The 491,597-nt window shown below is 41.9% G+C and overlaps 1 protein-coding gene across 2 annotated transcripts; it reads left to right on the top strand.

The window, feature by feature from the left end:
* The first annotated feature begins 73,693 nt into the window (after window positions 1-73,693).
* On the top strand, window positions 73,694-464,153 carry LOC102055325 (glypican-5-like). 2 transcript variants are annotated; one of them, XM_055723937.1, is made up of 9 exons: window positions 73,694-73,948; window positions 98,205-98,366; window positions 160,994-161,688; window positions 202,508-202,638; window positions 207,476-207,535; window positions 209,450-209,575; window positions 305,705-305,825; window positions 362,887-363,037; window positions 455,582-464,153. In XM_055723937.1, exons 1-9 carry the CDS (start codon window positions 73,780-73,782, stop codon window positions 455,782-455,784), a joined length of 1,818 nt encoding a protein of 605 aa, XP_055579912.1. In that variant the 5' UTR covers window positions 73,694-73,779; the 3' UTR covers window positions 455,785-464,153. The 2 variants fall into 2 exon arrangements, with proteins under 2 accessions (XP_055579912.1, XP_055579914.1); XM_055723939.1 differs by lacking the exon at window positions 207,476-207,535.
* The last annotated feature ends 27,444 nt before the right edge of the window (window positions 464,154-491,597 follow it).

The following is a 491,597-nucleotide window of genomic DNA, read 5'->3' as shown; positions in this document are numbered from 1 at the left end:
CAATAGGTAAAAAGCACATGCATGCAGAGCTCTGTAAGAACTTATTTAAAAACTAAATAGCACTTACAGGTACCTGTGAAGTGCTTTGCCCTTGGGTTGAGTAGACAAAATGTTCTCTGTTGGGCTGCACCACTTTTGCACATCAGGAACAAGCAATGGCAGTGATATATAGACCATCCCAAGGAAACACAAATCTTTGATTATTTCCTCCAGCAATTTGGTCCAAATAGCACAGGTCAAAAGGAGGTTCACATGACTAAAATATGCTTTGCTCAGACAGGTGTGAATTGCCCTAGATCTTTCAGGCATTCACAGCCTCACTTTTCCTTTGAGCTTTGCTTCAGTTTTTGTGAATACAAAAGCTCCAGAATTTTCTGACGAAGCTAGTTTAGCCAATATAGTAAAGCTCAGAGCAGACAAGGAGGAATCATGTGAGGACCTCACAGTACCCAGCAGCTGAATTACAAAATGGCCAATAAAAGTAAACGTAAAATGGCGTACCTGGGTAAACCGTAAAGGTCCATGGTATATGACCATTCCAATGGAGATACTAGATTTGGAACTACATAGATAGTTCTGGTAAAATGTTGTTCAATGCTCAGTCACAGACAAAAAGGCAAATCAAACAGGAAAAGAGGAAAAAAACCCACAGGAGATCACTATGCCATGGTGCCACAATTGCTCCCATTTGCATATTGCATGCATTTTTGGTTTCACCATCACAGAAGGACATGACAAGAAAAATACAAGGAAGAAGATGAAGGGAGTTGACAGTCAAGGACTAGCTAAAGCAGACTGGGAGCCTTCAGGCCAGCAAAAGGACAAAGAGACCTTGTTTTCTACCAAGAAACATCAAATTAGTCTGGCAATGGCTTGTTCAAAACACAAGGCAGCAGGTTTTGACAGTTAAGCTATGGCATGTCTTATCAAAATGTATTATCAACTACACAGTGTTCTGGCTCAGGGTGTCTCAGCATGGCCTGGGATCAGTGTGACCAAGCAGCACCGCACTTCTGCTCTGTGTCTTACTCTCAGGCATCCTCAGCTGCTGGGCTGAGCTGGGCGAGCTGACAGGCTGGCCCTGTGGATGTTCTTAGAGTCTGCTTTACTGAAATACTGCATATTTCCAGCTCTTGTGAACAGACAGCATGCCTGTCAGCAGCTAGCTTGATCATCCCGGGTATAGTAGCCCCTGGAAGCCATGGAAGAGGGACACAGCAGACTGATTACAAAACAATTAACAGACTAACTGTAGTGCCATTAGAGATAGCCAAGTGAAAATGAACCATTTTCACATGTACTGGAGTTAACTGTCAAGGTGAAGGTGAGATTTACAAGCCATGGAGTTAAGGAATAGCTCTACACTTAAATAAATCAGACTCGAGAGCAAACAAGAAAGTATCTGTCCATATTTATTTTAACTTATTTTAACCTCTGTATGAAGAAAGGTTATATTTGTAGTGGTGCAAATGAGTTTCCAGGTGCTCACAGCAGGCAGTGCTGTATGCAGCAGCAGGTAGTGAAAGCAAAGCAAGGGAGCAGTTCCACTGGCTGCAGGTCTAGTGCAGCTTGGCTCCCAGCGAGATGCTCCTGCCCGGTATCCCAGTGCCTCTCCCCAGGAACATGCCAGTATCCTCAGCTCCTGCAAGGGGCTCTCAGATCTCCTTCACTGTCCCCTTCCCTCTCAGGGCAGCACTGCCAGCTCTAAGCACCAGTTTGGCTTTCTCAAGGGTCCATGCAAGGCTGCTTGCACAGCACCAGCGGCTGCTCACCAGTCAAGCAGCTGCTCCTGAGCAAGCAAAGAATAGCTACAGGCTGACTTCTCCTCCCCTCCTGTCACCAATAAATTTTCCCCAGCATCCATCTGCAAATTTTAACCTGAGTTACAAGGAACCTCACATCTGGGATGCCAAAGCGGGTTAGAATTTGCTAATGGTTTCTAACTATTTTTGCTATATGCAGAATAGGTCCAAGAAGTATTAGGTCCAACAAGCCATGGCTGACTACATTTTGTTTCCTCAGGAGATGTGGCAGGCAATGCCTGTTAACACCACAGAAGGGGCATTGCAGTGAGGAGCGGTTGCTTTCAAGCAGTCCTGCTGCAGGGAGAATGAGAGGCAGCAGCACCCAGATTCTAGCAGCAGAGCATCCAGGACTTGTCCTCTCCCTTCCTGCACCCACATTGGACCTAAGTTTGTTTCCAAGGCACCTTTTTTGATAAATTAGTCAGTTCTTTGCTTTAGCCATACTCAGTTATTCAGCACAGCCATAGATGACTGAACTCAGCAGGGAACCTAACAAAGTAGTCACTGAGCCCTTTCACAGCTCTCAAGAGAGGATATATGTTTCCCATTGCCATTATGGTTAGATGTATCATAGCAATAACCTCCACCATTTTGAAATATACTCACAATAAATTGCTTTTCAGATTGATCGAATGCCCCAGCTACTCTTAAGCTATTAAGCCATCAGCAGCTGTTTATGGTTTTCATTTCAGAGAGGTTTCTTTAACTAAGAGTGTATTAAATACTTTGTTACCAAACGATGTTATGATTTTAATAGGATGAACAGACGCTTCTTCATACCCAGGGTCTCTTCTTTCCTCTTACTCATACTCCAAGGCTTACTTCAATATCACCAGTTACACCTGACCACAAGCAGCTCTGCTCTATAGACAATAAAATTGATTAAGCAACATTGATGAAGAGATAGGCTTGGTTACAAAAAAATCCATCAAGGAAATCTGAGTAAGTTGCTGGTATTGATAGTTGCTAGTATTGATACCAGCAATCAATAAGACCACATTAGGGGCTGTATCATTGTAGCAGTTGCCAAACCAAAAGCCACATATGAAGGGAGCAGGTGCTGCATAGTGCCCTGCCACAGTGGCAGTGACCTGGCTACCCAGAAACAGGGCATTAGCCCAGGGAGATCATCCAGCTATCCAGAGATGGTTTCAGCTGCAAATGGAGATACCTCCTTTTGAAAGAGAAGCTGCCACCTTGATAGAAGTCTATCAAGTTCAATATATATTGATCTGGACGGTACGACTGAAGAGTGCGGTTACCCTGGTGCTCACTGCTGGAGCTGCTGTGCAGCACTACAAGCAGCACCCACATCTCACCACCCCTCAGCCTGCCAGCATCTGAAGAAACAAGCTCAGTTTGCAAAGGTTTGACAAGTGCAATAATGCACCAGGGAGGAGCTGCCTGCCAGCACAGGAAGCAGTTGCACCAGGAAGGACAGTGCCCCTCATGCTGCTCTGGGACAAGACTCAGGCATGTGTGTTCGGTGTTCTTGGTCCTGCAAGAGAGGGAAAGAAGTCTTCAGCGAAGGCTGCAAGTAGCGTCAGGATATTACCACTGCTTTGAGCAGTCACGCTGCCTGGTCAGTGGGAACAAAAACCTCAAGAGCTGTAAGAGCCGCAGCTTGTCTCAGCTTGCATGTAGCCTCATCTCTCACGGGCCAGTCAGCACCGTGGGTACCACAGACACCACACTGCCCTTGCTGCTGCTTTGTACCCACTGCATGGGGAGAGCTGGGCTGTAACTCACCTGCAAATGCCCGTATAGCTGGAGACTTGTACTCTGCTGGCTACTGATGAGTAAACCTGAAGGGCACAGAGGAAGAGGCACATCTGCAGTCTACCATTTCTCTCTGCACACCCTGACCCACCACAGCTCATCTATGCCAGTCCCATGGAAAGGATGGCACATGGCTTGGCATCCCCAGCTGAGGAGCAGGGAGGATTTGGGAACTCTTGTGTCCTGGGTTCCTTCAAGGTTAGTGAAGCAGCCAAGGAGTGTTACATGCCTGTCAGGAAAGAAACATTTTGTTTCTCCATCTTACAAAGGTTTGCTCTTTTAAAGACTGAAACGGTGAGGACTATGAGTCACCATCCAAAAATGGAATTGCCATTACCTTGGGTTCCAGTTTTTCTGGATAAGAGTGATCAGTGCTAATACTGTGGTTGGAGGGGAAGAACAAACCCTGCACAGCTCTAGGAGCTTGTAAGTTGTAGTGACCCAGGTAGCTACTGCTGGAGGCAGTATACACTGGAGGCAACACTTAGCCTTATAGCTAGCCTGTTTTAATGTATTATTTATTCTGATCAGGCATTTGGCCTTTTAAGTTAGTAGCCTTACCAAGCTGTGCAAGCTACTTTGCAGAGAGGAGTTATTAGAGGTCTAAGGTTCTAGTTTGGACTGACGTGCTAGACTAGTGAGGTTGAGCAAGACTGAACCTAGTACAAAAGGTGACCAAATGGAATAAATTAATCTTTATAACAGCTTTGTCAGCCTTGACACTCTGAAATTCCTTGATGCTTACCATTGAACACAGAGAAAGCAGTTCTTGCCTGCAGCATTTATGCTATGTAGTCCATCGTGTGATGACCATGCCCCATACCCATGTTTGACACGTTGCTTTGCAGTGACTTTGCATCTGAACTTGACGGACAGCCCAGACTATTACCCGACTCAACATTCAGTTGAATGCCACTTTTTGTCAGTATTGACTGAAGTTTAGCCATACATACCTGCAAGGCAGCTTTACCAGAGCCCTGGTATGGAAGTTCCTTTCATTCATGAGGAGCAACCCGTGCCACACGAAGCAGGGAGAGTTGCAATTCCCGGCCCCACGTTTTCTGCCTGGAATTCCCGGCTCCACCGGAGGCTGCGGGCAGGACCCAGCGCGGGGCTGCGGCTCCCTCTGCCGTCCGCGACCTGGGAACTCGGAAACGCGGGACTCGCTCACGCTTCCAGGGATTCAGACTTCTGGATTTGGCATTTGGTTGGTCATGCGCTTAGAGTCAGGGCAAAACTTAAGATTCATCAGGAGATCAGCAAGAAGCTGTGACCGAAGTCACAACGGTGATAACCCCGTCTCAGAAGATATAAAGATGTTACCTCAAGAGACTTTGCTTTATAGCACTGATATTGTTTGCTCAGCAGAAGGGGACTCCTCAGATGCATTTTTGGGGTATGGGGGAAAATTAGCGAGTGTGCTATTTAAAGTTTTAATTAAGCATTAAAAGTCAGTCCCTATTTCTAGTCTGTCCAGTACAACTCAGTGTCAGCATCACCATTAAGATGCTCAGTCACACCATCAAGGGTGGGGCACATTACAGGCTCAAAAGGTGGATTTAGGCTGTTCCTTTCTAAAGGTTTGAGTCTCTCATCTCCAAGTCACTGCAATTTCTATTGCTTCAACAGTCCAAAGCTTGTATTTCCATCAAACAAAGTAAAAATACTACAGAAGGACTCACACCTTGGGTGGGATCCTTCAGACAGATAAGCACCAAGTGCAGCACCAGTCAGCATGAATAAAGTTGGCACAGTCCAGCCCAGTAATCACTGAAAAGAACATTCAGGTCCCTGCCTGCCCACCCACTTCCCTACCCCAACAGAAATACTGTAGGGTATTCTGAATCCTAAACCAGACCACATCTATTAAAACAATCTGAAACAGCACGAAGGATACTCTCCATTGCAAGTTTCACCCCATGGAAAGAACACTATGACCCCTTTGTCTTCATTCCCACTCTCAGACTCTGGGAGCCCTGTCCTGTAGTCAGGCACAAGACCCCCTACCCAGGGGATGTTCCATTGCACACTCACATTGACACTTCCTTTTCGGCCCAGGGAGCAGAAATACCACCAGAAGAGCATCACAGCTTTGACACTGTTTGCAGACACACCCCCCTAGCCCATGGCACATTGTTATCCAGGGCACACACCTAGGGAGGCAGCTGTGGGATGCCATGTGCACAGGAGGGAGCTGCAGTCCAGCTCCCTCTTTCCTGGGCAGCAGCACCACAGTGCTGCACTGGAGCAGGGCCATGGATACTGGGGGAGAGCAGTCATCACCAGACTGCACACAAGCAGCCTGTCAAGCAGGGAAATTACACAGACATCTCAGCACTGAGGTGCCTACTTATGCCAAGGTGTCACTGGGAACATGGGGAAAGCTGAGCTTAACATTTCAGGGACAGGATAAGAAAATCAAAGCCAAAAGTAATCAATGGAGCTCATGTCCCAGCAGGTTTGGAGCAGGTACTCCACCATCACCATTTCAGCTCCACCTACACTCTTCCTTCTGCCTGGTTGGGGGTCCCTACCTGCATCCTCCTTCCAATGCTTGTAGGAACTGTGTCCCAGGCCCTGTGTATAGGGTGAAGGCCCAGGAGACTCCATCAGCAAAGACAAAGACAGAGAAGGTCCAAGCATCCACATCTTAATATATCCACCATCACTGAAACACCCTGTCCTCCACCATTTCAGGGCTGGCCCCACATCCTCTTTGCAGAGTCTTCTGCTGTTCACACAGATGTGGAAGAGCTTCTTGTCACCCTTTAAACCCCTTGCCAGTTTGCAGACCAAATGAGCTTTGATTTTCCCAACATCATTCCTATACAGCCAGGCAGGATTTCCTTAGTCCCTAATCCTGTTTTTCCCTGCGGCATCCTCCTGCACACCACCTTTTGGCTGTCAAACCCAGCCGTGAGCTCTCTCCTCTACCTAACCAAACCAGTTTCCTGAGATTTATTTCACCAATTATTTCAGCAGACCACTTTTGTGATTGAAGGAGATACCACAATTTCACCTTAATCAAAAAGAAACCAGGAGCACCTTCTATCTAATGGTGCAGACACCATTCACCTTTATAGTAATAAGGGGGCAAAAAAACCCACTATCACTTTCCCAGACCCCCTGTTCCCCCCAGTTTGCTTTATCAGCCATTTAGGAAGGCAGCACTGGGCAGTGACTCACCCCAGCCTGCTATGGATCAGGGTCACAAACACACAGGCAGAATCCACAGAACAAGAACAGCCACAGCTCTAGCAGAGTTGAAGACCAACATTCCCACACAACAGAACTTAAACTACAATTTATACCCCTGAGCTGAGTTTAAAAGGGCTCCTGGGCCCATGGGCAGGGGTGTGGTGAGAGGCTCCAGGTGAAGCCACTTGGGGCCATTAGGGTTTATCAGTGCCCTCAGGCCCCACCAACATGTTTGATTGTTATAGGGAAAAGCAATGAACTACTGGAGTTTTTCTAAAGGAGTCAATAGGTGAGCCGGGGAAGGAAGGGTGTCAGTGACCTCTCTGGCAAAGCCTCAAAGCATTCCTCTGCAAACGCAGATTCATTTTCTGGTATTGCTAATGTTTTCCCATGTGGTCATGGAAAATCACGAAGGCGCTTACATATCTATCAATATCTTTAATCTAAATGATGTTCATATCTATCTTTAACCCCTTTAAAACATGCTGAACTTTAAGCTCCCCTTGACTTGTGGCTTTTATAGTGTTGGTGGGAGCTCAAGCTAAACACGCTGCCTGGGGCCTGAATCAAGGTGGTTTATCTTTGTGGCCCAAGCTGCTGTACCTGTACTGCCTGCTCTAAGCTTTCCAAGGCAAATGCTTGTGACCCACACTAGAAGGCAAATGGTGCAAAGCAGGGTGGCTCAGGCACGTGGCAGCTTGTCTCACCCAGCACTAGAGCTGTGTAGCACTTGGGGACAGTTGCCAGAAGCTGGGCAGGCACTGTTAGGCATTGCTGGGAGAAAAGGGCAGTTTTCCCTCTCTCGCTGAATTCTTGCCAGCACCTTGATTTCCCTGGTTTGGGAAACCTGTGGCACAACAGCACACCTCAAACCTCCCTTCCCAAGGGCACCGTCTTCTCCCATTTTGCACAAGGCAGCTGGTGCCTGAGAGCTCTGCTCTCTTTTTGCTTCAGTAAAGGACGGACCCTGATAAAAATGACTCCTGTGTGAGCACATGCAAAGCACAGCACATTGAGTATTTATGGCTTAGACGATTTATTGCCTCAGATGTGAGTATATGTAAAGGCACTGACCCACATAGTCCTGATACAACTTCCCTCTAAGCAGCGCTTCACTGGCCCTGTGGTGTCACCTGCCTCCACATGTCACTGCGCCCTCCCAGCAGCTCCTTGGTGGCCTGTCCTGTGCTGTGGTCCCCATCCATAACCCACCTGAGCCCAGCCCTGGCCCCTGCATGGGGGAGTAGGCATACACTGACACTCTTGTGCTCCCCCCAGCAGCATGGCAAAATGGGGAGCGGTAATAAGAGGTGCTTACTTGTTTTTGCAAGCTGGCCATACTCAAGATCCAGCAGAGAGAGGGTCTTTTGTGCAAAAAAGAGGAACAGGGGGAACCCATTCCTCACCGTACTTCTTAATAAATGCAGGCACCTGTCGAGTTCTCTATTGGTTTGGCTCTTTTCACAATTTTTAGCCCAAAGTATGGACTTGTCTGTGAGCTGTGTGTTTCCACGTGTTTGGACAACCCTGCCAGTGTCACCACTCCTTTCACCACTTTCAGCCTGGGGGAAGGCTAGCAGATATTGCAAGGATTACCCTAAACCACAAACTTTACTTTTTCAGTTTAGCCAACCTGCTGTGTTAGATTGTGACTCCCACTGAACAAGCTGCCAGGATATCCCTCAGCCTTTGTATAAAATGTCCCTGTTCAATATACAGCTTTCTTTTCACTTAGCCTTGGGGCAAAGCTCTTGCTTTTCCTTTCCAGTCCCCAGTGTCCTTCCTCTCCTCATTGTCAAAAACACAGGTACAGGAGATAACAGCCTCCCATGCCCTCCTCATTGCCTGAGCCAGCAGGATTCCTAATCCCTCTGAAGCTGTCAGGGAAACCAGAGCCTAACACACATAATCCACTCCTGGCCTCGCGGAAACACTGCAGACATGATTGACTATCCCCACCACACACACCTCCCTTCCCCAGCCCTCCGCTCAGAACCAGCAATACTGCTCCGCAAATGACTCCCGCTCCTTTATCTTTGCCATCATCTTGTTCGTGTGAGCCCACCCTCACATCAGTGTTTTTTCTCTTTGTTTTGAGTTAGGCCCGCCTCTCTCCCTTCTTGTTCTTACATGCTTCTTAATGTTTTTATCATCATGCTGATGATAAAATGCCTATTTTCATCTACACAAAACAGGACAATCCAGGAATTCAGACTATAAATCCGTCAACATAAAGTACTTTTCCCTCTGTGTGCATGAGCTTGTTTGCATGTTTTTTTCTTCCCATCTAGAAGCGACACAGCTGTTATTTTTATATCAAGTCTGAAGCAGCTAGTATTTTAAATACTTCTTATTAAAAAAAAAAAAAAGGCAAGTGCGGGTACATCAAATCTACGAAGGCTCACAAAGTTACATTTTAAGGTTTACATGCAGCTCCATATGTAAACGTTTGCCTCTGATAGAAGAGGCCTTTTTTCTGAAGACCTCAAGATGCTCTAGAGATATAAAGGGCTCAGCCTATGAGATACTGCCTCCTTTGACCTTGCTCCAGCACAGCACTTACGCACATGCTTAACTTTAAACATAGTCAGAGGGACTTGCCGAAACCAGCAGGCCGGCTCGCACGCCTGGCAAGAAACATGCACTTTAAGTGCTCTGTTGGATTGGGGCCAGAGAGCCCAGTGCGTGTGAGGATGGAGCTGTAATTAATTCAGGCTCACAATGCCCCTTTGAGGTACGTATTGCTGGGAGAGCTGCTCAAAACGTGGAAATGCCATTCCGTGGGAAAATCTGTTATTTGAAGATTTTTTTTCGTCAGGGCAAAGTGAATGCGTGAATGCAGGCTTTAAATAAAATAAAAGCCTTGCTTAAAGCTTTAAAATAGAAATTATTTAAATATGCTCCCCCTCCTTCCCATTCCCTGCTTTCTTGCCTTTGTCCTTAACAAGAAGTTAAAAAGAAATAATGGTGGTTGTTACAATGGAAATAAACTGGGTGTAATGTAAAACCCTGGATCATCCTTAACTGTTCGAAGCTGTAACAGTAAACTAACATTTTGTCAACATATCATCCCTTTCAGGCCCTGTGTTTACATCACAGGGAACTTAGAGGATGATTTATAGAAAATAAAGAGAAAAAAAAAAGATGGCCTTGCTAGGAGCAGGTGAGAGCTCTCTGAAAGCACATGGGCTTGTAAGGCAGGTGGCAGCAAGCGGGAAATGGTCAGGCTTACAGACACAGGGGTGAGGTGGGCACAGCTGCCAGAACTGGGAGAGAATGCAGCCAGCACGGCCAGCACTCAGAGCCTTCCTACTGCAGTGTGGCCCTAAATCCTCATTTCTTCTGGAAACAGCACCACAGAGGTCCAAAGCTGGCAGAAAGCGTGTGGAGTACTTAGCTCTAGGTTACAGGGCAGCCAACAACTATTTCTGACAGCACTGCAAAGCAAGTAAGTTAAACAGATATTCACATGCCTTATTGACGAGGGATAGGATAAGCTGGATGTTTTAATTAAGTACATGCTTTAATGTCTCCTGAATCATGGCTTCTGCCAGGATTTAAGCCAGAAATTACTGAAGTCTTTAGATTTCCACTGTCTTCACCCTGTGTGACACCAGGTAACTTATCTGGATGATTGGTTTTGAGCCTTCCAGCAACTCCATTCATTTCAGTTGGATTGCTCCTGTGTGCCAGCTCCTTGCAGTCAGCTGCGCCAAGTTTCAGCTAGGGAGGCTAGTAAAGATGGCACTAAGAAAGAAAAAAATAATCATTTCAAAAGAGACCTAGGAGATCCAGGCTTTGGTTAGAGCCATACCATGGTATTCCTGGGTAACCGTAGGCAATTCATGCTATTGCTCTAGGCATTAGATCTGTGTCGATGTAAGTGCTGCAAGACGATCAACACAATGGAAGAGCCAGGAATTAAGAATGCAAAGCAAGGACAGAGCCAGCGGGAGCCAAGGATGGGTGGGATGACTCTAGTCCTCTGGTGCGGAGGTATGGTAGACTCAGCAGTCTGGGCTAGTCTGCAGCAACCACAGGAGATTATTTTTAAGGTATTTTTGTATTCCTTTAGGTCAAGGGTTGATGATAGACTGTGAGGAGTTTCTCTGAAGTTCTGCAAGGGCAAGGGCAAGGAACCATGAATGTGATAGAAGGCCAAAGAAGGACTAAGCCCCTTGCTGGCTTCAAACATAAGTGTCCTTATAAAAATAAGGCCATTTCCTTGTAACTGGAGTGTGCAGGAAGTTTGTGTTTATAAGTAGAAAATAGAACCTGTTCTTAATGAGGAACACTTGTCCATGGTCAAACATCTTGTCAACAATGGTAATTCTTTCGAGCTCCTCCACGCCTCTGACATCCCAAAAGAATTATCTTCTAAGAAATATGATCAAAAAGTCCATAAAAACCAAACAAGGAATTTACTGGACAAGATTCTAAGAGCAGGAAATTGGAAAAATGAAAGCACAGTTAAAAAGAAAACTTACCATAAACGCTGCTGAACCATAGCAGCAAAAAGTGGTATATTGATGCTGACATCAATTACTTAGGAAAGGCTGGGAAAACCTTCACAACAGGAATACATATGCCTTTCATTATTTGGTTCAGCACTGAAGAAGATTTAACGCCCCTGTGATTGCTTGTGTACTCCCAACACTGATGTGACCAAATTTGAGAAATGTGGAAAACCAGTCTGCATGTGCATCTAATGCCGAAGACAGAAAGGAACAGTCAGAGCTCCTGGACAGCTTTAGGACCTGTAGCTTTTCATCCTAAGAAGCTGCACGCTGAGAGTTCAAAGTACAAAAAGGATCTTAAGACCCTGGTCTGTGCTGTCATCCCCGCTCTCTTTGTCACCTTGGGGAATTACGCAGCCCCTTTGCCATGCCACCTGAGTAACCCACACGTGTGGGGCAGGGAACAGTTGTAGCTTGCTGCCTGCATTGTCTGCATTAGTGACATAAATCACACGGTGTTTTCTAAGGTCTGTGATTTCATGGGTGTTGGCCAAAGACCAAAAAAAAAAAAAAAAGAATGTTGTTATCACATATGTGGGTGAAATTGGTAACAAGCAGGGTACTTTCAGAAATAATTAATATGATTTATTCTCAGGATTTAACATATCGCTGTGCTATTCTCATTGAATCCCCTTTTCAGACCTTAACTCTGCATAAGACCTGCAGAAAAAAGGTAATTTTTTGACACCAAACAAGTGGGAATGTGAAGGTGCTGCCACCGTGTAACCAATTACATTTGGGGACTGTGCCACTCAGGACTTAGCACCTCATTATTTTGGTTACTACCTCCTGTTTCATTCTCTGGCAGGACAGACAGAAAGCCTGATCATACTGCAATCAAAAGGAGTTTTGCCATTAACTTTGCTGAGGCCAGGATTTCACCTTCTGTATGGGTCCAGTGCTTAATTCCATATGCATGCAACCTCGCCAACGCTCCGAGGTATGCTTTTACCAACAGAAGCATCACCAGTGCCATTGCTGTTTGCTGAAGTAATTTAAATTAACTGCATAATGCAATTCAGGGAGGGAAAGGTAATACAAGTTGAAAGTTGCAGCAACTTGATTCAGCTCAGCTGCAAAAATGACAGATGGCCCCATCTGACTTGGAACTATATGAAAAGTGCAGTTCCTTGTGTATTACACTGAAACAGCCTCATCATTATTTCATGAGCTAGCTGGCCAGAGTGTCAACGTGGATAAACAAACATGGGAAAATCACTCTGACCACTTCTCAGAATCCTACACTGCAAAGCATTTGCAAATATAAATATTAAGGGTGGGAAAACCTCAAAGTCTCTGACCCTTATTTCCAAGATCTAGGATCTTGCGAGATTTGGTTACATAGTGAGAAATCTGAAACTGACAGCTTGGCTTCAAAAATATGTTTTTAATATACATAATTTTCCTAAGAGAGACAAGCCTCTTCTCCAAAGCACAGATCAGGATAAAAAAAGCACCTCTTTGTAACCATAGGAAATTGTAGACCAAAATGCTGCTTCAATTTAAATAGCAATAACTGTAACATTAAAAGATAGAATAGGCATATCTATCTTTAGTTACTTCCTTGGATCTAGGATGGGGCTTATTCCTGCCAATGTATTTATGCAAAACTTAGACTGATTTCCCTGGTTTCACCTAAATTGTTGGGTTGTTCTCTTTCTTCATATCTTTATGCTTCGTGTTCTTATTTAACTGATTTGGGTTGTAAAAAGTATATCATCCTGAATGCAAATCAAACCTTTTGCAGCTTTCATTCTGCTTAAACAAAAAAACCTGAGAGCAACAGAAAGTTACATGTTTCAGCAACACCTGGCCATTTGCCCCAGCCCTTAACCAATTCAGAGCAGGTGTCCATGTCGTAGGACCCTCCATAAAAAGGACACTTGTCTGGGCTGTAGCAGTGACATGCTCTGTATGTTTCCCTTCTTGGGAAAAGCACTTTTTTAGCCTGGCCTGTCATCATAGCAATTAGCATGTGCCACAATCACAGATCCTAATCCTGAGACACATTTTGAAAGTGACAAAAATGTGCTGCATTTCCTTGCTTTCCACTGACAACCCTAGTTGTGCCCTGCCTATGTGGGACACTAGACCTGAAGGTCTTATCTGGAAGAAAGCATTTCCCATCATCAGTTATGATCTGATCTGAAAGATTTTCACACACTTCAAAAATTAATTCATAGAATTATTCACAATGAGTAAGACTTTGCAGAACTGAGTCTATTTGGGGAGATGCACTTCTGAGCGTTTCTCCTGATCTGCTGAGGATGTTGGCATGATAGGGAGCAGTAATTTAGAGACTCTTCCAGATGGCTTAAGGCTGTTCATTGAAGAAAGCAGATAACACGTAAACATATAGCTATAGTCTTCTCCAGCTTCCAGATCTACTGAACTCATACAGGATGAGCTGGGGGGAAAAGTGGAAGCTCTACAGCAGCATAATGCTGAACAGCTGTGACCAGAGCCTGTAACTATCAAACTGCTGAGAAAATGGGCAGGTACTGTCTATCACCTAAGCTGTTCTTCTGCTCAGGAATGTTTTGTAGATGACAATGTTCAGGAGTAAATTGAGCCCATACAGGAGAATAGCAGTGCAGATGCTTTTGTTGTTTCAGCCTCTATGTGCTTTGGGTACGAATGAGCTTCTAATAACGCAGGAAAGGTCAGGTAGGGCAGGCGCCGTTTCATGTTGCTCCAGCACTATACGATGTGTTATCATAATTATGTCATACACAGCAATCCATGTAGGCAACGTGTTTTAAATACAAGCTGGAGGCATGAAGCTTGAGTTTCCTCTCACATACGTTGGCTCCATGCTAGCATTGCTTCATCGTTTTCAGTGCAAATTCACACTGGTTTAGATCAGCAGGAACGAGATCCGAGAATGATTATATTCACCAGATGCGTATAGTCTCCCCTTTCTCCTAGATGCGTGTCAGGCAAACAGCTTTTCCCCTGAGCCTCAGAAAATGCCCATTTTCCAAAGCAGTACATGGTGGCCAAGACAGGCATGCAGCAGGGTGCCAGAGCGGACACTTGGGTTTTCCATTCCCCTTCAGGAAGGCAAACATGGGGACAGACCGGTTTAAACTCTCTGCTCCGCTGATGGCAAAGAAGGAGTCATACACAGCAAAGCCCCTTGTGAGAGGCTGCCTTCGCCCATCGGCCCAGGAAGGAGCGGCATTTCCACCTTCTGCAGATTTCCCCATGTGTTCCTGCAGAGACATTTGCACGCCCGTGCCTGCCAGGCATGCTGTGCTCTGAGGATGCTTTTAAAGGGTCATGGCTTTGCCTTTCTGTTCACCTGCCTCTTCAGAATGTGGTGGGTGTCCAGAGCATCCTTACTGGGCTCACTGTGCCCAACATTTGCTCCTGTTGAACTCAAGCTGGGGATGAAATATTTTCCCCTTCCACTTTCAGGCAAAAGGCTCGCTGTGACCCCGTTCCCTGTCTGGGAAGCAGGGACAACAAGTGCTCTGTTTGTTGGTATGAGCAGCAAAAAGACTTTGAAGCAGGAGCCACTTCTTAGTCTTTCTGGCTGTAATTGACACAACAGGGTCCAGGCCTTGGTTGTAATAATTCTCCCCAATCAAATTCAGAGGCTAGATGAATGCAGTTAAAGAATTAAACTATGATTTTGGCTCCGTTGACACAGGAAGAATATCAAGATGCCCTAAAGTTTATCTAAAACCTATTAATTTTGCATAATCTCTAAGTGACACATTTTAATGTACAGGTATCTCAGGCTACCTGCTTACGTTTCAGTGAGGAAGTGGCTCATCATTTCTGTCTTCTGCTACGTTAATCACAACTGACTGCTGGTATCCAAGTAATACAGAAAATCTCCCACAGAATAAAGCTGATGTACAAGAATTTGAATTTGGCTGACCTGGAAATATCTTAGTCATGGTTTTCACAAGCTGCATTGTCACAATAGGGCAGAGATAATTGCGGCTCGGGCTAAAGGGCAAGTGGGATGGGAAACCGTGAGGTCGTAGGCATGAAAATAAATAGCCCTCTGTCACAAGAACAACCCCATTGAGGGATGCTGATTTTGAGCAGGAGAAAGAAATTGGTCTGGGAGGACACTGGACATGTATTAGTTTTCCTCTTCTCATGACCCTCAGAACTGCTCCAGAGGAAACCTCCTGCTCCCTGGCCCCCTAGCTGTCCCTGGCTGGGGCTCGGGAAGCCCTGAAGGCAGCCCTTTGCAATAGCCCCCCTCCCTAGTCCTTGCTTTAGGACTGCTAATATCTTTGGGGTTTTTATTTACTAAGTCCTTGCTAAGACACTGGCTAAGGGGCAGGTGTTACTTCAGGTGCAGCTACCTCAGGTGTCTCCATGTCCCCACTCATTAACCCTGATTGCCTCCCCAGGGCTGCTGGGAACACAAGTCCTTAAAAGCAAGAGTAGCACAAAAGGCTTTGCTTCTGGGTCCTTCATCTGTGCTGTGTGAGTGCTGAAGGGTGGGTTTTCCCTGAAGGAGAGAGTCTCTGAGTCCTGAAGGGCTAAAAGCTTTAACTATTCCTGTCTTTTGGCCTTGATCCCTGGCTGTGTGGGGTACAGGCTGGTATTTTCCATATACTAGCTTTAGTGGAATGTGCAGAAGGAAAGGAGGTTATTTTGGTGTTTTAAGGGAGGTTTCTGGGTGTGATATGTTTCAAAGGTTTTTGCTTAATCCTTTTTTAAAGAAAAATACTAGATGAGTATTGCTGCTACCTGTGGTAATTTCTGCCCCTGCTTTGCTACTGGGTTATACACAGAAACCAGTGAGACTACTCATATGAACTGGAAGAACTCTTCGGTGTGATTATCCTGAAGAGGTGGCTACCTTCACTGTTTTCATGGCAGCTTGCTTCAGTTTCTGCTGGAGAAGGCTGGCTGAGAGGAGTTGAACCCAGGGAGGTTGGGAGGAAAGATGGACTGAAGTAGCCACCCACCATAGGTGTACATGTGGGCTTGTAGTCTGGGGGAGGCACTGCGTTCTAGGCAGGTGGTTGTAACAGGCTGTTCCCCAGAGTTAACTGACTGACACTTCCAGAAAAAAAATCTGTGGTTAAATTAAATTAAGCTTTTGTGTGTAGAATTTTACTTCCTCTTAGAGGTGGACAAAGTAGCCCTTTTAACATCCTTTACCTTCAACCAGAAGCAAAATGGGAGTATGGAGGAAAACTTGTGGATGAAGAAGGGAAGATGAGAGTGCAGAAACTTTAACTAGGCACAGTCTTTTTTTTGAGACAAACACTTTTGGGGAGAAATTATGTTCATTGTGAACTGTGTCCTAAAATGGTATCTGCTTATTTTAGAGGTCTAAGGGTAGCAAGCACAGACACGTTTAATGTTCCTCACATAAATAAGTCCTGTTGACCCAATGGAAAATTCAATTGTAAAGTCAGGCATCTGTGTAACTGTTTGCAGCACCATGTGAACAAAGTCAGGGTTGCTTTTTAGAAGGCAAGTACCTCTGGGCCCTCTCAAAAGGGCTACATCTGGGCCTGTGCAAATGTGCTATTGCTTTAAATATCTCTAATGAAAGACAAGGGATGTGTTTGCAATTAAATTATATTTGTAAGAAATTTTGCAGTTGATGACTTCCAACGCTTGACACCTTTTTGCTTAAGATGTATGAGAGTTAATACAAACCTCATGTACCACCTACTTGCATTCCAGCCTGGCTTGATTTCCAGAGTGTGAGAGTGCTCCCTTAGATGTTGTTGAGGGACCCAAGTAATCAAACAGAAATATTTTTTTTTTTGGTGGAGACTAATGGAGTGACTCTTATTGCAGAAGCCTGCAGTAAAAACATGGGAGGTCTGGCATTTTGTGTCCCTAGATTTTTGGCAGTAACTCTCATTCCAATATTTTAACCCCTTGCTAAGCTGCAGCCTTCTGCAACTTCCCCATATTTTGTTGAATATTCTTTAATAAATTCTCTGGCTGTGCTCCTCAAGGAGGGTGGTCCTAGAGCATGTGGTGATGACTGATGTTTAAGATGAGAAAGAGGGAATGTCCTCCATCGGGGTCTCTGAAATGGTGGATCCCCCCTGTCAGGGCTGTGCCACAGCACAGCTGCCTGGCTTGCTGGAGATGGTGGCAGCTGACACCTGGCATCCCTTCAGCAAAGATGTTCCTTGCTTGTCTGTTTGCCACCTAGCCATGAGGTGTGGCTTTCATTTTTATTTTTTCGTAATTTCCTTTGAAGGGGTATAGTGTGCTGAGGGGAGGGAGGGCAGGTGGGCTGGGCTAAAGTCTGGCTGACTTCAGCCATGTATTACTTGAAGACCATGCAAATGTTTAAGCTTTCTCAAGGCCTGGCTTGTAAAAGTGACCCCTCCTTGAGGAGAGGCCCTGCTGTGCTGCCCCAGGCCCGGTGGGGTGTGGGGGCTGCCATGTTCCTGCCAACGGGCCACCCCTCTGACTTTTTCCAGGCCTAGGGCTTGGAGAGAGTTTCCCAGGCTAATTCTGAATGTATGGACGCTTTCTTGATTTTTTTTGGTATTATTACATGTATTCTGACTCATAGGGATGGGCTTGAGAAGAAGATGCTTCCTTAGACTTTTCTGTGCTTGGGGATCTGGAGGTTAGGGCCCTGTTTGCTGTACCCAGAGTAGTTCACCTGCAAAAAATGTGAGGAGCCCAGCCATGCTGCTGCTGCCTTGTAGCCTGCTGTATCTCCAAACTGGCATTTCTTTGGGAGGGTCTGTGTGATAGGAAGAAAGCCAGCTGTTCCAGCCAGAGGGAAGTGGTACGTGTGATGGGGAGCGAAGCAAGGGCTGGGGGCTAGCTGTGCTAACCCCCATTTCACTACAGCCTGTTTCAGCTGGAGAACTGGTAAAGGTCACAGGAAGGGGGGGGAAAAAAACCAACAAGGCACTAGTTAATACAAAAAGCACTTAGGAGTAAGCCTGGATTATAAAAAAAAAAAGTTACAAGTGGAGATGTCTTGCCCAAAAGCTTGTCCTGGGTACTGTTCCCCATTGCATCTGTCCCTGGTGCAGACCCCTTGGGAGCAGGGGTTATTTTACCTGAAGTGTACTGACAGGGCAAGGTAGTCTTTTGTGGGTAAAGCTGTAATGTCTTTGCCTGAGAAGAAGGTAGGTTTGGAAAGAGAAATGCTGCTAAAGCAATTTAGTGAGGATCTGATGAGGTGGCCAGGCTGTAATATGTTTTAAGCTGATATTTTCATTCTCTGCTATCTTCTGTTTGTACAGCGTTTGCCCAGAGGGATCGTGGGCCCAGGCTAAGGCCCTGGAGGTGACAGCGGGGTGTGGAGCTGCAGTTAAGCCTGAGGGAACCACGAGCAGCAGCTCTGGGCTGGGGCACAGAGGACCTGGCCCAGCATCCTGTGTGCTCAGACAGCGCTTCGGAGGAGGTATAGCTAAATACTGGGCATAAAGCATACCCAGGAGTATTAATCTTTTTAAGCTTGATGACTGGAAGCTGATTTAGGTGTGGAACAAGCATTTACCTTTCAAAACTTGTTTTGTAACTTTAACTTGTGTAGATCTGTGTGCTCTAGGCCTGCAGTGGCCTACATGGCTGTTAATTATACCAGTGCCTCAACTCTGTGAAGCTTTTGATCATGACAGTGAGCTTGGCCAGTTAGTTATGGATTCATTGGAATAAAATTTTGTCAATTTTTAATTTGATATCTTTCACCTCATGACTTTTTTTCTTCATGAACACGTTTGAAGAAAATCCTTTGCTAGTCACCTAGATTAGTAGTCCTTTTTTCAACAACTATGTGAGAGATCTCAAGTTCTAACTTGAAGTCTTCCTTCCAATTATTTGTGTTGTGGATGTAAGATGGGGAATATTCAGTTGGGGGAGCTAATGTGTAATTAATGTCCACATAATTAATACGGAAGGGACTAATAAATAGGCCAATTCTAAAATTTTGTTAGTTTAAAAGTGTAAAAAATTGCAGATAAATATATCTGAAATTGGCTTTCCTTTATAGACAGGAGGCAATATACTTTCATGTAAACACTAATATCGTGTATCTGAGTTTCTTCTGTGTCTCTCTGACCAGGATTTTGCCAATATTGATTAGCTGGTCATGCATAAACATACAGTGAAACTCTATATAATAATCTTCTGTACAGGCTTTCAACTGGAGAATGATTCTGTGTAGGGTAACATGTTCATTGTATGATTTTAAATCTTATGACTTGCAGCTACCTGTTCGAATAATATTTAGCTGGTTCAGGGGTTTAACTCCCACTTCTGGGAAAAAATTATCCAGTTGAAACTTTTCTTTTTAAGGTAAGTTCAGAGAAAATTTTCTGGGTGTTTGACATCCTTCAGTCAAAGAGTCATGGGAGTAGAAGTTCAAAACAATTGAAAGGCTTGTTTATAATCAGAAGTGTTTCAAAAGTATTTCAGTCTCCTTTTTACGAGGCTAAAAATTTTGTGACCAAACTTAAACAGTCTGTCCTTTTGGGAGCAGGAGGCTTTTGTTTTCCCCAGAATGTTAGCTTAAGGAAATCTACACCATGAAAAGAGGAAAAAAGTTATTCTTTCTGTACCTTATGATCATGAGATGTAAAACTATTTTCTAGTATATGATTTAACTAGTTTCCACCCAGTCCTAAAAATAACACTGAAACACCTTGATGGTTACTGTCTAGCAAGGAGTTACCAGGTCACGTCACTGTTAGTGCCAGGAGAGGGCACCCGACAGCAGCGACAGTACCCGTGCTCAGTGCCGTTTGGTACCTCTGCAGGTACAGAAAAAACTTGCCTATTACACCAGCTTTTTTTTTTTTGTGGAGAGCAACTGTACTTAATCAGAAATTAAAAATCAGAAAGTTTGTGCTTCTGTGTTATGTTTAAGTTATAGTCCCTGGAGACTGAATAACCTGATTAACGTAGCTTTTTGGGAATTCATATTTGTGTACGAAGTTATGATGCAAGTACTGGAGAACTTAAGTCAGAGGCTTTGAAAGAAATGTAAAGAAATTCAGAGCTGAACTCTACCTGTAGAGCAGAGCTTGTCCCATAAGCCTCTGTGGAAATCCCAGGCTGAGACAGTGTTGTATCAGTGTGGTCATGCTCATGTGAAAACTCACCTGCGTATAGAGCCAACATATAGGCAGAAAGTGGGGGAATCTCCAAAGGACAGATGAAGGTGACCCAGGATGCAGCCTTCAGAGCCTGGTCTGCGGAGCCACCCCTGCCAGGAGCAGAGTGTCCTTTGCCACTGGCAGTGCTTTCCTGCTTTCCCTTCTCTTCTCTATCCTGAGGCTGCTGTTCATGTCTCTTGCTTTGCCTTAAGGTATATGGGAACTTGGTGGTCTTCCTGTAATGACTTCTTGAATAAAATAGAGTATCTCTTTAGAACACCATGAATAATTAAACTATAATTCTGATCCTCTATTAATGGAAAATAAATGCCTATGGAGACATGTCACGATGGAGGCTTAATTATTCTATCTAGAGAATACTTAAAACCGGCTGGGATTTTCCCATCCTACTTAGAAACACATTAACAATATTTAGGCTGTAATACAGAATTTGACTGCACCTAGTTTCCTCTAATTCTTTGGAATGAACCATTCGTTCCTGTTATTTGCTACCTTTCTACTCCTCAGAAGCATTAATTAGCTGCATGTATCAGGATTTCTCAACGTGGTAATTGACCGTTTTCTAATATATTCTGATCCGGTGCCTTTATGGATGCTTTGGCTCTCCTTGACTTCACTGGGAATTGAGGCTAGCCACCTCTTTGAAGAGTTGGCCTCACAGTTAATTTGCGTGCTGAAATTGACATATATATTAAACTACAAAAGAGGAAGTCTTGGTGAGATCTGTAAAAGTTTCTGCATCATGAGTAGAGCTCAGAATCGGTTGCAGGACTGAGGTCTGACTTTAAGAGCTGGTGTAAAAATGTATTTATGTAGACTTTATTCAGAGATGTCAAATGCTAAAACTGGTTGCCAGCTGCCAAACTGCCTTTTGTTTGTCTTTTTCTGAATATTTCTTTGAATTTGTATTTTAACCAATATATTGCCCTTTTCAGGACCTTGGGGACAACCTGTGTTTTAGCTGCTTGTTTTACTTCTTGGATAGCAACTTCCAGCCAGGTATCTCAAAGTGGTCTGAGTATTTAAACTTCCAGAAAGTGGTTAGTCATTCCCTCAGGGATGGACAAAATCACCAGCTTCCTGAACAAAACATTCACTGTACTAAGTCAAGTCTAGGGAGTAGTCCAGCAAAGGCTGAAGGGTGACTGGAAAAACATATTTTTATTCTCGCTGTTCTTGAGCAGGTGTGTAAATGTGCTTGAAGAAACACCCCTTCCAGCACCTGAAGCTGTGCTGAGACTAGCCCCTGACCGGTCAGCAGCTTTTGTGGCTGCAGGGCTCTTCTCTCCTGTTGACAGAGTAAGGTTATCTTTTCTGATATCTTTGTCTGCTTCAAGTGGTAGTGCAACTTCTACTAATGCGTTGCTCTAATGTGTTTTATACCAGCAGGATTAGTCTGATAGTCTTTGCTTTCTTTTCTTCCAAATTAGGTGAAGGAGTTTCATGCTGTTGTATGATTATTCCCCAAACCAGGAGTAAATAAGAGGCTCAGCTCTTACTTTTGAAAGCACTGAGGCAACTGGAAGGAAACTTCACAAACCCTACTTTTCCTGTCTTAGGAGTCAAAAGCAATGGCATCATTGCCCCAACTACTGCTGTGAGTGTCTCTGTCTAAAATGAAGGGCTGTGCACTTGCCTGTCATCCTGATATCAGAGCTGTCACTACTTTCTGTCCTTAAACTGGGAGGAACTCCCTGCCAGTTTCCCTCTCTTGTCCTGTCTGTGATCCCCACTGCCCATGCCCCCACTCACCTTTCCCCAGCCTCTTCTGTGATCTGGAATTTGTGCAGCAGCTTCAGCTAGCTGAGGCTGAGCAATAGCACTTGCCATGAGTCCTCTTGCATGGAACTAATAAAATATTCCTTGCTTGTTGTATGAAATACTGCAGAGCACCTGCAGAAGGGAATTAAGTTAACCCCTCCTGAATTGTGGTTCTTCAATTAATCTTTATGCTGGGCACATATATAAATAGTACATAGTTCATACAGGGCAACAGAAATGCTAAGAAAATTAGGCGTGGAGCTGGAATGAATTTTTATAAAGAGGAATAAAGCCAGGCATGAATATTTGTTTTATTTTTTGTACCTGACCTTGTTCCAAGCCTTGAATGTCTCCCTGACAACTTGTCAAACCAAAATCTCAGCTTTTGCTGAAGAGCTTGAGAAGGATTTTTGTTTCTTGTCATCTGTGTCTCAGTTCTCCAAAACAGCTCCTAATTTCTTCAGTAACATTTTCCTGGCCTCTATTAGTCACAAGACTCTAAAGGCATCAAACACTAACCCTGACTCTGGACCCAGTCTTCAACTGTTGCAGGGCTAGAGCACTGCAGGAGGTGCACATGTGCAGTACTACAGTGTAAAACTCGAAGAGTCAGGAAAGAACTGTGGCATTTACTGTGTACTTCTTACTTTGATGGATACAAGAGAAAAGGCATACTGTTGGTGTTCAGCCAAAGCTTTGCACTCACTGTTCAGTGAAAAGATTAAGTCATTCACCTGGCTGTTGGGCAAGAGCAATCTGTCTACTAAGGGTAAGGATGATAACTGGTTGTGCTACTGGAGAGAGGCATCCCTGGGATGATGGTCTTATTCAGTGACACACTGAGGCAGATGTCCTGAATCAAGCCACCTCACTCATAAGTGTAAGGACTCTGGGCTGACTTTGTTGTCCAGCTAATGTGCTGCTGGCGGACTGATGCACAGCTTTGGCTGGGTCTGCTATGCAGAGTAAATTTTGTCTACTTTTGGGCAGGTTTTAACCTGAAATATTAGAAGTATATTACCTTATGCAAACTGCTGCTTCAGCATAACCCTGTTACCGCCCTGAGTAGGTGGAAGGTAATTGTAGGGTTAACAGATCTCTCTGTGGAGAAAGGGAGTGCTTTCCCTGTTTGTGTTTCTATATTGTCTAAATCCACCTCAATACTTGGCTTTATTGCTATTTTAGAGGGTCTAGAGTCAGGACAAGTTAATTATCCTGCTCCTTTAAACTTTTTGCACCTGCAGAACGCGGAGTCATCTGTAAAGAGCATGGTAGTTTCTTGTACATTAACAGCATGAGCACATGCAATACTTGTGCTCATGGACACCAAATCAAAATAGATGCAACCTGAACTGTGAATGCCAAGGGTCTAGTCCCAGTGCAGCTGACTGCAGCCTTAGTGTGAACTGTTGTGCTTCTGCGTGTCACTTTTTGAAGAACATATAACTTCTTGGGGTTTGTCTATCCCTTTAAATAAACTTTCTGTGCTTTCAGGCTTTGTGGCAGAATTCATTCCTCATTGACCTCACGAAAGCTTTATTCTCAAACTGGCCATATGTTGTCTGATTATCCAGACTACCTATGTAACTCCCACATGCTTTTATTCAGCCTGGTTGCTTATTACTGTTCCCTCTGCTAGGCTAATGATGCCATCCTTAATGCCGCTATTAATCTTTTTTTTCCTCCACAAGTGTTGCTGTTCCTATTCTCACACTTTTTTTTTCATGTGAGATGCCCCATTAAGTCCTTTCCTTCACCATCAAAATCCTTTCTCAAATACTTGGTTTTTGCCCGTAATGCTCTTCCCCATATGTGCACAAGTGCAGGTGGGATGGCACACTTGTCACTTAAAAGCATGAGAGCTGGTTCTCCTGCTCGTGGCTGTTCACAGCAGGGCTGTTTCTAGTGCTGCATTCTTACTATGAGCTTTCTCCTCATAGTAGCTCTTCTCTGTGTGTGCCTCTTTCCTGTACAGTAAGAGCTTTGTATTTGACCTTGCCTGATGTGAGGCTTGTGGTACTCCTGTGTTCCCAGAACAGCAGCGGTCCTAGGAAGAAATAGGGTCACGGGTTTCAGTGGGTTGTGTCACTGAAGTGCAAGTGGTGTAAAATAACTGCAGAGCAAGAGTCACTTATATTGCATGGTTTGGTGTCAGGGTCCCTTGTTTTGATAAAGTTGAGGGGAGGATGAGCAAAATGGCTGGTAAAAAGAGAAACTTGCAAAGCTGATGGTCGATATATCTCATGATGCTTCACTGACACTTGATAACTTTCTCTGCTTCAAAAAGATCTAGAGAACTTGTTTGCTTCTTGTATGGGGTTGAGGTATCTTCCACAGCAGGCCACCAGGTCCCCAGGGGAAGCTGTGACTGAGAAGAGTTTGACTAACATCCCCCTGTGTGGTTAACCAGTGCCCACGTTTTGCTTTGTCTTCATGTGATTGCCATTGGCCCAGTGCTGCTGGCTGCCAGGAGCAGCTGTGCTCACCTCTACTAGTCCATGGTGAGTTACTGGGCAGCAGCAAATCCAGGGATAGCTGTCTGAAGGCAGGGCTGTGGTGTGGAGGAATGGGGGCTGTTTTCAGAGAAATATTGTCTGCGGTGACACTTTTGTCCTTGAGGCTGACTGGGAAGCCAACTTTTTCTGCAGCTGGTTGAAAATCACATTGCATCAAACAAATAAATGTTCTGGCTGTGCTTAGTGCTATCCTGGGGGGAGGAGAGTCAATTAGGCAGCAATAAAATAAATGTGGAATACTTTGACCAATCTGGCATGAAACAAGAAATGCCAAAGGTATATCTGAGTGTGTGTTGCTACTGATGTTATAACAACACGTAGCACTGAAGGCATCTGTATTTGAGGTGGGGAAGGACAGATTAATGCTGGAGTCTGTGCTCATCCAAAGGCAGACTCGAGGTCCAACACGGGACGGGCTGCTTTGCGGGTCCAGTTCAGACTTAAGTCCTGCAGCACGCATGCAGGCTGCCTGCAGGCTTGCTGTAAGAGTATTTTAAGTATGTTGCCCTTGGGTTTAGTTTCATGGATAATTTTAGAAAGCATATGCCTGGGTCTCTGATTTCCAAATTACTGCTGCTATTCCATGTGTCAGATGGTATCTGTTCTTTCCTGACAAAACTTTCTCATCATCACCACCGATACTCAATACTTCTGCTCCAATGTTGCTACTTTTAGTTCATGGGAAAGTCGCAGAGCTTGCTATGTGGCTGCTGATATTCATGTGGGAAGGGAGGTGGTAGTGGTAGCCAAAGTGCTTTTATGTGTTTGTCACTTTTTGCCTATTTTGTTACAGAACAGCCATGTATGCAATTCCGCACAGGATGCTAAAAGAAATGTTGGAAACAAAAACATTGAATCCAAACTTAAAAGTTTGCAAGTGCATGTTTAGATGCATAGTAGACAAATGCAACCTGTGAGTTACCAGTGCTCTTGACTTTGGTTGCTCACAATCCATGTGCAGATGTTCATTTGAGCTCACTGGTCTTCCTTTCAGCCCCTCATGCATCATAGCGCTGACATCACTGTTGTTTCCATCGAAATCAGAGCAGGGCTGTGTGTGCAGCCCAGCTGCACCCAGCCAACCGCTGGGAGGGTCTCTTGGCAGTGTGTGACCCTGGGGCTGACCCCTCCGCCAACAGGCCTGCCCAGTAAGCACTGCTTTCACTTTGTTTGTGCTTCAGAGGTTTAAAGAAGCTACTTAAAACCAATTATTTGCATAGTTCAGGTGGAGCTAGAGCAACAGGCAAAGTGGTCTGTTGCCCCTTTCTTCCAAACTCAGTTTTAGTACTGTGGACTAAACTTTCCATTTTGCATATCTGCATTAAGCTGAATGTTTTTGGGAAGCTTCAGCAAGAATGGCACAATATAATCATGAACATTACATTTATTTCTATAAACTTCCCTTTGTAACGGTCTAAGACTACTGGGCTATGGACTAAACTTTGCAATACAGGATGTTTTGGTTTAGTGGGGTGGCTTCTGCTCCTGTGGGGAAGAGCCCTCTAAACCTGACCAAGTAAGAGGTCTTTACATGCTCTCCAGTCTTATGAACTCTGAAATTATTTGGTTTGGCAGCTGCTTTCCAGTTCATCCTCGGTATGCCTGAGCTTAACTTCTGGGGTACATCAGCATGTTCCCAGAAATCTGCTGGAAATGTTGATACATAGTGGGAGTAGAGACTCCAGTGTGCTTTCTGCATCTTTTTCTGGTGGCTGTGTAGGAGATGGATGTGACTGGCTGGCCTGCAGAAAGGTTAAAAGCTGAATGGAGAGATGGGAAAACTAGGAGTGAGGAGTCTCAAGACTTGGATATGGAAAAGTAATTAATTTTAAAACAGGCAAACCTAGGAAACTACACACAAATGGGTGAAATTGTGAGGTCTCAAAGGAGCAGGTTGTGCATGGCACGATGGGACAAAGACTGCTTAGGGAGTGTTTGTTGACTCTTTGAGTGAGGATCAGGGCACTCCAATACCATTTCTGTCTGAGCTGTCACCCCTTCCTTGCACCTGGTTGTGCTCAGGGAGTGGCTGGTCCTTCTGCTACAAGAATCGCTTCACACATGAATTTCTTGTGGGCATGCTGTAAGGGGAGTTGCAGAAGTTGAGAACTGCAGGAAGGAAAGGCAGGCTTTATGGAAGGGGAGTTTGAGACTTGCTTTTCAAATGGGTTTGTCGGTACCCACTATGGGTTCCTGTGGAAACGAGGCTTTCATCAGCATCTGTTATTTGTATATGCATTATTTTGGAGTCAGTTTGCCCACAGTCCCAAACAGGTTCTTAAGCCAGTTCTGACTATGTATGGGCTCTATGTGAAGAAGTCAAGAACCAAGTATAATGTCAATAGCTGTGAAAATTGGTCTTATCTGACTGAGAATTAACGTCTGGAGTGTGTTATCTTAGGTGCAGAGTCTGTTCTGTGCACACATAGTAGAAGCACCTCATCTCCCTGTCTTAATCTGAAAAGATATTCATTGACATTTGAAGTGCTTGGTTGCAAGAGTGCTGAGTGCTAGAAGAGGCCGTAAAATAATTTTTAGTGCGTGGTCTGAGCAATGTGCAGTAAATAGGGCCACAGGGGTAAGTACTGGCCGCAGAAGATGAAACATAATATTGTCATTTAGTCTGAGTGAATGAGACGGGGAACTCCTGCAGAAAAATAGGATGTGATCGGGTAATTAGAGTGTATCATTATACAGGCTGTTCAGGAAGCAACACGAAGGATCAACAACCCCCCGAACTACCAGGTACCTGGCTTTGCAACCTTGCTAAACTACTTTTAATATAGATGGGCACAGTATAATATCTCATTCTGGGGTTTACCTTTTCATTACTTGTTCAGCATCCCTGCACCAGTTAAATGTTATTTCTATAGAAAAATTAAAATAGAGTGAAGAAGCAGTTTCCAGAAGGATTTTAAGAAATTTTTGATGGGGACTGTCAATCCGCCAGTGCTTCTGAAAAATCCTAGTCTAAATACTTTCTCTTCTTTGCAAATACCATGAACTTTTGGCATTATAGGGCAATTAGTTGCAGTAACCTACACTGCAATAACTTAAGAACCTGATGTAAGCCCACACTCACACAAAAGTTTGCTGGAAACTTCTTTCACATAATGTGTTATGGTCAGACGTGAAAAAAGCTGTGGAGTGTGTTATCCTAGCATGGGCTGTACTGTTCAGCTGTGCCAATTACAAGAGGGCTTATGGATGTCTTGTGCTTGTGTACCAATTACAAATGCTGTAGGAACTTCCTGAGATGGAGTAGAAGGAAGGGGTGGTCTCAGCTGAAAAAACGGGGCCACAGGAATGTCTAATGTATAATACATAGCAGTGGGTCCCTCCTTGGGGAAGAAGGGACAGTCAGTTAGTTGAGGACTGCATCCCTCCAGCAATAGCTTCAAGGGGAGGAAATGTTTCATTCATTGTGTCCTTGCTGGAATACAGCCACTATGGTTTGGGGTTGTGAAAACTCTAAAGCATGCTTGAAGGAAGATTGTTGCTATATGACTGGTTTTTTTTTTAAACTTTAGAAGTATATTAAAAGTAGGCTTTAAAAATATCTTTGGTGCCTAAATGTGTGTGCGCATGCCCTCCTTCTGCTTATTACAGGGAAAAGCTTGTAGTTTTTCAAAGAAATAACACCAGAGGCTGACAATGTTATAATTGCAAGAAGCCCATTATTTTCAGTGTTTTCTCCTACTCCCTTTGAAATTGTACCTCATGTTGCAGTCTAATGCAGGTCTTATTCTCATAGTGTCTACAATTTTCAGACTCCACATTCTTTCCGTACCTATGTATCTCACTGCTGGTTTTGAGCCATAATCCCCTAATACACAGTAATGGGATGAGTCATATCACCTCCTCTTTAGTGCTCAATGACACTGTCCCTCAGGGTTGTGTTTTTGGTTTGCTATGTTCTCCGAAGTGCTGCTGCTGTGTTACCTTGAAGTAAATGTCTGATTGTAAATGAGGTCGCAATGGTGTAGGTCAGGGTTAATTTTGTGGAAGGCTGGAATGCAAAACGATAGGAAGTAAACAGGCGTGGTGGTGCCCTGTACTCTTACAGTGCCTTAGACCTGCAAGAGATGTCCTGGGCAGAGTGCACAGGTGTGTTGCCAGCCCAGCTCTTCCTCCTGCCAGGTGGAGGGTAGGGGGCTCCAGCCTCTTGCATGCCCAGTCCCATCTGCTCAGAGAGGAAGGCCATCTCCTGGGAGAACAGGACATTACCTGTATCAAGGGTGGGGACTGGAGAAAAAGATCTGGATGTCCTTGTCAGTTTTTGGATAAGACCAGTGAGAATTAAACTTAACAAAATAGCAAAATGTGTCTGTCACCACTAGAAAGGTCTGACAAAGAGCTAAGACAGTTAGAAACAGTTATCCTCTTCCATTTCTTTTTTTGCCTCCCTCTTGGGGAACAACACTGGTTCAGCCCTGACAGATCCTATTTTTTTCCTGATCTCTTGGAGGACTGTAGGTCTAGGTGCAGGTACTCTGGTCTTTCCTGAAGGAAAATGACCTGGGGGTGCTGGTGAACAGCCGGCTGAATATGAGCTGGCTGTTGACAGATACCCCCAGGAAGAAGGCCAATAGCATCCTGGCTTAGATCAGAGATAGTGTGGCCAGTAGGACCAGGGCAGTGATTGTCCCCCTGTACTCAGCACTGATGAGGCAGCATCTTGAATGCTGTGTTCAGGTTTGGGCCCCTCACTGCAAGAGGGACATGGAGGTGCTGGAGTGTGTCCAGAGATGGGCAATGAAGCTGGGGAAGGGTCTAGAGAATGAGTCTAATGAGGAGCAGCTGAGGGAACTGGCATTTTTTATCTTGGAGAAAAGGAGGCGCAGGGGGGACCTTATCACTCTGTACAGCTGCCTGACAGGAAGCTGTAGTGAGGTGGGGGTTGGTCTCTTCTCCCAAGTAACAAGTGATAGGACAAAAGGAAATGGCCCCAAATTGTGCCAGGGGAGGATTAGACTGGGGATTAGGAAGAATTTCTTCACTGAAGGGTTTATCAAGCATTGGAACAGGCTGCCCAGGGAAGTGGTTGAGTCACCATCCCTGGACGTATTTAAAAGTTGTGTAGATGTGGCACTCCAGGACATGGTTTAGTGGTGGGCTTGGCAGGGCTGGGTTAATGGTTGGACTCGGTGACCTTAAAGGTCTTTTCCAACGTAAATGATTCTATGGTTCTACTGGAGTGAGGGCAACAGGACTCAACTGTTGAACTTTTCTGTTGCTACATAGGCTTGCGTTTATTTAGATCCTAATTTGTGATAATGGTTTTACTACCCAAAGAAGTTGATCTGTTTGCAATTCTTCCTTAACTTGACTTTACTAAGACAATATTGTATAAGTGCACTCTGGTTTTATGTGGCTATAAATAGTGCTTGGCATTGTAGCTGGCATAAGAAGGATAGCAGAAAAGATGTAACTAGGGTTTTTCTGCCAAGACATGATTTTTAGGAAGAATGTCAGGAACAGAACATTCAGCAGCCCTTAATTGTGACTTTAAAAAGTGCAGATGTTGGGAAGAACTTTTGGAGGAATGTTTTTGTAATAGATCTCAGCAGTATGTGCTGCAGATGAGCTGTAGCTGAACTACTGAAAACTGAGTTTGTTTTGTAATCCAGACTGTTCTCTGTTACTGCCACCAATTAGATTTTCAGATATGCCAAACTGACATCAAAATCTTTCAGACCTCCATTTGGAAACCTGAGTGTGGTGTGCACTAGACATGCCCTAAAAATCTCGAAAGTCTGTGTTTTCCTCTTCTGTCAACCAACTGTGAAACTTGGAGTAATGAGAGAAGAACTGGGGAACCCTTACCCAACTGGTTGCTTTTTCTGGAGTGAAAGGGCCTTCCTGGGGCCTTGCAGTTGGTTCAAATGTTTCTTTCAGCTGAGGGTCTGCATAGGCACCTGTAGTCTGAGGTGGTTCTTGGGAGAAGAAGCAGGGGTGTTGTCAGACCTGCCAATGATACCCTTCTTCACAAAGTGGATAAGTGAGGCTGCTGTGACCATCAAGGTTACCTTGGCCACCCATGGAGTTTTGTGGCAGATAGGGGCTGGAAGGGTGCAGAGGTGACAAACCAGCACAAATCCCTGAGGGCTCAGTGTCCCCTCCTGATGTCCCAGCACAGTAAGTATCTCTCCAAGACTGAAATGGAAGAGGGATGGGGGAATTTTTTTTGAAGTTTAGCAGAAGTATTTGGTATAACAGATAGGAGCTGGGGCTTACAGACTTTAGCATTTACTGGCTAAGAACATTTCTGGCTGTTTGAGGCAAGTTGCACAGGTCATTGGAAACACCATTTTTTGTTGTGCTTGGTTTTTTTGCTGCTACTAATGCTTGAAGTTCTGGAGTTCCATACCATGTTGTTCCTTGGTATGAAACTGTCCGGGTGGTGTGAAGCTGCATGCCTAGGGGTGCAGAAATCCAATGCATCCACAGAAAAGAGGGCTTTCTTTTTTTCAGTATAATGAATATTTACCAGTCAGTATGTTTGACAGACTTTTAGCAGCAAGTATCACTTGAAACCAACTGCTGGAATCCCTGACTATAATAACAGAAAGGAATGAATGGAAAAAGGAATTCACATTCCAAATCCTTCCAGAGTAAGTTATTAAAAATAACAAAGTTGGAGTGGGGCTGGAAACAGGCTTATCAGCACCTGGAGAGTGGTGAATTTCATGATTGCTAAAAGCTGTTTGTGCTGTTGTACTTAAGGTCAGTATCTAGCACATGCTGACCCTGGAAGTGGTCAGCGGTCCCAATAAATATTTATTGGGAGGAAGCTGACTCAGTTCCTTGTATGTGTAAACCTGGGAATCTCAGCTCTGAACAGTTTTGACAGCTATCGTATGCTACCTCCTCTGACTTTAGCCCCCACTGTCTTATTTTTCTTCCTCCTTCTGTCAACATCATATGTGGAAATTTATGTGCAGAAGTGGTAACAGATAGTTTCTACAGTTTTTCTGTGGAAAAATCACAGATCTTATTGGGGAGAAGGAAGAAAGGGCTGATTGAAGGACTGGCTGGAAGCAAGGACTTGAGTTCCGCCCTGGGCTCAGCTAAGGGTTTTTGAATAGTCTGGAGGTAAACTGTTTAATCTGTCTGTTTCCCACCTATAAGCTCCGGGTAATAATTCTTCCTCTAGACATACAGCATCAGGGAACTGGAGGCCTTGATTTTTAGCTTGGAAAATAACTGTACTAACTTCTATGGGAAGACCAGCAAAACAAGATTAACAGATGGAGTACCTTGTGTCTCAAACAGAGTTTGACAGGGCAAAGCTTTAGCCCATTTAGGGGACAGGAGGAATGAAGACAAGAGCAAATGCACTCAAATAATCTCCTTTTTTAGCTCTATTCAACTGGGGCATCAGCTGTACCTGCTTAACCTTTGCAGCCGAGGGCTCCTGCTTGAGCTAAGACAAGTCCTGCTGTTTTATCACAGAGGAGTTCTTTGAAGTTCCCCTTGTGCCTCGGTGTCAAGGTGATTACATTGAAGTACAGCCAGTTGAAATAGACTTCAGGGACCAAAAAAGTGTGTGAATAACCACTTTACTGCCTGTATCTTGTCTTGACCAGTACACGCTCCAGTTACTGTTCAGCATCCTGCAGCTACAGCATTTCAGTAAGATGGAGCCAACCTGACCGATGCGTCAAAAAATCAGACAATGTACAGTTTTTAAGTACGTAATTCCAAAATGCAGAAGCTTAACTTTAGCCTGTGGCTTACTGCGCTGCCTTGGTGTGCAGCAGAATGGAAGAGGAGTCTTGCCCCAGGACTCTTGCATGCTATACTAGATGTGCTCCCGGTAGGTTAGTGGTGCAGCATATGATGATGCATTTATATTTTGATAGTGCTAAAGGCCCATCTGTTCAGTGTTCTGTTGTGCTTGGTGCTGTATAAATGTATTGAAAGCAATGATCTCTGCATAAAGAGCTTTTAGTCTCAAGACAAGTCATAACAAGAGAATAAAATGGGCAACAAAACAGAAAGCAGGTGACAGGGATAAAATTAAGGAAACTATTTAGTTAAGTAACTGCAATCTATTTGGAAATGACACTGTGCCCAGCCTTCGTCCCTCACTTCAAAAACAGTCTGCTTCCCGTAGAAAAGCAATAACAAGTGTTTGATTTAATCTCATGATGCTGTGGATTAAGCATGTCTATACTGCGAAGGCTAAACAATTTATACTTAACCAAGCAAGCTTTAAATGAGCTCCTTTTGGAGGCCATTAGCAAGCAGGTGAGGACACACTGGGCTGCAGATGGCTCTGAGCTTTTGGGGAGATGTGTGGTGTTTCTGCCCATGGTGAGCCTTGTGCTGTTGTGTGTGGTACAGTATAGACAAACCAAGCACTGCTCTTCTGTCCTGTTGTACCGTAAGCAGAATCTAGCCCGAAGGAGTGATGCTGTTTGTTCAGCAGTGATAAAGCGTCTGGCCCATCACAGATGGGCTGGGTTATCCCTACAGCAGCCTTGGGGTGTAGGGAATTTGAGGGGGCTAAATAGGTGCTCCTGAGATCATCAAGGGGATATTTTGCATGTGAAGACTATGAGAGGAAATTTGAGGCATGCAAAAAGTAGAGGGGGAGCTTGGGAAGAGCACTGAGATGAACTGAGCATGGAAGCTAAGAGCTGGGGAAGCTGTGACTCGGGCTTTCCTTGATGCTGTATGTGGGGGGTCACTGTCAGTATTTGAAAAAGGACACAACAGTCCTGTGGCTTTCCTAAGGGGAACCAGATCCTCTTAATGTTTCCTTGCACTGGAAGACATGTGGGAGATCAGGCATTGCTACCAACTGAGTTTTTCAGAGTTGTGCTTGCTTGTGGAATTTAATAGCAAGACTCCTCCTGGTTAAGATAAAAGTGGGTGTCTGCAAGAATCACTTTAATCCTCACATCCCTTAGTTCTCAGATTGTCTGGGCTTCCTTTGTAGCAATTAACAGTCATTATGTCATGAGTGCAAATTGTCACAGCGTGTTTTCTTAAGTTTGATGTAATGAGGAAAGAATTCAGATAGCATCAATACCTTATCGTTTTGCACCAATTGTTAGCGGGAACCAACCAAATCAGATACAGCCTTTCTGTATTAAGTGTACAAACAATCCATGAGATCAAACCTGCTGACTTCAGTCGTGTCAGATTTTCATGATTAAGTCCATGTTTCTAGGACAAAAGCTGAATGCAGTTGAGCGTCTCAGACAGCCCTCTGTTCTAAAGGGGCATCGCCACAGTGTGAGGTCTCTGACTAGTCCTGAATGGAGTGGGGCATACTGGTTTGGAAAGGGTTGTGCTGTGGTGGGCACCGCCTTGGTGAGCCCCTTATGCTGAGCCCCTTTTTCTCTGCATTTGAGTTGTTAGACCGTTTCCCCACCCTGTTTTTAGGGACTTGTGTACTAGGAATTTATTGAGACCTGGTCTTGTCTGCAGGGAGCCGGTACTTTCCCTGGAAGATACTTACCCGCAATGGCTGGGGAGCACATTTCCCAAACACAGACAGGGAAAGGCATGCAGAGGGCAGCTCTGGCTGCAAGCAAGTGGCCTGAGCTCCGCAGGGACCCTGTGACTTTGTGGGAATCACTTCTGCAATGGTTTCCTGTTAACAGATCTCCTCTTGTTAATCTGCTAGCCGTATGTGAAACATCTATCTGTACGGGAAACCTCTTGCAGTCCTACAAGATGCTGCTTAGCTCAAAAGAGCTGAAATGGAAAGAAAGCGCTTCCTCGAGGCATAGCCCTGTGTAATACTCTCAGGAGTCACGAGATGGGGCTGGTTTAGCTGAAGCTCCCCATTTCTGGGGCACTGCTGGCCGGGGGGCGCGGGCAGTTAGGTGGGAAATCCCTGTGTGTGTGAAGATGCGCTTGGCTCGAAGGTGAGCCCAGCACCATCGGGGTGCGTGTACCAGCGTCTCGGCAGCCCTCGGTTCGTTTGTGCAGATAGAGCTCGGGCAGAGGCTTTCCCCTTTGCGCAAGCCCAAACCCAGGGTGTGTAAGCTGGAGGCAGGGGGTTTCCTTCTCTCTCTCACTGCCCCTTTGCCTACGGCACAGATTTCATCCTTAGCTCTGTGCGTAGGGCAGGTGAGCGTTCCTAGTGGAAATCTGCTGGTTCGTTTGGCAGAGATTCCTCTCCACGCTGCCAGGAAAGGGGTTAAAGATGTTCAACATCTTTAAATAGTCATCTCTTCTCTTTAAAATGTACAAAACGTAGCTTTAAATAAACCCTCGTTCTTCTACACTGTGTGTTGCTAGATGCAAGCAAGCAGAACTTTCTCCCCAGGTATTGTGTGCTTCTAAAAAAAAAAAAAGCTGAAATAAGAGATTTCTGTGACCTGAAACACCTAGTTTAGGCTCTGTGGGACTTTGCCATCCAATAAGCTCTTTGCTCCAGAGCTCAGAAATATTTTTTTAAAATTGCATTAAAATAGCAGATGTTAAAAATATGCAGCTTGGGAGAGGGGAATCTCCCTTCTCCCTTCCCAAAGGCACAGAATAATAGATAACATTAATACATGACATCTGAGTCTGTTCCTTTGTGCAGTTGAACATTTCATGGTATCTGGACTAAGTGATGATAAAGAAACCAAATTGAATGTGGCTTGGAAGATTTTGCCTACATCTGTAATTCATCTCCAGTGTTCTTTTCGCTGTGAGGGAAGAAAAGCAGTGAATGCTGTAACAAAAGCACCAGGCACTGCAGGTTGGGTTTAGCCGTAGTGGAAGCTAGCACAGATCCTCTGAGGTCAAAGGAGTTGCATGCCTACTGACAATGTCACAGGTCCCTGTTATATGTAGATTAACAGCCAATTACACTAATTGCATTCCCAGTTGAAGTACAGAATCGGCCAATGCTGTTTGTAATTGTTTGAATATCAGCTCGTTGAAACAGAAGAAATGTGTGCTGAGGCATGCACAGAGATTTTTAGAGGATACTCATAAATTGCTAATACTCTGTCCTCAGAGTTCTTTGCCTTGCAGAATTTCTTGCACAAGGTATGAGCTAGCAGAGAGTTTACTGCAGGCTTGATGGCCAGAAATAGATGTCAAGATATTAGCAGAGCTGCTATGTTTGTTTTAATATATGTATGTAAATAATTCCTCTAAACTGTGGTGCCTCCCAAACTGTGACCTTGTAGCTTTGGATTGTCTTGACATATACTCATTAAACCATATGAGTTAGGCAGCCACAATTTCTTCTTTGTGTATAAAAAGCAGAAGAGGAGGACAAGGCTATCTCTAAACCTTTTGGAATGTAAAATACTATATAGAAGGGAGGTTTGGGTGAGAGGAAATGCTGGACTGAAAACAGGAGGAGACTGTGGAAACTGGATAACTTGCTGTCTTGGTTTATAGCTTGGGACATGGGGATTCCAGGCTCCTGTCATGGGCATGAGTCATACTTAAGTATGTGTGGTTAGCAGGAAAAAGATGCAGACGGCTGCAGAAAATGTTTATACAGTGCTCACTTAGAAATGTGTTCCTTCCAATTGTTAAATTGCTTGAAGCATGTAGGGCTTAGAAATCTGAACATTCTTCAGGGTTTCTCCACAAATATGTATTGATGGCTCCAGATACACCCAAGGTCTGTGGGTTTTTGCAGTTAGCTGCTCCAACAAGAAACTTGATTGCTGTGTTTCTGAGGAAAAGACTGCAGGACAGAACAGATTCCTTCTGCTGTGCTAGTCTAGTCCTACTGAAGCCCGTACAGTCATGCCAGTGTAAATGAAGAATTCATCCTGTGGTTCTTCATAGTCCATCTCAGGACACAGCATGTGGCAAAATATGGATGTGTTGTATGGATGCGTGTGTGATAGTTGCATACCAGTATCCAATGTACTTCTCTGGTTTTGTGTTGTAGCACCTAGCAGCTTCTTGAGATACGTTACTTAGCGTGTCTGGAATAGTGGTTTGGGTTATCCCAGTAACTCAGAAGTACGATATTTTCATTTTACTAATCTAATTTTTCCTCTTAAAATATTAACAAATGGAATGTTTTGCATGCACAACATTGAAGCACTAAATATTTTCTGAAGTTTGACTCTGCACTGTCAGGTGTGAAATGGCTATCAGACAAATTTTTGGAAGAAGCCCATTTTAATCCGTTTTCCACCCAAATAAAAGCATGTTTACCCGCAGCTCCTGTGGTAACTTCTAAATGAAAACTGACACATTGGTGCTGGAAATCTGGGCTGCTCTTATTGAGTGCATGCTAAGGATCAGATGTGTAACACCTGGGGTTTTTTTTAAAGGTGGCTTCTCAGTGAAGTAGTGCATAGTTCATCTTTTAGTGTTAACTTTGAAATGGCAGGGTTAATGTCCTGCATTGCAGGGAGAAATTTCACCTCTGAGCTGAGGGAAGAGCAAGGTAGGAAAAAAGGCAGCGTTGGTGACTCGAAGGAGAACTTGCTGACTGTATATGCCAAGTAGCTGCTTGCTGTGGTTCACAGCATGTAGACACTATCATCTAAGTTTAGGGGTTATGGCCATAAAGCCCTACAGTGCTTTTACTATCTTGGTTAAGAAGGTGAAGTTTTATAAAGCCTATTATAAGATCAAATGCTTGACGTTTTGGGTGTGACATGCCCTTAGAGGGGAACTGATGCCTTCAGGTGCAGCTGCAACAAAAGATTGCATTTTAACACTGAAATCCCCAGGCCGTGCAGGGGAGAGCCTTGGGATAGAAATGTTGCTGCAATATGGTAATGTATAACATGGAAATCAACCAAGTGCAAGTCAACCAAGATTATTCCTTGAAGCTATATTCAGGTTGAGTCAGTGAATGATTAGTTCTCAAATGTGATCCATTTCCCCTCTAATGTAACATTTTTGTTGGTGACTGGTCGGATCCTGAACAGCACAAACCCATGTCTCCCACAGGTGCTATCCTTTGGAAATTGCTTGGGTAGATGTTTTGGTATAATGCATGTGAAAAGCATAAAGATGAGGTGCTTTAGAGGTTGCCCCTTTTCAGTAGGGCACAGTCATGATGGAGTGGCATTAGTAAAATCAGAGAACAATTTAATTCTGTAGCTTAACCCAGCCTGTCTTTTAGTATGCAATGAAGAGCAACAGTAGCCTCACATTCACTTTCTGGGATACAGAAATACCTAGATCTGTTCTGATCTCTGAATCATGTAAATCTGAGAAACCTAAATACTGTGGTGTTATCCTTTTAAAACAAAGGTGAAGGCAGTTCATGTTTATAGTGCTCATAAAATGGTTGGCAAATGATGTTTGCTAAAACATGAGCTATCTTACCAGTTGCTGCTTTCTAATATAGTACCATGGGAATTATTCATGGATGCCTAGCTTAACCTGGCACAAAATACAGCGTCTCATCATGGAGAAAAATTCTGCTACTTGCTCATGTACAGTAATAAAGATCTAAAATCACATCACCTTATAGTGTTATATATAGACTGTAGGCTGAGAAGTTATTTCAGTCCTTTAGGATTCTGGTTGTACAGAAAGCTATAGTTATGCAGTAAATTAAATGCAAAAAAAAGATCTTGTCAATGTGACAGTAAAATGACAGTTCTTGAGTACTTCTAGAAATGAAGAGATTCAGGCTTTCACAGTGGCAGTTTCCTGTGTGGTAGTTTATATATCAAGGCTGCCCCTGAGATGGGTCTGCTGTGCTGTAATTAGGACTGTAACAGAAGGTCTGCTCAATAAAGAACATAATTTAGGTAGCTTATACAAAAGGTGGGAGGAAGGAAGCAAAATAACCTTGTTTTGCAAATAGGCTCTCTGAAATCAAGCAAGGACATCAAAGCATATTAAGAGTCTGAGGCTTTGGATGTTCCTTTCTTTACAGAGATAGCAATGCTGGAGCCAGATTTCAAGTGCTTATCTCCTAGGGACGCTTTAAGATGAACCCCTTGAGGGAAGTTTTCTCTGGGGCTTTAGCTAGAAGTAAGAATAATTTTAGTGAATGGTACGGAGCTGACTACTTTTCAAATTTACTAACCACTTCTGCTCTTGTAAGCTCTTCCCTGATACAATGTGAGGAATGACTCAAGATGCTGGACCACCACTTCTTTATCAATTGCAGTAAATCTCATTTTATGTAACTTCAAGGTATGTATACCTTAAAGGTATATCTACCTGCATTGCCCATATACCTTCAAGGGCAATGAAACAACCCCGATGATAAAGCAAGCCACATCACCCCAATGTGACCAGGACAGGTTACAGGCCAGGAATTAATTGTTTCAAAATAACTGAGAATTTGTCTGTAGAGGAATGAAGCTGGGTTAATTAGCATAGATAATATACAGCTGTGGGTTGGCTGATGTAGACAAGGTGCAGCTGTGGCTGATTCTGGTAAGTGGTTGAGAGCCAATGAAGAGAGAGCAGATGAGGAAGAAGTGGAGAGAGGAAGAAGCAAGAGGAGAGAGAACACATGCCCTCGATGAGGCGGAGAAGGCAGCAGAGGGACTGGCATGAAGACTGTGTTGGTAGGAGATGATAAAAGACCTTGTTGCAGCTTGATAGTTTGGGGAGTGCTGTGACATTTGTCCAGTTTACACTAGACAGAGGCTAAAGTCCTTTTATGAAGCTTCCTGCTGAGCATGTTTTTGAAGGAGGAAAAAGCTATATAGAACATGTTCACCTTTTTATGAGCCTTTGGAATTGTCAGAGGAGGTTTGAACATACGTGTTAGGCATGATACTTCTGATACTTGGTATTTCTGAATGTTTCATCTTTGTCTAATGCCAGAGCATTTACAATGATGGTCAGTGGGACCAAAGTGCCTAGATCTTTACAGCTTTGACTGTCTCGGCCTCTATGTGTGTATTATGGAACACAGCACTAAGTGAGTACTGAGGATACTCTCAACTCCTGTTCGTAAAGCCACATGTAAAGAATCGGTAACAATAGTTAACTACAGAAAAGTAATCTAAACAAATAAGGAAGTTCCAATCTGGTATCTGTTACATAGAAATATTTCATTTTTCTATTGTATACTCACTGTCAGCCAATGTAATGAGAAAGTGAAGATATCAGATATTAGCTGCGCAATGTTTCCAGAAATAGTAAGATGGCTAAAGTAAACATTTTTGTACTCAAGTCTTATCAAAATATCTTCTAATTAGCACTGTGTGCAGGTTAAACTTTCTGAAGCTTTTACTGCCAATTATTTATGCAGTAAATAGGGCAAAATGGTCTTGGGAAACCATTATCTGCGGTGTCCTCTCTGCAGGCTTGTGTTCTTGCCTCTTTGCTTTTTTTCTTCTTGCTCCTTAGAAACTATAGGCATTTTCTGAGGCATCCAGCGCAAATGTTGAAAAGTGAAGCCAGACGTGCCTAAGGAAAATTCCCACCTTTTAGTGGAAAATTAGTCCAGCTGCACTTGCTTTAGAAACCCGTCAGGACACTGTTTTTCTTAGGAAGGCAGGGCAACATTACCAAGGATATTTTCAATCCTTCAAAAATGATTTACTGTGGCTCCAGTAAGTAAACACGTAGTTACATTTGCCTTAAGGCAGATCGAAGTAGAAGGGACTCTGCAAGCATAAACCCAAGAAATATAAAACCTGGTTCTGAAAATGAGTGGTAAAGTGAGGGGGAGTAACTTATAAATTACCAGACATAAAACAGCTTACAAATTCCAGAGTATGTGGAATGAAGTGAAAGCTAAATACATATAACTGCAGAAGCTATTGTGTTTTACACCAAGCGATGAAATTATCTTTATATCAAATTATTGTACACTTCATATGACAGCAACCAAATGGCATTAACTTTTAGGATGTTATTTGTTTCCTTTGATGTATGGGATTTTTAAAATATCAGGAATGTGTTCCATAACAGAGCTATTACTTTTTGCAGGTATCCTTGCCATCCCCACAGGAATAACAAAATATCATTTTAGAAACACTTCTATTTCTGTTGCTTTTTCACTGTTGTCAGGGCACCAAAAGGGCTTACAGCACAACCAACCTTCTAAATGACCACAAATATTCCAGTTCAGAGGACACCTTTGTCTCTTCCCAGTTCCCTGCCTGCATGCAGGTATCTGTTCTGCTCCAGCACCTGTACTGTTGGCACCTGAAAACCTGATGCTGTTAGATGGTTAACAAATGCACTTACCTCAATAATATATGCATTGAAAGAGACTTCTGATTGTTTGTATATGTGCACTCAGCTTCAAACTTCAAATCCCACACATAGAAGCTTATGTGATGCCTGCAGCAGCCTGAATCTCAGTGGCTGTGGTCTCCTGGATAGCTGCTGGAGCCTATAGCTTGAAAGCAAGATAGTGCTGTAACTCCTGCACTTGCTTTGGCCAAAAATCCTCCAAAGCTAGGGGAGTTATCTCTTCAGAGATATCTGTAATCATGCACTAGGGCATAAATCTACTGAAGACAGTGGATTTATGTAGACTAAGTGAATAGACTTGTCGTTTATGTAGCTTGATGAATTCAACATCAGTTTTTGCGTTACACTGGAGTCTTTAACAAACAGCAGCAATCTGGAATAATGTGAAGCTTTGTTGTTAGATGAAGCTACTAAGTTGTTACCGCAGCAGATAAACACCTAGCTGCTCCAGAAGAAAAATAGGTTTAACAAGAAAGGCTGAAGACCCTTCAGCTGCTTCCCACTTTTGTCTTGCTCTCCTTAGCCCTTTACTATTGTTTTTGTGTAATGTTTTCATCTTTATTCTGATGGAGGTGCTTCCCTATTTTGCTGCCCTTCGTGCCACACACCTACATTTAAACCTTAACATTAACATCTACTCCTCTAGCAATGAGGATATTGTTGATACTCATGTGTTAGAGGTCTGATATATCATCAGGAGAATTTAAGGATCTTCAGGTTCAGATAGCAGAGGAAAATCTCTTCTGTCCTGAAATGATAAATGGGTGTGTTGTAGTTTCTTAGCTTAAAGCTCTGACTTGGAGACTTGGGTCTCCTGCGGTATAGCGGTGTCCTAGATCAGGATCCCACTGGTTCAGGTGGTCTCTGTAAGCCAGATCTGTTTCAGCTCTTCTGATTTCATTGATACACTGTCAAGTTCTTAATGTTTGAGAGAAGTTTTCAAAGTGCAACTCAGGCACGCTGCTTTTATAGTGCAGCTTTTACTGACTAGTCTTCTGAGATGAAAATACTGTAGGGGTTTCCCTTTTGTTCTGGGAAGGAAAAAGTATGTCTTCACAAGTTAGCAATCGGTTTGCTCTTGATACACTTCTCAAAACAATGTTTCTATAAATAGTGTGTTAAGCATTTATCTGATGATGACAATATCTACCTGAATGTGTGGGAAGTCTCAGACCTGTTACGAGACCAAGCTTAGGCATTCATTTGTAGGTGATTATCACCATCAAAACACTTAAAAGGGCAGTGGATTGTGGTGGAACCCTGGTCTTCATAAAGTACAATTGCACTTCAATGTGAATTGAAAACTACCATGAGGTGTTTTTTGAAGGAAACCTGAAGGTTTTTGAGGGTTCCATAGAGAAAACAACTCAATTTCAGTTAGATGCCTTTGCTTTAAACCAACCTGGATGATACCAAGAAACTAGACTTGTAGATACACCTTAACAACTGGGCTTGAGCCCTTGAAGTGGGAACAGAAACGAAATGGCTTGTGCACATGCCAAGAAGTGAGATCATAACAAAGCCCAACCCTTAGCAATGGGCTGGTTGGAGTCCCAAGTTCTTATCTCAGCAGTTGTGTTGTAGCTCTTCATGGCATGTCCAGTGCCCTGCTGCCAAATCTCCCCTTAGGCCTCCTGGTGATCTGGAGGGTCATGATTTTGGCCAAGCCTCTTAGAATGAAAAGCCCTGGTGTCACTCGAGGCTTGCACTAGGCAATCCCAATGTTGATCTTCCACACGCTTACAAAAATGCTTTCCCAGCTGTTGCCCTGGTGAAACTTGGAAGGGAAATTGTGACTATAAATGTGCTTTGTTTTTAGAGAGATGAGGAAATTCTAACTTAATTGGATGATTCCTGAAGAAACTACATATAGACATACATGGCTCTGGATTTTTCTTCAGAATTAGTTTATAAGTGTTTGGAGCAAGGCTTCTAATGAAAATCTCAATCTCTTGTGATTTCTGTAGACTGAATAAATTCTATCAGTATGAGGAAGAGTCTGAGACAATACTCTGCTGCAAGCTGAGCTACTGTTTAATATGTTCTGTTTTCAGGTTATTGCTAGGCTTTCTCTGTGTGCTCCAAAAAGCAACAAATTATGCTGACAAAACACTACTGTTGCCTATATAACATCACAGGAGAAGCTGGCAAATAAACTTGTACCAGCCTATGCAGTGCAACCAGTTTTGGGCAGTCCTGTTTGGGCAAAACTTAGGGGCAAAACTGAGTTCCCCCTAATTTTTTTGCTCTGTTTATTTTCTAAGTTTAACAGATAAATTTCCTTTTAAATATGAAAGTTACCAGATCATTAAATCCTAGTTAAACTCTGTGTTTTTTATTTTTGGTGTTTACTTCCTCCTGATCATGGGAAATAGCACAAATAAATGATCTATATCACCCCCCAACATGTTCGTCATCCTTACTCCCCCTCAATGGGAGTTGCCTCCTGTCATTTAGTTCAAAGTCATATAAGCTCCTCATGCTATACCTTTTTAATAATGAGTAGCCAGGTTGTTGCAGGCAGTAAGCATGTTGCAGGTTCACTCACTGTTAACCTTCTCATCATCATTTTTTGAACTTTTTTATTTTTTCATTAATCGGCTAAATCAAATCATCATTGAACATTCAGGTGGTCTTGTTTACATATTGGGTCAAACCCAAGCCTCGATCTTGCTCTGTGAAATCCATGACTCCTGTACTGCTTTTTGTTGGGCTTTACCTGATCCTTCCTGGGCTGGTCCAGGCTCTGTGACAGTATGAGCCCTTGTACTCTGAAAGGCATCCCCAGTTACCTGTCTTGTATCTGACTTCCTACATTGTTGTTGTTCTGTCCTAATTTAAACTGCTAAATTAGGGTTCTCTTTCCAGTTACTTTATTACTAATCTACATCATTTCATGTTAGACATAAATGGGTCAGTGTGTAGCTCCATGGAGGTCATAGGTGGTCTCACTTCATCTCAGAGCTGAAGGGGGTCAGCTTTGGTGTCAGTTCCTGACCTGATTACTGAGACTGCAAACATAATGCCTGTAAGTATCAGTTGTCAAGGTGTTGGTGGCGCAGACACCTCATTAAGGGCTGGACTGAGATCACTGCTTATTTCCCAAAGGTGGCCAAAGAGTCATTGCAAGATAAATTCAGATTTAAATTGGAAAGAGAATTAGAGCTCTATTGGGTGTTCTGTGAACTTGCCAGTGCATCCCAGTTAATAACTGTTGTTACAATGAGGCTGGAATCAGGGGGAACAACTGTCAGTACCCTCTTTCCCAGTTAACAGTAACTATTTTTCTTTCAATTTGTTGTTGTCAGTGGATGCAGGGGCAGTGCCCGAGCTTCAGTACAGGTTCAGAGAGTTGAGTACCTGATTGCCCACTGACAGAGTTGCATATTTTAGTTCCTATCTAAGCATCTGATGAAATGCTTCTAATGGCCACAAAGCTAAGTCTCTGTTGGTGTACTGTAGTGATTTTCTGTATAGCTTATAACCTTGGCTTCATCTGCAAAAATATTTGATTTGGGTTTTTCCTTTTTAAGATCTCTTTCCTTTTTTTTAGTAATGAAGCATATGTAAAGTAGAGAAGCCAAAAAATAAAACACAAATTCTCAGAAGCTCTAAGCATGGTGATTTAGTTTTCTAGCCATCTGTAATCTGTCCTTGACAGGCCTCTGTTTTATTTGGTCATTGGCACTGAGATCTGAAAAGTCAATTTTTAAGGATGAGTCTGATTCTTAAGAGAGAAACTAGCTATCTGCAGATGTAATCTGATGCGAGATCAGTCAAGTCTACCATCTTGCTACCTCAACCTAAAGTCTGAGTGCATGATGAAAACTTTAAGCTGTTTTTACAGCAGATGAGCAGCATAGAAGCCTTAGTCATCTGTGTCATATCAGTTATTGGAAAATTTCCTTTAAAGTGTTTGGGTTTTTTTAAAAAATCATTACCATAGCAAATGGATGGGAACCACTGATAAATTGAATTTGGTATAAACTGTACAAAGCGGATTGAGCAAGCAGGTTGTGCATAGGTATTTTAGCAGTCCATGATATTAATGTGCAAAGAAGCCACATGTCACAAAGTTAGCTTCGCTGGTTGTATTTCTTGCCTTTTTCTATGATGAAATAGTCGCCTGCTCCACTGTCCTTGTGCTGAGGGTATTTCTAACCATTTCTTCATTACATGCTTATTCAGTCTGCACTAATGGTTTGGTTTCTTTTCATATAATTTTCCTGATAATCACATCAACAAGTTCTCCCTATTTATATTGAGTGGTGTTTTACTCTGATTTGCATTGATCATGAGACATTTTGATCTGTGAATTGCTGTAAACTCACTACGCAACAGCCTCTACCACACTGAGGCATTAGCCCATCCAGTATCTAACCCACATCCCGTTAGTCAGCTGCTGACTTTGGGCCAATGCATGTAATGGAGGAAACAGATTCATGAAGTTATTGGAGCAGCTAAGTGTAGGTAAATTCCTACCAGGGATTTGCGTAATTTAACAAAGGAGACTGTCTTCCAGTGGAGCAAACCTTAGCTCATTCAGGTGGCTTTTGTAAAATCCATTTGGCATTTACCTGTATATTTAGGTCCCTGAAATACCCTTGCAAATCCAGGCTTGATCCCTCCAGTTCCTAAAGGTGTAAGTTTGACTTTCAGATCAAGAGGCATTGCATTCAGTCTTTGCATATAACCTATATATCCACATGTATGTGTATATATGTGAATTCCAGACCTCAGTTATTGCTATCCATACGCTGAGTCCATTGCTGTAAGCTATTTACCTTTCATGTGTACATACATGCAGATTTCAGATCTCTAGTTTTATATATATATAAACTGTGTGTGTATATATACACACATACAGAAAGCCTTGCCACAGATGTAATCTGAAGGTAAGTCGAGTTTGCCCATGACTTGGGGCAAGAAAGATATTCTGAAAGTTTTATTGATAGCATATAAACATTGCGTCCTTGATCAATGTGAGATATAGATGTTGACAAATATAAGTTAATTATGGCATTTGAACCTAGCTTGACCTGGATTGTATGTTTTGGGGTTTTGTCAAATGTGTAGTCTCATTTTTGACTTGGGAGAAACAGTTTGTCTATCTGTAGCCCATGTAATCTTAGTTTTCTCTGAGCTACAAAGGAATTTGCTGATTTTTTTCCCCATTTTGTGGTTCCATTGACTGTACTGGAATTGCACCCAAAATGAATGTCTAAAGTTTTGGGAGAGTTTTGTTTTCTTAAATTGGACCACTGAATTTCTAGAAAATTTAAACCACTTCCCGTGTGGGGGTCAGCAAAACTATTAACTCATGTGGTAACATTCAGATTGAGGTCACTGACATGATCTCATCCTGCACGTAACTTCTGATGTTTGCATGTCAGCAAGAAAGCCAAAGGGTAGAATAGATTCAGCATCAGAAGGGAGCTATTTTTCTGCTTGCTGAGGGGTTTTGCAGTGTGAAGAACCCTCAGATCCTTCCTTGCCCAGTAAAAGGCATGTGTCACAAAAGCTGAATGTGAATAAGGAGCAGCCTGTTCGGAAGCCATCAGCTCACCCTGATACCAGTTGGTGCAACTTGTGCCTGATAATGTGCCTAAGACTCATCAGCCGTGACGTCTAGCTCCAAGAGTGTGTTTATTCTGTCTGATTAGTCACATGAAAGGGAATTTGAGTACAGGACAAAGAGCAAATTGGAGTGCATTGTTTTTCTGTTCATACTCAGTCTTACAGATGTGATCATGGCTACTTTTAACAGACCTATATGAAGGCCTCATCTCAGTAGTGTGCTTTGCATTGAGGTGAGCCTTGTTTCTTGGAAGTCATAAATTAGCCAGGACTGGCAGACAAGCAGGATAGAATCTTTCTTGCTAACTGAATGACATTTTACTGCTTCCCATATCTTCCTCCTCTGATCTGAGGCCTCTGTTGGATGGTTCTTAGCCTCTTCTCTCAGCTATTTTTGGGGTCATGTTAGTCCTGAATGTTCTTCCTTGCTAGTCCTTCCATGAATTTGTCACGATTCCTGTGCTTACAGAGCATATGGAGATACCTTAGTCAGTGTCTGGTTTCTGTATCAGCTGTTCATTGCTGCAGTTGCAGTCTGAGCATTCATCTATGTGGCTTGTTTGTTTTTAATTCTAGTTTGTTTTGTGAACCTCAGAAATGTAAGGATTAGGTGGCATTTGTATCTGACTCTCCAGAGTGACTTGTTACAGGGATGCACAGGATGCTTTCCTGTGGGCTGCTCCTGCCAACGATGAAGCTAAGACTTGAGGCTGTGTATGCATCACAGAACTGCATGCTCTCTAGGTGTTAAGGGACCATTTAATGTCCTTAAGGCACTCTGTGTCCCCATTCCTTCTGAGTGGGTGGTGCCTATCACCTGTGGAAGAGACAGAATGAGATGCCCTGTCATCACAAGTGGTCCTACCAGAGTGATGCTGGTATTCAGCTGGGTCAAGTCCATGTTATAGAGAGGACTCTGGTGCTTGGAGATCTTCATATGGCACTCGGTAAAACTCCACTGTGCTTAGGCTGAGGAGCTACCCCTTGCTTTTACCATCTGCCAAACTGCTTGAGCATAGCTGGTAGCTGTTACAGATGAATCCTCTCTCACTTTTTTTCTTTGGTTGTTAAATTTTATTTACAGTAGTCCTACAGGAACAGTGATGAGACTGAGGTCACGGCATACCAGCATCTGTTACTTCTGTATCTTGTCTGCTGAAGATCAGATACATTTGTTGTCTCCTCCTCTCCACTCCAAGGTGTACAATTTAAACCTGGTTTGTGCTGTCAGCAGCTAATTGATGGTATTTTTCCCTAAGCCTAGCAGCAATCCAACTGGGTTGCAGGCTATGTAAACCTGTAGCTGAATTGCTGGGAAACTTTACAAGCAGCCTAACAAAGCTCCTTTCTAGCTGTTTGGTAAGGAACTGGATAGTATTAAGGTTTCCAGGAAAAGGTTGCATTGCAGTGCATTTAAACTTCAACAGGTAGCAAAATGAGTGTTTTGAGTTATCAGTAACAGGCCTTGTCCATTCATGTGGCTACAGGGGATACTTGGGGTGGGTGAAATTTATAGCTGTACCCCCAGATTAGTCCAGCTGTTTCCATTAAAATCAGAGGGTGTTTCACCAGAGGTTAGTGAGTAGTGTTTGGAGTTCAGGCTCTTAACACCAGGCTGCTGAAGTCAGCACAAATGTGGCTCTGAATCCATATTTCACCCTGAAGTGCTTGCATAAACCAGGAGTCTGAAAACTCGTAGTTACTGAGCCATGCCCTTGTCTCTTTTTGACATGAGAAGTCCTCAGTCTCATTGAGTACAGCCCTCCTGCTGTTGTGGCTACATCACAAGTATGTGCTCCCAAACTAGTTCTAAAACCAGCTTGTCCGGACCAGCTGTGATGCTGAGAGCTCAGAGGAGGCTAACCAGGTAGGCTTTTACCAGATTCTTGAATAAGCTGCACCCAAGTGTTTGGGTCAAGCACTTCTGCTGTATTTCTACTGCCAGCCACATTCAGTCTAGTCAAGTTAAAGAAAGCTCAACCTGCCTTTGTAGCCTGTGAGTTCTTGCTCAGCAGCAGGAGTAAGGGGCATAGTCAGACACCAAAGCTCAACCCCGTTTGCCTCTGGTCTTAGCAGTGTGCTGTAACCAGGTGAGCCCCCGGACATTTATCAGACATCATAACACTCAGAGCTTCTCAGAATGAGTGTAGCAGTGTGTCATGATGTGAACTGATAGCTCAGATCTAGATTGTGCACATCTGTAGATAATACATATCTGATATAATCACATGATGCCTTAGTTCTTTCTCTACCATAATAAGGAGGATTCAGGTGAAGGAACCACTGAAATGAAAATCCAGTGATGCCAAATCCTGAGTCAGGAGAGAGCTACAGCTTTCAGCACAGCTTCTCACTATCAGTTGACAGAGCTGACTCATGAGGCAACATGTTTAAAATTGTCTGAAGTGGAAAAAAAAGCATTGAAGATTTTTCACCTTTTCTCACAGAGGTGCTTCAGGTGATGAAGGATGTGTTTCTGTGATGATGACTTTCAAATTTTTTTAAACTACTCTTTACAGCAGGTTTTTGCGTACGGGTTAATCTGTATTGATGATGCATGTGGAGTTCTTGCCACTTTGTTAGACACTGCCTTGGTTCTGGTAGGGAAGAGTCAAGCTTAGAGCCTTCATGTAGATGAATCTGGCCTCTTGCAGATCCTTGGAACATGATTTTTGGCTTATGTCTGCTCTCAATAAAAACAAACAAACAATGGGAATTATACCGCTTTGGTTACTAGAAGCAGAATAACGCAGATGCTGACTATCTTTATTTGCTCAGAGTTCAGTTGTATCCTGAGGACAAGAGTTGCTGAGATTATGGGTCAGGGTAGGTAATCTGCATTTTGGGAACCTGGCATATAAAATGCAAAAGAACTTGAAACACCTTCACTCATAACAGTTTTGTATGTTGAAAGCTCAACTTCTATGTTTTTATTAGAGCTTATTGCCCATGAAATGAAATTTCTTCTGGGGCCAATGAGTCTTGCAAAACAACTTGTATTTGTACTCGGCTGCATACTGGGCAGTTCTGTGGTCACCTTCCTCTGTTTTCAACAACCATCTCTAGTTAAGTCAAAGTCAGAATCACTTTGGTAACTTGCCATGTGCTGAACTTGCAGATTACTGGACCAGATATTAAGGAAATGTTATTCCTGGACACAAGTTCCCTGCCAAGAACCTAAAGTTAAAAAAAAAGACAAAACAAACTTCAATATTTCAAATGAAGCAATGATTATTTAAAAAAAAATTCCTTTATCTACTTGTTCCACACTGGTTTTACTTGAAAGCAAGCTGTGCAAGGTATGATTTGGAACAATTCTTGAGAAAGGAAACAAAGATTTTGGGTCAGGGAAGGAGTTGAGCCCATTTAAACAGTCTTGTCACTTTTGCATCTAAATATAAGATAATTCTATTGTAGGTATAGGCTATGCTGACATAAACCCAAAGCTGGCTAGCATCTATCTCTAATCTGGGCCTTAAATATTTCCACTTCACCAGTTCAGCAGATTGTTAATCAAAAGCAATGAGATTTTTTAGGGAGCTGCAGCACATCTTGCTTAGGAGGTGTTGAGTGACACTAGTGAGGACTGGAATATTGACAGATCAAAAATAAGCAATAGCAGCCAGGCAACCTGTTGGGGTTGGGAAGGAGATGAAAAATTTTAGCCTACACCTTATGCTGCTTCCCTGCAATTGAGTAGTTACACCCTGCAGAATGAGATCAAGCCTCAAGATACATTTCATTCCTTAGTCATTTGTGCAGGGAGGATGTTCTCCAAAGAAGCATATTGCTAGTGTTTTAACAAGCGTGTTATGTGTGTCCATGTTGATTTCTGCCATGCTTGTGTGCAAATCATTTGGTGGGGAAAAGCATATAGCAAAGTGACCATCCCAAGTTTGCAGATCAGAGCACAGTTCTCTGGCAACCCAGTGATGAAATATGTCTTGCATTAAATGCAGATAGCTTCAGGTGGTGTCAAATGTGGGTGTGATGTTTGCTGGGAGTAGCCAGTGTCATGTGAAGGTAACTCCCAGTTCTGCTAGATTATTCAGAAGCTCAGCAAACTTTCTTACACTATTAAAAACAGTGCTCCTGACTGGTACGGGCATAAGGGTCTCGAGCAACTTCTTTTGAACAAATTGCTCTACCTGTTAAACCCAACTTCATAAATCTTTTCCACAGTGAGGTTAGTCTAAAAAAGGTTATCAATCTTAATCTCTCCATGGTCACAGGATACAAGGATGGCAAGCTCCCTGTGATCTTTATTACTTTGTGTCTGTTCCCAAGAGCTGCACACCCACCAGGAGGTGAAAACCAGCAGCACTGCTGCTCTGGGCATCACAAGGGGTCTGTTTGGAAACATCTATAAGTGGAATTGGGACCTATGGAAAGACCACTTTCTTGATCAAGGTGTGAAGAAGTGTTATATAAAGAAGCAACTCAAGTTTGTCTCTGTTCTTTTAGATAGCCTCAAAGAAATCCAATACCCCCTTTCTAGATAAAGGGACCTTTTTCTTTTCTTTTAATCTGTTTTGCTGTATTCTAATATAAAGCATTAATTTAAAAATAGCTTGATGTTTCTGGAAACTCTTTAGACAACCATTGAAAAGGACTGGCTATCTCAAGAAATACAGTGTTTCATCTTCATTTGCATTGGGGTACCATGGCTAAGTATCTTTCTCATACTAGATACTATACAGTGGCACCCTTAACATAGAGAATGTATGGTCTAAACAAAATAGGTGAAGGGGGGTATTTTTATTCCTATTTTATAAATGCCCATATCAGCCCAGAGAGATCTTCAGGTCAGCTTGAGAGTCTGTAGCAGGATGAGCTTCAACCTGTTCCTACTCCTAAAGGTTTCAAGTACTTTACAGTTGCTATTAGATATACACAGGACATCTGAGTGACTGTCCTTGCAGATGCTGTTACTGTGAAGCATGCTGTGAGTGCTGTCTCTAGTGCATTTCTCCAGGTGCCGGCCAATCCTGATAAAGCAGGAGCAGTTCAGCCCTAGGAGAAAGTTTAGTCAGGCCACCGATACAATATTTTTTGGTTACAATAGGAAAAGGAGGACATGGTTTGCTAGGGCACAGTGTCCCACACACTTCAATATGAGATCCAATTATAACTGGATAATAAAACAATTATTTTGTTTAAATTAATATTAGGGCCAATAGTCCCGTTAAAGCGACAAAATTATTATCTGCAGTTTGGGCGAAGGGAGAGTTGTTCTTAGCTTTTCTTGTACAGCTACAGAGTTTTTAGAGGCCGCTTGTGTGGGGTATGTTACAGCTGCTTGTCTTGTGGATGTTACTGATGATCTCAGATGAGTTCAGAGCCCCTTTGTGTCAGGTGTCGTACTTCTAGGGCTGGGAATAGAGCTTGGGCTGCAAAGCCTGAGGAGAGAAGAGCAGGGTGGTAAGAACTGTTATCTGTCAATCCCATTTCACAAACAGACAAGAAGTCCCAGAAGACTGAAAGTAGTGATGATATATGATGGCACAAGCAGAAAAAAAGCTGGTTTTCTCTAACAACTAAAATCCCATGAAGATCTGTATAGATTCAACTGAAAAGATTTAAACTTCAAACATCTACTTTAATCTGTTGTATCATAGCTGAAGATACTCTTCTCCCCTTATCTGCTTCTTCTATTACCTCTGTGAGACAGGTCCATAAGTCTGTTGCTGTGCCACAGACTGAATGGAGATCTGTATTCCAGGGCTGGGCATTAGTTTTGATAGTTCAGTTTAGTGTCTGGGTAGATGAGATTAATCTTCAGCTGAAATAACTGGCAGTGACTGCTAATGGTCATAACTTCTACTGATGAAATAGAAAACTTTCTACCAAATAAAAATTTTTTACAAAGTACATTTTTTTCCAGATTATTGTAAGGCTCTTGTTTAGGCCATATTGTAAAAGTTATCTTGTTCATTTAGGATCTTCCTAGAATAAATTACTGGATCAGTTTTATCTCTTCTGAGCCACAGTTGGACTATGTTGACACTGCCTCTCCAGAGACTCCTCACTTAGACAAATGTATTTCTTCGTTTTGGTCTTAAGCTACTGACTCTTTGCTGCCGCAATGAATTACAGCTGATCTGCCTTGTTTCTGAAATTATCTGCCTTCCCTTGTGCCATCATTCTAGTGAGGAAATATTTAAACTGATGAGACTTGTTTTACTATGCATCTGCAGCATTTTTATACTTACCACTTTTTACTGTGGCTCAACATGAGGAAAAGCTTGGAGTCTTAAATTCTTACTTGATGGGACAAGCTGTATGCCTGCCTTTTGGCTTCAGGCCCTTATCCTGCACTGTGGTTTTTGAGCACATCGACCAAGCAGCCGTTTTAAGGACCTTCCAGTTACCACAAATTTAACCCATCTCTCTTTGCTAGCCCTTATTCTTTTATCCTATAGCTTGTCATATGTCCATCCTAATTTTTAGGGTGGAAGGCAGAAAGTAACACAAGTGTGCTGGGATCTATACCTGTCCTGATAACTCTCCTTTGCTTTGCCTTTTCCTGTGTCCTTTGACAAATCAAGTGCTTAAAATATGTCTCCAGTGGCAAATAAAGACCAAGGTATCTTGCTAATTCTACACTATCTGCACGTGTTGGTGAGGGGAGATTATTCCAAAAGTTTTTTACTTTGCTTCCTATGTCATTTTTTTCCATGGTGAGTCTAAGATCAGCTGATCATGGGTGACTTTCAGCCCATAAAAACACAGCACGGTGAGCAGAATGTACCCTCTTTGACTTTCAGCTCATATTTTTGCTTCCCCCACTGTAATACATGCATCTTATTCTTTGCCAGACAAAGAACAGTTTGCACTTAAGAGGAAAATAAGTGAAATGGCAATGGCAAAATGCCAGACCTTGCTGTTTCTGCTTTTTGTGCAATTACAGTGCACAGTTGTGTTCTGGAGTCTGGTGAGAACAATAGCACAGCTCTGTGCAGGAGAAATGTGTGTTCTTAAGTGATCAAAGAGGGGAAAGAAACTGATTATGTAAACCTGGAACAAAAATAAAGGGGATGCTTTTTAATATAAGATCAAAGTAATTAAACGGGCAGTTAGAAAATTGTTGTCATTCACTTAAGTGATACAGTTACTCTCACGGATTCATCTTCAGTGTCCTCTGCCTGCTGCTTTAAAGAGATGCCTCATGGCTCACAAGTCACTTTATTTACAGCATTTCTGCAAAAGTGATTGTCACAAAGTCTTTTGCTCACAGGTACTTCCAGGTGCACCTAGAACATCTCGGTAGCTTCACCCTTGAAATGTAGAAAGGTGTTGTGTTAGAAGCCTTGGTGTGGTCCCTGGTCACAAATGGGGACATGCAGGTATCCACTTCATTCTGGGAGGTTTACCATGGAAAACTTTGGAATCAAAATTTAAATGACAAAATACTGTCATTGCATTCGGTGCTGTGCAGAGCTGTTACAGGGACGTAGTGCCATTGTATGCCATCAATTTAGGTGTGGTGCAGGAGGCCAAGCACAGTAGCGTTACTGCTAGCACTCCTGTAGATAACTGCTGCCTTCCTCATGCGAGATGGGTTTTCCACTCTGACTGAGGCCCAACATGGGCAAAGGACAGTCCTGCACAGGGACTGAATTTGGTTATGAGGAATATTGCTGGAAATGTGCACTGCACTTTCTTTTTAATCCTCTAGCATGCATGTGTAGATATGCAGGCAGCCTTCATCTACCACTGCAGCTTGTGGAACTGAACTTAGATGGATAATTTTACATCATCCCCAGATACCTGTCCAAAAGTGTCTTCCATTATTACTTCTGACTTAACAGGCTTGTGCCAATTTTTTCCTGTATAAGAAATTCAATAGAATGATTTTGAGTCTGTCAGGGACTGGCCTCTACCATAAGCCTAAAGACTGAACTGTACAGAGATGGGAACTACTTTCAGACATCTAATAACTGAGATCTGGGTTCACAGAATGATCAAAAGAGACCTGGGAAGATCATCTGGTCCGAACTTGGGTGCAAAGCATTTCTAATGTCCTGTTTCAGGTTGTTCAGGGATATCTGTTCTGCAGTATCTCTGGGATGTAGGATGATCACATCTTTGGTTCAGGGGTTGTTTTCTTTTTTTCTACCGATGTTTCTGGTGATTCAAAAATAACGTACAATGAATTTCAACTGCAATCTCATTTTCAAGGTTCAAAGTCTTCTAAAAAAACCTTGAAAATTTCTGATAAGCTTTTGAGGATTAAATTATTTAGGAAATAATATAGAAAATAAGTGGGTTTGAAATGAAGAAACTTCATTCTGCTGTCTTCTGCAACCAAAACAATTTACTAACATTAGCAAAAGGCTTTGACCAAACCATGTTAGCGTTTTTCAGTAAAAGTTTAATAATTAAAAAAAAAATCTTTCTCCACTGTAATCCTTAGTTTTATCTTGAACTTCATTAGAATCTTGCTACACAAAGTAGCAGTAAATCTGAGTTGCTCTTATTTTACATGACAAAACAATACCACTATCTTAAAACTCCAATGCAATGATCTTCTACCAGTCTACTTTTCAACAGCTTTCTATTCAAAAGGATAAGCTCAGAAAAATTTTTCTTTGGGGCCTCTAGCAATTCCATGTGTTGATTTACTTAAGTTTGACTTTTAACTTACATTTCTTTGAAGTTATACCTTTGATTATGTTTTCTTTTTACACTTAAGCATGATCACATTCCTGTCACTTAGAACTTCAGACACTTTCATGAAATTTCTACTCTTGCTGGCAAGGAGGAAGCTGTCAAAACTCCAGAAATATGACTCTGGGAAATTTAAGTTTAATGAAGTTCTTTAGTTTGTCTGCAATTCTACTGCTTCTTGACAGAATAACTCTGGCTTTGTACATTAAGAAGCTTTGGTGGTAATAATGATAAAGAACGGTTTTATCCCCTTTGTAGAGATGAACGGGACTGAGTTTTCCTGGCATGCTCTAAATCTCCCAAGGGCATTACAGTAATCCCCACATTTGTCACTTGTCTGTACTATAGTAGCCTCCTTGGGGGGACCATGACTCCATTATACAGAGTGGGTTTTCATGCAGAGGTAATGAATAGCTAGCTATTCGGTTGGCGATCAGCATAAGTAGGAGACAGAACAGGTGGCCCAGAGTTTGATATGAGTATGATGCTGATGGTAAAGAGCAGCATTTCCAGCCCACCTTCAATGTAGTCACGGGAAACTATCTTGATATGCCAAAAAAAAGTGGTCTGGAAAGATGTTTTCTGATCTAAATCTTGTTCAAGGGAGAAATATTCTGATTAGGCTGAGTTACAGGCTGGTCTATGAAAGTAGTTACAAAGACCATGGTCAGTGCTGCCCTGAATTCTCTGCCTTCCTTTAGTTATATTTGTACAGAGAACATAACAGATATTAATTACCTGTACTTCTGTGCTTGTTGGTAATCCTGTAGTCTTTCTCTGGGGAGAATCCTATAGATGTTCACTGGCTGCAAACAGGCTGCACCTCTGCTGTGCAGAGCCCTCTGATTATCCCATGTTGGAGTAATGCATGGTCCCAGGGCTGTGAGCTGAGCTGGCAGGGTGACCAGGCGTGGGAGGCACTTTGTCTGTTCCCATCCTTATTTCTTTAACATGGAGCTGTTGCAAGCAGCAGCAGCATGACAAGGTGGTCATCCTGCTGAAGACCAGCTTAGTCTGGCCCCAGTATCTTTGCCCTGAAAGCAAACCTTGCTCAAATCACAGGTGGATTCCTGAAATTGGCGACCTTGTGCTTGGGGGCTTTGTTGTTGGCTCCCTAAAGAACTGCTGGACCTTGGAAAGGGCTTCCCCAGGGCAGATGTGAACAGGAGATCAGTGTTCTTCCATACACTGACCTCTGGGCTTGATCCTCTTTGAGGCCAAGAAAGAGTTTCGTTCCCATCAGAGGCTGTTTAGCCCTGGTAGATAGGGGGGCTCCCGTGTACAGGAGGTGCCTAGGACAGCAGCCAGCTTCAGTAGGGCAGGAGCACCAGTGATTTGATGGATGAAGGCCAGGTTGTGCAGAGACACACATACAGATGAGACATTTCCACAGCCTCTGCACTCAATTTGTTCTGTAGTGGTGGGGGCAAGGGTACCCCAATGTATCCCAACTGTATACTGGTTTATAACAACTCTGATGTTAAAGATGAATTGCTTGAGAATGTATGCCAAATTTTAGCCTGAAGCTCCTTTTCACAGCCAAGTTATAAATCTTGAAAGTAAGGATTTGTAATAAAAACACCAGTACAATCTTGACGCACAACGGCGCTAGTGGCAATTGCTGCTGTGGTGTGGTTTGAAAAAATAGTGTGTGGAATAACTTGTGTTAATTACTCTTAAACCTGTTAGTGTGTTATGCCTGGCAAACCTCAAGAAGCTCAGCTTTCTGTGACAGAGGAATGGCGTTCAGTTTGGGGTTTACTTTCTTATAAAATCCAAACAAAGAAAAGATTAGACACTATAATGATTTCATGGTTTAAAATCTCTGTGCTAGAAACAACCTAATTAAATTCCTTACATCACCAGTTTTGTTAGTAAATAGTAACCATGGATGCGGAAGAGTCTTGCATCTCATTACATTCAGCATAAGGTTTCAGTACAAGAGCCATTAGCTGTGGTGTGGAAATGTAAAAACAAAGGGAAAGTATGGGACACATTTCTTTTTTCTCCCACTGATCCAGAACACAATCCTGGAAGAATATCTGTAATTAATTAACAGGGCTTTAATGTAGGGCGGTAGGCCATAGGTTTTCTCTAGTGAATTTAGTAAATGGCAGCATATTGCACGAGATAGAGGAGGCAATATATAAAAATTACTTAGACTTCAGGAAATAAGTGGTTGTATAGTGTAGTTAAAGAAGCAAGTACATATAAATACCATCGTGAGTCAGTGTAAAATATGTATGTCTCTATCTCAGGACCAGTGCAATCCAGATGAATAAATCATTTACTACACCTGTCTTAATGTTGTTTTAAAAACCCCCAGATTTACTTGGGTAAGTGGTGACAGCACTGCATGTTTTAGTAAGGGTGAATTAGCATGCAGACAGCAAACACGGGCAGAAGGGAAACAGACTTTCTCATAAAGGAACTGATGAGAATTACTCAATGCCACTCTTTCTTTAACAGGTGATGTACTAGTTAGCAGTTCATTTCAATACAAACAAATGATGTTCAGTTACCAGGGTTTGACATAAAACTGATGTCTTCAAAGGAAGTGAGGCTGATTTAATGCAATTAGAACAGATTTTGCTTTGGACTTGTGAATAAATTGGTACAATGTATTTGAAAGCCACTATGCGGTATGTATGTCTGTTTTGTAGGCTCCAGTTGTGCAGCTGAGAGGATTTACACTCAGCCTTGCAAATAGTGATAGCAGGTTCAAAGCCAGTAACAGGGTCCTCAATGAGCACGCGTGTGTGTGTGTATATATATAAAAAAACTGGCAGATTTTAATTTTGTTAATAAGTGAACTCATGTTACGATGAAAGGTGCATTACAGATTGATTTTTAGCAAACCTTCAAATATACATGGCAATCACATGCAACAATAACACTACCAAACCATAATAAAACCCCATTCAGATAGCAATGACTTACTGTGTGTCATCGGTTTCAAAAGGGAGATTTGCTTTAAAAACAGCAGCCCAGTGCTGATTGTTTCCTGCCATTTTTCCTAAAGGTCCTGTGGGAACAGGGTTCTTTGAGAAACTCAGGTGAGGTTCAGCTGGAGTCATAGGGGGACATACTCTTCTTCCTTAGGAAAAGATGAACACTGTGCAACTCCCTGTGAAGTGGCAATGCCCAATGCCCACCTTTTAATGAAAATGGCATCATCTGGAGATTGTGGGACTTGGAAAAGAAGTTCCCATGACTTTTAACAGGTGTTAGATCAGAGGCTGTTCTGTGATTCCTTGCATACAACCCAGTTTTCAAAAGACAGTGTTTAGGTTTTTCCCATTCTGTGGATTCCTTTACTGGTGGATGGAGTCAGAGTATGCTTCATGAGCAGATTTGTCTTAGAAATCTAGGAAAGTATGACCTTTTTAATATGAAAAGGTTTTCCAGAAACTTCCTGTCATTGTTTCGAAATGTTTTGTCAGCGAGTGGAAAAGACAAACAGGAAAAAAAAAATCGTTTGTAGCTTTGATAGTGAAGTATGTTCGGGGATAAAGGGGCCTGTATTGGAAGCTGCTATCAATCAGAGTATACCTAGCATATAATACTGCTCTGGAGACCTCTTAAATGTGGAACTTTGTGCAATAAATCCATTCCTACAACATGTTTATTCCTTTGTTACATTTGTGGGAAGCAGAGATTTCATTGCATATTCAGTATAGGGATGCATAAAATCCATATTTATAATCTTGCTGTATATATTCCACATGTTTGATCAACAGTATATTAATTTGTTATATGGATTTGTTCTTTGCAAGCAGGCCCTCTTCTAATGAGAAATTTCAGTGTCCCTGGAGAAATCATGAAAATGTGTTCAGTAATTCTTTTTTTTTTGTTCTTTTATTTGTATGTAGTGTGTTTTATGTCATCTTGGTGCCCAGAAAAGGCCATACTAGATCTAATGGGGAAATTACATAGTTATACTACTAACCTAAAGCATTGTTAAGCAAATTTCTTTCTGAAATTAATGGTCATTACTTGAGAGCTGTCTTTTTATTAGCAGAAATTCTGTCCTATTTCTAACACAAAACTTGACTACATCAGAATGCCTTTCACCAGTCAATTGGAAAAGCTCTTCTAAATGAAGGTGGCTTTTCTTATATATCATGTTCTGTTCATTAGCCTACAGGTTTTTTTTTTAACCTGGAAAGGTGGTCTGGTTTCTGAAAGAAAAGGTTTATTTTGTTGTAACTACAGAAAGTTACAAAGAAACAAATAGAAATCAGTGGTGTTCTCTAAACGGTAGATGCTCAAGAATTCAAGCATAGCGTTCAACTAGAGACACTGATGTTGAGTTTTTTAAAAATTGGGATGGGGAATCTGTTTTCTTGTTAAACTACTAAATAGCAGTAAAATACCATGTTTAAAATGTTAAGTTTATAGTATCAAGAGCCTTGGCTCTAATCCAGTTCTGCTTCTGTTGGTATAGACTCTATTATTCAGCTGGCAGTGAAGTGGATTGATAGCTGAGTCCAGACTGGTTACTGCATGGAGAAACTACCCTCCTAAAAAAAGTCTTATTCAAATGATTACGTTAGTCAGGAAGTGGTAAGGGGTAAATGCAGTTTACTGCATTACTTACTTCTCCAGTTGCTGCTGTAATTGAAAGAGGATTGTGGTCCTTAGAAGATCCAGGTTTTTACAGCTTGATTTTTTTTCTCCATATGAAATACTTTAGACTGGCTTTGCCTTTTAATAGCAAGTTTTATGTTTCTATTTGAACTTTTACCTCCCCCTGGAGCTTTGCCCCAACTGGCTGAAATCTTACATTTCATGTGTAATTCCTACCCTTTTTCAGGTGGAATTCTAAATTAGTGACAGTCCCTTTTTCTGCAGGGTGCTTCCTAAGAGAGAGAGGCTCCCTCTGTAGAGGGCAGTTGCCTGAAAACCAGAAGCAGCTCTCGTGTGCCCATTGCTGACAGCTAATTGCAATTCCACAGTTGCCTGGCCCTACGCAGAGAGACTCCAAACCCTGTGTGCTCTTTGTATTCCTACATTTGGACAGTAATAAGGATGAGAGCTGGCTCTCTTGGCTCTGGCAGTTTCAGTAAACACTGTCCTTGTGCCAGGGGAAATGGGAATGCAGATTTATGATGGTATAGCAAGAGACACAGGAGGGAGTCATTTGTATGATTTCCTTGTTGCAGTGACAGCTGTGGAAGTCCTGATTGCAAATTTCTGTATACTTTCATCTTTCTCTTGTTATGAAACCAGTACTAGGAGGAAAAAGTCTTTCCAGAAAGGAAATAAAGCTAGGAAAAACAATTCAGTGCAGGCAGCTTGATATAAAGCATACCTTTGTCCTGGAAAAACTGCCTGTTTTCTCATGGCTGAATTGAGGTATCAATAGAGTTGAATTCTCCCATTGAAAGAAAACCTTCTATTAAAAGACCTTGGAGTGGGTATGATTGCAGCTCACTGGACTTTTAGCCTGGGTATTAAAAAAATACATTTAGACTTTTCAAGCATTCTTAGGAAGAGGCTTGGGATCCTGAAGTGATCAGATGTCAGGAGGACCTTAAATGTGCCTAGAAAGCACGTTTCTGACACAAACATGAGTTAGCAAGGTGGATTATCTCCAATTGCTGTTTGCAGTAAGATGTTTCCCTCAAGCACATTTTCTGCATAGCTTTCTGGGCTCTGGGGCGCTCTGTTTCTTCCTCTTTCCTGTCACTATTCTCCTTTCTTCAAAACCACTGGTGCTGAGGAAAAAAGTGCTTCACTGATGTATTTCACCTACGAGGAACAGAAAGGAGGATCCCTTTTGGCTGCAAGCTTGACGTGGTATTGAAGAGAATGGGAGAAGTAGAAAGAAAAGGAATTTGTCGAGTTCTTGTAGCCAGTTGTGGGAAGGGTTTTCTATAGAAAATTGTTGCATTACGAGGAGAGTCTCTTAAGTCAAATAGCAATCCCTGATGTGTTATTGCTACCAGATGCTCTTAGATGATGCCAAGTTGGGCAGGTTTCTCTTCTCTATCACCTCTGTGTAAGCATCTGGTCTCAGCTCTTCTGCATGAATTTACTGAATGAAGAAAGAAGTCCACAGAAAAATTCCTGGTGGTGGAGTGCAATGTAACTTGAAATAACACTGCCCCTGGTAATAATTGGTCAACAAAAATAGGAAAAAAGCCTTGGGTTCCTGTCTTTTGTAGTTTGGAGCCAATTCCTGTAAGGTAGATTGGATATTTTGGAGGTGGGGCTGTCTCTTGACTCCCTGTGCTGAGCTATGACAGATCATAATAGGCTTGCCAAGAAGATGTTTCGCTGTCACAGCTCACCTGTGGATCCCTGTGTGCATAGGGATAGTGATTCAGATCAGCTAATTAGATGATGAGTTACTGCCTTGCTAAGGCAGCCCACACCCATTGCATATAACCACCTCATGCTTTTGAGGAATTGCATCAGCTTTTTACATTTGTGTTCAGTTCAGAGGAGGGATTGGGAACTGTCCCAGAGAGAAATCTCAACTTGCTTAGGGCTATAAGTGTCAAAGGTAGATTATCCAAAACGTTGGCCCTAAGACAAAGATGACAGCAATCGTCTTTACTCAGGAGGAAATGAAATGTAACAGCCTGCATGAGTCATGCATTTTTAGTACATCAGCTTCCACTCTATTGCCAGAAAACGCACTAACTACATAAGATTTTGTCTGTCTTAAGTAAAGACATATTTAAAAGCTCTGGCAATGAAAGAGCTAACATACCGGACTGTGGATGCTATTGTTCACTCCAAGCACCTCACAATTTTTACTTGGTTCTTCCTCATGTCTGTCTTCTGCTTTTCTTTCTTTTTTAGATGGTAGTAAGAAAGGGCCTCTAAATACCAGAAAATAGATGTTCAGCACTAGTTTGAATAGTGTCAACATGAGCCAGCTGTCCATTTTCAATGGCTTAGATCTGGTTTCCCCACCTCATCCACCTTTAAAAAGGTATTCAAAAGGTATTCTTTCTGTGCTTAACCTGCTCTGAATGCTACTATGTACAAAATGCCTGGCAACTTTCAACCCATTGGAGCACTTTTCTCTCTTTTGGTAACAAATTCTATGTAGCTTCTGTATCACATGTTCATAAATCCTGTCAATCTGTCCCTTCAGAGTCACAGGTAGCTGAGATCTCATCCTGCGATAACCATTTCCAGATAAAATTTGGTGAGTACATAATGGATAATTGCAAAAGGAGAGAACTGATTGTATCAAACAGCATGGAAAATTCACTTAACAAAATAAAAACCAGAGGGAAGACTCATTTTGGGTAGCAAAACAACCCTAGTTGAAACTTGGGTAAAACTTTACTTTTAATGAGTATGTTTTTTGAGTCATTATCTTTGTGTCATTTTAAATCCAAGCTGCCCTCCCACATTAAATAGAACCAAGGAAATTACCGAAGATCAATTTCACACTGTAAACATGACCTTTTTTAAACACAATCCATGCAGACTCATAGCTGGATGATCAAATGGTTTCAAAGAATATTGCAAAAACAAGTGATCATGCTGAATCATTGTAAATCCCAATATTAAAGGTTCTGCACACAAAAAATGGCATGCTTCACAAAAAAGTTCATATGCATCAGGGAAGATTTTCAAAGGTCCATTAGTCAACTAAGGGAATTCTTTGGTTTATTCCCACTTCGTGCCTTTGAAAATATCCCCAAGGTGCAGGTTTTTTCTTTCCAAAGCAGAGCTGTATTAGGTTAATTATTGCCTTGCAAGAGGCATGTTAAGGTGGACATTAATGCAAATCAGCTGCCTTTGAATACCCTTTAACACGATGTACTTTGACTAGAATACTTAGGTTTTTCTCCATGCATCACATGCTTATCTGAAAACAATATGTGAGGAATAAGTTTAAGCTCAGAATATTCTTTGTCTTTGTTGGCACAGTGTATAAAGCCTGATTAATAGTGGTTCTATACATCTATACATCTTCTTGCATCTAGTGCAGATATCGGTGTGTAAAATCAGGCAGAGGGGGTCATCGGATGGATTTGTCATGGTCTCTGAAGGGTCTTTGGCTCCATAAGCCAGTTAATGGATTGCACACAGCCATATGCAGCATTTCCATTTCTTACAGGTATAATGGAATAATAGTTTCCATTTAATAACTAACCCAAGTATAATTCAATACAAAGATATTATATTCCATTTTAGCCAGTGAAGCATGCCACAGCTTAAGTGGCATATCAGAGCTAAAAACCCCTCTCACTCTTCCTTCACGAAGAAGCTTGCCATGTATCAAGATCTTGAAGTGCAAATTCTCATGTTGAGTATATACAAGGTCTTATTATCCAGTTTACTGATTATTTTTAAGGCTTTGTTTTGGATAAATGATTTATTTCTTAAACTAGTAATTTAAAGGGCTAAAGTCGTGCATGCTGATTTCACAAACCGTGCCACTGCAGTCAGTGAGGAGAGCTGTGGCTAAACAGATTGCTTGGTTGGAAGCATACAAACCCTACCAACCCCCCCCCCCAGCACCCCCAGCTTCAGGCTGAGGTCCTTCCAGTGAGCTGGAACTGCTGCCTTTGAGGCCAAAGGTTCCTGTAGAGATTCACACACACCCCCGCACACCACCACCACCACCCCCCCCCCCCAAAGGTCAGTCTGAAAACAGAGAAGAAACTGTGTCGTCCTTGTGACTTACAGCATTGCAAAAGCCCTTGTCTCCATATGATCAGACATGAGATGTGTACAGGAGCACCAGGCCACAGCAGATCTGTCCAAGAGCTGACTGACGTCACAGGAGATTTGCACTGTTTTTGAGGAATCTTGGATCAGGCAGATGGTTGCCACTCAGCAGACAAATCCTGATTTATTCAACTCTCCAACTGTGTGAAGAACTTGAGGAGGACAGGCATTATGTCTTGGGGCCCCCATTTGTTCCAGCTTTACTGTGCAGGGCAGAAACCCACTTATAACCAGCCCTGGACTTGGTTTTGAAGGAAGGAAATGAGCTATAATAGGTAGTGCTATCACCACTGGGTAATCTGTACTTCAAAGTCAAACAAAGCTGCCTGTTACCTTGTGAAATATGGGTGGGATTTATCCTCAGTTTTGTCACTAAGAAATGCCTTAAGAAATCCCAGCAGGCAGTGAGACTAAATGGCTAAGAATCCAGCTATGGCTTTACAGACCTGGAGTCCTCCAGGGACCATCACAAATCTCATGATGTCTCCCACGTGCTTGATTTGTGCAGATGATGCTCTGATTTAACAGAAAGATGCGTATAAACTCGTGTCGCCAGCAGCCTCTATTGGCATCATAGATGCAGAGGCTCAAGAGTGCATTATTCCAGCAAATGTCAGCATTAATTTACACTTGCTCAGGGATCATCTACTTTTTCCTGCAGTCTCTTGGAAAGGAGAGATAAGTCACGTGCAAGAAGTATCTAGCAGACGAAGCCAGGACCTGCTCTGCATCCTGGAGAGTGGTCTGCACTGTGGGAGAAGGTGTGGTAAGGGAGGACTGGCAGCAGACTGACCTCCAAGCAGAGGTGTTTTGTCACTGCTTGTTACACCCTCTGTGTAACATGGAGGAACAGAAGCACCATGAAACTCATGTCACTAAGAAACAGCAGAGATGCCTCCTCAAATGAATTGCAATTTAAACTGCTGGTCTGCTGGCAAGATCCACTAATATAGACCTGTTTAAAAAGGGGAAAACATGTTACTGAAATCAGTGGACTTTGAAGTTGGTTCTACAGTAGAACTGGAGCTAAAGATGTCAAATTCCCATGTTGCTTATGTGAAGAACTGCCGCAACTGCTGTGGTACTCGTGAACAAAACCAACAGGGAAAAGTTTTACTGATTTAACTGAGCTGTCACAATCATGTTCTCTCTCACTTTGAAAAACCACTTTTCAGCTCCAGGTTTTCTTCTTGCATTAGATCTACAAGTCACTTTATGGTGTAAGACAAAACAGCAAAAGAGGACTTTCCATATTCAACCAAAAGAAATCAGTTTTTAAATATAGTTATCAAAAACTGCAGTGGTATGTCTTACATGTAAAGTACACTAAAATGTAGCCCAGTGTGCTTCCTTTTTATTCTTCTGATTTTGTATCACACTTGCTCACTTTGCAAAAGATCCTGCAGGCCAAGTTATGCAGAAGACCTGCCCAGTTGCACCATTTCCAGCTCTTGCTCTGAGGGACACCTCTCAAGTCCAGTTGGAGTGAACGCATTGGGCAGCTGCTGAACCAGAAGGGAACTGAGGACAGCAGACTTTCCCCAGCATTGCAGAACCAGGAAGCTTTTCACAGTTTTCTTGAAGTGTAGAGCTCTTCTTCGGAATTCCCCTGTTGGAATTGTTTATCCTAGACTCTTTAGCACTGAGGTCTTTAACAAGCATGTTTGTCTAAAACTGACAACATTGAACGCCAATTAGAAAAAGCCCTTTTCAGCATGTATTTTTTATGAACAGCTTATTTCAAACAAATGTGTTTTGAACTGCATAGGCAAACTTTCCAGGCATATTTCAGCAGTGACTTGTGCCTGTTCCGCTATTGCTGTTCCAGCCTCCAGGCTATCAAGCTGCTGCTGCCCTTTGTTATGAAGTGGACTAGGAGTACAGTATGAATCTAACATCTGGAAGCTGGACTTAGTGAAATGTGGTGCTTTTTTCATGTCTGTCAGTTTGTTCCTCTCTCCTCTGCAAATTTTACTGGTAAATGATGGTCGATCTCCATGCCAGTATTTTTTAACAGAATCCTCCCCTACAGCAGTGCACATACCCGGGGGGGTCTCTGTGTGTGAGTCTTGGATGACTTGCACTAAATAGCTTTCCAGAGGCTCTTACCCAAAAGCGTAAGGCAAGCTGATCGCTGTCCACAGAGTGAGTTGCCTGTCTCGTTTGACCACAACCTATTCTGTGGAGCTGATGGGTTTGGACAGGATTTGACTTCAGGGAATGAGGCAAGTTTATGTGTGTTAAATAAGTTTGGAGACACGTTCTTAGGCTAGAAAATATAACTATACAGCAGCTGGTCCCCTATAATACTTTTTCTCTAGCAATAAAAGTTATCTTCAGGACCTACTCGAACTGGGAGTTGGTGCTGTGTGGGCTGATTGGAGCATGCTTTGCTCAAGGGCAGGTGCTGCATGATGTCTGCTTGGTAGATGTCACAGGTGTATTGTTGGGTCCCTGGTCTAACCCCTACAACCTAACTTTAGGGAAAGGAGAGATTCTTATGCTGTGGCAAGGGCTTCCCATGGGAACCTGCATTATCACCAACATCAGGATTCGCAGGAGGGATGTATGAGGCTGGCAGCAGCCCTGGAAATTTGTTCCTAGCACCCTTTGCAGGTGTCAGATGGGGGGAAGTTAGGTGAGTCAAAGGCACATGTGCTAATCCATAAGCTAATGTGAGCAGGTGATGTGAACCTCCCATGCCATACATGTGTGGTGTCAAAAAGCCTGCTTTTGTCACTGTTGCAGGAAGGGTCATGCTTTTTCACTACATTCGACCTGTGTCATGCTGGAAATCCAGAGCCCTGTCCTCCTCCATTTGCTATATTCCTTCCAGACATACTCCCCATCTGCTGCTGCGCTCCTCCAGCAAGAGGGGCTGGGTAACAGCTGCAGAAACTTCTGCCTGGGTATGTCTGCCCTTACTTAACCCGGGGTTTGCATCCTTCGTACCGCTGCCGTGAAGGGAGGAGATACTATCATTTTATGTGATCCAGCATGAGGAGACTTGCACTCTGGACACACCAAGTTGAAAAGGTCTGCAAATATGCTACTGATGTGTTTGAGTAGCAGCAGTGTGTTTTCTGGCTGCATGTTCTCATTAAAGAGATTTACTTCACTTCACACCCATATGGTAAAGATAATGAATGCTGCTGTACCAGCTAAGTAGTACAGTGGTTCTGAGCTATAAAGTTTTGCTACGAAGCTGAATACGTAAACAAGTATTCTGAGGACAGAAAGTGGTGGCTAGTGGGAACAGTAATGTAAGATGTCAGAGGGGTTCATTTATTTTGATAAGCTAGTTTATATTCTAGGATGGGTTTTCTCATGTTGATAAAGTGTCAATCTTAGTTATGAACTTTGCTATTTATGACCTTTCATGTAAAGTTGCAAGGCAGAAAGGGAAGATAAACAACTTGAACAATACAATTAAGGCAAACCCAGAATTCAGTCAATGAGGGACACCGGTGTTAAGTAAATCATCCCATGGGAACAGAGCTATTTGAGAATGCAGTGGCATCACTTACAGTACAGTGGGCAATTAGTTTTAATTAACTTCAAATTCTGACACATAGTTAAAAGCTATCTTTTCTGAGTGCCCAGCTAGACAAATGAAAGTTGGGTCATTCTGTCCTGCTAGAAAAAGCTATTAGAAGTGTGAATAGCATATTTATAACACTTGTATTGTAAGTATTATGTCATCTTTTAATTTTTTTATGAAATAGTACTTTTGGAAGATGAACTTCTTGTTCCACACCATAAGCCTTTGAATAAGGGCACTCTTTTCCAAGAAGCACAGAATGGATTTTTAGAAGCTGTTTCGAATTAACAATTTCAGTTAGCAAAGTCCAACACGTTGTGATTTTTACCTGTCAGGGAGGAAACAGCCAGGAGTTCTTGTAAGGTTATCAGAAATTCCAGGCAGCTTTTGATGCATATTTGAAAGTTAAATCTGACACTTTTAAATGTGATGTTGTACATATGTCGCTATGGAGGCCCTAACCACAAAATTTTGCGGGAGGTAAGGGGGTGGCTGCTTTGCGTTACAACTGCTCGACAGAGCATGTATGCTCTGTCATAACCTGCAGTAGAGTCCACGTGTCCCCTCTGTCCTGTCTGTCTAGCCTGTTGAACTGTTCTGGAGAGCAAAATATGACTTTCTATGAATATTCTCATAGCAACGTATTTTTATGAAGTTCAGTGTTTTAAGAGAATCCAGTACTCAAAGTGCTTTACCAAGAACTGAATGGCAGTGACTGTCATCCCTACAATGTTAGTAGGTTCCTGCTAATGAGGCATGTGTCTGGTTGCCCCTCGGGGCCTGCCTGCACCCTGCAGGAAAGGCAAGACCGAGAATCTCAAGCTAAGGCTACCACACAGCTTAGGACAGCAGCCCTCTTGGACAGTCACTGCAGGTTTGTTGCTGATTTCTGCTGCTGATTCTCAGATCTGAACTGCTCCCTTGGAGGTAAATGGGATGCCCCTGTACTATAATCATTAGTGCTGTGAGTTTGGTGTTGCTTGTTGTGGAACCACTTGTGAATTCTTGGTGTTCACTGTGATGTTACTCTCATGGTTTTGGGAGGAGAAACTTCCGAAAGGTGCACCATAAGTTACTGACTTCTTTAATATGAAATCTGTTTCTGTTATTAGTCTTTTGAAGTATGTGAAACTAGAGCTAGATGCTTCTGCTTACGTTATACAACCCTTACTCCTTGAGTAATGTACTTGATTTCCCTTGGGCTGTGTGTGACAGCTTCTCACATGAGTAAGTTCAGAACCTTCTTGCTTGTCCCAGTTTAATTTGTATGCTGAGCCATGCAGATAAGGGCAAAGAGTTATTATATCCATCTTCTCAGCTGTATGGTGACCAGGATGCTTTAGGAAGAATTCAAACAGGATGAGCTGGTATTACTGAGATGAGAAATCTGTTTGTTACCATGCAGTCACCTTCACATCATGTCAGTTATCAGCCCTGGGAGATGCTGTGTTTCTGAGTAAAAAAAAGTCTGCTTGCCCTTTCCTCCCTTGCATCTCCAGTGAGATTTTAAGACTCTTATTTCTCAGGGCAATCTTTTTATGACCAAAAAGGAAAAAAAAAAAAAAAAAAGCTGCTCTTCTGGGGATTAGACTGATGTTCTCAACTGATGTCAGAAAAAATACATAGCAGTCTCTGGTGGCCAGGGTGTGATTTGAAATTGTGATCTAGAGAGGGAGAACTCCGATATGTTGCACGTGGTGTAATGTCTAAATAAGCTTAGTAGCTCTGTTTTCTGCCAGGGGAGACAAGTCAATGGGCTAAAGGATTTTTCGGTCTGAATCAAAATAAATGCTCTCACACTGTTAATAGGGAATTCTAAAAAATTATGAAAAAGTGGAAGTTTCTTCAGCATCTTCTATAGAACATTTTCTCTTGCATAATGGCTGTCCTGACTTGCTGGGTTCTCGCACCAATTGTATTCCTTTCATAGATCTTTTGTTGGTTGGTGGTCTAATAATTTTTTGAAAAAAAATGTGTTATGGTATAGTTAACAGCTGTGCCTTTCAGGCATGATTTTTTTCTCTCAGAAAAAAAAATGTACAACAGGCATTTTTAAACTGTGCATTTGAATAGGTCTGGTAAAGTGAAAAATACCCATGAAATAATGAGGCAGCACAGGAATATGGCATTTTGACCATCAAAAAGGTCTGCACACATTTTTTCCATGTGGAGTGCATACAGCACAGGAAACAATTCACGGTATGGCAGCATACTTTTTCTCCTTGTGCTCAGCACTTTGAGTGAATGAGAAGAGAAGGTAATGGGATCTCTAAACAACAAGAAAAAAGAGAATTGATGGGCTGATAATTTTTCTGTTAGTTTCATAGTGTTCATCGCTTTAACAGGATGAGAAAATTTTGCGTAAAATTACCAGAAATAATTTTCTAGCAGTGCTTTTTAGACTTGGCATAGTTATAAATATTTCATGCATGACTTTTTTTACTATTAAAATCTATATTTAAAATTTTCATACTCAGCTTTAAAGTTTGCTCTGACTTGAAATATAGTAGTCTTCAGAAAATAATTTAACTTTTGTAAAAGAAGAAAAACCTGAAAATGATAAAAGCCTGAAAGAAGAAAATTGTCTTAATTACATATTCTTCTGGACAGAGGATTTTGCCTTTCTTTTGAGGCTGATTAAGTTGTTTTTTTAAAATGAAAATTGGCATGTGGTTTGGGCTCATTCCAGTGACTTAAACAGGTCCCCTAATTTTACTTCTGAGTAGTCAGCTGTGTTCCTCAGGTGCTCCAGTGAAACATGTACCTTTGAAAACTGGACCTCTAAGGATAAACCAAGACTAGATTACCAGCTTTCCTGGAATGGCTGAGACGCACACAGTAAGGCTTCGCTCTGGCAGCTGAACTGGCAAGAGCAGACCTTGTGCCCATTAAGTCCCGTTGGTGGCAAGTCCAGTGTTGGAGACAAGCTTATCTTAAACATTAGGGAATTAGTCCAGCTTCCATTTAAATGGCTGTCAAAGCTCCAGCTATATTCAACAAGAGAAGGGCTGAGGCAACAGGCTACAAAACCCTGTTTCTAGGCCCGATCCCAGCTTTTCTTACACATCTAAAGCTCATGCTGAGTATTGTGGTCACTTTAGGCCGATTAAGACTGAGTGGATTGTTTGAGCAGATTTATATTGCTATTCATTGTAAGAAGTACTGATACAGTTCTCGGTGATGTACAGTTAATAAATATTCATTAAAAAACAAGACACCTGTTGACAAGGTAAACTTGTGATTGTTCCAGGCAAATTGCTGAAGTGTGGTAGAATGTCACGTACAATAATTGGTTGAGTGGCTCTTCTGTTGTCTGTAGCCCTTTTCCAGCAAAGCACTTAGGCATGTGTTTGTCATTAAGCAGCTGACTACCTTCACTAAAGTCAGTCTGACTGCCCTGCTGCATGTGGAGTGCATGTTTTGGAGAAATGGGGCCTAAATTACTTGGGGTCCACTGTATTATGCCTGTGGTGTGTGTTCTCAGTCCCCTGGGAAGTCAGTTGCGCCCAAATACAATCCTCATTTTGTGTAGGGGAAAGTATGTAAGGTGCCTGTCATTTTATGCTTTGTGGGGTTAAGTAGCAATCTTGCATGCTCGTTGGTGCCAGAAGGTTGCAATTTGTCACCAAAGCACTGTCAGGGAAGAGGTGTGATAGTTAAGTGTCAGCTCGAGATGCAAGGCTGTCAGGGAGGTCAGCATTTTGCTGGGGGCTGTGTGAGTGTGTGTGCATGCACATCAGCTGTGACTACTGAAGGTGATAATGACCATCTCATTGTTACAGGTGATTCCAAGCAGCATGTTCTAGAACATCTCTTTTAACTAAAAAGGTGTATTTAAATATATTCAGATGTGTCAGTGATCAAGAAATGCAGATTTCTTAAATTAGCCCCAAACTTCTCCTTTTCCCCTATCTGCACTACACTTTTTTTAAAAAAAGGAAAATAATCAGTATCAAAAACCTACACCTGAACAGTTTTTGCAGAGAAAAAAATCAGACTCCAGCGTGAAAAATGTAACAGGCAATCTTCAATACTCCTGAATATAGTTATTACGAAACTGTAAGAAACATGTATGTTCCCTTATGCATTGAAGTAACCAGTATTACACATGTAGACATTCCAGTTGACTGACACTGAATTTTCTGTTGTATTTGTGTACGTGTACAATCCCGGTTTCTTAGCAGGATTTTGAGGAGAGAAGGAGAAATGGAGATGATAATGTAGTGGTCTGTCCACTACTAACACTATGAGGACCAATTAAAAAATACAAATAAGTGACATGATATAATGTAGCCAGCAAAAAGACAGGTGAGGAAAAGGACACCCATCGTATAAAGATGAGGTGCTAAAATTAATCATGTTATAAAAGGATTAGCCATTTTGGGATTTGAACTTGCCACCTACTGGAAACAATGGCAAAAATCCCACAGAATTAAATGCCTCAAGCCCTTGCACAGGACTGATCAGATGCTATTCACAGAATAACATATATGCCAAATAATACTGTGATTCGTCAAGTAAATTACTCGTCGGATCCATCATCCTGCCATTTCTTTTGTGGCAGAACTCCCGCTGAAGTCAGTAGGAGTATTGTCTGAATAAGGGCTTTTAGGACTGGGCCTGAGGTTAAACAAAATGCAACTGGGGCAACTTGTTCTCCTCCTTGGGTTCATAAAACCACATGCTGGACAATAGACAGGCAGCCGGGTTGCTGCACCTTATGATGCTAATTGTTTTTTCACTGCAGATTATTCCCTCATCTCTCTTTAATCTACCTGTTGCCACCTCAGTTTGGGGTCAGATCCTGTTAACGCATGTAACTTAAAACCTTGCTGGCAGTATAATTCATATGAAGCTGAAAATGAAGTTAAGCTGTATGGGGGTCTGTGGGCTCTGGGCTTCCTGGGGGTCAGCCCTTTGGGTGTGCTGGCTTGTTCCCTGTGGTCCTGGGATCCTGTGGAGACCTCTGAGAGCTGCAGGACAAACAAAGGACTGCAGCTCTGACATTGGTGAGCAGGCTTCTAAGGTGACTTTTTCTTTGCTTTTGAATGTAGAAACCTGATTATATGGCTGGTTTGTTCTTCCAGTTTGTTTTTTACTTTACAAGTTAAATGTTCTGAATCAAATTGGGTTGTTTTTTCCAAAACGGGGAGAATTAATCTTTTTCTGTCTTGATAGGAACGAAGTTAATATAAGCAAATTGCTTAAAGGATTTGCACTTAGAGCTATTAGAACACAACTCGGGCAACTATCTACAGCACTGAGCTCAGCCTCCCATTACTACCTGTGGGAATGTATAATGGTTAAATTAGCTGCAGGTGGGCTCCCCTGTTGTTCCAGGAGCACATTGGAAGCATCTTGAGGGTTGTGAGTAACCTTAAAGAAATCAGACATAATGGCCTCAAACAATAGTAATTTTTGTTGCTGGTAACGTGCTCCATATGCCTGGAAGGAAAGGTACCGTGCGAATGAGGCCGTTTGTGGGAGGCTTCTTGGGTTTGACTTCTCTGGAAATTGTTTCTGCAAAGTGGAAAATGTTCATGGCAGTTGAGCATAGCTCTGTGCCGAAACATGTGGTAAAGCAGCCACTAGCAAAGCGTGCTTAGGGCAGTGAAAAGATCACAGGAGCCCTCGCTGACGGTGACACTGGCAGCTCTCAAGGTGGTCTCAGCCCCAGGAGGGGTCTGTGTCCCCCAGAACCATATAGGATGTAACTGCTGCTGGATTCTTCACAAATCAACGATTTGTATGTGCAGTTGGTACATCAGGATGTGTTTCCTGGTGCAAAGTTTTCTCCTACCCTCTGCAGCGCCTGTTGGCTGAATTTACTGCTTGTCTCATGGAGACTCTTCTTCCACGGCCTCCATGTCATCTGCTAGGAATGTCAGCACCAAAGCGAGCCGTGCGCCTTTTCCAGCCTGCTGTGCTCAGGGCTATTACGGCCGCTGCTGTTTGCTCTGTACCCGTTTCCCGCCCCGGCGCTCAGGGGGCCTTGGTGGTACAGGGCTCCCGGGAGCCTGGGGCGGCCCCGGCTGCGCGCAGCCCCGCTCTCCGCGCTGCAGGCACCGCACCGATCCTTCGTAAAAACTTTTTGCGTTCGGCTTCCCGGAGCGGCGCAGCAGCAGCCCCCACGGCCGCCCGCCGCTGCTCCGCCGGGGGACCCGGCGGCCGGGGCTCGCCCCCGCTCTCCGGCGCCCGCTGCCCCACCGGTGCGGCGCACGGCTGGAGCCCCCGGGGCGCCGTGCCGCTGCGGCCGTACCGGGGCCCCCGGCAGCCTCGCAAGCGCGCTCGCCGCCTCCTCCCGCCGGCGGCAGCCCCGGGGCGGGGGGCGGTGGCGCCCCTGGGACCCCGCGGGCGGGGAGGGGCGGGGGCGGGCGGCGGCGGCCGCGCTCGCCGAGGAGGAGCGCGGGAGGCGGGCGGGGGCAGCGCCGCCGCCGGGACTGGCGCCCGGCACCGCCGCCCGGCACACGGCCCGCGCCCCGCAGCGCTCCGGCCCGGCCGCCGGGGTGCGAGATGGCCGCTGACGGGAGCCGCGGGGTCCTGGGGCTGTGGCTGCTGGCGGCGGCGGGGCTGTGCGGCGGAGTGGCGGCGGGCAAGTCCCCCAGCTGCCACGAAGTGCGGACGGCGTTTCAGCTGCGGCAGATCGGGCCCCTCAAGCTGGTCCCCGACGTGCCCACGGCCGGTCAGTACCGACCCACCCGCCGGGTGGCTGCTCCGGGGCGGGGGGGGGTGTGGGGGGTGGCGGCTGTGCCGGCCGGGCTCGCCTCTGCCCGCGCCCTGCAGCGGCGCTGGTGCCGCCGTCGGGGGCTGCGCGCCTGCCCGCCCGTGTGCCGGGTGCTCCGCGGCCCCTTCGGCCGGCGCCTGCCGGGCACAGGTAGCGGGGACCCCAGCGGCCTCGGCACGCCTCTTACCAAAGCGTTCCGAGAAGGCTTCCTAGGAAAAGAGACCGGAATGACTCCTCGGTTTGTACGTTGTGCAGGTATTGCTGTACCGATGGCCACCGTGAGCGCCAGGCCTTTCCCCCCCGCCTTTAAGACCGGTGTGATCCCTTTGCTAAGTACCGAAGCAGAGGCTCCCTCCTGTAACGGATCCCTTCCGCGGGGGGCGAATGAGTAACCGAGCCGTTAAGGAGCGCCTGCTCCGCTGCCCAGATGTAGGGCTCCTCAGGCAGGCTGGTGAGCACACCACTAACTTCTCAAGTAGGGCGAGTTCCCAGATGGATTCGGGAACGCTGGCATAAGGAGAGGCAGAGGTAGCTCCTTGGAGGGATACGGTCAGCAGAACTTGGCTTTTGCTTAGTTAAGAAGTCGGTGGTACTTAATACTTGTGAAAATTGATGAGTAGAGTGGCAGTCCTGTTTGCCTTTTTGTACAGTTCCTGAAGAAAGTGTGACAGCAACGAAATGGGAAAGCCACACGCATGTAAATATGGATAAAAATTATCTTCTTTTATAATTACCCTGCAGAATTAATTATAAGGGGATGAAGTACGTTATAGTGTCAAAAATAAAAAAAAGACTGAACTTATGTATGACCACGTATCTATCTAGATAACAAAGTCACATCCCTGGCTCTTACATGTTTTAAGAAAATGTTTACAAGAACCAGAATAAAAAAAGCAAAGACTACCAATCTCATAAAACAATCTCTGACTGCCTCATGCTAGTGCAGTTGCCTGTAGGTTTGTGGTGGTAGAAACATCAATTTGGGTTGCTGCTTTATTATTTTTACACTTTTTTTTTTTTTTTAACAGTTCAATTCAAAGCCTGCTGAGTTTGATGGAAAAACTTCTTATCTTAAATGAGTTGTGGATATGTTTTCTGTCTTGGGAACTAAATTTAATAGGCTATTGGGCTGATCTCTTACAGCAGCTTTTATGGCTGTGAACGATTGCACAGTGCTGGTGATCTTTACCTTCACTTTGCATGAAGTAGTTGAGATGACACATGGCTGTAAAGTTGTCCGTGAGCAAGGAATCATTCCTTGTTTTGTGGCAAGAAACGATTTACAGGAATGGCATTTTGTTCTCTTGTGCTGGTAGAGGCATCGGATCGCACTTGTCTTTGAGAGCTAAACATGAAAGCTAGTAAAAAGAGGTGAAACAAGACTTTTCATCTGCTTTGATACACACTTAACCCACTTCCCTGTGTTCTTTCTGGAAAAAGTTCCTCAATCTTTGATTAAATTTATTGTTTTAAATTTTTCTATAAAATTCTAGTACTGCAGATGACGCTTGGGGAAAATTGTGCACTTCTAGAAAGAAGTTGTACGTGCTGTGATGCTTCAGAGAGGTTCCATTGTTTTCTTGTGTCATATTGAACTTTCCTACTGAATAACAAGCTCTCAGAAAATAAATAGCATGAGGGAAGGGGAAGGTAATACACTTTTAAATTTCAGCTCAGAAAAGGTTTCTCTTGAAGGAGGATGATTGGAGCAGAGCTGAGGAAAAGTGGTGCGTATTGATCTTTCCTGTTTAAGTATACTCAGCTCTACCAGAGCTTGTGTGTTTTAATGCTGTCTTGCCAGGCAGTGATGCCTCCTGTCTCGTGCCCTTCTTTTAATTGTTTTCCAGTGTTTTCATCTGACAGCGAACATCAGCAAATATCCAGCCCGCTACAGACACTTCTCTCAATTTCTCTCTCTCTCTGACATTGAGGCTCATTTTACTATGTGTTTTTAACAACACACAACTGTTGAAGCATCTCCCCTGAAGACTTCAGACAGTTGTCAGTTCAAGTAGAAGAGGAGAGGAGTGGTGGACAGCGGGGGCTGAAGCTGGAGTGCTGGGTTGAATCTAGCACTGAAGAAGCCTGTGGAGAGCTTCCTGCTAACTTCTGCTTGTGTGGGCCAGACCTGCACTGCACTGGGGTGCTGCTCAGTCCTCGGTTGCCTGCATGGTTGGTCTTGGCTTGTTTTCTCTCAAAAATGGAACTTTTGCAGTCCTGTTGTCTGTTGACTAGATACCTTCAGCCACAAAAGTGTCAAAAGCTGACCTCACGCCGGTATTTATAGGCTACTACAACAAATCTGGTGGAGGTTAAGGTCTTAATGATTATTAAGTTCTTACAACCTTCAGGAAAATTAGCAGCTCAGTTGGGGAGAGAGGCCCAACCCAGTACTGGGTGAGGGAGCAGCAGGCAGACTGTTAGGTGTATGTTTTCTGTCTCCTCTTACGGGTGGTGCCCATCTCACCCTGATAAAATTTAACTCCAAATACTTGGGAGAGTTTGTAGCCTACACCCTCCTGTGGTATTAGCTGTGGTTGCAGTGCTGAAGTTGTGGTGGATGCAATGCTGGATCCTCGATACAAGCTTCCTGGGGACTCCAGCTGCCTCCCTGCGTTACGTGTGGTTTGCAGACAGGTTGCTGCGATTGCTACGTGGGTAGGAGAGGCAGGCGTCAGCATGACCTACAGTGAGGTGGAGAGTGGCTCTGAGCAGGACCTGCCAGACTCTTGTATAAAACATAGGGGCAAGGGAAGGAGAAAGGCTCCTGGGGAAAAAAAAACAAACCAATTTTTAAGGTGTGATGTGGCTCTGGCAGCAATCTTTCTGCAAATTACCGCCTTCTGAAGTGAGCTCTTAGAGGTGCCCAGGAGCCGCCTCTTAAATTTCTCTTCCATAGTTTCCCCCAAAAGCCACAAGATAGTTTTCCGCTCTGAAATCTAGTCCGTTAATGAGTGCAGGACTAAGGAAGAGGAGTTTTTTTTTAATGTAGGATGGATAAGAGGCCCAAACAACGGGTATTTTTGAGCAGCAGATCTCCTTGGTCTGTCTATAAGGTTTTTCTCCTCCACTGGCAGAGTAGGTGCTGCTACCTGGTAGCCTGCTTTTCTGGAACAAACTGAATGTTTCAAGGGTAATTTGCTGCAATAGCAAACAGATCAGTCAGGTAAAGGTACTGCTGCCTTGGCTGTGATTCAGAGGAAGGTTGGGTTTTTTTTGGTGTCTTCCCCCAGACTGGAAAATGAGGTAATATGTTCCCAGTGTTGTACTTTGATTGTTAGAGGCTGAGCTGGGATGTTTTTGTAGGAGCTCCTTGGTTAACATGTTGATGAGAGAGAATTATATGTTGTCTCCAGGGGTGAAGGGCTCTGTTAATCCTGCCAGGGGACTAAGCCTTTGGTTCCAGGGAGTCTAGATATCTTAAATCTGATGCATACTGCTACGAATGGTATTCCTCCCAGACATGGGGCTGCCATTAGCGATACCCTGTGAGCTCTGGGTTATATTACAACATAACTGCAGACCGTGTTTAAAGTTCTTTTTGTTCACAAGCTTTTCCGTGGCATGGAGCACGGTGGTGGCTGGCTGTCACTGCTTTCCAAATTCACAGTAGGAAACCGAATGAACGCAACCGGGGGAGTCTGTGCCTTGTCCACATTCAGGCAATGAATTGTAGCAGAGCCAGAATCGAAGTAGCCCTCCTGATTCCTCTGGTAACGTATAACCAGGAGAACACCCTCCCTGTTTGTATAGGCTCAGTTCTGGCTCTTTTTGCTTATTGACTACTCTATGATCATAACAAAAAAAATGTGTAATCATATGGTAAGTAGACATAGAAGTAGTGGGTTGATTTCTGGTAAGCAATGAAAATATTTGTCATTTGTGAAAGAATTCTAGGAACTGTCTACCTTCTAAATAATCACCTTGCTGAGGACTACAAAAAGCGCGATTTCCTTATCTTGTTGCTTTACTACTTTACAGGGACCAGAGAAGCTGCCTGGATTGTGCTCAGGGACTCACTTCTGAAGGACAGATTTTGTCCTATTAAAAGCTCCTTTATTCTCTACTGTCGTCCTGCACATTAAATCAGCAGGATTGTTCATTGCCATGTGTATGTACTGAATGTCCCATAGCAGAGCTGGATATGCATTAACAATTTATACATTAAAACCATTTTACTTTCTTGAATAACAACAGGGGAATCCTACTTTCCTACCAGAAGTTCCTTGTTGCATGTGGTGCATGCATTAGACTGGATCTCATCCCATCTCCGCCTGTGGCAAAACTCCCATCATGTTGAGAAAGGAGCATGAGCTAGATTCTTATTTTAATATATCCAAGAATATCTATTAAACTAGCCATTTTATTATGAGATGGGTCATGCCACGCTTTATTTTCCTGGTTTTCTCTTTTATCACCACTCAGCTCTTTATTTCTATCATCTTAATGAGTACACTGTAATGCCCCCAGTAAAGGTGTAGTGCTGAAACACATTTTACTCACAGCAGCATTCTCTCAAAGTCACTCATAAGTCTGGCGTGTGCCAGATCTGAAATGTACTTGCTTTATCGGCTCCGGAGAGTTTCTGCCCCATCAGAATGAGTGACTAAAATCCTGTGGTGTCAACTGCAGTTTATACTTGGGCTTACTGTTCACCTGCATACGTGGCTGTGTGGCACTGCCTTCAGCAGCCTGGATGAAGGGTACATCTGAGAGAAAGGGTTGCTGGATGAGCACGGTTGCGTTCATGCTTAGAAACAGAGTGGTTCAGATTTTAAGAGGCATAAAGAGTAATCTTGTTTCCATGAGGTTCATTTTTCTTTTAGAAAATCCTGATAGTTAGAACAAGTGGGTGAAATGGCCTTGAAATTACTTGTAGCTTGTTCTAGTAGAATGTTTTCTTCCTGTTACGCTTAGTATTGGCCTGTTTATGGACACACGGGCTTCTTGGTGGTTTAAATCACAGACTGTTGACCTGTTGGAGGGAGTGGACTGATCTAATGTGAGATGGTTTCTGTTCGCATCTCTGCCACTCTCTGAAGAGCCTAAAAAAAGGCCAAATGCGCCTCAGTTTCCCCTTCCGTGGGCTGTGTTGTGGTGTGTTATTTTGAGGGGTATTGCTGAAAAGCTGCCATGAAAGGGAGGTAGAGCATAGCCGGACAAAGTATCAGGGTATTATACCTTCATTTCTTCAGGCTGATTTCCACTTAATTCTTTATTATATGAGGAGAAAGGCTAGAAGTTACCTTGGTCACTGATGAACTGAAAGCTGAACCCAAAAGCTGTCCTTCCTTCACTCCTCTTGTCCAGAAGGCAGTCCCGAGGGGAAGGCAGGCTTTCCAGAGTCTCTGAACAGTCACAGGCTGTAGTCTGCGCTTGCTGCAATATCTGTTCTGAGCAGAAGAAAAGCTACGCTTTTGCAGCCTGCAGCTCCTCTGGAGTAAGGATGCTTCCTTCATTAATCTTCTCAGGATTTTATAGCACTCTTCAGGCTCAGACTGTCACCCAAAGGTGTTAACTTAAAGCTGATGACTGTGGATGCAGGCAAGACTCATGCCAGCAGTAACATCTTTTTCTCCCCTCTTCTTTTCCCATGCCTTAAATTTCTGTTTGCCACAGGACCAGCTGCCCACTATGTAATGCCCTCCTGGGAGTAATCTATAGGCAAAAAAAAATCTGTTTAAACTTACTTAGTGCCTCATAAAGATGGAATTGCTGTTCCACCGCCAGATGGAAAGCTATACTTCTCATATCAGCGAGCCTCAGAAAAAGCATTGTCCTCAGTGACTTGCATGAGCATTTGGTCCAGGTGAGTGGAAGCCTGGCTTAGTTATTCAGATCAACCCTTCCTGTAAGTGGCTTGGGAAGGAATCCAAGAGTCAGCAGAGAACCTACTCCTCCAACACACAATGTTGTTAGCTGAGTCAAGGGAAAGAGCAGAGTATTCCTACAATTCACATGGTCTATTGTCTCCAAAATCTCTACTTAAAAGACTGTGTAGTGATTTTTTTTTTTTTTTTTTTTTTTGTTAATGGTCATCTCAAGATATGGTGATTCTGGTGTTGAACTGGATCTCAGGATGGAGAACAAGCTTAGTAAGATATGACCCATCTTAAGATACTGCTTCCTCTGTAGCACCCTATGTGCCACTGAAGTTTTGCCATCAAACTCTAATTGGAAAGTAATAGAAAAATATCTCCCCCCTACCCCGGTATTGCAGGGCTGAGCAGTAAGTTCTCAACCAAAGAACAGTACTAATGAAAAGGCATTAATGTGATAAGTGGAAACAAAGTTGGAATGTTAATAACTGATATATAAATCAATAAAATAAACACATCAAAATGAGTAAAAGCTTTTAAGATTAATCGTGAAAATTGCCACGAACCTGAGGATCTGTAAAAGGTAAGGATCTGTGTAAAATGCACCCTGGGCAGTAAACCTAATTTCTTTTTAAAAACGGTTTTGGTTTTAGATGGTATAAAGCTAGAGCTATATTTCAAAGTATGACAAAGTCTTTGTAATTGAATCTTTTTCCCATGAAAGCATAAAATGACATGATAGAGGCGTATGTTTAATAGTACTTCAAATACATACTCATCACTTCCCAGTTTAGAGCACAGGATCTGCTTCTAGGGGAAATATGAATTTTGGTGGATCAGAATCAATTTCCAAACAGCAGCCAAGCCCATGACACAGAATTTATACTTAGTCTCTCAATCTCTGTCAATTTGATTAGGTATCACTATTTAATATGATAGAATCATCCTGCAATCTCTAAAGAGATATTTACAGGTATTTGTTTCATTCACTTTAAGGTAACTTCTGAGCAGCATTGGTGGATGAAATGAGGTACCTAGCTAACATTTAATGATTTATCTTCTTAAGGATAAAAAAAAAGGTAGGGAAGTCAGTTTTCACCTTCTACCAAGCACTTAAGATTTAATTGTTTTAAAGGGAATATATTATTTGATGGAAAAATTAAAAATATTTCTGCATAGTATCTTGTTCTGTTGGGATCTACAAAGTAACTTGAGTCCAAGCTAAGAGCTGGGTCCACAGGATTACATAGTACAGACTTGAGAGGACAAGAATTTTCCCTCCTTTTGCGTCCCTCGTGACCCAGGGGGATCTTCTGTAGATCTAGGTGTGCTAGGAGGCTATGTATGGTCTGGGCAGGGAGCTGACCTGTGCTGTGTGCCAAACTGCTCTATTAGAAAGATAACAGGTGTCCAGAATACTCTTGAATTTGTCTTTATTGGCCGCATTTAATCTATTTCAAGAGCTAAACGTTTTCCGTAGCAATGCTGATATTTGGAATTAGCCCTTTGTGTCTGAACTGCTTTAGCAACACTGGTCCTCACGACTACCCTGTAGAAGACCACAAGGACAGTATTTGGTATCCCTGTTTTAGGGTGTGAAATGGAACTTGAGTGGCTGAGAAGACTTTGCCAATTCCATATTGAGTCCTGTAATCTAGTGGCATCTGATGGCAAGTGAATCTGCATAGCTCAGAAATGCAATGCAACCAGTTCCACTGCTCCATGGTTTTCTTTAGCAGACACTTCAGGTTCCTCTGGTGGGTTTACTCTTGAGGTGAGAGGTTTCTGCACTTCTATAGTAGAGTAACACCCAAAGGCTCACTCTGGATTGAAGGTGGTGTCTTTTGTACAAGGTGCTGCACAGGCATGCCAAAGGCTTGCCCTAGCAGTCTTACAGACTAATTTTATGGAGTGCTTGGCTGTCCTGGATCTCCTTGGGTCTCTGAATGCTGTTGTACAGCACCAAGTACTTCAGCAGTATTTAACAAATCATTTATGATGGAGCCGCTGCAAGCTTGCCTCTTATTATGGATAAATACTATGCATACACTGTAATGAGAATAAATCCCTCTATTTTACTCTTTTTGGTACCTCAATCCCTTCTTAGTGTATTCCTACATGTATGATCAATGTGCAGAGTTTTTACTTGTGAAATTTCAAGGCACTAATTTGAAGAAAACAGAAAGAACTTAAGACAGTGGAGGACTTGTATTACAGATGATACCATTAAATTTATTTGCTGCTTTGTGGACTCAAAAGTCTCAAATTATCATTAATACATATAATATCCCTCAGGTTCTCTCTTGAGTTTTGATAGCTAAAACTTTGGAATAAAGAGCAAGTGTAGCCAGGCAATTGTGTAGGAACTTCAGAGCTGTAGAAGACAGAAAATTATTCCCCTAGAAGTTCTCTTTAATCAGCCTTTCCCCTCTTTTCTTTTGATACGTAGTTTTTAGCCTGCTTTATATGATTCTGTGCCATATTCTGCCTTTCTCTGTTCTTACTGGGTTTCCATTAATACTGGTGGCCAATGTATATTTGCATTTGAAATATGCATATATGGATTTTTGGTCTTCTGATGACTCTGCTTGCTTCCTGGGGTCATGGTCTTTCCTTCTCCAGAGTTCTTCCATCACATGGTGGATGTGACAGTTGTTCTGGAGTGCCATCCTTCTCAGAGGAGCTCGTTCTGACAAAACCCCCTGCTCTGGTGAGCAGGCCACTGTCAAGTCCTTTAAAAACAAATAAGAGACAAATTTCAGAGTGCCGTGTTCCAAACCTGACAGTATCAGCTAGGTCATGGTAGCTTTGTTTGGCAGCTAGTTAAATTGGATAGTTCGGCACATCCCTAGATGTTAATGGTTAAATGTATTCATTGTTCCAACAAGGGCCCTATTCATAAGGGGACTATTCTCTGCTCGTTATGCATGCATAATTCCCATTAATGCTACTGGGGGTTAAGTGTATAGTGAGGGGGGGAGAATGAAGCTTATGTCTACCCATCCATGTTTGCACTCGGAGAAGAGGTTTTGTAACACATGAGAAATGGATTGTTTCTCCACAATTCCCTTAACTTTAGGGAGCTTTAAATCTCTGCTTTAAAGAAGGAATGAGAATGGGGGGAAAAGTGACACTTGCATAACTGACTACTGCCTTGCACACCATGCTTTGTCAATGATTAGAAATATTACTCTGGTGCTATTATTAGAGAAGCCTTTTGAAAGTAACTAAGTTTTTGGAAATTCAGGGTTCTTATTTGGGTATCAAAATAATGACTTAAAATCTTTAACTTTAGGCACAAAGTTTTGCAAACTTTTGACTCCTGTTAATCAGGGTGACAAGATTTTGTGATTTATTATACAATATGGGTATTTTCCATAGAAAACCTTCAGATTAAGATTCCACACTCTTAGGTGCACATCAAAGTCTTGTAAAAGCCATAAAGAAGCTAAGCATTGCCTAAGAAAGCCTTTCAAGTTCCAGAAAGTGCTTGAACTACTGAGGGTTTTGAAGTGCTCTAATCTCTGACATGGGTGACGTGCTAGGCTAGCACTTTTTTGTTTTGTCACAAATCATCCATGCACATAGTGCAAAGGGACCCTGACAAAGTCATTTTACTTTTGAAAAGGGCTGCTTTTTTTCATACCATTATGTCTCCCATTCACATCTACATGTTTGCTTCCACTTTGTTCAGGTCTAAGTAGCAGGGCATTTACATAGTCTTCCCTTTGTTCTCAGTAAATATGGAGTAAAATGAGCAAGATCCGTGCTGTGAAATTAAAGCTCTACTCTTGAGAGATCTTAAGGGCCAAATCCTCACAAAAGGTACAGCAACGTAGTGCCAAAGGAGCTAGTGTCCAGAACAGCTTGCCCTGGGTGTTTGTGCTAGGAAATGTGAATAAAGGGAGTGTAATCTGGTGAAAACTGGGTGTAATTAGAAAAATACACTGCTGAGAGCTGCTAAAAGAATAGAATAATAGAAAATAGTGCTGAAATAGACCTGAAGTGATCATCTGGTCCATTCCTGCTGCTGGCAGTCGGGATAAGTTCTGTTTAAATCAGTGATAGAAGATAACAATCTTTTTTAGGCTGTTTATTCCAGTGCTTAATTACCTTACTGCTTTTTTCCTAATGCAAAACCTAACTCTCTGTCACTAAAATACATCCCTTTTGCATCTTATCCTATTCTTAACACCTTCCATTTTGTAGTAACATTCACGTATGTGACAGCTGCTCTGGTTTGTTCTGCCCTGAAGAAGTGCTCTATGCATTTGCACTGAGTGACATCAAGCCTAATTTTGGGACACATGCACCTGGAATATGAATGAAGTTAATTCAGGATGTGGTAATTCATTAAGCATCATGACATGATTTGGTGTTTGAGCCCAAAGAATATGTTTCTTCCTCCTTTTGTAAATTTTAGAGTATTGTGAAGAAGGAGTTGTGTAGCAGACATATAGCATGGGGACATCAAATTCCATACTCATTACGGCAAAATAAGTAATCCACAGATCTGCCATGCAAGGGTAGAGGGGAGGCTGCAGAAAAAGCAGCTTTCAAGTGGTCAAGCTCTCAACAGCAGTTGAGTTGCAAGGTTGCTAGTGGGGAAACCGTAGTGTTGTAGCACAGCACCGTGAAGATACTCGGAGACATGAAGCTTACATGACGTGAGATGTCTCAGAGCTGCAGTGAGGCATTTGCTCCTAACTTGAAAAAGATAGGTGTTCCTGAGACTTTGCTGCCAGAAGATGGAAATCAGGCTACTGAAAACAGAGGAAGCTGGCCAAAGTTTTAGATCTCTTGCAAATAGAAACAGGATTTCCAAAGCAAGTCTGAAGATCTCCAGTTTTCCAGGTTAAAGAGTAGCTGTGACCCTTAACCCTTTGTCCTTCAATGTGTCACTGTTTTGGGGTGTTCATTCCTGAGCAATGTTTTATTGTTACTGATGTAGGGAAATTATTCTTGCTTTGTGGCTTAAAAAACAGGGCTCAAAATTATCAGGGGTGTTTATGTTTATGTCTCCAGGTGGATTTGGTCTTGCTCCAGCATGCTCCAAATAGCTACAATCCACTGCTGTGCTGCAAACAGCATAGCCATGTCTGGTATGATGCTGTGCCTTACAGCAGATCGTTCTCTGCTGCTTCCAGATCAGAGCTTGTGTCTCGCTACTCCAAAGCATGGATGTCTGTCTGCAAAATCCAGTATGGCTGTGCACCACAGGACTTGCACTGGGAGTCTGGCAGAGGATGAAATCTCAAACCCTTCTGTCCCATCTTCTAGCCCCATTGTCCTTCCATAAGGAAATGCAAAAAGTGGGATCTGGAAGGCTTGAATCATCTTTTTAGAAGGGATGGGGGCTTGCTAAGTAGTGTTTGGGGAACAGCACCCAGGATCTTGTATGGCTGCCCTGTGTTGGCAGTTGAAATACCTCCTCCCTGCAACACTAAAGTTAGATCATTTTTTCAGAAGTGCAGAATAGCTTTTTAGTTATCTCCTATTTTTAGTTTCTTCTATTTTCTGTTTCTTTGGGTATTTAAAAGGAGAGGTGTAATGAGTCTGAAGGCAAGAGAACAAAGCATACATACAAAAAACCCACTCACTTGCCAAAACAGAGTCGTCTTTTTTTAAAAAAAAGAGATTGAAAACATGAAAAGAAAGGCTTTCAAACTTCTGTGCAGAGAAGACTTGAATTTAGTCTCCTAATCTTAGTTTTGAAGTCTGGGGAAAAATGTATGTTACCATTTGGAGCAGCCCAAAGTTGTGTTTGGCTGAAGTATTGCATTTTCAGTTTCAAGCTGCAGTAATCAGATTTACTCTTCATAAACTGCCTTGCCCTAGATGTGTCAGAGAATGTAAACATTTGCCTTCCCCAAAAAGCAGCTGTGGTTTGGCTGTACCTGGTTGTGATCTAAAGCTCACTGGGAGCTCCCCCTTTGCTGCTCACAGGCCTTCTCTGATAGACATAAACCCCAAGTGTGATGAAAAGTGTCAATGCCATTTATTGGCAGGGCTGTTGGGTTAGATGTGGAGAGTTTATTCTGGAGTCACTATCACAGGTGCCAAAAATTAGCTGAGTAGCAAGGACTGAATAGGGCCAGCTCGTGTCAGTTTGGCTGCTGCTGTGGCTGTCTGAGGGCTGCCATCCTCAGCCCAGCTATCTAACTGCCTGCCTCTGGCCTTTCCAAAAGTGGATTGAGTGTACCAGTGCTGCCTGCCAGTGTGTGTAGCTGGCTTCAGACAGCTCTGTGACGGGGTGGGCTGCTCTTGAATGGTTAGCTCTGAAGCATCAGTAATGCTGTTAGTTTTGAATGGAACACAAGCAAGAAGGGGAACATAATCAGCGTGATGTACTGTGAGTGGTGTAAGGGAAGAAACGTGATTTCTTAATTTGTATAACAGGTGCATAGGATCAAAGTCAAAAACGGGCTTTCAGAGAACACTGAACATGCACATAGCAGAAGGCAGTCTCCACTAAGAATTGCTTGCAATTTTAGCAAGCAAATGAAAATTAAGCATCCTCTCTTATGGGAAACAAAGTGCAGAGACTAAGGGGCTTGTCTAAGGTCAGGCCTATGTTTTAGTATCGCCAAACCTAGGAGCCCATCAAAGCTGTCCATGCTGGTTTTCAAAAGCTGTTGCTCTGTGGTCCCAGCTTAAAGGCTTTTGGAACATCTTCCAAAGGATCCTGCCTCTCCTCAGGTTTTGGGGAAACTGCATTTGTCTCAGAATCAGTTATCCTGGCTTAGGATGTCCCAGCAAGATACAGGCCTTCCTGCTAAACAAACTGCTGGGGTCTGGAAGGGGATGGTGAGATTCATTATGTGCAGTAAGCTCAGCTGCTTTCCAGCTTGGAGGTACGGCTGGTACCCAGAAATTGGGGTATGGCCACTTCAGGTGGCATATCATTGTGGGCCACCTTTAATCCTTCGGTTCTTCATTCCTCATTGTTGCTGCTCTGGGGGAAGCACCAGGTAGAATCTGCTCCTGGTACAACCAGAACATTTCACATGGTCTAGATGGACAGAACAAAGCAAAGCAAAAACAAATGAGGAGGGGCAGAAGGTGATACCCACTCCCGGACTTCAGAAGAACCATGTACAGAAGTGGAAATACTGTTGTGGCCCTTAATTTCATAGAGGTTAGATTATCTTGCTAATGAGGCCTTGCTGCTTTCTGGACCACTTAATACTGTCATCAACTCCTTGATGTGTTTGGGTTTTGACCTCCACTGATCTTAATTGAATGTATGCAGCTAAAAATCACAAGTGCTTGTCTGAAACCAAGTGCTTGTCACTCTAAGGTAATTAAAGTGTTTTTAAATGATAATCCTTTGTAGGTTCCTTTTTCTGCTAATATATTTTTATAATGGGAAGTTGTCTGGGGTTTCCTGGCTGTGCTCTTGGGACAGGATTTGCTTAAGAGTTTGACCCAAAGCCTGCTGAGTTCAGACCTATGTTAATCTCAAAGTATTAAATCCTCACAGAAGCACGAGGCACAGCACAGTTTTGTCTTTAATTGTAATTAGTTGTTTTTTATATGACTGGTTATGCTACAGGGTGTCTGCATTGACTTCAGGGGGTGTGGAACTAAGCCCTCATATTAGCTACCTTGTCTCTTCCTAGCTGTGTGTGCAAAGTATTGTTCACATGGTCTAGTGTGCAAGAAGTGATCTCAGTATAAATCTAGATTCAGCCTAGACCATCAGAAACAGGCTACTGGTCTTTTGTATGTGACCTGCGGGGCTCTCAGCTGGTATTTCTGGGATGTGGTGGAATGATGGTTGTTGCAGGCTGTTGTTTTCATTACCCTTAAGTGCTGTGTAGTTGTCCTGCGCTTTTCAACGTGACATAACTCAGAACAAGTTCTGCCAGCCTTGCCTGCAGGGGTGTGTGGATGCAGAGGAATGGGCTAGTATGGCAGCGTGGGGCCAACCTGCTGACACGGCACTTGTAAATTTTATTTCTTCTGCGTGTGCATGCTGAATGAGTATTCAAGTCTAGTTAGACTGTCATGTATGTTGGGCTTTTTCCTTTTTTGTCTGCTGTGCTGGTTGCCTTCCAATACCTGTGGGTCCAATCTGTGGAAACAAAGTCTAGTTTTGCATCAGAGTTGCCGCTCCTGACAGCAGTGGCATTATCTGTGTAAAGAATTGAAGAAAGGGAGCAGGATGCAGAGACCATGCGATGCTGTAGTCTTGCTGTTGCCTGTTTTTATCAATTACTGTGTCATGGGTGATGAAGAATTGGCCCTAGTGAAGGGTGTCTTGCCTAGTTATCAGTTGCTTAGTTTTGTTCAGCTTTGTAAATGATTGCTATTCCTTTTGTGCAAATAGTATCAAGAGCTCATTGTGCTTTTCTTCAAATTTTTGGATATTTCACCTGTTTTTTTAGGGTTTTTGCCCTTTCTTCTCCCTAAAAAGAAAGAAATAAAATGGAAGGGGGGAATGGAATCCTAAAGGTATTAGTTCATATACTGGTGAAAACTCTGGTGGAACCTGTCCAGTAAGCTTGTGTATAACTGCTAACTTTTGTGCATGACTTGTGAATGAGAAATGGCCAAGCTGGTCAAAAGCATTTGGGATTTGGGCTGTAAAATTAACACTTCAAGGAAGACGATAACACATTTTAGAAGGAAAGAGAACATGTTGCCTGAGCACTTGGCTTCATGTATGGCTTTCAAGTGAGATGGCAAAGATGGAAGTATTCAAATCTTGGGGAGGAAAGGAGGGTTGGGGAACTTATTCCTCACTTCTCCAATACTGCTCTTGCAGTTTCCCCTTCTGAGGCTGTGGCCCAAATATCTAATATTCCCTCGGTTTGTTTAGCTTTTTTCTTTGCTTTTGCTTATTCTTTCAGTCTAACCCTCTTACGGATTTTTACATTGACAGGTGAAATGAAAAAGAATAAAAAATACAGTTGAACATGAATGTATCAATATCTTTGGACTTTTCTGTGCTATGCCACCTTACATGGATCTTACCACAGCAGGTAAAGCATATTAGGAAGCAGTTCCTAAAAAAAAAAGCAAAAAAAAAAAAAAAGCCATCTGTCACTGGTAAAACGGTTGGCGTTAACATCTGAATTATCGTTAGGCTTCAAAGTTGAGATGAATGAGGCAATTCAAACCTCTCATAAAGCTATTTTATTTCATCTCCCTATAGAGCTAGATAGGCAGCCTCATATTGATTTGCACTTGGAAGTTTTCTTTGTAACTGTCCGGGGCTACATCTTTCATTTAAAAACAGCTTCAGTTTTTGCTGTAAATGCTGTAATCCACAGCACGACATACCTGTGTTTTGGTTTAGGCTTTCCACCATATATGATTTCTGTGGCACTTTCTTCAGATACTGTAAGGCAGAGTTCTGTGGCAGTGAAATGCTTTCTCCACTGGAGAGCAGAAATGCAGTTGTTAGTTTATTGTTGTTGGATGATACGGAGCAGGAAGATTTACTAGGCTCTTCTAGAAAATACTTTGTATGTATTTATGACTTTTGTCGGTGGAAAAAAAATGTGTGGGATTTTCTGCTGTGAATGTGGTGAGACATAATGAAAGACAAGTCATAGTAGACTGTAAATTAAAGTTCTTGTAATTTTTTCTCTCACCTCTGTTATAGCAATTAAACATGCTGTCCCAGGAAACCTGAGGAAGGAGTCGGCATTACAATGTAGAAACTCCTTTGATGTAGACCCACTGACCACTCTCAGCCTAGGTTGTTGTAAAATGCACTTTATGTGCATCAGTCTAGTTTTCATGCTTTTGTATCATCTCAGAGGACAGAAAAGGATGGATCCTCAAGAGTGTAAATCTTTGGAATTTGCATGTACTGTGGAGTTAGCAAGCATTCACAGTCTTACTGTCAGCAAGTATCCCAGATAGGCCCATGGTCGAAGAATTTGTCTCACTTAGCATTGGGCTGATGTGAAGTTGTTTAATCAGTGTTTAACAATTTGTCACCTGTCTATAGGAGTGCAAGATCACCCGGAGGTAGTGACCACTGTGCTCTGTGGGCATGGCAGCTAGTGCTTGCCGTGCTCAATGCCTGGCACTTACCAAGCTTAGTCTCTTCTTAGCTGCTCAGTTTTAAACATTCACAATTTGGACTGAGATTTTATAAGATGGGCTTCATGCCTTCTGCTACTGACATTTTGCTGTTTCTGAGAACAGGGCTGGTGGGAGGAAGACCAGAGGAGGGAGTAGTAACCTGTGGGAGGTTAATAACTTTTTCTTTGCTCCTTGAGAAGAGTATTTAGGAATGGTAGTACTATGGCCTCTTGGCATTGACACAGAAGATTTGTCTTCTAATGTCCTACCGAAAACCAGGCCATTTTGGGAACTGCTGAAAAGTCTCTAATTCTAGGTGCTTTGTAGACATGTTACAGGATTTTCCATTCCTGTATATGTGTTCCATCCCTTTTTATTATTCCAGTGTAGCAGACTGAAAACCAGGTCCTCCCCTGTAAGTCAGTTGCATCAGTGCGGGAGGATTTTATGGCCCCCAGCTGCTCAGCGTCACCCACTGCTGTGACAGTACATTGTGGGAGCTCCCTGCCTTGTTCCACACGTAATTAAACTAGTTAAGGCAAATAATCCGTTAAAAGCAACCTGGTTGAAGGTGCCTAGGGCAGATTAGGGAGCGCTCATGGGATCCATGTCAGAGGTCTGGTAACAAGCACGGGGCAAGTAAAAGTGGTTGCAATCGCTGTCTTAGCTGTTTGTCTTTAGCCTCCTAGGTATAGCCAGAGTTTCTAAGGAACAACTGAGAAAACTGGGGGTGAGTGGCATGAGTAGGTCTCTCCCTGCATCAGCTGCTGCTCCTTGCAGGGAAGCAGTGGCCCATGAGCTGAAACTCATCATGTTCCTTCTCCAGGACATGCCACCGGTGTTCAAGTGGTTGGAGGAAGGCAAGCAGAAGGGTAGCTGAGTGGCCATGGGGGTAGAAGTAGAAGACCTCGTCCAAGGAGTGGGAGAAGTGGTCAGAAGAGGGAGTCAGGGGTGTAAAGGGAAGAAGTGGCTTTTTAATAGCTGTGTGGGTTTCAGCGAGGGGGGGAGGTTCAGTCTAGGGCACAGTCAGATGTGTTCTGTTCCTTGGGTCCAGGCGTGAGGCAGGTTCTACGGGGTACAAATCATGGTGAAAAAGCTAATGAGTATAGGCATGTAGTAACCTATGGTGTAGGGCAGAAGGTGGAAACTAGGCCAAAAATCAGAATACAAGTGCAATGAGAACCAGGCAAGCAACAGAGGGAAGTGGGAAAAACTCTCTTAAAAGGTACTTAACAACAGGCCTAACAACACTGCACTGTGCAGATGCTGCCCTTAAGACCTGTGTATTTTGGAGAGTTCCTGCTCCGGAAGCCAATCGGGGCCAGTGCCTGATGGTCTCCAGCTGTCCTGCAAGCTGTGGCACTTGCTGATGCTGCCAACTCTGGAGTCATGACATCCAATGCTACTTGTTTTATTCCCCTTCCTTTCTTATTTGAGGTTTCCACTTTGCCTTGAATTTGCTGGCATAATTCCAGTGCAATCAAAATGGTCCTCCCATTTTGTGGGGGTTTTCTATTTTTTTTCTTGGGTCTACTCAAGAACTCCTGAGCTCTCTGAAAACTATTTGACTTGACTAGAGTTGGAAGTAGCTACACATGCTAGTAGTTGTGTTAGTAGGTCATCTAAGTGGTGCTTGATAAAACTAGAGGTGTATACTTTTAGCCTTGATTGTTTCAACTGGAATGGCACATCTGGTCATGGCCTTAGTGATGCTTCAGTGTCTTTTAGAATAACAGTGAGAATGTAAAGTCTGCTGATCAACTGAAACCCTATCTCTGTTAATGTACAGTATGAAACAAGGGATCTGGGGAAAATTAATTTTCATGGCTTGTATTTTCCAAACTGCAGTAGTAAGTTGTCATGCTGGATATATGCCTGTTGTCAAGCTGCATATAGACAGAAGGGACAAAGTCAGACTCTGCTTCGGTACTTCAGCTTTTTGGCCTTAAGGAGACCTTTAACATACCGTTTGTCTTTGTAATCTTTGTATTAAAGCTGATAGTGGGATTATCTTAACAGAATAGAAGAATTAGGAACAGATGGGAAGTTCGTTCTGGCTAGTTAGAAAAGGTGTGGGAAGGCCTGGCCACAGTTTACCTGAGGCAGGAAGAACAGAAATCTCCCTTTGACTTAGAGTTTCTGCTCCCTGGAGCCTACCTGGATATTACCCCTTGCTCACGGGAGCAGAAGGTTTATAAGGTTGTTTGTATTAAATGTACCACAGTCATTGGCACCAGTGCATAACGCTGTGCACCAGTCAGTCTGTTGCACTTGCTTGTTGATTTTTCTGGTAATTCCTGGCATGCAGTACTTCAAGCATAATAACTACCATATTTAAACATTGGCAAATCAAATAGTAGCTGTTTAACTATGCACACATTGTACTCAATGAGTTGAACATACTTTGTGTGTCTTTCTAGTTGAAAACGTCTTACTAGTTGCAATGGGACTGAGCTGTGGTGTAAGGTTGTACCCAGTGAGCTCTGCTCCTTGCCAAGTGAGGATGGTTTGTGTTTCTGTGGATGAAGGCAGCCTTACAGCTGAAGGTAACGGTGGCTTTAGCACCGTTGGGGGGCAAGGGCTACATGAAGAAAGCACCTCACAAACTTCTGGCAGCCTGCAGTGGCTAGATTGCCTTTCTCTGGTGTGGCTGTGAGCTAGTGTGGGCTTTTCTCATGCACAAAGTAAGTTGCAGGGGGAGCCCTGGCTGGCAGTTGCTGCCTTTTTCATTTGATTTGGCCTCCTCGCCTGAATTAGTTGGGGTTTAATTGCTGAATTTTCCTCTAGCTGAGGCGGCAGCTGCACCAGACAGATGAGTCTCAAGAAGGATGTAGTGTTGGCTCCTGTTCAGCTGGGCCAGACACAATGCAAGGTACTTTTGGCACCTTCCTCTCTGTTACTAAGGCGTAATCGATCTTGGAGTCTTTGAAGACATTTGTAAAACATTAAAATTTTGGGCTTTGGAGTGAAGTTTTGTTTGGAAATACTGTTGAAAAGTTCATCAAAATACAAAGGAATAAAAACTATCAGAAGACAGATAGCACTGAGCTCGCCCTCAGATCGTGCTTGCTTAGGAGTATTCTGTGTAGTGGATGCTATAGTCTCAGCTTGTTTAAAAAAAAAATAAAATCAGTCTATCTCTGAGAAAGTTGGTGATTAGTGTCTTTAACAGTCTGGCTTTCTGGTTTCAGAGTATAGCTTTCACAGTGTGTACAGCATTTTGAAGACAGTGCAGAGCAGCTGCCATCTCCACCGTGTGTTAGAAGAACTGTTAAATTACATGGTCAGCTAACAAAATGAATATATATTTAGCTTTTGGAAGAAGTTAATTTCATTTGTTAAACAAGCTGCTCTTTGCTTTTAGGCACTTACACAAATTCAGCTAGCTTTAATGGCCAAAGTCTCTTTGACTTTATTTAATTTGTTCCAAAGTTCAGAATGGAGCCCAAAAGTTGTGCTGATTTAAAACAAACAAAAACAAAAAAATCCCCAAGTAACACACAACAAAATACTCCACAGCTGATTCCAGTAGAGCTGGCCAGATGGATTATCAGGTCAGGATGCATAATTTTCTGTGGGTTTGGCACCTTAAGTAATTTATAATTGTGACGGGGGAGGTGTTTCAAGGTGATGCCTTTGGCATGTATTAAGTGTTTTAGGGTTCCAGAGGATTTTCAAGTAGGGATCGTTGTTGCTTTCCAAAATAAGTATGCTTTAGACTCCAGTGTAGTATAATTTTTCTTGCTCTTTTGAATGTGACTTTGTTTTTCACAGTGAAGCAAGATACTTTATTCTGGTTGGGTTTTGTTGTGTGTGTGGTTTTTTGGTTTTTTTTAAGAATACCAGTAAAGCTGTAAAGGCTATAGTTTTCCACTTCAAAAATTAAAAAAAGCTTAGCCAATGAAAAGCTTACTCAAGGGAAAACAGACTTGAATGGAAAAGTAATATACATAATCATCAGAGTAATCCTTCCATCTGATCTGAAGCAGAAAATTGATTTGTTTTAGAAAAGCTATAAATCTTTTAGAATTGAACCCCAGGCATATACAGTGGAAGGTGTTCTGTTCTGTCAGTAAGTTCAAGCATAAGAAAATGAAACGAGAGGCGTCTTGGGATGCCAGTGCTTCGTATCGACAGCATAGAGTTGGAGTCTCGCAGGGGGCTCCCATCATAATGGTCAGGGGGCTGGAATGCATGTGGGAATAGAGAGCTGGGTTTGTTCCGTTGTAGGAAGATTAAGGAAGATTGTACTGATTATACTGCTGTCTTCAACTGTCTATTGGAAGGAAATACAGAAAGTGGAGCCAGATTCTTGCAGACACGTTGTGATATGCTGAGAAGTAATGGACACAAATTAGAACATGGGAAAGTCTCATTAGATTTTTAATTTTTTTTTACTACAGGGGTAGTCAAATATTGGAACAAGGGCCCTGAGAAGTTGTGGGATCATCCATTCTTAGAGATGCTTGAAACTTGGCTGCATGAAGCCCTTATGTAGTTTATGTGCTTTAAGGGGAAGGTTGAACTAAATAATTTGTTAGGAAATAAGAGGCAGCTTGTGGAAAGCAGGTAAGAAAGTCCTAGAGAAAAATGAGTAGAATCAGTTGCTGAAATAATGCTGTTGGTAGGTTTTCTTCCTTCTTTCACAAATGGTGCTTTTTCTCTGGTGTATAGAAAGGTTTTGCTCCTGAGCTGCGAGGAGGAGGTTGCTGTTAAGGTTGTCTCCCCGTTGTTGCTGATGGGCAGCGCACATACTGAGCAGAGGTGATTGCCACAGCGCTGTGGGTGCTGCCTGTCTGTCAGGTGGGAGCTGTGGTGCTTTGCCTGAACCTCAGCAGCGTTCATGCAGTGCGCTGCTCAGTCACCATTGGGTCACTGTGTTCCCCCTCTCTTTTTCTGTTGAAGAGGGGTTTTTTGCATTAAGATGAAAGAGATGAGATAAACTAAAATTAGTATCAGGGTTATTAAAGACTTCAAGATATTACTAATCAGTTCTAATTTTATCTCAGCACCCAGGCATATATAGTACTGAAAACTTCTATTAGGTTTCTATAATTGTGTTAAAAGTGATACCCCCAGGCTAGTATTGGAGCAAGTGAAATTGCCAAGCTCTGTGCGTGACATTGCTGCCCTGACTGTACTGCAAGGGGAGTGGGGTTTGCTCTTTGCCAGTCTTTTAATGCTTTGCGTTTTACGTCAGGCTCCTTAACTGTCAGGGGCTTGGTGGTGTTTCTATTTAAGAGTGCCTGCTGTGTCATTTTGGTGCTGGACCAACAAAAACTAATCTTCAGGGTCCTGGAATATTCATCAGTGAAGATGGCTGGGTGGCGAATCCCAGGAGGGAAGTTCCAGCTGAGATACCCATATTCTTCTTAAAGCTTGCTGGGGAAGATGCGGGTTTCTGTGGTGCATCGGTTCAAAGGGGGAGCGCCAGGCACAGCACTGATAGCTGCGTGTAGCTTCCTTGCCAGTACCAGCACGTATTCAGCACGGAGCACATTATTTCAAACCCTTTTCATACAGGTCTGAGCTTTGCAAAAGCCTTTCAAACAAAAATTCAGAGGGCTGCTGTGAGGAGAAATGCTCTGAGTAACAGCAGCCTGGCACTGGAGATGCCGAGTAACGTTACAACCCCTCTGCTCAGACACCTCTTTGCAAACTGACTTAGATGCTCAGCAGTCTGTACTATAATTTCACGTATGCTCTGTGGTGCCAGCTCAGAAAAGTGGTCCTTCCCTGACCCTCAGTTCCTTGTGACAGAACAAATGTATGGTCATGGGGTGAGCTGGATGAGGGAACCAATCCAAGTTAAAATTAGCCTGGCCAAGAAGCTAATTTCAACCTGGGACAGCTTCTCTGGCAGACGAGAGCAGGCGAGCGTGCCCAGCCGGTGACGAGCACGCAGCCCTCCCGCTGCTCCTTTAAACAGCCTGCTGGCATATGCCAGTGCACGGTGGTCTGATCTCAGGGGCTTTTAACAAGGTATAGGAGTTCAGATTTGAGTGGACAGAGTTGTTTTGTCCTATTTTTGAGATAAAATCAAAGTATGAAACAAATCCACCTCCAAAATGGTATCCTGAGTCAGCCCAGTCTGTGGCAACGTTGCTGTTTGTGAACTGATATAAAAACGTAGGTGAATTGAAATATTTCACTTTGGTGTTGACCTTTTTGACATAAATTAGCTGCACTTTCAGATGAGAGCTGTTGTAAACCGGAAGCAACATTTTGAAGTCAAATGAGATGTTTCAACTAGCTCGGTGTTTTTATTTTTTCCTGACAAGGGAGATTCATTGAAGCTCCTCCCTGCAGTTTTAGTCTCAACGAGCTGTTGACCTGGAGCTGGCCCTGGTTGTTTGGATGTTTCTCTACCGATTATTTTTGTTCTTTTCAGTGTGCATCCTTGTACTGTCTTTTTCTTGTTTTTCATCATTGTCAACTGTATGTGGAGTCTGGCTATGTGTTAACCTGTGAGGCCAGATGATGAGGGTTAATGCAGTGTGATTGCTCATTAATATTTCTGTCCCAAGGCCTGGTCCAGGCACTCTGCGGTGGCCTAGGTGCAACCCTCTGGAGGAATATGGCCTTTTGGAGAATTGGGGCTGTTTCATCCGTTTGTGGCCTCTGGCCCTGTTGTTGCTGCGTGGGGATGTTGCTCATGGCGATGGAGAACGAGAGGCCCTGGGCTCAGAGGGGTGGTGGGCTGCCCTGGGGACGTGGTGTGGGGTCAGGCCCGCTCTGGGCCTGGCGGCAGGGGGGTTTCCAGTGCCTCGCTGCTGCCTTGGGCTCAGCCTCCTGCGGGGCTGCCGCTGTGTGCTGTGAGGTTTTTAAATGGCCATTAAAAGTGTTGGTGGGGCAGGAGTGGGGAGCTCGGCCCCCAACGTGGCGCTGATCTTCCTTGAGCCCAAGGGATGGGGATGGAGGCACCCGCCTGCAGCCCCTTTCCCTCAGGACCCCCATTTCCACCTTGAGGTGGGGGGAAGGAAACGCCTGAAACCCCTGCGCTGAGCTCCCTGCTGGGGTGTTCTTACTTGTTTTAGTGAGAAAATTGTGTCAGAAATATCTGCTTTCCTAATATTGTGTTACCGTTTTGGCTCTAGTATTTTTTATGCGTGCCTCTTGTTTTGGATTTGCTCTACTTCATAGTCCCTTGCTTTTTTTACCCCTCCCCTTCTTAAAACATATGTTTGTGAAGCACCAGAATATATTCATCTGCAGTCTGTAACAGCTCCTTTCTGGAACGCTGTGGCACCTGCAAATCCCATGGTGCAAACAGACCCTGAGTGTCCATCACAACTGTGTGATGTAGTTTTCCTAATGAACACTAAACTTACTGAAACACATTCAAAGATGGAATAATAATTAAAAAAATCCACAAAAATTAAGTTTTTAATTAACTTCCAACTTTATAGTTGTGAGGCGGGAGTGATTTCACTGCCTTTACGTTACGTATAGGTTGGCTAGAACTTGGTATGAAAATTTCAAGGTTACTGTTATGTAGGAGGATCTACTAAATTTAAAACCAGGGGTTTTTTTTTGGTTCAGGTGAGTACTTGTTGACTTACACTGAATTAAGCCTAGAAACTGAAATAGCATCTCTGCCTTTCCAGTGACTGTACGTAGCTGTGGGTCTCTCAGTGTGGACTCAGTTGTTTGCCTCTGGCCCTAGACAGCTACACTCAGGCTGCTGCGGAAATCAATTCAGTAGTTTTTGTGGCAACTATTGCTGCTGGTTCTGTTTTAATATCTGATTCGGAAAAGACCTAAACATGTTAAAACTGAAGTGGAAAGTGGAGAAGAAAAGCTGTTCCAGCTACCATAGTTTTTAGAAAATGCAAATGCCTTTTGTTGGGGGTGTGTGTGGGGTGTGTGAGAGCTGTTTGGGAGTTCAAAGATTTTTGAGAGGCTTCCTCTAGTGTAAGAGGTGAATAGGTAGTTCCTTGAGATGCTGCACAGGTGAATATTGATTCTAATTTGAGGCATGGTTTTCACTCATGTTCAAGCTATGATGCGCTTAGCGTAAGGTGTAGAGTGGAAATGTTGCCCCTTTGAATGTGCATCTTCAGTGATTCCACTGTGGCCTTGACTGTGTTTAGATGATTTTGTGCCCAGTGCTCTTAACAGTGTAAAAGAAGTTAGCAGCTGATAAGGGTTTGTTATCCAAAGTTAGGTTGAACAGTCATTAATTAGTGTCCTTGAGACAATAACTGAGTTTCACAATGTCATGTCTTATGGGTTGCATTTTGTTTCAAAATTTTAAATTTGGTGGTTGTTTTGACATTAAGAAGCATTATTTGTTTTTAATGGTGTAAGTTGAAAAGTTTTCTAATTGTTGTGTTTTTCTTGTCTGCTTTAAGAGTCAGATTTACAGATCTGTCAACACAGAGCACCAACCTGTTGCACCAAAAAAATGGAAGAAAGCTACCAGGCAGCTGTTCGAAGGGAGAGGACTCAGAGTATCCAGGCACTGAACTTTGAACTGAAGTACATGATTGTTGGTCATATCACAGCTTTTCAAGGTAGGAACTTCTGAGGTGTTGTAGTCCTATGAGTAGCTTGTAAGAGTATCCTCTGCAATCAAAAAGAAAAGCTCTCCTTTGTTTTTCATTTCTCTTGTTTCACATGCTGTAGTTGCTGACTTTACGGTTTACTTCCCTGTTAATGATGCTCTTGCTTTTGGAAAAAGGTGATGGCACTTAATCTTGACTGGTATTTTAAGGATCTGCCTAAATCTAATTAGGAATAGATTTAAGCTTAGACCTTATTCCCAGGATCATTTTAAAAAAGATTGGCATGGATTTTTTCAAGGCATTTTCAAATGTCATTTAGGTGCCTAATGGTTGTTTGTGCTTTTTGATACTCTCTTGTGTTGCCAAACCATTTGCAGATGTACAATGTTAAATGAAAATGCATTTGTTGATGCCGAAGAATAACTGATCTGATATGTCAAATGAGAACACAGCACGCTCTTCATGTCAGGATGTTTCACAACCTGGCAGGTCACATGAAGAGTGGTCTATTATCTAGAATTATGGTCACAGAGTTAAAATGTGAATACTTGAAGCAACCTCTGCTGTGAAAGTCTGTTCTTTTAACTCTTGCTGTTCTCAAAGCTACCTTTTCTTTCAGGCTGATGTAAGTCTATGTAGTTTCTTCACATAGTTATTGTACTGATAGTTACTGTACTATTAAAAGGAGGAAAATCCTTGGGTAGGATTGTGCACTGTACAGTGTTGAGCACTGGACACTTTTCTCCAGAAGGGCATTTAAGCATTGGCTGTGAACTTCAAATATATGAGAGCTGAGTGATTAAATCAATCATTAAGTGATGAATCCAGCTTATTGACTTCTGTGGGCCTAATTATGTGCTTAATTTTAACTCACTGCTGTGCTATATTTAGTGCTGAGCACCCTTGTGGAATGGGTTTTGAAAACAAGCCAGCAGTTATTAAAATACAAAGTGTTGAGGTCTGTATGATTAAGCCTATTGTTACAAGGCAGGTTTTATCAAATAGTAGCTTTTTTGTCTAGCTTCTTCCATTTGAGTGAAAATACTATAAATAAAAGATATGATTGACAGTTAATAAGAGATAGCATATTATCTAAAATTGGAAATAAGTGATGGTGGAAGTCTGAAAGTGATGTGCAAGGGCAAGATAAAAATTTTCTTCTGGTCTTGGCTATTTACCTCTTTCCTCTGTCTTGTATGAATGAGTGAGAAATGGCATTTTGGTTTACTTTACAATTAATTTTTGAAAATTTTTAATATCCCCCCTGATTAAAAAATTTGATTGGAGGGTGCTTTGGAGGAGCACTGTAGTAAAAGGGTGACTGTTGGCATTGTTAAAAGCTGGTAAGTTATTCAAGCAATCTTTCAGTATTATGATTGAATAAAGATAAGGTCAGAATAGATTAACCTACCAGCCCGTTTAGGTCAAGCCAGCGGCTTTATTGTCCATTGCTGATGAAGCCTTTTGATGGAGTGAAAGGAGGAGTTAGACATTTCACACAGTTTAAATTTACAAGCATTTTCTGGAAGTGGGTAAATAGGTTGTTTGTTGTAACTTGTTATGGCTGGCTTTCTGTCTATGTTAGGTGGGAACACTTGAAAAACCTAACTTTCTCTCTTGTGTTGGGAGCTGCTTTTGTTCTTTGGTTTTCTCCCAGGTGTCAGCGAAAAGCTTCTCTCTTTATCTTGTGCTGTATAAACATTCTGTTGCTAAGAGTAGTACTGTGTGAGAGATTTACTGAGAGGGAAGATCTTTGCATTGAATTAACTCTGTCCTTTTGGACTGTTTTGGTTTGCTATTTTGAATGATAAAGTGTGAGTGTGCAAAAAGCACATTTAGTCTGAGAAGAAATATCCTTATTGTAGCAGTTTTTGGGTGCCTTTCAGATTTCATGTTTCTTGCAGCAGTGAGAGCTGACTCAGACTTGCTAAAAAAAAAAAAAGTAGCAATTTATTCATTTGTATGTAGTGGTGTTTACTTGTACAATTTTCATGCACAATTTACTTTCTTTTATATATACACATTTTTAGTACTGTTAGTGTAGTCAGAGCAAAGCAGTAGTTAGCTTTGCTGCTTACTGCTGAGAAAAAGCTTAACTGCTTTTTGTGCACTTGTAGCAGACAATACCATTAATATTATACCCATACTGATTAAATAATTTTCAAGACCAATATGGTATAAGAAGTGGATTTTCAGGAGTCCAGCTTTGAGAATGTAGTGATGCTAATTAAACTTCAGTGGGAAGAGAGAACAGCTTTTTTGGAGAGGGGGGACAGAGATAATTTTTTTTAAGTACTTGTCTCCTTATGGTCTTTCATGGAAATAGACACTTAGTTCTGGGGACCCACAATTAAATAACACAAGTATTAATAGGAAAGAGTTTTCTCATGTGAGTAGGTGTTTGGGTATGCGTTCAGTTAAATATTCTCTCTACATTGCCTGGGTACTGCAGTTGACTGTGGACATTTTGAACTTAAGAGATTTTATTTTGGTTTTTCTTTTTGAAATTGAAAATGTTATTTAAGTAGCTTTGCCCACAGCTGAAATAAGACAATTTTCACAGGTGCTGGATTTAGTTGTACAAAATAATTAGTCTGTATGACTTGATTAAATATACTACAGCTGTGGGCAGGCTTGTTATATTTGGGCTAATGCCCAATCTGTACATATGGACAGCCTTAGCATTGCAATTCAGTCCTGCTACTTTTCTCTCTTTAAAGTTTTCAATATTAGCAACCCAGTCCTTGCTCAAACACTTGATAAATCAAGCTTCTGCATGGATCTGTTTTGCTTGAACTCCTTTGTAATGCTGTTGCTGTTACCCCAGATTTGAGTAGGAAGAGGCACATTGGCATGAGCTGCAGGCTGTAAAATGCCCTCCCCATTACGTGACAGGACAGGAGGAAGGGAGAGAGGCAGGAATGAAAGGGCCAGCTGGTTGCATGGGAAGCACGTAATCAGGATCAGCTCCTGCAAAATCATACATTGTCACAAAATCTTTTTGGGTGCTTGGCATGTTGAACATAAGCAGGCTTCTGGGGGAAGGTTTCATGGAAAGCTGCTGGTTTCACTTTGGTTTAGTGTTTTGGTCCATGGTGGAGCCTAGAAGTCATAACCATGGCATCAGTCACTCTACGTATGTGTTACTAATGACTCTGTGCTCCAAATGGAGAGTCGAAGGCAAAGTGGATGAGATGTGGAAGTGTGCCAAACTGTAGTAGGAGCAGCATAATAGAGGAGAATGTGCCCGTTGTAATGATCCCAGTATGACACCCTCTGGCTCTTCACAGGTGGCTTTGTGTTGGAAGCATTTTGGAGCGGGTCAGTTTGTGTGATCCAAAGATGTGCCTCTCTTTCAGTCTTTGCTTCTGTGGCTGCAGCCTGCAATGCCCAGCAGAACTATTTGAATAAATGATCAGACAGGATGCTTTCATTTAGTAACCTGTTTTTCCCTTTGATAACCAGAAAATTCTCCTTTGAATTTACTTGGTTTTTTGTCCCAACCTTCCCCCCCGCCCCAGGCTTGCATGTAAACAACTGTATTGTTTTAGCTTAGACTTTGTGGTGATACTGCATGTTACTTGGCACAGTCATCCTTCTATTACCACCCCGCCCCCCCCCCAAAAAAAAAAAAAAAAAAAAAAAAAGAGAGAAAATAAATTTCCTCATGCAGTCCCTGCATTCCTTGGGGACATTTCCAAGCAAGGCAACAGATTCATTGTTGGTGGATTAAAAGTGGCGTGGGTGTGCAGGCTGAAAGTTGCTGTCAGGAGAGGTATCAATAGTTTGACAGGAAAGCTTTGTTGTGGGTGGGCAGCAGAGAGAAACCTGGCCTCCTTTTTCTGTGTCCTTTATGGAGTGCTAACAGGTGCTGTGTAAAGACCCATAGAAAGCTTGGCTCTGCTGCTGTCATCTTATGCTGAGGCTAATTTGAGGGAATGAGAATCCAAACACTGGTAATTTATTTTTTCTGCTGATGGTCTCTGCAGAGAGGCAGAACAAGATACTTGGAAACCTGCATCACATTTCAGTCACCAAATTAGCACGTATCAGAGATACAGTGAAAAGCTTTGTCTGAGCTAGCAGTTTAAGAAATATTACTATACTTTGCGCTTTTTGTTTTTGCAGCAGGCAATAGGAATTTTTCACTCACAGCCTCTGAGGAGAAAGCTATTTCATGAATGAAAGCATGTTGGTCATAAAGCAATAATTTTGTAGTGATTCTCTGAAATAGCATTAATTTGGGGGTCAAATGGCAGGGCCAGGTGTTCCCATATTTTCCCAGCTATAGGAGGGTAGATCAGTTTTGTGACGCTCTGTTCCTCTTGCTCCTAACTTGAGGGGTTTGGCAAAGCTGTGCTTATGTTGTGCTTTATATGGAATGGGGAAATGCTAGTTGGGAAAGCTCCTTGCCGCTGTTTCTAATGGAGTTGCTGTGACATCGCTGTATGCACACATTGTTTACCCTGTTGTCATCTGATCCAAGCAGGTAACTGGAAAGGACCTGAATCATACAAGGTGTAGGGAGGAACCTAGTTGCAGCAGAGGTGGAGCCCGGGACTCCTGCTTATTGGTAACATGCCTGAAAGTTAATGCCCAGTTGATCCAAAAAGTCCTTAAGTACAAAGTTTTTGAACTGGCACCCTCCCTGCTGAATGGGAATGGTTGGCTGGTTTCTGTACATCTTGGGATGGATAGCATTGGTGGGTCCATTAATCAACTGACCTGAACATTCCCAGAAGTAATACAGTGCACTGGCACTCAGCACTATATGGAGTCAAACACATTCTCCATCTTAATTTGGCTGATTTGCAGTGCTGCTGATAGTTATTTTTACTGAATTTAGGAATACCAGCTTGGACTAGGGGTGGCTGGTTAATGCTGTTGAAATACAATGGAATTCACAAAACAAAAAAGACTTGGCTGGAAAAGTGTACTTTGGTTTGTAGTTAGTTACTATATGAAGTGTACTCACAATGCTGGAGATGGATGAAGTCCAAAATCAATGAGCTATTAAAAAAAAAGCCAGCCATCACCAACAGAAACCTGCCAGCCATCACCAACAATGCCTGTGGTTTCCTTTATTTACTGCTGCATTATAGAAATGCAGAAGTGCTGTTTTTTAAATAGTTTTTTTTTTTGTAATACCGTACTACTTCATTCTTTTATTCAGACAAATTGTTACTCACGCCTTTCCACTTGTATAACCCCGCTAAGTAGAGTTTTGTACTTTGCTGACCTTTGAGCTGAAAGCTGGCCGAGAAGTATAATTTGGTTTTGGCTCAATGCAAAAATGACTCCCTACAGAGAGAGAGAGATAGAAGAGAGAGGCTCCATTAGAGTATTTCTGTCCACCTCCTGTACACTATTCATTCCTATTCCAATGCACCAAACAATCTGTGTTTTCTAGTTGGCGTGAAAGCCTGTTTTATGTATGCAGCCCAAGGGACTGGAATATTCCTTTCTTGCTGTAGCCTTGCGTGTGTGAACTGCATGCACATGGGCTACTGCTGTCTGTCTGGGCTGGGCCCTAGGTGGGAGAAGACTGTCGTCATCCATATGACAAAGCCAGCCCTTTTTTTGGTTGCTGGTGTTCTCTGTTGAAATGTAAACGTAGCTCTTTATAGGATACTTTCTGTCTGTAGATCTTAAGCACTTTTGGAAACTATTTCAGTGTGGGTGCATTGGTGCTAGAGATGGATAAAGTGAGGCACAGGGGAGGGAAAATGTCTTTCCTAAAGTGACACATTATACTATAGGAAGAGCCAAGAACACAATTTATCTTTGTGACTACTTCTGATCCCTCTAAAAAATACTTGTGATTTCTAGAGACCTTGAAGGGGAAGAGAATTTTGGCTGAATATAATTTTCTGAAGTGTTGGTTGGAAGAGCAAGAGATGCCCATTTTGTCCTTGATCTTGGCATGGTTGGGCTACTTTGCCCTAACTGTGGAGCAGGTTGGTGTTTCAGAGCAGCACAGTGTGAAGAAGGGGTATTCTGCAACAATTCTTTGCTGATAAGATTCCTCCTTTGTGTTTTGGTACTACCTGAAGTTCATAAATCCAGTGTGTTTAGCATGCCATCAGTTTGGAAGAAGGAATTCTTCTGGTTTGTAAAAGAGTTTATGGTGGGTGGGAGCAACAAAACACAAAGAACTTAAGGGTAGGAGTCCCAGAGTCTGTTAGAAATAAGTAGCCTGCGTAAGCAAGAAACTCATGTGCAATAGCGCTGAAGCATTATCGTTGTAGGAAATAGCTTTCTGATTCTGCCATCATGTTTTTATCCGCTTTATTGGTGCCATCTCAACTGACACATTCACCCACGCTGCATGTGGGTATGTCACACTGGGTGAGGCTGCAGGGCCACCTAACACAGTCTTGTCCAGTGGCCAGTAAACGAACAGGGAAATAAATCAGAAATACAAACATGCTTCCCTTTTACCCTGCTGTTCCCTGGAGAATGATAATTCAAGAGCTTTCAGAGTCTGGGCTGAGCTGCATCTATTATCCATTGGTATAATTACCCGTTGTTGGGCCCTCTGTCCATTAATTCCTCTTTCACCAGGTTATCTTTTGACTACCACAAAAAAAACCTGGCAATGTTTACCACCTGTTGAATGTGATTTAATCATGTGTCAGGGGGCTGGCTTTAAACATGCTGGCTATTAATTCTGTTGTGTCACTTGATTCTAAAGTTTTATTGTTTAAAAGTATAGTTATTGCCAGTACAATTATTTATCTTCTATATGCCATTTATGGTTTTAGAGCCATGGCTTTGCTAAGACTTCAGTCTTTGGCTGCATTGTGGGGTGAGAGAAAGCGTGTTAAGTTCTTTCCTGTGAATTGTCCTCATCTCAGCAAAATATAAAAATAAGAGTTTGCAATGTGATATTCCCTAATGCTCTCGCTTTTTATCTTATGAATGTGCAAAATTAAAAGAAAATCCTGGTGATGTGCCAGGGACTGTGAGTAAATATTAACATTACCTTGTGAATGGGGATTGCTGAACTCACTGTGCACCTTGTGTGTGTTCAGTCTCTAAATGTTTTGAATGGTGTGAGCTGTTCTTTTTTTGGCTGAAAGACCACCTGTCATCCTTTGGAATAAAACTTTTTTGGAAGTTGTGTGTATGCTTCTGTCAGGATTCTAGATTCAGATGGACATTTTGATGAGATAGATTACAAGAGAATGAAAGTGTTTCTTACCTGGTGTCTTGTATTGTTCCATTTTCATAGTAATTGGAATTGGTATGAGGATCTGCTATCCATAAGTAATTTAAGGAATATGCTTTATTTCTATATACATACAAGCTGAAAGTTAAATGGGGGGGGGGGGGATAGCCTTCACCTTGAAAAATTTTTCAGTACTGCATATTAAACATAATATGAGTGTGTGCAGAAGTTCATCCTAGCCTCTCAAGTCCTCTGAGAGACTGCGTACCTCTTGATTTTTTCCTATACTGTTTCATCTCCCATAGCATATGTTATGAAAATCAAGTATCCAATGTTTTTTACTGTTTTCACTGCTTTTCACTGTTTTTTCAAGGTTATCTGAGTCCTGCTGAAAAGATAATTTCCCTGGTCAAACTCCTGATCACATTCTCTGTTTCCTTGGTAGAGCTACCCTCCTGCATCTACAATATGCCTTTCATCTTGTATTTTCTGCGTAGGCCATGATGCTAGTCACCTGTGATTCGTGATGTAAATGTCAGTTACTGTCACAGCCAGTAATGCCAGCCTTTTCATTTACTTAGTGTAAAAATTCAGATGGGCACATCTTCCCTCCCTCCCTCCCATGCTGTCTTTCAGACTGTTAGAAAGGGTGTGCTGTAAAGATCCTCTGCACCTCCATTGTCTCCCTTGAAATGTCATTCTTAAAACTTTCCTTAAAGGCACGATAAACAAAATACTTGTGAAAGGTCAACCCAAAATATGCTGAATCCGCTGCCTGTTACATTGACCAGGTTTGTCATGCTCTTGCCACTTTTGTCTTTCCTCCCCTGCGCATGTGTGTCTACCGGCTGTTGTTTGCCTTTCTTTTTATTGGCAGCATGCTTTATCCTGCATCTCTATAGTAGCTGTGATTCTGGTGTTTTATTAGCATCCCTAAGTAACTGTTGACCTTGGTAATTTTTGTGTGTTTCTGATTGCGTTAATGTATCCTCCCACTGCACCTTCTCATTTGGGCAGCTTGTTAGGAAGAAGAAATTTTATTAGTCTTTAAAAGAACGCAGGAAAAAACCAAAAGGAGGAATAATGGAGGAAATCACACTTTCATCAGAAAATTCTGATCGCTTGATACTTCGAAAATAGCAAATTCAAGTGGAAAGTTTAATGAAAACCCAGGAAGAATACTTCATTCTAGCCATGGAATGTAAATCACTATCTTGCAAACCGTATGCAGTAATGAAAATCGTGCCCACAGGAGTTGTTATAGGATAACTAAAGCAGTGACTATATTGCTAATAGTGGACTTCTCCTTAAAGATAGGAAAACCTTATATCGAGTCTTATTTATTATATTGAAGTGACTTGATATCAACTGGCAATCAACAGTGATACTGTGGAGTCACCGGTACTGCCAGTAGCTCACTGTTGTAAGAGTTCCTGCAGATTGTGTGCAGATTTGATTTATGAAATAGTACGCAGTTGTTTTTCAAGAATGCAGTATGCAGAACTCTGCTTGTGGGTAACTGGGTAATATTAGTCTTGCCAGAAGCTTATGTCGTTATATACTTACAACTAGCAAAGTTTTTAGTTACTGGAATTACAGTGCTTGAACTCTTAAGCAAAAGTGTTATATTGTTTAGATAGCTATGTTACTTTTAAAAGAAGTGATTAAATACACAATTTAGAGAATTGTTTGACCCAAGGCTTTGAAAGGACGGGGTAATTCAATGTGAAGAGTGAGATAAATATACATTGAATACATTTAAAGGAAACAGCAAATCGTCTAGGTAAGATATTATCCATTTAGCCTTTATAACCATCGTGTAAACTTGCTTCCTGAGCTTGTCTGGCTGTGGCTGTCATTTGATATCTAGAATGTAAGCAAATTGTGGCAGGGGACGGTGTCTTCATTATCTATTTATAACTGTTGATCATGCAATGTGGGTAGGGCATATTGGTGCTAGAACAAGATACCTAATGAACACACACATCATGTTTTTGGTCACCTTATATCTCTCTATCCATATTTCACCTGTCTGTTGTTGTAATTATCTTTTTCTTCCTCTTTGTTCTTGCTAGTACCTTGTCAGGCTGTTGACTGTATCTCTGGAGTATAAAATCACGGTGGAAGTGTAGCCCGATAAATTGAGGCTAAAGTAGTCCTGATAGAAAGAAAACACAAAGGTAGATGGAAAGAAAGTGTTCATTCTTTATAAAAAAAAAAAAAAAAAAAAAAAAGGAAGGAAAAACATTACAAAAAAAGGGAGAAAATTAAGAAAAATGGGCAAAAGCAGAGTGAGCAAATGAATCTGAGGCCCTGAGTATCTGAGGAGGCTTTAACACAATTGCTGTTGTGAGGACAAAATTCTTGTGACAGTGTTTCTGGAAGCTTGTGTAGTGTCCTCTTTCTTCTGGAGGTTACATGCTTTATTCACAACTACATTGTGAAATTTTAGTGGCCATCTTATTGTGGACTAGAAGGTGGGTTGTTTTCTCCCTCTACTTCATTGTTGTTCTGACATGGCATTTCCATACCAGCTGCATTACTGCTCAGTCTCTAAATATATAAAATCCCGCAGCCTGGTGACTCTGTTGCAAGCTGTGTGAGTACTTCAGTAAATCTCATGAAATAAATTTCTCAGTATGATCAAGTCCAAGTTCCTGCTTGCTTAAGTTAGTCTGACATTTTGTGAAAAAAGTGGGTGAAGACCTGAAAAGCAATGTGGTCTGATAAATGTTTTGAATAGGAGCGTAAGTGTATGGAAATAGTTTCTGCACAAGACTTTATTGGAATAATAAAAAAAAGGACAATTGACTGTCCTTCAGTTTATTTGGGGCTGTATTTCAGTGATAATTCAGCTTTTAAATACACATCTTTTCCCCCCAAAGTTGATAGATTATTTAAACTTTTGTTCTTTTATTGTGAGATTGAAAACAGGAAAGGCATTCCTTTAGACCACTTCTAGACTTCTAGGTGTAAAATTTTAGATGTTCTTTGAGCAAGAGTATAGGTACTGTAGCATTGAAACTGTCGGGCAATTCGATAAAAATAGGAGAAAAAACACATTGGAGATAATGAACTAAATGCAAAAGGACTGATTTACAGGAAATTCTTACTTTGTTCTGTTGCATTTTCAGACTTGAAAAGATAATGATTGGGCAAGACTGACAAGGTTAAGAGAGCAGATACCTCAAAGCAAGTATGTTCAGGAGGCAACAGTAGGTTCAAACCTCAGCTCCATGCCCCAGTAATGAATAGCGTGTGGCATTTCCGTTTGCAGTATGTTTCTTCTGCCAACTGTGTACCCTCAATGGATGAAAAGAATTTTACACAGTAAGATCAATTATTTTCAGGTTAACTGGCATTAGGAAATACACTTTGTTCTTTTCGTACCTCATTTTTAGGAGGCAAATGCAGAATGTCTTAGATTCTTTTGAATATTTTTCAGAAAAAATAATTAATCTCCGTTATGCACATGTATTTTGTCTTTTAATTTTAGAGCAGTTTGTGTATATATGCCTTTTAGTAATGCTGTGTAACAATGCATTGTTGATCTAAACTGTTAGGTGTGTATAGCTGCAAAAAGAGAGGACACTTTATATTTTTCTTCCTATTATTAACAGAAAATGACTTATTGCTGTTGGTGTCATGTGGTATTTTATTTATAGGCTAGGACTTCCCTATGCTGTATATAAAAACCTGAGAAACCATGCCAGTCATGGGAAGATTATAGCGTTACTCTAACATGAGAGACGGAGGAATATAGACCGGTGGAGAGTGTGTAAAAGCAATAGGATCGCATTTTATACTATGAGATGTAGCAGTCTTAGTGTTTACAAGCACATTTGTAATGCTGGGATTTTTTTAGATCAGAATTCAGCTTTTGTGCTGCATCTTGGTTCAGAATTTGCTTGTTGCTCTAGAACGTTATGGCTTCCCAGGTTGCCCACCAGTTGAGGGCGTCGTGGTTGAAGCGCACAGGCTTTGAGGATACTTTAGTTTAAAAAGAGGTGTGCTTAATTTTAAGCAAGTTTATTCATATAAGCATTTACCTTCAGATAAAATGTTTTCAAAACTTCTAAAATTGTAGCAAACTTTGGAAGTAAGGAAAGGAAAACTGCTTGTATGTTGTTCTGTGGTTGTATGCGTGCGTGTTTCAACCACTCACAGCATGAATGGGCAAATGTATAGATCAGTCATTTTCCCTCTCTGTTACTTTAGTTTTCCCCCTTTGTCCTTCATACTTTTTCCCTTGGGTGTCTCTCTTGGGGACGAGAGGAGGAAAAATGTATGTGCAGAGCAGGGAATCCCTCGTTGGATGTTGGCCCAGTTCTTACTGGTTGCTTTGCCACTGGTTTAGGATCAGTGATTTACAGTTGGCTGGTTGTACATCAGAGGAGTTAAGCCCCATCCTTCTGCCGTCTCCTCTCCCCCCTGCAGCATGGCTATCAGAGCTGCTTTGAAGCAGTACTCGGACCAGTCCTGTGTACACCAGGGTGGTGAGAGACTGAAATTTGTAAGGATGCCGAGATAAGGTACTACGAAAGCAGACTGCTGTGCCATAACCCTGTAGAGATCACTTGGTCAAATCCATGGCATGTGAGCGTGATTCTCACCAAAACTTCCACTCTTCCATCTGACCTGAAGTTGAAATAGCTGTTCATCATCTGCCTACAAAAACGGCTGTGAAGTGATACGTGCAACACATCAGATTTGAAGTTAGCAGAGATTCCTTATCCTGTGTCATCTTCATGGACATCTGTTTGGATTGCGCTTCTGGCCATGCAGCTGGAGTGTAAATATTCTGGAAGTGTAGCTATTGGATTATGCAGTTTGTTTGCTGTTTTGGTGGGAGTTGGGGTTTACTTAATGAGGTACTGGGTCTGTAATTATCACCATCCTTGCAAAAAGCTTAAGACACTTTCTTTGAAATCAGATGTTTTAGATCTAGGAATTAGGAAGATTTGTGTGGTTACAAATATTATCCGCTGCATACTTCCTATCCGTTTTTTGGGGGAAATGATCAGTTAGTGCTGCTGCCTAGCAGCTTCACATTGACTCTTTAACTGTTCTTCAGATGTTGTATGGAGCTCTTGCTTTTGCTGTCAATCTGAATGCTATTGATGACTTTCTGTAAGATACCCTCTGTCCCCCCAGTGCCTTTTCTATCAAAAGGAGGGATTTTTCTGCCTCTCTTTCCACTTGAATTTACTGTCTTAACGGATGACTGAGTTGCTACCATAGCCATGTTAGCTGCTTGTTAGTCATCTTGGAACCAAATGTAGGTGTTTCAGTAGACACATTGAAAACATGTGTGTAAACACATGAGTTCTTCAACATTTGTTTGTTATTCCCTCTTCTGTAATCAACAATGCTCTAGCAGATCGTGTTGAAATGAAGTTGTATAGTTGTGTCATGGGAGAGCAGGGTTTAAGGGGAATTGGAGCTTGGCTGGTTAAGGCTGACCTGCAGTTTGGTTAAGAGTAGGGTGTGAACTCCAACCACTTAACTCCTTATGTGTGTGTTTGTATTCTAGGATGAGAAGGCCTTATTTTGAACTACTGGTAAGGGGTAGTTTTGAATGAGGTACTATTCTGGTCACCTGCGTGTTACACCACTGCATCACACATTTTAAATTGTTCCCAAAAACTTTATCAAGGAGGCTTTGAGACCTTTTTTTTCCCTCCTTTTCTTCACAGAAGTGAATTTAGTTGCCTTGGTGGTCACCAGAAAAAGGGGGTGTCTACAGACTTAAGCAACAATATGAGAATAGGACTTGGAAGTAAGAAATTTATGGGTTGTCTTCCCCACATCCTCGCAAATTGTCCCCTCAGCCTTTAGGCCTATTCACAGCTATTAAAGTTCTGTGTGTCAGATTTTAGAGGATCCAGCAGCGCTGTGTTGCTGAGGATAACTACACCTGCTCTGAATCTTTCATCAGAAAGGGAAAGGTTTGAGATACTGGCTCTCTTCTTTTTCCTGTATTAAGGCTTTTGTCTTTGATATACCATGCTAAAATTAGGATTCCTGCAGGTGTTTTATCTCTGGAATGGAAGTACTGATGCAAATCTTAGTGGATTCTTATTAGAAAGAGGAGCTTTAACAGGTAGTTCTTGCACTGTTTGCCATGACTATTTTGCAGTTGTGTAACTTTCTGATCTGTGCTGTCAGTGTCTTGGGAGAGCTTCCTTTAACTACTCTTAGATTGCTGTGGGAAAGAGGTATGTTTGCAGGAGTAGTCATAATTTTTTTACTCTTTCTATTATTGCTTTTGTTAGGTTTCATAATATTGACTGTAAATAGAAGGCAATGAACAGGAATAGCGGCTTTCAATAGCAATAAGTAGTATATATCTGCTCTCAGGATTTTAGGGGTGCATCTGTAGAAACACAGAGCTTATAGATCTCCCGTTCTTCCCATTTTAGTGGTGTTCTGACAGGGCCTCTCCATGGCTTCTTTCTAGTATCTGCATTTTCCATACGTGACCAGTGAGTGATTCTTGGAATGCTTGAGGCCCCATGCTCCACTGGCACCTCACATAAAGCCACTGCTCCAGAAACCACTTCTTGTTCCTCCTCTGTGTGACCAGGCTTGGCTTGCCCCAGCCCAGCTGCAGAGTTCTCTTTGACTCTGGGCACATCAAGCAGCTGTCGCACAGCTGGATAGGTAGCAGTTGTGGGTGGCTAAGTAGCACTGAGAGATACACCTGACGAGCAGACCCAAACCAGTTGTCTAAGCTAGAACTTCCTTACTACATATGTTTAATCAGTTCCTCGTGTTATATCCTGCTTTTTTTCTCTTAGTAGTTTTAGCCCAGGTTGTTGTGTGAAAGTCATAAAAGAAAATATGGTCTAACATGACTGGAAGACCTTCCTTCTATTTCTACCCATATAGAATCCTCTAAGGAAATGTTTTGGCATGTGGCAAAGAGCTGGGTTTTTGTTTTTTTTTTTTTTTTTTTTCTGTAAACTATATGAAAAGTTACAAATCAGTGCTGCTTCTGTGCCCGAGTCAACCGGGAATGATCCAGATGCTTCTAAACATTTGATTCTTTTCTTTCTATAACAAGACAAATGAAGATCTTGTGTCTGTTAGCTAGGGGGAAAATGGCACCTTTGTGCTGTTAGGAAATGCAGGTTATTTCCCAATAACCAGATGACTATATTTGTGTCCTGGTCAGCTGGGGGTGTCGTGGGAGGGGGATCTCGGTAGTTTCAACAGCGCTATGTTGGTTGAAGGATATAAGTCCTTCAAATAGTGCAACTGATTCAGCCGGTCATGTAGGTATGGGCTTGACATTAAAAGTGACATTGTTTTGTTTGTTTTAAAAGCAAAGAAAGATGTAGGTTTCCTGCTAAACATACTCTTACAAACTTTTAAATCTGAGGCACATCTTTTTGCATGGTGTATAGGGTGAAAGACAATTTGGATTTGGCAGAACTCTCACCTCCTGTGAGAGCTGCACATTGCATCCTTCCCTATTTATTAAACTTAGTGGAAAAGGAGCGTATGATACACTATACGTCTATCACTTCATGGTATGATTTGTGGTGTAAACATGAAGTAAAAACCACTGTAACACTGCAGACAAAATAATGGCTCACAAAAGTGGGAGTAGTTGTAAATGTACACATATAAACCCCCAATTTATGGCATATTTTTCATTTTTTAATTCTTTAAATTTTATGCTCCAGCAAGACTAATTACTTCAACTGTATTTATCTCTAAAACAATGGTCAGAAAATGTAAACCCCCCCCAAATTTATTGTAAAAAAAATTTAAGTTTTAGGGGTACTAGCAAATGAATATGCAATTAAAGAAAGTGGACTACCTACAGGAGGGTGAATCCTTTTAGGTCAAAGCACTTTGCTATTAACTTTTTTGACTAGTTATGAATAGATCCATTTATTACTCCTTTAAAATTTTTTTATAAATGAAGGCGAAATACATCCTTTAGTAAGCATTCGTGCAATTCAGAAAGTTGGAAAAGAACTTCCTAAACTGGCTTAAGTTAAAGTGATGTAATTGTTGTGTGGGTGGCCCAGTGTGCTTAGGGTATATGCAAGAATGAAATAACATCCCGTGTATTTTTGACCCTGTAAAGAAGGCATTGCTTTCAAGTGTGAGATTCGGGTGGTGCTGGGGATGGGTGGAGATGCATTTTCGATGCTGGCTCAACCTTGGTGTTGCTGCGATGTCTTTGCATGGTTGCAGAATCACTGTACCTTTGTGTACAGAATGCTCTCTACCTTTACTCCCTGCCCCAAAATGCATCTAGGACTCCTCCAGAGGTATCTCTGACTCTACTACCACTACCAGCTTCCGACTCTTTCTGCAGCTGTGACAATTGTTGTAGGGTTGGTTTCTGCTTCCTAAAAATGATAATTGTGATGACTGCAACAAGTTGCAGTTCAGGGCTTTGGTTCATTACTGGATTCTGCCAATGTACAAAAGCTGATCAAAAGCTTCAAATATGCATGTGTTCTTCTGGTCAGTGAAATAATTCTTAGAGTTGACCCATCATAGGCAACCTGACAGGCGTGTCCTTCACTTGATCCTGCTTTTTGTATTGCTGTGAAGTCTTGGTCATAATTCCTGGAGCAAAGGGGCAGACTCAAGGCAGAAAGCCATCAGAAGAGAAAACAGCATCCAGTGATAACTCAGTCTTCATGTACGTAACTTATTTCAGTAGTGTGGAGTAATAAAAGAGTTGATCTGTGCACTGGAAGTAAAAAAAACATTTTAGTGATACAGAAGTGCTTGCTTGAGAAGTTCCTACTGAAGTCATTGCTACCCGGGATGTAAGGATTTGTATACCTTTAAGGTGATAGTTTTCACGCATGCAGACTTGGCCTTTTGAGTATCGGGCTTCTGGATAGTGCTGGCAGACGTTAGAAGGTGGGTACACTACCAGAGTGGGACAAAGTAGCTCTAAAGAAGGCGAATGTTGTTCTTTACCTGAAATCATAGGAATGAGAAACACTCTTCTCTGATTTAAATTTATTTATATAGCCTTTACAAAACTGAATAAAGCATTCATCTTGGCTTTGGTCCAAAACCAGTTAAAATCCCTGGTAATCTTTCCACTGACTTAATCGAGCTTGGACCCTAGCTCCAAGAATAGAATGAAACTAAAGTTTTTAAATCACAATGCCAAAGAAAAGAGGAGGCTTCTGTTTCCCAAGTGAAGATTACTTTATTGGGATGTGCCATGGAATATATTGCTAAGTGGCAAATGAGTGAACCACAATTGGTATGCGACAGCTCAAACTCATTACTGAAAAACCTCCTCCTGGCAACCTGCTATGCAGCTCACAAAAAATGGATTCCTGTGAGAAGGATCATTCATTTGCTCCTGCTGGGGGGTGGGAGGAAGTCAGCAAGTGCCAAAAGAACACACAAGATATTAGTACTTAAATATATATATTTTTTTTATATATACACACATATAAAAGAGGCAGGCACATGCTTTTTTAAATTTTGATTTAATAATACAATTTACGGAGACTGAGTCCAGCAGAGGAGCTAAATGTATACAGAACCGAAATCCAGTGTAATCAATTTTTATTGAAAACAAAATACTGTTATGATGTTCTAGTGTTACAGCCTACATGCTAAATATAGCAGGTAAAACACTCTTTCATCACCACCTCCCTCCAGATTCTAACACTGTGATGATCAGACACACTTACTCTTACTGCTTCTGTATTTGGTAGCAGAAAGTGGAGGAAGAGGAGTAATGCTTTGATACTCAAATGCACGGAGTAAATTCTGTGAAGGGTGTGAGAGCAAGTGAGATACTTTGTTTTAGTAGATAAAGTGAAATATAGTTGGGAAGGAAAATAGGCTATATAGTTGGGGAGGGAAAACAGGCAATTCTTTGGTCGGTGTCCTTCAGAGTTCTGTGGCTGAAGGACTTTTGTGTCCAAACGAGGATTTATCCCCCCCCCCCCAATTCATCTAATAACAGATGCTATCCTTCCCTATTAACCTTTCATTTTCTGATGCCCTCAGTCTTCTGCCATCCATACAGCAAAGCTCTTACTGTTCAATACCAAATTTGAGACGTGTATGGCTGTTGTACAGTAACACAGCTGGCATCAGGCTAATCCAGGAGAGCATACAAGCTCAGGCGTGCTCTTTGAGTTCTGATACTTCCCAGAAGTCAGTCTGAGAGCTGTGAGCATGGGTTTAAAATGGAAACAGAATCAGCCAATTTAGGGAGCGCTCTGTGTGTGTGTGTATGTTGAGGTTCCGTCATTCTCTTTCCTGGAGACCTTAAAAAGGGAATACCTAAAAATTCAAGGACAAATAAGACAAGTAGAAAAAAGTGACATGGAAAGAAATACTTACACATCTACCCACTGTATATTTAGAAATAGTGTTCTGATGAATAGCAAAGATAAAATAAAGCCAGGGATGGCACAGCTTCAAGGAAAATGCAAAGAACTAGTGAAGGTTTCTAAAACTTCTTAGTTATCTCTATCATAAATGGATTCTCTTCTTGAAGCTACTTGAAGATGGAGTAACTTGAGTGAAGATTTTTGAGTTATGCTAGGTATAACTGGTGTAAATTACAGCTGCGTGAGACCCACAGTGATTTATCTTGTGATGGCAGAGACAAATCTTATCTGAAGAGTCCTGGTTCTGTAGAGGATGAAATGTTCATTTTCCTGTCATCACTCAAGGCAATAGATAGTTTTATCTAATTTTATAATCTGTCTGAACAGAGCAGTTTTGAGGCTATAAACATTATTTAAGGATGTGCTTTCTTGTATTTCCGAAGCCATCATCAAGGTCTTTTCCTCAAGCAGGTATCTTTTCTGTAAGCCTGCTTTTGATCTTGCTTTATGACTGATGGGTTTTGTAGCAATTTTTAGTGAGTTTTTATTTCGAGATCAATAAAACTGAAACACTAAAAGCAAAAAGCAAGCTTACAACCTCCTCTACTTCCAGCCTACCCGCTCTTTCCACCACACAGTCGGCAGCACACCTTTTGGGTCTGCTGTCATACCAAGTGCCACCAGAATATGCACAGTACAGCGCAAGGTCTTACTTAAGCAGGGGTCAAAATGGAGCCTTAGCATGTTGCTTAAAATCTGTATAGTGAGATTACAGGCCTGACACAACATAAACACGGTCAAACATGAATATACACATCTGCATTGGTTAAAAAAAAAAAAAAAAAAAAAAGCTTGTCATGCAGTACTGCAGAATTCTGAAGACCTGGGATACACTTGCAGTGGTTAAGGCTGCTAGCTATGCAAAGGATAAGGGAAGCAGTTCTCTCTGTTAGTGTAGCATCCAAGCACTTTCTCTTTGTGAAGAGCTGGGGAGCCACCACGCATCTGTATTCAGGCTAGGGAAGAGACTGCAAGCAGAATGTATCGTCTTTTAATATCCTTTCTTGGAAGAAAGGGATGGATGCAATATTGCTGTATGGTTCCGAGTTAATAGGCTAGGGAACTAGAGACAAAAATTCAGTTATACAGCTGTGTTTGTTTCAAACCCAACAGAAATGGCACTTCCAGGTGGAAAAGTTTGAAAACCACTACCTGACCCTCAAGGAATTTGCCTATCATATTGTTTGTTGCCTGCTATTCTACTCTGCCTGCCCTATGACTTTCCAGCAGCTTTACTTTGCCTTTGGTAAAGTGCAAGGTACCATGCAAGATGCCCTTTGTGAAAAGACTGCAGGGGCACTCTAGTTTTATGCTGTTTTCAAGCACATTGGCTTAATTGGAGCTTTTGCCTGGGTAGAAGAATTGTTTGTTTGAAATTCTGCGTGCAGCATCACCAACATGATTGAGTAGTTTCCTTCTTGCCTAGACCAAAGACCACTACCCAATATCAGGAGGAGATGACTTCTTGCGGATCATACTTCTTTCCCTGGTGGTGATGCTGTCTGCACTGACGCTGCCCTGGGCAGTATTTCAGCAGACTGGAAGTTCTTCCAGAGCGTTAAAACAACATTCCTTCCAAGGAGGCAGCTGCACAGTTGCAACTACAGTCTGTTGACTCCTAATTGTAAAGCTGCCTTTTCTACCTTAGTGAACACCCAGAACTTTCATTTTATGCAGCAGAAGCCATCTTAAACCAGCACTTTTTGAGTTACACTAGGTATAACTGGTGTAAATTACAGCAGTTTTTTACGATCCTAACACAGTGAACTGTCGTGTTTTATTTTCATGCTTCATTTAGTGCTGTCCAGTCACATGCTAATACACTGGGTAGCAAGGGTGCTTGGCTGACCATGCCCTCGGTGGAGGGTGGTGTGTCTCCTCTTCACAACATGCTGTGGACTCAAAGCCGTGTTTTGCTTTCAGTCTCCCAAGAGCATCGCCACTTGGTTGTCCAGTTTTCTGTGTAATTATTCATAGGTGTCATCACAGATCTAGGCTGCGCTGAGCCTCTGCATGGCTGTAGTATCCTCCACTGAGTGTCTGCGGCAGGCAGATCAGCTTGAGATGTGTGAGGTCTTCCAGCTTATAAAGATGGCCATGATGTACAGTACAGCACGTCTAAAGAATAATCTGAACACAGAACATACTCTTGTTCTGTCAGCTACGTTTCTTGACATCTAAGGACAACAGCTTGTTCTCATCTTCCTTCCTTCCACAGCCATCCATGGTGACTCCCTGACTGCAGAGGTCAGGTTTGGCCCTAGGTTCGTGTGCTTTAAAGGTAGACACATACTTAGTTGTTGGTTTGGGACCACAGAACTCAATATTCTGTGGATCAACCATTTTGATTTTTTTACAGGTTTTAGTGGTCTGCCAGGAAATGAGTTTCAACAGCCTGAAAGCTCTTGAGCAAAGTAACTCATGCTAACCTTTGAATTTCTCAGATTCACATACGTGATAATTTGTTTGAATAAAGATTTGGATATAAAAATGGAATTAAACCTTTATGATGACCTTTAGAGTAATTTGGACACATTCTCATTTTGGCTTGCTATTTAAAATCTATGCAGTTACTGATCCGTGATGTGGGTAATGAAACTTTTATCTGAAACTGTTATAATATTTGTGTTGAGCTGTAAGTGTGAAGAGGCTCTTTTCTTGTTAGTATTTGGATGCTATTTCTGTTTTGTTTTGAGCATAAAAAGCTGTGGATGTGTTAATTCTTTTATTTTCATTTTTGGACTACACTTAGGGATATATCCAAAAATGGAATCTGGTTCTGCTCCCTCCAAGGGAGAGGAAGCTCTTTGAGGTTTTAGGTATGAAAGAGGTTTACTCTTCAATTTTTTAAAAATAATTAATCTATTAAATATGCATATTGTGTGTGAAGAAAAAAGTCCTGAATGTTTTTCATTCCACTTAGTTTTTAACAGAGTAACTCTGCTACTTGAAATGCTGTCTTTTTATGTATTTACATCATGTCTGTCACCAGTGATATTGAGGACCATTTGATGTTGTTTGGTAAATTGTATTAATTAAAGCATGGATCTATACATGATGTTTTACAAGTGGCAATTTAAAGGAAGTAGCATGAATGCACTTTACAGTGGAAAACCATGTGATAGCTTCAGCTGTGTGTTTTTTAACCAGGCTCAATTCAGGTTGGTTGTCTTCATGTTGTTTGTTGGTTTGGTTTTTGTAAACCTTGAAACACAGAACAAGTTCCAAGATTTTTTTTTCAAAAGTAATTCTGTTTAGGATATTGTGGAGTCAACATAAAATTATAGATCAAATTGAAATGGGTAGGTCATCATGAAACCATTTCTGAAAGAATAAAAAAAAGTAGGAGAATCACTTATGTTCGCTTAAGATCTATTTTGAAAATGTAGATATACTTGTGATGTACAGCAGGAAATCTGAATAATCTGAATCTATATAGCATGTAGGCCAAAAGAGTGTGCATTGTGATTTCATTTCATTTACGCAGGGAGATTTCCATATGTGACGACTTTACTCTAAGGTCTGAGTAATGACCTTGTGTGCTTTGTTTTGTAGCTGGAAAAACACACTGTGATAAGGCAATAGGGACACTGTTGCTTAGAAGCTGAGGAACAGAGTTTGTTAAAGCGTATGTATATATCTTTGGCTAGTGCCAGGGAGAGTAAAAAGAAAAAAATAAAATAGAAAAAGCCCTCCTCCCATTTTTTTATGGAAAATGTAATCTTTTTCAATCAGCATTCTTGAAGTGTGGCAGTCCTTTCCAAAAGAACCCATTCAGCATATCGCAGGGGCCCTGGGAGGTCCCTCTGTGGGATTAGAGTGTTTCTATTTACAATTCATGGACTTGATTCAAATCAGAGCTATACTGAAACTTAACTCTGAATGTTCTTGAACATTCTTGAATTATTGAACCTATTCTACCCCAGAAGAGAAACAGTGTGCTTTGCAGTTATATCTCTAGTTGAAAGAGTCCTATTGATAATATTAGAATTCCAGACTGATATAGCTAAAAATCCCAAATATGTCAGCACTAGCAGCATTTGTGGTTGCTTGCACTTTGAAATCAAAATGCTGCTGTTGCGGTATCAAAAGACAAGGCTCAGTGGCTTGTTACTGAGAAAACCCTACCCTAGCCCATCCCAAAACATCTACATACATCCGCATGTGGGAGCTTACCCGCACGTGTCAAATGTCTCAAACTAACCTTGGATAGTTTCTCTTTTTAGGCAGCAGAATTTCCTGATGACAAATAATATTTGTTAAATAATTTCTCAGTCATTTATTAAATCCATATTGAATGTGTTGTCTGCAGAATAAATTGACTTCAGCTATACAGAACAACAATGAGCTAGTCTAAAAAAAAAAGATTAAAAAAGTTACTTTTAATAAAAGAAGCCAGATGCTGACTTCATATGTTCTGGCGAAAGAAAACCCATGTAAATTCAATGCTTTTCATTGAATCCCCTTAGTGAAATTCTATCTAGTGTTTTGATCCAATGTAATTCTTAATGTAGTAACATCTTTTGGCTCAAGAGGCTCCTTACTCTTTCCAGACCAATAAAGCTCTGTAAGGCTGCTGCACTAGGTCGATTTTAGTGTTTTTGGCAGGAGGGTAACTCAGTGTTGCTTATTGGTGATGTTCTTTGTGTTTTTTAGTACGTTCTGACAAATTCTGCTTATTCAGAACAGCTTCTAATAAAAGAAAGTAATGTCTTTTTTTGCTTTCAGAAGTATCGAAGTGTATTTTTAAATAAACAAAACAATGTTAACTTTTTAGGGCCCAATGAAAGAGGACGCAAGTCAAGCAATTACAGTACTGTTAAGTTACAGAGCTTTAAATACAGATATGAAAGTGTGTGTTAAGGCCTTCATTTAAATCTGTTGGCAGAGATGGCCTCTTGGACCTGTAGTCTCCAATTCTGCAAAGCACACAGTGCTATCGAAGGTAAAGTTAAGAACACACAGGTAAGACCTTGGGAACAGGGGTTTAGCAGCAACATGTCTATTCCTATTCTTGTCTACTCAATTCCTAATTTTCAGTTAAAACACATTCTCCTCTAAACTGGATGCAGTCCCTGGTTGGCAGTGAAGAGTGTCAGATTTCACACCTCTTTTCTATAGGACATCTTGAAATAAAGGTGACTTAAGGTCACCTAAGGAATGCTCGGAAAGAAAGAAATGTACTCAGAAGTGCTCAGTGGAATTAATTTATTATTATTTTTTTTTAAGAGCTTTACCTCTTCCAGATTTTCCATTGCCATGTCAGTAGTATGCATCTTTGGCTTAGGTCTTCCAGGTCAAATTCCGTGGTAGTGAAAAATCCAGCTTTACAGCAGCGGAGAAGTTTTTGGCCGTCTGTTTTCAATTGTGTATGTGAGGGCTGGAGTGCCAGGAGTGCATTGGAATCACATAGAAGACCCCAGATTTATTGCATTTGGCAGTGGCTGTTCACAGCAACGCAGTGGGTTAGTGGCTTCTGAGACAGAGGAAGGATTGCCTGATGCTTAGATCCTGCAGGAAAAAAAAAGGAGGAAACCCCCAAATTTCCCTGGTGAAGCTTTGGATAAAATAGTGACATGTATCTGAAGGCAGAGTAGGTGAGAACTTTTAAAAGCAGGAAAAAGTTGTTGGGCAAAGAGGTGCTTGGACTCTGAGAACTGAGGGCATTATGGTTTGTGGAAGATGGGAAGGAGTTTTCTATTGCAGATGTAGAGGATTGCAGAGGAAAAAAAAAAAAGCTGGAAAGAATCAACATGTGTCTTAATGATGTCCCTGAAGAGGAAGTTGGCTGTAATCCCGTTCTTCTCATTTAGAGACTTCTTAGTCAAGACTGAAAGCTTCTTGGCAAGGAGGCTGAGGTTTTGGGAGGAAGGTACTGACTTCTGAAGCACGGGGTTTTGATAGGAGTCTAAAGGATTTAGGCTCTCCTCTTTTGATAGGAACAGCTGAAGTAGCACTCTCATAGCCTGATGAATACTCCACTTGATTTCAAGTGATAATTTGAATTTTTCCTTAAAAGATCAGCTCTGTGTGTATGGGGAAGATACTGTCAGAAGCTTGTTTGTGACTAACAGTGCAGTGCAGCCCAGAGATAACAAATCCGTCGAGCCCAAGATGTTCCGAGCAATCAGCCCCGATTCCCTGAAACAGGGTTTTCTAGTGAATCTGTGTCACTAGAAAATTTCTGCTTGACTTCGATTTCCCTACTGATAATATCATAAAGTCTTGACTGCACTGTTGGTTTTTGTGTAGTCGCAATCTGAACATTTTTATAGTCCAGAGAGATTGAATAGTTGGTGCTTGTGCAAGGTTTTTGCTTACTGCAGCAAACATTTAGATAGCACAAGGTGTTTGAGGTTTGTATGAGGTTTGCGATATTTCTCTGAATTTATCTTCTCAAACTGAGCGATTGCTAGACTACAGCAACTGCCTTTTTAACAAAATGTTCCTAAAATGCAATAAACTGTTTTCCCGACTTGATAATCTGTGGGTTTGATAGAGTCAATCCTCAGTTTCTGAGTGTAGAAAAAGCAACTTGTTGTAAATGGTCCAATCGCGTTATAGAACAAGAAGTGATGTAGTCAAAGTCTTTGGTAGTTTTATTTATACTTTTCTCCCTGTTTTGAATCGGATGTCCCTGTTTCCCAACCTTTTTGTTGCTTTATGCCAAAATATTCCACTTCTCTTGAGTGTGCAAAGCTGCCATTTTATAGTCGTGGTTTGGCCAGATCCTGTGGAGAAGATGACACCAGTCTTCCCATCTTTCCTCTGCCTTGCCTGAGTGTGAACCTGCAGTCTCAAGACCGTTCTGTCCCTGTGCTGCCATAGCGTGTTGGCTGCCATCCCCCTCTTAGGGATGTCACTGACATACATCCTGGATCTTGCTTTTTAGCTCTCCTTTAAGAAGGCTCAGCGCTTGCTACACGGAGGAAATGAAGTGCTCTTATTGATCTGATCTTGTGACTCTAAAACAAGGGGCAATTCATATTGGAAAGCGGTAATTTTATTTTATTTTTTTTTATAAAACGCAGTTATCTTGTGGTAATAAAATGCTGCAAGCTATGAGTAAGGCCAAATACTTAATATGATTCAGACAAGGGTTATGCGTGTTCTATATATCTTGCAGGGCATGATTTATAATGGACAATACTTTTTTAAAGAGAGTTCATATTTCAGTGTTATTTTTCTTTTTTTTTCTGTAAAGAAATTCAGACACATGCAGTGGTTCTAAATGGACCAGCACTCCACTGCAGCGTGACCATTTTCCCTACTCACAACCTCCAGTATTTCTGTTTTAATAGCCTATAGAAATTGAACTGTTCTTCACTTTACACGCCATTTACTTTATGCAGTGAAGTGCTCAAAGCAATGAAACTGAAGAGTAATGAGCCATTCAGATGATTTTTACTGAAATTAAGACTTCAGTACTGTGCTGCTTCGTGTCTTGTGATAGCAAGTTGAATGCTTTTCTGATCAGAAAAATAAACTTAAGAATATGACGTTAAAAGGTTAACTTCAGGTACACATGCAGATGCTAAAGCAATATATTGCCTTTCTTCACACCTAGGAAAATGAGGCTGGCTTGCTTAAGGGCAAGGAGAGAACTCCCTCAGCAGCCTTTTGTTGATAAGTTTTGAACACTTCGGAAGAGCAGGCTGGACTTCTGGCCTTACATAATTATAGGCTAGCAAATGTATTTAAAGAAATTAATGAAGATACTGATGAAAGTAACTTCTGGTTCTTGCCTTTTCATGTGAAAGCAGTGTTATGGGTAAAAGCTGATATTCACTAGAGATTGTTGGCTAACTATATAGATCGTTGGCTAACTATATAGATCGTTGGCTAACTATATAGATCGTTGGCTAACTATATAGATCGTTGGCTAACTATATAGATCGTTGGCTAACTATATAGATCGTTGGCTAACTATGTAGAATATATTATATATACTATATATACATTTGGAAAGCTGCTGTTCAGAGTCATGGCTTGTAACAAAGTCTGTTATAGTGCTGATCAAGCACAGAGATTTTACAGGGAAGATCTATCCTCTGTGGTAATTTTGGTAGCCTTGAAAGGATAAACAGTTTTTAATATAAATAAATCTATATCTAAAGGAAAAGATAAAAATGGCTGTAGATGGGTACAGAAGATGACCCCATTGCTAATGGAGTTCATGTTGTGTTTTCTGGCTAGTTCAGTCATACAGAGCTTGCTCTTCCTGCCTTTGAAAGTGTGCTTTCATATTAATCAGAAATTTCAAACCCAAGGGATAAAACATAAGACATGAGATTGGCTTAGTAATTATGCAGTTGGAACTTCTTATTGCCTAACAGAGCTGGAATTTGAGAGAGTATTCATGTTACACTGCAGGTATCAGGGCTTGTATCTAAACTGAAAAATAAAAAAAAAAAAAAGAAAATTCACATTTTCACTTGTTCATAAGGTTGAGTTTCAAGCAATATGTCCAACACAAGGCATGTCCTAGTCAAGAGGACTGACTGCATTCTCCAACTTTAGACAAGGAAATGTGTATTGGTATGAGAGCAATTCCGAGTGTGAGTGTCAGATACGGAGTCCTGCTTTATTTTCATAATCGTATAAGGGAGTTACAAGTAATATTTGTATGTAGTGTTTTCTTTTAACTTTTTGCACAAGGTAGATTGACTTTTTTGATACTTAGCATCTAAGTATGGATATTTGTAATTAATGAAGATTTCCATATGATTAGATACTTAATTTTATATATGCATTTATTCCAGAACTGTATTCCAATGAGTAATGAAAGTAGACCAATCTTATTTTCATTTATGGAAGGAAGAATTGGCTGCTTCAGATGCTAGGGTTATGTCTTAGTGACAGAAGTCTGTCCCTCTTGTGTGTTCTGACCTGTAGGGCTGTGACAGAGTTCTTTCTACAGCAGTCATGTTACTCCTGTAGCTGCATTAAAGGCAACCCTTCATAAAGTGGTTTAAGTCCTGGAAAGAGAAGGGCTTTTTCGTGTAGTATCGTAGGTCTTATCAGTCATTTTTCCCCATTGGTAGGTATTCCAGACTGCCCAACCCCAGTTTCGTATTTGTGGAATTGTAAAGAACATTCTTGGTTCTTAATTTTGTTCTGCTATCAGCTACAACCCAGGCATAGAAGGATGCGTAGCAGTGTTCTCTGAAGAACCAAAAAGCATAAAGTGCAAATAGATCATCCTTTTCATACTGAAAATGAGCAAATCGCTAGACCTAGAAACATGAAGGAATGATTGTGTTTCTAGTTAAGAGATAGAGAACAGGTAATTGAATTGTGTTCATTTCATAAGCATGGTAGTCTGAAATAAGTGCAATATTAACCATGCCCTAGTGATGCAAACAAATGCAAACAACCTTAGCATTACTAATCTCAGGGAATTCAGTGGTGGTGTTTGGGACATTTGGGTTTTTTGATAGCTGTCAGAACGTTTGACATCAGTAGGGAAGCCTGACCTTGTCGTTTCTCTTCAGAAAGTTTGAAATGGGAGTATCTGATGTAATATGTTCCCATAATTAACATTTACTATTAAGACAACCCTTTGATGTTGTTGACACTTGTGGCCAAAGAACAAAGAATTTTTCTGTTTGAATATAATATATTTGGGAGAAAGGTAGTTTTTGTGTTATCCTATTAAGTTGGAGTCTGTTCCACTGCTGAGTGATAAACGAAAGGTACGTTTTTTGATAAATTTTTCAAAGCAATCTATTTTCTTTCATCTCAGATGTAACTGGAACCAAATGTGTAAAGCCAGATCTTAAATGCTTAATTTATTACATCTTTCCAGTTTTGCTAAATCAGCTCAGGTCTCTGAGAATTTGCAATGGTATTCACATATCAGTGTAGTGTTTTAAAAGAGAACAGGAGGTGGATACCTACCATTGCAATTTCAGGAAAATGCCAGCACCACCCGTGTGGAGGAAGTATAGTAAGTTATTCTGTATGCTTCCATGAAATAATCCCAGGATGATTTTGTGATTGCTGGATATCTGTAATTAGTGAAGACTTCCATATGATTTTACAGGGTTTATTTAATCTTTCATGTGCAGAAAGTAGAGAATTTGAAACGTTGAATTTTTTCCTGTTATAGTAACTTACATTCTGATGTTGCCCACTCTTGCTGTGCCCGATTATGCATGCACTGTTATGTAGATTGGTTGACCTCTGCTGAGCTCCTTGTAAAGAGCAGAAACAAATCTTTTCAAAATCAGGGTTGTGTTTGCAAAGGTATTGCAAAGAATGAAATAGCATGAGGGTTAAAGAAATTACAGTAGAAGTATGGATACAGTGGCCAGAAGCCAGTCTTTTTATAATTTGAGTGACACTGAGTGAGTTCTTTGAAATAATCGGCAGTTGGCTGATGGCTAAACCGCACTTCTTTTGTAAGATAAATTACTTTTTTGCTAGGAGGTATTGGTGTCTCTTAATACTGTTCAGTTATCAGAGGAAACATTAATAGAGCGCCACAGTTCATAGTACTTGCACATTCACGTGCATTCTAAGTTTGTGATATAAATACTCTGCTGTAAATTTAAGAGCCATTGATCTGTTTTCTTTAGCAGAACAGGTTGTAAAAAAACCGGGCTAGTTCGTTTTAGGATAAGCTTAAAGGTGAGTCATTTGGCGTTGGTATTTATTAAAAATTAGTATGGAATGCATTTTAAATAAATGCATGCCAGTGTTTAATTTTTAATCTAATACTTAATACAAGTGCAGACCTAAACCACAGAAAAAAACATTCTATATCCTTGTAGAAATGATACAGTGCTTGATTTATTATTAGTGAGATATTTGTTGATTGTTTTTTTTTAATGGCATTGCATATTTCTATTTCTGGCTGTTTAGCTGTGTGACACAGAAGGATGAGTGTACACAGGAGGATGCGCATGTCAGCTGGATCAATCAATAATTTAATGTGCTTAGCAATACGAGACATTAACTGTCACTACTTACTTTTAAAACATTAGGTGGAGATCTTTTGTTTTTTATGTTCAAATACAGAGAGATAAACAGTAATCAAAGTGTGTTACCATGTTAGGATGACTTGGCAGGCTTTGCAAAATGGTGATGACTGGCTACGCTTGCTTTTGGGAAAATAGCCACGGCTCAGGAATCATAACTGTGATACAGCTTTGTTATAACTCTTTACAAAAATAACAAACAAACAATAAAACAAGAAATTGCTTTACGTCAGTAGAGCCTACTGGTTTAGCTTCTGCTCAGTACTCTGTATTTGCCAAGATGGTGATCGTGATTATGATTGAAAATGATGTGTTAAGCCAGGGTCTTGCAGTCTCTTCCACTGCAAAGGGCAGAAAGGAGTATTTTTGCCAGTTCTACTGAAAATGTGTGAAGAGCTATGTGGCAGGTAAAGCACCAGCAAAGTGCCGTTCCCTTCATCTGTAGCTGCAACGAACGTGCAGCAGAATTCTGTTTGTGACAAGCAAGCAGGGTCAGGTCCGTAGGAAGGAAGGGGACAGAATCCAGGTGTAATCACACTGAATGCCTGCAGCATCTGCTTTCGTGTTCCTTCTGGAATTTCTGAATGATAACCAAAGTCAGGGCTGCAAAAGTGGGATATAACTAATGGCAACAAGACAGGCTAGTACCTAGTGCTAGGGAGGGGAGGATGTGAGGAAAAAAAACCAACGTTGCCTTAATAGGGCTGAAAACCTCTGTGTGGTTTGAACCACATATTCTTGGTCCTTTTTCTTTTTTATGGACTAAAAAACACTACTTCCTCTTACTCCGTTCAGAAAAAGCACATGAAGGAATCCTGCAACAGCTATCACAGGGCTGCACATGGGAATTATATACTAAATGAAATAAGCTTACCTCAAAAAATGTGACTGTGACTTAAATCCTAAAGTGAATGCTAAAACTTGACTTGAAGGAACCCAACTGGAAAGAGCCCAGAATTTTGGGACTGTAATAACACTTCACTTGCCATGTGGTTCTCAAAGGATTGAATTGTGGTAGGAAATGTTGCGAGAGTTCCCAACTAGAGATCATAGCATATTGTAAGTGGGTTTATAAGCCCAGGATCCATTTCCTTTCTGGAAGTGGGGCATAATGCACATATGAAATCAGGGTACTGTGGTCAGGAAAGGGGGGTGGGGTGGGGTGGTGGAATATAGGGACAGCTGTACCTCTGCATCCGTGTAGCCAGGCAGGAACTGATCCATGGCAAGCTTAAACTGGAGGCTGCCGGCAGCTGTACCGTGATTCTGCAACAGTTTATCCTTTGTCCCTTGTTCCTGCTGCTCATTGTCACACAGACTCCTCTCATCTGCACAGTGTACCCCCCCCCTCCCCCTGCCCAAGTCCTTCCCCTCTTAAATTAACTGGCTTAAATTTTTAAATAAATATTTTCATGGTAAGTCATTAAGGAATTCTCCATGAGACCAAAGAATTGCTTCAGGCAGGAAGTTATGGCAGGTACTTTTTTATTACAGATTTTTTTAAAAGTTTTAGGTATCTTAGTCAAATCATCTTTGCCAAATACTAAAAGGCTTGGCAACAACTACCAATTATACATATGATAAAAGCAGATACTGTTGAAATTAATTCCAACTTTGGTAACACAAAGGTAGCTTTAGAGTAAGTGCATCTGTAGAAAGCCTTGTATTTACTTGCTAGTGATTCCTTGAAGAACTGGGTTTTATGTAAAGTAGTGCACTTGGGCAAGGTATCTAAATAATGTGGCATAAATTTTTGCTTTTATTGAATTGTGTGCAGCAAATCTGTGTAAAAAATGTATTTCATAAATTCTGCCTTGTGTAGAAGTGGTATGAGCTAAAAACAGTGACAGAAGATTCCCAGGGTCCTGAAGCACCAACATAATCCAGCATGCATTTAAAGTGTGAGTATTTTCATTTGTTTCCAAGAGATCATTTACATTCCTAAAATTAAGTACGAGCATAAAGAATTTGACTCGAGGTAAAGCTAAAATTAAGAGCCTGCCTGCTACAGTTCATTATTCTGCAAACTTCGTCTTTTTCCTTTACATGATGCATTGCAAGTTGTGCACGCAGCTTATTTGTGAGACTTAAGAACGTACAGTAGTTGAATAGAAGATGGTCGTATACATACGGGTTTGATAAATGGGCATGAATAAACAAACATTCATTCCAAAGTATCTGTTCTCCACAATATTTTTCTGTGAGACTTGGACCATAATATGACTGAAGTTCAAACATTCAGGGGATTCACAGAAAAACAAACATTGCTTCCTCTTCCAAGTCTTCTCATCACAGTGTTGTTTTCCAACACAGCAGATGTTTAACAAAGTGACCTAAAGTGTTGTTCTTCACCAGTGATACTTTGTGAAAACAACAGGGTTCATTTACAGATGTCTTAAACTATTTAATTGAGTACAAATCAACAAACAAGAGAATGTGTCTGGTGTCTGGGTTTTTTGATTAAAATTCAGCCTTTCGGAAAGACTTCTGCAGAGATATTACATGTTTTTAATAGTACGTAAGAGAATTTCTGATGAGGCCTGAAAACAGTGTGTGCTCGATTTCAGGCTGTCGTTTCATTTCTGTGTTAAGCCAGTAGTGCCCATGAGGGGAGTGTTTCTTCATACACCCAGGCTGCTGGTTCTTTTCACCATTGTGCTTGCACAAGTGTTTGTGCACATGTTTTGCCAGTTTACTGACAGGTTCACAACACAAATGGCTGGTTTTGAGCCACATCAGGACCTTGAGGATAGGGGTTGCTATGCAGCTTTGCAGTGTCTTGGACTCCTCACAGGGAAACGAAGCACGACCACGAAGCCCTGGTGCAGATGTACAGTACGCTGCGAGTCTCTTGCCAGGAGCTTCTCAGCTCCAAGCATGTGCAGTGTCATCAATGCAGTGAGTGTCCCCTCAGTCTTCTGAGATAAAATGGCTGATGTATCTTGAATTCACGCTATAGTGTGCTGTGCGCTACCTTCTGTGTACAGACCAAGCCTTAAACTGCTGAGGTAGAGTAGTTTAATTTCTCTAATTACTTTTCTAACATTTAGTTGAGTTTCAAGTTTGACCTACAGGAGTTTTTCTGAGAAGGCCTGCACTCAAAATCTTTGTCTCTCTAATGAAAGAGGGGCCCAGGAGCCTCATTAACATTATTGCCATGATACATGAGAATCTGCCTTGTGAAGCTGACATCCAACTGCCCGTGCTTACGTTGGTGCCAGCATTCTTATCTGAAATACTCAACAGGATCCAGAAAGGTGGGATACACCAAGATGGCTAGTAGAATTTGAAGTGTGTGGTCTTCAGAAATTTCCTGAATCAATACAATGGCTTTGAAAATTTCTCTTAGATGTCAAAGCTTATCTTAAAAAGGCATTTTCAATTGTGACAGTCTAGTTTGAAAATACGTTCAAGGACATTTTCCTCAGTGTTTAGAGAATATATTTTTTTGCAGGTAATAGTGAAGTAACTGTTTCTAAAGGCACAAGATTTTATGCCAATTTAATGCCTATAATTTTATCACAGTTACTAAACATGAAACACACAAAATTGTGTGTGTGGAGGTGAACAAAATACTTGCTTTCAAATGCTTTTAGGATCAGGGCCTCAGTTCTGAATATTGTCAGCTTTGATTATCCCAGGTGGTAAAAGGATAAGATTATAACCCAGACAGAACAGATTATTCAAAACACATGTAGTTTAAGTTGTGAGAACATCCACTGCGGATGTTAATGGAGAGAAGAAAGGTCAGTGACACTGTTGCCTGAAGTTCAGAGATCTCTCAGCTTGTACTGACCTGATAGAGTGAGTCTGGCAGCACAGTGACAAAATAAATGCAGCTGTATTACTTCCAGACATGAACTGTCTCATGCAGAGTTAACTTGGGTGTCATTGTACTCCTGGCATGATGAAACTGCAACCTTGAAAAGCTACCAAAGGATGATTGAAGGCCTTTTTTTTTCTTTCCTTCTCCTCTGTAGAAGCTTAAAAGCTTTATGGAGGTACCTCATCAACAGCAGCAGGATGAAATACAAGTTAGTGCTTTGTAACGGTTGATCTTGATGTGCCAGGCTGTCAGTTTTCTAATTAGTTTTTGCAAAACTTCAGAATAATTTAAAGCGATAACTTAAAATTCTATAAGTATCGGTTTATTGAATTCAGCATTTTAAATCACTTGATGTAAAGTATTCTATTCAGACTAGGGGATGCGGTCACCTGAAAAAAAGTGTGGTTTGAGAAGCGTGTTGATTCACACAGAGCACGTTACGTTCCCCTTTACAGCCAGGCTGGGAGTGCACGCGCACAGGCACTGTGGAACGGAAACCTGCAGCTGGTTTGTGGAGGAAATGTAGAACTGCGGCTTCCAAAAGGTAGTATCAGCTGTAGTCATCAGTACATACTGTTAGGCAGAGCCATCGCTGTTTCTTTCATCTAGAAGATTTTTAAGTCATGACTTTTAAATACCTTGTTTGGGAAAAATACCTGAGTTCTTCAAACTTTATGACCTTGCTGACAAGCGTTTAGTTCATTTTAGGCCTTTTCTTTTTGCAGTGGATACCTGCCAAGGATATGATGTTGCGTGTGCATGGACTAAATTTACTGTTGTCTTCCTTATTACTTTCTATTAAGAAAACATGCTCTGGTTTTGGCAGTTGTTACGCCTGTCCTGTGTTTCTATCCTCATCTCTCCCTTTCTGCTTCCATATGTCTCTGAATCTCCTTTGTCGTTCTCCCGGTTATTTCTGTCCTTGTGACAGCTCCAACTCTCAGCCTATACAGCATCATCCCACAGTCTTGTGCGTTAAAAAGATAGGTGGTTGTGTTGATACTCAAACACTGCCATGGACTTAAGCACTACTGCTGCAGACCATAGAAGGGAGCATAAAATTCACGTCTTCAAGCCTTTGTGTCAGGCTGTGTGTAGATTTGGTAGTTGTGTGCTCTTCACAGCATTTCCCAGATTGTTCTTTATTGCTATGAAGGCTGGAAATGGTGTGGAAATGCTTAGATATTGGAAAATTAGGATTGTGTCACACAAGCCATATTCCAAGGAACCACAGTCATCTGAAAGAGTTAAGCGGACACAGATTTTAATGAATTATTGAAGATCAGACAGCTGAGAGAAGTGTGGAATTACTGTCTTTAATCAATGCACATTTTATTATTTATTTCTGTTAACGATATTATTTGGTGTGAAGTTCTTGGTGCTCTCAACCTATTTGACACGTCCTGTGAAGCTGGTACATCCTTTGGCCCTCTTTTAGACAGCTGTCAGCAGATCCTCATGGCCTGGTAACGTTCCTGGCTAAAAAATGAACAGCATTTCATTACACTGGTTTTCAGTTTGGTCTGAATAAATATTCTGTATCGGCTCTACCACTAAACGATACTGCAAAGTAATGTGCCTAGTGTCACGTTATCAAATGTGATAATGTGAATAGTCTTGTAGTGAGGAGCCTGAAATGAGCAGCGTGTCACAGTGTGAAAAGATGACATAGCTGCTGATAGGCATGAGGTCACTGCCTGACACTGGTGTATAGCCTACAAGGACATTCTTTCACATGGACCAACAGCTTTATTTCCTGAATTGTGGATTCTGGCAGTGTCCTGACATTGAGGGGGGTGGGGGGAAACCATCAAAGACAAGACATGTTGCATAGTGACGGAAATGATGTTGAATTCAGTAATCACTTTTTTTGCATTCAGCAGGGAGGTGTGCAGATCAGCATGTCCAGAAACATCTGAATTTAGAGGAGGAGGTGGTAGGAAAGGGGACTAGTGAAATGGATGTCCCCACAAAATACGGAGCTGTTTCATACCAGCCTAATGGAGCTTCTGGCCAAAAGCCAGACCCTCAGCTGGTGCAGATCAGCCTTGCACCATGCAAATCAGTGCTGCCATGCAGGCTTGCTAGCGCTGAATCTGCACCCAAGCTCTAACGGTACATTCAAGTTTTGTGTTTTTTAATTATAGAGAGATGACACTGTGATTCATAGAAAGGTGTAATCTTTGCCCAAGATGCAGCTGAATTAATTGTGCATTATCGATGTAATCAGTTTAATTAGAATGGATTTGCTTATGTTATACTTTAGAAACAGTACAAATGAAAAGTATGTTTAAACTGGGCATGCTTCCAGTACATTTAACTGTCTCATCTTTCAAAATCTCACCTTTTTCAATATAAGAACTACTTTTTTTCTGTCTTTAAAACTTCTATTTACAACCTGCCTTAAGTGTGTGCTAAATTGTAGTCTTTATTGCTATTTGTGTTGATCTTTCAATGTAAACCTTTAGGAAATCCAAGTTGCATTTTTAACCTTTTTTCAGGGCTATCAACATACAGTTCTCTAGACACTTGTAAATGAAACATTTTTATTAAGTAACTTATAAGAAATGTTGTAGAACCCTCTAGGTCATTTGTTAAAGATTTGCTGTGTTTGTTGTTGGTGATGGGAAAGAATGATATAATGCTGAGAAATGTTGGAGGAGGAAATTAAAAGTTTATTGTTTTATGTGGATCTCATGGACATGGGTCATGCTGAGGTCTAAGATGTATTTGAAATTACTTTGCAAAGCACTCCAGCTATGGTGGGGTTTTTTGTACATAATGAATGCTGCTTTTAGTTTTTCTCCCCATTAAGGAGTGTATTAACTGTAGTAGAGACAGATAACCTCTATTAACACAATACTGAGATTGCACAGATAAAATCAGGTAAACTTAAGAAACACAAAGAGTAATGGGTTCCCAGAACATTAATTTGACAGTATTTGACATCATATATGACAATATATCATGCTTTACCTCAGATCTTTATATTCTTGTTGCTTACCTGGAGCTAGGTGGATCTATATAGCCCTAATCTCAATGCTATTGAATATGCTTCTCTGACATAATGAAACTATTTAGATACTTTTTTTTTTCATATTGGCGTGCGAGTGAGCCTTCAGGACTCAGTTTGGAGAAGTCTTCCAGCTACACTGTCAGGAAACAGATTATTAATCTAAAGGAACAAGCGAAAGAAGCGAGCTCTCCTCTATAGTAGAAGTTTTCTGAAGGTGTACCTGGCCTTATGAAGATGAGGGTTCTGAAGCATGTACATTTATAATCTAGTCCGAGGGAGCGGGTGGGGGTTCACACGAGCTCAGATAGCTGGAAGGCAATAGTTGCTGCAGTGGGATGCTTGCTATGGCCTGGCTGGCTGGCTTTTTCAGCTGTTGCTGGGCCGTTCGGGATTGAACCACATGCTCAGGAGACGGTTATAGTCCTTGAGTTTAGGTACACGGCTGCGATGGGGTTTCTGGATTACAGCCTCGGGAGTTCAGGATAGTTGACCCTACTTTAATGATGCTGCTGAAAAAGACACAGGCAGCCAAACAGTTGTTCTAATTGTCTGGCTCCCGTGTGAATTTACTGGACAAGATTCAGTGAAAGGTAAAGTCTATATGGGATTCATTATTAAATGTGAACGTTTTTTTGAAAGGGCCTAAGAGAATTAAGTGCTTAGTTCCATTAGTCAACTTTTAAATAATCCCAACCAAATGCCTAGACAATTCTCTTTTCTTAAATTCTCTTGAAGGCTTTTAATTCAATTGTGAAGTAGCATGTATTCAAAAGGTTTGCAGTCTGCTTTTGCTTGGCACTTACTTTACACACAAAAAGGTCTTCAGGTTTGTTCTAATCAATACAACTAGTTTGATAGCAGTTTTGCATGTATTTGCATACAACAGAAAACAAGAAAAAATATGCCAGTGAACAAAAACGTGGTGACAAACCTCCTCCAAACAGGGAGAATGGAATGATAAGATCAGGGTGAAATATGTGATGACTCTCATTGCCACACTGATAATGCAAGATTTAAAAAAAAAATAATTAAAAAAATCCAATTCCTAGACTGAAGTCACTAAAGTTAGAGGAGGGCTGGATTTGATGTACTTCATTAAGTGAGGGGAAGAAAGCAAGACGCAAGTGTTAGTGCAATTAAAATTAAAATTTATGAAATGCATTGATAAGTTCCTGCATTCCGCCATCCAGTGCTGCCAGCTAACTTCTGTCTGGTTTGCAGAAGCCATTTCAGGTCCTGTATAACCTGTGAACTTCTTTCGCTAGTGCTCACTGTATTCCTTAGGCTGGTTGTAGCATAGTGGACACCAAAGGAGTAGACGACTCAATGCAGGTAGCATGGCATTCCCTTTTTGAGTTCGGTCAGCCTCACCTTTGTAAACTATTGCCATCTCCAGCTTAATATTTTAAGGAGATAAATTCTGTTTTCTCCTCGCCAGACTTGTCGTGTATACTTTTTGTGAATTTGTGACACACTTTCATCCAACGTTGTTATGAAAAAGAGAAAATATGATGCGGACGTGGCTGAAGGAATGTTACTGGGGTATGTGTTGCAGTGTATGTGGCTTTCCTCCCAGTGCTAACAAGCAGGTCGACTACAGATGGGGGAGGGGGGATCCTATTCTACTTCATGGGGTTTTGGGGGTTAAAGACCTCCTGGAATTGAAGAAACCATATGGTCTGAAGAGTTGCCCAGCAAATACCAGTAGGTGATGTGAGGATGCCTACTGTGCAGTTTTAAAAATCTGTAGCTGGGAGGGATGATGAATTGTAGTTGATCCCCCTTTATCCAGGTATGTTTTGATGCAAAAGTAAAACAAGCATACATGTCCAGATCTCTGTAACACCAGAATCGTTTCTTGTTTTCCATAGTGATTTTTTTACCATTCTTCAGTGGAGGACCAAAGGGAAAATGAGTGTTCTCTGCCAAAGAATTATCTTCTGTGGAACACTTCATTTACTCACTAGATGACTTTTCTGGTTTCATAATAAAATTCCAAAACTTTGGAAAGTTTTTTCTTAAAGTCGTTTAATACAGATTGTAAAGAAAAAAAACCCAACCAAACCTTGGTGGAATACTCAAATACGGTGGTGTAGGAACACTATATACATCCAATTGGATTAGTCCAGTTAATCCAATAGCGATTAGGAAAGATTATACATTTGTTTGGAACCTTTTGTGGATTAACTTGGCTGGTTGAGGTTGATCAAATTAAGACATTGTTCTTCTAATTGGTCCTTTAGTAACATAACAGATGGCCAATATTCACCTTAATTAGAACATACCCTTTTATTTACCATTTTAAAGTATGACAGCTGAACTTCCTTTATAATAGAAAACCATGAAAATTATAGAAGGTGTGCAGTTTGTCTATGTTAGTGAAGTCTATGCACTTTCATAAGAATTAAGTACTTTTGTAGGAGGTACTTCAGTATTATTTTCCTTCGTTCTTTTTCCTTCAGGGATGCTTAGAAGATAAGGTAGTTCCCTAATTTTCTCTAGTTCGGTTCTCTAGTGTGAAAAACACACTGATTAATAAGTAATATTTCAATTTAGAGTGCTTGTAAACCTTAGTACTTCAGAGCATTTTCTCTAGTCTTTCGGTTAGTAAGAGTTATTTGTTAATCAGTCAAAATATTTGGTTTCTCTCAAACCCAAAGTACCTCTTCAAAATATATTTCTATATGATTAAAACAAATTAAGCAAATTATAAAGAATGTTTTGTCCCTGTTGCAAATGAATATGGTATACACGGGGAAGAGCGCTTGATGCAAATGTCCATGGGACTACCAGCAGAATCAAAGTTACGGTTTTACTTGTGACTATTGTCACTGACTGTTAAGTGATTTCATGACAAACAGTAGCCTTTGTCAGGCTATGCTTGAGCAGGCAAACCCTGGCATCAAGCTGGCCTCTGATTTTCTTAGGGCTTCAGTTTGGTTCCCTGTTCTTCCCTTCCCTGCATCACCCTGTTTCTGCACGAGGTTCCTCCGCCGGATTCTTGGCTTGGTGCAGCGCGAGCTTCTCCGACTTCTCACTCTCTTGCCTTATGTGTGTTGGGCAGGCTCTTGTCTTTGCTCCCGATTTCATTGTTGCTCAAGACTTTGGGCATGGTGTCCCAGGTAACAAACTTGGTGACTACAATTCCTGGAAATGTCCTTCATGTTATGTCAGAACCTGGCAAGGTTAACTGACCAATTTTTTTTTTTAAATGTGCTTGCTTGTTTGCAAATTTTTATGACCCTAAACATTGGGTAGCTTGCTTTGATGTATTGTCTACTTGTAGTTTTGCAAGGGTAATTTCTCTAATGGGTTTTCCATCATAGCATCCTAAAAGTAAGTCCAAAATACGAAAAAAAAAAAAAAAAAAAAAGTGTGTTTATATGCCTATTCAAGAGCAAGTAACTACTAGTACCACCAATAAGCACTGTGTGCATACAGGGCTTAATTTTTATTTTCATGACAGTGAATTGACATCCTGAGGCCAATTCCTTAAGTCATAACTTTGTTTTTACTCAATTGTTATTCACAAAAGCTTGACTAATTTCAGTTGGGAATGAAGGACTAGCTGTGCATTAAGTAAAAACTATCAGAGCACCACTGGGACTAAACTGCTGGGATTAGTAGAGGTTTGTAAATGGCAGTTGTGTCTCATTAACTTGGTAATTTTTAAGCTTTCATCACTTCTGACAATTCTCAAGTGCAGGTGTAGGTTTTTGAATAGTGAATTGAAGGCTTCTGATAATAGACTTTTCTTCTTTAAGCTCTTGGGCTCCTGAAACAGGTGCATTGATTCCGCTCTGTTGCTCTCCTTCCAGTTTTCTGTGGATCTGTACCAACTATTGCTGTGGGCAGATGTGTCTGGGGGGGTTTATTTGTGCTCTTGTAAGAGGTAGAAATCTCATCACATTCTTGGAACATGGTTTCTGTGTGGGAGAGATTCACCTGCCTCCTCTGTCTCAGATTTTCTACAGGAGGGTGGGGGGACAGGATTGGGACAACAGTTTAATACGGCGTGTTTGCTGCTGGTAAAATCTGACTGCTGCCTCAGTAGGGCGATCCAGAGATCTTGCCCCATTTGTGGTCGACATTTATCAGTCAGGGGGCTTTGCTGGCTCCTCCTGGACCTCCTAGGTGGTGTAGAGTTTGCATGTGCCTTACCCTTTCTGCAGGTGACCTTCCCCATTCGTGTAGTCCCTGTGTTGGTGCCTGTTCTGCCTAAAACGACACTGTTGTGTTTAGGCTAATACAAGCCTGGCTGGTTTCACTCAAGCGGCTATACGTTTCTTAGATTTGGGAGTGCTAGTATGGAATTATGACACTAAAGATTCCTTAAATTGTGGTTTGAATGGTCAGTGCTTTAAACCTCACAAGCGGCACAAATTTTCACCAAGGAATTTCAACTTGTATATATAAATAAATATATTTATTTATTTTCTGGCATCTGTCAAAGACTGGCTTGGTGAATTTGAGCCCATCATTTAATGTTTCTTAACTTGTACAGAAAGGTGCTTACTGAGAATTTAAAAAATTATTTTTATCTGCAGATAAAATTTGTGAAGCGTGATGGTTACAGCTAAGTGAAGTAAAAGCAAACGTCACGTAACCAGAGCGCACCGTCCTGCCATTGGCCTTATGGTCATTATGAGGAGTAATTAGAGAGGCTTGGAGCTGAAAGCAGGTGATGTGCAAGTCCTTCAGCATGGGCAGCCCTGCTGCAGCCACCTTCAGCCGCATAGTCCTGACTGAATACAGGCAGCTGTCCCTCGCTGGTGACACGGCACAGCAGGCAAATACCACCCTTGCATTTGGAAAGCATTTGTGGTATTTGGGTGGCAGGCTTCATATAGAAGAAAGTAATTTCCAGAACTAGCGAAGTGTAGGAGTGATAAATTGCATTCAGTTTTTTGTCAAAATATTTTTTCAGTGAACAGTGGCATTTGAATAGAAATGTGAAAGTGTTGTTTTCTGCTTAAGCTGTTAATAAAACTAAGTATTTTGGAAAGCCAAAATAATTTCTGTTGAAAGCTTACAAAATGTTTTGAGCCTTAATTTTCATTGAGACAAAACATATTAGTGAGAATTTAAACAAAAGCCAACACCATCCACTCGGTTTTCTGAGGAGAAAAAAATTAACTGGGATTTTAAAACTGGCTGTTTCACTTAGAGAAGGGGAAAGCAGCTGAAGCTTTTGCAGCTCCTGGTTCTTCAGCTAAAGTACAGTACAAGATTTGTGTAGTGACTTTTTCTTTGATTTCAGTTTTTCATTCTTTGCTTTCCTTCCTACTTGCATCTCAAGTGCTGAGGAGGAAATTAAGTCCTGAAATTGAAGTAATAACTGAACAACACTGCATTTGTACAGGAGAGACTATATGACCGTAGGGAAAAGAAGCTCAATGGAAACGATGCTGTTTCTAGATTTTTCTGTGATACCTATGATGAATCTTTCATTTTTCACATTTTGTTGTTGTTATTCTTTTGTGGCAGCTGGTTAATTGCTAGCCTGTCAGTAGAAAAGTATCTTGCCTCTCAGGAAGCTGGTGGTAGGGGAATAAGGCTGCAGAAAAAAACAAAGGAAAGCTCAGAGTACTGTTTTGTATCTATACAGTAGCTGATTCCAGTGAAATTACCGCAGATATACCAAGCATCTAAGGAGAAATTGACCTCAAGTTTTATATCTTAAGTGATTGCTGCAGGAATCCAAATCATGGAAGTACTCACAAACACGTCGTTGTGTGCACGTGGGTAGTCCCTTTGGGTTCAGTGAGGCTAACTGCAAATAAATTAAGATTTCTTAATTCTTAAATGGCTTAATTTCCTAATTGCTTAATTAAGGTTGCTTTTTATGTTACAGTTTGTGACTGTTTAATATAGCTATTTGTTTACAGTAAGTGAACATCATTAGCTCATCAGTTCATTAATTTTATGCATAAGACCAGCAGTCAACACAGAGTATAAGGGATTTTGCTACATAGTAGAGGGAGACCTGAGCTAAGAGATGAGAAAGATATTTTTTACTCAGGTTTTAAAGAAATGAAGCTCTTTTGACCTCAAGGTATAGCTGTGTATCACAGGAAATACAGGAAGATGATGGAAATCTGTAGGTAAACGTGTATATGACTATGTGAGGTGGAAACACTTCTGCAGGCAACAGGGTTTGCATTCTGCTGACATGACTAACAAACACCTTATAAAACACTCGCTAATATTCAGCGTAGACAGGTAAGAATTTGATATGATTCCATCACCACATAAGGTGTATTTTGAGGATACGCAACTCAAGTCTATCAAGTGCAGATGTAGCCATATTAGTGGGAATCGTATCTGCTTCTTTTGGTGTATTAGCTCGACTCTGGATAATGTGAAAGGATCTGTGACCACGTTCCTGTATAAGACTGCTCTTTGATGAGGCAAATAGGTTATGATTAGTTGATTATACATGACAGGTTATTCCATGGTTACTCTTGCTTTTATTTAACTGTCTTATCTGTAGTAGTTTGTGTTTTGCTACTGTTTCCTTATTTTGAAAAAAAACCCAACAAAACAACCCAAAAAACCAAATACCACCTCTTTTGACATCAGCAGAAAAAAATTACTTGTGATCAGGTTTATTATTGTTCACTGTCCCTTGATATTTCTGAAAGGTCAAAAGTTTCAAGCTCATGTTAATAAAACTCGTTTTGGCAAACTCCCTCCCCATTGTTCTGTAGTGCCCTGGTGCTATTTAAAAGCTCATGTGATAGAAAGCCACATTAATCCCAGTGCTACTGTCTTATTTTCATGGTATTGTGGGAGAAGATGAGTTTAGTTCTGTGTTTTTGAGTGATGGTTTCAAGGAATGCCTCAGAAAAAGAAATATTGGTAGAATTTTTAAAGGCATTGCCATTTTTTATCCCCAACACCAGTTTTGATTTCTTATCAATTCCTGAGAACGATGATGTTTGAACTCTGAAGCTGAACTCAAAGCTAACACCTCTGTGTTTCTGTGTGTGGAAATGAATGTCCTGTTCCTGGAGTCCTGAATATTTTGGGAAATGTCATTTATTACAAATGTCCAGGCCAGTTGCAGAGCAATGAGTTCAGAAATGTCCAATGCTTCTCCGGAGTTTTAGCCCTTCGGCTCAGCAGGGCAGCGCCAAGTGCAGTGTTTCCTGCAAGTGTTGGGCTGCTGCACACAGTGTAGCTATGTAGCACGCTGCACATCTGCAAGAGCTCTGAGTTGAATACATCTGTGCTTCTTAGCAGCTGAAGGAAAGCTTGCTGGATACACCAGATGGCGTAGGGTGGAGAATCTGGACAAATCTGTAACTCTTAAATTCAAGCTTCGAAGAAAGAGGAGGATGAAATAATTAGAGGAGGATGGATGAATAATACTCCAGCATCTGATTTCAATGATCTTTGACTTGGACACTTCAGGAAAGTTGAAACTTGTTTCTTTTGCTGTATGTGTTTTGATTTTTTAATAAAGGCATATTCAGCAGCTGGTCTAGCCACAGAAAAAAAGAGAATGAGAATGGTACCCACCAACCTGACAGGAAAGGTTTAATCTGATGTTCTAGAGATGCCTCTCTGCAAATCGGTTCCTGACAGAAAGGAGGCAATCTTGTGGTTGGAGGCAGCTAGGAAGGCACACAGAAAGAAAACTGGCTCTTTTACCACGCTGGCTTGGACACCCCGCTTCTGCCTGGCCCTTCTACATGCACAGGCTTAAATGCCCTTGATTTTCCTGAAAACAATTAGAATTGGCCAATGTTTTAAGATTGTGAAAGTACCATGTAGCCTGTATGTTGGAAATAAGAAATTTGTAAGCTGATGGCAATAGAAAACCATAGTAGAAATGTGTATTATAGTGCAAGATTTTTTAATTGCATAAATTCCATATAGTATTAATAAGCTAATAATTCCTTTGTTTTTTTTAAGCCACCTAAAAGAATGCAGTTTCCAGTCACTTTTGGTTTAGTTGTCCATTCCAAAATTTATAATATATTCTTGAGAAATTCATCCTAGGTGTTTAAGATGCATCTTACAGAAAATACGGCTGTAGGTGTTCATGTGTTGTCACCGTACAGAGCGCTGGTGTTGCTCTATGCTTACTGAATCATTCCTGACCAGGAGCTGGTTTAGCTGTTAATTGGAGACACCTCTGTCTCCATTGTTTCCCCTTCTGGCGTACCGTGGGCTGGTGTGGCACTGTTCCGATTGAGCCAGGCTATATAGGACATTGTATGTTCGTTGGGAGGTGTGACAGTCTTTCAATAGAAGATCCTTTTTACAGCACAATGTGGGAAGTCTTTATACAGAGATACTGTAGAACTTTGTCATGTTTGTGTTTAGCAGGCAGCTATATTAGTTTCTTCCATAAACAGCACTAATTTGTAGAAAAAATACTGGTTTTCAGAGTTAGCTATAAATGCAGAGTCGGAAAATGTACAGGATTTCTCAAGGTTGCATTTTTGTCTTTGATATAACCATGCTGCCCTTCCTTCCCACATTATAATATGTATGTGGGACTGAAATAGGCAGTACCACTGTGTTTAATACTTTTAGTAAGAACCAGCATTTTTTTCTTTGTTTAGTAGATTACTGAAGATCTATCAAATGCTGTTCATTAATCATAAAAAAAATTATAATGTTGATATAAAATGGGATTTTACTATTTCCTTCCATCCTGAAGACCTTTATTTCAAACGTTTTTGCATGATTTAGTTATTTTATGTGCAGCTCAGCATATTTCAAATTTCTTTCGTAAGCAAATGTACATGTAAAAGATAGCATGGTAAATTACCTTTGTATTTACAAGTTTCATACAAAATGTTTAATCCCCATTTAGTGGATTTGCAGCTGTATAGTTCAGTTGGGTAAGGAGTATGAATTTACCATTTATCTTCCTTTTTTGTGTTTGTAACTTCTGCACTATTCAGTAGCTAAACACCAAGGAGTGTGAAATGACAAAATTTAGGGATGAATGTTTCAAGAAAAAGTGAGAAAGCAATGGAGAGAAGATGGTCTTGTTCTGTTAGGAAAAAAACTTGGTCATGTGGCTGTAAGAAGAATGGTCCTGAGATAGGGATTAATAGAGTTAAGGAAGCTGTTCTGAAATTTGACTGCAACAGATGAAAGACATTCTGTGGTGTAAGGAGATAGGGAGTTAGAGCAGGAAAGAGCATGATGAATGGTCCGGAAGAGCGGAGGAGATTAATTCATAGAGGCTGAAGGTGGCAGATCCATGGAGGATACTGAAGATGTGAGAGGGATGGTGTATGGCAGTTTACTTTTGTCATTAATCTATGGATGATGTGTTTATTGATTAAGGGAGACCCCCAAAATCATGCAGTGGAGCATCTCATTGAGGGACAAATTTTAGTATTGTTAGTTGGGAAAGGGCTGCACTGCCCCACTGAATGGAATAGGATGATTTTTGCAGCAAGGGAATCAGTCTGTAATTATTTTGCTTTGTTTTGTCAGGTTAGTTAAAACGAAAAACAAGTCCCAAATGTTTAAGTACTATGGGCTGAGATGCATCCTAACGTTTCAGAAAGCTTTTTAAAGTTGCATTTGTGATTTATATGCAAACTTCTAGGATCTCAATGGCAAATCTTGCCTAAAAATGTTAATAAGCAGTATTTCGAAGACGCTACAGTTTTCTGCGCCTAGGGGTCTTCGAAATTTTTTGGTATTGCACTCTTGCACAAATATGTGTAGCTAAAACAACCCACTGCTTATCCAAGTGATAGAGACATACTTTTTAGATGCTACTGCTGTGTTTGGTTCAGAGATCCTCATATTCCTTGTCTACCTTAATTACTTCAATTAGCTGAAGACTGGATCTGGTTTATGTAGACTTGAATTTAAATGTACAAGTTGTCTTACACTCACAGTAGAGTTTTACAGTTGAAGTTCCACCTAGATTATATAGAGATTGGAAAACGAAATGACCCATGTGCTTGGGGTCCCCTCTTGATTACTAGAACAATGTGAACACTGTTTAAATATATGGCTGTGATTAAGTATGAAATTAAAATCTTAGTTTAGGCATAGTAGCTACTTAAGCACACCACAATCTGTCACTGCAAATAGGAATGGCACCATTGGAGAAAAGAAGCAGGCGGGCAAGTGAATCCATATGCTTAAACACAAAGTTCAGGAGGTTATTTGAGCAAAAGAAATAGCTGTCAGAAACTGGAAATCCAACACTAGTGAATCCTAGAGACAGAGGCACAGTCCAGAGTGGGCAGTGTGAGAAGGAAACTGAAGAGCCTGAAATGGAATTTGAAGAGCAGAGAGTCAAAGATATAAAAACAAACAAGAAGAAATTCTTGTGGTATATTAAAGACAGGAAAGACTGTGAGAGATTGAGTTGGTCCCCTGGGCATGTTATTCTATACCCTGGAGCTGCCAACTGTAGGGCTTCATATAGCTTTGTGTAAAGCATCTGATGCTAACGATTTTGTGCTATCAGACCTGGGACTGAACCAATCTCTGTCTGGTTTTTCCTGTATGGCAGTTCCTTCGTGATCATGGTTTTCTGTCCCAAAAATCCATGCCATCCCATTCCATTTAACCACAAGATCCAAAAATAATTTGAGTGTTCCCTGGATGTTTCTGTGGTATTTTAGCACCTTTCAGTTAAATCAAATGTCAGATTTTGGGGACCAATGAGTATACACTCTGGCATACCTCAAGGTCCGATTGTAATATCAAGCCTTTTGCGTCTAGGAGGATGCACGTGGATGTTTGTCTTGGGCAGTATGACAGACTGCTTGGCTGTTGTACTCTATCCGAGTAGTGTTTTCAGGATTGGCAAATTAATGCTCAGATACTGTAGAGAAATCTATAGTGTTCCTGAATCTGCTGTAAGAACCATTGCTACCTGAAGTATATTAAACAACTCTAAATTTCATAAGGCTTGTCAATAGGAATTTGTTCTGTTCTGTTTGGGATCAGATTAAGGGCTCCTACGAAGTTCTTTGCCCTGCTGAGCTCTCTGCTTCCATCATCATGTTGAAATTCCCCAAGCAGCAAACCTCCTATACCTGGTCCCTGAAGAGAAGACTGAAAGCCAGCCTTCAAGGTCATATCCTCGATATTTGGAAACCACTTTCCCTGATGGCACTGTATTTTAATGGTTTGTGTCTCTTGCTCTGTTAGTCTTTGCTAAATTACTGTTTGGTGTGTTCTCTCTAGCTGTGCCTTGCTAAATTACAGTGCAGGCTTTTCAGCATCAGTGAATTTACATTTCAGGGATGCTGTGGCAGTCTCTTGAAATGGGAAGCTCTTGGTTATTACCGAGATTCCCTCCATTAGGATGGGGAAGCTTTCCCCAGTGTTGCATATCTGTTTCTCTAAACACTTCCATTTAAAAGCTACAGATAGCAATACGTCTGTGCTTAACCTGTCTGATAATGGAACTGTGTTTCTGTTGTGTGAGAGTTATCAAAAAGGTATTAGATCAAAAAGGGAGATGCTTGGGGCAGATGTCTCCTGCTCAGGGCAGAGCTCCCTTCCCTGGCCTCCTGCAGGAGTCATGTGGCCAGGGCAGCGCTGGGGAAAGGAAGGGTAGGAAGGGAGCCTGATTAGGATTTTTAAACTAATTTACTTTTCCAGCTTGTCTGCAGGAGTAATGCTATTCCAAAGACACCTAAGTTGTAACAGCTCTTTTAGTTGGTTCCAGGATCAGGCTATGGATGCTGCTTCCACCTGTAACGCTGCCTTGAACCAGCAGTAGGTGGTGGTGTTAGATGTGTGGTAGATCTTCTAGTAAAAAGCAAAACTAGAAATTTATAAAGGAATTTTAAAGTAGTTACAAGTAATGTCTCTGCACTAGAAGTGGTGAAATGTGGCAAACTTGAATGCAGTGATTGTGATGTCCAAAAATTTAGGTGATCAGGCATCTGAAGTGGCACTGGCAGGCCTGGGAATGATGTTACAGATGGTGAAATGCAGTAAGTGATAAAAAAAAAAATATAAAATGTTAGGACATGATATTTCCACAAGACTGGAAAATTTTTGGTTAAGGCAGAATACCGGTTCAAAGCTGTGCTAGGGAGTGTTTGGACTGGACATTAGGAAGAATTTCTTTACTGAGAGAGTAGTCAGACACTGGTATGGGTGTCCTAGAGGAGGTGGTTGATGCCCCAAGCCTATCAGTGTTTGAAAGGCATTTGGAGAATGCCCTTAACTTGATTTAACTTGGTCAGCCCTGGAGTGGCCAGGCAGTTGGACTAGATGATCGCTGTAGGTCCCTTCCAACTGAAATAGTCTATTCCATTCTCAAGGAGCTGGTTTATAACCTTTACCAGAATAGATTAATCAAGTCAGCATTTTTTCCCATAATCATACAGAGTGTCATTATACAAGATTAACCTGAACAACAGGAGAAAAAGTTTTCAGCAATTTGATATTTGTGAAATGAGAAGGCAGGAGATTTGTCAGAGGAATTGAAATGGCCTTATAGAATTCCCGTGATTTTTTTGAAGTTTTAGGCCCGGTTTCACAAATTCACTTTTTTTGGCAGAAAACGTTAAGTGTGTGCTGAAGTTTTGTGGTGATTTTGTGAATTAAGAACTGTATTGCAGAACTAGGATAAACTCTGTGTATGCCAAAATGCTTTTTTGAACTGGTTCTAAAATGCAGCAAATGTGTTTTTCTTCAGAGCCCAGGATTTATGCTTTATCTGCAACTCTCTCATTTTCAATCTACTAGTAACTTCCTTATTTGCTTGGGTGGTTGTTTGTCTCTGGGTTTCTTGCAGTGCCTCTGAAGGGATTGATCTCATTACAGGTTTGTACAGATAAAGTTTCGTGCCAAAGGGTCTTTCTTAAAATAAGCAATCAGTTCTGGGGCATCAAAGAATAAAACATAAACAGTGGAAGGTGTCTATTAAAATGACTTTAAAGATCTAGAAGAAGAAATAGAGAATTAATTAATCACAAAAATAGCTGAACCTTGTAATTTCTTCTGAAACAAACCCAGCAAAATTGCTGTCTGAATATTTCACAGTGGTGAATTCCCTCCTGCTTGTTAAAGCTTCATGTTTTCTTTTTCATTTGGCTGGGATAAAAATGTGATATCTAAATGAGTAGGGTACAGAAATGGATTTATTGTTATTGATTCCATATGACCTTGAAATGAAGATAAGCATTTTAAGAAGATGAATTTTTCATAGACTTTGTCTTTTAGTTAAGCATCTGTTTGCTCCCCATATGTTAAGTGTTTTTAATATAATATGTATTAGAGAAATTTAGGACAAAATGGAGTGATTAAAATTGGCTGAGTCAGTAGGATGGAAGAGAAAGTGACTTTGTGGTTGTCTGTGCTTGCTGTTGAGAATTAAACTTTTTGTCTTGTGAGAGAGTAAGAGTACCTGATGGATTTCAGTGTATTTAAAAAAACAACAACAAACAGCACTGTTGAAAAGCCAGGACTGTCATGAGACTCCCTCTTTCCTAAAAGACGCTACTGGCTTAATTTAAGCTTGTTAAGGCTTATGATACCATTTATGTGGATCACTGTCTTGGTGCTTTAGTTCTGAATACTTGTTTGCTAAACTCTGTCTAAAGCTTACTTGGAAAGGGAAGCTCTGAATTGTAATTAAAGAGAGCATTATATTGCTGTGGTCAATCTCAGTTCACTAATTCATGTTGGAAGTCTGCTGTAGCATAATGGCTAATTTGCTTTCATTATCAGATTGATTTATCCGCAACTTTTATTTTTCATTAAGTTGTTGAGTGAAAGGTCACAAAACTTCAAACAAAACTGCAAAAGCTGCATATATATGAGAGGTTTTAACAGTTGCATAGGAAAATTTCAATGTGACAGACATGATAGATACTTTGACCCTCAAAGTATCGTATTTCTATAGTTGAGTTTCCGTCTCTAATGACCCGTATTTAACCTAAACAAAGTAAGTATACACTGTAATGTACCAAATACCTGGAAGCAATAGAGGAAGCAAGACAGTGATGACTTCGATAATACAAGATGAGAAAATTGGAGAAGAAAACTGTCATGCATTCCTAAAAAAATCTACCCTTTATCTCTGTTTGGACCTGCACTCAGCGAGATAATTGAGATCAGTGATCCTCAGCAGATAAAGCTTATGCTTATTATCTTCATGAATCGGGACCCGAGTTGAAAATGTGAGTTTCAGGTGTAAAGATTGAGAGGACTGCTCATTGGGGAAAAACACTGACAGGAAGTAAAAAGGTTCTGTGAGGGTTTTGCAAAGCATTTTCCAAGAGTTCTGACCTACTAGAGAGAAAGGGTACCAGAAAAACAGACAAAATCAGTTGCATGCAACATTTCCATGTAGGAATAAATGCGCTGCAGAGAGAGGAAGCCCTCCAAGATCAGAAACAGTCCTTTTAGTGCATATAACACATGTCTGTTAGTGAGGGCCCACAAGGAACTTACTGAACCAGGGACTTAACGTGGCACCTTACTGTCTTTGGTGAGCTAGCTCAAGAAACCCCTGTTAATGAAATGAACATCAACTCTTTAACATCAATCAAAATCGCAAACAGACTTTTTGTAGCAGTCCTTGAAGGTCAGCAAGCCCGGAGGGGAAAGGGTTGCTTGCTTTTAACAACCTTGCAAGTCCCCAGGAACCTGAAGGTGCATAAGCCCATGGGACCTGATGAGATGCATCCGTAGGTCCTGAGGGAACTGGCAAATGAGTGGCTGAGCCACTATCCATCGTATTCAAGGATTTGTGGTAGTCTGGTGAAGTTCACACAGACTGGGAAAGGGGAAACATAACCCAAATTTTTAAAAAGGGAAAAAAGGAAGACCTGGTAAACTACAGGCTGGTCAGTCTTGCTTCTGTACCCAGCAAGATCACAAAGCAAATCCTCCTGGAAACTCTGCTAAGGCACATGGAAGGTAAGGTGATTGGTGACAGCCAGCATGGCTTCACTAGCGGCTAATTGTGCCTGAAAAATTTGGTGGCCTTCTGCAACGGGGTTACGGTGTGGGTGGATAAGGGAAGAGTGCCTGATGTTATCTACCTGGACTTGTGCAAAGCATGTGTCACTGTTTCTCACGATATCCTTGTTTCTAAATGGAGACACATGGATTTGACGGGTGGACCGCTCTGTGGATACGGACTTGGGTGGATGGTCACACTCAAAGTACTGTGGTCAATGACTGGATGTCCAAGTAGAGACCAGTGATGAGTGGTGTTCCTCAGGGTATGGTATTGGAACCAACGCTGTTTAACGCCTTTGTCAGTGACATGGACACTGAGTGAGATTAGATGCTAGGATCAAATTCTTCCCCATGAGGGCGGCGAGGCGCTGGCCCAGGCTGCCCAGAGCAGCTGTGGGTGCCCCATCCCTGGCAGTGCCCAAGGCCGGGCTGGCTGGGGCTGGGAGCAGCCTGGGCTGGTGGGAGGGGTCCCTGCCCACGGCAGCGGGGTGGGACTTGATCTTTATGGACCCTTCTATGATTCAGAGTTCAGGACTTTTCATGGGAGCCTCTTAACTGATTGCGTGAATCAGGCTGTTTCCTTGAGTCAGCTCACTTGGATCCAAGCCATAAAGCTTTATACAGAGGAACCTGAAATGAACAGAGTAGGTCTATGAATTCTTCAGACATTTTTTTTAGCCTGTCCTTGTTCTGTCTTACAATATTTCCTCCACTGCTGCTACTCATGCAAGAAAATGATGTGCTGAATTGTGATCTGACTACACTAGACTTAAGGGATGAATAAGCAAGCACAGGGTTGCAGCTATGACACTTCTTGAATTTAAGCAGGTTCTGTGATCTTGTGAAGCCCTACTCATCTCTGAAGGTGTCTGGATATGTCTGGCAACGTTGAAATACGGTATCATGGTGACTTTATTTTGATCAAGGACTGCACAGTTTTCTGCACATCAGAAGTTTCATTGCTTTGGCCTTTGGTCTTTGTCGGTGTGATTTGGACTTGTCTTGTAAAACCTCTGTAGCCAATGTGATTGGAAAAACTTACCTTCATGTATTTTCTACCGAAGGAATTTCAGGAGAAAAATAGGTACGTTGATTTATTAGTGCTAACATGCTTTATGGGCTTTCCCTAGGAATAATTGGGGCTAGTTTCCCCAGAAACATCTGGTTAGCTATCAAATCACCAATATCTGTACTTCTGCCAGTGGTGACCCATATGTTGAACACATGCCAGTCATTGCACTTAAAGGAATTTGAAGGATAAATCAAGGAACAGCTCTTCACCACAAAGAAAAAATGTGTTCTATATTTATAGGATTAGTTTAAGTACTGATCCACCTTAAATTTTTCCATCAAGAGAGGCTTTTTAAGGATGTAAAATTTTAAAAAGCAACACGCAGAATGTTTTCCTAAATTTATGGTGATTTGGATTCAGTCTGTTGAAGTCAGTCATGGAAGTCTTTTCCACTATTTTTCTTCATTAGTCTACTGAAATTCTTTGTTCTGACTGTAAATAAAGTCCATGAACAAGGTCAGTTTCTTCAAGCAAACTTGTCCTTTCAATTACCTTATGGTGTTATGATATCAGATATATTTGCAAAATAATCTACAAGAGCAGACAGCCAAAAAAAGATGTGCAGGAATGTTTTTTTGTTTTTAAGCATTACTTGCTTCTATCTGTTATCCAAGCCCAATACCTTTGCCTTTTGTCTAGCTGACTACATGCTTTTCAGTGCGCCAAGGAAGACCCCAGTGGCTCTCACCCTGTTGACCATACGTGAACCATTTGGTGGCCTGTAGCTGGTTGGTGGAAAAGAGTGTTTTCAGCTTAAATTTGGGTGAGGATACCGCATGCTGGTATGTCACTAATTTTGGTGGATAGGAGTTGTCCAAAGGTCTGAAAAACACAAAAGCCACTGAATTAAGCTGTTTGCGGAAGGTTACTTGTATGAAAGACTGCCTCTGCACCAAGACATAGGTTTGGGACTCATGTTTTCCTTAGTTTATTTTGCAAAGTCTTGCCTGTGTTAGACTATCCTGAGAAAGAAGGGTGGGTAAAGTCAGTAGGTTCACAGTACTGGGAAATGAAGTTGCTGTTACCCAATCCAGAATCAGAAGAAACATCTGAAAGGTTTTGTGGCTCATGCTTTTGAACAAATCAGAAGCACACAGTGATTGTGAGGACTGCCATTCAGTGCCTGACTCAGCTGGTGAGTAATGGTCCTTGCAGCTGCGGGCTGCAAGCTTGGCGTGTGGGCACATGGAGCGGGGTTCTCCAGCCAGATGGCAGTTCTGGGTTAGAGAGTCTTCATTGTTGAACGCTCTGGGTTGCGTTATTGCTGTTCTCCACATAAAGACTGTTTTCTTTGTTTTAAAGTTGTTGATAAATAGAGATTTAATCTAGATTTTTAAAAAGTGTACGCGTGTTAAGTCTTTTTTTTTTGTGACCGCAGCTCCTTAATGAAACTCAGACATAATTTCTTGTATTTCTATGTTAGTACCTAAACAAGAAGAAGAAAACCCATGAAAAACTAATAACCTTGCCCAGCAATTTTCATCTGTTAAGCTAATTCTGTCTCTTGTAGCTATTTTTCTGTTAGATTTTTTTAGAAACAGGTCATAATGGACCACCTAACTAATTCAGCTGGAAATCATGAAATAGTTCATGACCTTCTGAAACAAATGTATTAGTTTTCCTACTGCCAGTTGAACTCCTTAATCAGAGGGTCGAGAAAATTCTCTCTAGAGACTCCTATCTGGTTGCTTTTCTGTTAATGAAAAGATTCCCAGAAGAATGAAAAGACTTTTACATCTTCCTGCTTTCTCTTGATTGACTCAAAAGGGACATTTTTGGTGGTTCTTAACTAATGCAAGTCTTTAAAAATACTTTGTACTTTTGTTTCCTGATTGTATATAATACACCAGAGATATACAAATACAATACCCTATTTTCTTCTCTGTCCCGAAGTTACTGGCAACTTTGAAGTGTGTCCCTGCCAGGAAACACGAACACACAGTGCAGCAATGTACCAGAGACAAGTTTTAGAGTGTAGTTGGTACTCCGGTCACATCTGGATTCTAAAGATATGCTTCATATTTTATACTTATCCACAGGTAACATCCCAGTGCTCAGGGACTCTTGCATCATCATCAGTGCCACTGTGTAAGTCAGGCAACAGAGAGAAGTCTGTAGTGGTTTTGGCAGGCTTCACTTGCTTGCTCTCCAAGCTCAATTGTTTCAAATGTGCAGTGCGTTTGAGCTCCAGCAGACCACCAACATAAATGCCCTCTCTTTCTCTAACGATGGCATCTGTTCCTCTCTGGTATTAGTACCTGGCACTGTGTGTGGTTGGCACAGGTTTTACTTTCTCGATGGTTTTCATTTGCAGGAAGGCTGCAGAAGCAATTTTTGGCCATTTTTTTTCCTAATATTTTTTTGAATAGTCCTTCTCCTCAAGCAATATAAACCAACAATATCTTTCTGTAGCCCTGCATTTTACGTGTATGTTAGCTGTGTCCTCACCTAATTGTGCTTTGGGCTTTCTGGTTTTCATATGACAGTAGTCCACAGTTGCCATGCTCCTGAATACTACTTGTATGTATATGTCCTACACATATTGTCATTTAAATGTAGTCTTCACCCTTACCTAGGCATACGTTGCAGTTAGGAAGTTTTTTTCACTCCATATAGGCCCAGAGCATTCAGAGTGATGTGATAAATTACATGCTGCCTCAGGCTCTGAAGCCAGCCGTGAATGCGCAGAAATTCTTCCCCAAGTCCGTTTTAGTTCTGGAAACTACACTATGCACACTAAATATCTCATTCCAAAAGTACTTGTGCTAACAGTAGTCTGGGAAACCAAAAGAAAAGTGATACCCTTTTAATCTGTCCAGCGGTCTGAGGGAAGAGATAACCTGAAAGCCTTAATCCTAGAGATGGCAATAAGGGTATTAATTTATAAACTAGCCCTATGCCAGCATGCTCAGCGCAGTGATTCACAGTGTTGAAAAACTGCTTACACACTTGGAAAAGTAATCGCTACGGCACCCCAGAAAGAATGAGGTAATTGTTTTGCACCATCTCCCAGTGACAGTAGCATTTTTGTGTGTCCGTGCTTACCACGTAGTCCCCAGGAGCAGCAGCCTCCCTGGCTAGCCTCAGGTGCAGGCATGCCCCAGTGGTACCTTGAGCTCCATCTGTCACTGTGTGTGTTGGTAACAACCCTGTGAGTTTTGAGAAGTGTACAGTTACAGCTGAGTAACCAAACTGGTGTGTATTGAAAATTGGTGGGAAAAGCGTGAGAGACTTTGCACTGGAGGTTCTGCTCATTCAAAAGAATCGCAGCCATATGTACCAAGTATCTATTCTAAAGAAACCAGACTAAGGGCAGTCCACTTCTTAGAGCCCAGTGGAAATCCTGTCTAAGACCATGCAAGTCTTGGACTGTTAAGCCAACACACCTTTTGGGGCTGACTGTGTTTTTAGAATAAAAAACCCCTCACCCCAGAGCAAGAACCGTAGTTGAAAAGATACCAGGGGTTTACGTCATTCCATAAAGTGGTGATCCAGGGTTGATGTTTAAGAAAATATTGTTCAAGATGATGTTTTTTTTTTTTTCCTGGAAAGCTTTTTTATTTTCTAAGGGAAAATGATGACTTTTCAGTTCCCTATACATCTTTGCAACTGGGGGTTTAGCCTGAGGAAATAAAAGTGAATGATTTTTTCTTTTTTTTATGTGGCAAAACCTTTATTCATTAGAATAGTTAGACCTAATTTAAGCAATGCTGACTGTTTCTGTGGGTCTATCTTGAAAGAGATGTTGATGGTTACAGAGTAGTCGTTCAAAGCTATTTTGCAAGTGCTTTGTACTGTAATCCATCTTGGGAATTGTGTGCTACTTGCTGTAGCTGTGCCTTCCAGTCATCACTGTCCATTTTAGTGATTGATCAAATAAATCAGATAACATCATTTCTGTTCCTAGTATGATGGCTGTAAACCTCCTCAGAACTTCAAAGATAGCTATAGTTATGTGAAGAACCTAGCTACCTACAGATACGTAACCGCTGGTGGGTTTTTTTTCCCCTTGTAGATTGAGAGAACTGTTTTTATAAATTAATTGTTCTTGGAAAGCAAATTAAAGGCATAGCTAACATTGTTGAAGCACAGCCGTAGCTCGTTTTACAGTGATTTTGGCCCAACTCCTGTTAACTGTGAACTGATATTAAGTGTAGTAGCTGACAAGTTTGAATTTGGCAGATAGGAATTGCATGAATCATGTTTTGGAGTTCTGTTTTGATGCAAGGAGAATAATACTGATAGCCACAGCTTTACAAAAAGTCCAGCCATAGCCTCAGGGCTTTTACTGCTCATCTGGATCATGTTACGGCAGCGATGCTAGATGTCCATCAGCCTTCTGCTGCTCAGATACTCCCAAAGAACTACTTGCTTTATTTACCTATCAGCTGAAGCCCAGTAGTGTCATAAAAGGTTAATACCGCGTCTGGTCTCCAGCTTTCTGCTGGTCAACTGATTTAGTTTTACTTGAGATTGCTCGCTTTAAAAAGAAGTAATTATACCCTATAATTACAGTGTATAAAATAATGTACAACTGTGCTGAAATGCAGTATACAGAAATAATAAACAGCTAAATTTAATTATCAGCTCATTCGTGGTATTCCCAAAAAGTCTGAAGGTGAAGCAGAGAGTGAGAAGCTCACAAAATTGTTAGTTTTTGAAGCCTAATAACTTAAATGCTTCCATGGAGTGTTTTTTGTTTTTTGGGGTTTTTTTTGTAAAAGGGAGATGTGGTTTGGTACAGCAGACCCCAGAGCTTTCTCTGCTTTCTTTGATAAATATTTTTGCAGCTAGTTGCAACTTCGTTATACATTGTCTTGTTAATGATAAAGCCAAGTTCACTAAGTCTGAAAAATGCACGCACTGTGATTACTGCTTCTAGCAATTTGGATATATTCCCCTGCACGCAGTCTACAGAAATCATTGTTTGATTTCACAGCAAAATGACCAGAGCAGAACAGAAGATTGCCCTTTATCCCTGGACCCTTCTGTTGTATCTCCTAGGCTTGTGCCTACTGCTTTTTTTCCACTTTGCATCACCAGCCTGTGAGGCAGTAAGCCTATTGTAAACTTGATGGTGGTATTTCTATCGTTGATGCTTCCAGAGTCAAATGCTCACCAAAATAACCCAAAGTTAATGGATTCAACGTTCATCAACCTCGCCAAAATGAGCTGCATATTTTCTCCCTTTCTCCCTCTACAAGACTGTATAGTAAAGTAGAAGCTAAAGCAGAAGAAGGTGGCTGTAGGAGTGTTTGACTGAGAAGAGGGGGTGGGTTTGCTGGCTGGGGCAGCAGTCTGAGGGGGTGGTTGCTATCTTTGCACAGCCGTGCCAAGGCTGAAAGAATAGGTTTGTGCAGATGAAAATGACAAATGACTGTCAATTTTCATGCCAAGAGAGAAGTTTTCAGATGGTACTTAATGGTGTTGGTTCCTATTGCGGTTATTGGAAGTCACTCTTCCAACAAACCATTTGGAAATTGGTTTTTTAAATGTCTTAGCTTTGCCTATGTTACCAAAGTGTAATAGTGGGTCTGCTGCTCTGAATCTCGAATTGGACCAGGCTTTTTGTGTCACGTCACGTGGCAAACCTGTCCAAGCTCCCAGCACAGAAGATATTACTGAGGAAAGACCAGGTATTCTTACACTCTGGAAGTCTCACTGCTAGAATTTTTAAAAGCCCTTGCAACTTTTTTGTAAGTTTTCTTAATTTAAAAACAGACTTGGATAACATTTGGGTCTGAGCAGAGGATTAAAGGATGGCTGTGATAGCTTGCAGATAATTCTGCTTATTGATTCCCAGTTGATCACCTGTTAGGTATGGACACAGAAGGATGCACAGGCTTCTTTTCAACTTGGGCAGAAGTTTCTATCAACAGGTACATGATGGGATGTTTATCTGTTGTTGTAAGCATAGACAAACTTGTGAGAGAGTGTTGAGACCTTGCCTGTACACGCAGTAATGGAAAGCTGTTGTTTTTTTCTGTCCAGTCTATATTCTGGAGGACTGGTTAGCTCTAAAGACATTGTACTCTCTCCTTGCTGTCAAGGTGAGCAAATTCAAACTTTTCCTTCCCCCCTTTCCAAAACTGACTTTGCTTTCTTGCTTTTGAATCTGTTTTGTACTCTGCCTTGTTAAAAGCAGCTGCAGGAGGTGAGTAGAAAGCAAGAGACACTTCCACTTCGCCCAGATCCTGGTTGCTTTCAGGTTTTTCTCTGATCCAAAATGTTTTGCAATGTTTCCTGTCAGTGCTGGTGTAGTGTCAGCTATGATGTGGTGGATATCGTACTCCCATGAGACTGCCGATGTGTTTATTAACATGTTATTTCTCATCAGCTTCATCAAGAGCAACTGTGTTTAGAACAGTAGCCTTCCTATACATAAAACCAGTAAAATACATAAAGTAGGGCATTAATAAAGAGCTTTTGACCTACATTCAGCAGAATGATTCAGAATGAATAAGGAGACTTCCAATGCTTGTCATTCTTTGCTACTAGCAAAATGTCCCAAAACAGAAATGAAGCTGAAAGTTTTAAGTTGTTTTCAAAAGCAGCTTAATGAATGAATGGATTTCTGGTTCTGTCTTTACAAACATGACACAATTTGTTTTGCACGTACATTCTTTTTTAAAGTAATCTTAAGATTTTTTTAAAAAACACCTGTTCATCTTGTTTAATGATGCTTTTTGAGCACTCTTTGTTCTTGTCCTTTTGAATACATTTAGAGGTTATTGCATATCCAAAAAAGTCGAACTCTGAATTTTATCATGTGTGTCATGTAGATGTGTATCTGGGTGTGATTTTCTCCTGTGTACATGGTTCTTTGTGCATCAAATTGCAAATAGTATGTACGTAAATCCTACGGCTGCAAATTATTAATATGTTGTCTTTTATTTTGGCAAGCCGTAAAGATGCAGAAGATTTAATGGACTTGAAAGTATTAAAAGGAAGCTATTGTTCAACAAACTGTAGCTTTCATTCATTCTGTAACTCTAATAAATGCAAGATGTTGAAGGGAAAGGAGCCAAATATTAGTGTGGTCCTAAGAGACCAAACAAATAATGAGGCTACTTAAATTTGTCATTCTTCTTTCCTGATTGCACTCAAATCTAAAATGTGCACAGATGTTATTTCTGTATAGATAGTTTCAGTGTTTGCTTCTTGTTTTGGTTTATTGAGCATTGTTAAATCTTTTCAGAAATGTTTATAATATAATGGTTTCCTTTTCTCTTTTTTTTTTTTAGAAGTTCGTGGATGTTTTAGAAGTTCATTTCAGCATGCATTCAATTGTTGCAGAGTGTAAGGAGTCATTAACGTAGTGGAGAGCCATTGCATTAGCAGGGTGGTCTTACCTTGTCAGTTCTGTGGGCAAGGTGCCAGCTGTCAGTCACAGACAGGAGCAGAATGGCAATGACAATAACTTGCCTTTCACATATGCACGTCATGGCTTGCACTCGATTTTATGACTTTGGTCTTTGAAGACATGGGGGGGGGTCAAGCAGTAAGGCCCACTCTTAGCTTCGGCTGCTGCACCACAGAAATGGTCCTCAGTGCACAGAGGTGCCTGGTGCTTCGATCAGCTTTATTTGGGGAAAATGGTTACCCATGGTAACATTCCTGTGTTGGACCTGTCGAAAGAAAAGAACGTGGAGTTGGACTGATTCATAATCCAGCAAGTTGGAAGTTGCTTAGCTTCTCCTAATGCTCCCCATCTGAAACCCCATGGTTGCTTTCAGAGTAAAGATCTCAATAGCTTGTGGAGGTCTGGTATAAGCCAGGGAACCAAATGAACTTTCTCTATGCATGGCTATCATATGTTGATCCAGATTTTCTTGGAAAACTCTGATCTCTGTATGTGTGTGTGTGCTCCCGATGAACGCACATGAATGCTATACCTGCAAAGCGGTGTTTTCCCATCTGTATGTGAGACTGAGCATAAGACAATTGTTAGTGTATGTATATGTTAGGAAGCCCGGCATGCAGACTGGTTAGCTGTTTGGCCTGGCAGGCTCTCTGCTGTCGGTGGAGCAGCAAAACCAGCGTGGTCTCTTGTCGTAACTGGGCTTGTTTCCAGAAGCTAATTTTTTAACACCAGCGGTTTAGATGTGAAGTTTCCAGAGGTGAGCTTGTATTTGATCAGCTGTGTTTGACTGTCACGCACACATCGGTGGTGGCGTCAAGTGTTTTGTGAGCGCAGGATAAACAGTTTGAACAAAATTTTCCCCATGGAAGGTGATGTTGCCTGGCTTTCATTAAGTACTTACCAGTGCATTAGTTCAGAATCCAAAGCTGGCTCTTTCACTTCCCCTGTAGCTTTAAATAAAAAGGGGGCTTCTGAGGAACATGAGAACAAAATTTGTTCTCCACCTTGCTATTTAATACTAAAGAAAGACAAAAACACATAATGCCCCCATCAAATCCTGGATGATTTTGGTTATGGCTTGTTTCTGTTCAGGATCAATATACTTGCAATTTACAGTATGTTGTAAGCTGCTGATGGGGGGTTGAAGCCAAAGGCTGTGAAAGATGGTCAAATGTTTCTCCCAGGGTATGCTTAGGCTTAGAATTCAACTTTTTGCAATATCCAAAGTTTGCTGTATTTGGCTGCACAGCTGAGCACCTGGTTTTTCAGATAGTGTAAACCTTCCCTGGGATTTAGGATCTGCATACAAGGTGCGTTAAAAGCATATAACTAATCACTTTTAAAACAAGATGCTAAGGTTGCCTGCTCCGTACAACCAGAATGCAAGCTGTCCATTGTTACAAAATTGTTTGACTATTTGAAGCTCCGTTACTTCTAATTAAAGGTCTTAAGAACATCCAGATGCTTCAGTAATGTCTCAAACATCTCTTAATGCCTTAACAATGAAAAAAGACAGAGATATTTCCTTCTCAAATATCATGGCTAAAGTGCCTGCAAGCATGAGTCATTTTTTGTCTGACCAGTGGTGATAAGGAACGAAATTTATACTTTATGGGTGTTTGCAGCACATCTACAATCAGCAGAAATATTTTTTGTGCCATATTTTTGACGTTAGGGCTCTCTTTGCAGGAGGAATGAAGCTATGTACCATCACAGTTTTCTCTTGCACAATGAAAAATAAATGACAGTAAATATTTTGATTTCATACTTGTCTCTGAATAATTCTATTTAGTTGAATGCAGAGTGTTAAGAGGTTTGAAAATGAAATGCTACGTGGTTTCTAGTCTACAACCTAGTATCCCAGGAAGCTGCTGAAATTTGTTTTCTTGGTATGTACGTTATCATTGACTGTTTTGCTCTCATCTGTCACTGAGGCTGTTATTTCTCAGGACAATAAGGATACTTGCACATTCATAAATGCATTTCATTTAGTTTTCAGATAAGGAGGGGGATGCTTGCAGTTCTGCCTTTATGGATGTGGAAGCTAAAGCAATAGCATAAGACTTTGGCACTGTAGGAGACAGTCCCTGCTCCCACAATCTAATGATAAGCTGAATATTTGTAAGAGAGCATGTGTAGTTCAAGGAGGAAACTTAAAACACTGTTTTCATGTTTTGAATATTTCTATTGCCTTTTTGGTATGATAACCAAAAATGGTGTATAGGTTTCCTCTAGAAATAGATAAACACATAGGGGTGATAACAGCAAAGAAAAGACTTTTAAGTGTGCAGTAGTACGCAGCCAGCTGCACTACATTTTAGGTTATGTCAGTATTTCCATCATAAATCCAATTTTTAGAATTTTTGTCAGCTGTAAATGTCTGCTCTGAAAATTGGCAGGGTGTTACTCTGCCTGAAAATGAACTTTCTCGCTTTTCAACTGAAGTGTATCTGAATACTTAATTTCTAGGATTTTATAAGCACTTGCAGAGTATTATTTGCTATAATACCAGCGGGAATGCTGAAGTGATTCTCTGGCAGAAGGATACAGCGTGTGTGTGTAAAATACTGATGATTTAATGTACAATGAGATATGCTGTATTATCTGTCTAGTTAAATCACGCTTTGTGGTAAAGGGATTGTAATGCTTATCATAGCAAGCAAGTTAGTTGCCCAGGGAGATGTGATAGAGAAAGGCGCTGAGCAGGCTTTTCTACAAAACTTTGCCAGTGTATGCTAATCTTGACTTACAGTATTGTATCTGCTCCTTTGCTCAGCTGATCTTTGAGTGACTTTGGTTTGTGTTACACTGCTGTGAATTGCACGGTGATGTTCAGATGAATGTAGAGTAGGATTAGACCGAAACCCCATTATCTTAGTCAGTCCTCAGGAGGTAGAAGGCGATAGGTCTCCTGCCTTGAACTGGAACTACTTGCCATCCAGAGAAGTGCAAGAATGATTTATGTCAGAGGCTTTTTGTTGGATAGCTTCCAAAGAAAGCAGTGGGAATGGTGTGGATTACTGTCTTCTGTGTCATAAAAAAAATCTTGGGAACTGATCCCTTTCTTGCCCTTGTCAATGAATTCTGTCACCCCAGTCAGTGTTTTGGGTATATAACGTTGTCTTTCTGCAGTTGGAAATGTGTTAACCATGGTGCCTTTTTTTTTTTTTTTTTTTAAGGCCACTTGAAAATGGTGTAGTTAAAGGAAGATACTGGTTTTCTGACTTTATTATTTTGTTTTCGTGTCATAGTGGATTTGATGTCAGGTCCTGCCCAACCACTGGCTGGTATCCAGACCTAGCCGCCAATGTTAATGGGGAGAGAATTGATTCACGCAGCATCTTTCTCTCATCCTTGAGTTGTACTTTGCAAGAAGTGCCTCTCAGCCGCCCACTCACAGCACTGTGAAACAAAAGCTTCAACTTCTGTTTGTGTTTAGTTATCTCAGAAACTTTCATTGAGCTAGAGGGATGTTTTGGAAATATGTCTAGTTGAGCTGCCTAAATGCAGTCTCGGTTACAAAAGCCATCTCACACAGATCCTGCCTGTGCCCACTGGAGTCTCTGCGAGACCTTCATTGACCTCTAGAGTTTGGGCCAGGGTCTAGCCAGGGAGATTAGAGTAATCTTAGCTAGTGAGAATACAGTAATCTCTTTTAGAGAAAAATATTTGTGTGTTAGGTGTTGCCTTTATTATGCATGTGTAATGTTTTGGTGTCTGTTTAATACAACTTTCATCAGTAGTATGATTAATTATTACTGTATGCGTACTGCAGATTTCATATTGATGGTCCTGTTCAGGACAGTATTAGTCCTGTGACTAAGATGTCAGGTGCTTGCTATTAACCTCTAGTTCTTTCTCTCCCCTGCCCCTTTTTTTAGAGGCCTTTGAGTCTTTGCTTCGCTTTGCTGAAAACCGCACAAGTTCCTTGTTTGAGACAGCTTACAGACCTATGGCAAAAGAAGCAGCAGAGCCTGTTAAAGAACTTTTTACAGACATCTCTCTCTACATTCTGGGCGCAGAGACTACGGTGGAAAGTGCAGTATTAAGATTCTTTGACAGTCTCTTTCCCCTGGTGTATAGTCGGCTAATAAACCCAGGAATTACAGATTTATCAGAGGACTATACAGAGTGTCTACGGCTTACAAGGCAAGACATAAATCCTTTTGGACACTATTCTAAAAACATGGTTACAGAGCTGTCAAAATCTCTTTGGGCAAGTAGGATGCTCAGCCAGGCCCTCAGTCTGGGCATCGAAGTGATAAATACTACTGAACACGCAGCTCTCACGAAGGAATGTAGCAAGGCTCTAGTGAAGATGCAGTACTGCCCGCACTGCCAGGGCCTGACGCTGATCAGACCCTGTGTTGGATACTGTCTAAATGTAATGAGGGGCTGCTTGGCCAGTGTGTCAGAACTGGATGCACAATGGAGGGAGTATATCTCCACACTGGAATATCTGACTAATGAAATGGCTGCCTCGCATGATCTGGAAGTTGCGCTGACAGGAATCCGGAACTTCATCAATGAAGCCATCCTGCACGCACAGTTGAATGGACCACAGCTCTCTGCTACAGTAAGTGCTCTCTGATTATCTGCTATTCCCATTTATAACTTTCATTATTTGGTGAATGAACATTTAAGCAAGTTGGTGTTGTCTTTGCATCAGTTTTTAGTCTTCAGCTAGATCTGTGTTTCAAAGTCCGTGAAAACGCTACAGTTAATTATGATGGGGTTCCATAGAGTCTGCTGTGAAATGAAAGGCTTTAGGGGGGGCAAGTTTGTTCCTTGAGAAGCAGCCATGAAAAGCAGAAAGCTCTAGCTTGTCAGCAGAATTTTCTAAACAAAAAAATGGCGTTATCAACACTGTATTTTCATACTCTAAAACATCTGATCCTGTAACTCTAGGAGCAGCGTTTCCCTGGTGTGTGACTGTTTGTAGTGTGTGTGGACATTCCACAGAAATTGGTATAAGGGGCTAGAAAAGTGGGTTTCTAAATAAAGGCAATGAAATAACTTTTCATAATTTTAAAGTCCCTTTATTTCTGTGTTGAATGAGACGTTAGGAAGGTAGTACAGGTATGTAATGAGTACACCCATCATACAAAAATTGGAAAAAAAACCCCAAACTTACTTGACAGCATTTACGGAAGTAAAGGATAAAAATACATTTAAAGTGCATCTGGTTTTGTAAGGGGTAGGTTAAGGAGGAAAAGAACTAGGATAGTAGAACTGTCTCATGAATAATAGCATCATATCTCAAGATGCTGAAGATTAGATCAGAAATTATTGAAATGACTAATGATGTAGCTGGCTAAGTCTATATGAAGCTCAGCATGACTGTCAATGGGGAAAAAATGTAGCAGTGTGGCCTTAAGCAGGGTAAAGACTAATCTAAAAAATGCAGGTAGATCTGCCTGTCTTGAAAGTAAAGGAATTCTTGCAGAGAACAAATGAGAAGAAAATGGATAGATTTAAAAATTGAATTCCTGTGCAGAACTCTGGTTGCCATATTATGTAAGAGGGAAAAAAAATGATTTCATAGAGTCTACAGAAAGAAGCTATGGCAGAGGGTATACTAAACTAAGGAAGTTTTTTAACAGGAGAAAAATGCCTGTATGTTTGTAACCTTCCAAGATACCAAACAGCCCTCTTCAATTTAGAACACCTGACCGAGCCAGAGACTTACAGTCAGCATAATATATTGATTATTAAAAAACCCTAACCATTCCTAGTAACCTCATATCATTTTCGCTTGATATTTGTAGTTATTTCAGTTCACGTTGCCTCAGGGTCTCAGTTCCTTTTTATCAATGGCACTTGTGTCATTTTATCTGACATCCAAGGATAAACATGAAAAATTAAGAAAGGATTTGTCCAGGTTTTTGGACATTGCACAGCAGGTACTGGAGCCTACGTGCATTGCAGAACAGCAGGTCTTGGTTGTGTTGATGTTTGGTTGGCAGTGTCAGAAGTTATCCCATAAACTAGTGTTAAGCCTAGAACAGAAAATGAATGATGTTCTTGCATCTGCTCTAATTTTCACTCAGATGTTATTTTTATGGGAGGCTAGAAGGCAAATGAAAATTAAAGTACACTATTATTATATATATTAGTTTTATTTGAATATAGATAGATTCCTTTTAAAACATCACATGGCTTCATTACTGATTACACAGAAGTAATTAGGAATAAAGTTAAGCTTTCTGGCTACTAGCAGCAAAAAGTCTGACAGATTTCCTGCAATATATGCATCATGTTAAACACTAAAACATAATTCTGCATTGCATTTGTCAGCCTCGTAAATTAATATGTGCTTGCTTAGCTTACTGACAGTAAAATTCATAATCCAGGTGAATATCAGATAATTACAGATGAACTCACTGAGCATATTGCTCTTAGGTGATTTGAAAGTAGAATGCTCTCAGAAGTATCTTTCAGGCTAAGGATTTTCTTTAATGATTATTCAAATACTTTTATTTGGGTCTTTCTCAGTTCCCCAGCAGTAACTTTAAATTCCTTCTTCCATTCTGAATGAATTCAGGAAGTGCTGTTTGGTTTGAAACTACATTATTTCTTTTTTCCCCAGTTATCTTTGTTTTCTCTCACTGGCAAAATCTCTGTGCATAGAAGATTGTGTGTTGTTTTAAGGGACTGCTTTGTAGGATAGCAAAGGGTATTTTCTGTTTGAAAATAATAAAAAAAATGTGTTAGTGTGTGCTATCCTCAGTCTTCTAACTTTTTCAATTGTCAGCAGCATAAGATCCTATTTTGAAGACAGAGCATGTTCCACTATTTGAACAAGCATTAGTCTGATACTGATTTAAAACTTTCCTGATTAGTTACAGAGAATAGCCATTATTTAGAAAATTGAACCTAATTAAGCTGTGTTTCCTTCTCTGAAGAAATGGAAAGGAGTTGAATTCTCAGCTTCAGGATGTCCGGCGGCGAGATGTCTCCTCGGAATCCCAGGCTCTGGGGCCCAGTTTTGCACTAGGGCCCTTCTGGGCTGCGCTGATGAGATTTATACCCAGGGTATTTACTGTTTGTTTTTTACTTACAGGAAAAATATTTTCAGAAAAGAAGATACCTTCTCTTTTCCCTTCATAAAAATGTACCTTTTTCTGTTCCTACAGTATGCTTTTCAGCTTTTGCAAACGTGGAAATGTTTAACGTCTGTACAGTTTTCATTACAAATGGTGTCATTGGTTTCATTCAATTATAAATAATCTATGGAAAACTCATTCAGGAAAGCAGAGGACTCCTAATAATTTTAATTTATCCTGAGGCAGCCTTAATTAATGCACCTGCCCTTTTAGGAAACATTTTACATATTTTAATAGACACAATGTCTAATAATTAGAGTTCTTTTTTTAGCTTGCTGCCTGCCTGGATGACAACGAGTAATGGAAAGCTAGATTATGTTTTCCTTAAAACGGGGAAGGGGTGAAATAAACCAATAAAGCACTTAGGGTACTTTGCTCAAATGAGGTGTAGTCAATTATCATAAATTTAAAAATAAAACTTATTTGTATGAGGAGTTTGTAACTTCAAGAGACTGGCCTCTCCTGCTCCGTCCATTATAGCCAAGAGAATTGCTGGATTTGCTGGGACAGCATGTGTGAAAGGTCACCTTCGAGATATTAGTAATCTCTCCCCGGATTCATCCAGAATGGGCCGTGCCATTTGTTCAATGATGCTGGCTTGTGTCCAGCTTACTTAACCTAATGCAGGCCAGCTACGGTCTGCAGCATCAGCAATCATCATCATCGCTTTCTGGTTTGTCTGCTGGAATCTAATTGTCTTTTGTATTGGTAGGAGCCCTGACTGCCGCTCAGTGCCAGCTACAGACACAGAGTTTGTTCACCTTCCTTACAGTGTTTGAGACTTGCTCTACATTTTCTTTCTTTTTGTGGCTTTGCGTTTTAAAGCTGGATTCATTTTTTTCATGTATTGTCTGGCATATCGCTGTATTCCAAACTCCGTATTTGTGCATCATTCCGCATTTTTTATTTTATTTTTATTTTTTACTCAAAGTGAAATACCCTCAGATAAAACGCAAGGAGGAGAGGCGGTTTTGAAATGCGTGTGGCCACTGGCACTTAGGGACGTGTTTACCCAGGCAGTGTAGCAAGGGCTGCCTGTGCTCCCGGCGGGCAGGTCCCAGGAAGGGGGTGCTCCAGTTTCTCAGGCAGGGATAGTGAGGGTCTGCCTTGCCTAGGGTCATGCATGGGGAAAGGCATTAAAAACAGAGTAACATAGGAGGTAGGGAAGATTTCTGTTGGATCAGAAATGGTTAGAATCTGTCTGGCCCCACTGAGGACAAACCTGCACCCCCACTGGTATGGAACATGTCCTAATGCTGCAGTTTCAGTCTGCAGGGGAGCTCGCTCGTCTGGCTCGCAGGTAGCACTGCTTTATCCTGGTCTGGATCTGAAAGGTACCAGTGATCTGTGGGATGGGGTTGTTGCTGGCCAGGTGGGAGCTGAAGAGTCAGTGCCCTGCTCAGGTACAGATTTGCTGTTAGGTTTGCCAGGTCATGCTTACAGAGATTCGTCTGCCTGTGGAATAGAATATATCGCTTCCCTGTGTCAGAGGGGTGCTTATGTCCCATAGCAAAAGGATGGTTCTTTCCTTTATCAGATTATCTAAGCGTATAAGATGCATTTGCCCATGTTAGTAAGCGCCGTGACCCTGGGTCTCCAGAAACGGTGACTGCGCAGTTGTAGAGCAAGTGACAGCAGGGCCGGGTGGGTGGCTGGCAGCCGTCGTGTGTCTCGGCTGCAGGCGGTGGGCACACCTCAGGAGCAAGCTCTTTGAGACTGCCAGCCCTGGGATTTGGTACTTTTCTCTGTGCCTTGATTCAAAGGACAGTGAAGCCGTATGGAAATGCCTTTTTAGAATAGAAAAATGGCGTACCGCTTATGTGGCTGTGTATTAGGGCTCCATTTGTCAAGGGCAAGGCAGAGGCAAGATTTGCAAATAAGAAACATTTTCTAGTCTGAATTCCACTTCAGCTCTATAGAATTCGAACACGTAGTTACTCATCGTTCTTTTAAGCACTTTCCCCAGGTATTGCCCTGACTTCTACTGTGCGTGTGGCTTCTTGTGAAACCTGCCTGCCCACATGGTAGAAAATGTGAAGTGATATGTGTTAGCAGAAATACTTGGAATGTGGGAATTCCTCTGCATTCTTGCTGCATGAAGTTCATAAGTATAAAGTCCGTACCTTGTTACTAACGTTGTAATTGCTGAGAATGTAAAAAGCCACAGACCTAATATTTTTAGAGTGACCAGTACAAGACAGAAGTCCAACAGATTGTGTTTCTTGATTATAAAAGTAATAAAAGCAAAAGCTAATAAAAACTTGATAGAGGGGGATTATGAAACCTATATATGATCAGAGATTAAGCATTAGGAGAAAAAAGAAAGGTCTTTGCCTTGAGCCAGTTAACTTCTTGGAGACAGGCTTACCAATTACTGTGATAAAAGCGATATAAAAAAGTGATACAAGAATAAAATTTGGGAAGAGGAGCAGATGGAGGAAGGAGACACACAGGAAGGGATGGATGCTTAAGATGTATGATGCTCGGAATTTCGAGAGTGTCAGGAAGAAGAGAATTAGTGATTGTGAGAGAGAAAAAATTGATCAAACCCCCAGAGAAATAAATGACAGACCTTCTATATGCTGTGAAGACATCAAGGACAAGTATGGATATTGAGAGGAGACCCACTAAACAGCGATTGTGTTTTAAAGGGGATTGGTTTAAGGTTGTAATGACAGAGACACTTTGATGCCTATTTTTGGCAGATCATTTCAGTGGTGTTGCTTAAAAATTTTGCGTTGTTAGGAATAAATGCAAGGAAGGAATGAGAGGGTGAAAGCTTGTAGCAGGGACTGTTTTTGGTGACAAAGAAAAGGCAGACAAAGGAGTTAAGGTTTCGGTGCCTGTCCAACCACTTCTGCTATGGTGATTTGTGATCAGGGCTGTCACTGGGAGTTGGGGAGGCAAATTACATAGAATTAACAGCAAATCAGAATGTAGAGCAATTTTTTAAAACAAAACCAAAACAACAGAAAACTCTTGTAGGTCAATGGTTGTTCTTGGTGGCTGGTCCATCAACCTCCTTCCATCAGTGGTTTAAAAAATTTAATTCCTATTGCAAAGCAGGTAGCTGGTAGTCATAAAATGCATGCCCATCGCTCTCTGCTGCCTCCTAAACTTCCCCGTCTGAAGCCATTTTTAAATGCCTTTCTCTCACTGTTTATCCTACGCCATCAATAATGTTTTGATTCTGAAATTGCTCTTGCTGACCATCACATGGTACTTAGCACTAAAGAAGGTGTTTGCTTTGCAGATGAATTCAGGGAAGGCCTATAGGCATATAGTTATCCGAGGTATTTCACCTATAGGTGGGTAAGATGGGGAATGCTGATGGAGTTGGAGAGAGCTGGGAGGCAACAAGGAGTCTAAGAAGACAGAAGCACAAAAGAATGTCTAGTGTTTGGTTCTTGAGATACTCTCATGAAATAGCTGTATTCTGGGGTAGTATCTTGCAAAAAAAATGGATGAAGCTTGCCTGATTTGCAGTAATGTTTAATAAAAAGTCAGCAATAGAAATAGAAATGAGGATTTGCCCCCCCAGTTCTTAGAATGGTATGCAAACAGCACTTCATTTTTAGATACCTGAGGGTAGACTTCTACTGTCCTTTACAGGCACATATGATGCAGCTCTGCACATATCCTCAGCCGACTGGAAGTTGCAAAGCTTTAAGTTGTGCTTAACTGAGGCAAATCATCCCTGCTAAGAAGCAGCATATAATACCTTTTAAGGATGGAAAGGGGCACTTGCCCACGAAAGAACATACTTGGTGTATCCTGAAATGCCTGTATTACTGTCGTGCACTTGAGCCAGAACTTGCGGGGTGGGTGTGTGTGTGGAAATCTTGCCACAAATGTTCTGGTAACAATTCAGCAGGCTGACAGAAAATAATTTAGGTGGTTTGAAATTATTAGGAATGGAGAATTAAAAAAAAAAATCCTGAGAAATAAAAGACCTGAGACCCAGTAAAATGGTCACCCTTTAGGAAAATAAAAGCTTAGAGAAAAGACTGCCAAACTTCCAGCAGCAGGAGATTGATGCACAGTAACCTTACAAATCTGAAAAGGAAATGGCAGTACTATGAACAAAATAACTTTGTTCTGAGTGAGTTCACAGCAACAAAGAGTTGCTGCCAGCTAGTAATGAACTACTTGATTAAAGACATTGAACAGCGTCATAAAACACTCCTGGAGACTTTGGAGAACACTCAGAGCTGAACTCAGGTGCTTCCTTCCTGCAAATTTTCCAGTTCAAATGATCAACACCAGGTGTCAATAAGTATAAGAACCATACTTCAAAGAGGTTAAAGCAGTATATTCAATACCTTGTGGTTACATTGCTGAAAATAACTGTAAAAATGTACAGGGAAAGCTATGTTTGTGCAATATTTGCACTACAAATGTTATTTAAAGTGACATTTTGCTTTTTCTAAGCACTGAGCAGGAAACCTCCTCTGAAAACAGTAAATGGAGGAAATGCCTGACTGTGATGAGGTATCGGTAAGTGATCTTGAAGGAGCCGGAGAGGCTGCCCTATTGAAGCTATCTGATTTAATACTGCTTCTTGCAGATGTGGTCTTAAATGACACAATCACTTATGTTGAAGGCGTGACCTTGTATATTTTGTTCTCGGGAACCAAAGTTACGTGTATGTATATAAGGTTCTAATCCTTTGTGAATCCAAGGACAAGAGGAGAGCTTTTAGAAACCTGGTGAATGGCACTGAAGTCAGAGCTTGTCATGTAATGACCTATTTCTGTGTGAAAGGGAAAAGAATGGTTTTCACAGTGGTGTAAGACATATAGAAATATGTCTACATTAAATTTTTCTTTTATTTCTCTTGAGCTTTATACTCATTAAGATACTGCTGTCATCTTACAATCAGTCATGAATGAATTTTTAAAAAGGAGCAGTGGAACTATATATTTGGAAGCAACTGAATTTCATGGAGTATAAGCATCCGATTCTTGTAGTCAGCTTTGTAAGTCTTGCCACGTGCTATTTGCTTGATTCAAAAGCATTTTGGCACTTGAGTGCTGTAGAAGTATTTCTGGAAATAATCATCTAAATTGTTTAATGCATTTCCCTCATTCCCATGGAGAATTAGAGCTCATGTACTCTTGAACAGCTCTTTAAGGGGATGCAAGCAGCTCTCTGGCCTGTATTGGTTAATGACAATTCTCTTCCGTGCAGATGTTCGATACCAAAGAGCAGCCTGATTTCCTGGTGTTAAGGATCATCTCATCTGTAGTGATAAAACTGCTTGAAATTTGGTATTTATGTCAATATGAAGTTAGTTAAAATGAAATACATATTTTTTTCCCCAAATCTAAATTATTATCAATCAGAGTAGGAATAAAAACCACTATAATTACAAATGAGTTTGTTCAGAGAGATGTTTACTGGGTATTATCCAGCTGTCATGTTATTTGACTAAACATGTAGCTAAGAATTTGGTTTTACATAAGTTGTATAGCCCTAGGTTTGCTTTTGCAGAAGTGATCATTCATCTGGATGTACGTGTCTCTTCATACCCAGAGGCATTCCATCGCAAGTCACATCTTACCTCCCAACTGACTGCTGACTTGGGGATGCTGCTTAACCACACTATTAACAAGCCATCAAACTGTAGTAAGATAAAAAGCTCTTTTCTGCCTGGTGGACCAGTATTCAGGTTCTAGTTTCCATTCCCTGAGTCTTGTATTTTCTGTAAACATGTAACCTGAAAGTTTTATGTTGGAGATTCCTATCAATGGAATTGATGGATGTAGCGTTTTACCAGCTTTTGATCTAAGACCAGCTCTGATTGTGATTAACTATTTGTCATTAATTACTGTGCATAAGGTTTTGGGAATGACAGTGATTTGGGGCTCTTGCCTTCTGACAAAGACTTCTGTGAGAGGGATCCCAGCACCAATCTTATTGCCAAAGCGTTTGTGGGAAACGTGCCAGGTATTTGTGTGTATTTGTGGTCCCAGAAATGCTGTTAAGCTAATATATTAAGTGAGGGATTTTAAAAGATTTTGCATGCATGTGGGTTCAAAACATGAAATTCTTCGTGATGCTGTTGTTTTTTCTAAGCTGCACAGGCATATCCTAATGTAGGGTGTACAGCCAGTAAGTTATTCCAGTGTAGAGAGTAAGGATAGCAGGTTAAATATAAAGCCAATAAATAGTAACTTGCTTTCAGAGCAAGAGGCCTAAACAGTGCAGTAAAAATTTCATTATTTATTATTCACTTTGCATTATGGCTACCATCTTAATTTAGGGAAAATAATTAAAAGATGTAATAGATTTCTGAAAAGTACGTTTTATTACTTCAGTGTTGTTTTCTTCTTTAAGTGTATCAAAGCCAATGATACAGCATTGATATTAATTCTAAGTACATGCTTAAATTGCATGGTTGATTAAGCAAGTGTCCTTGGCCGCTGCAGCAGCCTTAAGCCTGCCCCTCTGTGATGTTAAGCACTATAAAAACTAATGCTGGCATACACAAGCATGTGTGCACGCGTTAAAATACACAGCCCACTGCTTTTCTTCACTCCTTCAAATGAAGCTGCGTTTTCTTTCAGGGTGTGGAAAATCATCTGGGTTCTGAAAGGCTAGTTCATGTAGCGTCTATCTTTATTTCATATGAATGAGCTTATCACTTCTACTATTGATTTGAATTTGAGTTTTCTCAGAGGGCTATGTATCTGCATGATATAACCATTTTTTCTCCAAACAGCTGCTTTGCTTCGTTTCGTGTGCCAAATTGAGGCTCTGAAATTTTTCAGCCCCTTTTGGTTCCTAGGGAATTTAATTAAAATAATAATGAAAAGCAAACCCCAAAGTCGTAACCTGTGTAAAATATACAGTCAGAATGATGTTTGTTTTCACCCTCAACTTGAAAATGATGAAGACTATACCCTAAGTCATAATGTTTGTGTCCTGTTTGACTTTAGCTCAATGTTGTATGAAGAGGAGGGTGTGCCCGTGTGGGTCTGATGGCAGGTTATGAGCTACAGAATAGAAGTCCTATCAAAGCCATAATCATAAACCTGCCAAGATAGCGCAGTCATAATTTCACAAAGGCAGAGTTGTCACTGAGCACTCTATCTTACTTGGAATATGATTCTGGTGTCAGCGCTTCACTATTATTACAGTTGAAAGATGAAGGACGTAAACATGGTAAGAGTCCAGGATTTTGCTTGAAGCACAATACTGAGCAAGACAATCAGTGGTTGGGATAATATTTATGGAGATGGTAATATTCCAGATGACAGATGATGTGTTTAGTGTTTCAACAGAGTTGTGTATGCTTTATTCATCGTTCCTACTTTCTGTTTTATTCTATTCTGTGCACCTATTGTAAGCCTCCCTAGGTTGTGTAAGTCATCTACCGAAATTGAGTGTTATTTTCTATTACAAAATCAATTTAAACTGCAAAAGAGAAATTAGATGTGCAGGGTTTTTTTATGAACCTGACTTTCGGTATTGTGGTTTATTAAATATGATGGATTTTGTAGCTGTGATGCTTAGGAATTTTGGCACTTCTGTTTGTTGTGGTTAGTTTTTGGTCTTACGAATTAACAAGGCATCAAACAATGAAGTTAAAGTGTTGCTGGGTTGGGGTCCAGTCCCTGGTAAAAAATGCAGCTCTAGCATATTGGCAGCTAGACTGCTTGTTATTCATTGTAAGGAGTCTAGCTATGGGAGTGTTAGATGTTTGACAGCATTGAATGGATTCCAGTCAGCCATACAAACTACCTCCAGTGAAGTGGAAAGGACCATAAAATTGTTTTAGCAACAGCTAATTCTCTTGAGTCTTTTAGGGCTTTTTTTTAAAAACATTTTTTTCTTTAACTGTTTGGTTGCCAGCAGAGGATTTGCCAATTTAAACAGTAAATGTTCCCAGATTGATTGATTTTTTTTTTTTTTTTTTTTTTAGGATTAGTTATGAAAGGTCTTCACTGATTATGCATTTAGCATAGTTTAGATTTTGGAAAAAAAAAACCCCAAACAAACAAAAATGACCTAAAGTATATATTTAACAATGGTACCTTTCTTTGAATATAAAACCTGAAATATAAAGAAACTTACAGTACTGTTTTTTTAGAATTGATTTTTCTATAAATAACTTCTACTCCTATTTTTATCAACAAGGCATTTGGTTGCTAGTCTAGTAACTTTTAGATATTTTGCTTCATGTCCCTGATCATCTTTTAGCTGTTGAGGTGGCATGCAAGCTTAATGCTGCAGGGTTCTTTTAACAAGCAGCTTGGGGAATTAACTTGTCTTTTTGATCTCCAGCTAAAGATGTGTATTAATTCTTCTGTCTTTCCTTTAATTTTTTTTTCTTCTCCTGAATAGCTTAGAATGTGGATTCAGTGTATGAAAGCACATAAAAATGTGTCCTCACCTGTCAAATGTTTCATAATGCAAGAGCTGGTTGTCTCATCATGCGCCATAGTTCGGTCTTTAAGAAAAAGCCATGAACACAAAGTATTTAAATGGTCTGGGGGCACAGTGATAGTAGCTTTGGAGGAAGCCTGAAAAATTCTGGCCTTTGGAGTACAAGGGGAAGATGGAGAACGAGGAGGTCCTCAGCTGTTACAGCTTCACTGAATGGACTTTAAGAACCAAGAACCTGGGTAAAAGAGGTTCCATTTTGCAATTTGTCTGGGTGCAAGGCTTTATTCTGCTGATGGTAGATGGGCAGATGAGAACAGAGTGAAAGCAAGTTGGTTCTCTTGTCACCTTCTGCCACGGAAGGGGCTGCCCCTTGTGCAGAACTCTGTCTCGTGCACTGGGAAAAATGAGGTATTTCATCTGACTGGGTACAAACCTCCTCTCCTCTCCTGTCTGCATCTTTTTCCCAAGAATTTAGTTAACCTTGACTGCAGTAATTGAGATAAAGTTGTCATTGCTAGCATTTGGACTTACAGTAAGAATGCCAGCTGTGCTAGGAAGGCGTCAGGCCACCAGCAGCATCAACACATGGAGCTGGGCAGGATCAGGGCTAAAATACCCAGCCCCATGTGAAGGAACTGAGGGCACAGCTCTGGGAACAGAATCCCGGTGACTTGTGGTGTGTCTTCCCTTCCTCTACGGTAGATTAGGTGGCAGTCCCTGGTGATTGTTTTGTGGTTCTCTAGACTTTGTTAACGGTCATGAAGCTTTACTTATTTTTTTATTCTTCTAGTCCTTCTACACAAAACCTTTACTTCACAGACTTTTTCTCTAGTCTTCCTATGTCTGTGTGAACCAGAGAAGTCAACACAATCTGTGTAAGGAGAAATTGAACAATAAATCATAGTTATTGAGCTTGTTGTACCTGCATTTAGAGGAGAAGACCTGCCTTTTCATTTAGATACTTCAGTCCTAGGGAGAAAGATGGGGGCTTTCTAAGGCTGCACCCCTCATGCAGCAGCCCAGTGCTTCCTGCAGCCACAGGACCAAGCCGAGCAAGTAAGCATCTTCCCCTGAGTAATGCTTTTCCTCTTAAGAGAACTTTGTTCAGAGCAAGATTTGGCATTTACATGGAAAGAAAGACGTACAGATTTTGTTGTCTGTGACTTCAAGCAACAGCTTACCTACCACAAGTGTTGGCTTATGTCCACCACTAACGGGAGATACATAACATACCTGATTTTTCTAGTCAGGATGGGGTCCGAGCATTTTGACAGTTGTGTATTTCATCCGAGCAGTCGCTAGGAACACTTCCAAATCTTATTTCTGACCACTGTAAAAGCCTCTGGTCTTACCTGAAGCATACGTTGGTGGCTACAATCTCTGTTTCTTTGCAAACCTGCTCCATTCTACACTATCCCCTGTAGTCATCCTCTGGGAGACTAAATAGTTTTAATCCTCTCTAACTTTGTGTTGCTTTTATTGCAGACTTATAGCTCACGTGATTGTGAGTCAAGATGTGCACATACTTGTTTGGAAGGTCCATTGGTTCTTTTTAGGGAGACATCTATGCTTTTCTGTCTTCGGTTTTCTTTCCGATTTAGTCAATACTTTTTGTTAAAATCTTCACTTAATAAGATGGTTTGTTTTGAATCACTGCTGTTACTTCAATATATGGAGTTTACCCTTGGTTCTTATTTTATTCTAAATATGCTTGCTATAGCGTTTTGATTATGTGCTTTTTTTCCTAATAAGCAAATGTGACGCTGCTGCCTTCTGTGGAGGCAAAAGGAAACAATATTTTTGCACTTCTGTATGAGCTCTTGCTGTCAAACTTTTATATGATGCTAGACCAGGAACTTGAAGGACTTGATGGATTTTTTTTATCTTCAGATTTTTCTGTACCAAAAGTTGTAACTCATCTGCTAACAGCAGAACTGAGAGCAAACATTGCCAAACAAGTGACAGTGAAGCAAAACAGAGAAGGATGGTTGTGGTGGGTTGACCTTGGCCGGCTGCCCACTGAGGGGTCTCCATCCCCCTCCTCAACAGGACGGGGGAGAAAATAGGTGGAGGAAATCATGGTTGAGGTAAAGATGGGGAGAGCCTCTGCCGCTTACTGTCACGGGCAGCACTGACTCATGTTGAAAACTGAGTTACTGCCAATCAAAATAGACTTGGATGGTGAAAACCAGACAAAAACGAAAAGGTTTCCCCCTGCCTGGGCCAACTTCACTCCTTCATTCCCCCGACAGGGGCAAGGCCAGCTCCTCTGCGGGGTCCTTCCCTCTGTGCCCGGCTGTGTCAGGCACTGGGCACCCCCAGCCGCTCCTCGCAGGGACCCTGCAGCCAGCTCCCGCACGCGGCCACCTGATAGGGACGTGAGCAGCGGAGGAGGAATGGCTTAGACTTGAGGAGCAGCTTTTTTAGGGAATGGAAGATTCAAGTAAGCGGTTAAACAGGGGTAAACTTTCAAAAATAGTAAGCTGAGCAAAGTCCTGATTTGTGACAGGAATTAATCATTTGTGTTTCTGAGTTGGTGGGCAGTGACAGAAGGGGGAAAGGGGTACAAAGAAGTGAAATAGTGATTTGAGGTGGTGGAGAATAACATTACACTGTTCCCAATTAAAGTAACAACTGTAAAGAAATGGTCAAAGAAAAAATAAAAAGTCTGCTGGTAAGCTGGTTTCCCATGGCTTATTCTCAGAAAAATAGATTTAGTACAGTGGGGGTGCATGAGTCAGGTCCAGGAGCAGCATGGCTGTGTTTACAGGTTTTTTCATCCAGGCTTAGCAACTTGAATAGTGTCATATAAACACAGCTGTGCTGCATCTGGATGAAAGCATGTAGGGCTATGTGGTGCTGTTCATGGCCACGTGAAGTCACTGAAGCAGAGCAGTACTGCTTTCCCTTCCCTGTGATTGCACTTCAGTCAGTGGTTTCCCTTGGTGCCCTGCTGCAGCGCTGTGCTTTTCCCAGTAGGGCTGCAGATGCTCTGCATGGTGGGTTTCCCCTGGTACCCTGCAGGGAAGGGTGTCAAGTCAGCTATCTGTCAGGGTGTACAGGCTCCTCTGGAGAAGTCTTTCTTTTCAGTGATTACATTCCTGTTAATCGCCTCCTTTTGTTTGTTAGTTTGGTGGTGGAGCTTTATCAGCATCAGTATTGTCCTCCCCCCTAGACTGCCCTGTTTGGACAATTCTACCATTTCAAGCTAGTTTTAGCCATGTTTTACCTATGCTAGAGGAGCTGTGGATGGACTAACCTGTGAGTTCTCCTGAGCAGTTAGCCGGACCTCCTTAGGTGTGCAGTTACCGCTGCTGGCAGCTGGGGAAGGACTGGAGTGTGAGAGTGACGGCACGCGTCCTTTTGCTCCCACGGCGGCAGCAGATCTTTAGGGCTTTTGTTCAGTTTCTCTTACCCCACTTGGCTCTGCCCTGTCCTGCTTCTTGTCCCTTTAATTGGTTCAGACTGTTTTACAAAAAAGCACTTTGCTTTGCCTTTTTTTTTTTTTTTCCCCGCAAGATATGTGATGCGTTACTTCATAAGCTTTAATGATTAAATATATATAACCTGTACTTCTATTGTCTAAGCTTGCCCAGGATATGCCCTCGGTTCTGAGGCTTCCTCTTTGACGGAATTAAGAAGTCATCTTCCTGCACGATCAGGTCAGGAAGCTGCTCCATTGATAGACTCCTAATTTCAGTATGAACTTAATTCTTCATGGTGATTATTTGAACCGACATTTATCGTGATCTGAAAGTAAAAAAGAATGGCTTGTTCATCGTAGTTAACGATGAAAATATATAATCAGTCCACGATTCAATTTTGAGACTACATTTAGTGACCCAGGATTTCCAACTCATAAGAAATGTAATACATTTTTAAAAGCCTTTTCATATTCTTCCCTACTGCATATGAACCCCTGGAAGTTTTTCATCACCGCTCTACAGCACAATTATGTTTTTTTTGACATCAAACTCCAAAGAAGTTGTATTAAAAGCAAGAAGGGAGGTCAGCAGCTAATTTTTTCAAAGCAGGTTAAGCCTAAGTCTCTTTCTGTTCATCTTTGAAATGTATAATCTTTTAGTATGGAAATTTGTGACAGCACTGGGAAGTGCTCAAAGAATGTGTACCTGCTGTGGGCCAGATCCTAGCGAGCACAAATCTCCTGAGTTGAAGCACTGTAATGGCATTTCATGCCAGCTGAGTGTTTGGTCTATGCGGTTCATGTGCTTTCAGCTCCTTGAACTGTTGTAACCAAATTGTAAGTGCCTGGATTAAGCCCGAAGAAATAATATGCACAGTGAGGTTTGCCTAGGAAAGAATCTGCTAACTTCCCTGCCCTGCTGATCTGTTGTAGAAATTACTCTTCTGTGTCACAAATCACAGTGTCAGTGTTGGCTAAATGTTTGGATGTATATGCCAAACCTAACTCACTTGTCAGAAAAAAAAATGTGCCCTGATCTGAATTTTGGCCCTTGCATCTTTTTGCAGAAATGGAAGCAAAGCTACTTTCGGCTCAGAGCTGTCATAGCAGGGTTTGTATTTAAAGGGTATTAAATAACACCTTTTATTATTTAAGGTATAATAAGTCAAAGGTTTTGGTGGATGGAAAACTAACAACAAACAGGGGAGGCTGTCACATTCGGGCTTCGAAGTCAGTATTTGTCTTGTGTATAAAATATGCTCCAATTCAGTGTCCTTGGTGGGATCTGAGACAGACCAGCAAGACTTACAATGGCAGACCTATCTTTTAAATACAATTATTTTTATTTTTTTTTGCTTTCTAGTTCTCTACAGTTCATGATAGGTTGAGAGGTGGATGTTTTTCACAGCCAGTACAGAATGTGTAGGGTGGAATCACGTGATGCTGAAGCTGGAAGACATCCCGAGAGGCTATCTAGTCTAGTGGAAAGATCAGCTATATTTTTATATGTTTTACGTTACTTATCTGATCGACTAGAATAGCACTTACAGGAGAGCTGGTGCCAGATAACCAGGAAACAGGTAATTTCTTTTGTATGTCTGTCTACTCTTGTTGTACGCGCCTCTTCCATCTAGCTTTCTTTGACAATCTGACTTAAAATAAAGAACAGAGCCAGTAACATCGCTCTAGTTCTTGCATTTACATAAACCATACTTACATAGTTGCAGCCTTCTCCTTTCACACTTCTGGTAGTTGACTTCATCTCTAAATAATACTTTTCATTCTTACCTCATGCTTATCAACTCTGTGGTGCTTCTCTGAATTTTTGGGAACTGCATGATTTATTATCTGCTTAATAATACTGTGTAATTGTAATTTAGTTTAGAACAGGCTCAATAATGAAGATGCAGAACGAAAGCAGAAATCCAAAGTACTAAGGAAAAGTGCTAGGTCAAGCAAGAAGAGTGAGGATCTATTAGTGTCAAATTACATGTTCTTAGAGAAAAGTTAAAGATTCAGTCTAAAAAGAAATGAGTTTTTAACTGAAAGGATTTTTTTTTTTTTTTGTCTAAAGTCTGAGGGAATCAGACTGTTCATTGGAATCATGGTGATGTGGCAGGGAAAGTCTGAAGCAGCAGTCGTGAAGGAGATCAGCCTGTATGTTCTGCTGTTGCAGAGCTGCAAAACTATGGAAAAATATAAGGGAAGAAAGAGAGTTTGTGTAATTCATTAGAGAGAGGTGTAGTATTTTTTTACCCTGGGACTACTTCCCACTTTCAGTCTGCTTTTCTAAGTGCTTATCCGAGATATACAATGAAGTTGGTTCTAAAAGATAATAGCATTAATTAGAAATAGATGGTGGTTTGTGCTACTTGAAGTTGTATAGTTACGAACTATTACCAGATACTTTTTGGAAAGTCAGGAATTAAGCCATCAAATATTGGCCAGATCCTGTCTTGACTTTCTCCCTAATTTTTCTTGTAGTAATTTTGTGAGAAAAAATGATGAGTTGATTTTTCTCATTTTACCACAAACACCTTAAGATTGCAAACTGTTCAAGTAGAATGATTTTTATTTATTTTCCTTGCTTTATCTGTAGGTTTCATTGCATCCTTAGGGTTATGTGGACATATTAAGAACTATTAAAGACTAAGACCTCCTCCAGTCTTTTGAGACTATGGAAAAATGGTGTTTCTGAAGCGGGAAGATACTTGCTGCATGCCCGTGTTAGATCATTTCCAGTTTCTAGTCTGATACATGGTGGGACTCTTGAGTAACTTAACTAATTCTAGTTTTGGAGTGTATACTTTCCAGTAGATTTAGCTTTAGATCTCTGGTTGTTGTCATAGAGTTTTAATGAAAGTCATACAGAATTTTCAGCTAGCTAACATTCGTATCTTCCTTTCTGTTTGGTTGGGGAGCTCAGCTGGCAAGGATTCAGGGTTCATGTTCCCCTTGAATTCATTATCAGCAAAGATAGTATGCTGGATCTCTTTTCCCCTTCCCCGTTTGAGGGAATAACATGTAATAACATGGCCAACATTTTGTTTCAGGAGAAGACCAAGGTCACACTTCCCCCCTGCCAGGAGACAGTGGATAAGCTTTCCCTTTCCATGGATTCTAGTAGTACTCAAACTTTGGCATTATTATAGATCTTAGGACAGATTTGATTCCGCAGCATGGAAAACATCTATGTCCACATACTAATGTCAAAATCACAACCCAGTTTTTTGCCTGGACTCAGGACCATGTTAGCCAGCAGCCTGGATGACACCAAAAGCCTTCAAAAGACAGGTGAATAATGGGAATACCGCACTCTGTGAACCAGGCACCAAATCTTGTATCAGAAACCCCGAAGGTGTAGCACTCGCAAAAGCCTAGGTGCAGGTATACGAGCTAGGGTAATATTTGTCTGCCAGAGTCACAGGGCTCTCCTCTTTGTTTCCATTTTTTTTTTCTTTCATTCCCTATGAACGGTCAAACCAGCAGAGAGAATTAAGGCTAAGCAGGGTATTAATAGTTTTACAGTGACAGCAAATACAGAATTGTATAGAAAGATAGTCTGGAGAGTAAAACGTCTAGTGAGATGTGAGGGAATACTAATGTCAAAATCCTTTAAGGTCACAGTTGTTCCTCCCATGGGATGCCTGGGGGAGGATGATAAAAAATCGCGATCCAAGTAACAAACCCAACCAACTAGCCAATAAAAGGGAGTTTTATTTTGCTTTGTTGGCTTTTTTGTAGTGGCTGGTTTACTTTGTGCACTAATGGGAGAGTAAGACCATAAATATTAGCTTGTGTTTGTAAGGTCTGAGCGGTTCCAGTTTTCCCTGTGTATATATTGCCTATTTGTAAAACGTTTTATGAAAGGTTAGGGAGAGTACAAGAAAGTCTGTGCCTCGCTGGTCTGCTGCCAAAGGCCGTGTGATCACTTCTGCTTCACGGAAACTGAATTTTCTTGAGTCAAGCCTTAAGACGGTAAATTCTTTTCCATTCTTGCTCAGTATTTTTCCCCCACATTTCTTAAAATAATTTCCCAGGAAAAATTCTCCAAGGAAGCATGCTTGCTTTCATAGCAGAGGGGAAACAAAGCTTTTAAAACGTGCTGGGATTTTGTAGTGTTGAAAGGTGTGCGGGCTGGCAGGTGTGTGGGGTAGAGCCCGCTTTCCTCTGCCACAGCTGCCCTTGTGGCTCGGTGCGGGGTGGCCGCAGTAGCCAGCATGGCTGCTCTTCATCCGTGCTGTCCCACCCAGCCACGGCCACCACCCGGGAAAGGAGGGGAGCTGTTGCAGAGATGGCTTTTTCTCCAAGTTCCTGAACTAAACAAATTCTTTCTTTGCTTTTTGAAGCTGATCGTCTTTCAGTATAAAAGTTTGGGGTTGTTTTAGCGTCATTTCTCACCAACGCATTGGTAATGATTAGAAAACGATCTCTCTTTTTAGAAGTCTTTCTCCAAGTATTCCCTTGTTTTCCTTTTTCTTTTGTCTTAGAGCTTCACATTTTTAAAATATGTGGAGGAAATTTAGATAGTGAAAGCATAAACTATCCAGTGCCATGTTACGTGTACTTGGTATTACTTTTGTTTACTTTTCAATCCACATATGGTGTGATGGTTTCGAGATGGAGTGGGAGAACAACACTTCCCCTTACCCCGGTGCTGCCTTGCTTGTCCCTCGTGGAGTCCTGGACCGATAACGTGAGCGTGCTTTACAGCTGCTTGTCAGTGTAAAGTCCCTTCATCATATACAGCAACCAGGCGGCTGTACTTTAGGGTAATCCCCGCCCCTTGCTGAGCTCAATCCTGAAAAATAAACAAAACTCAGGGAAAAGCAATTTGCTGGCAGAAAGCTTGAGCTAACGTTGTAGATATACAACCATAGGGCTCAATTCTGCGAGAAACAGAGTAGTCTGGCCCCAGTCCCGTAAAGCACTTAAGCACGGGCTTAGTTTTAAAACAAGCAGCAGATTGAGTGACACCTGGAAAGGGTGAACCTGTAAACCTGGAGGAGGACTGGGGCTGCTGGTGCAGGTGTGGGGCAGAGCCCGGAGCCTTGCGGGGGGCTGCGGGCCCACTGAGCATCACGGTCTCCCTTGAAGGGGGGGAGGAAGGAAAAGGGGTGGAAATGCTCCCTTAGATGTTTCCTCCACGCAGCAAATCCCTAGCTGTGCTGGGAAGGCTTTTGTGCTGGATCTGCCCTCTTTCCCCTGAGCAGAGCTGCAGTGTGCGGCCGCTCTGCCCAGGAGGAGCAGTCGCCCCAGAGGGGCTGCACTGAGCGGAGGGGGAGTGAGCAGAGGGCTGCTCTGTCAATCACCTGTCAGGCATCCTGGCATTTTCATGATGAATTAGGCTCTGTAGATGCTTTGTGGCTCGGCTAACAAAGAGACTGATTTTTATTTATTATTTTTTTCTTTACCAAATTCCCCAGTGCTACTCCTACAGTACGTGATTTTACCAAGTTTTCTTTTTGTAAGTGAAAATGTGATACAGAGCATTGAATAAAAAAGAGAAACCATGCACGTATTTAGAGATTAATTTTGTATCAAGTTTGGGGTTTTTTTTTTTTTTGTTTAAGATTGTGATGAAGCTGCATTCTTGATACATCACCAGTATCTGCTTAATAAGGTTTTCTAATGTTATTTGCTTGTTTGTGTGCATTTCCTTCAGAGACCATGGGTTATTTGTATTTTGCAATGCAGGGTACTTGCATGTATGTTTCATGGGTTTATATGAATGTATAATGTTTAGTGAACAAACCCTATTTTTTTTTTGCATGTGATAGAAGTTACAGGTACTTATTCCCCAAGAAATACTTATTTTCCATAAAGTAAACGAGTACTGTAGTCATCGCTCTTTCTTTGATCTCCTTAGTGTGCTGATTGTTAGAATGTTCTTTTTTTCTTCCTGAAACAGATTTACTCTCTGAATCATGCTGTTCTGTTGATATTTATAAGTAATGGAGATCAGTCTTCTGGTCTGTAGTTTTGGACCCTGGTATAATTTAATATATGACACTTCTTTTATTTTTACATTGCTATGTGGCTGGTATTCACAAAGTAGAGGTGACAAAGTTAAGGCCATGTATTTGCCTTCTGCAAAAAGTTCTGAACGGCCTTCCATAAAATGAAACTTTCCTATCTTGAACCAGCTTGGAAGTGAATTACCTAAAAGGCCCCAAGGCTTCAAAAGTACAACAGTATATTTTTTTGGAGGTGGCTACTGATGGCAAAAAGTTGCAAAGAAAATAACTGGAACAAAAGGTTAGTACTGATTCGATAGACATGGCTAGCATTGCAAGCAGACTTACCTCCCACACCGCATAGCAATGAGAAGGGAGCTTGGTGAGAAAGTTCAAACTGCAGAAGATTATCCTTTCACAAATAAATTCTTTGAACGGGTCCCTGTTGAAAATGGTAAGATTATACCTCTGAGGAGAGCTACCTCTCTGAAGAAGTGCTTATGCCACTTAACTTTTTCAAAACTCTTAAATCTTCTGGAGTAAAATTAACAAACGTCATACTTCTGAAGATGATGTGTGCATTTTCTGTCAAGAACAGGTCTATTAATTGTGAATTACTTCTGGAGCTGATACTCTTTAGAGAAAAAAGCAATACTGGGACTTCCATAGCAAAATATACTTTCACTGCTTTTTAGTGCCTTGCTTATCTGACTGAAACTTTCTGCATCTTCCAAGTAATGGCATTCAAGACATTTTTATTTATCAGTCTCATTTACTTGGGAGCCTGCAGTGTGTATTCTTGATAAAAAAAAGTTTTGTTGCAGTGCAATCCCCATTCAAATTATGGACTGGGAATATCCAGATAGAAATTGTTAGTTACTTGTTTGATAGTCCAGTGTAAATACAGAAGCTGTCTAAATGCACTGAGCATAGTTATGCAAGACCATATTCATCTAGTTTTCTACAAAGGTAAGATGTAAAAAATTGTTTGAATAAAATTACTAGGTTTTTTAATTCTATGATTTTGATCTGCTTCAAGCACGTGTTCTAAAGAAAGTGGGTCTTAAGTGTGGCGGTGATGATGACATGCCCAAAGTGCATGTATCTATTTAAGTAGTAAATTGGAAATGGTTGTAATATTATTTACAGCTATTAAACTTAAATTAGGTCCCAATTCTTCTCCAAATATTGAATCAAGAGCTAAGTCTGGTGAACTCCAATGGCAGGATCCATGGTGTACGTGTTCGCTGGGATATTTTGATGAGATGACATCAAATATACATGTTTTTATGTGTAACTGGTTTGTTTGACATCTATATGACTTTTCTAAATTGTCTTTTGCAACATAGATGCTCTATCCATATACTTAAGAAGAGGCGATTGAACTATTTTGAATGACAAGATATTTTGAGAGAAAAAAGTCCCTTATATTTAAAAAGCAGAACTAATCATGTTCATCTTCTGTGATTTTTCATCCTTTTTTGTCAATAACAACATAAAATGTTCATAGTAAAACATGTTGAAATGTCTGCTATCATGCTCTTGCACATCTTACTGGAAATTTGCTTGCTCACTGCTTTAATGAAATTTGCAGTCTCTCAGTTCCTCACATTCCTGACAACTTTGACATTATTTAGAATTTATTTAGTAAATGTATCCTGATAATGAAAGGCAAGTAAAATGCCCATAATAATCTATTGGAAAAACTTGGAATAATGACCAAGAAAGTAGGATTTGGTGTGGCGTTTCAGCTGAGCTATATTATCTCCATGTGGTTGCAAGGTGGAGGGGGGAGCTCAGTCAAATGTGCCTGCCTTCATTGGGAGGGAGCTCAAATACTTGCTACATTCAGATTATGCTGTATATGGTGCCTTTAATATTCAGTTGGCAAAGGTTGAAGGCAGGGATGGAGAGAATTCCAACCATTGTCTTAGTTGTAGTTAACCTCTGGAAAGGTTGAAAGTGAATTTATCCATATGTAGGAGTTATTTGTTTCAATACCCGTTTTCACGTTAGTGACAGAACTTTTTGAATTCTCCATTTTGAAGCGATAATAATACAGGGGAAATTTTAATGTTAAAGTGGACTTCTAAGGAAGAGCAGAAAAACTCAAGGCTGATATAGCCTGGATTATGTGCGTGCTTCTTATTGCTAGTGCATCCTTTCATTTTGTGGTTTTTGTTTTGAAAACTGGTTGTTCTCCAGCTTCTTCCTGTCACCCCCCCCTTACCCCTAGTTTATTTCGCCTCTATTTGAAAGGTTAATTTTAAACAGTGCCCCCCCCCCCCCCCCCCCCCCCCCGCCCCCTTTGCCTTGGGTTGTTTAAAAAGTGACATTTGGAGAATGTTTCTTAAATGATGCAAGTTTCACTTCTTTTCATACAGAATCATTATGGCACATTCCAAAGACTGCTGCTCGTGTTGAAAACTTGCTTACTGCAGGGATTGGTGCTATGGGATTCAAGAGCTGGAGAGAACATCTTCCATTCATGCAAGTCAAAATGTCAACAGCCACATGGGTGTAAATAAAAAAGGCCATTTGTGAAAACTGGTAATTGATTGCTATTCTAAATTTTGAGCTGTCATGTTTTCTGACAGTATTCCAGCTCTATTTTCAAACTAAAAAAAAATAAAGTATCCTTACAGATAGTACTGCAAGCTCAATCTGATTCTTCAAAATTAACTTACTACACTATTTACTTTTCAAATTAATTTCAACTAAAATTTAATTCTGGAATTGCATCCAGAAGAAGAAGAGTTAGGTGAGTAACAGGCATAGCCCAACAGTCTCTTTGAAATTACAGATATATAATGGGCAGGGAAATATTATGTCCTATAAACCAGAAACGTACAGAAAACACGTGCCTTCAGGAGGTTTGAGACCTCTGACTCTGAGTACTTGCCATCTGGAAAAAAAGGTCCCTGGATTCAGGAATGAGGCAGAGACGTCCTACCAGAGAAACTGGGTCTCGTTGGAATGGTGTCCTCTGGGGGCTTGCGGATTGACAGGATTGGGGTGTAATTTCACACAGGTATTCAGTGTTGTTCTTCGTGCCAGTATTTAATGCAAAATACTTAATCTCTGCAGCAGATCAATATTCTAATGATAGAGGAATAGGGCTGGCAGGTGGATGACTTCTGCATGTAACCCATCCCCTGCCTGAGGAAAGAATAATTATCTTTAAGCCATTCTTAACAAATGTTCTTCAAAGTTTTCTTAAAGACCTCTAATGAGAGAAATTCTCTAATGTCCCCAGACAGTCTTCTCAAGTTTCTCTGTTATTATTGTAAGAAATTTTCTCTCAATTTCTAACTTGGATCTCCCTTGCAACTTGTTACTACTTGTAAGGATCTCCCTTGTAAGGGTTTAGAGAATAGATTATTCTTGTATCTGGCACATTTATACATATATTCAGATTCTGATGGTATCTCCTTTTCTTCATGCTGACTACTGCCGCTTTCTAGAGCCTTTATTTGTTAAATTCTTTGGATTTCTGGCCTTTTTCATTGCTTTCCTTTAGACTCTTTTCAGCTGTACACTTGTTATCTCAAATAGCCTGATACTTGCAGAGCTGGACCTTGTGGCAGGCACCTTGAGGCCACTGGGTCCCTTCCACTAGTCGGGGTGTCTAGAGGGAAGAAGTGAAATGAATGCATCATGGGTCAGGAAAGAGTAAACCTGAAACTCTGGAGTTCTGCCAATCCCAACTCATCCTCTCGTAGCCAGGTTAGGTGAAGACACTGGGATTTGGAGACAGCTGTCGGAACTGGAGTATTCGCTCTTGAGGATTATGAGCAAATAAAGCCCCATTTCTTCTTTTGTCCTGTATCAAGTGCCGTGCCTGTCATGGACAGCTTTATGCATAACTTGGTTATATGAAACCCTTGAGAATGATGCCTTGCAGAAAAGAGTGAAAGCTTATCTTTGTGTCTTCGTGCTGGGAGGTGTCATCGATAGTGCAGCATGTGGGCTGGGTTGGGGTTTGGTTTGGTGCTTTTCCAGAAAGCATAAAACTATTGCATGGAACTATTTTTTTTTTTTTTCTCTGTCTACATTTCAGATTTATGGGTAGTTTTTTTAAAAAAATTTATCTTCTGGTGTTTAGAGTTAATATTGCCTTATTTTGGCAATGGTTATGGGCCTTTAGTTTTTAGGCTAATGAAAACATCTGTCTCTTTAAAGAGTTTTCTGAGATATGCAGATGCTACAAGGAGATTAAAACAAAGTGAGAAACAATTTCACAGGAATGAATATTCTAGGACTTTTTATAGGACCTAGGATATTCCTTAAAGACCTCTAGGTTTTAAAGCCAAGTGAAAAAGGGACAAACAACTGTTTCTAGACATGCACTGTGAAATGAATTGCTTATGTTTTTGCTGTCATCCTACCAAGTACAAAGGGAACTATGCATATACATGGTTTATGGTTTTTTTGATACCTACAAAAACATTGCAAGTATCAAAGCTTTTTCATTTCAAAGTGCTGCAGAATGCCCTATGTTTTGTATCCCTCTTTAATTTCCACAGAATCTTGTAGAATTGAGAATAGGAGGTCAGATTCCCGAGTAAATGCTATTTCAAAGTTTATTTGATTAGGGCTTTTCCACTGTGACATGGGTATCTTTTGTTTGGTAATTCAATCACAAGTGGAAGTGTATTCTATACATCTTGTTAAGTTTGCCCTCTGGCTTGCCGTGATGGGATAGTTTTTTTCATGTGTCAGCAGCCCAAGTAATTTCTTCTCCTCTGTCTTTTTCCTGTGTTGTTCCCCTGTTTTTTAAGAAGCCTAAATGTTTTTTTTTTAATTGAATAAGTATTTTTCATATAGGACAATTCAGGTTAGGAATCTCATGTTTTCTTCTTAAAATGAACTCTTTGGAAAATTAATTAGCAATCTGTCTTTTTTTCCCATGTGATCAGGCTTTGAGGGTTGCCAGCAGAGCAATGGGATGAACGTCGTGTACCTAAATGATGACTGCATCTCTGTTAGGCCCCGTTGCACATAGAACTGCAGCTACAACAGTGAATAAATTTATTTGGTGGTGTAATCCTTTAGTGATGGAAATAGCAGTGGTTCTGAGTTGTTAGACAAACATCTGTAAAATTAGATTGGCTTAGCTGAATGCCAGCAGTAGCTACTGTACTTTGCTTCATACTGGAGCTGAGTATACAGAATGCCAGTGAAGTTTTAGAATCTAAAAGAAAATAGCCAAAAGCAGCACATGTTCAGATGAAGAATTTGGTCATGCATGTTTTTCAGCAGCTGTTTTTATTTTAGGTTTAATTTAAAATACATTCAGCTTAATTCTGTGTTCAGAATCATCAAAGCCTACCAGAAATCCTCAGATTTTGTTTCACAGAGATCATTATCAAGTTCTGAGCAATTGTATGTTTATTACTTTCATATTTTGCATTTCTGGGGTTTCGTATACTACCCAAGGGCATGGTCTTAACTCAAAGAATAACAGGAATCGGCATGCTTTTCATTTACCCGTTTTCATTATTACAGACATACTATATTAAGACCTGTTTTAGAAACAAGCCAGTTTTACTTTTTAACCTCCCATGTGTTTTATTAGGTTGCTGAGGTTTTAAATTTTTTTTTTAAATAGTTATGAAAAGAAGGGATTTTGGTCCCAATTCCCATTCATGCTATGGCCTTTCTAGAAAGTTTTGTTGTACTAAAGTTATATATATATATATATATAGTGCTCTTTTCAGTGGCTGATCAAAGCAGCAGAAAGGCCACAGTACGAATGAGAGAAGCCCTTTTGTGTCTGTATTTTTTCCTGGGAGATTGGTGTCCCCTGCGGACTGCTCTCCTCTTCTTGCGCTTTCCTTCAGCAAGCACTTAAAAGCCCCACTGTTTCTCATCTAGTATTTTATGTCATAGTGTAGTTCAGAGTAGCAATGCCTATATAGACAACTTTAGGTAAAGACAGTAAAAAATTTATGCTACATAGCACTGCCCTCCCATCCCAGATTATATTTCTTACATTACGGAGAATCTACTCAAGGCATCTAGGATTTAGGCTTCAGGATTCATTTAAACATCTAGAATGCAGGAAAAAAGTTTTCTCTCCCTGATAATTCAGTCCTCTTTCTCTGTCCAATTATAGTAATGCCTTTTGTCATGTCATTTCTTATTTATTAGAAAAAAATTGGACATTTAACTCCTTTTGCTTAGGTAAACAAATAGTCTGCTATTATCACATACTGCTTGCTGATGCTGATTTGATAAGCTGTGGCTGAAGGACTTTGGGTCAGCTTGGTTGCTATAGTCTAGGTTTTATTACGTTTATCCTGTACGCATACTGAATGATGAAAATTATAATCTTTGCAGTCCACTCAGGATGCTTTCAACGTACTTTTAATACCCAGTTCCAATTAGCTCAAAACCAGGCTGAACTGGGCCCGAAGCAGGCTCATGAGCTGATATCAATGAAGCTATTGGTGTTAAGTGTGAAATTCCATGCATGTTTTGGAGTAGAAGGAAACTGTGCAGAAGGCAATAAGGAAATAAATGTTGGATTTTAAGAAATGGGAAATAATTTTTTTGCAATTAATATTTTACTCGCTATTATTTGTTGCTGAGAGAAGCTACTTGCCTGTATCTAGTTCTGTTGCCTTGTGAGAGTCTGGAATTAAAGATGAAAACGTGACTACAGTACATTTTTTGTGTGGTAATGAAATGATCTCAGGTACATATATATTACCTAGCTTGGGTTTGTTTTCTGCTACCAGATGATGACGCTTATCATCATTGGTCTGCCAAGCTTTTGCTTCAAGAACGTGTTCCTAAACCAGACCATAGGTTCTAGCCCAGTAGGTCCTGAAATTTCATGAGCCTTTGACTGATTTATTGGCTAAATTTGGAGAAGGTACCTCAGAATCTGCAAGATCAAAACCTTGCTGAATGCTTTTTGGGTCAATATGACCGTGATCCTACTTAAATAAGGAGGCCAAAGGAAGAAAGCTGAGCTGTGGGCACCAAGATATGAGGATGAAATAACTGCACTCTCCTGTTTTGCCTCAAGCGTTTGCAAGGGACTGTTTAGTTGGATATGCCACTGAAGATGCTGTGAAGAAAAAGCAAGTTATGGTTCTGAAAACCGTCAGTTTGCAGGCAAGTTACTTAATAAATTGAAATGGCTGTTACAGCTGTGTGAGCTGAGCACTGCTGTGGGAGGCTGTGTGCAAGGGACACGGTCCGTTGGGGCATGAACACAGATGGGCGCTCGTGGCAGGGCGAGCGGTGGTGGGACAGGGCTGCTGCTCAGAGGTCTCTCGGTGGAGCGTCCTGGCAGGAGGAGCAGGTCTTTCTGCAGCACAGTACCTGAGGTACCTGTTGACGCTGCAGGCACAGGGCGGTGCGGGCAGGGGCAGCAGCATGCTGTGTATGCACGAGATGAGGGTGCTGTGCTGTGGGCACGTGAGGGCAGGGAGCGGGTCCCATGCTTGGGGGGTGTGACCTGGCAGGTCTGCCCTCGCCGCAGACATGAGCCTGGTGCTGCCTGACGAAGAGTGCCACTTCACTGGCCCAGGCTGCGGAGCAGGGAGTAGAGGGTTGGGATTCAAGCTAGGCAATCTAAACAGTAAATTACTTTTCCATTGTTTTACATCGTTGTGGGCCTGCTTTTTGAGGTCAGTGTCCCTTGGCATCACATGCAGGGAAAGGCCCAGTGGCTTAATTTAGCTTTGATTTGAGCCACTAGTGCTTACTTGTGGCTGGAGAAAAAGGGAAATTAAGTTCTTCTCTAGTGTGCTGAAGAAAGTAAAGAAATGCATGTTATTAACAAAAAACTCAGGTACATGTTTTGATAAGCAGATGAGCTCAGACCATACAGCTTGAACCACCTGCTTCCAGTTCCTATTTTAGGCAAGTGAAATAATTATTGAACAAAACAAGTTTGTGTATTCAGGGCAGTTTAATTACAGTCTTAAACAGCAAGTTGGGTTGCATTGATGATTGCCAACTCCTGTTGCTATGCTGGGCTGCTGGGTGGTCTTGGACTTTAACTGGGTGCATCACGCCTGGATTGTCTGCACATTTGGGTCTGCAGAGGCAGCCTTGGATCCACTGGGCTGTTTGTGAGACTGGGCTCTTGTGAGATCCATAGCCCAATTCTACAAGTTTTAGGTAGGCAAGTATCTAATCATGCAGGCGCTTTGCCAGAGCTTTTGAACTCAGTGTGATTTAATTGTCAGGGAACTAAATTGGTTGTCAGGAGTTGGTCAGTTCCAAGCCTGTCCTATGTGTTTTGCTCAGATTTGTTAATCTCTCAGCCTTAGCCTCCTTGTTTGAAAAATTAGAGTTGCTGCCAACTGTGAGATGAGGGCTGTAAGATGGGAAAGTTGCAAAATACCACTCAAGACTGTAGCTAGAAGCGAACAGAATACTTTGCAGAAGCGTAGTAGTGTACCAGGCTCGTAATTGTCCTATGAACGCTACGCTATCAGTTTGCAAATAGGTAGGCAAGTTTGGACAGGGGAGCTTTTACTGTGCTTTTGATAATGTGTTTTGTTTCATTTTGGTGGTTTTTAGTTGTTGTTCACGAGCTATCTGAATTTACCTGAGTTATTTTCCCTATGATGTGTTTTCGAAAGTCATAATGTTAGATTTTCACTACCCTCCAGCTCAAAAACATCCCATCCGATTTCCTTCATATGTTATGGAGCTATTTCTCTGAGATTTTACACAAAGTCTGTGAAATTTCAAACAAAAAGAAAGGCTATTTTTTTGTTTGCTCTTGTTGTGGTACTTCATCAGAAATAGGTCAGACAAGTGCATGAACATACCTCAAATTTCAGTGTGCCATCAGTGAGGAAACAGTTTCTAGACTAAGAAATAATAGCAAGGCTTCTTGGCTAGATATAAAGGTTTAAAGTGAATCCTTCTGTTGCTTTTGTTTTCACAAAGCATGGATCAGAAACCAAGTTTGGAATGAAAAAGGCGTGACGACTATAAATGAAGCATTACGGTCTCAGATCTGTTATAAGCATCTTTATCCCTTGTTTTCAGCTCTGTTTTCATACGTGTTCCTCTTCCCTAACACCAAACTGCCATAATGGTACCATTCCAGCACTCCAGGCATAGTCAAACTGAATTCTGCAGAGAGCAGTTTAAGGCAGTGCTTTCTGGAGGCTGTCTTTCCTTTGCTTATCAATTGGCCCTTGGCTCTTCAGTTGAAAACAGGATGCATATGCTAGTAAATAAATTGTGCTTAATGTCTTGCTGGAAAGATCTCTGTCTGGATGAAATTCGGTGGTGCAATCTTAAAGGTCTGCTCTGCAGTTTGGACCTGAACCTGCAGATTCAGTATCTCTGTCTAGTTTCAAAGGCAGAAATGGTCAACCAGGAAAATTATGTTAATGGTTTAATAGTCCTCAGTAGATTGACATTAATCAGTCACTGCAGTAAATCCTCAAAGCATCCTTCCTTTCACCAAGTGTCCAAGGTCAGAATCTGCCTGCCGTACATGTTTAGAAACCAAAAGCCTGTTGATGCCAGTTGTCCCAATAGGTGTGACGATTCAGGCCCTCAGGAGGAGCTGGGGTTTTGCACTCTGTGCAAGGTCCCAGACCTCTTGGATTGCAAAACTCTTAATAATGTCTGCCTGAGGTCCTAAGGCAAAACCCAGCTACTTTGGTACCTGCTTTAAGCAACACATTGCTGCTGCATTAGAAGTGATTTCCTTGGGAGACAGAAGTCTTAGAATTTGCTTATGAACTTAATATACTTGTCTCAATGTGAAAAATGTCTTCTAAGTATTTTAAACAAGAGCAGTGGCTGCTGCCCCTGGTAATTTTCCTATATATACTATTGTTATAGGTCTTCTATAATTACTCAAGTTTTCAGCGTCATTTAAAATTACTTATTTGTGTTCAGACAAAAAGGGCACGAGAAAACATGTTGGTTTTGACAGCAACTGTCAGGAAACCATAATTGAAATGACGTATCTCATGAAAAAAAGAATTTAATATGTTTACCAGTCTCTTCTAATGATTATATTCCTGTTATATACAAAATGAAGGGTCATTCTGACCTTTTATTTGGAGGTCTTGACATTGTTATTAACATGTTTGTTTAGTGAGTGCATAAACTTACAGCATTATTTCAGCTAATATGATGATACAAAAGTATCGTGGCCTTCTGACTTCCACATATTTTTGTTAGGTCACTTTCATAATGTCTTTCAGAAGAGAAGGTTCAGGCATTTTGCTTATCCATCTAAATGCTTGTAGTAATGATGAACAGAAAAAAATCCCACAAAACTTTAGAAGAATTTAAAGGTTTTGCTCAAAACTGGTGTTTCCCTGCTCTTGATTACAGTTTTTCACAAATGTTTTCAGGGTGGGTATATCAGAGCTCTTAAATATATAGGATATACATGATTCTTCTTATATCACCTTAAAATCCGGATCGCATTTGCAGCGTTAGCCAGCCCTAACAGGGATGCTCTCTTCCCTGTAGACATCCTCCTGAACCTACTGGGGTGTCAGTCTGAAGTAGCAGAAGCGGTTTTTCTCAAAGAGATTTGGAGTAAATTCTTTCACTTAGGGAATGCTTCTTCCGTTTCTGAAGACCAAGAAGCTTGGTTCTTAGGATATATCTGTCTGCAGAGAAAGAGGAGATTTTGACCAGGAGCTGTCAAAACTGTGAGCCTGAGGTCCCTTCTCTTCTGCGTGGACATTCTGACTGTCCCTTCACCACCCTGGGGCTTGTCCCCAGCTCATGCCACCCTGCTTTCAAGCACTGTGCAGAGGGAAAGGGACCCATGCAGAATACACAATGATTTTGAGAAGCTTTTCAAATTATCTGAGAGCCTGTAGCATGAACAGTTATGTAGTTTATTTGCATAATTTGATATCTAATTAATGTAATACTTTACAGACATCGAATCAGTGTAAGCCATGGAGTAAGCAAAACCGAATCTTGTTTTGTTACTGTTCATTCATTGCCGCCTTTTGGATACACTGTGTAATGCTTGCGCCATAAACATTACTAAGAAACAGTTCTGTTTGATTTGTATAAAGATTGGAGACAAAATACTTCAGTTGAAAGCTGTGTTTGGAATGAATAGACCAAAAGACCTGCTAGGATAAATGTTTTGGTTTTCTGGGCTTGTGCCTAAATACCTGAGTGGTGATGCCCACCTGTGAAAACTCAAAAATGAAGCTGCATCGCATGCTCAGAGAATTCTGTAACAGATCAGGGTCAGGTTCCTAGTCATTCATTGCAAATTTTAATTTGTTCATATATGAAGATGAGTGTTTGCAGTCAACTTGGCTGGTTAGTCAGAATCACTCCTGCAATTCCGTTGTTGCTATGATCGCCCTAACTATGTATAGAGGAACACGAAGCTACAGCTGGGTCAGGCTAATGGTCTCTTCTACCCAGTCATCTTTGGCAATACCAAGAGGAGATGCTGTTTTCGGAGAAATGCTCCCTCGTTCAGTAGCTTGCCCTTTGTGTTGATTCATTATATCACTGGTCCATGTTGTGAATTCTGCTGCCGGCAGCAGAAACTCTCTAAAAGCAGCAGGGCTGTGTTGGGGTGGTGGTCAAACCAGCTGCAGTTAGTGAAAAAGGTCCCGATCTTATCTCAGAGAGCTCTTGGGCATCATCAAGGAGTAAGGTACAGATCAACATTGCTAAAGTTACCGTGAGGGAAAAATGGCTTATTTATAGCTGTGGCTGTCTTGTAATCTGACATAGAGCAAATGGAAGAGTGATGCGCTCGTTTTTTGACTAAAAATATCTAGGAGGTATCCAAGTCTAAGGAAAGATGTTTTTTTCCAGAATTGCCTGTGCCAGCTGGTGACCTGCCTGGATGATGGGTACGAGCCCTTCTGCTTGTCAGTCCCTTGCTGCTGGAGGCTGCCAGCCCTCACCGCAGTCAGTGGTGGTGTTCTCTAACCAGCTCAGCTCAACGCTGACGTTTGGCTGCTGTGACTGCAGAGGGCCAAGGAGCATCACCACTGGGTCCTGCCAGCAGAGGTGGGGTGGTGCCAGCCTTGCTGCACCAGCTGGGGCCAGCTGGTGGTGGTACCAAGGTGGTGGTACCGCCTTGGCACTGGGAGCCACTCTGTGCTGGGGACTTGTGTCTGCAGCGATAACTGCAGCAGCTTGGTGCTTAGTCTGGAGAACTCTTGGGAAGTAGGGAAAGCCCTGAAAGGATAATTGTGTTTTTTCCTTTATATATATGTGTGTGTGTGTGTTTTTGTAAGGTGTATGACCTTTCTCCGCCACTTTTTATACTTGGTTATTGACCCTTTGAAGAGCAAACTACGAAGGGTTTTCCTTCGTTACATTTTAGGCTTGCAGTGATAAAAGAAGTTCCAGTAATATTTTAATAATGACTTTCACTCAAGAATAAATAATAAACACATAATGTGTGGTACCATTTGGATATACTGTTAATTAATTTGAAATGTGGTAAAAGGGAAATTTGAATAAAATATTTTAATTTATTTTTTTCTTATCTTTAAAATTACCCAATTTTTCTGAGAGCTCTTAAAGTGACTCACTTGGATTGATTCCCAATGGAATTTTCCTTCCATACTTGATTATTGTAATTAATTATAAAATTGAGCTTAACCTTTCTAGGTTGTCAATATCTAAGGACAAATGTCACAACTAACAAAGGCCAGGAAAAGATTAGTCCTGGATCTTGGGGGTGTTGTGGGGGAGGAGGGAGGCTGTCGTTACCTCTCAGGTGCTGTGAGTATTTTGGTTTGGATTTATAAATTATTACTGCTTCTCTTCTCAGCTGGGTAAATACATATATGATTTGAACAAGAATGTTTTAAAAAATCCTAACAAAATAGACCAAGTTATTGATTTATGTGTGCTTAAAGGATATTACACGTGGAGCTTAACTGCGGATAGTTCAATATCCTGACCAGTGTATGCAATTTTAAAAGCCAGTGAGAGCATAAAAGAATATAATTGTAATTTATGGTAAAAATTTGTTAGATATAAGCTATATAGAATTCTTGAAATGTTTGATAGTGTGACATATTTCTTTATTTTATACTTTTCCAGAAATCCTCAACCTACTATCCCTATGAACAAAGACTGTATGCATGCATGCAGGTGCAGGCTTTGTGGCATGCCCAGTCTCTTGGCTCAGTACAGATTATCTAACTTCTCTATCTTAACGTTGTTCTAGAATAAGGCCCCAAATTCTTGTTATTTGTCCTTTGCATTTTTAATCTGGGAGAAGGCCTTGCAGGATTTGATCCCTTTGAGTAGCTGCTGCAGATTTTGACCATTGTGTGTGCCCAGTGTCGATGCCTGGAAGGATGTCTCTTCTGCTGCACACAGAGCCTACAAAAGACAGCGATGTCGATTCACACAACCACAAAACCTTCTAATATCACTTATTTCTCTCTTTTCAGGAGCCAGTTTCAGGGCTGTTTGCAGAATACTACTGCTACTCCCCTTTTGCTGAACACTTACCTTAATATATATCTAGTAATCTGGAAATGTGAGCTTAGTTCAAAAGATGAATTGCGGAGCAGGTGAACAAAATCTTTAAGCAACACTTATTTATAAGGGCGTCCAGGATTATGTCTTGGCCTTGTAATACCTCAGGTTGGACCCATGGGAAAATGTAAGGGGAAGTTGATTGCAGCCATGTAAGTTATTCTCCTCTAAATTCAATACGCTTGAAACCTGCACCTGAAGCTTGGGTGAGTTGGCATCCTATAAAATATTGGAAGTTCCTATGACTAATTAATTCTGCTTCTCCCCATACCTCCCTATTTATATGTATACCTGTAAAATGGCAATGCATTTCTGAGTTTGGAATGGGAAGCATGGGACAGCATACATGTTACTGGTCCAGCTCCCAGCTGGTTGAACCTACCATACAGTTGGGGAGGTCGTCTGAGATCTTTTTGGCTACTGCTCATTAAGGAAGTGGCAGTAACCAGGTGTTGCCTTAAGGAAGACATTACAGTGTGTGAACTGTCGAAAGGGTACATGTTCTCCCATCGAAAGACCTAGGAATCATTTCAGGTTTGTGATTTGCTTCTCCCTGTTCTTTACTGGCACGTGGCAGCTTCATTCCTGTTCTGGGCGAATGTTGCTCTAGCAGCTCTGCTACATGGCTGAAGTATAACTGGTCTCTGGGTTTTTCAGCCATTCCTTGACCTTGAAATGGATGCCTAAAGTTTATAGTCTACATTTCTAGCCAGGGAATTTATTAGAGCTTTCTGGAGTTACTGATTTGAAGTTCCAGTTTTTTGAGACTCTAAATAATTCTTAAACATTTTTTTCCCTTTTTGTATGGGGGATATAGTCCCCAGAGAAAAAGCGTGAGGGTCTTACACTATAACTTGTTGTCAAACAACTCTGCAAGCTGATGTTGAGGATTTTTATAGTTATGGTTTCCAAATCTTTCTGAGACAGGAGGCACTTTCTGTGTTGACACTGTGACAGTCTGTCTTTTGCAGTTAGGGAGAAGCAAGAAGATCCTCCCAGTTTGGTTGTTCAGGTGCCTCATCCCTGGGCATTTGTACAGGAGGCAGGATTTCCCTGGCTTTGGGTGCAGAGCAGTAGCTCACCAGAGCGGGTAAGCGCATTGAAATAGATGGGGTTAAGTTGGGGAACTGAAAATTGTTTCAGCATCAATTAATCCATGTCAGTTATGTTAAAGAGTGCTCCATTACTTCTGCATTCTTGCTAAGACTACTTTCCTGTTGATTTTTTTTTTTTGTTTTGTTTGAGGAAGATTGTGAGACATAAGAGTAACAGGAGCCCAGATGTTTCATAAAAATTATCAGGACAATCTGTATCTTAATCTCTTTGTACTTGTCCATGTTTTTCAGGATACGCCTATAGCATCTCCTTGTTTCCTCCGAATGTGAGCTCTTTCTTTTACAGGACTGTTGTTTATTTCTGGCACATTTGTATCTTGATTCCAAAACTGAACCTAGAAATATTGCTGTAATTGAAATTACTTGATTAAAGACAGGTGTTTCCAGAGGCAGCGGAGAACACACAGAGCCTCATTTTTTATGGATTTAAATTCCATGGCTGAATTATTTGATGTCTAAGTAAGTGTCAACTCTGACAGAAGGTTTTTCTGCCCCTGAGGAATTCATGCTACTGCTCTCCTTGGAGGAATCTCAAGTACCTAAAAATGGTCAACTTCTCTAACTGCCAGTTTTCAGAAATCTTTAGAAAATTAATCTACATTAAACAATCCGATAGGTTCAGGATGAGAGAGAGGAGAATGCTCCCCTCCCGAGTAAAATACAACATATTCCTGTAGGAAAATGAATTGGTAATCCCATAGTTTGTTTATGTATTGCTGAACTTTGCTACCAGCAAAACACTGCATTTATAATAGGTAACATATTCTGTAAGAGAGAGAATATTTAAAAGAAGGCAAGATCAAAGGTCTTATCGTAATGATCTTCCTTACTCTCTCTTCATTGCCTCTCTATGGAGTGCAAGATTTTGTTTGCTAAGCTATAAGCAGTGGCAAGGTTCAATAAGCCCCAGCTTACGTTTTATCAAATGTGCTCCCACTCATCTTTTGAGCATTGGAAATGGGCATTTTGCAACAAAACTATAGTAATAGGTGACAGCCACTCCAAAGGAGAGGATTCTGTATTTACGTAATAAACTTTGGGCGATTGCTTGGTCAACAAAAAATGACAAAATATCTGTTGGTGTCTTATGCCGTTGGTAATCAGGGGATAAGGGTATGTCTGACCCAAAGGAAATGATGTTTTGTGGTGAACCTGCAAGTCTGGAAATGCAAACCTGATTCCCCCACAGCCCAGTGTTTCTTGCTTCCCTCACTTCCAGCGCGGTGGCTGGAACCAGCGAGCTGCAGCTGTGATTTGAGTGCATTGTGTGATTGCGCCTGCGCCGTGGGATGCGGCGGTGCTGACACCTGCGCAGCCTGCGGGAATCGGGGTGCAGGGGGGTGACCTGCCAGAGCCGCTTACCCAGATGCTGGTTTTTCAGAGCTGAGTTGGGTTACAGGTCGGGGTGGGTGGGAAGCTGCTGGAAAACGTGTCAGCGTTTTCATGATAACTCAAAGCCCAATCACTTGGAAAATCTTGTATTTTAAAATACTGAGCTTCCTGTTACAAAATCAAAGAAAATTACTGCTCTGAACTAGTGAAAATGTCCCCTGCTTTAGAGAGATAAGAGTCTCTTGGTATCCAGAAGGGCGTGACATTTTCCCCTTGTTTGATTATATTAGGTGTATTAAATATGACCTCAATGTTTAAGGTTGCTCAAGCTGCAGGAGTTCAAAAGATTTTGGATGAGACTTTTTTGATTTATTTTGCTAAGCCTCTGCAATAATTGTAAATGGTCATTTTTTTTATAAGAGCAAATAGTAAGAGGTCAAATAATCCACATATATATATATATATGACTTTGTATTTCATTACAAAGGAAAGTACACAGGAGAAGAAATGTAGCTATGGTTGTAAGAAGGATAGATATTTAAGAAGAATCATTGCTGTATAAGTAAAAAACTTGCAATCCAGAGAAAATTGTGTAGAAATCTGAAACATTATTGATAATTAAGAAAATAATTGAGGTATGAGAAATACTAGTTTTCAGCTATAGGTTTTCACTGCTAGAAGGCAGACTTGATTAAATATCATCAAAGAGACAAGAGGAATGACCTTAGTGTTGTCATAGTTAATCAGGGATAATTTTCTATCGGTTTGTAGTTTAAGATTGGCAGGCTTATTTTTAGATTTAAAAAAAAAAATCACAGAAATAAATAACCCTAGTTGTTCTTTACATTGATTTCTGATTATTGTGAGTACTTCAAATCTAATTTGGGAAAGAACAATGGATTTTCTGTAATTTTTATTAAATTTTATTACACGTATTGCCAGTTCTTTGCAGCTAATGTTTTGTGGTTCTCTTGCCTTTCACAGTATTTTAATTTTTTTCTTATTGTGTCAAATTAGAGTGTTCAGTGTCAGTTTAGGAAAGTTAGCTTCTGTTTAAATAAATAAAAAGTCACCTAGTTTACACTGTCAGTTGAAGAGATAACTTGGAAGCAGTAAGTCGAACTTAGAAGGAAATAAATCTTTAAAATCCCAGTCACCATTTTTAGTGGTGCTGTTTTTTCCTTCGGGTGGTGAGGTTTGGTTCATCAGCTCCAAGTTAAACTGACAGGGCAGTTCTCAGGTACCCTTAGATGGGATGGAAACCCTCCATGTTCCTTATTCCTTACTGTTGTTAACAGACAGGTAATTTGTAGCAGGAGGTTCCAGATGCTGCAGGTCCAGAAAACACGTTCTTTTTTTTATGCCATGCATTTAATTTACACAACTTTAACTCATTCTTTGTAAATGGCCTAGTTTGGATGTTTAAGATGGTTTTCTTTACATGACTGTTCTCATTCTTGCCATCAATTTTGTGACGGCCAAACCTAGCTGGTAAAATTCAGCCTTTTTCTTATTTTATTTTGAAGAAAAATACCCATTTCAGTAAGATGTGAAAATTAGTCCACATGGGAAAAAAAAAAAGATAAAAAAAATAAAAATCAGGTTTCTGTTTAATTCATCCAAAATCTGAAATAAACGTGCCAAACAGGGATAACTCAAGGTCGATGGGTGACAGTCTCTTGGGAATGAGTTTGGTCTTTGCATCCAGAGGTGTAGGGTACACCCACATTCACTGACATAAGTTTTCCAACCACCTGTACACACCACGGGAGCAGCGGTGGGCTGAAATCCTGCATCCTTGCTGCCCCGAAGAGGCTGGGAATGAAGAAGATGATCCATGCTAACTTTGAAGAAACTTCATGCTGGAAGGAGTGGGAAGCAAGGAGGGCGGCTGGGCTGCCAGCCTGGTCCCGCTGGGGCGGCCGGGCTCCTGCAGCCGAGGTGGGACCAGCCTGGAGCTGGGTCTGGGCCAGGGCACTGCCTGTGTGCAGGGCAAGCTGGGGTCTGCCATGGGCAGAAATCACTTGGTGCCTTTGCACCAGTTTCCCATCACTTTTTGTTCCTTTAAGTGTCAGGTGCTGTTTGACAGGGACTTGCCTCATGATCTTTTTTTTTTTTTCTTCCCAGTAAAACTCAGTCTGGATCTTCAGCTGAGACATGTAAGAGCTACTGATATTACAAATACTGTGTCATTATTTTATCTTCCATCTTCACCTCAGACTAAATTGTTTGTTCTGTAGTTCAAGTTATGGAGCATTGCTAGTGTTTCTTAGGATATTAATGAGAAGAAAGGCACTAAAAAGCCTACAAGACAGAAAAGTGTGAATGTGATTTAGCCTTTCATTTAACGAATTACTTCGTTTTCAATGGAGTAAACTGGTTAAAATTTTCCACTGAGAAATATTGTTTCCTTAAAATACTGTGGCTTTGTTTAATATGCAGCAAACTGTTATTACTGGGTAAAAAGAAAACCCCAAAGTTAAGGTTTGGCATAGAAAATATTGAAACTTCTGCAACTGAAAGAGTCATTTTATTTCTATGGTATCAAAAATATAAATCAAAACAAAGTGAGTATTTTCATTTGGGTGCTTAAATTATCGATTCGCTACAAAAATGATGATTTTAAATCTCTTTGAAACTTCTCACAGGAAAACAAAACAACTTGGTTTTCATTGCTTATGTATGCAAGAACCACATTGCTTTCCCAAACCTCCCTGGTATTAGTTGGTTAAAACTGTCTTAAATCCATAGTGACTAGACTTGAGGTGTATGTAATTTGACGACGTGAACTTTAGTGACATGATGTAATCTAAGATGGATTTTGCAGAAATCTATGCTGGGAATTTGGGTCTGCGTGCTGTAGGAGACCTGGGAAACACGGGGCACAGGAGAGCAAGCATCATGTGCAGGAATGTGGTCCAGCTGTGTTAAACCCTCTGTCCAGATCCAAAAGGCTCCAATAGCATTTCTGGTTTATGTTTTCATCTGCATAGAGAGTTTTGCTGTTGTGGTGGAGTATTTTTGGTTGTGTGGGGTTTTTTTCTTCTTAGAAGTTTAGAAGGGACTGAAATAGACTATTTTATTTCAAAAAGTTCTTTTAAAACAATGCTGTGCTAGTCCCTGGTGAGACCAAAACGATATACACAGCGCGTGGTGTTGACTGAGGCAGCTAGCTCTCGCTCTGACTGCCAGAGATATGTCAGGATGGATCCAGTATGTTCTCATTCATTTGCTACAGCTTTAGGTTCCTCACAGCACGTTATACTGGACCAGGCTGTAACTCATACAACTAAAGTTGATGTTAAGTGTCCTGCCTGTACAGCTGCCAACTTTTCATATTCAATTGCCCTATTTTTTTCACAGGAAAATGTCTTAGCTTTACATGGCAGTAGCTTTCCTGGAGGAAACGGGCAAAGGTAAAGAAAATTGTGCTGTACTTCCACGATTGTATACATCATAGTGGTGCAAAGGGGCAGAGAAAACGATTTGACGTCTTCTGTGGTCTGAAATATTCTGCAGATAGGCAGTTGTGACTCAGTAAGGGTTTTAAAGATGCAGTAAAATGCACAGAGCAGCAAGAATCGATCTCACCCTGGTTATAATGGAAAACTGAAGAAGGGATATCAAAATCGGTGCTGTGTGGGATGATGGATTCTGTGTGATTAAGGTCTCTGGTAGTACCATGCCCACACTAGGATTTCTTTTTGTCTTTGCTTGAGGATTTAAGTGTAGGTGAAAACATTACAGATAACTTATTTGTGGATTAGAAAGGGAAGAAGTTGGTCTTACTATTGTCACTTAAAGCTGTTACAGCAAATAAAGGTAGCAGGATGCAGGAGCAGTGTCAGATCTACGGTGTGCAGAGGATAAGCACCAGCTTGCCTCTTCGGGGTCTTGTAGCAAATCCCCTATGAGAAGCTTCCCGAAGGGCAGTAAGAGCAAATGGCTGAGCCATGTTCCAAACCTAGGATCCAAGGCACTGGTGATTCCAAGGCCTGGAACTTCTCTTTTTGTTCTGTTTTGTCCAAGAAAATATTTTTGTTGATTTGTTGAAAAGATTCAGTTGATGCTGAATTCTTTTGCTAATTTCCTTGTTTTAAGGGACCGTTGTCCAGTTAAAGGCTGGAAGACTCAGCTGTCTTCTGATTACAAGCCCTTTCAAACCCCAAATAGACTGCTTTTTATATACAGGGCAGATGTTCCACCAAAATCTATGTACCTTCACACTCCAGGTATGTTTCTAAAGAGATGATTTTTGATTGTGATAGATTGGTTTGGCAATGTTTCCATCAGTTGCTATTTCAGCCTGTTTCTAGGCGTGCTATAGTCCAGGTATCCAGTGACAAATCCATGACTGTTGGCTTTCAGGTAGCATTGCTCCTTGCACTGCCTTGTAATTTGGTCATTCTGATGCAGGGGACAAGTTTCCAGGTCCTGGAAAGAAGAATCCTTTCTTTCTCTCACCCAGACACCTTCTCTTGCAGTAAACACCGACCACAAGGAACAAGCAGACCTTTGGGCAATTGTAAATCAGTTTCTCCATTCAAACCCAATTTTCCTTTCCCTTCCTTTCGTACAGGTTGATAAAGTGTGTGGACAGCCCAAACGACAAGAAGGGAATCTGTCATCAGACAATATAGTGCCAGTGAAGGAGGCGACTGAAACCCAGACGTTTGTGATGGCTCACACTAGTCTGAACAATAAAAGAAGGTAACCCTAAGCAATAGCTGCTGTGAAAGAAACTCTCTGCCTCACGATTTGTGTTAATGGTTCCTTGCACCGTAGCGTCTCAGCCAGAGCCAGAGTTGTCGCCCTGCCTGTGTGCTGTCCAGCTGTTGCCACCACTGACAGTTGCACAGATGTCCCTGTGCTATTGCTTTGCACATGTCTACCAGCAAAGCTTTTTACCGACCAGACCTGATGTCGTTGCTTAGCCCCAAGGGGTTTGTTATTTCCAGAAACTTTCAGTGAAAACGATGAAAACTTTTCCTCAATAAACTCTGAGTAATTTCAGCAGTGGAGTCTAAATTACTTAAAAGACAACTGCCCTTTAGGTCCTCAAGGACTTGGGCTTATCCAGGGGCAGAGGTGGGAAGGAGAAAGGGGTGAAAAGGAAAGAGTCATTAACCTGGCACACAGTCAGTCCCTCGTTTCCCAGGGCTGGGCAGGAGTAATAAGATCCCTTGCAATCTCCTGGGTTTGTTGCATAACAGAGAGAGAGCAGAAGCATTTCTGTGTAGCCTTGTTGTGTCTGTCTTGGCTTCTGCTCTTCAGCCGTGTGCCAGCTGAGACATTAGACAGCTGAATTGCTGCCGCTGGCCCTGGCATGAGTAGCGCTGCTCCCAGATCTCCTGCTCGCTCTTTTGCTTTCCCTCGCCTAGCTCCTGGATTGGTTTTCTGTAAACTGTAAGTGGGGAGGGAAGGATGTCTTTTCAGTCCCACTCATGAGTAGATGTCAGAGCTAACTGACCATAAAATCACAGTGACTTATTTCTGGCTAACATGTTGTTCTTTGTAACACCAGTATTAATCTGGAACAACCAGCAAAGTGAGTGGAATCATGCTGGGCTTGCACCTCTATCAGAGAACAGTATCGAATCTGCTTAGGGACTCAGTGTCTATCTCTGTATGTTGGATACGTGGATGACAGACAGCAATGTTAAAATTAGCATAAAATCCATAGCCTGGATTCTGGAGTTTGAGTTGTAAAGATGAGAGTGTTATCCATTTCTATTTTAATTATAATCTAAGCTTGCATGAATGAAACAAACACTGCTTTAAAAGATAAAAGTAATAGCAGCAAGCTAAGCTATTTGAGTGATAGCGGTATTTTTATCCCTTTGTAATTTAAAACCAAAACACAACAGTTTGTTCTAGTGCTTGGAGCTAATCAATTTTTACCATGCAAATCAGAGAAAAGAGCATTAAGGAAATTAAATTAATAAATTCAGCAGTAATAATCCAAAGAAAAGTTGTAGTACAATTAATGAAGTATGCTTTTAAAAATGCAGAGCCCTAGGCCACCTTCCACATAACTCATTGACTTCACTGAGATTTACGTGCTGGCAACCAGAAAGGCAGAATTATCTGCCTATTAATGGGTAACCTCTTCAACAGCTACAAATTGGTGTCTTGAGTGGCATGACAGCAGTTCTTTCTCACCTGAGATCTGCTCCTTCCCCTTCCCAACCATCTAGAATTATTTGGATATTGACCTTTTAAAATGTAAGACCTGTAGATGGAAATGAGAATACACTGAAACTAATATGTTGTAAATTAGACAGTTTCCCAAAATTAGTCTGCACCCTGAAAATTAATGTATCAAAACCCCCCAAACTAAGGGCATCCTTACGTAATTAGCATTACTGAAATACAGTGTTGACAGGTATTGTGGAGAGCCTATGCACCAACAATGAATGATGGAGCCATGCCATAATTAGTAAGAAGTGGAAAATATTATTAAATTTTCCACAACTTCCTATAAAACACATGGCGTGAAGCTTGTACTTTGCTTCGTGGAAATGATTGTGAAACAGTAGAGTGAAATACACAGTGATTGGCTACATCGCTGTGGTGTTCATCATCTATCATCTAATCACATATGATATCAATAAAATGCAATTTTAGGTACTAAAATTTTATAATGGATGGGTGAAATCATTCCTGCAGAGGGTTGTGCAAAATGCACTTAAAGTGACAGATAACTGCTACAGGGGATCTAGATTATGAGAGAAATTATATGAATCTTTTTTGGTGCCATTCCTTCTGGCGATTTAAAAAATGAAGAGCAATATCATCAGCTGTCTGTCAGTTTAGGTATGAGGTCACATAGGAATTGGCCTGAGTGAGTCTGGTCTGTGTAGTAGGCATCCTTCCAAATGATCCTTGATTTAAGGGGAATATAGAATGTGACTCCTGCCTTTTAGAATAAGGAAAGAAAAAGAGAAGGAATGAGCCAGCACTCCCCAAGCAAACAGAAAACCTGTGGCTCGTTACCTTAATCAAAATATCCCCGAGCTCGAAGAGAAGCATCAATCTGGTTGGCACATCTGTAGGAGACACCACGATAAGGTGGCCTCTCATCTCTTCTGTGGTACCTGCCTAGAGATGCCCTTAGGAACCTAGTGCCGAACAGCCCATACCTGCGTATGTACGTTTGCTCCAAAGGTATCGCCAAGCTGCTCTTCCAAAAAGCCTGAGAACCTCTGGTTTCAGCTGCTCGGTAGAGTGAAGGCTGCTCGTGCAGTTGGAAAGTGGGGCTGTAAAGATTGTGGCTCTTTGCCTTTACAGCTTCGGACTGAGGTTAACCTTTGGGAGCCTGGCGGGAGGCAGCCCTCACCCTCTGCTGCTCTGCACAGTGTGATCCTGCGTGGTTTCTGAATTCACATAGCAACTGGGTCCCCTCTTGCAGTTGTTGAACCCTTTTCTGCTCCTCTTACTCTCATGGGTTCCTGGGAGATTTCCCATCTTTATTTCCCTCTGGATTCCATTCCTGCATATTTCTAGTTATAAAACACTAAGTGTCAGGGACAATAGTGCAAGAAGCTGAAGCTTGAATAAATGTTGCATGATCCTTTTCCTCTCTGATTAAGCTGAAAAGCACAGCTTTTTTTTCCTTTTTGGTTTTTGTTTTTTTTTTTTTTTTTTTTTTTTTGCATTACACAATCGTATTCAGGGATTAACCGAAACTGTCAGGATTGCTGCTGTAGTCATTTTTTTAATGTGGAGGTTACTACAATATGTAATAGAGATGACAAGAAAATTAAAACCATACGATGGTACAGGGAATGTACATAGCATGTGCAGAATCTCAATCAGTAAATTGGAATGTTATTGCTGAGTTCAGCACAAAGTACTATTCTGGGCAGGGTCCGGACTCCTAGCAAAGTTGAAAACCTGCCTTTTAGCATGTCTGCTGCATGAAATATTTCAAACCACTAAACATAGACTGGTTACAGATTTGTATATGAAAATATTTTAATAAAACTGTAACATGACATTAGGTTCCTCATTGGAGGAGACAGGCTTTGTAATGATATTTTGTTGGGATTTCTTTGTTATACTGTAAACTTAGGGTCCTTATATACATCTAAAAAAAATAAAATGATTTGAGTTTCTTTGGGAATGTTTGAAGTTGATGGCATCTATTTTATTTAAGATTAACTATCTATTATGTCAGTCATCACATGATATTATTAAAATATGAATATTTAAGTGCTAGTACAAAACACATTATTAATGCCAAATGTAAATTAACTTACTGTGGAAATGAATCCAACGTTTCTGACTGACTGGCCAAGGCAGAAGTTTCAGCAAGTCCAGATTTTTCCTGTTACAAATTCTTATTTCCTTTTTTGACTGGCTGTGTTGGAATCGCTGCTTCAGTGATGGCAGGTGACACTCACCTGATGATCAGGGCAGGTCTCTCCCGTGGCCACCCCTGCCATTAGCTCCCAGAAAGGACAAAGACAAAGCTGCCATCATCTGGGTGTCCTCAGAGCTGCTGAAGGTGATGCTTACTCTCTCCAGCAAGGGTTAACTGGACTGGCAAGTAGCATTGAACCTGTTTGCAGGCATGTGTTAATCCAGCTGTTAACATTACTTTATACATGAGAGTACAGGTGCAAGAGAGAGTAGAACGTGGTATCGAATCATGTAAGTGGAAAATTGCGTCATGATGTTAATGGTAAATACAATGTTTATTGTATTTAAACACATATATTTAAATATATGTACATTAAATACATTTAAATACATATATTTATCACATATAGTTATACATATACATAAACATAAATATATTGCATTTAAATACATACATTTTAATAGAATGTTTGATGTTAATTAAGGGACCTCAGCATATTGGTGCCACAAAATGCATTTGCACTAAATAACTAACGGGGTTATTTCCACAGTTCTTTCTCCAATATAACCTTAGAGCTCGTCTCTCCTGTTTTGTAGAGTTGCTCTTGTTTGGTTTGTTGTTTTTTTTCCTAGTGAAATCTGACCAGAACTGAACAGCAAACAAATCTATATTTACATTATTCATTAACAGACAGAAAATTGCTCATTGTACTAGAAAATGAATGCTACTCATTTGTATCCCCCTCCCATGGTTCTCATTCTAAACTGTTTGCTATTGTTTTCTTGTATAGCTTCATATATTTACAGTTCTTCCATTTGGTATCAGTTATAGTTAATTTAAGTACCACTGAATTTATTTTCAGCTTTTTGCTCTGTGTGCTGCATTTGTAATTGTGGTCTTACTTGAAAATGATTGGGAGGAACAATCTCACTTGTGTATTTTTTTCCAATATTGCATTGACATTTTTAATTGCATCTATGCTTTGGAAAAATCTCATGACAATTTTCCTCCTTATTTGTTTTCTTATATTATCCTATGCATGTGCTTGATGACCTTTCTTTCAAATAATTTTTACTTTTCTCTTTTGTTTCTCATTTCTTTTCCTCATTTGCCTGAATTCCTGCTTCTCCCCTACTCCCCAACCTCTCCTGATTGATGCTTGTTCTCCCCGGCCTATTCCAGTTCTCTGCCTCTGAAAGCTTCAAAGAATGACAAATCAAGAAGTTTGAAAAAAATCTCTCGGTAAGAATGAAAACAAGGTGACATACTTTGTCTCTACACTTAGCTCATCTGCAGTGTCAGCTGCTGTTCCAGCTGTAATCTAGGAATCGCCATACTTTTGATTACTGCTTTTATACTGCAGGGCAATGGGAAACTGTACATTTTCTGCCTGACAGTGTTTAGTTTTATACCGATGAAAAGTAAATATTTGCCCTCATTAGGATTAGGAGTTGGACACAGATCTCTGCATTTGCTCAGATGCTACTTCAAGATGTCAGGGCCCTGCTCTGCTCAAAATGCAAAGGAGTTTAAGCCTCTTGGGGCGAGCTGAGGAAGACAAGCTTTAGACTCCTAAAGGCTGCTCTTTTCCTCCTCCAAAGAATACTCTGTTTTAGAACCCGTAAAATCTTTGGCACCTGCATCACCTTTCACAGTTGCTTAGTTGATACTCAGGCTATTCTGCCAGGTGGGTGGCCTTCTGCCTGGGCCTGGCTTTACTGTATAAATAGCCAGAGCTCATGTCCCTTAGTCGGTGGTGAAGAGGTAGAAGTGCTGATCATAACCCCCCAAAAGCCTTTTTCTTTGCTTAAAATAACAGCTTTCTTGCATTGGTAGGGTAATGCAGTTCCTTAGGACCCTGCAGTGACTTACTGATCTAGAGCAGGATTTCACCATACATGAGATAAATGGGATGGCAAAACGCTTTTGAGAAAGCGTAAAGAGACCTATGGGGGGAGATGACCACTGCCTAAACCTTATAGATACCTAGCGGTGGACTTTGATATGGTTCAAAGCACCTTGCTCCCAAGAGAATGATAAATCCTGACTGGTTCTGTGCCAAGCTCCATCCAGCTGTATCCCCAGGCACCTCTTCCTGGTGCTTCCCTGACAGCCTGCCTGGAAGAAACCCTGAAAACCAGAGTGAGCCCTTTGGCCTTCCCAGTGGGGCTGGTGGGGGGCTTCCAAGACAAGCAGAGAACTCCCTGATAGCTCTACCTCAGTTTTTGACCTTGTTCTCAATATCTCTAACCCCTTATACCGAACAGGAGCTTCCAAAGCTGTGGAGGAGGCAGGGTAATTTCTCATTCTGAAATACTCTTTAATTGTGTGCTGAATTAACACTTGTTTTGTTACAGTTTATTTTTATGGCTACCTCGGCAAGATACACTTTATAGGTATAATCAGATTATAAAAAAGGCAGCCGTTTGCCTACAAGGCATTTTTCCATACACACATGATCAGAAATGGGCTGTTTGTACTGGCCAGGAGTTCTGGTTACTCGCCAAAGCAGCGGGCACAGCCTCCTCTTAACGAGAGAGCTGCCAGACATGGGGAGGGAGAGTTTCCTTTCTAGTAAGAATGTGACATGGGTAGTGGTGATGGGGAGGAGTCGGCCCCACCGCATCTCAAGGAGATGACTTTCTGTAGTGTTGCTGCAGGTGTGGGGTACTTATCGCATATTGCAGGTTTTGGGATGGGATGTTGGCTTTAGGAAGCCTTTTCCACCCAGGAGGCTGTTGTCAGTGTTCTTAATTCATCTCACGCATGTGCAGGAAATGGTGAAATACTCACTTCTAGTAACAGAAAAAGCATAGTCCTTTAATGGTGATATTTTGTCATCATTTTTAACCTGTTTATAGGGAAACAGTGGCCGTAGATTTTTTTTTTCCCCCCCCTCCAAATTTTGTGTTGGGATGTATTAATGTAATTTTTTAAAGCTACCCTTTGTGTGCAATAATGTGTATTAACGCAGGACTAGGTAAGACTGGATGATGCGTAGAAATAGAAATACACTAGAAACAGAAATCAGTCAACTTGGGCGACTTATTTCTGTAAGGGTTCTAAACTCTTAATCATGTGGAGAGTTAAGCTGACAGGGGGCTTAAACCCTGAGTTTGCTGTTCTGTTGTTAAATGTGTTCTTCCTGCATTACAGAGAGTTCATCAATTACATGAAGCGATCCCGAACCTTTTATGCCTCTATAGCAGAAAGGCTGTGTGATGGAGACCTGGTGATGAGAGACAGCTCAACCTGCTGGAACGGAGAGGATGTTGTCGAAAGGTAAAGTTAAGAGTAAAAGTTTTCCCTAATGGTGAAAAAAGTGACTTCATATCCTTCTGATGATCCAGGAGCATTCTGAGACACTTGCCATCATGATTCCCCTTCATAGTGAACTTGATGCTTAATTGAGCCAGGGCTTTGCTAAAATAAAAGGTTGTTAATGCTGAGTTTTGCATATCTGTATTAAATATAGCGGAATACTTTCTTGAAGGGCTGCTTTGTAGAGTCCCTTTCACTTTAGACATCTCTTTGTAGAGGGCTCTTACCCTCTGAAGCTCCGTTAGCAGGAGTACCTCCACGGCTGACTGGAGGGGTCCCTTCCAGCCTGCTGTTTGTAGGCTCATTAGTGCAGAGCTCAACCTCGTGTTTAGCCACAATTAGAAAATATGTAGCTCTTCCTGCAGAAGTGTCAGAAAAATAGTGACCAGATCATTACGTTTTTTAAAGGATTTCCCTGCCGTTTCTTTTCAGAGTTTCTGACATAACACTTTGAATAAAAACTGTTTTTGGAATTGCCCTACAGCCTTACCAAAGCATGCTCTGCAGGAATTCTTATAAAATAACAATTAATAAATGCACTGTTCGGTGTCAGTAGAGCAGCTAGAAGCTCTGCAGGGTGAAAAGATCATTCTAGTTCGTCAGCTAATTTTTTTGCCTCTGTATTTTATCAAAGTCTTTCCCTTCACCCTTTAGAATCCAAACTGGAAAATAACATTTGCACTCTCCACGAGCTAAACTTCTTGCTGTCATTTCTCTTGCTCTGTGTAACATGAGGTAACGTTGCCCTGAGGAGAAAAAGAGGTATTCAGAATACAACTGTAGCTGTTACTATTACTGTCAAAATATACATCAGTTTTTGCAGTTGGTTGGAAGCTTGCCAGTGAATGTTTTCCAAAAATGCCTTTTTGTCGAAACAGAGACATTCCGTGGGATTGTATTGGCTTTCATGATGTTTCTTTTTGAAGTGTATTTTGTGGCCTGTAGCAGTTTTAAAAGATGAAGTTCTAGCATTCTGTTGTCTTGCTTTAAAATGATTGTCACGATTGAAAATTGTTTTGTAGGAACATATGGAATAATTCCGATGTGGAACATGGAGAGATGTTACAATTACTGACTGTCCCATTAAAGGGAGTTCTGACTCCCACACAGCTCTGCTTAGATTTCTCATGTGTAAATAACTTCAGCTTAATTACCTCTGAGATATTCAGAGATAAATACATGTCTAACATATTCAAAGAGTACTTAAAAGTTTAATAATTCAACATACATTGGCATTACAAATGAATTGTAGAAGCATATATTTGAAGATTTTGGCAACAATGCAGTTATTCTAAATATTAATGTATAGTGATCGCAATACTGACTGATGTTTTTATGGTAAAAGTTATGGAGAGTGGGGAGGATATCACTGTTTCTAATCAGTATTTCCATTTCAGAGCCCCTTTTGCTGGTAATGTGTTGCTGGGTGCATAGTTAACTTTCAGAACAAACAGCTTTCTGACCAAAAAAACCCCAAGAAAAACATTTCCTATATCAACTCTCTGAACAAAAAATTAAGCAGAAATTTAGCTTTAGTTTTTCGTTTATTTTTGTTCACCAAAAAAGCGCCACTTAAACTGCTGATAGATATGTTTTAGAAAGGCATGAAGGGGAAAGCTGTTGTTTTTTTCCTTTGCCAGTCTGTATCGTTCTGAGAGCTGGAGACGTGGCAAAGTTTCAGTTTGAAAAGAAAAGAAAGCTGGGAGAAGTAGTAGGGAGAAGACTAGCAAGACCCCTCATATCTTGAATTAAAAAACACAAACAAGGGAAAAAAAAATCCCCAAACCTACACCCCAACAACCCCAACAACAGAGAGAGGGGAAAAAACCTAACTACCAAAACACCCACCACCAGTCCCTGAAATACATATTTGTAGTTAACGTATTAAATGGGCAAATTAGAATAGAAAAAGTTCACATGATTACTGAGACAGCAATATGTGTGTATTTATCAGTTCTGTCACAGTATTGATCTCTTTACAAGGAGGAGACTTTCTGGGCAGCCTGTACGGCCGGCAGTGCTACACAGCAACACAAACGTGGTGCCTGCTTGCTGGCAAATTTTACTCCTTTCCATCTGTTTTGTAGGCTGTACTTGTCACCAGTTGTCCCCACAGGAGAAATAAACCTGTCCTGGTGATGCCTGAAGATGCATTTCTCTTTGTTCTTTCTTCTTTCCCAGGAGACTGGAAGTTTAAGTATCAGCAGTAGTAAACAGCTCTGAACTCAAAATAGAGCCTTATTCTTAACTCTGTATCAGAAAATAGATCACCCCAGTTGATCTGGTGGATCTCTTGTGAACCTGAGTTTAAGGTTACTCAGGCTGCAGAACTGGCAAAAGCTGCAGTTCCTGTTTCCTTGATGCTTCTTGCATTTCATAATGCTGTTTGAAAGCTGAGTGATATTTACGCTGAATGCTAATTGGCATTCAAGCTCTTCAGGAAAAACAAACTCAACCTTTAAAACCAATTTAACACACAAACGCAGCCTGAAACAATACGAAATTATCATTCAGAAATGGGGATTGTGCATGCAGTTAGGAGAGAGGGCACTCAAGGTCTGTCGGAGGATCTGATAAACAGGATTCTTGTCGTACTTTTTTATTTTAGTGTAATTCTCTGGATTGGGTTTTATCATGTTTAAATCAATGCACTAGCAGGGGAAAAAAAAAAAAAAGACAACACTTGAGACTTGAGCTGCTGGTAAATACAGCATAGAAAGACACAGGTTTTTTCCACCCGTTTGAGTGTACGTTTCTGACCTGCTCTTCAGATGAGCAGCAAAACGTGGCTTTGCTAGGAATCCTCTGGTGTCAGTGCAGGGCCTTTTTGAAGACATTACAAATACTTGCACCAGCAGTACTGTTTTTCTCTTAATTACTCTTGAGCAACTTGTTCCTGGAACAAGACTTCATGTAACAAATAGTCTGCGAGGCTAACAAAGGTCTGAGTATACAAACAATGTTCAGAGATGAGGCTAGAGCAGAAAAACTGGAAAAATATTTTGCAAAGTGAAGCAAGCTTGGAGAAGTTTCTGTGCTGGAACCTTTCTTTCCTGGCAGGGCGTCAGATGATTTTCTCAATACCGTGTCGGTAGAAGAGATTGCAGGAGAAACTGACAGCATGAACCATGATGCACTGCCAGGACCAGACACCATTCACCTAAGAACTCTAGAAGGACCAGAGGATTAAATAGCTGAATTATTCATGTGATGGTGTATTTTCCTTGAGTGCTCCAATAATAGACGATGGAAAGATGTGAAATGTGAAGATAACGTTATATTTTTAGCAAAATAAGGATTTCAGAAAGGTGTGGCCAGTGAAGTTGGTATGTAAAGCAAAACCTATAGAAACTATTAAGATATGAACATGGTATCTAGGGAAAGGAATCAACATGCTCTGACAGTCTTTAGAGGGAGATAACAAGCTTGTAGACAGGGCAGATAGCTATAGTCTGCCTGGATTTCTGATAGGTATTTGTTAAGGTCCTTCACACAGGGCTGGTAGAGATGAAGGTAAAGGGTAGGTAATAGATGCTCCTAAGTTGCAGTGGAAGGAGGACAGCAGTGGCAGTGCATGGGGGTTTGTGCTGGAACCTGTGCTGTTCATGTCATAAAAAGACCTGTGAAGGGGAGTGAATACTGAGGTGACAGGATGTGCTGATCATACCAAGTTATCCTGGTTAGAAAAGACAAGGGTCAGCTGTGGTTAATTGTGGGAGGGACTCATGGCATGGACTGACTAGGCAATAAAAGAGCATATGAAGTTCACCACAGGCAAATGTAAAGTGATTCACCTAAGAAGAATAATGCTGATGTTACATACAGAATGGTGTGCGCTGAGGTGGCTTTCAGTGCTTCAGGCACATGGCACCTGCTGTTCTGCTGTCCCCCAGGCTCGGGAAGATAGAATACAACTGCAAATGTACAGGGCGAGCAACAAGGAGGGGGATCCAGGGCATGAAATGGATCCTGTATGTGGAATGACAGGCACTCCAGCCTGTTACAGGAAAGAGAGAAGGGAAATGTGATAGTGCCCTATAAAAATTGTGTGTGTTGAATGCTGAATAGGGATTTGCTGTTCACTGTCTCTTTCATTACAAGAACAAGGGGCATCTTAGTAAGTGATGGCTTGACAACAGAAGTAGATACTCCTTTGCTAAACTTTTGGTTAAGCTGTGAAACTTCTTGCCTCAAGATGTTTGGATGTTTAAAAAAATGAATGAATTAGTGAGTGAATTCATCTCCTAGAAGAGCAAATTATAAAATTACTATCTGAGCAGATATGAAGCAACCAGGTGTCACATCCAAGTCCCTTCCTCTAAAAGCTGAGGCAAAAGTTTCGATGAAAGATTTCCTCTGGTCACTCTTAGGCAGCTGCTCCCATGGATTTGGTTTCTGTAGGGGCTAAACTGCAGAAACCTTTCTCTCCTCAGGACTCTCTCTTCAACCAAGATAAATAAATGCTGGCATTGAATCACTTCTCTCTGTTCTTCCTGGCTGTGGCAGCTAAACGGGATTTGCTGTCTCAGGTCTCAGCCTCAAAATTGGCAGATTAGTGCAATGCAGCACCCAAGGACTTTCCCAAAAGCTCATCTTGAGTTTTTCTGTTGATATCAGATTTGCATCTTTGCACAAAATGTGGATTCCCTTTAGAACTCCTTTTTATGAAGTCTCTTTTTTTGTGAAGCCTTAGCTGCAGTGGAGCAGCCTTATCAGAGACTGCTCTTTCTGCCGCTAGAGAAGGGAAAAGGAGACGTGGTCTCACTGCCCGGCTGTGGGGGTATGCCTGTGTACAATGGGTGAATAATCCTGATAATCCTGGTTTGGAAATAGCACTTTAAAGGAACAGTAGCAGTGGGTTGTGAGTGCTGCAGTAAAGTTGGATAAAGTTGGATAATCATTCGCTCTTTCCATATCTGTCTGCCTACTTACCTCTTGCAGTTTATATGTCAAGACAGATGAAACAATCGTAAATAATAAATAGACAAGCAGTAATCTGTGTGTAGAAGGATGGTAACATTGTGAGTGTAGCTGGCATCTATTACAGCCAACTGTAGGCACTGCATATGCTCCCCCACTTTTGGCATGGCATTAGTTTTCAGAAAGGCGCTGACTGCAATCTGCAAACTATCGACCGCAGTGCGCGCTGCTCAGGCTTCAAGGCTGGAGTGTGGAAGTTGCTCAGGGCATGTTCAGCAGCCCCAGCGCTTGCTTTTCAGATGTCAGTGACAGCCTCCTCCTTTGTATGTCCGGGCTTAATCCTGGGCAAAGGCGACGTTGCAGCACTGCTCTGCATCCCCCAGGGTCTGCTAGAAAGGGGCATTCTCAGGGCAGCTCCTAAAGATGTGTTCCCCAGTTATCATCACAGACATGGACGCGAGCCTTTAGCGTGACCATTTCAAAGAGACTCCTGCTACATGAACAACCTGTCTTGCAGGATTTTTGAAAGTTGAGAGGTCTGCTCGTGACTTGTGCTGAGTGCAGCCGGTTGTACATGGGGACCGTCCCACTGAGGAACAGACACCAAAACCTCTTATGCTGCTCCTATAAGGAAGTGGTGTCATTTTGAGTTGAAATTTAGAGGCTGGCCGATGCTTGCGAGAACAGTAAGATCACTGCTGCCACATCACATCTTTTCCCTTTAAAGGAATGGGCACTTACAATTACTTTGATGTACTCTAAAATCGCACCATCTCTGCTGTGATGCTGCGGTAAGCAAAAACCAGCTTGAGTCTCACAGTAGCAAAACATGAGCCAGTAATGAAGAAGAAAATTAAGTGACTGGTTTTGTTAATAGCAGAGGTGGCTGTCTGGGATCTGTGCAATAAAGCCCCTTTTACTCGGGTGCTGAAATATACTTTTCGGCTCTGTGGCCAGCGTACGATAGGCACGGACCTTCAGAGGAAGGGATGGTGCTGATAGCCCAGTGCTCACACTATCTGTACTTCGGGGGTTTTAATTCAGGCTAGCCCATTCCTGGGAACTGAACGCCACTAGCCATCCTTGAAGTGCGTCCTTTGTTGAAAAAGAATCTGGTTCTGAGATGGCTCTGCAGTATAAACTGGAGTGTGAAAATGGTGACACCTGGGCTTAATTGAAAAGTATAAACCTGATCAGAACTTCATGTGATAATGTAGACACACCTGGCGTCACCTGGACACCAGCATTTGAAGCCTGGGATCTGAAAGTTTTAACTTCCCCAAATAATAAGTACTTAGAAGTTGTAAGTAGTATGTATGTAGTTTGTTAAAAAGTTCTATCAACGCACCCTTTTGGTGCAGCAGCCTATGGTGACAATTTCTGGTAGCACACTGCCCCAACAGTGAGGTGATGTAGTGCTTCACAGCTCTCAGGCTAGGCTGGCTGGCTGGCTTTGTGGCTTTCTGACGAATTAATTCTGAGCCAGCCTGCCTCTGCTAGGTGTGCGAAGCCTGAGGAGATCACAGCAGGTACTGATGTGGCTGTGGGTGGAAACCTGAGGCCAGGCTCTTGGCTGCTTTTGATACTATATTTTCCATTTACAAACAAACAAACAGCACCTATTAGGACAGTGTCAGCCTTCAGGTTGACTGTGAAAAAGAAAGCTTTCAAAAGTTTGAAAGAGAATTTTTTCCTGGGAAGAAGCAAATCTGAATCATGACCATGATGTGCATGATGTTACATGACTTTTTCTAAGCAAAGAGTGGTGACGCTTCTAGGTCAGTGAGACATTTTACAAGTCACAATTGCACTGTAGATGCTCAGTTTGTTTTAAGAATTACTGCTACTTGATTTCTAACTGTGGAACATGACGGTTTCTACATATTAGGAGGTTAAAGAAAGGGATGTTGCTTTAGGAGGTTGGTTTGTTCATTTTTTTTTGGTTTGGTGGGTGTTTTTTTATTGGGTTGGTTTTTGTCTTGGTTTTTGGGTTTTGTGGTTTTGGGGTTTTTTTTGTTTGGGTTTATTTTGTTGTTGATTTTTGTTGGGTGTTTTTTTTTTTTTTTTTTTGGGGTGGGATGAGTGAGTGACAGGATTGCTAGCTGCTTCAGAGATTCTTCACTTCAGGTGATTATTTTTTCCCACCCAAAAGCAAAGTAGGAGGAGGTGAATTAACAGGAGTTTTGGCAAGCCAATACTTTTGAAAACTTGAGAGTTAAAAATGTGGGAAAAAGGAAGAGTAGATTTACTGAGTGGCATGTATTGATGTTTAAATGTCTCCATCAATTTAATGCAGTTCTGTCTCTCGTTTTATTTTTAGCAGTCTTAAGTCAAACACTAGTTAGAATGGCCATCGCAGGTTTTGGTGGAATGCATCTCCAGCAAAGCAGAGCAGCTGTAGTGGTTGTTGTGGCCGACTGATCTATACTGTGTTTGTGAAATGGCTTAGTGAAGTCATGAAGAAATAGTAGATGGCGTCAAGAAGAAATCAACGTTGCTGAGATTTGTTTGTTTGTTTGCCACAGTCATCAAAATATTTCCAAAGTAAATGATGAAATGCTGCCTTAAATCCTGATGGTTATTCAGTGTTTCATCATGTTCTGACTAGGTCTTCAAAAAATATTTTGGAGCTGCTATTTCTCGTTCTAAATCTGCTATCTTGGACCTCTCTTTCCTTCTTTAAAATAAAAAAGTGTGTTCCTGTACGAACAGAATTGGGAAATCCATGTCTTAAAGAGCATTGACTTGCTTCAGACCAAAATATCAATTATGCTAATTCCATTTAAATGAGAGATCTCTGTAAGTCACTACTATTTGCGCTGAAGTTTAAGGCTGTTTCTAACATTATATATAGAAATGTTCTCTATTCTTTCGAAGTCTCTGAGGTGTGCTGCTCCAGAGGTGCCCCAGAGCAGAGGATCGCGCCGAGGGACCGTGGGGAGCTTTCTGTGAACTGGGAAAACTGAGAAGTGAGGGCAGAGGGAGAGGGTGCCCCAGTACCCCCAGAGAGCTGCCGCTCTGACTCCGTGTTGGCGGGGCCAGGAGTGAAGGTGGCCAAACCCCAACCCGTACAAAACCAACCCCCTGAGCATGAGTGGGCAGCCAGGGCATGGCACGGCAGCTGGCACAGTGAGGGTGAGCGAGGAGGGTGCCGTCCCCCTGCCTGCTCAAAGAGGCAAGCTCCAGTAGTGGTCATTGCCTCCGCAGAAAAAACCTGGCCATGGTTTCTACTCGGTCAAAACCCAACACCAGAAGGCGTGTGGCCACCAAAATGGAGCTCGCAGCAGCCACGCAGCTGCCCAGGTCACGGGCTGCTGGGGTGCCCGAGCCTGTCCCTGCTGTGGGAGGGCAGCAGGGCTGGCACCTGCGCAAGGTGCGAGCCGCTGGGTGGTCTGCTCAGCCTGGGAGCAGTGCTGGAAGACCAAGCACAAAGGTTAAGGTGTATCGGGGAGGGTGAGAGCGAGGTAGACTTGTTTTTCTTGGGATTTTGCATTAAGGGGAGGGATTAGGGGACACAGGCTTGAGCAGATCACATCACGGATTGTTAGGCTCTCGGTGGTCCGTGCGAGCTGGCTGAGATAGGAAGGGGCAGATCACGGTGACTTTCTTTTCTCAAGAGGTTTTCCTTTAGAGACTTTCAGTTCCTGCTTTTAGTACCTTCATTGTCCCCTTTCTCATCCCCTTAGGCTCTAGCAAGCAGCCATCTGGAAATGGAAAACAGAGATAATCATTTAGCCTTAGCTTACTTCAAAAGCATTTAGCTTCTGTTATTCTTGTACCATGAGTGTTAACAATTTCTGGAGATATACTCGTTACTCTAAGTTGTAAAATGCTCTGTCTTTTTGCAGTGTTTTGTAGTTTTTAGGTATTTTCCAGGTCTTGCAGTGGTTTTGTTGGTGTTTCTTGTTGGTTTCGGTTTTTAAAATCCTATGGGCTAAACAAAACACACAGTATTGGAAGTGACAGTTTCAGACATAAATTTGCCTGAGCTTACCCTTCAGAAGGATGCAGAGCCATGATAGGCTTTGAATGGCATGTTGTGTCCTTCTGTCAGGATGCTAGAGGGATGAGTGTTAAAAGTTCATTGCTGTGCAAGCTTGTAAATGTTAATAAGGCTGCTAATTACCTCCTGCACAGCCCCAATCAACCATAGGGAGGAGAAATGGCAATGGTTAATAGCTACGCCTCACCACGTGTAAACACGTGGTGTGGCCAGGGCACCCCAGTTCGGGGACTTTCTGCTTGCCACCTGCAGTAGCAAGCAAGTTGTACTCTAGCTACTACGAAGAAAATAACTCCATCCCAGCCAAAACCAGGGCAGATGAACAAAAAGTGCGTAATGTTTGTGCAGTTACATTTGAAACCCTCTTCAGTATTGGCGAGCTCTGAAATCTGGGCAGCTGGTCCCGGGCGGGTTATGGTGAGGACTTTGAACAGTTGAACAGAGTATGGAAACCAAAGATGAACATAGGTCAATGTTTTCCTTAACTCAGGCCAAATTTAGGTCTGCTGTTAGCCAACTGTCTATGTAAGTAAAGCATCCTGGTGAACTCGATGACGCAGATTTGAATTTCCCCATGATTTTTTAACATCTGTCTCGTAAAACGAGCAGTGGCTGCTCTGAGAATATTGAAGTATGTCATTTGTATGCACAGGGTCTGTGATATATTTAAGGATAGAATGTGATAATTTGCTGTTGGTAAAGCTTGCCCTTTCATGCAAGGAAGCAAAAATCTGGAGCTAGGCTAGTCGGGAGGGTAATATTTACTTTCTCTGGCTGCTTCAGGTGTTTGGGAATATTGTGTTCCGCTATCTGAAGTGGTCTCTTCCCTGCTCGCGAAAGCAAATGAGTTAAACAGCAGCAAAGGATAGCACTGGGCCCGTTCTCCCAGTTCACTTTTTCAAATGGGAAAACAAATCCTGTTTTTTTGGTCATTGAAAATGAGACATTTTGCAGAAAACAGAAGAGTTTCATATAGAAACTGTTTACCTTTCCATTATAAACATGCATACTTTATCTGCTTTACAAAATGTATTGATATGAGTTTGGTCAGATTCAGATGAATGGATCAGAACTCTGTAGCAGACACGTGGTGCCAGTGCCTGGCCACAGAATATGAAGAAAAGAGGAAGAGTCCTAGGGAAATCAACCAAGTAGTATAGGTAGGGGTGCGTGGAGGTCCGCGGTGTGTATACGGAGAGGTGAGGTAATGGTAATACTTAGTCCAGAGATGTGGGAAAGAAAATAGTTCGGGGAGTGCTGAGCTGCGTGGAGTTGCTGAGCTGTCCTGTTCTAGAGCTCCCACCATCAGGCAGCAAAGACCCATCTCTGTTAGCAGGAAAGGCACAGAGGCTTTATTCACTTCTGTGGGATACTCTGGATTTATGCTTGGTTGCTGAGAACGAAGTTTCTAGAATTAGAGCTTTAGGATCAGTCATAAAGGATGGAAAAGCTGGTATGTTTAATGCACTGATTCTGTTCTCTTTATTTGGGAGCATTTTGCAAATTACAGTACAATCCCGTGAATTGGAAAGGAGCTCAGAAGGTCTTTGGCCCAACCTCCTGCTCAAAGCAGGAGTTACTACGAGATCAGATCAGGTTCCTCAGGGCTTTATCCAGTGTGGTCTTGAAAACCTCCAGTGATGGAGACAATGTGAGCTCTCTGCGCAGCTTGTTCCACTTCTTGACTGTCCTTGTGGTGCAAAAATTTTCCCTTATATCCAGTCAGAACCTCCCTAATTTCAAATTTGATCTGTTGTTTCTTGTCCTTTCACCATGGACCGTAGGGTGTTTGCAAACCTGGAACTCTTGAAGGGCCATGCTGACAGCAAACCAAGAAGCGCCAGTCTTAGAAGCCTTAATAGCTGTCAGTTGCATTGAGACACAGCAACCGGATGATTTTCTGTTTTTACAAGGTGAAAGACCTCACTGCTGACGGAAAGAAGTGGTTACATTTTAAACACAGAGCATTATGCACAGAGTGAGATTAGAGCTGTGCTTACCTGCAGTCACTCACCTGGAGTGCTGTGATCAAACACATGATATGAATAGCGCCACCACAGAGGACTGTACTGTTCTTTAAAAGATGCTCACAAAGCAAAATCGATTTAACAAGGAAAACATAGGAATATAAGGAAATAAATGCCTCAATAAGGATATAATATTTGTCCTTCTTGTTTCTAATAGGAATAGATTCAATTTCAGTTTAGTTTTAGAGAGGATTTCTTAAAAATATGTTAAGCAGCTTTCTATTATGAACAGAAAATGTGGTGCAAATGAATTTATAATATGTTTTCAAAGTGAAGTTGTTTCATTGCATTTCACCAGTACTAGCAAACAGAAAAATAATAGGTTAGTATTGGATGTTTTGTATGTGTATAACCCATAGCAAATGATTTCTTATGAAAAGGAAGCACACACATCCAACCAACAAGCTGTGTTCAATCTGCAAGAGTTATTAAAACACTATATAATAATGCCTAGATGGTTTTTCTTCAGCAAGATCACAGAGGCCAATGTAGTAAGCTGATAGTCATTGAAAGATTACATATTTAGTGCCAGAAAGGACGTCACTAAAACATCTCCCAGGGGTTATGGGCACACATGTCTGTAGAAAGGAGTGTCTTCTGTGGTGATTTGAGATTAGTGCCACGTAGGATCCTGTGGTTGGCTTACTCTTCTGCTCCTAGTTCTGACTATAAAAATCATGAGCTGTCACATTTTTAATCACATGGAAGAGGAGAGAGGACTGTCTTTCTAACAACGAACAGGCGTGTTATAATGCAATTGAACAGCTGGCAGAAAACTCCTTAGCTGTATCTGGTTGACAGCAGTCTCCAACTAAAACACAGAGTGGGGGAAAATGGAATGGGAAAACTGCTTCCTACTTGTAAAATTGTACCTAATTCATTTCAGTGCTGAAAATACTTTTTGAACACGTGGACAACAGGAAGAGGTGATTGTCTCAAAAGCTGTTACATTTCGCTAGACTTCTGCAGCCGCTGAGATTACTTTTTCGTTTGCTACTGATTACCACAGTCGTTATTTTTCTCCACGAATTAGGAAGATATATTTACTTTTTCAGTGAAGGGCCATTTCTAATATTGCACAAGACTAAGCTGTCGGCCTGTAGCCCCAATTTTCTGTTCAATCAGGAGGATACCTATTATGCCTTCAAGACCATTTGTGGTGCTGTGTTAAAGAATCAGGATACATAGCTGAGAAATAAGTGGTCATGAAATAACTTCTGTGTGTCCCATAACTACTTGTCCTACAGGGGAGTAATGCATCTCCTCTGCTGGATAAGACTGATCGAGATCCAAATGAATGTTTCCATAGTCGCTGTATAGCGACTATACAATGTGTGTATATTTATCTCAGCCCTATGTGTCTATATAGTGACTATACATAGACACTGTATAGTCACTAAATATATATACATAGACCTGATGCCTCTTGAATTCCAGGCAGAACTTTTTAGAAGTGAAAGCTTTTCCCTACAGAACCCTTCACAACTCTGGTGCTGCAGCCAGTCGGTGTAGCTTGGCGAGTTGTTTGTGCTGTGTGAGTACGCGTGCAGCGTGGCTGTGAGCAACAACACCCCAAAGTACAGGCTGGATCCGAGCCATATGCTGAAAACAGGTATTGTTTTACACACTACATATACATATACTCCTTACACTATAAAAGAAACTTTTACAAATGCGCATAATTAATTATAGTAGCAAGCCCTGCCTGCTTTCCCCCTCCCGTTGTGCAAGCCAGCCACTGGAGGGAAGGGATGATTCCGTGCACGCCCGTGTACATCTGCAGCATTGTATTAAAGCTACTTCTTGTGGCGCTTCAGTGCATTTATTTAAGGATTTTCTGTTAAGTAGTAGAATCCTGACTAAATGAGGAAAGAATTAGTTGCTCCTGGATTGTGTGACTTCTGAAAATTAATGTTTGGGTTTGCAAATATGAGATGAGTTTCCATTGTTGAGGAAAGATTTATTAGTTTGGTTAGAAACATAAGAAATTTTTTACTGTTTTGACCAGAAATCGTTTTCTGGTGAGGTTTCCTATTATGAATATAGACTCTTTGAGTCCCTTCTCTGCCCACTACAAATTTTTAAAAGGTCAAAGCATTTCTTCACTGTGACCCAAACTGGAAAAAGTGTGTAAAGACGTGGCAGAAGTTAGTGATGGTACATGATAGCCGACTCATGAATCCCTGTGACAGACCAGCTGGCTGCATGTCATCTGCACTGACCTGTGTAATTGAAACTGATAAGTCTATATGCTTAAAGACTTGATTTTTTGTTGCCTGTTTTGTGACTTTTTTTGTGCAATGACCAAGGAAAGATAATTTTAAGAATTTCAGTCCTGGAAACTTTTAATAGATTGATCTTAGTGTAGAAATTTCATTAAATGTAATTATGTGCCAGCTGTTGAGAGAAAATGTAACACCGAAAAGGAGCAACATGTTGAATTATCCAGCACTGGCTACAGGCGAGAAGTTAATGTGAGTCAGCAATCACGTTTTGTACTAAAGGTGGAGAAAGAGGAGGAGAAAGCCAGTAGCGAGCGTGTAAGTTTTTCATATGACACAAAGAGCACAAAAAGCCTGATTCAATGTACAAGTAACTGCTCACCCAAGGTCTGCTTATGAAGTCTGACAGAATGATTTGTGGTCCTCACTGCTCTTGGGCTGGACTGCTGTGGAGTTTGGGTGACCGAGATGATGGTCCTTACCTTGGTGCAGGTTGTGCGTGGTGTGCTGGTGGGCACAGGCCGTTCTGGTGCTCCGTCTGGAGCTTGGAGTCACTTGAGGAACTTGGAGTCACTTGAGGAACTCCGCCAGCAGCTTCACTAAAGCATTTAGAGTTAATTCTTGGGGAAGAACTAAGAAGCTACCTCCAGTATTTTGAGTGCTTTCTGTTTGATTGACTCATGGTGACCCCATGCCCACTGCTAGTTAGGTCTGATCTCCCTGTGGGAAACAGGTCATCTTTTGCGTAATCACACTCTTATCTTTCTTGCAGTGTTAATGGTAGGCTTACTTGTTCTTAGTTAATACTGTTGCTGTGGTATGTCCAGGTAATTTATGTTGAAAGTCAGTACTTGGAAAATATTTTGTAAATACAATAGGAATGTGACTGGTGAAGGCCTCTTTCACATCAGAGCATTAAGCATTTTCTCTCAGGCTGAGGGAGTAGAATACGAATGATGGGTTTCCGAGTTTCTTGTGGATTTGGTGTCTACTCAATGAGTTACTCCTTTTGATTTTAATATTCAGTGGGGCAGGACCTTGAGCAGAACACATTGAAGAATAAATCTTGTCATACAGTCATCTAGATTGCTCCGGTGGGGCAGTATTTTCCAGATGCAACGTGTAACAGGGCTAATTTGATACTATCATAGCATCTCTTTTCCTTTGGGAACTTTGGGATGTTCTTTATTGACAAGTAATAAAAAGCAATGATGGGCAGGTACTTTTTCTTTTGCCCACTGCTTTTTTCTGTTTATTTTTGTCAGAAGGAAAGAATAGCCCTATTTAGTCAGACAGCCAAAACTTTCCAATTAAAATAGTACAGTAATAACACGGTGCTGTTCCAATCATTGAAACTCTTCTAACAAAAACAATCCAGACATGGTTAAAGTCTATGGAGAACATCCAAGATAAAGTTTATTTTCTTGTGCAGAGTCCAACACAGTGACTTTCTACCCATTCCTATTAGAAAAGGTCACAAAGTCCCACTGAAAAGGTAGAAAGTAAAAGTCCTTATCTGATCCTTCAGTCTGTCTTAGCCAACGATTCTTCCACTGGGGAAGTAAAACAGTTTTCTTTCCTTTGAATGGGTATGTAATACAGTAGTATCGACAAGAAAAAAAATCCGATCTCAGCCTAGAGATATTGGACTGGAAATGTATTATTCAGAATATCAGTTAAAGTGGGATATCGGTAAGAATGTTTTTAATACTGATATACCTGATCCTTTCTCCTAAAACTATAGGATGGAGTTGCAAGTCTCGTCCCTTTGTCTGTTGGATGGAAAGGGAATAACATATGATGTTTGGGTTTTGGTATTTCTCAGAATCTTGAATGTCTGTGTGGCCCCAGGGCACACCGCTTTTCTAAGCAGTACACAATTTAATACAAAGACTTTAAATTTCCAGACCAGTCCCTACAAAGTCTTACTATGGCTTTGTATTACCTGTAGGATGGGTGTATCTAAAAGAATTTACTTTATAAATCATAGAGTTTTGTATAACTGTTAGAATGTGATGTCTTGATAGGTGTCAAAAAATACCAGCAGGTGTACATAAGAATCTTTTTGATGTTATTTCAAGAAGTTGTTGAAGATGTAATAGTAAATACGTATTTAAAAAAAATGAGTTGGAGATTAATTTCATCATTCTACTTTACTAGTCCTGTGTCCCAGCAGTGACGAAACCAGCATTTGTATACTATCTACACTATCAGCAGGTCAGTGGAAAAACCCATCCATAAAATTCTTTGAACTTTGAAGCAGACCTTTAGGAAACAGGCAGTGTTTTAATACAGCCTATCATATAAATACTAAATTTTATATTTTTCAAACAAACATGACTACTTTGAGAAAAGTGTTGCTGTGATAAAACGTGCAGTTGCTTAAATGAAAAGATTTCAGTGGAAGTGCATAAAATCTCCATGTACTGTCTAAGCTGTCAGCCTGCTTGGTTTGTTGCCTTTGAAGATGTGAATGGTTACGGGGCTCTGTAACAGCCCCTAGCCCGCCTCTTGCCCTGCTGCCTTCTGCAGGTACTCAGCTGTCTGTCAGCCGTAGCGTGCTGTTTCTCACATACTCTCTACTCTTCTAATGCTCCTTTCTGTTGTACAGCCTGTGGTGCTCGTATTTATGCCCTCGATCCAGTGCACACTTTCGGTAAGAGCTTGTAGAGGTCAGTCAAACGGGTCTGTGCGGGCACGTGCTTCAGTGTCGAACTAAATTAGATACATGTTGAACTAAATGGACTTGGCCGTTTGATCCAGGTTTTACTGTGCCAGAATGATCTTGCTGTAAACTGTCATCAAGGTAAATTAAGTCTTCACGTTGGTTTTATTTGTATTACAGGTATTGTGTGTCTAAAGGGTGGGTTAGAAGTCTGTTTCTGATACTGTCCAAACCTGAATATCAAAAAACAGAAAATCATCTCCTTTTTGCTCATTTCCATTCCCTGTGTAGGCTTGGGGGTAGATACTGACAAAATATCCTTGGTCTGGGATAACGTGCATGTGATTTAACATACCCAGTTGCAGCCAGCTTCTTGGACAAATACCTGCAGCAAGGTGGGGTAGCATCCGAAGTTAAAGCTGGACTCAGGATAGGCATTATTCTTTTATTGAACTGGTTTTCACTGGAAGATGTTGATTCGTCAAAATGAAAAAAAAATAAAATCTGGATTCTAGCTTAGAAGGCTGAAGAGTCACCCAGATTGCCAAGAAACCTGTTATGCTGTGGGGCAATTTTTCACTCTTTTCTGTTGAACGTGCTCTATGCGTAAGTGATAAAACATCTAACATGCTGGGGAAGGGTCCAGAGCACAAGTGCTGTGAGGGGCGGCTGAGGGAGCTGGGGGGGTTTGGCCTGGGGAGGGGGAGGCTCAGGGGGGCCCGTATGGCTCCCTACGGCTGCCTGACAGGGGCTGCAGGTGGGGGGGGGGGGGGGCGGGTCGGGCTCTGCTCCCAGATGAGAAGTGAGAGGATGAGAGGAAACAGCCTCAAGTTGCACCAGGGGAGGTTTAGAATTGGGGATTAGGGAAAAAAAAAAAATTACTGAAAGGGTGCTCAGGGACATGGTTTAGTGGTGGACTTGGCAGTGCTGGGTTAACGGTTGGACTCAGTGACCTTAAAGGTCTTTTCCAACCTAAACAATTCTGTGGTTCTATAGAGGCAGCTGTGTAGCCCTGTGGCAGCTTTGGTATAAATCTTAGCTTTAATGAATGAGTATGTAGAGTGGAATGATATTATTCCCTTGTGTGAAACGTGTTGTGCTTTCTTAACACAAACCAGGTAAACTTTTGAAAGGTTGATATTTTGGGCAAAATAAAAAAAAAACCAAGAGCATTGCTGCCTAGTTCTACCGCAAACACTGACCTCTCAGTAGAACGCGGCTATCCAGGTGGGTTTGCTGGTTCCAGTAGTAGTCAGAGCCATGTCTCGTGGCTAGAGGCAGATTCGCCTGTAAGAAGCTGATCAGATGAATAGACATAAAGACCGTTTGACAAATGTTAAATATCATTTAAAAGTAGTTTAATTTATACATTCTTTATTCCACAACCTCACTGTGTTACTGATGTAAAACCATCTTGCTGTAGCTTTCGCTGTCTGCTGTGTACTTTCGCTGACCTCTGTTGTGATTGCTTTTTAAAATAGATGATCTCTTCTGGTTTGAGAGTTGTCAGTTTACATGGCAGCTACAGAAAGAACCTTATGGATTGATGCGAATAAAGAAAATATGAGCTTTGATGGAAGGGTAGTGAGAAAGCCCAAAACACATTCTTATTTTCAATTCCATAGGATTAAGCTAGTGCCTCAGAATAATTCATGTACAGTTTGATCCACAGTAAGTACGTGGATATGCTATAGTCTGTAGCCCTTGCAGACCGTGCGGGCAGTCCTTCCCTTTGCTAGTTTCTGTGTTTATTCTAATGCTGCTGAAAGTGGACTTGATTCTGAAGCACAGGAATGTCCTTGTGCATGTGAAGCTGGCACACTCAGGGGAGATGGCGAGAGGAAATGTGTTGGGATGAGTGTGTCTTGGCTGTAGAGCCTCCCTGCATGGAGGAGCAGTTTGGTACAAGCTCTTTCATCAGAAATATCATGCACCTTCACCTCCTTTAAATGAGGACAAAATCCTGCAGCTTCAGAGCTGCAGGTTAAGGAGGCAAAGGCTTTGCTCCCTTCCTCTGTGGAAGGACGTGATAACGGAGGGAATTTTGTGGAGACTAAGTAGATTTTAAGGAAGGGACACTCGCTGCAGAAGACGTGTTTTTACATTTGTGAGTAGAACTGCACTTAATGAAAGTTGAACTGGAGGGGAAGTTGTTAATTGATGTCAGGGTCACAGTGGAGGAGAGAGTACTAACTCCTCCTTTGAGGCTTTCCTCAGGTCAGTTAGTGAACTTTTAGGAAGTATTCCTAAAAATAAGAAAAATATGCATTCCCCTTAATTGTGATAGATCCCTGGAGAAATCGTTTTAAGCCCAGAAGATTTTTCTGGTATTTTTTCCCAAGTCTTTAGCAGCAGACTGGCATAAATTTCAGAGAAATTCAGGTGATGTGTGGAGCCCGAGAAGTTCTTTGGGTGAAGACCCTACTGTGTTAATGATGTCCTTGCTCCCAGGGAGATCCCAGGGAAGGCTGGTCCTGCTGACCCCCAGCCGTGCCTGCCGTGGCTCTGCTGGCCAGGGGGAGCCTGAAGCCCCCGACGGGGCCCGCTCTGAAACAGGTTCTGGTCCTGCCTCTGCATAAACATCCTGCAAAACCTCGGCATGCCAGCTGGAGCAAATCCCTCTCTCATGGCCATGGCCAAGTGTGCTGAAGTTCATAGAGCCGCAGGGGCGGAGGTAGGTGTGTTCCTCTAGTCCGTAGAGCAAGTGCTGCCCTGGGCTTGAGTTTGGCCAGCTGAGCCGCCGACTGGGTGCTCCAAACTGAAGCCAACTTGGCCAGAGTGTGGCCAGCAAGAATGAAGGAGTCCTAAGCTTGTCTTAACAAAGGTGTTTTCCCCCTTGTAGAGCTGCAGCTCAGGACTGGGTTTCTGAAAAAAATGGAGTTTGTGGGGGAAAAAAAAAAAAGGCCCAGAAACCTTGCTGTTCAACTTTAGTTTTATTGTCTTACTGATAACAATAGTTGTTAGAGCAGCGAATGTGGCTAGCAAAATTATTCTTAAGTGACCATGAGTGCCCATTATCGTACTAAACACAATAATGTCACATCTAATTTGACACCTTCCTGATGATTTTTCTTCCGCCTCCCTGTCTCAATCTATTCACCTAAAGGCCAGAAATGGGTGATCGTTCTTTTTTAGAGAGGAAGTTGGCTATTCAGAGAACTAAGGCCTAGTTACTTTAATGTGAAAAATTGATGGTAGTGATGATAGTGCTGTTTATAGTCACTTAGAGGTGAATAGATGATACAAACGAAGCAGATGAAAGTGAAGAAATAGTAATATATAGCTGCAGCTATGCCATACTTCTCATAAAGTGAGGTAGGACTGAGCCATGTGCTAGTCACAGACTTAATCGTCCTGCATACACATTAAAGCCTTTTTCTATCTTTTACAAAATCAGTATTATACGTACTGTGCCCTTCAGTTAAGGGGCTTTAAATGCAGAGATGCCTCCCTGTGACTGAAGACGTGCTGGCCTGCGAAGTGATGCAGATGTCTTACTGCTTAGCAGGGAGAGTAGAGGCAGTACTCAGGAGCACGGTCTGAGGCTTATGAAAAACAGAGGCAATGGGGAAGGATCTCAGAAAAAACAGGTGAAGAGGAGGTTTGGCTGGTTGCTTCTGGGAATCTGGGCATGGAAAAAGGGAACCAAGCCTTGGAGAAAGTCCAGACTGGTTTGTGCCCTGTGATGTGGAGAAAGAATGTTCATTAATAAAATTAAATCTCAGAGCAGGGCATCTCAACCTTCTATTTTCCTTCTCTCTGAGAAGCACAAAGTTCACTGGAAATCTTTGGAAGATTTTGATTAGATTGCTAATCTGTATCTATATCATCTCATTATCTAAAAGAATAATTTTGACAAGGTGAAGACAGCGGAGTTAAATCCAGGATGATTTTATTTCGGCCGTGTTCTAGTAGAAATCTGCAGCAGTAAAAGTAATTTCTGTCTAGTAGCTGATACACCTTTAATTAAGCAGAGTAGTCAGGTTTTCTGGGAGTTGGGAACCAATATGCCTGGAGATAACTTCTCTTTCTTTCAGGTAGTTTTTGTGTCTGGCTTCTACCAATGTGCCTTCCTTGGGAGAGGATGCTATGCTAGCAGTGCATAACTGAAGCCTCTCCCTGAGAGCCACACCATCTATTTTGCCACATCCTTATCTCCATATATTCTTTTAATGTGATAGTCTAATTACCAGCAGAGACTATTACAACTAGGTATCACTTCACAGGCATAACAGAGCAGTGGATTTACACTTAATTCCCAGTTTTCTACCCACGGCACAGACACAGTGCTTGGCTTATAAGAAAAAGAAAGGTTTGGATGATTTATGTTTGCAGAATATTAACTAGGAAATCAGGTTACAGGCATGGCCGTGCTGGCAGACTTGGTTGTATTTTGTCCGATTTGCACGGCTCAGCTGGTGTGTCGAACTGAGCTTGCCTCCCCTGTTCTGACCAAACGGGGTCTTGAGGCTGAGCTGAGTGGTGAGGAGAAACTGATTACATTTTCATACAGAATATTTTTCTCACCCAAGGTACTACCAGAGATCTTGACCGAATAAGATCTATTAACAATCCAGTAGGTTTTTTTACATTGATCAATTAATAAGCAAAAAGGGGACCCAGTTTGTGAACTATCTGCAGCAATCACTTTGACAACTCAGTTATTGTGTGGCTCATCTCTTAGTGTTACTCGGAAAAAGTAGTGTTGGTTAAATTTTAAATGCTGTGTATAATTTTAAAATATTTGTATTATTTTTTCTATGTCCCAGATTTAAGTTCACGTCTTAAAGAAGAGAATGTTGCATCTTTCTCAGTTCTTTCCTACATTTATTTTCTTCTTGACCTGGATTTGCATTTCTTTGTGGCTTTGCTTTACTTGATTTAGAAATAATTCTGTTTGCAGAGGTGTTCCTGGCAGCTCTGCTTACCAGAGTTTTGATTTGATCAGAGAAAGGGGAACATAGGGTCTGCAAACATCTCCATGTCTTTATTGGCAGCACTTACTGTAGAAACATCTGAAATGCTTTTGAAAGTGATGCTGTTGCTGGAAAAGCAAATTTGAGCAGGATGAAAACTTTTCAAAGCCGGCTTTGGAAACCAACAAAACCCCCAACTATCTTCTTTTCTAGGCCATAGGTACCACAGATATGCTTTACTGGATATGAAAGGATTCTTGAAACTATTCATAAAATGACTTCATTCTTTGAACAGAATGTTGTCAAATATTTTTTATATATTTTAATTAAATGATAATGTTTCTGTCAGATGAGTTTACAAAGCAATAAACTACCTTCTACAGATAATTAAACATTGAAGTGCATGTTTTGCAAATGCAAAAAATCAGAAGTATATTTTTTAGCATTATGAAAGTTAGTCCAATACTGCAGATAGTTTAGGAGGCTCTGACAAACTTTGCTAACTGAAGATATACAGATGTTGATAAAGGCCCATCTTTGGCTCTCCTGGTTTTTCTTATGTATTGAAGTAATGTCACTTCAAAGCATACTTTTAAATAAAAAGTAAATATTTGAACGTCAACTGTTAAAGTTCAAGAATTAACAGAGCACTTAGCTTTGCTTCTCAACTCATGATGCCCCTGGGTTATCGTGAATTAGCCTTACAGTGAGAATATAATCTGGTAGTGCTGTCGATCATGACCTGCTAATTTTCCCATGGTCATTGTCCAGATAATAATTACTTATATATACATATATTTAATATGTTTATTTATCACTTATTTATCAAATGATATTTCTGTTCCTACCCAGGACTTGGCAGTTTGGTTCCACTGAAGAATTTGGGTTGTGATTTGAATGTGTTTGTGGGAATTTAATGTAAAAAAGGCAAACAGTATATTTATTAAAAATGTGATTATTTCCACATACAAAAAATTTAAAGAAAATTATGTATATACGTACTGTGAGAACCCTTTCAAATTACTTGTACTAAACTGCCTGGGACAAGCAATGTGTTTGTAAGTTAACTTAAAAAATACAAGTCTATGCTCAGTGTTGACCTCTAACCTTTGCAGGCCCTTTGTCTGAAATTAGAATTTCACCTGGTGAACTGCAGAAATTAGAAGGAACATAAAGACAGACTTGAGTTTTGAGAATCAGGATCAGCAGGCTTATTCGAATGAAATGCATTTAAAATTTTAACCCTGAAATACTAAAAAAATCAGTGTATGTATTGGCATTTTGGATATGCATCAGGAGAATCAGTTTCACTAAGAAAAGCCAGCAGACCTTGTAGTATCTAAAATGTCTATGGTTGATTTGTGATACTGGAGTCTTCATTAGCTAATTGGAATATGCCTTAGGTAAAGCAAGATAATAAACAATTCACTGCTGCAGAACTACCTGGGGCCAAACCAAAAACAACTGCAGTTATATTTTTCATTTTTGCAGAGGCAGGAGGGTTGAGCACAGTTACTGTGATGTATGTAGCACATTGCCATGGTTTCCCCAGAATTTTTTCTTATCTCCTCAATCTCTTACCAGTGTGAGGGAGGAGGGATGCCACCAAAGCCTTTAACAGAGTCAAAAAGAAAGGAATAACTGGAGTTACTGCTGCTCTAGTACAGCCTTTGGGGCAGTCCCCTCCCCCAGAACAACTGCAGAGCATTGGCGGTCATGCAAAACTGAAATGGAGTTTGCATCTTAAGCTTAGAAAGATCAGTCTCTGCAAAGATATTTGTCAGCCCCAAAGGCTGTACTGTTACAGCCTTTTGCTGTATTTGCAATACCAGGAATACAAAACTGTAAAGCATACCTTAAGCTGTTGTAATTTTAATAGAACTGTGCCGCTTTAAACCAGCGACAAATTTGATCCATAATAATTCATTGCTGCTTATAGCCAGGTCCCTGGGGGAAAACTGCTAGGGGGAAGGCTTGTGTGGCTGCATAGCCTGGGAACATGCTAAAACAAATAAAGAATGCATACCTATGTATAATATCACTCATGGTAGAGATAATTTTAGAAAAGTTAGGTTATGTACAGCAGATGTTCGAGAACGTCTGGTTCCCCCAAGTATACTCAGACGCCTTGACTGGTCTTACTTAAGGTAAGCTCAGGTGGTGGCCTCTGTGGGTTTATTTGCAGCTGGACTGCAAGGAGGAAGGATTGAGGTCCTCTCTGTGTGGTGGTAGACAGCTTACCCAAAGTGTTTGAATGGGCAATACAAACCTGGCTATGGTAAACAGCAAATTAAGAGATGCATGGATTGCAGCAAATCTTCTGCTGTGCTGTAGTGTAACGTTATCTACCAGCTTGTTGTAACTTTTTCATGGTTTTGGTGGTGAGGATGCAGTTCCAGAAACTCCCTCAAGAGTTTGTTAGGGCAAGTTGGACTTGGTGTCCTTGGGGGAATGGTTCAAATGTGCAACGAAGAGCTGGACCTGACCTCACGTCAGCAGAAAACATAGGGCATGTGTCAAAGTGTCATCTTGCTCCCAAAACCTGGAGTTCAGGGTTTGCAGCCAGGAAGTCAGGTGGGGAATGTGCAGGAGGTTTGATAACCTCTGAAGTAAAGTTTCTGGCTGTAATCTCCTGTCGTTGACCTGTTGGATTTAAGGAGTTGAATACTATTCATGCTGCAAAGTATAGGGGAGCTGTCAGGACTCTGCAGAGGTGTGAGCTGTGTCATTGGTGGCCTAGAGGTAGAGTTGTAGCAAAAGAGACTTTTTTAGAGGGGAGAGAATGCCCTTATGCTTCAGGATGTTTGCTTTCTAGCGCGGTCATTTGAAAAGCACAGCCCTCCTGAAACATTGAGTTGAAAGAACCCGTGCTACAGGTACAGCAAAGCCCTCTTACCTCAAGGAATGAATCCTTCTGCTGACAAATATCTTTGCAGAGACTGATCTTTCTAAGCTTAAGATGCAAACTCCATTTCAGTTTTGCATGACCGCCAATGCTCTGCAGTTGTTTTGGGGGAGGGGACTGCCTCCCACCCTACCATGAAGGTGTTTGTCGGCGGCAGGGCAGGGTGCCTTTCAAGTGCAAGCTCTGCATTCCTTTGAGAAACCACCATGTTTCTGTTGGTCCCAGCCCCAGCTCCTCCTGAACCCCGTCCCGCTGAGGATTCCTGAGAGGAAGGGTGGGTGGGAAGAACGCTTATGCCCCGTGTGTTCAAAATGGGTCACCTGTGCTGGTGATGTGCAAGGCACCGCTGCTGGGTACCCGCTGGCCAGTGCTGCCTCTTCCTTGCTGGAGCTGGAGGTGGTTACGCAAACATGCAGAGGTCTCTGACAGAAGGAAGGTTTTAAAATTTTAAACTGGTTTTAAAACTGTTTACACTGTGTGGAACTAATGTAGCTTGTACAGATCAAAGCCACTGGAAGAGTGATCCCTGCCTGATTCTGTAAGGCTGGTCTGTCTCATATTGTTCTTCCTGAAGATAAAGGACTATTCAAGTGATTTCTTTTTTCTTTTCTTTTTTTTTTTTTTTTCGTTCAATGAGGAGGCATTTGTAATTGAGAATTCAGGTTTAATTACAAACTACATTGGGCTATAGCTGCATTTTAATCCCTTTTTAATTCTTGGAACTTCATTTAATAATGTATTATTTTGAGTTCCTTTGTTACTTTTTTATCAGCAATAAGTCATATTAGGAAAATCTTTCCAGTAGATTCCAAAATACAATACTGTGCTCTTAAAGCGCCAGGTGAAGGGATACATATTAAACGTTTTCTACAAAACCCTCTTGATCTAGGTAGCTGGTATGAATGTAGTAAAGGCTTAGTTCACAGCAAAAAAATTAAGGGAAAATAACTCTAGGATCGAAAAGGAAACTTTATGAACTCAAATACTGGGTTATTAGGGTGGTGTGATAGACTTACTGTGTAACAGGTATCAATAAACACACTCTGCAGCAGGGATTGTTTTGTATTACTTCCATGTTTTCACTCTTGCTCTCAGACCCGGTGAGGTTGGAAATGCCAGCTGTCAGCTGTTGTAGGGGATTTAGGTGCTCCCAGACAGCTGGACTTCAGTGGGAGGTATAAAAAGCCAACATATTTACTGAATTTGGTACCGTGCTCCTAGGGTTATAGCTCCTACTGGCCAAAGCAGGGTCAGCAGTCCGAGCTGTGCCGTGCATGTAGAACAAAAGACAGTCATCACCCCTAAAACATTTATGTTTTATGTGGCAAAGCCAAGATAAAGCGATTTCCCAGAGACAGATAACCAAGGTACAGTGTTTTGACCAATGCATCCAGTTGTGCTGAATGTCTGCAGTGAAACTGTCAAAAGAACATCTTCCTGCTGATTTTCTAGTCTGTGGACTTAGCTTAGCTCTATATTATTCATTGGGTAACGTAGCAAAAAGTTATCACCTAACATTCAGTATTTTTTATTTTAATTTTAAGGCATTTTGGGGCAACTGCCCATGAAGTTTTCATCAGAATGTATGGTGAGATGGAATGGGCTGGAAATAGACTGGATCGAGAACTACTGGGTTTTTGTTTTGGCTTGTGGTTTTTTTTCATGGCCTTGATCCAAACTTTAGCGAAAATTATACTAAGCTTCTCTCAGCCCCCAGTGGATGATGTTGCTTGCTGTGGAGGCGCTCAGTAGCCACGTCACAAGTCACGTCCATCCATGTCCATCAGCTTACGGCATGCGTGCCCAAAATGCAAATATTACCTGTCATGCGGTGAATTGCACAGGTCACAAAAAGAAGTTTAAACCAGAAAGAAATAAAACTGTGAAGAAGGTAGCAACATTATTGAAAAAAAGGGGGAAAACAAGGTGAGACAGGATATGTTTATTTGCACCTGATATTTCTTGCTAGGTGCAAAGGCGCATCCTGCGAGGGGTTGTAACTTTCCGCCTATTTAAGCGGAGGGGTGCTAAATCAGATGTGCTTCCTCTGCCACCGGAGAGCTTGGTTAATGAAACTTTTATTCCCAATTGTTTGCTGATCCACAGAACAACTTGAAAACTTTCCCAGACTGATCCCTAAGTGGCCTTTCTTACAGCATTCCCTGTTGCCATACGGTTTTTCTCTGAGGCGGTTGTTGACTGCGGTGTCACTTACGTGGTCGTCAGCCCACAAGGATTGACATGAAGAAAACTACAGCTGCTCACAAGTGCTGAAAAACAGTTGGAGCAGCTGTTTGAGCTGACCATGATTCAGCCTTGCGGAGTTTGGATTTGACAAGCACTTGAGTGCATGAACAGGCAGGCAAATGTGTGTTTGGGAGCATTTGTATTTCTTGTTCACTAGCCGCTACACTTGTTTCTTAAGGGTTATGGGGAGCACAAGCAACTGCATGCGACATGGGGGAACAGCCTGCATCACCAGTTGTCTGTCATAATATTCATGCTCAAATAACTTAGTAGATGCCCCGAGCTTTGAAACTCATCAACAGAAATCGAGATCCCTCAGAAAACGTGAAAAGTCTTCTGCAATTGTAAGATAATGGTGATAAATAATGGTAGGTAAGCACTCACAGAGTCACTTAGAAACCATTCGAGTACACACATGTTGCTGGGCGTTACTTGGATTGAAGCAGCAAGTTGAACGTTTTATAGCTTTTCATAACTTGTGGTGAAATTTGCACTGAGCAAAACTGATGCTTACGTACCAAGAAGTTAAATGTGAATTGAATGAAGTTGAATAGGTCTAAACCACAAGAAAAACAGAAACTAATGTCGTGTGTCTTTTTTACATGTATATTGAATTAAATAAGTGTATCTGAATCAGGCAAGTTCTTTGGAAAATGAACTATCTTGAGAATTCCAAGTGCCTTGATTTAGTCACTTTTATGGAATGGCCACACATTGAGATTTGGCAAAGGACCTAAACCATCTTATTGCCTACAAAGAACTGCTGATTGCAAGCAGACTTGGAACATAACGGAGTTCCTTTCTAATAGGAAGATGTTTCTGAGTTGCATCCTCACAGACTGATGTGAATTATTTAGAGTCAATAGAAGTTCTCTATATAAGGGCCTGCATTAGGTAATAGGACTTGATCCAGCTGAAAAATAAAACCACATACAGTTTCTATAATGGTAACTTGTGTGTGTGTGTGGTTTCTAAGTATTTACAGAAAATTCAATGTGTAAATCAGTGCTTTTTAATTAATCAAATTGCTCACATTGTATTAATAATAATTTTTACAGCTTTTCTGTGTGGTAGAATTAATAGCGAAGAAGCCTAAGTTGTTCCTGCAAATAATAGTATTTCTGTCAACAGTGTTAGATGATGCTAACAGTGACAAGATAAAGGATTTCAAATAATTCAGGTAACCGATAACAAAATGATGTGGGAGTGTAAAATTGCATTGTTATCTTTTAACAATGAAAACAGATCTTTTATTATGCAAGGCCGATAATACCCTGCTATTGAGAGTGAAGGGCATGACTCCCTGCGAGTTACTTGAACGGACACAAGATCAGACACTGCTGGTCGAAGCATTGTATTTATGAGTTGAGCGTTGACTTAGTTGTTGGTGGACATTTAGGTTCCAGCTCAGCAAAATGCTTAAACCTGTGCAAAGGCTGTGCTTCTGCCTGACTCCGAACTAAACCAGCAGGCTCATCCAGTCTGTCCACTGGGCTGAGGGTGCGGTGTGACAGCTTTGCTGTTCTAATGGTTACCTGCCACCCAAAGAAAGAGGGTGTCACTCCCCCCCTGCACGTGCCTGTGGGTTCCCACCCTCATCCACCTCAGTTTCGAGATTTATCAGTTCTGTGGTTGCACAATGAATTGATTCGGATCAGGTGGAAAATTGGGGAGCAAGGGAGGCAGTGAGAGGGCATGCAGGAGGGAGAAGGACAGTGTTTTCTGGTTGCAGTTCGGTGTTGCATCAGGCGCCTTAAGGCTGTGGAGGCACCCTGACACAGAGCATGGCCCTGCAAGCGGCTATGTTGGTACAACGGGGGGAAAGCATAAGCAAGAACAAATAATTTGGAAAGGGAAAGGATGGTCGATGGCTCCTTCACTGACATTGTTGCCTGGAAAAGTGGTCATGGAAGGGCAGTCTGTTAAAGATCTTCTGAGGAGCTGGTAGAAGCTGGTGGGCAGTTCAGGGTTGACTTGTTTGAAGTTTGCTCTTTAAGGTTGCCTGGGAGGTGACTAATATCTTAGGAAATAACACTTTAGGCAATGTGTAGAACTGAAGTGTCTGATAAGAATTTGCCATTCTAGTGGCAGGTCAGTGTGTGGATTTACTTGGGAACAACGGCTGTCTTAGGCACTTAAGACAGCTTTTAGTTATGGGGGAAGCTGGAAGAGACTCTAACTGCTGCAAGTGCCTTCTGATCATCCCTTCCGATTACGGCTGCATCATGCTGTATGTTATTCTACTGGTATTGAAAAGGCTTTGTTTAAATCTTGGAGATGAACCTTTTAGAGTATTAGAGAGGGTTTTTAAAGGCTCTTTTAGTGGCCATATATTAAAACACATATTAATTTATCCACAAAATGCCATGGAAAAGCAAGATCTGCATGGTCATTGGCCATATAATATGAACCTGCAGGCTCTATGTAGGCGATAGACCCTTACATTGCAATGTTTACTGTAAATCATATTTTTGTATTTAAAGCATTTTTTATTTATATAATTTCAGATTCGCACCGGTTGCTGTGCCAGAACAAAAATTTAAATGATTGTTTGTTAAAGTGAGTGGCATCATTCCTCTTCTCAGTGATTAACTAGTAAATGATATTTGGGTTTGAAAAAATGCCAAAAAATATTTGGCATAATGGTCTCTCTGGCAGCCTTTGATCTTATTTATTTTATTCCTGTTTAAAGCCACATCTTTGATAATTTACCCTGTTTTGTGTAGCCGAACGCACTCCTAGTGCTGAGATAGTCGATTCAATGAAGTTGGCAAATGCATCTCCGCTGGGAGGGAGCCCCAGGGAAGGGGGTCAGGAGGGTGCAACAGTTCGTTTTACTGACCATAGCAGTGAGCAGGCAGAGCACCCATAGCGTTCCTCTGTTCTCTAGGCAGTCAGTGTCTGTTAGGTCCAGGATGCTCTGAGCCTGGTGTATATGTGCTCTTCCTATGGTGTTATTTATATCCAGCAAATGCGGTGTGCTTTGGTGTACTGGGCAGATTGGGTGTGGAAATCTGTGCCTGCAGAGCACGTGCCTGTGCTGCATGTTTGATCTGCAGGGGTGCATGGCCGTTCATTTGTGTGTGTCCACCGGACATTTTTGAGTCTGCAAAGCATTTGTCAGTGAAGTGGGAAAATATTTCTATACTCAGGATATCAGGGGTGTGGGCAAAAAAAAGGAAAAAAAAAAAGTCAAGAAGGCCTGAAAAGTAGTTTTATCTCCTGAAGAGTAGTTTTATATAAGTGTCAAAACTCCATCATGTTGTGCATTATAAATCTGCCATTTGTCCAAAGACTTCGTTGGAGTATATTTTCATTACCATATTTACAATAAGATCTGTTCAGCAGTAGTGAGTTTTCAACACAGAGTTGATGTGGTGTAAATACACAGATTTCATGGAAGGATCTCTGTAATGTTCCTGAACTACACCTTTTTGGGAGCAACTGTCCATCATGGTCTTAGCTGCTGCAGCATCTGCATCAGTGGAACCACACCATCTCAGACCATCCAAAAATGTGATGTTTATAAATACATGATTGACGTTATGTAGTAGCTGTTTGTTTTGACTCCTGTCTACCAAGTATTCAAAAACTCATACTTCACTACAAACTAATGGCATAGAATGCTTCATTTCAATAACTAGACATTAAGTGGTTCAGAAATTAAACTCAGACTCTAAATTTTTATTTTAGTTTGGCATTCTTTAGTTGAAAAAATGGTATAATTAAAGCTTTTTCTTCCTTTGCAACTCATTCTTCATGAACCTTTCAGTGAGAGTTCTAAATCTTTGCAGGATTCTCTTTTAAGTTTGTCTGGTCCCACAATGGTAGTTTCTGAATTGCCTGTCTCTGTCCATAAACATTATTGGGATCTTGTGAGAAGTCTCACTCTGGTGAATACCTCCTTGGCCCTGCATACGTCAGAATTTATGCAGTAAACTGAAGGACATTTTTTGTCAAGTCACTATCAAAAAAAATGATGAGACCTGTTGACAGTTTACTGGGGGAGAACAAACACAGTTGAATATATTCATATTGCCATGCCGTAACATACAGCCCCAGAATCTCAACACATTTTTTAGAAGTTGCAGTTTTGATCACTTAAATAATGGAAGAAAAAAAAAAAAAGAAAAAGAAAAAGTGCAGAATACTATGGAAAAAGCGAGTGACTCAGGAAAAAAAGGGCATGGGTTCTTTTTAGATCAAATTATACCTCAGGACTGATATGCTGAAAAGAATAAGGTATGCATCTTCCCTTTCCTAGCCCTCCCAACATGCACACAGGACAGAACAAAATTGCTAGAAACTTTGTTTTTAATTTGCTGTAATTAACTGAAAATGTCACCAATGCTCTTGTGGATGCCTGATGGTTACCAGCAGTTGCCTGCAGTTCTGTTCACTCCCCTGGTGAGCTTTGTTGGGGAAGGGTGAAGTTGTTCAACAGCAACTCCCTGTGTTTCTTGCAGCTCATGGGAATGGTGTTGAACTGCTCAGTACTTTTTCTGAATCTGGGGGTAGGATTGTGCAGCTTGGTACTAGAGCTCCGGATTAAATTTCTTCTGTGTTTGAGGCACTAGTGACCAGTGACCAGGTTTGCAGCTGGGCTAGGAGAATCTTTTTTGGTGAAAGCGTGTGGCTAACACAGTGCCAGTGTTTACAGGGCTGACTCTTAAAAGGCTGTATTTCCAGCACTTTTTCACTGTTGTTTTCATAACCAGCACTGGATTTTGCAGCTACCACAGTCTGCTTTTTCATTGTCCCCATTTCCCCGTTTTTTCTGCTGCCACATTTACTTTGTGAAATACGATGAAAATGCTCTGTGATCTTTCCCTAGAGAGGACTTGGTGGATAAAACCAAAAGAAAACAAACAAAAAGCCCTTAAGCTCTCTTGGTGGATCAATAAGTGTCATTACTGGTATTTTACTACTTTTTAAAAATCAGTGTTTCATCTGATGAAACAAACTGGAGGTGTCAGGGCTGGCGCATTAAGTAAAAACTTGTCTTAAAAATAGGATTCTAACACCCCATTCATGTTCTTCTGTAGTAAAAAATTGTCTGTATCTAGTTTATTAGCTGTTGTCAATACATATGTCGAATGCATAAGCATATGCACGTGTGTATACACATAACTGATCCCAAGACTGCTGAATGCAGCAGTCACAGAAGCGATGGAATTAATGAGGGGACAGTGCCTAACCCAACTAGGGAAAGGGGTATTTTCATTAAAAAGCAAATGAGCTGTTTCCATGCGATGCCTGGGCAACCAAACAGGGAGGGTTGTGAGCAACTGGTGTTACATGCAGGTGGGTATAATAGAGTAAAAAAAATGACTTTAGCAAATAGAGCAGCACTTGCAGCTCAGGGAGATTGAAATTGAAGTAAAGCTGGTAGTAAGGCATTGTACGTGAGAGCTCCAGTCATCTGTAATGAAGCTCGGGCATGTGTAGATAAACTTGGTGATATTTTTTCTGTGCAGGGGACACAAGAGAAGACAGTTCAGAGAAGCATTTATAAGGTATGGACACAGAGCAATAATCAGTGACTGGGAAAGCTCTGGCTGAATTCAGGCTGGGGGGTGAGGGTGGAATGGGAGAGCCTGCCTCACGGAGCAAGCAGAGAGGGTACGGCTTAGCTCAATAGAATGAAGGCACCGGGGCGGGCTGCGATAGCTCTCTATAAATACCTTGCCATAGAGGGAGAAGAGTTATTTGAGTGGAAAAGATTGTTGGCAAAGGCATAGGAGTGGGTGTAAACTGAATAGTGGTAAATTTAGCCTGGGAATTAGATGGCCGTAGCAGCTCAGTCCTCCAACGAACTGACTTGTATTGACAGGCGTCGTGAGGGACAGGTAACCTATATTGTTTTAGTAGGAACCATTTTAAGCATGAACAAAGACTAGACCTTATGGCTCAGGAGCTTGGCTTTGATCCTGTGTCCTAGAAGGAATATTGACAACCCAAAGAGACCAGCCGCCTGTTAAGGTTGGCTATTTCTAAGTTACTATGATGGAACTGAAGTTCCCATCTCGTCCACTCCCCTGGTTTCACGTGCAGGGAAGGTTTGATCCTGGGTAGGGAGGGGGGAAGTAAGGCAGAACCTGCCAGGACCTCGCTGGCCATTGCCATAGGGCCTTACATTAGCCTATATAGTCTAATAACCAAGAAATCTTCTCAGGACGACTATTAGCTCCAACTCTACTTGGGTTTATTCTCTGTTTATTACTAATTCAGCACCTCTGCATCGTTAATTGGCCCCTGTGGTCTTTGATTTTTCCTTTGCTCAAAGGACAATAAAGCTTGAAGTTTCTGTAGATTCTTGCGCTGCAAGAAATCTATAGTTGCTCCTGTCTGGTGTTTCCTGTCCCAGCAAGGGCCCCAAAATCTCACCCGTTGCTGCCAACCCTTGCCCTGCACTGCTGGAAGAGAAACCATTGAAAAAGATCCATTTCCCCTTCTTTCCCCTTAGCACAGATTTACTTCCTATGGGAACTGCTGCCTGTAGATCACAAATAGCTGGTTAAAATGATCAATGGTTTCCCTCATTGAAATGAAAATCTAGTTACAGGATGAAGTGTGTTTTTGTTAGATTTACTATGGTGATAACCCACAGAAGTGTTTAAGAGATGGTTGCACCAATTCATTTTCCTTTATAGCACAGCCTTGTGGAAGTTGACAGTTACCATGGTTTCACGTTGCTCAACATTAGTTCCCCTGGAAAAAAAACCAACCAACTTGTCTTGGTTTTTTTGTAGTGAATGAGGTATTGTTGTGTAAATTGCAATCCAAACAGATAAAGGAATTTGAATTTTAAAGGAATTTCAATAAAAGCATTGAGAAAAGGGAAGGAAGAAAACATGCCAGTGTGCAGAAACAAACTAACGTGGAGGTCACTGAGAAATCCGAACTTCAATAAATTTCTTAGAGCGGCACAGATGTGTTTACAATGACGGGGCTTTGCCACCTCCAGCTCTCAGGTGAATCTCGCTGCTTGAGATGGCTTTTGCCAGAGGTATTACGGAAGAGGGAAAATCAGTGCCGAGACAAATTACTCAATTGTAAAGCCTTCATTGTGTTTGATGTCTTTATTGGAAATTTTTCCCAGAAGGAAATAACTGTTCTATCTCATGCAGAAAAAAATGATTATTTATACCGTTTAAATGAGAAGGGGTGGGGGGGGTGGGGGAAACAAACAAGAAAGAACTATCCGTCTGGGAAGAAAACACTTTTTTGCTGTGTTGCAATTGCACTGTGGGGTTTGGTAACATTATGCACCTTGTGCTGCTTGTACTAGGCTGATAACTACCCCCATTTTCATTTATAGATACCTGTGGGTGTTCTCAGCATCCTGAGCCTGTCCCTCACCTTCCACCTGCTGCTGAGCCCACTGTCACCCGCATCGTTTGACAGTGGCCAGGGCCTCTGCTTAATGCGGAGGAGAGGGAGCGGAGGCATTAATGGTCTGTGTATATATCATTTATCAGATCTGACAAAATGTGTTTCCACTGATCCTTTCCCTGGGGGCTCCCGGGGTGCATGTGTGAGGATCTGATGAGGTCAGTCAGTCACCATTAAGCCAAGGGGATGGGAAGACCCGCTGTCCAATATTGCTTTTTTCTCTGCCTTTTTCCCATTAGACACTTCTGTCTGTGTAGATCTCAGGGCTGGGCATCAAGGGGCCTTAAGCTAATAAACAGTGTTTGCAACCAATTAGAACTGATGCCTTCTAATTGATCTACTATTGTCAAAAGATGAATTGCGCTACCGAGTCAGGTTTGAAATAGTGATATAAATTTTTAGGCTGTTTTTAGGTGGATTAGATTTTGCTGATCATTAAGATAAAAAATTGTTATTTTTTAAATTTTTTAATGGAAAAATGGTATGGGCACTGTGTGAATATATATTTTTAGATATAACCGGGTCCGTAAATTAGTTCAATGTTTCAGTGACATCAGGTGGACTTCTAAAAAGGATATTTTAAATCCTTTTGAAAGTCAGCCTTTAATCTATTTATAGAGTTATTCTCTTGGGGTTTATGGTACGTCACCTTAATGTACTAATTACTAATTCAAATCAGAGTTGCCGAAAGCACAATAGAAATTGTGATGCTCTGTTTGCACTTTTTCCTCTTAAGTTTTGAAGTAGAGAGAGTTATGTTGGTAGATGAAACAAGTACGTACAGAAGTAATAGATCTGGATACAGATCTATTAAATATCAGTTCATTCATGATTATAGGTGTAGGTAATACAAATAACCATTGTTATTCGCAAAGATACACACAAATCCCTGTGCGTTACAAGGACTAGCCGCAGTCGTTGGGAGGTGGTGTGTGATCATAGCGCTGCGGAGGGGCTGGCTGGGGCTTTGTTCCATTTGCAGGTGAACCCCGATGCCGGGGTGTTTGGCTGGCTCCAACTTACCGTCTGGTCCTGGGGCCTCTCGTCAGGGAGCAGGTTTGGAGCCCAAAGCTAGACTTCTAGTAGAGGAGTAGAAATACCACTGAAAAAACCAGTTCTCGTTTTGTTTTAGCCGCTAGAATGGCGGTTGAAGGTGCCGTAAGAAAGAAAACACAGCACAGGTGTGTATATAGATCTACAGGCATAGCTGCCTTGTAAAATGAACTGCAGTTCAGAGAGTGTTCTTAACAGAAGCTGTGCTGATATAGCTACAAAGTAAAATATGTTCCTGTGACCAAGTCTAAATGCTGTTACTCCAATTAGGTGTCTTCAGCACACTTTCCCCTTGGATGGTCACCAGAGCCAGTGTGAGGTAGCACTATCAGCCTGAGCAAGACTGGAATGCAAGCGGTTGCTTAGGTGCTGCAAATACAGCGTATCCTGAGTGTAACCAGTCTGAGAGGGTTATTTCCCACATAAACTGTCCCAGCTTGCAGCAGTCTGTGACCAGGGTATTTCTGAGTCTTCGGGTTTTAATTCATCAGTGGCCTTCAGTACATTTCTGTGTTAGGAATTACTGACTCTTCTGGTCCCTGAGAGGTGGTCGTGGTGCCAATATGTGTGATGGGACAAAGTACATTCTTGTTTTAATCCTGCTATCTGATGGTTTAATGAATTGTTCTTCCACAATCACCTTGAGACTGTGTGAAAAACAAATTTCCTCCTCCTTTTATAGGCCATTTGTGATTTTATTAACTTTAATCATACCACCCACAGCTATCTAGTTCCCACATTAAAGAACCTTAATGTGTTTAGCCTGTCATAGTATTCCAGCTAGCCCACATCTTTAACATACTTATTGCCATTTTTATCCTGCTCTGCACTCTAGCTGTATCCTTTCTGAGGTGGGATAACTGGAGCTACATGGAGCCTTCAAGACACAGGCTCGCTATGGCTTTGTAGTGGTAAAAGAATATGTTTTCTGTATGTGAAGAAAAAGCAGGAAGAAATCTAACCCTGCGTTTGCCCTTTCTGGCAATGGCTGAACACTGAGCTAATGTTCTCCAGTTGACTGTAACCATTCCCAGATCTGTTTCCTGAACGGTGGAGGCTAATTTTGTGCCCCCCAGTGTGTAGGTGTTTAGGAGGATAGCTTTTGTCTGGCTGCATTTGCTGGTGTTGAACTTAATCCATCAGTTTTGTCGCCCAGTCACTCAATATTGTGAAATCCTCCCCATGTCTCTTCTAGGACAGCTGTGATTTTCCCCACACTGAATAATTTTGTTATTAAGTAACAGTAACTTCTATTACTTTATTGGAGGTAAATCTAAACGTGTTCTTGAGCTGGTTCTGAATAGGAAGTCAGAGTCTCTCAGGATGTCACGTTTCTCCCATGCTCTTTTGCAAGAATAATTAACTGAAATTGGTAAACTGAAAGGCGATATTGCTTTGGGAAGTTCTACCGTTTTCTATGGTTACAAAGTGGTGTCAGTGCCAGTATCCCAAGTCTGAACTGAGAAGTGAGTGTGAGTGGGCCGATGCCTGTGTTCAGTGCAGGCCAGGAACTCAAGCAATCGTTACCTGACTGAAAAAAAAAGTGCACGTATATTTTTCATAACTGGCTTAACAAAAATCCAGAAGAGCAGCTAACAAGCTTTTGTCTGAGCCCACATAGTCTCTAGGATATGTTTGTAATCCAGTTTTGCTCCAGAAGTCGTCTGGGAAATTCAGCTGCTTTTATTCTTTGAATCCTTTCAGCAGTTCTGGTTCCTTCCATTCTGCAAGGAATTCTGTGTTGACACCTTTGTTGACTTCCTTTTTTTTAGCTTACTTGACATTATATAGATTCAAATTTCCACTCCTTGTATCTTTGTGGACAGGCACATAAACATACATACATAGACCTCTCCCTGAGAAAGCTCCAGTAGATCCTTTGTCTTTGGGAAAATCAGCAAGTTCTCTCCTTCAAATGCCGGCTTTTAATTTTTTTTTTTTCTCCTCTTCCTATTCCGACCAGGAGAAGGGCCAAGCACGCTGCTTACTGGGCAGACTTGATTCATTTAGCCCACCGTGCGGTTCAGTCATCGCAAGCTTGCAGGACTCGCACTTCTTGTAGGGGTTTTATGAGCTGTGCGGCAGGACAGCTTCAGCGCAGTCTGTCACCGTCGTTTTGAGCTGCTAGGTAGGATTGTAACTTGAAAACTTTTCTGTCTCAGCCAGGAAAGGAGAAGTATTTCCTTTCTTCGTCCATTAGATTAAAAGTTGACTTACCTTTCTCGTAGTGCAGTAACTGTGAGGGTATTGTAACAGTACTGACCATGTGATGTGTCTTACAAACCTCAGCATATTCACCCACAGGCACGAACAACTGAATTTAAAATCATTTGATTTAAAGTAATGCTTTGTTAACTTTACTTTGAAAGTAGGCATACATCCTCCCACCTCACTTTTTTTCCCCCCACAGAGAACTGTAAAATACAGCACTCAGTGTTTCCAAAGCTGAGTTCTCTTAAAATTTAATTGAGGAAACTGTGATCCCATAAAAAAAAAAATTCCCGCCTTACTTGGTCGTTAAAACCAAATTTCATACATCTGGAGAGTGCTGTTCATTTCTTGTGTTACACAAAATTAGTACGTCAAGCTGAATGGAAAAGAAAACAAGGGATGACACATTCTGCCAGTTATATTTATACTGTGCTGCTTGTATCAAATATAAAGAAAAAAAACCAACCACAAAACATGTAGGAACATGACAAATGCAAAAGTAATAGACCATTAAATCTATCCAAACTGCTTTCATTACTGGAATCTGTTCTGGTACAGATCGTCTTTCCCAGCAAAGAGGGATAGTCTTTCTGCATCTCGCTCCCTAGGAGTTATGGCTATTTGGATATAAATCTTTTCTCAGGACCCACCCAACAGGTGGATGATAAATTCGAGGGATTTACCATTTGTTGTTGTTAGGTGTGGATTGTTTGTTTATGTTTTGTGCCAAAGTTTTTTTTTGTCGCTTGTGGGATTTGTTCGTAATATTAAGAAGCAGTTAAGCTGAACGTGTAAAAGTATCTGCGTGGTGGTTAGTTGGCACTGTTCCGAAGTGTGACTCTGGTGCTTTTTACTAAGGGAGAGCCTAGTAACAATAATAATAAACTTTCTGAAAGAAAAGCCACGTGTCACTGGGAGGATAAATTGTGAGAGACAAAAGCAGCTAGGACTCTCAATTTTGTGCCTTAGTGCTGGGGCTGGATAGATCGTGATCCACGAGCCTTTGGCACCACTCAGAGCGTAATAGCAGTGATAGATATTGCGTGCAGGAGTTTAATGTCATTAGAGAGAAGCTTCCAGTACTCATCAGCTACAGGGGCTCAGAGCTTCCCGTGCTTGTGCCTAGCAAGGGCTCCTGACCCAAACCAGACACGGATGAGCATCCCAGAGAATGGCAGTGAAGTATTATCATTTGAGGCAGGATGTAAAAGTAATGCGGTTTCTCCACAGAAAATGAGGAAATAGAAAAAGGAAAATGATGGGATGACTGGTTCTGCTGTCTATGGTTCCAAATTTAGATGTACTTGAAGCAATAAGGGAGTCAGATTCAATGAAATCCAGTCTAGTATGATTCATAGTACGTTTTCCTATGAAAATGGTCTTTATGCTTCTCTCCTGTCACTGGTAGGGCTTTGGGGACTGAAAAGATCTCTCCTGTGTTCCCGGTTGTGCCACCGACCTATCTGTTGCCTTAGTCAAATCACTTCATTCCCCTGCGTGTCTCATCTCCAAAGCTTTGCCTGCAGGACTTTTTCCCCCCGCTGCTTTTATGCTGTGCCTTATAAAGCACTGCCCGGAGCTCTTGATAGTATCTGCTCATCCCAGGACTGATGCATCACTGCTGTTAGGGCTGGCAATAAATTTTGCAGTGGAACGTTATCTAAAAATTCCCGCTTCCAAATGAGAACAGTGTCATTCAGCTGCTTAAGAAGACTGCTGATTGCTCTGATTGCTACTTGTAGTTTCAAAGTCAATGATTAATCAGGCTTTAATATAAATCTTTTGAGATGCCTTTGCTATTGTATTTTGCATCCTTGTGAGGTTCACAAAATTATGTGTATAAAAATGTTTTGTTTTCTGTTAAAGCTGTAGAATTTTGGGAAATGGAATAGTAGTTTTAGGAACTGGTGACAGAGTTGTTTTTGTTTTCTTTTTAGGATCAGTGACTTTGGGGACTTTGAGCTCACAAATGAAATGTAACAAAACACCTTAGTATCAATCTCCCTTACTCTAGCCTATGATTGTTCTGAAGAAATTTATGCTGCTTTGTAACATGCCACACCGTGTCTAAAAATACCTTTTGTGTCAACACACAAGAAAATAGGTAATTATATTGGCAGAATTCTTGCACAGCAAAATAGGCTTAGCGAAAGATAGGGTGTTCGGGTTTCCAGCTGGGATTCAGTTGAGCGATTTTTAAGACCCCTGCTGCTCCTTTGCTGCTCCGCAAACGCTGGCTGTGTGGAGGGACCCAGCATGGAGTAATTAAAAAAAAAACTTCTCAGAGTGCTTTACGAAAAGCTCCGAATAGTAGGCATACCATAACACAAGAACGGCACAGAAAGATGTGTGCCATTCTCTTTTGCTTCAGCTGTGTCAATTTGTAAAAGATTAGCACAAAAAGGGTTTCTACTATTTTTTTATTTTATATTGGCACCTGTGCGGTGCTCTACAGTTCTAAACATACAGTTTAGAACTCAGTCAGTTATGAAATGTAAGACATTGCTGGCAGGAAATATCTGAATGAGTATTTTATTACATTCATTAGGTAAAAAATTTCTCCCAGAAGAAACAAGAGTATTTAGAAATGCACACATGCTTCTTTCATATTTTTCCTTGTTGTATCTGTCAGTATATTGTTTTTTCCTTAGTGCAGTTGACAGAATAGAAATTGTGGGTTTTATGGCATTTCAGTATGATCCTGTACAGTGTAAGCAAGTCAAAAAGTATTGCATCTGCAATTTTCTGGAAGATTGGTTAAACTGGACTTGTGACTACCAAGAAGCCCAGAGAGTAATAGAAGTGGAGGGTCTCACAGCAACCCCCTAGACTGAGTCTGTGCGTATGGGAATATTTCAGCAAAAGAAAAGTTGTTTCTTTTCTTCTTCCTATGGTAGTCAGACACACATTTATGGGTAAAGCATTGTTTTAATCTAAAAGACTAGGCAAAATGCTGCAAACGCCACCAATTGTATCAAAAGGTTTAATCTGACAGCGCTGGCCAGTAGTTGGTGTACAAGAGGTGAAATGCTGGAAATTAGATGGCATTTGCCTGAAAGCAAATTTCGGAAAAAGTTTGCACGCTTCTGTATCTGTGAAAAGTTACGGAAAATGAGATGTTTTTGTGAAATAACCTGAAGTTTCCCTTCCATAAAATATTTTTCCAATATTGAATGTTTCTAAATGGAGCTGTGCTAGCCTAGCAATAGCCGTACCCACAGAGGCTGGCGTGCTGGGTGCTCTGGCCTCACACCCTGCGGCTGACGTTTCAGGGGTGTTGCTACCTTTGACAAAGCTCACTTTTAGTTAGCAATCTACAAACGCTATTTATAGACCACAGGAGTCCTTAAAGATAAAGAATTATATTTCATCCCTTTTTTTATGAAGAATGATCCTCCAGGTTTCAAAGAAACACAGTGCTAAGACATTTTTGTCTGGCAGGACTAGCTGATGCTAACCCTAGTTCTGCTGGTAATGGTTGTGTAGCCTCGGGCGAGTTGCTTAACTTCTGAGAATATCAGTTTCCCAGTAAAATGGGAGGTAGTTATGTTTACCGTACACATGCGCTTTGAAGCATAACCAAACAGCCTTGATTCAATCCTAATTAAGTGCACCATATTATTAAGCCCAATGAAGTGGCTGGGAGAAGATATAAAATATAGAGGTTCCTGGTCCACCATATGCTTTTAATCCACACTAACACTTTTCCCTTGATTGAGGCAGTACTGCAGTGAAAGAAGACTGCTGTCATCTTGGATCGTTGAACAACACTAGATTTTAAAGAAGATCAAAAAGCTGGTTTGGGGGGGAAAAATATCAAAAGAAATGGTAATTTCTGTGGCACAAAAAATTCCTGATATTAATTGTCAAAATGAACTAAACATATTTTGGGGTGAGATTTTTTTTTTTTTTTTTTAATTATTAGATTTGGGCCAATAGCAGTATCTTATTGAATACCCTGTCTGGAAGGGGATCAAACAAACTGCAGCTCCCCTCTTCCCGATACACCAAAAGTCTAGATTTTCCAAAGCAGATACGTGTTTTAAAGTACCCTCATAAAAAGCAGTGTTTGGCATTTAATTTGTTTGAGGTTACAAATAGAAACTCTCTTTGCTTTTCCAGCTAAAAAATTTAGCTCAAGCAAGGTATGTACGATAATGGGAAATGTTTGCTGTCACTGTGGGAAGGCAGTGGTGGAAAATCTCTTGCTTTTGACCAGCTTTAGTTGTTTAAAAAATCCCAACCCATCAAACCAAACTAAAAAAACAACAACAACAAAAGAGCAATGTGGTGGTTTTAAGGATATTGAAAGAACTCAGGTATTTTATTTTTAATTAAAACCTGGTGTTTTATTAATGCTTGAGAATATAGTAAGGTTAAGCCTTTTAATAAAAGTGTGCTTGAGGCCAGATCATATTTTATCAAAAATCTTTTATGCATGATATTAGGCATTAATGATGTGCCAGATTCAAAAGGGAAATAACTGTACTTGTACTTTAGGAGTGAAGTGAGATCTGATGGGAAAGACTGACAGATTTTTCTTGCTTCTAATGAGAATTTCTGTGGTCTGTGCCAACCCAAAGAGCAAACTGGAATTTCAAAACAGTGCGTGCAGGAACTGTCACCTAATTTTGCACTGAAGTGAGATTGCCGAGGCTCGGTTAGGGTGCGGGAGAGCTTGGTAAGCCCAGTGCTGCAGCCCTTCTGCAGCTCGTCAGCTCCTCGCTGCGGGGAGGAACAGCATCATGGCTCAGCTGGCGAGCAGAGGGCCAGCATGACCCCACTCAGCCTCCAGCCAGCAAAGCCTCTGACAGCCTCTTCCATCCATCCCAGTTGCACCTTCCCATGGCTGAGCCTCACGCTGGGAAAAGCAGCAGCGTTGCTATAGCAGCCTGGCCCCTAGTGCATCCCTTGCCCTCGTTGCCACCATCACCTTCCAGTTTTCCTTCTCACTCAAACACACGTCTTGAAGGACTTGTGCTGCATGTCCCGTTGCTCATGCTCCAGAAAAGGAATCCCTTTGCTGTCAGAGCTCATCTTTGCGAGCAGCGGGCCCCAATTCTGCCCGCACCAGGCTGTGTAAGTGCTGAGCAGTGCTGGTAGCTCCTGCCGTGGGGGTGGGTGGTGATGACAGTGATGTTGCCTGTACACCATGATCAGAGCAGAATGTGGACCACTGGACATACTAATGTTTCACTTGTGTGACCATCTCTGGGGTTTCTTCAGCACAGATTCTTTCCAGTGGCAACAGTCCTTTTTGTGCCAGCTGAGATAATGGGTAGAACTATCAAAAGCGTTTGTCCAGTGCTTCATGCTTTTCCCTTCTCGGGGAGAGATTTAAGACTTCATCTGCATGGAATATTTCAGCAGTCAGGAAGGGATTGTTGCCATCATTTTCTGCCACGCAAGGCCAGGGTTCCTACCTGAAAGGCTTTAGCAGTGTTCCTCCATCCTGGATGTAGCCTCAGTTCCCCTTTCGTATTTTTAGCTATTTAACTGAGGCAAGTGATTTAGGAGCCTGCGGGTCCCAGAGCCCATCTGCTGTCAGCAGAGGGAGTTTGGCAGCTCAGGCGGGTGAGTCAGCTCTTGTGAGTGGGCTGTGCTGGCTGCCAAAAATGCCTCTGCTCCTCCAGGAGAGGCCAGCCTCCATTTTTTCCACTGGCTTCATCCCAGCCTGCCATAGGACTGTGCATACAGTGTAAGAGGAGTCCTCTGTTCTGGCTAACAAATAATGGAAGAATTGCCTTCCTTTTATGTGTCTTAATTCTTTGCTTTTGCCTCTTTTTGCTGTATGTGAAAGGGGGCGTTTGAATACAACATATCTCGAGAACCATAAGGCATCAGGAAAAAAGAACAAACCTGTCATTTCTTTTTCAGTTGTACCTGCTTTTGATTCTCTTAGAGACAAGAAATAGTTTAAAAACCAAAACCAATCCAACCAACAAACAAAACAAAGCAGAAACAAACAAACAAACAAAAAAAACCCCAAAAACCCAAACCCAAAAGCTCCCACCCAAGTCTTCAAACATTTTCCCAGCTGTATTGATTGGATTTTTCCCTTTAAGAGCTGGGTGGCTGTTTGCATTCTGTATATTAGCTCCCTCGCTTCCAGGTGAGCAAGGCACGTTCTGTGTTACCTTTGTAAGCCAACAAACATGAGTGGCTTAAGTTGACTGACTTCAGCAGTTCCAACAGGATTTTCAGGATGTGGAACGTTCCTGAATGTGGCAGTTTCTCCTGACAGGTGTTTTCAGGCATCTTTGTAACGTGCCATACAGACTGTATCTTAGTACTGTCTACAAATCTTTTGTGCATTTAGGGGACAAAAGCACCTTTTTTAAGGTTTCTTATTTCTTAAAACATTAAGCCACACTATTTTTGCATGTTCTTTGTTTCCTTTTTTCTTCATTCCCCTTCTTTCATCAGAATCCGCTATGCGCTTTGCTCCAATCTGTATGAAAGTTGAGTCACTGGTTGGAGAAAATGCTTTCAACATGTAATGCCGATATTGTTTAATATTGTTATTGTTGTCAGCAACATCTTAGGGCCATTTGCGACAGAATCAAGTATGCTTTCATTAAACTTTGGCATTAATTTACATTTCCCAGCTTGCTTAAGCTAGAAAATTAGAAGGAAGGAGAGAAGGAGAGAGAGGTTAGAAAAATACTACTAGAAATGTTTGGTATGTGCGATTACTTCTTCGTGATTTTTTTTCTCCCCCTGTTTTTTATGTTGTCTCCCTTTTTTTTTCTAAACTCTGGTGTGCTTATGAACCTCAGTTTTAGAGTCTCTATTTACTGTCCACTCAGGGAACGGAGGCATTGCCTCACATCAGCAGGCCCATTCATGGGTGAGCTGCAGCACCCAAAGAGAAATACTTGTAGAAAATTACCATTTACATTTAATCTGTAGGAGTTTGCATATGTCATGGAATAGTGCTTTCAAAGAGTGAGCAAATTTAAGAGAACGGTGATGTTTTCACAGATATTCCCTGAGCAGGGGAATCAGTTTAATTTATTAAGTTATGAGAAATCAGTTATTTGACCAACTTCAGTGAGAACCGTTATGTGTTACAGCCCATTTTACCTGAAGGCTCATGTGCACAAGCAAAGTACTGCAGTCTTGGGTTGCAAACCATATGCTAATATTAAATTCCAAACCAAGCTGTTTTCTGTTACATTTTAATTAAAATTCCTGGCATTTTCTGTTGATAATGGTATAGGTTTCAGAGAAAAAACCAGCAACATACTTTATACTTGAAGACTATTGTATTAGATTAATAAAAAGACAACTGAACACACCCAACAAAGAGTAGGAGGTCATGTCTGCTTCTCTTCGCTTGGGTGGAATCGGCTGTACTCTGCAAAATGGCAGCCACACCTCTAGGTCAATTCTCTGGGTACGTAAGGGTACGGTGTGCCAAAAAATCGCCGAACTAGGCTTCCCACTACAGCCCTTTCTTCAGCATTGCCAGATCTGCATATGCAGTTATGCACCAACGCCCCATCTGGTCGTACGTGGTCTCTGAACTTACTCCGCAAAGCTAAAATTAAATACTTACTGCGTAGTTTTGAGTACAGTTGGTTATGTTTTTATCGCTTCTGCAAAAGGGCCAAGTTAGGCATTGCACTTCTTTTGAGGTCTGTTAGTAAGAAGAGGGATTGAGGCCAGTTGTTCCAAGCAGGTGAAATATCCATATCCCAAGTCAGCAGTAACAAAAATTACTCACATTAAAGCATTTTGTATGGTAGTCAGTAACTAGCATAGTATTTTTCTCATTCAGAAACAGGTCACAAATTCAGAGAGATTGAATGAAAGCATTACCTTGTGTTGTGTTTTAAAAGTTTTGGAGTGTTTTGTTTTTTTGGGTTTTTTTTTTTTTTTTTCATTTTCACTGTTTAGCTCAGCTCCTGTGAGAGAGGAAAACAGAGAAATAGATGATTCTTTAAAGTGTCAAATCACAACTTTCAGAAGAAAATGTTCCAAAGAATGAACTCTTCAAGCTTTATGGATGTGTTTTAAGAAGTCGTAAATGTTATGCTGTAATTCATTCCATTTTGCTGATTTTCATGTTGGAAATGTGTTTCATCTGTGAATGTGAAGGAGTGAAGCAAAGAGTTTAAGAACAAGAAATATCAAAGTGAATTTATTTTTTTTTTAGGTTATTCAGTGTTCACTAATTTTCTGAAAGATGTCAAAACATCACTTTGTCCATCTATCTGCTTGTAAAATACTGTCACCTCATTTAAATATACTTCAACAGAGTTTGAAATGATCGTATTATCTTTGAACTGGAAAGCAATGCATGAATCTTTCACTGCAAATGAAATGTTGGATAAATCTTTGTAACATGCTGTTATAGCTGTTTTCTGTATCTCACCAGTAAGAATTACTTAGCTCTCAAAGCCTAAAGTTTATTTTCCATAGCCCAGAGCAAGAGTTGGTGTAAATCAGTGCTGTGATGCTCAGTTCAGAACAGCTATGCTGATTTATTCGTTTGGGAATGTGACCTCATTAGCCCAGCTGGGCCAGAGGTCAGGTGCAACAAAGATTGAAATCAAGAGTAGTATTTTTCAATAGCAACTTAAAAGTTGCCTTCCTTTCTTGGAGAACGTCAGAACCTTAAAGCCTGATATTTGGGCTTGTCTAGGGCAGACGATATATTCTTGGTCATGTTTGAGAAGCCAGAAAATCTGTCTAGTCATACTAAGCTTATATTTTTATACCATCCAGGGATATTAGACTTGAAAGTGAAAGTTGTTTTTTTCAGAAAATTTGGCAAGGAGATTGTATTAATCTTTTACAAACCTTGCACAGTTTTTGGCCATAGTCATGGGTGACCTAGAGCAAAACCAACTATCTGTCATTTTGGTGGGGGCAGACCCCAATTCATTTGGAAAGTTCTTTAGTGTTTATTTACTTTTCTTAAAAATTCAGCAGTTAAAGACTTGTAACATTAGGATGAATTATTCAGAGGGGAATCGGTCAGGACCTAGTGCTTTCGTACTTTGTTCCATTTGTCATCATCTAATGTGTCTATGAACAGTGTATCTACTGTAGTCATACGGCAGTCATACGGCAGTGTGGGTCTGTATTAAGAAGTGCTTAAAGAGGGAAAATGTTCTGTTTTGCCATCCTTGTCCATAAATTTGTTTAGTGTCAAGGTTTGAGTTTACCTTATGGAAGGCAATCAGGGCAAGAAGTTGGGAGGGTGCAGTTAGGAGCAGAGGAGAAGCAGCAAGCCTGGGGTGAGACAGGATCAGCAAGGATCCAGGTAAGGAGATCAGGGAAGGATAACGCTCATGGCAGACAGCTGCAGTGCTGCTTCCGCCACCGCTCGCGTGGCTGTGCCGCGTGGACCCAGGACCACCACGTAAAGGCTTGTGAGTCGCATCCTGGGTGTGAGCAATACAGGTTCGTAAGTGTCAGAATGCAGGTTTTAGGCTGCATTTCGAGATTGTGAGTAGTTTGTATTGGAGACTGAACTACTGGTATATTTTGATGCATAATGCTGCATCTCATTTTATAGTTGTTTAAAAAATGGGCTTTTATGCTGTTTGTCAGCTTCTCAGGTTGCCCTTAAGACTACCTTAACACCAAACCCATGACTCCAGTGATTTACCAGTTTCCTTAGTTTATGATAAAACTATAAAAGGTTGGTAAGACTTAACTGGACAAATACAATGAAATTAATTAAAGGCAAATTTCCCCATACCCCCCCACGTCCCCGAAGCTGCCCTGGGCATGCCGTTAAGCTTCTGGTGGAACAGCTCATCCTCTGCCAGTGCCTCGCAGCTGCGTGTTCTAGGTTGGACCCGTGCTGCTTGGGATAGGGTTTGCGGTAGAGGACTTTGTAATGGTCAAAGCTGACCTGGTTATTGGTGAAGCAACTCTGCATATTATTTAAAGTATCAGGTTATGAATTATTACAGGTCATTAATATTTCTTGTAACAATATTGGTCTGTACAGTCCCTGCTCTTCAGAAGTTAATGAACCCTTCAACTGAAAGGACTAACTCAATAATTATGGTGGTAGGTGGAATAGTTTTTTCCAAGCTGATGCACATGGTTGTGTCAGCAGTGGCTGGGTCAGCTGCAGCATGGAGCTGGAGGAGGAGGCGGCGGCTGAATCTGTCCCCTCCTGCTCAGGGCATGCGCCGGGCTGGATCCCAGCTCCGTGCAGAAGCAGCCCCTGGGTGATGCTGAGTTGCTGCCTTTCTGCAGTGCCAGTGCAGCAGGAGCAGATCGACTGTCCCTGAGCTGCCAGGATGTCATCTGCCAGGGCAGGCCCCTCAACTGCATGGGACAACCTCTCAGTTTCTTACGGTTTAGCTCTGCCACGCAGCTGCCAGCGGTGACAGCACCAAGCGGGGCAGAGCAGAGATGCCCACGGGCAATGTGGAAGCGCTCCTCGCCTCCTCACTATCTCTGCACTGATAGTCAACACCATCTTTTCCACTTCCAGGACGCTGATTTCTCAGCAAATAGTCTCTGGTGCTATGTTGCCTCAAATCAGATTCTTTTTTCTGTTGATCCCCCTCGGTGTATAAAAAGTGTCTTAAAAAGTATAGATGTGGTGCTCAGGAACACGGTTTAGTGGTGGACTTGGTAGTGATAGGTTAATGGTTGGACTTGGCAATCCTAAGAGGCTTTTCCAACCTAAATGATTCTATGATTTTGGGTTTTAGGTGGAATATCTGATGCACAGCTATGGAGAATGAGTTACTGGTGGGACATCAAAGATGCTAGACAGGCGTAATACAGAAAGGGCTGACCTCACCTTTTCCATTTCCTTGAATTTCTCATCAGTTCAGGAAATGTGGTAATTGGGGAATTTGCAGTGAGGTAGCCTGGTAATACAAAAGAAAAAAAAATGGCACCACTACCAACCAGTGCCACTCCTTGCCCACTTGACCCTAAAATCCACAGGGCTTAAGCCCTTCTCCATCACAGCTCCCAAACAACATGCAACCTTGCACGGAAACCGCACAAGTTTGAAACGTTCCTTGCTTGTTATTTGCAAAATCAGCCACCTTTGCTGAAGCCCTTTAGCAGGCTTTATGTGTTGCTGTGACACTTCCACAAGGCTCTTTGGAAGGAACATACCCTCCTTTTTACCTAACAGTTCATAAGTAACTGTTGGTTAACCAGGAATTCTATCCCACATTTCGCATTCATGAACAGATTGGAAACTGCTATGTCCATAATAGGAGGGAGAGGCTCAGAATTTTATGGTATGCGTGGTAATAAAAAGCAAAGCAATTGTCACATGCATTTTGGCTTGAATCATGACAAGAAGCAGATGTGTGGCATGGTTTTTCCTTCACTTGCATGTGTGCCAAATGATGCAAAATTCTTAAATGTTTTCTGCTTTTTGTTGCAATTTAATCTTCTCCTGAATAAACTGAACATGACAGTGAGTCCATACAGAGCAGTTGCACAGTTTGACATTTCTGTGGCTTTTCAGAAAGTGCTTGATTTACATTTATTTTGCAGGAAATTACGGGAAGGATTATATTTATCTTGTGGTGAAAAGATAAGTGTGTTTTCAGATTAGAAAAACGTAAGAAGTGTACTCTCCATTTAGAAATAATGACTGTATGTTTTAACAGCACAGCGGCCAGTCAACTCTCTTTTACAGCTTAGAGCTTTATTTTTCTGTGTTTAGATGCACATATGTCTGCTCAAAAATACAGGCATTGTTAAATCCAGTTTAATCTAGTGAATCTGGTATCAAGGCTGTGACCGTACCATATACACCTGTGGATGGTAATTGAGAGCTGTCTGTCGGACGTTCTCCCTGATAAGTGTATCACCAGGGTGCCTACACCGTTTGTGTTTAGCTTTCCAGATATATTACTGTGACTGCAGATTTCTGCCTCTGTATAAATGTGTTATCCTAGTCTGAGCCTTCCTAAGCTCTTCTTCTCAGCACTGTTCCGCAGCAATGAGTTCTACAGGTAATTTCGGTAGGGTGCAGAAGTGCATTTCCTTTCCAGTATAATCCTACGATAGAGAAACTGAGATTATGGGGCTCATTCTCATGCCAAGACCTGCATAGGTAGGTCTGGCCCATTTGCAGAGAGTCAAATGATCATGAGGTTAGCCCTCAATTCTTAAGAAATTTCGTAGATAGTCCACAATTTAGGCAATTGAGTCCATCAAATGAGAAAACTTCATTTTAACCATATAAAGCTGGGTAATAAACTTTCTTATAATAATTTTTATTCTAATAGGAGATGCCTCTTTTGGGCTAGTTGTATGAAAGATGCTCTATTTTAAATATCCAAAACAAACTTGTAAAACGGTTATAAATCTGCAAAGCATTTCTGAGCTTGAACCACATTTCAAATTAGAGCAGTCTTTTCTGCAAATACAATATGCATAATTGCCACGGCCTAAAATGTGTATCTTATTTTCCTAGGCAATAAAAATAAACTTCAGTTCTCACTATCTTCTGGCTTCAGTGATTGCTTGTGATTTCAAAAGCAGTGCACCGAGATCAGCTTAGCTTCTTGTGTACAGGGTTTTGTGCAAATGCAGTTGAAGAAAAAGTGAAAATCACAAAATCAGAGAGGGAAGAAATGTCACGAAGTACTATACTGCTCGTTTGTGAGCGATCCAGTTAAAAGGTACTGACGAAGAAAGGTTACCGGAATTCTTTGTCCCTCTAAACCTTTCTCCTCATGAACTTTTATCGATAATAATAATATAACAAGATGGATTTCAGTCAAGTGAGAAGGGCTCCTTAACACTGCGTATAGCCATATGAAGGGCTGAATCTGATAGAACAGGAGCAAACAAAATTATTATCTTTTTAAGAACTATTCTACATGCTGTTCATCCCAGCACACCTGGAAACATTAGCTTCATCTTTAGCTAATGCTGTGTACGTCTCAGCTGCTAGCATAACTCTGTCTGGGAGACGTGGAAGAATCCTTAACATATGTTAAGTGTTCTTAACGTTCATTTTTAGTAAGATTAGTGATCTGAAGCTTTTCTACTGAAAACCGTATAATAGAATTTCAAGTAGAAGTCTTGCCTTAATCGAATTATCAAGCTAAGCATACATTTCAGAGACTCCAGTGTTAAATTCTCACTGGGTGGTGTAGACGTTTTGTAACAGTAGACATTGAGACTAAAGCTGTTTCCTCTTTTGAGTTCATTAATACCTGTTGTAACTGTAGTTCGTTTTCTGGTCCAAATGACTTAATTCTTCAGACAACTCAGGAGAAGAAATGGAAAACAACTCACACCACCACCACTTTAAGACATTTTATATTTTAAAATATTGCCTTCTTATTGTCATAATTTTTTTTCCATTTTGCTTCTGTTCATTAAAAAGTATCCTAGCCTCCACAAATAATTCCACATTCCAAGAAAATATGTGGACCATGAGGAGAATTTAATGGACACTAGCAGTATATTTTTGAAACCCTTAGTGCACACTGAATAATCAGTTATATCGTCAGTCACATACAGCAATATATATTATGTTACTGAGGAGAGGAAAGATGCAAATTTAACATTAGCTGCATGATATAATTTGAGCAGAGCAATGGTGAGCGATGAGACATTGTGTAGCAATGGGGAATTGGCTGCATCTCTTCATTGCTCATGGCCAGGCTTTTACCTGTAGACTTATTTAAAAAAAAAAAAAAGGATGAATTTTTGTAGGTATAACTGAATTCCACTGAAATTACTAATGGTAGTGCACTCAAACATGATGTCCTTGTCAGGTGAGAAATTATTTAGAAATAACAAATTGAAAGTTAATATATTAAGTCATTTAAAGTAAGCACAAGCTCTTTTAATTGCATTCTCTACAGGAAAGGTAGTAAGGATTTCTTACTCCTTGTCCACAGAAACAGTGAAATCATAGCTTGTTTTGTGAGAACCTGGGAGAATAACTGTCTACAAAAATCTTACTGGAAAGAAAAAGATTGCGTGTTTGTTCTGTACTTCTTACCTCTACAGCAGTTCAGCAATCACACCTGGGTCGCTAGGTGTGAAAAAGATGCGGAGATGAGGCAGCCAGCAGGATTTCATGCTGATGCTAGATGCGTGTTTAGTGTGAAGTATTTAAAGCTGAATTGTGTGAATGTGCTGCCTTAAAACAGGAAACCATTTGCTGGTGGAAGGCATTTGGAAGGGTAGTTACAAAGTTTAGATTGCTTTTCCCCAGTTTATTGTCACAAAGGTCTCGCAGTTTAATCTTACTCAGTTTGGGTTTGGGGTGCATTTCTGCAGGATGTGCACGACTGCAGCGTTTTTTTTCAGGGGACTGAAAATACCAGTTCTGAAAAAGAAAAAAACCCAACAAAACACACACACACCCCTCAACAAAAAAGCACCAAACCCCTAAACCTAAAACAAATATACTTGATAAATAAGAGAAAATTGTAAATTCCTAGGGTTTTTGCAGGTGGGGCAAGTGCTGATCTAAACTCAGGTGTCACATACCCCTCTGCCTCCCACTGGTGGGTGGGTGTGCTGGGTGGGCTCCTGTGGCAGCCCAGGGAGCATTCTGCATGACACCAGTCACTCTCCAGTCCATTTGAGGAGGGGGAAGACAGACCTCTTAGAAATCCTTCCACTTTTGTCCTAGATTTTATCCCAAATACTTCACCTGGACAACTTTTTTACAAAAATTAGTTCCCTACATATGGAACAATATTTCCTTCTTTGACTAGGAAACTGTATTCTATTAAAATGAAGGGCCATTGTCACACTCTTCTTTGGCAAGCGGTCGGCCAGGTAAATATGCAGTGTGAGGTGGTAGCAACTCAATCTACTTCTTACAAAAATTTTTCCTGCAGCTGATACCATCAGGCGGATTATAATTATTCCTTAAGTTTGTTCTCATGTGCCCTGTTCTCAGTGTGGATTGTTTCAGAATTTCTGTCTGAAGGCTCCAGTGTTTAACAGCTCGGGCTGGTAAAGAATGATCAGTAGTTAAATGAACGCAATTGCCCATCTTTCGTGTGGAAAATTCACATCCTACGTTTTTCTTGTCCCCTTGGAGTTATCAGTGCTTTGTGTTTCCCTCCTTACACATAAAGTCTTCTCCACTCAGCTCCCTTGATGCACCCTGTAAAACAAAGAGTGCAATCGAAGATGTTCCATGACCAGCACTTAATGAGCTGCATTCATTAAGTATTCTAAGAGAACAGCTTCCTTCAAACGGAGTCTGTGGATTTTGAATCTTGGTCATCCAGTTCATTAGTGTAATGCTGAATCAGAAATTCCATATTGTTGCGGTAGAAAATGCAGCGAGCCCCTTCACACAGCTTCCATCTGACACTGGCAAGCAAGCTCTTGTTTTTGCTTCTTGATATACATTCCACTTGCCTCTCAAGGGAATAGGAGACCAATATGTTGTCAGTGTTAAAACTTGGGAGTGGAAATATAAATTATCGTATTGTTTTCTTTGACACAAATAGCTGCTTTGACTTCAGGGAGTTTTATCTTGCCATGTTTAAGTCTCTTAATGATAGCAGCAGGTATTTTTTTCCTTCAGAAGATTTATTACTTTCCAGTGAAGTAAGGGATGACAAAATTATTGAGAAAAAAACCCAAAACAAACTGAAATCTCTCTCCTGTTTTGCTCTGGGCCTTCCTACTACCCCCCAAGCCTGGAGAGCTGTGTAGAGCTCTTGCTCAAGTAGCAGTGCTGTTACAGTTTTGCACACAAGTTACTGCTAAAATGATTTACAGTTGTTTTATGTTGGGTTTGTTACTTCTTTGTTTGGTGGTTGGGTTGTTTTTTTCTTCAGAATTAGCATCCTTTAATTGCTAGAACTTTCTTTTTCCACTTTCATATGCATGGGAAGAAGAAGGAACAGTGAAGCTGTGCATCGGGACGAGAAATGCCTGAAGACTTTTGGGAATAAATTTCACATTCCTATTTCCCTCATGTCTGCTAAGTAATGTTTTTCTCTGTTTTGAGAGCTGGCAGTGTGAGCAGTGTTGGAGCTTCATAGCCTTCCAAGGGCTAGCAGGCATCCCGCAAAGGCACAAGCAGGTAGATAACTGAAGGTGACATTGACAGAGGTGACGAGTGAGCATTTGTGTCACTTTCTGATGCCTGTTGACTTGTTGCTGGGCTACAAGGAGTTGTGGCAATTAAGGATTAAGAACAACATTGAAGAATTAAAACTCATTTTATGGGAAGGCTCTCTGAAGGTACACGAGTGCATGGCATGCCATGCTGAAACAAAAGTACTGAGGGATATTTGCCAAATGTAAAGATTAATCCAATTCGTTCTACCCAATGAAACAGGATCATTTTGATAAACTAATCAGCGGTGACAGACTCCTTCCTTGGGGAGGCTCTTAACCAAGTCCTGGATAATTTCTTTGAATCAGCCCCAGAAAATGTTTGGCTGTCAACTTCATCCTGTTTGCTGCCAATCAGCAAATTTCCTTCCAATAAATTAATTCCAGGCACACCCTGTTGGTTTGGCTGTCCTCTTTCAGGCACAATGCTAACATCGGACTTTGAATTAAAAAATACTTGCAACTTTACAGGGATGTCTTTGCTAGCTTTCATACCCACTGCGTTGTTGTTTGAGATTGTACGTAGTGCATTCCCTACGAGACTTTTTCATACTTGCAAACATTTTGGCACTCCTGCAGGCTTCTTAACTGCTGTTTCATGGGGGAGAAAAGTATTTCACTTCAATGTATAAGATTTTTCTTGTTTAAAAAAATACAGTAAAATATCTGAAAGGAAACTCAAATGTCCTTAAAATGTTAGAAGTGAGAGAAGTTCTTTATCACTTTTATTTAATATTTGTTTACTTTTTTTGTGTAACTCTCAATTTGTTGTTTGAAGCGTGGATTTATGCAGAATTGCACACTTGGAAAGGCCAAGGTTAGTCTGGCGGACAGAAAGGTGTTGGTATGATTTTTCTGCTCTCCTCAGAGCACCGAGGGCAGACCCGCAAGCAGCTCGAGGTGCACCCAGGCAGGGACGGGGGTACTCTTCGCTCCAACCATACAGAAACACTCAGTTCTTCCTCTTTGTGTTTCAGCCTTCAAAGGTTTCCTATGATCTTCAAAGCAGTATTCAAAAGGTGGTTGTGGGTGTAATTAGGTGATTAAATATTTAGCACTGGTTCGACTTTAGTTACAGTGGTTTAGCACTTGTCTTAGTTAATGCAGTTTCTCAAAGGATCGTTCAGATTTTGATCATAAGCGCGCCTTGGGTGATAGTCTTCTGGATTTTAGTGGCATAAGGTCAGGCGGAGACCAATCGACCAGCTTCGCTAGAAAGACTTAAGTTAGGACCAAAGAGTTACTTTTTTCTTGCGTGTTTGTGTTCTTTATAAGTTCATTCTCAACTTATGAGTCCAGTTCACGGTCTGGTTAGCTCTTTGTGTAAGCTCAGAGACTACCTCTCGGAACCAGAGAGGGAAACTTCTTACATCAAGAAGTTTTATCTGACCAGTGTTTCCTGAATGTCCGAGTGTCCCTCGGTGTGATCAAAATGAGCTTTGTGTCCAGGCTTTTATGGTTTAGATGTATGGGAGGGCTGGCAGTAGCAGTTCCTAACTGGTGATTAGCATATTTGGATGATCAGGCAATTACTGATTTAGTGAAACTAGTAGCAGGTTTGTGCAGAGGTTGCTTCTCAGCCGTGACACACCATATTCTCCACAGTCAAGCGCTTGTGTCAACCTCTTAAATCTCACAAATACCCTGAATTTTAATTTCTTTCTTACTTTCAAAATGCTTTCAAAGTAAAGGCAATGAAGCTCATGACAATTGCATATAAGGATTGCTAGCCTGAAAAAATCAAGAAATACTGGCTTAGAACATCGGGCTTTGGGTGAGCCCTCCAAAGCGAGTGCAGTCCTCTCTCAGCCCGCTTCTGTTACCACGTCAAGCCACTTGCAGAGGATGTAAGGGAGACAGTTTTTCCCATTTTGGAAAATGGGATCAATGTTCCCATCTATTATATTTTTGCTGAGAAACTAAAGTCCATTCAGGATTAGGAATTGTTCACATAACGGGTTGTGCTTTGCTTGCTTCACCAGTTTAGTATCTTTCTTCTGAACTATCTGTTATTTTGATATTTGAATGTAGTTATGTTATAGTTTTCCTTTTGAAAGACAGAGATTTACTGAATACCATAAATTCTAGGAGTATTTCTACACCAAAGTGTAGCCATTAAAATTTCTTCGGTGAGTTAATGTTCAGGATGTAGCGTTGATGGTATTGAAGACAAATGGCTAAGACAAGGGATGCTACGATCTCTTATCTATAATCCAGTTCTTCAGCATATAAGGGCTGAGTTGGCTGCAGTGGTACAGAATCAAGTCCTAAATTGGGGTGACACGACACTGAAGTCAATAATTTACATCGGAGTGCTCCGGCGGGCCAGCTGCCCTAGGTATGTCTTGGAGGAGGCAGAGTGGCGATTACTCCAGTGCCATAAACCCAGCTGCTCAGCACCTCTCCCTCTGCACAGCTGGCTGCTTGGAAGGTATTATCCTTACACACAAGAGAAAGTGCCAGGCGATGGCTTTTCTGCCATTCTCACCTTCGCTTTTGTTCTCCTTCCTCTGACACTGCCAGGTGCCAACGCTTTCCACGGTCACTTGGGGCAGCTCACGGCTCCTTGCAAGGGCACATGTGCAAGCGAAACAGAAATTCTTAGGGCAGTGCAAAGTCTTACCATTCGTGGCCCAAGTCAGGCATAGAGGTGACAATTTGTCTTCCTAAGACCAGTGAAGAACTGACAGTAAGGCTGAAATAAGCAGTAGAAATATCTGTCTTGTTTCCTCCCTTTCAAATACGCACAAGACAAAGGAAAGGCAAACGGTTTGGTTTTATTCTAGTAGCACTGCCTGTAACTGGAAGTCTCTCCAAGATGACAGAGCACCTTTTTTTTTTTTTTTTTAAAAAAAAAAAAGAACTCTAAAACAATTTGGCCCCCAAATATGAAACTTCTGAGGGAGAAATGGGAAGATGTCCACAGAAAAGAAGAACTCTAAAACAATTTGGCCCCCAAATATGAAACATCTGAGGGAGGAATCGGAAGATGTCCACAGCTGCCTCTACATCTGTGTCTCCTTGTGTGCAGGCAAGGACTTCCTTGGTCGAAGGTGCTCTGGCCCACTGACACTGCTAGCTTTGGAGCAATGGCCCATGCGAAGTGCTCTGAGTTTGTTGGGAAGAGGACATGTGTGTGGTTTTTTAAGTGAGTTTGTATAAAGAAGTAATGGAAAGATTGTTGTCCCTTAAGCCCTGCAAGACCAGTAACATTCCTGTGAACCACTCCTGGGAATTTCAGCTACATGCATAGAAAATGGTTTTCATATGATGTAGAGAAAATATGATGGTAATTCAGTGGTCTTGCAGAATCAGCTAAAGTGCCCCAGCTACATTGTGCCATTCTCCCAGGCTGTCTGGCGATTCTCTTTCATTAAACGATACAAGGTATTGCCTTTCTGTCAAATCAAGCAATTAACGCGTTAGCAACCACCATATCAGTAAACTGAGAAGGCTACACACCAGTGTTGCTCAGCCTGGTGCACATATATATATATTTATAAGCCCCCAAACCCTTAGTTTGAAATGACTGCTTCCCTGACCCACCACACAATGCAAGCTCTCCGCAGCTCCTTGAAAACGGATATGAGAACATTTCCCAAAGCTCCACTTAACGAGCTGTAAAAATGTTTTTTATTTACCAAATCCCAGCAACCTAACCACAGCCCGAACAATATAACCAGCTCCCTTCTCCCTAGAGCTTTGCCGTTTATCCTGTACACATCACACAGGGTTTGGGAGAGGACTCTCTGCCCTCTGCTCCCTCGGGGCTGGATCTTCCCCCTTCTCCACACAAGCCCAAGTAGCCATGCTGTTGGGCATGGGGCCCTGTCACGTCGGGAAGAGCAGGGTTTTCCTCCCCGACCCCTAAGCTGTGGGTCTGCTGTGTGATTGCTACCATGATCGTTAGTCTTCAGTAGCCCTTATTCCTCAAGGACGTTAACGAGGAAGATTTATATTGCAGGCATACTTTTATCTGTGCCAGATACAACAGTGGTGAGGGAGGTACGCCAGATGTTTTTGGATCAGAGGAATCACTTGTGGGTTTTGGTTCTCAAAGAGCTCAGGTCTTGTCCCAGTTGCACCAGTGGTGATTAAGAGTTTCTGCATTGAAGTTCATGAGCCACTTTTTCAACTGCTATAAATTAATATATCTCCACTGACAAGCACAGATTGATGCCATGTTATGCCCGCTAACAAGTTGGTAGAAAGACTAGGTATCTTCAGATGGAACCTGAGTCAGGTCCTGAAGTTCTAACATGGGTCATCCATATAGGCAAGCTCTGAGTCAGCAGTGAATCCACTGCAGGCTCTGCGTTGTGCTTCCCTGAAAAGGACCGGGGGGAAAGCAATGACCGTGTCTCAGAGCACTGACTCAGATACTCATCTCACTCGGGGGTCGTATTGCTACCTACATCTGTGGAGAAAGCGAGAACCTGAAAATAAGTGAGGATGCCATATTGTGAGACTCAAAAAATTTTCTGGTTGTAATTTAAGTTGGAAAAGCAGCTGCTAATCCTTCTGAAAGTTGCTTACCTCCAGTAGAATTGAAGAAAATCAGGTGGGCAGAAGGCCCAAAGAAATCAGAAAGAAATTTTTCTAAAATTAATTAAGTCTACTCAGTACATTATTTTTGGTAAACTTCATGCATCTGAGTGCCAAGGACTTTATTGGAATCTATTGGCATCTATCAGAAAGAGTTGAAGACTTTTTTTGATTACTTTGCATGGTTTATGGTGCAAATCCTTTTTCTAGCTGTTACATATTCCATCAGCACCATCAAAGTAGGAGAAACCATGTATGAACTGGCATTGCATTGGTGTAAGTCACGATGGGGTTAGTCTGTATTTCATGGATCTGACCTTTTCCTCAAATCCCACTGTGCTGTGTAGGCAGTGGTGCCTGGCTTTCACTGTTGTCATCAGTTACAGTCACATCATTAAATGACTGCAAAAACAGTGCAGAAGCTAGATTCATAACATATCCTTCAGCTCTCTACTTCTTTCTCTCCCTTAGTGTATATATATATTTATGCCTTAGTTGTTTTTATAAAATATTTTGGAATTTTGGTGCTATTGGAAAAAAATGTACAAATTCATCATCTGATTTTGGATACTGAAAGTTGTGCCGCTGATGCATTATGTATGACAGATTCAAATATACTTTTTTCCCCTGAAATCTAAAATACCCTAGCTCATACTAAAATTCAAGATACTTCTCTGGCCTGCCACTTCTCTTGAACAGGCCAAGCTGAATTGTGCTTATTTAATACAATAACTATTAAATTTCTTGAAAAGAAATTATTTTTCAATGAAGCAATAATTCTGAGAAAGCTTGCAGCACTTTTGGCTAAGATCATCCTAGGAGGCGGAGGGGTGGGGGGGAAGCAAAAGCCCATTGTTAGGTTGGAAAGAGTTCAATTTATAATGACGTATAAAAGGATTAAGACAGAAATTACTTTTCAATATAGTCTTCCTTGGGATGTTTGCAGTTGTTCGCTCACTCCTTGGCTTTGTTTTTACCATCTGCAGCTGCCTCTGAACTGCTACACTTAACAACTGTCCAAGTCTAGTCCCTGTACGTCGCAGCAGCCTGTGCCGCAGCGATCTGGCCGCAATCGTTAGGAAAACTCGTCAGCCGGGGCCTGACGCTAACGGCGGGCAGGACGTGTGAGCGCTCTGCTGAGTGGGGCCACGGGGAAAAGGCATGAAGGGCAGGGCTGAGCAGCAGTGGTGTACGGTGGTAATTCCCCCGAGTCGGAGAGATTCAGAGAAACGAGCAAGGTTTGTGCTTGTTCCTTCTTCTGTGAGTAAGGGTTCAAGAGTAAGGGTTTGGCGAGCCCGATGTTCCAAGTGCAGCGAGGCTCAGAGGAGATGTAGCCCCTGCTCCGAGTGTGGCTGTGACTCCTGCTCGCCAACCGATAGTCTTCCTTGACCTCAGTTTCCTACCAGTAGGACAAGGGTAACAACCCTGCCTTTCTCCCACCTTTGATCTCTGCTGCCACCTGAATTATTTCAGGAAAAATGGTCCAAATGAGGCTGAACAAATGTCGGTGGGGCAGCGCCGATGACCCTGCTGCGGTCGCGGCACACGGCCACTGCTGGCAGGAGTGTCTGTGCCCTCCCTGCTGTGTTTTGTTCAGATGCTTCCCAGTTCCTTTACTGTTGCCAGGACTGAGTAACACAGATTTTTCTTCTAACTCAGAGGTGTCTTAGAGGTGCATACCTCTCCGTGTCGTCTGAGCCAGCACGCAGCCCATAAACTTGCTCCGGTAATTCATGCTCCTTTTCAGGAATGCTAAATGTAAGTTTTTATTCCCTGTTCAGGGGGCTTATTCTCAGAACAACGAGATGGCTTCTTCATGAGTGTTGCATTAGCAGCTCTGTGCCTAGCTGGAGGTGCTCGGTTTCCCCCTTTCTCTGTGCCTTGCCGTATGTTAATTTTTCTCCTGTGCCTTTGACTAGTTTAAATTGCTCTTGCTGTCTGGTTTGAACTCTGCCAACACAATCAGCCTGTGGTTTTGAACGCTCACTCTGACACCTTCGCTTTGGGAATGGGCTGTAAGGAATCCACTTAGGAGCACTGCGCACCCTCCGGTGCATCATGGCATCTCCCGTCCAGCTCATCCTCTGGCCAGCCGTTCCTTTGTGCTCCAGCAAAAACCTGCCAGCAGTTTGCTTTTGCACCACTGGTGTTGTCCACTTCTGTGTTGTAGGCTAGTTTCTCATCTCGGGGAGAAAAAAAAACGTTAAAATTCTGACTTCTGGTCTGTTTCTGAAGTCTAACGATGACTTCCCTTATGTGGCTTCAGTGCAACTTCCAAACAGTATTGTTAATTCTTGGGGGAAAGGAAGGAAAAGGCTAATTTGCAGTCACTTACACCAGCAGAAAATCTGCACAAGGTGCAACCACAGTTTTTTAATTACACATTTGCCTCACTTTGGACAAGCATAAATGATTGCACATGGTACAAGGTGAGGGAATGGAGCCTTCGATATGTGCTGGGATAGCTGAGATATAACTTAGCTACATGACTTCATCTGTTACACAAAGCCTCACCGAATTCCTTGGTGCCAGTTCAGAAGTTCAGAACTTGGGTGGCTGGGCAGGATGGAGTGTTTTAATACTGCGGTGGGGGCAGATTGAGCCCACTTGACCTAGAGCGCTCCCTGAAAGCTGTAGCCCTTTCAAACAAGCCCAGTTCCCTTTGCCTTCCCACAAATAATGCTGTTCCCCAGCTGGTGGTGGAAAGCTGATGAATTCTTAGAGCCAGTGGTACCATCATCATTTATTCCAGTTCAGCAGCTCAGCCACCATTTTCTGTCCCAAACGCATAAATCCTTTCTCACCATCATCCTGATTTTCTCCTTTTCTTTAATATATTCTCTTCTCACCCAAGGTCAGCCCTAGTCTTCTCTTATTCTTCAAGGGAAAGGGAAAAAAGCTTTGGCCGAGCTTGCTGTCAGCTTTTTCCTCTGCCTTTTGCTTCCATCAAGTGTATGAGGGGTTTGTATGGGAGGAGGAACCGGCAGCTGAGCAGAGTCAGAAAAGGAGTCCATTTGTGTGAAAGGCCTTTAGGGTACACAAAGGGAAGAAGGAGGAGGAATGGAAACTTTCAGAGAGAAGAGAAAATTATCTATCCCCCAGGAGAGCAACAATCTGGAGAGGAGCTGCCTTACACCGCACTTCCCCCCCTCCCCATAATTGTTTATCTCTTCTTAGTGTTAAGTGAAATAGTGACTGACAGTCATGTTTGGTGTAACAGGCACATCGGCAGTACCGAAATGCATTTTACTACACCACCACTCTGTGGTCTCATTCAGGTGCCCCTTTTCCTCCTTCCCCCCCCCAGCTCCGAGAAGAATTTTGTAGCTCAATGATTCCAGCCTTTATGTCAGGTGAGAGCACTTTTACAACAGGTATATAAGAGTGAAGCCATCTATTTGCATTAAAAAAGTAATTTCATTGAATAGTACATGCCATTTTTGAGGGTCTGGTGGTTCTGCCGTTTATATGTACATGGGATGATGCTTTGCTAAAAATTGCAGCAGGTCCCCCCCTTTTCTTCATGCAAAATGTTGTTGGCATTAGCATACGCACTGCCCCCCCCCCCCCCCCCCCCCATTGGTAATCCCATCTTATTAGTTTTCTTGTATCAAATCCCTGTTCATTGATAAATACAAGCAAATTCTCTCATTTAAATTCATTTGCCAAGAACAAGAAGTGCTAAAAACGCCCATGGGCTGATGCAGCTTTGACCACAGATGTGCCGTCCCGGCTGTACGAGAGTAAATCAGATATCTGGGTTTCACACAATATTCCTGAACCTGGCTTGAAGACACTAAAATCTTTAATCAAATATTTCAGGAGTGGAAATTCTAACACAGTTATTGAATGTTTGGAACAAATGCTTTTAAAGTATGAGCAGAACTAGCCAGGCATTTGCAAGGATCCTAGACTGAGTAAGGTTTTTCTCTGTAATTAAGCATTGTTATAAAAAGGCTTTTTGGGGCTTTGTTTCCTATAGAAACAAGGTGTCTGGAATCACAGTGTTCTCCTGTCTATCTGTCTGCTCTTAACTTTTCAGTTCTTGCACAAATTAAGTGAAATTTGAACCAGTCTCAACACATTTGATGGAGAGGAAGAGATCTCAACAATATTAGCTCTACAGCTCCTGTAAGAGTAGGAAGCACAGAGAAACCACACGAGTATTTCCCTTCAGTGAAAAAAACGCAGGGTGTGTTCAACTTTATCAGACATGAAAAAATCCACGAAGGAAAGGCTTCATTAGTTCTGTCGCTCGCAGAACTACCTGTTCATGTAGCAAGAACACTTTCTGAGCTATTTGGAGTCATAACGTTTGTAACAGGTATGTGAGGCAGCAAGTGGCAAGGCTGTGACAGTAAGGCTGTCTGGATTGCAGCTTCTGCACTGCAGAAGTTCCTGACACGCGCTGAGAATGTGACATTTGCTTTCCAGCTGGGATGAGGGGAGAGGGGAGCGAGCAGCCAGCCCGTGAGCAGCTCTGGAGCTCCTCCCTGCTCTGATGCACTCAAAGAAGTTGGGAAGTGAGGGGCAATAACATGTCCTAGACCTTGACAAGGGGTAGTGCCGATGGTTTTCTCTTCCCCCTAACAGCAGAGGACCCAGTTTGGTTTCTGAATCACCATCTCGGTGGAGGGAGAGACTTCTTAGTGCTGGTTATGTGGCTGTGTCCATGAGCATTACTGGGCATTGCCTTTGGGAAAGTTCTGCCACCTCTACATGCTGGGGGTCCCTCTTGCTTGAGCGTTACGCTGCTCGAGGTGTCGGGATTGTTAGTAGAGACAAAAGCAGTACACTTCACTGATTATACGTTATATGAAGGTAATATACCCACTGTGTCTTTCATACTCACCTGAATCAGCATATCGAGCCACCTGGGGCACTTGGCTGTCGTAGAAGAATGAGAATTTCATGAGGACTGAACTCCTGAGTCTTCACATTTGCTCCTTTAAATAGCAAATTTATTTTTTTATAAAGTAAAAAAAAAAAAGGTACAGGGAGCTGGCAGACGGTCTCAGCATGGGAAAGGAGCTTCATCTTAGTTTTCTATTTACTTATTAAGAGTTTCTCCCTGGTAATGCACCATAAAACAAATTAAAAACATTCTTAACTGCTTACAGTACAGAGAAGAGGTGCTTGGAGAAAGCGGTAAATCTGAGGCCAACTGAGAGTGTTTTCTGATGAGAAAAATATTGTCAACATCTTTTCAAGGAATGCAGTTTTTAAGATTGAGATACAGATGTTTAAATAGCGTATTGCTATAGAGTTAAGCATTAAGCATTACTGATGGTTTTAGAAATTCTACTCTAAATTGTTGAAAGAGAGGAAACAGCAGAAAAGAGATTTATATGACAATTTCACGTATAAACTAATTTCCTTGTTTTTCATGAAATGGCCAAAACAAAATTTTGCCTAATATGACCACTTGCTCGCATGAGAGATGACTTTCAGTTGACAGCCCCTTGCAATTCATTATCTAATAAATATCTTTTTATAGGATATTACTGTGGAAAAAGTAAGCTCCTATTAGTAAGAGACTCTCAGTTTCTCTCGGTAGTGCAGAGTCCAGGGAAATCAGCGTGTACAGTGTATTTATTGCCTGGCATTTCTTAGTCTAGTCCAGAACATGTCATTACTTTATATTCTCTATGAGGAGGTAGGAGAGGAGGCATTTGGGCTCTGATTCCAGAGGGTCAGTGAGATTCTTGGTTCTTTTTTACAGTTTCCTACTTTGGGTGTAGCATCCTTCATAGTGCAAAAAAGGAGGCCAAAATCTGCTGTCTTCAACACCCTAGAGCTGTGTTGATTTTATTTGCGTATGTTTAAAAGCCAGGGCAGAATTTAGCTCAGCACTAGAAATTCCATTTCCCAGGGAAAAAGATCAACAGAAGATGGTGTGTGCACACTCAAAAAAAAAAAAAAAAAATCATAGAATTACTACTCTAATGTTCCCATATGCTTAATATTTTTTCTCTGAGGATTCCATCAGGTGACAGTGCCGGGTTGAATTGCATGCCAGACTGTCTAAGCTGGCCTGTCTCCTATTATTTTTATATCGTTTTGCCTTTTTGCTTCTAATTCCTAGAAATTGCAGGGGTATACTTCCATGCCTAAACGGCCAAACTTTTACACTGTGTGCAACCAGCTTTAGTCTTGAACCATTATACTCTGTCCCTAAAGTAAACCCCATCACATACTGGTGGTCGAAGCCAAGACCCAGGGTGGCTGGTTCCTCCTTTCTGGAACAAGACTGCTTTCGATTCATCAGGGATCTTTCACGTAGCTTTTTATTTTTCAGCCTTATTCCTTCTGACTGGATTTTGACCAAAGCTGAGCTAACAGTTTTGAAGCATACAAGCAATTCTCTAAGTGTAATCAAGATTCATATAGTTCGTGGTTTGATTTTTCTGTGTAGCACGCCCTAAGGAATTATTTTCCCCCAGAAAAGTTCTTTCCCTTTTAATAGCGCTTGGGTTTTTTAGATTAGTTTTCAGGCTGCACAGATCACATCAGAATAAAGGCAACGCTATTGTTCTGGTTCCTGGGGTGCCATTGTAAAAACGCTTTTTTTGCCCCCCTGAATGTTAAAGGTGCCTCCTGCCAAACTTTGTTTCTTAAAGGTGTAGGGATGAAATAAAAATGTAAGAATCACGAGGCAGTTACTGCAACCAAATATTTTATTGATCATAAATGTGTGCAGCTCTGGGGTGTGGCAGGTTTTCCACTTCATTTACCAGTAGGTAGATACAGGGAGGTACTATAAAATGAGTGTCATTAGGTCTTCAAGGAAGATTAACTGTACTGAGAATAACTTACGTGTCCTAGCGTAAAGCAAATAAACAGCAAAGTGAGAGCCAGTGCGCTTAGTTTTGTGGGTCAAACCTGGACAGTGCCACTCAGCTTTTCTGAAATTCGTGATGAAATAACTTATTTGCTCCCCACAAACCTATACAGGAGTGAGGTTCTCAGTGGGGAGATGGTTCCTGGTTCTCTGTGGGAAAATCTTGCAGGCTCCAGGATCTGCGCACGTTGTTCCCCACTTCCTAGGAAGAGGAGGGCACGCTGCCTCCCCCAGCCCTTGCTGTAGCTCTCCCCGTGGGGGAGGACTGGGGCCGTTGTGGAAATCTTGTGGGATGGAAGGAGCTTGCCATGGGTGGGACAGGGAGGGGGCACAGCTGTTGTCCTCGCTTCTACCCTTCATCCCATCCATCTCCATCAACAGGAGAAATTTAGGAAAACCTAGTGTAATATTCCATATGGAGAAGACATTTGACTCATGGAGATTCCGTGGTAATGTGTGATAAGTGAGCCGTCACATCTGTGGGGGTCCGTTTTGATGGAATTACTGGGGTCTTTTCTTGTCTTGTTTTCAAAAAGACTGTTTTCCTGTGCCACCTATCCTCTGCTCATCCTGAGAGTGCTAATGAGGACCTGCAGAAGTGGTCAGAAGATGCCTGCTAGCAATGCCATTTCTGTAGATGGTATCCTACAGAAATACATTGGATTTAATTTATTTGGTTAGGACATCTGGGTTTTGTCTGCTGTAACCAATTTCTTTGACTAACCACATCTGGTCTAAGAAACACGCGCTGTATTTCTGTGGCTACAGCAATTTCATCCTGGTTCTGAGATTTACAGAAGTTTGTTCATTTATGAGCAAAAGACGCTCAAAATTCTTTTGTTAGCATTTCTGTGGGATGGCTTTTGTTTAGCTTACCTTGATAGATACTCAGACGCTTTGTGCCAAGAATCAGCTTTTAACATGAGCCAGGCTTGTTCTTTGGCAGCCTTATTTAATTACAGATCCATCCTGAAATTTGTTTTGTCCTCGCTGGAGAATTCATTTTTGAAGATAGTAGAAAAAGCTCTGGAAGATGTAATGACTTTGTAAAGGGTGTTCATTTCGACTGGGAGACCTGGCCTCAAGTGATCCTACAGAGGCCTCTGTTCGCAGGGCCGAGACTATTTCACTCAACCTCTTTTGCAGATTCCAGAAACAAATACCATTGAAGTTTGATACTGTGACGGAGTCCCCTAATGACAAGCAGGTATTAATACATCTTCCTCCTGAAACAAGCGGTCCTGAATGACAAGACTCTGCAGTATGTTTTCCAGTCCCTCTGATACCCAGGTCTCTGGATTATGGCATAGCGCGGAGGCTGACCTATAACTCTTACGAATACAATACAGTGCTGGCGGACAGCCAAAATTCATAAACCAGCGAGTGTATTTCCTCATAAATATGACTATTTTGAGATACTGCCACCTTCTGGCAACTGGGGAGAGAATATTCAGAGTACTTCTTAGTGAAAACCCTTCCAGCATCTCACATTATGAGAAGACACGCTTCCCAAAGTTAACTTGGAATGTAATGTTCCATTTATTTTCTGCAGGACCTATGCTTTGAAAGACCTGTCGATGTGGATCCCTAATGTGTTCCTGACGTGGAAAGTGGTGTGTGCTTTTCCTGCTTCATTTTCCATCTTAGTCATTCATTTTAACAGCTGCCCTCAGTCTTCACTGGTGTCACTGGGAAGAAGTATCCCTTCCGTGCCCCCCTTTTTTCCATTGCCCCCTCCAATACTGGTATAGAATTTTTAGGAGTATAAGGTGAACCAAGCATTAGCAGAATATCGTCTTACTAATTCTATTCACCTTTGAAGCTAACTGTTTAGGAATCGTTCGTTTACACACTGATAGCTTCCTTGAAATACATTCCCAGTGTCTGTCTGACTACAGAGACTCAGGCAAGGTCATTGCATTTATTGAGTGTGAAGAAGGAAGTGGGGTGATGTTCCCCTCATACAAAAACTCCATCCCATCCACCGGATTCCTGAAAGGTACCTGCTCTTCCACAGGCACTTGCAGGGGCTTTAAGACAGACATAAATCCGCTGCTCTCTTCCTACCACACAGGCCTGTAGGGATCAGCTGTGCCCTCTGAGAAGTCATGACAGAGCTGAGCTTCTCTTCTCTGGGAGACAGTGGAAGAAATTTTTTCCCCTTAGTCATTTATTTTGACATACAAAGGTGTTAGATTGCCAGCCCGCAGGAAAGGGGAAGATTTCTGTCTCTCAGGATTCTCATCCTGTGGCCAAAAGAGAAGTCCACCTGCTGGATGCACATAAAAATTCAAAGCTGACAGGAAAAGTTCTTGTTTCATGGGAAGAAATTGATGTGTTTTGTATTTGCTTGGACTCGAGGGTTTCCTCTGTGGTTTGTTTCCCCCCCCCCCCCAAAAAAAAAATATCTTGTATAACAACACAAGAAGTTGTTGTATTTATATATTGTTGGGTTTTACATTTCTGCTCTAAACAGCTTTATAGAAATACACGTTCATTTCTTTGACCAGACATCTCTATAAATAATCAATTTCCAAACAACTTGTTTGAAATTTCTTATGCTAAGCAAGAAGGCAGACGATGCAAACCTGTATACTTCATATGTAGAAGTTACAGGGCTCTGCTCAGAAGACTGGGAAGTTGGATAAGCGTCATCTGAATTTGTAAGAAGGTGGTGGAAATGCAGAGGCAGCCGTATCAAATGGCCTTTGTAAAGCTGAGCGTGGAAGTCAGGTGTCCTGAGAGTGGGCTGCCTGCGATGGCTGTCACTCCTGTGTCGTGTCATCCAATAGTGCGGTAATTCGGCTGCTTTGAACATTGTGATAACTTGTTTATTTCATTTTACTTAACGGTGAATATCATTCTGTCTTCATCAGCTTAAAAATAGTTAGAAATTTGCATTAACTTACAATGCTGCTGAAGTATAAAGATGGTTAATATTTTCTCAGAAAGAGATTGAATAATGACATTTCCATGTTGCGATTATGCTGACTCTATGTAAGGGGCAGGTCCCTATATAGGTAATTAACAACTAAAGAAAAGGTGTACTCTAGGAAACTGATTATCTTTATTCCTATCTGACAGTGATTAATTTATAGTTGAACAGATGCTCACATGCCACATGATATTAAACTGCAATAAATTCTATCTTGAGCTCATAGGCCAAGTGAAGGAGTCAAACAGAAAGTATAATAAAATAAGGATTTAATCTCTTTTGAAATCTAGTGGGTGTGAATTTGAGAGTCATGTGGGAAGCAAGCTGAGGGTTCTCGTGAGAATGCCAAAGAGCAAATAGCTACCTGAATGGCAAAATAGTTTATCGTGGTCCTGCACACGGAGATTTTGTCAACTTTCTGAATTTTCTTTTGTGAATTTTGAATGCATGATGTGCAGAGTGCCATAGTCGTATCAACAGGACTAAGAAAAGAATAATTCCCTTTAGCTCTCCGTATCTTAGGACAATTCACTCTTAACTTTCCAAGTCCAGAAGGAGAGGGGGAGTGGAATGTAATATTTCTCCACCTTACAGTTCCTGCTTTTTTCTTCCTTCCTAGTGGAGGATATAACTGAGCAGAAAATACGCCACACTGTTAGCAACCTTTTGATTTGGATTTGTATCCTCAATAACTTTATTAATAACAGTCCTGTGCCACTAATTCAAAAAAATATTTGCATTTTAGCCTACGATTGCAAATTTCAGGAAAGAATATTCTTGATGTCCCACCAAGTCTATCCATTTATAGACTGAGGGCTGGGGTAAGAGCATACCGTGGGAAATGATGTGTAGCTCTGCTGTCCTCAGTTGGTTATCAATGATTTCAGTAGAATTTCATTTAGGAAAGGGAGGAGTAAAAGCAATGTAAGTTCTTAGTCTATGATCCATTGCAGTTTTCTAACTATATCAGGTCACCTGGGTTATTTGGGTGGATTAAGTCCAGTGAGACTGTATGTTGAAATGCCTAGCTGGACTGGACCTGGAGGAACACTGGCTTATTGTGTAAATTAAAATAAGTTATCTGGGGCTGCCATTAATGAATTGTCAGCAATTAGAGGAAGATCTTTTGAGCAGTTACTGCTATTTGCTAGTGGTTACTGATAACAGCTCTGGAAAGGCAGATGCTGCCTGTGTTTCTGATGCAAAACTGTCCCCATCCACCAGTCAGCGCAAGGGCAGTGTGGCCAGGAAAGGAGACGGAGCAATTATTTTTCAGGAAAATAAGGTAGGATGAGAGAAGTCAACTAATTCAGGCCAGGGGGTAACCCTGAAAATGCCAAAAGCTGCTCTGGGTCATAGAAAGCATATGCAGTCAAATTTTAAAATGGCACCGGAATGCTGCTTGCTGACTTCAGTAGGAGCTCGTCTCACGCTGAAGCTCCCCAGTGGTCATTCTCCTCCCTTGCCTTTGTTGCATCTGGCTTTGAGAGACGCTGGAGACAAGGCTGTGTTTTATCTGCTTTGAGCTCAGACCTCATTAGAAAAGGGGACTGTATGTGTGAGTAACTGAGATGGAACACAAAGAAATGCAGTGCAAGATGGCTTTCAATTTACTGTGCCTGGATAAACGCATTCTCCTATGGAGTAATTTGATGGGCAGTGTCTGCTGCTCCTGGGTAACTGTCTTAAATAGAACAAAAGTACAAAATGTCATGTACAATCACTCTGTTATGTAAATCAGCTAAACTACTGGGAGAAAGGTTGTAGCTCTGAGGTGGGGGCTGGTGGAGGAGGGGGTCGTTACCCTTGGGGACTTTCTCTGGCAGAGAGAGAAAAGAGGAGAGGGGACGTTTGTTGCCTGCAGCTCATGAAGGAGCTGGCTGGGAGATGGGTAAATATGACATGCCTCGAAACCAGTATATATATCGAGTGTAATTTATTGTTGTTTTTAGCGTCCAGCAGAGTTACAAATTTTAGTTCGAAGGCTTGTATTTCAGAGCTGTTTTTGAAGATCCCTGGTAAGGGACAAGAGGTCAGAAATGTGGTGGTTGGTTGTGAATTATGTTCTCCCGTGGGTATCTGGGATTTTCTGCCTGTTATTAGGAATCTGAGTGAGCTCATTTTGGTGAGTAGTCGTTCTTTAGTTGCTAAGAGAGCATTTAATTCACAGGATATAATATACTACATGCAGAATACATGTGCAGGATCCAGAGAATTTAACGATGTTACTGTGGGGCATTTAGTGTGGTGGTTTCCTGCTAAACTTGCTGAGTTCAGCAAGACTGGGGGGTACGTTTGAGAGGTCAGTGGAAGAGCTCCTTTCAGAATAGCCTGAAATGGTTTAATGATTGTCATATAGGTGATACCCTAAGGGTCGTCCCTTATTTGATCTGTCTTTTATATTAAAACTGGCCTGTTAGCATTTTGTTGGTTTATACAGGCAAAGCAGCCAGGAGACATGGGAGCAAGTGGCAGTTCAGTGTTGAGAGGAAAACTGAAATATAATTGTAAAAATTCTCAACAAAGACATTCACCCATAACCCCCTCCTCCTTTTTTAATAAAACCTTGTCTCTGCCCCTGGGACAAAGGGGAGGCTTATTCTTCTTTTGATAGATTGCTTTTTAGGGTTCGTCCATATGTGAGATTGCATTATTGAGCCAGCATACCAGTTGCTAGCAGTGCTCTACTTCATCACTGCCTGCAATTATCAGCAGATATCACGAAAAGCAACAGTCCAGAGGAGCTCATAAAAGGGCCAAGAACAATAAGAGAGAAAGCTGAAGAAAATTAATAAATGAAGGCAAAAAATTCCATTTAGGCTCAATCTCCTAGAGAGGACTTAGTCCTTTTTATCTGCTGTTTCTGTAACTTTTTTGTCAGCTCACACTAAATCTAGTTTTAACATTGCCTGGTGTACAGAAGCAGGACGCAAAGCACGAGGTGGCACACCACCGAGACACCCCTCGACGCCGTGCCTCGGCAGCTTGGTCTGGCACCATGTGCATAGAGCTGGTTTGCTTGCTTGTCTTTGTTTCCCATTTCACTGAACGGTGGCATGGTCAGTCCTTCTCTTGTTGAGGGTTTCTAAAGCCTCCCAGACGTGCTTTGTGCAGTTCAACCTTTCCCGGTAATGACATAGAATAGAGATTGTGGCAAGGGGTGCATGAATGACAGCATCACCTGAACCCAGGCAGGGGAGCTACCCACCCGCACTGTTTCACCCGTGTGGTTTGGGTAAGGTTCACTATTTCAGGACAAGTATACCACAGTTGCTGTTCAAACGGTTTTTCTGGTACAGGAATACAAGATTATGACTATTCATATGTTCCATATGCAGTGATATGATGTACATTTGGTGCCACTTTCCTTTTCAGACTTAAAGGAATGCTGCCCGATGAAAGGCAGAAATATTTAGATGCATTTAAAATATGTCTAAAAGCACCTGCTCTGTAACTACAAATGTCAGATAAGAAGCAATATGCAAATATGGGAGTAAGCTGTTAGACTTGGTTTGGAAAGGTGCAATGTCCACCCAGTTTCAGGTTTAAGGATAGTTATCATTACCATCCTCAAATCCGTGATGAAAGCCTTTTGCATTGTGCTAAGAATATATTTCTTACACAATACTTCTGGTAGTAATTCCTGCCAGCCAAGGGTTTATAATCAGGCTTTGAAAAATGCATTCTTTAAAGTAAGAATAATAAAAAAGATTTTCCATCATCTCTATTCATAGTGCATGGTAGCGAAGCTGTACAGTCTAATCCAAAGAGCTGACGAAATAAAAGAGAGATAACAATAGATTAACTTTGATTCGTTATAATGTATTACATGTTTATCTCCTAGAAACACACGCTCCCAGGCTGAAGTTTCGTAAGTTTAATTTTAGTGTGCGTGCGCAGGCCATCTAATGGTCAACTTTTTGCTGTGCTCTATTTAGAAAGCGGGAGGCACTTGATAATGTTTTTTCTATTTTTATCACAAAGCAAACATTTGAAAACTAACACACATCTTCAACAGAGGAGATAAACATGGTCCCAAAATGGTAGTTCTTTTTAATTCATGGGTATGCAAGTTCAACCGACAGCAACAGTAACAAAGAAAAAAAATTCCCCAGTCTACAGTTTTCCATGAGGAGTTTTGGTTGGTTTTTTTTCTTTCATTTAACATTGGAGGAAAGAGAGGAAAGAAAAAAAAATTACTTTTCTGTAACTTTTCTTTTTTTCTGGCTTTGCTAGCACTTTGCTTTCTTTTTTTCTCCTTTTCTGCTTTGCGATGGAAAATAAGGAAAAGAATTTTTTTAAAAGTAATTTTTTTTTTTATTTTCAAGATTTGTCCTTCTGATCTTTCATCGCTATAAATAATGATTGATCCGGTCTCGTTGTGAATGGCAGAATGAGCTGCGGGAAGAGCGGTGGCACACGTGGAGGGGAGCTGAGACCTTCTAATTTGGGATGATGAAGGGAGGAGTGTGCCCATGCAGGGGCCGGCAGGGCCAGGAAGGCGCTCTGGGGCACCAGGGGGTCAGGGCTGCTGCTCGACTCCCAGGGTGTCTGAGCAGCAGCTTTCTCTGCTCTTACCATTGCAGCTTGCACCTGGCTTCTTGCCAGATTTTTTCTTCAGGCCCTGTGTGACTGGCAAGCAAAGGAGCATCATAGCCCCGTGACACCCCGGGGCAGGATATTCTCCTCTCTTGACCTCTGGGCCCAGAAGGGGACGTTTTGCCAGGGCTTGCTCTGCCTGCACATCTCTAGTGCTTCTTGTGTAAGTCCATCTGCAATGCCCTATGTAAAGCTTTTAAACATACTGGCTGCATTTGGAGAGCTGCGGGATGGTGTTACAGTTTAGATGTGCAATATTTAGATCTGCACACATACCAAATTTCTTTAAACTTGTAGCTGTGAGGACATCATTAACTATTTTTGCAGTGTCCCACTTCCAGTGCTAGACCACATCGCCCCAAAAATGGCTGTGCTTAAGAACTGGAGGTTGCCTGGTCCTGACCCTTAGGGGAAACAGCATGTGGGAGGAAAGAAATATTCAAACTTCAGTTAGTTATTCCCTGCTGAGGACCAGAGGCTCAGGTGCATTCATCCTAGAGAAAGGAGTAGAGAAAATAGTAAAATCAATCAGATTTAGACAGATGCCTGCCTGAAATCAATGCAAGTCTTGCCATTGGGTATTTTACAGTAGCAAAGTTCAGCTAAAATTAAATGATTTTGAAAAACTGCAACCAATTTGTTTTACAGGACAATGGAAAACAGAAGTTTGGTTGTAGATACGGTCCTAACAGAAGTCGTTTTGATTTGCTAAGGGTGGAGGGTGGAAAAGGTGAGTGAAGGGAACCCCCTTACTGTGAATGGGGGACGGCATTTGGTTGCCAAGAGTGGTCGTTGCTTTTACCTCCTTTCTTTGTTGCTCTCCCACAAAACGTGTCACCGTAAGCAGAGTCTGTGCACAGTTTAGGCTTGAAGTTTAAATACACTTGCAATTGTTGAAGTGGGAAGCCAAGATCCGACCTGGTGCCTGTGGGAATCTCTCCGTGGACTACTGGGGCAGGCAGCGGCAGTGCAGCCCATGCGGGCATACATCTGTCCGGGTAAGGATGTGGAAATGGTTTTACTCTTCAAACACCACTAAGAAAACCTGGGAGTAAAAGCTTGTGGTGTTTCGCTATTTGAAAATCAATGAATGGGATGGCTCAAGCAAATAAAGACTAGTTAGTTTGGTAATTGCAGTTATAAAGGGTTATATGGGACCTAATTAATGAAGAACCTAAAGGTGGTAACATAATTTCAGGGAACACTAGTTTATGGATCGGAGATCATACTGGACAGTCTTGCTGGATTTCTGCTGGAATTCACAAAAGTTTGATAAAGATAACTCTGTTAATGCATTTAGACTTCTGTAAGGCATTTGACATAGTGCCAGGTAACATTATGAGTAAAACCGTGTGTGATTATTGAATCAGCACAGCCCATATCCACTGGATTAAGACTGCCTAAAAGATTACAAAAAACAAATTGGAAATGAGGAATACTCATCTGATGAGGCTGCTTAATTTGTATTCATTCCATGGGGGTCTGCATTCAGCTCAGTGCAAGGCAGTACCTGTGTCTGGGAAGAAAATATGAAATCAGTATCACAGAAGGCAGAAAAATCAGAGAAATTATTTAAACCAAAACAAAATACTCCAAAACGACTAATAGAATGTTGAAGACTAGTCATATTTTGCAAACTGGCTGCCTGTTTAGCATGCAGCAGAAAATTCTGGGAGAGCTGTGTGACTGATAGAAATTTGCAGACATTTTTATAAATATAAGCACTGCCCTAAAGAAACAGATTTGCTAAATACTGGTTTATCTACTGGGTGGGAAAATGGGCAATGTTTCCTTTGTCTCTGCCTCACTGTATCAGTCTCAAGTCTATCCAGGAATCAGTTTTTGTTAGTGATTGCTGTACAGTTTTTATTTTACACATATCCACACTGGAAAAATAGAATTTGTCAGTTAAAGCGTGTTTCCAATCTCAGAAATTACTATATAGGAACATACCTCTGGCTGAGGCATTACTCTGCGCAGCGTACCACACGAAGTCTGTTTTCTTTGTAGACATTGGTGATAAAAATGTATTTCTGTTAGCCTTGCAGGCACAACTCCATGCAGGCTGGGGTCTGTTTTGTGTGTGTGCTGGTGCCGTTGGTTTCTGAGGTTCCTGGTTGCTGACACCTGTGCAAACCCAGGGCAGGCAGTGCCCTTGAGGCATGTGTCACTGAGAGCCTAGCTGGGCTTGCAGAACCTCTGATGGACGGAAGAGAAGAAAACAGAGCCTGCTCTTATGGCTCCTGCATTTACAGACGTGGCTTGTCAGCCTCCTGCCTTCGGGCTGCGAGCCCCTGCTACAGAAACCAGGGGAGAGCGGACATAAATCCCACCAAGAGCAGGTTTACGGCAGCACTCTGCAGAGCTATGCTTGAAGGGCCAGAAAAAGATCAGACTATAGACTTTTTAACGAACACACAGTTCTTGTGCGTTTCAATACAAATGCAATTTCTAAAGATTTCAAAGTATGTCATCTTCTAAAGTTTCCAAAGGGTGGCAAAATGCTTGCCACACTGTGTCTTTATGCCCCACGCCCTTGAACACTCACTTAAGTGACAGCTATTAAAACACTCTGAAGGGTCTTCAGCCCCCGGTCCTGTTGTGCTCTCATCAAGTCTAATTTCTCTTTGGATTTAAGGGAGCAGCAATTTGGATTTAAGGGAGCAGCAATTTGGCTGGGTACGATCTCTGGTGCGAGAGCACTTCTTAATACATTTTTAAGGTGTATTTTATGTGTGTGTTTGGTTTTTAAACAGTGTCGCTTTTAGGAGGTTTTTATTTGCACGTGGTTTATATCCCAAACTCAGTTACAGGCATAGGTTTTCCTTATGAGAATCATATCTCTATTTCAAACAGGCAACTTAGCTTGAAGAAACATTTCCCTGTTATTGAAATGGATGATTGGCATTCTTGGAGTGCTCAGGTGTCAGCATTCATTACCCACAGCATAGTGGAACTAATGGTGTTTTCCTTATGAATTTGTAGATCAGATACTACTTTAGAATAAAAGAATAAATCTGGAATAAGGGGTTGGAATGACTGGCCTCAAAGTCTGTCCTTGGAAGAAGTCTAATTTGTTGTCTGCATAGTTATTGCCTATGTTCTCTGTTTTCAAAACATTAGACAGTTCTGCTAGGACTAGACATGACATTTGATTTTTCAGAGATCTTTCTTACATTGGACTATATGCCTCAGATTATGTGGCATTTCCATATGTGTTCAGGGAGAAAGCAATATTCTTTTAGAAATGTGACAAATTGTGTTTTGGTCAACGTGAAGGAATCCGAGAAGATGGTGAATCTAGATCCTACATTTTGTGTGTAACGTGTCTGACATGCATTAAGAGGCAGCTGCATTTCGGTGTTAGTGTCAGGTTAAGAAACGTTCATACTTCGATGAGCTGAGCACAAGTGAAAAAAACCGTGTGCTTATACACCCTTAATCATTGTATCCGGTCAGGAGCTACATTGCATTGATATATACGATAGTAAACACTTGTCTGGGGATGGGCCAGGCAGTGGCTGCCCGTTTTCAATCCGCATTCTTGGGTCTGCTCACCAAAAATGTCCCAGCACCCGAGCCAGGGCAGAACCCCCCAGTTATTCTGTTCGTAATTTAGTTACGTGGCACAAGGGGGCGCTCACGGTTCAAATTGCTGCTGAATATTCATCGCGTGGTACAGAACGTCCCCTGGCCACTTTCTGTGTTTTAAATAGTTCGGTGTATTAGACTTAACTATAAAATTATGATTTCCAAGAATGTAATAGTTTAATCACTGGTTTAATGGGACCAAAGCTACTTGACTTTTTTTTTTTTTTTTTCAGTAGAATCCATGCAAACTGGCTTTCTCCTCCCTGCTGAGTTAATAGATAGTAATTCACAACGGTGGGTTTTTTTTGTAAACTTACTCAGCTATAAAGCTGACGAGCAGGGAGTTACTTTCCACATTGAATGCAGTTTTATAACTTTGGAGACTCTGTAGGAGGCGATCGCTTTGCAAGCTTTAGCAGACAGATGAACTTCAGCAGTAATACTGTGCCACTTAGCTTTTAATGGAAGTACTGGTACTAATCGCACTTCAGCAAAAAATGTGCTGTTATTATTTGAAATTACATTAAAATGGAAGTGCAGCTCCTGCCTGGTTACTTTTTGTGATTGGCATGTCAAATGAGCAGAGTGAAGTGACAGAAAATTACTGCATCGGGTTTTAGATTAGAACTGAAAATTCTTGAGCTTCTTTCCTACCAAAAATCAGAATTTAATAGATATCTAATCATTATCAGTACAAGTCAGCTTCACTCACTTACAGCTTGTTGAAGTAACGGCAGTTTGCTGATGTCTATGTGTTGGCTGTAGGAATGTCACAAGCATCCCCGGAACAGAACCAGCTCCCATCCCTGTCCCTCTCAGAGTACCTCGTGCATTTTGGAAGTGGTATTGGTGCTCTGTCATAAAATCTAACATTGGATTTTGCCAATCTTGCAGATTTTTTTTTGGATCAGAATTTATAGCTTGTGTGCTTTGTAAAGAAATGTGGTAGCGCGCTCCTTTTATATAAAAATATTGTCAAGGTCAGGAGTTTGGTAGATAACTACAGCCATAGGTGTAACTTTGGTTGCAGGCTCTGGGTCTCTCTTTGGTGGCTGTGTGTAACTCCTAGAAGACATTCCAGCCCTCTGAACCCTTGGATCTGCCTCATGAAATCTGTTCCATTGGATAAGAAATTCCTTCTCTGTCTTGTTTTTGGGAAGGCCAGTGAAAAATACACCAGCATAATAAGTAGAGTGTAAATGACAATATATCTCTTGGAGGAAAAGTGGGGAGAAGATGTGGACTTAAGTAATCAAATTTCATGCTTGAGGCTACAAGCTGGCATCCATGGTTCAGAAAAATATCTTTTGTTAGGTATATGGTGAAAACTTTTTTTTTTTTTTTAATCCCCTCCTCTGAGTCATTAGAAGTTAGGCAGTTGCCAAAGGCAGGAATTCAGGGCTAAATGTGCTGGTCATCTTCTCTGGCAATTCCAGTGTGCCTCCTGCAGTTGGGAGAAATTACAAATGAGACAGATTAGAGCTGCTGGAGACTAACTGTGTAAAGCTGCAAGAATAATTCAAGCTACAGCTCTCCCTTCCCCACTCCCCCTCCAAAGCACAGAGTGGGCAAAGGTTTCTTTAATTCTGTATTATTTGGATTTGACTATGCCATTGCATTTCCAGTGTCCTTTATATTTGAGGGCTAACTGAATAGATTTTAAGACATCTGTAGAAGAAGCAATGAATTTACCTCCTATTTGTGAAAGTAAAAAGTGGGGGCAGTTTATGGCACGCTGAGCTCCAATTATCATTAAATAATGAGGATGCCAATAAAAGGCTTTTCATTTCCACTCCCACAAGCATACAGCTGTGTGATTAATTGTTGCCTCTTACTGAAGATATAGCACTTCTGTTCCTGAGGTCCTTCACTGTGAGCCCCAGTTCCTGCTGGGGGGGGTGTCCCTGCCACCAGAGTCCATGCAGGGCTGTGTGGTCTCTGCCCTGCCTTGCAGGAGCTCCCTGCTCCCTGCAGCACGGGCTGGCCTTGGCGATGGTCCCTGCTGGGCCAGCGCAGCAGGGGGTACAAGGGGTGCTTTGCTGCCCTGGGACACCTTGGAGCTTTACTTACACATCGGCCTTCAGAGCCCGCACCTATTCTGCCGACAGCCTACGGTCACTATTCTGACAAATTTGAAGGAAGCAGAGAGCAGGTTTTCAGTGAGGCAAGTGGAGACAGGTTTTATAAATAAAAAATATTTGCTCACCTGCATGGAGCCAGGTACAGAAACCTGGGGGTTGCTGTGGTCTCCAGGAGCTGCTTTCAGGCAGCTCTCAGACCCTGTCATCGATGTCAAGCCTTCTGCTGTCTTACAGTCACCAAGAACTCAGTGTTTGAGATGCTGTCCCTGCTGTGCCATCCATGTGTGTCACAGGTGCTGCTGTTTTCCTGCAGGGAAAACTACTGCTCCTACTATTAAGAGCTGCTGCTTCCATTTCCTTCTCTTGCAAAGCTTTCTTCGATAGTGACAAGCAGTTGCCCAGCAGCCCCATAAGCCTGGGGGTCCCTGAAACAGAGCCAAGTGGGGCTGACACTGTGCCAGGCTGGAGGGACTTTCTCACTGTGGCCGGTATCAGCTGTGAGACTGCAGGCTTGTCACGGGCCCCAGCCACTCTGCTCTGCCCAAGTTTACAATCAAATTGTAATGATATATGAGTTAGGCAACTTTATGTGCGACAGGTGAAGTAAGTGGGACTTACCGAGTGACTTTCAGTTGTTCTTTTAAACTAGTTGGGGGGTTTTTTGGTCTTTTTTCTCCTTTGATTGATTCACATAGTGCTAAGTGAAGCAATAAACCAGCATGGAAAATGTGTAAAAATTCACAGGGACCCTTCGGCAAGGCTGTCCTGCAACTGCTCTTTCATGCGCCTCTTGTGCCCAGGGCTGAACTGGTTAAGAGAGGGGTGTGTTGTGGTACCTGGTAGGGCTTTTGGCTGGAGCATTCAGCAGGGATTCTGGACTGCTGCTGGTGGGAGGCAGCGGAGAGCAGCCTGCCTGAGTGTGACTCCTGAGTGTGTCCTCCCAGGCTTTTTTTATGTTAAAGGTAGGAATGATACCTCTCAGAAACACAGTGCAGACCTCTCTGCTTGGTTCCTCATTAACCTGCACTATCAGCTGTACGCCTGCTTTGTAACACCATCGTACGGGTTCTGAATATGGTTTCTCCATCAATAGCTTTTACTTGATGGAACTAATGGATGTTACCTATCTAGCTGCTTACTAACAAAGCCCTGCTCCTGCAAACGGTATGTGTGTCCAGCTTTAAATGCATGAATGGTCCCCATGGATTTGTGCAGATCCAAGCATGATTGTTTTCATGACTAAGGTCTAAGGTTTCCAGTCTGCAGCCCGGTCTACCAGTGTGGAAACCCAACCCACCTCTCTGCAAAAGCAGGTGACTTTGTGAGGGAGAGAGTGGGTCAGCTGGGAAACTGGGGAACAACTGATCTCTGGCAATGAGGTGGCCGGAGTCGTGGTTTCACATGGCTAAAGAAATGCAGTCTACTCTGTTCATAGCTCTAGCTCAGTTTGGGGTTTGTTTTTTGACGCTGGCTTCATAAATAGGATAGCTGACTGCACCCTGACGGCATGACCACCTCTTCGTTTCTCTCACAAGCGACTCAGTTCTATCTCTACAGATGCAGACTCGTCCCTTCTAGAGCAGCAGCGTTAAACCACAGGCTTTTGTTGCGTAACAAATTTGGCCTAGGCTAAGCTAATCATCCAATAATATCTAATAGTTTTATGCCTTACCTTTTCATGTGGATCATATATTGCTCCCTTCAAGATGAAAACTAATAAAACATTGATTAAATGTTTTTTTTCCCCAAGCAATTTGCTGTGTTTGCACCATTTGCCGTAGGGAGAGCTGTCATTAGAGTTTCAGAGATGCTTTTGAGAAATAGATTAGAGATCATTATTGCTGAGCATAACTGTCTGCATGGAGGCTATTAATTTTTGATAGTATTTACTCTCGTGCCAAGGCAAGATCCAAACAGGAGCTTGTAAGTGTGTGTAAAACTATACAGACACATTGGAATATCTTGTACACCTCAGGAATTAATGGACTCGTTAGTTGAGACACTAAAACGAAAAATAAAAGGAAATAATTTACTTTTGGCCAAACTGATGTCTGATTTTTTTTCCGGTTAATTTTTGCTAAGGTAAAAAAAAGGTGATTCATCTAACCTGCAAGCAATAAACTGTCACCACTCACACACCTTTTTTGATTAATTTTAATCTCTTTTTAAACCCTTTTCTCATTAATTTTCTTTAAATGCAATCTCAAACAGTGGATTGACATGTTTAATAAATGTCTGCAGAAAGAATTGTGCCATTCCTGATAGGAAACAATTTCAAGTCAGTAAAACAAGAGAACTTGGGTTCATAGCTTTTCTACCCAGTTGCTTTGGTAAAAGATTCTGTGTGCACTGGTAGGAAATGACGGTCAATGCTTCATCCTTCCCACGCTCCTCTTGGCTTTTCCCAGTGTAACTGTCAAAGCCGGTGGGTTTGTGCACAAAATAATTTCTTTCTCTGCAAATCACTGCAGAACAGATTCAGACATCATTTCTTGTTCAGCTTTTAAGATGGTCTTTAACTGGACAAAACCTTCCAATTAATGGTGACAAACCTACAAGGCTCTTCAGCTGCTATCAAAAGAGAGAATTTTTGTGTTCACTGTCGCATCAAGGTGTTGTGCAGGATAATGTTCACAGGCGAGATCTGAATATTGATGGTGGGTGTAGCGCTCCTTGCTCTAAGTTTCCCAGCTGCTTTAAATTGTCTGTGTGTGATCCAAAGCTTCTTGAAGCCTACGAAAAAGCTTGGAAGGGTTTAAGCCTGACCCTATTACATTGGCTTTATCTCGTTAACTAAGAGCATAGCAGAGGGTGGGGAAAGGAGGTGGAGGCTGACACCCTCCACGGCGAGGCTGGAGGCTCTGCGCAGTCGGGGCAGCCAATGTGAGGCCATGCGGCTCGGCTGTGGGCAGTGCTGGGAAGGAGACACAGCCCTGGCCAGCCTGCCCGGGCACCTGCAACCTGCCTGCGTGGGGCCCTGGGTGTGGCTGTGAGGGCCTGGGCATACTTGTGGGGCCCTGGGCACAGCTGTGGGGCCTGGGTGAAGCTGTGGGGCCCTGGGCACAGCTGTGAGGGCCTGGGCATAGCTGTGGGCCCTGGGTGTAGCTGTGGAGCCTGGGCTTAGCTGTGGGGCCTGGGCACAGCTGAGGGCCCTAGGTGAAGCTGTGGGGGCCTGGGCGTAGCTGTGGGGCCTGGGCACAGCTGAGGGCCCTAGGTGAAGCTGTGGGGGCCTGGGCGTAGCTGTGGGGGCCTGGGCGTAGCTGTGGGGCCTGGGCACAGCTGAGGGCCCTAGGTGAAGCTGTGGGGGCCTGGGCGTAGCTGTGGGGGCCTGGGCGTAGCTCTGTGGGGCCTGGGCGTAGCTGTGGGGCCTGGGCGTAGCTGTGGGGCCTGGGTGTAGCTGTGGGGCCTGGGCGAAGCTGTGGGGCCCTGGGCATAGCTGTGAGAGCCTGGGCGTAGCTGCGGGGCCTGGGTGAAGTTGCGGGGCCTGGGTAAAGCTGCGGGGCCTGGGTGTAGCTGTGGGGCCTGGGCACAGCTGAGGGCCCTAGGTGAAGCTGTGGGGCCCTGGGCACAGCTGTGAGATCTGGGCGTATTTGTGGGGCATGGGCAAAGCTGTGGGGCCCTGGGCACAGCTGTGAGGGCCTGGGCGTAGCTGAGGGCCCTAGGTAAAGCTGTGGGGGCCTGGGCGTAGCTATGGGGGCCTGGGTGTAGCTGTAGGGGCCTGGGCGTAGCTGGGGCCTGGCGTAGCTGTGGGGGCCTGTGCGCAGCTGTGGGAGCTTGGGCGTAGCTGTGGGAGCTTGGGCGTAGCTGTGGGGCCTGGGCGCAGCTGTGGGGGCCTGGGCGCAGCTGTGGGCCCTGGGCGCAGCTGTGAGGCCTGGGCGCAGCTGTGAGGCCTGGGCGCAGCTGTGGGGGCCTGGGCGCAGCTGTGGGGGCCTGGGCGCAGCTGTGAGGCCTGGGCGCAGCTGTGGGGGCCTGGGCGTAGCTGTGGGGCCTGGGCACAGCTGTGAGGTCTGGGCGTAGCTGAGGGGCCTGGGCGTAGCTGTGGGGCCTGGGTGTATTTGTGGGGGCCTGGGCGTAGCTGCGGGGCCTGGATGAAGTTGCGGGGCCTGGGTGAAGCTGCGGGGCCTGGGTGTAGCTGTGGGGGCGTGGGTGTAGCTGTGGGGCCTGGGCGAAGCTGTGAGGCCTGGGCGTAGCTGTGAGGCCTGGGCGTAGCTGTGGGGCCTGGGTGTAGCTGTGGGGCCTGGGCACAGCTGAGGGCCGTAGGTGAAGCTGTGGGGCCCTGGGCACAGCTTTGAGATCTGGGTGTATTTGTGGGGCCTGGGCGAAGCTGTGAGGGCCTGGGCATAGCTGAGGGCCCTAGGTGAAGCTGTGGGGGCCTGGGCGTAGCTGTGGGGGCCTGGGTGTAGCTGTGGGGCCTGGGCGCAGCTGTGGGGGCCTGGGCACAGCGGTAGTGCAGAAGGCAGCCGCGTGCCTGCTGCTGGGAGCCTGTTGCTCTGGTGCCCTGCTGGCTGTCTTTTGGTTTCTGATGCTGGGCTTGACCTACGGAGCTGCGACGATCCTGAGAAAGAGCTCAAGAAAAGGCAGGTATCCTTTTGCTGTGCTGTGCTTCTGCAAATGTGGTCAGGAGTGGTTTTAACTTGCTGCAGGAAAGAGAGGCCTGGGTCTGTGCCAGTTCAGGCAGCGGTGTGGGGCTCTGTCCCTTCTTTGTGCTGGATCCAAAGCAGGGCGCATGGCAGGAGTTACAGACTGCAAACACCTGTGGGTTCCTGTGTGTCCTTGACCTTTATGGTATTCATCATGAAGAGTCTTAATTCTGTCTTTGCCGGGTGGTCAGAAAAGGAAGCATAAAGACATGACTCTCCCTGTTGCAGTTGCAACCCCCTCTGCCGGAGCTAGGGGCTGGGTTGGTGCCACCTTGCCCTGGAGTTGTGAGTCCGTGTTACATCGGGACACCTTCCCACTGTCAGGTGCTGTGGCAGGACAGTGCCATCTCCATCGCCTACTCCTGCTCAGCCCTGTCTCTTTGAACTAATGCCATAATTAAAGGAACTCGGTGACATGAAGGGGACAGGTCTCCCTGCTAAAAGGTACCAACCTCACTGACAGCCTGCCTGAAATTCACAAGGAAGAACGTGCTCTCGCATTGCTTGCAACTATCCACAACGAAGTGTTCACATGGGCTGCTGAATAACCAGTGAGCACTGCAAACACTCTGATGTTGAAGAATTTGAGCCCATAACCTCAGAATGGACATTGTCTATTGCCAGTGTTCTTGTGCTGTCCTTGCCATCTTATTCAAAAGATAAATGAAGTGTCCACGTGAGTTAGCTGTAAAGACTTGCAAAGTTTTCTCACGTACTGAAAATCAGCTCTAATAGTTGTTTGTGCGCTGTTCATGACTAATGCCCCTTCCATTTGCCATCGTAGTCACAGTAGTGCCAGTCCAACTCACCCCTTTGTAAAGTTTTTCAGCATACCTCACAGAAGAATGACGCTATAGACAACTGAAGCCTATTCAGATCCTATTGTAAATGTTGAAATGTCACATGCTTTCTTTTTTTAATATCGTTACATCATTTATTCTTCCATTTATTTTTTGTTTTTTCCTTCATCTTTGCTATAAATCATCATATTTTTAGCACATAGATAACAAGTGGTGCTTTGTAGCTGATAGTTGCGCCACAACAAACTGCCTGCTATTCTGTCATTCCTTTTGTTTTGTGTTCAAAATTACTTTGGTTCTCTGTGTTCTTTTAAGATTGTACACATCTTTAAAAAAAAAAAAAAGACTTCCTGTCTTTTTTTTTTTTTCTTTTCTTCCTTTTGTCCTGATTTTAGCAGGAAAACAAAGTCAGTCCTCCTGTCTTTTTTCCTGGCATTTGTAGGCCTTTCCTTATGGCTGAGCACAGGCAGGTCTGTTTCCTGTGCTGAGTGGTGTCAGCTCCAGCAATGTGGTGTACAAAAGTTCTCTACATCTTAGGAAAGACTTGAAAAAATACACAGTTCAGGACAGCTGTTGAGCTTGAGGAAAATGCTCTCTGTCTGCTTGGCCCATGGCAACCACTTGAAACCGTCAGCTCCTTTTCTAAACAAAGGGTGGTCACACTCAAGCTCTGAAGTACTTTGTGTTGCACCTTACATCCGTAGAAAAATAACAGGCTGCTTGACAGGTCCTGAGCTCTTTGCCTTACTACGAGAAGTGCTTAGGCTTGAAGTGCTTATGCGTGTCCTTTGGGGAGCATTGATTAAAAGGCAGCTTGCTAAATCCTCCAGTGGGCAAGTGAGGGTTCACTGTGCCAGCCTAGCCAATGGGTATGTCCTGACCACATTCAAATGTCTCCTTGGCCTTGTGCTGGGAGTGCAATAGTGGCAACTTTATCTTGCTGCTTCCAAGGTGCCAAGAGGGCTGAGAAGAAAGTCCAGGTGAACCTTTGCACCTGGAGGCAAGTACTCCACCAATGTAATACCGGTAGAAGAGACACTTCTTTGTTCCTGTTGTTATAAACCAGAGAGAATCAAGGAGAATGCAGTGGGTGGGTGATCATGGGAGATGAGCATTTGATTCTTTGCTCATTGGCATCTTCCAAGTATGCACCTAAGCTGTTTAGGCCCAGATAATCAATGGGAACTGGATGGGACAGGATCCTTTTAGGATCTCTGCTTAAGGCACCATAACTTCATCTCCTAAACATGAATGGAGAGTAGCAGCATGTTATTACTAAACAGTTTGTGATGATACTGGCATGCCAAAAAAAGTCAGGTTAACTTGGAGAGTCCCTGCAATCACTGCCATATCAGTTACTTGTTGCTTTATCTGTTGCTTTTAGCATAATGCCCTGTTAGGCTTGTTTCTTTCTGTTTTCTACTGTTCAGTCTGTTTATTTTTCTACTTTCAGGTGTCTAGAATTTCTAGCTAAAAAGTCAAAAATGCATGTTTGTGAGTGTGCTGCATGTATATGTGTAATGGGAAGTCGGTTTAGTTTACATGTTTTCAGTGAGTCTTACGATCTGCTTTGTGTTCATTTACTTGGGGATTTTATAGTGAGTATTTTTACTGTATCTAGCACAAAGGTTTTAGAGCTCTTGCGGGGGTGTAAGGGAAGGGAAACTGCAACAGAAATCAAGATTCTAGAGGAAACATGCTGCTAACTTGCAAGTATGTCAGAAGTGGTTACTCTTCCCACTTACTATCATCCATCTTATAAGCAACTTTCAAAAATAAGATCGTGCTTCACATAATTGAACTGGGTTTCTTGAGGACAGAAGCCTCTGTGATGCTTGGATTCTCAAGAGGAGCACATTTAGAGCAGGGGAAAAATGATCCCCTGTTCTTGTTTTTCTTCTTGGATTTTCATCTGCCCTATATTTTGTGGCATACGTATTTGTATTTAACTGTTTTTTCCCCTTAAATATTTGGTCCTTTATGCAGTTAATCCTGCAGTGAACATGTGTTGAGTTTGTGTTACTCTTTGTGTCTGTGGCAACAAAATATAAAATCATGAACTCGACAGTGTGACCTTACTGCAAAATCAAGTGGGAGAGAAGCTAAATTGTGGAAGAGAACAGTTTTAACCAGACATAAATCTTCAACAGTATTAGCAGAAGAATTGAACAGTATAGGTCAAGTAAATTGATTTTTGTATAAATATGCCCTTTTTCAAATTTGTGATGACAGGAAAATCTTTTTACATTTGACCTCTCTTCCAGTGCCGTTGTTTTTGTGAGAAGTACCAGACACGCAAGCAAGGAAAACAATGCTTTGTATTTAACGACAAAAACATGAATTGTGAGGCCATTCAGTTTCCCACATTAGTCTCAAGTTCTTCAGCCTTGACCTGGGTACACACTTCTCTTGGACAAGGGCTAAGACATTTTAATCTCCAGAACTAGACCGTACTTGCCCAGTACTAATACTAGCATTTTCTGTGGTGTTTTCAACAGTGATAAAAACGATTATTTTTGCTAGATACTGAATTACTGCATCAAAGATTTAGTTAAATACAAGCTAGCAACAAATTAAAACTGCTGCCTGCCTAAACTGTTTCCAAACCATGTGGCTGGCACTGAAAAAGTCAGTGTTCAAAATGCATCCCTGTGATATTAGTATGATAGAAGCTTTGGTGTATCTCTGAGGAATTCTAGCCATAAGGGTGCCTGTAGAATAATGGTAATGAAGCTGAGCCTGACCCAGTGGCCACAACTATCAACCAGTGGCAGCAGAATATGCTGAGTGTGTTTTAGCTGGTCGTACTGTTAGGGGAGCAACAAATGTTGATTGTCCTGATCTACGCCAGTTAGGCAGTAGCAAAAGGAAGGAGTTGGATGAAATCTATAAATCTGCTGGTGAGCTGAACAGGTAGCTCATAGCTTCTGCAATAAAGTACGGCTTCCTCTATAGGGAATAAAACTTTGGTGCTTTGGAATGATGAATTTAGCTGTCTTCCCGCTGGAAAAGATTAAGCGAAAGGGAAGGAGTTTAAAAACTCAGAGTCAGGAGATTTGGAAGTCTTAGTGTCTAATCTCTTCCTATACAGCATTAAGGCCTCCTCTTTACTTTTTACTTTTATAAAATTTAGCATCACCATCTTGCTGATGAAGTTTTTAACTTGGAAATAGGAATAGATTGGAACTGTGTGCCTTGCACTCCTGCAGCCCAGAAAGGGTCAATAACTCTTCCGTCTATGGCTAAAAGACCAAACACCTGCTATAAGATATTAAGAGCTGAGCAGAAGTGAAGGCACTGGAGCAGATAAGAATTGCCTTGAATAGCTCTGCACAAATATATTGGAAAAACTGTATAAGGGAACAAATTCAAATGTGTGTGTTAGTGCATGTTTAGAATACATAATGGTCAGACATCCCTAAGGAGCCAAAATAACCAAGGTAAAGCGGCAGGGGTTCAGAAAGTGCAAATCTCAGCTGCCTTGTACTTGAGCCTGGAAGAGAGAGTGGGGCTGGACTACCCAAATCCCTCCTTCACATGAGATGGGAAGGAATGCTATAGCTGATCTACTCCCTCTGTCCGGTAAGCACCAGCTAAATGCGTCTTTCCACTGCAGAGCACCAGCTTTGGCAGTAGTTGTGGCTTTGCCGACATTGCAGTACACGTAGGCATTGAGCGAGGAGTGAAGGTAGGTAGTGAATCACCTTAAAGAGTAGCCTGAGAAGGTGCTTCAGGCTGGCATGGGAGAGAAGAACAGGTTTAGCAGGAAGTAAGCAAAGCTGGTCTCAAGTTAGCATAATCAGCAGGGCAGATGAAGGGACGTGGAAATGAGCATGGGGATCACAGTTGTGGAAAGCGTTGCAAATGGAGACAAGAAACTCGAAGTTGCTAGCGGGAGCAGTGGTACTCAACAACAGTCATGCTGCGCTGTGAGGCTTTATAGTAGTTTTGATCGCGGAAGTAACAGATCCATGCGGTGCGCACCCGGGGCTGTCTCGGCAGGAGCCGTAGGCTGCAATAGGGATGGCAGGGGATGCCAGAGCCAGAGGGCTTGAGGAAAGACTGTTTGGATGCAGAGTTCGGTCCCTGGGTTGAGTTCCTACAGAGCTGCAGTTCGTGTACTCATTATTGTCAGCTGTTCTTTAATCTCCCATGTGTATCTGAGTGTATTTGGAGAAACTGACTTCTGAGAAAAGCTGGAATTGTGATCTCTTGGCATTAATGTATTTTTGTTATGTTTTGTTTTGCTTTGCTTTGCTTTTTAATGCTTCTCCCTGTGACATACCTCTGGTACTGTGTAAATTAGGCCATTCCCCATTTTGCTTCATAAAAACTTCTATGCTAGGATCATAGAATATCCTTTTGTATACCCGTGGTCATCTGTCAAGCCTAATTTTTAAGTATCAGCAACCAGAGTTTCCAGAGAGGGAATTGGATCCTTGCCGCCTTGGCCTGCCAAATGTTCGATCAACCAAACACTGTGAGCCCTTGCTTGATATTCATTCTCTCTCCACTGCTGTGAAGTTTATTGCTAGTCTGCTTTTATTTTTTCTTCTAAGAGTTCAAGTCCTCTCCTCTCTTGAGACTGTATTTTCTTTTCTGCTGAGTCAGTCCTCTTTCCCACTAGTGTCTTCCATCTGGCAGGTTAAAAAGTTAGGCAGTCATATGTTTCCATTTGTTCTCCACAGTCCCCAGAACAGGGTGCAAGCTGCCATTCTCCAAGAAGTGCAGAATCAGATTCTCCATCAGGATTTAGCTCAGTTCTGTTTTCCTTTTTGTAGCTGAAGAATGCTCTCCCCAAGTCTAGGAGTTATAAAGAAAAAGGTGTTTCAGATTAGCTTTACTTTTTCCCTTAGGAATGGCCGCAGATGTTACCTTGATAAGTATATACTGTTAGTTTATTGTTCTGTTTTCTCTTCTGTTTCTCAGATTCATTTAATGGGGTATGGTCTTTATGCTGCCAGTTCCCAGTTAGGTTATCAGCTTTTGGATTTGTATCATTTTTATTGCTCATTATATTCACTTTGATGGGTATAGAGGTATCATTTGCATGTCCTGTAGAGTTTATTCCACTTTAAACTAAAGAGCTTTCCTATCTGATGTTATTCCAGGCAAGTACTTTCCTTCCGTCCACATAATAAAGACTGTCCAATTAAATTCTACAAATTTCTTTGGTGCTTTCAGTGTGCCTTGAAGGTAGTATTAACTTTTCATACACCTAGAAAAAGAATGTAGTCTATTTCACCTACAATCTGCAATAACATTTTTACAACACTTTTCAAGCATTTTACAAGTATTCTGTGAAGCTTGAGTCAGTACATTTTCAGCATCATTCTGGAAAACCTGATGAACACATCCTTTTTGATGCTAAAATCTCTGACATGTACACTCCTTCACCGAGTTGCTTTTCACTGTGATTGTCAGGGTGTTCATGGGGTGGCATCGTCCAGTCACTTGCAGCCTTCTGTTAACTTGTTTTTTTACCTGTGATCATAAAACTGTCTTTATAATCTAGACTGCAGGAGGTCTTTTTTAGCCCTATAGAAGTAGAGAAAGACCATTATAAATGCTATTTGACTTTGCAATGTTGTGTTGTGTTGCTGGTTTTTTTTTTTTTTAATTATCCCATTAGCACACTGTATTTGTCTCATCGTTTCCAATAATCACTAATAAACAAGATTATTTGTGAAACTTCCACTGAAGCCCATTAGAATAGTTCTGGCAGAGATGATATTCACATCATGTCAGTTCTGCTTCACAAAATCTTCAGGGCAGCTAAATTCATTATGTGCTAGACTTGAGATTTCTCATAGTCTGTTGGCAGTTATTTGATCATTTCAAAATGAACTCTTTACATGGGTGTTTTTAAACAGATGAATCCTTGTCTTGGAGAATATTGCTCCAGTTGTGCTCAGCTGATCATTTAGAACATATGATTATTTTTTTTCTTTGTTCACCAAGGGTCTTATTTTCATGTGATGTATCCAGATTTTACCCTAGTATGACTCCACTGACTTCAGTAGAATTACTTCTGCAGTACACTGGCATAAATCACATGGGTTTTTTTCCTTAAAAACAAGCATAACCCCACTGATTTTCAGGTTACCCAAGAAGTTATATTTTAACAATCACACAAAAGCCTGCAGTCCTGCATGCAAGGGCTTGAAAAAATCTGGAGCATCCAAGATTTCCCGACATGTGCGTTTGCAGGGTGTTACTTGTTAGAGGGCACCTTTCTCCGCTGCTCAGTGGAATTCAGCTGCTCTTACTGCAGTGCTGCTATGAGTGGAGGCCTGAAACCTTTCCTCTAAACAAGGAATATATCCATTAAAGTTACTGGAGCTGATTGCAGAATGTCCTAATGGATCAGGCCAACTGGATAAATTTTACAGTTGTGAAATTGCCCAAGATTTAATTCTACTAAGTGGATATTCAAGCTGGGTGGATGAAAAGAAATGGAATTGTAAGACAAAACCAAAATCTGCAAACTTTGGCAGTTTTTTCCCTCATGGCTGCTGATTATCTGACAGTAAATTTATCACAATTTATTTCTTTTATTCTTTTTAAAAAATATAAACTGTTTATTGTGGCAGCTTCTTGAAAGAGCATTTAGTTCCTAGAGAACAGTACTGGTCATGGATTGATCATTCCTTTCTTTGAGACCTCTCAGCCAAGATGCTCAGTGACTAACCCAGGTTTGCTCAGCTGTTCCAGAAATGATAAAAAGTATGATACAAGACGTGTCTCTGAGTAGTGCCGTTGTGGGAACCGCTTGGAGATGGAGTACTGTTTGTTTGTTGGTCAGTTTTATTGGGAAGGATCGGAAGGAGGTGGGGGGAGTCACCCACAGCTAGTGTCCCATCGCGTGGAGCAGCTCAAGGGCAGCTGAGTCAAAGGAGAATCCCGGGCTGGCTGGCTCTTCCTCCTGGAGAATTACGTTTAAGCATCAACCACACTTCAGAAAAACGGCATTTGCTTTGTTTCCTCCTTGTCTAGCGGACGGTGTCCCTGCCCATTGCAGGGGGGTTGGAACCAGATGATCTTTAAGGTCCCTTCCAACCCAAACCATTCTATGATCCCTTTAAGTTACTGAGTGACAAGCAAGGCAAGGGATATACAATTGCTATATATTCTGCTTGTTCTTTACATTTTACAGAGAAGCAGCAGAAGGGTTAATCAGATTAAAGCTGATAATCTTGATGGATAATCTCAAATTCTGTAAGCATTCAGGGTTTTTTTGTCACTGCTCTTACTGGTTGGTGCATACTTCTGTGTTCCTTGAATTGAAAGAAAATCATTCCTTGCAGGGCCCTGTAGGTCAGAGTATCACACATGCCAAGGGCTGGATCTAAAAACTACAAGGGAAATGTCCAAAAATTATTAATTTGAAGGCACAACAGGCTAGTGTAGATCAGCAGTGGATTCACATAATTGAATTTCAGGCAAACCATTCCGGCCCAAGGGTCAAATTATGAATAAAAATAAGACAAAACACACCATCTGGTGAACCATGCCTAATGTAACCGAATTAATTGTTCAGTGGATTTCAAGGCCAGTTAAATAGCTTATCCATATTTCTTATTGCTTCTTACTAAATGACATATTCAGAGCTCTTCCCTTTCTTCTCCCCCTCTAACCCTTTAACCTGTGAGTCATTTAGTGGTGGTGGGTGGTGTCGGCTCTGACAGTGTGTTGAGTATATTGCTGAATAAACAGGCTACTTTAGCAAATGAGAGCCTGTGGTCAATGACTGGCTTGCAAACATACGGGCCTGAAAATACATAATTTAAATTCATTGTGGTTATTATTTGCATCATGCTGTCTACTTTTGGATGGTTTTACAGGCAACGTGTATCTCTAGGGATTGTTTGCTGTTTAAGAAGTTATGCGCAAAGATGAAAAAAAGCAGAGCTGGAAGTGGAATGGTTGTTGTAAAGTCTAGCTTTATCTCAACACTTTTACGATTTTATTGGTTATAAAATTAGTGGCTTACTTTCCTCAGACTTCTCTGACTTCAGCAGGCTGCTGGACAACTGTTGATTTTTCGAAGGCTGAGAAAAAAATATTGTTTTAGGTGGTCCAGTCTGCAGTTTTTTCATGTGTTTTCCTGGTGTGTGTGTGTGTCTGTGCGTGTTGTGTTGTTTTTCTTGCAGAATAGTTTATACATTTGTACAGAAAATAGGACAGTCATGTTTTTATAATGTCAAAGAAAGAAATGTTGAGATGTGACTTTTGGAACCAGTAGAGTCTCAGTCACAAAGAGTTTGAGGTTGCCAGTATGTCTCAGAAAGGTGTTGCTGTTTTAGTACCTGTTGATCATAGTGGAATTAGTCAGCCAGTACCAACAAAGATGATGAAAAAATGCATGGCAGATCACAAAAAATACTTCTGCTTCAAAATCGTCACCTTGAAGATGTGTAGTGTGTAGTTATGACTTTTAAAAACATGGCTGATAAATTAGAAATATCTCAGCAAATGTATCTTTAATTTTGCAGCGAGTGCACTTTATTCTTATTTTAAGTAGATGGCAACTTTCAAGGTTGCATGACAAGTTGTTTCATCAGAAGCAATTTCTGTCCCATAGAGATGTTTGTGGCAGTTCATGGATTCCCCTGAACTGAATATGAGGCTCAGATTTTCAGATTTGCCTTGTGATCTTAGATGTCCTGTTTCTCCCACAATCGAGTAAGAATTTTGATGCCTCTTATTTATGCAGCTGTGTTGGGCCAGGTGCTCAAGTGGAGGAAAGACAACTAAAGAGAACTGCATTCAGATGAAGTTCAGGTTCTGGGGCATCCTGAATTTCCAATATAGATAACTCTGAAATGCTCAGTGCGCGTTAAGGGTATGAAGTGCAGTGTTGTGCCTTGCTCTGTAATCCCTCTGGTAAGCAGTTTGTTGGAGCTGACTTCATTTGGGAATAGGACAGCCCATTAGTCACTGGACCAAAGCACTGGGGTGCCTGGTGGCTGCTAGTGGCACAACTCAGGGTAATAGCATCTCGAGGAATATGGAGTAATGGAAATAGTTTCCCAGCTGGAGCATGATCAATACTACTTGGAAAAGGTGCCTACAGGAGCTTTATCTGCCACTTGTATCCTGACTGGTATGGTCTCCTGCAGGGAGGAGAGAAGGAAATGGTGTGAAAACAACACTCTGTTTCTTGGGCTTTTGTGGCTGAATATCACTGCTAGTTAGATCTGTCCCTAATGCAGCTCCTGCAGTCATTTGCCTGGAATTTGAAGGTTTTTTTCTATTATATATGTTGCTTTTAGTATTGAGCTATCTAAAAAGGCTTATTTGTCTTTGAGGGAATCCTGTACCTTGATCCCTTTTCATATTAGAGGTTAAAAAGAACACATTTCAGAATAGCATCTGGCTTTATTTTAACATAAGCGTTTAGACCAAAAAACCTTAATTTATCTGTATTTATACAGAAAATAAGAATGTGGGCCTTCAGTTGAAATGCATTCCCATGTGTAAAAGCACTTTTTACTTTATTTGAACTTGGGATGAGCCGTTTTTGCTAAGATCTAAAATAATTGATACTGTTGTGAAATACTGTTAAGCTGGGGGTTGTGGGTTGGGGTTTTTTTGTATATTTTGGGTTTGTTTGGGTTTTTTTAAGTATCATAGCTTTGCTCAAACAATCAGTGGAATACCACTGGCAGGCTTGAGTTCGGGAGGAAAATTCTGTCTGCATGTGCTGTTCCTTGGGCTGCAATGTAACAGTTACTTTCAGGATTTCTCCAGTGACAATATTTTAATACAACTTTGCTGCTGACATTTCTGGGTTTAGTATGAATAAAGTACTAGAGCTGTAACCAGAGTTAACAATTCTGTACTACGTAATATTTCAGTTAAATTGCAGGTTATTAAATAAAGCAAGCCAATTTCTGATCTTACTTAATGTACATTTCCAGTAATTCAGGATCTGATGTCAACAAAAAAAAAAAATGTTTTAGATAGTGCAAAGAAGTGAAGCAATCAGATTATATTTCAGGAAATGGACAGTGTTTATTTCAAAGTATTTTAGCATAATACAGGGCTAGTAGAAGGATTCACAGTTTGGAGGGTAGTAGTTCAAGTCAGATGAACATAATGTCTTTTTCTAGAATAATTTTTGGTTCTTGGCTGTGATGCACTGGAGGAATTTCTCTGTTCTTGCTGGCTGTGCAATCGTCCTTCAGTTCTCTGCCCTATCTCTTTCTCCTCAAGATACGTAGCCCACCTTCTCTGAACTCACCATTTTTTAGTTCATATGAGTCTTTCTAGGCTTGGTTTTGTTACAGAAGTGATCTCCCAGTAAGAATGCATAGGACAAGCAGAACTTAAGGGTTATTATGGGGAAACCCAAGAACTGGTTTTGTTGTGCTCTGCAAGTAAGTCTTTTGCCTCTCTTTACATCAGCTTTTTACACCACTCATTTGGCAGCTCACATCTATTTCATCACTGCCAAAGATCTGTAGTTGGGTTTCTGGGCATTTCCAGTTGTGCAGCCCATGTTCCAGATTACATCTGGGCCACTCTGATATGCTGGAGTCTCACATTAGCAGTTAGATGTCGTTGGTAGTGACTGCCATCCTGAAGCTGTGCTAGACTAAGCAGATAAGGAAATGATGCAGGATTCACACAACTCATGTGTGCTTTCTCTGACATCTGAAATTTAGGTAAACCACAATATGAATCTAATTACAAATAACCTGGGCAACAGAAATATCTGTGCATAATTTATGCATATCTCTAGAGCTTTAAAGAGTGAGTCCTTAAACATGGATGGAACTTTAAGGATATGAGTATCCCCTTTGTCTCAGTGGACTGTGAAATTATTCATACCAAATGGTCCTATTTTCCTGATAATGATGTATGTAAATGAGAGTATGTATTTAGCAACAGCGATATATATGAGTTGACTGAGATTGAATTTCCACATTTTGGGTCCTTTTGAGGGCTCTGGCATTAATGCTAATGCTGCTGCTGTTGTTCCTGAATCGGTCATGTTTATGCAAACTCTATGCAGTACTGTAGGTTTGTAATACCACTTAGAGGCATTTGATGGAAGCTTATGATTCACAGGGAAAAAAAAACAACCGATATATCCTTTGCCAAAAAAAACTCCAGCCGACCCGGAGGGGAAGCAATTCTGCATTCTTTATCCTGGCTTATAATGACGTAAGTCTCCAGAGAAATTTCAATAGCTCTAACCAGGGGTTGAATGGAGAGCCATCAAGAGCAATGAAAAGGAAAACCCTTGCTTTTTGCTGCTGTTGATGAGTTTCTGATCAGACAAAGCAACACACACAGAGAATCACAGAACAGACTGGTGGAGGCCATGAGCTGACCCCTTAAATTAGATTTTGCCTGTATTGCAGCTAGATGATCTCAAAAAGGTGTGTTGAGTGTCCCTGTACATCTACAGTGGGTAACTGTGTGTTTTCACATGCTGAGCAATGATAAGCATTCAGCAAATAGCATGATTTGTGACTAACGGTAAAGCTAAAGGTAAGCAAGGTGCAGCGGAGTTCCTAGATTGTCCAAGTGAATCGGTGGGGATTGATATGGTCTGTACCAGTCTTGACTTCTAAATAATACTTGAGCTGGGTTCTTCAAGGGGACATCTGCCCACCTGTCTGAGCCTGCTTGTAAGATCGGAACCTGACCATCATTTTGCACACACCGTTGCACCGTGAAAGTTTATACTTCCAGATTATTTATACTTGTATGAGTTACACATCAAGAAAAATTAGAACATTACCTTTAAAATGTTCAGTGAACAAAAAACCCCACCAAACTCCCTGAAAAAGCTTTTCCTTAATGCTTGTCCTCTAAATACGATCAGGCTATTAGTGAAAAACATTATTTTTCTCAATTCTTTGTTCTAAAACCATTTGTTGCTTTTTCCTGAGAAGTGAAATTTATTGCGTTTACTGAAAAGGTGGACCATTCTCAGTTCTTTCTTTTTTTAAGCCACACCTTTTACAGCAGTATACTACAGTATGCTTTGCCAGCAGTTTGCATAAAATTTGTTGTTTATCCTAAATGAAATTAAGATAGGAAAAATGTATTTGGAGAGCTAGGTTATTATTGTCTTTCTGCAATAGAATTTGGGCACTTTTTTATACTTTGAAGTGCTGTCCTTAACTTCAGCACAAATTGGTTTACAGCGAAGAATTCCCTGATGGGGGAACATCTGGGATATTGAACTATGTAAGCATGATCAAAGTGAAAGCTGTAGCAGGATGTTGACATTTCAGTCCAGAGGAGCACAGCCAATTACTACCAGACTTGTAAAGATGCCAACACAGCATCTTAATGAGATGCTCCCAGGTGTGTGTGTGAGTTCAGGATAGTTTGGTTTGGGAACAGTCTGTTGTCCAGTTCATAACTGGTCATGCAAATATCTGTGATCCACTTTGTGACAAGTGAGTGCTGAACTAGTGTGAGCATGACTCACCAAAAAAAAAGGTTGCTCTGTATCTCTCTGGGACTTGCAGTCTTATGGATGGGTTGAAGTTAAGTCACGCATGAACAGATCAAGGCTGGAGCCAATATGCAGTACTTTGTATACTTCCAGGAAGCACTGAACTCTGTAGGTGTGCTGGTGATTCACCTTCTCAACTTTAGTGTTTAGAAGTAGAGACCAAGTGTGCACAATCCTGGAATTTTCCCTGTGAGAGTACATAGGTGGACAGACCCCCAAGCCAATTCAGTTTTGAGAATACACTACGGTGTGTTCCAGAAAAGGCTGGCAGAAACTAGGCAGTCAGTCAGTGAGAGATTGCTAATTAAGAGACAGGTCATTATGGTGTGAGAACAGCTGCTATTCCTCAAATAAAGCAGGACTCGGTTAGCGAGAATTCCTGTACTTGAACCCTGGCTAGGAGTTTGCAGTGCGGGTAAGGCACGGTGAGGAGCACTGGTGGGAGAGCAGGGGCAGCTTTACAGTGTCACTCAATGGTTAGGTGATAAACTGCTGGAGAAGCCCAATCTCATGCCTTGATTAAGAATCTTTTCAAAATCAGATCGCCATTTCATTGGATTTTACTTCGATCTCATGATGTTTGGTTTCTTTCTTCAGTTCTCTGGGTTTCTGTAATTATGAAAGAACAATTTTTTGGAAGCTATCAGCTTTGACTGCTGCATGGAAGAACTTGAGAATGTCAGTTATAAAGGTTCAAATATTAAAATATGAATGAAAGGAACTTCTGTGTGGTTTGTGAAATTGTTGCAGTTCTTGACTTGAATAACTTGAACTGATACTGCAAGAAACTATGATTTTTATTCCAATTTGGTGTATTTAAAAACATAAATATTTTTTACAAATTTCTATTACCATTTACAAAATACTGTCTTTTTGTAAGTCCCCTTTACTATGATTTTTTATTCCAATGGATATGGTTCCAGTCACCGGTAATTTCTTATTTTTCTTTTTCAGTTACACCAGCAGAGTTGTTTCTAATGGACTGAAGGCACAAATTAATAATCCAGAACTGAAAGTCAGAGCATTGGACCCACTCATCAGTAATTTAATTGACAAACTTCAGCACTTTAATCAAGTAAGTAATTTTTAGAGATAAAAGCATTTTACCACTGGCTTTGATAGCAGAGCTGAAGCTAAACTTACTAGGTAGTACTGCTTCTCACGTGACATTTTCCAGGATCATAGGCCTGAAATAGCCATGGAGTGGGCCTGGTACTAAAGGTAATTGAAGAGTCTGTTATACCGTCCAGTTTATGAACTCTTAATGAGGAATTATTTCCCTGGAAGTTGCTCTAATTCCTGGCTGTTGTTCCATAGCTGTTGAGTAACAGCCCTGCAGTCCACAGTCCCAGGAACACGGAGGAACTCCTGAGCCCCACAGTTCACACGGAGCTTATGACTAGAGTCAGGCTGTGTGAGCACCTTGAGGAGTCCTGTGATATTCCTCTGGCGGAGGGATATCTCCTTGTTTGTGCAGCTTCCTGTTCTACAGTGGTGTGGAGATAAACAGATCAAAAGCGAAAAATGGGTCTAAAAGTGTGTGATAACTGTGTGGAATGCAGAAGTCAGGGCAGAAGGTGCTCCACGACAAATTAACCTTGCACCTTGGAAAACATTTCCTTGACAGGCCTTGTCCTCAAGCTCTTCAGCCCAGAAGGGAAGATAGCCTCCCAATGAGTTTGTCAGCAGCACGGTTAACCTGGGTCTGCCTCCGTCAGCTGTTTAGATTCCCTCAGATGCACTCGCACTCCTGGTGCATCTGCCCTCTTTCAAAGCTGCATGCATGATTCGCTGATATCCCTGCTTCAGCACACCTCTTTGTGTCTCTCAGAGTAGTTCCAGTCCAAATGAGCTGGAGCTAACAGATTTAACAGAGATTGATTTTCATTTAAAGTAGGCATGTTTTCTTGGCAGCTTGGAAGAATGCTTACAACAGTGTGTTCGGAGTCAGATGTGTTTGCACATTAGTCTACTCGTAATCTTTCACCATTAAAGAGTGATGGAGCACAGGGATATAAACAGTTAGTAGAAAACTGCTGTAAGATTAAAGTCCACCTTTGCAGGTGGGGTGTGCAGGAAGAAGAATGCTCTGCACAGGTAAAAGGGAGGAGGAATTGCTTAGCCAGGATGTAGGAGGCTATTAAGACTGTGGCTGTGACCAGGAGTCATGGTTTCATCTCTTACATGAGCCTGCAAAAGTACAACCTTCCTTTACCTCTCATCGACCACTGGTGGTAGATCCATAATCTAACTAGTAATTAGTGTTTTTGTGAAATCTGGCTTGGCTGTAATATTCTTCTCCTGTTCGGTAGGATGCAGTTCAGGGATTTTTGTATCACATTGTTTGATATAACTTGCCATGGGGGATTACAACAACAAGTCTGATGCAGTACTTCAATATTACAGTGAAATAGACATTATGTGGTTGGATTGATGAAAAGGATAATTCATTATTTATCTGCCTTTGCGTGTTATAGAGTGTTAATTTACTTTATAAATATTAGATTTATCCATCTGTGTAATGTTCTTCTATAAACACTGACAATAGGAAATAGTTAGAAATAGATTAAATTAAAAGTAGCTGTATATTAGAAATTCTATTTCTTTTTCTGCTGTAGAAAAATAAAAATCTGTGCAGTCTCATAATGAGCTGCATACCGGTTTTCTTCAGTTACATGTTTAAAAAACAGCTTCAAAGAACACTTTTTTTGCCAGAAGAATAAAATCCAATTCCTACTCTTTCTGTGAGTTGGAAGTGTTGCTTTCTGTTACTTCTAATTCTGTTTTAGGAGAATATCATCCTTAACTAAATGTAACTCCCATCAGATTGAGGTGCTTAACAATAATAGATTCCAAGGGTGAAGGATTAAACAGAATACTGATTATTGCCCTAAGATGGTTTGTTCTTAAGCACTTGGAATAATATAAATTCCTTTGATCATAATTTTAGTAAGATTTCTTCAGAGATCAAAGCATCAAAGAAGTTGCTAAATATCTAAGGCTTTCACATACTACATCAAACATGTGTAGCTGTTTTCTGCTGCTTGAATTTTCATTTTGGTTGTGATATTAATATACAAATAAAAACTGACACTGAAAAGCTGATTAAATCAGGAATTTAAAGTGTCATCAATAGTGGGTGTAGACTATATAGAAGAAGAGTTGTACCGAATCCCATTACTCATTTAATAGGCAGATTGATTATTTTCATCAAATTATTCTTTTTTTTTTTTTTTTGAGGCAATATGTAAGGTTGAATTTAAACAGTGATAAAATAAGGTGTTATCTTTGTATCTTAAGTGTTTGACATTTGCAATATAATTTAAAGCAATAGTTACATAGTACATGTACAGAAGCAATCCTAGAGAGGCGGGAAGCTTGGAGAGCAGAAAACAAAGCAATGCATGGAATTTGCATTGTAGGTGATTTGATGTGTCTAGGTCCAAATAATCTTCTACCACTTAAGTAATATTGCTAAACTATCCAGAAGAAAGCATGTTTTTGCATAAGAGAAAGATGTGCTGAGATTTTGGAAAGAAACAACATTTCTGTCCTAACAAAAAAAGCTCCAGCTGTACTGCATCTATCCCTCAGAGCCTGGACCTGTTGGCTTTCTCTTTCTCTCTGTTTTGCAAATGTGCATGTTTTTGAAAATCAGAATGATCTGCTGCTAAATCAATTTGCTGAGCTTATGGAGTACTATCAACTACAGCTACGTTCAAATCAAGAGGATTCATTTCTCGAAAAGATGTAACTTAGCAATTCTTAACAATTTCTGGAACAAATGTAATCACTGCTGTCTTCGATAGATCCTCTTCCACCTCCTGCCTTCCACTGCTGGGCCACAGCTCTTCCTCATCACTCTGCAACTCCTGCTGCAGCCTCTTTTGGCTGTGCTGGCAGTCCCGGGCTGCAGATGCAGCAGGGTCAACTGAGGCACGGTGGGCCTCTGGTGCCTGGGGCAGCAATGCAGCACAAGGCTGTGAGTAAGAGTGACTTGTCGCTGGCCACGCAGAAGTAGCAAACCATTCGTTTAAATCCAAAATTGACAGTCTTTGCTGTACAGCAGCCGGTTTTTTTGTTAGCTCCTAATCGTGACTTATCCACAAATGTAAAGGGATTAATAACTTCGTTGATCCTATATCCCATGGGCATGAACAAAACTCTTGTCAATGTATTATTGTTCAAGTTGGTGTATCCCAACTGCAGCACGTTACAAATAATCTGTATGCAAGTCATCTTCCATTCCTGCCTGTCATTTAGGCTGAAATAACAGTTCGTTAGTGGTTGTAGCAGTTCCGCATTTTTTTCATCTGGGGTTTAAATCCTCACCACACAGTTGTTGTGGGTTTTTTTTAAATGATTATGCAAATAGCAGGCTATTTTATAACCATTTTGAAAAGCCAAAAGTAAAATGAAATTTAGAGAATATTATTCAACAATTACTGTTACTTGCATCCCCAGCAGATAAGGTATTTGAAGGGTTTATTGTAGCTGCTGATTCACGTATCAGTAGAATTACGGAGTTACAATTTACAGTAACTCTTACATTTAGTAATGCAGAAACAGGTCAACAGGTTGATTTTGAAAAACTAGCAGTTAGAAGTAACATCTTTGCTTCCCCCCCCCCTTTTTTTTTTTTTGTGAATAAAGATGTGAACTGCCACTGACAGTAAACATAAAATCCCCTTTGTGCCTTTTTGGAGTACTACCTCTTGCCACATAATCACACTTAAATATGGTTTCATGTTTTTCTTCAGCATAATGCTTTTCACAGTTCAAACACAAGGAGTACTGAGGTCAAGGTTAAAAGTCCTGAAGGATCAATTGCAATGAAAAGCAATGAGAATGTTAGGGAAAAAAGCTTTGACTGTAGCTTTACTAGCAGGGTCGCACAAGCATTCTCGAAGGACTATAATATAATAAGTATTATACAAGTTTAACTTATTTGTCTTTTGTCAGCCTAAATCTAATCTTGACAGATTTTTAGAATCAGTGGGTTTTGCTGTTGTCAGTCAGAGATAAATGCTTAGAGCATGGCTGTAATTCAAGAAGACAGTGCAATATCTTAGCGCTTAAAATGAGAGTAAAGCCAAGCAAATCTTGTTGAATCTGGACCCACATTTTTTATTTTTTGCCCCATCAAAGTCTAATGGATCTGCCAGCTGAACTAAGAAATGCATGTAACTCGAATTCCTTTTAGATTTGTGTACAAGGGATGCTGTCATAGCGAAGTTTGAAGCAACAGCACTGAGCTATCCAAAATTTAATCTTGAATGTGTATTTAATTGGGTTAGACAATAGAGGATAATACAATAAATAATTTAACTCCTACTTAATTTAAAAGTGTATATTTTTTGAACATCTATAAAATTTATTACATTATAGAGTTTTTATAAGAAATTTAAGTGTAGCTAAATTGGTTTGATTTTCATCCAAAGTTGTAGCTGACTTGGAGTAAGACTCAAAACATTCTGTTCTTTATTTCATCCAATGAAAACATGGAAAGAAGGGTAGTCATCTTAGAAAAACTGGTGCTATATTACTTCTAGCACTTGGGATTTAAAAAGCCCCAACAGGCTTAGGAGTATTATTGCTTGCGCCCCAATACCTCCCAAAACCTGCAGAGATTTGTGTCTCTTACAAAACAGAGCACCTTTCCAAGAACCGCCATATCTCTGGATTTCCAAAACAGGTCCTCTTTCTGGTTTGTTTTTTTTTTCCCCTACCCAAAACATTTGGAGACTTTGGACATTTCTTCAGGATCTCAGGTGCTCCATATCCCTTTTGAAAGTGTGAAGCAAGCATCTGAATATCCCAGAGATATTCCTTCCCTCTTCAGTGGCTAACCATGCAGACCATCTGTAGTTTGAGGCATTGAGTTTAATGCAGATACAGAGAGTAATAGAGACACACCGAAGGGGTTGGGCCCCGGTCCTCGTTAAACAGCGTGTACAGTGTACTGACAGTCTGTGCACTCGTAGTATGCTTTCAGGATTCATTGCATGAGACTGTAACACAGGTACTTCTGTGATGGTAATCCTATCCGGAAATATAGGAGGTGAAAGGCTGCGTCTCTGCACATCCAAGGGCACGCCATCATACCCTGCTGAGGATGCCACCCAACTGACCCCAAAGCTGGTACTGTCTTTCACAGTTAATGTAGGACCCACGTCACTACTTAGCTGTGAAAGCAGTCCATAACACAACAGAGACTGTTGATTCTTCAGTGCAGGTTTTGAACGGTCAGGGTCATGGAAGTCTTAAAGATTAATCTCGCCTTGGTTTGTCTGCAGTTTGGGTACAAAAGATTTTCGTTGAAGCAAACACTTCTGCAGCTGTGTTGGTTCTTTTTGAATTCATATCACTATAAAGGCAATAACAGCCCACACCACCTTCATCCCCAAATGTAAACATCAGTGATAATTGAATTAATACAGTAGTTATTGGCTGATTAATAAATAGCAGCAAGAAGTGCACATACTTCAGGAAAATACAGAATTAATGAAACCTGAAACAATTATGTTTAAAGTCTTATAATGCTAGGAAAGAACAAATGGACTGTTTATTTTATTTATTTCCTGCTCTGCTGTATAAAAATTTTTCACCCCTGTAGTCAAATAAACTATCAGCTCAGATTACTTCATCAGTTATACAGTTTGTTTCTCATCCTGTTTGTTTTTTTTTTCAAAATGTTTGTTCTTATTAAATCCATGGGCTGTTTTTCTTCTCCCCTGCTAAGAATCAGACATCTCTTTGCTTCCAGATATAGATGTTGAACGCTCAGCTCTAAGTTATGATCTTTTTCATAATCCATATGCAATGAAACAATTCATCCCAGTGCTTGAAACAATCCAGTTTACTCAAAGGCTGAGCATAATCTTTCTCTGTGTGGTCTTCTGTATGGTTTTCTGTTTCATAGGATATACATATATACACATATGTAATGTATGCTGTATAAAAATTTTGGACATCAGATTTCATCATATCTGTGATTAAAGCGAGAAAAGATACGTAAGTGCTGCCAGCCTGGGGAAAAGAAAGAAAAACCTAATAGCAATTTAGCATGCTCTCACTTCTTTAAAGAACCTGGCAGATTTCTGTCATATATGGTTCTTAGCAGGTCATCTTTGGGTCTGTAGCTTTTTGCTTTTGTAACATATTTTCACATTAACCTGTCAATCAAAGTGGAGGAAATGCATCTGCTGTCTGTTGGGGGATTCTTTTGTTACTGAGAAAAATCAAAATCAACAAAGAGCCCTCTTTGCAGAGCAATGGATCACACAATAGTGCATCAGGATACGGTGCGTATAGCAGGCTACACAGTAATGGGGCTGCTTCACTAGGAAATGTTTCAGTGGAGGCTGTAGTTCTCAGGCAATTAAACAGGATATAGTTGCTGACGGCTCAGGAGCATTTATCTGTCACGGCTTCCATTAGGAGGAGTAAAACCCACAAGAAATCTATTCAAATAGCAGGCTGGGGTATCTGAAGTCTGTCAGAATCCTGTTCTGGTGTTAGGTTTCTGCAAACTGCTGTTGCTTTGAGACCTTCTGGCTTAGGCATCCCAGGTGAGGCTGCTGGGCAGCATCCACGGGAGGGAGCAGGGACAGGCTGAGGGCTGCAGGCCACTGGAAAATACGCAGATGTGGCCCTGAAGGAAGAAAAACTCCCTCAGATTCCCTTTGTCTGCATACCTCGAGGGGCAGATAGAAAAGCAGACCAGGTGATGATGATAGTTCAGCCATCAGACTATTCACCTGGAGATGTGGGATCTCCTTGCTCAAGGCCAGGCAGCTTCAGTCACTGGGCTGTGTGTGGTGGTTTTCTTTTCTCATACAACGCTATGTTTTAAAAAGAAAAGGAGTTTGGAAGCTCTAACCTTCATTCTGCTGGGGCATCAAAACCTGTCAAAACCCAGAGTTTGTCCATGAATCAGAACAGAAGAGCTCTTTCTAGTCCAGTTCCACTGAAAAAAATATCATGGCAGCATTGTTTTATGGAGAGGGTATGTTAACGTTGTAATATATGGCTAATTGCAGTATATGTCATTGCTGGCTGAAATCTGTGTGCTTTTGTTGGTCTGAGTTCTGCAGGTTATTTGTTTTGTTCTGTTAAATACAGTGACTTGAGATATAATTAAATAATTTTAATTAGAATTGAGAAATGACTTCTTAGTATTAAAAACAGCATCAAGGTTTCAATAGAAACAGAAATCATGTGAAATACTGGCTCAACTAAACTAAAATGTAGCGGTTTAAAGTAAGACAAATCTGAATCGCAACGTAAATCCAGCATATCTTATTATATGCTAGCAAACATATAATGCTAAAATGCCCGTTTATTATTCTTGTGTTGTGTCTCAGAGTATGCTGTGCTGTTTGTCTTGCAAGCATTTTCAGAAATTATTTGCCCAGATGGGCCATTGTATGTGTTTTGTTTTGCTCATTGTGGGAAATTAGTCTTAATAAATCAAAATCACATATTGAGTCATAGTAGTGACTTAAGCCAAGTGAGGGAGAGGGAGGGGAGAGCTACTATTTCAATCTATAACTGAGCCAAAACATTTCACATATAGAAAAACATAGTTTGAAAAGAAGAGTCTTACTTAAAACAAAAATACAGATTCTGTCCTTTGGCTTGAGTGCCCAGTTCTAGTTGCAGGTGATTAGTGAAGCACGAGCTGACACTGATTTTCACAGATGAGCTGAAGAGTTTCGGGTCCTCTGGTGCAATGGCTGTGAGTAAGGAGGGGGTCAGACCTCGGAGGGAACAACTTTGGCTTGACCAGTGAAACGTGGTACCAGGAGCACGAGACCGAGCATGGGAATATGAGGGCTGATGTGGGAACCCAAGGGCAGGCAGGAAAGCAAGGCAGGGTGGGAGCATGAGGCATCTAGGGAGAGCTGGTCAGACCGGGGGCTTGGGGTGGCCGCCCAGGGGGTGGAGGCAGCAAAAGAGAAACTTTTCCACCATTAATGGAAATACTGTGGTTTCTTGCCACCCCAAGAAAAGTGCATCACTCTAATAACTATTCTCCTTGTGGTATAAGGTGCTAACCGAAATGCATGCTGTTGTTACTGTTCAACTGCTCACAATTGTTACTGTTCTTGACCAGAAATGTCCCTTTGTGGGTATTGGCACAGGGGAGGAAGGATGGGTTTGACTGCTATGTTAACCTATTTGTTTTGATGTTGATTTTTTTTTTAATGAAGAAAGTCAGAAAATATCATTGAATTAAGGTTGTCATACTGAAATTTTAAATTCACTTTTATGTAAAAACTTCTTTTGTTCTATTAGCCCATCATCTTTCTCTGATCACTCTAGTAGTTGTAAGTCATATACATTGTTATAAATTATCATTAGAAGTGTGACTCTGGTATTTACTTTTGAACTCATTCCTGAGCTACGATAATGTGCTTATTTTTGGAGGTAATAAGTTTAGCATAATAGGAAAGAAAAACAAGAGATTTATGGGCTGATCATTGTTTTCTTTAGGGTAGAGGAAAGGTCTTCAAACAATTGATTGATTGTTGGCCAAAAGCAAGAACAGGGTCATTTTCCTCTTTCTGTTCCACTACTAAAGTGAGGAGACTGGTAGAAAAAGCAGTGTAAGAGAATAAAACTAAAGACTACCTAAAGCCCCAATTTAGTCTGTAAAGCTCAAGTGGATCTGTACTGCTGGTGGTGACGAGTCAATCAATGCTACTACAGTATACTGCCACTTCCCAGTTAAAGCAAACAGCTTGTTTCCAGCAATGATTTGGGCTGCATTGTAGCACAAGGGGATGAATCAGACCTGGACCGGAGAAGCCCCAGAGCTGGTGTCCCTTGGAGAGGTTTCTCTTACTAGATGCCTGATATGGCTGCCCACTGTGGCTGCCCGATGCTGCTCCCAGATGCCTCCTGCACAACCCAGAAGCGTGAGAGTCAAGTCATCGGTAACACTTACAGCGCTCATTTTTAGGCTGCTTAACCGGTTCCTCCATGGCAGCTTAATGTGAGATGGTTCGTACTTGTCTGGCCAGGCAAGCAGCCCTTTTAACGTCTCCTCACTGTATCTGCAACGTGTAGAGAGGTTAAAGCATCTCAATCTTTTTGGTGCCTTTTGTACTCGTATGATCAGTCACATGCCTCTTGGAGGACAAAATAAAGAAGAGCTAATGATAGGTGTGAGGTGAGGGCCGGCAAACTTCCTGGTGTCACTGTCTAGTCTCTAAAGGAGAAAATTAGGGCCACAAGCAAGTATCAGAGGAATACTTGATCTGCACGCTGCTTCTATCAGTGTTCGTTCCCTTACACTTTGGAGTTTCAAAAGCAAGCCTGAATATTGGAGAGGAGCTGTCTCAGGAGTAGCCTTTCACTTCTACTCTAGGGAAACATTCACAAGTAATTACTAAAATAGGGAAGACTAAAGGAAACAGTCCTCTTGTTTCAGGCAGAACTGCTGCAGTGAAATAGCATAATTTGTCAATTTGAAGAAATCCAGTCTTACAATAGACCTGTTTCACTTCTGAGCCTGTCTTACACTTGTTTTACATAATACTTGTAAAGATTCACATATATTACATCTCACACCCATCTGATCACACACACATCCCAGAGCCATGCTGAGAGTAGTTCACCAAATCCAGAAGAGATCCTAGGACATCAGACTCTACTTTTCCTCATCTCATCATGAGCTCTTCTGCCAAGTTGGAATTAAAAAAGCAAGACATACATAGATGCATCAACCTAATTAGTCAAATCAGACAAATGCCACTTTGGCACAATTGTTGTTGCTACTGCTCTTTTATCAAAGGCATGATGCAGTTCTTGAATGGCCACAGACCTCCTTGACCTTGGTTTCAGTGTGTTTCCAAAATATCGGGTATCTCGGCATTCTGGGTGCTTGGCATGATGGCTGGCCAGGCTGTACTGGCGCAGCGCAGAAGGCACCTTCCTGCTCCCTGTCCCACGAGCAGGCCTGGGAGGCTGTTTCCATCCCAACGCTGAGACATCGCTCCCTTCTTCCAGGTTTTAAGATTCCTGCTTCTCCAGGAAACTTCTCCATTAATAGCATTAATTCTGGAATGTCATGTTTTCTCCATTACAAAAGCTTGATGCTGTACATTCATGTGTCTCATCAGAATTCCCACAATAAACTTCCCATCAGATACCAAAGGCTGAGCCTTACCTGCCTGCTTGCTAACACAAACTGCAAGAGAACTGTCTAGTAGGGAGAATCACTTCTATTTGTAGCTGTTTGTTTCTTAATTTTTATCTTCTTGCTTTTGTGAAAAGTTTTTGAAATTTGCATAAAAAATAAGTTTAGCTAATACAAAAAAGTTTAGTGGGGGTTTTACAAACCCTACTGCACTCTGATTTTCGCTATCTGCTTACTTTTATAAGCATTAGCTAGTCTTTAAATTTCTTACTTTTTTATGGCCTTTCTTACCCAAACTGAAATGTTTTGTTTCTGAAATTCAGCCTAATTAAGCTAGATGTATTATTTAAAGGCACCATGAAAGTTCCTCAGCTGAGTGTATCAGCTGATGCCATCGCAGTCCAGACAGTCTGTGCAGTTTGCCTCCTAACTCAATTCAGTCCTGCGTAGGTATGAGGCCAGCATGTAAGCTTAAGAGGAAAGTATAGCAAGGAGTGGAAAAGGTACTTCTTTGGTCACAGGGAGACTGTGGTGTAGTTTCCCATAAACATTGTTCTGTCTGGATTGTTAGGGATCGTAAAAATCAGACAAAGTGATATCAGTAACAGGTGAAATGCACCAGCACGCAGTAAGGAACCAAACCACACCAAAGCCAAAGAAGATGGACCAAGTGTCAGGGAACCACACGGGGACTTCATCTTTAAGTAAGGTTAAAGACGTCCAAGAGAGATGTCCTGCAACCCTGTTGTTCTGTCACTTGATCTACACATACTGTCCCAAACAGGAGCAGGAGTTGCTTATGGATACGCAGCACCTGAAAGCAAATAGCCATGGCCTATGCCTGAGCTTTGGGCAGTGCTTGGAGCAGGCAGCTGCAGTGTCTCGCAGAGAAGGATTTCGTGCTTGTGGGAGCTCTCTTTACATGGCTCTAGGAGCACAGTTTCTCACAGCTGCAAGACGCTCTGGTCAGCTGAGAGCTGAGCTTCCTGAGAGGCTGGGGACCCTGCCGCTCACAAAGGACAAGTGTTGGCCTCCTGAAGTACCAGGTTCTCCTGGCCTGCAGAGCTCGAGGAGATCAGAAGCCCTGTCTGCCCATGTGGTGGGTGAGCTGCTTGCAAAGCAACCCCAGCTGCGCCATGGACCGGGCAGTAGTGTCAGCTCAGCACAGACGGAGACCCAAGGCTTTCTGTTCGTGTTCAGTAGCTGTCTGTAGGGCTGGCGTGTTTGGCAGAGCTACAATATTAACCAGACTCTCCCCGCCATGCCTTTCCAGGTTGATACCTTCAGAGCTGACATTTTATCGCAATACCCCATGGCTTCCTTCACCCAGGAAGTGAAACACTGGTAGAAATAATGATAGGGAAATACTGTGCATCTGTGTCCGAAATGCAACTCGGACACAGCTGAATGATCTTCCCTGGCTCTTGTTAAAAGTTTAGGTCCAAACCAACACTGTGTGCACTGGCTTACGTGGTGCTTAAATGACAAAATGCAGAGAGCCCCACAGAGCGCTTCTGTTAACGGCTCTCATAAGTAATAGACAGTGGATAGCAAGGATTTTTGTCAAAGTACATTAGCAATAAGATTATTTTTAGAGGCATATATTTTCAGTGTGATTCTTCTACCATCTTCTACCAGCATTTACCAGAGTATAAAAGTTACCAGAAAGTAATAGGTAATTTGAGGTTGGAAGGGAGGATCTGGAGATAACCCAGCTTAACCTTCTGTTGAAAGCAGGGCCTTAGGTTTGCTTATCCAGGGCCCTGTAAAACCAAGTCTGGCATAACTCCAGTGAGGGAGATTCCGTATCTTCTCTGGTGCCCCTCTGCTTTGTGTTTGTTTGCTTGCTCATATCTATGAAAAGATGTACACCAGTCTTAAATGCCTCGCTTCTTCCTGTTTATAATTTTCTCAAGGTCCAGCTTGAATTCATAGACAATAGTTCTTGGGAACAGAATAGGCACTTTATACCTTTGTACACTGAAATATGTTCTTGTGTATAAAGCAAGAGCAGTTATATAACAACTTGATAGTGGGATACCTGGAAGTTCCTGCTTCCTATAGGAAAACATCCAAGGGAAGTGACAACGAAAGTAAACAGCACCTCTCCGTATCTTGCATGAAGCAGATTCCTGTTGTGAGTGCAGGCTGCCTGGATTACCACCAGTGAGGCTGACATAAATAAATGGCGAATACTGATTAAGCAGCAGCCCGCTCATTTACAGAAGGCAGAATTTGCATACACTTACTGGCTGGAAGAAAATTTACTACTGTGCACATGACGCTGAGAAAAGCCTCGGGTATTACAGTTGGGAACCATTTGCTCATTACTGTTCTTTTGAATAGCAATGAGGTGCGTGTAAGAGTCTGTATGCCGTGACTCCTGTGCATTTGCAAATGTAGCCTACTCCTGAGAATAGATGGGACTTTTTTTACCTTTAATTGTGATTTTATGGCTGAAAATGTCACTTAGAGATTTGAGCTCTGTAGTCCTGAAAACATCCAGGCCCTCAGCTTCTATACCCCTAAACACCTCAGGCTTTGGGTAGCTGAAGTGCCTTGCATTGCAAATATGATTTATTTACTATGCACTGTTTAGTGACACCTACAATCTATCCTGCTTCCTGAGACTGTATGCATTTTAAATGAGATAATACATTTATTTCACTTGCCTTTTTCATGCATCTGAAATGAGCCTGTGCCTCAGTGCAGTTATGTGGGAGTGGATCTATTTGGGGCTGAGTATTCCCAGTCCCAGATGTCATGGATGAACTTGTCATTATGCAGAACAGTCACCCAGGAGACCACTGATTCCCTTCAGAAACGGGTAGTCTTGGTATTGCTTTAACACTAATAGCAAAGTGAAAAATGAGAGGCAGTGAATAAGACGGTGCAACTTCACATGTAGAAATTATACGCTTTCATCACTGTTTTCTCAAGCTCGTTTTTGAGCTGTGCAAAGACACCAGTCTTCACTCTGGAGGAAAGTACATCCCATGGAGAGTCTGTTATCACATAAATCTCATGCAAGTACTTCCCGCTACCCCGAAGGTTTGAGAGTTGCCAGTACTTAAGAAGCACGAGCTGCTCACAAACAGCCACGGAAGGTTGCCCTGTTGAAAGACAGAAAGTGAGTTTTCTGCCTCTTACAGCAACTGAGAGCTCGCAAAGAGTTGTTAATACAGAAACATTGGTGAGTACTCAGAAAGGGTAACATCGATCTAGTAAGGGAAACAAGACCCAGCGTGTATAACCATGTTCAAGCCCAGAATCGATACTTACGAGTGTCCCTAACTTTAAAGACATAAATAATTCCAATGGCTTTTCACACTTTGTGTAATTATCATTATATGCATGTTTGAGTGAAGGCTATGCTCAAAAATGAGAGAGATCTGTTGAAATCTTCAACAGATCATTGTTGGAGCGTAGCACTCCTTGGAGAGGGTAAGTTAAAATCTTGACATCGAGGCTTCAGCTCCAGACCACCCTTCTCCATCGATAATAAAGGGAATCTAGGGAGGCTGTTCTGGCAAGGCTAATACTAATATTTGCTAGTCCACTAGCATTTATCCCCCTAGTTTTCTCCCCACCAGAAGCCTTCATTCAGTATGGCATTTAAACACACAGGTCACTCAGCTGTTGTATGTAGGCTCATGTAAAGAGGTGTGTGCTTTTTTGGTGCCTTAGTGCTGGGTGTGCTCCTGCACAGCTGTTTGTGCATTCCGGGCTCGCGGCAGCGGGCACACCGCATCCCAGGGTCCCTCTGCGGGCACACCGCATCCCGGGGTCCCTCTGCGAGCACACCGCATCCCGCAGTCCCCCAGAGGGACAGGGGGGGCAGGACTCAATTGTTTTGAAGCAGCCACAATGTGTCCTTAGTCTTACACAGTTCAGTCACATCTGAAGATGAATTTATGTAGGCCTCTACATGCTTTTAACATGAACTGGAAAAAAAAAAAGATTTGATGGACACATTCTGTTCTTCCTAATGTTTGGAAAAGATTTTTTCTAGCTTTATTTATTATTCAGATACAGAAGATATTTTTTCTGTGTGATATGTGCTTTTCCACAGTTAAAAAAGTATGTCCAATAACCAATTCAAATAGGTTCAAGCAATACTCAAATTTGAACGCAGCTTTTAGTAGCCAGAAGCAAATAACTACAACCTAGCCTACTGATATGAAGCATGTAGTGTTTTGAATGCTGCCATATGTCCTGATACGTATCAGCCTTGCAAACAGAATCATAAAGCACTCAACGTCATTTCAGGGCTCTGTGTCTTTTTTGCTCCTTTCAGTATCTATAAGAGGAGCCTCTCACAACAGAGTTTTTCAAAATTACATGTTCATGGGAGTGAACTGGCAGGCAAACAACGTAATTATTGGATAATATAATGAAATATGACTTGTGCTTCACTGCAGTAAAATGACACCGAACCATATTTGATGTGGCATTTGAAAGAAGAGAATCTAATAATATTAAATGGATTTCAGAAGGGTAAATGGAAAGCTTGAGATTTGTCTTTCTTAGGCCATATAATTGGGGATGGATGAAGTCATAAAGAGAGGGGAGAGGGCCACGGGCCGTGGCGAGCTGCAAGCGCTTTGAACCCCTCGACGAAGCTGACTGTTTGTGCCAGTGACTCGAATGAAAGTTTAATATTAAAGAGCTTTGTTGCATGAAGTTCTAGTCTCAAGGGTAATTTTGAGCCATGCAGCACGATACAGAAGTTTTAACTGAGGTGTGTGAAATGAATCACTTCAAGTATTCAAGTTCAATTTTGGACTTCATTTAGAGTGTTTATGAACCATATGAAGCAATATTATACTTTCTTATTATAAAGATTATTTCAGTTATTGGTTCAAATACTTTCTTAGGTATTTTTTTTTTATATCATCTTGCTAATCACTTCCAAGTACTTGGTAGACTAAAAATTGCACACCAGTTACCAGACATGTAAAATATTTTTTGTTTCAGTAACATGATATATTAACTAATAATTTGAACAAAATATAATAATTGCAGCTTGATTCTGAGACAGTCAAACACAGCTAAATGTATTTATTTTGAAAATGTGAATAATTAATTACTTTTTTAAATAAGAAGCTTCTGTTTAGCTCCTAAGTGTAATGGTAAAAGCCAGAAAGCCATGAGTGCATATTCAGGAAGTGGGACTAGCTGGTAGTAAAGCATCTCAATTCAGCAGCAAAGGAAAAGCACTTTACAATTTCAAAAATAACAAAAGTAAGAAAAGAATAATACTAAACAGTACAAAGCAGAATTTATGACAAGTAAAACTCAAAAAAAAAAGCTAAAGGTGTGATGTAAAACCTGTGACTGGTAGGGCCAAGAACATTAAAAAACTGTCTTATCTTTCATGCTAAGTGTACTATGAGATAGCAAGTTATTAATAAGTAGGCAAATAGTATCTCTGCACAACATATAAATTCTAATAACTGCTATGAAATTTTTGGCTTTATTCTTTGAGGAAGCCAAAGCTGTCCTGTCTGTCTGCCTATCAGCCTGTGCCTCCAGCAACATTTTAAAGTAATCAAGTTCAACCACATTTCCATAGCCATTTTTATCTGTGCAGGAAGTTTCTCTCCTTGCTGATTCCTCCCATTTCAGGAGGTTTTGGACTGTGCCGACATGTTAGCACATATGGCAGTTTGATTCCTGAGAAAAGATTCTTGGAAGAAATGCCTGAGAGTGATGCACTGAGCACATAAACGGGGGCAAAGGATGCAAGGCGTTGTGTTCGTCTCAGGAATTGCCTGCACGCAGAGTTTTAGCTGTAACTCTGGTGTAGCACTGTTTCGATTAAGCCAGTACAGTTTTGTGTGTGTGGATGCTTTTTTTTTTTTTTTTATCAGTTCAAGCAGGGGAAAACTTGAATGACTATAATCTGGGTTTAGCTAAAATAGTTCAATATGAACTGTCAAGCTGGAGTTAAACTAGTGAGCAGGAGTTAATGTGTGTGCAATTGCTGTGCAGCCTGCTGTTAGGCTCGCAGCAATTTCAGAGAGATCATATGATCAAAATGCATTAGCTCCTTCTGGCTGGTACACAGAGAGAAAAAGAACAAGATCATTTTGCTAGAACCTCGCATCCAAGGGAATTCTGGTCTGTGGAGAATACCCGAGGAGACTGTTTGAATCCTAGGGAAGATTGTAGCCACCTTTTTCTATGGAGGATAAGGAAGCGGTCTAAAAGGAGGAACTCTGGTCTGGTCTCTTATTAATGTTATTGTCTGGGTCTCAGAGAAAGTCCCCAGCGTGATCTAGCTATGGAGGAGAAAATGACTGTGGACAGACTGTAGAGGATGAGAGAAAGCACCAGAATATTCAGTCTGGTTTTTAACACTCTCCCACTCTCATTTTTTCTTTTAACCCTTACTTCTTCCCAATCCCCACTGTAAATGAAACATTTAATTTTGCCAGTGGTAACTGGGTGACAGGAGGATGGAGCACAAGCCCCGCGTGTGTGAAGCAGGCCATATGCTTGTGTGGGTGTGGGCGAGCATGTGGACGTGCTTTTCCATGGAAGATTCAAGTGGGATGAAAGTGCAGTTTGTGGCGGATGCAGTTTTGGGGGTGCAGTAGTTCACTACAAACTCCAGATTTCAAGGTCGATCTCAGCATCACCCCCAAAGCTGTTCCTCAGCATCTCTCTGCTCCTGTTGTATCAACCAATCACACCGGTCGATAGTACAAGTTTAGGCGAGCTGAAACCTCAGGGTGTCGGAGGGGAGAGCAGCAAATGGGAGATTTAGCAAATTCACAGAGTCCCTGGTTTCTGCCTTGGATGTAGATTAAACCCTTGACGATCACAGCTTCAAGTACGTGACAGTTATATTGCTGCAGTTAAACCAGTCAAATTTCTTCCACTATTTTGTAAGTCCTGTAGGGGGGGTGGGAGAAGGCAATGTTCATCTGGCTCCAGGACAGGAAGATGGTATTGATTTCTTAAAGAATACAAAATCCTAAAAATTCAGACATGCTGCATTTTCCCTTTCCAGTCCACAACTAAACAGAAAATACCAACATCAGCCCTGTGATGCTGTGGAAGAATTTTGTTTGTCTTGTTCCTCCCAGTCCCTCTCTCACCCCAAAATATTATTTCACACCTGCAAGTCAACAGTGCTTGGTGGAGGTTCAGGCTTTGATTTTGGAATGGTGTTCCTTAATGTGGCTTTAAATGGAGTTTTAGATGTGACAGGGGTCAGTTGAAATACCTACAACAGCTTGAACGGACTTCCATTTTTTGTGGGCTGTGGTAGCTTTCCAAAAGCTGTCAGCTGTAATCTACTGTGTTGGCATATATGTATGTGTGTATATGAGTATGTATATAATTTTGAGCCTTACAAGTTGAAGACAGCAGAATCAAAAGCTAGTCGGTCAGTCACATGCTCCTGTGCCACTGAAGACTTTGTCAGTCGGTATAGTTACCTGTGACTGTCATAATTAATGTGATTTTTTTTCTTCCTCTGTCTCTGAAAGAAGTTGATGGCTATTCACAAAATATCTTTCTGTCATCTGCTATGCTCAGTTCCCACCCAGAGGGTTCACTCTGGACAGCAGTGTCTCCCATCATGAATCCTCTAGACCTGCTACGCTTCCATGTTTGGTCCTTGATCTTTAGAAGGTATCTTATCCCTTCTCCCCTGCTGCCCTGAGCTCATCTTCAGATGTAGTTTGTAATAACTTTTATTTCAAATTAAATAGATTACAGGCAAGACAACATCCTCTCTTGAAGGTTTATAAGCTCACCAAGTGTTTTGGCTGGACATCACTTTTTGGAGCACTGCTGTAATCTGAGACAAAGTCTTAACTGCATCCAACGGAGTTGCTCAGGTTCATTTGTTATCAGGCTCCTGCTGAGGATATTATTATAGCTCTAACTAAGGCAGTGAACAAACCTGCCCATTCAGGGGTTTTGATTAAAACACGACTTGCCAAACTCAGTTTGCCCAGGTTATGGGAACCTAGGTCTATAGGACAGTCTGTATTGTACATGGCAGTGGCAGACTTGGCTCAAAGGTCTTGGCTCAGAGCTGCCCTTTGCACAAAGATAGCAGGGAGCAACTTCCCCCATCTTCAAAGAAAATAATGAGTTGCAAGATGCCCCTATTTAAAGATACCAGACAATTCTCATTTTTGCAGAGCAACTAGCTCAAGGTTGGGCTTTTCTTTATGAATACTGTTCGAATGAATGTACACACCACAAGTGTTCTGCACACGCCGGTGTGAAGACCCAGTATAGCTGGCCTTATGGCATTTTAATAAGAGGTAGTGGTTATTTTTAGTTTAAAGTAGGAGTTTATGGTGGTATGTGTTGAACGCCAAATTTTTTTTTGACTTAAAATTCCTAAACATTTTTGTGACTTAAACTTTACCCTTGCAAAGACAAACTTTTACAAGGGTGCAGATCTGAAAAGGATTTTCTGCCCTTGTGATCTAGCACTTCTAGGCATCTTCGAGGTTTTTAGACACACTTACTGTTCTGGATTCTTTTTAATTAGAAGAGGTAGAGGGCTACACATTAGTTCTTGGCTATTTTCTGTTGGCCTGCCCTATCCAACATTCATTCTGCAGTAAGGTTGTACTATTTAAATTCTGGTTTGTGCAGCATCCCTTGAGCTAGTTCCTCTGCAAAAACGAGAATTGTTTGGTATCTTTAAATAGGGGCATCTTGCAGCTCATTATTTTCTTTGAAAATGAATGTTCCCTCCCATCTCTTCCCAGACAGTAAGGTAGGCATTCTTTAGGCAAGCTAAAGGGTTGGGTGGTCAGGTTGGTTTGGTTTTTTTTTCCTCTCACCGTTGCAAAAAATGTGGCATTGCTGTTGCTCTTAGAAAACAGATAATCTTTCTTGTGTATACTTGCAAATTGTTTGCATTCTTTTCATAACAATTGAAAAATCTAGAAAGAGGGAAAATAGTTACAGCAGGAATAACAGGGAAAGTTCACTGGTCAAAGTGCTGCTCCCTCAGCATATTCATGTATCAGAAGCTCAAGTGTTTCTTCTAGAAGCTAGGGCATAGGCCAGAGGAATCTTTGCAGCGGATGCCCAAATTGAAGCAGAGCATCAGGGAACTTCCTATTATTCTTTGTCCTATTTTATAAGTAGTCAATGAAGCCTGGGAACAGCACTAACTGCAGTTTGTCCACGCTGTGGGACTGGCATTCAGGTACAGGGTGAGTCAGAAATTGCCTGCTCACCCATCGGTGAGTGAACAGGTCAGTAAATAGCTCAGGTCACCCACCCTGTAACTTTTGAACCTGTCAGTCATTTCAACCAGTGTTTAAGTAAAAAAAAAAAAAATAAATATATATATATATATAAAACCTGAGAACTTAGAAGATTAAGCATAGGTGTTTGGAGCATGAGGTTCAGTTCAGCCCCCCGCTGACAGAAAGGCTGCAGGGTGGGCTGTGTTTTTATATCCCAAAGAATCCACATTCAGGGGAAGGAATGAGAAAGAGGACTCAGTGGCCCAGCTGCAAAAAAAGCTTCAGTCGGGTCTCATGCCTCATTACATATGAGATAATCCAGCCACAAAACACAAAGCCAAAGGTAATAAGGCTAAATTCTGCTTCCCACAGAACATCTCGTTCCATTTGTGCCGGTGTGTTCAGTTTTGCTTTCCCTGTTATACTCAGCAGTTTGGTGAGGTAGATAAACTATCTATTTTCCAGGCTAGGCAGTGAGAACAGTTACACTCCTTATTATCAAAACTATAAACAAGTAAACTATATGCCTGTGCCTACCTTTTCCAACCATTGCTTTCTGTTGTCTCTTCTAGGGGACTGTAAATTAATCTGCAGCCCAAAACACAGAAGATTTATATGTTGGTTATTGTATTTGCATAACCAGCACAGTAATGAATAAGAAGTGTTAAGAGCTTCATTTCATTGAAAGAAAAAAAATAGGATCTCTCTATATTTTCCAGAGCACAATTTGAGTTTCTCACATAGTAAAAAGCAGCCTAATACGTGTGGTCTTGGACCAATTGTGTGGTTAATGACCACTTGCTGAAAGTTAATGTCATTTCAGAAAGGCCTTGCTGTGCTGAGAGTTGAAAATTCCCAGTGCTTCCAGAAAATATGAATTAACATCTCGGGAGGAACTCTTATCTGGATGTCACCTTTAAGTTTCTGTGCTTTACTGTGGATTGTTCGTTTTGTTGAACGTATCATTAAACCGTAAATTATTTTATTGTATAACTGAGGGGTGATGTCACACACTTGACAGCTGTCAGTGATGTGTTGTGGTTTTTGGACTGAACGACTCTGAATTATTAATGTTTCAGATGTCACAGAGCCTGTTTAACACTTCACATGCAAGAGAGCTTTGTTAGAACGCTCAAAATACAGCTACTGTCTTTCACATTGGCCAGCAATATGGCCATAATTAGCAATGCCAAATTATTGCTATACGCACTGGAAATGTGCTTCATAAAGCCTGTCCCACGTAACTGCGGTGCCCAACTTAGAATAAAGCCAAACTGAGGTGTTCAGACAGGAAAAAAAAAAAAAAAAACCAACAACAAAGCAACACAGCCCTCCCTGAGTTACAGCTTGCGATACTGAAACTTGTGATACTGCTCAAGAAACCAGTTATGGGAGCTCCTTAGCTCTGGGGGCAGATGCATGCTGCCAAGAGTTGCAATGATTCTGAAGAAGCCCGAGATGGGGGGAAAGGCAAAAGTGTCTGAAGCGGTCTTCAAAGCTAACCGAATATTCCTGTTTTGTCAGTCGAAACGTGATTGTATTTATAAGTTCATGTGCCTGTTATTGGATAGCCATTTTCTGAAACACTGATTTAATAACATAATAATAGAAATCTGTTCTTTCCATGGGGTTTTCATGAAAGAATTTTTCACAGTACGGAGCCAGAGAGAGACTGTGGTGAGGAATGCCGTTGCTGAAGTTATCCAAAGATAAAACCAGCTCTCTCATTTTGGCTCACTAGCCCTCCAGTCCTCCTTGCAGGCTGGCTCCGAGGCAGCAGGGGCAGTCTCTGCTGCTGGGCAGGGAAGCTCTGGCTGGTGTCTGGTGGTGGGGGCATATCCACATCCAGAGCTGGGAAGGTGTGACGGGCTTCGGGGAAACTGTTGCCGCTTGGAATAAGTCGGTACTTGCTTTCTCGGGTCTTCTTAATATCGAAGTCTGTCGTAGTAGCCAGACAGTCAGGAAGTCAGTGAAGTAACTTATAGAAGTGTGCTCGGGGCTAAATTAGAAGTGAGATCAGGGCATGAGAAAAATGCTGGTTCCAAAAAACAGCCAAAAAAGTGCCTCCTTCCTAAATAACTAATATAAAATATCAAGACATCCATTGTAATCACAGTTTCACTGGGAGCTATGTGTACATGGCATGTTGCTTCATAATAAGATATATTGAAAAATTCAGAATCCACAAAAGTTGTACTCTGATTCTCGTGTACCATTTTTCTGAACATGGCTCTAAGTATTAAAATAGAGGCTTAGGACATAGATGCTAGAGCACCAAACCAAATGCTGATAGTTTGAGCTGCTTTGGGTTTAGGATTGCATTTCTTTAGGAAAGAGCTGTTTTCAGTCACACTGGAAGTCAGAACGACATATCTGATAAAAAGAAGGAAGGAAAATTCAAGCCTGCTGTAATTACGTTTTGGGTGTTGCTGACATTTGACAAGTTTGCCTATTGTAGATTAATGGCAAAGGTAAAGAGTCAGAGAAGAGGAGATGAAACAGGGATAGAAAACCGCCTCGCAGAAGGAGGCAAAAGGTTAGCCATAAAAAAGAAGAAAATAAGGAAACAAAAAACCTTTTCAAGTAGGGAAGAAAGCTCTTAAGTTTTGATGAATGGACTGCCAAAGTTTCAGGAGTTCAGTTTGCTGAACATGCCCAGGTTGGGAACGCACGTAGGAACTCTCCGTTGTGTCTGAACCTACAGCCCCTATTAGAAATCTTGTGAAAACAAGTTTCTTCACGATGTTTCAATACCTCTGTTCCTGGCAGTTGTCCAGCAACAGGAAACATGAAGGGAGCAATGGTAACATATGTTATCTGTGTGCATGGTTTAGTGCGTGCCTACACTCAGTCCTTCCAAGTTTTCCAGTTTCCTTCACATTTTTGGGGATTGTTTGGCATTGGCCACTGGAACAGGGGTATTTTCAGGATGTGTTGTCATTGAAGCCTTATAATTAATCCTGTTTCACAGAATGTATTCATTGTTCATCCTGGGAAAAGGAAATGCTTCAGAGAAATACATAGTTTTCTTAAAAGGGGGGGGGGGGGTGTCCTTCCTTTTTTTGGATAGCTATTGTGTTATTAATCAAGCAATCCCTAGCCTTTGCACAGAGCATGAAGTGCCAGCTCCAGTTCCTGTGTGGGAGTGGAAAGAGCCCGTGTGTGCCAAGGGCCTGAAGTCTCCATCCCCGCCCCACCACGAGGAGCGACGTCCTCCAGCGCTGTGTTCTGTGGGAGGGTGCTGAGGGTGGCCTGACTGGAGAACTGTTTTCTCCTTCCTTCTCTGCACTCCTCAGGACAGGCAGATCTATCCTAGATCAAGGTAGATAAAGCACTTCCAAATGTATTGTACGGAAGGTGTGTAAATGAGATCAAAAAGGGAGGAAGAGGAAATACAAAGCCTCAGTTGAAGCAGGTTCACACATTGAAGATTGTGCCGTCAGATGGTAAAAGCAGTTAAATGTAAACAAAGCAGACTCTCTAATTATAATTTTGCTAATCCAGACAGAAATAGTTGGTCTTTCCCAGTCCCTGAGAAAGGCTGAATAGGTTAGTAGTGAGCCTTCTCATCACTACAATTTATGATTATTATTATGAAGTATTCTGTAGCAGCTTGCTGAGGCAGGGCTCGGAACGGCCCATTCGCTAGTAGTATGGTCAAATAAGTCTGGGGACTTGGTATCCTGATTTTTAAATTTTTTTTAATGTCCATTTAGTGTAGTTGTGAGCATCTTTTTCATTATTCAGCTTGACGAAGGAGACCTCACAGGAATTGCGTAATTCAAGTGAAAGCAAAGGATCATTATGTGACAGAGATGGAGTAGTATTCCGAGTGGATATACAAGGCAAATGAAGACTCAGTTTTAACTTCCATCTTGGAGACATTCCCAAGGACAGGTCTCTCCCCATTATTTCCTGTTCTGTGACAGATTAGCAGCACCTGCCTTTGGTGTTACAGGGGCAAGTGATCATGAAATACCAGCTGTTCCCGCAGAAGGAGATCTGGAGACGGTATCAAAGGTTGCCCGGCTGAGGTTGCTGGTCAGAGCACTAGCTGTCAGACACGTGAGCAGGGGCTGTGAACTGACCGCCAGACTCCTTCGTGCTGTAATTCACGATCTCCCCAGCATGTTTGTATTAGGCTGGATTTGTAACAGCCTCACTAGTAGTGAGTATAAATTGATGGCGTGCTCAGGTCTCCTGGGAGAAAGGAACACAAGAACGTGATGGAGGTGTAACTTCCTTGCCTCTTCTGGGATGCTGGGGACAGGACTTTTTACTGTTCGTGGGCAGAATATTATAGCACAAGGCAAAAGAGGTTTTTAAGGCTGAAACCTGAGACATACTGGAAGTGAAACCAGATTTCATGGGAGTTTTGTCCCTGTTCAGGCAGAATGGGATTTTTCTAGAATTTACCTAGAAGCTTATCAAATACGTATCACTTCAAGGCTTTGGAAATACATATGACAAATACATATCAACTGAAGGCTCTGGAAAAAAGAAAGTTGGACAAAAAGCAGTAAGCAACACCCCCCACCCCCCCCACCCCGAGTAAATAGAGAATTAAGGATCATCGTTTTTCACAGTGAGGATCATTAGGTCGTTTGTTGGAAAAGTGATTGAAGTAAAGGATGGTATGTTCATTGCAAAGACAGCTGCCTTTATTTCTGGGTTAGAAAGCAATAGTGGGCATTTTGATAGATGAGGAACCCTAGACTGAGATGAAAGGACATATGTTTCACAGGAATAACGTTGTCTTTGCTAGAATTTTGGACTTTCATGTAAAATTCTAAGCTACTTTCCTTGAAAACTGGGGATTAGAGGAGTAATTGCAGCTTCCTAATTGACAGCTATGATGTACTCTGGACCATTTGAAGGAGGAGACTATTTGTACTAATTGTTTACTATCTTTTAGTATTTCATAACCACATTATTTTAAAATGTGTCTTCTGAAGAAAGCTTACTTTGAAATACAGATTTATTTAAAGAAAAATGTCCCCTGAAAATCAAGCAAATTTACCGCCAGGTCAAGAGACTTAACCGTCTCTCCGTTTCCTTATAACAATGACAAATTCATCAGCAATTAAAGGTAGAAAAAACAGATTTTATTAAGTGGTACAGACTGAAAGGATGCTGTACAATGGCTATTCTACAAAACACATTTAGCGCTAGAATATATTATTTAAAAGAGCACACTGAGATGCTGTCTGTGCTAGAAAAAACTTAAATTGAAGGGTGTATGTCAGCATGGATACTGTAAAGGATCAGTGGTGATAATTAATGCTTGTTGAAAGAAATTTGCTAAGCTGAAGAATTTAAGAAAACATTGTGATGTCCTTTTTTGTTCTAGGCAGAGAGGAAGTAGAAATAAATGAATGGTATCTTTGAAATGCCATTCAAAACTATTTATTTTGTACAATGTCTGTGTATCAGGCAAAATCATCTAGTGATGCTTTGGACTGTGGGAGTATAAGTAAGCAAATAAATTTTGTTAGCAGCAGGAGGAAAGAGCTCGTTCATTATCTAGACAAATATAAATGAAGCTTGATAATGTTAAATGAATTCATTAATTATTATAGGGAGCCTGTTCTTTAAAATGTACTTTTGATTTACTTTTCCTAAACTAGCTTTTTCTTCAGTAATGGTAATAACACATTTATAGAACGTTTTGTGTGTTCTGAGCACTTTACCTTGGCGAAGGGTACGATACCTACCCCAGGTGGGTGAGACCAGCCTGCAGTGAGGTGTCCGTCCTTCCTCAGTGCTGTGTCACTGGCATCTTTGGGACTGGTTGTTTGTAGAGGAGGAGCAGGGTGCGTTCTCTCTGGAGCCCTCTCAGGGAGCTGGGCGATCCGAGGGCTGCACTGAACTGCATCAGGGCACTGGATAAGGCCCTTTACTCATGTTTGGATGGGGACCTTGGACCAACTGACAGCTATTCCAGGGTCAGAGGTTAATTCCAGCTGACAATCCTTTGATTTCTCCAGAGGTTATAGTATAGCAAAGAAATTGGCGCTCTCTCTTTCTTACTCTCTTTAATCAAGGCCACTTTCATATTAATTGATACTGTATGAGAAAGCTCAGCTTTGTGAAGCTGTGCCCTAACAGACAGGTCCTGCTTTGCACAAGAGTCACTGCTGAAGCTGTTACTGATGGCAGTGGTGGAAAAGCAGAGCCTGAAATTTCATACCTTTTTAAAATCAAACACACTGCAATCAATAATACAGCATTTAGTATATTTTAGCTGACAGATTAGATTGCAGTGCAATGCAAACTGGGTAGTACTTGAACACAGACTAATTTAACCTTCAACAGCAGAGCTCATTAATTCATGTTGGATCCAAGGTGTTACAGTTGTGGTGTACCTACTGAAGCAGATTTTATCGTCTGTGCTATTTAGTGTTGTCACTCTTACTGTTCACAGCAGAACTTGAGTTACTTAAGATGTGAATTAGACACAACAATAGTAGAAGTGTGAACTTATCAATTATATTTATATGCATTGCACCTCCACAGGCTTCAGCTGTGATTGTGTTTTGTTAGGTACCCTATAAACAGAAGCCAAGACAATTCTTGCTAGAAGGAGATGCAAAGCAAAGTTGACCTGTATTTCTTGCTTAAGTGGCTTCTAATGGCTATGTCAAATATGTCTATCTAAGCTTATTGCATATCCCATTTATTAGCGAGAGAAAGAAATAAAGTATCCTTAGAAACAAATATTCTGATCACTGGTTCCGTCATTTTCTGGGCCTGGTTAGGAAGAAGGTGCTTCATTCAATTCATTTCAGCAAATCACTCAAAATTGTCTTAATTTTCATTAGTGGCTAAAGGTAGGATGTAGCATCTGCTTAACAGTTAAGGAGATGCTGAAGTACTTAAAAGCTAATTCTTTGCCTGATCCAAGTAACACTAAAAACCTATGTTGATTTCAAAGGGCATTTGATCCTAGATGTATTACCTAAAAATGAAATTTAAGCCAGCTCTAATATGGTTAAAAGAGATTGGTGATGGAAAAGAATTCCGTGTAGAGTGGTTTTTTTAACTTTAAATAATGATCAATAGAAAGAAGTTTATTAACAGAGGTTAGCAGAGGTCCCCTCCGTTAGTTGAAACTGTGATGCTAAACCCTGCCTAATCTTTTAAGGCTCCTAACAAGGCACAAATGTTTCAATAGGAGCAGGCAGGTTTTCCTACAAGCATTTAATATGGTTATAGTTTGTTACTAGTGCTATCTAATGCATTCAGCACGTTCAACCTTTGAAGTTGTCTGCAGATGACCCACAACAAAGTTTATCTTCTGCCCAACTTACTGAGTGACATACTGACTGCTGCCTAAAAAATTATAATCAGCAACTTTATTCTAAGAAACGTTTCATGTTTCAAATAAATCAGTTCCTGAAACAAGCTCTGATATCTCTCAGGCATGCTTTTCTTCATGTCAGTGAGGATCAGCTGCAGTTTGCATTGCTTTGAACTCTTACTTTGATAAAATTGTATTCAGCATTTATCATTCTTCCGTCAGAGTCAAGTTACTTTTTATTTTAGATGTTTAATATTACTTAAATGTTAAAATTCATCTATATAATGTCTATTATTCCATCTGTAAAACAGGACAGAAAATGTCCTTGTTTTTACCTCATATTACTGTTGCAAAGTTCATTTTGTTAATATTTGTAATAAAGTTTGAACTCTGAGTCGCTTCAGATGTTTTCACTTGTAATCTCTTTGATGAGGAGCTAGAGTAATACTATTAAAGTTTAGTCCTTTTTAGTGTCTATAAGGATCCCTGTGTGGTTAAGAGAGAGGAAGAGAGATTCTAGGAGAGATTCAGAGCCCTTGGAGCGAGATTCCTGCTTTGGCATCTCCCTGTGAGGAGCCGCTCTCTGCTTTAGCTGCACCAGCACCTTCATGAGTATCTCCTGTCTTATATGTTTGTATAGTGCCCAGACGAAGACTCCTAATCCTCACTGAGGCGTTTAGTTTCATTAATTGTTAAACCATCCTGAACTTGTAGAAGCCATACCAGTTGTGATATATTAAGAGGAAGGAGGAAATATTTTTTTCTGTGTGCCAATAAAGACGTATAGGATGCACATATGAAACAAAGGAACAGTGTAGTGACTGGACCACCAGGTGTATCAGGAAAACAACAGTGCTGTCAGTTTCTGTGGGCTGGTTTTGATTCTGATGGGAGCGATTAGCTTTAGAGGTCCTCAGGACGTGAAGTCGTGCTCCATGCAAACAGATTCTGGTCTCAGTTGGTCAGAATGGGACGCTTCTCCAACACAGCCAGATTAAAAAAATACAGAGAGAGAGAGAGAGTATGTGATAATGCTGCCATGCTACACTTAAATAAATCAGCCTGAATTCTTCTCTTATATATGTCAGTTGCTGTGTAAGGGTGGAATATTATTTATCAAGAACAGCCTTAACATGCCATAGAATGCTTTATATAGTAATTTTAATAGATACTGTTATTGTTGCTACTGTGTTGTTTTGTGACAATAACTTTCTCTGAAACTATCCAGAGTCAATTTTACATTTTGAGAAATAAACCCATTTCTTTTACTGCAGCTGATTAAGTGCTCTGGTTTTGAGCTCCACTTAAATATAACTCATTTACCCCACCTGCAGCAAATAGGCACAGATGTGTCTGCTTACATACATGAGTACTGATTTGGGCAGCCTGAAGCAGGATGTAGGTGCTTTATTTAGGTCACCAGTGCAGATGTTATATTGGTTTTTGAAGGACAAAAAAACTCATTAAATATATTTAATTTTTTGTAATGTGCACTGCTCAAACCTACGCAGTTTGCTGTTGGCTTCTTTGTAGACAGGGTTGCAGCCAGAACAGCTAGCTTTTCGTCTTGCAAATTCTGGGCTCAAATGTTGGTAAAGCATAACTGAAAATTCACCTAATACATTCGTTTCAGTCCCAGCTGAACATCTGTTCCCATCATCAAGCTTCCATAGGAGCTGACACAACTGCCAGTGTTATCTGAAGGGGAGCTGGTGTGCAGGCACATTGGCAGAGCGCTGTGGGAAAACTCGCACAATACCTGCCCCATGCTATGTTTAGGCCTAGCTATTAATTCTTGAGATCCAGGAGCTCAAATAGGTGAAAAGTTAAAAAATTAATAACTTGGTTTGTGAGAACAGACTTCCATAACTTTCTCACGATTCTAGATTGGAATTGGGAAGTATTCACTTTGGAGGTTGGATTAGTGCAATGTATCAGAAATGCCCCCTCTGTTTTCCCTTTGCTACCACAATTCCAATGCTGAATTGTCAAGTAGCTTTTTTTTCATCCCTCCTAAGGCTGCATGCATTTAAAAAAATACTGAACACCAATTAATTTGTCTAATTTACATGAAAAAGTGCAGAAGATGTCTTTTTTTCCATAATTAACTATATTTTGCAATTCATTAAAATTCTGCAGCCCTTCACATAATGGAGCCCTATTCACTACATAGGAGATAAGTGCTTAATTCCAAAAGGGGCAGACGGAGGAGGCAGAAAGGAAGTGGAGGAGGGCAAGATTAGCATTTTATATATTAGTTATGCATATTCATGAGGGAAAATTAAGCCCTGCCTATTCATGTCGGCTTTAACTTTATTTTGTGGGGTATTCACAACACTTACCTCAACAAATGGTTCATGTGGATTTTTCGTGGCTTTAATTGAGCAGGAACACGGTGACAGCCTTCTTAACGAACCTGAGGTACATACAGCGTAGGAGGAGCAGACGGAGGTTGTGTGTCAGGGCATGGCGTGCTCCCCAGTGCGGCGCTCTGTGTGGTACCACCATCCAGATGAAACAGGGAGAGCAGGTTGGGAGCCTGGAACCTGCAGATGGACCCCAGAGATTCCCTCAAAGTGGACTGTTGAATTATTAGCTACTTTTGAAGTTTCCTGCTTTTCGTAGTGCAGCAAGCTACTTTAGAAAGTCACCTATGCGATTTTTTCACTGTATCTCTTTGTAAATGATGTATTCTTTCCTCTGGAAGGTCAGACCAGTAGTAGGCAATGCCGTATGCTTTGTGCAAAGGAAAAGCACCTGTTGGCCACATGCATAGCGTGGAGGTGTCCCGACAGGGAGAGGAAGGTGGCACCTTGCTAGTGGTCTGCCTCGTGGGGGGCAGTCGGTGTTGCGGAGAAATTCACCCAGCACTTGCCAGACTGCTGTTTCAGTCCGAGCTTGTTGGACCAACACACTTTTAATTTCCTTGGGTCTTTGCAGACAGCAGTGACTGTCTCTGCTGGAAGTCTATTCTCTCGCCCTCTCGTAGTGCAGGCTGCCTCTCGGCCCCTTCTGCAACAAGAGGGCTGTTGCCATCACTTGGAGTTTGGTTTCCCTCCAGGGATATGTAAGAACTGGTGCACACAATCATGAGAGTTGATACAGGTGGTTAGGGACAGTCATTCTTTACTTTTGTTTGCACAGCAAATTAGTAGATCTAGACTAAATAGCAAGTGCCTGCACATTTTTCTCAGTGCCCTTACAGCATGTGGCTTTCTCACCAAACAAGAGCATCGTCCGCTTTCTTTCAAACCCAGCAGCCGGGTGAGCCCTGACAGAGAGCCATAAAAAATGTTTGCCCGGCATTCTTCTCTTCATTGTCTTTCTCTCATATTTCCCATTAAAGAATTTTTCCTGTGTAAGTTAGTTCTGTTGTCAGATGAGCCTCAAATGTGCACATCAGCTGGCTGAAATCCCCTTCCAAGTGACAGTTGCTTGTTACCAGCTGAGTTGGCAGAATGGTTTCCCTCCACTGCTAGGCCTATCCCAAATGTTGTTGAGCATCTATTCTGCTGTCCCAGTGTCTTCGGAGTTTATAAGCAGAAGATAAAATGATAAAATGAGGTATGGATAGTATTTAATAAAAATAATGTAGCTGTTCGCATACTTTGCACAATTTATGTGTACACATTTGAAAGAAAGTGCCAATACAATAATCCAAGCAATATTAAAGAGAGAAAACAGTTGTTTTAACGACAGGGCTGGTAACACTAATTGGCATTAACTTAAAGCCACACTGAACAAAATGCTAACTAGTATCTAATGCTGGAGTTCCCACTCCGGACTGTATCTCGAAACATTGTCTTACGAATGACTCACTCTTGAATTTTCTACAGAGTATTTAGTTAACATTTCACATTTCAGAATATGTCAACCTGCAAATCATGCTTTTCTTTAATTCATTCCATATTTTGCTGTGTGTTTATATGTGTGTGTTTATGTATGTGTGTATAGACCTATGGAGGGGATGGCTGGAATAAGGGGGAGATGAAAGGGAGAGGGGAAATGAAATCCAGAAAGCTTTGACCAGGTGTAAATAGCAAAGTATTTATATCCCTTCAGCTGGCTGTGGTGCAGGGGCCGTCTTGAAATCTTGCAGAGGAGAGGGAGTTCCTTTTGACCAAGTCACACCATTTAGGTTGGCTGTTCCATTCATTTCCCCTCACATCTGTTTTATTTCATCTGGAGATCAGGAGGAGAGCCAATGCTATAGACACAACTTTCGGAGCCACTAATTTAATTGAGCTCTCTTTTTTATTATTATTTTTTTCCCTCTCTATCTAAGGTTTCTGAATGCCAAAACATGAAGTAGTAATATCAAAAAAATGAATTTGAAACAATTCTGCTTTTCCTAAAAGCTTACAAGTTCAGACCATCGCCCTAAAATAAATCATAAAGCTGCTTATTACTGTCTATCCCACAACTTGTGCAGGCATGATCAGACGCAGCAGGAAAAGCATAGGTCTTTGTCACCAATACAAAATGCTGCAATTTAAAGCAGCCCTGGAGGCATCTGCGTTCAAAAGGATCAATATATAACTAGGAATGAGCCTGATCTACAAAAGTTCTGATCTGGAAATTAGAAGTTTCCTAAAGAGTAGTAATGCCTTGCAAGCACAGTAATTAAAAGCAGCAGCCTGTACCCTGGATCTCGCTCCCAGGCAGGGCCAGGGTTGCAGAGCTTTCTCTGGGAAACCTACAGAGCCGACATAACCAGCCAGCACCGCCGTATGTCTCCGCTGCTTTGCTGCACAGCCCTGGGCAGTTCCCACCTGGAGAGAGCTTGATAAATGTGTCACTTTGCTCTGATTTCCTAAGCTGACAGAACACCCTGGGAGTATCGGCAAGTGGTATCAGCAGTGCTTACAGGGGATTGAAGCTCTCTGACTGATGCTGGAGTTACCAGTTGGGTCCAGTTCAGCATGCCCTGAAAGGCTGTTGCAGGTTGCTCCCACCTCTGGGGTGACAGTGGCTCAGAGCAGGCAGCGTGGCTCACCTGAGACACGTTCTGGTAGTGCTTTTAGTCTTGCAAGTGATGTTTACTGCTAAGTTGATTTTGTCCTTTTTTGCATAAACATAATTTGGGGAGGTTTCCTCACCTTTATTTTTTTCTATCGTACACAAACCTTTGGGATGTAATTCCTAAATTGAAAATTTAGAGAGAATGTGAATAGTGGTAGCATGGTCCTGGATGCAAGCTTTCTTGTTTAACTGGTGTTCGCTCAGCTGGCTAATGAGTGGAGTTTCCTATAAGCATGCTGAAAATCAGATTTTATGGTTGGTTCTGGTTGGAAGCACTCTAAGTGCCAGTGACAGAATTTTGTATTTCAGAAAATTAGGCTCAGTCTCACCACCATTACCACGCTTGGACAAGTTACTTACTCTCTGGCTTTCCGCTGAGAAATAGTATTTCTTATCTAATAGGTGCATCGTGAGGAAAACCCAGTAATCACTGTGGGGTGGGGTGTCTGCCGTGATGGAGCTGTGCCATTGCCTAAGATGGGCTGTAATACTAGCCATGCTTGGGTGCTTAAAGTACCAGACACACCGACGCTAAAGCATGATTCCCCTTGCTTTGAGGAAGTTATTTCCCTTCCTTTAAGAGCAAACTTATTGCCCCCCCTGCATATACTCAGTTATGCCTCTTGGGAATCAGGGAGGATATGGGTGACACACGAAGCCCAGACACCTCCCCTGCTGCTCCAGTGCCTTCCTCGGGCAGCGGCTGGCAGTCGAGAATGCCAGAAGATGGTGTCTCTCTCCGTGCGACAGCTAGGCAAAGCAGAGTGACAAGGAAGTAAGGCTTTGCTTTCTTTTACTCTTTAAACAACCCAAGAAAATCGTGACAGCTGAATCCCGCAGAGCTGGAAGCCACAGCTAGAAGACGTAGATGCACTTAAGAAAAGCAATCCATCTTCAGATGACACCGTGGCTTCCAGCAGTCTGAGCCAGTCTGCTGTCAGGATCATAGATCTAAACTTCAGTGTCTGCCCTGTGTTTTGCTAAACCAAAGGCTAAATATTTGAAGCACTCGGACTGGGGAGAGCACATTGGCAGAAAGAGCCAAATAGATGACATGCAGTTTCTTAAAGTGTTCCATGTTTTTCCCCTGGGAGTGTTTAAAAAACCTGTAGATGCGGCATATACGGACATGGTTTAGTGGTGGATTTGGCAGTGCTGGGTTAATGGTTGGACTTGATGACTTTAAAGGTCTTTTCCAACCTAAATGATTCTATGAAGATGTGTCACCTGCTTCTCAGTGAGAAGAGGCTGATGTGACCTAGAGAGAGGAGGGGCTGCAGCAGGTAGAAGCGAAGAGGTAGCAGGAGTGAACCAAAGGCACCTTCCCCGGAGCAGGTGGGGGAGAGAAAGCCCCAGGTCCCCGGCTGTATGCAGATCGTGTGCGTTTCCCAGAGCACAGGGAAGCAGATTTATTTGGTTCTCGCTGGTTAGCTTGATCATGAAATATTAAATGGATATTGACTTGAACTGAGGAGTGCATCAAGATTTATTGAGCCAAGAGTTAAATACTGACTGAGGCAAAACCCAGCTAATACTTGCTACAAGGGACCATTTGACCACTGTAACTTTTGGTATGTGTATTGCTGCTTCCATTTTGTCTATCTTCACAGTGAAGTGTCCTAAGAATACTTCCAAGGGCAGAAACTATAAATATTTTTTCATATGTAAGAATCAGAGCTTGTAAAGAAAAAAAAAAACAACTTAGGTCCTAGGATAAGCACCACACTTAGAAGAAGTAACACAGCAATCACTAGTACACACACACACACAAAAATAATATTCCTGAATGTGAAAATAATAGCGGGCACAGGAAGAGACCCTTATAACCACCTCTCCTAAACTGGAGAATCTCCAGGAAGCTTTTAGCTTCTGCATAGGACAGAACAGTGCTCAGACTAGATTTCAAGATCTCAGCTGATACATCCTCTGGGATGCCCCTGCTGCCCCACTGTAAATCCCTGCAGCAGCCACAGGGCGTCATGGGTGGCGGAATCTGGGGAGCATAAGGGAGAAGCCAGGATTTTGTGAGTGCCTTGTCAAGCCTGCTAGTTGTGCTGTATTGATAAGATTGTGACGGAACTTCCACAGCAGCAAGGAACTAAACTGATCTCTCAGACATGGTATGGATGTTAAGCTTATCCCTTTAGTAAATTTGAACAGTAATTTGTTATTAAGCGAATGATTACACATGTTTCTATTTGGTTTTTATTCCACTCCAGCTAGGGTAATTGCATGTTCCTGAAAACATACTTTAAAACACTGTTTGAAAGGACAGGAATCATTTATATTTGTATTGATTTTTCCAGGGATTTAGTATTGTTAATGAGAGTGAGATGCTCCGAAGTTCCACACAAGCAGCTTATTTGCCTCTCTTCTGAATACTTATGAAATATTATGTATTTGCTTTTAGAGAAAGACAGTTTCATTAGGTCCTGTATCATTACGTCGCTCTGCTTGTCCCAGATGCTGAATTCAAGGGTCCTTGTTCTGTCAGATTTGCTTAACATCCTGGTGATTTATAATATCCATATTCTTGATTTGGGGTTTTGTTGTTTCCCATAGGGCAGCTTCATTTAAGTATTTTCTTCAGGTTGGTGTCCTCATGGCGTCTTTACCTGCCACAATTAATATGCATTATTTTTAGAAAAAAGCCACATTTACAGTGTTCTAATGTAGATATCGGGGGAGTTATCTAACAAAATGCAGTTGTGGATGTGGATCTGCATTTATAATCTTGGCTGCTTAGTATGCATTAAGGTCACATGCCAGCATTTCGATAATTTTAAACACTCTTAGAGCATGTCCAAAAATGTAAGATAACTTTTCCGCTGATAAATGTGGTTTATATTAGTGACAACAAATTAGCTCACACTACAAATGTGAAATTGCAGTACCTTTTAGAGCAAAGCCATTCAATATTGCCGTAGTAAGAGGGTGTCAGCATTTCCCTTCCAGCCTCTTTCACTGAACGGCTTAGAATTCAACTGTAAAATCTCATTCAAAGCAGAAGTTAAATGGACCAGGTGTTAACACAATTTGATGGGGTTACTCCTCATCAGCTGTTCCATTTAAGTGTAGAGCTTTTTGCATGAAATACAACTTTTATTTCTGCATATACTGATAAAAACAACAGCTTTTTCTTGCAGGTCTTCAAAAGCCAGTGCAGTAGCCTCCTTAAGTCATTCAGTACTAATGCTCGCCTTGTGGCACACTTTGACTGATCTAACCCTTTAGGTGTATTTCTTTTTGATGTCCGGCTCCTTTTGGGTGAGCTTTTTGTGGCAACATTGTGGCTACTCAGTTCTGATCTGAGTGATGAAGAGAGCAAAAAGCCACTGCTTCAGACGCTCTCCCCTACTATCTGATCCCATCTTCTCGCCCTGCTCCTACACACCTTGCTCTGGCGTCTGCAAGAGCTGTCAACAACGTAGTTAGGGTCTGGGGTTGTGGGTCCCCAAATACTATCCCAAGCAGAAGAGAGCAAAACGGTGTGAGCTACACAGTAAAAGGCAGATTCCTGGAAGATTGCTGCTCCTGATCCTGCCAGTGCCCTGTAGATGCATTGGGTTTCTCTAGGACACATCCCAAAGAAGAGGCAGCTTATACATCACTGGGGCTCAGGACTGTGCTTTACATTTCCAAGTCCAGAGGCATCTGCTTGTCTTGAAAGACCTTAGAAAAAATTTTTCTCTAGTCATTTTGAGTATTTACTCACTCTGCCCGCATGCTTGAAGTGGTGTGTGTTCCTGAGTGCTTTGCTGCTGCAACAAGTATGTCTATAACATCATTTTGTACATTCTACAAACCTAATTTCCTTTATTTCTTGCAGCTTTGTGCATATTTCTGGTAAACAGTTAATGATTCATAAAGATGAGCCACTTTGCTTCCTTTGAAAATATTACTACCTGTTTTGATAATGAAAATAACCAAATAAACCATATTTTATGTTGAAAGAAAGAGAATTCCTTCCCCTGCCATCCCTTTATCTCAGGTGTGCTCAGTAATTGCAACTGGGAAGAATTTGCCTTAGGAAGATTTCTCATAAATCTAATTAAAATAAGCTTGTATCTTTTTTTAAGCAGTAATTCAACCATGCATATAGTATAAGCACCATATGTCAGACACCATGAATCCTCTGAATGGCCTGAAGTTCAAGATGGAAAAGAAAGCTGAGCAGCAGAAATGAAAACCCTTAATGTCTCTTGGAAAAGGCATCATCTTACAGGACAGTGTAGTAAGTGGACAGTTTGCATGATAATTGCAAATCTGTGTAGTAAGCTTTGAGACTTAGAAATGCTCCTCTCAGCACCATTGATCCAAACTAACAGTGCTGGTTCTCAGCACAATTAAGTCGTAAACTTGAGTGTACCCTGCATGTTTGAACCTGCCTTAAACTTTTCCCTGGCTGATAACACACACATGCAGAGCAGCTGAGTATTGGAAAATTCGTAACCACTTATCCTATTACCTCTGCTGTACTGTGAAGTCCTTTGCAAGGAGGTATTTTCTACAACAAGAAGGAAGAAGGCTTTCAGTCCTGTTTTAATACCATATTTTGCACTTAGTATTGAAGTCTGACAAATGGGTGTTGATTTAGAATTCCTTTCTGCTTCCTCCTACAGCTTGCTCTATAAATCAGATGGATAGGACCACAAATGGGGTAAAGAGAAACAGGACTCGAGTCATGTAGCGATACGCAATGGGGGAATAAGTGTCACCGAATCTAGTGCTCATTTTTAATGTTTAGTTACATTCCAGTGGAGTCTAGTGGAAATAAAAAATCATATTAATATTCAGTCAGCGGCTGTGAAAGATGTCTCTTTAACTATGTAATAGTTAAAATTTTACTGGCAAAATACAATCAGTATAAAACTTACTGAGTAGCTAAAGTTTTCCAGCAGTTTAAGTAATGGCATACCATAATCAAGAGGTTGCTGAACGATCTTAAATGAATAGTGTGCCAGTTTTGCTTAAGAAATAATTTAGTAGCCTAGAGGCTTAGGGTTAGCTTCAAAACACAGTCAATGCTTTCAGGCCCAGATTCACTCACCCTGGTAGAGCAACCCTCTGGAAAATAGAGAATGAAAAGAAATGGTGTATTGCTGTGTATAGAGATTGTCCTGAACAAAACATAAAATGCAGCAAAATGTTGAACGGATATCTTTGCTGTGAAATAGGTTGGCTTTAAGAGCTCTGAAAGAATTATCATTTTTTATTAAATGATCCCCTGAGTGTTACTCTTTTTGGTCAGGAGTACTCTAAAAATATTTGTTATCATATGGGGAAGTCAGTGGGTTTGTAGACGCCTAGAAATAGATCCTCTCAGAGAAATTAGTATAGCCATATTCAAATCACAAAAGGAGGAGTTGCACTGGGTCTGGCTTCCATCTTGATCTGTCATTTCATAAAGAAAGGAAGCTCACATTTTTATTTCAGTGTCTCCAGTGGAGAATCAACTAAATCAGACTGATTCTGGTGTCCCCATGAGCAGCTGGTGCGATGTTCTGTGCTTTCTCTGCCTCACTGAGAGGCATCACAACCACCTTTCCCAGAATGGGGTTGGCAGCTAGTGACACGGCGGAAAACCCACCACCTTATTATTAAAATTACTGTATATTAGTTCAGATTCAAGGGAGGAAATCAACCACAGGCATATGCAGAGGATCAAAACTGTAAAAGCACGCACAGAAAAAGCAGGGGTGAGAAATTCAGCATCTTTGCATAACAGTCTTGCATGCAGCAAATATCCCTCCGCTCTGGAATCCAGTGCTTTTTTTGTTATTGTTGGATCTGGACATTGGTTTCTGGATGCTGCTTAGAGTAACTACTGCTCTGTGTAAGCAAGGACATCAGGATCAGTTCCTAAAAATAAAATCTAATGAAACTGAAGAGAATAATTAATAATAAGGAAAGAGGAAAGCAACAAGAAGGTAAAAGAAACCTCATGTAATAGCATATCAAAAATATTAAATCTTCTGGATTGAGGACTGTTCCATGGTAATTGGCAGAACTATACACAATATATTATTTGTGTGCTTTCCCTCCCACCCTCTCTCTCACTCATTCATCAAATTGCCTGTTCAGGCTTCAAATAAATAATTGTAATAAAAAAACCTAAAGCAGATCCTTAAAAACTGAATGAGCCTTTCAGACTCACAAAAGCTTGAAGTGCTGGAATTTTTTTCCCTGAAAGGGCTAAACATTAAGATCATGAACAAATCATTTTGTCCAACTAGTGTGAGCTTCACACAGCTGCATACATCCAGGGAAGTGACATATCTTCAAAGAATATAGCCAGCCTGAATGATGAAAATCGGTCTGCCAGCCTGCACAAATTTACATGAGTGCTTACACTATCAGTCAGGCATTTCCTGTACTCCCGTGGTTTTGGGTTTTTTTAGTTGTTTTTTTTTTTTTTTTTAATGTGAACTATCAAGGATTACAAATGGACAGTTTTCTTTGCATTTCCTCCTGGTTTCCAACTGTGTACTCTGCGGGCAGGACTCAGGCACATCCAAGGCACTCTCCTCGTCTCGGTGTGTGCCACCACCGCCTTAGTGGGAGTCCTTTGCAGGATCAGCAGGACTAAATGGGAAGCAATGATGCTTCAAGATTGTAAAGGGCTACATGGGAGGTACCCCCAGCGTGTCTGGCACGCTGATAGCTGAGCGTTTGAGTGTCTCTGCTGTGATGGCAGCGGGTGCTGCAGCGCTGTGCAGACTGTGCCCCCACAAGCGAGCTCCAGCAAGGGTACAGCCAGCTGGCCCTGTATCATCAGCCCACCTGGAGCTCTGTGCTGAGGTGCCTGCAAGAGAGGAAACTCCCAACCATTGTGCCAAACCTCCGCCCTCAGAGTAGTGGCCACACAAAGGCTAAGGGATGCAGCGATACAGTGTGACGGATACATACTCACATGTAGGTTTCCAAGAGCCATATCATTCAAAAAGCATGTCAGAGGTGTTGGACTCCAACCTGCAGTTCCCTCATAGTCTTCAGCTCTACCCAGTACGCCCAGCCCGTTCTGGTCTTATAGTCCCACAGCAGGAAGGCATCCCTCTGGCAGACCTGATTGCTGGGAGAGCAGAAGGGAATGAAGGGAAAGAGATAGTCCAGCCACAGCCTCCTGAAGCCCTACTGTCACCCCTCTGGAGCCCCACCGAGCTCTCTAGCTCCCAGCCAGACCCCCTGAAGCTCTGTTACACCTCCCAGCCTATCCTTTGTCCCACAGCGCTCACTGCCACGCTACAATTTGACTTCTGCTGCTAGCCACAAGGATTGAACAAAGTCCTTTGCCTGTTGTCATTGGAATGATGAATGACAATTTGTCCGCAGTGTCAAGGAGCCATGTCAGGTTTGTACTACTGTCAGGTACAGGACGCTAGGCTAGATGAACTCCTAGTCTCAAGCTGTATGGCCAATTTTATGGCATGCTGATCATTTTGATTCTGAGCCAGCTATCCAGCAGTTCACTCTGGCTCTGAGGACTTGTAGTACATTATCATACACTTTGAAATTCATGCAGGAAAGATGTGATATTGCAAGTATAAATCAAGAGGTGACAATTCTCTTTTGGAAGGTCATGTTGTGTGGTGCTGTGCATTGCGTTCAGTAAGCTTTTGGCTTGAAAAGTTGGTGGGTTTATTATTTTATGGAGTGCAGATGCTGTTTATCTCCTTTTTGCGCTTGACACCTTCAAGATTCCAAATATTTTTTTCTTATTCTCTACTTGGGACCAAAACCTATCTCTGCAAAGGTGGAATTCACTGCTGGACAGCAATGTGGAGGCTGTGTCAGAGAGGGATTCACTGCTGGTGTGCCTGTGTCATTCTGCATTTCCTTAATCCAGCCCGCCCTTCTGCAGTAGCGCAGAGAGTGGAGAGTGCTTTATAAAGCTTGATGTGCATGAGAACAGAATACAAGGGTCTAGGCTGCAGCAGTGGAGGTGGACTGGGCCGTAGCCAGAGTTAGCTAGCATGATCCTGGGTTTATGGGAAGAGGAGAGAAGAAATTTCAGGACATGGGGGAGAGAGGTCCACTGAATTTCTTCGAATTGTCTGACGTGGTACTTGTAAGAGAGAGGGAAGCAAATCCTCTTCTCTCTGCCAGAGACATTCTCTTGATCTGTACAAAATTCAGGAATACCGCTCCACCAGGTGCTGGTGGGGGCAGAAGCCAGTAGTGTCATGCAGCACTCCGCTTCCTTGCAGAACAAGGCAAAGGATTAATGCTACTGACTCCCGTATCAACGTGCAAAGATTAATGCTGTAATAAGCAAGCAAATGCTTGTGTAGGTAATTCAGTGAGCAATAACGTATCTTTTGCCTTGTGTTACTGTCCCCTGAGAGCATTTCTTCCTTAATGTTTGCTTTTTTGTTTTCTTATTAACTCTCTTACCTGTCTGTGCTATACAACTAGGCCACGTTTTTAGACAGATATGCACAGGATGTTTCAGAATTGCTTAAGAGCTTGACTAAGTACTCCAAGAGCTGTGCAGAGCCAGTGAAATAATGCGCTTAATAGCACCAATAAATAGTGTAGAATTTTGGTTTAAAGATTAAGAATGTTAATGATAGGAAATAGTAGATATGCCTGTCTCTCTCTTCTTAATAGGTTCTTGCTTACCCCCGTAGCTGTCTATGCATGATATTTGCTATAGCGTTGCTCGGTTTCCAAGTTTATGTAATCCAATTTAATCATTAGAGCTTGCGTAGAGTGCAGTAGTATCACTGCCTAGTAAGATCACTTTGAAGTATGCTAGTGAGGATTGACAATGGGATTTGTTACCAAATTTAATTGGTTGGGTCTGCGTTTCTCAGTTGATTCCTGAGAACATAATGCCCGTTGTAACCATGAGAACAGTCACGATCTTCAGTCAGCTGAAGCTACCTGGCATATCATTAGGGCAGTTGGCCTTTGGTAAAGGTCGGTGTCCTACTTGAGGGCAGGAGTCTTTCTTGAGGATGAAACCTTCAAGTTTAGAGAAAATACTGACAACAGAGAACTGTAAACAGAAGTCTGATTGCAGAGATGCATCTGTAATGCTCCCTCCACCCAATGATACTCAAGCTTTTTGGACAGTTTGCCAAAAATGAGGTGGAGCATTAAATGACGTATCACTGTCATGTTAACCAGCCTGACATTCTTAGCTGATTAAAGGTTTAGAAAAATCATATAAAGAGTTTTGAGCCATAATGGAAATGTGTTGCCCAAATGTTAATAAGATCCCCAGAAGGAAGTTCGAGTTTCAGTATATGTAGATGGTAAGTTGTGCTCCTTTACGTTTTTATAGGTATGTCATTTTGCATATGGAATGATCTTTTTCACGTGCATGCCACTGTCTGTGGTATTAATTTATTCAGGAGAGGTTGGAGCTAAGAAGGAAACCATGTCTCAATGTGTTGCTAGAAGGCATCAGTTGCCTTTGCTGGAAAGAAGTGAGTTAAACATAATGTGCAAAACTGTGAGAAACAAATCTGACATCTCAATGGAGGAGTGAATGGTTTCCATTAAGCTTGCTAAATCTGTCTTTCTCAGAATATCCAATATAACCTCATACACTCTTGATTTTAACAGGCTTTATTATACTCCATTTCAACTACATAAATATAAAGCTAAAACATCTAAAATATTTAACAGATGTGGAACGGTAGAGAGAGACCTCTACAGCATACAGTATGGGATTGGTCCAAATTAAATAGTGATCATGGACTATTAAATATTAAACGCAGTTCTGGAGGTAGATCATTATTCCTCACCTTACATTGGCTGTTCCGGCACTTAAATGAGAAATGAAAAAAACTCTTGACTAATATGATCTTGGAAAATGAGTAGCCTGAGAGTGGTTTGGTTCTGATCTTGCAAGCTGCACTAACTTCCGATGAGTTAAGTGAGACTAAATCATGCTCCAAATATCAGGTACACCTCAATTTAGAAGACACTGTACAAAGGGAGTTGTAGTACAAAAGAGTTAACAAAGGCAGAAACTTTAGATCAGCACCCCAAGAACTTTCATTCTTTCATAGCTGAATAAAGGGACTTACAGTCGGTATGACAAGCAGACCACAGTGATGGGGGCTTTGCAGACAGGGAGAGTGCGCAGAATAAAGTATCTATTTAGATCAGGCAAAGGGGGAAGAAATAATTCCAGAGCAGTATGAGATGGGAATGGAGACACGAGCCTGGGGGAGAATGGCAGAAGTGGAATAAAGAGATGCAATGAATGTCTGAGGAGAAGCCCTAGTGTGTATATCTAGGACATAGATTTCTAATCAGAAAGCCATGGGAGAAGTATAATGGGGAGAAGGGAGATATCATGAAAATTCTAGCAAAATATGGTTGCTTCAGCCAGTTACCCCTTTCTTATAAACAATAAGGCAGATGAACAGGTCTGCTCTGCACTGGCCATTTATTCTGAGTGTTAGATTACTATGGAGATATGATTTTTTATTAATACAAAATACCACATTTATGAAAGTTTTTTGCTCCAAAGGTTGTTCCACCATGTTGTGAGATAAATTCCCATGTTTGATAGAATGCTAAGAAGAATCAGAAAGAATAATCAATTATTGCTGCGTAGTCCACTGTATCAAGACCATTTAGAGAAATCTTAAAGATGGGAACTTTTGAAAGAGGCCGCTAATGTAAAACATCCACTGTATATCCAGAGAAAGAATATATGAAACATGTGGTGATACTCCATAGCAACTCAGTTTACTTGGTGGTAATAAACTGCCTTTTTCTAGAAAGTATTAGACTAATGGATCTATTGAAGAAAAACTCCTGGGCTCCTGAATAATGAACAGAAGAGAGAAATGAAACAGAATAATAAAATAGTAAAACACCACCTTACCGTGTTTAACAACCATTGTCATGACTGCTTTCATTCTTTTGTTAGAATTCAGTCTTACATTTCCCATTCTTAAACATTTAAATATCAGTGGCTCTAATATCTGACACAAGACAAAACATTTCTTCATTACAAGATAAAGAATAGCTCATCAGCAAAACACACACCGTGCTGAACACCTTCACAAATAGATCTGAAAGGCACAACAGATTGTGGCAATTAAAAAGAGTCTCTCAAGCACTTCAAAACACAGATACCTCAGCTGTGTGTTTCATATTAATCCAAGCCTCCTTGAAGATAAAATTTGACAACGAGGTCCTTCATTATGGGTCCACATTGCCATCTCTTTTACCCAAAACATCTGAAGTGAATGAGAATTAGGGTGCAATCTACTTAAATATTCACAATAAGATTTGCAATATGTGTAGTCGTGATTTAACTTACCTGGAGTAAAACATGTCAAATGAGAGAGGGTAAGAGGAAACACAGTTCATAACATGGGCACAATTAAGTACCATTCCCCTTGTTAAAATTGCACTCGTTTGTCTGATGTATACACACACTGTAGTGGAGAGGTGGTGAGATCAGACTTGAAAAGAAAAACCCAGCACAGAAAAAAACCAAAAACCCCAAACTCTACCATCTGTGCAGTAATGAAAGAACAAAAAACAGGGGGACATCCTTTTAATTGTTACGATTAATCATGTTTATTACAGAAGGAATAAGAGACCAACTGAGAACGGCCCTCTGTCATGGTATTAAATCCAAAAGAGCAGACAGTCCCTGCAGAGCTTACGATCATACACAAGCCGAGGTAAAGCTCTGGGGAAGGGGACATAAAGCACAACAGAGAGCTTTATGGTGGAAGCAGGTCTTAACATGATTTCCACATTAGTTTTTGCCTACTTTCCTAAAGAAATAGGCTTGTAGGATCGTTCTTTGCGTACCTCTGTGTGTGTTGGTGACCGTGTCTCTGTGTTTACCCCTTTAACAACAGGGGAAGGGCTTGGGACTGATGAGGGATATTATTTTTGAGAGGCGACCTTCACTGAAATTTGTGAGCAGACTTTGATTTGGTAGCCAATCGTTCATGACATCAGAGTAATCTGAATAAATAGCAGTACTCTGCCCCATAACTTACGCACTAGCAAGAGGAAAGAGAGCAAGGAAACACTGCTGTTGCTGAGCCTTTCCAGCTGCCTTAGATTTCCTACTGGGTAAGTGCCCCTGCCATTGTAATCACAGAGCATCACTGCGAGTCCTACCTCCTTGACAGTAAGAAGCATGGCCTTGTCTTTGAAGTTAAACTAAAGATAGATTCCTTCTTTTTCATGCATAATTAGTATCAGATGACCAAATACACAGCAGGGGTTCTTGCTATACTTCATGTTATGTTTCAGCAGCTAAATATAGCTGTATATACCTCAGAAATACTTAAAAGACCCTGACCGAAAAACTCCTCCAGATATATCAGTTGTGCCAGTGGTTCTTTACAGCCTCTTGCTACTTTCCAGTTTGGTTACAGTTGGTGCTTGTGTGTGTGGCTGCTGCCAGAACAGCCAGTGCTCAGGAGTCAGCGCAGCCGTGCCTGAGCTCTTGGAAAGGAGAGGAAGCCATGATGCAGCTGAGGGATGCTAGAAGTGTAAATTCTTCATGGTCTCCTTATGCCATCTCTGCCTTGTATTTCATGATTCATGGCTAAGAAAATGCCCAAGGCAGAATCAAGGCTGTGTAATGTGATTGCTCATGCATAGGATGAGAAGACAAGTGCATGGGAGTCTGCCTTTGTTTGCTTAGGTCATCCTTTGTCATCACAAATAATTGTACCTTCCAGAGCTGCATGTGAATACATGAACCCTTGTGGGGTTGAATGTACAGCAAGCAAGGCTGCTCCCGAGCCGGTATGTGGTTGAGACACGCCACAACTCGTTCTGCATTTCAGTGGTAGCTCCTCATCAGGAAAGAATGCTGATGTGGGCGCAGTGCTTGCTGTCAGTTCTAAAATCCTGTATCTCTCACTTGTAGCTTTTTGATTTAAAGCAACAGCTTATCCGGGTGTGTTTGCTGGTACTTGCTGCAGTTTCAGGCCACAATTACATGGGAGCAAAGCAGGATGTTCATACAAAATGCCAGCACTTGATACTAACCGTATCTCTTCCCAGAGGCAGCAGTGTGCCAGGTCTGGCAGGGCAGGCAGCCTACATGGGCAGCTTCACAAGCAGCGTAAGAGCTTTCCTGGAGCCATCTTAATGGTCCCTGAATAACATACCTGCCCATGAAAACGTCTGAGTTTTTCCAGTCTGCGTTTCTCATCTAGAGTGATGTACTGCCGACGAGCTCATCCAGGAGTTCCCAGACTGTGGGGAAATTGCTGATGTTCAGTGGTGAAATCACTGGTGTTGGTTCCTCCTTGTTTCCACTGAGAATCCTCTGCCTAAAGGATCGGAGTTGTACAAAAGCTGTGGGAGAGGAAAAAAGCAGTAGGCAAGCTTCTTTCTTCGGATGTCTAAGGTGGGGAAGAGAAACAGGTGAGATGACTGAACGGTCCTGGGAGGCCTTCAGTGTAGATTAATGAAGTGGGGAGAAAACTGTCCACTGGGCAGAGCTGCTAGGGGTCCAGGAGGGACCAGTCTCCAATGGAAGAAGAGCTTCTACATGTAATAATACATTTAAGCAGAAGTGGCCAAGAATCATCATGCTCAGCTGAACTGATGACCGTATTTAGGCAGGAAAGAGGATGCTGTTCCATGAGAAGGCAAAAAAAGAGATGGGTGGGCCACAAGTGAGCAGTGAAGAGGAGCTGGCAAGAAAGATTAAATACAAGAGAAATGGGCAGCAAGAACATCTTGCTGAGAAGGGGGAAAACAGGATATCAGCAGGATGCTTTGGTTTACATTGTCTTCTAGTGGTAGTTCTCGGGTCATTTTGCTGGGTTTTCACGTATTTCAAACTAGATTTCATTACAATAACAGAAGTCAGTTCCAGACCAGATCTCTATTGTCTTTAGTAGAGCTGCCCTCTTTTCTTTGGTCCTCTTGAACACTGCTTGAAATTTAGGTAAGGTCTACAAAGCTGTACAAGATTAGACTCTAATTTAGACCCATCATTGGAGAAAAGAGGATGATAGTTTTAATTTTAATTAAAAAAAAAATCTTCGGTGACATGAAAAATGAGATGGAGAAACTTCAGAAATCTCAGAAGAGACTTCAGTGAAAATTATTCTAATTGCTTAAATGGGAACTTTGTTACTTGTAGAGGAATCATTCTGAAATAGTAAGTGTGAAATGTAACTTGAAAACAACAGGACATGTGAGTGTTGTATGTATGTGCTGAGATGGCTTAAATGAATTCTGCAGTGAAGTGCTGGTAGCAGAAGTCTAGAGCCCTGTTCTGAACATTTCAGTCCTCACCCTGGAAACAGCAGTTCCTTTATATAGTGTGAGCGAGATATAGACAGACTTTCAAAGCCACTTTACATCCCTGGTAAATGTGGGCCAGTTCCCAGCCCTGACTTATAGGTATATACAGTACAGGGGAATGTGGTTATCAGTTTCCCTAGTGCGCCATGAGAAAGCTTTTGATCTTTGTGATCAGATTATCTTGTTAGTGGCTTTTGAGAAGGCAATAGGAGCAGATGATAGTCCACAAAGACAGATGCACTGACCTTTTTCCACTTACCGTGCCTGTTCCAAGCCTGAACACAATTTAAACCCATGAAGAGAGCTGTTGTCAGGCAAAGCAACTCTTCCTGCTCTTCAGAAATGTTACTAGTGATCTGCCAAGGCCGGTTGTTTGTTTGCCTTTGCGATGCATTTTAACCTGGTTTCGTAAGCAAGCACAGCTTACATAATGTGCTCTGCTGCATCCCTGCCTGTCAGCCTTCCCGCTCCCTCTGCATCTTTTTAACCCTTTAGCCAATTCGAACAAATCTAACAGATCCTGAGTTCTGTGAGTAGAGGAGAGAGCCTCACTGGCAAAAGCCCTGTATTGTGAACTCAGTCTTCGTGGCGTTAGAGAACCTCCATGGGAAGCCACCAAGGGAAAGGAAAGCCACTGGAAAAGCATCAGTGGCAGCTGCCACTTGCAGAAGTATCTGTTCTTCTCTCTTCTTCCCTTTTTAAATAAAAATGACTTAGCAAAAACATTCAGTCATACTGTTCTTAAATGTTACCACAAAACCATGGGATTACAACATCTGGAAAGAGAGTGTCTTTTTATCTGTCAGATTCATGCGACATGACATGTGTTTGTCTGTTTTATTACACCACCATGCTTTCCCAAATGGAAAAAGAAATCTGGGCTGGCCCTTCATGTGGAATAAATTGGAGCAGCTCCACAGAATTCAGTTTGCTGATTCATAGCAGCATAGGCTCTGATCCTTTCTTTTTCTGTACGTGTAGCACCTTCTAAATAATACAACACAATAAGAAATGTGATATTCAAGATTGCAGAGAAGTCTGATGGCACTGAGGCAGTGTGATTGTTTTTAGATGTGGCTTTGGGTTGCAGTGTCCTTAAAGCTAGTTAGCTTACGTAATAAATAATTCGTGATTTAGCTCCCGATGTCAGTACATGTTAAATGGATGACATTATTATCCATCTTCTTACCATATTTTCCATACTTTATTCTGTATTGTATTTTAGCACTCAGATGCTGGGATTTAGTGTGGAGAAGACTAAGCAGACCACTGCTTTTGTCATGTTTTCACATGAAGTGTCAAATCCAAAGGCTGGGTCTGTTTAGCACTGCCAAGTAATGAGAAGCTATGATTGCTCACAAGTCCTTCCAATGAAATGTCAAACTTTTCATACTATGAAAATGATCTTCACCAACACAAAGCTTGGAAACACATAATTACCCAAGAACACAAAAAAGAATTAACATGCACTGGAGCACGTCATGAACATTTCCTTCAGCAAATAAAAAAGTAATTGCTGTCAGAGTACAAAGCAAGGAGAAGGGTTGGCTCTGTTCCTTAGACAGTTTAGGCTGTCCACTGTTTGCTCACTTCACCCATGAACACATGCAGCTTAGCAGAAGGGTGCCATTCAAGGGCTGATGGAGTGCAACCAGCCTCCTGATTGCAGGCGCTTCTCATTTCACACTTCCCAAGCCTGATCAGACAGAAGGTTCTTGGCTATTATTAGAAGTCGAAAACCTGATGATTCAGAGCTTCTAGTTAAACAGGACTTCTGTAAACCACGTTAAGCCCTAGCAATAATTAATACATTTTTTTGAGCTGCATTTTGACTTCAGGCACAAATAAGAGGTGTCATTCTTAGCCTGGAAGAAAGAATGGACATAATTCAGTATGTGGACACAAATTTCCCATACAGAAATCAGACAAGCTAGGAAATAACACTCCTAATAGCTAATGGAAGTGGTTCTGGTTTGTGATTTTGATTTTACAAATCAATTTTCTAATATTAGAAACTAGCAGAGTGTAGAGACCCAGGATGGAAGTCCGGAAGAGACCTCCTGGAATATCACATATAGCTCATTGACATCAGAGGCAGCTTTACTCACAAATTTATTCAGCCAGGTCTTGCAAATGCTTGAGAATTTTTGTGCCCATCTTCCTCCTGGGAGGCTGCTCTCAAAACTCATAACTCTGACAGTTAAAAAGCGTGTTTTCCCCCTTTTTATTTCCACGCTGGTTTTATTCTCGGGTATCTCTCCATATTTAAGGGGAAGGCTAAATATGCTGATAGACAATAATCATATTCTCCCAGTCGTCTTTGTGCTAGGAAAAGCAAGCCATGCTCTTTCAGAGAAGACTTTGTTTTTTCTGGTCATTTTATTAACCCTCTGCAACAGTTATCCTGCTATAAACTCCTCCTTTCGAAGTATGGAGCTATAGTGTCGTAAGCAATATAGCACAGATTCATTGCTGAGAGCACAGGAGGCAATGCTTGCCAGGTCTGGCATCGTGCCTCTGTATCTCTGTGTGGCAGAGACGCGGTGTGTTCATCTCCTGGCCGCTTACCCTGCAGGGAATCGTGCCTTCTGGTCTAGTGCATTATTGTCATTAGTACAAAAAATAAGTACAGCTCCCACTGGTGATAGCACCATCCATCCATCTGATATGTGCATGTGTGACATGCCCATGTATCCAGAGATGTTGAGGCCCACATTCTTCTTGCAAGGGGCCACATCCCAAGAACTGGTGACCTTTCTTCTGAGTACCTTGGTGGCACTCTCAGCAACCCTGTGCCTCCAAAGCTGTTGCATCAAACAGCCAGTCCCCAAAATTAACTATTTTGAAGGGTCAAAGATCTTTTGTAAGCAACTCCTGCACACTCTTCACCAATAATTACAATGTTTACCTTATGTTTTTATTACAGTTGTTTACTGTTTTTGTAGGGTTTTTTTTACTTTAACAAGATCCAGAAAGTCTTAATATAACACAACAGGTTTTTTAGCCATATGCTCTATTTTCAGACTCCATGTACTGCAATTTAAAAAACAGATTTTATTTTTGGAAAAGACTACACTAAGCTAACAGTCTAAAGGTGAAATTCGTGCCTGTGGCAGGGACTAACCCGAGGTATATGTCTAAGTTAGGCACACTGGATATCAGATGAGAAAGATCTTTGGTGCATCACATAATACAAAAAAGTTACAGCCCAACACCAAGACAAGACATCAAGGAGAGGTGTCTGCTTGCCTCCTTGCCTCCTTGACCCAACTGCATTACTGAATTCAGATCAGGTTTTTTTTGATTCTCTTTAAACAGTTGTTGTGCTTGGTTAAAACAGATTATTAACTAGAATAAGTATTTTTTTATTTGTGTTCACTTGACATCATTCAAAATTAATACTTTTTCAGTGACAGTTTACCCGAACTGGTAATGAAGGTTTTGTAATAGTGATAAGATTCTGTGGATGCATATTCTTGTGGCTTATTCTCAGTGTGATCAGTAAATATGAGAACATATGTAGCTTTAATTGAATTCAGTGAATATTAAAGTGGTTATGGTGCTAGCACTCTTCTAGAAATACACTCACCTTTAATAAGCAGTTGAAAAACAGAAACCATAAACATAAAAAATAAAAGCATTAGTCCTGCAGTATAACATGGTGAATTTTAAAAAAACATTTTAGATTCCTGCTGAAATAATTCTATTACCTTGTGATCAACCAAGAAAGAAATAATTGCTTTTAGCTTCTCTACTCTGGGGTGTGGATCTGCAGTTGACTATCCAGGAAAGCAGAGAGAAACAGCCAGATGAGAGGAAGGACACAGAGAGGAAATGAAAAGCATTCAAAGATAAATGCAAGTGTGGATCCCTAAGTATCTAGTCTGTCACCTGGCAATAAAAATAGGAGGAAGAGGGTAACGAGTCAGTCTGCATAAACCAGGAGAACAAAAAGTAATCACAGGTAAAGACAGACTTATGCAAATACAAAGCATCAGGAACAGAGGATTGGAAAGTGTGCGTGGAAAAGTTAGGGCTGTAAAATTAGGAGGAAAAGTTATATATAGAAAATAAAGGAATGGTTGCAAGACACTTCCATAGAAACCATTAGAAGCTAAATCCATCGTACAAATACAGATGCTGTTTCAGAAAGGAGTAATTTGATGATTTAATGGGAAAAAAGCAAACGAAAACAAATAAAACCACCAATTCCATCAGCTATTTGGCTTGAAAAAGATGGATAGTCAGAAAGTGAATCCTAAGCTTCCCAAAAGACACGCAGTTCATAACAAAGATACTCAGAAACACAGTAGGAGAGCTGGTCAAATAATTAAAATACTTTGCACAAAAGAATTGTAGAATGAGGCAGAAGACAAAACCCAATATGTAAAACACATTAGAAGCAGGGGTGTCATTTCCCCTGCAACGTGTAGTGATCCTAAGGAAACTTATGTCACTGTTCCTCCTGCTGCTGGTGCGTGTGAGCCTGTTCTGCCATGTGAGCCTGCTCTGCCGGGCACCCCCTTTCCCCCTGAGGAGGTGGGGAACAGCCAGGTGGGGTGGGGGCTGCCCCCCCAGTTGGGCGCTTTTGCCTCTGTGCTTGTGGAACTGGGAGCAGTGGGGCTGGGGCAGGGGGTGGCAGCTGCCTCAACATTTGCCTGAGAGTTCAAGTACTCAGAGTTGCGTCTATCATTCAAGTGCATGTCCTGCATCACTTTGCAAGAGAACCAGAAACTTGCCAAATCTATCCAAAAGACGGCTCCATGGGGAGCTGCAGTGTCACAAAGGTAGAAGGAGAGCTGTGTGCATAGGTACAGAACTGGCATCGTTGTTCTGGGCATGGGCCATTCCAGGTATGAAAGTGCTTCCAGACAGCCTGAGAAACTTATGGTAGAACAAACCAAAAGAAACTGGGGAAAAAAAGATTATCAAAAACGGAAAAAGAGCTTCCAAAATGCTGTGTATAGCTTGAGCGGAGATACACTGGGGCAGAGGAGGAAGGGAGGGTGTCAGTCCCCACTTTGGGGGCACACATTTCCATGTGCTTGAAGAGAGCCTTCCCCCTTCACTTCAGATGTATCTATAGCAGGAGCACTGGCATAGCCAAGTATCACCAGTATCAGTGTAAGCAGACACAAGGTTCTTAGGCTAGAGAGAAGAACATAAAAAACCAAATCTACCAGTATTGGTCCAGTTCCCTGGCTGGAAGAAGTCTAGTCAGGAGAGACGTGAATGAAATTCTGAAACCATTGTCAGGCCTTAACTGTGTTGTATAAATTATGTATAGCTGTTCAGTTAAATAGAATAATTAATTCAGTTAAATAGAATAATATTGTAAAGGTGACTTGTAAGGCAAGATGCGTTAGGAAAGGTTATTGTAAGGATCTGAATAACTACAGCAGAAGGAAACCTGGGGGTGTCGGTTGCTGCAGAAGGTTAGATGCCTGGTTTTGTTAGCTAAAAAAAGGATTAAAGAATTGAGTTGTACTACCTCCTGGAGTTGTGCTACTCTCTGAAGAAACTAGAAGGGGATAATGCACTGGGCCCTTTTCGATTTCTGTGAAATAGAGACAAAGGAAGAACAAACCAAAGAAAATGTCTGACAAAACTGAAGACAAATAAGTTCATTTTGCTTGTTTATGCTGTAATATATGAATGCTGGATAAATTTGAAAAGAGGAAGCAAAAGCAACTGCCAAATGCTTTTAAAAAAGGAGCTAAGAGTGTATGTGGAGGAAAATTAACCATAAATGTTATCTCAAAGGAGAGGACCCACTTGGAATAAGCATATATATGGCGGTTATGTCTAAAATTTGTTATGTTCTATTGTTTTGTGAAATGACAGAACATCTGCTCAGTCACAAGGCACCAGTAAAATGCAGCTTTATGCCTAAAACAATATGTCAGACCCTAAACAAAAAATGTATATAATAGTCTAAAAACAAAGATGCATTGTCTTTTTCAGTTGTAGTCATTTCTGACCTAATAATGGTTTAGAAAGGATTTTTTATTTTTGAACAAAATGAATGGAAGGATTGAGTCATTTATGACTCTTTTCAAGATTAGGCTTTGTACATTATTTGTGCATAAGCTGGCAAAATGCTTTGTCTTTGCAAATCATATTTATGTCACTAAAGCACTTTTTGAAAGGCAGCTACTTGTAAATACCTTGAGGAAAGATGCTTAGCTTACAATTTCTTAATGCAGTATATAATCAGCCATTTTTTGATCCCTGTGAAAACACCAGCAAGTGATATGTCTGCTCACATGATGAGTGGACAGAAGTCAGATTTCACCTCAAAGCTGTCTTTTCAGAGAGGAAAAGTATTCACACTGAAATCTGTCATATAGAAAGCTAATTAACAAATCCCACAGGAAACAATTATTGTATGGGATTTGTCTCTGAATATTCCAAGCACACAACTTTTCAGTGGTTTTATTCAAAAAAGTGCATTCTCTTAGATTTTCGTTGTTATGTTTGCTGATCTGAAAAGTCTGAAACTGTGGTGCAAAATATAATTTTAAAACCTATTTTCTGATGAAATGAGTTTATTATCCTACAGCTTGGAGTCATCCCCTCTGATATACATGCATATACGACCCCTCAGAAAATAGACTAATCAATGAAATGCATGAAAACTGGCACTCTTAAAGAGTAGTTCTCACAGAGCTGAACACTTATTATTTAATTAATGTGTGGAAGTATCCAACTGGAACATATCTTCATGAAAAACCACGAGAATAAATGTCTATTCTAACCCACCTGTGGTCAGAGGGAGAATTAGGGTTAGGCTTATCATAGAAAGCTCAGGGGTTGTGTGTCACATACTCCTGGAAGCCTCTGAAGTCAGAAGGACTCTTTTATGTGACCAGGAATGTGTGTGCTACATCAACAAGTAATAAGGGAGAAAGAGAGCAACCATTCTCATACGACTTCTTTCTTCTCCATAAAGCCATACGTCAGCAGAACTTTTTTTTTTTAATGTCAGTCAAGGTTGGGAACTTTGCTGGAATAAATCAAATGCCTGAGGATAGTCATCTGTATCTGACTCAGACCTGAATAGTAATACGTGATTTTTACCTTTCAGCTGAATCAGATAGAAATACTAAAGCTTTCCCACAGGAAGATGGTATAGTTTCTCAAAAAACTCTTTAGAGGTTTGTAAAGCTGATCCAAAGCCTGTTGCAGTTGGGAAAATTCCTGTTTGGAGTCAGTTTTCAGTTGGGATGTACAAATCTTACTGATCTATTTATATAACCTTTTCATGAGTAAAAAAAAAAAAAAAAGTCTTTCAGTTGTGACAAGTACTTGAAAACCTAATTGTTAAGCTGTTAAGATTCCAGTATTTTATGGAGTCTTAGGCAGCAGATACCTTCTGCTTTGTGGAGGTAAAGGTACAAGCTCCAGTGCCCAGCCTGAAATCCATTGCAATTTTTAACCAAAGCATCAGTTCTCGGCATCAAGACATTGCGCTCCTGGGCTGGAACTATTATGCAGAGCTGCCAGAGATGGCTGGATGGCGTTGCGCATCAGCAGGCAGAGTGTAAGTCAGCAAAATAAGGCTTGTTTAAGAGTGGGTTTTAATGGAAATGTCATGACTGACTCCAATCTCTGATTTCCAGTGTTAAATATGTGCAAGGGACTATTATTCTCTCTAGAGCCGTCTGTGAGGAAGCAGAAAGTTCTAGTGACTGGTGGCAGCAGCTAGGAGAATTGTTCAAAATCTTAACAGATCATGGCTGTCTCTGAAGACACCTTGAACCTTCGTATGACCTCCAGCTCCTCTGTTGGAGACCTCTTAGTCCCCTAGCCACAAAGCATTACAGGCATTCCCTGTCCACACCCATCTTCTAGACCTAGCAGAGCTTAAGAAAAAGTGAAGGTTACTGTCTTTCACTATGAACTTCTGCTAAAGCTCCACCATCCTAGTCCATCCTGATGCAGTCGGTGCTATTTCAGTGCAGTCTCAGGCTTTTGAGAAAGGTTTCTATGATTGTATGAAAAAAGGAGATGGAGAAATGCTGGCGTAAGCTTTGCCGTCACACGAAAACAGTGATCTCTCTAAAGTCATGTGGCCGTTGCTAAAGGAGAAGTGTTCCTTCAAAATTTGGAAGAGAGAAGGTTGCTAGGTCAGAAGTCACTGTGCAGTGGTGACATTGCCTTCTCAACAGGGCTGCACAGTGGGGGTGGGGCTCCTCACTAAAGTGCCTACACTATTGGGTTCATAGGTAAACTGCACAGAGTCAGGCCCTGATCCGTCATTGTAGGTGAATGGTGGCCACAGATGGAAAATTCATTGGAACAGATTGGGAAAGGGTATACAAGGTGAAAAGCACTAGTAGGTTGCACCTGAGTTGACTTTTCAGTGGTAATGTTGAACTTGTATATAAGGGTTCTGTGTAATTTGACGGCCCTCTCTACTGGCAAGCCAAGAAAGAGCTGGGTACGCCTTCTTTAACGTGGGCAGGAGACACAGATCTGGGCTACAGCTTACCTCTTGTTGTAGCAAAGGCACTAAAAGCCCAGGAGTCTGTCAAATGCTGCAGCGCACCGTGTTGAAAAGCTGAGCTTGTTTCTCAGCCTTTGTCCAAGAAGGTGGTGCACGTTCAGTTCAGGTATTTACTTATTTTGAGCAAAGGTCAGGATTGAGCCACGCGTGCTGAATGAAATCAAATTTTTGAAAAGAAAGAGTACCTGAACAGGCAATAAACATTTCTGCTTTGACTGGCAAGCAATCATTAAAAGCCTTTATTAAATTTTGCATCTGTTCTGTTCACCACTTAGCCATTTCTTTTCATTCTGCAGGATTATAACTAAGGGTGAATGAGTCTTCTCTAATATGGTCAAAACACAGTAACACCGTGAAAGAACTGAGTTGTCTTTCTCCCTCGTAGGCAAATTTTTCCAATTGTTTAACAAAATGTTGTTTTGTATTGTCATGGCATCAGTCTTTACGCCTGTGAATAATGAGGCTCAACATTAAGCAACTTGTTTATAAAAAACAGTCATGCAGTAACAATTAGAGTGTTTAATGTGCTTCCCCACTAGAGTCCGTACCCTCTCCTCCCACTTACTGATCTTCCCACTGCAGTGTGAAGTTATTTGTGTCTTCAGAATGAGCAAACAGATCCTTTCAGTGAAAGGGTGAAAAATTTCCTGAGTTCTGCCATATAGAGGTTGGCATCTGCTGTTCCGTAGAACAGGATCTCTGCTGCACTGATCCAAGCATTTGTCAGCCCCAGAGTGGAGGATGGCAGCTCGCAGTATCTGAAGGAGACTATCACACAAAGCTTCCCACTACAGAGAAACTGCTGCATCCGTCATCATCCTTTCAACCCAGTTAATACAGTTGTATTAGCCCTGTGCTCCAGTTCCTCCCACAGCTCCCAGCCCACCTCCTTTTTAGTGTGAAATCTGTTTGAATCTTCAAAGTAGCTACATTTCAAAATACATTTTGCTCAGTACCAAGAATAATCACAGTCCTCTGGGGTAAAGCAGATCATAAAGCCTGAAATGGATCTGCAGTACTTTGGGAGGGAGATACTTGTGATGAAGGGTGTTGGATAGATTCAGAACCTGACTGGCTTTGAGAAGCATTACAAAGTCTTCCTATTTGGTTAAAATATTTCCACATAACTAGAATAACAGGTCCTAATCGTACTTTGTCATCCCATAACAGCAGAGGTAACACAAAAAAGGTTTTCATATTCCAAAAAGGAGACAAACAAGCCACTGCCTTTGAAAACAATATTCATACGTGTTGTAGATGGAGTTTCAGTTATGTGAAAGAAGTGGTCAGAAATACTGGAGCAGCTCTTTCCTTCACGTAAAAGCAAAACCCGCACCCTGCAATATAATTTTCCAGCAAGATTCAGAAAGTGAATTGGTCGTCACTCACAAAATGGGAATGGGAGATACGGGGGAACGGTAACATGGCAGTAACCAGGGCAACTCAGCCAGGTTGCAAAAAACCCCACTGAGTCAGGCTATTTCCCTGTCACTGGGCTGTAGGGAAAGCTGGGCTGTCGGGGCTTCTCTCTGCAGAACTGTCCCTAACGCCCTGAACTGCCCCTTGCACAAGCAACCGCCAATACGAGCTGTTGAGGGAAGGGTGGCCACCGAGGAGCGTGGAGCACCTCGGTTGTGACATGTTCTACCAAACCAGCACAGCTCCAACAGGAGAGGTGCCTTGTGGCTCCACGAGTAGGTGCTTCTCTCAGGTGTAGGGGACGGGTTCGGTTTCTCCAGAATCATCCTTCCTTGACAAATGCCCCTTAGCAGAATGTATTAGTCTAAGCCCGTTACTCTATTTCTTCCCAGCTAGTGGTCCTCTTGTTCCCGGGATGGGCTGGGTTTAGATCCACTGAAAATTAAATGTTGTTTTTCAGGTTTTGGAAATACCAATGAACTGACAAATTATTTATTCCTATAGCACTAATAGTAGGCAACTGTTCATGGTGATAGAAGGAGAAAGAGTTACCTAAAGATCAAAAAGATGAGTTTGGGGAGTAAATAGGTTGGCATGTTCAGTGTGATCTAGTATGATGCATTTAGATTTATTTTAGAAAAGGCTTTCTTATACTATACTTAGTCCATCTTATACTATACTTGGACCAAGAAATATATTTCAGGTGAAATCTAATGAACAACTTGCAGTGGGTAAAGGCATCTTAAATGACACCATCTTAAAAATATATCCAGAGGCCAAAGTTTCCAAATGACAAAGCCCATAATAAAAAGTAGCAAATACCCGCAGCTCTTCAAAGGTTGTCAACTATATTGTGGTCTTCAATTGTAAATAACCCAAAATAAGTAGTCAAGACATCTGGCAGGTTGTACCATCATTAACTGGTGGTCTCCAGACCATGGTTTACAAGAGAAAAAGCTGCAGGACCAGAGCTCCCTATGATGGTATTGGTAGATGTGGTGTTTTCAATTAAAAGTTTGATATCAAGTGTCCCTGGTCATCTGTGCTGGAGAAAATGTGATGGTATAGTCTGTTATTCCAAAATATTGGGATGTCATTGCCAGAAACAACTTCCAGCCTGAGAAGCTGTTCTTGAAAGTGAATGAGAAAGTGATTGTTCTTTTATAAACCCAGCTTGGTCACCTGAGGTAGGAATGTGTAAAAATTCTGACTGTTGTTGGTTTTTCGCTTCTTCCATTTTAGTTGGATGCTGATAAGGCAAAACTGAAACTGGAAAGATGGGCTTCCCGGGATGTTGGCAGTGGGGGTGGAAGAAGTGAAGAGATGGAGTCAAGCGGGGATTGTGATGATGAGGATGGCTGTCAAGGATCCGGTGACAGGATTCACACAGCAGGTAAATACAGTTTTTATAGGCACCTACAGAGCTTAGAAATTCATAAATGTCACAATTAGGTGGACAGAGCTAAGACTTGCAGTGCTAGAATTACTGTCAAAATCCTACTAAATTCGAAGGATTTGAATCTTAATCTGTGAAGAGCTGCAGTAAAAATAGAATGATACAGACACTAACCCAATATAATTCAACACTTTGCGTGCAGATTAAAGACTTAAATTTAGAGTAATATCTGCAATGAAATCTAGATCACAGAAATACTGCAAAAGCCTTCCTAGATAATGTGGACTCTTCAAATAAATAGAAAATAAATGTCCTTATAGACTGTGCTAAGTGTTAACATAAATATTTATTTGTTGCATAATGGTACTGAAGGTGATCCAGACAGAGTTGACTGAAGGATGTGTTCTTGAAAAAACACATGAAGTACTGGGTTTTTTTCCAGTGGTGAGCTGCTAGTCAAATAAAATTTCTTGATAGTCTCAGATACGCATTCTGCAATACTTATTCATGAAACTACTTGGATAATATGTCATCAAATGTAGAATCAGCATCAGAATCTAACTTAACTTCCACCAAAATACTGGCAATATAATACGTAGTTAAGTCCTTATTATAGTAAGTCAATAAGAAGTAAGATGTTTCTAAATCCTTGATATTATTGGTTTATCTTATCTGGAAGGTCTGATTCATTTCAGTTCATCATAATGTAACTGCTTTAATTACCATAGTGTGTGTAAATGTAATTGTGTTTGGCTGTGCAAGTGTATGAAATACAGGGATAAGAGCGTTGAAAAATAATGCTGATGATGTTTGGAACTCAGGTAAATTTTAAACTGCTGCTTTGTTCTACTGAGATAAACAAGTGCCTCTTCCTTGTCCCTTTACCACTAAGTGGAGAGTGGGAAAAGGTATCTCATATTCAAGTAAGGCTTGCAAACAAGCTGTGGTTGGTCTGTAGTCAAGATTTCAGTCGTTCCTAGCACAAATATTTGTTCAGGAAAACCAAGCTTAAACATGTACTTGGAAATGTGTGCAAACTGATAGATTTGGTTTGAAGTACCAGGTTATTAAATACCTGCAATTTATTGGTGGTGACAAGCTGAATAGGCAAGGTGTTATCACACAGGGACAGTATTTTTAGAAATTATTAAGTGATTGGAACTAACAGATTGAGTAGAGATTTTCACTGTCTGCTCACGAATGTTTTTGAACCAGAAGAACTTTGATACACCATTGTTTTAAAACTATTTGCTTAACTTTGTCATTGTATTATAAACATAAGCAATGGAAAGACTGCTAGATGTTTTGGGTGCTAGGGATCAGTATGCTTTCCTCTCTTTGTGGGATAATACAAGCAAAAGCCAGGTGCTAACTAATCTTCAATGGACAATTAAACTATTAATACACTCTTTTGGGAGGATGTGTATGCGTGCTTATGTGGACAATGGCAGATTTCAGGTGTTCAAAACTAAAAAATGGAATACTTGCAAGACTTGACTTACAGCTGGCTTTAATAATGGAAAACTCCTTTAATGTCTCTTTTTTGCCTTTTTTTGCAATCTATTTAATTAAAATATTTTGTGCTGATATCATCCCGGATTTAAAAGAATTATATAACTAGCTGTTTCAGAATTTAGTTGGGTTTATATCCAATTAAAAAGGTAATTACAATTAATTTTAGAAAATGGTATTGATTCATAACAGTAAGAATAAGTATTTCATCATGTGACAATAGTAATGCTGTTTCACAATTAGCTTTAAAATATTGTACTGAATGCAAGCCACTAGCAGTAAATCTGTTTTGCATATCTGGTTACAATTAAGAGATAAAATGCAGTAATCTCATTATAGAGCTTCTTTGCTTTAATAGAATGTTAAAGAAATAAACAAACATCAGATTAGCTGAATTGCCTCTTGCTGCATGTCTGTAAGATGGTGTTTCTAATTGTACAGCTTGTAAATTTGCTGTATTTCCTAAACTTAAGACCTGTCAAGTATATCTAACTGTGGTTTTGTAGAAGCAGAACATGACAACATTGACTATTCCTTGCTTGCTTGAAGTACACAGTGAATTGAGATATGAGTTGAAGCTAAAGCTAAATCCCAAATAAAACCCTGATTTGAAGTGTAGTAGAGTCAGTTGGAATATTCGCTTTGACTACGGCAGGTATGGATGAGACACAAATGATAGCTATAAAATGTCACCGACCTCATCAGCGCATGTTGTAGGAGTCATATAGTAGAACAAAAGGAATAAAAAAAGGAATAAAAGCCTTTCAAAACAGAGACTTTTTGGCAGAGCAGTCATGCTTTTAACTACAGGTCCATGGAAAAGAGAGGAAAGGATTTCCATGTCAACCAATAAACTGCTGAATTTAAAATGTAGTAAAAATTTACCACATCTGTCATTGAAACCTATATGAAAATGACATTTATGATTTATACGTTGAGAGCATTGCAAAAGACTCAGATTGCTTTTAAATCGTTTCTGAACCCTCATTCCTTTCTACCTCCCAGAAAAAAAAAAAAAAAAACCCAAACACCTTTACATTAACAGTAAATTGCCAGGAGTTTCATCAATATCTAGGTTACCATCTTCAAAACATTTCTGTTCGTAACAGTTCACAGATCCCCCCCAGGCAGGGTGCATTGCCTTCTCCCCAGTTCCCTTTTCCAAGTTGCTAACACAGGGCCTGGCTCCTTGGGTTTAGATTTCAGTGTGTACCACGCAGGTAAGCACAGCAGCGATCCTCTGCCTGTATATTCCAGCCAGGTCCGTTGTACATATCCTTGCCCACCCCCACCCCCCTTTTTTTTTTTTGCTTGGGGATCACTGTCTGTGTATTTCAGCTCACTGTGCAACGGATAGTAAAATCCTGTCCTTTTGTTTGTCACCTTCTAGCCTTTGAGAATCATTTCTGCCTATCAGTTCATTGTTTTGTTTTACGTCCTCAGTTAAGATATGTGGCTATTATTTAGTGCTGGTTTGTTGTTTACCTTTGTTACAAGTAAGTGTTTGCTCGCCAAATTCATTGTTCTCTAAAAAGATCAGCACTTAGTCCTGTAATGATAATGGCCTTAATCATCTATTCTGTATCATGTGTGTTTATCCAAATGATTTCATACAAACAAGATAAGCAAATTCTCAGGAAACCAGCGTTCTCTTAGGAAATCATGTATGGTAGAACATACTTTAAAATGTCATATTCTCACAGGCCTCACCAATTACCACAAGTATCTCTTCTTGGGGAAAGCTGTGGAAACAGCACTATTGCTCAAGCAGACCCATGTGTTACTTGTTGGCAAGTACCAAGTTTTTAATGACAACATCTGTTAATCATCTTCGAACAAAGCTTTGTTAGGAGGGATTTAAGAAGAGGAAAGCAAGCCATATAAATCTTGAGCATGGATGGGGAAGTTGCTCTGTGATTTTCACTGCTTCAGTCCTGCAGGTTTCTAGGCAGAAGGGCAAAGCAGCATCTTGGTCTGAGCATCGCTTAGTGCTGTGTGCTTGCATAAGCAGAGTCTTGCATGAACTTCGATCATAAGATGAGTCTGCTGGTGTAAGTGCTTATTCTTACACCCTTGCTGGAGGGGGGGGGGGGGGTGGTGGCGATGCAAAGAATGGTGATTGCTCAGTGCCCTGCAGGATCGAGCCACAGGAAGATTTACTGGGAGAGGGAGTAGCATCCTGCCGTTTGTGAAAAGACAGACCAACAGATTCACATTGTGTCTTGCCTCGCTGCTGTTGGGAGGAAAGGAAAGATGTTTCAGTCTGCTCAGTGAAAAGTGAGAAGGAATTAAGTGCAGGGGATTTCCCGTTCCCAGGTGCATAGCTGTATGTTGCGATGAGGCCTCACCCAAGCAGTGACAGCCAACATTAGATCTGTATTCAGGGAAATAATCAGGTGATTAGCCATTAAACAAAGTGCAGAGGAAAAGTTTTGCCTCCAGGGAGGGACCCGAGTTTGGTGCAAGCTCAAAGTTACTCATGTAGAGCTCTAGGCTTTGTGGAAGTTGAGGAGCATTACGCTGAAGAAAGCTTGTGCCGCACCTCAGGTCTCAGGTCCGTCTGCACGCCTGTCTGCAGACGGGAAGGACAGCTGGATTCCAGGGCTTGCTCACTAGCAGGTATCACCGTACTTCATCTGAAGCTGTACGTTTCACGTAACCATTGTAAGACAGAAATTAAGCCAAGCTTCTTCTAGAGGAGCCTGATACACTATTGTGCAAACTCGCTGGGAAGGTGGCTCGTGCTGGACTGCAGCTGTCCTGTTGCTGGCAAAGCTGACAAACAGCACCGGTTAAGGGAAACATATGGTTTAGCCTACCCTTGGGCCTTCCCCCGCTGCACATAACAGGCAAAGCCAAAATGTGTGGTGTGTGTGAGCTGCAGGCTTTGCACCAGATTCACCTCTCCATGGGTACGATCTATATATGGGCCAAAATACTCAGCCCTCGGCTGGGGCATTGTTAACCCTGTGCCTTCTGACATGCCTTGAAAATTTAGATCATTGGGAAACGGAGACATGGATCTTACCTTTCCCCTGGCTGGCCGCCTGCTCCACGCAGAGATGGGCTTCTGCTTTGTCCCCATCCCAAAAGCAGTGGGTTTCCACAGAATAGCAAGAAGCACCTGACCAGCGTGGACCCTTAGGCACAGCAGATTTTAAACACCACTTTAAAATCCTATCTGTCAGTGCAGGCATTCAATAAACAAACACATCCTATGACATCCCAGCCAGACTTTGAACATGACTATGTGTCAAATGTGCTTTATTGCTGTGATTTTTGCCAAATGCTTATCTAATCCAAATAATGGTTTTCTTCTGTACTCCTTCCTAATGCTTTCATGAAACTGCCTCCCTTTAATAAGAACTTTCTGATTTCAGACATCTCTCTCAGTCAAATATCCTGCTTATTGTCACATTTCAGTGCCCGAGTGGGAACCTATAACAAATTTACTTTGTTAGCACATTCAGATGACACGATTCCAACCCTTGACTTTCTTCCTGGCTGTTTAGACACTCCAAAGCTTCAGTGTATCTTTCTGCTGTAGACAGAATATCAGAAGAGATTATCCTGGTTGTAGATTTCTTCTTCAGGGCATGTGAGAAGGATATGGTTTTGCCCCAGCATGCCTTTGTAAGTGCAGACCAGTAAATTTTCTTCTTTTTTAATGTCTTCTGCCTGATCTGTATCTGCTCTTCAACAGCTATGGAAAGTTAATGTATTTTTCTCACTGCTCATGAATGTTTTCATTATCAGTTTTTTTCATTTTGAATATCAAGATTCTTTTATCCTTTATTATGTTATCATTCTCGCAGCTTGTCTGTCTTTTCTAGGCATCAATATTACTGTATGAGCTGTCATTTTAATCATACTTCATTTCCATTCACTATGTTACAGGATGCACTTGCACTTGTATTTATCCAAATATATAATTGTACAGCTGCTGATTTTGTAATTATTAGCACAAAACATCAATATTCTGAGATTATAGTATCTGCTGGCAGTCAGCCATGCTCATCAACTTCTCATCGCCACACGTCTTCACTTCCCTCACAGATGATCCTAGCTCACAGAAATACTGCATTTTCAGTGTCTTCCATCTTCCTGCCTAGAGAAACCTCTCCATCATGCCTCGTCCCCATCCCACTGCCTCACGTAGCCATTTTCCTACATTCTTTGTGACACAAGACATTTTGTCTCCAGCTTTGTTTTTAGAGAGCCTATAAATTCCCTTATGGCCTAGCGTAAACTCCTGATTTTATCCACGAAATGGCAGAGTAACAATGTAAGCCCTTATATAAGTTGATTTTTGAGAAAACTCAGTGGTTTCAAAGCTTTATGTTTGTCATTTGGTGGTTCTAGGTAGAGATGAGCACAAGCAAACCCTGCCAGAGGGCCTTCAGCACCTCTGGGGGGAAGCAGGAGGTAGTTCCACAGCTGCAAATTTCTGGCTTTGGCTTCTCTTGTAGAGATAGTTTGGGAAGAGACACGGGAGCAAAGAAAAGCCAGAGAAACATAAACAAACAGGCTGAAAAGTACAGATTTTGATTAATGCTCACTGAACCTGGTAGGCTGTGGTGCTGAGATGAGTTCCGTTGGACGCGTGGTGTTGCCACGCTGTGGTCTTATCGGTACGCTTTGCCAAGTGTTCCTCTGGGTGACAGTGACATCTCCTACAGCTGTTCTGTGCAGATAGGATCCAAAAGCAGCTGTGAGGGGGCTTCTGAGAAGGGGATAGGAAGAGAGAGCACAGGGGCTGGGGTGAGGAAAAATTTCCCCACCTTTCTATCCCTGATTAAATCTATTTTATAATCTACTGACACAGGGAAAAGGTATTATGTGTCATTTTCCTGTCCTTCGTTGCACAGTATAATTGAAACTGAAATGCATATGAGAAGAAGAGTAGAATCATTCCTAATCCTTCCTCAACCTCAGCATTCACATGACACTTTGAGATGGAAAGGAAAGGATTTCAGTTTCTTCCATTTTTCACTCTTAGACCTGAGGTGAGAGAGTTCCCAGTACCATCAGCCCTCCTGCTTGCATCCATGTAAGACGGGAGTTTGCCAAGTTGTATAAATGACTTTTTGCATGACAAGGTCAGCACGTCTCCTGTAGGACTTTCTCCTAATGCTAAGCAGAACGCTGGCTACACGAATAACAGACCGAGTGCCAGTGCTGTGGCTCTCTCAGAAGCTTTGGTACTATCATGGGTACCTTCAAAGAGGTAAAAAGGTAATTGGGAAAATGTAATTTTATCATTTCACTAGAGAAAAGTAAATTATAGCAAATTTTTGATCATTTTAGCACCATTTAGACAGAATTAAAAGGTAAAATTACTTTAGTTGCTTAGGCTATGAAGCCTTCCAATGCGCTGTTCCATAAGGGGAAATTAAACATTGGAGAGATCAAGATAAAGACATTTGAGGCTTAACTGTTTGCAGTAATTCTGTGCAAGCAGTCATCAGAAGGCACATTGTAGATCACTGAAGGGTAATGTGTGTTTTTACCAACTTTCTATTAAAAACATTACCTGTAATCTGTGTCCTTTGAATGCGCTTATTACAGCAGAACTATTTTTACTAACTTGGTCAGCAGTATTTTATCTAGTTGCTTTCCACAGGAGCAACTCGATGTGTACATGTATTTCTGAGATGTGTTTTGAAAACAGCCCTAAACTGAAAACTCACTGGTCTCATTTTCCAATGAATTCCCGCTCACCAGCATTTCTCATCTGTTTTACTAAAATGGACTTCTTTTAACCAAAAATATCACAAAGCTGAATGGTCCCAAAGCGGAACAACATACTCAGACCAGAAAGAGCATGAATAAAAAGAGGCAACTTGGTATGTGATGGCTAAAACTATGCGAAAGACCAGTTTCCATGAAAAATTGCCATACTAAACACATGAAGCAGAACATACAGTTTTCTTCAAGCCAAAAGCAGTCTGCAGGTAGATACTTTGACCCCCCCACTCGTAACACATACTTCAGTGAAAGTCATTTGCAAGCATCAGGCTGGCACCCAGAGTTTAGAGGCCAAGCTAAATGGAGAGTAAAACTGATCCTCCTTGAGTAACTCTCATGAGCTGTGTGATTTAGATCCTTCTGACAAGAAATTCACTTAAGAGCTGTAATATCTCGGTCATGCCAAGTGGTGATAGGATGAATGTGAAGGCTAAGGCAATTTGCCCCCAAAACGCCATAAAGCCAAAATTAATTAAGAGGAGTTAACAATGAAAGGTTCTTCAAATTACTTCGAAATAGATAACTCGTATAACTTAAAGGAAGCTCGGTTTAAAATGCTAATGCCATTACGCTGTAAGTTATCGAAACAATCCTGCAAGTCTAAGGAAAACGTTCACCTGCAAGTTAGTCTTCATGCCACACAAGGGAACACTTCCCCGGTCACAGCTAAGTGACAGTGATGTTAGTGCCCGCTCGGCGTGTCGTGTCTTTCCTCCTCCTCTCCAGCCCTTGCCTGTGCACCAGAGAAAGCAGGAGGAGAGGGAGGAATTAAATACAGTGAATTGCTGTGCCACTTAAACCCCACACAGGTTTGAAGCATTTGCCCTGGTACTTTGTTTTAGGATTTTAGTAATATCCAGAGCTTTAGCTGTGAGAAGCAACGTGTCTGCCTGGGGAGATATCTGGTGGAAAAAGCCCCACACATTTCTCTAAGGAAGGAGGATAGTAAAACCAAACCTAGGACCTTGTTTGTCCCACAGGTAAATTATCCCAGGTTAATTAAGGTAAGGTTATGAATTACTGCAACCTTAAAGGCTTTAAGAAACCCTCTGTCATCTCTCATTGCATACAAGAGGTGAAAGGCAGATAGCACAGCTGTTTGGCAATGGAAATAGAACCGAAAGTCACTAACATGAAAATACACTTTCTGTTTCTCCCTGCTGCCACCTTCCCTTGTTTTATGATTCATGAGGAAAGCCTAAGCGGCTGCTGTTCTTTAAAGGAAAAGAATTGCTTTGGGTTTTTTTCCCTCCCTCCCTCCCTCTCTTCAAGCACTGTTTCTTGGAGGTGTTTTGGTCTTTGCTTGTAGGGATAAAATGCCTTGGTTACACCAGTTATGCATTTTGAGGTTTTCTATTCCTTGATTGTCCATCTTAAGGTATAATAGTACTCTTTAGAAGAATGCTGTTGTGCCTGAAGCCAACAGATAGGCCATCAGAATGTCTCAGCTGAGAAATTTAGGATCAAAACAATACCCTGAAAGAAAGCGCAGTTTAGTTTTACAGTAACAGAGAGCACGGTACAAATGCTCTGTACTCCATACGCAATTTACTACAAGAACAGAATTACAGGCTGAAGTATGACATATCAACAGGATCGTGAATTTATAGGGCTAGATCTGGCTGCCTTGAGATCAAGGTACTCAAAATAAAGCAGCTGATGATTTTGCACATAGTTAAATGCCGTTCTTGAAGAGTTCAAAGATGAGGCACGTTATTCCTCAGCAGGTGATTTTGCATCAGGTTCATTCCACGGTGCCTCCTGTCTACTGGATTTTAAGAGTGTTTGTTTCCGTCCTTCGATCCTGAAAACAATTAAGTAATATTTTCCTGCAATTTAACACTTCCCAGGATGAACAGGACAGTTGACATCTTTCAGGGGCATTTTAGGGTGTTGCGAGGTTCAAGGAGACTATAGACATGTGCCAGCCCCAAACCCAGGGACTGGATACAACTTGCAGAACAGTGATGTTAGAAACCCATTTGTTTCTGTATGACGTCCTGGGGTGTGGAGCCTGGATCTGTACAAACAGGGTGAAGTCTCTAAATTATGGATTGCTGAGGGTCTTTGTCATAGTTGTCAGTGGTGGAAAAGTCGGCTGGATACAGAATCCTACAGCACTACTTCTAACACTGGTTTCAGTCTGGTTTCCTCTGTTTGCCTCAATTAATTACCCCTCACATATCAGAAGCTTTTTTTTTTTTTTTTTTTTTTTCCAAATTACATCTCTATTCCTAGTTCAGGTTCCTGAATATCACAATCAGGAAATGTTTCCCATCCTTGTCTTCCTGTCTTTTGGGATTGAGACAGATTTTCTAACATTCTTTAGGCTGTCGTCCTTAATCAGTCTCTCAGCCCCTCCCCATTGTGCTTGTTCTGCTGTCAATGTCTAATAGTTTGTCAAGCCATATTTGAATTACGTCTGAAATTAAATACCATAAGGAACCAACCAAACTTTGAATATGACAAGATGATATTTTGAAACTAAGAGATTTTTTTTTTTTTAAATCTATTGAGGTATCTTGTATCATATTTGAATTTGTTCATCTTCTAAATAAACACTTCTGTCACATTTGCAAATTAGTCTTCATTTCAGAGAGATTTAAGTCCGTTTCCTATTTTAATGCTTTCTGGCCAAATGCTCATTCTTGATCTAGATAAGGTTTGCACAAGCAAACCTACCTTGCACAAATGACCTACCTGGGTAGCAACATTCCCCAGGGAAGGAGGAGACCCAGTTGTCTGGTGGTGTTTAGAAGAAACATAACTGGCATTTTGGAGGAGGTGAAAGCAATAACTGTATATTCTAGTGAGCAAATACCTGCTTTTGAATAAGCAGATCGTATGATTTCTGGCACTGTGCAGATCATAATTCTTATCTGAAGTCCAGATGAAGCATGAATGTATAACAGGCACGATTCAGGTATCATATGAGGGAAATAACTACTCTTTCAAACTTTATTCAAATTAATTGTAAAAATCGTTAAACGTTATCAAAGTCACAGCATTAAGCCATTGACCAGCAAATTGTTGTCCACAGCAGTTAATTCACAGAGAGAAGCAGGACTAGATCAGTATGGGCCGTGGAAAACCCTTTGAATCGCCAGAAAGTCGGTACATTGAAAACAACTGATGAAGGGAGTGAAATTCCCCATTGTGCATGGCCAAAGCTTAGCCATTATTTGGACAGAGAACCTCAGAAATTCTCAGCTTTCAAAACTGTTTGCTGTTCATCTCAAATTAAAGAGATTAAAGAGAATTTGCCATTTCAGTATTGAAACTGCCAAGTAATAATTCATCATCTGATGTTTATAGTCCAAAATTAAGACTGGTGACTCAGACACGCTGCTGACCATTTAGTAGTGAAGTCCTAATAATCCAATCTGGAGCAGTAGGGAAAGGAATAGCTTTTTGATGTGAAGTCAGACAAGTAATTTCCTATTTAAAATTTGATTAGATAAAATCTTTTGAACATGTGCTTGTAAAGCAACAGCTTGCTTAAATATGTATACTGCTGCAGCACGTGCAGTATGCTGTTAGAACTAAAGCCAGCACAAAGAACATTTGCACTAACCTGAACGTGCTGGGGGAGGCAGAGTGCCCAGGGCGAAACTGTTATCAGGATAAATCTCTTACACAATGGAAACATTAGAGCTGATGGGGGAAATGCCGTTTTCATCCTATAAAAGGCACAAACTTAGTTTTGTATTGAAAAGGTATCATTTTCCAAAACAGAAACATTCAGTAACATATGCAATTGGAAGAACATGAATTTGAGGGGGTATTTTTGTAGGTTTTTAATACAAAAGGGAAAATATATATCCAAGCTAGAATATTTTGCCACCTGCAAAAAAATGGATAGGTTTTTAAAGCCATCTAGTAAGCCTGATAATTTTCAGCCAGAAAGCTCTTCTTGATGTAAAGGCATTGTATTATAGAATGCAGGTAAAGGAATAAAAGCCAGAAAAAACAAGATGGGTGAGTCTGGCCTCATTCTGACCCAATAATCATCACTGGGAATTTTGCCTTTGACTTAATGAGATAACAGTTTGAGCCAGCAAATGAAGGGTTAAATTCTTCCATCCATGCTGCACAGGATGGTACCCAGCAGTAGTGATGCTTATGCCCAAGAGGCTGTCTGCAAAATTATGGCTCAGTATGAACTGCAATGATGAGCCTGGTCAGTGCCAAAACACAGAAAATGACATTGTTTCAGGTTAAAGAACAGTGACACTGCCTTTTTCTCATATCCTGATTTATGCAGTTTACAGAGGTCATGGCAGCATTTCAAAATCGGCTATTGATAATAAAGCATGCTGTCAAAACTGGGATGTAGTCCCATTTCAAATTAAAGTACAGAATCCCATTACAACAGTTTAGTCCAGTTGTAGCCAAGCTGGAACGTTTTATCACTCATCGTAAAAAGTACTTGCAGAATAGTCCCGAGAATTGAAATATTCACATTATGTTCACACATTTTAAAAAATTATTATTTTTGAAAGAGACTACTCATGTTCATTGGAAGTTTAATACATTTCCATTTGGTTGTCCTAGCGGAATCTGTTTGGTTTAGAGGCAGCGGTGCTACTGCCTGCCATGGCTCCTCCCCGAGCATCGTCCATGCGGGATCACCAGTGTCCTTGTGGCTGTCACTGCAGCCCTCCAAGTTAGGGACCGAAGCATGAATCCAGGTGAGGTGCTGCTTGGGTTTTGCTTTTCCAAAGCAGAGGAAAAACCCTGAACATTGACAGAAGCTACTAGTCATGAGCCTTAGAATCACATTCAGTTCATATTTGGAGGCTTCTCTTGCAGTTGCAGAGCAATTCTTCGATTGGCACTATCGCATATTTATGTATTTTTCCCATCAGACAAGGATGTGTGTAGCATTGCCCTGTAAGCAAACCAGGCAGCTTTTCAAGAATCTCCCCTATTGATGTCCAGTCATCGCATCTACAGATTCAGTAGTTGTACGTGGAAGAGCTCTCTCCCTCCCGCTCTCTCAAGCACACACATATATGCACACACACACCCAGAACACTTACAGGGCTACGTAGTTCCCTGTGGCCTCCGGATCCCGTGGGCTTAGGTATGTGGAGTTTTCATAGAACAGTGTTTCCTGCTCAGGTCCTTTAGTGCTTAGAGGGGATTCCTGCACTGTTAGCAGCATGTGAGATTCTTCTGAAACAGCATCTGAGCATGAATATCTCCTGTTACCAGCGAATCTGCTGGATGTGCAGTCCTGCCCAGGGTAGGAAAGTACTGACTGTCTCCAGACTGTTTTAAGGCTTTGACTCAGTTGACACAAACTCCACATGGATATCATGAACTGGAAAGAGCTTAATCAAAAAAAAAAAAAAAAACCACCACTTTAATCATATTCCAAGGTCCTGTGACATCTCAACGGATCCTTGACAGCTTGTCAGTAAATGAAAAAGATGCATGACACTAATGGGGACAACAGTGGCTCAGTATCACATCCAGATGCATCGCCAGGAAATGCCCAGTGGGAGTCTCCCCATTAATCCAAAAAAGCCCAAGAAATCAATGTCCATCCATGAGACTAAAAAAACACAGTCCTTTTGATTTAATGCAGAAGCCTAGGTACTGGCAGCTGAACTTCCTACTTTAAAATCAGTTTGCATACTCTTTGTCAAGCAAATTTGCATAATCTGTGTCACAACCAAAATTGGAAGTGTGTTGTATCAAAGAAGATTTGAAATGAATTTTTAAACTGCATATAAATCATAAACTTATTTTTGCAAACTATATGAAAATATATTGCAAACTATAAAGTCTACTCAAAGGAGCGAATACGCAACCAGAGAAAATATCTTTACATTAGTATAAATACAGGGAAACCCTATCAATTTGCAGAATACATCAAAAGAAGGTTTTATAAGAAATAAGCAAATTATAAATTCCTAGAGTGACAATTTTCTTCCACAGATTATGCAAACATTATGTACACTTCAAGTAAAGTTGCATTCTATTAAAAATGTAACTCATGATACAATAGATGTAACATTTGAATAGCAATTTAGAATTTATATTGTTCTTACCTTATAAAATAATATTGAAAAAATGAATTGAGCTAACACAAGTGTATTCAATATGCATGAAATTTCTATTTAGTCTGTAAAATGCAGAGCGGATAGATAGTAGCCATTTCCCAGTACTGTAATTACTGTGTCACCATTTATAAAGCATTTATGTAAAGTACAATACTTCTGGCTAACCGTGTACAAACTCTCTGCATCTTGTTAAAAATCAAATCATTGATTTCAAATCCTTTATGTTGTGCTGATGTTGATGACTGCGATGTAATCTGTCATAACTTTTTATTTTGTATCATCAAACACAATCCCTTACTTCTGTATGCGTTCTTTTTAGACAGACTTCTGTATCATACAGACTAGCATAATAATGTAATTTTTAAAAAGCAGCAGACTATTATAGAAAAGGAATTATTCTTTATTTGTTCCCTCATGCTACAAAGAAGGCTTGAACGCTGGCACAGGCTTGTCTTTACTTAAGGGTTCTTTCCCCTTTTTTGCAGATTCGTGCATTGATTTTGGGGGAGATTACTTTTCTGTTTGCTGTGTTTCCCTGAAAGAGCCTTACTGTTCAATCTTTGCAATGATGCCTTTTCCATAGCGGTCACAGCTGTTTGAAACTGAGTAAATGCTAATAAGTTTAGAAGGTAAATAGTCAAAATACAAATTCTTCCCTAGTGAGCATTCAGGTTCTCGACTCTTTTCCTTTCCTTCGTGCGTCACACATCTCTCATTGATTTCTGAGGTTTGGGATGGGGTCGTAAAGGAATGCCTGGGAGCGAGGGCTTTCCCTTGTGAATCTCTCTGTTGGGAGCAGCCGCTCTCATGTGCAGGAGCAGGCCGTGTATCCGTGCCCTTTTCTGAGCCGCAAGGCGCCGCTCCGTGTGCTGTTGTACAGCAGCTCCTCGGGCAGGTGTGCCAGGGCAGAGGGAAGGTGCTGGGGCCATGGCCTGCAAGGCCGGAGGTGGGGGCGCGGGGCCTGCGTGCCCTTTGTAGGCAGGCGGGAGCTGCCTCTCCCTCTGCTCTGGGCCGATACACGCACATTGCGGTGGCCTCGGTGATCCCAAACCAGTTGATCTTAGCCCTCAGCAAGGCTTAATAGCTTGCAGTCGCAGCTGTATCAAGCCCCAGTAACATACGTTTGGGTTGGTAGGGAGCGTGGCAGGGTAAGGTCACAACCGCCTGCCATGGCACGTCTCCCTACCTTGCATTTGCAAAATAAAATGTGTAATCTGTTTTCTCCTGGGGTCTCGTACAATTCACGGTTATCATAAATGTGTTATACATAGACTACATTAACGCCGCTGTCTTAGAATGTGAAGCTTTTGTTCTTGGAAAGTGTTAAGATATTATGAGCTTAAGGAGATTTGTCTTGAAAAGAATTTAGAGAAAATTGCCCAGCGTTAATGCCTTAAAATGCCCATCATCAAATGCATGACTGCTAAACTCTCAGGCAGTATGTGGTAATGTAATAATTGATGAATCCGTGGGAAGCTCACACCTTTTTCTTGAAAGTACTATATTAATACTCTTCTTTAAATTCCGCATTAGGCTAAAGTAGTGCACGTGTTTTTTGGTGCTAAGGAAACCAGTCGGGTTATGTTGTAGATAGATTTATTTTGATTATTGCCTTATTTTAATGGAATACTTTTTAGGAAAAAATAATGAAAACATGATGAAACTAAATGACTACAGATTAATAATTCAGTGCACCAAGGGTGATATTTTGTTTGGCTTATTTTTAACATATTTATTAGCATTGGGGATCTGAGTACTGTAACTGATCAAAACAAAAGTTTCATTTCAAAATGGACAACAGGAGTCATCTCCCAGAAATCCAAGTTGTGCATATAAATTAACAAAGCCTCTACAGGAGAACTGGTCAGATAATTTTAATCTTATTTAGCTGCTAAACCAGCTGTATGTACAGAAAACCAGCTACATGGCTGCAGTCATCTTTTTTCCTGTTTGATCTAAAGGCTTGTACAGTGATGCTAGGAGTAGATCTCAGGAAGCAGAGAGATGAAAGTTGTTAGGGCTTTCTTGGGGGCTTCAGTTTTGAGAGTTTCTTGAGGGAGAAAATGATTTGATCTGTTGGCTAGAACCAGATGTGTGAGAATGTGGGGATTAATGGTATTGAGAATGGTTATATTTGGAATACTGTCTGAAAGTGTCAAGGCTTTAACATTGGGAGGGGTGTATATTTGTATTTAATTAAAGAAATCACCTTTGAGCTGACTATAATAAGGGTTTCAGAATAGCTCCTTAGAGTAGCTGGAGGTATTAAACACCTATGGCTTTATTTAGATCCGCAGGGTAGTTCTAATAGAGCGTGGAACGGTCCCCAAACAGCAGTACAAAGGAGTTGTATTCTCTCCGGCACCAGATAAATGTGGAGCCCCTAACCGCATGATCCTTCCCAAACAACATTCCCCTTCACCTGTCAACTAGTAAGAATCCTGTAGAGAACTCCCACAAACATTGTTTCTCAAAATTTCTCATGGAAATTGGTGAGAAATACTAATAACGAGAAAAAAAATTCCCTTCTTTTTCAACCCCAAATCTTCCCTTTACTGCAATCAGTCCAAAAAATTCCAGACTATTAATATGCCAAGTTGTTAATGTATCTCCACCGTATCTGTCATCTTAGTTAACATCAGCTAAGTACCTGCCTTTACTATTTCCATGTTTTGAATATGTATTTTAAAAATCGCTCAAGTATTCAATGCTGTAGTATATTAGCAAAAAAATTAATTGCTGTATGTAATGAAGAACATACATTGGTACTGTGCTCTATTAAAATTATCTCCAACTTTAAATAATATTTATTTTAAAATTTAAAACAGGTCATCTTTGAAGATGAACAGACATGGCCCCTTGCCAAAAGAACAATCAGATTTTCTGCTGCAGAATATATAGAAAATCATAACAAACTTAATTACCTGTACCACTGCTAAAGGCCCTTCATATCTTAGCACTCTTGAGATTTAGCAGATTGTATCACATCTTCCTGATTAACAATTCTGACTGAGAAATAAAACATTCTGACTTACTGAAATGAAAAAAAAAATACTCCATTTTAAAAGAAGACAATATGTAAGCAGCCTCAGTTTAAAACAGTGTAACAGCTTACAATAAACCTCTAAACTTCAGAGTATTCTCTCAAACTATATGAATTGTTTGTACCGTGTGAATAAATCAGCATAGTTTTAATTTTCTGAGACCTCTCATCTCTTCAACCTTTCTTAGAGCTCAGTATCTCAGCCTGATCATTTGTTATTATTATTATGATTTCTTTTTACATTTTTCTCACAGGCAACTTAATACAATGATCCCTTTTCACAGTTTCCATATACCAAGAGTCCATGCAGTATTCAAAATCTCTTATTTTTATCAGAAATTATTGGGCACTTTCGTCATATGAGTACATCTAAAGATCTCGGAAGTCTCAATTCTAATTTTTCTCAGAGGGACGAGAGGAAAACCCGGGTGCTGGAGCAGGTTACCCTGGTAAGGAGACACTGCGGGCTGGAGCTGAGGGAAGGAGGCAGGGCAGCGTTCCTGGCGCAGGGAGTGTAGCAAAGCATTTGGGAGGGAAAGGCGCTTCTTCTGGCTACGGGATGTAAACCCCAACTTTTGCTTTCTGTTCTTTATTAACGTTCCCTGAGTATTGCTTATGAGTATAACAGTTAAATACTAATTTTCTGTCACTATCTCAGAAGCTGTCCCTGCCTTATGATTCAGATATTAGTATTCTTCATAGGCAGGAATGAATGTATTCAGCAAGGGCTTGTGGTCGGAATAAAGCCACCAGTGTCCCTGTACCACTCATGCAGCTACAGTGGTACACGTGTTTCCTGAATGCTCTGCTCCTGATTTTTTCAGCCCCCTTCTGGCATCCTGTCCGAGCCCCTGGCTGCCAGTGCCACAGCCCTGCGCGTTGCTTGCATTGCCTTTTCTCCGCTTGTGCTCCTCGGCTTGACTGACACCCTCATGCATTAGCCACTTTCCTGGAAATGCTGCAACCTGATCACACGTAGCACCATATTTGATCACGGGTAACTCTATTTGAGCCTAATTATCCACTAATTCTTTGCAAGCCTTCAGTGCTAATCAGAAATACCTTTCCAACATCCTCCAGACGCTGTCCTCTCTCCCTTCCTTTGAGAGATTCCAGTTGCCACAACCTGGCAGTGTGTAATCAACAAAGGAAACCCCTCACCCGCCTGCCTTCAGTGCCAGCTCCTCCTTTCCAGACCTGGCTGGCTCCCAGCGCAGCCACACGTGCCAAGGCCAAGCGCAGAGCGTGGGCAGAAGTGGCTGATTAGGGCAGGAGCTCTAATCAGCTCTGGACTGAGGCTCGCTAACAATAACAGTACCCAGGGTCATTTTCTTCATATGAGTAATTTAAGATGAGAAGAGAACTAACATCACATTAGTGCTGAGAGAACACAGGGTGCTAATCTTGCCATTACGCAGTGCGTGTGCCTGGCGCCGGGCTCACGGAGAGAGCAACTTGCTCTGCGCTTGGGCATTTGCCTTCCAAAGGCTTTAACCCAGGGAAAAGCTCAAGCAAATACTTAGGTCTTCCTCCTTTACAGTTAGGGCTATTCATATGCTTAATTTTAGCTGATTTGTTGGATCTAGAGCAGATAAGAACAAGCTTTGCTCCTGAGCTTGCTTTTGCATCATACCAGATTTTCACATTGTTTACTTCTGTTGCAGCTAGAGCATCGCAAGTCATTTTCCCCAATGCCTGCCTGTATAGCTCCCTGCCTCTGCGGAGCTACTGTGTGCGAGGGACTGGTTCTCCTGCCAGCTACTCTGACCTGAAGTGGGAGAGGTGATGGACAGGGAGAGGCGGACAGGGTTTTTTTGTTCTAAGGAGGCAGTCAGAGTCAGTCCCTAACTCTAAGGCAAGTCCTGCACCAGGTCTGCTACCCAGTGTGGTGCGGTATCTGGTGACGTCACATCAGAAATCAGATTATCCTTCCAAATCACCTGCTTTTCTAACCAAATGGCATTCAGAGGAGTGCATTTTACAGCTTCTCATTAAGCTGCGGCTCTGGCCGTAGCTCTGACTGTGGCAGGCCGTTTGCTGTGTGCACGTGTGCTCACACACATGTGCATGCAACCCCCTCCCCAGCAATTCTGCATCTTTGCATCATATGGGATCCCATTTAATCTCCTCCTTCCACTCATCTTCAGTATGTGCTTATCAGCTGAGCTAATGTCTGTTCACTTTCCCAGCTGCATGTTACAGGCTCCGATTAACTTTAAAAAGTAACACTTGTTTAATTAAAAGGAGTTTCCAAGCTTTCACTGGAGTGCCAGATGCAATAACTGGAATCATCCTGCCCCTCATTTCTTTTCTCCTCTCCTCTCTAAAACAGCAACCGAGAAGAAAATTAGCAATAATAAGCCTATAAAAAAAAAAAAAATAGCCATAGAGAAAAGCAGCATTGCTCATCAGTCCCATAGAATGAGCGGCAGTATATCAACCTATCTTAAAAAAACTAAACCCAGAAGTCTTCCCTGCTTCATTTGCCATCATATTCTTAAGTGTCAAGTGTCATATTTATTGCTTTGTCATATTTGAAGTTGTATTTTTAATATTGAGAAAACTATCATAAAACCTATTGCAATACTTAAACATCGCTATGAAAGTGAAAAATTGATTTGTCCATAAAAGTAGATTCTCTAGTGGAATTATTGCCCTAGTGAAAATGTACTCCATTTCAGCATGCTTTAAGGTGTGCTTTTTGGGTAGCATGCTAATATTATACCTAGACGTATTGTCTGCAGGCACTGGACACAGTCCTCTGGGTGTGCAGAAATTAGATAAGGAATAATTCTTTTGTATAATAGTATCCCTTGTGTAGTCTTGTCTTCTGTGCAACACAATAAAATTAATTCAGCTTCTCTTCATAGAGCTTATCTTCTGTCCCAGCATTAGAGTGTACTTCTCCTGCATTTTACCTGGGCAACAAATATTTTCTTACTGCATTGTGTTAGAAAGTCCAGCATTGGTAATTTACAGAGCGACTTTGATTCCAGCCCACAACTCCATGGATATTTTTGCAACATGCGGCTCTCAGGTGAAGTTGAACAGGAGAAAAAAAAAAATTGTGCCCCAAAGTGAGCTGATCAGCACATAGTGTGATGTGAGGGTTGTTGTACTGCTTGTGCCAGGGTGCATCTTGGAGCGCTGCTCAGAAGGTAGGACCCTCATCTTTATTACAGCTTCTGTACATAACTTAGGTTATTTACAGTGTTGCTGGCCTGTAATTCAAACACCTTATTACTCATGAGATTGTAAGTTCTTTCTGTCTGTATCTTTCTAAATATAAATTACCATTTAACCTTTTCTTTGAGGGATTCATGACTGCAGTTAAGGCCTGAATGAAAAGAGTAGAATCTCTGCTGCTTACTTCAAGCTGAAAAACTTGTTGCTCAGTGCTGGAAATTTGATTCCCATTTCCCCTGTTTGCAGAAAGTATCTTTAGACTTTTGCTGGTATAGTCTGTGCTAGAGAAGCATTTAGCAATATGGTCTGTCTCTAGTGATCTGGTCTTCTTCAAAAAAAAATTAAATCACTCTTATGGTTTTCTACCCTTATTCCACTACAGGTACTTTCTGCTCTCAGCCAGAGTTTGCTATAGACATTGATAGAATCACAGCTAGATCTGAAGTCATGTACTGTTTTGGTTTTCCATCAGAGACATCACCATGGATTGCTGTTCGTGGTGAATCGCTGTCTTTAATGCTTCTCACAGCAGAACACTGGGCCATTCCCATATGTATTTCCTACTAAGACATTTCAGTCTATTTCCAGTTACATTTATTCACTGGCATAATTGCAAAGCTGAAGGACTGATAGCAGTGTACTGAACAGTATAGGAGCTCCTCTTCTACTCTTCTGTTCTCTTTTTTATATATACAGCTGCAGAACATGTTTACAAGGAGCTTTCGTATCTTTCGGCGAGTCTCAGGTTGACTTTTGGTATCTCGCACTCTGCCCTTACACTCCTCGTCTGCTAACACCTAATCATCCCATTTTCCATTATTTGCAAATGCTCCACTGATCTCTGATGTTCAGCTGGGGTGATCTTTATCCCTGGGTGCTGCCAGAGGCTCCCCAGTATCCCCAGGCTGTCCGTCAGCCCATGCAGAGCCACGACGACCTCACGTGAATTTTGTGCTGATGTAAGGTGCTCACATCTTGTGGTTTTGGGTGCTTAAAACACAGAGCCTGATTTCTGCTTTTTTAGCTCCTTAGGCCCAGCTGGCACCAACAGCCCTTAACTGCCCTGGGCAGCCTCGCCAGGGACACCCCGCCTCACATGTGCTCCAGCTGTGGGCCCTGGAGCCCCATTTAAGCTCCAGCCCGGATCCTCACTAATGATTTGAGCTGTGCTGTAGCTGTGCCTGCTTCAGGGGCTGTACCTGAATGATTTGGCTTTCATGGTTTGCCCTCAGAGCCGTTGTTACCTTGCACTGTGCCCGAGGATGACTGGCGTGTCCATGGGGTGTGCTGCTGCACCCCCTGCTCAGCCTGGTACTGCTGCTGTGGGACTGCGCCACCGGCTGAGCTTGCTGTCCTCCCCAGACCGCAAAGCGTGTGAGGAAGCTTACAAATTTGTGCTTATTCCAAAAAGTAATGCTGCTCCTCAGATGAGGAAGTTCAGCATCATGTTTAAAGCTTTGTGGAGGAGAGAACCATGAGGTCTTTTTTAATAGAAATAGGCAAAACCAGCAGGGACCAGGGAACCCAGGGAAGAAGTCTGTTTCATTCTCACTTTTGGTAACTTCTAAATGTGCTATTACAGCTTTGACTCCGCTGATGTGTTACAACTATAGTTATCCTGAGCTTTGAGATGAAAGGTCATTTTGTACAGAAAGTGTTCACTTTTTTTTTTTTCAAGGCAAAAAAACTTATCAAAGTGCTTGTGAGCAGCACTGCCATTTAATCAATTGTGTTTGACTTTGCTTTTCAATTGGCTTTGACTGAGCCCTAGCTATTCTGCTTTCAATCTTTGTGAGCACTATATGCCCGTGGCATGTTCTTTCATCGCAATGGATTTCAGTGGAGATGTACCTTGATCATGCAGGGCTTCCCATCAATCTACCAGTTCTCCTGGTAGAAGCTGAAGACGAGCTGAGTGCTGTAGTGGGTCATATATATGTAGCGTGGCTGACAGTAAACAATGACAGTCTCTCTTCTTGGCACGGCAAAACAGCAAATATTGTCAGTCTTTGCTCCATTAGGTCTGAAAGGTTCTTTGATTCATGTGTGTTCCAGATACTCAGTGCGAAACACCTGGCCTGGGGCAGCTTAGGTGTGTGCCAGCCTTTCCCTTGAGGAGCATTTGGCAGCCCCAGCTCTCGTGGTAGCTGGTGAGCGGGTGGCTGTGGCCTTGTGGCTGTGGTGTGCGACAAAGAGTTTGGTGTGCCAGGAGGGAACTGTGTAGCTCTGAGCATATCACAGAAAGTAGGACATTGCTGGGGAGCTTTCAAGGTGAGAGTGCATTTGACTTGCCCAGTAAATCTGCACTGGTGTGCTGGACGGCTAGTTTTCAACCCTCTCCTAATATTTGTGCTATTTCCTTCCAAACAAACATAATTTTGTATTACTTGGATAGTCTTCTCTAGCCCACCTACTTGCATGGTATCCATTACGGCTGTATTAGAGCTCCTTCGTCTTTCATCTCTTTTTTGCCTCGTTATGCCCCCAAGACTTGTTTTCTTAATTTTACAGCTGGAGAACTGGCATAGACAGTCAATGGGAAATAGGCCAGGCATTCTGCACGAGTTATGTTTTGCATTGGTTTTAAGTGAGACTCTTTAAAATATAATTAAAAGCTTTATTGTTCCTTGATTAATATGCTGCTCTGTTTATAGTATAATGCCACATTATCCGTATTGTTCCTCAGCCATTTTACAAATATTTCTATGCTGTGTTTACTTTGGCAACTGCTGCCAGATGTTGACTATACGAGCTCTTTCCAGCTTTTTTAAAGCTGCATTGCTGTTCTGTCTAGAAGATGCATCCATGCCAGGTTCCCATGGCGTGAGGAGCTCCATCGTCACCTGGGGGACCCAGCCTGCCCCACAGGCATGCCAGGCTGAAGCGATGGGGAGCAGAAAGGGGGCCAGAGCACAGGGTTTGCCCTGCCACCTCCCAGCACCAGGGCTGGCGATGGAGCCAGGGTCTCCTCATCCCTGCTGCTGCCTCGCTGTGCTGCTGAGCACTGAGGGTTTCTTAGCAAGGGGACATCGACACAGGAGGGAGGGCGATAAAGGGAGCAGAATGACCAGCTGTAGCCACCTCAGAGTCGGATAGATGATGGGGGCTGAAAAAAGCCTGGGAGGGTGAGCCAGGGCCTTAAGCACATATCCCAGTCCTGTGGAGCTCTAGGTAGAGCGGAGCCTTTGTGGAAATCAGCGTGAGGTGTGACCCAGCCTGCCACGCCCACCTTTGTGTGGCGTTCTCTGAGTTAAATGCTTTAGAAATCCAAAGGTCCAACAGGACAGCGTAGTATTTTCAGTGTTGTGTGAATACATATGCATTAGTTTGAATTCCACAAAATAAACTTCCATGGAAATAAATGGTTTCGGCCAAGATTTTGAGTGATGTGTGTTGGCAGGGCTCGCACAATCACTATACAAATCTGGTCCAGATCTTGTAGTTTAAGGTATATATTAGACGTATGATTACACGCTTCTGAAGCTTTTGGGGGAAACAACTGGTTTGTGTTGCATCTGTGGCTTACATAATCTTGTTTGGTGCTCTGCGTGCCAGCTTCACGTCAGGACTTTGAGCCCCGTTTGTACTGTGTGAAGGATAGTTTGCCTCTGGAAAAGGGAAGGGAAAAATCAACAAGCAGGGACTTAACTTGTATAGAATTTTTTATTTTTTTTTCTGTAGACCTTTCGCTCTGAGCTTCAAGACAGAGAATCTATTCATAACTGCTTCCTGTGCAGATCTGGATATAGGAAAACCATCTGGAAAGTCTGAAATATGGGGCTACTGCAAGTATCGATACCCTTCACAGATTCTGACATCTTTTAAATGACCTGTCTAGAGCAGATAGGAAATTTGAGGCTGCCAGGCAAAATGAATGGAACAAAAACAACAGTGTCCCTTTCAGGCACCTGCACTTCCATGGAGTAGCTATCACTCTGGGGGTTTCAAGGCATCAGCCGGCCATGAAGAACTGTTAGTGTGTACCACCGATCCTGTGGCTCTCCGATACTAAATCAAGCACTTCAATTCCTTGCAGTGTTTCTCCCTTCCTACTGCTTTAGGTAACCATCAGAACTTAGAGTAAACAAAGAAGTCGTCTGCTGCAGTGTGTTCATCTGGGGTGGGCTTTTCTACTGAATGTAACATTAGAAAATATCGTTTGATTGTTGCCAGTTAACAGACTAGCCATACCTCTGGTAGTTACAGGGATTAGCAGTCTTTATTCCTCATCCTTTGAGATCTTTATATTGCTGACAGGCTGCAACATAGAGGGCCAGATAGCCCATTTGTGTGCTGTGAAGCACTTTCAAGTTAAGAGAACATTGTGCTGTTGAAAACAGCTATGTAAAATAAATCACCTAAGGTTTTGCAGGCCATAATTCACTGAGCAAATACCAGAACCCTCATTTTATTAGAGCAAAAAACTGATTAACAGACATTCTGCAACATGCCCAAAGGGACTGGAAACCATCTCAACAGCAAATTTAGATTCCACAGCCAAATGTGCAGACCACAGCAATGCTGAAGTCCACCGTGATGCCCCATCCCTGGAATTCCTCCTCCTCCAGAGGGCTGTGTAAAGGCAGATCTCTTCCCTCTCCCAAAAGCCAAGTGGCTCAGATCTGTGTTTTTTTATTTTCTCTTTTCAGTCTTTCACTGTAGCCGTGCTCTGCTCACCTGATGTCTGCATGAAAGCCCAGCCCTAACGTTTTAGCTGTGTGTGGAGACAAGGGTGGGAGGCAGAGCCAGGGAGCTGCGTGGTTCACTAGGAATAACTGTGATCAGATTTTATTCTGTCCTTGGTAAAGTGAGGCTTCTGGCACGTGCAGTTCCTGCCGCTATGTCTTTCCAGGTGCTCTTTCCTTTAGGCCCATCGCTGTCCTCTTTGAGTTTTCCATTGCTAACTAACGTGGGGGGTTGTCTAAGTCAGCCAATGTTAATTAAACGCCAGTTTGTTCCTTTCCTGCAGTGGTTTAAAAAACAAAAACCACAGCACAAAAGCAACCTAAAATAATCTTCTCTTTGGCTTGGTGTGTTACAAGCAAAGTTACATTATTTAAAGGTTCTTTAAAGAACAAACTAAACAAATTACCATTCTTTTATATACACCCTTCAATTATAATATACATAGCCTATCTTTTTTCTAGCAGTTGCTGGTTTTGTTGAGGGGTTTTTTTTTAAGATTTCCTCTTAAACATGTTTGAACAGGTTGTGGTCTAAGTTTTGGCATTGACGTGAGCCCCACATACGGCATTACACATACTCACATAGCTTTTGGTGCTGTGCCAAGGGCTGAGCTCTGCCCTGGTCAGGCACCCAAGCGGTGGGTGAGAAGGTTCGAGCTGCACAGGAGAGAACTCTTGGCCTGCATCTGTTGGGAGGAGAGTGCATATTTTCAGGTAATTCATGATAGTAGAGTCCATCAGTGAATGGGATGCCCTGTGCCTTCTTCCCATCCTCTCTGGCCACACTAAATCAGCCCATAGCATGGCATCTTGCTTGTTGAAGGTATTTTCTCCAGAGCAGAATCCTTTGGTCCTCTTTGGTCCTTACAGGCCTCTAAAGTAATGATTTTGGAAGGGGGTAAGGGGGTGGGGAGGGGAAGCTGTGGCGATTGGTAATACCCGGATGGCGAAGATTTGGGTGTTTCCCCTTCTTTGACTTGCTAGCTGTTTTCCTCACAGAGCTCATGAGATCTGAGTAGAGAAAGAGGATGCTCAGCCATTTCTTCAGTGTGCTACCGAGTTTGCATATACTGCCTGTTATCTTCAAAATTAAGTGCATTCATTTGCAATATTTCTGTTCCTTAATTAGCTTTACCGATTGCTAATGTGAAGAAATGTGTTCTTTGGTTTTGAGGATAGTTTATGAAAACAGCCTGTGCAGTACATCTTTTAGCATGGAGGCTGGTTCACGGCATTTCTTTCGGAACTCAGCTTCTCTAAATTAACAGGTAAAACCTCTAATATATATTATTTTTGCTAGATATTGGGTAACTTCTGGCATCTGAAGGAGGGTTCTTATTTTTTTATTATGATAATTAGTTGACACCAGAGAGCGATTGAGATAAGGCAAGTGTTGTATGTGCCTGTCTGTGTTGGTTTTGTTACAGTTCTCTTTTCACTCAAACCACCCCTCTGAAGCTGGTTCCAAAAGATACACCCATTTTAACTGCCAGTAAAGGCTCACTCTAGAGAAAGTTTAAGAAGTAATGACTTTATCAGATATAAATAAACATTATTGTTTTGAGAAGATACTGTATCAACAAAGCCAGACTTTTCTCTTAAGGCTAGTATTGTACAGAAGGTCTTGTAACAACAGAGGTACTAGTTGGTATTCGGGAAAAGGTTTTAATTCCTGTTTTCAAAGTCTTTCAAAGTGACTTGTACTTGTTACTATTTGGGGACTTCATCAGTTTATTTTAAGCATCTGTGGATATGTTATGAGTTCTTTTGCTTCCTTCTAAAGTACATTTGCCCTCTTGCTTGGCTCATGGTCCAAGTTCTTTTCTGGGGGTTGTGTCAAATCAGGAATGTAAGTGAGTGTGTGATGGATGCTGTGGCCAAGGCTTGAACATGCAACTAATCAGGACTTGTTTCCTTATCACTGACTCTGGCAGCAAATGAGGCTGCTTTTTTCTTGCCTCTGCAAGCTCTCATTGGCAGTCACAGTCGCTGAGAGCAAGCAGAGATTGCTGATGTGTTCCAAGCTCAGTCTGCAGCCTACGTTTCTAGCCAGAGACTAGACAGGCATCTCTGCTGATTCAGAAGAAACTCATTTAACGTCAGAAGGCCTGAAGGGAAAAAGGCTGAACTCAAAGCACAAATCAAAGAGCAGTAGCCAACTCTGTTGGTCTTGCTCTTTTGAATTCCCAAATACAGAACCTCCAGGGCACTCCTTTAGGCTGGGACGGTTAGTACCAGCCTTGTTAGAAGCTGTGGCGTTTGTCATTACCATTAGGATGTAATGATATCACAAGTAACAGCATTAATGGAAAGCCACAGTACTCTAAGCCAGCGTCCAGAATGTGGTGCCCGGCCCTCAGACCCCTTCCCGACAGGCTGGGGAGAGCTGGCTGCAGCCTGGGCGCTGCATTTGCCCTCGCAGAAGTGCGAGTGAATCGAGTAACATCTCGATATCTGCTACTCTGCAGTTGCCAGGAGGCTTGTGGAGGAGGAGGATGTCTAGGAACCTGTGAATGAGAAGGATGCTGGATCTCTAGCCAGTTTCTCTATTAAATTGGTGCTACCCTTTTGGAATAAACTGTTCCAGTAGATTTAAAACAAAACAAAACAAACCCAACACTTTGTAATGGTTAAGAAACTTCTTAACAGCATGGGCTTAGAGCAAGCTGCTGAGTAGCCAGCTGGGCTTTCCTTTTAGTGCCAGAACCATTTTTGGTCCTATAAGTGAAGAATTATTTACGTAGTTGCCCTTTCATTGTTTTTAAGGTGCACCTTCTATTAATTAGGGACAGGGAATGTTTCTGATCTCACATTTCTGCCAACTGAAATTAAACTACCAGCAAACCAAAGACACTTTCAGTTGGGTTGGAAACCCTTGTATATCGTGCTGGAAGCAGCAGCATAGAAGCTGCAGCAGCGACGTGGCCATGGTGTCAGTAACTGAGGCTGTTCCTTGGGTTTCAGAGGGAAGGATAGTGGGAGCTATTGTTTGGTCTCACCGAATACAAGCTGCCAGAATATCGAGCTTCTACTTGGAGCACAGACAGCTGTGCTCCCTTTGAAGGGGGATGTCTGCAGGGGCAACTTATTCCTCACTCTGTGGAAGAGATTACTCCGAGGAGGTGTCTCCTGCCTGTGGCTCCAGGGACGCAGGGCAGGACTGACACTGCTGGCTGTGGCTTTGCTAGCTGATGGTAGGTGAGACACACGCCACCCTCAACTGAGATACAGAGATCCTATTCACTTTATTTGCCAATTGCCAGGAAAGGACGGATATTCATCCTGCAGGGTAACTTGGCTATGTTCCTAACAATGCCTGATAAACAAATAATACTACTATTTTTACAAGATGTGCCCAAAGGAGAGAGGAAAAGCTCTGCTGTATAGGAATAATTTTGAGGCCAGCACATGTTACTGTTGGAAGGGGATAATTCCAGTGCATTGACCAGAGGCAAAACCATGTCTCATTCTACCAGTGCTTAAATTCTGAGTGCTGGTAGGGGGGTTGACAGAAACAGGTTATACCTCCACGGTCACCATGATGATTTTCCCTGTTTAGCTCTTTGTATCAAAGAAATTCAGTTATCGCCTAAGAAAGCATTTGCTTTTATTACCTTAGGTCTGTTAGCAGAAATTATGTATTACAATGCATCTTGTTCCAAGTCCTGTTTCTCAGGCATTAAGTTGCTTCCAACAATTTAACTCTTTAAATACTGTCAAATATCCAGCAGATGTTATCAAGCAAAAGGGACTAAAAATCAGGGCTGTTACAAGGATGCTTGATATGAATTTTAAACGAATAGAAAAGAACAATTGCTGTGAAGTTGCATATCGAGGCAGGTTTTCTTCACGGTGGGTTTTTAGTCCGCAAACCATGTCAGGGAGAACCAAATGTGTGACTGCAACCTCAGTTCCCCGTATGAAGTGCTGGAGTCAGCGCCTCAGCCCCAGGGCTGTTTCTGGGTCTCATGTTGGAGAACATGACCTTGAAAAGAGGCAACAAGTACAGAATGATGCAGCGATGCCTGTAGGAGCCTGCGGGCATGCAGGAGCAATAACAGCAGTATGAGCCCTTCCATTTGTCTTGGAGGGCGCCTGTTGTACACAAGCGCAAACACCTGAAGATGATTCCCCTTCCCTCTTCCAGAAGCAGTTATATCACTGAGGAGTTTGTACATCGTAATGTCTGTGTGTAAAGGAAGGGGAGTAAGCTGTGCTGGTATAATCCTTTGATGTCACTGCGCTCATGTGAGGGCCTCTGTCCAGTCTGGTTTTATATGAATTGACACCCTTAACCAGAAGAGTTTTATCAGCACAAAGGTGGGTATAGAGCAGATTTGAGAAATAGCATCTCTCTTTTGCAGTATGTTACATGAATGGTGAAAAAAAGCCTCTCAGTTTTGTCATAATCGGTGCCTTTTCTAATAATTTAAAAGCTTGAATTACTTACATGTGGAGCTAAAATAGCTCTAAGTGCATTTTTATTGCCTGGCTCTGAAGCTGCCATTTGCAGGTTAACAGCCCTAATGCTTTTAAATAATAGGAGAAGGAGTATATGTAGTACAATGTTAGAAAATGATATATGTCCTGTTATTTGGACACAAGTAGAGCACTAAAAGCCCTGTTCTGTTTTCTACAGAATATTTTCTTTTGCAGGCCCTGATTTGTTTCATATATCCTCCAGTGGACTGGTAAATACTGAGAGGTTTTGAATGTGTAAAAATGCTATTATATAAAGGTTATGATTAAGAAAATTAAACTACTCATGTATAACCATCTCTTGCAAATATAAGTACCAATTTTGTGGTCTTATTTTAACATCCAGAATTAATTTTACACTTTTTGTGATAGAATATTTTTCTTGCTTTTCTTTCCCCTTCTGCATGGTTTTTGGTGTATTTAATGAACTAAAGTCAAAGAAATAGCACACTGGAGGAGCAGAAAGCTCCAGAATGTTCTGCATTTGGGAAAACACAAGTGCTAAAAGTACCAGCACATAATTATTGGGGTTTTTTAGGTATTAAAAAAAAGGAAAGATTGACATTCACAGACTAATTAACTTTCTTTGTATTCATAGATGCCAGAGTACTTCAGTGGAAATAAGGGTGATAAACTCCCTCCTATAGATAAGGGGAGTGAGGCAAAGGGGCAAAGTGGCTTGTCTCAGTTCACCCAAACTTAATTGTACAGGCAGGAGAGATCCCAAATCTCTCCATCTACATCCCTCATTACTGGGCTTCATCCTGCCTATCTTGCAGGTTTGTGGTTGCTCCCTAAGAGCGCAGAGGCTGCGGAGAAGCAGTGCCCACCCTTCTGACTCCAGCACACAGCGGCTGATGCGGATTGTACTCATAAAAACATAACGCCTGAACTTAAGCAAGTGGTAGCTATTTCTTAGTGTATTTAAAGAGATTCACTGGTCTTTCCTACACATACGGCCTTCAAACTTGATATTCCTCTTTTCAGATACAGAGATTGTCTCATACTTCTGGCTGGTTGGAGGATGCATTGCTTTTAGGCTTTGATTGTCCACCATAAAGTTAGGGAATAACCAAAACCCTGGATGGATGTCAAAATCAAAAACTTTCTATATTACGCCAAATTGTGCTGGGGGAGGTTTAGATTGGCTATTAGGAAAACTTTCTTCACTGAAAGGGTGGTCAGGGATCGGAACAGGCTGCCCAGGGAGGTGGTGGAATCGCCATCCCTGGAGGTGTTTAAATAATGCGTAGATGTGGTGCTCAGGGACGTGGTTTAGTGATGGCCTCTAGCAGTCCTGGGTTAATGACTGGACTTGCTGATCTCAAAGGTCTTTTCCAACCTGAATGATTCTATGATTCTGTATCAGATGCTCTGTGGTGCTTCCGGAGTGGTGTCTCATGTACTTCCTTTCTGTTAGTGGCACCTGGTCCAGAGTCTTCCTCTTGTGATGCACCAGACTCTATCCTCCTGCTAAATGACTTGTGCTTTGGGGTAGACAATGGCTGTGGTAGATCTTTTTTTTTTAAAAAAAAAAAGTCCATGTCTTCCACCAAAAATAATCATTTTGCACAAAATGCCAAATTTAGTCAATGCCTGTTCTTCTTTGGTTTTATTAAAAAAAAAACCCAAAAAAACCCACCACACCTTCTTAAGAAACAGCAGATTGAATCTGTAGTGCTGGGCTTTCAACAAATTTTGTCTAAATGGCCTGTTAATCCAAGTTTGCTGTGTTTATTTCCTGAAAATATTTGTATAGGTCCCTGAATCAGTATTGTGACTGGGGGCTTTTATGCACCTTTCTTAATATGAAAAAGTATCTTAAACTGTGAAATTAGCACTGCACATATACTGACCAAAACTGAGCCTAGCACTACGCTATTCTGTGTGAGAACGGGGGATTGTATCAGAAGCAGGCTTTTTCTTTTTTTTTTCTTTTTTCTCCCATTGCAAGTCATCTGTACTGAGCTGATGTGCTAATCTTTTTTCTCTGTAGTGTAATTCCCAAAGTATTCTAGTCTTTCCCATTTCCTCCAGCAAAACCTTAATCATGATGTATTTTGCTTTTCTGTTAGCCATTAGATGATGCATAATTTTTCTTCCTTAAGTCATATTAAATTATCCAGCTGATTTACCTGCTTCAGCAGATTGTCTGGATCATCTTGCATGTTACCTACCATGAGCAGTATCAGCCAAGCATCTCATCTCTCTGCAGCCCTAAAGTAAGGCACATGCAGTTTCTTTCAGAAAAGCATGTTGCAGCTTTTTCAGATCACCAGTCATTTATTCAGAGTCATTATTTGTCAATTACTCCCCTTCAGGTTTTTTGTTCTCATTCTTTATGGCATGTATTCTTAAGGATTGCACAGTTAAACCCATAGAATTTACTTTCTTGTGCATGCTGCATAGCTTACAGAGCATATTTTGTCAGGGAGATGTTTGGGTGCACAAGGAACAAGCTCTTTGGAGACTGCCATGCAGTTGTCACCATCTTGTGATCTTTTTTTTAGTGCCTTGACTGCTCTCTTACCTCATATTCCTGACCCACCAGTTGAGAATCAGGATCCTGGGCAGATCACACAGCTAGTAAATAAAATTTTTCAAGTTTATTGAGCCTCAGGGCATATTCCATTTGACACCATTTTCTGGATCTTTTTCTGCTTGTTGTGGAGAAAGCCTTTGAGCTGAATGCCTATAATACTCCTCATAAAGAAGTCAGGCTTCCCTCCACTGAAAAACCTTCAACAGGCACACAATAGTGTGACCCCCTCACCAGTCAGGCTTCTCCCCACACTCCTCAACTTTTGGCCAAGGTGTGGCTTGGTCTCTGCATTCGGCCACTGCTGTACCGGCCGAGCATTTCAGAAAGTGGTCCAGCCATTAAAGCACCCCCATCACCTTCCCACCGTTAGGCTTCCTTCATGCATTCATTTTCCCTGTGGCTCATCCCCAATGTTTAGCCAATTTCAGTGGGGGAAACGAGGTTTTATGTGCAAACCTATTGTGTTTATACAAAAGGGTGATGAGGATCAGCATCAGGCTTCTCAGGTGGGTGACCCACAGCACAGTAATACCTGCTGGGGTCTTCTAGTCCTGCGCAGGCTGTAGGTAAGGGGCTGAATTAAGACATCAGATTCATGCCTTAAGTGAAGAAAGATAAAACAATTCACAGGGGGCAGAGGCTCACAGGGTGAGTATTTTATTTCCAGGCTGCCTGTGCTAGGCTGAGCTGAAGCTCAGCTGAGATTGAGGATTGAGCTGAGGTTGGGATTCTCTCTTCTGCCTTACACTTTAAAATCTTAACCATGGCTGTTTCTGAGCAATGAGGCAGCACAGAGGTAACAAGCTGGGCCAAATTCCTGTCTGGTGTAAGTGGTGCTGCCTCTGCTGATTACAGTAGAGTTGCACCAGCTTGTACTAACACTGAAGTGCATTTTTCTTCAGTACTTTTCACTGCTTTGTGAAACGGCATTGCTCAGGATCCTTCCCTAAACCTGTTACTCTGTTTTCACTGCCTCTTCCTCCCATGCACTAACCAAGATTTTCAAACCCCTTCCTTTCCCTTCAGGACTTTGTCTGTACGGTGACCCCCCCTCAAAGCCAAGCTGTCTCACGGCCAGCTCAGTCTGTCTCGTTGGACTGTGCGGAGAGTTACACCATGGCTGAGCCACAGCTGAGTTTGACCACAAATGTAAAACTCCAGTTATTTGACAGTTCCGATGGGGGCTTCAGAATTTATTCTTCTCAGCTTTGCCATAAACAGCCAGACGTCAGAGATCCCAGTAGCATTCCCTGTCCCAGCTCTTGACAGAGGAGGGTGCCTGCACATCCCTCTGCCTGGAGCCCAGAGGGCTGCTCCTTGTCCCCACACCTTGGAGGGCTGTCATTGCCTCAGGCTGCCACTCAGCTGTCTCTGAAACCTTCCCCTACCTCGAAGGGATCGTGGCTCCGTTGGCACGATTGACTGGTGCACCAGGTTCTTGCCTCGGGACTTGCAGGTGATACATAACTGCCTAATGAAACACTTCTTTTCATGTCACATGGGGCTTGTTCGCTGCCTTTTTATAAACTTTTTCTCACATTACGTGAATGGGAAAATGTGCAGTTTGAATTCTTCAGCCTGATAAAACATTGCTTTATTTTTTTGGTCCGTGTGTGAAATTTTATTGCGGTCCTGAGAGTAAACCTAAGGAAACAGGCAGACAGAAGGAGGCTCTTGCTGAGATCCGAGTGATGCAGTAGGGCCCTGTACCTGCGTTAGGCACCCAGGTTAGCTACAGGCTTCACTTGTGTTCTAGTCCCAGGATTTCAGTCTATGCACGTGGCACCTCGTGTGTGGTTGTAACACCCTGGGGAGGCAGGATGTAACCTGGGAAGTGAAGCATCACTGTTCCCTAGTGCATCATCTCTAGTGAGGTAGGCTGACTGCGACTTAACAGCAAACTTTGTTTTCTGTTCTGGGTGAAGTGTACAAGCTGATTTTCTTTCTTTACGTAGCACACACTTGAAATTTTAGTTCATTTTGTGTTCTGTAATATATTTACAGTCAGGAATATCTTAGAAGATGCTTGTTCATCTTTGCAAGGTGTTTTGATAGAGAACAGAGTTTGAGAGACAATCCACAGTGCTATAAAATATAATCACAAAAGCTATTATAAGGGTATAATGTACGACGACGTTCCTTTCACTTATTAATGGAAAGGTTTGGGCTTATGCCTTTGTGCTTTTGCAAGCCACAGAAGCCATGTCCTCAGCCTAAAGCATGTTTTCATACATCCACCATCTCTAACTCATCCACAGCTGAAAAAGCTGAACACCTAAGGAATAAAAAAGGAGCGGGGGAAAAAAAAAAGTTTGTGAAGAGCTTAGTGCTCATGTTAAGTCATTGTCAGCTAAAGCACTTCCTTTCCTGCAGTCAAATAAGTTTCTGCAAAGAGCAATAGGGTATTTTCTGAATTGCAACTGCAGAGACCTGTTGGAGTCCACGATGGGATCTGCCTGTGCAGAACTTGCTGCGAATCCTACTCCCAAACTGGCTGATTTAAATTCAGTAGTTTAATTTCGTAACAGTTTTCACCACAAAGAAGATCAGGTATTATTTGCTCAAGTTTCACCCAAATCCTTTTCCTTGTAGGACCTGCCCTTAGGTAGCAGTAAAAAATGCTCAACACGGACAAACTGGCACTCAGCTCCTCTCCCGGGTGCAGGATGGACACTGCAAACCCTTTAGCAAAATCCAGGACTGCTAATCCTGCAGTGATAGTTGTAGTACACTGTTTCTAATTCCTTTGGCATGTCTGTGATTTGCATGTTTTCTGGAGAGGGATTCTTCAGCTCCCCTGGGAATTAGACTATGCTGGGAAGTGAAGGATCGGGTGCTCACTGTGAGGGGCAGTTTCCAGGATTTGGAGCATTCTCAGAAATGATTACATGAGTTCACTGGTTCTGCATGCTTGGACATAATACGCTGTAGAAACTGCATTATGGGTCCTTCATGGACCATGTAATGCTTTCCACATTGAGTAAAATAACATTGTTTTATAAGAGTTGTTTGTTTTAGGAAAAATAAATAACACTAGTTGTGTGTCTTCGCATGAAAACTCTTGCTTGTTTGTATAGGGCAGCCTGTCTTTAACACCACCAAGCAACTTCTCCTGTGGCCAGACTGTCAGAGTAGTAGTACATTCAGGGACACAGGCAGGGCTGTGCACAGATTTCTTTTCAGCTGCAAGCCACATCACCGTGGTCAAGGATTTCTGTGTTGAAAATAGTGACATCCATTAATACACAATATGAAGGCTAGTTATGCACTTACTGTTCATGGTGGATGTGCTTGGAGAAGAGAGAAAGCCTGTGCTCAGTGCTGAGAGCATCCTATTTACATTTTTAATTCCTTGCTGAAGGTTCACGTGCCCAACTGTACAAAAACCATGAATGTCAACTCCTTTGTACAAGAAGCAGTTTAGTTTCTTCTCTTTGCCTGGTGTATTTATTAAGTTAAATTTGTGCATATACCCCTATTATTAAATTCATCTCTTTGCGACAGGGAAATTAATCCATATTCTAAAAATACCTAAGTAATTTTATTTTATTCTGTTATTTTAGTAGATGAGGTTGCTTCCTATCAGCAAAAATTCAAGAAGTAGCCCAACTTAGAGTAGGTTGCCCTCATAAATTATATCCTCCTAGCAGGAAGAGAAAATCAGAAATATTAAGAGAGCTTTAGCTAGGGAAAAGGCTAATAATGTCACTAACCTCATGATTTCAAGTATGGAAATTGTCTTACAATGTGAAATGCATTATGTTTAACATTCATGATACTGTTGGACCATTTAATGAGAAACAACATAATTGATTTTCCAAAATGAGCCATCTACCACAAAAATATGTAGGGTAAAATTGTCTGTTGGCCATCTAAAGAATTTCTTAAACTCAATTTTGCATGCTGTTCAAAATGAGGAATTTAACCTCAGAAAGATTTTTTTTAAAATATATTAAAAAAATCAGCTGGTATTGCAAGTAAATGTGTCATTGTGGAAAGTAAAAGCAGATGTCTTAATATTGGCAGCTCTTTAAATTTCAAACTTTACATCAGAAGCTGGAATACCTCCCCCCTCAGTCAAAATAAGCAATATTTGAACTAAAATTACGTTGTATTTTTTTCCGTGATTTCATTTATAGTGTTCCCTGGTGTCCAGTCCCTCTGTGTTTAGGGATGCAATGTCCACCCCACGGACCAGCATGAAAAGTGCCTCTGCCCCTCCAGCCCCGCTGTGCCCGGGTCGCAGGAGTGTCGTGACGGGGTGTTACGAGTGCACCAGCGAGGGGGGTATCAGCGTACGTGCTGCCGTCGGCACACATCTGTGGAACACCTGAAATTCTCACTTGTGCGTCTGTGAAAGTGAAATGCTTCAGCTGCGCGTGCGGTGCACCTGGGGGACAGAGGCCCTGGGGAAGGGGAGCGTTCGTGGGGCGACACTCAGCCCTGTGCGCTCACTCCGGGTGAAGACAGGACCAACAGCGAAAAAAAGCACTTGGGTGCACCATACCAATTTCTGCTTTAAACTGTGATTTAGAGCTGCTGTTAATAACAGTCTCCACGAAACTATTCCTAAATTCAAGTAAATTATTCCTAAACCAGTTCTCAATCTGCAAGACTTACTGGAAAGATCTAGTACGCGAACCGTACAAAGGGCATGAGCCTGGAGACCTCTTAGCAGAGTCTAAGAGTGTCCATCACCGTGACCCAACACACCGGGTGCCGGGCACAGAGGAGGAAGCTTTTCCTACCCTACAGAGCAAATCAGGTGCATACCCAGAAGGCAGAGGGACTGTAATAAGCCTTCGGTAGAGCTTTTTAGTACACGTTAAGAAAGACACTTTATAAGCATCTAGGTTTGCCATTTGGTATTGATGAATAATCCTGTCATAGTCATTAGTAAAGGAAGGGCTCAGCCCGCAGCTGATGGCCCTCTGACGCCTTCTCCTGCTCATTGTGAGGCCACCGCTCTACAGATCCAAGGAGGCCAATTTTTTTCCCACCAAAATAATTTTGGAGCTTGGGTAAGATCTGCCTCCAATAGGCTGCATCTCACTACCTTAGACTTCTTTAAAAATTCATACCCTTTAGGATTAATACTCCTGTTTATTGATTCAGTTTGGAAGTGTTATACTAGATACCTCTTTAATGCAGTGCTTTTGTTCCGTTCTGTTTCGTTCATTTGCTGAATTCCATGTTTCATTGGTGCCGAAGTTCATCCGATGAACATCTTTTGCACCAAGTTCCTTGGACTCTGTTGCTGGCGAGCTAATTCTGGAGGGCCACTAGATAAGGGTAGAGAAATTCTGCTTGAAACCCCTTCAGATAACTTCAGGTGTCGCTCCAGTAGTCTCCAGAATACTGCCTGCCCAGGCTGGCTTCCCTCACTGGCACTGCCAACCCTATCGTACTGCTGGATAGGCAGCATAAAAGAGGATTTCAACAAAATCGTGTTTCTGAAGGAAATTCTCAGCATACCAGCCACTAGCATTCTCAAGTGCTGTAGTTTTTATGCAGCCATATTCAGCAGTGGCCTTGTGATTATACTGAAATAAAATGTTCTGGTTAAATTGTTTAGTCTTTGAAATAGTCCACAACTGAAAACCCTAGGGGGAAAATGAGCATATAATTTACTCGCTATTTTAAACCACGTAAGCACCAAGAAAAATAGTATGATTCATTTATTTTGGAGTATGTTGATTAACTAGCAATTAAAGCTTTATAGTATTTTCTTTATGGAACAACAAAGGCCAGTTTAATGCTTTTACTTTAGTTTCGGCTCATTGGACTGGCTTCGTACCTGGTACAGACAGATAAACACTCTGAAAGCATATGAAGTACCTGCATGCAGCTGAACATGGCCCACTTAGCTCAGAAATATGATGGGTGTTCGCACAAGGAACTTTCATTCATTCACAGCATCTGGTTCCATTACATTCAGCCCAATCAAGCCATGAAATTGAAATTAAATGACTTTTGATGGTGGTAATATTATAAGAATGAAAGCAAGATTGGGGGAAGGGAAGTATCTGCATGGCAGAAGAGGCTCTTAGTGAGGACAAGCTGTGTAAAGTGCCTTTAAATTGTTTCACATAAATGATTGGATGCATGGGAAGATGAACTTGGAACCATTTGATTTACCCAAAGTGCATTTCACCTGCTCCGTAGAACCTAGATTGTGTCTGTGTCATGCAGCATCATAGCGTAATTTCTTCCTGCAAAGACCCCATTTCAGGTCTCCTTGGTGGGTGACATGAACACCTCCTGCCGTGCTCCCCTGTGCAGCAGATCCTGATGCCACCCAGTGTTCTCCTGGCTGGTGCTGGCAGGCATCAATCCTGCTGCTGCCCTTTCCTTGGCTGTCCTGGGGGCAGCAGCGTGGGAGAGAGGGCTAGGAGGGAAACAGCAGGGTGGCGGGAGGTGGGATGGCACGATGGAGAGAGCAGTAAAAAGATAGGTAAAGAATATGGGCATTATGCAGAACCAGAAAAAAATGAGCATCTGGGAATGGGTTTGTGGTTTCTAGCCTGAGGGCTCTGACCACTTGCGTGTTGAAGTGTGAGCAGGGGAAGGTGGGGTCTGCCTGTGTGGCTGTTGGGAAACACCAGCGGGTAGAGCAGAGTGGTGCAGTGTTGCTTTCTATTTTTGAGGTCTATGATGATCTCTGTGCTTAACAAAATACTTGGTGCAGCTTCTGAGCCGCTATTTTTGCCACCGTTACAATAATCTTCATTGGCTGTGCAGCCCTGACTTTCCAAAGAAATGCATGCAGTAGAGTAGGTACATCGTGCAAATGTACTATATAGACCTTATAGTATAATACATGTCCTGTGTGATGCAATATTTAATGTATTTTTATTGTAATAGATATGTGTAGTACATACATGTACTGTATACGTATTACACAATTATATACACAACCTACATTTTGAAGTATTAGTGTTTGCAAGGCAGAAGGTGTTCCCATCTTCCTAGGCAGTTAGCCACCGAAAACGTCAGGGCGATGGCATGTTTTTAGCAAAGCTGTTGACCTGCTTAGAACAGCTTTCTGAGTCATGCGGAAGGAGAAGCTCTGTTCAGACATCCCTACGCCAAACTCATGTACAAGATAACTGCTGGGAAATGTAGTCAGACTGTTTCCCAGGCTGAGCTGCTTAGGTCTGCAGGAGGACTGGACTCAGGGAAACGGGGATATACTAAAGGTTGCAGAAACACCACTCTGCTCACCACTGTGGCTGCTGTTTCTGCTCTGCAAAAGTTCGTGGTGCCATCGTTTTCCATCAGTAAAATGGTGATGTCCTCCTGTGTGTGAGGGCTTGTTTTCAAGTGGTTGGTAAGGAGGATCACCGGTGAGAATACAGTGGCAAGTCATTGTCCCAAATGGTCTGCTTGGGGTGTCCCAAAGCAAAAAGGGAGAACCTGTGCCCTTCCACCTCCTGTGTGCTTGCTGGGTGCCAAGCGCCAGTTCCTGGCCTGATTCACAGCCTGCTGTGACGACAGAGAATCCTTGCGCTGGCGTCACCATGTGCCTCCTCTTGTGGCCAAGCCCTGGGCAAGGCACTGGCATCAGTCCAACCTTCATACGAGTACCTTGCTTGCTTTCTGTTGAGACAAGAGGAAAAAAAAGAGGATAAAAATACAGAAGTGCTAATAGGCTATTGAAACCTTATGGGTGTATATAAAAGCCTCCAAAAGTTTTTTAATACTGAAGAATTATTTGAAATGGTGGTGTACAGCTCCCAGTACTGTTGCTAGAGCTGCTGTCTAGCTGCTTGTGTGGCAGGGTGCCCCTGAATGGGTATTCTTGTTCTGTAGGACTAGATAACCAGTCTTCTCCTCCTCATAGCTCTTCCAGGTTTGGTGCAGGTACAAAATCAGGTGTTTCCTCATCGCACCTTCTCGCTCCCAGGAAAGAGCAAAGGTCCAGCAGCTGTGCAGGTACCCATGGGGCTCCCAGCACACCTAGCAAAGGCTGCCCCCGCTCCTAGCCGTTTCCAGGGGTTAGGAAGCAGGAGGCCTTGAAACCTTGTGAGCACCAGAAGTGCCCTGCAGGTGTCTGACACAGTCCCTCGTTAGGAAGCAGGAGGCCTTGAAACCTTGTGAGCACCAGAAGTGCCCTGCAGGTGTCTGACACAGTCCCTCGTGGTCCTGAGAGCACGGGCCAGGCTCTGTGCTGGTGTCAGGCGGGGTAGCTGAAGGCTGGGCGGTTGCACAGCTTGCTCAGGGGCCCCAGGCAAATCAGCGCTATGGAAGGAAGCACATCTGTGGGCTGCTCCCTCATCTAGTGCTGAGCTTGTTGCAGAGAACAAGTGCTTCATTTGATTTCTCTAAATACCTCATTGCCTCTAATGATAAATGCCTTTACGCAGCAGTTTCCCCAGTCCCGGACCAAGCTGCGTGCAGCTGTTGTGTTTCCTGTTTATGCTCAGTCACCGAATTAGTCACCTCCACAGGCTTTTTTTTTCTTTTTTTTTTTCTCTGAACAGTTTCGCTGTTGCTTTTTTAACCAGCTTCCTAACGTTTCTGTGATTGTAGGGGAAGGATTTATTAGAGGTTAGTCCATCAAGGCTTACGTGTATCTGCTCGGGTTGGCGGTGGGCTTGGTGCTGTGCAGTTGTCGAGCAGACTGGCTCCTGCTTGCTCCCATCTGCAGTAAGGGCTGGGGTGCTCACCTCAAACCCTGCTGCTCCTTTTCCTCCCTTCTTCAAATGCTGTGCAAGCAAAAGACCCACGGGTGAAAAGGCTGGATATTCTACCCCTGTGCATGCTGTCCTTTTGGTGAGTTAGGACTTTGAAAATACTAACAAGTATAATAAATGGTGAGGAGGTGTCACGACAGGAGAGGATGGCAGTGTTCCCATGATACATTGAGTTCCTCTCTTTGGCAAAGCTGTGTTGCTGGTTTGGCGGGGGGGGGGGGGGGTTGGTTGGTGCTGCTTTTATTTTCCTGAGTGCATTAGAATACACCATTTATTTTTCTAGGTTAGTGGGTAAGATCCTATGCAAATTGTTCCTGAAAACATACTTGCTTTCCTTGTTCAGGAACAGCATGCCTTTTCATGTCTATATTTAGCCTTCTCATAAGTGTGGACGGTTCCTAAAAACCAGTGTCTTTCCCTTTGCACAGCCAAGTGTGCCAGAAACCAGTCCAGAGAAAGCAGTTTCATTTACCACAGCATTTCTCTAGCCTTACTATTTTTGGAGGTGTTTTCAAAGGCAAATGCACAGAAAGCAGCAGCTGTTTCAGTCATACACATTAAAATCAGGTTCCCTAATGTTAGCTGAGGAATGAATTTTACAACACATCACTTTTACTGTCATACCTGAAATGAGTGATTTAACTGATGACTATAATTTAAATCAAAATATTGCAGGCTTTGTTCAGGAAAAAAGAAGTGGGTGAGATTTAAATGAGAAATAAATCTGGATTGAAGCTCTAGACTTTGTTTTCTGATGCTAATTTTCAAAATAATGAACATACTTCATCTTGTTATACACGTTGCACAACATCAGTCCCCCGAGGCACGGTCCGTTGTGCCGGTGTCGCTTGGCTAGTCCTGGCAGGGCTGCCACTTCGTCATCTCCCAGCGCTAACGGGCGCCTCGCCAGCGCGGGTGTCTGTGTGAATGCCACCCGCCGCCAACGGGCATGTAATTAAACAGCCCTTTTCCCAGGTGAATAATACCTGGGTGGTTACGAAAAGAGACTGGCACAGAGGAGAGATCGACTAAGAGGGCTGAGGATGGCTGGTAAGGCAGGGAGCGTTCCGTGTGTGAATTACAGCTGCCCGGAAAAACAGTGGGGGCAAGGGGTGCTGCTCTGCAGGGCACTCCTGTGAGAGGGGGCAGCCTGGAGGGATGGCTCCTGACCTGAGGAAGGGGTCACCTTCTCGTGCCCGCCAGCATTTCCCTGGTTGGGCCCGCGCTGTGCCGGCAGCAGGCGTGGGTCTGGCAGAGCTCTGCACGGCTGCCCACTGCTTCACCTTAGACTGACACACCTGGTTGTTTCACCGTCTGTTGCCGTGAGTGGAAAGCTACCCAGGCCTCCCACCGACAAGGCGTACAAAAGCACGAGGAACACCCCAAGCCCCATCCGTACACGTAACCTTGAATTCTGAGAACTAACCTGAAACTACATTCCACAATGAGTTACCTGCGGCCGTGTTGCACTAACTTCTGTTTAATGGGCTGGAATAAATAGCGTGTCAGCGAACGGTTGTGTAACTCATCCGTCATACCGTATTTATCCTGAATCGGAGGGCATTTTTGAAAGAATGTCGTATCACGTCAAACTTGTGGCAGGCTGCATGGCTTTGAGTGAAGCTGAAAGACCCCAGGGCTGGTGCGTGGCGTGGCCGCAGGCTGCAGCGTGCCGCCCGCAGCGGTAACGCAGGGAGGGTGAAAATCACGTGCGTGTGAAAGCCACAGATCAGACCTGCTTTTTCTTTTCCTGCTGCCATATTCCTCCCGCGTTTTCTCATGATGTATCAAGAAGCCACCTTGGTTTTTATAGGCTTCGGAGTTTTGGGATGGGGTTTTTTCCTTACGTGTACATTTGATGGTAGTTAGAGAAAATGAGGATTTCATTAATCATTGACATGTGTGTTTTTACAAGATGGGACACTATTTTAGTCTCTGTTTCTAGGACTGCTCATGCTGACAAATGAGGCTGAACTTCCCTGAATTCTTCCAGAGGGAAGGGCCCAAGTGTCCTAAAGGTTTTAGGTAACTTAGGGCTTTTCTGTGTACAAAAATGAACCAGATCCTTGCAGCTGAGTTATGTGGATACCTTGTTCCTGAACAGAAGGGAACTTCTCCTGAATAACTGCTTTTTCCAATAGCACATCCTTTGGGGGAGTTTTTCTGGCACAGCTGTCAGAGGATCCTGCAGTTATCAGGTTGGTGGTTGTAGCTGAGCTCCCCCATGGGTCTTGTGTCACCTCTGAGCCGGAGCAGGTCTGGTTCTGAGAGGCAATAGGGAATTTTGAGGAATCCACAGGCAATCTTATTTTTGTACACTTAAGCCTGACTTGGTAGCCTTAGTGGTGACAGATTATTATGTGTAGATACACACTAGCCCATCCATCTGTTAATTATCTTTCTTGATCCACCATTTTGGTGGAAGATTTTTCTCAGTCACATGTAAGTTATGTTTATGCTGGAAGGGAGCAGGTGATATAAATTGCTGCAGCACTTAGTTCTTTGTTTAGAAGAAAAGAATGGGTTTCTGTTGTCTTAAGTGCCTTTTCATTTTAATGTGATGTAAGTTGAATTGTGAATAGGTTTTCAGGAAGAAAAAAACAGGACTCAGTCTGAGGTTTCCAGGCTTTGCCTGGAAAACATAAATATCTTTTCTCCTGAGAAAGAAACAAAAATCAGGGTTTTGTGGAAACAGGTACAAAATTGTCCCAGCTGGTTGTTGCCCTGCAATTAGTCTGGTGTCTGGATTCCAGTCCTTTTCATGTGCCTAAGCATGTGAATTTGCAGCTTCGTTCCAGGAGGTGCCATCCCGGTTGCATATGCTGTTCACTGACTCTTGACGTGCAAAAGTAATGAATGAGAAAAAATATTTCAGTAATGATTTAGGGGTGATAGAGAGGGGATGAAAAAGTGCTAAGGCTCATCTTTTCCCAGCTATGAAGTTTAATTGTAGTCGTTACTCCCTTCTGGCTCCATCCCAGATGCTATCCTAACATAAAAAGGAGGAAGAGGAAGAAGAGAAGGAGCTAGTTGGGACAGGTAGGTGGGAGAGAGGGGCCGAACAGGGCTCACGTTGTACCTTATATTGTAGGTCTTAGGCACCCAATTCCCTGCTTGATATGTATGGAGAAAAAGAAGGCCAATCTGTTGGGATATAAGAGGGATAGACTTCTGTGAAGTGAGTAACCTGTGTGTAAGGTTGCCTGGGGACTCACTGAATGGAAAGCAAGCAGGTCCCATACTTACTTGGGACAGCTGCGAGTATGATGTGTAAGGGTGAAGTACGGAGGGCAGTATGAATCTTCTTTTCCAAACTGAAGGTTTTTATATTTCAGTGAAGAAAACACATCATCAAAATAAGCTGAAGATTACCTTAAACTAGTAGGAAGAGGTGAATCTCTGTGCAGCTTTAAATGCGCCCCAGTCAAAAGTGCCTCTGGGTACCCTGAGCTCTGGAGAATATCATTAAAAATGAAAGTAAGCTAGATCATCACTTGAAAAGAAAATTCAGCAGTGACACAAAGCCTTCATAATTTCAAGTATGAAGTATCCTCTGGGAGAACAGTATCTGAGGGATCCCAAAAGATCAACAAGGCTTTCATGGGCTTTGGGCTTTGTTTTTTTTTTTTTTTTTTTTTAAAGCAAGCTGTATGCCTCATCCTTACTCTGTAACCCTGGGGTGATTAGAGAGTTCCTATGAAGTATCAAACTGCTATACTCTGGTGATAGAAAAGATGTGAATAACCATATCTTAGAAGAAACATTTGAGCTTTTCCAAAAAAATCCCACCAAAGCCAAAAAAAGGATGGTAAGGACAAATCTGCCAGAGAGGTAACTGTGCAAGTAAGAATTTTATCACCTGTGTTAGAAGCTGGATCCTATGTTCCTTAAAAAAAAATTTAAAAAATGAATTAAAAAGTATGTTTAATCACTCCCTGGAAATGAGATCCCTGCTGTAACAATTAATTCATAAAGCTGCCAAAGACTTCCAGGCCTGTGGGAGTCAGGCTGGCATCCGTGATTAATGCTAACTGCAGGTGTGTGCCTGGGTTTCTGAAGAGCCAGCCGTAGGGGAGGCATCAGAAATTACTTAACCCTGCCCAAGTGGGCTTTGTCAAGGGACCCCCTACGAACAGATAGCAAGAGGGAAATTGTAATTTTACAGCAATTCAACAGGTAATGTCGAACACCTCTTGGGGCGCTTTTTGCTTCAGCAGTGGAAAAGTATTAGATATGATTGAAGGGCACTCTCCACGTTACAGATCTGAAGTGACTCAGAGAAGTCATTCAGTGTGGCGACGCAGAAGGAGTGACCCACAGTTTCCGTGCTTGATTGTCCTGGCTAGCTGCAGCTGGGGGGGTGGGTGGGAACAGAAGAGCTAATCATCTGCCCTTGTCCTCTCTTTGCAAGCCTTCACTGGAAGATCCAATAATATCGGGAAGTTGAGGAGGTAAATCAGCTGTGCTCAGTAACCTGGGCTTTGGTTGAGACCCAGCTGGAAGCCTGGCAGGGCTGAGATCAATAACGTGTGTGCAGAGCTTGGCTCGAGGAGTTCAGTTCTCCCACCAGGAAAAACGGAGCGCAGGCAAAGGGGGTAGAGTCATGGTTATCACCTCGTTAGGAGGGAAACAGCAATTCAGTTTAATGAGGGAAGGAGGCAGTTTCTGATGCAACTGGAGTGTAACTAGACTAAGGGTAAGGTTGTTTGGGTTGAGGGTTTTTTTGGGACTTTTATAAACATGTACCTGTGCTGTCTGTCTCAGACGTTTTGGGGTTTTTTTGTCTTAATGTGGATTATGGTCATTTTAGATTAAATGGATAAAATAAGCTATTTTTTATTTGGTATGGCAAATCTATAAACTGTTTTTTTTGTTAGTGTAAGAAGTCTAGCACGCACCCCAACTCCCCAGCGCATACATACCATGGTATCCAAAGGATAACACCAGAGTGGGTTGCCATTTGAGCTGCACAGACCATGTCGCGTGCTGGTACCACTGGAGTAGGGGGAGAAGAAATATCATGTAGTTACTGCTGGTGACTCTGAAGTCTCCTTGGTATGTGGGATGGTGCTGGGTGACATGTGCCAGCCCCCGGGCTCCCAGGGAGTGTGTCACAGTTAGGTACCTGCTGCCTACCAAAAATGTCACTCTGCACTGAGCTGCATCAGCGGATGGCAGCATTATTCTGAGCAGTTTAGCCCTTGGTGCTACACGTGATGCTCTTTGGTAACACAACAATGACAAGCAAAAGCCAGATTTGCGAATCCGCTGCGGAGCAGCAGCAGGGAGGCTCCTGTTTGCTGCAGTATGGCCCCCGGCTGGCAAGGCCATACTTACATACATACATACATACATACATACCGGGGAAGGAAGCATGAGTCCTGTACGTAGCGCTTCTGCTGAGCATTTCCATCCTGGAAGACCAGCGGTGTACGGTTTGATTTCCAGGGTCTGTGTGGGGAAATGGCAACGTCAGAGGAACATCGCGCCGCAAGGCGTCCTGCAGCACCGTGTCCCCACCTGGCCCCTTCTGTTGAGCAGAATGGTTCCTGGCTTTTTTAGAGGGGAGGCTGTGTGGGGCTTTGAAGGGAAACTATAGGGAATGGCCCTCTGTAGGGGGTGGTGGGAATTTCTCTCTCCTGTTCCCAAAAAGCAGAAGGGACTGGATTTACTCCATTGACTTCAATGGCATGACACGCCTTGCCAGAAGAGCAGCTTGCCTTTGGGAGAGGAGGGTGAGGAGTCAGCTGGTCTGGCCAGGGAGCCTGGTACGGGGGTGCCCTGTGGAGCAGGGGGAGACCATCAAATTGAAACCTTGAGGGAGGCCAGAAAAATGAGAGAAGCATGGCCAGAGCTTGCAAAGAGCAGCACAGTCACAAAATTGTCTGAAAACGTTGCTAGGCATCAAGAAGTGCAAGCCCCAGAGGGGTGCTGGAAGGGATGCCAGGCATTTTAGGTCTGAGTTTTGATTTTGACACAGTGGCCAGCATCCCCACCCCCGTTGTGACCCTCCCTTTCTACCCAAAGGCTTTAATTCACTGTATTCTGCTTGACTAATAAAAGATGTCATCTTGGGGCACCCAAGACACCGGCAGGCTGTGCAGCTCCCCAGGGGGATGAAGGCTTTTTGGAGTCTTGGGGTGTTCCTGGACTGTCTGCGGAGGGAGCAGCAGCGGACTGAAGGTGGGCACCTGAGGGTGCCAGGCAAGGTCCCCACCGGTCTGTGACCCCTGTAAGGTCTGGCAAGGCTTGGCACCGTCATTTGCGTAGTCAGGTACTTCATATGAGATTAGTTTTCTTTAATTCAAATGCTAAGGAATTTGAGAAATCATCTAGCATTCCAAAGGTTGATACCCATCTGGGTTTATGCTGGCATAAAACAAGATTATATGTAGTTTTGTGTTTGATACATGTTTCAAATGTACTGTGATAATGGAGCACTGTCCTCTTCAGCTGGTATAACCTGGAGAGAGTCGGAGAGTTTATAATGAAATCTTAGGAATGCTCAGTTTTGGTAAACTTTTCTTAAAGCATCAGCAAAGGGAGGAGGCTGATCTTTAATGAAGCTCTTTGTGTGCCTCTGAATTCATGACAGCTAAAACAATTTCGTTAGCTCACAGATTAGATTAGAATTGTAAAAATGGAATAAAATGCCATCTAGGTAAATGATCCGCTACCACAGGTGTTGAAAAACAATCCCGAGTAGCAATGGTCTAGGCATCAAATAATTAAATTACGATGACAGATGATAGTTTAATAACGTGATTGTTATGAGACTTCTTGGTAGGCTTGCAGTCTTCAGCACTTCTAAGAGCATTGGCTGGCACGTTCAGAGGGAGGCGGTGCAGAGGGTTTGAAATGAGATTTCCGTCTGATGACTTTCAATTTCGCAGGGAGAACTGCATCATTTTCTTCCTGTAGTATACTGCATAAAGCTGTGTTGTCTGTCTGTACATGTTAGGCAGCTTCTTCATATTATACAGCCTTGTTGGGTTTCAAATGCAGTTTTTTCAAGGGCTGTAAAACAACTAGCTTTATCTCACCTTTGTTCAGTTTTTTAATAGATGTAAAAGGCCTGTGCATAACAATCAAGAACCAATCCTTTAAGTACTGACCACATTCAAATCTGATTCGCAGTATCTGTGAAAACCGGCAGATTGATGCAGACTGATGAAAAGAAATCCCATGAAATCAGAGGAAGAGATGCATTTGTTACAGCCTCTGCAGCGCAGCGTTCTCACGGGGTATCACCAGCAAACCTTCCCTCTGAACTAGGGGATCTGGCATTAAAGAAGAGGAAAAAAGTGGTTGTTGGCCTTCAGGCAGACAAGAGTATTTTTCTCTCCCTTTAGAGGTAGCTGGGTTTAAAGTACCAGTCTATTTGCTAGAGGCACTGCAGGACCAGCCGGCAGCAGTACACATTAGCTATTTTGATACCTGGGCCAACGCGTGTGATCAGATCAGAGGCGAAAGGTGCTCCGACGCCAGTGTGCTGTTGACCTCATTCGAGTGTTCCCTGTTTTTCCTGAGCTGGTTCACAGAGGACAGGTGACAGGGCAAAAGGCAGAAACTTGCTCTCACAATGCAACCCTGACCCCATAATGATTTTTTTCCCCCCTTGGGGAAAAAAACATGCTTTAAAAAAACGACGACAAAAACCCAAACAAAAGCCTGTTTATTTTGGAGTCTCATATATTTTCTTCCTTTTTGTATTTATGAAGTAGCACATGTTCTGACAGAAGCAGGCTTACCCGAGCAGCAGTGCAGATGGACGAGTGGGGAGGCAGCTCTAGGAGGTCAGTCTGCTTGCACGAGGCTAGCACAGTCGCTGCACTTGCAGCATCTCAGGAAATAAATCACTTGCTAAAGAGCCAGTTCGGTTTTAGAAGCCCGTTGTTTCCCATCAGAATGCAAACTGGGAAAGGACAGGTTGCAGCAGAGGCAGCTTTACTGCTGTAAATTAAACGTAAGAGAGGTTTGGGGGTCGCAGTTGCTATCCTGTCCAATCAGTGGAAGATGGGAATGAGTTAGATATGTCACAGAAAGTGTAAGTCATGCTAGAATATGGCTTCGCTGCCAAGCTTTGCTTTCACAGGAGAATTTATTTAGATTGTCCTGTTGCCTTGCTTGATCCGAATTTAGTAGGCATAACTGTACAACCTTGAGCATAAAGGCAAATGTTGCAACTAGGGGAAATCCTCTCTATTAGATGGCAGAATAATTATTGGTGATTTTCATGAGCTATATTGATTTGAGTGTAGAGCTTATTAGCTGGTATCTCTAACACACTGTAGTGTTAAATTCATCAATACAGGTCTCATAACTGCTGATATGTAACAGCAGGTGCGGCTGAATCGTTATAACTTCTATTTAGTGAATCAGTTGCCATCACTGTTAATGTTTAATTTGTAAGTTAGTGCATCACCCAGCAGTATAAGAGGAATGAGGCTGCAAACACATTTTCAGTAAATATGATATAAATACCGTGACTCCTGCTATTCAGTACCTCCCATATGTTAGCTGTTGATAACTATGATTTTGCTATAAATATAGCATTGTACCCTGACCTTTAAAAGGATGAGATGAAAAATTGCAAAATTTACCGTGATAAATATCTTCTGAAAGAAAGTGAAAAGGATCTGAATTTAGGATTGAGCGAGGGGAAAGGTTATTAAAGATAAGTATGTGCCTCTCTTAATGAGTTCTTAGGACTTGACCTGGGTTAAACAGGAAATTCTGATCTTGAGCATGCATTTGTTCAGTAGTGATATTTCTCCTGACATGAGCAAAAATGTCAAGTCTTGATTTAGCTGTGTTTGGATGGCATTCCAAGAGCTCCCAAGTATACAGTAGTCTTCTCGTCCCAAGGAAAGACTGTAAAACCCTGTGAAGGTACCTGGTCTGGCACATACCTGCTGAGCTCAGGTGCCATGGGAACATACCCCAAGCAGCACCCTGGCTGCGCATGTCACCCCCCAGGGGGCTTGGCTAGTTGGTGAAGCCTGTTCTCCTGTGATGAGAGGATTGCCACCACCCCTGCCAGCTGTTTTGCAGCCAACTCTGGTATCTTTACGTGATCTGCCATCAGGCTCCTAAATTGTGGAGGAGATAAATTTTGTGTGCCCAGGTGCTAAGAGGTGGTGGTACCCGAATGACCGGCCAGTCTGTCCCCAGGACAAATTCTGCCCTCTTGCACAACAGCCTTTCTCTGTTTTGTGCCCTGACGTGCACATGACAGATGTCCATCATCTGCCTTATTGCCCGATCTGGCTATCTGCACATCCCCGCGCTCAGTGTGAAGCACAGAGGCTGTGTCCTCGGGGCTCTCGGGAGGGAGGACTGCAGGGGGAGACCTTGGTCCAAGGGAACTTTAGTGGCAAACCGCCCCCACGCTGTAAGCACCCCAGTCCCAGAGGGTTCACGCCACCACATATCCCATTTAACTCTCAATCAATGATAATTACGCAGCTAGCCTGACTTCAGAGGGACCACTGGTATTTTTGAGTCTGCAACAACACAATCCATCTTGAAGCATGTTTTAAGATGGTTGTGGCCATCTCTTCATAACAAGGCTCTCAGTACTGCTGGAATCAGTGGCTCTAAATGACTGAGCAGTTAATGAAGGGTCACAAACTGCTGAAAGTCAGAAAATTACATTCCACAGAAAGGCCTTTTGTAAACACTGCCTCAAGTGCTCACAGCTTAGTCAAAAAATCCTGAGGGATTCTTTCTTCTGTGTTGGAAAAGGCACTTCAAGTGGTTTCTCTAAAGTTTTTGATCATTGAAAGGTTAGAAATTTTCAAGATGACACCCAGGTAAATGGGAAACTCCCCCCGGTATGGCCAGAGTTTTCCTCATTCAGAATGGTGGTCATCTTCTGACCTGGGTAAAGAAGACAGCACAGCCTCTGCTGCTGAGATGGAGGAAACAGTGTGAAGCTGGGACAGTGAGCAGGAGTAGCATTCCCAGAGTAATGACCCCCCTTCTGCACGGGGCACTTGCCTGCCCACTCCCTGCGGTGTCGGGGTGCCCACCTGGTGGCCCCTTTCCAGCACAGGGGCCCTGCCTTTGGGTGGCTGGCTGCCTGGTGTGGTGCTGGGTGGTTTTGGGGGTGTGGGGTTAAATTCTAGTTTAACTAGAATTCAGTTTTCAGGGAGAGATCAAGGGCTTCCAGATCTCCTTCTCAGGTCCAAAATAACTGCCTCATCATTGCTATCAACTTTTCTGTATTTAAGAGGGTCTGAAGTTTCAGTAAGCTGTTTTACTTAGGCACTGCCCAGCTTTGGAGCTTTCCACACAGGGAGGAGCATATCCATTAGTCTTTTGTACAATTTTACTGTAATTGCTGTCATCCTGAACCCTCTCCCCTACCACCCATGACGAACCTCCCCAGCGTTTGTTTTTCTCCCAAGTGCAATAAATGGCATGGAAAATAGTCCAGAGTATCTAGATATTTTATTACTAGTTATTTGCAAGTAGCGTCAACTTAAACCAGAGAAGGTTGTTTATGGTCTTTTTGTTGGTATTAGGGGGGGGTTTATGCTTACATATAAGAGAAACCATATATTTGCTGGAATACCTGGCTCCTGAGTACACATCATCTTTGCAGTTATCTGTTTGGTTACAGCCAGAGGCGAAAGATGCTTCAGCCTTGCTGTTCTTAGTGTCGTGCCACACGAGACTCTAGCTGCTTCTCTTGGGCTGACGGTTTCCTAAGGATATACAACTCTTTTCTGCTAAGCCTTTGATGCGTAGTGAAATCATCTTGTCTGCATGATTCGTCATTTTCTCCTGATCATAAACCCTCACGGAAAGGAAACTCTTTTAGTAGTGAGCCCCGCACCAGGCTGGGGTGTATGCTGTCCCATTTGGATTGAGACACCCCAGTTAAAGTCATCTTTGCTTCCCTTCAAGAGGGGGGTCTCTCGGTGTGCCTGGTAATAGAGGAATGCCAACCCGGCACCCCATCGCCCGTGAGGGGGGGTGACATTTGGTTCATTCCAAAGAAATCCACTTATCTTGCTTTGATTTCCAGTCTCTGTCCCTCACAGCTGCTTCTCCCAGAGAACTATTGCAACAAATACTAATAAAATACTGCTGTCATTTTGCAAATGAGCTATTTGCGGTGCCTAATGTCACAGCATTTTACCAAGATTAAACAGTACTTGATTGGAATTAAAAATACCTTCCCCAGGTTAAGATCTTACCATTGAAGAGTCAAAAAAAATGCTGAATTGTCTGATTCAGATGGATTCAGTTAAAAATACCTCCTTTCCAGTGTGCCTTCTGATATGTAAGCCTGCTGATATAACTCCATGGAATTCAGCTGGGGTGGGGGAGTGGAAATCTCCCGTTTCGTTTGCTGCTTTTTCTGCCCTCAGGCAAAATTCACAACATACAATATGGAAATGCTGGTTCCAGTGACATGTTTTATACCACTATCCAATCTGGATACGATTTTAATATAAGCATCACATTAGCAAGTGTTTCATCTCCCTAAAATATCTCCTTAGTTTTTTAAATGTGGTTCCTTAAAGCTTTCACGACAGTTCAAGTATGTATTATTTCTTCCTTTCCCCGTTCTTTCCACCTCCTGCCATCCTCAGCAGCTTGGCAACGTTTCCTTGGCCCTTTGGTGACCGAACTTTCTCTCATTGGGATGAAATTATAGCTCAGTCTGTTTTCTTCCAATCCACAGGAGGCAGGAAGAAACCTCACATATCATGACTAAGTGACATTTAGCACATTGAGTATAATCAGTTTCAGCTCTTTTTGAGCAGGCACTGGTAGATTTAAGAAGTCAACACAGTAGGAAGTGTCTTACCCACAACAATCTGCCTACTCACAGAAACAGCGAGTTGGACTTTATTTAATCTATAGCTCCTTTAAAGTGACAGTGTTGGTAAATGGGATGCTTGTTTGCATCCCTGTTTCTGGAAAGTCTCTTGCTGGTTCTGCTCCATAGCGCCGTGGATCCGGGCAGCCAGGATCGCAGGGATAATGTTATTACTGGCAACTTGTGCATCTCCAAGGAACTCTCGTGGGTTGTTCTTTCAGGAGACCCTTAACAATTCCTCCTGCACCCTGGAGGCACCGATCAATACCTGACTTTCTCTTGCTGGTGTCATCAGCACAGGATATTGGCAGCATCTCTTGCAGCAGGTGCTCATTAAGAAAACACAAGCTTCCCCGGCTCAGACCTCATTCACACAGTATTTTGTGGTCTGCATAACTCCTTGTGCTTAACATTTTCCAGGAGAGCAAATGAGATCGTAGAACCAGGGAAATGTGCTTGTGTAATTTCACCCCAGAGACCCGGCTATCGGCTAACCCCAGGTCCTGTGATCGAGACGTGTTTATGATTTATTGTTCACATGCTTGTGTGTGCATGGCCTTTTTCAGAAGTGAAAGGTACAACAGGAAATCCAGTGAAGCTGTTCTGAGGGTGCAACATGGGGAAGTACAAGATAATAGATGAGGAGGATGGATCAGGAGAGGTTCAAGACACGGTTGAGAGGAGGAAAGGAAGGCAACGCGATCAAAATCTTATTGTCTCACTATTCCCATAGCAGTCGCATCCCCAAACAAGTCAGGCCACATACTACTCTTTTATTATACTAGGTTCAGACAACAGAGAACTGAGGAAATCTTACAATGCCAACTCGTGCAGTTAGAGATTGAACAGTTAAAGGAGTGGGAGAGAGACCTCTTCAAGCTGCGCATTGAATTGCGGAGGGGTAGCCCAGCGTACTCCCATGGGGCAGCAAATGCAGATGATAAAGGTTCACTACTGGCAGTAATGAGAAAGAGCAGAAGGCACATGAGAAGGCAGAAACAAGCGATGAGAGGCAGGAGTATTTCCTTCAGCATGCATCACTGTAGCCATTTACAATGTGTGTGTTACAATGTACAGTACAAAATGTGCAGTAATATTTTTCATGACTCATATTGCTTTCAGTGACAGTTCCTTTGGTGCTGGGAATTGGCCTATCTCTGTGGGTCTGTATGCTTAAGGTTGGAATAAAAAAATACAAGCTTTAAGTCAGATATACTCTGCTTTATTTGGCCCCTCCTTCAAGCAGCTGCCATGTTTCTACTCTTGTTTTAAGGCTGATGAAGTAGTGAGCTGCAGTCAATTTAAAATGCTGATCAAGATGATCAATGATTAACATGTTCAAACACGTTTACAAGGTCACGCTTGTTCCGTTAAAGTGTGTTTTCTTTGAATGAGATGGGTGATCTGGATTCATCCGTACAGCCACCCTTTTTTCTTCTTCATTTACCTACATTACCCACAGGTTTTAATAGCAGTAATAATTTATTTGCATCTGGAGCGTGGGTGAAAGTGTTGAAAAATACAGGGAGACTAGCAACAATTCATTAGGAAACCCCATTAGAAACATCTTTTAATGATTCTCCCTTTGGCAAGCTAACACTTTAATTTTTTTCAGTTGACTTGTTATTAATGTGTTTTTAACCAGAGTATTATGCTGCACTAAATCAACCCCCATATAAAAACTTAAACTTTTCACAATGATGAAATGATCGTTATCAATCAAACATAGTCTTGTTGTGGAGCGAAACCAGGGGATTTCCTTTGCTTTTTGTTTTGTTTTTGACAGGCTCTATTTTCCGTAAAAGTATTAACTGGCGTTAATTGTACTTTCTTTAGAAAGCTTCATCATGTGCATCCCTTGCAGTCTTGCAGGTTGTTTGCAGCATAAAAGTACGGCTTGTCCTTATGGTCTAATTTGGTGCCTAAGATCTAACACTGTGCTGTGCTGTAAGAAGGATGTGCTACATAGATTATTACTGTCAAAGCAAGTCTGTCTTTTGCTGTGGAAAATATGAATGTTTCATCTTATCTCCCACATTCTTCCACAGGAAGAAAGAGATCCCTCGCTGAAACTCAGTGTATGGTTTCTGGTTTTCCTCTCATTGTCTCTTATTTCTTCCTTGGTTGCTATATAACTGTATTGATAGCATCTCTTTTTGTGCATTGTCTTTTTTTTCTTTGAATGTGGTACATGTGAAAGTAGAAACAAAACAAGAATGGTGAAAAACAATCGGTGATTTTTACCTTAAGCAATGAAATATTGTCAAATCTATTTTACATATCTTACCATACCTGTCACTGGCTCCTCTGTGTCTTTTGGGCTCCCTATGTACCGCCTGTACCTGGGCTGGGTGCAGGTTCATCCCTCTGCCATTCTGGGACCTTGCCCTTGATGACGGTTTCCTCTGTCTCCGCTGTGCCGTCCTGGAGATGCAACCGAGTTTTGAGCACCTGCACCCCAACAAACCAGGCGGTGGCATGGGCATGTTTCCAGAACCCACGAGCTGTTCATTCCCCTGACAGAGGCAAGGCATGCAGAGCAAAAGGGATTTGAAGAGGCAGTTTGCACCAGTACCTCCCCATTTATTCCTGTCCCATTCCTCCCCTTCCATTATTTCTGCACAAAAGCGTGACGCGTATGATGAAGTTTGAAGGACTCCCCTGGAGTGAAAACTTCCCAAGTCTCCAACCCCGTGCCTCGTGCTGGCACCCAGGCTGGTGCGCCGACCGGGGTGGGGGCTGTCCGTAGGGGTGCAGTGGAAGTGTGGGGACACTGGGATGGGCTCTGCCCCCAGCAGCGATGCTTCTGAACCTGCCTCCGCCCAGGAGAGTCAGGCCTTTTCAGGAGGCACCACCTCAGCTGTGTGGTGGTGCCTGTTGCACCGGGTTTTGGGGGGGGGGGGGCGGGGGGCAGGGGGGCGTTTCGAGGCATTGTATCGAGTGACGGTATAAAACGGGGATGTAGATGCTGGTTTCATGTATCTTAAAGGACCTTCTGCAAACAGGCTCTCCAGTGCATTTTCCTTTGTCTACTAATCAATGCATACTTCTTTGGCTTACGGTTATTTCCAATCCTAGCCTTTATTTCCAATCCTAGCCTTAAGTGGTCACAGATCACTAACCTTTGGGTCACGCTGTGCGGCTCAGCTGTATGCCCAAGGGGCTAAAAAAGCTAGGACCTGATTGATGTGGATTCAGTAGCACTGACAATAGGAGTTATGCTTATTACATTGATTTGGGATGGGTGTTTTCCTAAAATGTTGACCACTGCTAGTTTTGATTTTCCTTGACGAGCGGTTTCGATATCTTGCCAGGAGAAGTGTGGGTAAAACGACTCAATACTTCTTTTATTAGTGCTGTGGCACTGGTAGCAGTGTTGATGGGGAGGACGCAGTGCTGCTGCTGCTGCTCACAAGCTTCAGCTTCATCCCAGCTACCAGCACCACATCTTACACTTTTCATCAATGCCTGGTGAAAAACATCTGCCTCAGGGAAGATGCATTTGTCCTTTCTTTTTCTTCCTAGATCCAGAGTCAAGCCAAGTTACGTTTGTGTTTCAGAAACTCAGTGCAGCCCGTGTACAATTTCAGGGCTGAGGAAGCCGATAAGAGAAGTAGCTCTGTCTTCAGTGCTTGGTCCAGCTGCTTTTTTCTTAAGGAGGGCGTTCAGTCCGTGGGATTTTCATGTGGAAGATCCCGAAAACATTTTCAAGAGAGTTACCAGTATACAGTCACATGTGAAATCCCTCATTTTTCATATTGACACATTAAAGACTTACTCTTGCTGCCCGTTTCAGGCAAGTTGCTCTCCCTAGACATCCTGGGTAGCCAATGAACAGCGGGACAATCTCCATTCCCAAAAGTAATCCAGAGCTCCTGAATTAGGTCCTGGCTTCTGATTACCTTCCGGAGGCACCTTCAGAGCTATACAAAGCACCTAAGAAAACTAGCCTCTTGGTGCATCCCAGACCCCCTAATGCTGTAAATATTTCATGATGCAAGTATCCCCTCTTCTAAAGATTAGTTATACCAACGTCATTGACGCTGGTGCTTATTTTGTAAGTTTTGACTTCTGGAGATTATGGAATGAGGTCCCAGATTTGAGCAAGGAGCTGTACAACCAGTTCATTGCAGGTAGTTAACAGGATAGGTTCCCTTAGAAAAGCAGTGGGGGTCCCACTCCCCCTTTCTAGCATTACGTTAAGGTAGGGTGGTATGTCCAAAGCAGAAACCTGTCCTTTTCAGAAAGCTATTAAGTGTAAATTGCAATATTCTCAGCCTCTAGATATTAGTGGGACTAATTTGAAAGGGAGAAGGAGGAACTGCTACTTTAAATAAAATTAAAATAAAAAAGCAATCAGCGTTTGATCTTTTCTTAAATATTTTGCCACTTGTGCTAGAGAAACAGCTGGTAATTTTCAAGTAGAAATTTCCCACTTTGCAGGGGAAAACCAGATTTGACTGTGAAACAGTATGCACAGCAACTGCGATAGGAGCAGTCCTGGCAGGAGCCCGTGGTGAAACCTGATCTTCAGTCTAGCATGATTAACAAAGTATTTTATTTTTTCATATGTGTATATGTAATTATTTTGTGTGGTTCTGTTTAAAAGCTTTGTTTGTGTTTCCAAATGGGGTAGAGTATGATTAAGTGCAGAAGGATGGAAATGACCTCTGATTGCACCTTATCCTGTTGTTTTATATTCTGGCGCAGCAGTGAGTAACCTGTTAATATGGTGTATTTCACACCTCATTGCTGACTATATTAAAAGTTTTTATCCTAATTCTTTGGTAAATATTAATGTACAGTATTCGCTAGTATCTGTCTATTTCATTTACTTTACCCGTTCTTCTTCATAATTCATTTTATTCATTTTATCCTATGGCGATTCTAATCAAAGCCAAATCCAGTTGTTTTAACGATCAGTTTTTATTAGTCCTGCAGGCAAACTGCACTGCAGAGATATGTCATTGGAGCCCAATATTATTATGCCTCTACAAAAATGATTAATTTAACCTTTTTGCATATTGCAAGAATTAAAAACATAATAAATCAGCAGAGGATTATTATACTAAGTGATGTATGTAACCTATTAGCCATTTTGTTTGTTTTAGTTGTACAATACTTGTCAAGATTTCTTAAAAATCGTCATTTATGGATCTGATCCAAAGGCTACTAAAGCTGATGTATAAGTTGCTGTGTTAGTTTCGTAGCTGACTGATCTCAGCTGCTCCCATATGAGATTCACGGTAAAGAAAAGAAAATACGAAGTTAAACCCAGAATTCCCACAGACTTCAGTGAGGCTGAGATTGCAGCAAGTAAGTTTGGACTTCTGAACAATGACACTTTGTTAGGTTTTTTTATAATCAATTAATATGAAAGCCCCAATATGCACATAAAATGATATGTCTTAGGGGCTACTTGTTTCTCAGCTCTCTGCTGTGAAGGGCGTTGTGGATGAAACGGTTGGGACTGGTGGCTGTAACGCTGTCATTACTGTCGCTGCAAATGCAGGAGCTGTAGTCACAGATCACGGCACCGCACAAACACCGAGTGAAAAACCGGTCCCTGCCCCAAAGCCCAGGATTAATCAACTGCAGTCACCCCCGTTCCAGCAAACTGTGCTGGCAGCAAGAGGCAGAGGACAAGGGCATGTACCTGGCACCAGCACTCTTGGCAGCGCTCTGGACCCCTGCGCCTGCTCACGAGGCGTTTGGGGCTCAGCGGTGCCCTGGGCAAGAGGCAGCCTCCCGGGCCAGCGGTTTTGTTCCGAGGGAGTCACGCTGCCAAAGCGAGACTGGACATTCAATTAAGAAATCAGTGGGTAGATTGAATAAATATGTTGTGCCTCACATGAATAAACGCAGAGTCATTCCCTGAGTCACAGAAATGGTTAAAAAGAGCCAAGAAGGGACTTGGTCACCGTCCTGCCAGCCTGCCTAGCAGAGCGAGCGTGGCCGGGGCGGGGGGGGGATTCCCAGCAGGCAAAACAGCAGGAGTGATAATAATGTTCTCGATACTCTTATCATCCCAAGTAGGGCAAACAAAACGCTTTAATTGGTTTGCAGTTCCAAAATATTTCACAAACACCAGACGGTGGAAACGTTTCAGTGCTTCTGAAAGGTCCCAACTGCAGTTGCCAAGAGGGAGGCTGGGCGGCTGGTGCCACCTGGGCGCGTGGCAGCCCGGGCAGTGCCGCCAGCAGGACAGCTTGTTTGCTGCCTCGCTGGCACTGGCACCAGCCCAGGCTGGCTGGCAGCGGGTCAGCAGCTCATCTACCTAGCTGAGGGCTTGCTCAGAGGGTTTCACTGGCATCTACGCCTTCTGTTGACTTGCATTTTTCTTACGAAAAGTTCTTGTTCCGCAGTGTTTGACAAGCCCTTCTCTTCTTTGTTTGCTGCTGACTGCTGCAGCGGCTCGTCGCAGGTGGGGGGGGCTTCTCCAAGGGACAGGGATTCAGCCCACGTGTTTGAGTGGCTGAGCTTGAGGGCTCATTCTTGAAAAGCAGGAACGGTGAGGAAGCTGAGGGCTTCCCTGGGTCAGCAGGTGGTGTGGGATGGAGCAGGGGGAGGTGAGGAGGAGATGGAAGGAGAAGCCCTGGGCAGTCAGAGGGAGAGGACCTGGGCTCCGCCAGCCACCCTCTGGGTGGAGACATGCAAAAAATACAGTGGCGTGTGACAAGCAGAAGGGAACAAATGACTAGGTTGGGGCATTAGACCTCTCCGGGAGCACCCAGGGAGGTGGCAGAAGCCCTGGCAGCCACCCCTGGGGTCAGAGCAGTTAAAGGCTGGAGGGAAGTGCAGGGTCACGGTTCCCCAGCCCATGAGCGAGGGGGAAGCCAGCGGTAACCCTGCGCCTCTGCTCTTTGGGGAGGGCTGGACATCATCAAAGCCCAGAGGGAACTTCTTGGGAAATTGGGAATGGTGGTGGAGGGACTGCACAGCGTTGAAACGCGTATGCCAGGAGAGGGGCCTGCCCTGCAGCTGCCCGGCTGTGCAAGGCTGCTCTGCCCTGGCACCTCCCCGCAGCACTTTGGGGGACAAGCAGAGGGGTGTGGGGGTGCCCAGCATGGGAAGGGATGAGGGGGGCAGCCAGAGGAGCCCAGCTCCCAGGATATCTCCTATTGCCTTTCCAGAGGAGAAAAGTGTAGTTTTTTAATTTTTTTCTCTCCTTTCTCTTCCCTTTTCTTCTTCCTTTGCCTGTAGCACTGAGCTAACCCAGGTGGAAGTTGCCAGGAGCTTTCTCCTATAAGCCTGAGAGGGCAACAGGGGTCCCTGAAGCTCTGCCCCTGCAGGTCTGAGAGGGGCAGTTCAAAAGAAAACAGCTGAAAAAAGTAGGTGAGAGGAGATACAGTCAGGGCTGGGGCAGGAGCAACCTGTGCTGTGAGCCAGGGACCAACCGGGGCTCGGGCAAGCTGAGCTCCAGGGTTGCTGTTCAATAGGGTGAGTAAAGGAGTGCTCGTGGAAACACGAAGTGCGAGCAGGGGCTGGTAGAGATGCGAGCAGGTATAGTAATATATGTACCGTTAATAGACCCTAATAGGAGTTCTTGCAAATAAAGGCCTACTGTTTTGTACTCAAAAGTAGAAAAGAGTAGGTTTTGGAGTGGCAAGATGAGCCAGAAAGAAACAACGTGTATGATGCTGAGGGTCTTCTTATTGAATCAAACAACTTTTTTGAATGCTGAGAAGCAGAGGAAATGAAAAAAGGCTAATCAAAATTTGTCTTTTATTCTGGGGTTATTTTTCAACTTTGGGAGCTGGCCTGGATTTCACTTTGTGGTGTAGCATATCTTTTAAAGAAACATTCATTTATAATTTTAAAATTATTAGCAATTCCTCCAGTGGTTCATTCCTCTATTATTAGAAGTGTGTGGGTTTTGCCAGCCTAAATTTGTTTGGTTTCACGTTCTGCCTATGGGACTGTTGCACTTTTGCTAGGATGAAAAGCCTCCTCTTATCAGTTTCCCTTTCCCCAAGTAAGTATTTACTTAGTGACCAGACATGCCCTAACCTTCTCTTTGATAAGCTAAATAAATTGAACTCCTTGAGACTGTCGCTGTAAGATGTGCTTTCCCATCCTTCAATCAATCTCACAACTTATAGCCATATCCAATGTATCAAGCTCTCTCGTGGTGTGTGAACACCAATGCTGAATGTAGGATTTTGCTGGCAGTAGTGGCAATAACTGTAGTGGTAATATAATTTATTCAGTTTTGTCCTGCTGTGTGCCCAAAGCACTCTAGTCCTTGTAGCCATAAAGCTTCTTTGCAAGCTCGTGCTCAGTTCTTGATCTGCCAGGATGCTCCAGTCAGGCTGTGGGCTTTCTCCCAGCACGCGGATGACTCGCTCTGTCAGGCTTATCAGGTGATGGAGCACACGCAGGGGCTGGTGGGTTTTTTTCCCCAATGTTTACTCTTCATTATTTATAAATGATTCATTAAACAATTTTCAATTTGTGCTCATCACTGCCTGCGTGCAGACAATTAACAAGCAGAATATGTGTTTACTGACGTTGCTATACAGGTAGCTCTTCTGATTTATTATCAAAAAGGTTGTTTTCTAGCATAAAAAGACTTCAGTTTTACTCAAAGAAGGAAGCGTTTGCTCTGTCAGCAGTTTCCAAAGACTCATTTTCTTTTTTCTTCGGGTATTTTGTAGCTGTCCAGAAAGGCTTTGCACAGCAATAGATAGAGCTGCCTGAATAATCCCTCTGCGCTTACCATGCCGCGTGTACCGTGGGAATTCCCAACCATCTCTATTATAAAAATCCCTTCCCCATATTTTCGGTCATAGGGTGAGGAAGGAAGAGGTTAGGTTTGTTTGTTTGGGGGCTTTTTTTGCTGTTTGGTTTGTTTTTCTTTGTGGGAACAGGGTCTGGGGAAGGAGGAGGGGTCTGGGGTTGGAGGGTCTAGGTTAAAAGGTAATTATTTTTGTAACAGAATTAAAACCTGAAACACATTGAACCGATTTCTAATACAAACAGGATCAGCATTAGCTTTTAAAGGATTGCTATTATCGTTTCAGGGCTGCAATGTGATTTAAACTGTAATAGATATTGATTTCTATATTAGTGTTCTTGCTCCTTGTATTGCATTTCTGCTGCCATCTGCTAAAACAGGAATGGCATTTTTCACTTTATTGACTGGACAATGAGTTGGAATACTGTATTCCTGCACGCTCGGGATCACTGAGATGACTATATGCTTCCAGGGAAAAGGAAGGTTGGGGACAATTCAGCTGCTGAGACATTTGCATTTTAAAGTTACAGGTACCAATTTGTAAGCCTATCTAGAATAAAACTCTTAAAGGACTTCTAGGTCACTTATGGAAAAGCAGAATTTTACTCTAAAGAGCACCACAGCTACTCCACAGGGCACTATTATTTTAAGAAGAGAAATAATTACTGCAGTGGCCTGTGTTGGTGGTCTAAAACAGCATGGGTGGGATTTCCCAGGGCGATCAATTTTGATTTACTTCAGCTCCCACTAAAAGCAGCGGTAATCTCACCCACGCAGGGAAAGGCAAGTGCTGTCCTTGTGCTGGTAACCCACAGATCTTCCTCCCCAGTCCAGACCACTAGCTGACTGGGATCTCTCAGTCTCCTCATTGAGCCCAGTGTAGCCACAGAGGCTTTCTCTCCAAGATCTCCTCTTTCTCAGTTCCCACCTCTGTCCTTTCATTCAGCGGTGGGCTGTTGTCTCATACCATTGTTAAAAACGTGGGAATCTCCTCTGAGACAGCTGATGAAGTCTGAACTGCGGCTTGGCCTTGCAGGCTCACCGCCGCCATGGCTCTGCCTGTTGTCTTTCCTCCACCAGCAACGCGGCGGCTCCTGACCAGCTGCCTCTCACATCCGCATCTGCATCTTCAACCCGTGCCCTGTGCTCCTCATGCCGGAGACAACTTGCACCTTGTTATTTTCTCTCCTTAGAAGTCCTTATTGTGATATACCTAAGTGGGGAGGAAAAAACCAAACAAAAACCAATCCCAAACCTGTGTGCCCATACCAAGTGTGCCATTTATCCTTCTGGCCTGCAGCAGCTCTTGGCCGGTGTCTCGTGGCCCTTGCAGAGGGGCTGCCCCATTCCCGCGGGGTCCCGGAGCGCCCGGCAGGCTGGCTGCCCGCTGCCCTTCGCTGCGCACCCGGGGGTCCCGCCACCGCCCCACATGATGTTTGCAAATGATTTGTAGCCAGTTGCTCTATAAATGAACTTTATTACAGAATGCTGTTCAAAATGGGAGTATTCCAAAACGCAGTTGCCTCTTGATTATGACTTTTCCCAGAAAACTGATTTTGCCTAATGATAGAGAATGGTAATAAGCAGTACTTAATTAGCATAAATTAAGTTTAATGGGAAAAAATTCTGCCAGTGCCAAGTAGTTAAGAGGTATTTAATAGAACTGAACTTCTGAGAGTTCGTCTTACATTACCTGAGTGCCAACTAAATTTTAAGGGCTGTGTTCTCCTGGGCACCCCAGGGGGCCTCTGTCAAGTACGCAGATAAAGTTTGGTGGCCTTAATTCAGGGGGAGCTAGCCCAGATTGTTCAAGTTTATGAAACAAACTTGTGTAGGAGTCTCTTCTTTTGTTTAAGGTAAACTTAGAAATGTATTTCAAAATTTAGAATCAGAATTTAGAAATATACGGGTAGTTCAGTTTGGTCAGAGCTCTGACTGTCGCTCCATCTCTGACAAAAGCCTTGCAGGTGTGTGCTTGCCAGTTCCCTCAGCGTATCCTTACAGTTCCCAGCGGTCTGTATCCCAGGGATTTCCTTAGCCATTCGCTGCTTCTGTGTTGTTGAGAGATTTTATTTGAATTCTGTTCCCCGTTTAGCCACTCTTGGCCAGAAATCCTGGTGCATGGCAGATGCCCAGATTGCAGGCTGGACATTAGGTTTTCCAGCTTCTGTCTACATTTCCTGATCTCTGAATGCTCAGTCGCTCCATCTTCGCTTCCATTATTGCATGTAGTTAATTACAAGGATGAAACCCCGGTTTTCCTTAGTAAGACGTGCTGCATTCCTCCTCACCAGCACGCTGGGCTGTGCTTCCCAAGTCGCAGTGTGACAGGGACTAGGGATTTTGAGAAAGGTAACCCCACTGTCCAGGCGTGCCTAACCAACACGTACACATCGGGCTGGTGTTAGTGACCCCACACGTCAACGAGGAACAGAGAGAGCTGGAGGAATTATATTCTAGAAATAAGTGGAACATTCCAAAAATGTCAGTCATGGACAGCATAGAATAAAGCAAATTAATTTAAATAATACATACTTTGCATGGAAGAAATAAACAAGACAGGTTTGGTTTGGGTTATTTGGGTTTTGGATTTTTTTTAATCTAAGAAAGAAAAGAATCTTTGTACTGAGATTCTTATAATTTCCAAGTTAAGAAACGTTTGTGAGCGGCCAGCCCGGCAGCACCACACCTTGCCCGGTACGGCAGGCGTTACGCTGTAGGGAATGAAGGGTGTCCCTGCATCTGTAGGTGGGAACCTGAGTGTGAGCATGAGTTCAGTGCCAGGGGAGCACTGCTCCAGGGCAGAACCAGTTTATTATCTAAGGAATAACATAAAGCAACAGGATTACAAAGAGGGAATGTGGTTTTACTTAATTTGTCACTGTGTTTTGGGGCAGACTGGGTCTAAACTCGGCCTTTTTCTATGCCACGCTTACCTAAAGCAGCCTGCTGTATTCCATCGTCAGTTCTAACTGTGCAGGTTAAAGTTCCTTCTGCAGCTCCTGCCTTTTTTTTTTCTTGTCTTCTCTTTTTGTCCTGACTTAGGCTAAAAGCTTTAGCATGCAGAGTCTGAACTTTCATCACCTTCCACAAGGACGGCTGCAGGAGCCTGCTGGCATTACCACAGCCCCTCTAGCATTCTCTGAATAAATTCCCTGTTTGTTCTTCAGATTAGGAGCAGGTTTTTTTACTCTGTATTTGTAAAGCACATAAGCTTGGTGGTGTTTTAGCCCAGGACTTGGCCTTCTAGCTACTGTTAAAGGTCTGCTTTGAGCTTTTTGTGGGTAGTAAATAACTTGCCCGTGTTTGCTGTGAAAGCTTCTAATTTACAGGCAAATACATTAGTAGATTGATATTTGGATTTTTAAGCAATTAATTCAAGTCAAACACAAACCGAGCACATGTCAGGCAGCTAAATGCTACGTGTATTTTTGCACCTCGCTCTACACACGGCCTACAAACGAGGGCTCTCTGCAGCCGCTGCCTTTGAAGCCCGCGGAGTCCGTCACTCACACAGGCCGGCCCTGGCCCTGTGCTGGGGGTGCGTGTGCCACCAGGGCTGTCAGAGCAGCGCGGCAGGGCCGGCGGTGAAGGGATGGACTTTGGTGCTCTGCGTTGGGCCGTATCATAGTCTAATGAAGCACAGCTCCCTAATTGCTCAGCCGAAAGGGTCCACAGCGAGCAGCTCCATCTAACCACGGCGATATCTCTTCAGACCCCTTGGGGGGAGGCTAACGAAAATTCGTAGAAAACAAGGACCGCTGTTACATTATGGCATAAATCCTTGCCGTCTGCGGATATTTGCATGGCCTGCTGCTGGTACACAAGGGGACCTCGTAGCCCCTACATTTATTCTCCCAGAGTACCTGTGCTGGGAATGGAGGGAGAGAGAAGATGGCTCCTTTTTCCAAGGCTACAGGGAAATCCTTCAGGGACAGGGGAGGGAATCCACCTCCTGGGAGTTCCAGCCTGGGGTCCGTACCCTGCCTCGTGGCTGGGCGTTGGGCACTGTGGCCCTGAGGGTACAACCCAGGAGAAAGAGGAGAGCTGCTGCTGCGGTGGAGGCTTATGTTCGGGAGCTGCTTCTGAAACGCGGAGCCTGCGGTTGGGAATGTTTATCATCCTGCTCATAATGAAGCCATTACACTGCAGTCACAACTCTGAATTGCAGCTAATAGATTTTCATTTTGTTTTCTCGGTTAAGTCATATTTGATAAATGCAGAAATGTGTAGGGAGCAGCTTATCTCAAGTAGACAGTTTCTTTTTAAATGGGTGGCTCGAATGTGCTTTGCATGAGGATTTTTTGAAAGAAAAAAAGGATTCTATAGCAAATCTTTACAGGTATTAAATGGCAAACCCAGAGTATCCACTTGCTGAGTGTAAGTCTTCTACCTTTTAGGGATCTGTTAAGTTGTAGCTGTTGAAGATAAACAATTTCTATCTGTATGTGTATACACGTACTCATGTATTTGTGTGTGCGTGCAAAAATTTTATAGTATTGGATATGCAATTCTTTGCAATGCTTTCTATGTTCTCTTAAAGATTGGCTGGAATGAATCTTACAAAAATTCTTTTATAGGAAACAAACAGAATTCCATTACCTGCTTCTCTGCAGACACATGCATAAGGATGTAATTTTTGTCTGATTTATTACCTTTACCTCTTCTTTTGAGTTTAAATGGTGCAGGCTGGTTTGCACATAACCTGATAGTAGTCTGGGAAATGATAGTGCCAGCATGTAGTATGTCATTGCACCAGGCCGTCCACTTCAGAATTACTCTGGAAAAGTTTTCAGCATGAAGTACCTCAACATGTATTATACAGGGAGGTGGAGGTAATGTTTTTGGTTTGTTTTGGGGTTTTTTTTCATCCTGGCTGGAGAAGTTTTTACCATTATTAAACCAACCAGCATTCTCAGAAATACTGAAGCTAAGTCAGTCTCCCACCCCTATCCTGAGGAACTTAGTCAGCATTTTCAAACTTGAAGGCCAGAATGCAATCATGCAAATCTGTGTTGTGGGCCCAATTTTCAAATGAGTTTTATAGCTGCAGACAGGATTTTCAGGAGTATCCAAGCGAATGCACAGCAGACCCCTTCCAGCAACCGAACAAAATATAATAAAATCATAAAGAACAAACTGTCCCCTTGGCATTTTCAGACAGCATTAATTTCAGAGGTGCTGAGTATCACATCTTCTTGGGAGTTGGCCTGGCATTAAGGTGAAATACAGCCCAGCACAGCAACTGCGTGTGGTGGAAACCACAAGCCCTCTTCCCACAGCCAGCGGCCGTTCCCAGCGGGACGCTCGGCAGGTTTGCAACATCAGGCCCCGTGTTTCTGTCCTGGCCCCGTGCCCACGTCTGTCTGCGTAAGGGAAGTCTCTAAATGTCATTAACTGGATCAAAAGGCTGAAGTGTTTCTGTCACAGCCACCCCGCTTTGACAACAGTTGCCCTATTGTTGGCAACTCTCTCGCTGCCCTTTTTCTTTTTGCCTCCCTCCATTCTCCCTCCATTTGCTTTCTTGTGTCTCCTTCTTTCCCCCCCGGTGCTGCCCCACGGCCTTTCCCAGGGTTTTCTTTCTCAGTTCTTTATTCTGCCTCTGCCACTTGTTTCTTGCCCGGGGCTGTCTCTGCTGTGGTTCCTGCTGCTGGAGATGAGTTTGGAAAGCACATCTCCCCTTGTCCGGGCTTTGGGGTTCCTGTACCTTCACCCGTATGCCACATTTGTGCTCTCCACTCACTTTTTCTGTTCCCCCATTCCCAAGGCATAAGCTGTACGTCTGCTGCTTTCTGTCTCTCCCTCCCCACTCGCTAACCCCCGCCGTAACTGCATCCCTAGCCCCAGGCTGTCTTCTCCAGCTGACCTTCACCCCAGCCCAACTCAGACACATAAAACAAAATTAGCCACTATCACGTATTTGAATAAACAAGCCAGCCAGCAGCTCGTGTAAACTGTGAGCTATGCACCTACAGTAATATGACCTCAGACCATTAAAATCACATACTTTGTGTCCGTTTTAGGATTTGTTTATAAATGTTGTGCAGAGACTTTATTAAAGCTTAGTGAAGCAAGATCTGGTCTTGGATTTCCATGCGTCAGGAGTTACTGGTCTGAATGCACTACAGGGGTGAAGAAGAAGGAATTAGAAGTGTGAAACCATGTTTGCTGAAACTCTGCATGAATTATACAGTCAGTCTGTTTATCAGAGCACTGTCATCTTTGTAAGACAAAATGGTGGGGGAAATACACATTTAGTGAAGAATCACATGTCAAGAAAAAACCTGATTAATCTACTAAACTGTTCTTCCTACTAATCTATTAAACTATCCACAAAACAGACCGTTGGAGGGCCACAGTAAGAGGACGTTGGTTGTTGCTGTGAACTTGAGAGAGCTCTTGCTTACCTGAAAGCTTCCACAGCCACGACTGTCACTTCACATTGCAGTGCTGTTAAAGCAGAAAAGGGTACGTTTTAAGTTCAAGTAGACGGTATGAAAATGGTGGTGAATATTTTCAGCAGATTCTTCAACTGAAGTTCTATTTCTCTGTGGTGATAAAAATAAACAACAATAGTTGCACCGTCTGTGAGCCGTACGGTTCCTTCGCCTCAAAAATTGCCAGCATGGGCTTGCAAAAGGGCACCGTTTCCCAAGGCAGCTGGTTGAGTCAGCTCCTGCTTTTCTGCCAGATTTGTGTCTGAACTCTGAACTGCTGGCTTCTAAGTCACTAGAGACCAGCAACGAGGAGTGATGTGTTAGAGACACTTCGTTGGCCTGCCGTGTTTCAGAAATGGATGGGCCCAATCCTGACAGATGCTGAGACTCTGCTAGCCCTACTGCCGCTCAGCCGATGCCTCTAAAGACAGGCTGCTTTGCTTCAGCTCCACATATCCTGGACACGAATATGTGTGAAAGCATCAGGCATACTAGGTGTATGCCGTTCAGCCACTCTGAGCATGTGCTGTGCTGGTCTAAGGTTTTGGTACTACCACAGTCCCGTTCCAACCATTGCGCCTGTGCAGGCAGCAGTGTCCGGGCTCACAGGACAGTCGGTAATGAGGAGGAGAGAGGCTGGCTGGCTGGAAAGAAAGCGTGCTGAAATCCTTGCTGAAATCCTTGGAATTGTGTATTCACATGTAATAAAATCGTAAAATCTTTGATTAAAAGCTAAGTGGCAAGAATCTTTTCCTTGAACCCAGGGAGCATTTAAAACTGGCTTCAAGCAGCTAAGAGGTGATTCAGCCTGCAACTGTCCAATTCTTCTTTTCCTTTCCTCATACAAGTAGGCACTAACATTTGAAGGGGGTGCAATTATATGCTTTTTATTTCTTGTGGCAGTTAATCTTGTGCATGCAAATAGTTGCAACTGAAACATTTTATTACTACTCATTTTGCCCTTTCAGTGGAATTTACGCTTTTTTTCATGCATCCTCATTTTTCTTCTTTAATTCTTCTGTTTCATTAAGAGCTTACTGAGACTTCCAGATTCATCCATTAGCTTTCTAATGACAACATAAGAGCTAGTGTCTGCCAGTGTCTTCTGTCAGTAACAAACCAAAAGTAAACTTGATTAAGAGTTAGTTTTTTGAGCTTGGATTTAAGGAAATATCCCCTGTCCAATGAAGCATTCCGTTTTCACTTATACAAGTGCCTCTAGCACTCAAAGGGGGATACCTGAGGCCAAAGCAACCTGTTTGCCACTTGGCTTTCCATGAGGGTTACCTTTCTGCTGATGTTGCTGATCCCAGCTGTGTGAAGGAAATCCAGGTTAGTTGTCCTATATGATTTCCTTCCTAGACTGGATCTCTTAGATCCCTTCCCCAGCTCCCATACAGCGGCGCGGCCAAGTTTCATCCGCATCAGGAAATCCAACCACCTGTTTTCACTCCCAGCCTCGTAACTCTAGGCTGAAATAGCCTCTCCTGTGCTGAGCACCTTTGTCCTCACACAAGCCTTCCCAGCCGTCTTGGTGGCCATTCGTGTCCCTGTGCGAGAGTTCTGTTCTCCCCAGAGGAACCGTCTAGTTGCAAACCAGGTGTGAAAGCCAGTGCTACAAGGTGCAGTCTTGCCTCAGGGAGGAGGGGAGCCCTCCCTGGAGCACGAGCTGTGTCGCTCATGTCACTACGGGCTGTCTGCAGCCCTGAAAGCCGCAGAGAGGCCATCTGCCCATTTATTTCCTCGCCAGGCGTTAGGCAGCCACAGTAGGGTGGCAGGTGGGAGGGTGGCGGAGTAGTGCTCACACTTCGGAATGACTTCCAGGGGGAGGAGGGCGTGTGGGACAGAGCTCCGAGCCGCACGGCGCGCCCGTGCGCGGAGCCATCGCCAGCAAGGCCGCTGTAGGTGAGTAACCTTCTCACATTTCTGAAGGGCTCCCAGACGCCGTGACGAGCTGTCAGGAGATTTCCGTTGACTTGGTAGACGCTGATTCATTGCAGATATGTCCTAAACTCAGCAGACCGTCCCTGTTCAGCAAAGCATTGAAGTGCATCTCTTTGACGTTAATAGGATGTAAGTATTGACTTGAGAAGTTTGGTGCAGTAAGGATTTTAATTAAAATATGCTTTCTTCAGTAATGTGGCTTAGATAAAATCAAACTCTTGGACAGCTTCAGTAAAAAAATGTTTCCCTCAATATTTGTAAATATATGCTGGAATACTCTTTGATTCTTACTGCAGATGTGACCCTTAATTTATTTTCTTGCTTTCAGTACATTAGCAAATCTCTGAAAAGTACGTTTTGGAAGAGTTGTCTATTGCCTTAGTTCATTTATTCAAGTTTATCATTGTTTTGATGTTTTTTACACCAAAGAATCAAACTTCCGAGATTTTTTTTTGGTGTATTGATGAATGTTTGCTTTCAGTTGGAAAGTAATTATTCCAGAGATAAGACTTTTCAGCTAGCAGGTCTACTTACATATAGTAAATATGCTGTGACAGTGTTTTCCTGTAATGTACAAGACTAACAATATTTAAAAAAAAAAAAAAAAAAAAGTTGTATGGTACAAAACTTTCCATATTTCATTGAAGCTTATGAAATTGCTAGAAAATAGGATTTCTCTCTCACAGGTTTGACACAGGCACTGAAGAATCCCTCCTTACATCTCCCTACATATGCAATTATCTTTAACAGGAAAGATGCAGAGTTCATACGCTGGTTGAGAAAACCAGCTCTTTGATCAAATGCTGACATGAGAAACCTGGGGCGAGAGTCAGTAAGACCCAGTCCATCATCACCGAACATTAAGAATCTCTCCAGTGCTTTTTCTGTGTTCTTTGTTAAGAAGGAAAAGGAACACTCCTTACATTTGTTCACAGAAACCTTTCAGTGACAGTTCCTCAGGATTAAATCCCTTTCCGATGGAAAGGATGTAGAACACGCTTGCAGAACTGTGTGGACTTGTCACTGTAGTATACATGCATCTATCAGTTACAAAGTGATTTTCTTCTCTCCACAGCCTTGTGAAGAAGGTAAATTCCCTTCCACAGTATCAGAGATTAGATCAGTGTCTAATCTAGATCAGATTGTGTCTGTAACTCCGGGAGCTACCTCTGGCTGAGCTGGCAGCTCTGGGGTCAAGAGTGTCTTGTCCCCCACAAACACAGTAACTACATATGGGTCACTGTTAGACACGAGTGACACACAGCATCTCTCCTGTAGCCTCATTCATAATGTTCACCGTATCAGCTGGAAGAACTTTGACTTTATTTCGCTGATGCTGCGTAATCATTTGGTAAAGCTGAGCAGCTGGTTACTGGATCGCAACAGTGGGGTCTGGCCAGGCCACCAAGCTCCCTGTTGCAATACCCTCCTCCCTAGGGAGCCTGGAGAGGAGTGTTCCCGCAAGTGTGGTACCTTCAGGTTTTTGGTTTAAAATAGCTCTGACTATCTGCAGTGCTGATTTTCTTAGTAGCTGGCAGGAGGAGATGCTTGTTAGGGATGTGATTTCTTTGGGGGAGGTGCCATGTGTTGCTTTGAAGTCTGGTTTGCTAAGGAGGTGCTCGGGGGACAAGAAGTGTTCCTAGGCACAGCAGGTTTGCTGTCCTCCTGCATGCATTGCGTGGCCTTGGCAACATGTCCGTGCTGGGTGGTGGCTTCCTTCTGTCGGAGGTGTCATTGTCGTAGGCAGGTCTATCCCACAGCATCCCTTAGGAGATCCTTCAGTCTGGCTTTTCTGAGGTAGGTTCCCAGACAGCGCAGAAGAAGGCATCGCACATAGACACTGCGATCCAAATTTACAGGACTTCTTTTCCCATTGCCTCGGGGCCCAAAGACTCGAAAAGCGAAAGACCATGTGCTCCCCCCTTCAAAGGAAATTACAGTCAAATCAGAGCAGTAATAGTAACAAGCACGGAAGAGATCAGTGGGGCTTGTTGGCCGCACCTACATCCTTCTTATCTGTTTCATCCTCAGTTCTCAGTGCTCCTGCAGTGTGTGGCATTGTGTAGGCTCCCATTTCCCGCTTGGGGGTCAAGCGTGCAACGTTACACTCGTCAGCAGGTAGCAATGTGTGCATTGTGTTCTGCTGCAGCACTTGCAAATCACATCCCGTGAATCGCCGAGGTTTGGTGACGCTATTATTTCAAATGCCAATGTGAGTTATTGTATCCCATCAAACAGAAAGATATATATGAACTACCAGGGAGGAAACAATTGATGTTGAGTCAAAATACTGGTAAGTTCATTTCTAATGAATGCTAGTCATCCAGACAAGTTTGCTCTAGAGGGAGATGGCAGATTCAGGACAGAATATAATCTCTACTATCAAATGGTAATTATGAGAGCAAATACCTGTCTGTGTTCATTTTGAGCTGGATGCTGAGCGGGAAATGCCACTGTGCAGAATGTTGCCTCGGGAATACAGAGAACTGCAGGATCTCGTAACGTCTTTTCTTAGAGGCGATAAAAACGAGAGGTACTCTGTCTGCTTGTACAAATGTGCTAATTTCTGAGCCGGACCAAGAAAGAAGCATTGCAGGTGTGCACTGGATCTCTGATAGAGGCAAATAAGCAGGCAGCAGTAGAGGTTCTAAATATGGTTGGTCTGAGGTTTTTCTGCCTGGGAGCACTTTCCCACAGAAAACTGAAACCCACCCAGGTTTGTCTGGGGGACAACTTCTCATGCTGGCACACAGCCCAGGGTTGTTGTCCGGGGTATTTTGGTATGTGCGCTTCTTCTCTCCATTGTCCTCGTTCTTTTCCTGCTTGGCACCCCAGGTTATATTTCAAGAAGGATTAAATGCAATGGAGCCTTTTACTGGAGGGTTCTGAAGGTTTATTTCCCCACAGGGACTCTTTTGAGCAGATACAGTGACTACTTCAAGCGGGGGAAAAAATCTCCTTTCAAAACTCTTTTATTTTTGAGGTTCTATTAAAGGACTGGGCTCCTTTGTGCTCTCTTTTGTGCTCATGCATAACACAATGTGATACCCATCAGACTGCATAGAGAAGTTGCTGGGTACAAGCAAAAAGTGCCTTCAGCTTTCCTCTCAACAATGCTTTTAACTTTAAGCGAGTCAGAGGCCCTTATTTCTCCCCAGATTATTCCAGGCACCTCTTCAGTATAAATAAGAGTAAGTAATTTATATTCTGAGATGCCAGAAGTATCTAGGGAGAGATTTTCCCATCCAGCTTCTCTTCTGATTTACACATTGCTCCCCACTTTTTTCCCCTCTCTTTGGTTTGCCACTTTGTCACCTAAAGCCTTCCCCTCCCTAAACCCGCTAGGAGGAAATGAGCAGAAGATATCAGGGGATGGGGATGGGGATCGTGAACTTCTGTCATTCCTTTGCTTTAAGAGTGAGAAAAAGTCTTTACCGTTCCATACAGTGCACAGCCATCCAAATCCGCCTCTCCGCTGGGATGCAGCCCAGCCTCTGCTTGCCAGTTGTGTCCAGCTGGAGGTCTCAAGGCTTGAGGGCTCTGCACCAGGTGTGGCGGGGGGGTATACAGTGCTGCGCCGGTCCGGGAGGGACTGAGGGCAACGTGGGCACCCCTCATTGCTTGCCAGGTACACACGAGAGGAGGGGGGCCAGGCAGCAAGGCTCACCCTCCCACCACAGCCTCCCTCGCAGATGTGTGTACCTGCAGCCGGGTGTACGAACAACCCTACCTTCGGCCTCCGTTGTTGCCTCCTGCACATAAAGGAGTGAGCAACTACTCGTTATAGCTATTCAGCCCGTGTTGTGTGTTGCATCCACTTCTTTTTAATGCCCATCTCAGTTTGGGTTGTGGGGTGACTGACAACCTTGGCTCCTGACAGGGCTAGCAAACCCAGCTGCCAAATAAACCAGGCCAACGGAGACAGCAATAATAGACTGATTTGTTCATTTGATATACATTAGAACAGGTTTATAATGACCATAAATGATTATTTTTACAAGAGGTACATAAACAAGTAAAATTGAAATGACTGCTCGGCATGCTACTGCACATTCCAAAGGCTGCATTTAAACGTGTACAAATGAATTCCTTCACTTCCACTGGCCAATTAGTGGCACAAAATGCTCGTGGCTGTGCGGGACGGCAGTCCCTCCTGTAGTGCATGTGCACGGGGAAGCCCATTCCATTCGCTTCCACAGAGAGGGGATATTGATGAGAGGTTTGGGGGTTACCCAGCTTCCCCATAAATCTTGACCACCTTTTGTCTTTTAAAACAGATGATACTTCAGATTTTTGTGCATTAATTGGAGTCAGACTGTATGTTCTTTCTGGTTTGGGATGCCAGACAAGTGGAAAGGTTTCACGTGGAAGGAGTCCATCCAGGTGCCTTTGTGCTAGCACCCTGCGCACTAGCAGAGCTCCTTGCACAGATGCCACCCGTCGCAGATAAAGGCTGAGCCGTTACCACGTGGGCGTTATCGTGACTGAAGTGTCAGGCTGTGTCCTACCCCTCAGAGAACTTGCGCTGTTCCCTTAAGCACACAGGGCACCCAAAAATGTTTGAGGCAAACAGGAAAATTAACACCGTGATTAGGGGAAGTAATTGGGATGTGCAGAAAAGCAGAACTGTCAGAAGAAAAAGCAAATTGTTTAGAGATAAGTGAGGAAAGAATCTTTATTTTCCTTCCAGAGACTTGGGGGTGATGAGTGTTTTTATGGCCTTAACATCTCTCTTGGGAAGCACCCATTATTTCATGCATGCGAAAGGCAAAACTGCTGAGATGTGAAGAGACTGGGAGAGAAGGAAAGCCAAAGGTTGACAGCTAGGCTGGGTCCGTGCCACACGTGGCGAGGAGAAGCCCTTTGTGCCTGTTCGGGCTATACAACCACGAGCACTGTCACCGCCCCATTGCTGCTGCAGTCAAAGCTCCCCCTTCAGCTCTGAGTACGAGCAGATCTTCCGTCATCTTTAGTTCTCCCTGTATCCAGCACAATACTAACCCGAGTGTCTTACCTGGGGGTTCAGGTGTGCTTCTGGCTGCGTCAGGTGTGCGAGATCAGGTAAGACTGTTCCAGCCGTGCTGGGCGCAGAGCCTTTTGGAGAGCGTTAGCTGCAAACAGCTCCGTTCTCTGTCTCTTACACAACCCGGGCCAAAGCGATTAACACGTGACAAACGTTTGTGGATGATGGTTTCCATTTCGCAGTGGCATTTACAACCAAGTCTAGCCCACCCTTCCCTTTGTACCAGTGTGCCTCTACCTGCGCTGAACCGGCTGTGGATTTATGCTGACTTGAAAGGAGGGATTCGATAGCTCAGCATAGGCTAAGGCAAACAAATAAATATCAGTAAATACGAGAACAGGGGAAAAGGTGAAGACAGCAGTAAGAGCAGACACGTGTAGCAAATGGCTTTAAAATGCTAATTGCATTGTATACTCGGTCAAGCATGAAGTTATCTCTATGTAATCATTCAGTGTACTTCAAGGATAATAATCTAACAATGTAGCAGGTGGGCCAAAAAGCAAGCTACTGCCTCTCCCAGCCTGTGCAAACAGGGTTTGATGTGTATGTTGCATGGTAATCTCCAGATGCTGAGGCATATGTTGTCATCAGGTAATTTCATTTTTTACAGGCAGGTTGGGTGGCTTTCTGACTTCTTGTAGATGCTGAGAATGTCTGAATTAAACAGCTGTTTGTAACGAGCCTGCCAAGTAGTGCTTCAGGAACCTGGTACCATTTGTTTCCATTGTAGGAAATATTAAAAAATATTTTAAAAAAATAATACAAAAACCCAAATCAACACCACACACATAAAAGTACTGATCTCATCAGACCTTCACTGTAACCTGTATCACATCAGATGTGAAACTTCTAGGAGGCTGCATGATTTGGGGAAGGCTTTTTCATCTTTCACTGTGCCATGCCTGTTTGCTGACAGCTCCCCACCCCCATTATAATGCTGCTTTTGATACTTCCAACTTGTAATTTACCACAACTGACAAGAGAAGAAGCTTTTGTGTACTTGTGTCATCACATCTGATTTTACTTTTTTAATTTTTGTTTAAGAACCGTAACATCACTCTACATTTTCTATTTCCGATGCCCATCTTATTCTTAGCAAGATTAGGCATTCAGTTATGGTATGTCCTAGGTCGATACAGGAAATGATTGATCCTGCTCCAGATATTCCTGGTTTCCACCAATCCAGGAGCTCCAGTGTTAGATCAGGACACTCTTGTGCTTGGAGCTATACAACAGAACAAAGACAACCCCCCACCAAATGTTGTGGGCTAAGAATCACGAGCTAGCCACATGCGAGCTACAAGCTTGGCACCCAGCATACCATTACTTACGCGGTCTGACGTTGATTTGGAGGTATAAAACTACCTTTTAGTAGATGTCAGAACTTGAAATGACATCTGGCTGCATCAGTTTCTGGGCTGAAGAATGCAAATGTATTGCTGACTCTGAAGGTAATTGCAGGTTTCTTCTGTGGCTGCCACCCAGATCACTTTAGCCTCTTCATTTCTCCGTTCTCTGGAAAACGGGAATACTACTTCCCAGGAGTTCTGCCACATCCACTGTGTGTAACGTCTGTTAGGGCTCTGGAATGAAAGACTTTTTAGAAATGTAAAAAGTTACTTCTTCCGTTATTTTTGGTGGAATTAGTGTCAAGACAGTAATGCTTTGGTTTAAGAACTCCCAGGGTGCTTTGTTACCTGCTTTAAGGAGGGGGTTGGAATATTTGGCAGCTACTGAAATCGTTTTCCATCTGCCCAGGTCTCTTCTCCTTAACACGTGTATTATAGTGGTGAGTAACTGTATTCATTTCAACTTATGTCATCTTGGATCTTTCTTCAGGCCAGACCGAAACACTCCTGCTCACAATGAGTAGTACCATACTCCGTAAAAAGTCTCATTGATTTCAGATGGGCTCTCACTGACATGTTGTACTATTCATTGTTAAGTAAGGGAATAAATACCACAGTCTGGCTCTGTACAGTGAAAGCAACAGAAACTGGAGGGTAGGGAGTGGGAATTACAGAGACAAGGAAACCTTTCATTTAAAAAAGATGCAAAGAAAACGTGATTCATCTGAATGTCTTAACTCTAAAGAAAAGCTTTCACTGGCAAATGATAGAATATAGTATAGAGGCTGGCATCTGTAGTAAAGCAGAATTTAGAAAGCTCATTCCAAATAAGAATATAAATTACTTGGCTGCTGTATCATAAATTTTACCCAAACACTGGGAATTCAACTGAAGTATGCCTGTCACCACTAAAGAATTCCGGGGTTTAGAGGATATGGTGTTTCTGGGAGTGAGGCTGGGGTTTGTTTGGGTTTTGTTGCATTCGGTTTTTTGCTCATATTTTATAGGCAGACCTTTTAGAAGTCATGTAATACGCTAGCAGTACAGCTTCAGAGCTATTGAAAAAGTATATTTTTAATTTTGTGGGCTTAAAGGCTAAATAAGGGCACAGTAACACCTGGGTCAGAAGTATCTTGTACCTCTGAATGTTGGTGTATCTGCTAGTCTGTCTGCTGGCTTTCTGCCTCCCTGCCTGTGCTGGGCTGTGGTTGTGTACCACGCCATCCAGCCGGCACCGCGGAGCAGCCGTGCGCTGTGCTGGGCGCAGCGTGCGAGGGGAAGGCACGGTTGCCTTCCGTGTCTTGCTGTCCAAACGAAAGGGAAGCATGTAGCGGTTGAAGTGTGTGTGTGGGGGGGAATTATTCAGACTTGCTTCACCAGTGCCTTGACCTTAAGGCTGTCATTCAGAGCTGTGCAAGGCCAGGCACGATTCTCCCTGTACTTACAGCGGTAAGCAGCATTTTATGTCCAGTTGGCAGACTAACTACGGGATGGTGGGCAGAGTGTAAAAGGGCCCCATGGCTGCGTATGCAGTGTGCTTTCCACTTCAAGAGCCAGACATTTTTTTAAAGGAAAATGAAACTCTGTGCGCCGTGCTGGTTTAGACCAAAATACAGGTCATACTGGAAAGCTGCAGAAAGCAGCTGTACCTTTTCCTCCCATCCTGATGCCATCCCCACACTGTCTTTCACAATATCCCCTTCTTCTCCCACTCCATACACAAAGAGCAAAACTGTCGCCCTTCACAAAATATGGATCATTTGAGGTTCATCTCCAATATTGTTAATAATGTCGAGTGCTGATGCTAACCTGTGCCTTCACACTCCAGCAGCTACAACATCTGTGCCACGATTTCTGTTGGGGGCAGGGTGGTTTCTCCCTAGTATACGCCAAGAACAGCTGTCCCAGATACTAACCTTGCTACAAGTGTGTTCAGTCATCTCCGTACCAGCTGCTGTGGGGTACCTGGTTAGAAGATGTAGTGCAACACCACCTGGAAGCGCTTCTGGGCACAGTGTAGCTGCTGCCTTGCTTTGGTGGTACACCACAGAGCAAACTGGGAAGCTGGGCTCCCTGGTCCTGCCACAGCGCTGCAGTTGGATTTTCTTTGAGATGCATTTCAAGGTGTTGATTTTAGTGGGATGGAAGTTACAGATGCTTGCTTTATCTGAAAACAAGACAACTTACTTAGACACACCCTTGGAAAAGCATTTGGCTGTTGTCTGCAGTTGCCTATTTCTCATTATTTCTACTGTAAAGCAGTGAAGACAGGAAGTTCGACAATCAAAATCTCATGTGTACTTTATTATTTCCATTGCTGCAGCATCCAAAATCCCCACTTAAAGTAGTGAAGTTTGTAATTTGTGGGGCTTTCCTTTTCCATGTGTAAGCAAAAAGATGGCAATGAATTTTGAACAGGCTACCTCTGCCTACTCAGCTTTCATTTACAGCAGGCTCCCATAGAAGGGAAGAATTAAAGCACCAGTAATTTTCAAATGGGCGTGCAAATCAGACTTTTGGTCATCTTTGTGATTTTTCTGTCTTGAAATTTTCCTGGATACCAGGTAAAGCAGAGAATAATCTTCCAATACAAACCCTGAGCTTGATTGGTCCCTTCATGACTGTAAGCCAAGCTCAACTTTCAGTTATATCAAATGCAGTCCAGTTACAATTAATTTTTCCCTAGCGCACACCATTATTAACAATATTGGAGACAAACCTCAAATGATCCATATTTTCTCTGTAATGGAAAAAAAGCCAAAACACCTGAGGGTGCTTAGCTGCTGCAGGTTTCCACCATTTGAACCAGCAGAGGTCCGTAATGCATATTCTTGTCCAGAAAGTCATTTTTTTTTTCTCTAGTTAGCAGATTAAAGAGCAGAGCTCCACTGTATTTAATTAGAAAGAAATGGGGAAAAGAAATGTCTTGAGAAAACCCAGGAAGTGAGAAATAAATAAAAATCAGGCTTCTGGTTTTAAGGAAGAACAGCAGTTGACAGGCTCGTGAGGTCTTACGGCTATCACCTCTCTCTCAGGGTACAAATGCACAGGATAAGGTGTTCAGAAAGTAAAACCCCAGCAGCAGAGCCTCCAAATGTCACACACTCGAGGTGCCAGTGACACACAGTACATCCAGCCACACGCCCAGCTTATTCCTCACTGAGGAATTCAGGAGCCGGGCCTTTCAAGTCTCCCTCTTTGGCATTTATCCAAGATTACTGAGGCTTTGAAAAGCAAGATTGTTCTGAAAGGGGGGGTGGGGGGGCAGTTGCAAGCAGCCATTTGCCATGGTATTGCACATCCATCATCTCCCTGTAATACAGGACCACGTGTACGCTCACATCACAGACAGTGCTCTTTTCACTAGCTGAGCGGCTGGAACGGGTGCCAGAGAATTAGGAAGAACTGGCCAGCCTTCAAGATTTCTTCACAAGGACTTCTTAATCAGCTCCCATGCCTGCCTCTGTGCTCTCGTGTCTGTGTGTCTGGTAATTTGCTCTACTTTACGTACACTCTGTTCATCATACAGATTGGCTTTTTACTTTCTGCAGCAATTCCTCTCACTTTGCCAACACCTTGCCACTTGCAGCTTTAATGCCTATTGATAGCACTTCATCAGCAATAGCTGCCAATGTATATTCCTTTTACAACATGTTCACCCTCGGTTTTTATGGATAGTTACAAATTTAGTCACAAACTGATTGAATAGTTCGTTTTCATTTGCTTTTCGCATGGAATAGATTCATCGAAATGAATAGATCATCGGAAGGTTGAAAACAGAGATGAAGAAGCTTCTTTCATGTGGATTTGTGCTCCAAGCCAGAGTCAGCTCCACCAAAAGTGTTCCTGTGTGCCTCGTCTTCAGCAAGACTTACCTTCAGTAACATTTTTACAGCTTCCCATAGGCAGCTGCCTGTGTGGCCCTAATACCGGTCCTTATCCCAGCGTCAACGCGTACTCCCTGATCCTCTACCGTGGGTAACACTTCATTCCCCAGACACAGCCACAGGAACCTGAGCAATGAGCTCGTCAGTGAAGCCAAGGCAGAGAAGGCTTCAAATGCCTCAGGCTTTCCCGTGTCCTCTGTCACCTTGCCTCGTTCATCAGCAGCTATACGTTTTCCTTAGTCTCCCTTCACTGGCGATGAGCCCCGCTTGTGGCCCTTCACACCCTGCCAGTCTCCGTGCAGATGGAGATGGTTGTCACCCTGTGCCCCACCGCAGCACCCTCTACCTCTCCTTTCCCTGTCTGGCCGAGCTGTGTGTGGCCACCTCGCCCGCTGCCTGCCCATGCTCTGCCACGCTCCGATACACTAGCTGGAGACAGTTCGGTAAAATTATTTCTGGTTTTCAGACGCTCTGACGGATGCTCAGGTTTAAGCAAAATCTATTTGCAAAAAAACATCCCTGTGTAACTGGTTAGTAATAGCAAAGTCCAAAGCACACTTCAGCTCCAGTTCAGTTTCAAACTCAGCTTGGTGTAAGGATTATAATTTAGAAGTTCAGCTATTTGTTTCAAATGTTTTGATGGAAACTGGTGGAAATGTGTTGGTGGAAGAGGCTGAGCATCAGCTCACATACAGGGGATGTTTTTTCTCTTAAGCAACAATATTGTAGTAATCCTTACACAAACAAGGATTGGTATTTTACAAGAAATACTGCCATTCCACAGTAATTTTTTTTCATTTGCTATCAATGGCAGAACTAAACTGCCTTTTGATATTCAGCGAGGTGCAACAATTTGTTGCAGAGAAACAGATACGAGATTGTCTCTTCTCCTGCCTTTTCTTCTCCCGCACCACAGCTAGAAATAAATGCTCTGGGTGTTGCTCAGTCTCATCTCTCAATATCTGCTGCTTTGTGGAATAGCCATGTCAGCACTTACAGGTTCTTACAGCTTGGTGACATATCACAGGAGTATTGTTCTTCCCTGGTACAACCGCCTGTCTTGCCTTGCTTTACGCTTTGGGGGTGTCATTAGCCTGCACTGCTCGAGTGTACCAAGTCACTGATAGAGGGATGTTGTTTACTGCGTATCCCAGCATATGAGCTGGAGAAGGGTCAGTGAAATGATTAGTCCTCTCTCTTACAATTATTTTGAATGGGTTTAATCTAAATTTGTAACTAGATAGCTACAGATCTGTGGGGCTTCTTGTTTAAGGTTTGACTGCAACCATACTAAATGGCTGGTGGCTCGGTAATTGTTCTGGATACCAGTAAATGTTGGGTTCCAATTAAATTGAAAATGTCCAGTGTTGTTCTTCGCTGTCCATTAATTATCAAGGTTTATGTCTTCCCATTATTGATTTGACAGTGGTGCATGAATGCCTCAATCAAGATCATGACCCTAGGCTGCTTAGCTGCTGTAGACCCACAGAAATCATTGTCCATGTCCTGAAAAGCCTAAACAGGCTAGTACAGAAAACTGAAGGGTTGCAGGTTGTCTTCTGAGCTCCTGTTTTTTATAGGAACTGGTTCCTGGCTCGGGGAATACCGCTTAGCCAACAGTGGTTAGAAAGACTCCTCCATTCACCTTGCACTGTCTCTGCCAGTCTGGGAAACTATTACCTCTGCTCTGAAACACACCAGTCTTTATGAACTTTACTTCAGATCTCTAATCTATCCTTAAATTAGGTATTTTTTCCCCAGCTAGCTCAGTATGCAGCGCTTTCTCCATCAGTTGGCTCCAATTATGTGATCCTCGCATGCTATCTCTGAATAAATGTTCTCTGAAGTCATAAAGTAGGAGGACGCCCTTGGTGAGCTACTGTGATTCAACTGCTTCAAACAGGAAGAGCGCTGTTGAGGTATATAGGTTAATTTCACCCATCTCAACTCAAGTTAAACAAGAATTTCATGAAGTCCAACAGGTGCTGGGTTTACTACTCCTGAAAACCTAGTTTCCCCAAATTCTTTACCCAAGTAGATACTCTATTACGTTTTCTTTTCTAGCAAAGGACATATTGCTTGGCCTGGATTTTTGTAAGATCTCAGGTGCCAGGAATGAGCCTACTGAGAATAATCCAAGATGCTTAGTATGCTCTAAAAGAAAAAGAAAATCTAACTCCTTGATTTAATTCCTGAGTGGGAGGTCAGCCTTCCTAATGAGTACTAAGCACCCTGAGGCATCGACCTAGACCTATTGTGTCAAGCTCATGGCCCGAGCTCGTAGTCAAGCCCAAAGTCCTGTTGGTCTGTGCTGGTTGCACTCTGGGTTTGACTCAAGTCTCACCCAGGGCCAAGAACCAAGGTTTGCAGAGATGGAGAACCAGGACTCAAACCCTGACCCCCCCAGGAGAATGAGCCACATGGCTTCATGCAGACATGTAGATGTTTGCTATCCATCAAGTAAAATACAAATTCTTAATTAAAAAGAAAATCCCTTCATAATCTCAAATAAAGAAGTGTATACCTGAATTCCAGATCAGATCTTTAGGAGCACTGCCACAATAGTAAATGGAAGGGTTCCTTAAAACCTATGGTGTCAGTGATATGTGGCTTAAGTAGATCATGACACAGTCAACTTCTACAGCAAAATCCATCATACCAAGATTGAATTTGCATGCAAAATAAGGTTTGTAGGACTAGACATCCAGAGGCTGTAGCATAGCAGTCCCTGAGTACAGGTTCACATCAGAAATGTTAATTGTCTCCAAACATCAGGCAAGTAATCTGCATTTTGAAGAGTCTCTAAATGGGCATTTACATAATTTATATTTTACAAAGTCCACTGATGTACATTTGCATAATAGACTGCAGCAGTGCCAACAGATCTATCGCAGCACACGGTGTCAGCTCTCATGAACTTCCAGCGGGTTTTTCCCTTTACTGGAGCTCCTATGACAGAAAGGAATTGGCAATAACTGATAAAAATCTCAAAGAGTAGCCTGAGAGCCTGTCAGAGCTTCTTTGGCTGGCTGGAAACGCACAGAAATCAAGCCGCATGCTCAGTCACCTAAGAAGTGCTCCGCATATGTCCACGTCAGTTCTGTGCATGGAAACAAGCAGAGATGGTCCTTTATGTGTTCATTCTAGTTCGTTTAATTTCCTCATCTGGCATCTCCCATTGCTCTCCACTTGCTTGCAGTAGCACCCTGCTGCTTTCATGCTGTCCAGCTTCTTCCTCCTTAAAAACTAACACATTTTCTTACCACCCCCCACCCCCAGCCCTTTAGCATGCATGATCTGTTGGAGGCGTCTGCAGGAGCCTGGAGAAGGGCTTTGGGAACCACGCTGGCTTTGGCGCTGGCCTCGCCGGGGCAGACAAGCTTGAGCACATCAGTGGAGGGAGAAGCCAATTGAAAGTTCCAGACCTTTGAGTTCCAATGCCATGTTCATCACTCTCAAAAATGATGTTTTTATCATTCTCATGATGGAGTTAGTACCTCAAGGGTTTTTTTTATCTGATGTGTGGTCTATGGGCAGAAGTTTTTTTTTTCCATATGCCAAAGTGGGAGAACCCTGGCCAATGTAAAGTTTAGCAGCGGTGTTACCCTGGAAAAGGTGGAAGATTTATAGCCCTCAGTCTGTTACGTACCACAGCGTTAGCAGTCTAGCCACATTCAGTCCTGGTGGTTTTGGTGTAGATGTCTCCCATGAAAACTGGAAGGAGCAGTTCACACCCTCCCACAACAGAACTGGGGAATGGGATCATTGCCAGCTCCAAGCAGGAATTTCCTTCCTTTAATTTGCTCCACAGCCTGAACACTGACTGAGCACAGTCTTATGCATATGCTAATGGATGGTGCTTCATTTTGTAAGACGTTTTATTAGAAAAGTTTATTTTTTTACCCCTGGTTGTATATCTCCTTTCCATTGGTGTTGATGTGGGTATTCGTCATCCTGCTGAATGTGATAAGGGTTCATCAGTTTCACTGCACACTACTAATAAGATAATGCTTTTAAGCCGTTTGGTGTTTTCACATGAAACATGTTCTTCTTGCTACAGATATTCAGTAGAGTGATGGCTCTAATCATCCCCTCGGTCAATAACTGTCAGCGGTGATAGAGCTGGGGTTCTGGCTGGTCGGATAAACGTAGCAATGTGAAATGGAGATGTGCCTGCTGAACGGTTGCCAAACTAGGGCAGGAGAAAAGGCGAATTTAAACTTCCCACACCAGAGCTGAAGCAAGCCTGATGCTGTGATGTTTTCTTTACTGCTCTCGGTATTACGTCTAAAATGATTAATCCAGGATAGTATCTTACCACAGTTTCTTTGATTACTGTTCTGACTGAAATGAAATATAGGAAAGATTCAATAAACAAATGTTTCCTACTGATTGATCTGAGGACCAGAACTATCCTTTGGCATTAGAACTAATCCTTTTTTGTCATCTAGATTAAAAGAAATCAGATGACATGTGGATTGAAGTGATTTCAAAGTTTATTCTATAATTAAACATCAATTATGATTATATCCTATTAGAACCTCTTCAGAAGATTTTTAGTATAAGATTCTGTCTGTGCTCAAGAAGTGACAGAAATACAGTAAACATTTAAAATCCTCACTGCTGCCTTTGGGATCTGGTGACTTCCAAAATCTTGTGGCAGGAATCACGTCTGCCCAAGCTTCTTGGGGAGCAACGGGAATAGCTGGAAGAATTTGACTGGCTTTTAAAGAGTGAGGAATGATGAGAGCAGCACGTTTGCAGGGTGAAAAGAACCTTCCAGATGTCTTTTAGAGATGTATGTGATTGTTTTTCTGTGGCTGCCATGCTGGACGTCGATGCCTCGTTTGTGATTATTACATTCCGGGATGTAGTCGGGCTGCTTGAAGTGTAGGGGTTGGAGGCGCCTGCCTGGCCAGGGCAGCTGTGAGCCAGAGGGTCTGCCCCGAGTCCCAGAGCTCTTTGGTGACAGGGGAACTCGCGGCTTGTTTTCTCCTGCCCACTCCTTACAGATACGACATCGATTTATGCCGAAATGTGAGCGGACGGCTTCCTACGCAGCGAGCAGTCCATCTGCCCACCCTTGCTGGTATCTCCTTGTGGAGGCGTGAAGAGCCCTCAGTGGCACGGAGCAGTTTCTAGTGTCTCGCCTTTTTTGCTGACATCCTTCTAACTTAATTTGAGTAGCTCTTTCCAGTGGATTTTGGGCCACTTTGCTCTCAGGGTAGACCCAGGTAGTCGGGGCATGTAGCAACGTGGCAGAGCCTACTTCAGTCTTGGTGTGACCCTGCAAGCCTACGCTGGTGAGGTCTGGCAGCGAAGAGGAGACCTGTGGGCCACCTCTGTCACACTGCCCCAGGAACACACAGCTCCTTGGGTTTGTGTGCACACTCAGCTGCAGAAACCTAAACGCTGTAGGGCTTTTGGAGATGGGAACCGAAGGATCTAGAGAACTGTTGTGCCCCTAGGGCTAGACAACAGCTGAGTGGGAGCTTTGAGAGTCCCAGTGGTGTGGAAATGCTCGTCTGGGACAGCTGACTTGGTATGTGGAAGAGTAAACTTTCCTGGGGATTGGCACTGGTAGTGCATAGGCTGTAACATACTCAAACCTGACCTTCCTCTCAAGCTCTGTGATTTTCACTTTATGGCATGGAGAAACTGTAAATGGTGCTTATATATGACCAGTGAGTTTTTTCAGCACAGAGAGATGCTGCTTCTCAGTTTCAGGCCTCAGGGCTGAGAGACATATGCCTAACTTCAAGCAGGTGGGTAACTATTTATTTTGGTGGTAGAAGCTCTGTTTAAAGTTAAGCAGATGAAGTTCAAATCCTTGCTGCAAGCTGAACTTAGATTACTGCTAGTATAGGATCATATCCAGTCTTTTTACAAAATGGAGCTTTGTCTGTTTAGAGCTGCAGAGCTAAATTAAAATCCTCGTTACAAATGTCAACTGCAAATACAATTAGCAGTTTATGAAAAGGCTGGGTATTTGTAACATGCAAATTTTCAAGCAAGAAAAGGTGCAGTTTCCCCTTAAGGGAAAGAGTGCCAACACCACATGCTCTTTTTCTTCTCGAGAAATTAAGGAGTGTCTGGGGGAGAGGAGTTGGGATGGCTTTAAAAGTTTTTGTACTCCCTTCCAAAATAAGTTTATAGTTTCCCCATATACAATTTAATTAAGCCTTCGATTTGACCTTTGTATTGAGCAATAAAACTTAACTGGGAAAGATGTGGGTAGAATGAGAGCACAAAGCATGCCCCACGTCAGCCAGTGTGAGAACTGTTTCTGTAACCAAAACTAATGAGATCATCAGGACAAAAGCAACAGCCAAAGCATTTTCAATTATTACTAATATTTTTCTTCCTTGAGCCAGTTTATATTTTTCTTAATTACAGCTTTGAGCTGTGGCGTGATATTTAGCAGATGCCTTCGGCACTTGGCGTGCTGATCACTTGCACACTCCAGACTGGCAGGGGCACCTAATCTTTGAAGTCTAGAGCACACATTCATCTTTAACCATAAAGGTCAATCCTGCATTCCTCGCATCCCCCTAAACTCCCATTAAGTTTAATAGGAGTTTTGAGCATGTGAGGCATGCGGTATCAGGATCGCTCTCAGTCTTCTGGATTTTACCAGTGAGGCATGTACAGAATTTCTAAACTTAACTAATTAATTGCACCATACAGTGATGGAAGAAGGCTGTCACAGAGCTTTATAGTTGTTTCTTTCATTACATGAAAGTTACAATGGAAGTTCAACAGATTTACGGAGAACATCATGTTTTGCAGATACTTCCATGCTGTGTTTCAGGATATCATGTCAGCTGTGCTGCAGTATGTACAAAGTATCTGGCAAACTAAACAAGCTTAAACATGCAACCACAAACATGTGCCTAGGACTAGACTAAAAACAGATGTTTCCAGGAAATGTAAAAGATGTTTGGCATGTTTTAAGCTTATACTTTCAGCTTGTCTGCATTTGAATAAGTCCTGTATTAATATAAACAAAATGACAAAACCTTTTCTTGCAAATGACCGACTGATTAATGGAACTCTACTGCTGAATCACACAAGGTTTGTTAGGTTAGGTTATTTCTTCCCAAGGAAAAGATGGATTGCTCTGTCTTGACATTTACCATGGCAGGAGCTGAGGCAGTTATATTTGTGGGTTTATTTTTTAGCCCTCAGAACTAATACAATTTTACTGTGGCTCCTGAAAATCATGCAGGGTTTGCTATGGCAGCTGCATATCAAAAGCCAAACAAATACAGTGATAGGTTTCCTTAGAGAAGTACAGCTGAGATAATCTGTTCTCTCTATATATGTATATAGTGCATCAAATGTATATAGACACAAAGATTGTTTGGGAATGGGGGAAGGAGTTGCCATTTCATGTAAACGTGGCTTCCAGGCACCTGACATCTCAAATTGTCTCACAGTTGTTCCTGACTTTTCTTTACTGCATTTTTTTTCTTTGTTCATCGCACTTTTTTTATAACAGTAGTTCCTGAAAGTTCTGGCCAATGTTATTTCTTGAGGAGAGCGGGTATGGTTCTTCTCAGCCTGAAGAATTTACATCCAGAATGCACAAAATGTGTAGGAAATAAAGTAGTTCTGTTGATGGCCTACAGGGAGATGTAATCTCCCAAAGATCCCACAAAGTGTAATGCAGAATTAAAAACTGGACACAGATAATCCTAGTCCCAATTTCTGACCATGCCCCCAAGGCCAACTTCTGTTCAGTCACACGTTCAGAAACAGAACGATCGCAGAACCGAAATGGAACACGTCAGTTAACCCTCATAATCTTGTCCCACGAGTCTTCTGGAGAGGCTGGACTAACCCTAACGCAACTCAGTAGTTAGGAGGGTGATGTATTCGGTTGCAACTCCTGTAGTTCTTTCTTCCCTTTTCTGGTAAAAGATTTTTGCCTCCTAAGGCCGAGTTTCCATTAGAAGGTGTACGGGAAAAAGGTTTGTACGGACACCATATTCTCAGGCTGAAATGGAAAAGGGAGAATAGTACGTACCGGGGAGGCTACAGAACTGTTAATTACTCCCTCCTCCTGACCCCGAAAGGGTTATATTACACCTGCCCTTTACTGGCTGGTATTATATAGCAGACAATAACAGTCCAGAATATGGAGAATGGCATCACAAGTTCTCACACTTTGGGAGTTCTCCCATTCCCATTTCCACAGCATTCTTGTTTCCATTTGTCTGCTGCAGCTGTAACTGGAAATAATTAGTGCTGGTCTTAATGTCAGGATAATAGATTATTTGGAAATTGTTGGTACATTTTATGGTGACAGCATTGTTTTGCAATTGCAGAGCTCCTTCCTTTGAATATGTAAAAGTAATTTCAGCTTTTTCTACCAGAGGTGATAAAAAGCTAATAATAACACTGCAGCATCTACTGTAATTTAAGAGCCTGTTCCACCAAGTTGCACCTAGCTTTAATTTTCTTATGAAGCTGTCAGCCAAAACCAAGCCTGTGATCAAGGTGAAATTTATCAAGCAACTGAGCTACAACATGGAGACTAAATGCAGGTACTGACCAGCTCACTTTAGACCTGCATTATGAGTGTCGTTACAGCCATGATGAGGCATTCAAGACCAAGGCATAAATTTGCTATCGTAGATGCTGACATTCTGTCTTTTCAAAGCACAATGTTTGCGTGAAAATCTAGGAAGAAATGGACAGGCCTGACTTCATGTAGTTAATGTGGTAAGGCAGAAATAAACAATCTCCCCTTCTTTCCTCCCTCGCAACTCTCTCCCCGGATACCTGGGTTGAAAGTTCCCCTTGGCAGCTCATGGTGTAAAACTGATGGAAACGTGTTCAAAAATCTCCACTTTGTTGTGGGCATGGTGGATTGGTGAGCGCTGATACTCTGCTGTCAGTGCCTCGCTCCATTAGAAACCGGGCCGCTATAATTAACATTTACAGGACTGGCCTGGCAAGTCTCTCTGGTTTGTTTCTATTCAGAATTCCCTCACAGGGGTCGTACACTTGCCTGGTGTGATGATCCGTAGCCTCTGGATGCGTGCAGGCACCATGGCTGTTGGTCAATCACAGGTGTTCTGCCCGAGGAACAGAGGTCCTGAGGCACAAGCACGTTGCTTGCCCAAGCGCAAGTGCCGTAGCGTTGGCACTGGCATACAAAGCAGAGCCTGCCGGTGGCCCTCTGCTCAGCTTGACAGGTGAAGGGCAACGAGGGCTGGATCTGAAAGGTCAAACACAGGCTTCCCCCAAGTTAATCCCGCTTCCTTCAGTGTGAGATCAGCCCGTGCAACCGCCCTTCCCTTCCTGCCTTTTTCCTTTGCTCCGGAGATACTTGCTGTGGCGACAGCAGCAGCAGCCTGTCTAGGGAGCCTTTGCGTTTACCCTTCAGCTCCGTGGAGACAGTGCGGAGCATCATTCAGACGGGAGATGGAGAGGGTTCAAGTGGCACTGGCCCATCTTTGCAGGGAAAGAGCCCCTATCACACCCACCATTTGCAATCACAGAGAAAGGACTGAGCTCAAGTCCGGTCAAGAGGACAAAAAACAGAAAGCAAATGAACTTGTTCATCCCTTGACAGGACAATAGGAAACCTCAACAGACATTTAAGTAGATCCTGCTGATACTCTTAGAGAGCAACAGCATGCAAATACACCAATAAATAGTTACGTCTTTGACAGCCCCTGTCAGTAGCAAACTGCAAATTGGTTAGCCCAGGGAGGGGCAGCTAACAGCCGGGGTGCCAATATGACTTGAACTTGTGTCAGATAACCTGGTAATAACCTAATAAAGTAATATTTGCATTACTTTGCTCCTGGATCCTCACTGCCTCAGATTAAGGTGTGCTTTAATGTGTGACTCATGAAATACATCTGAAAGGCATGCTCAGCCCTCCGTATAGGAGAGATTTCCTGTTCCTAAATTAGATGACAGTGACAGTTTTGACTCTCCCTTTTATCCGAAGCGAGCCTCTCTGAGGAACAGTATTGATCCATATAAGTATTTATGAGAAGTTCCGTGCCGTCTGGGCGGCACATGCATTACTGGGTAGCAATCTGCGGTTAGATCTTCGAGGTGAAGATAATCTTAAATGATCTAAACACTGAGGTCAAGCAATTTTCATTATGTGCTTTGTTTATATTGTCAAGATGTGAATTTAACAGCAGTTAACACGGATGAAAGTTCAGCTAAGGAAGTGGACTCGGTCCTCTGGACTCAGTGAGCTGTTCCCAGCGCTCACCAGTAATCGCAGGGCCCAGAGGGTCTCTGAGCCATCTTCACTGACCCTGGCAGACCTCGTCCACAGCAAGGGTCCCAAAAGGCTGGTCAGGAAAGCTGCTTTGGCGGTCACCTGCCTTCACTAGGTGCCCCTTCTGGCAGGGTTTGAATACACACACTGGGGGCCTGGGCAAGGGAACAGCACAGTAGCTACTGCAGTGGCTGTATCACGTCAGGATGCAGCAATAAACAAACAGTGCAGAACAATATTCAAATGCCAGTGTCCAAAACGCCGTCACATGTGTTAGCCTGAGGTGAGCCGAAGCCTTCAAAGATTTTAACCACTCCGTTTCTGGAAAGGAGAGAGGGACTGATGATGGGAAGAAAGTTTCTAGTGACAGAGAAAGCTTTTAACTGGGAACCATGAAGCCTTTAAAACGCAGCCGGTAAATACTAGAACAAACCAAAGTTGTGGGGTTTGGTTGGCTGGTTTTATGAAGTTTTACTCTGGGGGGTTGATTCATGGGTGTTGAACATCTGGGGTTTGCTCTGCTGAGACTGGAGTTTCATTTCTGTGCTAGTCTTCACACTGACACTTTTTTTTTTAGCATGCTCACTATTTCTTTGCATTTTGAATGTCAGTAGTAGACTGAGCATACCCATCTCTGAGTCTGAGAAAAAGATTTAAGAGGAAAAACTCATTTAACTCTGAGTCTCTCAGCCAAAACCTTGGAGTGAGTAAGCAACAGGAACTCTGAGGAAACTGGAATAAAACATGAAATCTTTACGCTGCTGAAACTGTGCCTTAAAAACTAAATATAGGATTGAAAAAAATCTTGAACTGAATTAGGACTGAGACTATTTTTATTTATTTTTAAGAAGAGAGAAAACAGAGCATTTTAAATAAAATGCCAGTTTTGCACAATGAAATCCCAAATTAGAATTGGCCATGAATAGCATCAGAAGATACTCTGCCGTCAAGACAGAGAATTCAGAATGTAGTCCTTTCCACGGAAAGGATAAAGGCAGAATTTTCTAATGTATTATTTAACGCTTGTTATGTAGTGCATTAAGCAGTCACTGAGAGGAAAGCTTTTAAAAACCAACAGCCTCCCTGATAACATTAAATCTTACCTTAGATTTTTGGTTAAGTCAATATTAAGAAAATAAACGAATTAATACATTTTAGTCTGCCCGATTTATAGACGCCAATCAAGTTACAATGCTGGACATGGCCAACTGAAAGAGACGAATAGATTTACCTGAGTGAGGTCTTAATTTAATCAGCTGGCCCCAGAGAGCTGAAGTCAGCAGGCTGGGATGATATAAGAGGCAGCAGAGAAACAGTGCCTTTACCGCAGTCGAAAAGGAGAACGACAGTGATGGAAAGGAGTCTAGGCAGTGTCAGAACACACCTATTTCCATGATTTATTCTTAATTTACTTTAATGACAGTCTGAAGGTTTTTCTTTAAGTGTCCTCAGAATACTGATATTTTCTAAACAGTTAGAGAATGCTTTTTCTCCCCCTCCTTTCTGTTAGCTCCATTGCGAGTTGGAATTGAGGAGGAGCTATGTCTGCATTTTGCCATAATGAATTTTGAGCACAGTGTCAGACTAACCTTTTCCCACTGTACACCTTGCCAGCCCGTGTCCCTTCTCTGCAGCCACCCTCCAGTCAGGTCTAGGAATCACAGGTTCCCCTGGGATGAATGTTGATATTATGATAAAATGGAGGAATTAATTGCATTTCTTTTACAGTTTATACTGGCAAAAGAACAATGTGTGCTTTCCCAATACGATATCTCATTTTTATTACCAAGTGAGTTTATTGATGGTTGTTCAGAACTACTGACATGCAGACAATGATCTCAGATTGCATTTACACTTCTGGAATACTTTCCATCTTTCCAGATTCTGCCAGGAACTTGCTTCTGTGATTCAGAGTTTTTATTTTAAGATTGGACTGTTGTTTAATCTGCATTACAAATCTATGCCTTTTGCTTTCTTGTGTATGTGCACTGCATTCATTAGTATCACAAATCCTTTAAGCTTGGACCTGAACAATTATTGCTAATTTATAAATTCTTCCAGGCAGGAATTTGGTTTTTGCCAGGCACTCAGATATGATTTTACAGATTGACTATAAAATCATCATCCCATCATCAGATGAAATAGTGATTTTTTTTTTTCCCACAATGCCAGCGAGAGGGTTCAAGGGCAATATGATCTCAGTAATACTTGTAAATAGCTTGTGAACCTCAGGATAACCACAGACCCTTATCAGTCATTTTCTCATTTCAAAAAATCCCTTCTTTTTTTTTTTTCCCCCCCTTTCAATATAGGAGTTCTACTACTTTCTTATTGATCTAGTCCTTTATATAAAAGATGCCTAGAATTGCCCTAAAATGCATCTGGAGGGAGAAAAAAGCCCCAGTGATATTGTTCCATACTTCAGAAAGAAAAAAAATATCCTTCTACTTGCTGCGAAAAACAATGAAACAAAACATGACGCATTCTCTTTGTAGCCGTATTTTGCCCGCGTCGATGAACAAGGCATATGAGACAACAATGTATTGCCTCATGTCAGCAATCCTTCTTGCCAGGTTGTCTTACTGTATCGAGGGCCATGCGTTGCTTTAAAGGTAGTGGCAAAGCAGGAAGAAGCTGGGAAGCTGGCTGTTACATTAAGTCAACATGATCTCCCGTCTCCTGCAGCCACTCGGCAACTTGATGGGTGTCTCACTGGGGCATGTTGCGAAACCACTCAATCCTAACATCGTGTTTTAAAGCACAAGCCAGTTCCCATGCCAGGTGAAACTGAAAGTACTTTTCCTGAGAGAAAACCAGGTTCTGAGACCAGCCACCGCAGCGCTGAGTACCTACTGTTCTGCTCAAGCTGTGTCTACAAGCAGACAGGTAGAGCAGGCTGGTCAGAACAGACTTGCTGAGCAAAAGAGCGGGTGCTGAGGACCAGCGGTCACGCTGGGTCCAACCAAAACATTAATACAAGCGCCCCATCACTCTCCCTCCGTACATAGGTCAGTTATTCAGGCTAGCGTACAGCACGTGTCCACAACAGACAGAATTTAAAGCTATTATTTAGAAGACGTGCGATTAATCTTACATTTACTGTCATGTTTTCAGATATACTCAAGGACAAGAAAACCCATCCGGAAAACAGAAACGAACCAAAACCGACTGCGAAAAAGATCGACGCCGCAACCACCACAAGCACTGTCAAGTCATCCTCTAAACACAGTGTAACTGGAAGTGGGAGCAGTCCCACCCTGAGCTCCTCACTTGTGATTTTAACAGCACTAGCAGTCCTGTGGCATTGCCCACTGTAGCTGTGTTGCCTTGCAGCCACTGTGCAAGTGTTTCTGTTCACTGTCATTTGTACCTACAGCCTTACCCAACAGAAAACAAATGTAAATGGCTCTCTAGTTTATGTGATATGTTAGAATAAATATTAAACGATATGCTGGAGTTGGCAGATACCAAGCGTCATCACTTACAGTGTCTGAAGACAGCCTTTGACAAAGCCCACCCAAGACAGAGGGAATGATGACAAAGGTCTGAGTAGCTTAAGTTATGGGGTAGGAATAATTGAAAACGCAGAAATTGTGTATGTGTGTTATTGTTTTTCCCAATTTCATTTGCTGGAATCTTACTGGCTGGTTTTGTTTAATTTTTTTGGTAAATTATATGAGTGATTAGTCTTCAAATTCAAGCCACTACATACTTTATTTTTCTAGTGAACAGCTAACAAGCTATATCTACAGTTGTAAACCATCCTAAAGTGGAGTACATTCTACCAGCTTGATGAAATTCCTAAGTGATCAAGATCAAAGCATGTTTGAAACTTTTCACTTTTTCTGTTTAGATTGTAGGAAGCAACATAAAAGCATATGGTGTGTCTAATGTACCAGTATAGTTGCCTTAACTATGGAAAAAATTAGAACCACGTTGTTTACTGAGGGATACAGATAGTGAGTTTCCCTGCCCCACAAAACGCCGTTACCAGATGCTTAAGCATATGCTCAAGGCTTATTGGATGAATGTCCAGCAACAAGAAACATAAATAAACATAATATTTTATCCAGCTGAATGCAGCTCTGTACAGAGAAAAAAAAGATAACTCAGTTCAAACTTTCTTTGCCTATGTGATGTTATAGAGAAAACCAACCTAAATTTTCCATAAAGGTCCCAGAGAAAAATCGTTGGGGACTCCCATTAGACACTAACTAGGTTTTGTGCATTGTGGATCTCTGAAATCAACTCTGTTTCATAAACTGTGTATTATTTAATTACATGTAATGTTTAAAATTTTGTATCATGGTAGGTGTAAATGTAAAACAATCTGAAATCTAGAACATTCTCTGTTACGCCTCATCTTGATTACTACCCCTAGAAAGTGTCAAACTGTGTGTTATATTACAAGGCTTTTTTTTTTTTTTAATCAATGATACATTGATGCATTTGAACTTTTTGAATGAAAAAGTACTGCAATAACGTTTAATGGGTTAAGAGTTAATGTGTGCTTTCCAAAAAATGTTTACAGTGCCATTGAATATGTATCTACAAATACAACTGGATGAATGCAGTTATTAATATGATAAATATATAAAACATTAGAAGTTATATTTACTACATTTCATACTATTACAACAGTTTAATGGCCATTTTTGTGTTGTAGACTATTATTATGTACAGATTTATAAGATTTAATGTAAAACACTTGCCTTTTTTTTTTTTTTTTTTTTTGTAAAACATCTCTTTGATATTTAGAGTTACACAGCCACTGTCATAACTCAAAAGAAGAACCCTGTATATTACTAATCAACTTCAGGCATTTTATTGGCAACTTTCGTTATAAAAGCCTGACACGAAGAAGGTGCCATGTGCCAGTATTATTGTGGCAATGACACAGAACAAGCATATAAGAAGTATGTACAAAACTTGTACGTTTTTAGATAGTATTAGTGAACATGTCTAATTATGTTTGCAAAGGTGGGGCTTGAGTTTTGTTTTTAATTTGGGCTTTTAGATCATATTTACAGACATAAAGGTGTAATCAGAACCATCGACACACCCAGCTGCAAAGGCAGTGTCTCTAGAGTGTCAGCCACTATGTTTTCTAGAAGAGAATTCAATTGTAATGTTGAAACAAGGAGATAAAATGGAAAATTACTAACATGAAATATTTTATATTTGAGTTATGATTTTTCAAAATGGTAAGGAGAGTAATATCCCTAAATAGTGCTTTCCAGCCATAACAGTGAAAATCAGTGTTCCCAAAAGTTCTATAATAGCTGTCCTGTTTTCCAGGGTTTGTGACTGCACCGCCAGTCCTCTGAACCGTAATTAAAAATTCCACTTCTTGTATTTATTTTCAGTGCCCTTTGGAAGAGTGCACTTTTACCAGCGGAGGTGTGCAAGTCATGTCATTTACACAGGGAAAGGACACCGTAATTCCTTGCAGTCTTAAAGGATCAGTTGCGATGGCTGCTGTCAGACAGGCTGGGCTCTGTGCACACACAGAACTGTACATCAGGTGCTAACACCACCAGCTCCTCAGGTAATACCAATCACTGTGGCTTCACTAAAGCAATTTATCTCTGTTGCCTGTGAGCCTGACCCCTAATTTAGTTTTCTCACACTTAAGATGCTCAGTCATCATTCAGGCAAATGCATCCACATTTGCACGCGTCAGTCTCCGTCAGGATTCCTATGGATAGAGCTAGGGTTTCAGGGCTGGGCTCTGACGCTACCAGATTTCAGCTTTGCAGTTCGGAGGTTTCAGTTCTTCTCACCTGCAGAAAAGGAACTTGAATTCCTAGACTTAACATGTCTTTTTGAGGTCTTTTCTGTAAAAGGTTTTGTGCTTTTAGCTCAGAGCAGGGATCCAGCTTAGCCTAGTATTCAGCTGTAGCAGAGGAAGCTGCAGAAGCCCTGCAGGAATAACTCACCCTGGGGATTATTTGTTGTTGCTAAATGTCATAACCTTGCCAAACAAAAACCTCTGAAAAATCAAGTGTTTGAATTTTAGGTTTGGTCAGCAAATATTTATATGACGTAGGACTCTGAAGCTAAACAAGACAACCCTTTTAAAGTTTCCGTAACAAAACCAGAACAAGTTCAAACTCTGGGGTGAGATAGAATCAACTCATTTCATTGGATTCAATCAATAGGCACAAATTGGTACGGAATGAGGGAAGAGACTTCAGAGGACTCCACACCTATTAATACATTTCACACTAATATACTTTCACACTGTAAGAAGAGTACTGGTCAAACCAGCATGAAATATGTTCATAATGTGCATCAAAAATGGAGCAGCTTTAAAGGGCAATGCAGTACATTTTTACTGATGGTTTATGATTTCACTTTTCTCAGGATCAGTTGCATTTACATAGTAAAAAAAGTGTTTTCCATCAAACAACAAATCTATACCAGCAAAGGCAAAAACAACTGGCTGTGTCAGGTAAAGAAAGTATTTCTTTTAAGATGAGTAAGATACCTATTTTACAAAATCTTCTTTTGTTATCCAGGACACTGTAATTGCGATGTAATTACAAAGGTCTAAATTCAAAATACTTTTGAACTTGTCTATGTAATCTCAGTGTAAAATAAGGTACCAGTCAAAGAGCATTGCTGTAGCTTTGCCTAACAGTTACGAATTGTATTTAGCCACTGCTTTTTGAATGTTTATTGTTTTGCTATGACTTCTTTTAATATTTTGCTGTGCCAGCATTTGTGAATGCAGCGTTGGAAAGTAACTGCTGTCATACATTTGTGAGTAAAATCAGTCTATAGTTTTCTCTTGATAGTGATTCAGCCTTCTTACCAAATAAGACAAAATTGGTGTGGGCATCCAGTCAGTTCTTGGTGTTTCACTGCTCTTTGGGCTCCATGTTCCACCAGGTTCACGTAAGAGGTTCAAGACGTTCATGTGTCACTTAGTCCCCTTTCTAGCTATGAAAGTGTAAGGGAGAAAAGTGAACACAGGTGGACAAAAGCATGTGTGGCTGCAACGTGCCAGTGCTTGGCAACTGTCTTTTCTGACGCCCTGAGCCGAGTGTTCGCAGTAAATTTTCAAGCTGCTTTTCTACCTCTCCAGATCAACACGTGGAGACTGGCCAGGCAAAGAGCAGCAGAGAATCTAGAAACTGCATTTTCAGGCAACTTCACAGACACCTGCTATGAATTGCACGGTTTTTGCAATTTAGATGCTTTACAGAATCCGGCCTCTCTTTTTCAACCTTGCACTTTTTTGCTGGCTTGCATATTGCTGGTGTTATGCCCTGTGTTCTAGTGCACCGGGTACTTTGTCATTATGTAAAGAATTGTGATTCTGCTCTTTCACTCAGTAATGAACCTTTTGAGGTACAAATATCTGTCTGAGCTTAATAAGGACAACACAGATAACATAAGGGCAATACAAATAATACTGTCCAGCTGCACTGACTTCAGGGACTCTGCGTAGGGGTATCTGGCTATGAAATTCACATCTCTTTGATCTCTTAAAAGAGATTTGTATTTAATATATCCCTATTTCCTTTTGTTACCAAGACTGCAACATGTATTATAATTTTAAATTTTACTCTCTAATCCTGTATAGGTCTTCTCAATATTGTCCTAATGGATGTTGCGTGCAGACTTCATTTTAATGTTAGATGAGCCTTTTTGCCCAGATTTACTGAACCATTCTTATTCTGTATTGCACATGATTAGGTTTAAGCAAGATCTCTTCAAGTGAAAGGAGCTGAAACACACATTAAAGTGAGATACTGAGTAGGACAAAATCCAGAAAGTTCCTGTGTTCCTGAATTGGACTGTTCACATTAAACAGAAAGTAAGGTTTAGCTTTGGTTACAGTCAAAATTTCATAACTGGCATGGTGTTAAGGGAATTTCAGCCTTGTACTGAAAACTGGTAAGTCTACCCATTTTTTAAGTGGGAATTAATTGATACACCTGCTTTCCCCATGCCTCTGTGCATGGGTAAATTTAGGTCTGTAGAAACAAGACATTCCTTAAAACATACCATGCACAACGAGCATCACAGTTGCTTAATGTTACAACTAGCCAAAAGCACGAGAAATTTATTTTCATTTGTAGCATTTCACAACTCACAGTGCTTCTATTACAAGAAGCAAGACATATGGCATGTGTGTTAATGAAAAGTGAAACATCTTACAGTCAATGTCATTATAGCTGTGACATGCATTAGTCAAAAAGAACATACTTTTTTCTTCCCATTGCCTCAGAAGTCCAGAATTATTCCCAATACTGACTTATCTTCTGGTTTCCACTGTCATTCTCTCAATAATTACATTTGAATTATTAAGCCATAAAAAAAGAAATACTGTCCAAGAGATTGTAATAAATAGAGAGAAGATAAACTCAAAAAAGTATCCTGCATTTAAAATAGAGAATACTCCTAGGTAAGAAAACCCTCCTAGACTAGAACAATTTTTCAAGTTGCTCTCCAGATTCATCACCATCCCCCCTTCCACCTCCAAACAGCACAATATGAAGCCTGCGTGCAGGAGGCTGGTGCACTGAATTCAGGAAAATAAATTAAAACTACTGCTGTATGGTGATATTTCCATGTATATTGCTTGAAGTGGACCTCCTTTTGCTGGTTATGAGGAATGTATTCCAAGTGCATGTGCAATTGCTTAAGTTCTTATTCAGTAAATAACCACAGCTGCTGCAGCTTTCAGAAAAGGCTGCTAGACACAGACCATGAAGCAGTATTTTTGTGTTGCTCCCGTGTCATTGAGATCAAACTGAGTCCTTAGAATAGACAAGTTTGGACGTTCCCGTTATTATCAACACTACAATGATTTCCCTCCGTGAAAATCATGTAATACCCTTTCAAGGGAAGGGCACAATGAAAGAGAGGCCACTGATGCATTCATGAGGTACATAAAGTACTTCATTAAATAGCCAGTAACAACCACATTTTTGTTTGGGTGGGGTTTTTTTTTCATTTCTGTGCAGAAAGTATTAATACTACCTTGCAAAATTATGCAGTTTGCACTTAATCATTTCAATTAATCTTCAGTAAATTGCCCAGTACTTTGTAATTATAATATTTGCAGATAATTTAGTGCCATCCTAAAAATCATTCGTTGCATAATATAAGCGATTAACATTTATTTGATTTTTTTTTTTGTTGCAGGGGGATATATAAATTATCCTCAGTGGCCTTTCTGTACACCTAATTATCACCTGTTTGAATTATTCTACAGGCTATGGACATTTCATTTGAAAAATAAATGTGTTGCTAGTTTTGTGAACTCCTTGCAAATATATATTTGTAAAAATTACTTTTCAGGGGAATACAGAAACATGTTTTCATATGTCTTCTATGTTTATGAGCTAGGCTAGGCTTTTACGCTATTACACGTAGAATAGGTACTGACATTTTTAATGCAGTTAAAATGGAAATAGTCAGATAGCTCCTTCCTATAATTAAGTACAGTATCGCAGATTTGTAGCCTGGTTTATTCAGTAATGAAAAAGGAAAGCAGTAAGACATCAAGAATATAGATCCTAGTGTAACTGTCACATTTGTATATATGCATAAAGAATTAAGAAGTGTCACTAATCAGAGACTATCGAAAGCATTGCTCTATGCTGCAGTGTCAAGGACGCTGTGTTAAAGTTGTGGAAATTCAACCAGATTACTTCAGTCTCATTGTAATTTTCTATTTAAATGCACAGTATATTGAGGAAGATAATTTGATCTTTTTGAAAAGATCCGGAAAAAAACCTTTCTAACAAGAATGCAAATATCAAATATTTACAACCTCCACACATACAAAATTGGGAAATCAAAAAATGACTTGAGACTTTTCTGTGGGTATGAAATGTTGCAGCAGACCCTCAGCTCCTATAAATCAGTATAGCTCCTTTGATTTCAGTTTAACTATGTAAATTTACCCCAGCATAGTATCTAGCCTGAGAACGTGAATTGCTTCCCATCTTTTTGCAGGTGCAGAAAATCAAGAGTAACTGCAGTGATTACAAAATTTGCATAACAGTTTTACGTTGCCTGGGCCACTGATCAGATAGTATCTTCATGCCTGAAAAGAAAATCTGTAATACATGGGATGCCGTAAGTCTTAGTCTTCTGGCATTTTCCCTTTTCCAGGGGCATGGCAGGGGCCTTTTCCAGAAGCAGCTTGTATGATTTGGGGCTACAAGGAGATATTAATACTGCGAGTATCTCCTAGGGTAGAAAATCTTCCCCAGAGAAGGTTTACTGATACAGATCAGGCCTTGAGGCAGACCAGGTTTGATTTTTCTGTTTCATGTTAAAACATAGGATCTAGGTCTTAAACTGGCCTCAGAAAGTGAGACTTAGTGGGGAGAACTGATCGTGGCTTTGATGTTTTTGGAGAAGCTTAAGCAGCAGAGAAGGCAAGCAGCAATATTCTGCTTCAGCTGAAGCTTGTACATCTTGCATTCAGTTTCAGATAAAATTACCTGTGAGTTTCCAGATTAGCAGTGACAAATTTGTGAGTTACTGTAGCCTGATGTTCTTCTATGGAGAAGAAATGAAATTTCCTCCTAAGCAGAAACAAAAGGCAGCTATTTTATATTATGCTAAATATCCAACTTGGAAGGAAACCAAAAAAGGATGTTAGGCCTCATGAAGGCATAGATTGCCTTGGGTGGGGATGTTCTTGGTGCGTGTAGTGATAATGGTGAGTCTGTCTGCTTGTCATGAAAGAGGATGTCCACCCTTATGCTCTTTTTGGGGCCCTGAGAAAAGCTACAATTTATGGCTCAAAGGTGACAAATCGTTTATAGGTGAAAGTTGTAGACAAGTCCACAAAGCAGTGAAGCACGCAGTAAGATATTTGGTAGTGGTCTCGTTGAAAAATGAGAAAATTAGTTTAACTGACGTACTTGAGCTTTTGCATTAGGGATGGACAACTGAGTTGAAACCTACTCCCAAAAGACTGCAGTGCACGTGGGAGCGGGCCAATGTAGCAGTAATACTATATGAAATGTTTATTGTATCCCACTTATTATATGAGGCAATATTAGAAGAAAAATGGAAACCAGTACACTAAACCTTGCATAATACAACCACTTACTGTACTTTGGTATCAGGACTAATACAGTATGAATGTTTACAGTACACTGGGTTAGAAATTCTAGTAGAATATGTGCTTTGTCATTTAGCTTTTTAAATAATTAGTTTATGGCCTCCTAGTCTTTTTTAGTTCATTTTATTTTACAGGAATTAATAGGCCGCTTACATTTGTATTTTACGTTAGTTGCATCATGGGTATTTTAAGTTTCAAAATAGATTGGTTTTGCCCTAAGCTGTATTCAAACTCAAATAATTATTTCTGTTTCTCAAATACATGTTTTATTTGCAGTATATCTGCTTATATTTTTATTGAATAAATTTGTCAATTTTCTTCAGTTTGTTTTCAGCATTGACCATGATAAAGGCAATTTAAAAAAGCAGTCTGAAAACAATGTCTTAAAAGAAGAACAAGGATACTTTGAAAAGTCAAACAGTGTTTTGTAAAGGACAGTGAACTATGAATGGGAATAAAAATAAATAATCCACAGCAGGAAAATGTTGTCGTGTATTAGAATTTTTGTTATTTTTTTCTGAATACTTTTCGTCATCTTTGTTGTAAGTTACAAAGCTGATAAAATCTTAAAATATTTTCATTTGTTCAGATGATGCTTTGAATAAAGGATGCAGTCCTTGAGAACTGCTGAGGAACTCAATATTTTGGTAATAGTCTGGCAAAGAAAGTTTTGTTTCTTTAGCACATAACTACTTTCTTGGTCTTCTTTTCTTTCTTGCAATAAACACAGTGAGATGTAAAGGTGCCTACCTGCTCTTCCGAGAGCTCTTAATATTATTGAAGAGACACAAATGCCAGCATACCTCCACACAACAGGTAGGACTGTTTCATCGGATTTCCACTCCTACATAAACAATCAGATCTGAGTTCTCCATTGACCAAGGTCTTGCAATAACTGTGTGCCATATTAAAAGCCTTGCCCTTGCTTTTGATTAGAGCCGCATTACTTTTTCTAGTAAAAGGAAACTCCCTGCTGTTAGCGTAGTGTTTTCATCACTTGTCAGTTATGAACTGTGCAGTTTCTCCTCTTTTGATGGGAAAAAACCCTAATGCGGTATTTTTAATGTCAGTGGCTGATTATTGTGGTTGTACCTCTACCATTTCCTAAAGTGACCCAGCAGAGACCTTTGCTCTTACAAGCATTTGTTAAAGCTACTTCTCATGAGCTTCTCTTCACTGCTCTGTCAAAACAGCTTTTTTTTTCCTGCTTAAAAGTTGGTAGGAAAGACGTTAATTAGCTGGTTTATGTCTTTTATTTCCTGTTTTGGTAGTATTTAGGAGCTCCTCTTGTAGTATTCCCAAATGGGTTGAATGAAAACTATAGGACAGACCACTGAACCGCAAAAGTATCATGAACAAAATGTTCCTTTCTTGTGTTTAAATGACTGTGTACCTGCTATCTACTTACCTAGTTTTTTCTTTCTTATTTTGTTTTCTGGTTGCATGATTTCAGTATTGCCTCCTAAAGCATCCATGATTCCAGCTTTCCTCCACTCTTTCAAAATGCTTCCTATTTGAGGTCTGGGAATTACGTACGGCTCATCTCACCATCTATGGAGAGTGCTTTTTGCTAATATATTCTTTTTTGACCCAGCTCCAAAGATAATAGCCAACAGCTCTTCTCTGCCGATGCTAGAGGAATGCTTGTTCTCTGAAGTGCTGCCTCATAAAAGCCTTTTAAGTTTAAGGATTTCACATTCATCCCCTAATTAAGCAGGTGTCTAAATCTGTGAAGCTGTTTCATTCTGAAATCCAACCTGCCTCCACTTCAAAGGATGTTGTTTCTTTTTGCAAATATGTTTTAAAAAGTGCCGCTGTGACGGTTCAGATTTGTAGGGTTATTTAAAGGCTTTGCCTCTCACCTGATTCAGTATTTATTTTCCAAAAATACACAGAATACATCAGATTTGATGAGCTGCCTCAAGGATGTTCCTTAATAGTGGTGCTGGAGTTCATATATTTGAAAATCTTTAATTGCATTCAGTAACTAGCCCTTCTGCTAGCTTAATGACAGAACTGGCTGCAACCGTTTATGATCCATTTGATGCTTCTTCCATCAGAAATCCAAACCTTTTATCACGTTCATTGTTTGGTTTTGGTTTTAAGAAATATGTCAGTTTGCTCTAAAACATATCTAGAATTTCTCATACCCAAACTCTGGAAAAGAGAGTGGATTTAGCCTAGCTTGTCCCAGGGGTCCAATACGGTGCAGCTCCAAATACAACCACTGCCTTGCCAGAATGATGGCTTGCCTTATGCTGTTGAGAGAGGCAGTGTGACTTCGGTGTAGGAAGTCTTCCTACACTTCAACTTTACATCTGAAAGTAAACAGTCTTTTTTTGGAACGAATGCTTGTGAAATCATTATTACCTCAGGAACACATTAACTACCACCATCCTAAATGAGCAAACTGAAAATACTCCTGCTTGTATAAGAAAAAGACAGGTTTTGTTGCATTTATTATGTCTTCAAGGAGATTCAGAGCTAACTTAGAAGAAGGAATTCCAAAAGCAACAGAAAACTATGTCCTACAGTCACAGATTACTGCTTTTCCATCTTGCATGTTTTCAAGAAAACAACATATGGATGGAAGGAGTTTGCCAGAGCAAGTGGGAGGAGATTACACCAGATGTGTGAGCCCTCTTCACTCACAGTGGCTACTCTGTATTTACTTATGGACTTTTGGCTCCACAGTCAGTGGTCCCAGCTAACACCTAGAACTTGAAAACCCCCACAGAGAAGACAGTAAACACATTCCTTATGGGGCTGCCTCCCATCATTCCACAGGCATTATTGTCTCATCCCTGGTTGGGGGGGAAGGGTGCGATGTGCCTCTCAGCTGCGGGGACCTACGTTTTCCCAAAGGGTTCACAGCAGTTCCTACCGCAAGCATGCTGCTCTTCCCTTTTTCAGGGTACATGCAGATGTTACAGATGCTCCACAGGGCATGAAGGAAGGGAGAAACCTTTACTCTGATCTTCTTCCACCCACCCTTCAGTTTCAGAGCTATCCTTTCAAAAAAAGGCCTTTTTTTCATATGACCTGTTATTTGTTGATTCAGGCAAGTGCTGGGGCAGCAGGAGTGTTCTGCCTTTATTGTATTGCAGAAATTGTTATGGTGTCTGTGCCCTCTGTTTTCTCAGCCAGAAGTGAGCACACTTTTCTGGCTGCAAAATCAATATTTTTCATTACAGAGTAACTTGGTCTGCAGAACTAGCAAGTCCTAGTGGGTCTGAAACATGCATTTCCTCAGCTCTTTCAGGAACCAGAAACAGCTAAGAGCAGCAGTGGTTTTGCTTTTCCCTGGAAAGCATCCATGTTACCCACACACCTGGTATGCACTGCTATGTTTCTCACATGCATTCAGCTTGCGGTCACCACCTATCACTTGACTTTCCTTTCTCAGTTCCACCTTAAATTGGATGTAAAGTTCTTGAGACACATTTAGTGCATCAATTTCCTCAGGGTATTTCTTTAATTTAAGGAAAGGTACAGAGACTCCAATTAACCTCAGATGAAGAGACCCATAGTTCATTGTCTGTCTGGGAAAATGAACCTCAGGGAACGCTACTCTTACATTGCAAGTGCATGTCAGAACCACAATCAGAACTCATGTTTTTGGCTCCTACTCTGGCATGTAATCTATTAGAACAGTGTGAACAAACAAGTTCATTAACCTCCCAGAGCCTTAATTCTTTTTCCTTGCAAAGAAGAAATTATATTTACCATGGGTGAAATCTGAAAAAAAAATCAACACAAATTAAGCACATCAGCATGTGTTAGCTTACTACATAGTGGTAACTACCTTGCCCTTTTCTTATAGGCAGAACAAGAATTCTCAGAAGTAAATGCACCAGTAAATACTTACTTCCGAATGTTACTGATAAGATTATGTTCATACCCACAGGTATACAGGTACCCAAGAGTAGCAGCTTATTTTGTCTGAATAGAAAAACAAAAGCACAAGACTGATCCTTGCACAGAGCAAAATAAGCTAATAGGAATGTGATTCCTCCTGGTTGATGCTGCCTGCTAACTCCCGACCACTCATCCTTGGGCCAGGCAGAACCTAGGAATGTGCTTCCTTCAGGCAGAAAGATGTAGCAATATGTGCAACAATAGCCAGACTCAAACCTGTATTGACTGGAAAACCTAGCTATCAGTGTGCTGCCTGCTTTGTCCCGGAAAGCAGCTACATCCAAAACTGAGATGCTCCAAACTATTTTACTAATACTGGAGCAAAAGGTGGCCCCAGGATGATGCAGGGCACAGCTATAGAGTCATTTGCCCTTTGCCTTTCTTCCATGCTGGCAGCCAGGAGCCATCTCCAGCCCTCCAATTACTCAGTGCTCAGCTCTGCCCCAGAAATGAGGCTTGTCTTGCAAACGGACAGATCAGCAGGAGTCTTGCACTATTATCTATTTCTGTTTCCATATATAGAAGCCTTGCTGTGCAGAGACACTGTATGTATCAGCAAGTTTCTTCGGGTCCTTAAAGGTTTTATGAGAAAAGCTGGTTCATCTAACAGACTCCAAAGGGATGCTTCAGACAGCAAATTCAAAAGGGAAGAACATACTTCCTTGCCACTAAAAAAATAGGGATGTGTCTCCCAGTGAGAGGCCTTAAGACACACCTGAGCCTCCCATTGCTTAGGCAGTTTCTGGTGTACAGTTCTGGGCACATCCCTTGTTCCCTGGACAGTAGAGGGCTGTGGATTCTCACAGCGTGTAAGACAATAGCGCTTGCTGTTGCCATGTTATGTTTTGTTCTCCTGAAAAAGGACCCAGAAATAACTTGTGGCCATGATTTAAACAGCCAAAAGAGCAAACCACTGTGGAACATTTCATACCAGCCAGCTGCAATGGACACTCACCTGTGGATACCTAAGCTTGCAGTCCCCAACATATACAGGACTTGCTCTGGGGAAAAATAAAGAAGATTTCTGCTAGCATTTCTGGAGAACCAGACTGCGACATGAGGCTGCAGAAAACTTAATAGTGTCTGAGTTACAGACTCTGGGTTAGATATAAGAGGGCTTAATTCATCGCTTATTGAGAACAAAGCAAGGCAGTGATTTAATATATGATTTTAAGGTGCTTCAGTTTAATGACAGTATAAGACGGTACTTTGTGTTGTCACATGAGCAAAGGTCAGTGAACTGTCAGTCCTCATTACTTGGGCAAATGTTCTTTTGAGAACTCCCAAACGACTTCATGGTACATGGAAACGAGTACATGTCTTTAATGGTTATCTTCAAAAATCAATAAGCATAAATTTCAGAAAGAAGGCAAATCAGTAAATGGAAAGAATCATAATTAAAGAGATGTAAAAAAATGGATTTTATTTTTTTTTTAAAAAAAAAAAAAGCTTTACTCAAGAGTTACCATCTTGTCCCTGAGAGAAGAGATAAGCATTACAATTCCTGAGAGGACTGGTGGCCTATCTCAGTCTAAAACAACCTATCCCAGAAAACAAAATACAAAAGATGAAGGATATGAGGGAAGTAAAAAAAAAAAACAAAACCATAAACCCATAAAGAAGAATAATGGAATCCGTCATGTATTAGGTAGATGAAATGTACTTTATTTAACTTTATGTTCTGAATTTGCTGTGACAATGGATCTGGTATCTCCTAAATAAATATACATCCTTGTATCACATTGTGCAGTACATGTTCTGGTCAGAGTTTGCAGCTTTTTCCTGAACCATTATGAGACCTCAATCTGGTTTTGATACACCTTTTGCTTTGTAAACATTTAAATTTCCATTTATCATATTGATAATGATAGCCATTTTGAATCATGCTCCTAGATCCAATCTGTCTTCCAGAAAATAATTCTTTTTATATTCTTGTATTCAAAGTTAGAATAACAGCAGGTACTCATTGACCTTTTGCATGCTATTTACTAATCATTATATCCTTATAATAGCCTCTCATTAAAATAATCACTTTAGATCTTTTTTCAGTTCTCTGCTAAGAGGAGTTTCCTTCCTGTCTCTTATCAATATTTAGCACCTGCCTTTGAACTCTGGTATCTGCTCTACCTTTTCTTTTCCTTCCTAATGGAAGGTCTATAAATGAACAAAGTCATTCAGGAGGGAAAGCACTACCAACTTTAGATGGGAGTCCTCATCTGGACTCTTAAGCAGAGTCCTAGAGTATATGCACAGCTACAGCAAGCGTAAGGCAAGTGAAATGCTCCTTCCACTAAGCAACAGAATAGAAGAGGTGGAGTTTCCCCCCCCCACAGTTTCAAGCTCTTACTTAAATTCATCAACACCAAATTCTACATGTTGTTTGCACTGGCTTCATCCTCTCTATCTTGGAGGGGACTAGAAGAAAAAAAAAGAAGAGAAAGAGCAGCAGATCATAGTAACAAAAGAAAGCAATCAAACTGCAGAAAATCATCTTTATTTGTTTGTTTGTCCTGGATACGGGGAAAAAGGTTTGGACTGAGTAAACTAAGCAAGTTATAAAATGTCATTCATGGAGCAAAATGGAGGTTATGCTCTGACACCACAGACGAGTCACAGTTACAGTGCAAAAACGTTCTCAGATCCCACTCCTGTTATTGCCACCTTATATTATTACATACAAAGGATAATTCACAACCTGTCAGGAAATTCATGATACTCAGAAAATATGAATTGAATTCTTTGTCTAAGTTATTGAAGAATAAATATTTTCTCTTCAGACAAATGGAGTACTGGGTTTGGACCTGTGTTAGGCTTCACCTTTTCTTTCTTACCTTCACTGATGTACAAATTATACAGAAGAACAAATTTATTACTCTGCTTAGAGGGAGCTGAGAGTACACTTAACTCATCAGCTGAGGTAGAAGCTAAAATTTTTCTTTAACCCGTGTTTTATTGTATAAAGAACACCTGAAAATGACTGTGCTTTCACCAAAGACAGCTTATCCATGGGAAACTGAAAAGTGGTGCCTGTTGGAGCTTATGGCCTTTGTGGATGATGACTAATTGATCAATGAAAAAAACAGATTACACAGTCCTCCAGTTAATGAATAAGTGGGTTTTTTCCTGTCTGGGACCTAATGAGAGAAGGATCCCCAAGAGTCATCCACTAAGGAAGAAACGAGCAGTATATATAGTATAATGATGTGAATTCAATACCCACCCAATTTATTTTAAAATACATCTGTGCACATCCTTTGAGGATATCCTCTGGAAGAAATTCCTTTGTAATCTGTCATGTTCCACAGGGGTTGGCAAACATCTGTGTGTGCAGCGGGGGAGAAGATGAGGGGATTTATTTTATCAGGTTTTCTTTAGTGAGGTTTAACCTTCCTTAGAGTCCTTCAGCCTTGCTTCCTCTACTAATGGCTTCCCTCAGACACTTCCCTGTTTAAGCAGCCCCACTGTGTGTAAGCATCCACATTTGACTTGGGTATTTAATTCAAGCGATTTATACATTATTCTAATGTAGATAACTGTGTGCACTTCCATATTAAGGTAGATGCATGTACACAAACCCCTCTAATATTGCTTCTCATCTTTCTCCAGATGCACTAATGAGCAGTCATTGGCAACATGAAAACTAAATATTATCTATCTTTTGCTCCTTCAGCAATAAACCCTATTGTTTGCTACTGAAAGGCACAGATAACCCCTGTAAAGAGGTCAAAAACCCCAGCAACTGTTGAGTTGATTTATTCCCAGATAGGAATCAAATAATTTATTTGGAAGTAACTTATTGGGCAGTTGCATCATGTGGCATTTTCTTTCTTCTGAGGAAAGAAAATAGGGGTTGATGAACACAGAGAGAAAGAAGATATCCAAGACAGTGAGCAATGGCAAAAGGACTAGACAAAGTGAAGAACTAATACAGGGAAAAGGAAGGTTAGCTGAGGAAACAGGAGTGAAAAATGATAGTGGAAAAACACCTAGTAAAAACTGTCTGATTTCCGGGACTAGGCTTGCTGAACTCTTTTCACACAAAATCTCACAAAAACATCAATAAAGACTGAAATAATTAAAATGAACTTAAATGCAGCCAGTGTACAGATCCTACTGATGCTTAACAGGAATACAGTTTAAGTCTGATATATATATCTAAAACACATTTAAAGAGCTTGGCTGACCTTGGAACGGACTCCTGTGGACTTCTCATTTGACTAACTGTCAACTGGAGAAGGAAAAATTTGTTTTTAATGACAGTTTGGGGCTCAAATATACATTAGTAATAACAGACTGGCTTTGTACTACTCACCAAAAAGGTTGCCTGTCCCTAACACACAGGTACCCGGTTTGGACTTTACACGGAAATTTCCTTGCAAAGCTGGACCTCTGTCATAACTACTGAAGTCAATACAATGGCAATGGAGAAGCAATTCAGTTAAAAGAAACATGCATACACACAGGGCAATAGAAAAGCAAACACTGAAGAAATTAAGAGGTCACAGCAAAAGAGGAAAAATACATTTAACATTAAAAAACAAAGCAAAAGAAAATAAAGTAGGCAAGTTTCCCCTCCCACAGTATGGAAGAGATTTCAGGCCAAGTAATTTCCTTCTCTCCAGGAGTACTTCATGAAACTTTGATATTCATGGCTTCATGAAGTATTATGTTCTATAAATTAAAGGTATGCCAAAGGACAGGTGCACACCCTTTCAAGACACTGATGCAGTGCATGTTTCAGGCTGGGTGCTTTTCCCCTGGGTTTGGGAAAGGAAGGCTTTCCCTCCCAAACTCTGACCCGGCCCACACCTGGAAGGGGAGGCCATGGTGAGCGCTGTCGCTGGATGGTGGCCAGCCCCAAGGGACAGGGGTGAGGACTGAGGACCTGGGGCCAGACACAGCCCAGGTACGTGGCCCCAGGGCCCTCTACCCCTCCTATGAGGAGCAGGGCAGGTGTCTTTGTGCTGCAGCCATATCCCCGCCTCAGGGAGGCAGATCATGGCTGCAAGTACAACTCTGCCACCCCAAAACACACCCTGCATGAGGCACCTGTGTCCATGACAGGAGGGTGGAGGGGGACACAGCCCTGGGTGCCATGCTTGTGGAGCGAAGCAGGGGAAGGCCTCAGGGCTGCCAGGCACCTAGAGCCCATCCCCTCACCTGCAGCTGCTTCCCGGCTAACTGGCGCTCATTGTGTAAGTGGCGGCTGCGCCCCTCGCCCTCCCTCAGGCACCGGGCGGCGGTCGGTGCCGGCGGGGGTGAGCGGAGCGGGCCTCGGGGCCTGCTGGCAGTGATGAGGGGCAGGCGCCAGCGAGGGCAGCGGGGAGGCCCTGCCTCGGGAGGTGGGGGAGTCGCTTCAAGCCGTGGCAGTGAGGGCAAATGGGGGAGAAGGTGGGGAGCCCGCCTCGCCTCACCTCACCGCACCTTCCTCCCCAGGAGCCGCAGCCCGGAGCCCCCCGTACGCGCCGCGGGGACGCGGCCGCTCCAGCCTTGGCTTCCTGAGGGAGCGATGGCGCTGCCCCGGCCGGACAGCGAGAGGTGAGCGGGGGCGGGAAGGGGGCCGGCCCGGCTGGGCGGCCGAGGCACCCGCTCCCTCCCTGCGGGCTGAGGGAAGGGGCGGCGGGGGAGCGGCGCTGCGCCTGCCTGCGGCCGGGTCTCTGTGCACCCTCGGGGGTGGTTTGTCGTTGGCTGGTTTCGGTGTGAGTTCCTTCCCCCCCTCCCCCCCCTTACAGCCACCGCCGGTTAGTGGATGTTTCGGTGTGGAGCAGGACAAGCCCCTTCCCTCCCCGCTGCCTCAGGCCAGCAGGTTTCCCTGCTCTGTCAGTCCCCGGGTGACCAGAGGTGTTTCCCTGCGCCGTTGTACGAGGCCGCAGTTGAACTTGGCACATACTGTATGGTGCCCCTAGCTGAGCAGGGCTCAGAAATAGGAATATCGGGGTAACCTCGTTTCTTTGTGCTCACCTTGGCACATTAATCACCTCCCGCCGTGTCTGTCTCTGCTCTCCTCCACCCCCTGGTAACAGTCACACACAAAATGGCGCAGGCTGCCTTGCCTCCAGCCGGGAGGAGGCCTTACCTGGCAGTTAAGCGGGAAGGATGTGTCTATTTTTTCTCCTAATTACTTAATTGCACTCTGCTGTTTCTTCTACTGGGAAACTATTGTACTTTTTTTAAAAAAATAATAATAACCATTGTGCTTGTTATGCTGTCCTGGAGGGCAAGGCAGTGAGTGGCAGAGGGGAGAGGCTGGGCATGGGGAGTCCCACGGGGCTCCCGCCATCTTGTCCCACGGGGCTCCCGCCATCTTGTCCCACGGGGCTCCCGCCATCTTGTCCCACGGGCTCGCGTTTGGCTCTGAAGGTGTTATTAGCGAAAGTGGCTCCTCCGTCCCATGGGCTATGCGTGTTTTCCCCTTCACTGTTCACCACAGACAAACTCATTACTTAAACATGAGTAAAACAGAAGCATGAATAAATGCAAATTACTGCGTTGTGTGTAGATGAGTTGTAAAAACCCTGTTGGGTGTGTGGTGTTCCAGCTCTAAACCTGGCACAAGGAAAATTCTCATGAATCAAAAGAGGCAATGCTAAATCTCTCGTACCACATCATCTGTTTCCTAAGACCTTTGTCACCATTTGGTATCAGTACATACTGCTTTGAAATGAGAGACCCTCCGTGGTATGTGCTCTGCCTATTCACAGACAGTCCCTTCCCTAAAGACGATAAATCGCAAGTAATAGAAAGGAAGTAAAAGACAGATAAAGCAGCTTGTGCAAGGTCATGCAGAGGTCATGACAAAATAATTGGCTGTTTAAAAAAGAAAATATTCTGGCAACTCCAGTGTTTTCCACCTTGATTCACACATCACTGGCAATGATGACACAGCAGCACGTCCGCAGTGGATGTCAGTGATGTAGCATCTTCATCTAGATCTGGTGTCACAGGCTTGAAGAGCGCTCTGATGTAACTCAAATGATTTTTCAGAAATAGAAGTTTTAGGGAAGAACTACGTGTGCTGTGCATCTGTTGGAAAATGTGGAAGAAAAAAAAGATGCTTACGGTTGTGTGTATCAGCATATTTTTAAACTAATGGTTAGAAAGTGGAAGAGAGTTGTGAGAGTGAAAGCCAATAGCAATGTACAAGCATGAAATATGCAAGGATGCTGTCAGTCGAGGCAGACTTTTAAGAGACCTTAACGAAAGCTAGAGCTACATTATGGTAGTCCAGACAGTGAAAAAAAAGGAACAACTAAATAAGAGTCTGTGAAGTCCCAAGTACAACTCCTATTTATGGCAATTCACATAATATGCATTTTGAGCTACCTTTGTCCCGTGGTTGTTGATTTGCATCTGAGCAAGGTGAAAGAATAAAAATAATTGTATCTCAGACACCCCATTAACAGTGTGGAATGACAGCACTCTTCAGTTTGTCTCTTATTTACAGGTCTTCCTGTTTCTCTTCTCCCCATGCAGACATATACAGAAAAGAAAATTAATTGGAGAATCTGTATTAATCCTTAGCTGCAATGTTATCTTGACTTTTTGAGGGTTAAATGCAGATTTACTCCTCCACATCCATCTAAATAACGTTCACTCTCTAGTCTTCTGTCTCTTCATTAAAACTTACTTTGTCAGTTCTTTTAGAAATTAGTCTTAGCAACTTGCCAATACATTTTTCAACTGTGGTATAAATTCAGCTGACTTTTAGTAGGAATAATATCTAGTTAAAGGCTACAGAGGCAAACCTAGAGCCAAAACCAGCATAGCATCTTAACTAATTGGCTGCTTTGTTAATGCATAACCAGATTCCCTAGCTCCAATGATTTTGTCAGTACACCATGCTCACTATATAATGTTATAAATCCATCCCCGACTGCTTCATTCTCACTATTTGACATTCCAAGTACCACTCCTCCCACCCATCTGTCTGACACACGAAATGCCAAATGCCTTTCCTTATTTGGGTCTTTGAAAAATTGATGCAGAAAGAGGTGCAAGGTGGTTCTTGCTGAAGTCCTCCATAGACCCCTGGGCAACTGTACTGGAGGAGTAAAATCTTTGGAGCTTGCCTTAGAGTCCAACAAGCAACGCTAATTTCAGTTCAGTGGGATCAGTGCTGTTGTCTCTGTTAGGTCTGGAAATTTTTCTGGGAGGAAACAGAGTTGGAACAAAGAACTAGATACAAAACCAAAGGTGGTGTGGACCATCTCTGTGATTAGGCAACTTAGTATCTCCTCTTAGAGTGTTTCAGGATAGAAACATGCCTCTGACTCTTAAGGGTATGTTTATGGTTAGTTTGTATAAGCAACCCTAAGGAAATAAGATGCTGATAGACCTACTCAATCTGATACTGCCTTCAGACAAGGGTCATTGCAAGAATTTCTCTCCCTGAGTACCACAGGAATTACTTGGCTCCTAGAAAAGCTACATGAAACTCTTTCATCGGAAGTTTGTCCAAAAAAAAGTGAGTCCAGAAGAAAATTTTGTGAGTACTGTATGAACTTGTTTTATTTCATTCATTCAAAGAATGTAAAAAGTATCACTTTCTAACTTTGAAACAGGCTTTTATATATGCTGTTTGATTATAGATTGGATACGTTTTGTTCCAGTGCTTTTAGGTTCCTTGGAAAATAAAACCAAAAATGTTGTAGCTATCAGAAATTAAATTAAAAATGAAATAGCTTTACTCAACAAATCGTCAGTGGGCAGGCCAGTATGAATAGCTGTTTTCACAGCTCTTGTTCAAGTAATAAGTGGTCAATTACTCCTGATCTTAGCTCCAGTGGCTCATTAGCAACTGGTTCAAGTGGATCAGAAATGGCACATTGAGCCAATCCTTAAATCATCTGTAGCTTTATTGCTAGCTTCATATCATGATAAAATGAAATAAGACAAAAATTATCTTACATTGATGGTTGCGTTCTGCTACTCTGCATAAAAAATGGTGAAAGATCGGTTTTTGAAGAAGCTGTGTAACTAACCTGGAAATACAAATGTGGTCTGGTAGGGTGAGGTTCTACATTTTTAATTTTGCATTGATTCTGTTTGTCAGTGCAAGTACTATTTAAGCAAGAAACTGTTCCTCTAGGGCCTTCAAGTTAATACACTTATTGTAGCCTCCTTATCCTGTTAAAATGAAGAGAATGGGATTGCTCTGGGTTGAACAGCTGCTTGAAGTCAATCTCTGCGTCCACTGTTATGGGAAACAATATTAGTGAAGGGAAGCAGAAGGCAGCATATCAAAATGATATCCTCAGAGCATTTTCTACAGATGTCTCAAAGGTTCATGGGGTATTATGAAGCACAGAAGACATCTGGTCACATTTTTATAATCTCATCAGTGTATATAGGAAAATCTTCTCTCTGTTTACCTCTACTTGTCAAGAGCCATGGAAAGGCTTATGTATTTTTTTATTTGCTTATTTATGTTATTGCTATGTGAACATAATCACTGATTCTTAACTATCCAAATCAGCTTAATGCGTTTTAAGTCACCAACTTCTCTCACTGTAACATCTGACTCTCTCTTGCTTATTTATAGCTCTTCATTTAATCACTTCGTAAAGTAGGAGATTTGGGGATATTTTTATACTGTATTATGGGCCATGTTGTCTTTCATCTGCAAGTGCTGTGAAATCACTCTTTCCTACTCAAGAGTACTATTGTACTTTCGCTCAGTGTTAATGACACTTCAGTTTGGTCTGTGGAAATGCTTTACTTCTCCCCTGAAAGGAGAATACTAAATTGACTCATTCTGCAGGCATCACTGCAGTTCCAAAAATCTCAGCATGTTGAACTGTTCCTGGTGCCCTGCTCCTACAGGTTAACGTGGTCTGCCCAGCCAGGTTCACCCGTTACCGTGGAATCCCAGTTAGACCAAGAACATGTTGCAGAGCCTAATTTTGATGAACCAACACAGCAGGCTTTGTTTACTGTGATTTGTCATCTTGACCTAGTTTGATGTGGCCATTTCTTTCCTAAGAAGTAATTAAAGCAGAAACATAGAAAAATATTCTGACTTTTGTTTTGCCCAGAGGACAACATATTCTACACTGTTGCGACATTAAATTATATTTCTTGATCCAAGGCTTTTCATTTAAATTGCCAACATACTGGACAGTTTATTTCATTCACATGATCATATTTCTGAAGACCGCATAAGCCATGCTATTATCCATGAGGAGTGTTTTTGTTGCCTGCTTTTTGTTGCCTATTTTGCCAGAGGTCTGGATGAAGTGTCTTCATTTATGCTGCATAACTAGTTGAATCTATGGGGTTTGGTTTTTTTCGGTCTTTCCTTCCAGATTTGGACCAACCCTAGACCTGTATGCAATATGCAGTCTCTGTACTTTTCCATCTCTGCCAAGAAAATAAGCTATTCCTTTGGAGATTGTTTTTGAAGAAGGTCCCAGTGTTGCAAGTCAATTCTCACTAACCCTATTTACTGTAATCTGAGGGGGTTTGTCTACGCAGGGACCAATTTTCTTGCTACCTAAACTCTGCATGTACAAAAGAAGATAAGTAATAGTTGTACCGTTACATTAAAATGTTGGATCTGCCTCACACTTTTCTAATTCCTAGGTTGTACCCAAATTGCTCTCCCTTCCTATCCCAAACTCTGGATAGGCAGAATTTCCAATGCATTGTATACTACCTAAAGAAACAGAGGAACTGGATCCACTCGTGGAGGTCACTTCTTTTTGTAGGAGGCACTGTATCATTACCTCCATCTGCTGATGGCGTCTCAGTGGTGATGCACTGATTTCAGGGGCTTTCCCCAGCCTGGCCTGTGGGATGCTTCCAGGTGTTCTGTCCCATTTTCCCTGTAGGAGAGAGCAAGCTCAACTTTAGCATTCAGTGCAGCAGGAACAGCCAGGAACCTGCCACAGCTCAGTAAAAAGCCTCAAGCTGATGATGCCCCAATAAAGGCATGAGAGTGGACACAGTAGCTAACATCTGCAAGATCCTGCCAGATGTAACTCTGCCTTGTGTCTCTCTTCAGCAGCAGCTAAACCTCTGGATCAGGCAGCTGCAGGCTACCTGGCCTGGGACTCTGCACTACTCTCCTGGGCAACAGCCTTCTTCTCGGGGGGGGATACTAGAGGATGGTGGCAACTTGCATAAAGATCTTGGAGGACAGACTGCTTCTGCAAGAGGTAGATGGGGGTGGCTTGTTTGCTTGGGGAGTGAGGACAGGCACTAATTGGGTAGCGGAGTTGAACAGTTGCTTGCAGAAGGAGGGATGTTTGGCCATATGGGCCACATGGCTCATGAGAAAAGCAGGAAGGCAATAAGTGATGAAAGGGTGAGAAGTCACCAGAACTCAAGGTTTAGGGCCACTGGCTTATTACTATGCTCTGTCTGCTTTTACCCAGTGAAGTGAGAGCATAGCCCTCCCACTTGTGCTCCTCCATTGGCCCCTAATTCTGCCTGTAGATCATGGACTAAAGATGGCGACTCTGCTGTGCCTGAAGTCTGGGATAACAGCTATGGAAAAGCAGGTTGATGCTGACATGTGTTGCTGTGCAGTGGGAACAAGGATGCTGTTCAAACCTTGTGGTGTTTAAATCATGGTCAAACCTGATTGCATCTGGCATCAAAGCAGCAGCATTAAAATGGCTGTAGTGTGTCTTCTGAGTTGTATGAATCACTAGCAAAAAATCTTGTTGCATCATCTGAGGTAGAGAATTACTGAGTTAGCTTGAGAAACCACTGAGGTGAACTGAAAAACTGGAGGGAGAAAAGAAATCAAGCTTAAGTAACATTCAACCCAGTGTTGTACTGGGGTTTAGTCTCACAAGAGCTTGCAACTTTAATTCTAGGCGGTTCTTTGAAAATGCTTGGTTTAGCATCTTGAAAAGTAAAAAAAATTGTTCAGTATTTCTAGGTTGGATATACCTGTTGTGCCTTGAGTAATGCAAGATCTAAGGTGAAGCTGAGTTTATAGACAATAGTTTTTGCAATCCACTTATACAAAGGCTAAGGTAAAACAACAGCCAAATGACCCAGCTTTTCTCTCAGTAGTGAGCAAGGCACCTTGTGTTTAAATAAGAACTACACTACCCCAGAAATCTCTGACCTCCTCCCCAGGGCACTGGCTCTGTAGAGGGCCCTGCAGCACCGACACATAATTTAGATGGTGTTAGAGATGGGACCAGAGCAGGTGGTGTGCTCTGATAAAGCAAAGTTCCTAACCATCCAGTGGTGATCAGCTCATGCTATCCATAGTGAGGAGAACAGTTTGCGCCGTGTCTCCACAGGTGATGAAGGCACCATCTGCAAAGTATTTTGTTACTAAATGAGAAATAATGATCTGTTTTATCCCAAAAAATGGTGGGATTTGGGGTGGGTTTTTTGGTTGGGTTTTTTTTGTCTTCTCTTTATCTATGCCTTTACTTTTGTTGCAAAGATATAGTGACCTAGTTTTGCGCCCTATGGGGATAGGTGTCTGTTCCTGGAAGGAGGTACACTGGAGCCAGCCGAAGCAGAGCTATTGATATTAGGCTTATGCTGTATGTGTGTTTTGTCTCAAGGGTTTTCATGTCAGTACTGGAAAACCATGTTATGCTGGAGGGATGCCATCTGCAACTCCCAAAAGAGCAACTAATGAATGTGCCAGTTCCTTCCTGAAATGGTGCAAGAGCGCCCGTCCCACCTGCGTAAACAGAGCCTGTGCTCCTACCAAACAAAGGTCTCTGGTAGCATGCAACTCTGACTGGGGAAAACAGGCTTTTTCACCTGCTCGGACAGTGAACGGACCTGGCATGGGAGGACTTTTGAGGAATGTGTTGGTTTCCAGGTTCTAGGTGCTTTATTTTTCCAAGGTTAACACACCCTCACAACTCACCCGAGTTACATATTTGTCAGTATGCGATGGCGATAAATTTCCCTTCCTAGTTTACCTGCAGCAAGAATAGCACTGCATTGACATGAGGTGTGAAATCGTATTGGAGGTGCTTTTATTAACAGTCACCATAGAACTAAATTATATTTTTCCAGGACTTCAAATGGAGCAATTTTAATCTGGTTCTGATTTGATAAAACAGTCTGTTTTCCATTCCTTGAAATAGGTTTTTCCAGTCCTGTTCTTTGTTTTTCCAACCTTGCTCCCTGCTTAGGCAACAGTATGAACTTAGTGCTAGTAGGGAGCCTGTCCTGAAAAAGCAGAAGAGAGCAGGAAATCCAGTACTTCACTGAAAAGATGAAGAGATAGCATCTCTATCATGTTTTTAAGAAAGCTGAGAATTGCATCCTTGCAAGCAGTGACCTACAGGTGAATTTGCTTAGTTGTGGGACCAGTGTCAGTCCTGGCCTACACTTGCTGGAGGACAGCTAGGTGTCGGATACTTTTGGTTCCTTAATGGAGTGCTTCCCATGGAGCTTGATGATTTCATGCATGGCACAAGTGTGAGAGATTCCCATACCACTCCTAGCTAAAAAGTTTCACAGACGTCACATTGGGAATAGAGCTATGCTTTGTTCCCCCTGTGCTGTTCAGTCAACCGATGTGTTTTTCTGGTTGAAGTGTTTTTAAGAGCCGTTGAGGGATTCTGCGGCCATGTTATGTAAAAGAGCTTTAAAGAGCAATCTGTTTCTCTCACTTAAACTTCCCTCCAACCCACACACACAGGTGCTGATTTTGTGACCATAGTGATTCCCCTTTAGAAAGGGTTATTCAGTGATGCAGTTAAAACACAGGCAATACATTTTAAAGCTCTCTGGGGTAGTGCCTAGCCTTTGTCGATCCCCTTTTCTCATTATCTCCTATGTGTTCATTTTGTTCCTCCTGTCTAATTCACACGTGGTGTGGCAGTGTATTTGGGGTCGAGGTGTGACTCCAGGTTTCCAAGCACTGCATGCTAGAGGCAAGTACTGATCTGATGTCACCCTTAGCAAAAGTGTGTATGTTGGCTCTGTGCCCTGGTCATGTTTTTGCTGTGCTTGGCTTGTTGTTATGAGTGCTGCCCCTGCAGTTTCAGTGGGATCTGGTGGTGGTCTCTTTCCAGCCCTGTGTGTTGTGCAGACTTGCCATATACTGTGAAGAAGGTGGTGTCTTCCCACATGAGATGTCTGCATTTCAGTGGCTTCTGGAGTTGGTGGACTTTCCCTGTGGAAAAAGGGAGGCACCATCAGGGCTGAGTGGCCCTGTGGTGAATTGGTTGATGCATGCGTAAGGATGGCATAATTCAATGGCCACAACTGGGGAGCTGTGGTGATTTTGTATGTGCATGTGTGTGTGGGAAGAATGCGATGACATATCTAAGGCATCACTTCCAGGAAAATGTGGCTACAGGATGACTTTTCATTTGGTTGGATATGCTGGTTGTAGGCAGCATATGTGAAAATTTTGCATTTTTTTTCCTCTGTTATTACTGGCATACAAACAGGGGAAGTCAGTATAAGAATGCCTGGGTGTCTGTAATTCCTGCTACCTGATTTAATTCCTTCTTCACTTACTAGTGAGGAAACACTTTCCTGCTTTATAAAATACCATCTAATGCATATATTTAAGCAGTGACTAGGTGGTTCTCTGCAGTCTCTCATGTGATGTGCCACATCAATTTACTGGTCTAGCTTTCTGTCTAGCCCAGCACAAACTGTTTGGTTCGTAGGTAGTTTAAGCAGTAAAGTGTGGTAAAATCCTTATCTTGACGCTGTGTTGTTTCTGTGCCTAGCTTCTGGCAAGGGACTTTGGGATCTTGTCCCTCCACAGTGTCCCACCCCGGTTAATAGGAAGGTTTCTGAAATGAATACAAAACCTGCAGACTTAAGATTCGCGTTCTGGAGGACGCCTCTCTGACCTCTCTGAACTAAAGGTGATTGTATCTCAACGGAAAGTGAACATCTGGTTTCTTGCTGCCTTGTTGGTGCTGGGGGACTCAAGGACTCACACAGTTCAAATGCAGGCACTGGTGTGGGCTGTTGAGAGCTTTGGGACATTCAGTACTTAACTGGAGAAGGCCTTGAGCAACCAGGTGCTTTGACTGGGGAGCTGGAGAAGATGATCCCCTAAACTATTCTGTGAGGTCCGGACTGGGTCTAGAAAGCAGGATCCTGCTGAGTGAGGGAAGTTACGCCTGGATCGGGTATTGGCAGATGGGGGATTAAAAAGCAGAGGCCTTTGGATAGGGCGGTCTACCAAACTGGTCTGCTCCCCAAGGGTCCAGCTAGCAGGGAAGGACACCCACTGCAAAGAGCATAATTCTGATTCTGCAGCTCCCGTGGTGAGAGCTAAGGATGCTGTACTGCCACTGGTGGCTGTGCTTTAATCCATTGCCACCGTCTCTGCTCAGATGCTGGCAAAATCTAGTATACTGCTGACCTGTAGCAGTGGATGTTTCATGACCTTTTTTTCAGTGGATGTAATTGCTAGTTCCATCCTACGTTTTTAGAAATCATTCTAGTGTTACTAAGACAGTGATCCCACCACTTAAAAATGACGAAGGCTTGTCTAGCCATCATTAGGTTTGAAAACATCACTGCTCAGTTCAGTGACCAGTCGTGATTCTGGGAGGACATTGCACCTTCCCAGGGTGCAGTGATGTATAAAACTGAAAGAGAGCAAAGTTCATCATCATTTTAGTAATTCTGTTAGTGAACTTCATCAGCCTGTGAAGGTGTTTTCTGCTGTTAATCATTAGGTCATTAACCTTAACAGTACTTCTTAGTGTGCAGTCTGCCTGAGCAAAATCTGTCAGTGTATCTCTACCTCTAAACTCAGCAGAACTTCACAACTTGCTGACATTTAGTGAGGAGACATTGTATTTTGAAGATCAGGTAGAAAGTGTGTAAAAGTGATTGTGAGTGTAGGAGTACTGGGTCTCTTGTGGTGAGCATAATCCTTTTAATACTCAGCTCTTCTGCAGCCATGAGATTCATTCATTTAATCTGAAGCATCTTGAGGGAAATGAATGCAGGCAAGTTCAGATCAATTATCACACCAAAAAAAGAAAAAGCCTGCATTTCTCTGGGCAATCTGTGTGCACTGTAATGTCAAGCTGTGCATAAGAATATGTTACCACAAAGGAAGGTAGTATGCTCTAATTAGCAGTCACAAAAATGAAATACCAAGGTGTTATTTCAGTGATTAAGAGCCAGACATGTACAGATTGTGATACACGAATGTTACATAGCTGCGGTGCACTCTCGAAGAGGTGCTTTTTCACAGGAGGATATTGCATACTATTAGGCACTCATTACATGTGATTGTACTTTTTGTGTGTGTGTGTGTGTAGGTTTCACATACATTAAGCTTGAAAGGCCTTTAAATGCAGTGCTATTTCTGTAGGTGTATATCACAAGTACAGTTCAATGGGAACTTTCCAAGAATGCTTTTTCCCCCTAGGAGAGGGAGTTTGTTGGAAAATGTCAGTAATGTCAAAACCAAAATGTTTGAGGAAACCTGGCTGTTTGACAACCTATTGCTGACATACTTGTGAGTTTCTAATAGAGAGCTGTCTGGTTTCTCGCTGCCTTGTTGATGCTGGGGAGCTGAAGGACTCAGGGTTCAAGCACTGTGTGTGGGCTGTTGAGGGGTGTGGGACCGCAGGCCTTCTGGGCTCTGATATAGAGCCTAGAAATGGGAAGCTCTGGGCCCCTCAGCTTCAGTGTGAGATGGCTTTCTCTAGTCTCCTTGGCAGAGAGCCTCGAAGGCCCGTGTTCAAGGTTTTGTCCTTCTCCTCTATGTAGGGACACACTGACAACTTTCAAGGACTTTTGTGAAGTCCCTCAGAGTAAGAAAACATGCAGAAAATCCTCTAGGGCTGGGAGCAATCAACCGTTCTGTTTCATTAAAAAAAAAAAACCAACAAACCCAACTGTTTTGGCTTCTCTAGGCTTCCCCTCCCCTTAGTTCTGGATATTTCTAAATTTCTTCTTGTTCTAATTCAGAACAAAGCCTTTCACAAAATATCAGAATTCCCATAGGAAAGAAATCCTGAGTTTTTGCAGTCTATGTACAATGTCTTTGGGTTTGGTCCCTATGGGGATGGTGCTTGCAAAGGAGATAATAAGGCTTCAGAAGGCCACTAACTGGGCCTTTGCTTTTTAAGAACCCTTTCTGGATCCACTGGTGCGATGAATTAGAAACATCAGTGTCCCTGCTTTTACTTAACTCTCTCACAGAGCAGACTGAAGCGGTCATTGTAACTGCATCCTGTTAGCATTTTGTATGTATTTCTTGATGCATGTGCTAGCCTCATTTGACTTCGTTATTCCATCATAGGGATGTCTCATCTTCCTCTTGATTATTTTTTTTTATTAAACTATTTCTAGAATTAGAGTTCATACAGAAAAAAAAAAAAACGCAGAGCAGACACTAAATCCTTTCATCGTATTAGACCCTGTCTAGCTGATTTCCCATTGCCTGCCAGGTCTAGTACTTAATGGTTTTAAATGTTGTTCTGGGCTCAGCTGGCAGCAAACCTTTAGCTAAGGCTACAACATGTAAAGGCACTGGGTAGGATCTCTTCTACAATGAAACTGAGTTGTCTTCTCCGTCTCTGCAAGGTATTTGCTCTCTGTTTTGCCTGGTTTGCGTATCTGGACTGCGTCATTTGTGCTGGATTCACAGTATTCTTTGTCACAGGGATGGCTGCTAAACAGAGCTGACATTTGGGAAGGAGGAGCAGAGAGGAAACTGCCCGGGCCACTTTAATTACTTATTGCCTCACTAAATTTTAAAATTTGAAAACCAAACAGATTTCTCAATATTTATTATCAAGGCCAACAGTATCAGTTTTCCAAACTACATATACTTTGTGCAACAGAATATGCTAATGTTTTGAAATATTACTGCCTGCCTGTTTTTACTTGGCCAGTAATACTAAGAGGTAAATAGATAAAACATAGGTTGTATTCACTAAGGGGAACTGTTTATGGCAGTTGATGATATTGTGTATGAGGTGTCCGAAATTACTAATGATTACAATTCGTCCACTTTGAAGTCTTACCTGATAAACTGTTTCAAGGGCTGCTAAGCCGTGTAATACAGATGCAAAGGCAGTGCCACAGAGCCAAAATTCATTCCTCACACATTCTTTTAGACTCTAGCTGAAGTTTGTAGTGCTGAAAAATAAGGTTCTCCTTACATAAAGACTTTTGAGTTGAAGACTGTGGAAGCATCCTTCTGTCTTAGACCTCTGCAAAAATGAATGAAACTGTTAGGTCAAATCCATTTGGCTCCTACCCCTTTTTGGGGACCACAGCAAAACATGGGTTTGCACAGGGACAGTCCTAGCATGGCATCTTTTCAGCAGTGCTGGCCTTTCCAGGGAAGTGTTGGAGGAGAGTTTCTGTCTGGTGGGCAAGTTCTTGACATAAGCAAGAAGAAAAAGCTACCCTGATTCTTGCTGGGTGTAATGACCAGTGTAACTAGGGAAAGATTGCTTGGTTTGATCTTTTACATGAGGCAGGAGGAGGTGGCACTGAGGAATGTCAGCTTTCAAATAAGCTGGGGCCATCTAGTGCATCAGAGTCATCTAACGCGTTTATTAACCTTCTGATAGGTTTGGAACAGACACACACATGAAAACCAGTGTACGATCTGTGCTCAGCAAAGGGAAGAACACTAAAATAGATGCTGATAAGCTCTGCTAATAGCTCTAAAGCATCAGTGTCAAACATACTCAGCTGAGTGTAACAGGTTCCAAAATACGAACCCCCTGGAAGTCAGGTAGTAAGCACCGTTCATTTCTGACAGGCTTGCAAAATCCTTCTGCCCTGGAGAAAATGAGAAGGCTGCCAGCACAGTAGTTTAGTTTCTTGGGAGACTTCTGCTGCTGCCATCCACTTCTCCAGAGGCTAAACTTTCATCTAAATGGAACAACTAACTTTTCAGCCCATGCAAAGAAGCCCTTCTGAGCATGTCTTGGCAACTGCTCAACAGCATACAAACAGGTTTCTAAGTGTGCCACAGTTCAGCAACAAAATTAGTAGAAAGGTTTTGGTAGCCACTTGTGCAGGTTTATTTTGAAGAAGCACTCTACAGAGGCAACCATAGAAAGTCAGAAATTTGTTTGGGTTGGTTTTTTTCTCTCTCTCCTTGAAAGCACACATGGGGTTTGCCTGCACCCTTAGCAGCTAGACCTAGAAGGTTTGGTGTTGTCAGCCCAGTCCCTTTCTAGGCTGCTTCTCTGGACTTGGGAGGGATGTACCTTTCCAGGAACAGGCCAAATGACCCTGTCCTTTTGCTGTGCTAAATAAGCAGGGAAGTGGGGAGTATCTGCTTACTAAGTGCAGGCTCCAGAACAGATTTAGGAAAACTGACAAGTTTGGGAGCAAAGTGCTCTCTGACAGAAGGTGTGCTCTTCAGTTCAAGAATGGTTAGAGGCTGTGCAAGGGCGGATGTGTGACCCCCACCTCTCCCCGAGAAAACTGGGGAATCATTTCTAATTACTGTGAATAAATCTCCACTCCGTCTGTTGTAATGATTCATTGAGCACATGGAGCTGAGAGAATACTCTGGCATTAGGAAAATGTCATATGTAGACAAAACATGTTTATTGTGTGTTAGGAGTAGAAAAGAAGTAAAATAAGAAAAATACTGCAGTTGTCAAAAAGAAATTGTGTGATCACATGCTGCAACACCTGTTTGTAACCGTAGCTTACTGGCTGCTTTTATACCCCCTTTATACTTTCCTCTTCCTGCTTTGCAGATTTTGCTGGTAAAGAGAAACATGCATTGCTCTGTAAGTCCTTAAAAACACAAACATTTTTTTCCAGGTAGCATATGGCTTTTCACATCTTTCTTCACAGAATGGCTATCAATCATGGCACTTCTTCCTACGTAACTGTGTGTCCACAACCCTCCATCCCTCTTCTGTTCACAGTTACTTTCTGTGCTAAAATACCAGACTATCATTTATACTCTTGCTAACCATTCTGCCCACCAGTAGGAGGATTATAATAAGTTATCATTTTTAAACCTGGTATGGGTGTGTTTGGCTTTGTCATTCACAACAGGCATCAGAGGGGGATGAAATGAAGCATTAGCAGTGCTGTTTTTCTCTACTCTGCAAACCCTGCGAAGCATTGGGAGCAATGGGAGTGAGCTCTTGCCAGGTGTAGATTGTTTAACTAGAACAAGTGCATTATGTCATGGAACAAAAGATCTTAATATACAAGGTACTTCATTTTCTTCCATCTCAAACCCAGGAGGTGGGTGTTTGCCCTGTGGTTATTTCTGTTTGTCTTCTGTGTTTGTTGTGGGGGCTTAACAAATGATTCAGCACTGTCTGTGAGAGAAGAAGGCTTTTTAATAAGCACACTTCCTAAGGCAATATCCTTTGTTAGCATCTCAGGATTCAGCATGACAGAAGGCTGTATTTCCTAGGTGCTGTCTGTAGGGCTGGTACCGCTCTTCTGCCCTTGGCAGTGGTGCTGAGAGCGAGGTGCCCTCCTGCAGGCCTTGCCACTCAGCGCTGCTCGCTCACCACCGCTCCAGAGGCCCAGCCTTGTGAGCCTTTGAGCTGCAATACTGAATGGGTCTAGGTCTTTAATATTTCTCTTTCCAGACAAATGATTTGGTCAGAAGAATAATCTATAAAGAGATCATAATGTAGCACCACTCTTTTGGTCCAGCTGTCCAGCCTGCTTTTAAGTCAGTGCAGAGTACACTGGTACAGGCTATGAGCAGGCAGTTTCTCCAGGAGAATGCTGTGGAAGATAGTGTCAAATGCTTTACTAAGGTCCAGGTAGATAACATCCACAGACTTTCCTTCATCCACTAGGTGGGCATCTTATCGTAGGAGGAGATCAGGTTCATCAAGTTGTTTTAACATTTTTATTAACGGCATGTGTAGGTGAGAGCACACATATAGAATTGATGCAAAATTTAAAAGATCAAAATAGAGTTCCCTTGGTTTTTCCTGTATAAAGACTGAACTAACAAAGTGAGCAGAAGTTCCACAGTGCACAAGGCAAGCCTGTAGTGTTAGGGACTAATAATAATAGTTTCTTATATACTGTTGAAGCTCTGAAAAAGAAAAAGGGAGAAGCAAGGCATAAATATTGATCAGAAGATGACTGTCATTGTAAGCGAGATGAATGTGAACCTAAAATGTCAGGCAATATTTTTCCACTGGAGATAGGGCTGTGCACAAGGTCCTGAGTTAACGTCATCTTAAACAGTGTGAGTAAGTCTAGCCATCTGTGTTCAGAAAGGATTAATTCACACTGGAAAAGGTAGAGAAAAAGGCTACCAGGAAAGTAGGGGAGTTGGAAAACCTGTCTTATGAGTGGAGACTAAGCAGACTTAGAGGGTTTACTTTGGCAAAATAATTCTTCTCCAAGTATATGCTGTGGGGAAACGTCAGAGTCTGGGTGCAGAACCAGTTCTGTAAAAACAAATAAGCAGGATCTGATGACTGACATCTAAACTTAGAAGAAAAATCTGGAAGTAGTAGCAGTGTAGGCATAGTAATACCTAAAACTAAACGAGAGAAAGCCTGATTAGTTTCTGAAAAGATTTTGTAATGGGGTCAGATGCTGTAGCCCATACTTCCAACCTTGATATTATTAAAGGCCAAAGGAAGCTCATGGGATTTATTTTTAAATGATTTGAAACTACTGAATTGTCAGGTAGTCTTGTAAGCCCTTAGGTTCATGAGAAGTCTTTGAAATAAAGTTCTGTACTTTGGAGTGAAGTCAGAATTGATTTTAATCAGATTGCTTTTGGCTGTCACCAAAGACCTGCATGCTTGGATCTTAATCTAAAATTCTGTTGCGCTGGGATTAATAGCCGGATCATCTTCTAAAGTCAGTTGGTATAATTCCTCTGATTTCAGTGGAGTTATGCTGATTTCTGACAGCCCGGTAGTTTAAAGTAATGGGAATTAATGAATTTTATATTAAGTCAAAGAAAAGAATATAGCTAGGGTTCCCTGTGCTATCTAAAGGATTATAGCAAAGAGTACAAATTTATTAAAAAAAAAAAAAAAGTATCTCTCAACCTGTCATTATAGAACTTTATGATATATAGGGACCACTTGAAAACCTTTAGAAGTCTGGGACTTTAAGTTGTCTTGCTCTGGGAGACTATTGACAAGAATTACAGCATCAGAAGAGTCTAGAAAAGAAAGCAATAAACAGGGTGGGGAAGGGACAGACCACATAGATCACATCTCACTTCTTACTTGTGATTATACATACCCTATGTTCATTAAAAAAAAAAAAAAAAAAGCTTTGGGAAATAGGTAATCTTTAGTATAATAGTCCATTATCCATAATGCAGACTTTTCAAATCCAAGGTCTTCAGTTTTGAAGATCATCATGGATTTGGACAGAACTTTCAAATCTTCAGAAAGCCTTCTGGAAGAATAAACGCAGGAGAATCTGGTCTGAACTAAAGTGTCCAGGTTTAGCATGAAACCAGAATCTCACAAAATCACAGAATCATGGAGATTGGATGGGACCTCTATAGAATAGAATAGGTTGTTCAAAACAATGCCTTTTGGGGTCTTCAGTATTTTAGAGGATGGAGATTCCATAACATCTATAAGCAACTTCTTCCAGGATTTCGCCATCCTCACAGTAAAAGAAGGGTTCAGGGGCGGGAGGAGATGTAGGGATGTCTCATGTTTAATGGAGTTTCATGTATTTAGTTTGTGTCCATTACTGCTTGCCCTTTCACTGGCACTTCTATCAGGTGTTTATACACACCCCTGAGCCTTCTCTTCTCCAGAATGAACAATCCCATTTCTTTCATCCTTTCCTTACAAGGGAGATGTTCCTGTCCCTTAATCACCTATGTGGCCTTTCCCTGGACTTTCTCCTTCCCATGGACTGAGGTGAGGCTGACTGGCCTGTAGATTGCGGGATCCTCTTCCTTACTCTTCTTGAAGATAAGAGGAAGATTTTCTTTCTTCCAGCCCTCAGAAAATTCCCCTGATCATTATGACCTTTCAAAGATAATCGAGAGTGGCGTCACAATGACATTGGCCAGCTTCCTCAGTGCTTGAGAGTGCATCAGGTCCCATGGACTTGTATGTATCCTGTTTGTTTAAGTAGTTCCTAGCCAGCTTCCCCACTACTGAGCAGAAGTCTCCATTTTAACAGTAAAAAAATCAAGGGAAGCACCAAGTAAGCTGTTGTCCTTGCAGCAAGCTGACCTCACAGCTGTCCTCTGTAACTGTGCTGAATGATTGTTGGTGTTTGTTACACAGCAGTAGGCAGGCAGCCATAGTGCTCTTGCACAAGGAAATTTCCCAGTACAAACAAGAATCATATATTTTTTACTGCCCATACATTCAACAGTATTCTTTCATGGGTAACTCCACAGCAAGACATTAGCTATGTTTGAAAAATTAAAAAGGAACTTCTCAGTTGAGATATAAATGTGATGAATAAGGGAACAGAACAACATGAAAGCATAACACTAAATGGATTATTTTATCACATGCTCTTTTATAATTTTAAACATCTATATGTAGTCAACATGCTGTCTGCCATAATCACCAACTAAATTTTCCATCAATCAACCATGCATGTTTTTCCTTCAGGAGAGTCTTTCGATGCCACTTAATATTTTCTAATATCTTTCATTATTTTAATCTCCATTATATCTGGAGATGAAATCCAGTACTCTTAAAGGCTGCCTGTTGTAGGCAAACCTTTGGGAATACTAGCTGCAGCCTCGCAGCTCGCCAGACTCCGACCTGGCAAGGCTTTTTTTCCTCTGCAACTTCTGCTTCTTTCTAAATCATGTTTCAGTGCTGAGGTTTCTGCATGCCTGCTCTGTTTTTCCATTGTTTGATTCAGCATATGTATTTTTTTGGATCGATATTTGAAACAGCCCTGTCAGACTGCTGACTTACATACCTTGTAACAGCCATGGATGGTAGGCCAGAGTGTCTGAAAAGGAAAATAAATAGATAAACTTCCACAGGTTTGTGAGAGTGATTCTTGGTATGATTCACCACTTGTTTTAACCGTGAATTCTGACTCACTCTGTAGTGTAGCAGGGAAAAGTAATGTTAAATAGCAAAAAATCTGTAACAGTCATGCCTAGGGCCTTATATGGTGAATCACTGCATCTGGAGTTCGCCCATACCACAGTGAGACCAACAGATGATTATTTTTGGAAGCCCTAGGCCCCAGTAGGTCAGTATCTGCTAC

This window comes from Falco cherrug, chromosome 11, assembly GCF_023634085.1.
Source record: "Falco cherrug isolate bFalChe1 chromosome 11, bFalChe1.pri, whole genome shotgun sequence".
Lineage (NCBI taxonomy): Eukaryota > Metazoa > Chordata > Aves > Falconiformes > Falconidae > Falco > Falco cherrug.
This window is presented reverse-complemented; position numbering and strand designations above follow the sequence as displayed.

Bases quoted from the DNA above. Each gene is read 5' to 3' on its own strand.
- LOC102055325 (XM_055723937.1), top strand. From the start codon at position 73,780: ATGGCCGCTGACGGGAGCCGCGGGGTCCTGGGGCTGTGGCTGCTGGCG. The intron at 98,367-160,993 runs GTAGGAACTTCT...CCCTTTTTTTAG, and splicing joins TCATATCACAGCTTTTCAAG to AGGCCTTTGAGTCTTTGCTT. The intron at 207,536-209,449 runs GTAAGAATGAAA...CCTGCATTACAG, and splicing joins AGTTTGAAAAAAATCTCTCG to AGAGTTCATCAATTACATGA.